Source organism: Colletotrichum jinshuiense, chromosome 2 (genome assembly GCF_051148585.1).
Source record: "Colletotrichum jinshuiense chromosome 2, complete sequence".
NCBI classification, from domain to species: Eukaryota; Fungi; Ascomycota; class Sordariomycetes; order Glomerellales; family Glomerellaceae; genus Colletotrichum; species Colletotrichum jinshuiense.
The window spans coordinates 3,507,260-3,991,246 of NC_139309.1; the positions used below are offsets into that span (position 1 = coordinate 3,507,260).

Genomic DNA, 483,987 nt, shown 5'->3' on the forward strand with positions numbered 1-483,987 from the left:
AATAGTTAGTATTTAATTACTTTTTCTTTTATAAATATTTTAATAAAAGTTAATTAAAAGCTTATCTTTATTACTTATAATTTCCTTTAAAATATTAGAAGAGTTTTCTATTTATTTATATAATATTCTTATTAGTTAAACTTTTAGTATATATAATAAATATCATAATAATATTAACTTATTTTTTTAAGCCTCTTTATAATAGCCTTTGAAGTATACTATTTTAAGTTTCTTAAACTTCTAGTTTATTATTAATAGGTGTTTTCTACTTTATTTTTAGCTTTTTAGCTTTAAGTAGTTATAGCTATAATTTTTATAGTGTTATTAATATACTTTAAAATATATAATTAATATAGTTTTTAAGGTTTTCTTTATTTTAAGCTAAATTACTTTAACTACTAACGTATCTATATAGTAAGCAGCGTATTATATAACAAGGCTATATACCGCTTACTATAAAACACCGCTTGCTATATAGGTATATTATATAGTTTATATATATATATAATACTTAACTCTTCTTTAAATATTACTATTTATTAGATTTATAATGTTAAAATAGTATTAAATATTAAAGTTATATATTAATAGTTTATATATCTATTTAGTAAGTCTTTTATAAAGGTTTTATATTATTATAATAATAATATCTCTAAAAGCTTTTAATAATTTACTAAAATAAAGAACTTTATAAATAATCTTTAAACATAATATATTTAACAGTTTAATCTCTTTATAATAATTAATAACCTTTCTTTATTTATTATTTAATACTATTTTATATATAAAAGTTTTTTTAACTAGTATATAATTAATCTTTACTTACTATCTATTAGTTATAATAATATTATTATTACTATCTTTATAAATAAATATATTTCTACTTTTATTATTATAATAAGTCTAAACAGCTAAAGATAGTTATTAAATAGAATATATTTTTTTAGCTTTTAAAAGGCTTTATCTACCTTTTCTATTTATATAAATTCTCTTTAAATACTTATTTTTTTCTTTAATAGCTTCATAATTAATATTATAATCTTTAAATACTTTATAATAAACCTTTAATGAAAGTTATGGAAGCTTAAAACTACTTATATATTTTTACTTATATTAGTAGCTTTTAGTTAGTTATTATCTATACTTTAAAGCTATTTAAATTTACCTCTTTTAAAGTAATTATATACTTTAAAAATTAAACCTTTTATTTATAAAACTAGAATTTAAATAGTTTAATATATACTTAAAACTTCTTTAGGTATTATAAAACTCTTTTAAAGTCTTTAATATATTACTTTTTTATTTCTAAATATATTATTATATTATTAGTCTTTTAGTTTAATTTTAATTCTATAGTATACTAACTAGCGTTTTATAATAAAACCTTTATAAAATAGTATTCTAAGATAAATTATTAATTATTAATATATTTAATTATATTATTATTAATTATTAATATATTTAATTATATTATTATTAATTATTAATATATTTAATTATATTATTATTAATTATTAATATATTTAATTATATTATTATTAATTATTAATATATTTAATTATATTATTATTAATTATTAATATATTTAAGTATATTATTATTAGTATTTTATAAATAGTAATATATATATATATATATATAGCTCTTTATAAATTATATTTATTTATTTAACATAACTTTTATCTATTTATAATATATTTTATAGACTACTTTAAATAGGTTTATTAACTTTTAAGTAAATAAAAATAGAAAAATAAAATAAAAAGTATTTTATATTTATTAATAGCTTTTTATACTTAGAGACTAAATAACTCTTTATAAAGTTAATTAAAGCTTTAAATTACTTCAGTTAATATCTTTAAACTTTATTTATATTTTCTTAATAATAGACTTTAGTTAAATAATTCTAACTTTAATTTATATACTTTCTCTTATAAAGGCTATACTTAGTAAAATTAAAGTTTATAATAGGTTAGTAGGTTAAAAGCAGTATAATAGTAAATAATAGGTATATTATAAAATAAAGACTAATTTTTAGTTCTTCTAGAACTAAGCGGTATAGGCTTCCTTTAGTTTTATAATAGATTACCTTATACTTTTAAGCCTATATTATCTATAGGTGTAGATAGCTATATAATACTAATAGATAATAGCGATTTACTATAGTCTTACTAGTGTTTTATAACAACTATCGTCCCCTTTTAGATGTCTATCTCTAGGTGTTCTAGTAATTAATTTAGGTATTAAATATAGTAGGTAGTTTACTAGCGTTTTAATAGGAATTATTTTAGGCGGTATATCTTAATTAGTTGTCAACTAGATAGTAAACGTTTTTAGCTATTACTTTTAGTCTATATATAAATTAAGTTACTAGGTTGAAATTCTTCTTAAATACCTACTTTTTTAATTTTTCTTTCTTTTATAATTTTTTTTTTTAGTTATAGCGATTTTATACTAAATAAATAAAGAATCCTTTATACTTTATTACCCTTTTACTTACCTTTTACTAGTTTCTTTATTTACTTTTACCTTAGTATATCTTTTATTAACATTTTATTTACTAATTACCTATAATAGGTTTTAAATATAAAGGTAGTATATATAGTTATATTATTAAGAAGTATACCGCCGTTAAAGTTAAAGGTAGAAGAAAAAGTTAATACTTACCTCTTTTTACTAGCTAATATACTAATACTTAATAAATTAATACTAAAAAGGTAGTAAAGACCTATTATAACTATACTAATACTATTATAGGTCGTCTTATCTTGGTTATACCTAACTAAGATAATATAGTTTTATCTAATAATAGAGTCGTTATATTTAACGATTCCTTTAATAAAGGTAGTTTAAATAATAAGAGTAGAGGTTTATATTCTAGTAGGAAAAGATTACTATACTTCTAATAAACAGCTAGTAATTCCCTTCTATCTTTATTATATTAAAGCTTTAGTAGGAGTTCTAACTATTTACTACCCTCTCTTCTACTTATTAACCCCTTTTGAAGTCTTAATCCTAAGCTACTTTCTAAAATCCCTGTTTATATACTAAAGTGTTTATATTAAGTAGCTTTATCTCCACTATATAAGAACTACTATTAAAACTTATAAGTAGGATAGTATTTCTATTAACTACTTTAAAGTAAAATATATCTTTAAGTTGTAAGGTTTAAGTTGTTACACCTAATATACTAGTAGAAGTAATAGATATATCTAGGTTGATATAGTTTTTACTTTTCTATTTAAAGGTAAATAGCTAATAATTAGTAACTAAACTCTTACTAGTATTTTTAAATAACTATTAGGATATACTCTTTTTTATTTAAGGCTTATATTTTCTTAGTTACTATAAGGACTTAACTAAAGCTTGTTAGCGTTTTAGCTTAATTACTTATTAACTTTTTTAAAACCTTAATACTTTAAAGTTTATTTATTATAGTTAATTTTCTATTACTACTAATAAGAAAGCTTATTTTATATATAATTAGAATTAATTTACTAGGCTTTTACTAACGTTTTACTAAAATATTATTTTCTCTTATAAGTAGATAATAAATAGTTATTATAGTTATACCTAAAAGCTTTATTATATAGCTTAAGATTATATCTTTATTAATAGGAGTAAGGAATATATATAATTATTTTTTTACTTAGGTTTTACTTTTACTAATATTATTTTAAAGCTTACCTTTTATAACTTAAGCGATTACTAGAGATATTAGATATATCGCTTAGTATTATATTAAGTAGAAGTATATTAACTTAATTATTCAGGTTATTTATAATAACTATAAAGACTTTATTTATAATTAAAGTTTAATTAAAGGTATTATAAAGATTTAGAAGTATATTAAAATACTTAGTAACTTCTAGAGGTTATAACTCTAAAGGATTTAGTTTTATATATACTTTAGTTTTACTAGCTAGGTATTACCTTTTCGTTTAGTTTATTTACTTTTTTAAGACTAACTTAAGTATTTATACCTGAATAATAACTATATCTTATAGATACCTTTAAGTATTATACCGATTTTACTTTTCTTACTTTTTTTACTTTTTTACTTTTAATCAGCTTGCTATTACCTATAAAAGGTATATAAATACCCCTTATTACTAAAAATATTAAATAGAAAAATAATAGTCTTTTATATAGGTTTTATACTTCTTTAGTCTTTTTTTTTTTAGTTTTACTTTTATAATTTCTTTTTATAGTTTTAAATAACCTTTTAGGTATTTACTATATCTTTAGTATTAACTTAAAAGTTATATTTAGATAGTTATATTATATATTTAACTTTATAATATTATTCCTTTTAGATATCTTAATAGTTAATAATATAATCTAGTTTCTACTCTAGATTATTATCCTTTAAGTTTAGTATTAATAAGGGTTTACTTTATTTATTATTCTACTATAGTTTAAAAAGATTAATATAAAATATATTATATAGATAGTTATATTTCTTTAGTAGTATTAGGTAATATACTTATTAGCTAACTTTCTTAAGAATTCTTAGAGGCTTAATATACTTTAAAGTAAGTTTCTATTTTATAGCTTTAAAGTATAGATTTCTAATAGATAATATAACTAATTCTTCTCTTTAAAACTCTATTAAAAAGTGTTTCTTATTATATATTTTTATTTACCTTTTAGTAGTAATTTACTATATATCTTTTATATTATTTTTTAGGCTTTTTAGTTTCTTTAAGTAGTCTTTTACACCTTATATTTCCTCCTTTTAAATTATCTCTTTAAGATTTTAGTAAAACTCTAGTTAGTATCTTAATAGTACTTAAAGTAGAAATTCCCTAGTGGATATATTTTTTATATTATTATAAGTATATTAGGCTGTAGGTAACAGCTTAATCTAGTTGCCTTTAACGTTTATAATAAAGTAGTATAAGTAATATTTTAAAGTTCTATTTACAGCCTTTATTTACTTTATCTATTTATAGGTAAAATACTATTAAAAGCCTTCTTTTTATTTTAAAGTAGTTATAAAGTTTTAACTAAAACTTAATTATAAATAAAAAGCCTTTATTAAAGATAATTCCTTTAAAGGATTTAAAGGTTAATTTAACTTTAATATAAGCTACTTTAGCTAGTTTTATAGCTATTATTAAGGTATTAGTTATAATAAAAAGGTAATACTTTATAAATTAGTTTATAATTATTAGGATTATATTATAGTTTTACTTTTTATTCTAAAGGAGTAGTAAACTTATAATAAAGTCTTTAAAGATTTCTTTAAAGGGTTTCCTTAATAAAGATAAAGACTATAACTTATTAAACTTATAGTATATTTTTATTTTTACTTTTATATAGACTTTATATTTATTAATATACTTAAATATCTTTTAGTTTATATTTAGCTATTAGAACTTCTACTTAATAAGCTTAAGTATATATTCTTTTTTAAAATATTCTACTAAAGGGTTATTATAATATAGCTAAAGAATCTTCTACCTAATAGCTACTTCTTTTAGTATAAATACTAAAGTATTAAAGTAAGTTAAACTATTATAGTTTACTAACTATTAAGGTTTTATAGCTTTAGTTTTAATTTCTTTTTCTAGTCTTTTATACTATTAATTACCTACCTATAGCTAGGTAGTTACCTCTTTAAATATAAAAGAAAGACTAATAAAGTAAACTACCTTCTTTATAAAGACCTTTTTTATATATTTATAAGTAATAGTCTAAATTCTATTAACACCTTTTATTAACTTTTATAATATAGTTTCTCTTTAAAGTTAGTCTACCTTTAATTATAAGATAGATAAAAGATCTATATTAAAGCCTATTATACTAAAATAATCTAGTAGTCTTAATAGTTTATCTATAAGGTTGCTTTTCTTCTATTAGTAGTAAATAATAAAGTTATATAATACTAGTAGTATATATTATCTTATCTAACGTCTATTTAACTTAAGCTGTTTTATAAAACTTTATAAGTTTTAATAATTAGTTAAAACCTTTATAGTTATAGCTACCTCTTTAATATAATATTATTAGGGTTTAAACGACTTAACTACAGCTAGTATCTTTTAGTTTAAAATAGTATAATTTAGCTCTACTTTTATAGATTTCTTTCACTACAGGCTATAAGATGTTATACTTTTATAATATATATTTAAAATAATATTCCTACTACTATAAACCTAAAGGCGTTTATCTTTAGTCTAGTAGGCTAGTTAAAATTAAAATAATATAAAAAAGGGGCCGTTTAAAAGGTAAGTTATAAGGATTAAAACGCTATATATTTTCTTAATTTAAACTCTACTTTCTCTAGCTTTCTTTTATTTTTACTACCTTTTAATAGCTTTATTAATAGTTATATTATCTATAAGTAACTATATATTAAACGATAATAGAAGTTATATATAAGAAAATTAGGTAGTATATTAATTAACCTAATAGACTAAAAGATCCGCTAGTTTAACTACTTAGTAGTTAAGCTATACTATACGCTTACTATAAGGTTAAGCCAGCCGGTTGCTACACTTAGGCTGATCGCCTTAAACTGCCTATAATCTTTATATTATAAAAGCTAAAAAATATTTAGATATCTTTAAACGTTTTAGGTTTAAGCTATATTTTAATAGCTTACACCTAGTAAAGGTCTATTAAAACCTCTTTTATTAATAAGATAAACCTTAAGAATTTAACTTACTTCTAGTAGAACTTATTTAAAGGGTTTAATATATAAGTCGGCTTTATATATATAGTTTAATACTTAAAGTAGGTATTAATATTACTCTTTTTATCTTTAATAAATATTAAAATATTATCTAAATAGATAATATAGAAGTTATTAACTAGGCCTTAAAGTTTTATATTAATATAGTTCTAAAAGGTAGCTAAAGTATTAGTTAAGCTAAAAGGTAGAACTAGATACTTATATAGCCTATAATAGATCTAAAAGGCTATCTTCTACTTATAACTTTTAGTAATATAGATATAATAAAATATATCCTTAATATTAATTTTAAAAAAATACTTAGCTTTAGTAATTTAGTTAGGAATTTTTAAAATTAAAGGTAATAGATAGCGATTTTTAACTATAACTTTATTTAATCTTTAGTAATTTATATAAAGTCTTAGTATATTATCTTTTTTAGGTATAAAGATAATAAAAGCTATAATAGGATTTTAAGATGGTTTAATTCTTTTTAGCTGTAGGTTCTCCTTTAAGTAGTCTTTAAGCGTCTAGAGTTTATAAAGCGAAAGGAGGTATATTAGCTTTTAAAGAGGTTGTTTCCCCTCTTTAAAGTTAATTATATAATTTATTTCCTTATATACTAGTAGGATATCAGCCTTTAATAGGTCTAATATATCTTTAGTAATTATTAATAGTAGTAGTATTTTTATACCTTTAAGACTTATATTATCTTCTTTATTTAAAAGAGGTAGAGTCTTTAAAAGAGTTATTATAGTATATATCTAGGTAATATTTTATAATTTCTTAGTAAAATAGTATTTAGATAAAACCTTTTAGTTCTTTTATAAGGTAATCTTAAACTACTACTTTTTATCTACCTCTTTAAAGTAGATATTTAAGTTATAGATGGTTTTTATTAAGAGTAGTAATAGGTTGCCTTTAAAGTATAAGTTTTAGTTTATTATAATATATAGTCTTATAACTTATTTAAAATACCTTATAAATTAATAATAGTAAGTAGGATACTAAATATATTATAAGTTTTTAATTAGAATCTCTTTATTACTTCTAGTATTACTAGAGATAACTTTGCTTAATTAAAGCTATACTACTTTATAAATTAATATAAAACTAGGTTATACTTAACGTTTAAATCTAGATCTATATATATATTTAAAGTATCTTAACACCCTTTCACCTAGACTATAATATAGAATTAGTAAGTAGTCCCTACTATAAGCTAAAGTTAAAAAAAAGTAAAGTCTACTTCTTTTTTTTATTTTTTCTTTAATTATTATTAAGGGTTGCTTTTATAGACTATATACTTACTTTTCTTTAATTATAATTGTTTTTTATCTAGTAATATTTATACCTTTAGAGATATTTAGGTAGGAGGTATTTAGTTAAGTTATAAATATAATAGGTTAATTATTAATTATCTTTAACTAGGTTTCCTAAAGAGTATTCCTTATTATAAGAGTCTTAATAACTCTTTCTTTTATAATTTCTTCTTAATTAGTAATATTTTAAGCCTTTTTTAATAGTTATTAGTATTTAATAACTTTCCTTTTTAACCTTTATAGGTAACTCTTTAGATTTAATCTATTATAACTATTATTTCTATTTAGTTTTATAATAAGGTAGATATACTTTTATAAATCTATATCTATAGCTTATTAGTAAGTTTAATATAAAACTTTAATTTTTTTCTTTTTTTAAGATGCTAGTTAAATTTCTTTATAAATAAGTTAAAATAGATATTAAAGTCTTTAGGCTTTTAATATTTATATTATTATATTTAAATAATACTTTATATAATAAGTAGTTTATAAAATATAATATTATAAATAAAGTTATTTATCTAATTAATAAAATAGTTATAATTATTAACTTTATTTTTCTTTTTCTTTAGTAGTTTTATTATATTTTTATTTTATTTTAACTAGTATTTATTATTTATATACTTTATTATAAGTAGTATCTTTTTATATAGCTTTTAAAACTTCTTAAAGACATCTTAATAAGCTTAAGATAAATTAAATAGCTATTTCTTTATATTTTAGTAGGAAGTATATAAGGTAAGCTTTTTAATATTTTTAATTTTTAAATCTAGCTTATAGCTAGATGATTTATTATTAAATTACTATTAGTTTTTAAAGAAAGCCTTAAGGGTTTCCTTTAAATCCCTTAATTACTATTAAATAGCTTATTTTTCTTTTAATTTTATAATTTTCTATTATAATTCTTTTAGGATATCTTTTTATACTTAAGAGGTCTTAAGCGGTAGTAAATAAGATATATTATCTACTTTATTTACAGCTAGTTGGTTTTAATATAATAGGGTTTTACCTTTAGATCCTTTAGGTAGTATACTACTATTAGCGTCTATATTAATATCTACTATTATATCTATAGGTAACCTTCTTTAAGAAGAATTAGAATTATAATAAGTTGATAGGTTAGAAGTAGTATAATAGTATATAATAGGTATATTATAAAATAAAGACTAATTTTTAGTTCCTTTAGAATAAAGCGGTATAAGCTTCCTTTAGTTTTATAATAAATTACTTAATACTTCTAAGCCTATATTATCTATAGGTGTAGATAGCTATATAATACTAACGGATAATAGCGATTTACTATAGTCTTGCTAGTATTTTATAATAAAGTTAACTTTTATTAAATATATATTATATTTATTTTTACTTTTATTTTATATTCTTTTAAAATATATTAAAGTTTTAATATTAAAAGTACTATTTAATTAATAATACACTTTAAACTTTTTATAATTAAACTATTTTTAATTTAATTTAATATTATTTTATTTATCTTTTTAGGTTTTTATAGTTAAAAAATATTATAATGTTTTAAATAAGTAAAGTTAAAATATAAACTTCTATAAGAAAGCCTTTATTATCTTTATAAATCTATTATATAATAGGCCTTTTTTAGCTTTATAAATTCTTTTAAAGCTATATATAATTATTTAAATCTTTAATTATATATTTCTACTTTTTCTCTAAATACCTTTATTACTTAAACTAAATTTCAATAGTTATAAAAGCCTATAAGCTTTAAAATAGAAACTAACTATTTATTATAGTAACTAAAGTAGAAAAGTAAAAAGTAAACTTAAAAGCTAAACGCTTTATTTACTATTTTTACTATCTATTTTAGTAATTAGGTTTTAAATAATATTAGTATATCTTTTATTTTAGTTAAACCCTCTTTAGTATTATATTATAGTATTAGTTTAAAGCCTATAGCTAGTAAAAGCGCTACTATAGCTATATAAAATCTTAAAAGATTAATAAAGTTAAATATATTAAGTTTGTTTTAATTATTTAAAGATAGTAGTTAATATTCTATTTTTTACTATCTTTATATAGCTTTATAAAGGCTGTAATAAGCTTAAAAGGTATTAATATATACTTTCTCTAAATAAAAACCTCTTTTACGTATTTAAATGTATTTACTATATTTATTTAGTAATTTTTAGTAAGTTATAAAGTTAAATTTTAGTAGTTAGAAGTAGTTAAAATCTTATTTAAGTTTATAAAGCGTTATAAAAACTCTATAGCTTTCTTATAGTTAAAGTTATTTAATAATATATTTCTAACGCTATATATAACGCTATAGGTATATAGTAAATATAATATATTAGTAAGGTTTATTATATACTTTTAAAGGCTTAATAGCTTTCTAAATAAAATTTAAAAATAATAAAAAGTAATTTAATAAATAGGCTTATAAAAGTTAAGCTTTTATATTCTTTTATAAAAAGTTTAATAATGTTTTATAATAATAAATAAATATAATATTTATCTAGTATAATTTATACTATAAAGGTTTAATAGCTTTAATAATAGGTTTAATAAAGTAATTACTAAATAGTCTTTAAAGTTTTTATTTAATATTATATTTACTTACTATTTTAGCTTTACTTATATATAATAAGTTAAATAAAGTTTAAACTAATAGATATTTTATATTATTAAGTTTTATACTTCTATTAACTTATTAATATTAAGTATAAATTAAAGTTATTATATTATAAAGTTATATATTTTATAATTTACTAGTTAATATAGCTAATATAGTCTATTATATACTACTCTTCTAAAGAAATTTATATTATCTTTAATACTTTTATTTACCTATATTATTCCAGCTTTAATCTTTACTTTCTACTTTTAATACTAATACCTACTACTATATAAAACATATAACTTATACTCCTCTAATTTATATTACTACTTATTTTAAAGCTTTAGTAGCTTCTTTAGAAAAGAGAGTATATTAGTATAGGTATTCTAATAAAGCTAGATAGCTGTTTTATTTTAAAAGATATATCTATAGTAGAAGAGTATAATATAGTTAGTTAGTAAGATATTATTATTCTATTTAATCTAACTATAATAATTAGAACTTTAATAATTCCTATTTTATTGTTTTAGTATATATACTATTACCTATTATAATACTAAGCTGTATTAGCTATAGTTATTCTAACTACAGCTGTTATTACTAAAGTTTTATACTATTTAATATTTAATATAGTAGGCAACTAGAATCAAGTATAGATTTAAAATAGTTTAAAGGTGTTTTTAACTATTTAGTAGTTAATAATATATTAGTATAATATTTAAACATCTAGACTATTTTAATTATATATATATAATAGTAGTTAATATATTTTAAACTATAATACTTAAATATATATATTAATATATCTTTATAGTTAGTATTATTTATTAGCTTTAAATTATTTAAGTATTTATATTTAATAACTATATATAGATAAATTAAATTAGCTACTATATTTATATTACTATAAATATTTATTTCTAACTAGTAGGCTTTTATAGCCTTATATATAGTAATAGTATAAAGAGTTATACAGCTTATTATAGTCTATATAGATAACTAATAAATATTTATAGTATTATTAGAAATAGAAGATTTAATTATTATAGTTAGTTAAAATAACTTTATATCTATAGTTGTTAATCTTTTTATTAAAGTAGACTTTACTATACTTATTTATATCTTCTATGTAGTTATAGATATTATAGATAGTAGTCTAAATATTAACCTTTTTATAAAAGACTTCTTTAGGTATATTACATAGCTTATAAAGTCTAGCCTTATAAAGTCTTTTAATTTAAGTAAAATATAATATAAACTTTATTAGTAAGAAATTTAGTTTATATTCATTAAGCTTATAGAATTTATTTAATATAGTATCTATAGCCTACTAGTTTAAATAGTAAATTTTATCTATTATATTATCTTTATTTAAGTTGTATTTATTATAAAGTTTATTTATATTCTATTAGATGTAAAATTCTATAATAAAGTTAATCATATAGAAGCTTTTAGTATCTATATATTCTTAAGCTTAGATTTCTAGTAAGTATAGTATTATATATTAAGTAATTATATTAATATAGTAGTCTTATAAATAGATTAAGCAGTTAGTTGTTTTCTTTTCTTTAAAGTAGTACCCTCTAAAGTGCTTTTAAGCGTTTTTATAATCTATAAAAATAACACTATATATATATAGTCTATTATATAACCTACTTACAGCTTTATTAAGTAGGTTGTTTAGCTATACTAGGTTGACTATATTATCCTTACTAAGTAGGTTGTTTGTTAGTAGTGTTATCTATATTATCCTTATTAGTTGTATTAATGCTGCCGCCTGTATTAGTTACTTCAGCCTGGTTGGTTACCCTAGCTTAAAGCGTCTAGGCTAGTACTTAAAATAGTCTATCTATTTTATAGTTAAGTCTTAAGATTATTTCTTTAGCTGGGTTGTCTATCTAGTTATACTTCTATCTAATATATATATCCTATATAATTTAGCTTATACAGCTAATATAGTTAATTAGTAGGGTTATATTAAGTTATATATATAAGAAATAAATTCTTTTAAGCTAAGGCGGGCTAATTTTATAGAGTTAGCTTTCTAGCCTAAAGTAGCTAAAGTAAGCCTTCTACTATAAGTAGCTATATAGGCTATATAGCCTATATAACTTTACTAGTTAATATAGCTAATATAGCCTATTAAATATATATATTAGTAAAATTCTTTAATAGAAATATTATAAAGTTAAAATAAGTTTATTTAATTTATTTTAATAAGTTATATAATATTAGTATTTATAAATTACTAGCTTTATATATTATACCTATTTAACTTTATATAAACTAACTATTTAAATTAATATTTTACTAAAGTAAAACAGTTAATAGTAATTTTATATTATATTAAACTAAATTAATATATTTATATTTAATGTTTATATTATAAGCTATTATTATAGTATTAGTATAATTTAGTATATAGAACAAGTAGAAAACTATATAAGTTATAGTAAATTATATAACTAGAATCTACAGCTAGAATTACCTACTAAAGCTTTATTATCTAACCTAGCCTTATAAATATATTTCTTTCTTCTTTACTTTAAAGTTTTTATAGTTAGGTAGTATAGCTATATATTAACTAGTATAAATTTCACTATTATAATATTACAAATTAGTTTAATATATAATGTATTACTTTTAAATTATCTAATATATGTTTATGTTATATTTAAATAAAACATATTAAGTAATTAAAAGAACGATATTTTTTTAATATATATATATTATTACAACTTATAAAAATAGAAAACATTATATTAAAATATTTTATTTAAACTAAACTATATAGTAGTAAGTCTAGTATTTAATTAAACTATAATTAGCTATATATTATATTAGTAATAAACACCTAATTTTACAGATAGATAATTAACTTACTTCAATTAGCTTTTCTGTTAAAATAAAGCATTTTCTATCTTGGTCTTGGCTGAAGTTAAATGAGCATGAACGCCACAGTCCGCTAAAACCCATATCTTCAAGTATCTCGTTCAATACTGTCGTGGACTCCAGTGCCGTACTGAACTTGGAGTTTGAAGTAAGGGCGTAAAGAAGAGATTGGGCAGACTCCAGTGTAGATGAATTCTGACAGTGCAGTAAAACCTCATCTAGAATCGACACAATGGGCCCACACCTACGGCAAGTTCAGTTGGAAATCATTATTACAAAGCAAATGAACTTACAGGTGCATGATAACGGCCGGCCTGGCTGTTGCAAGCTCCGTCAACCAACGGAGCGTCCGGTTCTGCAGCGCATCCTCCAAATATTGGAAGTCAATTAACTCGATTGCGGTGTTCAACAGAAGATCCTTGTCCTTCATGCCGCTGAGATCCTGATACCTATGCGTCCCGGTGTCATGTCCCAAAATGAAGGGATTGATTCCTGCTAGCCACAAACTGTCCTTAAGCTCCTCACTCCCGACAGTTCGTGCTAGGATGAGGGCCATGTATGGCGATCTAGAGATATCATCAGATGGCTTGTCAGCATCTCCAGCAGGATTGCCGGCCATGTCCAAGAACGCCGATAACACTCTCATGGCATTCGTTTTCGTCGTTGTGTCGGCGAGACCGCGAGCGAGGCAGGCGCAAACGGCGAAATGAAAATTTTCGTGCGTGAAGTGAATCCCATATGCCTCATCTAGAGGCAGAGCAGCTTCTTCCAGCTGAACTCGGCCTTGCAGCAGTAGAGGGCCCATCTTGTCGCCCCTCAAGTCCCCAACCGTGCTGATATTGGTCATGACGGCCTCCAAGAACTGGGCCGTGCAATTAAACAGTGCCGGGGGCACCAGTCGTAAGAGGGAAATGGCCAGCCAGAATAGTTGCAGGCCGTATCGTGATGCCGAAGGTAGCTTCGCCATCATCTTGGATAAGGATGTGACAATTGAGATGAGCATGTCGCTGTTGGTATCGTCACCCAACCGGCCGACGCTGTTCCGCAATGCTACAAGAACTTGATACAGCAGATCATCGTCCACCTCCTCCCGCGCCAAACAGCCCATGACAGCAAAGGCCCGCGGCTGGATTGCTGGGTTGTTCTGAAAAGCAGTGCTGGCAACCAGACTCATCCAGCGTGACCTCCATGCATTGGATATGTCAACAGAAGGTGCGGCCACTGAGCAGACCTCGAATAACAGGGCCGCTAAGTTCTCGGTGGCAGCTAGCGAAGGCCCAGAGTCCTGTGTCGTTGACATGGAAGCTCCGTCGCGCAGAAACGGAGTCGCCGTTGAGAATATCTCGCTTCTAGGTTCACTAAGGAAGTCTAAACTTCCCCTGAGCTTGTTGTATCGGGTGTCGTCAAGGTTGAACGAAGTACAAGCGGCATGAATCGTGTTCACCAGTAGTCTGTGCACCAATAAGCGTACCTCCGGAGCGCCTGTATTGGCCAATATGGTAACGATGTGGAAGATCTCGGGCAGATATAGCTGGGACTGAACCCCATTGTCAAATGACAATGATAGACAGAAGTGTAGCAAGACACAAATCTCGGCCCATACTGCATTGTCAGGCAGGTATTTCGTGGGGCGGAGGGATGATCGATTCAGCGCCTTGCGCAACCGGGATATTACCTTGCCACGTAGCGTGATACTACCCATGCCCGAGACTATGGCAGACAGAGCCTCCATGGGTTCTTCAGAAAAGCCAAAAGTTAACGCTGCCTTCATAAGCTCCTCGAGGAAGATGTCAAGTATTGTCTCGTCTTGGTAAATGGCTGGCCAAATGACCTGCTCCAGTGTGTAAGTCAAAGAATGGTCAGACATCGCCACGTCGATGAGTTTTCGGAAGAGCGCTGCGATCTTCTCCTTCCCCTTCTCAGCGTCAGGTTCGTTCGCCAGAACTGCTGTTCGCAGCCCGGGCAACCAAGGTGCCATGTATGCGAGACTTAGTGGTTTTTGCTCCTCTGTGAAAGTTTCCCATCCGACAAAGAATTCGGTCAAGAAGTCAAACGTCAACTGCGGTTCAGATGTCGCCAGCTGTCTGCTGATCTTGATGATGAAATGGGATGGATCCATTGGCACAGATACGTCTACAATGACCTGTTAGCAGCAGCATCTTCCATAGAGGTTCGGCAAGGATAGGAGTGGTGTGGCCGCAGCGAGAACAGCTTACCTTTGGTGCACATCAAATTCGATGATGCGCCAAATTTGAATGCCTTGCAGAGGGCCCCAAGAAGGTTGTAAGATGAGAGCCTCAGTACGTGGTCAGAGCTTGACAAGTTTGTCAAGGCGAGATTGAGCAGAGTCCCCGGAACGTCCTGCGGACGAATCAGTCGCTCATATGCCTTGTGCGCTCTCGTATCCTTGCCATATTTGGCCTTTGCTCCACGGATCGTTTGGAGCACGTCAGTCTTTTTAGGGCTGGTGAAGTACATGACAATTTTGCCATTGTCCGCACGCAGGCCGAAAGCCGAGTCGTCTTCCGTCTGTATCGATGTGGGTGCTTCCTCCACTTCCCCGAGTCGGAATATGTCATTCACAGTCGTGCTCAGCCTGTAGCCAGGAAACACCTCCTGCTTCTTGGTTGTTGTAACTTGTACAAACTGACTACCGACCTTGATGACAACCTCGATCTTGCCCTTCGTCTTGGAAAGTCGGGTGATAGGCTGAAATACGTAGCGAGTATCCGTTACCACGCTTATAGTTTCCTTGGGGAGGTGAAGTTGGCTAAGGTGGAAGTGCGCTTGCAGGTCTTGGAGACTACCAATCAAATGATAGTCGACGTTTTTGGGGTTAAATACGCTGTTGTCGCTCTTTGCAGACACTCGGAGAAGCCTCCGGAAACATTTCCTGCCGCATGTAAGTATATACCACCCATGTTGACAGCATCATAGAAATGATGCTTCCCGCTTATCTTGTCACCATTCATTCTACTCTTACCTGAATGCGCTGTTCATGTTGTACACATAGACCCTGACAAGATTTCTGGACAACTCCACGGGTGTGAGAAGTTCGAGTTTCTTGAATAGCTCATCCTGGGGTTCATTTTGACCATTGTAGCACGTGGCGTCGATAAGCAGACCAAAGGGCTTATGCCACAGACGACTTGCAATCTAAGAGCAGTCAGCAATCCGAGTCGGCCAGCGACATTAATGCAGGCAGAGCCTGAGAAGTATGTTCGTATGTTCATAGTGGTAGAACATAGGATTTAGAGGCGTGTTGGCTTAATCATGTGGGTTTGGATTGTGTCATTGCAGACCATACCTTCAGATAACAATACAAAAGTGTATCGTAGTCGATGTTTTCGGCGTCGATGTGTCGTAAGATGATGCAGATTATGGAGAGGGAGTCCTGGTAGCCCAAATTAGCGTTCTGTGACGGGAGGGACAACAAATAATGGTCGATGGGTGGTACCTTGCTCTCGCCTCCGTCGTATACGGCCCTGGCAGTGACGAAAGATTCTGTACTTCGGAAAGCATTTCGAAGCATGAAGTTTTGGAATCGCGAGTACGACGGCGGGGTGTTTGTTGATATCTGTGGCCTATTCCAAGTCACAGCCAGGGGCGGCGGCCCCAAGTTTGTGATGAGGTTCCGAAGAGGTTCAAGGACCGGTGAGCGACCCCGAGATACCTCGGCTGGCGATCGCACAAAATCCTTCCGTTCCTGAGTAACGAGCCTTTGCCGCATGTGGTCCCAGTGGTCGTACAGAAACCGATGTAGAGCAACACAAGAACCAAAGTCGAACGACTCTATGCTAGGTGGGGTTTCGAGGCTCTCGGGAGCCACCTGGGACGTGGTTAACTGAAGAAAGAAAACGCTACAGGGGAGATTGGACATGTCCACTAACAGATATCTCGCGTAAGAAGGTGGTGACCCGGTAGATGTTTTGGGTGAGGAAATCGTTCAAGGGAAACATGTACGGCTCTTTGGCTCCAAAGAGCACATTGTTTGCCAGGTTCTGGATGACCTTTGCAATTAGCAGAAAGCCCCGACGCATCTCTTTGGAGGGTGTCGAGGTGACCAAGCCTTCGACCTCAGGCGCAACGATGGCCGGGCAAAAGAACCGGAGGAAAATGAAGGCTCCCACGGCCGTGTATTTGGCTTCCTGAAAGCGTGGGAGCACAGCAGCGGAAATCTAGCGTAATTGTATCAGAGCATATCCTTAAACAGTCCAGAATATTACAATACATACGATGTTGCAAATCTTACGGAATGATGCTGGCATGCTGGAAGAAGATGCACATATATCATCGATAAACACCTTGGCCACAATGCGCAATTGAAGGGCGTTTTTTTGGAGTTCATCCGTAGAGCTGACCCTGGCTGGGTCCAATTCAAGATCCAAGTCCTTGGATGTGAGCATCAGTCTCTCAACAACTTTTTGTAGAGTTGCTTTGAGATATGGCTGGCCCTTCCATTTGGCATAGACAGACAGCATCTTGGTCGCTACACAGGTCCGCCGAAGAATCTCGGATTCGTTGTCTTTTTTTTACGAAGCAAGCATGGTCAGTTACGTGCTTGTAGGGATGCACCGAAAGAACCGTAGTCTCACCTGTCTCCTCAATCTCTTGCTTGATAAGAACTTCTAGCAGCTCAAAGCTGAGGCCACGATGCTCAAAGATTGTAAGCAAAGAGACAGTCAGCTCGTCAACCTCGCTACTTGGGCAGACGGCGCTCATGGCGGCCACTAGTGTCATGTCTTTGGTCAATAACTAGACATAGTGTTAGACATTACGACGACTAAATGATAGGGATAGAGAAGTCCACAAACCTCGAGTAGCTCATCGTATTTCTCGCTAACAGCGGCATCTGTCAGGTTGCTGAACTCCGTTCCCTGAATGAGTATGTTGTACAAGACTTTAACGAAGGCCGTTCGGATTTCGACATTGTCGTGGTACCCGATATTGAGAGAGTGTTTGAGGCCAACGTCGATGTTCGCGCTGAGCAGATTCGATAAAATGGTGATGGCAAACTCTGAAGAAGACCCGCCTTCGTCTCGGCTCGACATGCCTGCCATATGGTCATTTCTGACACCTTCTGGAGACTCATGGTTGAGCAATGAGAGGAATCGGTTAAAATAGGTGTGAAACATTTGCGATTTGAGCTCGCTCGTCCCAGCATCAGTCTGACCCTCGCCAGGCTGTAGCGGAAGACGAAAAGTGAGTTCAGCCAACGACTTCAGGCACGCCCTGTCAAGATCCTTTTGCACCCTCACGACCTCATCCAGGCGGACGCCTGAGCTGGCGGTTGAGTCAAGGCGTGGGGATCGAGGCCGAGCAATCCAGCCGAAGATGTACTCAAGGAGCTGATTCCTGATTCGCACGTCGTCCCTAAGGTTCAAGTGCTCTTTCCTCTTCGTAACGGCCTCGCACAGCTGGCAGACCTTGATCTTGACCCGCAGGGTATTGGTGCTGTCACTGACACCGTCAAGAAACTTGGCAAAGTTGAGAGCTAGAGCGCCTAGGTGTATAGCAGAGGCGGCACCTAGATCTGAAGGGCTCTCGAGACGCTCAACCAACGCCTTCAAGAGCGAAATGGCCTGCTCAGCAAATATGATTTCAACATCCTGCGCTTTGTCGCTCGGTGCCAGTGCCCCTGTGAACAGGACTTCAAGCTCGGACTCGAGAGCTTTGAAAAGGGACTGATAAAGTGTGGATGAGACCTCACTGGATAGAACCTCTCTGGTGGCTTCTCTGATCCTAACGCTCGCACAGCCTAGAAGCTGAATACTCAACTTTAGGTATCTGCTCAACAAGGGTTCTTCATGGTTCTCTGATGAGAGTCTGTCAATCCACCTCAAGCCGCCAATAGCAGGCTCCTCAAGAATAATTGCTTGGTTCGCCGTGCAAATTCCTCCAAGTGACGCAAGGAAACCAGAGTAATTTCTCCACTCAGTCAGGGTTCTCTCATCTACTGCGTCGACGGGGGTCATGGAAACTTCTCTGGATAGGAGGAGCCATCTTTCGAAGCCGTATTCCCAGGAGGAGAGAATGCCGTTCGTGGGATACTGCAACCGACGGAGCAAGCCGCGAATCCTCTTTTGAAAGGCCACGAGCCCGGTGAACCGAAAAGCCCGAGAAGCGATCTCGCCGTAAACCTCGCCATTCCGCAGTAATGTGGCAAACCCCTTGGCAGCATCCGAGGTAATGTCGACAAGATTGTTTTCCTCAAAGAAAAGCCCTATGCACGAAGTAACTGTCTGGCAAGTCTCAACATCGGCAGAGCACAGTGACACAAGCAGAGTTGTCTCGAGTCTGGAGGAGGCAGCCTCTAGTTCAGGAACACCCTCAGGCAGGTCCGAAAGTTCCTGGCAGCGAATCATTACTTGTCAGTTTGATGTTGTAGAAGACAGGATGAACCAAGCAGATTCGACTTACGCGTAGCGAAGCCAATAGAAATTTTCGAGCCCCGAGATATTCATGAATGGCCTTGATCTCTGGACCATCTCCGTCAGATGTCACTTGATTACACATGTTAAGCAGAACCAGGGAGCTGCCCAGGCACGTTAGCTTCATGGACCATAAAAGGCTAAGCACGGGGATGCCGCAGTCGTCCTACCTGCGTCTCCAAAACTCCCTCTTGAGCGATGCAGAACCTAGTCTACCATGAGAGCGGAGGGGGTCGAGTATGGATCCATCGGAGAAGAGGCGCTTCGCAACACCAGTGGCAAGTTTGCGGATCGTAGGGTTGGCGGATACAACACACGACAAGAATGACAAAAATACATCCTCTTCGGCGGCGTCAGCTGCGGGTACTCCCTGCGCCTCCCCACCGAAAAGAGAACGAGGCGAAGCATCCAAAAACTTGAGGACATCGCATGCCATATTTGTAGACGAATGAAGATTTGAGTCGCGGCGTGGTAGCGCAAGAGCTACGGCGGTGGATTCTGTTGATAAGTCTGCAACGGCCTGCGACTTGGTCACTAAATTGAGCCTACAAGCTGACGGCAAGGAACATAGGTCTAATGGAGATGAAGGAGGAGCATCTGACGCAACATACCTTAAGTTGGGTACGCATAAATGGCCCAGCAACTGAAAACAGTTGCTCATAAACGTGCGAGTCGCTTTGTCGGGCGAAGTAACGGCAGCCTTGCACGACGGCAGTCTTGAACGCCTGCGGCGAAGACAGACCAAGGTATGACTGATTAAGAGAGTCGACACAGCTGTCCGGACTTAGTTCGGCGAGGCTCACGAAAGCTGCTGTCATCAAATCCTGGTCAAACATGGAAGCGTCGTTGCCCCGGCGAAATACGGCCTCCCGAACCTCGTCTTGCACGTCCATAGCGTAGCTTACTAAAGCGGCGTCGTCTTCAGCGACGAAGTGGCGCGAGGCCCTTAGTAGAGAGACCAGAGAGTAGGCGGCCAGCTCATTCTTGTTTCTGAGTGCTTTTCTTAGGTTGTCCAAAAACCCGACCTTCTTGGCCATACTGCTACTCTTAGCCTCGCGGAGATTACTAGCGACCTCGAAAACGTCGGGGAGAAGGAACATTAGAGTGGTTTGCAGAGGATAGAGCATCCCTTTCTTCCGACCGTTGTCAACAACGGTCTGCGTCATATCGAATAGAGTGTCAGCGCCGCCATCAAGGCGCTTGTGTAGAGTGTGTTGCTGCACAAACTCATGGGGATATCGGTCTAACCACCTGGTGATGAGCAAGGGAGCAACAACAGCAACCGTACTTTGGAAGGATTTGCGGAAATGTAGGAAACTGGAACATATTTCCTGAATGATGAGACCCAGCTTCTGAGCGTCAACCCAGAAGAAGGACAAAATCTTGAGCACTGCTAGGGCAGCCTTGTCATCATCCGGGGTAGCAGCTGACTGGCCAGGGGCGGCCTGCACAACGGCAGCGGTACGGACATTGTAGACAACGTTCCTAAAGTAGTCAAAGGAGGCGGGCCAGGTAGAAGCTGTAACGTATTCAACAATGACCCTTACGCAGGGCTCCAAAACGGCGAGCTGATCGATAGGCGGGACCTCGTCCTCGAGCGCATCGGCATCAACTAGCAGTGGCGAGACGAGGCCGCTCGTGGAGCGAGAAACGGAATCAGCGTGTCTCGGCGTGTCGTCGAGGATGGTGGACGAAGGCAGAATGTAGCCTTCGGGTATGGGTTCGACGAGCCATTTCACCAACTCGAAGACGCGGTTGACGAGGGCCTCGTCCAAGGGCTCAGGAACGTGTGCGGGCGTGGGGCGGCGCGCATTGGGTTCGGCAGCAAGTTGGCGCGGACCCTGGGACTTGACATGGTCCCAATGGGCAGTACAGCAGTCGGCGGCTAAGGCCAGCACGTATACCTCGGAAAGGAGAACATGAGGCGGATGGGTAGGCGGGGGAAGGCCCTTGTAGTTTCGTATTATGTCTTCGAGGAGAGCGACAAGAGAGTCTAGGACAAAGGCGACAGCAGTAGTGCTAATCTTTACGAGGGTGGACCTCGTGATGAGAACGATGTCATCCTGTTGAAGCTCCTGGCCGTGGGTTCCTGTCCTGTGGGGGAGCTGCAACAAGCAAGCATTAGCGTCAGCCAAGAGAAAGGCATACGGCATGTTCATGTTTGACTTACCCTGGTGGCGAGCCTATCGACCAGGCAGCCGACGAGACCAGCATCGCCATTCATTTCTGCGCTCCAAAAAGATAGGGCTCATGACCGCATGTGCCCGCCCTGTGTTTTGCTCCTTCGTCCTGCCTGGACCGAGGCTTTGTCGAGTATCGCGAGAGGGGATCGAATGGAGGCTACAACGGGTGCAGGAGACAAAAGTGTAGAAGCGGAGGCAAGCGTCGGTTCGTATGTGCCCAATTGACGTGTCGCCAGAGCCAGCGGTGCGGAGCGCAGCAAAGAAATGGGATAGTGACGAGACCGGGAATGGAGAGCAACTCTCTCCCTGGCGGTGTTGATGAGCGTGTGTGGGCTGAAATATTGAGTTGAAGCTGTGGTGATGGATGGCGCGCTCTCAGCAATGCACGCAAACAGACTACAGCGAAGGCGGTGCCACTTGAGGTAAGGTACCGTCGGGTACGTGCGGTGGGGTCGGTGGGTGGAGGGGAACTGCCGCGGAAAATGTAATTTGGAGGATCCCGTCCCGAGAGAGGACGGGAGGCAAGAGGGAGAGAAAGAGAGGCAAAGGGAAGCAAAGGACAAAAGCAACAACGTTTGACCCGTGGCGTACCTTGAGCTCAGGTAGCAGGCAAGGTCGGTATGGTAGGTAGGTAGGTACTATTATGTAGCGCGTAGTGCTAAGTGAGAGGTGAGATGTGGTGTGTGGGATGCCAAGGCTCTCTCTCCCGCCGATGCACTGAAATACCGACTGACAGGAATTAAGGTAAGGTACCCAAAGGAAACTAGCTGAGCTCAACTCCAAAGGCTAATTATCTAACTATTTTCGGCACGCTGAGGAGTACATTGCAAGTGAGGGGAAGATGGTGTGGGACAATTGGTCTGGCACTGATGAGCTAGGCCCGTCAACCTGTCCCCAAACGCGCTAAACGAACATTGTGCTACACGTGTAGGCACGTCCCTGGAACTGAGTTCGAGTGCCGGCAGGGGCAGCCCGCCTTGGGTATCAACACTAGCTAATTATTATGCTACATTACATGGCAATTATTAGGGATTCAGTTACATTCAGCTCCTTAGAGCTCCGCTAATATTCCGACTCGGCCGAGGCGTCAAAGCCTCCCTACATTTACTTTTTACGCTACAGACGAGATACCTAACTACCTCACCAACATGCGAAGCAATTCAGCCACATTTCTACCTGCACAGCTCATGACGCCTGAAATCCTTGCCAAAGATGCATCGGCATGTCTTACGAGACACATCCAAATTTTTCAATGAAGCGTCAATCCGAGTGAGGCTGCGAGAACCGGCAAATTTTCAAGAGGAGCACACCACCTTTAGACAGCCACTGTATATATATGCCTTATCCAAGCGACACAGTGTGGCCCATTCTTCAGCAACAACTGTTTGGCGAGCTGTTGTTACCACTAGCTCTTGCCTACTTGCACTACTTTTACATGAAAACTAATCAGTGCCTTTTTGCTTTCCGCCCCTTGCGTCAATATCGTGCCTTGAAATAATCCCGTCAGAGCCATCGTTGCGAGTCAGGACCTCTCATATCATCTACCGGTAGTTGTTGCGCCCGCCGCCATACCCACCGCCGCCGTAGCCACCACCGCGCCCTCCGCCGTAACCACCGCGTCCCTGGTAGCCCCCTCGCCCTCCTCGCCGGCCTCCATCAGGACCGCTGTATTGAGAGTTGGGTCCCGGTGGCGGTGGCCCGTAGTTTTGTTGCTGACCGTATCCCGCTACGCCTCCGCCTCCGCCTCCGCGGTAAGGCCCGTTTGGTCCCCGCCCATCGTTTGCATACCCTCCTGGCGGCGGTGGGGGCGGAAGGCCCATGCCGAAACCAGGATGACCCGGGGGAGGTGGCTGCCAGGATGATTGGACCGGTGGTGGTCCAGGCGGCTGATATCCGTGTCGTCCATAATTGCCATTGCCCGAATGCGAAGGCGGCCGGTCTTGGCGCCCGTTGCCGCCATTAGAAGCGTAGCTGAAGTGTTCCCTCCGGCCGCCATCATTATGCCCACCGCGTCCGAAGGGTGCACCGCCGTAGCCCCGTCCGGATCGGGAAGACTTTCCTTTAAGTATCTCAATGTCATTGCGGTCAAGCGCTGGAGCTGGAGGCTTGACACCCCGAAGTAGCATTGACTTATGAGGATGTGAGCTCTCTGGGAAGGAGTACCAAACCCTAGATTAAAGTCAGTCTACGCCTCAAAAACCTCAACGATTGCATCTGACGTACCTGAGAGACCTATCATAGTCGATGCTCGGCATCCCTCCGCGCTCCAAAGGATATACCAACTCTCCATGGGGCAGATACTCGGGAATCTTCTCAATCATACCAGCCAAGCCGTCGCTGGTCCGTGGGTTGAGCTTAAGCGTCGGGGCCCCTTGCTTCTTCGAGTAGAAACTGGTCGTAATCTCATCGTACAACTCGTGGTGGGCATCTGACAGAAGTAACACATCCCTGCCCACGCTATTCCGTGCTTGATCTGCCGTACTCAGCAGAGGATACTTTTGTTCAACGGCGGACAGTAGCCTCGGCATATCGATAAATGGCAATAGAGCTACCCCCTGCCACGCCATCTTTTTCCCGTTCAAGTCGATCTCGAAGTCAGTCGGGTAGAAATCAATGACTTCACTATCTTCGTTCAACATGAGGTCGTGAAATATTTCGGGAATTGCATGCCGAGAAGCGGCTGGCAGCACACTCATCAGCTGCTCAAACGGCCTCGAGATGCGGCCCTTTTCGAAATGGACATCCATCTTGTCAAGATCGACAAAGTCTGCAGCGAAAGGAGCGTAATGATACGGGTAGTACCACTCCCACGAAGGACACCCCTGGAAATAGTAAAGTAGAACCCAGGACAGGCCCTCAACATAGGCCCTGGCAACCTTATGGCGGAACTCGAGGTCTTTGCGATCGACATGAAACTTTTGTTCGTAGTACCGATCGGCATAGCCATCCTCCCACATCCTGACGTGGTCTACCGCAGCTTCCTCAGCAGCAGACGATGTGTTTGGACCCGTCGCGTTGGTGGGTGTGGAGTCGGTCTGTTCCGGTACGTCGCCGGCCTTGCGTTTGCCAAGCACGGATTTCTGGTCCAGGGTGCTTGGCGCCTCATCCTTTGCAGTTTGGCTAGGGTCTGTTGCCTGACCAGGCTCACTCTTGGACATCATGCCTTTGATTTGGTCCCGAATAGCGCTTGCTGCGCTTTTATTGGCAGTGTTGGCGTTCATGTTAGAGGATCGACCAACAACCATGTCGTGGGTGATGCCATTGGGGCCTCCGGCAGCCGGAAAGAGGGCCAAGCCCGAAGCCGCATTGTCAACCTGCTTTGGCCGAGCGAATCTGGGGTTACGCTCTTCTTGGAGCTTTCGGCGCTTGGCATTGGCCTCTCTGCGATCCTCGGTCTCTTTTCTTCTCTTGAAGATGGCGTCCTCTTGCTTCGCTAACCCATTCAGAATTAACTGCGCCCGACCGAGATCGACATGGCCATCCTTCGTGACGTAGCCGCCCATAAACGGCAAGTTGTCCTTCCAGATCGCTATCAAGGTGTCGATTCCGTTTTCTCGAATCTCAAGTGCAGGCAAGTGAGGCAAAAAGTCATTGCCCACAAAACAGCACATGAATATCCAGTCGTCGATGGCTCTTTCCAAATCGAAGCGGAATGGTAGACCTGGGACATTGAGCTCTACGGCCAGATACTCCCGAAGAATAGAGACGTGAAGCCAGATGAAGGGCTTGAGGGTAAGATTCTTTTCCTGTTCGTCAAATTCGCCAACTTTCGCCTTAGCTTCTCCCCGACAGGCGCGAGCTTCGTGGCCTTTCTGCCCACACAGCTTGCACATCCTGGCCTTGCTGTCTTGGAAGAAGACATCCTCACGCAGAACGCGGAAATGGGGCTCGTGAGTTGCCAGACCAAGCATGATCAAATCAGCGTCAAGTCCGTAAATAACATGACGCGTGTTCGGGTCATAGTCGGGGGAGATGCGCTGAGAGCGCACAAAGGACATGATCTTGTGCTCACCCTCACCTGGGACTGTCGCATCAGATATTATGATTTTGAGTCGTGCCCAGGCCGGATCCGTACTGAGCTTGTACGCGCACCAATATCTCAAGCTAGCAGCCAAGATATCCATGAACGGAGTACCAGGAGTGATGGAGTTTGAGTCAAACGCCTTCTTCGTGACACTTTCGAGGGTGTCATCGGTGACGACGCCTCCATTCTGCTGCTTCAGCAACTTCATAAGCTCTTGTTTATCCTCCTCCTTCTGCTGAGCTTCCTGTGCGGATCGGAATCGACGAGAGCGTTGTTGGTTCATCTTGGCACGAGGTGCAACACCGTCTTAAAATTTCAAGTTAGCTAAGAACCCTGGAGATAGAAAACGGAAGAAGACGAAAAAGAAATTGGTGAGGGGGGTTGTGATAACTAACCGACGGCAATCATAAGCATTTTTCGCGGCCGAACCATGTTGACAACACGATCCGTGTACCTGAAAACCTCAAGCATCATCTCCTCTTCGTCCTTGGGAGCAGGACGATCCTCTGGATGAGAACAAGGGTGAACGATACCGTTCATATCGAGATACAGGTTGTCGAGCTCCTCCCCGTTTGGATTGGGCCCCGTCGTGTCAATTGGTATTTCAGAACCATCTTCCATCTTCACAGGTTGCTCCTCGATCACAGGCGAGATGATCTTCGGGTATTTGTTGGATAGCCATCGGAAAGCAGCCGGAATACCCATCTTAACGTATGTTTGAGAAGAAAACTATAATGAAAGACCGACGCTTAAGTGAAGATTTTGAAGATTCTCTCCTCGTTGGAGCGCAAAGGAATGACGAAGCGAGAACCACGCTCTCGTATCGCGGTAGGAAGTTTGCGCGATAGGCGAATGGCGCATGAATGCTCTGGCTCTATAACTCTCCGAGATCTACTCTGGTAGTAGTCAGGCGAAACAATGTTCAGCACGGTCGCAGGTCGAGGTAGAAGGCAAAAAACGGACTTGGGATTGAATCGCCTAGAGTTGTGCCAATACGAGAATGCGACGAAGGTTGGAAGCAGTGCGCTGCCTTGCGTAAATGTGGGCAGCTAGTGACGCCAGGAGTGTCAGCCCAAGATTTGTCTCGATTGAGTAAAATCCTCTTGGATGAGGATTGGTGTGTTGGGAAGATTCACGTCTGCTTGCGAACCTTACGCAAGGTAAATCCTAAGATAATTTGCAGGCGCTAAAGTCAGCAAGCACATTACTGCGTAATAGGTAGTCCTCCATTGTCAATGTCTCCACAGAAGCGCGACCTGAGTTTGTGTACTGTGCAAGCCACTAGCATTGCGACCATAGATAGACGCAGTTCTGAAGCAGAAACTTCCTAAAATTGCCCGATGGCGCACTGTGCGGATCGGCTTTTGCACCAAGGGACTAGCAAGGCTCTGCAGGACGTGCGACCCCCGGCGATGACTTAAGGGAAGGCATGTTGAGTACCGTATCCGTGCTGCCTCACGTATCCAATATATCCAATCAGCGGCCTTACCTCAGCAAATGTACATTTGGCGTATTGCAGTATCGGGGTGGAAAGGTATGTTACCATATCGTACTACATATGCTCCGATCCAGGCGGATAGTTGCATGTGGGAGCCCCTACCCCTTAATCGGCGCATGCAGCTGTTAAAGTACACCTATTCGTTAATATGCGACGGATTAAAGCTCTCGGCCAACAGAGGCGTACCCTGATCGATCTCATGATCTTCCCTGACTACTTCTGCTTTCCTGCTGCCTCTGACTCTTTATTCTCGCCCATGGAAATGCTGTAGCTCTCAATGGCTGGCGCTTGACGAAACAGCATGTTTTCCATTTCCACGGCTCCGGCAAAACAGTCGGTCGGCGAGACCATCACGGTACTGAGCGGCCGTCTGAGTTCGGCCACTCTCCTTGAAGATCGTCGTGCTGCCATACTCGGCCTGCGCAGCTTTGCCAAGGACTTCCCTGCTTCTGTTGCTTCTGGGGCCCTTCGCAGCCTTATAGGTAGTCTGAGCAAAGATGCCGAAGATGTTGATACCGTCAAGGTGGTTCTTGAGACGTTACTGATGCTCTTCAGCCCCAACGAAGACAGCCCAGAGGCATCGGAAGAGATTGCTCTGTGGCTTGCTGACGAGTTCACCCAGCGCCAGGAGAATATCACTCTGCTGCTCGACTTCCTCGACTGCGCCGACTTTTACTCGAGGCTCTACTCCCTACAACTACTCGCCGCCATCCTCTCTGCCCGAACGGAGCGCACAGAAGAGTGCGTCTTTACGGCCCCTCTGGGTATCTCTCGTTTGGTTGCTGTTCTCGACGACAACCGTGAAGCCGTTAGAAACGAAGCCATCACTCTTCTTACCTATCTCACCCCCTCGTCGACCGACATTCAGAAGCTGGTAGCCTTCGAGAACGCCTTTGATCGTCTCTTCGGCATCATCACCTCGGAAGGCGCACTACCCGAAGGAGACCGCGTTGTGGAGGATTGTTTGATTCTAGTCGCAAATCTGCTCAGGAGAAATCCTTCCAACCAATCCTTGTTCCGCGAATCTGGTGGTATCCGTCGTTTGGCCGTCTTACTGGAAGGTGCAGAAAAGGCCCAGCGGGAGGATGCAGAGATTGCTGCCTGGGTGCAAACCCAGCGCAATCGGAACATATATGCGCTGCTAGCCGTCGTTCGTCTGTTTCTAGTAGCAGGGGCCGTGGGAACGCCGCAGAACCAGCTTGCCTTCTGGCAACACGGGTTGCTGTACCACGCCCTCCAACTGGCCTTTAGCCATGTAGCCCAACTTCCAATCAAGGCAGAGGTTGGTTGTCTCCCGTCGAATTAGTTTGTGCTGTCGTGTTAAGACTGTGTCTGCAGGCTCTAGTAACCTGTGCCGACATCATCAAGGGCAACCCTAGCCTGCAGGAGGGATTCGCCCAGCTTCAAGTCCCCTCTCCCCTCGAATCTCATACGCCGGCAGAAAATGTCCAAACAACAAACGGCGTTGTCAAAGTATACGTAATTGATGGCCTCTTGGACCTCACCCTCAGCGTGCAGGACCTGGAAGCATTTGACTTGCGGTTGTCCGCATGCGACTGTCTCAAGGCGTACTTCTATAACCATGCCGATATTCGCCTGCATTTCCTAAGGAGGGCAATTGAGGGTCATAACACAGGGGCTGACGAGACGGCCAACGTGCTGACGGTGCTCCTACGGCCCTTTTCCGACGCAGCCGTGGCTAATCCTTATCGCAGCTGGTTTGCTGCCACCATTATGTTGCATCTCGTCTTCGACAACCCAGAAGCCAAGAGCCTGGTCATGGCTGTTACCGAAGGCGACGCCGATAGTGGCGAGGAAGTTGTCACGAGCATCCAGACCATCGCCGCCCATCTGATATCTGGGCTGAATCGCGAGGAGGATAGTCGGGTGGTGGTTGGGTATTTGATGCTGCTGCTCGGCTGGTTATTTGAAGACTTGGACGCAGTCAATGACTTTCTTGGGGAAGGAAGCAACACCCAGAGTCTCATACAGGCAGTGAATCACCCATACCCCTCTGGTGACATTGTCCAGGGGCTTTGCGCTATGCTCCTGGGCGTGCTGTACGAATTTTCGACGAAGGACTCGCCTATTTCCCGATCAGACCTTCACTCTATCCTCGTCTCGCGAATGGGCCGCGAGCGGTACATTGACAAACTGTCAAAACTAAGAAGCAATCCGCTGGTGAGAGACTTTGAGGTGATACCTCAGAAACTCAACAACTCAGTATCAGGCAAGTTGCCTGACGTTTATTTCGATGCTACGTTTGTCGACTTCTTCAAGGATAACTACAGCCGAGTCCTTCGTGGTATAGACCGGGACCCCGGACTGGAAATCTCCGTGGTCTCCAACGGTGTTCAGAAGGGTGTTTCCCGGGAACTTGTCGACTCTTTACGAAGTCAATTGACGGAGAAGGACCAAGCTTTGCAGGAAGCGCAGGTCGGTCTAGAGACGATCGGCCGACAACTCGGGCAGGAACAAGCGGATCATCGACGAACTCGAGAGACAACTGCGATGGAGTTGGCGAGAATTAAGCAAGTGAACGAGGGAATGCAAAGACAGCACGATTCAGAACTGCGGTAAGCTTTTACCCCTATTGTACTGTGGATATATGTTAATAACTGGACCAGAAATTTGCAAAATAGGATGACATCTCTCCAAGAGAACCAACAAAAACAAGATGAGCAGATGCGAAGGAGAACGGAATCTCAGATGGCATCGATGGAGCAACAACACAAGAGGCAGTTGGAAGAAGTTCAAAGAAACGCCGACTCTCGGGTAGCGGCTCTCGAGCAACAAAACAGAAAACAGCTGGATGAAGTTCAAAGAAACGCAGACGCTCGAGTTGCAACCCTTGAGAAAGACCTCAAGACACAGGTGGACCACGCTCAACAGACGGCCAGAACGCAAGCGGCTTCCCAGCTGGAGGAGTATCGCAAACAGTTGGAGCAAGTTCGCAAGACGGCCGAGTCAGATGCCGACCGTGTCCGGCACCGGGCTGAGGCCGACATGGCGGATCTCAAGGCTACCATAAGCCGGCTTGAGGTCGATCTGATGAAGGTAAGCTGGCAGCAAAGCCATGTCTTGCACAGACCGCTAACTCCATCGCAGGCCAAGAAGACGAAGGTGCAAGAGATCCAAGCAGTCCGAGATGAGCTGGAAAAGAAAGCAGAGGAGCAGCAGAGCCTTGCGATGAAAGCCGAAGCCCGCGTCAAGCAACTCGAGAATGAATTGCGCGAAACCCAGGAGAGGGGAGTTCAGGTTAGAATGACCGATGTGGATATGATCAGTAATGAGTCTTTACTGACGCGAGTTTCTCAGGGCGATAAGGCCACCAAGAAAGCCGAAGAAGAAAAGAAAGCAACACAAAACGAGCTTGACGATTTGCTTATGGTATTTGGCGACCTGGAGGAGAAAGTGGCCAAATACAAGGTTTGTCAATCTCGCAACAGGCAATACTGGTCACTCAGGCTAATTCATCGCACGCACAGGCGAAGCTCAAGGAACTTGGAGAGATCGTCTCTGACGGTGAAGATGAAGATGAGGATGAAGAGAGCGACGACGAGGGAGAGGAAGATGACGATGATGAAGATGACGACGCGAAGAGTGATGATATCAAGAGCACAAAAGCATAGACATTTTCAAGCAAGATGTCGCCTCTATATATCTCGATCTACGACAATCGTATCACGCCGGTCAACTGGAATCATGCAGTGAGCTTAGTGAGGGCACTCCTTGTCTTGATATCATGTTTTCTGTAGTTTGGAGATTTCTAACTCTAGGGAAGCCCAGGCGGGCGGCTGGCCAGTCTCGCTCGCTCCTTGGAACCTTTACCTTGAGCAAACTTGCAAATTTCCGAACCGAAGTATCAAGACCAGCAGGTCAGGAAAAAGAACGGCATCTGTGATGCGTCGGATATTTGTATGTCAACCTGGCCGTGACCCACTATTTCACCGCACGCTGAAGCAGATTACGTAGATGTCGGAATAGGCCATCAAACGGGCGGCGGATCAGCACTTTTCTCCAGCAACGACGTGCTGCCTCCACTCTTGAACTTCGTGAGATGGCAGGGAATGGCGACGTCTGGTGTTTATCGGCCTATGCTCTCCTCTCCCCGAGCAGAGCATTATAATTATCTCAATTTCCACTGCTGTGTCTTCGTATCCTGGCTTGGCGCAGTCCATGTGTTGCTGATCGTCAGCGCGCGAGGATTGTTTTCGGGCGCCTTAAAAACAATGCGACCAGAGACCTCGGCTCCAGATTTCACGCCAATGTTCTCTTCGAGGTACTTGCTCATCAAGAAGCCTTGCTTCCAGTGGGTGTCAGGGCCCGAAGGCCCGGTGGTAAAGGACACCTCCCCAGGTCGGCTGACACTAGTTTCACCAGCCTTGACTTGAAGGCCCGCCGGGATCGTGTCTTTGCGAGAAGTGGTGAAGAAGATGTCGAACCAAGTCAAGAAACCGTCCAGTGACGAAACATCCTTCGTCAGCGTTGACTTCCATTGAGCCTCGAAGTCAAGGTCTTCGATCTTGACGGTATGCAGATCAATGTACGAAATCTGGGAAGGAGTGCCGCAGATGCAATCCTCTGGCATGATCTCGATGCGAGCCTCGTCGTATATGCCTGCTTTCATTGACTTCATGTCGAAGCCATAGACGTCGTCCCAGAAGGTGATGAAGTCGGTGACGTACTCAGGGTCCGAGACGGGAGCCATCCAGATGGTAGAAATGCTCGGGGCGATCAGGCCGTCGGGCTTCAGGAAGCGGTCTCTGGCAACAAGAACGCTGTTGAGCATGGCCTCGTAGAGTAGGCAATAGCCCATCCATTCGCTGATGATGATGTCGACCTGGTCAACGGGGAGGCTGATGTCTTCGACTCTGCCCCTAATGCAGGTGACCTTGTCGGCAAGCCCGTTGTTGAAGACGTTCTCCCGGGCTTTGTCGATGATGTCTGACTTGTCTACGGCAAAGACTTTGCTCGCGCCGGCCTTGGCGCAGAACATGCTCAGGATGCCTGTTGCGCGACAACATGTTAGATGGCGACAGGGGAAATGCAGGGCTTGAACACTATTCTCAGACTCAAGTACGTACCAGTACCACAGCCGATATCAAGGACGACCTTATCCTTGAAGAGAGCCTTGTTGTTGTACACAAAGTCGCGGTAAGAATCCGTTCGGACTTTGTCCTTAAGCATAGTCTCGTGGATGTCTTAGTGGCATTGTTAGCAGCCAAACTGGTGAAGGTGTAAACTGGGCATCACCGGCGGCGCCGGGAAGGTTGTGGGGGGGGGGGGGGGGTACCATTGGCGGCGTACGACTCCCAGTAGTACTGGGACTCGTCCTTCCGAACGCCCTTATCATCTTCATCACGTGGCTTCTCGCTCTTGGGGGCCAGAGCGGCATCGTCCCCCCAACGCTGGTCCAGTGTCTGCTCGACAGCCGTACGGTAATTGGCGAACTGAGCCTTGAGTCTCTCGAGCTCCTCCTCGAGTTGAGTTTCCCGCGACGAGGCCGACTGGGCTGCCTGCTGAGCACCCCCCGGCGACTCGTCATCGTCGAGGTCTAACTCAGTGAGGGACATAATCAAAGCATCGTCCTCGATGACGGGCTTGAGGAAGCGGTCATCGGAAACATCTTCGGCAGTGATGGCCTCGGGCAAGGCGGCACCGTCATGAGTATGTTGGCGAACTGTGAGATCGCGTTAGTATCTTATTTCTCGTTTCATCCGAGGATTGCCGATTTGGTGAAGAGTATGCATCGCCTTGAAGGTTAAACTCACCGAAGTTGACGAGCTTGACAGTGCCGAAGAAGTCGAGACCGAGGCGGCGGCGGATGGCGATGAAGTCAAAGTTGTGCTTCTCGCGGCAATGCTGCAGCATTGCGGTGAGGTCGGGGAAGACGGCATCATCTAGTAAAGAGATGTAGGCCAGAGTCTCCTCTTCCTCAGGCTCAGCGTCTTCCCAATCGGACCCATCCGATGATACATCGGACTCGGCGAGAGCCTTAGCCTTGAGCTCGTCCTGTGCCATGGTGACGGTTGAGTGCTCTTTTTATTGTTATTCTTTTTTTATTACTTCTTCTCTGGGTGGTTTGTTAAATCGGGCTGTTCCTTTTTCTGAACATCAATAGGAGGCAAGTGGCAGTTACCAATCGATCCGTGTTTGTTCGGTTCCTTGTTCCGGGGGTTAAATTTATTTCATTACCAGGCCTTGCATGAGCGAGCGAGCGAGCGAGAGAGCAAGTGAGGATATTTTCCCCCTCTGAGCGTTTCGTGTGGACTGTGCTGGGGCCTAAAGCAAGCTGGTGCAGGTAGGTAAGTCCCTGACTGATCAAAAGGTGGGATCTTTCTAAAAGCCAAGTCATCCAATGGGAACGAGGGAACCGGGTGTGAGGTAGACCAAGTCAAATCAAATAGCAAATCGCTCAAGCCATCAGAGTGCTTGCTTTCCACGGCTGGACCCGAGTTTCTACACTAGTGGAGGTTATGACAACAAAATTTTATTTTCTTGAATATTGTTTAATTCATGCATGTATTCTCCTCCTCGCCACCCCCGTTTCCTTTTTTTGTGTGTATGTGTGTATGTGTGTGTGCGTGCGTGTGTGCGTTGGCTGAGTGAGTCTAGTATCGCCGCGTATTTTGGTTGGTCAATTGACCTGACCAAACAAACAGCCGCATTTTCTCCGGCAACTCGAAAGGAGCCAGGAGGGAAGATCTGGCGGAGGCATCTTCCCTGCAATCAACGCGGTCAGAAAAAGAAGGGGAGAACCAAGTTCAGAAATCCAGTCATTGCCAGTATTGTCTCGTGCCCACTTATCCCATCAGTTTTGGCCTCAACATTAGGACAAAAATGTTATAGTCGAGTTCTTCTTTATTTTGTGTCACCCAACCAATCAAACTATCGAACGAGAGAGAAGCGTAGGTGTCCAATACCGCACGTTCTCATCGACCATCCACCCGTAATATACCAATCAGCTTCCTACTCTTTTCAACATCTGTTCTGGAATTTGATCTGAACTACTGTTCATGACTGACACGGGACCGAGTTTGGGACACACCACTGCAAGTCCTTACTTGAACCTGCCAATGTGCCCTTTACAGACCCTGCGCCGAAGACCCTCTAATAGTGGGGTACACCAATGCTTTGTAGAATAAGGTTGACAATGCTGAGGAACCCTTCACCGAGGATGAAGCCCTATTGCAACGGCTATATTAGCCGTGGCTAACAAATCAGACGGGCCCACAAGACTCACCGACGCCAGCACAATCAAAGGCGTACTTGACTTGCGTCTCTTCGAGATCCAGTACCAGCTGAGCATGCCGCCGACTGTTCTGGCCAAAGTGAAGGACGGAACGTTATACATGCCTGCCGTTGTGTTAGCTCGAAGGTATATACCGCCGGAGTCGCCAGAGGCACATACCAACCGCCACAGCAATTCCTCCCGGCACCAATGGTCGCCACGCCTTGCCGGTTGCCGTTGTCCTGAATATCGTTGTGATGGCAAATATGACACCAAAGCCGAAAGCCCACTCCCTAGCCAGGGGTGGCAAGCCCTTGCCCGTAACCAGCCTGGCTGTGAAGATCCATACATAGCTCGTGGGAACCTGGAACAGATCACCGGGGATCGTATAGACGCTGGATATTACCAATATGTCAGCGGTTGCATGCCTGCGACGATTATTGGAGGCGAATTGTGAATGAGCAGACTCACGCGGTATATAACTGATAGACAAAGGCGCTGACAATGGCTCCCGCTGTCGCTCCAATTACCTGGCCCCAGAACTGAGCATTTGGCGCGGCTCCAAGAAGATGGCCCGTCTTCAAATCTTGCATGAGATCACCCGCTTGTAAAGCGCCCTGAGCAAGTTAGTTTGCATTACGGGAACGTCACCAACGGTACCACATTATACGTACAGCTTCAGACTAAAAGGGCCACACGCAACGATGGTTAGCAAACTTAACAAATCCCATTGATTGAAGACTCGCATTTTTTGGTAACGTACCACGGCCCCCGCCACCAGATTGATTAACACGCTCGACTTGTGTGACTGCGGAATAATAAGGGCGAAGAAAAGCTGCGCAAGTTTACTGATCCCAGAAACCGGGTTGAGGTCGGTTTCGCCGAGTGCTCGTACGCCCATGATACTGAGAAGAAGTGCCATGAGAACAGCAACAACAGTTGCATAGAGGGGGACAAGATCGCCAAAGACGATGTGAATGGTCGTGATGCAAAGTAAGACTGACGATATAAGGCCGACTAATACCACTTTGTTGCTAATGAGCTGTTCTGGCGGTGCGTCCGCCTCGTCCACCCTGGAACTGTCAGTAGTCGACACTGAAGATCTACGAAGAACAACTGTGTTTCGTGCTTCATTGGGCAAAAGCCGCGAGGTACTTGTCGCATCCCGGTCCTCGTCAGTGTCCAAGGCTGAATAGCCACGATTTGATCGTTGCAAACTTCCTAGTTGTCGCTGCCACTGATGTAATACTTGGTACCAAAGCCCCTGGAGTCCCCCATCACGCAATCGTTGCGCCAGAGGGCGGAACGCAATGTAACCAAGGCTGACGATGGCGTCAGCAAGCATGATAGCCAGTGAGACCCATACAATCCAGCCTTTGCTGCCCGTCTCCCAATCGTCGATAGAGCCCGGTGCCCATCCCCGATACTTTGCGAGTGGGGAGAGCACGCCCCATCCAATAACGGCACCCAGAAGCATGTGCAGAGTAGTCTCAGGGCCCATGATGATGCCCTGACCAATATAAGCCGGGCTGGGGTTCAGTGTCCATAGCCAAATGCCGGCGGCATTGGTGCCGAATATGGGAATATTTCGCAAAGCAGGCAAAAAGTAGCAGCAGAGCGTATAGAAGCCCGACAATCCGAAGCATATCAGCAGCAGCCTCATGTTGTTTGCCCAGTCCTGATGAGACCCACTGTCCTGATCATCGAGGTTGGCATTCTCTGGGTCTGCAATGATCGCGGTGCGATCATTTCCGGACTCCGGCAGTGGCTCCGACCGAGCGTCCTGATCCGGTACCAGGCTCGCGAAGCCGCCCGATACGGCGTCCGGACCGGCCTTGCGCGTCTGACCGTGGAGGACGCCAATAAGCACGGCAGTGCTGAAACCGCTGGGAAATCGCAGCCTCTCACGGATGATGACCTGCCGACGGCTGGTTTCGACAATCAGTGTGCTTATCTTCAACTTCGATAAACGGCTTTCCTGCACCCAACTTACAGAGGGACGGCGAAGACAACGCCGAAGTAACAAAGGCCCAGGGACCATAGTATCAGCTTCCACAGACTGATGGTGAGCGGCCCTTGTTCTTCGGAAGTCATGAGGTAGTTCATTGCAGGAATCTAACTTGTTCGTCAGCAATGTTAATGTAGCCAATCTCGTCATTTCTGGTTACAAGAGGCAGATGACGAACTTGACAACGAAAAGAGGAACCTGGGGGACATACTACACCAACAAACCCGCAACCAAGGGGCATAATGGCCATACTTCCGGCCACCGTCTGAACGAGGACATTCTCGACGGGGGTAAAGGGAAACCGCAGGTGGCGAGAAAGCGCCTTGAAGATGCCGAAACCCATCAGACTGGCTGGCATGGTCATGGTGCTCACCCAACCAGTCTGTAGGCCGAAGTACATGTTCGAGAAGCAAATGACCAGGCCGACCAGCAGGCCGACCAGAATGCCACGAAGAGTGAAACTGTGGCCATGGATGACGGGTCCCTGCTTGAGAGTATCCTCGGAATCAGTGCCATGTCTAGGTGTCGCGCCGTTACCAACGGTATCGTCGTCGTCGCGGTAGCCCCGGTCAGGAGCCATGTCTGCGTTCCCTGCGCGATGACAGCCTGCCGTTGCGACAAGGGAAAGGCGGAGAGCTGAAAGGATTATTGAAGGCCCAAGCCCAAGTCTCCAGAGGTGGAAGAAGAGAAAGCGTGTTGCGTCCTTGTGTGACAATGTCTTGCTGACCAACCTGGTGACTGGACCGCTTCTCACCCGGCTAGTATGTGCATGGGAATGCTTGCTTGCTAAGTGTGGGTAGTAGCGCGATGTAGAGTGCAGTGTTCCCTTTTAGTAGGGCGGCTACAGAATTAAAGGATTGTCGTGCTAAGTGCGATGAATAGACCAAATCCCAATCACAGACAGCGTGTAGACGAGGCCCCTCATTGCCGCATGGAGCTGAGATACGAGTTTCCGTGATTAATTTCTTATCTGTTGGGTCCCTACATAATGCCATGTTCCCTTCAAGTCGCGCGCCGTCAGGCCTCCACTGTTGACCTTGCCAGCGCTAGTGCGGATCTGGTCCGGCCGGAACTCGGCAAATACTGCCTTGGGCGATGACGTGCGAGCCACGGATGTGCTTAGTAATCATCATTGTGCCCGTCTCACTCTACACTGATCACCCTTGACAGTCAACTAGCATAATGATTTACATGTATGGGAGCCTAGTCCCTTGATACCTCCATACAAATTTAAATTTTTTTACAACTCTGATGTCAACCAAATACATGCTGTAGGTGATCAGAAGCCGAAGCTGTCGAGCAGCGAGCTTGAGTCTGGTTCCTGGAAAATCGTTGGAGCCGACTGCTTTCCCTGTCCGCCTGATCTCATCTCAACGTGGAGGCTCGACATGGGAAGATCAGCCACCACTAACGAACTACGGCGCCGCAGCATTTTCAATGGGTTGATCTCCCCACCTAGCCCATGGGCAGTGCTCGTAGCCGGTTTCAGGAATTCCCAATTGCGAACTGTCAAGTTGTTAGATTCAACCAGATATCCCTGAACGACTCTGTGATACATACCCAGGTCCAAGCCGAGAAGATCACAGCCCATACGGTCGTAGAGTTTGGCGCTGTGGAGGACGAATTCCCACTCCACACGGGGAGTAACCTTCGACGCCCCGCGAAGCGTCTGAAGGGTTTTCTGTCGCAATTGAGAATATAGCACTACTAATGCTGGGTCATCTGTTAGGAAAAGTTTCGATCTCATGTCAGGCGTGCATGGTGTTTCGACTAGGGTATAAACCGGTGACTAAAATAGAGCGCAAGCGCACGTTAGGACCTGGGAGAATGAGTCACGGAGGGACGAAGCCGGAAAACTTACAATCAAGGCCCGGACGGCCATGTCCTTCCGGTTCAACATCCAGAAAGCCCATGATGCGAGCCAGCGATTGCCTTCCTTAGCTGCCACAGCGAGCACCTCCTCTTCCAAGAGCTTTCTCAACACCGGACCTTGATCACCCTCATACACACGGGCGATCGCCACTGCAAGCTGTAGGTCCTTGAGCTGGTTTAAACAGACGTTAACAGCATCTTGTAGATGGTCCGCAAGCAAGAAGAATGCTGCGGCGTATTCTTTAGGTCCTTCGAGTTAGCATTGTATGTTTTGTTGGGAACAGATGCAGCTTACCAAAGCGTCGCTTGCTAAGCAGCGCGTAGGCGTTTTTCAAAGCCGTCGTACGCCATTTGGGCTCATCAAAGTTATTTGCCAATAGCCGCTGTGTCGCCCCTTGCTCTCTGTTCCAATGCGCCATGCGCCAAAGCCCTTGGAGGACGGTCTTCTTTTTGAGAGCTAAGTAGTAGATGCTGCAATCTACTGGGTTCTTCATCTCGCTCTTGGTGTATTCATTACGAGCAACGTTCTCGAACTGTGCACGCTACATGTATCGTCAATACAACATGTGGCAGGTACTGGTGAACAAGGGGTACGTACCAAAGCGTTGCGATCGCCCAGCCACATGAACATGCCACTCTCTCTTGCATCCTCCCATCGCAGCGTGCCGTGACATTGCTTGGTAACAAAGTCAATGAGAACGTCCTGACTGGTTGAGTGATAGGCCCAGTTAATTTCTCGCCAGGACATTTGTATCTCGCTTGTCCGGCCCTTGCGGAGCCCATGTTGACGGAAAAAGAGCATGAATCGTGCTCCATTCTCGTCTAGTGATCTGCGCTGTTTCTCTACCAGCCCAACACATTCGACAATATCTGCCAGTTGTATTTGCTCATGACCCGAGAGCTGTTGGAGGCCGACCTTGGTCAGCCGCTCATTGATGGCATATGCAGTTTCCTCACTGAACGTTTCGTCTGCCTCGTCTGTTGACGCTCGGAGACTGAAGTGAGACCCGGATGCATGCATTGGTGAGGCCTGGTGTCGTCGTCGTCGTTGTCAGTACCTCCCCTTCCCCTATCATGACAAGGATCAAGTAGAAGACATACCTCGTCCACGTAAAAAGCTACCGGGTCGAGCCCAAGATAATCATCAACCGTCTCGCCCGCAATGAGAAACTTGAGCGTCTTGTGCAGGGACATGAGTACCTTTCGTACCGCCGTGCTCTTGCCTGCAAGAATACTCTGGCTCAAGAACTGAGGGTGAAAAACCGGTAGCGGGCCATTAAATCTTTGGACGGCTTCGAACAGATCCCAGACGCCGTTCTTTCTATGTGGTAGCTGCAGGCTATTGACTAACGAGCCAGACAGGTCGTAGTCCCTCCCGTGAACAAACATCTGATTACCAGAGCCAATGACTAAATGACCATCCCCTAGCCATGTAGAGTCGCCAATCGGATGCGGCGTAAATTCACGAATGCTAATTTCTCGAACTGCGGCCCAAGCCGGTCCTTTGTTGAGGTAGTCGAAACGCATCTGGCAGAGTAACACTACCTTGGATTGAAAGCCAACGGCAAGTATAGATTGTGAATCTGGTGTCGAGGTCCAGTCAAGGTCTTGTATGGCATTGTTCGTGCCGTAATCCTGTGTGAACTCGAGCCGAGCACCTCCGATATCCCAAATTGACAGCTGAGATCTGGTGGAATCAACGAGCGCGGCTTTCTTGAGAGTGCTGCCGCTGACAAGAGCAGGCTCTGAAAGTCCAGTCTCTGCTGAGGAGGTAGAAAGCCATCCCACTTGATCTCTGGTGTTGTCGACCCGAGCTGTCCAAAAATCTACTCGACCGGTGTGAGTGTACGAGATGGCAATGTCTCTGGCAAAAACGTCAAGGAAGCCTGAAGTAACAGGTGCCGACCCTGCTGGGTCTACCGGTAGGAGATATGCGATTCCTTCGGCATTTTGCAGCTGGAACTTGTAAAACTCGCGAATTGAAGTTTCAGTTTGGCCGTTGACATGCGCATCACCACCTTGGTCGGAGTATCGAGGAAGGTTGACTTCCCAGACGAGCCCTTCCTGCTCCGATGTGATCGTGGCAACATGTGCAACTCCATTTTCCTCGAGTCTTTGCCGTGGCAATATCAATAAACACAATGGTTTCCCTGGAATATCATACGATCGGCGGACTAGCAATGCTGCTCTTTGTTGCCGACAATCCCACAATGAGATGGTGCTGTGCTCCAGGAATATGACGAAACGACCTTTGCGCAGGACACATATGCGATGGATATGGGCGTTTCCTGGAATGACGCTCTGGCGTGAAAGACTAGACTTGCTGTTTTCAGCATGCGTCCAAACAATGCTCTCGCCCTCTTCAGTTCTAGAAACTACAGCACGGCCACTGAAATTTCGAACCATTTTCTTGATAGGTGCCGAATGACCCGACCAGATACAGCGTCGAGTGAGGCAATTCTGACCAGTAGCTATGCCGAGGAAGTCTACGAAATCTGCTTCGTGGACTTGAATCTGGCCATCAAAATCATGAACTAGCAAATGGAGTCGCCCGTTCTGTCGGTCGCAGTAGCTTTGAATCTCCGCATATTGGTAAGACCGGAAGTCAAGTAAATGTGACTTGAAGCGTGATAAGTTGACAGGGGACCTAGATTTACTCGTCTTTGAACCAACATCCTCCATGGCAAAAACGGCCATGTCTCCTGCGGCATTTGAAGCGACGCACAGTTCGGGGCTCTTATTCGCAAGCTTAATCAGATTTTCAACGGCAGTATCTCGCTGCCCGTCCTGGTCCGGGCGACGCTGAACAGCCAGTTCTGCGGCAGCAGACACTTCCCTCCCATCAATGATGAACGTAAGAAGTGGTGCCGGAGGGACATTGGACTTGAGACTTTGATCCCGGAGAGACGAAGCCAAGTCGATGGCCCCCCAGAGGTTCAATTGCCCAGGTGTTTGTGTGTCAGAACCGGTCCACACACGGACAACACTATCGGCGCATATGGTATATAGAACATTGTCGACGGTTTGCTCGATATGATATGGTTTCCGCCAACGGATGCTTGTTATGATGTCCGGGTGCCGCAAGTAGGCCAGGTCGAAGCGCACGTCATCGGCGCCATACGTCAACCGACGCCAGACCTTGACGAGACAATCCTGAAAGCCGACAGAGGCGATGTATGCCGAATCGTACGACAACTCTGCTACTTTCACAGGGTTTGGGAGGGCTTTACTCCACAGCTGCGTCGGCCCATCGGTTGTTGAGTACAGGTAGAGGGCGGAGTGGGCGACGAGGAGCTCTTCGGAGCCACCCCAGCTTAGGGAGATACTTTCGGCGGTATTTCGAGGGTCGGGAATCGGGAACGAAGACTGAAGACCCCACTGACCCGTGAATACGGCGTTAGCAGTTGTGCATAACGTGGCAAAATACAGAAGTGCGCGACAGGCTGAAGGGGTGAAGGGAGGAATAATACGGATCCCCAGTCAAAGGAGAGGTCCTGCCGTCGGAGGGAACTGCAAGGATGTTTCAACGCACCTTAAGCGCATCCTCGGTTTGTCCAAATGGTTTGTAGACTCTAATGACAGACTCGGTGCATGTGGCAATCTTGCCCGAGGATTCATCGAAAGCAACAGTCTGCAGATGGCTCGGGTCGTCGTCGTAAATGGTCTGAACGATGGATTCCGAGTCACCAAGGATGGTGAAAGCGCTGCCGGTTATGTAGACCTGGGATTGAATGGCCAGTCGTCAGCGGGCTGAGCAGTAGCAGTAGTGGCAGAAGTCGAAGGTGGCCGATGGCTCACATTGAAGTGTCTCGAGTCCCAGAAGCCTGTTGCAAGAGCTTGGAGCCCAGACCTCGGCCTGCCTGGGAGGACTGCTCTCATCCTACTAGCAGGATGATCGCAGCAGCATTGCTCGGGTGGGCGGAGGAAGCGCGATGATCGGGTGACGCGATGCCGCTACCGCTATTTGAAAGATGTCAGTTCGCAGTGGTTGGAGGGGGCTGCGCTTCAGCTTTGGAGATGGAGCGAGGTGTAATTAAGCGGTTCGCGCTGCCTTGGAGTGAAGCGAGGTTGATAACAGTAATAACGTGAGGTTGCTTCACACTCGGACCTTTGAGACCTGGGGTATGTGATACGTACCTCCTCAGGGTGCCCTGTGATAAGATAAAGCACCCATGGCCCCTTTTGGCAGTGCAATGACGCTAGCCTGCATATCTTATTGCTACATAGAAGACTGGCAATGAGACTCAACTTTAGACTCAATCTCATCGTCTCAAGCATACACACACTTACAAACGGGTTTTCATGCAGAGCCATGAATTTCGTATTACTCTTTTCTGCCTTGCGCAAGCGAAAGGGGAGAAGGGTTTATCCTCCTTCGAAGTCATCATCTGGTGGTGCTCCTCGTCTGTTCTGATAAATAGCCACCTTCCAATATGAGGCACAGCACCATGCAAATGCAGCTTGGGTATTCTTCTTCTGTTTTCCAACCCCCCAAAATAATATCCACGTGACCATATCATATAATCAGTGCTCATCGAAGACCAGTGTCACCATTTCATTTAAGCCAGCAACTCTCCATCAGTCCCTTCTGCCAGAGCCCCTTGTTTTGCTCTCACTGTCCATTCGCCGCGTGTCAGCAACAGAGAGCCTCTGAGCCTGTGCAAAGGAAAGCCTGCTCAGTTGACTTGTCGGAGCTGTGGGCATGCTCCGGTTGTACCGCTCTCGGAGCTCTCGCTCGAATGGTGTCGGCAGTGGAGCGAACGGCGTCATTGACGGTAGTCTGACCGAAGATGCCATCCCTGTCCATCGAGTAGGCGTGTCGGCCACCACTCCGTCTGTGTCGACGCCAGAACCCGGTGCGTCGTGATCCTCCTCTTCGACGGTTGGACCAACTTCTTGCATTCTAGAACCTCTGAGTGACAGCCCGCCGCCCCGCTCATGGACTGCCCTCGCTAGCGGTGCCGAGTTGCGACTTGGCCCGAGCCCAGCGCCTCTCCGCGAAGCTGAAAGGCTTGCTCTCATCGCCATGGATTGTTGCGATGCGCTCCAGTCCCCATCCCCTTTCCAGTGAAGCAAAAGCCGCCGCACTAGTTTCTTGCTATTTCTTTCCCTAACGTCCAGTGCAACATATTCTCTGCTCTTTAGTTGTAGCAAGGCAGATTGCCACTGACTCCAGTACCGTGATTTTAATGTCACTCTCCAGGCTTCCTTGGTACGATCCTGTGTCACTTCATGGTCTCGAGCCATGGCATGCCATTCGTCCACCCAGGCGGCAGTCAGAAGCTTCCCAGCACCCCGGTCGTTGCTACTCTCATCTCGCCATGTACCCAGCATGTGGACTAGACGATCCCGTTCCATCACAACGTGGTGCTGATTGGCCTCCCAGTTGATGTTGGTATGGGCGCGAGTCGTTGCCCTCCACCGTCCAAGGTAACCCTTTGTTAAGGTGGCTTTGACATGCTGTCTGCAACGCGCGTACGCCTTTCGAGTATTAGATCTCCAAACTGCCTTTGAACGCCATGTCTTCAAGGCATGGGTGACGCCAACATAGAAACACCCACGAAGCGCCCATGCAGAGATACTTCTGCCGCGGTCCATGTCGAGATGCCAAGACCCCAGTGCCATTTGTGCTCCTTGATGCACTGCGAATCGACGCGACCTTGTGCTAGTCTTGGCGATTGCTGAAGCTTGCCGTTGCCAGTTGCCAAGAACTTTGGTCTTGAGCATTCGGTCTGATATAGCCATAAGAGAACTCCCTCCCCGCGACAGTCGAGGTAGGACTCGCCCAGTCTGATATTCGATACCTCTCCTCTGCCCATGTAGGTTAACTGAACCGCGAGAAGGCGGTGCTCGACAAGCACTCTGCCATCTCGATAAGGAGCTTCGAATTAGCTTAACTCCCATCTTGGCCCTGAAGATCTCAACACTCGTGCCCATATGCCATTGGCCTAAAGAGTCATGTATGACATTAAACCGGCGGAACGATGCGGCGTCTTTTTCGCAGGACGACGATTGATGGCGCCAGAATTTGAAAACTTGGAGGGCTTCCTGCTTTTTGTGGGTATCTTCCACACGTGCCTGAAGTCCTTGTGAAACGAAACAAGCCGATTGCCATTGCTGTAGATATATGGCCATGAATCGGGGCGAATGGTGAGGTTCGGCGTATGCTGGACAAGATGCGGACCACAGGGCAAGAATATCCTGACCGAGTTTCTGCTGGGCGTGAGCAGAGGCGCGGTGCTCCATAAGAATATCATCGTCAGTGCGTCTTAGCCAAAGAGTTAGAAGGCGCGAGGTGAAAATGCGACGTCCCCTGAACTTGGTCTCAGCTGTCACCAGCTCCCACGGATCGAAGTGCCGCATCCGCAAGATGTGTCTTCTGGCCAAAGCTGTTCGCTCAAGCTTCTCGCGAGCATATTGTTTCCAGTGTGAAGTGCCTTTGAGGAGTACCAAATACCGCGCCGCGTTCCTCGCTCGTCGTTCCAGCAGAGCATACCGTGCCTCCTCTTCGGGATCTTCTTTTAGTTGCCCATTGATGAAAGGGCTTTCCTTGCGGTGCTCGGCGTCGCTTTGGGGAAGACTCTCGGCTGGCTGGGTATGCTCGTCGGGCTCATGCACAGAGGGGTCGCGGGCGTCAGGTTCATGCTTGTCGGGCTCATGCGCCTCGGACGCATGCTTGGTATTGGTAAGGTCGCCTCCATTTTGGGCCGGTTCAGTGGCAGCATCAGTTGGCAGCAGCCAATTAACTGTCCGGATGGGTTTAGATCGAACGGGAGGAGCAGGTTCATTCTCATTCTTTACGAAATGGGCGCTGGCGACTTCGACGGGCTGGACTGTAGTATCGCTAGCGCCAGGTTGCTCAATGGAACCAACGCCTGATTGATGACTTTGACGGGATTGCTCCGTGTTTCCAGCTGTTGAGGGTATGTAGCTTTGTGATGGTGGATTAAGACGGCCAGGAGCCTTCGCATTGAAGTGGTTCGGCCCCCAGTTGGCGCGCATCAGCCTTGGGGGATATGCAGGATCGTCAAATTGGTCCGCCTCGAAGGATTGCGGCAGAGACTTAAATTCGTCGGGTTGGGTTGGTCGGAACTCTTCGGAGAGGTCGTCTTCTGTCGTGTCAGAGCTCTGATCTGTTGCTGTGAGAACTGGCGATGGGGGAGAAGCCTCTCTGTGGCCTGCGCCGTCGCCATGATCTGACAGCGCCCTAGAGCCATCGCTGCGACTATCGAACTCGAGCCCGATGCCCATCCTTGACAGGACGGCGCGTAATTTATCCAGAAGCGATCCATCGCCGCGCTCGCCGCCAACTCGAAAAACGAGGCGTGATATGTGATGGTCTTCTTCCGGATCAATGCCGTGAAGCGGTAGAACGGCGTCGTAAGCTTGGAAAAGTGCGTTCGTTGCCAATCGTTCACCCTCCGGGAGGAGGTTAAGGTTCTCCTGTGCGGCCGAGACGACATCGTGCAAAATAGCGATTTCTGTGGTGTGTGTTAGTCGCAATGTGATTTCCGGGAACGTCGGTCGCGGGGCGAGAAGCACAGATAGACAACTGCTCAAGCAGACGAGGGTTTACTCACCTCCGTCACTGTAGTAAGACTCGGAGCTTTGGACGGACACGAAGCTGGATATGCCGTCACGAGGAGCCAGCGCTGGGCGATGCGGCAGCGACGGCATGTGAACTGGCGCCGAGCTGGGAGCATAATAAGATGGCGTTAGAATGTTTGGTAGTGTTGATGGTGGCCGGGGTTGCGATTGCAGCTATAGTCGCGTTGCCGAGAGCCTAGGTCGAGGTCGAGGTACCGTAGGCCAAAAATGCTAGATACATTTGATCACGACAAAATTTACTGGGGGACAGAGATGCGCGAAACAACCTAAGTCAGAATATCTTTGGGTGGACGTTTAGTCGCGTCGCAAGACTCGCACAGGAACGCTGAAAGGAAGGGAACAATGACAATATATCGGTCAGGGCGCTGGTGAACCTGCCATGCACATCGCGCGCAGGTCAGGTTGCGAAATGAATGCGACTGAACGACGGCAAGGTCGTGGCCAGGTCGAGGATGAGCATCCAAAGTCGAGGACAAGGTCTGGTGTCTTAGCGGCGCCTCGCCTTGAAGCAAGGTACTTGCCAGAGCTCCCCGACCTCCCGTCTTTTTCAGGTCTGTTTATTTCGCGTCCACCCACGTCTCGCTTCTGTTGCGACAAAGCGGTGGGCAGCAGGCCAGATGCTGTGTGGACCCGCTGCAGTTGGCTGGGTTGCGCTGCACCTTGGAGTCGCGACGAGACTCTGATTGGTCTAAATGCTTGACCCTGTGTCAATGTGTCTGCTGTACTTTCAGTCCCGCCCGCTCTAAGCTATATGTATATTTGCATAACCCCATAAAACTTAACATGGGCTCAACCCATCTCACTAGCTGCATGCATTTTCAAGCTTTCCCTCTCTCCCAGACCTCCCTAACTGAGGTACCACCTACATTGCTTACGCTTGGTAATTACTTTTACGTATCCTAGACCTAGAGCCGTCAAGCTTCAAAAAACCACTCTGCCTCTCAACCTCCAACTTCACCCCCCCGCACCCGTTCTATACAATTGCGAAGGAACAATTAAACGTACCTTGGCCAAACAATTCCCACTGCCATGGTTCGTACACGGCCCATTCAAAAACTTGCTGCTGCCGTCGGCCAATGCTCAGCAGAGGTGAGTTTGCTGGTCAGCCAGCACCTCGAATTCTATTCCCAGCTCCCGGGGTTGCACCATCCGGGCAGTAGCGCTGATGGTGCCCATATTCACAGGCTTCTATGTACGGCAAATGCATCGTCGCAGACTATAATGCCGTTCACAAGGACAAGTGCTTAAAGGAGTTTCTCAGGTTGAAAGACTGTTACCTGGTAATCCTCCACCAGTCTTTCATTTACATAATTGAACCCCAGTCACATCACTAACATGGGACGAAACCACAGGCAGCGGCTCGTAACGCCAAATAAGCACAATAAAATCCTCATAGAGCAATGTAATTGGCAACTACCTTTTTATTTTATTTTGTGGGGGGGGGGGGGGTTGCTTTCACTCTGAGGCTTCTTCGGACTATGCGGGTCACGGCATATAACCATTCAAAGCCATCATAAGTTGCCAACAAGCACACGTCGCCCATACATCTACATATCGTAGATCTACAGCTCAAGCAAGCGAAGCAAAAACGTCGCATGCTGCACCTCTTGCTCCTCCTCTGCGATCACCCCCTTCTGCTGTTCGCCCTCAACCTCGCCCTCAACCTTGGTGACCTCATGTTTGTCCACTGGTCTCCGCAGCGCCTTCTCGATGACCTTGGTTTGCGTCACAAACACCTCCTCCAGGCCAATGTTGTCAGGGTCACTGATGACCTTGTACTCCATCTTGATGTCATCAGTTGGCTGAAGCTGAGCCTTCTTCCTCAGACGTTGTACGCGGTTGATGATCTCTCGGGCCAGACCTTCATGTGCCAGCTCCACATAAAGCTCCGCATCCAAAATGGTGAGGACGTCGTTGTCTGAATTCGTCTCCAAGTTCTTGGAAGATTCGTCCTCCGTAAGTCCGCGCCTTACTACGAGGTCGCCCTCCTCCAACCGAATTCCGTCCACGAGGATCTCCTTCTTCTCCGAGTACTCCTTGACAGCATCGCTGCTGAGCGTCGGCAGTGCCTTCTTCACACGTGCCATATCCTTCTTGAGCTTTTTGCCCAGCACTGGCCAGTCCGCAGTCACACTGTACTGAACGTTGTACTTGGCCTCGTCCGACGTAAGAACAAGGTCTCTGATGTTCATCTCTTCCCTAATGTACGTTGAGAGTGACTCAAGATCCTGAAGGTACTGGGGGTCGCGATGAATGACCACAAGCGTCTTAAGAGGTGTCTTAAGGCCAACCGCCTTTCTCTCGCGGGAGACTCGGACCAGGTCGATGACTCTTTGCATTCTACCAACTCTGCGCTCGACTACTTCATCGAACAATTCCTGTCGCACTTCAGGGAACGGCAAGAAATGGACACTTCGCGCGTCTTCGGCCTCAGCCTCCTTGGGAATGAAGGGCCGCAGCTTCTGGTAGATAGTATCGGTGATGAAGGGAGTGAACGGTGCGAGACCACGGCACAGCGTGAAGAGGACTTCAAACAGAGTGTTGAGTGCATGTTGAGTATCCTCAACACCGTTCTCACCCTTTAGACGCCTTCTGTTCAGCTTGATGTACCAATTTGTGGTATTCTCAATGAGGCCAAGGAGCCGCGGGACGACGGTGTAAAGTCGGTATGCTGATCAGTGATTTGACATGTTAGCTGGGCTCAGATGTAACTTCGCAGTATGAACTCGAACATACCGCTCATCTCCTCGTTGACGAACTGCAACAAGCTTTGGCAGCTAGCCAAGATCCACCGATCCATGACGTTTTCGTTGCTTGACAGAGCCTTGGGATCCCAAGCGTAGTCAATGCCCTCGACCTTCTTGAGAAGCGACACTTGACCTTCAAAGAACTTGTAGCTGTTCCAGAGAGGCAGGAGAACCTTCTGCACAACCTCCTTCACGCCGGACTCCTTGAATCTCAAAGGCTCGGCACGCACAACAGGCGAGTTGATGAGATAAAGACGCAGGGCATCGGAACCGTACTTGTCCATGACAATATCGGGAACTGGGTAGTTTTTGAGGCGCTTTGACATCTTCTTGCCATCCTCGGCCAGAACTATGCCGTTAACAACACAGTTCTTGAAAGGAATTCGTCCAAATAGATGTGTACCAAGAACAAGAAGGGTGTAAAACCAGCCTCTTGTCTGGTCCAAACCCTCGGCGATGAAGTCGCCAGGAAAAGACTTTTCGAACTTGTCGACATTCTCAAAAGGATAGTGCTGACTTGCGTATGGCATACTACCGGACTCGAACCAGCAGTCAAAGACCTCCTCAATGCGTCTCAAGGTGCCCTTACCCATCTTGCTAGGGATCGTGATATGGTCAATGTTATCTCGGTGAAGGTCGGATAGGTCCCCAGTGTAGCCGCTCAACTCCCTCAGTTCCTGCACGCTACCGACACACACTCGCTCTTCCATGTCCTCACTGACCCACAAAGGAATGGGGGTGCCCCAGTATCGGTTTCTCGAGACGTTCCAGTCGCGGGCGTTCTCGATCCAGCTGGCAAAGCGTCGCTCCTTGACAAATGACGGCACCCAATGCGAGCCCTTGATGTTCTCCAGCATTTGAGGTATGATCTCGGGAATGCGAACGAACCAAGAGGGGACTGCTCGATAGATGAGAGGTGTATCGGATCGATAGCACATAGGGTACGAGTGCTTGAGTGTAGAGTCAACCACGATTTTTCCCGCTCCCTTCAGATGCTTAATGATGTGTTTATCAGCCTCCTTGACGTGCATTCCGGCGAAGTCAGAGATGCGGCTGGTAAAGTGGCCGCTGTCGTCAATGGGATCGGGAGGGGGTCTGTTCTCAGTGACAATGCCGGCGGCAACGGCGACATTGTAATCGTCCTCGCCAAAAGCCGGTGCCTGGTGAACGATACCCGTACCGCTGTCATCGGTGATGTAGGTGGCGTTCAGAACCTTGAAGGCAACGTCCTTGTACTCCTCGTAAAAGTAGTTGAAAGGGGGCTCGTACTGCCAGCCAAGCATGTCCTTGCCCTTGATCTTTTCGAGGATCTTGAACTTTGCCTTCTTGATATCCTTGTACAGAGTGCCAAGTAGCTTCTCGAGCAGAATGTACTTCTTGCCAGACTTCTCGTCCTGAATTTTGATATACTCGAGATCCGGGTGAGTGGCCAGGCCCAGATGAGATGGTAAGGTCCATGGAGTCGTCGTCCAAGCCAGCAAGTGAGTCTCGGGATCGTCAAGCAGGGGAAAGGAGATGACGATGGCAGGATCGCTGACGTCCTGGTAATTTTGATTGGCCTCGAAGTTGCTCAATGCCGTCGTCAGGGCTGTGGAGTAAGGCATGACACGGTGGCCCTGGTAGACAGCGCCCTTATCGAACAATTGCTTGAAGACCCACCATTCAGATTCCATGAAGGTTGGGTCCATGGTCTTTAAGCAAAAACATGTCAGCACAAAATGATTGTGTAGATTTGACGCGGGATCTACTTGCCTTGTAGTCGTTGTCGAAGTCGATCCAGCGGCCGAGTCTCTCGACGGTATGGCGCCACTCCTCGCTGTAGCGCATGACAATGGATCTGCATTCGGCGTTGTAGTTCTTCAAGCCAAGCTTCATGACAGCAGCCTTGCCAGAGATACCCAGCTTCTTGTCGATCTCATGCTCGATGGGCAAGCCGTGGGTGTCCCAGCCGAAGCGCCTCTCAACGTGGAAGCCCTTCATGGACCAATATCTCGGGATGATGTCCTTGATGGTGGAGGCCAGCAAGTGGCCGTAGTGAGGTAGGCCAGTAGCGAAGGGAGGACCATCGTAGAAAGTGTAGAGGGGTTTGCCCTCAGTCAGTTCGAGCTACCCGGAGTCGATTGTCAGTAACAGGAAGCAACCGCGGAGAGTCGAAGATGTCAAGGAAATAGCAGCGGGAAGTTTGAGCAGGGGCGGAGAGAGCTCACCTGGCGCTCAAATGCCTTGATCTCGCGCCATCTCTGAAGGATAGCCTCCTCTTCCTTCGGGAAATCGATGGACATGATGTCAAACGAGGATGTTGTCGGTGCCGAACACGACGAGACTGTAGCGGGGTTGTGGGCGTGGTTCAGGCAACTTGAAGATTTAAAAGCCGAATACGGCGCGAGGATCTGATAGTCAGTATATGACCAAGAAGAAATGATGTTGCGCCACGGCCTCCTAAAGTGTACCAGGCCGAATTATCAAGGACGGCGGCTCAAGAGGATAAGGGGAACGCAGAAGGATTGAGTGAGTCAAGACCAAAGATTGCGCTCGAGATCTTTGGTGTGACACTGATTTGGAGGGGTTCTTTTGGTGGGAGAGTGAGTCAGTGGGGTAATTTTTCAATTGACTTATCTCAAGCGCGGGGCAATCGGTTGTCGTTGCAAGGTACCGTTTCTCGTACTGGTCCTCCCTTACTAAGCCGGTTTGAGGTACGGGATCAAGCAGCCCAATTATGCGGTGAGGGGAGGTACATCAATCAATGTGCCCTCTCCCTGTCCATTATCCAAGAACAGGCACAGGCCTATCAGCCCTTGTCCCTATGCAATTCGCACCTACTTCCACCTGTGCTGTTCACGTACATGGCGCCTAGCAAAGGGACTATACCTGCCCAAAGAGCACCGAATCGAGGTACCTAGCCTAGAGGCAGGTGTCCAAGCAACCGCTGCCATCGCGCGAGCAACGCCACTCCTGCCTGGCGGGACACCCACCTACAATTATTATCGTAAACAACCCGATCTGACCTGACCTCACTTAACGCCACGCTATTTGTCCCTCTCCTCTCCTCTAATTCTCTCTATTGCGCACTATCGCATCATCTACGAGATATTTAACAGAGCTTGCCCTGCGAACAACCTACAACCGTCGTCGACAGGGTCCCTCATACCCCTTTCTCGAACGGCCGAGGGACCATCATCTAAGGTTCCGATACGGGAGCTGATTGTCACTGTGTTCAGCCAGCACCCGCTCCCCGTCCTCGACCGACTCGGCCTCTTTTGGTACTGCAGAACATACCCGACGCCCCCCAACCGTCAATTGCATTAGAGGCTCGGCCGCACATTTTCGTTCTCACTCGCGCCCACCGTCATGTCGTTTCTCTTCGGCCGGGCCAGGACAAGGCCCGCCGTTGATTTGCCCAAGCAGGCCAGGGACCATGTGACGAAGCTCGAAGGGCCAAATGGCGGTGCCAAGGTTCGTTGCCTACTCCCGTCCTATCTGCATGGATTTCTCGGCCAGACTGCTGACATGATCTTGGTATACAGGCCGAAGAGCTTGCCAAAGTCCTCAACCAGATGAAGTTCATTCTGCAAGGCACACAGGGTATGCATCGACCCTTCTCTTCCTGCTGGCCTCTGAACCCACCTTCGCCCTTCCTCACTCTTGGCCTCCACGGCTAACTTCGATCCAGAAGCCGATAGCAGTCCCGAACAAATATATCAGCTCATCACCGGCCTGATTGAAGAAGACCTTCTATACTTGCTTGCTGTTAATCTCTGGCGCCTACCGTTCGAATCTCGGAAAGACACCCAGGTCATCTTCTCCTACGTTTTCCGCTTTCGCCCATCCACCGCCTCTCCCAAGAGCGATCCTCTAGCATTGTCCTATGTTGTCAACAACCGCCCACAAGTACTACTCGAGCTGTGCCGAGGATATGAACACAAGGAGAGCGCAACACCTGCTGGCTCCGTTCTTCGCGAGGTCCTCAAGTCAGAGGCGGCCGCAGCCATAATCTTGTACGACGACAATGAGGAGTCAGGTTCCAGCAGCAAGGGTATCAATTTGATTGATAGGGACCGTCGGCAGAGTGGTAATGGCGTCTTTTGGAGGTTTTTCGATTGGGTTGATAAGAGCTCCTTTGAGGTAGCAGCGGATGCTTTCACCACATTCAGGGTAGGTTCTCATGCCCAGTTGCCCGGGGAGGTTATTTCTAACGTTAATACACACTATCTAGGAACTTCTCACAAAACACAAAGAGCTGGTACCGAGGTACCTGTCGGTAAACTTCGATCTTTTCTTCGACAAGTACAACAACATTCTCGTACAGTCCAACAGCTATGTTACCAAGCGGCAGTCCATCAAGCTCCTTGGCGAGATTCTGCTGGATCGCTCCAACTACAGCGTTATGACCGCCTATGTGGATCGTGGGGAGCACCTCAAGATCTGCATGAATCTCCTGAGGGACGATCGCAAGATGGTCCAATACGAGGGCTTTCACGTCTTCAAGGTCTTTGTGGCTAACCCACACAAGTCCATTGCTGTCCAAAAGATTTTGCTCATGAACCGGGAGAAGTTACTCACCTTCCTGTCTCATTTCTTGGAAGACAGGACTGATGACGAACAATTCATCGATGAAAGAGAATTTTTGATCAAGCAAATCAGAAACATGCCGCCGAACCCAGTACCACCTCAGAGACACGGTATGCCAGGTGGCAGCTAGTTTGAAGCAGGAGTTGCGGACTCTTGTCTTGTTGACGTACATGGTGAGCAACGAGGCTCGACCATCTTGCTTTGAAAGAGCGGTGCTATATCGGAGATGCGTTGGAGGTTCATTGCAGTGGTCAGAGTGCGAGTGAGATTACGTGGCGATGGGACATGCATTTGCGTCCGGCGTTCGAGGTGCGGGATTCCCAAGGCAAGGGGCATCAAATATATGGTTCATCGTGGCTGGGTTGAACTTCGTCACATTCGATAAATGACAGCGAGAAACAGCTTCTTGTTTACATCATGATACAACTAGTATCACATTGCGTATGTCTTGCTGTGTCCGTCTCACTGCTGTTTGGCTATCCATGCCTGTGCCTCGTCCTTGTAGTCTTCGCGCCACCTGCTTAGAGGTGGCCGTCCATCAATGATGTCCCCGACACTCCAGAGCATTCTCTTACGGTCCAGATCCTCGGTCACCTCGTTGTCTGGACATATGATATAGAACAAGCCCATCGCCATCTTCTGTTCCAGATACTCGGCAACCTGTTCCGGGGTCCAGGCCGCCGCTGGCTTTTCTTTGCCATGAACAGCACCAGCAAGGCCGGTAAACGTCCAGCCCGGAACTAGGAGATGCACCGTCGTGGCCGTGTCTCTCAGATCGAAGGAGAGACCTTCGGCGAGGGACTTGACAGCCGCCTTGCTGGCGTTATAAGCTGGGTTTCCTGGCGGGTTCGTGATGCCCTGCTTAGATCCTGTGATGACGATAGCTGACTTGGACGACTGCCCGTTTCCCACAAGAGGTAGCAGACTGCTTATACCATTGAAGACGCCGTAGAGATTAGTGTCGATGATTCTGTGGAAGCTGGCTGGGTCCTGCCAGCTCGATTTGGGCCCGATGCCGGCATTCAGAACCAGCAGATCAATGCTTTCTGGAACAGGCGCGGTTAGTTTTACGGTTCTATTGCAAAAATAGATCGATACTGCGAAGGATGATGTATGTAGGTATTTCAAGCTAGGCGACGAACCTCCAAAGGCATTGTTAATTTCGGCCTTCAGCTTCTCCCAGTCCTGGGATAGGCTAACATCTAACTCAAACGTCGCGACGGCTTCGTTCAAATTCTTCCTAGCCTTTTCGAGTAGCTCTGCGTTACGATCGACAATGAGAACTTTCATGTTGTGGCCGACACATTTCTTAGCGATAGCCAGGCCAATGCCCGAGGCGCCGCCTGTGATAACGGCCGTGTTACCAGAAGCAAAGACAGATGCCATAGTTTCTCAGAGGAAAGATGATGACTTTAATGTAGTTTATTTGCAATAGATTTTTCACTTTGTTACAAACCGCCAGTCTGTCACATTGGAATGTGCTTAACGTCGGACGGCAATCCAATCCCATCTGCGGGGAAATCACCGCTACGGACTTTAGCTTTATCGCCGTTAACACACGCTGACAGCGGATCTCACACTCGCAAGATCGGCGGCTTCTGTAGGGAACTTGCCGTCGACTTACAGCTAATTGTGACCGACTAGGTTCATTGTAGTAGAAAGCCAATTCGACGTCACACATTACCAGAAGCTGACACCTCAACCATAGACGCCCCTCTTTTCTATCCAGAGCCCACCTCACCTACAGAGGGGGCCCCCTTATAACAATTCAGAATAATACAATGCGTCCCAGAGTCTGCCGTTAAGCCCATTACCGCGAAGTCTGCGTGGGCTGTTTGGCCAGCATGACACTGACACTCTCACGCGCGTTCGAAGTCGCCCAGACACTGTCCTTGCCACCGCGCCGCCAATCATCTCCTGTGGCGTCCTCGCCGCCACCTCTTGTGGCTTCTCCCATGATTACCTCCAAGTCTCGTTTCTGGGAGCTAATCCAGCTTGTCACGAAGTTGGCAGGATCTTGACTCATCGATGTGAAGAATGAGTGTTTCGCCTTTGAGCTTGCAACGGCGGACACTAGTGTTGCCAGCTGCTCGTCCATTGCGGCAACTTCCTTTAGGGCGCTCGCGTATGCCGGGTTTGTGACAAAAGGCACCAACTTGGCCCGCAGTGGGTCGTCAACCGCTACCCGCACATCGTATATGGTTGGTAGGGGATCTTTATGGAATTCCTCATCAACTCGAACGGTGTACGGTAGGCTGACGGGGGGTAGCGGCCGGAGGTGAGGCTGGATGTAGTCATTCAAGTTGGGAATGATTCCAACGTCGCTACCGTTGACAATCTGCATAAATGTCAGGGTCGAAGAACCATAATTCTTGAGCACACGGGTTGCTTTCTACCTTTCTCAGAAGTTCGTCGCAGCGGAAGTTGCGCTTCTCTTCATCCTCCTGCAGACCCATCATCTTGATATACTCCCAGACAGCCAGAACGGCCTCTTGTCGGGACGCGTCCGTCATGTCTACGATATCGGCAAGCTCGGGGCTCAGCAGGTAACGCTCTGGATCTTCCTGGCGATGCAGGTTGATGGCGATGTTCATGTTTTCGTCACCACTCCGCTTGAAGGTGAATTCGTCAAAGTCTGACCCGGTCGCCACATTTTGCGAAGGCTGCTTCTTCCATTCTACAGTCTGATCTGACGCAGCCCTTGAGCGGCTCCGGTCAAAGTCGACATTGAGGGCTTTCAGGAAGTGCGAGAAACGATGTTTCTGAGTTGTGGGCGCGGAGCTTTGCCGCCTCGAGCTGGCGCTGCCGTCTTCTGCCACGTGATCCGAGTTCTGGGCATGCTCCTCTGCAGGTTCGTCTTGTCCGTCTTCGAGAAGACGGCCTTCGACCTTGACTCGGTACGAAGGCTCGGCGCTAGGAGTAAAATCGAAACTGTCGACGCTGAGTCCACTTCCCTGCCATGCCTGGTCTTCGACCGTGTTGCTGATCCAGACGCGAAGCGTCTTGTAGCGCTAAATTTCAACAATCAGTCGCTGTGCCACATGCGATACTTGATGTTGCTCGAGTAACTCTGCTAACCTTTGCATCCCGACCGACAGCCTCGACGATGTCCAGCCGTTTGCGCGTCATTGTTGCGTCCAGACGGCGTTCAAAATCGCGCAATTCCTTGTATCTCTGAGCGACCTCAGAATCTGTGATGCAATCTTCAACGCCATCCGGCAATGTCTTATCGGTGGGCTTTCGACTTCGGCGCTTCGCCAACTCGCTCGTGAGTGCCTGGCCAGGAGGATGATGTTGCGCCATGGCAGCCTGATTCATGGCAGCTTGCGGATGATGGCCCGGAGGCATGATGGGTCCTTTAGGCGGCATGTCAGCTAGTTCAAACTTGACGTTGTTGCAACTTGGGCAAAGGAAAGGATGTATCGTGTCGGTCAAAAGGCTAAGGAACGGGCATACCGATGCCGCCTCTCCGTTGATTTGGGGCATGTGGAGCCCGCTGGGGAACTTGCGGTGCGCCAGCATGGGCGGCGTATTGGCGGTATTGGGGCTGCATTATAGCGGTGGCTCTTGATGGGATGCGCGCAGAGCAAAAACTGACGGAAATTGTGTCACTGAGCAGGTCGAACGAAGACGTCGTTACCAAATGCTAGGAGTCGCGTCGTTGACCAACGCGCGTATGCAAAAGTGAATGGGCTGGCGGCGCAGGCGCAAGGCATACTGTAGCGTCTCAGACAAGTGCAATTGGCCAACAACGGCCTGGTCCGCGTTGGACCCACTATTTTGCTTGAGTCGAGCCTCCATACCACAACTGCGCCACACTACTGAGATATAGATTTTCGAGCCACACTTACGATCGTGGTTTCATGCCTATAGCTCACCAACCAATGATAGACTCCATCTTTCATAAGTGACCCTTCCGAGGGCCAAGTCAATTGCTTTGCTTGAGTCGAGACCGTCGCGTTTTAGAGCTAAGCGTATACATCATGATGGTACTCAAACCAGAGGGCTAACCTTTGCTCACTGGTTCCTATTAAACCCTCTCAAACTCCCAATAGTAAGGCCCTTGGTTCGTGAATGCTTCCACCGAGCGATGAACTCGCAGAATTTCTCTAGCAAAAGGTCAAGTAGTTGAAGAGTGCATAGCCGACGATACGCCACGCTCCCTAATGCTTACTTCCAAACTCAATTCCGTCACATTACAAACTTCTCATTAGCCTCCCTGCTAGTTCTCCGCTCGGAAGCGCTGAGGCTGACTTCACCTATCGCGACCAATGATGGACTCCATATTTGCTGCAGAATAACCTCGTTGTGGTGATCAAAATTGTGCTCCAAGCCCATTCTTAGACTGTCGTTTGCTGAATCGATTGCGCTTGGTAGAAGATGAATCTTCCAAGCTAGCTTGGCTTTTGCTGAGATGGTTCCGGCCAGACCGGTCGCTGACGCCGAAGCCGTCAGGGTAAGACCCTCTTCCACCAAGGGTACTCGATGGGCTTGGGACTGCCGACATGTCTCCAAAGCCGTTATCACCAGTATAGGAACCGGTTAGATTTTGGGACAATGCTAGCTCTTTTGCTCTTTCCAGAGACTCTATCCAGTCGTTGGCTGTCGACCCGTGTTCGGAAGAATTGGGACTGCCCTTGGGCTCCTCGAATGTGTAGTGGACGCCCCCCTGTCGGATCTTAGATGAGCGGCGAGACTTTTTGTCCAGGATACTTACCGCGTCGACACACCACACGGTTTGTCCCTTCATGTCAAGTTGTGTTCTCCACGAGCATTCGGGGGATAGTAATGATATCTCCTGCTTAGCACGTTTTTCGTCCCCGCCGGCTGGCGCCAGCAGAATCCGGCCACTCGATGTCACCATGACCAGTCTTTGTCTCTTTTTGGTTGTGCTTCCGCCAAAAAATCTGGAGAGCTTTTTGTGTCCCTCGCCGTGCTCCCCACCCTTGCCGTGAGCGCCGCTGGGCAGTGGACTCGAGACGACCATCAAATCGCCTAGTTTAAGGATTCTCTCATTATTTCTTGTCAAGACTGGAGACCATTCGATATCCAATTGGGTCGGTGGGGGTAATTCTGTGATAATTCTGGCCGGCCGAGAGCTGCCGTTCATGACCGAGCTTTGTGGCTGGGAACTTCTTGGGGTTCCGACAGGATTAGGACTGTTGGCCATGCCATTAAGTTGAATTAGAGTCGGTTCCTGAGGCACGGGATTATAAGGCCGGAGCCGCGGGGCTTTGGTTCTCCATAGGCCTTTGCCAAATTGCTGACCATCGAAGAACTCGTGGTTTTTGATGTGTTCAACTGTGAGACGGCGCGCTGGGTCCAAAACCAAGCATCGCTCAACCAAGTCCCGAGCCGCTGGTGGGAAGCCGGCTGGGAAGTCGTACTCCAGATTGACAATCTTTTGGAACGTAAGGTATTCTGTGGCGGCCTTGAAAGGTGGACGGCCGGCCAACAGCTGATATACTATGCAACCAAAGGCCCAGAGATCGCTTGCCTTGCAGGCGTTCTTGCTGGTCAAGAGCTCGGGGCTGACATATTCGGCTGTGCCCACAAATGAAGCTGCCCGGCTGTCATCCTCCGCGTCGCCGCGATTACTCTCCGGCAGTCCCCTTGCCCCATCGCCAGCGTTCTGCGCCTCCCTGGGGTCCGTGAGCAACTTCGCTGTACCAAAGTCGGTGATCTTGACATGCATATGATCATCCAAAAGAACGTTCTCTGGCTTGAGATCACGATGGATTACCCCCCTTGAATGCATATAGTCAATCGCGTCAAGAATCTGAGCGCCGTAGAACCTTGTACACTCCAGATCAAAGGTGCCTGTTTTCTTGAGCACCCCTAATAGCTCGCCGCCGTTGCAAAGGTCGAGGACATAGTATAAAGAGGCCTCGTCTTGGAACGTGTAGTAGAGGCGAACGATGCCTGGGTGTTCGGTAAGACGGTTGAGCGTGTTCTTCTCGATGTTGACATATTTAATTTTCTTCTCCTTGATGATGTGTTTCTTCTCAAGGACTTTGATGGCGTATTCTTTGAGTGTTTGTCGGTCGGTGGCTAAATAGACTGTGCTGTAGGAGCCTTCTCCGAGCACGCGGCCAAAAGCAAAGTCTCTAACTCCCTTCTTGACGTGTCGAATCACCGTTTTGCCATTCGCGTCTGTTTCTCTCCGCACACCAACAGCGGCACCGCGATCCTTCCACTCCTCACTGCTGGTCGGCAGTGGCATTTCCGGCCCATAGGAGTCTCGCTGACCCGAAGGGACTGCAGATGCCGAGACATAGCCACCTCCCATGCCTTTGGAACTTCTTCGCGGCGGCAACGGTCCGGAGCTGGGAGGGAGTTGAGATTGGCGAGCAGGATTTGTAGATCGTTCTCTGTGGCTTAGTTCCCTTGTTGGTGTTGAGCCTGGGTAGCCTAGTCCATTTCCTGAATCTTGCCTAGCAAGCATGCCATGTACAGAATGTCGCGACCACTCGGTTTGCATCTGCGCTTGGTGGGGTGGCGCCCGTCCATCTTCGGGTGCCATGGGCGAATGGCCGTACATGCCAGAGATTGGACGTGCTGTCGGGGATACTGAGGAGCGACTGCCAGGGACAGGGGCTCTCTCGAAATCCGAATATGATGACGCCGGCTGTCGGTAGTTATCTGCTCGCATCGCAGCGCTGGGGCTCGTTCGGTGTGGTTCGACGAGGCTTGGAGAGGCATCGTGGACAGAGCCTGCCCCTTCGGATGATTGTGTGTGGGATATGGGAGACAGGAGACTGTCTGAAGTCGGGGTAGAACCATAAGGACTTGTGGATTGTTGTACGCTTGGATTGTCGAGGGGTATTAGATGAGCGTCGGATTGGCGTTCGGGCTGACGACCGGTTGGAGACAGAACATCTGCATCTTGGGCATTGACCGGTGAGGCATCATCTGGATTGGCTATTCGTAAACCTCCTAGGGCCCTCGAGAGACTGAGGTCCCCATTCATGATTCGTGTTCAAGAGCGGGCGGGCAGTGGGCAGGGATGGAAAGGTGAAGAGAGGCGACAAAACGACGATAGGGAAAATGGTGCGGATAGGAGGAACGGCAGAAATAATAACGAGTGTGGCTCCGGATGCCTCGTAGGACGGGTGAGGTATGGTGAGGCGAGGTGAAGTGAGGTGAGGTAAGTAAGGTAAGGTACGACGCGGCGGCGCAGCACGATTAAAGCGATAAAAGCGGATAGGAGAAGTGAAGTCAGGAAGGCCAAGTATTGGAGCCGACAACAGGTCCTGCGGTACAGTGCAGGTGCAGTCTTGCAGGTACCTACAGAATTGGGCCCAGGTGCACAATCCACCACTGTATGGGGTCCCTAGGTGCTAGCTAGGTAAGCTGGTAAGGCAGGCGCAAGGTAACGAAGGTGGTGGTGAATGGAAGGGTACTCCGTAAATTGGAGATAGTGGTAGCTGCGTGGCAGGCCCCCAGTGACAGCAGCGCGGAAGTGACAGTGGTAGGGTAGTGGTAGAGCAACCGGAGTGCATGGGCAGTGATTGGACGTCGAAGCTGGGGTCGAAGTGCCTTCCTTATCCGCTGTCCCTTTTCTCTGGTAGAGTCACGGGTTCGCTGAAAAATGTCAGGGGCGTGATGGTATCATTGGTATGGAGGTCATGACTGTAGCAAGGCAAAGAGCCGCATGGTGAGCAAGGTAGTTCTGCGCAGCTTCCACGAAGCACATAATGTGATAACTTCCTACCCAACTCCCAATTGATCGATAGGCTTCTCCGTTTGTTTGGCTGGAGGCGAAGACAAGGACGGTAGGGAAACCCTGCAGATTCCTTGGATGGAAGGAAGATCAGCTTCACACTTTGGGTGCTTGGCTAATGGCGCCACATTAGGATAGTGGGGAATAAAGTGGATGGCACTTTGCCGGTTTTGGAAGAAGGGATTTGAACATTGAGGAGTTGGGATCTTGATATTGAGGCGGACTCAGCAAGTAACAAATATACCTTACGGTCCCTAGGCATTCCCGCCTTCCAACTTCGGAAGCGAAGGGAGGTGCTTGAGAGGTATAGGAAGCCACCTTGTAGCCATAGTACCAATGCGCTTCTTTATTGCGGCAGAGCATGTCTATTGGCATCTGTTCTCAAGAATGAAGCTCACTTGATGGGTTGTGTATCGTTATTATGTTATTCTATGCATAGTGTTTTCTGTGATCTCTGTCCTTTGCGTCCTAATCCGAATTTTGTTCCAGTTCATCATCAACACCCCAACGCAAGGCAGCGAGCTCCTCACATCGTAAACTAGGAAATATATGAATCATCTAGCCAGGCACAGAGGCAATACACACACGTACCGTCTACATGAAGTTTTCTTCTAGGAATGTACAATCACAGTCGTCGATTGACAATATCCGGTCGGGTTCGGGCCAACTACACTCACACTTATGGGCTCTGGCAGGCGGAACCTGACAGCTCTCCTGCCATGCTTGGGCTCAACCGGGGTGGTCCTTCTCTACTCCTGCCGGAGGAGATATCTTCGGCAGCCACTCGACTCCTGCCACTGTCGTTGTCAACAAGCGGGGCGATTTGAATACCTTCAATGGCTCGATGCCTTCACCGATCTTTCTATACAGGATGCCACCATCGACTAGCGCCAACAGCAATTTTCGTCATTACGACTTGCGAATTGCAGTGTCAGCATCGCCCACCACCATAGCTGAATGTTCAAGCTGACAATGTTACCACGATGCTTCGACTTGAACCGACGGTCATCTGCCTGACCGTTCTAGAGGTGCGAGATTTTGAACGGCAGCTCGAATTCAACCACTGGATTAGGCATCCTCACAAAAGTAGCCTGAGGCTGCCGACATCGTACAGGATGCGATGGCAATCTCGACACCAACAACTAGGCTTCTCGCCCATGGATCCTTACGGACTGCCGCTCTCTCTGCACCAGCACGCTGCTTCCTCTACGCCAGAACCATTCAAGATATATGCTAGCTCCATCATCATCGGCGATGGCGACGAAAAGATTGAGCCACCCTTAAATGGTGACGAGAATGGAATCATGGAGCGACCATATGCCACTGAACAATATGTCCACCTGACGTCAAGCCCTACCAGCACAAGGCACCCACTGCCTCTGCCATTCGCTGCAACGGCAAGAGCCGCCTCACTAGTCAACCAGCCCGATACCGTCAGTTGATATCTATCCATTTGAGCTATGCTTGCAGCCGGCTAATCCTAATCGCTGCAGCAGCCGGTGCAGGCGTCGAGAGATATGGAGTGGAGTGGAGCGGGAAGTATAGTGCACCAGACTCGAAGCATTTCACAAAGACGAACGTCCCGAACGTCCCCCCCTGTATCGTACCAGACTTCTACGGCACGAGTAGGTTTGACAAGCGACGCCCCGACAACGCGGCCAATGACCGTCTATGATGATGTGGTCATGGCGGCGATGCAGCCTCAGACACCAAGGAGCCTGCCCGAAGCTCGACATCAAAGTCGACTGCAGGGGTCTTACACGGCACCAAGCAGCAGGCCTCTTCCCACGGAGACATTGACTGCCGGGTCAACTTCACGTCGACGTCGTGCGAGAGCAGCAAGCCCGACTGGGGTGGGAACCCCCGGGTTCGTTGGGCTCTACGGCGGCATGGAAAACTCGGATGAATCGATCCTGTATGATGTGGCGCTACGGCGTTGGACTGCACGTCGCCAGGACGGACGAGATGAGCGACTTGACTCCGGGTAATAGGAGAGAATGTACCGGTAGGGGTCGGATGGACATTTAGATCAAAAAGCATCGTAAGCTTTTCAATTTTTCCTCCTTCCTTTTTGTTAAGCTGACGCGATAAAGAAAGGCAGAGAGTGAGCACGCATCATTGTCGCGCAAGCCTGGTGAGGCTCGAATCAGTTTTGTAGGGCAGCTTTCAACACAATTACGACCAGACCAGGCCAGATTGAAGGGCAAAACAAAAACAATAGAAGGGTAGGTTGTTACTCGTCAGATTATTACAGCACCGGGATGATGCCAAGTATTTGATGTATCCTTTCCTGAAGCTCAGTGGTGCTCTAAGTCGGTGTTCACACATATTCCTGGAGTGAGGCAAACGGTTAACATGTCTACCGACGAAAATAATTACGGAACTGGTGGGCGGAACTGGCGGGAATTGCTGGGGAAAACTAGTTGACGCGTGCTCTGCCAATATAGTCTGGTGCGCCTCCCGGATAGGATCGGGTAAGGAATAGAAAGTGACAGGGGCATGTTAGGTAGGGGTTGTGGACATCAAGTGTCTCCCCAGTTCCCGACTTTCGCTCGCCGAGCTGGGTGTGCTGTAACTTGGAAGTGGACAGGGTGGAGATGAGCGTCTCGGCAGTGCTGGTTGTTCCGGACCCGACTCGATGCAGAACTAGTTATGTGCAGTCATCTGCAGAGGTACCGGTAGTCTGCATAGTTTGCTCCGGCAGGAGAGGGTGCTTCATTTGTTTATCCTTTGAAGCCTCAGTTTCCAGGTGTAAGGGTGGAGATGTACCTCAGCTTAGGACCTGAGGCATGAAGCTTGGATGATGGGCTTGTAAGTTCCGCCCGCCTTACGTACCTACCGAGCCGATCACCTGCAGCCCGCAGATGGGCCGCGGATGTACATAATTAGACGGGTCACTGATGCGGCCAGTCAGCCCGTTCGCCTATTCGGGGGTTGATGGGCGCAATGGGAAAACGGGGCGCGAGACTGAAAGCTGAGAGGGTGCAAAGGTATCTTTGTACCCAGGTCATGGCGGGAAGTTACATCAGCTCCTACATAGTAAGTAGGCCGGGTGCCCAGGGTACAAGCAATGGACGGCCAGGCGCGTGTTAGGATGGGGTGCAGAAGTGTTGCTCTTGGCTTCATTCCCCAGGCATCAAGGCTGCCAACCAGCGAATGAGTGATCAGAACATCCAGACAGCACCAAGGCACTGCGCGACAACGACGGCTGCAGCTGTAGCAACTGTGGCCACCAGCTTGCCCAGCCAGCCCGATTTGGCAAGGACGGAAAACGACATGGAGGGCCCTGGACCTGAGCGCAAGGAGACACCGACAAGACACGCTCGGTACATGCAACGCTGACATATGCTAACTTTGTAGCCGATATCGACAAAATGTGGATATCTCTGTACCTTTTACTGAACCATCTTTCACTAACAAATCAATGTATCTCGCTTCAACAACAAAGTACCTCAGTCTGCTTCAGATAGGGAAGGATACCTGCGATCATCTTAGGCCCGGTCGCGACGGATACGTACCTGCCTAGTTGCGCTTCCTACCTTCGAGAGGCTCTCTATGTCCGCAGCAACAAACTTGCGACTGGGGGTGGAAGGCTCGAAAGGCGGCGTTCCCTTGTCTACCACCCTCCAACCTTTTTGTCGGCCCTGTTCTGCTCTGTCCCGTACTGTCCTCGCGTTTTCTTTCCCTCTCAATTGGCCTTGCAGAATACAAAAGGATTGCTCTCTCTACCTCCGCCCACACTTCGTTGATCTCGTTCCCTTTCCCACTTCCTTACCAGTTCATCCATCCTCTTGCCTCAGTCTCGTCTCGTCTCGTCTGACACCCTCCTTCCTCCCACTCACGCGTCTGGTACCCCAGCCTGATCCTTTCTTACCTCAATTGATGTCCTCCATACCAGCCCACACTGCCATCTACTGAGGAAGAACTCCCAACGTACCAGTCTCATCTATTGAAGACATTCATATCTTCATATCTACCACCTTGAGACGTTGGATTGGCCAAACTGCCATTGCCATTACCTTGCTGTCACCACCTTCAGGTTGCTGCCATTCTGTCTACAGCCAGCCGTCATCAACATAGGCCTACCTCGCCTGCTTCCTTAGACATCGCTATACAACCGCGTCCCCTGGCAAGCAAACGTCAACCGGCTCTTCCCTTCCGGCAACGCTACAACCACACACTCGACAGTCCTCGCCTTCTATCGCCAGTCCCCAACGGCCAGCAATCACTAACACATCTTGACTTGTAGAAAAGCTATCTGAAGCTGAAATCTGAACTTACCTCACACAGGTCTAACACTGCAGCCATGTCATCCTTCGGCCGATCCTTCACGTCTGCCTCGCCGGTCATGGCTCTTGCCCCGCAGCCCGCCCATCAAGCGAGCTTCGGCATGGAGTCATACGCACCCCAAGCCGCGTCCTTTGGCCATTCCGCTGCCTTCCAACGCTGCGCTACGCCGTCGGCAATGCCTGCCGGGAATCTCAGAGTCGCTGGTCGCAAACGTTCTCGCGACGAGGCCGCTCCCAATCTCGTAACAGACGAACCCGAGCCTCACTCCAAACCTCAGGAATCTGAGGACGAGTGGGAGTACGGCCCAGGCATGGTCCTCATCAAGAAAGGTGGCTACGTTGCGGATGCCAGCAGTCAGTCCGGCACCTGGGTCGAAGAGAAGGAAGCTCAAAATGAAGCTCGCAAAGCGAAGGAGGCCACCACGCGCCTGCACGAACAACAACAGCGACCATCTCTACGCAGCAACAAATCCCAGCGGTTGACCCAAAGTATCATATCCAACCTTCAAGCAGCCACCGGGCCAGCGATTGTCTCTACATCCGAGACTCTTCCTCTCGAAAACATGACACAACCAGTTGTAGACCAGTTCACAATTCATCTGGGCATTGGTTGGAGGCGGATTAGCGAAGACCAACACATTCAAGCAGCGGCACGTGGCTGGGCTCGATATATCGAGAACCACTACCCCGTTTCGTCAGCGGTCATTCGATTGGAAAGCAAGGGGCTCCAGTCGTATCTCGTTGAGGCTGCGCAGGGCTTCTTTCTCTTTTCAGAGGACCTTCGTCAGGGGCGTTTCGTCAGTAAGGATGTTGGAGGCGCCATGAGAAACCTCAAATGTTCACCACCTGCTTTCGACAGCCAAGAGACTCTACTTGCTACAGAGTCCCCAGCAGCGAGCGAGCATCTGAACATGGTGCTTGCACCCGAGTCTGACAGCCACATGGAGATGTAAAGTGCTTATTCTCGCATTTAATGCGGCGCATTCGGTTTCATTTTCATTTTTGGGGGAATCATATCACAAAACGGCAGGCTCTGGGGGGCGCGATTGGTCTTTTTCATGGATGGGCTCGCTTGGTGGGATCGGGTTCGATGGGATGAGCACATGAATGTAGGTGTGTATCATCACGACAGACACATGAAGGCCGATCGGCTGAAAAGAATATCTCGATTTGGGCGTATCTACGGAAACTGGCTTTTATCAACCAGTCTGGTTTGTCTAGTTGCTTCTTCTTTTTTGACCTCCCCGAATGAAGGGGTCAGTCTGCACTGCCAAACATGGCTTCGGTTGCAATTCAATGCTATCCATATATTTCTTCGCATTGGTGCTTCTTACCGTACGCTGTGACGAGTTTGGATCACGCCAATTTCAATGTAGTTCGTTACCTAGGCTAGGCGAGGGCCGGGTGGAACGCAGTTTGCTTGCTGTGTTGGCTGGGTGTCCAAGAGCGTTGTGAGACAAAAGTTTGATCGCACTCGACGCAAACTCGAGTCAAGAAGTAGGTGGACTTTGACAGAGTGAGACGCAGCGGACGGGCGTGGACGGGCCTAGTCGATGGTGGTGGTGTTGGTGCTGAGCCAGTGTCACACGCGAGACAAGTAACGCCGATGCCGAATGAGCGGCAGAGGAGCCATAGGGCCACCTCATGTTTGGAGGTGAGACCCCGGGGGTGGTCACGCAAGGTGACGATGGCGGAAGAATGGGAAACTCCACCGAAGCGCATCTGTGCTGGCGAGTGGCTGGGTGAGGGCCCAAGGGGTGTGGATGATGGATATGGCGGCTGTCGCCGTGTCGGCGCCCCAGTGCCATTAGTGGAGGCACACGGAGGTTTGCGAAAGCATGCAACCCATTGGTTCCAGTTGTCTCGGAGAGTACACTACTGTGCAGAGTTGAGCGTTTGGGTGGACACCAAGGAATGGAGATACCGGCACTGCGTGGGGGGGGGGGCAAGAGGCGAATATGGCCAATGGAGTGGAGGAACGACGCCCGCTGCAGGTGTCACACATCCTGGGCCCGGAGCCAATAAGAAATGAGGAGGTGTGGGCCGGAGGTGCCGATAGAGAGTAACTTATTTTCTCAGGCCATGCCATACCTGATGCCGTGTATCTTGCTACGATATCCGTACTTTGCAGTCATCTCCGTGACGGATCAAGTAGCGTTCCGTCCCTCGAACAGCTCGAAGCCTGGATTAATCCGTTTATCGGGACACGCTTTTCCCGTGCACGTGATGAGGAAAGTTTAAGCGCCGATTGTCCACGACCAACGCCGCTTGTTGCGAAACGGCGAGTCACGCTGGAAGGGGGAGGACTAGGAACGCATGAAAGACGCCAACTAGGTATTTCTAGGCCAGTTCCGTTCTTAAGCAGAAGCCCTGTTCACCCCATCATATCTCAAGCTGGATTTGGCCCTATCTTGGGTTGCTTCAATACGAATCTGTCGGTGTACTGACTCCTGACTCCTGGCAGTTGAAGATTTCAAGGCAGTCCTGCAGGATAAGAATACATACCCATTGGCCAACCCGCTGTGGGCTGTGTACGTATCTACCGGGGGTAACAACTTCCTGCACAGCATATTAGTGGCCAGGATGGGGTGCTGGCGCACATAGTACATTTTGCTATGTATTCGTAAGAGACTGGACGGATCATTGGCACTGCGGATTCTCAAGTGCACCGTCCAGCGTGCCGCCTCTCGGACCTATTTTCTCCACGTGCAGTCATGGTACACTTTCGCCTGGCTTGGCTGTTGTCCTCGTGGCACACTGCCTTGTTGCAGGTTGTTGTAAGTCGTGACCGAGAGGATTGAGGTCAAGGCAGTCAAGCCCAGCAACCAAGTTGAGGTGCGGTACATGTGTGAGGGGCCGGGTAATTATGCCTTGCCAGCATGAACAATGATGCCCCTGCATTTTAAAACCTTGGGGCTGGTTGGGGGTGATGGGGAGGAGGCGAATAAGCTGCATCAAGCTGTCTTGAGGCAACGTGCCATGGAACAATCACGTCCTATGATGAGTTGAGTTGAGCTCAGAAATGCAACCCAGGGGGCGTTGCAAGGCACACGTTTATCTTGCCCAGTGATTTTCTCACAATTACCTCCTGTCCTTTCAGGACGCTGCAGTTTTAGTGGCTCCCTGGCCAATACCTTGATTACATGGAGTGTTGGTGACCGGGAATGCCCACCCTGCCCTGTCCCTGTCCCACTCGTCGTCGTCGTTGCAAGCTCCTGCTCCCGCACGCGTCCAGGGCGCCTCCTTACAGCTGTTGCGTTGCGCGCCGTGTGGTTCGTGTTGGTCTCCAAGCTCCCCTCCGTTACCGAATCTCTCTTTCTCCGCAGCCTCATCGCAGGGCCCTCGTGATTCGTTACGTCTTCCTGCCTTTCATTTTGATCTTGTCCTTGGGTCCTCATGGTGATTACCTCACCTCAACTCCCATTCGACTAGCGAAGCAGCAAATCATCTAGTCTCTCTCTTCTGGTTGACCTTGCTTTCCTCTCCTCCCCTCCGTCTCTGCCACACCAATCATTTATTTAATATTTGTGTATTTTGCTTTTGTGTTTTTTTATTTATGTTTCTCTCTTTTCAAAGCTCCCGCCATCGTAGTTACTGTTTTGGCACTTGCGCACGCGCACCCCTCCCCCCACGCATCGCGACACCAACAAAATCCAGCCGCCTATTCTCCCCATCCTTCCATCATATGTCCCGTACTGTCAGTCGCCTAGCACCCCTACTCATCTCGCTTCTTTGACTGGCGCCTCTTCTCAACTAATCTCATCACCTGCTTCGTCTGTTTGCTCGCCTACGAAGATATCGACAGTCGACGACACTCCAAGTCAAATAGGTTGCGCCAGCTAGAGTGCTTTGGCCGACCTTGACCTTCAATTCTGACCTCGGACCACGCCTCCCTGACAATTGCGCGCTCCCGCGCCGCATCTTTTGCCTCTCGATTTCTCGACTTGAAGGGTCGCCCGCGACGCGCTTCTCCATGTACAAGCCGGCGTAGGCCTTTCGTCTTCCCTCCGACCCCGTAGCTTTGGTCTCGATACGTCTTCTTCATGGTCTCGCAGCCCGACTCCGCGTCCTCTCTCACCCTGCGAGGCCCCTCCTCGGTCGTTTCGCGTCCTTCTCTTTCGCGCACGAAGCGGTACAACAGATCTCACATCGGCGGTTCCACCTATATACCTCAGAATGAGTTTCCCATATTCAACAACTCGGGCGACGTCGAGATTATAGTCAAGGTCGGCAGCCATGAGAACCGCTATTTGCTGCATCGCCATACTCTCACCCGGTGTTCCGGCTTTTTTGAAGCCAGCACGAGCCATGAATGGTCAAAGCCCATCTCTGATGCCGCCTTGGGTGATGTGGCACGCATCAGCGACGGCCCCTCCTTAGAAACGTCCAACGCTCCCGCTTCCACCCGGGCGTTAACAGCGTCATCTGCCCCGCGGAAACAATGGCGGTACGAGCTGGATCCAGGTACGGGGGATGGAGATATTCCGATGCTGGTACAAAAGGACGAGGACCGATCCAAGGGTAGCGCCAACGCTTCCGGGTCCTTGTTCGGCCCTGGGGACGCTCACAGCGGCAACCAGCCCGTACCCGTTACGCGAAGCAAGACCTCGGGTCATTCACATTCTTCATCCACACACTCTAACCACAGCTTTTTCCGCTCCGTGGCCAACTTGAGCCTCGTGCCCAGCTCGACGACGCCGGTCCAGCCATTATCTCAAATCGATCAGGATTTGCTACGGGACTATGACAACCTCTTCCGCATCTTTTACAACTACCCTCCGGTCTTGGATGGTGTAAACATTGCTGACGCCTACGTACAATGCAAGTCGCTAATCACCCTGGCGGATCTGTATGACGCGCTGGCCGTGGTCGGCCCCAGGGTGGACCATCACTTGCTGCAGTTCCAGTCGCGGCTGTGGAAGCAGATTGCGAAGTACCCTATCTCCTACCTTCGCCTCGGCTATCTTGCCCGTAGCAGAGTTATCTTTCAGGAGGCACTAATCCACGTTGTCGGGCAATGGCCGGCGGGTGAGCGCAGCCTCCGTGCCGCTCTTCCCGATGCAGTCCTTGACATAATCGAGGACAAAGTTGATGAGCTTGAGGAGATTGTCAGCCGCATAGAGGGCCGTCTCTTCCGGCTGAATTTGACAACAGCCAGGGGCGAGCGTGTGACTCCCAACACATCTTATCTGGACTGGCTAGCCGTCAGCTTGTTCCGTCAGTGGCTGGCCGACAACACGAGCCCACCTCCACCTGATCGACGTATTCAGGGTTCCCGCGAAGGACGGAGCGTCAATTCGCAGCAACTAGCCCTTCCTGGAGTTGTCCCGCCTTTGGCCACTGTTGGCCGCACATATCGTACTCTCGGCGCTTCCTCCTCCGCTTACCTTGGCCACGACGAATGCAAACGATTCTTAAAATTGACGCCCGAGCTCTACAGTCGCGATAATCTGCGTCGCTTTGAGAAGCGTATAGACGAACTGAAGATGATGGCTCGCGACATTGTCAGGCCATTGACGGGAAGCGATCTAGAACTGGACATCAGTAGCGGGAGAACGGCTGATGGGATCAGTTACCTCACCTGTACAACAGTGGGAGATCACGATCTTCCCTGGCATGTCGAACATTGATTGAAAAAATAGCTTGGATACCCGTTGGGCAACGTCTCAGGGCGAGGGGAAGAAGCATGCTGGCTGTTCTTCCCATTGATGATATATGAAACTACTGATTTGATTTGATTTGATTGCTTTGAAATGTGGACGGATATATAGCCTTGGATACCCACTTATGAGCCTGTGTCCCGTGTAGACACACTCGACAAGAAGCTTGCGCTTGGCGGGCGTATTAATATATTTCAATATAACCTATTGACACTTCTCTCGAACAGTGAGCAGCTTGTAGGTAGTACAGGGTATCATTGTTCGTCGTCACCCGTAAGGTCTATGATGGAAACACCGCTTTGCCTCCTGGGCCCGCTGTGGTCTTCCTCGTCACTCATCTCGACCACCTTGAAAAAACCACAGGCGCTCGTCCGAGGCATCATTTTCTTCGACCGCCTCGGAGTGGTAAATTTGGGCGCTGCCGGGCAGTCATCGTCCACTCGAGACGTCAAAGTTCGGTTGGTATGTGATGTGATGGAGCTGGCCACTTTGAAATCGAGGCAACTAGAGTGTTGGGTTTTGGCCTGACTGGCGCTGGTATGACTTTCCGAACCGTTCTCATTTTGGTTCTTAGTCCACGGCAAGTTGTCTCCGTTCTCTGTCTGCTTGGGAGCGCTGATGATAAAGGAATCCATGCGCATCTGCTTCATGGATCTCATGCTCTTTGGTGGAGTGGTAGGAAGCGCCGGGTGTGTCCCACTTGCCGGTTGCGATTTGTCAATTCGCCGAATGTGCGTGCCCGGCGGTTGAATAGGGGGTTTGGACGGCTTGAAGAGGTAGGCATCGTCGGGATCAGAAAGATCAACGATGAATGGGGGCGGCGGCGGGCTCAGCGACGAACAAGCAGGCGCAGGCGACGCACGCAAGGGACTAGATGACAGAACAATCGCCTCTGCGGACTGCTGAGACTTGATGATCCTAGGCATATGTTGTGAGCCAGCGTATGCCCAGGGATTCTTGTGCCCGGTCGGATCTGCGGCGGCTGTCGCTTTCCCGTTGGACCTGAATTGCTTACTTCGGTTGGTTTGACTCTGCAGGGGGCCTGGCCGCTGCGAGACCGAGATGGCGGCGGAGGACGTAAGTTTACGAGGGCTAGAACCGCGAGGCTTCGGTTTAGCGAGCGGTGGAAGTTGATCGTCACTGTTGAGGCGCGTGTCTTGCACTGTTGCGCCGGCTTTCGTTGTGGCGATCTTGGTGGTATGTACCCACATGTCAAGAGCGCCCGCTTCAGGCGGTGCGTTTTTGTTAGACTTCTTCTTGCCGGCCTTGTTCGAGGCACGGGGGAGCGCCTTAGATCGCTGTCTCTCTTCCCAGTCCTCGACGGTAAGAGGTACGCTCAGCTTGACGAGTGTTTCTGGCAGCCAGATCAACTCGGCCACCGTCGGGTCGAACAGGCTCTTGGCCCTTGTCTTGTTGCCTGCTGCCTCAGCATCGCCGTCGATGGCAGCCTCGAACTCGTCGTCGCTGTTGAGCGCGAGACCTTGGCGATCGAAAGACGCCACTTCATCAAGCTCCTGTGTCAAGTCCAGGCCAACGATGTCGGCTGGTATGTGTGCCACTCGGAGCTCTGTTATGCCGTCGGTGCTGTGATGACTTCTTTTCGCAGATATCCGCTTGATAAGCTCCAACTCTTCCCGCTCCATTTCCTCTGTTGTTTGCTCGTTGGGCCGATCGGACATATGCCGCTCCAGTAACTTGTGTACCAGCAAGCCAGGGGACAGGACCCGCGTGAGTTTGACAGCACCGACTCTGTTTACCCAATCAAACGTCTCCTCCGCAAAATACCGAAGGCCCTGTACGTCTATTGGGCGACTCCAGTTTACACCTGCCTTCAGCCTATCGATGGTAGCAGCATTCGAGACAACCGGATGGGTATAATATCTTAACGCTTGTCGATTAGGAAACTCGTCCGGGATGGATAAGGCCTTGTGTCGCACTCTGAAGAAGCTACTCTGGTTGGTACGGAGCTCGTGTCTTAACGAGTTCCTCCATTCTTCAAACTGGGCATCATTGTCGCTTTTCAGCCGACAAAGCGAGGTGCCAAACCCGGCTTTGGCTGCCTCGCAAGCCACCTTGACGCCACAGCCAGGAACGCCCTCGGGGATGTAGTCACCTCCGCTCATCAGAGCAACGAGCACCATGCCCTCTCGATCCAGTCCCGTCCCTGCGGATAATAAATCGTTGACATCGTACATGCTGACGTGGGTTGGAGTCTTGGCCCCGCGGGCTCCCTCTGCTGTCCAGCTTCGAAGTGTCCGCGTGCAGCCAAACATAATGGTGTCGACATCCTCGCTCAGAACAGCGTCAACGATGCCCTGCTGCTGTAAGAGAGCGCATTCAGCCTCTGCCTCTCCTGGAGCGTCGTGTACAGGAAACCCGAAAAGCCGAATGACCCTTTTGGCCATAGCTGTCGCAACCCCGTCCCCTCTGCCAGAGCGCTTGTTGCGCTTTAATGCCGGCTTGTGGGGGCCATCGAAAACGAAAATAGGGTGTATTCCGAGACTGAGAATTCGCACCAGGCGATAGAAGAGAGTCCTTATTGCAGGATTTGTTCCACCTGGAGATGGTGTTAGCTCTGTAAACAATGGTTCAAAAGTGGGTTTGACCTCGTGCAGCTTGTGTTTGAAACTGCCAGATAGCTATATCAATCGCAAGGCGCAGCGGACGTCCCGAGCTCTCAAGTTTTTCTATTGCCAACTTGGCAAGAGAAATCCTTTGGCCCGGGCCGAGTTCGCGGTAAATTCTATAAGCATCGGATGAGTGGTTGGCTCCCTGCGAATGGGTGGACGTGCAGGTTCATAGATACCCTTTGATTCCCATTGCAACCCCCTAAAACTAGCTTGTACAATAACGGCGAGAACAAGCTGATGGCGATCGAAAATTGCAGGGTGGTATCTGGAAATCGAGAGGGCGAATGTTGCGTGGCGAATTGTGTCGACGGTTCATGAGGAAGCCATTTTGGGATTGAGCTAAGTAAAACGACAATAAAGGCCAAGAGATTCTGATGGTTCAAAGTCGGATAGGTAGACTTTCAACTGCCTTATACATACGAGTTGGTCATAATACTCGGTATTTCATAAACAGCCACTTCCTCAATTGTCTCGATGTCACTGGCCCGGGTAGGTGGGTGCTACGCGAACCTGTTGCAGGTAAAATGATCGGATGTCGTTGGGGTGGATCAGTGGTGTGGTTGGTTACTCTGGCTACGATACCAATTATTGACATTCGCCGTAAGCTCAGGCGCCTGGATGCTGAACAAATACAGGACGACGCCTTAACGGGTTAGCAAAAATATGCAACATCCGGGCGACCCCGCAAGAGGTTACGGACCCTGTCCTGCATGTAAAGCTCCACAGTTGCCTGAACAGGTATGTTTCCCCCTTGGATCTCGCATGAGGGTGGCAGGTGCAACATGGCCGGGGCTACCACGGTGCACCGCCATTACTGGGACAACTTCTTGAACGCGTCCTAAAGAACAAACCCTCCGAGTCACAGTCGATGACATATCGATTTTCCGGATCAATCAGGCTTCGCTTCCAACTATACAAAAATCGCTATACCTGGCGCAAAGCCTCGAATGAGCGCCTTCAACCCGATTGAGCAAAGCGCGACGTTACTTAAAGAGACTCGAAGCATGGTCTGCTAGGCCTCAGGGCAACGCTCCCAAGTCAACTGTATTAGCAGCTACCTGCAACCTACAACATGTCGTCCACCGCCGTCCCGAGCCTTCCACATCGATCCGTCTCCAACATCCGGACGGAGACCGGCCCTAGCACCGGCGGCCCTGCAAGTCCACATACGCCTTCGCGCAATATCTCGTCCACATTTGGCTCCCCGTCCAGCCTACGTGCCGAAGAAGATACCATTGTGATCGAGCTGGGGTCTCGATTCATTAAGCTTGGGTTTGTAGGAGAACCTACACCTAAAGCAGTTTTGTCCCTAGGCCCCGAGCAACAACGTCGGGTGGGGGATTTCCGCGCTTGGGACCCAACGCACGAGGATAACTGGAGGTGGCGCCCAACAGGCAAGGCCTGGGGAGATGGCCATGAACTCTGGCAACATGATGTAAGGTCTGTGGACCTGGGACTCGTGGAGGACAAGATTGAACGGGCCATTCGAGAAGCTTTAAACAAGTATTTCTGCACTCCTTAATCAATGACGCCCTTGCTGCATGTCGCTAACCCGTGCCATGCAGGTTTCTGCTGATCGACTCCCGACCCCGCCGTACTTCCCTCGTCCTCTCCTCCTCCATCCCTCTGCCGCTATTGTCCATTACCCTCGACGTACTCTTCAACCGGTTCTTGGCGCCGACTGTATCCTTAATGTCATCTGCAGTCATGTCAGTCATTGGAGCTGGCACCCGGTCAGCATTGGTAGTCGATCTTGGCTGGGCAGAAACAGTTGTGACTAGTGTCTACGAGTATCGCGAGATTCGCACTACCAGAACGACTCGGGGAGGCAAGATGCTCGTCAATGAGGTTCACAACCTCTTGCAGGACGCGGTATCGGCAATACCAGCCCACGCACAGAGGGTTGCTCAAGAAAAAGAGCAAGGGCAACATTCTCTTAGTTTTGAAGAGTGTGAGGAAGTGGCCTGTCGCTTGGTTTGGTGCCGCCAGCTCGAACGGAGTGGCCTGCCAAGTACCGGACAGCGGCATCATCAACGCCAGGGAGAAACTCTTTTTACCGTAGAGGAACAGGACGAGTCCCTCCCACCCTCTCCCGATGCCCTAGATCAGTCAGATGCCAACGTCGAAGTTTCTCTCCGGTCTATCCAACCGGCCGAGAACCTGACTTTGCTATTTCAACAACTATCTGAGCCGTGTGAGAACACTTTCTTTGCGCCACAATACTCTCGCAGTAGCTTCGATGACGATGAATTTCCCGTCCATCACCTCATCTACCAGCACCTTATCCAGCTACCGATTGACGCCCGGGCAGTCTGCATGTCACGCATCATTTTCACCGGTGGTTGTTCCAGGGTCATCGGTCTGAGACATAGGATATTTGGTGAGCTGTCGAAACTAGTCAATGAACGTGGGTGGGATCCTGTGCAAGGACGAGCACCAAAGCAGTATACGAGCAACACACTGCTCAAGAAGAATACGAGCCGACAGGCTAGCAGTGGCCCTACCGAGGTTGAGCCGCCCGTAAAACAGGCGGACGAGCAAGAAGACACAGGGGAAGATGCTCCTCGTACTGCTGCAGATGTCATAGAAGAATCCCTGAAGAAACGTGACAGCGACCATCCAAAAGTGCAAGGTGTTTTGCGGTCATTGGGATCGTTGGGACCTTGGGGAGGGGCTAGCTTGGCCTGTCAGCTGAAGATTGTGGCCCTGTCCAACATAGACCGTGAGATATGGCTCCAACAGGGAATCAACGGGGCCTCGCGACCAAACGAAATCGATGTCAAGACCCAACAGCGCCAAAGTATGGGACCTGGGGGGCTGATGCGGGGAGCCGGTGGAAGTCAAGCGAGCTGGACTCTGGGAGCATGGGGATCTGTGTAGTAAAGAGAACCGAGATGGTGCAGTGGAACTTGAGCGTGACGGGCGAGAATGAACGCACTGAGTTGAGGTTCTAGCATCGACACGGTAAATGATACCCCAGGAGCATAGCAGCCTTGAATAAAATGAAAATAAACCCACATCCAGATAGATATATTTGGAAACCTTGCGACATATTAATATATGTTTCTCCTGCCTCTCTCTACTGCATAACGGATGTGGATGTGGGTGGCCCAATCGCTGTCGTCCATGCACCATCGTAAGATACGTCCGTCGGATTGCATTAAGCGAAGATCCAGCCTTCTGGGCCCCTGCTCATATTCCTGTAAGCGATTCATACAAACGCAGCCATCACCTTTTCCTTCACTACCTCAGCTCATCTCTACTCACCCGCGTGGGCATTCAGACACCCTAAACCGACTCCAGAACGCCCGATCACCGAGATGGGAAGGAATTTAACATGTCTCCTGAATCGTTCGCTGAGGGCCGCAAAGCCTTCACTACAGCCTTCACCCTCATTACGCATAAGCCACATCGCGACCCGTCGTGCTTTCGCAGACCTCAAGAGGCCGTCCACAGCACCTAAACCAATCATCGATATCAGACACATTAGAGAGAACCCGGAACTCCACGAGCAAAACTGTCTTGATCGCAACTACGTCTCCCAAAGCAAGAGCCCCGCCCGCATCAACGAAATCTTTGCGCAATGGCAGGGCCTGCAGAAGGACAGCCGCGCCGTCCGGGAGAGGTCCAACCTGCTCCGGCGCCAAATCGCCAATCCATCATCCAGCCGCGATGATGCAGAATTCATTAACATCAGGCGCATGACGCGCGATGAGCTCCTAGAGGAGGCGCGCGTCCTCAAGCAGAAACTCTCGGCCGTCGAGCAGGAGGAGGCCAAGCTGGTTGAGGAGATGGAGACCCTTGCTCTGGGCATCCCCAACCTCACCAGTGGAGTCACCCCCATCGGCGACGAGCCGCAGTTGCTGAGCTATATCAACGAGCACCCTGCCGAGCCCGCGAGCGCCTCAGACAAGGTATGGCGGTCTCACGTCCACATCGGATCGGAGCTCGGACTCCTCGACTTCGCCGCCGCCGGTAACACCTCCGGCTGGGGATGGTACTATCTTCTTGACGAAGCTGCTCAGCTGGAGCAGGCTCTCATTCAGTACGCCCTGGCTGTGGCCACCAGGCACGGATGGCGCCAGGTCGCCCCGCCGAGCGTCGTCTACAGCCACATCGCCTCGGCCTGCGGTTTCCAACCACGAGACCAGAACGACGAGCAGCAAATTTACGCCCTTGCCCAGTCCCAAGCCGATGCGGACCGCGGCAAGCCGGAACTCTGCCTCGCCGGGACCTCGGAGATCCCTCTTGCGGGCATGAAAGCTGACACGACCATCGACTCCTCCGAGCTCCCCATGAAACGCGTCGCCGTCTCCCGATGCTACCGCGCCGAAGCAGGCGCCCGCGGCGCCAGCACCAAGGGCCTGTACCGTGTGCACGAATTCACAAAGGTCGAAATGTTCGCCTGGACATCTCCCGACGCTGACGAGACGGTTGACGTATTTGAGGAGATGCTCGACATCCAGACCGAGATCCTCGGCTCCTTGGGTCTGCACTGCCGCATACTCGAGATGCCCACCGCGGATCTCGGCGCCTCGGCCGTTCGCAAATGCGACATCGAGACTTTCTTCCCATCCCGTCAGCAGCAGAATGACGGCTGGGGTGAGGTAACCTCTGCTAGCATCTGCACCGACTATCAGACGCGGCGACTCGCCACGCGGGCCAAGATTGACGGCAAGCTCACATTCCCATGGACTGTAAATGGCACTGCCCTTGCTGTCCCAAGGATAGTCGCTGCTCTCCTGGAAGCGGGATGGAACGAGCAGGAAATGTCTGTTTCAATTCCAGCTTGTTTGCAACCGTGGATGGACGGAAAGGAGAGCATCGTTCGGAAGACCACCTCATCGTAACGGTCAAATACCGGCTACTTTGACTCATGACACACCCAAACTGTATTTTTTTGTAACACTATTGTTCCCATTCACAGGCGCACATTTAATCATGTATACCCGACGTGTTTCGAGGCAAAGTTGATGTACTGAGGCGCACACAAGCCAATTGATTCACTGTGGCACAAGCACGATTCAATTGTTACTCCGTATTCAACAACAACACTACCTACAATCCTAAAACATTGACCGGGCTCATCCTAACGCTACCAAATACAGAATAAAGACAGCAACAACAGGAAACCCTCGCTCCTTTTGACACAATCTGCCGTAAACCCAACTGATGCCGGAGCAAACATGCGCTTACATTATTCAGCAATCGTCAATGATCAAGCAAAAACCTCCCCCGCATCGGCTCCAACCTCGCTTCTTAGGGAGACTCAGCGTAAATAACGACCTCGTTGCCAGGCGTCTCCTGGCTGAGGTTAGAGCTGACATTTGAACTGACATTCGAACTTATGACACTCTCTGTCCACTCGCTCTGAATATCACTCTGCAAGTCGCTCTGGACATCGTCATAATAGTCCGAATAGTCTCCATCGCCAGTGTAATTATCGGTACTCTCCGTCACGACGGTTGTGCCACGACTGCTTCGGCGCAGTGTCTCTGTATCGCTGGGGTCGTCGCCACTCACCAGGGAATCAGCTACGTCTATCGGGTTATCGAGCGGTGCAGGGCTCGGCATATTCTCCTCTTCGGTCTCCTTCAACGACATATTCTCCTTGTCAAGCTCTCCGTAGCCCTTGGCGAATCCGCCTGCCCAGCTGGACTTGCGATGGCCCTTTGCACCAGCAGTTCTCACACTTTGACTGCGCGTAACACCTCCCGCTGGCACATTGTTTGTAATTTGACTAAGCGACAAGATTCGGCGCGCGGTGCCCGTTTGAGTCGGTGGCTTCAGGTTCCGTTTAGCCGAGAGTGCTAGGTTGACGGCAGGCGACGTGGTCTTCTCAGTTGTACCATTTTCGTGACTCGGCTTCTGGTCTCGGACACGTTTGCGGCTCATAGCGTCACGGCCCTTTGTCGCCTTTGACATCAGGAGGACACGAGAATGGTCCATGACGCCCTCCAAGATACGACGCTCCAACCCCTCGGCACGGGTTTCCATGTCATGAAGCTCCTCCCGACGGATATGCAGCGCAGTCTCGAGGGACGAAACGTCCGCAGTCAGCCTCGTCTTCTGACGAACGAGGCTCTCCTGCTCCGTACGTAGCCCTAGTACGGACGCCTTGAGCCTTTCTTCTTCTTGTTTGAGATCCAGCAAGCTGGACTCGATTTGCTCCTTGAGAGTAAATTTCCGCTCCAAATCAAGGTTTACTTCATGTAACGTCTTTTCCCGATCCTCCTCCTCCTCTGTGATTCGCTTGGTCTGGCTAGCAAGGAAAAGTGAGATATCCGCCGCTGTCTGGATGACTTTTTGGTGGACCTTCTCGAGCGTGTCGAGCTGGGAAAATGCCTTCTCGGCGGCATGGCTATGATCAACCAGTTCGTCCAGTTTCTCGTGCACGGCTGAGTCGTCATACTTTTCGACAGGGATCGTAGCGTGCTCAACAAGCTTGTCAAGCTTCTCGTGCACTGGAGCATCGTCGTATTTCTCAGTGGGAATCAAGGTCTGCTGTTCAGCAAGCCTATCAAGTTTCTCGTGCACCGGAGCATCGTCGTACTTCTCGGTGGGAATCAAAGCCTGCTGTTCAACGAGCTTGTCCAACTTTTCCTGAACCACAGCATCGTCGTACTTCTCAACAGGGACCAAGATATGCTCTACCAGTGCATCAAGCTTCTCGTGCACTGGAGCATCGTCGTATTTCTCAGTGGGAATCAAGGTCTGCTGTTCAGCAAGCCTATCAAGTTTCTCGTGCACCGGAGCATCGTCGTACTTCTCGATGGGAATCAAAGCCTGCTGTTCAACGAGCTTGTCCAACTTTTCCTGAACCACAGCATCGTCGTACTTCTCAACAGGGACCAAGATATGCTCTACCAGTGTATCAAGCTTCTCGTGTACTGGCGCGTCATTGTACTTCTCAACAGGCACAAGGGAATGTTCCACGAGTTTGTCGAGTTTGTCATGAACGCCGGCATCATCGTATTTTTCGACTGGTAAGAAGACTTGCTCGACAATCTTGTCGAGTTTCTCCTGAACAACAGCGTCGTCGTACTTGTCGACTGGGGCCGACGCATACTCGACGAGTCTGTCAAGCTTCTCTTGGACGCCCGCATCGTCGTACTTTTCTATGGGAACCATGGCATGCTCCACCAATTTGTCGAGCTTTTCGATGACCACAGCGTCATCATACTTTTCAGGAGGTGGTGGGAGGGCTAGCTCGGTGGGTTTGGCCTCCTCGATTGTTTTCTGAATATCAGTTGTCGACATTTTAGCATAGTCGTAGTGCTGACCAACAATAAGCAGAATATCCTTGACCGACTCGAGGATCTGAGGCTGGAATTCGCCGACCTGCCCCTGGAGACCTTCAACAGCCTGAACAGCTTGTTTCAGATGGTCACGAGTTTGCTGGTGATCGGCTTTCCCTTCCGTGTGATTCTCTTCAGACTTGGTCATGAGATCCTCAACCCTGGTGAACACAGTCTTGGATGCCTCCTCCATCTTTTCCATTGAGTCAGTGACTGCGGCACCCAGCGTGTCGACCAGGGACTTGAGTTCTTCGGCAACGGCCCTGGTGCCCAGGACTGCCTCTTCAGTGCTGGCATCTCTGACCTCTCCTGCCTTCGCGCGGTCGTCAAGAGCAACGTGAAATTCGTCGTATTTTGTCATTAGCTCCGCGACCTTCTCGTCAATTTTGGCGCTCAGGGCTTCGGTAGTCTGTAGGAACTTCTCGTCAGACTCCAGTTTGGCGCCCACCACACCGGCCTTGGACTCTTCGAATTCCATCTTCATCATGTCAGAGAGATCCTTTAGCTCCTGGCCGACCGAGGCGTTGTTCTCCACTGTTGTTGAAACGCCCTCGAAAAGCTTTGCAAGTGTTTCGATTCCAGTGACGCCGTCCTCAAGCTTAGCCTTGACTAGCCCCTGGAATTCTTCGAGGAAGGTCTTGACTTCGGTGACTCGTTCGCCAACACCAACAATCTCGGCTTGGCGTTCCTCGCCTCCTTTGGCATGTGAGTCGGTCAAGGCGTCGAGTCTTGCCTTAAGCTCCTCGAGCGGGGTCTTGAGTTCTTCCAGGGGGGCCTTCAGATCATCCAGGGGGGCCTTCAGCCCTTCTAGAGGACCTTTGAGTTCTTCCAAGGCTGTCTCTGTCTTTTTGATATCCTCCTTGGTGGCGAGCGTTGCCAGATCCGACTTGAGCATCTGATCGAACACATTTTTAATATCGAGACATACGGCTTCGACGGCTTCCACGTCTGTCTTGGTCACGCGCTCTGGGTCCTCTAGTTGTTTGGCGGTACTCTCCTTCATTTCCTCGAACCCTGCAGCGACTTGTGTAACCAGGGACTCGACGGAAGTTATGTCGTCCTTCTTTGGAAGAACATCCATTTGGGTAGTGATTAGGTTGATTGCTTCTCTGGTCTCCAGAATGATGTTCTCCAGGCTGTCCAGGTGTTCTTTCCGCACAGCTTGTTCGCCGTCAATGAGGTCATCCAACCGACCCTTGGTGTTACGCAGAATTGTCTCAATGGCTTGAACATCTTCTTTGGAAGCAGGATCAGTGCTGGTGGGATTGTCCTCGTTGGTCTTAGGCTTGACCGATTCCTGGATGGTTCGAAGTGCATCTTCCAAGCGTGCCACGTCCTCCTTGGATACTGAGTCCTGGGCATTGAGAAGAACCTCTTCAATTCGAGACGTCTCATCCTTGGAGACCGACTCTTGTACAAGTCGAAGCATATCTTCAAGACGCAGTATGTCATCCTTGGACGCGGATTCTTGTAGAGAGCGAAGCATGTCCTCCATGTGCGTCAGATCGTCCTTGGCAACAGCGTCAACGTTTGCAGGCTCCATAGCCTCAATCTTGATGCGGAGTTGAGTAATGAGGACCTCAAGATTCTTGATGTCGTCCTGCTTGAGAGCATCTAGCTGGACAACGGCACCATCGTTCATTGTCGTCAAGGCCCTGTCATTTTGACCTTGTTGTTCGCGAAGGCCATCGATGTCGGAGCGGACACTGTCGAGTCCTGATTTCAGCGCATCGAGAATCTCATCATTGGCCGTCAGATCCGCTGGCCGGTTTCCAACCTTATCAATGCTGATGCGTAAGTCTGCCAGGCCGTCGTGGAGAGCATCCAGTATCTCCGTGACTCCAGCAAAGGGACGACGCAGTTCTGCACGTACACTGTCAATGCCATCTCTCACAGCTTCGATGATCTCTTTCTGGTTGACTTGGGGAGTGGCGGGCACCATGGATGAGTTGACAGTGTCCCGCAATGACTCCATGTGGGTTTCGATTGTTGACCTTGAGTCACTTGATACGCGGTCGACCAACGCGGCCATCTCGTCTCTGAAGGTATCCAGTGTGCCGAGTAAAGTTTGTGTAACTTCATCCTGCCCAATGCTGCCACTCAGATGACTGACGTACTCCTGGATATCGGCTCGCAGCTTCTCTAAGCCATCCTTCGTGGCGTCCATAATCTGTTCCGTGTCACGGCCATTTGCTGCAGCATTGTGTTTTGCCTCTTCTGTTACAGCCCGGAATTCACTACGCATGTATTCGAGGATTTCCTGCAATCGAGTGACAACTTCATCGTTGCCTGTTTGGTGAGGGACGAGAGACCCAGCAGTGGGCAGATCGTATCCGCTTAGGCCTTCCTTGACTGCATGAAGCATATCGTCTCGCGTAAGCTCTTGGGTAAACGCTGATGGAGCAACGGGAAACTCAAATTCCTCCAGACATTCGCGGACTGCCTCGAGAATCTCATCTCGAGAGAGGCTGGCTGGCGTGTCTACGCGAGGTGGTGAGAAATGCTTGAGGCCTTCAACCACTGCTTGGAACACCTCATCTCTCGAGGCTCCCACAGGGTGTTGATCCTGATCGACATAGTCTTGCAAGCCCTCCTTGAGATACTCCAAAATCTCCTCGCGTCCAAGCCCTGGGTCGTGGTTTTCGACTTCTGGTTTATAGTTTTCCCAAGCGTCTTTAACAGCGTCCATAACATCTTCACGACTCAAGTCAGGCTCCTTTTGCTGTGAGGCTTGCGAGTCTCGGAGTGCTGCTCTCATAGCGTTGTAAATTTCTTGGTAATCAACAGCAGTCGCTCTTGATGAGACGGAATTGGCGGACTGTCGACGATGCTCTCGCAGAACTTCGTCCATCTGTTCTCTCATCTGTTCAAGACCCTCGTGGATGATTCTAGTAATTTCTTCGTTGTTTGCCGGGGGTTCCGCGGATGTGGATTGCGTATTGACCTCATCCAATCTCCTGCCGATCTCTCTTCCCATACCAAGGACTTCACCACGAAGCTCCCGAACGAGGGCCTTGACCTCAGCAGTTAAGCCGCCTCCTTGGGCGACACTGTCCTTGACGGTTCGGATAATCTTCAGTACTTCATCGTTGATTAGATCAGAAGCATTAGCAGATGTAGCCGCAGACCGTGAGGTGGGCTCGTTATGCAATGCTCTTTCCGATCGATGAGTTAGTTGGCTGGCGTATCCAGGGTCAAAATCGAAATCCATGCTGCTCGAATCATCATCAAAGCCTGCTGTGCGGGGTCGATTTCCATTGCCGCCTCCATTGCCCCCGCAACCTTGAGACACCTCGGCATCGTCTGACCTGGTCTTGACGAGCTGTATCAGTTCGTCTACTTTGGAGGCCGGGGCAACGCCAGCAAGCTTCTCCGCCACATCGGTCAGACGAGACAGCAGAAGATCATGCCCCTCCTTTGTACCCATGTCCCTGATAATCTTGTCCAGTATTGCTATGGTTGTTGGAGACTCTGAGTTGCATAGCGATGGAGGACTCAAAGTGTCTCGGTCGATGGATGCTGCAAAGCTGTTGGGCGATGGGATTCTAGGTAGAGAGAAGGGGCGAGGTGCTTTATTTGGGGGAGGAGAGGTGTGATGAGGCTTGCTGTCGAGGAACAAGCTGCTGGCGAAGGGATCGCGGGAACTTGGCCTGCTGCTTGCGTCTTGGGCATTGTTGATGAGCTCGCGTAAGCTCTTGCGAATGTCCTCGTCACGAGCTTTGGTCGCCTCTTTCAGACTCAGCAGGTCGGTCGCGTTGTCCCGACTTCGTCGACTCAGCTGAGCCATGTCCTTCTGCAGAGCTGTGGCGATACTGGTGAGACTGAGTATTTGCCCAGAAAGAGCATCGGCAGACTGAGGCGTTCTCACGAGAGCCGTGGAGCCATTGGTGGCATTCTGGAGAGTATTTTCCTGGTCCTTCTGACCCTGAAGCGGCATGTTCTGAATGGCAAGCATGGTTGCAGATTGTGGAGGTGTGTTCTCGCTTAGAATGCTCTGTTGCTGTCTCTTCATCGCAGGACGTATTAATGGAGTCACAATCGGGGCCGATGACGGCGTTGTGACCTCCTTCTCTGGTGACCTTGTTTCGGCGAAGCTCTCTCTTCTGTTTTCGACGAAGCTGTCCCTTCTGCCATCGACGACACTGCTCCTTCTGCTGTCGGCAAAGCTATCCCTTCTGTTGGCCCCTGGAGTGGACGGACGGACGGCTCGTTCGGGGGCTTTCGTCGGTGATGGTGGATTGGATTGTTGGCCACTCTCCAGTAGTAGACTGAGGTCCCTGACACTTCCTGGTTGCAAGGACTGCATTCGTTTGTGGTGGGATCCTTTGATGAGGGAGCGTTCCGGTGACATGTCGGTGTTCCGTTTCGTCAGCGGTCCCGGGACCATGGCGCTCTCGCGCGCCCTCTCGGTCAAGGCAGCATGGGCAGATTGGATGGCACTCGAGGTCCCTTTTCTAGAGGTGGTGACACTCGGCGATTGCGGGTTCAGAGGCAAAGGCGGCGGCGCTCTGTCCGGGTCTGAGCTATCCCACCTGGTCTTCATTAGGTGACGCCAAATAACAGACATGACCAGCGCATGACGGAGGAGATTTAGGGAATGGTTGATGATGGAAGAGGTTTGTCTTTTGGTCACTTACATGGGCACCAGAGCTCTGCCCTGATCGGACGACATAGAATGTTGGTGTCTCAGAGGACGATCCCCGTCTCTTGGAGCTTCGCGCTCCACGGGGGCCATTGTTCTCGAACTGGACGACAGAGCGACTGGAATGTTGTTCCAAGTCTAATAGAGAGGTTATCAAGGCGAGGCGGAGAAGCGGTGGAATGTGGGTAAGTCAATGCAATGTGTTAAGATCAACCAAGCAGTTTGATGTCGCTTTTAGTCCCGGTCTTGCTCCTGTTGAGGTTATGTTGGTGCTGCGCTGTCCTGCAAGGCACTGCCTTCGTCCGAGAAGAAGTGCATAAACAGTAGCAACTGAGGCTAGGCAGATCGGAGCGGGCTCCTTTGGATGTTGGAAGAAGATAACGAAACAAAGACGTAAAGCAATGTCAAGTCAAATCGTCCGGGACTTGCTGACCCAAGGTAGGTAAGATCGAGTCGGTGACGGCAATATACGGGGGCCAGTCTTAAGAACCGGGTTCAATGTTTGTTACCCGGGGGAGGTGAAGTGGGTGTGGGATGTGACGTGGTGCGGTGAGATACGCGCGCAGTGCCAATGGGTGCCCAGGCGTTTATTGTGTCTGCGTTGCGGAGCAACCGACTCCAGGTGCTGCTCCTGATGTGTTGTGCACTGTTCAGTGTTTGGCTGCGTTGATCCGGCACCCACCCGCCGCTGCAGCCAGGCGGGGCCACTAGTGAAGTGCCCGTACCCAACGCGCCAAATCCGGCAAGGTGGTACTTGCACCTGATAACATGAAGGAAATAAAAGCTTACGAAAAAGAAACAACGGCATCCGAATCGTGCCATTCGCCCTTATGATTTTATTATTATTGTTATTATTATCATTTTATGCTTTAAAAAGACATTGGCGTCGGTACTGACGGTCTGCCGGCGCTATCATTGGCAAGACCTTGTCGACGACGTTGCGTAAGTACGAGGAGGAAGACCTGTCAAGCGGCATGGCACAGAGAGATCCTGGCCTCATCAAAGTCGGTTGTAAGCGTTGCAGAAAACCATGGCCTCTCAGCCACTTCGGTTCGCCATCCCATCCGGATCTAATTAATGCCACGAGACTATTCATATTTGAGGCATCAATATCGGAAAGCCGAACAGTGACTGGCGCATACGCTTGGCTGCAAACCTTTACCGAGCCAGCCATCTTTCACAACTGTGATGGTGCGACAGTCTTTTTTTTTTCTTTCTCAATACGACTATGTGGGTGAGATGAGAAAGACATGATTGACGATGGGACAAGATGCATTTGATCACACCAACGGTCATTTCAAAGGGGCAAGGCTCACCGTTAACCATATAATAGCCAAGCAGCAATCATCTTGTTCGGGCATGAAAGCAGCAGCAATGCCCTGGGTAACCGATAGGAGCCGGAGCCACCGCAAGATGAGTAGGGTTGTCCCGGGATTATGTGGTAACGCTCGGCATTTTATGACCAAACAAACGATCTTCCTGTACAATTGACAGGTTAAACAGATCCGGTTGTAAGAAAAACAGTGCTAGCATCTTGAACCATTCAAGTTTGTAAAGCAACCAACATGTTAGAAACCTCGATCCGGGGGAAACCATACTCGCCAAAATATCAAGTTGGGGGTAGTAAGCAAGGAGTGAGAAGCACATCATGCTGACAACAACATACCGGCCTTTGCTACAAGAGACAATATACCTCATTCGTGGACGGCTCTCGTAGCTGGCGTTTAGCCTCAAGACCACGTCATATGATGCATTCAGTGCATAGTCTACGGATACGTATGCGTCTAACTCCCTCGAATTCACTGCACGACACAAGGAACTGTGATCTTCTCCGGCCACAAAACCCCTATCAGTTGGTGTAGACACGAGAGTGCCCGCTGGCAATGCTGGGATCCGTAATTTTCCAGGCGCCCCATATGCGAGAACAGAGCCACGGAGACGGCCTTACATCATCTTAAGGAACATAGACACCGGTTGTGTTAGGGTCCTCCATGGCGGGCCTGGCGATGAAGTTAAGCCTCGCCTGGCTCGCCAGCAGCCCTTCCATTTCATCAGCAATATCTTTGGCAACTGTTTTAGAGACCTTTGAGCCTGCAAAACTTGGCATAGAGCTTAAAAACTAGCAGCTATAACCGACGAACCGCTTCACATATCTTTTGACCAGGCTTGTCGACGCAAATGAGTATAGCTGCCCAGACAAATGTGCCAATCGACGAGCGAACCACTGGTGCATACCGGGAATGCTTCAGTTATAGTTGATGAGTATGAAAAAGGTTGTTGGATCTCAAATAAATCACACAAATCGAACCCTGAAGCTTCAATATTGGCTGTGGAAATATCCAACCCACTCGAGTTGGACTAGCTAATGATCGCCGCGAGGGATGCGACGACTCTATTTTCGGATCCTAGTCCCCACGATTGCGGGGGCAGATTTCGGGCGCAGAGGCTAGCGAGTCGGCAGAGGAGTAATGCTGGCGAAAGGAAGCCAAGATAGCCTCGCTGTCGTGACCTGTGACCGTTCCTCGTAGACCGAGTTTGGTGACAATGGTTTCGCATTCTCTGACTTACTCGTCAGCTCATGGGTCTAGAATAGTCGTCGAGTTGCCACAAGTCACCAACAGCACATGCGATTGGGACTATTGCCGGAATAATCGAGTGCCTCACAGCAACGTACAACAGCTAGCTACTGCAAGCCATGAATTGATCTGCAGACCTCATTGCAGAGGTACGCCAGGGGGGATTGGTTGTCGTTGTTCAATCTTCAGACATGCACTGCCACAGTTGGAGACACCAGTCGAAGAAGGTGGCGCAAAGCGTCGTGTCCGTGATCATTTCCTGCAGCCCGCAGCCCGCAGCAAAGTTCTAGAACGGCTCTTTCAGCACGGTTGGGACACTCAGATGTTGATCATTTAGCAGACGCGGGAGTTGAGAATGACTGCGATACAGCGACGACAACGATAATGTTGGGGGACAATAGGCCAACCTTCTATCGAAGACCATTGTTGAGTTCACAAACGGAACCAATCGTGTTTGCCGGACCTTGGCGGAACCGGGTTGGGGGTCGATTATGCCGCCGTATCCAGTAAATGCCAGAGTTTATTCAGTATACCAGGGAGACCCTCGCCCTCGCAAGGCGGCGGCCAAGCAAGTATGGGACCCCCCGAGGGGCATCATGTTCCGCCGCCTCCCAACTCAGATCTCATAAAGGGCCGGATTAATGCACTGTTGGCAGTCAATGTCTCTCGTTGGCGCAGAGTTTTCGGTTGACGACGAAATGGGCAGGCTGAGAACTCGGGTACCCGAAATGCGGGTGCTGGCAAAAGAGCGCTTGATTGGCGGCGAAGAACGGACAGCCACGATGGTAGACACAAATGACAGCTACAGGAAGGGTTTGCAGTATATTGGCCAGTGAGAATGACAGGAGCGCCCAAGATCGTTGCCGAGACTACGGGGGAATCCCTGCTTGTTGGAGGGAATTGTTCACTCCATCGAACGGACCTGAGGGGCCAAGCCATCGTGGGCCGTATGCAGGTGGAGCACACTGACTGACAAGCGATGGGCAGGCGGTGGACAAGGCGGTGGACAAGGCGGTGGGCAGGCGGTGGGTGGGTAAACACGTCAATGGGCAGGCTCTGGCATCTGATTCTGGTGTCTGATACCCGCATGCAAGGTAGGCACTGGGCAACCTGGCCTCACGATGGTTCAAACGAAAGAAAACGAGAAACCCCAGAGAGAGGGAGAGAAGGGTGGGGGGGAAAGGTACCTGCCTGAGGGGGACTGGGAGGTTGGGGGCAAGAGGTGAAGCTAGCGGCCTTCCTGTCCCGGCCTGGTTCCGTCCAAGCCGGCCGTTGCATGCGCGTGTGGGTTTCTCCACGACGCGTTGTGAGGAGCTGCAAGGCGGCGGGAATATCGTCTGGCTACCGTTGAAATGGCTGAACCGAGCCCTAGGGAAGGAAGCAAACTCCGTGACGCTGATTCAGACTCCCTGCGATCGCGGGGTCAATTTTTTCACCTGCGTATCAAAAACAGTCGTGCTTAGCCTGCTATCAGTGGCCGAGGGCTAGTGGACGTTGATGGCGTTTGGCAGACACGTGTATGCTATGGGCGACAGGCCGTTGCCATCCATCTTTGAATCAATGGTTGGCCGCTTGCCAGGGAGCGGCATTTGTCTGGCCAAGACGGACTTTTGTTACTGGAGGTATACTAGTTGAGCAGCCAGTTCGCATGCCCCTGCCTGGAGGTTGGTTAGAGACCAGGTACCCTGTTTGACATTCACCAAGTACGTTTTCTTCGATGTGCTTATCATCTCTTGTTATCAATCCGGCGCTTTTGGCACAAGGCAAGTGTTGGATCGGGCCGGGACCAAGCAAGCATGAGGTCATGAGTAGGCAGCCGTGAGGCATTGAACCTGGACAGAGCATCTCGGCACCTCAAAAGGGCAGTCAAAATGCGGGCCATGGCAGGTCGCAGAGACTTCATGGCCATAGGTTGTGATGCGAGTCTGTGCGACGCGGGTCTCTGGGTCTCTGGCTTTGCGTGCCGTGTGGGTGCTTGTTGATTGAGATAACGCAAGATACGCCATCTGTTCCTTGTAGCATTATGCCCGGTAGTCGTTGGTACCTTGCCATGCCATGCGACTGCCTCGATGGAATCGGTGTTGTCAGTCGAGGCCATGCCGAGGCTGCTGCACAGCGCAGGCCCCAGGTGCCATATGCACATGGAACAGTCGTGGAGTCCAGCAATGTCTTTCCCCAATTGAGATAAGCGCCTTGAGGCATTCCTGAGACTGGTTTCGAGGAGCATATGTCGCACTCTTGTTCACTCGTGGGTGAGGAGAAACAATGTGTGTGTGTGTGTGTGTGAGACGCCTCTCATAGCTGTGTAAAAGAGAAAATTACGTAGCAGGCACGGTGGCTGGGAGACGCGAGTGACGCCGAGCTCTACACTAGAGATGAAGAAGCACAGGGGTAGGGGTTGAATGCAAAGAGACGATCACGGAGTGGGCGACAGCTCTCGAGGCACGGGGAGGGAGCAATTGAGGGAGGGACGGTACTAGGTACAGTACTCCTTAGCATAGTCACGGTGTCGGTGGGAATGGCCAGCCAGTGAGTGGCAATGGCAGCGGACGTGGAGGTGGAAGTAGTGCGAGTGAAGAGGTGGGTGGTTTCCCAGCTCATCATGCATAAAAACCGCCAAATTACAGGCTTATTACCAAGACCGGCCCGTCCGTCGCACAAGATGGCGCAACTTACGATTCCATTTACTTTTTCTGCGTGGCCGTCTCGGTGTTTTCTTTTGTCTATTTCGCCCCATCTGATCGACTGCGACCTGCTGCGTTTGCATTGACCGACGAGATGTGGCTCCAGACCCCGGATTTCAGAACTGCTTCGTGAGCGAGCTGTGCATGATTGAAACTGATGGTGTTCTGATGCGGCGGGCACCAGCACTAGCACCAGCACTATGTTAGGTCAGGCACAAGCAAATTAGTAACCACGGTTCCATCTATCAAGGGCTGTATATCTCTGTAAAGTTCGAGGTGGTCCCATCAGCCACATCGGATGAGCATCATGGCCTCTGCGCTATATGTCGCGTTGATGTTCCTCACCGAGAGTGGGTGGGCTGGCTGGCTCCCAGTCGGTCAGTCGGTAACTATGTGTTACCATGCCACACATCATCATAAAGTATGGTACGCTAAATTACTGACGGGTGTGCCTTGCCCCTCGCTGTATGCTGCGAACCATCATGATACACAGTAATCGAGTGAAGAGTGGCCGTGGGTGTGATCGGAACAATGTAGAGGGGACAACCAGTCGCCGCTCCTGCTGCTGGTCGAAAATCAGAAGCAGGGAGGACAGGGGTCGCCAAATTACACTTTCAAGGGCCCGCCAATTGTTCGTGCAGTGCTTGGAAAGCCTTCGTCCCAAGGCTGCGCCGTCCAATCATGGCGCGTGCAGCCGCACCTCGGGAGCGTCCATTGGCTTAGCGTCACTCGGAGGGGGAGATGCGTTTTAATTATTGCCGGTACGTACCCAACATTTGCTCACAGGCTTGCCAGGTTAATGCGCCCAGCCCTGTCCCGCTAGACGGTACGTATCTCTTTTTTGCCAAGGTGCCCGCTCTCTGCTCTCCACCTTCCTTCGGTACGGATACGTAGTGCATAGTGTAGGACGTATTGCTCCAAGCAAGTAACGAGGCTGGCATTGCATGGTAGGCTCCTGTTCCTGCCTTAGCAGCCCCCGGCGCTTTTACTGGAAGGGAACGGCACCACCTCAAAGGGCAAAAAGGCCTCCACTCGTTACCAGCTTGGCTTATATTGTCCCACCACCCACTGCGCCGCTTCCGACATCCCTCGCGCCTTTTTCTGTCAATTGCGCCTGCTGCACCCGCAACTGCTGCATCTGTCTGCACCTGCTCCTCGTCGTCGACCGCCATCACAGGAGCAACCGCACAAGTCTCACTCTCCCATCGATTCCAGTCGCATCCTGTTCCAATTGCGCACTTCTTCGACAAGTTCATCGAGAGCCCAGAGCTAGAAAAAGGGAATCGAGAGAGAGCCGCCTGCCAAAGAACAAAATCATTGCGACGTCAGGGGACAGGATAGTCGTAATCGCGTCGACGGGGAGAATTTAATACCAGGCTTCGAAACAAGGAGGGAGAATCCACAACCACCACTACCAACCGCCTTTCTGACCAGCCACCCGACAATATATTCCTGCATCGTCGCTCCGCAAACAGCTGCACCCTAAACCGAGTGACAAGGCGGCGAACCAAGTCTTAATCCACAGTCCGCCGTTATCGTTTTACAACCTCGCCGTTTCATGTCCACTTCTACGACCTCGGCTCTGATACTAAGGTAGCCTTGCCTTTTGAACCCACTCTTCGTCGAGACGTCAAAGCTATTGTTCTTCTGCGACACGAATCTGCTTTTGTCGAAAGAAACGAATCCCCAACCCGCTGGCATTCGCCATTAGTCTCGCCGCAAACGTCAGCCACAATGGGTTCAACACAATTCGGCAACTTCTTTGTACGTCGTGTCCACCTCGTCGATCCACGTGTGCGATCTCGCTGTGGCGCTGGTTCATCATGCTAATCAAATTCACAGAACTTTTGTCGAGACTCGACACTACCGATCTGCAATGTGCGTCCAACCCGCATCTCGTGATGCCCTCGCGGTCCTCTCGCAGGTGATACTGACTCGTATTGTCTATAGGTACTTTCCGACAGCCACACCCAAACAGGGCCATGGGGAGGCTGCGAATTGACGGGAATTCCCCTCAGTGGAGGCCGCAAATTGGGAAACCTCGGTTCTATTCTCATTGCCGCATTTGCCATCATCGCATCTGTCTACCTGCTGCTGCGGTCAGAGCGCAAAAAGGCTGCAGTTGGTCGGAGGTATGCTTGTGACGTCGCTTAAGCATTGCGCTCGGCCGACATGCTAACCTAGTCGGACAGGGAAATGCAACTGTTCCTCGTTGGCTTCATCATTGTTGAAATATGCGAAATCTTCACCGTGGGAGAATTTCCACTGGCAGAAAACGTTCGGATTGTTAGTTCGCACCATCATTCAAGTGTGATGCTAGCTTTCGAGAATATGGCTACTAACTACTGTCCAGGCATTCACCGGAGTTCATATTGGCATGATTATTGCGACGACATGGGTACTAATGCTTAATGCTGTTGTTGGATATCAAGTTGTTGACGACGGAACACCGCTGTCTATGGGTCTCATCACCGGCTCTGCCATTATTCTTCTGGGCGGTACGCTCTACATTACCCTCGACACTGGCTTTCAATGGACCAACTACTGGGATTCATCGTATCAGCCGCCAAACCGCCACATCGCCCTCTACGTCTTGTACCAGCTAGCGCCATTGATCTTCATCGTCGCCTTCTTCGTTCTCGAGACAATCCTTGTCATCCGTGTCTTGGGCGAGATGCGACCGATGATTTACCTTACGGCGGCCCTGTTCCTCTTCGCCATCGGACAGATTTTCAACTATGTTGTGAGCTCTCACATCTGCAATGGAACATCAGGTGCGGTCGACGGCTCGCTCTTCCAGACTTTTTTCACCCTTCTCGCGGTTGTAACGATTTGGGTCTTCTGGTCCAGCATCACTGAGGATGATTGGCCTATGCCTGTCTCAACCACGTACCCTTAAAACGGAGATCAAAACGACCGAGAGAGCAGAGAACATAACGTTCCTTATAACACCACCAGCGGATACGGTACCACAGCGCCGTATCTAAGGAGGTACATTGAGCACTTTGACGATCGGCCAATGGGACTTGAAAAGTTTATATTAATGGAATTGGAGGTGTTAGGGTGTCTTTGATGCCCCCACAACGGGATAGGCTTACAACGATATCCGAGTTCTGTTTGTTGGCGCTGTCCCGTCTCGCCGACACTAGGGACGAGAAGCAAGACGAGTCGACATCGAACATTGTACCGATCTTTGAAAAGTCATCATATCGAACGAGCAGCCCAGCAACGAGGCATCGAGAGACCACACCCGGCAACCATGCTCATAACTGGGAGAAATAATTACCGGGGCTAGTGGTTGCATCTTATTTCTTTACGCTCTTTCGCCGACGAACGACCTGCATAGAGGCCGAACGATACGCACGAATATTTGATGCTGAGGCATGAGACACGCATGGTGGATTATTCATAATTTCGATTCCCCAGATGACGGAGTTGGACAGGGACATAGGATAAGACGCTGCGTCCCAGGTATGCTGCAATGGAGAGACGTGAGATCAGGCCCTCGGGGCATAGTTATGAGGAGCAGGAAGGGATTTTCCTTGGCCTAGCGTCCATGTGGAAGAAAACGAATGGATGGATGTATGTATGAGCCGTCTGTTCATACCTGTACAGCGTGTAAACTTTGATATTTTGACGCAGTAGCGGATAGTATACCCCGGCGGAGCGACTAATGTACATGAAGGTCGAAATGATAGAATTGACACACACTTTGAGTCTAGTTGGCGAGGCTCTCGGGCCCGTTATGGCGTGGGGTGAACGAGGCAACTATAAGTGCTCGCGGTGCTTGTTGGTGGCAGACAAACTCGGCCGCTTATGCATCATGCTGTCAGAGGGAGCTGGAGGTCTCCTTCCCACCATGTTTGACCTGTCTACGTCCTGTCTGAGCTACTCCTCGGATGGCCGAGCATGTTGGCGAGACATTGAAAAAGGTCGAGACCGCAATTTGGTCGGGACGTGATCCTGTCTTGCGAGACCAGGGGAGGCTGGCACAAGGAGGAGGCCTAATAAGTACTGCAAAACGTGGCTACTGAACACACCACTTGCAGACCCATGGTTACCATGGGAGCTTGGAAGAAACACAGGAAAAGCAGCTCAGCTATTTCACGGCCGGCTCTGTTCTCGTCCAAGGGCGGCGTCGCTTGCTTGGCTATCATCAAGTCAAGAAAGCAGGCGTAGATGCTGGCTGCGATGCCCGGGATCTTTCCCTACGGAACTGCAAGCATGTCATTTCTGGCCATGCCCAGCAATGCCGACGAGGAAGCCAACACTCGGTATTATTAGGACAGCGAATTAGGGCCAGAGGTAGGTGGCTAAGAACAATAAACATAAGACTCGTAATAGTGCAAACTCTGATATTGGTGAAGGGAACCTTGCGCCAACAACACCTGTAAAAAGGACGAACCATGCCCACCATGTCACCAACGCTTAATATTGCCCCCTTCCCATGCCAGGTGGTCCGAGTATGGTAGCGTAAAAACCATTCCCTCCCCTCCCCGCAGCAACAACCAACTGAACTCTCATGCTATTTGTCTTGAAGTTTAGCCTAAGCGTCTCTTCTAGTTTAATATGGGAGAGGATTGTTTCTCCCTTCGCAAAGCCGGTTCAATATGGGTGGATCTTCACTTGAAGTGGTATCACCCCCACAAGGCAGCGAATAGCTACGTTGGTCTATCGCGTCTAGGACGAGAAACCAAGCTTCTGTTTCTGGACCCGGGGGATGATGCCGACGAGGATCAGGATTATCGTGACAATGACAGCCCAGAGCTTCAACTTGAGAACATTGTAATTGTAAGGCGTATCCGTGGCCGTCGCGGCCGTCACCAGCAGGAGCACAAGCACAACGTAGCCGCTCCAGCGATGGTACTTCCAGATGGACTTTGCGGTGTCCTCGCCTCCATACAAACCGGGTGTGGCCCACATGGTGAAGCCGACAATGTACTGCAATAACAGGATGACAGAGACGGTGACGCCGAGGTAGCCGTGAACGGAGTGGAAGTGTGAGCCTGGGCCCTGCAGAAACTTGTTGTACTCGATGATGGCGACGCCGGCAACGAGGAAGAGGAAGGCGAGGAGGTTGAGGACAGCATGGACGCGCTGGCCGATGCGCTTCTGGTCGGGAGTGTGGGTTGGCTGGAGGGAGAGGATGGACTGGGTGAGGGTAAAGATGGCGAGACTCTGGGCTAGGGGATGGCCCGAGAAGAGGATCACGTTTTTCGTGAGGACAGCGGCCCAAATCATGGCAACGAAGATGACGATGCCGAATTGGGCGATGATGCCAGTGCCTGGAAGGATCTGGGGTTAGTTACACAAAAACAGGAAGGGAGGAGGACAATGCTGATGTGACAAAGCATACCCAGTACGAGGTTCTTCGTGATGAATTGTCCGGCGGGTTGTTGGGCGTCGCCAGGACGGCCGAGAAGAGGCTCCAATTCATTCTGGTCCTCGTTCCGTTCCCGGTCCTGGGAAGGAGGGGGTTCGGGAAGCCCTGTGGCAGAAGACATGATCAATGTTGTGTCGCGGCGTGCAATGATTTGTCCTGCTAGTATTCAGGTGCGCGGGATGCGACGGTTCTGTCGTCTGGCAGGTCGACGCTGAATTGGCGTTTTGTCTTGTAGTTGGCAATCCCAACAAGAATTCTGCACGAAGTGTCGCTGCAATTTAATTTTCTGCGGTGGGCAAGCGGCACCAAGGTTGGAAGGAGGGAAAGGATAAGGATAAGACAGACGGCATATTGGTGGTTGGTGGGCGGCGAGGTCATCGATGGCGGCATCTATGACGGAGAACTCGTCTCGAGCTGTGACCTATTGGAGGCCATGTATTTTTGATTGAGCACCAACTGCAGGGGGTTGTTGCAGGGAACGTGCGCTAAGCTACAGAATGGTGGTGGGGTAGCGTCACTCACTGCTGTAGATTTGGGGGAGAGGGGGAGGGATAAAGACCACTAAAACATATCTCACCCGTCTCAACATATGCGAAGGGACGAGTTGCTTTTTCTGCTTTCCCCTCAGCACCTGCAATCCGCATGGTTTGCGCGAAACTATAGCCAGATCATTGCACGTCCTAGCACTTAAATAATTGAAGAGACACTGAACCACCAACCCAAAAGCAAAGAAGAAACAAAAAAAGAGGGGAAAGAGAAGGTCGTGCCCGGGTTCGAACCGGGGTTACCGGAAGACGTTTGACAGCGATCAAAATCCGGCTGGAGATTTGATATTAGCAACTGCGAAGGTTGGGCAGGCGTGGGAGTCTGCAGCAGGACGGTGCTTACAGTGATAACCGCTACACTACACAACCGGCGTGGGTGTCCTTCGTCCCGCTTGCGGCGGGGACCGGTGATGAGACTTTGCTTTAATAATTACACAATGAAAATTGTTGGCAGTTAGGCCTCGGGCTCGCCCCATTTGTGTGTGGCTCACGTGATGGGCCTGACATTCGCTCGACAGACTTGAACCCCCAGCCGAGTTACACTGTATTATTACATGAAAAGCGGTCTCGCCCCAAGGTGTCTGCGGCAGCTTCTGAGCACAATCAAAGACGCTACAAAACAACCGATGAGGATAGAATGGCAGAATGGCAGGGTGAATAACCACCGACATTCAGGCGATGGGCTGGGGCGGTATCGTTTTGTAGACTACCAGCGAAGTCCTGTGGTTTTCCCATGGCTCAGGGAAGAAGCAAACCCCTTTCCCCTTATGGGAAATGTAATCTTCCGGATGGCATCATCATTAAAAAGTATCCAGTGCGGCGGCCCTGGCGTCGCGGGTCGGCTTGTCCCCAACTTTCTCGGCGCCAAATCTCCCAGGAGTTCCCCGCCGACCGAACAGCGGGGACCGATGCGGTGCGGGGAAGAAGACGGCTGAAATAGCAGATTGGTCCAATTCCAGTTTGTTAGCTAATTCACTCGAATCATTACGCCTTTCCTTATCGCGCTCCTGGCCGCCGGCCGCGTTCACGAGCTTAATGCGGCCGTCGACTGTGGCCGCCCGACGTCGGAACTGGCCGCCCGGCGCGCAGGTAGGAGGCGGACGGCAAAGCCATGACTCTGCCACAGCTTTTTCTTCTCGTTTTTTTTTCTCACATCGAAAGACATTTGCAACCTTTCAAAACCCCGCAAGAGTCAAATATCCGGCAACTTTTTGATCAGCTTTGAACCATCTTTGTAGACCTATCCTTCGTGAAGCAGCTAATTCGCCTCCGTTCAACCCCTCATCGACCCCTCGATACCCCGCCATCAAACCTTCGTCATGGCGAGCGAGCAAGAATACACCCTTGAGCAGGTCAAATCCGCGCGCATTGCCTCGGATGAGATTGACAAGACGTTCCGCTCAAGCAGCATTGGTAAGCAGCTGAAACCAGTCTTCCTGTTGTGATCTGGATGCGGACGAGGGCCTCTGGGTAGTCGAAGAGCCATGCTGACTGGACCTAGACCTTGTCTCCGCCGCGTTGGGTGGGAAAATTCTCGCCTTTTCAGATGAGTGGTTCGCCGAGGCCGCTAACTTGCTGACGCCCACCCCTCCCATCACGCAGCCGGGAAAGATGGTCTACACTGGCGCCTGGTACGACGGCTGGGAGACGAGACGGCACAACCCCGAGCCCTTTGACTGGGTCATCGTTCGTCTTGGCGTCGCCTCAGGAACTGTCGAGGGTGTTGAGGTGGACACGGCTTTCTTCTCCGGCAACCATGCGCCCTCGATTTCGGTTGAGGGTTGCTTCAACCTGAACGACGACGAGGTCGTCTCATGGAAGGGTGGAAGAGGCCAGTGGGAGACGATTCTCGGTAACGAGGAGTGTGGCCCCTCGCAGCGCTTCGGATGGAAGCTAGCCGAGCCTAAGGGGAAGCAGTACACCCATGTCCGCCTGAATATGTACCCGGACGGTGGTATCGCTAGATTCCGCCTCTTTGGCCATGCCGTGCCTGTCTTTCCTGACGACAAGGAGGCCATCTTCGACCTGGCCGCTGCGCAGAATGGCGGTGTTGCCATCTCCTGCAGCGACCAGCATTTCGGCACCAAAGACAACCTCTTGCTGCCGGGCCGGGGCAAGGACATGGGCGACGGATGGGAGACTGCGAGATCGCGGACCAAGGGCCACGTGGACTGGACAATTGTTCGCCTTGGAGCTCCGGGTTACATCCAGAATGTGGTTGCCGACACGGCACACTTCCGTGGCAACTTCCCACAAAAGGTCAAGATTGACGCGCTTTCATGGGTCGAGAGCGGCGAACCCGGAGCGGACGCCGCCGGCTGGACTGAGATCGTTCCCCCGAGTAAATGCGGGCCGGATCAGGAGCACGACTTCCCCAGTGCGGTCAAGGACAAGGCAGTGACACACGTCAAAATCACCATCATCCCGGATGGAGGAGTGAAGAGACTGCGTGTCTTTGGTAAAAGGGCATAGGCATTGGCACAGACGCCCATTTGCATTAGAACCCCCTCTGGTGTCCCATGTTTTTCTCCTCATAAAGCCTGACTATTTTGTATTTTTTTTTCCGGAAATAGTTGGAGAAATCAGGAGGGGGGGGGGGGGGAAGACATATAGGGAAATGAGACAAAAAAAAAACAAAAAGACGACACAAATTCCAATACTCCTACTACTCCTTGCTTCATCTGGTCTGGCAGATCGGGACTTGGATCAACCCGATTGACGCGTGCAGTGAGTGAGTGGGTGGGCGTTCCTGTTCTGTTCCACTGAGTGTCCGTGGGTTTTGCTTGCGCTGCGCCCGGTTGGAGGTGGCAGCGTTAACACACGGCCCAGCTTCGTTAGCTAGGCTTTCTCCCTCTCGTCCTTACATTATGCCTAGTAGAATACCAATAGCGATGGGTTGGAATACCAGGGAAGGGAGTCAATGGGAAGGACTGGGCGCACTGCTGGAAAAACACACAGGCAAACGTAAGAAGTGTATTATGCTGAGATATCTTCTTCGTTAATAAACCCCCATAGTAGGGGAAGTTTAGCGGGGCATCTTATGCTGAAGGGGGGTGAAGGTGGTGCACGGCCCACTCCAAGGTCATTCATTTTCCATGGCCGCTTGCCCACTGACGAGGTCCCTACAGCGCAGCTTGCTGCATCGTCTTGGCTGGTGTGTGCCCTGCAATCAATTAGTGACATCAAGAAGCCGCCCACTTGACACTCCTCTACCTGAACTGGGCCCCATTGGCGTGGTCGCTGCGGGACTCGGGCACCGAGTACTTTCCCTACGGGACTTGACCTTGGAGAAGACACACAACACTTTGACATCACACGACATACGGTGCGCCGAACCCCTTCGGTCCAGATCCTTCGCAATCCAAGAGGCCTTGACAACATACCTCATACGTTGCACCTTGCCACGAAACTTTCCGTGCGCCGTCCGCCGAACACCCTTACCCGCATCGCATCGAATTCGCATCGCATAAAACAATACCCCCGGCAGACTAATGCCTACCGGGCCTCCTGGTTGCCCCTCCTCCCACCATGGACCTCGGGGATGCTAATGGTGGCTTCGGCGAGAAGAAGCCACGGCCCCTGCCGGATGACTTGCCCAAGTCTCTCAACGATCGAAGTCGTCGCCCCGTCGAGCTGATCCCCGAGACGGAGATGTATGATGGCTGGCAAGGTTCGTTTATCTTCCACCACTCCCCCCTTCATCCATCAGACGGACCCACGAAGATCTATCTACTAACGCACAACTCAACGAACAGGCCAGTCGCAGTTCCTGACCACGCCCGTTGTTGCAAAGCCACTAAACTTTGGCGACTTAAGCTTGGACGACCGTACCTACGATGAGGACGTAACGACAGGGCCGAAAAACAGCGACGCGCGCCTGATGGAGATGATTGCTGCTCAAGCCGCCCACCGGGTCGGGCCGGGCTTTGACGACGAGGAAACAATATTGGCCGATCAGAAACTGTCTGAGGACCAAAAGAAAGACTCGCTGCAGAGAGCACTGAATATGGCTGCCAGTAATGGCGACGTGGAGAGGGTCGGCAACATTCTGGGCGGCAAGGCAAAAGCCTACGTCGATATCAATGCGCCGGATGAGGACGGAACACCGCCGCTGATCTATGCGAGTTGTTTTGTGAGTGAGGAATGATGCAGCATGCACGTGCTGTCGCTGACCTGGGATCAGGGCCACGAGGGCGTGGTGCAGGCTCTCATTGATGCTGGCGTCGACGTCGACAAGCAAGACCGGAATCAGTGGAGCGCTCTTATGTGGGCGATGACGAATAGGCATAAGAGCATTGCCAAGATCCTTCTCGACAATGGAGCTTCGGCTGAACAAAAGACTTCGTCTGGCAGGACCGCCTTTGACTTTGTACCTCCGGACAGCGACATGTCATTCTATCTACACGACAGTGGCTACAACATTGGCAATGCGGGAACGGACGACTTTTACAACCCAGGCTTCTCGCAGGACCGGTTCGAGGAGGAGATGGCCGAAAACGAGCTGCGAAGAAGAATGATGATGGACAGTGCTCGGGACCTCGAGGTAGACCTGGGCAACGTTGGCATAGACGATCAGCCAGAGGTAAACCTCGACCCACGTTTCCTTGAAGTCCGTATGCTGACCAAGGTAGAACTCTGAGGAGTTGGAAGAAGAGCAACCAGAGTTCGACTGGTCCCGCTGTCTCCACGACCAGATGTTTGTGTTCCAAGAGCATGAACTCGATCGCATTCTTGATATTGTCATCACCAACATGTCTCCCCAACGTTCGCCGGCACAGAAACCCGTACCGGCCAACATGATTTTCCTCAGCGCACGATACGCTCACTACCACTCGAGCCATGACCTGCTTGCTAAGCTGATGATATCGGCGATGGACAAGATCAACGATGTCGTTGAGCAGTACCAGTGGGATATGACCATTTTGGCCTTCTGGATATCGAACGCTACTTTATTGCTGCATTACCTCAAGAAAGACGCCGGGTTGGTGGAGGCGACAGTGGAGTTTCAGGCTCAACTATCCGAGCTTATCAACGAGATCTTCATTCTCATCGTCCGGGATGCTGAAAGGCGGCTGGACAAGGTACTTGACGCAGCCATGCTGGATCACGAGACGATTCCAGGCTTCGAAGACATCGCTTTCCAGAACGAGTGGAGGATATTCAAACGTAAAGCGCAAGTCAAGGAAGAGCCCCTCGAGAAGCGCTTCCGGCCCCCGTCCCCAAAACAAAGGGCGAAGCCTGCTCCGCGCAACGTCACTTCCCTACTATCGTCCACCCTATTCGTGCTTGACCTTTATGATATCCACTCAGTTATTACGGCGCAAATCGTCTCTCAGCTTCTTTACTGGCTTGGTGCAGAACTCTTCAACCGCATCATGTCCAACAGAAAGTATCTTGCGCGGACAAAAGCGATGCAAATTCGTATGAACGTCTCTACGTTGGAGGACTGGGCTAGGACAAACAATCGACAACCGGAGCATTACGAAGGAGGCGAGACCAAGTCGTCAGGGGAGACGACGGTGGATGCCGCTAGGCGACACCTAGCACCCGTTATCCAGCTGTTGCAATGGCTCCAATGCTTCTCATCACTCGGCACTGACGACCTCGAGGCCCTCGTCGGTACATTGCAACAATTGAAGAGGCTCAGCCCGCAGCAGCTCATCCACACAGCGTCACATTACAGACCAGAGGTCGGCGAGAAGGGCTTGCCTAAGAGCGCACTCAAGTACCTGAACGCGATCCAAGCAGAACATGTGCGCAGAAAGGAGGACCGCAAGAGCAGCGCCCCATCAACGCCGGTCAAGAGCAAATCCCCCAACGGTGGCATCATGGATACACCAGGGAGCCAAGCGGCGGCCAACACGCCAGGCGGAAACGAAAGCGACGAAGAAGACGACGGCGCACCAGAGAATCTTCTCATGGATCCCGCGATGATGTTGCCTTTCACACTGCCATCTGTCACGGACATGCTGGTCTCCTACGGGGCTGGGTTCGGAGGCGTTAATAGAGAGAGGGCACGCAAGTACATCCCCACGGTGCCGCCCGAGTTCCTGTCGAAACTCGAGGCTAGCGGCGCTCGCAAGGGGCCGATGTTTAGCGAGAAGGACTGGGAGAATGAAGAGGTTTGAGATGGGGAGAGCCCATCTGGTGTGCCAGGTGCCTTTAGATAGATGATGGGTTGGGTTTATTGTTTGCTATCTACGTCATGTGGCGATATAGGGTTGGCAGACACCCAACAAGCATAGCGACTGATTCAACCAGACGTGAGATGTGTATGGCGCGGCTGCAAGGGGTAAACGGACATCGGACATCGGAATATTGCGATTCTCGTCATCGGGGCATCGCATAAACGGGCACAGTTCACATCTTTCGCTAAACTGTGTTTTGTTCCGGATGAAAGACGCCGAAGAGGAAGCCAAGAGAGTGAAGCAGTGACACTAAGTCCGAGATAGCCAGTGTCGAGCCGGGCAGAACAGTCTATTCTGCGCTGGGTCTGGAGACACGAAGAGGGGGGAGGCTACCTCCATTCCTTCCCAGGGGAGAATAAAAAAACCGCTCAGACAACTCACTTCCGTATTTTCTCAGCTTCCAAGTGGTCTTCATGGTCTTGTTTGACTCATACTGTAATGCGGTGACTCTGTGACTCTGGTGGCTCCGGTCTGTCCGTTTGCCCGCAACGGTTTGTGCTGGGGCGGAGCGGGGAGGGGAGAGAGAAGGAGGAGAACTGTGGGCATATGCGCCCTGTTGTTCTTCTGAGTCGGTGTAAGCTGGGCCACGTTGGCAGAGCGTCAGTCACGCAAAGTGGTGAGTCGCGCGATGCCTATGGGCCCACGGGGCAATGCGACCGACCGCTCTGTCTTTGTCCTTCTCTCTATCACTCCTACATCATGTTTAGCCATAATAAAGTTAGGCCATTCCAGAGGAAGGCAACACTGGAAAGTCTCAGAGCAAACATTCCTAGTTTGGCGGGACGACCCGAGGGGCGCGGGAGAAGGGAAGGGTTGGGAGGACTTTAAGGAGGGGTTCAGTCAGCCGAATGCAGGCTCTCAAAGGATGACTGGGGTCTTGGGTTCAGACATTCGGGCTGGCCAATGGTGCCACGTCAGATTTCTGTTCCTAGCCCGGCCCGGTTGAAGTCATCATCCCTCTCGAGAGAGCGAGCAGCATCGAATACGCTACGCAAGAGTTACTGGTGCTGACTGATGCTGTGTCCAACAATTACCAGCTATACAAGTGTTTCGAAAGGCTCGAGGGCGGCGTGAGGTTTCTCGGTACGCTCCGTTAGATTGTCCGTTGAATAAGCGTTGCTGAAAAGAAAAAGTGCGATGCAAAATTTTCTGAGTAATGTATTTTGCAATATGGAAAGTGCATCCGAATGTTGCTTCGTCGAATTGGTTCCATTTTTTCTTCTTCCAAACCCCCCGATGGGGGATGGTGTTCGCCCCGGTTTGACTCTGCTGGTTCTCGCTTTTCTCTCTCGCTTCAGTCGATCTCCCGGTTGCTTATGAGTAGCTTATGGTGGCATAGCGAACTACTACGGACCAAGATTGCTTGTTAAGGAAAGGCTGAAGCTGGTATTAATCTCTCGGTCAAGCAAGACGACCAAAGTAATGCATTTGATTTGATGATGGATTTACTTTTGGCTCGGTAACATTGTATTACATGAATAGTAGATCGGCAACGACCCGAGGCTGATTAGTTTCACATCGATATTTGAGGGTACAGCCCGAGAGACATGCCTACTCAGCCAGTACACGTGCAGGCATGTCGGAAGAGAGGGCTGAGACATGGAGCATCTGGTTGAATTCAGGTGAAATCCAAGAGAAGAATTACTTGTTGAGGGTTTTTTTTTTAGTTATTTTTTAGTTGCACGATAGATATTCAGCGGTTTGGCGACAAAGCTTGAGGGGCTTCGAAATCGGGCTGAACCTGCCTCGGGCCCAAAAGCAAGCGGGGCGGGAACGGGATGGTCGCTGGGAGGCTCCGTAGCAGGAGGCCATGGGTTGGAAATGATCAGGATTGGTCGCCAGAGTAAGGCGGCTGGCTGCTGGCTTGTCGCGGATTGATGTGTTTGGCGTTGTGGGAGCTGTGAAGTTGAAAAAGGAGAGTTGGCTGCAAACAGAGGAGAGCTCGGCCGCATTTGTTTGCATGGGATGCTGGTAGCCTGAGGGCTGTCCGTTGATGTCAATGTCGGGTTGCTTTTTGTGAGTACAAACTTAGGAGACATGTTTCCGATCGCTTTGGCTAGGGAATTGGGGTTTGCTGACAGCTGGCCAGTGGTGGCTGCCACGCTTGGGAAGCTAGAAGGCAGAGGTCCCGGGGGGGGGAGTAACTGATAACTGGGATGAAGAAAGCATGGCCAACCCCAGGAAAGGAGATATCAAAGGATCAAGAGGTTTGTGTTGCTTCTTCGCCTCGAACATGTGTGTCACTGTAATATCACAGCCGCGTCGGCCGGCCGTTTCTGTGCCGCCGCCTCGAAGAGGGATGGGAATGCAAAGCAGAACCCTGGTGCCAAGATACCTAGCAATGGACGACCAGGCGACAGGCAGACCAGGCCACCCAGCCACGCAGCATTGGCTGCGTTGTCGCATCCTGACAGGTGGATCTGGCGGTCATGGAGAGAACTGGCGATGCGGAGCCCATAATGCAGGAATGTGGGCTCAAGGTTGAGTGACCCTGAGTAGCGGTATCCGTTGCTGAGAGCGCACTCACCGACTTAATGGCATGCGCATGACGATGACAGGTCTCTGTATGTCGAAGCAAAAAAAAAAGGACCCCTTTTTGGGTAGGGATGCATGGCCAGATGGCGGGTGCTGGGGAACTACGGGGCACTGGGTGGCTTCCCGGACCAATGGGCCTGCCAGGAAGCGTTCGTCGTGCTGTGTAGCGCTGCGTAGCATGGGCGATTGGCGATGTGGCTGGCCGCGGGTGGACTCTTCGTTGCTTCTGCCATAATCTTTTCTTCCCGGTCTCTCAGTCCCCCTTGCTTCTCGGGCTCCTCCCACATTGGGTGCACTCTGTGCCTGACTATCATAGTACAACGGCCAGACGGGACGGCAACGACGACAAACCATGCAAAATGCTCAAGAGCGTGTGTGAGGTTCGGACGACAACACCCACTTGACAAAGAAAGCGCACACCCACCTGCCTGAGCAACCTCAACCAATGCCCAGCCCAGGCCAATAGGATTCGTGCGGATCGTGCATTTCCAGCCTGTCTTGGACGCAAGCGTAGTACGTACCGGGTTCGATACGTACCCAGCCTCGGCGGGTACTTGCCTTCTTCTGCCGACCGCTTTCTCGACGTGCAGATTTGTGGTTGCGGTGCCGGGCCACTGCCGCTCTTACTGCTACCCACCGCCGCTGCCACCGCCTTCTGCTCTTTTTCAATCGCAGACCCGATTGAAAAAAAGACCCATCTTGTCCCTCGTGCCGTTTTCTAGGTACTCTTTCCGACAAATTTGGCAAGGACGAATAAGAAAATGGGGAGGGGATGCAGTCTACCTGGCAAGGTTTAAGTGAGGGGCGGGTGAAGGTTGCGAAAGAAGAAAAAAGAAAGGATGCCCAGCTCTCTGGAGAGGTTTGTTCATGTTCAGTTAATCAATCAACATTTGCCTCCTTCCCAGCTGTTTGGATCTCGACATTCATCATCTCACCCACATTCTTCCTCTCCCCAAATCCTGAGAGTGGGTTTCTTTGGTATTAATTATCACCAGCTTCCCTCCGAGCACAAACCCGTCTTCATATCAACCATCCTGCTCTCGCCTTCATTCTCATCTTACCCAGCTCGCCTGGACACCACGGCTTCTTCCTCCGCTCCCCTTCACCCAACGGACCTCTTCAAACTCTCATCACCATAGGTATTCACTCCTTGCACTGCTCCTTCGTCTTCTCCTCCTCTCATCATCCCCCTTCCTTTCCTCTCTCCTTGCCGGTCTGCCGTTCCCCAATTTCGGAAGCAGTTTTTTAACGCCCCTTAGTCACAATTCGTCACTGCCGTTGTCTTGCCCTGCCTGTCTCTCCTGCGCAAACTCGCCGGTTCACTCACTACCACCATCACACACCCACATCCTCCGTCGCCCACGCCGCACGTGGACGTGGACGTCGCGACGCTACCACTTCTTGCCTAGTCAGCCACACTGTGACACACACCCCATTCCAACTCTCTCGGACCAATTGTCCGGATCGCTCTCTCTGGGTATCACTTTGCATATCCTCAGGGTCCTTACTAGCATCCAGATCTGGCTAGCGCCGGTCTAGTCCCCAGGTCTTGAAATTGGCATACCTGAATCCTAACTTAACGGCCATCGACGCCCTTAACGGTGAGCCGCTCAACCTCCACATACACCGCCACACCATCCGCCTGGGCCGCCTGTCCGGTCCATCTTTGGCCCTGTCGTGCTCCCGCCGGCGTACCATTGGCCGCTGACGGAGTCTTCGCAGGTTCACTCCTAAGCCGGCATTCTTGGACCCCGGCACCCCGCCTGCCACTGAGCACGGCCGAATTTACTCCATCCGGCCATTCGCGCCCGGCTGGAGCGCCCTGAATACCACGCTATGGCGCCCCAGAAATTCGCCAGCATGCGCCTAAAGTCCCGGCCTGCGCTCGTGCCCTTCAAGGACGATACTAGCCTCATCGCTCTCCGTTATGAGAAGACGGTCCAGGCAGAGCCTCCTATCCCTATTCTTACGCGCAATTCCCCGAGATCTCTTTCCGTCTTGACGCGTCGTACTTCCACCTCTGCATCTTCAACCTTCTCAAACCCGCCCACCAGCCCTGTGGTCGTTGCTCCTCCCGCCATCGGCCAACATCCTGCATTCCGCTCCCCCGCTGCCGCCCGCAACATCACGGCCAACGACTGGAAGAGGGATTCGGGGCTTGCACCTAGTGCATCATCATCAGACACCATCGCTGAGGAGGAGTTTGAGGACGACCATCACGTTTGCAAGGAATTCGCCGCTTCGGATGCCAACGTGGTTGTGCAACAACAGGGTATTGCGACACTGCCAACTTGCGACAGCGAGTTCGTCTATTCAGCGGGTGAGCTGGTTCTGAACGAACAAACATTTGGCCGATGCACGCCGTCAACCGGCAAACAATCCGTCCCCATGGACCATTATCGCATTGCACAGCATCAAACCGCCGAAAGAAAGGTGCCGGAGAGTTTAAGCAGCACCTCTTCGATGGATTCTCCAGTTGAGTTGGTGTGGAACAAAGGCTCAAGCGACCTATCACCTGCAACGCCAATGACCCCCCCGGCGCGGGGCTCTCCTACCGCCTCCAACAACTCGCCTAATCCGTCCCCTGTCAACCTCCCCGATGACCTCGACCTCCTGAGCAAGGATGCTGTCGACTTCTCCCCCATCTCAATTTCCATCCCCACCGACAACCTCCTTGATGATGATTTCCTAACGACGTTGTCTTTCTCCAATCGAGGCAGTGTCATGTTTGGTGGCCGCCGTGCTTTCCCCGCCAAACCCACCAACGTAGCAATGGAAGACAAATCGCAAACAGACGAGGCTCACACGCCCGCACCCGCCCCTGCTGCAACCCCTGCACCCCCCATCCTCCGCATTCAATACGAGGAGCTGCCCCAGACCACCACCGCCAGCGTCACTGAGGCCAGCGCGAACGACACGAGCGCAACGGAAACGAACACGACCGAAATCAGCGCGGCAGACACGACCACAGAGTCGGGGTTGCATGCCACCATGGCGACGCCTAGTATTCACGTCTTGTCTGCGGACGTGGAGATGGAATCTCGAAAGGTGAGATCGCTCTATGAATCCGGCGATGGCATGAGATGGGAGGATGGAGGAAGACCATCGGATGTCGGCGAGGGTCTGAAACTCTCTGCCGACGATCCAACGGAGGAGATTGAGAATGATCCGTATGGTTTCCTTTTTGCCCAGTTCAGTGTCGCAACCAGTGTGCTAATTTGCGCGTTCGTTCCAGAGTCGCCGAACTACAACCTCCCGCATGGGGTACTCCAAGATCTGGAAGTTCCTACTCCCAGCGACACGAAGAACGCGGCGAGTATGAGTTGGCGGGCGGTCTCGAAGACTGGGAAGACGTAAACGGCTACGACGTCGATCGATACGGTTTCATCAACCCGCGCAAGTCAGAGACGAGAGGAGGCACGCCTACGGAGCTCAAGTCAGCACAACTCGCTCCCAGAAAAAAGCATACCCTTTCAAGACGAGACCCGTTCGGGCTGGGGGTACCGATGAGAGGACCGAGTAAGAAGGTTTCCGCTAGATCCCTCAACACCCAGACGTCCAAGGCTTCTGCTGCGTCTCGTCGATCGACTCGATCAGCAATCAGGCAAGCAGGTAATCGTCTCCCACACAACCGCGATCGGCGTTGGATGGATGAAGCTGGAGAAATGCTTTCGCTTTCCTTGGGAGAAGAAGAAAAGTCAGAGAAAATATCTGAAGCCATCAAGAGAAAGGAGTGGGAGAGGTCCGAGAAGTGGCGGAAAATGGCCAATGTCATCAAGAAGGGGAACGACGGCGAAGGCATGGAGTTTGAGTTTGACGTCAAGAGCCAGAAGCTCATTGATAGGACATGGAAAGGCATCCCCGACCGATGGAGAGCCTCTGCTTGGTACTCCTTCATGGCAACCAGCGCTAGGTCCCACAAGGACTCACCGTCCGAGGATTCCATCATCACCGACTTTCATCGCCTTCAGTGCAGGGGCTCGCCAGACGACGTGCAGATTGATTTGGATGTTCCTCGCACAATCAGCAGGCACGTCATGTTCAGAAAGCGCTATCGAGGTGGTCAGCGTTTGCTATTCCGTGTATTGCACGCGTTGTCACTCTACTTTCCCAACACCGGGTACGTCCAGGGCATGGCCTCGTTGGCGGCGACGCTGCTTTGCTACTTTGACGAAGAGAAGTGCTTCGTGATGCTCGTTCGTATGTGGCAGCTACGAGGACTGGAGAAACTGTACAGCCCCGGCTTTGATGGGTTGATGGCGGCTCTAAATGACCTGCAGACTAAGTGGTTGGATGGCAAGGACGTCGCCAAAAAGCTGGTAAGAAATGGCCATTCTTTTCCACTCGTGATGCCGTACTGACTTTTTCCCAGATCGATCTCTGCATCGATCCTACAGCCTATGGCACTCGATGGTACCTTACGCTCTTCAATTTATCCATCCCCTTTGCCGCCCAGCTTCGCGTCTGGGACGTCTTTCTGCTCCTTGGAGAGAACCCTTCAGATTCTTCCAAAGAGCCTGACTCTCCGACCATCATGAACGGCATCGATATTCTCCATTCCACCAGCGCAGCTTTGATACACGCGCTGCGCGAAGTGCTTCTCGATTCAGATTTTGAGAACGCCATGAAGGCTTTGACATCTTGGATCCCAGTCAAAGACGAAGATATTTTGATGAAGGTGACCCGGGCTGAGTGGAAGGCCCGACGGAAAACCAAGTCGTAGAGAGTTTTGCTTCTGGTACCCACATAAGAGGCGACCAACGCATACTGCAGGTTTTCTTTCCCCCCTTTTTTTTCCTTTTTAGTCTCTCGATTCCCTGTTTATGGATACGCGTGCAAGGCGTTCATGGAGTCGGTCTCATGTTAACCTTGACGCATGTTGCGAGCAATACCCCGGAATGAACGAAGCTTGGTCTTTTTAGACATGGAGGATTTCAATTGTATACCACGAGGCGATTGGGGATTATTGGGAGCTAACCTGGTTAGCGAGATGTGCTGTTGAAAAGCGATTGAGGGGAATCGGACCACAGCACGACTTTTCATATACCCTTTATGCAATTACAACAGCCTCGGTGCGGCGTCACCTGAAGCATTGATATACCAATGTATAATGTCTTATCCGCACAAATATACAGTGACACATGAAACTCATCCACTTGCTCACATTCCGTGTCTACAGCCCCCGCATGCGGTCCACTTGACTTGAACTGATAGTTCACACCAGGCGAGGCAGTGTTGAAGGCACGAACCAAAAATAGCCAACCCACTTTACAAATGCTACGACACAACTTAAATAGAAGGGCATACAATTACTATTCGTGTCTTCGCGTCCACCTAAACTGCTGTTCTCCACCATCATCTTAAGGTGCATGCAAATAGGTGCCTGCTGGGTAATCAAGTACTTTCTTCCTAACTCCGCCGTCCCAGTGCACACCGCGCATTCGCCTCCTCAATACCTACTATCTCTGGAATTAGGCGATGGGAGCTTCACCATCAGCTCAGATTACAGCTTGATGCAAAAACTAGGCTTGATACTGTTGGGTTAGCCGGTCAGTATACGGGCAGGCGGGAAGTGGCAGCAACGGAGCCCAGAGATTCTACCTCCCTACTACAAACGACGATATCTTCACTACTACTCCCACTACCAACTTTTCCCTTTTTAGAACTACAGGCCAGAACCAGCTTATAAATATATTGTGATATTCGTCGAGCCTCCCACCGGTACGGGTATCCTGCGATACCAACAGACACCGTATAACTTAGGCGTCATGGTCTTTGATGAAGCATAGTTGTTGGATTACGTGACCAGAATACGGGCAGGCGGTCAGCAGCGGCCGCAGCAGCGGAGCCCGGAGATTACGTCTCCGGGCTGCCAACAGCTATATCTACACTTCCGCTGCTGCTGCTGCTGCCAACCTTCTACTTTCCCTTCTACATACCGATTTACAGCTTCCGAATATACCATATTGATATTCGGCGAGCTCCAGCCCATACGGGCAGTCCTGTTGTATACAACAGATACCCTGTGATTCCAACAATAGTAGTTACCTACCCATCAGGCAGCTCAATATAGAGGCCACGCCCAAGGCTACGGTAGAGGAGTGGTCGAGCGCTGTTAATTCCATTGCTTTGTTTCCAATTCCAGTTTGACATGGTGGCCTGAAGACTACAGCCATGTTCGAATCAAGTACGCTTCGTTATTGAACTAGTCAAATGGAACCAATTATATTCATCAGGCTATGATTGTCAGTGCCTGGATTATGTGCCCGTTGCCAAGCAAATAAACGCAGTTTTTAACCTCGTGTTTTTTAACCATTACCTCAAATTTAGTGCCTCATACTTACTCGCATGCTGTTGTTTCTGCCACTCAAGCGTACCGATCAACGTAGAAATATTCACTTGGTCGAAAAGATTACATGGCCAGTACGTATTGCTTACACGCAGGATTACCCTGGATATAATCACAGAACGACTGTAACAGGAAATTCAGGGTTTTACGGTGGAAAGAACTAGGTCTTGACATCTTGACAGAGTTCAGGCGAGAGCGAGTGCTTAAGGGAGAGGCAGGCGAAGCGAATGTCGCTCCGTTTCACCTTAGCAACCGTAAAAACCCATACACAATGTAGTCTTAAGTACAGTGCACTTGAATAGTCCCGGGATCAAAAGGCCAACATGTTTCGAATGAAAAGGACACCGTGAGATTTATGTGCGACTCGGGAACACGGTTTGTACGTCTGTGTTTACAAGTATCGCAGCCCATATAGAGTGAATAGTCAATAAAGTTCTATTTTAGGAGAATGGAACGCCTGTTTTCAGAGGTTTTGTGTGATAAGCTATAATTCCTCATGTCTATGTACTCTTGTAGGTTAGTAAGTCTGTCGTCTACTTACACGGGACAGACGGTAATGATCATTCAAACAGGGTCGCTGACATGTACGTGAGCAAAGTCAAACATTCTAGAATTGAGGGTGCACAAAAGCCTGCTCGCGACCGATCCTAGATATGAAGATGACGGTGATCCTGTTGGCGGTGGAATGACGAATAAAGAGCCTTGGCATGGATTGCGCCGTCGTAACTCGCTTATAGGGTTCAGAGTCGTCGCCTATTCCTTCACAAGCTTCGTTTTGGTCACAATTCTTGGCATAGTCTTACTCTAGGCTGAATACGTCTCGCAAGTCCGCCGTCGCGGTTTCGGTCACATCCTTCCTGGTTGTCCGGGATTCATTCCCTAAACCACACCTCTCTACCGAGTCTGGGGCTCTCTTAAACGCAATCATAGCCGCGACTCGACACTGACCAAGGTGCGCAACATTTGCTGTGTCCGTGGCCATTTTACGACAATTTGGACACCCGCAAATTGCACCAACCTGAATCCGAATCTATAATCACTCGAAACTATAATCAACAGTACAAGTGGCTTTATTAACACAAAAAATCCACAATAAGCCTTAGAAAGACCTTTCGCTTCTCCATTCAGGAAAATATAATGGGAGTTTAGTAAACATTGCGCCTCCATCAGGACAACTAATTGTTAATATGGGAGATGTGCATACGATGCACCCGCCAGCTACGCCGTCGGTACGGCTATGGGTGAGTTGAAACATTCAGAGCATTCGGAAAGGCTCCTGATGAAGACGATCATCTCTGGTTATATCAGCGGGGTTACAACTGTGTGAAGGTACGAGCCTGTTATAATCCTCAAGTTGAGCGTCAATTTCGTTTGTTGGTCTGCCGACAGTGTCCTCAAACATTATTGGTATTACAAGATACCTGTAAGGGTGTTAAATCAGACGTAACGAAAGAGCAAAACTGGTACTGTATTCTTGGTTGTGTGTAGAAGAGAGAACGGAAGGGTAGGCGGCGGAAGCAGCAGTTGAAGATATCGCTGTTGGCAGCCCGGAGGTAGAATCTCCGGGCCTGACTGCTGCCGCTTCCCGCTGCCTGACCGCTTGCCCGTATTCTGGCCGAGTAATCCAGCAAACATAATACATATAACCGTAGGGGTTGAAAATTCTTGTTTCCCTCTGCATTCCCATTCAAATGTACAGCTTTCCAAATGGTTTCTTTTGTTGATTGCACATTTGTAGACGGCGTTAGATTGATCTTTACTGGCATATAGTTGTCACAGTTGGTTCCACGACAAGCTTTGCGAACCTCATCTGAGCCAATGATATTAATTTAGGACGGAGTACATAAACATCGCATGCATGTGTTTGTATTACTTCTAAATAGAGCCCTCGTTAAATTATAATACTAGATAACTAAATCCATCTTGCGAAATTAATTCACATAATTAACTAGGACCACAAATTTTATTCGAAACTGTCGTCTTAGTAACTTCGGTGGTTCCAACCTTGTTATGTTTATCCGAGTCAGCTGTTGTTAAACTCGCGGACACAGAATTGCTTAGTTTACTCTGCTACCCTGGGCATGGTTGTTTCATAAATGCTGAAATTTCTGGGCCGCCTAATTTCGTTTCCACTACTTTGTTGATCACGAATCAATAGGCGCATGTATCAATATCTAGTGACAGATATAATTATTGTGCCTATCCTGTTCGCTGTTACCCAAGGTCGTACGGGCGACCATAGATTTGCAATAGAAGCCACATTCCCCATAATTATAACATGGTGATGACTTTCGTGCAACATAACCTTACTCGGCCAGCTTTTGCGGTCATCCATAGTCCACTTGAGCATCTGCCTGTGATACTGACCAGACCGACGGATGATCTGGATATGTTGAATTAAGCTTTTACCCGATCCGGCAACCCCATATCGACTTTCACCCCACGTCCCCGAGGGGTGTACGTACCCCTGCCAACAAGGTCAGGAGGAGAGGGGCCTCCCTTTATGTTGTTGTTTATGTCTTTTCCGTCGCCTTTGAATTTTGCCCGTGTTCTAAATGCTGGCAAACTGGGCTTTATCAACCCAAGGTGGAAGACAAAGCTGGAGGTCTGGGATGTACAGTGCGTCTTTATCTCCTCACGGGTAGTCAGTCATTACATGTGTCACAGTCTTTCTGGCAGCCGTTCCGGATCTGCTAGAAGGGGTAAGACTGTCGTGGGGACGGGATCGATCCCGGAGGGATCGTGAGATGTCGCGAATAGAGGGCCAACGTAAATCAGGCAAACAGAGCAGAAAGGACCAAACAACACAAGCAGCAAAGTGAAAGCTAGGTATGAGCAAAGTGATATCTTCAAGGTTGAACCCCCCCCCATGGGTTCTGGCGTGTATCTGTCTATATACACCGCGGTCACGTGTTCCATCACGTGTCCTATGCCAAGCCTGGTTGACTTAGACGAAAAGACGTTGACAACATGGCTTCTGGCTGAAAATCATAGAACAGACAACATCAAGAAAGAACGGTATAAAAATGATCATACCCATCAAAACAAATTGTAAATATCTTCTCCTCGGAAACTACATGGCATTTGTAGTTCATCATTTGTGGCATGATGCGTTGTGGCGCCTGGCTACTTGATTCACTTGTTAACCGTTCCCCGCAATTTATCTTCAACTGCAGCGGAACTATCATTATTCTTGAGATTCAGTTGCCACTAGTCGCTATTTGTCAATATCCAGCTTTACAGACGACAGTTCGGAACCAGAGTCAACCAGAGAACAAGTAGAACCAGGTGCCATCCCACTGGACAACCAACGAGAGTGCCACTGAAGGTGGTGATGATTCTTAGTTCCCAGATATCAAGTGAAGTGATATTTGGTGATCTGATTTATTTTTAACTATTGTATAATAAACCTGAGTGAACTTTTGGGGGTGTTGACATCTGGCCTTGGTAAACACCACAAACCACGCTCTCGCTGTCATGAACTCTCGGAGCCCAAACTCAATAGCCATCAAAAACTCGAGGCAGTCATACTACTCTGATACCGTCTATTCACCTTTAATAATCACCCAAAAATTACCTAAGTTGCCATTCTAGACGCTACGATACTGTCTCATAAGACCTTCATCCGGCAGAAGCTGTTTTTGACTATCAGCCCAGACGGCTCTGGGAATTTTCATCCTATCGCATCGCCAACTGCTGGATAACCGCTTGTCTCCAAACCTAAAGTGACTTCAGTTAGTCTCGATGAATCCGTGGGATTCAAGATGAGAACATCTGAAGAGCATCACTTCGCCGGGAGAATCCTTCTGATCGATCACTAAATACCTAGTCACTGCGTATATCTAACTAAGAGAGCAATGATCAGCCATTCCGTTACCACGGTAATACACCTAGGCTACACATCAAGGCGCATGATAAGCCCTCCTGCCATTTTCAGCATTACTCAGCCAGAATACGGGCAAGCGGTCAAGCGGCGGGAAACAGCAGCAGTCGGGCCCGGAGCTTCTAACTCTGGACCGCCAACGGCGATATCTTCAACTGCTGCTTCCGCTGCCTACCCTTCCACCTTTCTCTTCTACACACGAGATTACGGCTTTTGAATTTACCACATTTTGACTACCTACCCGTACGGGTATCCTGTGATACTAACAGAAACCCCAATCTGAAATTAGGTAGATTTAGTCCCGAAGCTTATTTTCAGTGTGGTTTCGATGCTTGCAAAGTTCAATTGGCTCATAACCAACACTAACGCGATTGGTCTCTTACAGCTCCCTAAGTACCTCATAGAGACTGGCATGCGATCTGATACCGCACTCGACACTACACCCTGACAGGACGTCATCAGACTGGCGCACCTGCAGCTTTCGCAAAACCAATTTGCCCCTTGGCCCATTCAAGGACAGTACCTTACCTGTGGTCCCGTTGAGCTTGACCACCTTTGGCCTTTGTTACAGTCTTTATGGCAGCTGTTCCGGATCTGCCAGAAGGGGTAAGACTATTGAGGGGTCGGGATCGATCCCGAGAGGGTCGTGATGTATCGCGAATGAAGGACCAATGTAAATCAGGCAAATAGAGCAGACAGGACTAAACAAAGTGAGAGCTAGGTGTGGGAAAAGTGATATCTTTAAGGTTGAACCCTCCCTAGGGGTTCTGGCGTGTATCTGTCTGTATATATAGCGGTCACGTGTTCCATTACGTGTCCTATACCAAGCCTGGTTGACTTAGACGAAAAGACGTTGAAAGCCTTGATTTCCGTGCCACTTCCAATGGGAATATCTAGTAGCATCACGATGTCGGGTTCCCACTCATACCGCGTAATACAGACAAATTGGTCAGAATTGGTCAGAAAAGCGGCATATAGAGACACGTAATGCAGAGCTAGGCATTTACGGGGCCTGATGCCTGTCGCCTTTGTGTGGACGGACCAGTGCCAAGTGCACATCCACTTGGCAAACGAGTACATATATACATCGCAGCTGAAAGAATGAATGCTCTTTTCACATGCGACAACTTTGACGCAGTTAATATAGTGCCAGGATAGCGCTGGCCAGGTATTCTGACCTGCTAGGGTCAGAGATCCGAGTCTACGGCAGTGCCTTGCTTTGGCTTGGATCGATGAATGAGGCTGCACAGTGGACTATTAAAAAAAGAAAGGCCATTAGATCTGGTTTATGAAAGCGAAGGTAAACTTTAGAGAGGTGATATGCAACACACCGAAATAGGTGCTCAGAGTTGGCACCACTCTTCGCCCTAAAGTTCTGACAATAGCTATTTCTGCTGCCCTCACGAGCCTGCTCAATCCGTCTTGGTAGAATGGCACGCCGTCACACAACCCCATGGCCACAGATACCGTGGTGACACCAATGGAAGGCAGTTAATGGACCCTCACCGTAACGGCATTGCCTCTAGAACTATGCACTGTCTGGCTTCTGATAAAAAGGCCCCATCAGGCAGAGTCTTGATCAAAACAAACGTGTCACAAGCGAGGCTTCGCATAGATATTAGCACAGGGTGACATCGCCCTGGCCGACGTTGCAACACTCCTGCCAGCAGTCGTGGAGTCTATCCGGGCTGGACCTGGGTCTGGGTCTGGGCGTGTCATGTGGATCCCACACAATCTTGCAGATTGCGTAGTGTAAACCATCATTTTTTAAATTTTTTTTTAAAATGCTACCGGGAACCGAATGATGCGTTCCCGGGGGCTGAATCATGGACAATAGTCAAGTCCTACGCCAATCTCTGGCGCGGAAGGGGACACATCACCCCTTCCAAAGAGTAATGATTTCTCACCAGGACGAACGAAACTCATGGGATATCACTAGAAATCCCGCAAGAAATCAGCACTGCGGTACACCATAGCCGATACAAGGCAATCAAACCAGGAGGGGACAATATGGCACGATAAAATGGCTAGCGACGTTACACGTCAGTGCATCCATCATTTATTTCCTTCTTAAGCGCCGCGCGCACAGACGCCACAAGCGCCGAGCCAACCCGACCGACCCGCGTGCTGCAGCAAAAAGCTACCCTACCTACCCTCGTAGGTACCCGTGGATTTCCCGTCCTTGGAGGCCAGAAGGTACCCTACCTTGACATTTGCACTTTGGCTTGTATTCTCGCATCGCGGCCCATGCTTTCCCCTCTTCCCATCAATTTGTACCTGCACCTGCACGTGCGCACGCCCACTCCCCCTTCCATACCCCCCACATCCCAACTGATATTTCCAACCGTGCGTCCCACTCCCTCCACCAGCCCAGTACCAGCCCAATACCAGCCCAGCACGCCGCGCCAGCCCTATATCAGGGAGACCGTTAAGAAGCCCTGCACCTGTATTGTTCGATTTCCAGACCTTCGATTCGACGACTTGGCGGCTCCTATTACTGTCATCCCGTCATCCCCAATTTTAGCTGCAGGCATGTTGCGCTACCTGACCACGAGGGGGGGTGGTTGGTTTCCTTGCTTCTTTTCCTTCCCTTTCTTTTTATTGTTCTTCCCATTCCCATGTGCTTTTCGTCAAAACCCCTCAACTACCGCGTGCCTGTCCTACGTACACCAACACAGTCAAGTCAAAACAGATAACTGGCCAAAGAAATGGAAGGGGAGGGGGTAGAGAAAAAGAAATGGAAATAAACACCAGGGACCAACGACGAGACGGGCGTGACGCGATCAGGAAATCCCATTTCATCCTCGACGGAATTGCCCGAATGGGTAAGCGCCCCCTTCTCCACCCACCCATATTCCCAAGTCTCAAGTCTCGAGCCCAAACATCCCACATTCCCAAGCGATGGTGATGAGGGCCCGAAGAAAACCACTGCAACGGAGAAGAGGGGGGAAAAAAACCACGTGTCCATACCAGAGCATACACTACAGACAATCGATCGGGTTGCGTAAAATGAAATAAAATAAAACCCAGTCAGGGTCGACCGACCGCTGTCTCGGAGGCGGCCGCTTGTCCAGTAGCCAGTACCAGATTATCTCTTGACCGAGGAGGGAGAGAAAAAAAAAAAAGGTTTCGAACCTGCCATCGTTTCAGTGTTGCATCGCCATTTCTTATTCCCGTCCGTTTCTTACGTTTTCCTGCTGTCTGTTTGTCTCCATCCGACGACGTATGCTACTAGTCTGTCAGTGTAACTACCCATCTTCTCCCATGTCTCCTTCTCTCGCCTCAAGGTAAGGTAAGCAAAACCAAGAGATCGAAGCTGTTCGACGACGATGCAGGGGATTCCACGTACGCGGCTAAGCGCCCAAACAAAACCCTCCCCCCGGTCCCCGAGGTTCCGTGACGCACCGTCCTCAGAACGGCCCGCGTCCCTCCATCCAACCAACCGACCTACCATCCACACAATCTCCGTACTTGCTGCACATTACATGGTAACTGCACCCTTTCGCCATATCAGGCCACCGATTGGGAAGCCGCAGGCTGGTTAAATACCGCACTGAAAGGAAACGTCAAAGACCCGGATGTACCGGGGGGAGCCTGCGGCGGACAGGCGACGGCGCAGCGGCGGCGGGCATGGGGACGGGTGAACGGGGTCCCACAGTGGCCCCTCTCCATCCGCCCCATCACCGAGGGATGCTAATCTCCCGCCCGAGCTTAATCCAGCTCGCTACGTCCATTTCTTTCTCCGTTTGGTGCCCAGTCTTGCCAAATCGGTCAAGCCAAACCGCAAATGTGACTACGACTCCGAAATGTGAGGGACTTTCTCTCTCCCGCTTCCAGCCAGGGCCAAAAACTGGATGGGGAGGGGCGACGAGGGGTAAAGCAAGGTCCAGTCTGCGTTGACTAATTACCCAAGTTCCCGGCCCGTTCCCAGACGACCCCTCCCTCACGGCGCGCGATAATCAAACAAGCGAGATAAGGTGTCAATCTTCAAGGGGTTGAAACACGCCTGTCTGTCTGCAAAAATGCGTCTTGTCTTGGTTTTTTTTTTGCTTTCTGCAGGGTATCATGATACATGTAAGATTGCCCAAAAGAAGCCGGCCCTAGATTTCAAGAACCAAGAAGAGTGAAGAATTGTAAACCACACCCTAAACAGTTTTGTCCAATAAAAAAAACAAGAAAGAAAAACTCCAACCTGAGTCTTAATGGTCTCACCAACCCCATGGTGAGCATCACCCTGCAGGTAAACATATGGTCGGCCGTAGATGAATCAACCACACCGGCTACTTTCAGGTACACCAATACATAATGCAGTGTTGACAGTACACGATACACCGGGTGCGAAAAAGAAGTGAAAAAGAAGCGAAGGAAGAATCCAAAAACCGAGGCTCGTCGTCATGACTGTTCCCACCTGCCTAAAAGAATCGAAGAAATGTTGCCGTGACCTGTGCATGCCTTTTGAAGAAGTATAAAGTGCGCCTCCAGTTCCAGATCATCCGGAATGGCGTCGACTGGATGATTTCCCAGTCTTTGAAATCAAAATGGTCCACGAAATTCGAAAACCGTAAAATGCGAGCTCTTCCCTCCCCAACTTTTCCCCCCTGGCTCCAGGGGGAGGGTGAGGTTCGTCGCGGGGGGTGGAGAAGAAAAAGAATTGGCGGAATGGATCCGATAGAAGCGAAAATTCGGAAGAAAATGTCGTACTCATGCATCTCGTTTCGCGAAATTTCGCCTTGATGGTATGGCTGAAACAAGTCGTAAAATTGGCAAGAGCCAGATTTCATTCGGTGTTGCCCCTTGTCGTATGGCTGCTGATCCTGCGCCCCCACGCGTCCGTTGTGCTTACAATGGGGACCGTCGCCGCTCCTCGCCCTGTCCTTGGTACGCCTCTGACGATGTCGAAGCGTATTGTGCAGCGTGCGATGGTTCTTCGGATAGCAAGGAGGATACCGAATGGCCCCCAACGCTCCTTGGGGCCTGTTGCTGCTGTTGTTGCTGTAGTTGTTGTTGGGCAGAAGTCGAATCGCTGCTTCCGTAATCCGGGACCGTACCGAAGCTAGCTACCTGTGGAGACATGCCTCGAGGTGTCCCGAAGCTCTCACCCCGGCCTCGACCCGCCGGCCGGTATGATGAAAGGTCGCTGCCTTGACGCGAATGCCCTCGTCTTCGTCCCGGTGGAGGATTGGCAAGCGTCGATCCACCGTGAAAAGGGGGCGATCTCAGACGATGTTGACTAGGGGGTGGAGCGGCCGACTGCGGGCCGGTGGCCTTGCGCTTGTTCCTAGGAGACTCCCCTAACGGCCACACCAGCCAAGGTTAGCCTAAAGCGACTCTCGCTTTCTTTTGGTCTTGCTGGACGCACCGGAGGGGGTCGCAGGCTGAGTAGAGCCACCTCCGGCTTGGGATGTTGGCGGATGCCAGTGGTGAAAGTAGATGGACGGGCTTGGTTGGGCCTCCTGTTGGGCCTGTGTGGATTGCGCTGCCGGATGCGGCTGGTGGCTCTGCAACGTCGAAGGGCCCTGCGGGCCGGACTGCGGCATGTTCGTGTTCAGGCTAGGCAGGTTGCTAGACCCGAGTGGTCGAGACACGGAGCCGGTCGAGGACAAGGTCGTCGCTCTCCCCCGTTGAGGAGATCCTGGGTAGACGGGGAACCCATGGGGCCCGGGGGCCGAGCTCGGTGTCGAAGGCACGCCCGTGTATGGCCCGTAAGGCTGGGACTGAGAGTCGCGGCGATGGTCGGGCGACAGAGGACCCTGGGAAGGGAGCAGCTGAGGATGCTGTGGCTGACCGTGAGGGCTGAGATACTGCTGAGCCCACTCCAAAGCCGCCGGGGGAACGCCGCCGCCCATTCCGGCGAAGACGAGCGGCACTATGGGTGGTGGGATCCCGCCATTCAGAGAGGTCCTCAGCATGTCGGCCTCTATCCGTCGTTGTTCCAGACGGAGAGACTCCTGTCTCGTCTTCTCCTCCTCCTGTCTCCTGCGCTCCTCCTCGGTCTTGGCTGCTAGCCAGCTCCTCATAGACTCCTCGGCTCCCTGCCACTGCGGCGGAGGCCCTGGCAATTGGCCCATGACATGACTGTGAGTAGACGGAGCCTGACTAATGGGCTGGGGCGCTGGAGGAGGTGGCGGGGGGGGAGCAGTGGTTGAGTGAGGCGGCTGAGGAGGCAGCGTCATAGCCGCCGGCGGGGGCAGGCCGCGATGGTGTGCCGACATGGGCTGGCCAGGGGGACTATGAGTGCGGGGAATGGACGGCAGCAGCTTGTGAGAAGGATGGTCTTGGTAGGCCAAGGGAGGTGAGGGTCGGGATGTCGAGGGCGGAGTTGGTAGGTCATGGACGGACTTGTAGCCGTAGTGTGTTGGCTGCTTGACTGTGAGCATGGTCATGTATACTCATGTGCTCCAGGTGACTATGAGTTGTAGGAAAGGAAATCGGGCAACATGGGTGGCCGACTTGGTGGTGATGAGAATCGTTTCAGTTCAGTTCAAGGAAAGAAAAAAAAGTGAAGAGGGACAAAGGGGAGGTTCAAGGAAGGTCAAGAAGTAAACACAAAAAAGTGCTGGCTGGCCAGACAGATGGGTGGAAGGAAGGAAGATGGTTGAAAGGTAGAAGAAGACCCAAGGTTGAGGCGAGGTAGGTAAGAAAAGACAGATGGAAGGTATGGGGGTGCAGGTGGTGGAAATAACCTTTTTACAGGCGCGAAGCTGGAGAGGGCAGCCAGCTCAGAAAGGAAGGGACGGATGCCATGGTACAGATACGTATCTCAGACACAGACCCAGACCCAGACCTAGACCCAGACCCAGCCGGACCCAGACCCAGGCCCAGAGAGAAAGGTACTCCGTACCCAGCTAGGAATAGCAAGGCACGGCAAGGCAAGACAAGGTAGCTGGCTAGCTAGCTACTGCGCGAGGTGGCCGAGGCAAGGTCTCCGTACCGGACACTAGGTACACTGGGTACCCAGACATCTCAGGCGCCTGTGTATCCGTAGTCATGGTGATAGACACGGGCGGGGCGTACGGTGATGAAACCTCCCCACGAACGGGCCCGGTCTCATTTAGTCATGGAGACGTCTTTTAGTGCCGCCTACGTACTATGCCATGTGAGGTGTACTGGCCTGGACTGGAAAGCAGGATACAGATACCAAGATGCCGTAGGCAACCCAAGCAAGGCCACAGAACAAACACTTCTTAGGTCGGCAGCTGATGGTGGCCGCCGGAGAGCACCTGTGGTGGACCAGCTGCAGTACTTCACGCAAGATTGACAATGGACGGTGTGAGCGCTTCGGTGCTGGAGCAGCCCTGGAGCAGGAATAGAAGCCGGGGCTAGTCCAGGCACGGAGAGGTGTACATAGTATCTGTAGGTGATATTTGATTCTTGGTGAGGGGGGGATGGAACGGCTTCTGTTCTTTGGAGACCCGCGCGCCCAGGAGCGGGAAGACTGACGGGGGTGTGTCCTGTAAGTGTGTGTGCGTGTGTGTGCTTGTGTATGGGCGCTATATGAGTGTGGGCAAGTGAGTGAGAGAGCGTGTGTGTGCGCATGCGCATGTGCGTGTTCGTGTGGAAGGGGACGGCATGATATTTTCCTCTTGATTTTTCTCGTTATTTCCCTTCCCAAAGCAACACCCCCCTCCCCGACGCGAAGGAGGGGTGGGGGTGTGCAGACGCAGATGTTGCTGGATGGAGACGTGGGAAACAAGACGAACCACGCAAAGCCTGAACCGGATTGACGAGGGGTCCACGTCCAGGTCGCAACCAAGCAAATTTGCTTCCCAAGCAGCACCTAAGAAACCAGGAAGAACAAGACGACTGGGAAAAGGTCGAGCCGTTTATGGACGGTTCAGGAAATGGCCGGTGCAGGAACGGTCAAGGTGCGTTGCCCGTGGTGGAGAATGGCAGTGAGCCTGGTTTATTTCATTTACAACCAGCGCGTATCAGAAGAGATGACACATGGAGGGGGATGAGCACAGGGGGGTGCGTGTTTGTTGGACTGGAGGGGAGGGAGGGAGCACGCTAACCACACCATTGGTGTAAAGATAACATAACCATGACCGGAGGGAGGGGGGTGCGTCCGAGGAGCTGTGGCGAAGGAGGCTAGTCAGCATCGGGGCAAGGTACCCTCTTTTTTTTTCTTTTTTCGGGGCAAGATGGGAAAGCAGAATTGATGAACGGAAGGAGGGATGAAGGCGAGCCGCCGTGTGGATGCTGGATGGTAGATGGTAGATGCTCGATGCTCAATGCTGCACCTGGACCAGTGGAAATCAGAAGTTGGGGGCGAGATGCGAGAACCCCTCCAAAGAAGCTGCTAGCTGGTTGGGTCAGCGATGGGAAGCTCCTCAAAAGTGCCTCTGCACTTGTGAAGCTCCCGAAGCCTCCCTCATCTGCCTTTGTGCTCCACACTTCTTCACGTTGTACCATACAGCCACCGTACAGTCAGCCATCCAGCTAGACATGTCCAACTCAAGCCGCCGCCAGTAATACTCCCATTCTAGAGCGTTACTTAGCTGCACACGATCCCTGACATAAGCTCAGAGGGCCGAGAACACCGTCGGGGGTCGAACTACCGTCCAATGCCGAAAAGCTGCTACTACGTAGTAGACGAGCAAGAGGTGAGGGGGGGGGGATGAGAGAGATAGTGGGAGAGTCTAGTATTGAGTGGTAGCCGCAAGCCACGCTCAATGACAGGACATGCGCGACACACAGGAAGAGTGCATACGCAATGCTGCGTACGGCCACAAGGGGGCCGGCCAGTCAGCCCCGAGTGTGGATAGGGCAAGATGAGACGGGAGATGAACTCGACCTCTGTCTCCATGTCGACGTCGACTTGCCAGACGCCACCGGCACCGATGATGCTGCAGCAGGTCCCCTCTTGCGGCGCAATGTGCCTCACCTCGCACGCAGCTACCTCTCTGGCTCTAACTCGTCAACAATTCTCCGCGCCTTTCCACTTGGCTTGCAGCTTGGTGACCTGATTTTGTATACGGAATATGCTGGGAGCTGCTATCGGCAGGTAAGCCACGCAGGTAAAGTAGCTTAGCCTGGCCACCCAAAGTGGGTAGGTAGATGAGGGGCGCCGTTGTTGGGAAGCTGTATGCGCGTGCGCGTGCCGTGTTCTGTATATATGTAGTTGAACATCCGGGGCCAGCAGGGATGGCCTGGCACGCAACAACAAGGCAACGTACGGATACGGAAGTATACAAGCAGAGCTCGCCCAGTGGTCCAGGACCGGTCAGTCGACAGCACCGTCAGCTGGGGAGAAGGGAATGAGGAGAAGCAGAGAAGGGAAGAACAACGTAAACAGCGCTCGAGCTGATGGCGGGAAACGGGACAGCCCATGCATGCTGAGCAACCAAAAGGCTAGATTTGTGTTCATGAATACATCGGACTCATTCCCAAGGACAGGACTGGCCTATGACTGTTTGCTGTGGTCGGTTCAGTTCGCTGTAGTGGTGTGGCTGGGCGGGGGTTTGATTGCTTGAAGGCTCCAAAGGTAAGCGGACTTGCAAGGCCTATCCACCACGACTGGTTGGATGCTCGTGCTGCAGAGACGGATGGAACGGTGCAGTGTTTTGTTAAAGTATGCTGGGCAAGGGTAATTGTCCGCTTCCGTCTGTGTTTTATTTTCGCGCTTCTCGTCTCATCTCGCCTCGTGGTTTGTTGTCGTGTACTCGTATTCGGAATACCGCTCAACTTTGAGAGGGAGAGAGAGAGAGAGAGAGAGAGAGAGAGAGAGAGAGAGAGAAAGAGACAAGGCCCGGAGCATCTCGAGCAGAATGCTACTTTGGGCATTCTACTCACTCAGTTGCTTTGCCCTCTTCACCCACGGGCCTTGACCAACGACCTCCAGAGATAATGGCGTTTCCCGAACGAGAAGCATGTTCGAGTACCCCCCAAGTAGAGTTAATTACGGAGATGCTAGCGGTGGCATTGTATGTGGCTTGGCCCATGCTTTTCTAAATAACGGATGGGCGTGAAAACACCTGCGAGCTTTCTGACACCTTCCTGTCACGAGTCTTGCCGTGGGCCGCAGTGGCAACGACATGAGAGAGAGGGTCAAAAAACAAACAAACAAGGAAACAGCGAGGTGTTCGTTCGTACTGGAACCTTGCAAATAGACTCGGGGGATGCAGCGACGCAACAGCAGCACCTCTCAACGTCCAGTGAGAACGGCTTACAGGCAAGTTTGATGCTGTGGGGTGTAGGCAGGTTCTATGGGACTGTGAGGATGGCCAGCCACAGTGGATGGTGCTGCAAAAGGCTGGGAAGGGGTGTGAGAGTGGCAATTTGGGGGGGTTTGATTGTTGTAAGATGGGGTGGACTTGGATGAAGAGTTGGCAGAGAAAGCAGAAGGGAGTTAAGAAGGGGAGGACGAGGAGACGATGTACGTACCGGTACTAGCCTAGCCACCCAAGGGGCGGCGTGTGCGTCCGAAGGATTCTGGATGCTCGGGAGATACCTGGGTACGTTACATCGGTACGTACCTACCTCCATCAACCCCGGCCCCTCATTCGCAACTGTGAACTACAACATTTCCATTGGACGGACGATTGACCATGACTGAGGCGTCCGGCCAACATCGTAGGTAAAGGAAGGTACACCGTAGTAGTATACATGTATCCAGGCGTCAACAGCACAAGCCAAGTCATGCATGTGGGCGTCGTAGCGACGTACGCATCGGCCTTCAGCCAGCATTGTATCAACTCTGCTGCAGGTAACTGAACCATTCATTGCCTGGTGAGTATCTGCCTCTGATTCAGCCCTGAGCGATGCTTGTCAGATTCCGTCTCAAGCAAGTTTACCGGCCGGCTAGTCGGGTAATTGCCGTCGAAACCGGGATCGAGAGGTGCTCCAAAGAATCCGTGAAATCAAAATTGCTTCACCGTTTGGAATCAAGTAGCTGAGATGAACCTATGAAATTGTCGATGGGGCGTAGCAAGGGACCGACACCGCCGCGTGGCCGAGATCGTGTATTTGGACCAGTGCGAATAGCAGCGGTGCTGATGAGCAGCACACAATGTCATGTCGGTACCGCCGGGACGTCCCATCTGCAATCAGAGGAGATTTGAGGCGTGTAGCCTGATCGTACGACCGCAGTCGCTGGCCTCGTGGTTCCGCCTCTCGACTATATGCATGCCCTTGTCTGACATCAAGATCCACCTTGAATGAGAGGATGTGCGAGGATGACTCCAGCATTCCAAACTGCAAACAATTCGACTGCCGGCAAATACTCTGAAAAATGGAGGGGCAGAGTGGCGGGATCCCATCGCTAGACCTCGATTCTTCTCAACTGGGCAATCCCCAAAGCCGCAATCCCTCCACATTCCAGCGGGCGTGGCTGATACTCGGAGGTTTGGTCGAGACAAGGCGACAACCGAGTCCAACTTTGGCAACCACGCTTGTGGCAGTTGCGTTAGGGCGTCGTGTCCTACTCGCGCGTCTGCTTAGCAACACATGTGTTTGGCGATGCCCTCCCCTAATAGTCTAGGCTTGTCATTTTGGGATGCCAGGCCGCTGAATGATGTCCCATTTGAAGGTCAGATGCTCAGGTTTCAAAGTTCAAAGGTCCGGTAGAGCAGGCATTGGAGGAAAAAAGAGAAAGAAAAATGTGGCCCTGGGGAACTCCCCGTTTGGCGCTCCCTACTTTGGGCAGCTGTGGGCTTGGATGCAAGTCTGTGTTCCAGCTGCCGCCCGCGCTCTTTCTACCCTGTCTCCGATTGTCTGCCGCGGCAGGAAACATATTTCCCACCAGCACCTACCCCTATTGCCGCCATGAAGCCAGGCACGTCCAGCTAGGGTGATCCGAAAAGGGAGTGTGCCGGGAATAGGCAAGCCCGTAGCTCCAACGTCTGTGTGTCAAACGGCCCAAGGATGTGTTTCTGTAGTCTTGAAGCTGGTTAAGCATCCAGGGACCGACCCAAAGGGGAAAGGCGGTCGAATGCGCCGAGAACCGAGTGGTGATTGCGAGCGTAGAAAGCGCGGTTCACCAGGACGACTGTGCGCATATGAGGTCGGGAGGTTAATATCCCAGGTTTCCTGCACGCGATCGCATCATTTTGTCAGGTAACGCCCGGCTTGGCGGCGCGGTGATGAACCGAAATTTGCGCCAGCTTGGGTCGAGACTGAGAGATGGTCAGGCCCCGACGAACCATTCCAAACAAAGCTGTTCGTACAATCCGTGGGTCCGTCCATACCAGGCGATAGCAGCGTTTAGGCAATTCGCTATCCTATCCCTGTCAGATGGTCCATAGGTTGGTCCTTTTTAGAGGCGATGAACCCGGGCGAATATGCGAGGCGTTGGCAGCTGGTGAGCTGGGTGCCACGAACATGCGGGATCAGTCACGCAGAAGTGTATCGCGGTTTCCAACATCAATGAAAAGTGAGATGTGACCAGGAACCAGGGTTGTGTCACTGCCAGCCAGCTCTGATGGGCGTTGCAAAAGTGAAAAAATTCCTGGATTTGGACCTTCACTCCAGAAGAGGACAACGGTTGACATGTATTGCCGTCATTTCGTCAGTCCCGCCATGAGTGGGACTTTTGTCGGATGGCATCTGCTTGGGAGATCAGGGGGCTTCCCTGAGATATGGATGCGGGCGGGATGCGGACTGGGTGACTCCTTGAGAGGGTGTCCCAGTCGCTGGCTGCCAGCCGTATTTTAGGCATGTCGATCAGTAGGGCAAAGAGGTGTCGTGCCGGCATGCTCGAGTTCACCTCCGCGGTGTGAGCTACCAGTAACAGGCAAAGGGGATCGCGTTGCGTTGTTGGACAAGATTCCAGTCAGCAGCGGCGTAGTTGCCGGAATGGGCTGCTAACTTTTTCCGGGCCTTCGTTGCGCAATGTCAAGGAAGCCAGCAGCGGGCCAACCGCCTTCAGAGCATTCGTGCTCGGTGGCATCGGGCAGACCCAAGCGTAAAGGTAGACCGTGTAGACATGCCCGTTGCATTGCGCATACCCCATCTCTACTATTGCCTTGTTCTCGACTTGCTCGCCATATTTGTTCGTTGCAAGCTGTGCAGAGTTTCGCAGCCACGGCCTAGATGAGCAAGACGCCTGCCTAAGCCAGAGTCGGGGCCAGAGCAAAACAAGGGTTTCGCTATGATAGATGGTAAAGGACAGACGCTGTGATGGGTCAGTTGAGTTGAAAGCCGTGGTGATGGTGACCATGATCATTGTGGTGGTGGTGGTGGTGGGCTGGACTGTACTGGATTCTGGACCCGGCAAATGTCTCGCACTTGCAATTCGATGGCGCCCGGACGATCCCAGATCGCCTTCATCGAATTCTGGCCAATCAACACGGACGGCGCCTTCCACTCTGAGAAGATGTGGCAGTTGCGGTCCCGTCCTCCACTTGCCCTCTAGACTCTTTCTGGACGGAAGTGGACACAGGCTGCATGACCAGATGGTACGTACCCAAAGGAAGGTGGGTGTGGTAGGGCAAGAAAAGAAGGCATGGCAGGGTGTCCCGCTCCTTCTTCATAACCACGACGTTCCCTGGGAGCCCCAACCCTGTCCACCCACCCAGTCGGAATGACCTCCCAAAGCAAAGACACCGGGTCGAAAGAGCCCAGGTTTCCAGGAAAGCGCGCATGTGGGGCCATGGTACAGGTGTATCCCTGCCATAGCTGCCAATCTGAAACACGGTGACGAGGAAACAGGGACTGTCCTTTCCACACTTGGGTACCAAATTACATGTACCTCGACCACCCTATTCACATAGTACGGATACATGGTGTGCCAGTTCCAGACACTAAAGCTACATGCTACTCTCCTCCCACAGACCTGCTTCCATCGCCAATCCTAAGAGGCATGGATCCTAGTGTATATATGGATACAGTCTTGGGTCCAATCTCACCAGACGCGTATCTTTAACTGTACTATGGGTGATGCATCGCCATCTCGGCTTGCCTCCGTCGGGTTTCTGTCGACATGGGATGCGCAGCGAACGTATAGATAGATTGCAGAGCATCCATGGGTTTGCCTACACAAATGCATAAACGCACAACTGCCTGCTCTACGAATGCACACGTCCCATCTGAACCCAATCTACAAACCTCATCCTCAACGTTACTGGCCATCAAAACTTGCGGACGTATACATGCATCTGAATCGAATAGTCAGTCCCCTTCTGGAATTCGGCTTTGGCGGACATCGAACGTCGCCATCAAGGGCGTTCTAATCTCCTCGAGGTCGAGGTGCTACAGCCAAGCGCTGTCTGCTCATCGGCCCCTTCCTCTTCTTTTCTCTGTTCCAGTCAGGCTGGTCAGGACGTGCGGGATAACTTGTGGGCAAGGCCACGGTGCTCGACATTGACGATGCGGCTCTGGTTTTGTCCAGCAATCCGGCAGGCATGTTCAAGTCCGACCTCAACAGTCCGAGTTGTACAATGCTTCTGTGGTCAGACAAAACCCTTCTCTTTGCCTATTCCGGCCATGGTAAGACTGCGCTCTTCAGACCTTGCCAAGAACGGCACCATGGCTCCCACAAGACGGTCTGTCAGACGTACACCCAAATCCGCGCGACCTCCTTGCACCTGTACGGTATCTCTTTTATCACGCCCCCGGAACACCGAGCTAAACCGTTGCTCCTTCCAAGAGCCAGCGCCACATCCCTGGCCGCTCACCCGTCCACGCGTGATACGAACCCTCGAATCACAATCTCTCTAATTCCGGTCGCCAAGTGACCTGTCAGACCCTGGTGGTCCAAAGTTGGCATCTGCCCGCCCCAGCTGGGTGTGGCACAACTCTCTCAGTATTCCATTGTCGTCCAATTTGGTGGCGGTTTCACCCACCTGTCCAACCTATCGCCCTCAAAGCTCTTGGGTCTTGAGTCCTGGCCTTGGGAAGTACCCGTCGTTAAGTATACCCGTGCCCAAGACACGCTCGGATTGGAAGATTTGCTCACCGAGGCGACGGCAACCTTGCGTCTCATGAAGCTGCGGGACCTCATGACGAGTTTGGGTGCCACCTCGACCAAGTGCACCTACATTCGGTCCCGCAACTGGCGAATGTATGCTTTGTGGACGTCACTGGTCCCAGGCACATACTCCTCAGCTCTGGCGTGACTGCCATCTAGATGTGCGGACTTCCGAGAACGAGAGGTGCAGAGCGCCTCGCGCGTCAACTGCCGGCGCCGGACGATGCATGGCCACGCCAAAACGACCTGACTCCTCGCTTAGTACGAATCGAGGCGTAAGACTGCGTGCCTATTCTCTACGCTGATAGCACTGATTTGGATCCTGTGGGCATATCTCTCAGCAGAAATCGAATAATCATGGCATGCATCCGGTTAGCTACATGGCTAGTTCCGCCATCCCTAAAGCCCCTACCTACCTGAATTTGATCGAAATAGCTGTCAGTGTGGTCAAAGCTCCTTGCAGCCCATCAGGATCTAGCGTTGCTCTCCTCGGCTGTCATCAACGATGTATGTCGAGCGAGATAGGCCACTCGAGCTAGCCCGCTTCTTCTCTCAGTGTGCACACGCAACAGTTTGCTCTATGGGTATTCGCTTTCCCCATGCCGAGACGCCCACGCTAGCGCTCCCACAGCTGCGCGCTCGCGACACAACTGCCTCACTGAGCTGTTTGCCTCATGGCTGAGCGGCGCGGTCGGTTCCTTTGTAGGCTAAGTTTTGCTTCTTCGACGTTGGATCCATGACAAATGCATGGGACCACGTTGAGCCCAGCGCCGTGCGAGGTTGCCATATTTCTTTCCTTCGAGAATGCCGCCATTCCGAACGGCGGTAGTTTCTCGACCTGGCAACTGTTAAGGCCCTTCAGGTCTGTTCTGCACAATGTTATCAAGAGAAGCTAACCAGACGTGGCAAGCATGTGCTTTGCATGTGTTCCAGCCGTGTGTGAAGTTGGGTACGTGCTGGTCATGCTTTGGCTACGCCGATCCTCCACGAAGCTTGCCCTAGAGATCTGCGTTGGGGAGGGGAGAGCCCCTGGCTGTCAGCGAATCGCGATCGATAGCCTAGGGAGGACCGCCGAACGGGGTCAAGCCACGGCTGTCAGTTGCTGGAGCATGGCCGAGGCCACAAGCTCAACAGCCAGCCCCATGAGCGATGCCCGAATCGTCCGTCCGCATCGCCCGTGTGCGCACACCGTTGGATACGCCGTGCCCCTCCCCTTCTCCTCGCTGGAGCTTCGGCAACTGCACTACATGCCTAAAAAGATCTGTTGACCGAACTGATCTGCGATGAGGCTGCATGATGACCCTGGGCCGCCTGATTAGCGAGGACGGAGAACCTCAGCTATGGTCGCTCTTTGAAAACGCGGTGGTTCCTGGAGCTGTCTGAACTGGATCGTCGCGGGTGCACCGCAGTGATGGAGGTAAAGTAAAAACCTGATCTCATTCACATTTGGTGACAGTCGATGGCCCCTTCACCAATAACTGCACACCACCCTTTCCGTTTCTGTGTTTCGTTTCTGAGAGTGAGGGTCTATTTTGACTTGAACACTTGAGAAGACGTCCTCCGTAGGCGAGTGTCGACACAGGGCCAATCCGTCCGTTGACAAATTACCTAGAAATGTGCAGTCAGAGCCTGCTTCGGCTGTCGCGTCCTCGGGCCACGATAACTCAAAGGACGCCACCGTGGCTCGTTTTTGCCCGTCGCATGGCGGATCAGCATTCAAATGAGGCGTCTGTCGTTGATAGGTGTAGCCCTAACTAACTTCGCAGTACACCATACACGTACCACCAACTTCCCATGGGAGATTCGCCTTCGTCAGCCCACTGAGATGACTTCGCAAGCGATCGAATCCCCTGTGTCTCAGGCTGGCTCCCCCGCAAGTGAAGGCTCGAGGTTCGGCCCTCTTCGGGAGGAGGGGGAGCTCTTGCAACCTGTCCTCAGATCGTCAGATCGGCGGTGCCCCATTGTGACTTCTGGGTCGCTGAGATAGCCAGACCACTCATCGTCATCATCTTTACGAGGACGCGGTAAGTCATCACATGTTGGCTAGCTCGAGCCCTCTCCAGAGATTGGAGGGTACACAGAGACTAGGTTTTCGTCTTTTTCTCTTTATGTCACTCTCTAGAACATGGATGTACAGCAAAACCAGGGACCCCTTCCCACCGGATTTTCACTGGATTCTCACTTCTTTGGAACAAAGATTCGTTGGGGGTATGGCCGGGGGATGCAAAGCTCGACTGATTGCGGCATTGGACATGCCAGCTTTTGTCACAAGTTTATTAGGTGGAGAAAGCTATGTCGACCGCCCTCCATCTCCATCTCGTCTCATCTCTTTTCGCCCAAGCTGATCATGCAGACTGGGGATGGCCCGCGACGCCGTGGCCAGTTTGGGACCTCTGCCTCCGGTTTTCCCTCTTGTTCCATTTTGAGATGATGGGCCACAGCAGGTCATCATTTGCCTTGCTCCTCGAGGGTGCTCATAAGGCTTGCGTCGAAGATAGATGAGAGTTGCGAGGGATGCTACCCTGCCACGCCTCGGATCCTCGGAGGAGACTGTCCCGCACGCCATGGTGATTCCCTGCTCCCACCGTCTTTTCGCCAGGGGAGCCGGACGAGTGCCCACAGGCCAGGCCAGACCAGACTTTCCCGGTTCGCCTTGGTTTATGATAACCTCATTTTGTCGCGAAGTGGGGGGAAATGCACAAGCAAGGAGAGAATATGCAAGTGTTCCTGGCAGATGCGGGCTGGACGGCAACTTGAGAGTATCCAATTTGCAAAGCACAAGGTCCTCCCCCCCAGAGTTTCGTCTTATCTACCACGGCAAACCCAGCATCATTTATTTGGCCGGTATTGCTACCGCGCCCGTGCATACATCACGCTCTTGCACCACTCGTTTGGTCGTGGGCCAGGCTAATTATTTACAGAAGTTATCATCATAGCACGTCATCTACACGGGTTTCGTCTGCGTCGTGCGGTGTTGTCAAAAGCAAGGGGCCGTTGCCAGGAGGTAGAAGGCGGGCCAGCCCAGACCAGGGCACCAGCGCCCTACCGAGACACCGGCCAGGCTAGGTAGTGTACCGGTAGTGTAGTGCCCCTTGGTCGAGCGGACGTTCCCCGGCGAGGCGAGGTCTCTTGTTTCCACTCGGGATCCCGATATGGAAATGATCTCTGCGGTTGCATCTCAAAGTATATTGTAGGCGATCCATTTCCAACTTTCCAAAAGCACACAATACGGATGCCACTTGCAGCAGAGTGCGGCAAATAACTCCAGACCAACCTGCCAGGGAACCGGGACTGGCACCGAGTTGAGTTGCAGAGCAAGCCGCCCCCCACACCCACCCCCTCCTCTTCCTCTTAAGTCTTGCCTCGTCGCGACTCTTTAGTCCTTGATCCCTGCCCATGCTTTTACAAAGAAAAGAGCAAGCCCATCGGAGGTTTAAACACCCCCAAAAAGGCGAAACAATGTTTGCCTCCCGTCTTGCCGGCTCATGTCTGCCGTGCCCACCAGCGATCTCACACCCCCACATATCAACCAAGAGGAAGCTGGCAGTGAGTGATGGAACGTCGAAAGAATGGACGGCAGAGAGTAGAAGAGAGCGCGTAAAGGGAAGGACGAAAGAAAGAAAGGAAGAAGGAAGGAAAGCAAGAGGGGGAAAATCGGTTTGGTACGAGGACAGGGGGGAGAAGGCAGACTCAGCATTCGATTGCTCTCCTCCCCACAACAAGGGAGATTGAAACTGCCTTGGGAGGAGGAGGAGGGAAGCGGAGAAGGGAAATCACAATCAGAGTAATAGGGTGTCTACCGAACGGGATGCCAAGGAGAGCACTCTTCGAAACGGCCGGTAATCAGAATCGAGACTCGAGTCACCCCCCCCCCCCCCCCCCCCCCACTGCTGGGGAGATGAGTAATAAACCGGTCCTGGACGGGATGGGCGCTGGCGGGCCCCATCGAACAGAAAAGGAAGCAGAACAACTCCAGATGGAAAAGTAAAGTTTATCGTCAAAAGGCCAAGGAAGGGGCTTCTTGAACACCCCCAAGTGGGCACTCGTCAGGTTCTCGGCAACCCGCCAACTTGGCATCGCATCCACTCGAAGGGAAACGTCGGGTTTTGGAAGGGGAAAAAGCAGGGACCTGTCTGCGTTGAAAGAGAGAAAGAAAAAAAGACATTCAGCATCGGTATGTTCTGCCCGTGACTCCACACCTCATCTGTCCATATCCATCCATCCATCCATCTCATTTTGGATCAGAGTTTGAGCTTTGAGGACAAAAGGCCGCCAGGGCATTGTTCGAGAAAAAGGTGATGCTTGTTGGCCATCGAGTGGGAGCGAGATCCGTGCGGGCGATGGCGGAGCGGGATTTGTGAGTGGGTAAGGCGGCGAATGAGTTCTGAACAAGGTTTGTCCAACATGGGATGATCCTGTGATCTGAGCTGCCGCATAACCCGCGGGACCAAACATGGATGACAAGGGACGAGGGAGTCTTTCATTTTTACTTCCTTTTTCTTCTCCTTCTTTCTCTTTCAGTCTTTGGGACCGGGGGGGATGCTGGCAACACCACGGCGGCTCGATCGGGATGTGCAAATTGATATGGGACGGAAATCACATATGCTACTACTCTGATTTTGCGACTATCAAGCGGCTGATCGTCTAGAACACGTCCCAATGTCGGCGAGCCGCGGGAGGTGGGCGGGGCCAGCCTTTTATGCGATGATGGCCTTTCTAGGAATGTCACGGATACATGCGGATAGATGCCGTTCGGATTAGACCGACCGCCAGTAAAGCAGGCAGACAAGCAGGCAGGAGGTGGACCGCGGAAAAAAAAGAAAAGAAAAAAAAAAGTCGGAAATTTGATCATCGACCGCCAACTCATCGCCAACGGCGGCGAAGGCAGAACTTCTCCCTCGGGTCGGCCCCATCCCCTTCACCAACGCAAAACTCCGAATTCGCCCCGTCTCCTCTGCCTCCCCAATCAGGTAGGTAGGTCTGCTGGTATTGTGGCGATATCATTATCATACTCCGTTCCGCGGTGGCGGGAAGATGAGACTCTCACGAGTAAGTGTGTTGGTGATATTTGAGGGAAGGGGGAGGAGGGGGGGGGGGATTGTTAATTCCCCCGCGTTAATCTCCTAATTTAATATCCTGCGGTGGGAATTTTTCCGGTGAGTGAGGAGGGGCGCCGCCGGCCTCTTCTTGAAAAATGAGGCCATTTTCGACTCGGGTCTTGTTAAAGCTGATGACGATGGACACCACTCTTCATCTATAACGAACCCTGTTCCTCCCCCCACCTCTTTTCCCTTCCTCTCTTTCTTGATCCCTCCCGGCAAGGCTAAGGCCAATCTTGGGATCTGATTCTCCAAAAGTACCCTGCCCAGTCTTTTCAAGGTTTTATCTCTCTATTTATTTTGTATTTTTCTCTCTAATTATTTTATTTCCCAGGCGCGGTAGTTATTTTTGGCAGAGATTCAACCGGAACCGGGGGTTGTTGGGGATTGGGGGCTGGGGGCTGGCGGGGGAGAAAGCCGTGATAAGATCAAGAGGCCCAGGGAGAGAGCTCATCTCTTTCCGCTTCGTGTTCGATGTCGTGGGCGATACTCCCGAAGCCGCATGGATCCGTGGATCTTGCCCTCCACGGCCCCCCTTCCACCCCCTCCCCCTCCGCAGGGCTGTGCGAGAGTAAGATGAAGAATCAAAGACACGAACGAAATGTGAGAAGGTGGGATGCTGTACCCGGCACCGAACGGGGGATGAGACCCAGAGCCTCTGGCCCATTCCAGCCACACCCCCCCCCCCCCCTCAAGAGTCCCAAGCGTCGAGTCCAAAAGTGAAGTCCCCAACTTGACTCAAGCCCGGCCGCCCACCTTCGGGAGTCGGATCTGACCTGATTCTGATGCGAGGGAGACAACCAACCCCTCCCCCCCTCCCCAGACATTGATCGCCCAGGCATACACACGAAGAAAGAGAGAAACCCAAATACACAGGCATCTACCGCAATATCTCTATAACCGAAAGCTGTTGGGGGCCGAGGGACAGACATCATTCGAGAATGGGAAGGGGGGGGGGGGGGGGGAGGCGTTGTCTTGTCTTTTGTCTCGGACAGTGAATCAGCAACTGTACACACGCACATACCAGTACACAAGTGGGAAAAGAGATCCGCATGACAACTTGATCCCGGTAGGTCGGACATGCATGCAGATGGGCATCGTCGAAGCAGAAAGGGCGGTGGCAGCCCATGGGATTTAGGAAAAGGGGGGTTCGTCTTCCCCCCCTTCTCTCCCACTAGGTCCAGATCGACATCAGAGAAATGCCGATGTAGTAGGTTGGCTGACGCGGGCCACCACCCAAAGGCGACGAGAAACCAAAAGTGCGAGTTCTTGAAGGGTGAAGATGGAGGGGAGATCGACCAGCAAACGAATAAGCGGAGGGGCTTGCATTGTAGTCCCCCCGGCTTTCTGTCTGTGTGTCTGTCTCGAACAAAAACTCATACGCATGCATGTCTACGGCACTTCCTGCAGCGGCCGGACCGGTTGTGCTGCAGTCAGAAAGAGAGAGAAAGAGAGAGACGGATGGAGACGGCTGGGGGAGGATGAGGACAGTGGCAGACAGAGGCAGGCGGCTCCTCCGGTCTTCGCCCCTCTGCCCTGGCTGACTTCCCCCGTACGGACGTAGCCGGCCAAATGAGCTGCTTCGCACACTCTCTCTGGGACTCTTGGCAAGACAGGGCCAGAACAGGAAGAGGCAGCGGACTGCGAAGCACGGGAGATGACCAGTAGATCGTCTTGTACAACCCAAAGAAGATGCCACGTAAAATGCTTTTTCACCCATAGCCTGCCTCCCTTCATCCCCGACGGGCAGGCGGTATGTCATTGCCATGATGCTATGAATGATAAAAATGATCCAGCACTCGGATTCTCTGAGGGTACCCGCTCAACTCCCGTTGCCCCCTTTCGATGAAGAATCCAGTAAAACAACGAATAAATTTAACAAGAAACCCCCTGTAATCATCAAGTGACATGACGCCTTCCTTTTCCCGCTTTCGAAAGGACATGTCGACGTTGAGCCTCTCCCTCTCCCTCCCTCTCCTTCTCCCTCTTCTCTATCCCGTCCGGTGACATGCCAATGTGAGACAACACGCGAGATACTCGAACCGATGTTTAGTGAGCACGGCGAATGCTCCGCTGACCAACCAGCACCCCTCTAACCCTCTGAATACAAGCCCGTGCCTCCCGACACCTCAATCATCCCCCCCGCCCAGCCGCAGTTGCCTGGACCGGTATGGTTTGTCTTTCCTTTCGGGACATGTGGCGCCATTCACCTGTCGTGTAACCCCAGGCTGGGCGCCCAGCCCCTTGGTTTTGAATGGAAGGAGGCGGCCTAACGCCTTAGCCGGGGAAGATCTTGTCTCTGCTGCTAGACCCCTGCGAGCTCAAGCTGTTGCGGTTGTTTGTGTGATAAGGTAAATTCTCCTGTTTGAGGTTCTCATCCGTCGACGACGCCGTCCCTTGGCGCTGAGGGACTTTCTTAGTGAGGACGGCTCTGGGCTTCTCGGCCGGTAGCGATTCGCTGTTGGTTCGCGTTTTGGTGAGCTTCCGGGACGTACGCTTTTGCGATGGCGCTTGCGACATCGTCTCGGCCACCGAACCCAAGTCCGTAATGGACCTGGTGTCGGTCGATGCCCGACTGGGCGTCGTGGTGCCGCCCGACGGTCGGCTGTATGCCGGATTCTCTCTGATGGGCAAGTGAAAGCTGGCCGCGGCTCCGTTGAGATCGGTGGTGGTGTAAGTCGGCGAAGTCGAAACAGAGCGTATGGCGTCGGGGGAAGATGCGGTCTGAGCGGCAGTTAGCGTTTAAGCCTCGTGAACCCGACCAGAGTCTCGCTTACGGATACCTGAGGGCTGACGTAGGTATCCAGCTTCTTTTTCAGCACCTCCGAGCGCACCGGCTTCGCCAGATAGTCGTTCATGCCCGCCGCCAGACACTTCTCCCTGTCTCCCTGGATGGCCGATGCCGTCATGGCAATGACGAGTATCTTCCGCACCACGTCGATGGGGTCTTTTCGAATCATCTTTGTCGCTTCATAGCCGTCAAGCACGGGCATCTGTACATCCATGAGGACCACGTGGTACGGCCGACCTTCCCTTGCCCTCTGACGCAAGCCCTCTACTGCCTTCAGCCCGTTCTCGTACGCGTCCACAGTGGTGTAGCCCAGCCGTTGCGCGTATTGGATGGCAATCTTTTGGTTGATGGGGTTGTCCTCGGCAATGCAGATTCTGATCTGGTCCTTGGGGATAGCAGTGAGATCCAAGAACGGGTTAGGAGACGAACCTCGCTCTAATGCAAGGAATGAGGAGCGCTCCACGGCTGGCGGAGACTTCATCTGCTGTGCGTCTCCGGCAGACACGTCTGACTTCGCCTTGTCAAACGTGACCCTGAACCAGGCTGTTGTCCCCACACCTTCTTGGCTGTCGAGTTGGATCGTCCCCTTCATCATCGTCTCAATCAGAGACTTGCAGATGCTGAGGCCAAGGCCGCTGCCGCCGTACTTTCGAGCCGTGCTGGTGTCTGCCTGGCTGAAAGGCTGGAAGAGCTTGACTAGTTGCTCTTGGGGAATGCCAATTCCCGTATCCTGTACCCTGAACATCAACGTGGCCTTGTCGTTGGTCTCCGAGTCGACCCGAGCACCGATGGTGATCGAACCATCCTCGGTGAACTTCAAACTGTTACTAATGAGGTTGCCCAAGACTTGATGAAGCCTGATGGGGTCGCCATAGATGAGCATCGGCGGCAAGTTGATGTCCTGTATAATCTGGACATTCTTCTGTTTCGTCTTCTGCCGGTTGCTGTAGGAAACTGCTCGAACAACCTCCCGGACCATCTCCTCTGGGTTGAAGGCGATGACGTACAGCTTCATCTTGTCGGCCTCCATTCTAGAAAAGTCGAGAATGTCGTTGATGACGGTGAGCAACAGCTCTGCCGACACTTTGATGTTGTCGGCCATCTCTTGCTGGTCCTTGTCCAAGTCGCTGTCTTTGAGCAGCTCTGAATTTCCGATAACGCCGTTGAGGGGCGTCCGCAACTCGTGGGACACGTTGGCCAGGAAAATGGACTTGGCCTTGGCGGCTTCCTCGGCTAGCTTGACGTTGCGCTTGGCTTCGGCTTCGGCGTGTTTAGCCTTCGTCTCTGCCTCCAAGGCCTTGGCGAGTGCGCGCTTCTGCAGAGCAACCATGGACACATTCTCTGCCGAGACCTTCTCAACCGCCTTCATTGCCAGGGCGTTGGAGTAGCTGATGCCGATTTGGTTAACCAGCAGCTGAAGGACGGACACGTTGCGGTCGGTGAAGGAGCCCGGCTCGCCCTCCAAGTACAAGACTCCGAGGAGCGGCTTCGAGCCGTGGCAGATGGGAATCGCAATGATGGCTTTGCTGAGGACGTTGCGTTGCAGCCATGCCTCGCCCACGTTGCCGAAACGCTCGTCGCTGATGATGTCGGGTATGAACACCGCCTCTCGGAAACGGGTACAGTAGAGAATGACGTTCTCGGCCACAAGCGACGTGCCCGCAAGGGGTAGTCCTGGGATGTGCGCCGACGCTCCCCTCTCCGGATCACCGCTGGCTGCTAAGCACCACCCAGATTCGTCCAAATCCTGGACCACAATGGCTGCGAGGGTAGCTGAGCCGCCGCACGTCTGCAGGATGACGTCGCACATGGTCTTGAGCAGCTCGTCAACTCGGAGAACGCCCGAGATGACTTGGGACGACAGCAGGATCGCGTGCAGATCGATCATATCGAGTGCAGGCAGACCCGCCCCGGGTTCGCTGTGCTCATGCATTGAGCCACGCCAAGCACCGATTCGCTCGCCCTTGATGTCTGCGATGGCGGTTTGATTGGCCTGCTGCAAACCATTGTGGGCTTCTTCGCCCTCGACGGCGCGATAATCAACCGTGCCACTGTCCCCGGCGAAGTCGGTCTGTACGCCAATGTCCGTCGTTCTGGGGTTCCTTGTTGGGCTGTGCAACAGCACCGCGTGCTCCTCTTCGAGACGCTCGGCTACGGCCACGGCTCCGAACTGACGGTAGAAGGCAATGGCATCCCTAAACGAACCGCGTGCCAATCTTCGAGCTTTGCGTCTGACCAGTGTGCCCGCCATCAGCGTGTTACCTAGCGCCGCTTCGAACAAGTAGTTGTGCTCCTCGGCGTTGTCCAAGGCTTCTTCATACAGCTTGATCGCACCGCCATAGTCGTGGGTCAGTTCAGAAACCTGAGCTTCGAGAATCCTAGACCACGAGAGATAGTTGACCTCGGTGTAGACCTCCCATTCCTTGATCCTCTTGGTCAGCTCGCGAAGCTTCTGCAGTGTTTCTTCCGTTTCATCGTTCAGACTGTCGGGGTTGAGTCGAGGGTCGTTGAGCCTGCGAAGCATTCTCCCTGCAAGCGCAAGGCCGTAGAAGAACATGACCAGCCTGCTGTTTCGAGCAGACCAAAGATTTTGAATAATCTCGTAGCAAGCCTGACCAATCTCGATAGCGCGGTCATAGTGGCCGTAGATGAAGAGGGGCACAATCTCGATGCTCTCATACCAGAGGATCGACCGGTTGTCGTTTTGCGTATTGGCCCTCAGCCAGGACTTGTAGTTGGCAGAGTTGTGGTGGTCGTCGGTCATGACTTCCTGGGGGTCGGTGGTCCGGGTCTTCCCCTGCAGAGCACGGCAAGCCTGCCGAATGGAGATGAGCAGAGTGCCGCCCCTCGTGTCTTGATGCCAGTTGGGTATCTCTTCGCAACCGTACTGGCAGAAGGCCTCTAGATCGGAGCAGTTCTCGCTGGCAAAGAACTTGAGCTGCGCCGCCAGTCCAAAGCTCAGAATCGAGGAGATTCTGTCCCCCGCTGCCGCTGCATAGTCGACAGAGCCCTCCAGGTGGCTCAACGCAACGGCCACCGGAATCTGCACGTGGCCGAGGAAGTTGGCGTAGATCATGTAACCCCTGGCCATGGAGAAGGGATCACGGTACCGGCCGAGTAGCTCGATACAGACATTGCCCACCTCGACTGCGAAACTGACCATATTGAACCTGGCCAGAGCAATCAGGCCAAGATGCAGGAACGCCATCCCGGATTGTGGAAAGGCGCCCCGGGTGAGATGGAGGTCAAGCATGACAAGTGAGAGGTGGTAGAAGCGCAGGTGGTCGCTCCACCACGCAGCACTCACAGTCTCCGCCAGCACGGCGCCTATAGAGGGCAAGCCGGGATCCAGTGACGTTGGCGGGTTCATGAGGTCGTTCTTGTCCATTGTCTGGATCCTCACAGACATCTTCTCGAATTGATCGTCACATTTTTCAAATGTAGGGTCCTCGTCAAACTGCACATCCAGCGCATGCAGGCATTCCTTCAACGAGGCGAGTGCCCCCTTGGCATTGCCGCTTTGTGCCAGGGTTCTTGACTGCAGGACGTAGGCGGGTGCTTTGTCGAGAGGGCTTCGGGCGCATTCGAAGACAGTCTCGAGCAATGCATTGGCCGCGGCAAGGTTACCCATGTAAAGATAGCATTCGGCTGCCCGTAGATGCAGTTGCATAGTCTCATCGTAGGAAACGTCCTCGACGTCGTCGTTCCAGGGGTCTGGTTGGAGGAGAGCAACCCCTGTGCTGTAGAATTTCGAGGCGGTCGGACGTGCGCAGTTCTCGACGGCCGCCTGTGCACACTCATACAATAGTTTCCTGTATGTCTGACGCTTTGGGACTCGTTTCTTGATGATATCAACAGCCTCGCAAATGTGCGAGGCAGTGTTGTCCTTTGCCCTGGGATCGGCAGAGTAGTACTTCAGCAGCGTCTGTGCAATGACGAAGTGCATCTTCCGGCCATTGCACTCCTTCAACGATGCCGACGCTTGGATGAACCTGTCATGAGCAAAGCGGAATCTGTCGTCCGTCTCGCTGGGGACGATGATGTAGGCCTGGACCGCGGCTTGCAGCCCATTGACCGCTTCCTGCTGGGAATACGAGGCGTGGTATTTCTCGTTGCCCGGTCCTCGACACATGGCTTCGTCGTCGTCCTCGTACTGAAATTCTCCACTCAATAGTCTCGCAATGAGCTCAAATGAAAATGAAGACCCCAACAACGCAGCCCAAGCGAGTATAGCCCTGGAAGCCGGTGGGAGCTCGTTTAGCCTCCGGGTGATGAAACCTGTGTCGAGAATGTCGTAATCGCTTGCGCCCTTGAAATGCTCGAAGAGTCGGTCGAGATCGAAATGCCAATTGCTGTCTCTATAATCGTACCAGATGCACTTCTTTCTGTAGCAGGCACTGAGCATCTCCCGCATGTAGAACGGGTTGCCTGCTGTTTTCGATTGTATGACCAGCGCCAACGGCAAAACTTCTTCTTTTGGCCTGCACAGCGTCGTCGAGACGTATTGAATGATGTCGTCCTCTCCCAGAGGAGCAAGTTTGATCCGGGTGACCACAGGGCCACCGGACCTTGGGAAATCTGCTTGTTGTCAGCATACATTGGCGGAGGCGGCATTGGAAGGACGTGAAAGGACTCACCTTCGGACTCGGGGGGCTGGATAATGGATTGGACCTGTTCAGGGGACAGCTCCTCTGGCCGGTAGGTTATGATGACGACCATCTTCATCCGCGCTCCAATGATCTGAGTGATCAGCTCCATGGACTCGTCGTCCGCGAAGTGAAGATCGTCCAGCACAAAACATATGAACTTGTGGGAAGTGAACATGCGCAGGACGTCGAGGAAGGTGTTCATCAATCGCATGGTTTTTGTTGCCCCGCCAGCTCGCAAAAAGTCCTGTGACGCCTGTGACGAGATGATGGTGGGCCTGGCTGCCTGGCCAGCCGAGGTTCCTGGCGAGGAACCGCGTCTCTTGAGTCCCGCTCTGATGTTGCGCGTCTGGGCCACGCTTTGTGTAATGGAGACTGATCGTGGGAGTGGGTTGTCGAGGGCGCCGAGGAGGAAGTCGGGCAGCCCGAGAACTTTATGGAGAGTAGGCCACACGGGACGGACGTACTGCTTCAGGGCTTGGTGGAAGGGCGTATCCGTGTTTCGCTCTCCAAAAACCTGCTTGAAGAGGGACGACAGCAGCTTGAGCAGCGGCCCAAAAGCAGTCCGGCGGGCTGTATCGAACTTGGCCGTGGCACAGTACCCTCTCCGCCTGGCTTCCGCAAGGACTGACTGATAGAGGCAGCTCTTCCCAAGGCCGCCGGCTCCTTCTACGAGAACGATTTCGCAGTGCCCACGCCTTCTAAACTTGGCCGACCCAAGCTGGCGCGACAGGCTCGAAGATGAAGATTCAACCGCGCTGAGCCTGTTGCTTTCTGCCGGTGCGCCGACGCTGTCCACGAGGCTCCGAGTCTCTATCGACACAGACTGGTGTCTCTCCCACTGCCTCTCCCACGGCCTATTCATCCGTCCGAAGGGCCCGGAGTTTGACGAGGCGATAGTGTCCCCTGATATTGTCTGTGTGTCGGAGAGAATAGACGGTACAAAGCTGGCCTTTGACTGCCTGGGGTCAGAAGACGTAGTATGTGTGAATGATCCGCTGCGGCGGGTGGTGCCTTCTGCTGAGCTCGCACCCTCGCTCGACAGGTCTCCGCAATCTGGCAGCTCGACCGAGAGTTGCGAGCCATCAGAGAAACGGTTATTTGTTGACTTTTGGTTCATCGAATGGCTCTTCGCGACCCGCTCGATAACCCTAATCACGTCGGCTCTCTCCTTCTGCCGTCCGATCATCATGCTAGGTAAGATGAAGAAGGACGAGATATCCTTCTCACCAATCTTCCACTCCTTAAGTGCCAACCAGTCGCCGTCGGTCAGAAACTGCTGCACCTTGAGGAGGTCGTGCTTCAAGCCGCTAGCCGAGTGGTACCGGTCGGCGACAGTCTTGGCTGTGCATTTCTGGATGATGCGCCCGATAACGTCGGGTATGTCTAGCCGAACCTGCGACACATTGGGAATTCTCCGGCCCAGAACACCCTGAACAATGTCCAACGGCGTCTCGCCATCAAAGACGGGCTGCTGTGTGAGCAGTGTCCAGAACACGACTCCCAGGGAGTAGATATCGGTGCGACTGTCGGGTTCCGCTGGCATACGACCCGTCTGTTCTGGGCTGATGTAGAGGAGCTTGTTCTTCGCGCCCAGCTCCTTGGACAAGCTCGACCATGACGTACTTGACAGGCCACCCTCGAAAGACCTCGTCCCGGTGCCAAAGTTGATGAGCTTGACCGAGTTCGTCTCGATGTTAAAATGGAAGGAGTCGGGTCGGATCTCTCCATGGGTGATAACCTGTCCGTAGTGGAGTATTTCCAGACACTGACTTGCGCCGATGGCGAAGTCAAGAAAGTATTGCAGGTCTATGGGGGGACTCAGACCAAAACTGTTCTTGCGGTATGCCTCGTATCTATCGTCCACTTTCCTGGCCTTGTAGAAGGCTGGCCCTAAGTCTATGAGGTCAAACAGGTAGTTTTGGCCGGGGTGTTGGTATATTGCGACGACGATGGAACCGCGATCGCCGGGGTGGGGAGCGAGGCGAATCAGGTCGAGCGGTTTGACGATATGGTGACCTTGGGGGTCGGCCGTAGCAAACAGATTCTTGGCTATGTGGAAGGCCCTCTCTTCGCGAAGGACATGGTAGGAGACGCGAGCCACTACCGGCTCCTCTACGTATGATATCTCGGCGGCGCCGGCCGGGATCGCAGGCGGCGACGTGGCCGAAAAGTCGCTGCTGGCATCGCTAGGCAGGCCTGAATATGAATGAATGCTCGAGGAACTCGCATGTTCGGAGGGCGACGGTCGGCCGGACTGCAGTCTTGCGTTTGAACCGGGGCTCGAGGCGGGGAGGGAAGAAGAGGACGGGGGTTGGTAAGGCGACACGAATCTGGTGCCGCAAATGTGCCTGTGGAGCGCATGTTAGACGGGATCTGGGGGAGGAAGGGGACAGGAACAGAAGTAGAGCGCAGCCGGTCCTGGGTCGGCGTGGTGCGCAAGGACGCACCAGATGTCATAGGATGTGTGGAAGGGAAGCCGGGACTCGTCCCAGGTATAGCCAGCGATCTGGCGAAGGCGTTCAAATACGCGCGAGGGAGGGTCGAAGTGGTCGTCCGACACGATGGCAGTGCCGTCCATCATTGAGGCCGGTCATAGGCGCAAGCCCGGAGCTTGAAGGCCGAGTGCGGGTGCCGGTGATGGTGGGGGGAGGGAAGAGAAGGATAGGGCGTTTTTTTTTTTTGGGTGTCGGTCCTGACGGTCGGCGTCGGCTCTCAAGGTCGTTGTCGTCGCGAGAGAGGGATGACAGAGGTCAGGTCGGGGCGTCAGCTGGGCGCTCGGGGCGATGTCATGTTCTGGTGAAGAGCCGAAGCGTGGAAACGTACGACCGACGACGTGGGTGGTTGTATGGATTTGTATCGCGGGCCACTGGTGGTCGAGCAATGCAAGATGCCGCAACGGCCGACTGTGTGCGCGCGCGCGATCGGGAGGGAGAGGGAGAGAGTGGGTTTTGGCCTTGCGACGCAGACAGCGACGGGCTCTCGAACAAGATGGGAGAGCAAGAAGGAAGCTGCTGCTGTCGAGTTTGTACAGCGCGGCGGCGATTGCGTCGGAGGCGTCGTCGTCGGGCGACTGACGGATCGGGTGGGCGGGCAGCTGTCGTCGGTGGACGGACAGGAAGTTTGATCCTCACCTTTTGGACCTCACCTCACCTTACGGATACCTTACCTGCTTCCTTGGTGCTTGGCCCTTGGTTCTTGGGTCCCCTCAGTGTCACTAGGCCAGTAAGGTTCGAGATGGGTACGGATACCTTGGACGGCGGGTGGTATTCAACGGCAGGGCAGCGCAGCGGGAGAGCGGACGGCGAGCAAGGAAGCGGCGGGCAGGGCAGGCTGACGCAGCAACACCCTGGGTCGCTGTGGAGCAGGTCGTAAATGGTTTTTTTAGAGAGGCGCAAGGGCACCTTCAAACAAACGGAGGACCCCTAGGGGGCCAAGACAACTACACTACCACTGATGCTACCACCACCACTACTACTACTACCCATCTAACAACTTGCCTATGACGGTGACTGACTATGCTTAGATAAAGGACAGCCAGACCAACCAGGGCTGGCTAGCCCGTGGTGATTGGAATTGGTATTAGATCTTGTTTTCAGATGGCCGCGTTGCATTGAAGAGCAGCATTAAGCCCTTGGGTAGGTACTAAGGGCTTAGTGCTGAGGCAGTGAAGGTAAGTAGGTAAGTACTGTTTCTATGGTGGGCGGTATCCGTAGGGAAGAGCCCTTGAGAACCAAGGGAGGCTGATCAGCGGGTGGAAAACACCTCAAAGAGCAGTTGCAAGCGGGCGCCCAGTGTGTGTCACATAACCAAACGTTGTCTGCTCGAGACAAGAACGGACCCACGTCCGGTGGGCACTCCGCGTCTCTCTCACACTCTCTCTCACTCTCACTCACACTCTCTCTAGTGTATATCCTCTCCGTATCTAGTGTGTCTCCTCTCTCTCTCTCTCTCTCTCTCGCTCTCTGCATTTCCCTGTCCTGTCTGTAGCTCCTCCCTAGCCCGTCGATGAAGATGGTGCAGAGTGCAGGCCGGCAGGTTACACCAAAACTCTGCAGCTACGTAGTGTGCAGTGTGTCCAGTGCAGTACAGTAGTAGCGTGCACTAGAAAAGAGCCAGGACGACGAAAGAAAGACAAAAGACAAATGCCAACCCTGGCACCCCTTGTCACAGCAGTGGGGTAAGGACAAGGGCTATCCACTTCTTCGGGGGCTCTAGGCCCTTGGGAAGAAGTCCATCCAGCTTTTGTCAATATCTCAATCCCCTCCTTCATCACCGCAGGGCCTAAGGCAGGGGAGGAGGGCAAGGAGGTTCAGACGCATGATCAAGATCAAACAAAGAGCTAAGTACCTAGTGTAAGGTAAACACACCCACAAGCGCAAGCCCACAACGCACACACACGCAACCGCACTGTCTCTCTCTGTGTGTGTCTCTTTTCCCTCTCTCGGAATGGCAATGATGAGCAGGAACCGCAAAAGCAACCCTCAAGCTTGGTTGGTTGCTCTGAATGCCCCATCTCGAAGCTCAGAGCTCGCCTGGGTGCCCGTCTCAGTCATCGACAATCTACCAGCCAGTCAGCGTGTGTGCCTTGACGGCAGAGGCAGTGGCAGTGGCAGTGGCAGTGGCGCGGCTCCTGGTACCAAAGCCATTGTTGCTTACTGTGCGCCCGACAACTGTGAATGAGCATCTCAATCTTCACTTGCCCACCGGCAGGCACCACACGCACTTTCCGTATGGCAATATCAGCAAGGTGGCTCCCCCCCTCGTCTCCTTGTGGGTTGCCACAAGACAGGCTAGTTGATGGCGGCCTTACGCCTTCCATTGGGTTGCGAAAAGTGGACGGGAAATCAAATAAAACAAATAACGGCAGAGCAGAAACATTTTGCCTGCTCCTCCCACGGATACCACTAGCCGTTCGTCTATTGTCTTATTCGGAACTGATCCGCGTCCTTTGTTTCCCTCTTCCGTCCCAGCCAGTCTGTCAAAGACGGGGGTTGGGGTTAGGTACAAAGTTGGTTTTTGTTTTGTTCCATTACATTGCAATTCCCCCCTTATTCCCCCTTTCTTCTTTCCTCCCGAGTCTTTTACGGTGTATCACTACACTGTGGACTACTACGGCGTCTCGTTGACCGCCAGGGTCGTATCCGTTATGCCGAACCCTACGGATGCACCATGAATGGTCCCCGAATCCAAGGCAGAGTGAACCAAACAAACCCGAACCGTTGCTCTTTGACAGGGGGTGAGAGACGGCGTCCCTTACTAATGCCGTCACGACTCATTCTATCAAACCGACCCGCCCCCCTGGTCCCCAAAGATGAAGGGGTTTTGGAAAGAAAACACCAAGTGGAAAAGTTTCGTTCTATGAAATGTGTTTTATCGTCATAGGTGGTATAAGCCGAATCAGACGATGCGAGTCGTCCTCAAAACCCTCATTTGCACTCTGCCGTTTCTCTCTGCCTCTCGGACTTCAGCTCCGCATGGGAAAATGATGTCATTAGCGCACAGTCCTCAAACCTCTGTGCCGCCGCCACCTTACTCGGACCCTTGAGATTGGCTTCCGCCAACGTACATCGTTGGAAGGGAAAAAGTTTGGACGAAACATTGTAAACCCTCGTGTTTGAAGCAGCAGCAGACAAACAAAGCGACGGAAAGAGAAAGAAAACATATCTACTGGTCACTTCCTCCCCTCACCCGCTTGGTCCAATACTTGCGTTTGTCACCCTACTAATGGTAGGGAAAGCAATTATTTCTACCAAAATAGAAGCAGGGGAAGAAAAGAATAGATACCGGTAAGTGCAAGTCCCGGCCGAACCAAAAATCCCCCCATGTATTGGTGTACCACGTAAAGCGAATGCTGCCGCTACCCTGAATCACGCCCCCTGGGCCGGTTTTTCTGCGCATAAACGTGAAAGCGGCTTCGGTCACGAAACAGGGTTACGGTGAAGGGTCACGGGACTTGGATCCGAGTTGCTGTTACGGCGGCTCGTTCATTTTGTGATCGGATGAGCCTCGATGCCTTGCTCGGGGTGAGAATCAAATATCCGGGGAAGAGGGGAAGAGGGAGGGGCATCGCGAAACGGCGAAAGAGAAAAGAAAACGACAAGGGTTCACAACAGACCTGGCTATTGGATCATTGTCCTTCAACCGGACGCTAATGGACCCGGGCCGAGTCCGTTGGTGGTCATCGCTGTCAGCATCCAAGCTACGACGAATCATCGTCATCATCCGCATCTGCGGCTAAAATCGACTTCTTGCGAGGGACTGAAGCGCGTCCAAACGGTTCTAGGGACACGAGGTCTCCTCCCCATCATTGCTTCAACAGATGTTGAAAATTGTGAGATTGTAGAAGTCAAATATCTATACTCTATATAGGTATCCCTTTCCAAGGGCCGTCGGCCCCCACGCCTGCAGCTGCGCACGATATATCAACATCATCGTGGGTATGGCGCACCGAAGTAATTTTCCCCCAATTCAACAACGTAAAACTCCCAGGTATTCTTATATGCTTAGCCAAAGCTCCCTTTTCCCGAGCTTGCCTCCTTCCATTGGTCATGCTCATGCTTCTATGCTTTACAGCAAAAAGACGAAAAAAATCAATGCACTTTTGCCTCTTTCCTAGACGGGTTCCGCCACCATGCCGCACGCTTACTTGCTGTGCGTGGGGAGGGCGGTGCCGTTGGCCTTGGAGCCAAAGGCAAACGACTGGCCCAGACGACGCTCCTCGTTGCGGCGGCTGTTGACGAAGTCAGGGTAGTTGAGCGTGAGCTCGACAGCGCCGTTGACAATGTTGTCGGCGGCCTCGACACCCAGCATGAACGAGTGGTCCTGGTTGCCGACCTCGTATCTCCAGCTGCCGAAACGGCCACGGGAGTAGATGCCCTGGTCGAGGAGCTTGGGCAGGAGGTCCTTGAGGACACCCTCTCTCTCGAGGGCGGGAGTGGGGTAGCCGTGGTTGAAGCGGCGGTGGTAGGTGGAGACGATCTCGTCCTCGGGCTTGATCATCTCGGTGTTGATGAGACCCTGGATGCACTGCTCGAGGATCTTCTCCTGCTCAACGGGCTTCATGGAGGACTCGGAGACCTCGAGCATGATGGACCAGTAGGGGCCCTCCTTAGCCTCGGTGGACTCAGCCTTCTGGCCGTTGGCCAGGTACAGCGTAGGCAGCTTCTTGCTAGCCTCGGGCTGGTTGTGGGGGGAGTAGTTGGAGAAGATGGTGGCGCGGTAGAAGGGGCAGTTGTCCTCGGGGAAGTACAGCCAGCACTTGTCGCCGATGCGGTCGGGACGCTCGCCACGGATACCAACGCCGATGACGTGGGTGGAGGAGTAGAAGAGACCCTTGGACAGGCTGACGAGGTCCTGGTTGCCCATTCTCTCGACAAGCTGGTCGACGTTCATGGTGGAAACGAGCTTGCCGTACTGGACGGTGGTGCCGTCCTTAAGGGTGACGATCTTCTTCTCGGCGTCGACCTTCTCGACGGATCCCTTCTCGCCGTAGCGGGTGTTCTCCTTGGGGAGAGTGTTGGCAACGGCAATCCAGATACCTCCGGTACCGTCACGGGCGGGGAACTTGAAGGTAGCGTTGGGGCCCCAGTTGCCGGCGATCTTGTCCAGAATGACGTTCTCGGTGACGAGCTTCAGGTTGGGGGCGGCAACACGCTCTCCGAGCCACTCGGCTTGCATCTACGCACCGTTAGTATACAGGTGCAACTGTGTTCTACTTGCGGGGAGCGCCTAGGCTTACCTTGGTCGTGGGAACAGCCCAGACCTTGTAGTTGTAGGGGCGCATGAAGATGTCGGCGACACCCTCACCGCAGTTGCGGACAATCCACTCATCGAAGTTCTTGGGCTTGGTGTTGGCGACGCGGCACTCGAGAGCGGCATCAATGAGGCCGTTCATGCACTTGACCTGGTCCTCCTTGGGCAGCATGGCAATGTTGTTCTGGAAGGGGTAGGGGACCCAGAGGCCCTTGTAGCGGACGTAGGAGATGCGCTGGTGCGTGAACCAGTCATCCTCCTTGGGAAGCGCCTCCTCGATGCAGTCGTCGAAGTACTTGTAGTGGGAGAAGATGACGTGGCCACCGACATCGTAAAGCTGTTTTTTTGGTGTCTTGGTCAGAAACTGAAGACGAAATATAGGGCAGATTGCTGCCTCGCGGAGTAAGCACTTACGAAGCCCTCGGGGGTGACATCAGTGCCGGCGAGACCACCGGCCTTCTCGGCGGAATCGACAAGCAGCCATGAGGGGCCGTTCTGTGGTTGCGGTTAGCATCCAGAGTTGAGCGGACCGGGGTGGTGTTGATTTGGCGGTGAGGAACGCACAATCTGGTTCAAGCGTTTGGCAGCACCGAGACCGGTCGGGCCTGCGCCGATAACCAAGACATCAACGTTACTGGGGGAAAGCTGTTAGCCTTGATTCTTTTCCTTATTCTGGGTTTTCGATGGTCCAGAATGCCACGCAAACCACAGGGGCTCTGGAATGTGCGCAACGGCGGAGGGGCAGTACTCACATGTCAGCCATGGTGGGGGTTGTGTGGAAGGTGGTGATGTTACAAGTCTCGGTAGACGACAAGTGCGGAGGAAAAGAGAAGCTTCTCTTGGGGATTGGATCTGGCGGCAACGGGGAAAGTTGGCGAGATCGCAGCAAGAGTATAAACGGGAAGGAATTGACACTCTGGAAAGGCGAAGGAAGTTTGGCAGCCAAGAGAGAGAGGAAGGGAGTGGAAAGTCGCGCGGCGGTGGTGGTCGTGGCCGTTGCTGTAGATATGGGTTTCGCCTGGTTCCAAAGAAAAAGGGGACTGGTGCTGCTCCTGCGCCTACTGCTCCCGTTCCTGCACCGCACCTGTGATGGAGGGGGGCCAGAATTATTATTTGGGACAAGGGGTTTAGCGGGGCCCCCCGGTCATTGTCATGGAAGCTCACGCTGGCGCTGGTGCTGGCGCTGGTGCCGGGTGGTCGAGGCAAGGTACTCGGGTACATTGGCTTTTAGTGCCGTGTCCCAAGTTACTCCGTCCGCTAAGGCACGCCCCATATTTTGAGATATCGCACAACATGAGGTGTTGGTGGCAGGTGCTAATTACGCTGCTGCTTCCGCTGCTTCTGCTTCTGCTTCCTACACTACCATGCATTTGTTGTGGCTGCTGCAGGTTGCTGCTTTCTGCGTATGGGTGGGTGGGTGTGGGAGCACGCGGCGTGGTCCCGGTACCGCAGAGTTCCCTGCCGTACCGAAATGGCTGCAAGATACTTTATTTACCGCCGATAGGTACCTCTCCTCACCAGCTGGACAAACCTACATGCAGAGGGTAGAGTGGTAAGTGTGTATGTGTACCTCCTTTTCAAACGGAACGTCTGCTACGCTGTCTCTTCATTTTCTGCACTCAAGACAAGGCGTTTATATGATATAAATCCTCCCTGCCTTGTTAATGTCCGTCGCCCAATGGCATCATCATCATCCCTCTCCCTCTTTGTTCAGCCAGACACACTTATCGTCAACTCACATCCCAGGGGGAGTGAACCCTGGGCTGCACTGCAAAACTGGAACGGGAACTCGACAGACGGACGGGCGGACGGCAGCGAACCGCAACCCCAGGTCAGGCCCTCGTGCTGCTGCTATTCACCTTCTCCCCCCTCCCCATGTCATGTCCCCCCCAGCCTCTGGTTCTGGGCACATCACCTCATGTGTGGGAAGGAAGAGACGGCGGCCGTACCAGGGGGAGCCGACGGGTGCCAATGTTACAGCCACAACAGTGGAGTGCCGGAAGCTTGTCCACAATCCAGAGACGGCCAAACTCCAGTTTCCAGCAGCGGCACTGGCAAGCCTGCGACCCACGGCTGGTTACAGAGCAAGGACCAGGATCATCATTGCATCTTGGACAATTCGAGGCGAGTTTGCTTTGCTGTTGTTTTTTATAAATAAATAGATAAAAATTGGGGGAGAAGAGGGAGGAAAGGGCAGCATCACTGAGACTCGAGAGACACTGACTAGAACACCCAACTGAGAACCACAGCGAGGTTGCAGACATGAGATGAGCTGAGATGAGGGCCGCAAAGTTCAAAGGTGGGATGGATATTGGCCCCTCCACTTTGGCCTAGTCTGGTCTGTCTTGTCCACAGGCCTTTCGGTCTAGAAACCGGGAACTGGAGAGAGAGCTGTGGAGGCAATTCGCCTTCGCTTCCCCAAGGACTCGAGGACACGTTCCCTGAATTCCCAGTTTTCTTCTCCCCCGTGGTGGCCCATCGACCACGTACGCACACGCACCCGTCAACCCGTTCCTACACACGCTAGTAGGAGGTGGGGTGTTGGAAAGGAACAGTCCAACGGTCCACAGTCCACCACCCCTCCAACATGAGAGGGAAAGCAAAGGCGGGTGGGCAGGCTCATTCATCCTCGACGGGTAGACGCTCGCTCTATCAACGGTTGGTTACCTACAGAACGGCCCGACTGTAGACAGCCATTTAGATTGGCTTTTGTCAAAACGTACAGATCATCAGCATTGTAATCAAGTACATACCAGCTCAGGGAAGAAGGAATCAAATCTTGCCAACCTAATCTCAATCTCTCACAAGAGCGAGTGGGAGGGTCAGAAACGCCCTCATGGTCGCTCATCATTCTGATTGATGAATCTCCAATCTACCTTGATGCGCCGTCACGCCGCACCCACCACCATTTCATCCCGGCCCCGACAGTGACAGACCGCCAAGACAATGGGAACATGTCTCTCGTTGACCGCCTCCTGTCGAGGATACAGTACTAAGCCAAAGGGAAGGAAGGTATCGACACAAACTTTGCAAGGTCCCTTGCTTGCCGCAAAGGCAAGGGGCCAGAGTCGGACGCTATTGGGCTGCTCGCTGCCGGCCCTTACCCTGGCCCAACCACGTAGATCTTGCTGCTCCTGAAGCTCATGGTCCCATTCGGGCCAAAGTTCTTTGCTTCCTGTAGAACTCGCTCGACTCCTTGGCTTTGCCGACTTTGGCGTCTTTGATTAGGGGCCGTTTTCCAACTGGCAAACTGGCAATGAGCGGCGTCCTTGTCACGCCAAATTCAGTAATGCCAATCTGACCGCTATCCAAAAGTGGATTGCGTGTGGCTTGCGCTAATATTTCTCATATCTCGAGTCAAACCCACCGACAATCTGCATTCACACGTTATTTTCGCCTCCATTTCCTAGTCTGGCAGCTGTTGACCGTCATTTCGCTCAAACTCACAGACTCGGGGCCAGTACATCGCCTGTCACTGTTTGCTTGTGCGTCTGTGCCTGCTGCCGTTGCCGCTGCCACTCCCGCTACCGATGGTTGTCACATTGTCATCCGACCGAAGCTGGAGGGATTGATTCTCCAGCTTGGCTGTTCTTCGGACATGAGCCGGATCACCAGCGGCTCATTTTTATTATTGTTCCTTCTCTTCCTCTCTCTCTCTTCTTCCTGATGATTGTTTGTTTTGCGTGCTCCAAAGCTGCCATGGTGACATGGGAGTCTAAGCCCGTACAGGCCATCACCCATCGACTTTCAAGAGCCCCAAGCCGAGTTGTGATGCCTTCGATAACGGAACCCTGCGCAGTGTAATCTCTTAAGATGAGCGCAATTCCACCTCCATTGGCACGCTGCAGCCGACCATCAATCCGTCATGCAAACAAACTTGCTTGACTTGGGTTCTAAAGACGGCAAACGGCAGTGTGCGCTGTACTGGACGAATCTAGCATTGCTGCTAATTAATTATCCCGACCTAGCGCAAATTTGGCCGTTCCTCCTGTGGATTGAGTCTGAGTCGTCGACGGATTCCATAAGCCGAAACGTGGTACTTGACGCGAGCAGTTTTGTGATTCAGTGTTCCGTCGCCTCTACCCGCACTTTACCCTGGAAGGATGGGGGGCTCCAATCGCTTGCTTGCGAAAGCCCATGTTGCATCTGCTCATTTTCATCAACTTCGTGCATCGCCAATCAAGATGCGGTCAGGGATATCGCTGTATCCCGTCTTGGTGCGAGGTGGTCTGCGCCTCGCCTCTCGGCCAGCGATCGTCGCTTGAGAAATTGGAGTTGGACTTTCTTATTTTCTGCTTGCCCTCCCAGACCATGCCCCCACGAGGACGCCGAGCTTGATGAGATGAGCAAGGGCAGAAGTGGTGCAAGGGAGACAGCACTCGGGCCAGGTGCCACCGTTGAACATCTGGCAATCTGGGAAATCTTCCCGTCTTTCGTCCTCCTTGTCCTGATCCCGACCGTTGTCGTCACCACTGGGTCCGGGTTGGACTGCTGATGGAGTAGCCCGAGTTAATTTCGATCCGTCGGTAGTTGTTACAAACTGACGCCGTTCTGGGTCCCTAGCCAGCTCTTCTCGTGGCGATTGACGTTCACATCCCCATGCGGGATTTCCCCCTGCCTCTCGGGTGCGGAGCAGCAAAGGAGGCTGTGAGAGTCGATCACAAGTCGACCTCTGGTCTGTCAATTGCCAGTGCAGTGGTCCGTTTAATGGTGAGCTGCCGGGCGAGAGTGTGCACCAGCCAGCTGGGGAGAGCACCGCTGTGTGCGTGCTGGCTTCCGAGCGTGCGTGTCTCCTCCACCAAAGGGGGGCGTCGAATGACGGCCACTACCCCGAACAAGACACATGTTCGAGAGCCCAGCCCGGCAGCCGATGCAGGGATACAGGACCCATCTCATCAACACTCTGAAACAGACAAACTGGATCTCTTGTAGATCGGCCGGGTCGGTTTCAAGGCGCCGCATGAACCTCGACCTCCGCCAGCCACTGATTCAGGGTACACTCCAAACACCGGGTTTCTAATAACAGGTCCAGCTGGAGAATCACGGCGGAGAGATTCGCTGACAGAATGCTTGGTATCGAGGTCGTAAGGGTGTAGGGCTTGGAGAGCAGAGTGCTTTGACGGTGTTTTCGTCCGATGAAAACACTTGGTATATGCAAGCAGGGCCGCGGGCAATATTGTATGTCAACAGCAAACTGCAGGCGCCGTGGATAAATTTGTAAGTAGCACACCGGAAGGCAATGCAAGCCAAGCTGCATGTCCAATCTGCCAGATCCAGGACCATGGGTCCGATGATGCCTGAGACCTTCTGCGAGTTATATCCGTGGTCTTGTCGCAGACATATGCTACTATGTAAAGCGAAGCTTTCAAAGATGCGTACACGTGAGTGGAGGGGTTTTATCTGCAGGTACGGTGCGTCGAGTTGAGGCGTGCGTGCCTTGATGCATGTCAGCAACGGCAAGAGACAGGACAGGCGGCACTGCTGTTCGAATTGCGATGCCACACATCCGCCACGGTTAAGTTTTCGGCTTGGGTTATACAGATACGGAGGGGCATGGCTTGGTACAGCAAATGTGGCAGCCACGCAAGACCCGGTCCGAGTAAGGCTGAAGTGAGACCTGGCCGGGCGCGGAAGTTCGAACGAACCTTTTGGGAGCGCGAAGGCGAGGATGAGAGGCATGCAAGCCGCAAGGCGGGCAGGCGGTCAGGCGGGTAGGCTTCAGCATTGCCGGGGCCAGCGATCCAAGCGGCCGGTGCCCACGATGCGCCATCTGTATGAAGCAGCGCGATGACGCCTCGCGGCGTTCGATGGCGACGATGGCGTCCCGGCTCTATACGTAGGGCGGCAGGGAGACCAGGGGAGAGCTTGAAGCATCCTACTCTAGCACCGCAACCACGTCCCGGCCCCCGCTTCCCGCGGAAAGAATGTTGTCAACCTGGCACGCTGGAGGCCGAAATACACCACGGATTCGGCCCGCAAAGGCAGCTGACGAGGACAGGAGCGAGAACGAGGGCTGTGCTTGCGAGTCGCCGGACTGACCAAGGCCAAGGCCGGATCGGGGGGCAGACACACAAAGAACACAAGGTCCCACCAATTCGCGACTCGTGGGACGAGAGTGCAATCAACCTGGTGCTGAGAGGTGTAAAGAAAGAGTACAGACCAGGTAACGGTGCATCTTGGGTTCGCCTCGGCTTCAGCCTCGGGTTTCCGTTCTGCCTTCACCTTGAGGGACGTAAGAGATGTGGAATCGCAGATGCCATGCGAGGTTGCCTGTGCAGTGCGGACGGCGCTCGGAGTGGCCTCTCCGCCTCTTACCCAAGGGTCTGTAACCGGTAAAGCAAGCGCAGGTCTGGAGTTGATTGTGGCCGAGCAAACCACCCAGTCAGGCTGGCACGAAATAGAAGTAACAGAGCTAATGAATTGACTGGTAGGGCAAGAGATGCAACGCCAGCGCATGAGCCTTGTGTTCCTCCTCCTCCCGCCTTGCTCTAGCCTTTTCTATTTATTCCGACCGTTGAATGGAGTTTTGCACCTCAGATATACGCACTGCCAGGTAGGGCCTACTAATACCACCTACCCCCTAGCATGAAGGCAGCCGCCTTGCCACATGGTAGGCGACCATACACTTGAAATCCATGATGACAATGCCATTTCCACGAACCCATGGGCATGTGCGACGCCCTCCCCTTCCCCAGCAAGAAGGATTAGCGGATGGGTACGGACATCTTAACTGCATCCATAAAGTAAAGCCAAGGCTATGGGCTGAAGCGTACCCGCGGAGCTTGGATGGCCAGGAAGAGAGCATTTTGAATGCCCCCCGGGCCCGTCTCTCGGGGCAGTTGTCCATTTTCCATGACCAGCATCAAGAGCAGTCAACTACTAACAGCGGCGGACGGCGGACGGCAGCAACGGGCACGATGGCGTCCTGCGCCCGTGACGGGACTTGATTTGTAGTTGCAAGGTATCCGCACATGCACAACCATCTTTGGGCGGGCGTTGGATGCATGCAGTCAGACCTATGTATCCATAGCCGGCACCAATCACGAGAAACTCTGCCCAAGTCAAGCCTCAAGACGGGTCTCGGATCTTCAATTCACATAGTTCGCTTGGCCGGCCTGAACCTACCTTGCTGGCACTGCTTCCAGGACATGTCCAGAAGATCCATTATTTGGGGATTAATTACTTTCTCCAGAGCAAAGCCAGCTTGTGCCTTGCAATGCCTTAGTTGAAGAGCTGATGAAATGCCAAGGACTAGAACGTGGGCGAGCGGGCAGAGCTTGATTTGCGGCCCCTATCCAAGATTGGCAGCACTAATATTAGGCCCATCGGAGCCCCTGAGAAGGTGGCGTACCATACATCCAGTGGCCCCCCATGCCCCCTCCCTCAGAGTGGACTCCCGTACCAGGTACATGCGGGCTGCGCTCCGGCCAAGGTGCCAGCACCTGTTGGCGGGTACCCGGCTCCACCCCACCAGGTATCCGTGACTGTACATCGTCTGCCGCATCCTGGATTGGGCGGGCTTGATCGCGTCAACATGAACCTCAATTTCCAGAACAAGAGGTACAGGGAGAGAGTGTGTGTGAGAGAAAAAAAAGAATTTCGATTTTTTTTAATAATATTTTTTTTTATTTGCCGACCATATCTTGTTGCACTACAACCTCGCCTGGCCCAGCCCACCCCTCCCCTCCTCGCTCCCCTTTCCCATCCCGAACACCTCCTGTCCTCTTCAAACCTCTATTAAACTCTTCCCGCAGAGTCGCGGTTGTCATAGCCCTCCTTCGGCCTCCTTTCAATTCTTCTCCTTCACCACAAGTTCCAAACCCTAAAGCCGTGCTCAGCCCAAGGTTTGCACAGCCAGAACACAGGTGTCTGTTAACGTTTTACCCCTGGGACCCCCGAATTGCATATCGTTAAAGTACCCGTCGCTACCCCACGACACCCTTAACGAGTGCTTGGCCGTCCCGTCCACTCGCTCGCTCTCGTTTTGCGCGTCCCGTCTTTTTTGCATCCGAGCTGTATCAACTTGCTCCTCCTACAAACCACAACCACCAACCATCGTCATCACATCCAATTCTGCGTCGCCTCAATCCCTCTCTTCCTCTCACTCCTCAACTCACGACAACACCGTCACAATGGGCGTCGACGAGAAGACGCGCGTCTCGGGCGAGGTCCCTCGCGGAGAGAACGGCTCAATCCTGCCTACCACGAATCCGGACCTTGAGAAGTCCCAGTCCCCCAAGACTCAGATTCATCCTGCTCTATACGTCATGTAAGAGAGCAATCCTCTCGCGTTTTGGCTGTCAGGAACAATTTGCTGATGGCCTCTATTCGTCTAGTGTCTGGATCTCGCTGTCCTCCTCGGTCATTCTTTTCAACAAATGGATCCTCGACACCCTCAACTTCCGTAAGCCGATCGACTGCAGACCCGAACCGTGAACACAATGCTAATTGACAAAAAGGCTACCCGGTCATTCTCACGACCTATCACTTGACCTTCGCGACCATCATGACCCAGATCCTCGCTCGCTGGACCCACGTTCTCGATGGCCGCAAGTCGGTCAAGATGACTGGCCGCGTGTACGTCAGGGCCATTGTCCCCATCGGCGTCTTCTTCAGCTTGAGTTTGATCTGCGGTAACCTCACCTACCTGTACCTCTCCGTCGCTTTCATCCAGATGCTCAAGGTAGGAATCGCCCGAACATACCGACAGGGGCGCTCTCGCTAACAGCAATAGGCTACCACCCCCGTCGCCGTTCTCCTGTCCGGATGGGCCCTGGGTGTTTCCACGCCCAATCTGAGGGTCTTCCTGAACGTCTCCGTCATTGTCGTTGGTGTCATCATTGCCTCGATTGGCGAGATCAAGTTCGTCTGGATCGGTGTCATCTTCCAGATTGGCGGTGTCATTTTCGAAGCCCTGCGTCTCACCATGGTTCAGCGCCTGCTTAGCTCTGCGGACTACAAGATGGACCCCCTCGTCTCCGTCTACTACTTCGCTCCCATCTGTGCTGTCATGAACTTAGCTGTCGCCCTTATCTGGGAGATCCCCAAGGTTACCATGGACCAGGTTTACAACGTCGGCCTGTTCACCTTCTTCCTGAACGGTCTCTGTGCCTTCTTGCTGAACGTTTCCGTCGTCTTCCTGGTAAGTCGAATTATCTCCAAGCCTGACCGAACGGCGATACTAACCGGTTACCCAGATTGGCAAGACTTCCTCCCTGGTCCTGACCCTGTGCGGTGTCCTCAAGGACGTCATGTTGGTCGCAGCCTCGATGGCGATTTGGGGCACCCAGGTCTCTGGTCTCCAGTTCTTCGGATACAGCATTGCTCTCGGTGGTATGGTCTACTACAAGCTCGGCTTTGAGCAGATCAAGGGCTACTTGGGCGAGGGCGGCCGCCAGTGGGCCGAGTTTGGCCAGCGCAAGCCAATCCTCCGCAAGCTCAGCATCATCGTGCTCTCCGCTTTTGTCCTCTTCACTCTCCTCGGCGGCCTGGCACCGACGTATGCTCCCGAGTACGACCCCCACAACCTTATCAACGAGGTCAACAGCCACTTCGGCAGCAGCAGGGCATAGGTCACGCAGGATAGGCGGCAACCTCTTTTCCTTGACCTATCATTTTCCTACTTGTAAGCGTAGAGATGTGACGATACCAGCTCTCTCCGCAACGACTACCCTGTTCTGAGTACATATTACGAGCTTCTTTTCATCCGTGCGCCCATTGACACCTTTCTTTTAATCCGGAGAAGATCGGAACCATTTTGTTTGTTTAGGGGGGGGAGTTACACACATGTACAGCTAGCTATAGAGCAACGGCGCAGAGCGCAAAAGGGTCTAGGTTGGCATGGGGCTTGCATCATGAAGTTCTAATCGATGTACTCTAGACGGCGGAGGATATAGACATGTAAGCACGCAATGATACACAAAGCTTTTTGAAGCAAAAAATTCAAGGCCCAAAAGATACCGCCAGCTGCAGTGACAAGCGTAGAGGAATCCCGTGACAGATTGATGGGAATGGGATTCTTTTCTTTCTTGGAATAATAAAAACTTATTTCGAGTTTGCAGTGGAAGTGGCAGGTCAGAAAACCCCAGCTTTAGTCGACGATTATGATCAATGTTCTGTGCTATACATGCTTCAGTTTGTGCCCCACATGGCAGTTGGGTGGCAGTAACCCCCACGTGCAATGTGACGCTGAAACAGGACAACAACACTGAAAGAATACCACGACTTGATTTTCGGTTGGGAGAATTGTTTTGACTTGCTTATTTCATGTTCCATTGATCATGGCCGTCCCACGGCCAAGGGCTGATTCGTACCCATCAAGTCATCAAAGACCCTGGACCCCTTTTCTCTATCACTTCTCTTCGGTCACAGCAGCGGCATTCCATTTTTGTTGAGGTATCACAGGCAAACGTCTTGATTTCAATGGTTTCTCATTGGGAGCCCTTAAACCGAGGACCTCAAATGCCAATTGATGCTCTTTACAAGCCAGCCCAACTCCCCGACCTGTTGACGATTGCAGAAACGGTTTCCCTTTAAAATCCTGCGTTGCGTTAGAAAATGTCCAATTGATATAGAAACAAGTCGCTCCCCTGTGGGAGGATTGGGACTGTGTCCAGGAAGGGGGGCACATACTCAGAGGCGTGAAGAACCACCGGTTCTTGCCGCTCGTGTAACGCTCCTCCAGAACCTTCTTCACCGTCTTCTTGGCGTCCTCACGCTGGGTGACCTCCTTGAAGGTGTCGTTGCTGACAACGCCCTTAAGACCCTCAAGCTCCAGGGTGTAGCGAGTGGGCATCAAGTGGTTGTAGTTGACGAGCTTGACGAAGGGCTTAATCTTGTTGCGCTTCTCCTGTCTCGTCTTGGACATGCGGCGGGTGATCTTGGAGGGGTAACGCTCGATGCCGGCGACGAGGGCATGGCCGAAGGGGTGAGCCTTGTTGCCAGAGTCGACAGGCTGGATGATGACGACCTGCAGAGAACCCGATGTTAGCATCGCTTGATCGTGTCCCAGTTCATTCATTGTTCCATCCGGAAAGTGGTCGTGTATATCTCAACGTCGGAGCCGCTCGCAAAAATGTGTTTGGTCGGTCGTGTTATCCGTCTCTTTTCCTTGTTACTCTGGTATCGCACTGTCGTCCCTTCCCTTATTCCCAAGACCAAACACGCGTTCCCGGCGGCGACGTTGAAATATTCCCACCGCTCTCTCGCAAAGAGGGAAAATGGTGCGGGTAGGCTTCGCAAAACTCGTAGATTCGTACCTTCTTGCCGGCGTAGCGGCCGTGGGTGATGATGGCGACTCGGCCGACCTTGAGGAACTTCATTTTGACCTGCGCTGTCGGGGGGGGTGCTGGGCGTGCTGTTGAGAAGTTGCTGCGTCGTGAGGGCCGCTATCTTAGAATTTGACGAGAAATTGGGGTTTGTGGGCTGCGTAAAATTTCTGGAAGCGACCTAAGCATGTGCGCAGTCACGTGACTAAATTTTGGTGGGGAGGAGCTGGGCGGTGGCCCTGACTCCAGTGTCCCTGAGCTGAGGCCAAAGAGGTGCTGCAGATGGGGCCTGTCCTCTCTCGTCTCTTGCCGCAGCTCTACCGGCACCCACGTCCACCACTGACTCCACAGTTCTAGCTGACCTCGGAGCTTTTCGTGAACTCTTTCCGATCCTTTCGACGACAACCTGAATACTCACAGTCAGCTGTTTGAACCTTAAGAAACGACGCTACAACCGTGCATCATGGCTCCTCCCCCCGCATACATCATTTCCAAGGTCGCTGACCCCATCTTCGCCCTGGTGATTGGCCTCGGTGCCGCTGCCACAAGAATCAACCGTGAGGAGAAGGAACAGGGCAGAACTACACAGCAGACCATCGCGGCTGCCAAGAGGTACGACAGCATTCACAGACATACTCTGGTCAGTTTGCAGTTATCGAAAGTCTTTGCTGACTGAGTTTACTTGTTTAGGCGTCTGGGATTGGCCAAGGTTTCAGCATAGGCGCAGCGCTCTCTACGATCACCGTCCAAGGGAGAAGTTGCGGTATCGCGGCAGCATTTTCGGTTGCATTCGGCTTGCAAGCAAGTCTCACGTACTGTCTACATAATCTTAATCGCCGAACGACGGCCCGTATTCCTTCTTCATCGCCTCCCGAACCATTTGCCCGCACAGCTTCGCCGTCGGGTTTGTGCTCACTGCAAGGCCCTTGGCGATCTCGTTGCCATACCTTCCGCCCATGGCAAAGTCGCGAGAGGCCGCCTCTTCAAAAGCGAGTTTTGTCCACTTGGCCTCCCGCCTGGATTCGGAGACCTGCACCTCATTTTCGGGCACCAGCTTGGCTGTCGTGTGATAGATGGCAGCACGTTGTGTGTAGGCGAGAGACAGCGTCTTGGCGGCTTGGGGTGACATGGCGCCAAACATGGTTCGCGGCGTCAGAAGGGAGATGGACTTTTCGATGTCTTCCAAGGCAATGATTAAATGCTGGCTCAACTCGGCAGGCTCGGGATTCTCAATGAGTCTCTGAGGCGTTGCCGGCGCCCCTGCCACCAACATCGTGTCTCCATACAGACGTCTCAATGCCTGCACGCGATTGTTCCTCGCGCTAGCATAGTTCGGGTATTCTGAAATGAAGTCGTCGAGCTTCGAGAGCAGGGTTTTGTATTCCTGCACAGGTTCGGACACGGTTTTCGGCCTCAGCCCCGCCAATTGGAGTTCGAGCTGTTGCATGGACAAGACGATTTCGCGCTCTATCATGATGACACGCTCATAGACGGACGTGTCGGTGATATTGGGGTCTCGAGGTAGTGACGGGTCGAGCAACACGTTTGCCGAGGGATCGGATTCGGGGTCTTTGATCTTGTCAAGCACGTTGACGTCGTGTCGACTCAAACCCAAGGAAGCCATGTTTGCAGTACTGGTCGGGACGGCCAATCAATCCTGAAGGAATACTAATGTTATTCGATGAGGGGAGCAGATTCGAGCTCAATCGATTCTACTACGATATGTGACGGTTGAACGACTGCGCACCCCTCAGAACTGATTAGGATTATCAACGCCGGGATTCACAGGCTACCGCAGGGGATTTATCAGACGCAACAACGTCCGAGCGGATCCAGCGGGGAGCCGAGTAGCACGTCTATACATTCCGCACTCCAACGGCTATGAGAGGGTTTCAGAGGAGAGGCGATAAGACATGCAGTCATCCTTGTGGGGTACCCACCCGATGACCTAGCCCAGACATACCCCAGGATGACGGAAACAGCGGCTAGACTGCCTGTACCGTCAGATTCTTTGTATTCCAGGTTGGATGTGGGAAGTGCTGCGCTGGATGGCGGGCATAGCCTGGAGCATCCGAAGCATAGTGGGGACCGCCAAAGCCGCGCCGCGCACATGGGCCGGCCAGCGGCGGCTTAGCTCGGCTCACCACGGCCATCACGTTCGGCCGGCGCCTTTCCGCATGCGATTACATCTCAACATTGCACGGCTTTGCTTTACCGCTGCCAACCTCTCCTTCTACTTTGGGCGCTACTGCCAGGAATCTAGACGGACCCAGGACGGCGCCCGTCATGAACATTCGCTGGCCAGCACAGACTCAGAAGAAACCCCGCCCCAGCATTGGCCAGTGGCAAGCGTCAGCTTCGGCGACTGAATCCGCCAATGTGCGGCATAGGATCTAAGATTACTGATACCCTTGTGTTTCTGGGCGGAAGTCCGTCCTTGTTTTAAGGTTCATCAATGATATAGTGTCAGTGTGTAAGTACTTATAATCAGGGTGGTACGCCGTACGCAATGCCGATGGTTTCTTCGATCCTCATCCGCCGTCGACATTCATTGTCTTGATAGATTATCTCATCGACTGTACCTCTTATCAGAGAATACAACGCACAATACACCTCATCCAAGACATCAAGTCCCCGGTACACCCGAAAACTGCTGAGTGTCAATGTCCCCTTCTGCAATCACAGACTCCCCGCCACAGAACGCCGCCTATCCGGCATCAACAGACCTCGGCGATGGACTCGCAGTGCAGCATCCGCCGCCCAACTTCCAGGGCTACGACCACGTAACCTGGTGGGTTGGCAACGCGAAGCAGGCCGCTGCTTACTACACCACTCTCTTCGGCTTCAAGACCGTCGCATACAAGGGGCTCGAGACGGGCAGCAGGTATATTGCCTCGTACGCCGTCGCCAACAACGGCGTCCGCTTCGTCTTCACCTCCCCTGTGCGCTCCCATGCCCACCTCCCCGAGGACGAGCCCATCTCTGACGCGGAGCGAGAGCTCCTGCGCGAGATTCATGCCCACCTCGAGAGGCATGGCGACGCCGTAAAGGATGTCGCCTTCGAGGTCGAGAACGTCGAGGGCGTCTACAACAAGGCCGTCCAGGGGGGCGCTCAGTCCGTCCAGCCTCCTACCGTCCTCACCGACAAGGAGCATGGCGATGTGCTGACCGCCGTTATCCGCACCTACGGCGACACGACGCACACCCTCATCTCCCGGAACAACTACACGGGTCCGTTCCTCCCGGGCTTCCGCGCGGCCAAGTCCCCGTCGGCGTCCATCACCCTGCCCAACGTTCCTCTGGCCCGCATCGACCACTGCGTCGGCAACCAGTCCTGGAACGAAATGGTTGCTGCCTGCGCCTTCTACGAGCAGTGCCTCTCCTTCCACCGCTTCTGGTCCGTCGACGACTCACAGATCTGCACCGAATTCTCGGCCCTCAACTCCATCGTCATGTCCTCGGCCAACAACCTAGTCAAGATGCCCATTAACGAGCCCGCCCCGGGCAAGAAGAAGTCCCAGATCGAGGAGTATGTCGTATTCAACTCGGGCGCCGGCGTCCAGCACATTGCCCTCCTGACGGCGGACATCATCACGACCGTCTCGGCGATGCGCGCCCGCGGCGTCGAGTTCATCAACGTGCCTTCCACGTACTACGACACTATGCGTCACCGCCTCAAGACGGAGAAGCGCAACTGGGAGCTTAAGGAGGACCTTGCCACCATTGAGGCGCTCAACATCCTCATCGACTACGATGAGCAGGGATACCTGCTGCAGCTCTTCACCAAGCCACTCATGGACCGCCCCACCGTCTTTATCGAGATTATCCAGCGCAACCACTTTGAGGGCTTTGGCGCGGGTAACTTCAAAAGCCTGTTTGAGGCGATTGAGCGCGAGCAGGCTGAGCGAGGAAACCTGTAAACAAGCGAACGAGTAAAACCACTATTCAGGAAAAAAAAATCAGAAGAAAGCACACCATTGGTGTCACATCAGTCATGTCTGCATGTAGTGACTTGTCATGGAGAGTTTATGAGAGACAGCTGAGGCGTATATCCGTCACCCTGCCTAGTTCCTTCATCAGAAGGAAACGGCTCGATCTTTATTTTATTGGTGGATTGTGCAGAGTACCATAGGTATATTCAAAACATGATCCGTACCGGACCCCCTTGCGCCGATGAACTATGTCTCCCTCCCCTTCCAGTTATGTGCCCCCGATGCGGCCGTGTCCATCTCGTCCCCCAAGTATGCACGCGGGTTATGGCGGCCTAATCCGGCTCCGGGTCTTGCACCCCACCTCGGCAAACACGGCCATATTCCGTCTTGCTGCGCCATCTCCGTTTTATCTAAGAAGCCCTAAGGGGACCCGGCTCTGCGTAACTTGTTCATAAATGCCGAGTGCGGACATAGTATCCCTGTGGTTATTCGCGTGTCATGAGTCTATCACCATTGCCGTTCCGTTCGTTTGATGCTCGTGCGTTCCGTTTGTCTCCATCACCACCTCCATCGGCGCCCCACGGGTATCACTCTGGCATCCGGGACAGTTGTGAATAACCTCGTGCGCGTAAACATCGCAGTCAATGCAGAAGTGATTCCCGCATACCGTGCAGGCATACCGCCCACTTTCGCTCACGCCCTTGAGCTCCGATGCCGTTACCGGGGTCGGGGCCACGGGCGTGGCGGTAGGGACGCCATCTTTTTCCTTGTCCTTGTCCTTCTTCTTGCCTGCTTTGGGCGGCTCCGGGAATGTTGTCAGGCAGGAGTAGCAGGCTTTGGATTTGGAGGCCACCGCCCAGGGGACCTCGATCCAATTCCTCAACGGGAAGAGATGATGGTATGAGCGGGCAAGGTGGGTAGAGAGAATGAGCGTCAGGCTGCAGGCGGGACACTCGATGGGCAGGCGGCACACGCGAGTGCCGCAGCGTGTGCAGAGGTATCCCTCGCGGGCGGGTTTGTTGTGACATGCGCATACGGCGGTGGCTTCACCCTGCGTCAGGGTGCGGGAAGGGAAGCCCATCATGAGCAGGGAGGCGGTACTTTGCGCGGCGGTTCGGGTGACGGGCGGGGTCGTGGCGGCGAGGAGGAGGTCGCGGAAGTGAGCGTCGTTCATGCAGACGCTGTACTGTGTGTCGTCGCCGGCATTGGTGCGGCTGCACAGCTCGGCGCAAATGGCGACTTGCGCCGCGAGGCCGACAATGGAGACTCGGATACGGTCAGCTATGAGGGAGGATATTGTATCGTGGATGTCGCCGGGGTCGGAGGAGAGGAGGGCGCCGAAGACAATGAGAACTTCGCGTGTGCCGTGGGAGGGAGCGTGACTGGCAGAGTTACGGATTAGCATAGTCCAGCGTGCTTGTTAGCAGCATCGTTCCCTACAATAATGCACCGCGGCACATCTCGAGCGCGTTCTGCAAACTCGGGTTGCCTGACGGCTCTTGTCCCTCGAACGTCTTCAGCTTCTCTAGGTGGTCCGTTGGATTACCACTCATATCGCTGATGCGCAGAGCCACGCCATCCCGCATTCCAATAATCCCCAGCTGCGAGATCGGATTCTGCTCAAAGTACTCCTTCACAAAGTCCGCGGCGTATGCCCAGGCGACGCGATAGCGGTTCGGGAGCATGTCCTTCTCCATCATGGCGAAGGACATGTCCAGAACCAGCACTACGTGCCGGATGATGCCGCGCTGCAGCGGTGTAGTATCTCTGAGCAACCTCCTCCGCTTCTCTGCCTCCAGGCTCGCGCCGACCGCCAAACTACCGTCGGCGCCTTCTGTGACTTCCTCCCAGCTTCGCTTGACCTCCTCCCATCGCGCCTTGGAGTTCCCGCTCTTTCCCTTCTTCCCACGCCCACCCGCCGCCTTCCCTGCGTTGGCGCCGTTGCCAGCGGGGTGGTCGATGAGGTCTTCATCGGACAGGTCGTTGTACTCGCCGTCGGAGTCGGCCATGTTGAATGACGTCGATCGAAGGTTTGGATCGCGCGGGTTTTGTTAGCTTGCCGCGGTGCGGGTAGTTTTTTGGGGCGTGAAGGCTGCAGTTTTTTACGGTTCAAGAACGAAGCCTCGCGAGTGGGGGTATTTTTGCGCAAGAGGGCAATGCGGTTGTGCGATTGTGTTGTTGGAAAGAGAGGTAAGAGGGACAAGGCTGGAAGAAAAAGATCGCAGCCTCGCACTTTAGGCCTGGGGATATGTTTTAACGGCCAATCAGAGAGCGCGTAATGCACACCCTTGCTGGGGGTCTTTCTTCACATGCTGTGGAATTGATCCATCTGAGCCTGATAGCGACATGAGCACCCCAAGATTTACTCACAGCTTCCGATGGTATGCTCAGAGTTGATGTTATATGGGTTGTGTTTTCTGCGACCATAGTACCAGTGAGCGGGCAATCCCGGCACTTGCAACCAGGCAGACCAATGTTGGCTTTCTGACTGGTTCCCTTACTTACTTGAATGGAATGTGCCTCCTTGTGCGAAATCTTTGGGAATCTGCCCAGGCCCCAGTCTTAATCTCTTGGGCGTGGAAATTGTCGCCTTGCGTGATCTTCGGTTGCATCGCCTAGAGGGCTTCCAGAATAGAATGGTGTTCGCTGGTCTGCGCAGATCAACATGGATTATCAATCGCCGTATTAGATATGCCATCCTGAATCTTAACCAAGACGCATTCATCGGACACCTATCTTGGACTACCTGGACAGCGGAGCTATGGTGGGGTCGGACAGGGGATATACGGAGCTCCCGAGGTTGGCCGTCACGGCTGGATCCGAACCGGCGCCGGTTGAATACAAGTGGGGATAGCTTCCGCCGAAGCACCGGACTAGGCCAACCTCTGCTCCCCATGAGCACATTTTGTAAATGACTTTGTGGCGAGTCCGCACGAATGGGAAAGATTTGTACTGGGCTATACCCGCCCGTCGTATGTCCGCTCCTCTCCTTTCACTTGACAGCTAAAATTTGGCCTTGGTTTATCGACATCGAACTGAGCGATGCAGTAGTGCACGCGCGCAAACAACATAACCAACAATAGCTCTCCAATCAACCCCAGTGGCTGCATGAGTCTGGACTAAAGATGTCGCTAGACGGTAAGCTCTTACGAAGTCTTGCTTTCGAATGGCATCTTTTGACCTACCTTCCTTAAAAGTTGACAGCGAGGCGAGGTGATGAAGGGATTTGCAGAGACGCCACGTGCAAGGAAACTAAATTATTGATCACTGAGAAAATACTGCAATGTGAAACAAAAGTGAAGTATTCTGCGAGGAATTGGTGGTGATTAATTTATGGAAAATAAACTGTGCCTTGTGTTTTGCGGTCGAATATTCCCTTTTCATCAACAGACAGCAGCATCAAGTATCGTCGAACCCAACGCGAGACGCCGAGTAGTTATATGTGTTTGAACGTTGCATACTGTAATATGGGGCAGCAATGGAACTGGAGAAACGTGGGTTAGCAGCTCTCTTCGGCGTCAGATGGCGAACATAACAAGACGCATATAAATCCACGCCTTCCATTTCCTGCTCCCTCAACTGGCTCTGATATATCCCCCCATCTACACAAGGTGACGGCCATTTATTTTCATTCCCTGCAATTGTGAGGCTCTTGAAAGGAGAAACCAGCGTCTTTGTTATCGGATAGCTTATCGAACCTGCCTGTAGTTGTCCCATGGCCAGCTTCACGAAAGTCAAGCCAAATAACATCCAATCCTTTCCGAGTCACCATTCATTGACTACTTACGAGTGTTCTAACTACGAGGACCCCGCGAAGAGGATCTGTAGGTATCTAAAAATATTGTCAAACACCAGGCTGGTGCTGATACTATGCGAGTGCGCACCACTCATGATGGTTGCGATGCGTGGCCGGCTCTACGGGGTTGCAGTCGGCGTCATAGTCGCGAGGCCGCTTGGTTCTCACTCGAGCATATGGCAAGCCAAAAACGCCGACGTGGCAGGGAAATGGCAGCGGTATAAATCATATATGTGGTCCAGTTCAAATTGGACAAGTTCCTGGGCCCGACACAACCCTCAGCTCGTCAACCGCGACGCCTCGCTGGTATATGTAGTTTCCCACGGTATGGCCACGCAGTATGATGGCATGAATCCTATTATCCCATTATTGTGCAAACCCAATAAGCATGCCTCAGTCGGATACATGAAGCAGCGCTATGCATGCTGGCTCTTCAGAATTACTTCTCCCTCGCAAATGATACGTCATTGAGAATATGCCGAGACTAGACCTACCCTCATGTGTTACGACATCATATCAATCCATCGGGGTTCTATAAAAGAAAGTAGGCTGTCCTCTAAGGAAGCCGGGGCTTCGTTCACCAAGGTGTTCCGTCGATTAGAGCCATAACGGAATCGACTGAGTATGGCCTTGAGTCCGAAGGACAACAATTGCGTTCCAGGCATTTGAAAGGTTGACATACAACTGCAGGAGAAAGGTTGAACGATCACAAGCAAAGTCAGTCTTCTGGTGGCTCGCCAAACAAGTGATTAGTATTCCCAGTTCTCTACTATGTATGCGAAGAAGTCACGGAGTAGATGTCAGAGTGTAAGTCACGCATGCACAACCATATTTGATGAGTGTTGCGAACAAAACAGTCGGACCTGGATGAGCGAGGTTCACAAAGCCGTATTTGTAACTGCTTATTTGTGGCCGCGGACAAGTAAACTTTATGAGATCATATCCTGATTATTTGGAGTAGATTGGATATCTCGTACGGATATAACTGCATGGATTTGGCAAATACAATCTCTAAGCCTACGGATTTAGTTAAATGACTTGCTGGAACATCCTGCCCGGTTCCCACCGAGGCAGAGCCTTATCAACACTAAGTTCACATCCCAAGCATTCAATACCCGGGGCATTTTCACATGTATAACTTTTAGGACTCCAGGAGACCGCTAACTATGGTAGCTCGGACTTTGGTGAGTTGGGAATGTGGACAGGCTAGCTCACGATGTCCCCAGGTTTGCGTACAGATTAATTTGTACACACCGCCTAAAATAACGATGACTATATTGCAAATAGAAAAACGCGACAATTGACGTTACGAGTAGAACTAATTATCTAGAGCCAAAGAAAATTGCCAACCGACGTGATCAGCCATGATACGGCCTCATCTTCACATCGAACGTTACGTTTCCATGCATAGAACCACTCCTATATATTCTGTTTATTGATCCGACACTGTCACATACGACCATACCCACTGGAGAACTCGGGATCCCGTCCGCTCTCCCATAGATAAGCCAGTGAGGGCCGGATTAGTAGTTGGGTCGGTGACGACCAGCGAATACCTGGTGTTGTATGTTTTTGTCCGTTTTGCTTCCCACTGCCAGCCAGTTGGCACTAATTGTTGAGCTTTGCTTTTCTGGTGGGTTATCTCCTTGGATGTAATTTTACCATCCGAGGATGTAATTCTTGTAAGTCTCATCGGACCCTGGCCGACGTGCAACGGCACTTGCCGTCATGAGACACTCCCTGCGCGAAATTGATAGAAGAGGACAGAAATGAGCGCGAGTTGCATCTTTCTGCCCCTCGATATCCGTAGACCATTCCGATTTGCAGTTTCTTATCTGTCTTGCCGCAAGTTGCCTGGGGCAAAGTTGCAGCAATCACTCTGGTACGAAGTGGACGTAAGTGAGGGTGGTGACTGTGCCTACAAGAAACGCTCATTCAGCCGTCAACACCATCGGGATCAGACACGTCGATATTGAACAGCGAGTGGGTGACTGCAGGCGCGATAGCCGTATCCACTCTCTAAGTAAAGAGTACATTGAAAGGATGAGTGGTTTCCTGTGGGTGGGTGTACTTGTGACATCCAATGGAAGCGGACAAGGCACGAGACGAGGTCTCAACTTTATCGACGAGATCGCGTCTGAAACGTTGAAACCAGGTGAAATTCATTTATCGAAATCGACGACGGCCTTCAGGCAAAAGGACCCCATCTGCACTCTCAACTTGGTCCGTGGGCGCTAACGCTTATCCACAAAGCGTTAGCTGACAGGGCTGCAACCTCGGCCACGTTTGAGGAATCGAAACTTCGAATCAGACGGAGATTTCGCCGGTCTTGAGCTACCTGGCCGAAGCACCTTTTGCTATGGCCGCCAAGCCCGAATAGGTGAAGCGTGCCCAAGCAAGGATTCTGGATACGCCCCCAGGCCCCGTCTGGTCTGCCTGGTCTGCCACTGCCAGCCTTGGTTGCCTGCATGAGAGCCGCATGCTGAACGGGAATCCCTATTCTGGAAATTGCGTCTTCTCGATGTAGGTTGGTGCGGAGGGGCAGTGTAGTTGTTTCCAGGGAGCAAGTTGACGATAAGGGGGCTGTCAAGTGTTCATGTGGCTGATTCATCAGAGACGTGGCTCACCCGCTGTGGAATGGAGAAACGGGGACCAGGTTCAGAGCACCGTTGCCGATATTCCGTCTTGTCGGACCCGGGCCTTTGATACGCAAGGCTTGGCATGCGGTCAGGAACAAGAAGTCTCGACGATTGATCAAGGCAACGTTTGTGGGTTGTGCAACGATTGTCTTTGGTTCCCGTGGTTCGCTGCTGGAGGAATGCATCTGAGCATCTTGCTTTCCCGTAGGAATTCTTGCCGATTCCGTCGGCGCACCCTCAGTTTTAGTTCGTCCAATGTCGAAGACGAAATGACGAACATGGCGCTCACCGCGCCATCCCCTGAACGGCCAGACTCAGGAAGGTCCGTTTGGGTTTGGGGTCGGAGAGCGATGCCAATCGAAGAGCCAGGGGAAGAAGTACTATGCACGATACGATGACAGGCGACTAAGCAATGATGACAACGCCCGGCAGGCTGCGCGTGGTGGGATGTTGCTGAATGGTGCTTCTAAATGTGGTGTCTGCCTGCTGCAACCCAAGCGAAATGTGTGCGGAATCGTGGCTAGTGATAGCGATTGCTGCAAGCCAACCAATAGGGACAGGAATGGAATTTGCACTGATACGCCGTCTCAGTGATTGGTCTGAATGCCAGATTGGACATGCATTTTGGAGCCAATAGCGGCGGAAAGGCGCATGGGCGGGCGGCATTGTGGGAGACGGAAGAGGAAGGCTTCGAGAGCGCTATCAAATTGCAACAGAGGGGTCAGATCGGAGGCCAGGGCTGGTGGGCAGTTGTTGCAAGCGCTGGGCAGAAAAGGCTCTCGGCTACCGGTGATCATCTTGGGACGACGCCTGCCGCCGGGGCTTAATGGAAATGGAATGGAACCCAAGCTCGCATTGGGTTTTGCATGTCCTCGTTTGTTTAGTCCCAAGGGAGAAGCCGCCAACGGGAACGGAACATAAAAAGGATACAATGGAAGAGCCGAACAACAATGAGTGCTGACAGTACGGATACGTACCGGCTGAAGAGGGGGCCAAGTACATTTTCGTTCCATTGGGCTTGGATGCCCATTGCACTAGCGTGCAGTGCAGTCGGAGAAGCCACCTGGGTCATGATGCATATTGACGTCATTTGGCGTTCATTTGGCGTGGCATAAACATGCTTCAGGGGTCAAGGAGGTCACGCGTTGTCCAAAAAAACTGGATGTGCCTCATTAGGCCTTGCAAGTACACCTTGCATCGTTTCGTGCGCAGGAAATGTCACACCGTACCATGTCCGAGCACCAGTATTCTAACTAGCTCTGCTATTCCACCGGAGCAGCGTCCGTTAGCTCCAAATATGGTATCGTTGCTGCGAAACGCTGGGATGAAAGAGAAAAAGGGGTCCTCTTGAAGGCAGGGTTGCGGAAGACGTCAAGACTGTTTCGCCGGGGGTGCCTTCGTGCGTATGTATGTGTGGTGCCTCAAGCTAAAAGTGAATGAGGTGCTAATTCGCAGAGCCTGTTCCTCTCGCAATGTGACGATGAAAGTACTTCAACCGCCACAAGCTTCCAACCATGGACACTCGTGCGTTTGGGGCGGGCGAGATAATGCTTGTAGAGAGCAACAGGTGCTGCTGAGGTGCAGATGCCACATTTAGTGGGAAAGAGGTTGCAGGTCAACCACGAATCAGACGATGAGAGCCAATATCGACTTCAACTGTGATCGGAACCCTGCCTCGACTTGGGTACCTCAACTTTGTCGACTGCGTCCCAGCCACCCTAAAAACCCCATCGCTTGTTTCCGAAGCTTGGCGAGCAAGAAGATAAAAAAACGGGAATAAGAAAAATCTGTTCAGAGGTGGCGCAAAACCTGCTCTGGCGGCAAGATTAGAGTGATAATGCCCCTTCTTTTGGGATGGCGGCCTTCTAGTGAGTCCGCTAATGATCATTACCCCGTCGGAACTGTGCTTCTGACACTGGCCAACACGGCCTGACAAGCTCGAGCACGCGGTAGACTGCCTTGGTGAGTGAGGATAGGGATGCCACCAAAAATTAGCCACCCCATCGGGTCGGCCGCTTCATACCTTGGGGCAAGGGTGTAGCTGGCTGCGGTATGCTCGTTGTTTAGCCAAACCGGTAAGTAAGGTGACTCGGGGAAACAAATGGTCTGATGCCCCGAACGACGACGGTACGTTGCCGTACGGCCTGGACGGTTAGAGAAGAACTGCGAAGTGAGGCTGTAGTTTTCAAGATGTTGCCTTACAGCTCACCGTTTCCCAGGGCACATCCCAATCTCTTGCCCTGGTGCGGTGGGGTTCCTAAGACGTATAAATCCAACCCCACAAATTCCCGATCGAAGTCGTCAACGGAGCCTTTACTACGGTAAACGTGATCGAGCAGTCCCGTCCAATAAAACGTTAAGCCCATCGTTGGCGGGGAGCCGGGGGCGGAAGCTTTATCACTTGACCACCGCTGTTTGGAGCATCGCCTGGCATACCTTGCTCTGAGAGTTGAGCTGCGGAAACCGAAACAGACCAAGACGGCGGCGCAGACGGGTTGCCATCCGTGTGACGATGCGAAGTAGAACACATGAGGACCCAAACGACCACGTTCGTCCCAAAATGTGCGCAGATGAACGATGTACGTGCTGGTGTACGAACCCACACGTATTCAAGAGACGATAGTGGAGATAAATAAGAACTCGATAATCGTGACGTTGATGCGACTCACTCGAGGCTCTACCAATGGATTCTCTGTGAAGGGTGTGTTGGATACCTACCTCTATATCTGCCGTCGGATGTAGTCGTACTAGTGCCTTCGTAGTCGTGAGCTTGCCGCGGCACCGCGGTTACGTCCAGCGTTGCAGCTTGTTTTGGGATTTTTGTGGGCGACTGGGATAGAGTTCAATGTGTCGGAGGTTCACTTTCCTGCTTTGCGTGCCGGCAAAGACGGGGGGAACATGCCATGAACAAGATGAGTTGAACCATGTCTTTCACACCGTAGGTCTGAGGATTTCTTGGGCCGCGCGGTAATTGAAGCAGTCCGAGGAGTCACTCTCGCCCACATTTAATAGGCTAAGACGTTCCGTTTCCCGTATTTCCTCCGGGGCGTTTTGCCAACATTGATGGGCGGATGTGATATTCGTGGGGAGAACAGAGTCATGAACTTGCCGCTGCCTTGGAGGTTGGAGGAAAACATCATGGGCCGGGGAGAGTTCACGAGGTCGGCAAGGCCAACTAGTGGTAAATTTCTGGCGGCTCATGTGTTCAGGGCGAAGGCAACAAGCTGCTTAGGGAGGGGATGCCTGGCAATGAAAGCGCTCGAGCGGGCACCGGTACGGGAATCGTGGATTCGCCATTCATTGAGAAACGGCGGACGGTATCCGATGGAAAGACCCTTTCCCTTGCTCCGAGGTTTTCATTGTACTATGTAAGGTGCCCGTGCCAGGTGCCAGGTGCGATGCCGTGGTCGACCCTAGGGACCTGCAGATTTGCGTCTTGGCAGACCGAGCTTCTTCACCAGCCTGACCTGACCTCTATGGTAATGTAGTGTAACCAGACAGGCAGGCCCTGGCAGGAAGGGTAACGACCGTCGTCAAACGGACGAAGACAAGACAGGAGGAGGGAGACTTTGGATAGGCTTCCAGTCAGGTGGCAGGCATGCCCCTTCACCTCGGAGCGGAAGGTAAAGACACAGGCCTAACGAAGACGGAGGGTCAGAATTGAGTGGGTGCCGGACGTGGAGTTGGGGCCGGCGGCAGCCATGGCCGGGTGATGTAATGAAGATACGTATCCAGCCAATTTCTCCACAATCGACCAGGGCAGGTACACGTGCATGTACATGTACATGTGCATGTCCCTCGATACATCCGAGACCTCGACGGAGGTATTCCTACTAGCTATTAGTTACATCGCTGGAGGGCCACGCGGGCAGTTCACCATCGCAGTAGCTGTCGCGCATGAGCGAGACGGGCGAGTTATCGTCCAAGGCATTCGGAAGGCGGACTACCTGTGGAGAGTTCCAATGGGCCGAATCACGACTGATTGATTACTGCAGGCTGTCCTGGGTCGGCGGGGAATCGAAGGGCGGGAACGGCGCTGTCAAGCAGTGGACCGTGAGATGAACAGAACACCGCGCATTGCTAGCCCTGACAGCTGCGCTCATGGTAGGATGCTAACAGGGGGGGCTGGTATGGCCTTTCGCTTCGCTACGGAGGGGTTCTTATCCATGGGAGAAATGAGTGTCAATAGGGCGTCTATTAGACCTGACTGGGCGATGGAACGCACAAATTTCTCCCAACGCGCCCGTAAGGATCTCCCGTCCGGTGTGTTCAGTCTGTGATGAGGATACACAGTACCTACTTGAGGTAGAGTAGTGGGCGATTAGCGCCAAACCTGAGTACCGGTACCTCCCCTCAGCCATGGCAGGGCCACACCACGCCGGTCACCTTCCAAGGAAGAACCCCCGTTGGCGGTATTTGTTTTTTCCCCCTTCCTTTTGGCCTTTGGATGAATGCCCATGGTTAGGCAATTTTCTGCCCAAGAGCCTAGATGAAGAGCTTGTTTTGATGAACGGAATAGGAGCCTATCAATGATTAGAGGTGAAAACCAATTTGGGGGGGGGGGGGGAAGAGAGAGAGAGAGCGGCGACTCGGCCTTCCAATGCTGCATACCAGCCAAGACATTCAGGACGTTGAGCGGTTCTCAGCGACCGCAGCGACACAGAACTGTACTTGCGCTGAGCTGAGCTGAGCTGATCGAGGTGCGGTGCTGTTCATGCTCACCTACCCCGTCCAGCTGCACGTCGTCGTCTTGTACTCAACTGGACCGGGCTACGTCATAGGCCTCGAGTGGACCGCACACCCTTTCCTTTCTTGTTCTTCCGTCTCTCTTGTCTTCGTGCCCGCGCTCCTCCTGCTGCGTTTCTCGCTTCGCCTCGCTTCGTTTTTGCTCTTTGCCCCCCGTTCGCTGTCACCGTCACCGTCACCGTCCGCCAGGCCCGCCGTCGCCGTAGACAGAGAGAAAGAGAGAGAGGACAAGCACCCACCCCACACCCAAGTCCCAGTCCCCATTCACAGTCCCATACCTATTCGGTCCATACCACTTCTGTCCAAACGTACATCCCATCCATACAACACCATCCACCCCAACCTCACCTTGCCTCACCACCACAAGGTACCAAACCAAACCAAGCCAGACCAAACCTCCACCTCCACCTCCACCACCACACCGCGCGCTTCCGCCGACGGCACTCCCCCTCGACTTCTGGATTGTCACCTCTCCTTCTCCTCACCGCAACCTCACCGAACGATTTTTCAGGGTAAAAAAAACCGCACCCCTTCCACTCTAGTATACGCCGGCCGAACCCCTCGCCCGTTTCCCTCCCTTCTCGACTATACCGCGAGACCCTCGCTGCTGTCGTTCTTCGCGTCGAACCCTGCCGGCTACCGCTCGAGGCGACATCACCATTCGTTCCCCTCCGGAAAAGCAAAATCACCACAAAACCCTCGCGACTTCTTTGTGTATGGGGTGCCCTTCTCTATGAGGAATGCCCAGCACGAGCCTTCCAGCAGACAAGAAAGACCCGTCCTCTGCGCGTCGGCTTAGCCTTCCAAGACGATCCACGCCCGACCCGAAAAAATCGCCCACCACAGAACCGTCGCTCACCCTACCGAGCCCCCGTCATGGCCTGACCTTCGACCATTACAAACCTGGGGGAAATGCGCGACTCGCAATGTCGAATGTGCCCAAGGAGCAGTCTTCTCGGTCTCTGACTGACCGCCCCAGCGCCCAACTCGAATCTTCCATTACTACGGCTGCGAGTCCTGGTGGCGATGGCCCAGATACTAACCAGAAGTACAGCGTGGGCGCGTCTCAGACCGACAATGACGTTGTAGGTGGGACAGGCGGCAAGGAAGAAAAAAGCAATAAAGATGAGGCCGCGGGGAACAACGCCGCCGACACGCCGCCACCTGGGCTTTCCGAATCCCAGATACAACTAAATCGGTACCGAGAGCGACTAGCACGAGACTTGGAGAGGCGTGAGATGGCAACGAGAGGTCTGACAGCGACGACCCCCGAAAAGGTGCGCGTGTCGCCAATTGCTGAGGAAAGTGGCAATTCGCCGCATGTCAACGCTGCATCTGCCGCCTTGTCGACGACAGCGTCCAATTTGACAACAACATCCACCGAATCAGGCAACACCATTCGTGGCGGAATGACGCCAGGCTTCATCGCGGGTACTCCGTCCTACCCCTTTCCACGCATGTCCACGCCGGGATACGGTCCTGGCTGGATGAACCGACCATTCGGAAATATGTCTCCAACTGCCGCCGCCTTTATGTCGCAAACCATGTCATTCGAGGGGTTCGGTGCTGCCCAGGATAAAGTGCTTTCCGGTTCGTCAACGCCGGCGTCGGCGCTCACTTTTCTTCCGGCTGGAGCCACTGGCCAACTGGAAGGCGACTTCCCTAGCCCAAATCTGTATGACCTGTCACTAATGCTCAACGCTGAGCCGGGGCTGGATGCGTGGTGGAACACAGTCGTTCAAATCATGAGAGATGTGTACAAGGCCGAAAGAGTGACACTCGCGGTACCAGCTGACTCTACTGATATTGAGAATGTGCCTTGGGGCCAGAAAGCAACTTACAACGAACACCAGGAGGACGACCTGAGCCTTGGCTACATGGCCCGGGGCAGCAGTATGATACCCAGCAGTGCCGGTGATGTTGGCCCCGAAGAGACTCCATTGCATGAAGAATCACAACGACCAAAATTGTCGTCTCGGCCCAGTCTTCAGACCCGTCACTCCTTCACCGCGTACGAAGACAACAGAGAACGGACAGGGAGCGGTGAAAGACTTCTGCCCTCGCGTCGTCCCGCACAACTTGGTAGGAGCAAGAGTTACTTCCCGCCCGGTCAGACATCCGAAGAGAGTAGTCAAGAGGCGCCAGGACCAGAGTTGAATCAGTCAGCATTGGCCGAACATGATGCCGAAGAACAAAATGTGCCCAGTTGGGAAGCCCCTCTTGGTGCTAACCCGGACACAGAAGGCAGGGTGCTCCCTGTACTTCAAGCCCTGGATTACGAGGCCGACCCTCTTATCGATCACAGTGGTGTCATGCGTGTTCTTGAACGTGGCAAGGTTATTGCATTGACAAGAAGCTATCCTTATCTGCAGAACCTGCCAGAGGAGCAGCCAAGTAAGTCCAAGGTGACGGCAAATACAACTTCCGCGGAGGCCGCAAGAAAGAAGTTGAAGAGAGGGAGGATAGAGTCCAGCTCAAAGCTGTCGACTATTCTCGGCGGCGCAAATGCACCCCGGAACTCGGGCCGTGGTCATGGGGGCGAAAAGTCTAAGCCATCCAGCATGATCTCCCGGCTTGACGACGATGAGCCTCGGCCCCCGACCCCGAAGTATGAGGAGTTCGAACAAGCGCCGCCATCGCCATGGTCTCAGTCCCCAGCGCCATCACCGGCGGTACGTGCCGACCCGACAGAGAACCCTTTCTTCACAGATGCCATGGTCGACGAAGACTCTTTCAACCCAGGATCCGCTCCTGCAGATTATACTGGCATGCGACCGCCCGAAGCTATTGGTGTAGACAACTCGTGGACAGTCTTGCACATTCCGCTCACTCACCTGCTTCTCTCAAAACCCGTTCATCCTTTTAAGCTTGACACGACGATCCTGGAGCAGAAGTCGCATTCTCGCAACCGAAGCGAGGCTCCAGAACACTCCGGAGACAATGAAGACTCTGCTACCGCCTCTTGGCAAAGAAAAGACAAGCCAGCGCCGATCGCTATCCTTTCAATTCTCAGCCCCATCATTCCCTACCCCTCGAATCTTCGCCATTCATTGGAGTATCTTGCCCCGCACCTGGCAACCTCCTTCTCCCTATGTCGCCATTACACAAATTTGGAGACGGAGCTTGCCGGGCTTAATCGCCGAAGACCTCAGACAGCCGGGTTTGGAGCAATCGCTGCTGACGGGCGCGCCCTGGCGGACCCAGCCAGCATTGGCAACCTAAGCTACCTGCCCTCTGACGACATGCCCACCCAACGTTCGCTGGCGGGCAGCATGACGAGTCCTAGCGATTATTCTGTTGTGTCGAAAAGCGCCGCCGGCTCTCCAATCGGCACACCTGGTTGGGATCAAAGCTCCCTGCATCAGGTTATGGACAAACGGGGGCCTGCCACTAGCCCTGCCCAGGTCATGGGAGACAGCTACTTTAGTACCAAGCAAAAGTCGGCCGCGTCAAGGGCAGAGACATCATCGACGAGCTCGCAGAAGACGAGGAGAAGTTCCAGGGAGGAGTCGCCGGCGGAAAAGCGACAATCTCGCCTCTCAGCCGGATACAGGCCCCGTGTTCAAGAGCCATCTCAGACTCCCGGGACTGGAGAAGGCGAAGAATTAACAGAAAGGGGTGGTGCTGACAGCCGTGCCTCGACGCCTGGGGGCGCCAAGAGAGTGCTTTCTCACGAGCTTAAGAACTACTTGGATGAAATCGCAGTGCTCGAACCTAGGATGAAATCTGCCGAACACAAAGGTTCAGAACACGGCCAGCATACCCTCTTGCATTCCTACGGTGGTGATTTCGCCACAACCTTCCAGTCATTAACACCCAGCTCGAGCGTCGTAAGTAGGCCAGTACCTCACACGGCACCTTCTCGGCAAGGCTCTTTGACGGTCGGCCCGGTTGATATGCCACCGCCATCGGACCGTTTGAAGGGGCTCATTCTCGACTCCCTCCCAGCTCACGTATTCGTTTCGCTGCCGCAAACCGGTGAGATAGTCTGGGTGAACAGCCGGTACTTGACATATCGTGGACAAACGGTCTCTGACCTTGCCGCCGATCCCTGGGGTAGTATCCACTTAGATGACAGAGACGAGTACTTGAAGGCATGGGGCCACTCGCTGCGGACAGGCGAGCAATTCTCGAGGACAGTGCGCATTAGACGATTCGATGGGGCCTACCGGTGGTTCTATGCTCGCGCCGTCGCATCCCGTGATAAACGAGGGGTCATGATGCAGTTCCTTGGCTCGTACATGGATATCCATGACCAACACATCGCGGAACTCAAGGCAGCACGGCAAGAAGAGATAGAGGCCTCCGAAGCGAAGCACAGACTACTGGCCAACCTCATACCTCAAATCATATTCACCGCTACCGAAGACGAAGGCATTACGTTTGCCAACGAGCAGTGGCTGTCGTATACTGGCCAGAGTTTTGAAGACTCTCTAGGATTGGGATTCATGGACTTTGTTCATCCTGATGATCTGGCCAAGTGCCAAATACCTACAGACAGACCCCCGACCCCGATGCCTACCAAGTTCGACCGAAAAGCTTACCAAGAGCCACAACCGCCCGAGGCAACATTCGCCAGTCTCGTTGCTCCGGGTAAGGGGCAGAGCCAGCTGGAGACGAACCTGAGGGGCATTCACCAAGCGTTATCACGTAATAACAGCTCGAGTAGCAGCTCAGTCTATGAGATGCCTACTGCTGATCTCACGGCACTGGCAAGACAAGGTATCATCAAAGTGGCAACCGACAGCAATGGTAGATTGTCCTACACAACGGAGGTTCGATTGCGATCCAGGAACGGAGAGTACAGGTGGCATCTCATTCGATGTGTCGAGATCGACAACATTGACTTTGGGAACGGGGCCAGCTCTTACTTTGGCTCAGCAACGGATATCAACGACCACAAACTGCTTGAAGCCAAACTGAAGGAGGCTATGGAGTCCAAGAGCAGATTCCTGAGCAACATGTCTCACGAAATTCGAACGCCGCTCATCGGCATTTCAGGAATGGTCAGCTTCTTGCAGGATACAATTCTGAATGAAGAGCAACGCGACTACACAAACACCATTCAGACAAGCGCAAACAGCCTTTTGATGATCATCAACGACATTCTCGATTTGTCAAAGGTTGACGCTGGCATGATGAAGCTCAAGTACGAATGGTTCCATACACGCTCTCTTATCGAGGACGTCAACGAGCTGGTGTCCACCATGGCTATTGCCAAGAGACTGGAGTTGAACTACATTGTGGAGGAGGATGTTCCAGCCTGGGTCAAGGGCGATAAGGTCCGCATCCGTCAAGTCCTTCTCAACGTCATCGGCAATGCCATCAAATTCACCGCCGAGGGCGAAGTCTTCAGTCGATGCAGAGTCTACACTGATAGGAAATCGACGATGGACCAGAACGAGATCATGCTCGAATTCGCAATCATTGATACTGGTCGTGGCTTTACAAAGGAGGAGGCGGATCTCATCTTCAAGCCGTTCAGTCAGATTGACGGAAGCAGCACCAGGCAACATGGCGGAAGTGGTCTTGGCCTGGTAATTTCCAGACAGCTGGTAGAACTCCATGGAGGCAATATGGAAGGCTCTGCGGTCCCCGGCCAAGGCTCGACTTTTACATTCACTGCAAAGTTTGCCCTGCCGACGAAGGACGACCATCCCGATGCACCATTGAGTCCACAGGCGCTGCAACCTTTGGTCGAGCCCACTGAAGAGGTTTCTGTTCTTCGCTCCACGAAGCCGCTGCAGTCGCCCAAGGCCGTGTCCAGTATAAGCCCCAGGGCCGAGCTTGACTTTGTGTCACCGGCTCTTGCTTCTAGCGGAAGTTCGGTTCCGTCAGTACAGTCTAGCATCTCTCACGCTACAGAGCGCACGTCCGTGTCGTCGGTAAATGTCGGCCTCGTCCATTTCAGCGAAGCTGCTAGAGCAAGCGGCCAAGACTTGTCGCAAATGAAATTGGAGTTACCCTCCAACGAGACCTCACCGGGTGCGACACCCACGCCGGAAACTTCCAAGCCCGGGAATCTCGAAGATTTCAGGCCCCCTATGTATTCCATTCTCATCATCTGCCCACAAACTCACAGCCGTGAGGCTACCGCGCAACACATCGAGACGACACTACCCAAAGACGTGCCTCATCAGATAACTGCCCTAGACTCCTCCGAAAAGGCACGGAAACTGCTAGGAGGAGAGGACTCAGTCAATTTCACGCACATCGTCCTCAACCTGCCCTCCCCTGAAGAAATCATTGGCCTAATGGAACAGATTACCAAGTCAACAACAATCACCAACACGACAATACTCATTCTGTCTGACTCGGTTCAACGGCAGGCCGTGATGAGGATGGCAACAGATACAAAGTATGAGAAGCTCGTGTCGGAAAATACCGTCACGTTCATCTACAAACCGGTCAAGCCGTCGAGATTTGCCGTGATCTTTGACCCCGACAAGGTCCGCGATCTGAGCATCGACCGAAACCGTTCTACCGCCCAACGAATGGTTGAAACTCAGAAGGCGAGCTACCAGGAAATTGAAAAGCGCATGGGCAACAAGGGGTATAAGGTGCTGCTGGTTGAGGACAACCCTGTCAATCAGAAAGTTTTGAAAAAATACCTGAAGAAGGTTGGCGTGGAGGTTGAGGTGGCCGCAGATGGCGCCGAGTGTACCGACATGGTATTTGGCCACTCCCACGACTACTACTCCTTAATACTTGTAAGGCTTTCGTTTGGTTGAGGCATGTCTTCATAGCTGACTCGTCTTGTAGTGCGACTTACACATGCCACGCAAGGATGGCTACCAGGCCTGTCGAGAAATCCGACAATGGGAGAAAGGTAACGGGTTCAGAAAGTTGCCAATCATTGCGCTGTCAGCCAATGTCATGTCCGACGTCCAGGACAAATGCGTCGCGGCTGGCTTCAGCGATTATGTCACGAAACCCGTTGACTTCATCGATCTAAGCAGAGCAATGTCCAAGTTTTTCTGAAGTACACCGAGGTAAAACCCGCGACAAACAACACTGCGAGATGGAACTGCTATGGAACGCCGGTTACACTCATGCTTGTTGCAACAGCACGGGCGCTCACACAACATTTTACATTACAAACAAAAGGGGGTTACATTAGCAAGGCATGCGTCATTGGGGAATAGGCGTTCCAAGGGATACGAAAGATTCTGGTCTAGCATGACTAATTATGGTCCTTCCTGCTCACCATGTACAACTGCTTCGAGGCGGATGCCATCATAGAGACACGCCTCTAGAAAGGAGGGTCTTTGGAGGAGGAATAACCATACAGGATTATTATACACTAGTTTTTTTTTTCGGTTTGCATTTTTTTCCGCATGGGATCACGACAAGGGAGGATATATGCGGCCCACTGGTTGGCTGAGATGGCAATGTATGTACGTGGCTCACAGAGCCGTGGCCTAGGCGGAGAACATAGGTCTTTGAGCACCGAGGCTGTGGTTTGGGCTTTCCCACGGGAAGGAAGTAATCAATGTGACGAACTTCCGATTAGATTCGGTTCAAGTCGGGCTCGGAGTATATGTGGTGGTTAAAAAAGATATCAGGGTGAGAGGCTTGAGGTGTGAGAAAGGTGGTGGCCCTCACCGTTTCTTGCAGGGTCTTACTGGCGCTGTGGAGAGAAAACACGGTAATCATCGTCGGAGACGCGGTACTCCAATGAAACAAGCAAAACTAACTATGCTCTCTATAATGTGTCTTTGATGCGGTGGTTGCTCGTCTGTGCTCTCATGCCTCCCTCAGGCAGTGCCCAGATATTGGCGAGGTTCTTTTGTTGAAGGTGATTGCCGGCTGTATTCCTCAGTTCGACTTCATGTGGGCGGGCGGTCTGATATAAGGCGCCTACTACGGGGAAAGTGTCCCAACCTCCTCTTTGCGTACCTATCACCTCAGCTTTCTGGCTATCGCACTTCACTCTTTAGTCACTCCCTTGCCGAATCAGGGCAAGGACGATGCTATTCGCACCTTTCTGATGCTGGACGCCACCAAGGCTCCAGCGTATTGACACCGCCTTGTTGCCCTGCCTTTTCTTCTTCAAATCCAGCTTACTTTCCTTAATCTTTTCAAGCCTACGACCTTTTGAAAAAAGAAAAAAGAAAAAAACTCGGTCGCCTTAGTCCATGTTCACGTCGTGGAAGGACCACATCAATCCTTGCTGTGGTTGGCGACGCAAATCTTCGGCAACGGTACGCAGACTGTCGGACATGGGCTTCCGTTCTGATACCTGCAACATTCGTGCCATTGGCCTTCTCGTCTTATACTCGATTGCTCGCACAAAGCCAAAGAGCGCCCAACCTGCTGAGAGTCAGATCTCTCTGTCTTACGGCGACCTGACTAACAGTGAGCTATAGATAGCTACTTGCAACACCAACGCCCTTCGGTGATATCTTTAGGGTCCTTGATGGGCTGGCCTTTCCCGCTACTTCCATCGAGCAAACTCACTGAGTATTCATATACTAGCCGAAACATATGCTTCGCGAAATTCCTTCGACCTGAGCTCCATCGCCTGTCCGTCGTTCAAGTCTCTCATAAACCTCAACGACTCCTTCATCGCATCTTCCTCGGCCACTCAAGGCGGCAACACACGCTTGTACACCACCGGCATGGCAGTTTCGTGGACTAAAGGCTACAAGAGGCACGCGAGCGAACCCGACAGCAACACCGTTAAGAGACAACGTGGCGAGCAACTTGCTAGTGATATTGCTACCGAAGCCTTGGTAGAAATCAAGTTAGTAGGGGAAATTAACCAACATCAGTGGCTGCCAAGGGCGCGGAACAGAAGAACCATGGCAGTCACGAATTCAGGTACGGTTGTGGACTCGAACCGGATTTTCATGTGTCCCTAGGAATACCCTCGATTTCTCAAGTCAACTATTTGAATGCTAATATGAAGGAGTAGAACGAGGACTCTGTTTACCAGAGCTAATCCAACAAAACGTATTCCCCGGATGCTCCTCTCACCGTAAGACGCATTTGATTCTGGGACTTCGTTTCGACTAAGTTTTTTTTTTACAGGAGCGCCGTTGTACAGTCGGAATCCATCAGACAGTGATGTCGAAACCAGTGCCGGCTACATCCTCGCGAATTCGCCTGGTTTCCAGAGCGGCATGAGCGTGCAGCAAAAGCTTCTCTTGGGAATTCGACTAGGCTTCCAGAAAAAGGCAGAATGCGACGTTATCAGTCGACAAGATCCAGATGGTCCGCCAACCGAGCCATTGAATGATATCACGGCTTTCGGCGAAATCGATTTGACCGACATCACCCTTTGTTTACCGTCAGTTTTGCGGCAGGAATCCGTCATCAGTGATGCCGAAACTGCGCATCAGTTGTTGGGAGTTTCGCCCTCTGAAACTACGCTGAAGATGCGGGACAGTCTGGAAATCAACCGTTCGCAACAAAGAAAGGAGCTCAACGCCCATTACAAGGCCCGCCTGAAATTTGTGTAAGTGATAATAGCGTTATTCGGCTAAGGGAATGATCCTCGCTTACCAAAACTCAAGTTTAGGGATGCAAAAGAGACTAACAGCGGTCATTCGGCCATACAACAAGAACGTTTACAAGATTCCGGGACTCGTTGCCAGACGGCGAAGCGGCCAGATTATGAATGTTGAAGGGCAACAGGACCACCAAGGGGTGCCTATGAACATGAGTTTCAGCGCCTTTCAAGAGAGGTCTATGAACATGAACGGATACCAGCAGCGCGCTATACAGTGCATACACTTTCAGAAAGAGGAATACATGCAGCAAAACTTCCCGGGGCCACCGCTGGGCCTAGACACTCCTCGGGATTACGGAGCGAACTCGAGCACTGAGATGTTTTTTGAGCATCAAAAAGATCAGACCCTATGTTTGGTTGAGCTGGACATGTGAGTCTATCTCCCTCGTTCTTGGCCCACTAGGTCTAACATGTACCTGAAGAACAGACATAACCGGAGCGAAGCGCCGATGGCTATGTTTCGAGATTTCCAAGCCGCTTGTCCAGGCCGACGGTTCGGTTCCTCTAGAGCTAACACCGACACCACGATCATACGTTAAGATCGCTGTACCAGCTGATAAGATGACTGTGCTTTTTAATACAAAGCAGCCAGAATCTATTGGCGAAGATCATCTGGACTCGACTCAGTCCCCACAGCTAGGCAATTTCCAGAAGCTTACAATATGTGGCTCCAGACATCGAAGCGATGCAGAAAAACTGAGACTGAGAATGAGCAAAGACGGCACCCCGATATTCGAGACCCAGTCTAAGAAGAGCTATATACCTGGCTCCAGTGTAGCCGAAGACTTCCTATCCGCAGAAGACTTATCTGGGCTCCCGTGGAAAGAAACGGACCGGCGGGTCAAGCACGACACCAGGACCAAACGGAAGGACGAGTTTTGGGAGCGCGTCCGCCAGGCAGCAGAGTTTGACAAAAAGAGGTGGGCCTCTCTGCAAGAAACCATGGCCAGAGACAAATGTATCGTGGACATCACGTTCAGGGGCGACTGGGCCGAGTTCGCCCCGAAGTCTCAGACGCCTCGAACTACGTGGACGCCATTGGTCCCGTCGCAGTCTCGGCTGTCTCCATTCGCCCCGATATTTCTGCCACAATACGGGAAGAAGAAGCCAGGCGCGAGATATGACGGCAACACAAACCGGCCTTCAGGAAGTTCCGGGCTCCGCAACGAAACCAAGTGGTAGAAATTCATGCCGCAGGGTATACTAGCTAGAAATCCCTTGGAATGAATTCGGAGACGGGAGATGAGTGTGCCGCACACTCAAAGTGCTCTTTTTACTCGTCTCTCTTGTATAATTAAGAAAAATACGCCCAGAGAGGAAAAAGCAGCCAAGCCAATAAGAACTCCTATACTCGTTCTTCTGGAGATTGCCTATCCAAGTAGCATCGGAAGGGCAAAAAAAGCCAGAAACATGACTAGTAAAACATAATAAAATAGTGTATAATGAAATTTGAGCGCCACATTGCAGTTGATGATTGCTAGACTATGCTGGTCGTCAAGTATTCATGTTTTGCTATGACCATAGCGGACGTTGTCGAGAGGCTGGATCCTGGGTGGATCCCTTCGGTGTGGTGCGTTAGAACCAAGGTGAATCTCGGTGAAGCGGGAAATAGGTTCCGCCGTGCTCCAGCTTCATCCCGCCAAAAAACAAACCCGCCCAGCGAACTTTTTAGAAGCCAGGTGCCTTGAGGAGCAGCAGCAGCAACGCCCCCGCCATCTCCACGATTTCCTCTACAACGGTGAAGCTTCTCGCCGAAATAAATCCTCCAGACGACACCTTTTTTTCATCAAATTTTTGAAATCGTCGTCGCCCATCATGCAAGCTCCTGTTGTGGTTATGAGTAGGCAGCCCCTCCTTCCCCTAGAGCTTGACAAGCTACCCCCCTCCAATATCACGACTCAGTACTAATCACCTTTGACAGACACCCAGAGCGGTGAGCGGCAGACGGGTCGCAAGGCCCAGATGTCCAACATCGCAGCCGCCAAGACGTACGATGCCTTCCCGATCTGCCTGTAGACAACCGCTAATCCCACCATCAGTGTCGCCGATATCATTCGATCATGCCTGGGACCCAAGGCCATGCTGAAGATGCTCTTGGACCCCATGGGCGGCATCGTCCTCACTAACGACGGCCACGCCATTCTCAGAGAGATCGAGGTCTCGCACCCTGCAGCAAAGAGCATGATTGAGCTCAGCCGGACACAAGACGAGGAGGTCGGCGACGGAACGACGACGGTCATTATTCTGGGTAAGCTTCCGGAGCGCAAAATGATGCTTATAAAGCACAAATGCTGACCCGGCCCAGCTGGTGAAATGCTCGCGCAGTCTCTGCCCCAGCTCGAGCGCAATATCCACCCCGTTCAGATCATTGCCGCCTTCCGCCGGGCGCTGAAGGACGCCCTCGAGATCGTTGACGACATTTCCCTCCCTATCGACGTCAACGACGACAAGGCCATGCGTGGCCTCATCTCCTCCTCTATCGGTACCAAGTTCGTCTCGAGATGGTCGGACCTGATGTGCGACCTCGCCCTCAAGGCTGTCCGCACCGTCACGTGGGAGGCAGGCAACGGAAAGACCGAGGTCGACATCAAGCGTTACGCGCGTGTGGAGAAGGTTCCCGGCGGCGAGATCGAGGACAGCAGAGTGCTGGACGGAGTCATGCTCAACAAGGACATTACCCACCCCAAGATGCGCCGGAGAATAGAGAACCCCAGAATCGTCCTCCTCGACTGCCCCTTGGAGTACAAGAAGGGCGAGTCCCAAACGAACATCGAGATCTCGAAGGAGGAGGACTGGAACCGGATTCTGCAGATCGAGGAGGAGCAGGTCAAGTCCATGTGCGAGGCCGTCCTGGCCCTTAAGCCTGATTTGGTCATCACCGAGAAGGGTGTCTCAGGTGAGCTTCACTGGTCAAGTGGTGGTTTGGACAAACAGCTAACAACGCATTTCAGATCTCGCTCAGCATTACTTCGTGAAGGCTAACGTTACTGCTCTTCGCCGTGTCCGCAAGACCGACAACAACAGAATAGCAAGAGCCACCGGTGCCACCATCGTCAACCGCGTTGACGACCTGCAAGACTCAGACGTTGGCACGCTCTGCGGCCTTTTCGAGATTGAGAAGATTGGCGATGAGTACTTTACTTTCCTCACCGGCTGCCAGAACCCCAAGGCCTGCACAGTGCTCCTCAGAGGCCCGTCGAAGGACGTCCTCAACGAGGTTGAGCGCAACCTCCAGGATGCCATGGGCGTCGCCCGGAACGTCATGTTCAACCCCAGACTCTCCCCTGGTGGTGGTGCGACGGAGATGGCCGTCTCGGTACGGTTGAGCCAGCTCGCGAAGGGTGTCGAGGGTGTCCAGCAGTGGCCGTACAAGGCCGTCGCCGACGCGCTCGAGGTCATCCCCCGTACGCTGGTCCAGAACGCCGGTGCGAGCCCCGTCAGAGTGTTGACGGATCTGCGCGCCAAGCACGCCGAGGGAAAGCACTCTTGGGGTATCAACGGCGACTCTGGCGTGATTGCAGACATGAAGGAGTACGGCGTTTGGGAGCCGGAGGCCATTAAGCTACAGAGTATCAAGACGGCTATCGAGGTATGTGGATCCACGTCTACAATTGTTTTTTTTTACAAAGTGTTTTACAGTTACTAACACACGCACTTACAGTCCGCCTGCTTGCTCCTCAGAGTGGACGATATTTGCAGTGCGAGAAAGGCGGGACAAATGGGTAACGGTCTGCACGGCGGCGACGAATAAGATGCCTGATGGAAGTTAGTCGGACTGGTATTTTCTGGACTGGGAGATAGTGTAGGCGGGTGTCGGTGTCGGTGTCGGTCGCGTTGAGAGCAACGATGAGGAAGAAGAAAAAAAGTCATACCCTGTACGAAGGCATAGACATGGGATTAGAAATACCTAGACGACTGAAGTTTCTCGGGAATCTCCAAAAAAAAAAGCTTTGATGCTGTTTTCGGGGGCCCTGTCTGGTTTGTGTCTCCTGTCACTGCTCTGTCTGTCAATCCTTGGGACCCACACCGGTTTGGTGTTTGGTCTGAAGTTATTTTTGGTTACGCCAAGCTCACGTTCACGCCTCAAAAGCTCACTCAACACGGATGAATCAGTCATCGTCGTGGATGACGAGACCTGCAGGCTGAGAAGCTCCTGATGATGCGGTGGCTGCATCTGCGACCTCATTTCCTCCAGAGTCCCTGTCTCCCTTGGCGTCGCCGGCTTCCCTCCCCGACGATGCTGCCGCCGCAGTCGCAGTGTTCGACGCAGCAGGGCCCTTCGCAGCACCCGCAACAGCCGCCGCCGCAGGACCCTTCTTGCCCTTCTGCTTCTTCTTCTCCCTCTTCTCCCTGTTCTTTCGCGTGCGCTCCTCGTCCTTGGCGGCGCGCTCAGCCTTTTGGCGCTCAAACTCTTCGTTGTCCTTCTCCTGCTTGACCTCCTCGTCCATGGCGCGCAGGCGGTCGTACTCGCGGCGGCGGCTGGCCTTGTAGACGTGAAATTCGCCGGAGCCGGCGCCGGCACTGGAGCCCTGGACGTTGGTGACGATCTCGGGCGGGGCGGCGACGGCGCGCTTGGCGACGGCGCCCGGGGGAGGGGGAAGGCGGATTTCCTGGTCGGGCTTGGAGAAGAGGGCGTCGAGGTGCTTCGCGTGCTCCGTGACGGGGGTCAGGGCGCGCTTCTTTGTCGGGCGGCGGGAGCGCGGGTCCGCGGAGGTGGGGATTGACTCGGGGCCCTCGCCGGACATTGTCACTGGCTGTCTGGCTGTCTGCCTGGCCCGGATGGGGAGATTGTATGCGTGCGTGCTAGATTTGGGGATTTGCGGGGAGGGAGGGAGGGGGGGATGCAACTGCTTGTTGTGGTAGCAGATGCGGATGCGCGGTTGGACTTGAGATTGCGGATCGTATGATTGTGGAATGAGGCTGGGTGCGGGATGGGGCGATTTGGGGTAAGTTGTTGAGGTTTGCTATGCGGCCGGCCGGGTGCGAAGGTGAAAAGATTGCGCGTATGCGCGTGGCCCGTGTTGGGGTTCTGATGTGAACCTCCCCAGAGATCGCAGGATGGATCAAGAGGGAAAAGATTGGCGTCTAGTGGTGCCGTCCGTTACTAAGAGTGGTCGGTTGGGCGGCTAGGGGAACTCCGGGGCGGCGGCTGTTGTTCGTATGTTTTTTTTTTTTTTTTTTTGCTGTGGCGGTGGTGCTGCGGGAAGGCTGAGAAGATGGGTGGGATGATTGGAATAATGTGTGGGCGAGGTGGGGAAAATCATCGAATGACGGAGCTGGAATGGGCGGTTCTGGGCAAGGCGTGCCGGTTGGTCTACCATACCAGAAGGAGGATGCGGATTGGCGACGTAAAAGTTACGAGGTTACACCGCGAGGGTCTGGAAGCGGCTGCTAGGCGGCAAGCAGGCGACGGAGATGCACGGCTGCCAAAGGCAAAGTGCAAATGTAGACCGAGTAGAATAAATTAAAAACGAAAAAAGTGGATTGCGACGAGCGGATCCCTGTAGCCTTCATTCGCCTGTTCGCAAGGTAAGGCCTTTTTTTTCCCTTCCTTTTACCCTCTTTTTTTGTTTTTCCCCCTTTTGGCTTCGCTCTCTAACCGGGGAAACAAAAAGCACTGCTGCGTGCAAGTGCGAGTGCCGCCATGCTGCCAGGAGGAGGGTGGGTGGGGCAGACAGCCTCGCCGCTTATCGGAGGTCAATGCGCCAATCAGGGGCTATGCATTCCATGTCTCGAGGCGCCAACTAGAGCTGTGCATCGGGCATCTGGTTGGTTGACAGAGCGTTGGGATCCTCCGATGCACCCCGCTGGAGACACTGAGAGATGGAGGGAGGGAGAGATGGCCAGGGGCCGTTGGGCCTTGTCTTGGAGGGAGGGGGGGCGGCGCCTGTCCCCAGAAATGACAGGGCTTGAGATTGAAGACAGGCCCGCCCGCCAAAAAGATGACCTCTCACCAAGTGGGACGAGGGGTCCTTTCTACTGCGTAGTATACATGAGAATGGCCATGACAGCCATGCCACCGAGCGGCGGCCAAAAATACCTGGCACACGGGGGGCAGGACACCGGCGATTGATGTACAGCATGCAATGCCTATTGCGGCACCTTTGGGGGTCGCTAGCACTGAGCAACACAGTCGCAGAGTCACAGAGCCAACCCGAGGCCCTAGGGGAAAAGAGTCAAAAAATAAACTTGTGACTCTTTGCCTTTTCCATCCCACTTTAAACCACTCCTTGCTACGCCTAACGTTCCTTGTACTCCGTACCTCAAACTCAACCCATCTCAACCTGTTAAACCTGTTGGTCAGAAACATCTGCGCATTACTAAACCAAGCACCACCACCCTCTTGTCCGCCACCCAGAAGGTTAAGGTTGACATCCATCGATACAAATACAACCGGCCGTCTCCTCTCCCCCCCTCCCAAGGCTTCCCTCCACGCCAGTGTCCGTAGCCCGTCCGCCAGTGCCTGCATCCGCCCCGCCGCATTCCTCCCCTTGCACTTCCCGGTCAACAGGGTTCTCAACGCTACTACTGACTTGCGACCCGCGGCTCAATCCTGTTTCCTGCAAGAGAGCCGTCTTTGTCTCGTCGTTGTTGAATAGTGCCACCGGCCGTAGGACAACTCTCGTTTTACCACGTCGACTTGATCACTCTCAGTCGACATTTACGCCTTTTGCCACCATACCCCCAACTTAAGGGCGCCCGACTACGATTATCAACCGGCGAACTTCCCGTCACAACCCGGCATCATGGCTAAGCCGAGGCTCATCATCCTCATCCGGCACGCCCAGTCCGAGGGCAACAGTACGCATCCCTCCCCCCTTCGCTCGAGATACCTCCGTTCCCCCGGCCTTGCTAATCCGCCTCTGCCTACCCAGAGAACCGCGAAATCCACCAGACGATCCCCGATCACCGTGTGAAATTAACACAAGATGGCGTGCAACAAGCCTACGACGCCGGGCGCCGCCTGCGAAAGCTGCTGCGCGCCGACGACACCCTACACTTCTTCACCTCGCCCTACCGCCGCACCCGCGAGACCACAGAGGGCATCCTCTCCACGCTGACGTCCGACGAGGAGGGCCCCTCGCCCTTCAAGCGCTCCAACATCAAGGTCTACGAGGAGCCCCGCCTGCGCGAGCAGGACTTTGGTAACTTCCAACCGTGCTCCGCCGAGATGGAACGCATGTGGCAGGAGCGCGCCGACTACGGCCACTTCTTCTACCGCATCCCCAACGGCGAGAGCGCCGCAGACGCCTACGACAGAGTTAGTGGCTTCAACGAGAGTCTGTGGCGCCAGTTTGGAGAGAACGATTTCGCCAGTGTTTGCGTTCTAGGTAGGTCAACCGCGATGCTACCCACCTCGCGGCATTGCTCGCTAACACCGTCGCAGTAACCCACGGCCTCATGTCCCGCGTCTTCCTGATGAAGTGGTACCACTTCACCGTCGAGTACTTCGAGGACCTGCGGAATGTCAACCACTGCGAGTTTCTCATCATGCGCAAGCAGGAGGAGAGCGGCAAATACATCCTCGAGAATAAGCTCCGGACGTGGTCGGAGCTGCGCAAAGAGCGGGCCCTGCTAAAGGAGAAGGAGGAGAAGGAGGAGAAGGGGAAGACCGAGGTGGAGGGAAACCAGGAAAAGCCAACCAAGGATGCCAAGGCAGGCACTCTCCTCGAGCGCAGTAAGACTTTCATCGTCACGCGGCGTTGGGGTGGCTGTCCTAACGGGTGTAACCACAAGAGTCACTACCAGAGGCGTGACGACCTGGAAGCCCTCCGCCTAACGGACGAGTCAAACGCCAACAGCAACGGAACCGTGAATGGCCACTCCCGCCGCCAGTCGCCCGCACCAGCCCGGAGGCCTGTCAAGCGGTGCGAGCAGGGTTATACGTCGGACGAAGGCACCGACGGAGACGGCAGGCCTCCTGACATCGACGTCATCCGCTCCCGCCAAGAGGTTGTCTCCTCTCCGGACGGCACGCCCTCCTTTATCTCCGCCGAGGACCGTCTCCGAAGTATGATCTCGCCGCATCTCCACGTCGGCCGCGATTTTGGCGGCACCTACTCGGGGCACACCTCAACGGCCGGCAGTGACACGGACTCGTCGGAGGAGGAAGGTCATAGGCCCGAAATTGCAATCGTCACAGTAAAGGCCAAGGTGGGAGCCGTTCCCAAGGACGACGGCAGCGGCGCCACCAGCGGCAGTATCAGCAGCAGCGCCAACGGTCATGCAAACGGGAACACGACACCAGGCACGCAGGATGGCCAGTCAGACGAGGAGGGCTTGCGACGAGGAGCCCGCGCCAATCGCCTCGGCGACACCAACAGCATTGATCTGGGCTCCGAGGCGGACGAGGACGACCTTGCCCGCGCGGAGAGGGAAGACAAAAGCATACAGGGCAGTGTGTATTAACGAGATTAAGCGGAGGCGTCGGGATTGTGATTTCCAGTTTGACAGACCGGCCGAGTCAACTGATTGACACGAGGCCCAGCGGTTGTTTCTTTCCGGCGAGGGCGTATCTTTTGGGATCGGGATCTGTGCGGAATGTAGTGTTCTTCCCTGCTCACGAATGGGTTGCATGCATGGGAATGGGACCGCCGCGCATTAGAGGAGCACGGGTATTTCATCAGTGTCGCCTGTCCCTTTCGTCTTCTCTTTTCTTTTTTCCGATCGGTTATGATATGAGGAGGATATACCTAGATTGCAGGGTGCGTGCGAATAGACAAAAAGGCAGATACGGACATGCCAAAATCAAAATCACACAATTTTTGCACTGCATCTTCGCCATCGTACGCATACGGTTGGTGTGTCGAGCAACTGAGAGACACTCGCCCACACCTGTGAGGCGCATTCATCTCGCATTCACCTCTATGCCTCCGTTTGTCAACCGACCAGCCTCCGTTCCCCCTTCTTGTAGCTCGGTCCACATCACGACACCTCGCCACTCAAGGACATGTAAAGGTCAATTTGAGTGGCGCTTCTAGGCCACCGGCCGCATAAGGGGCTGGGGGGTACCCTTGGCCTCGACGAGGCTATATCGCTGTTCATGTTAGCTGCATGGTGTTTGAATCAACAATCCTCATACCGCATTCGTTGCTCGGGTCCAAGCCCGAACGATTGATGCACCGCCAAACAAGCAGGTCTCGCATTGCGCCGGACATGATGACGGGCCATGATGAATGAATTTCTAGCGGGGGCTACCCGTTCATCCTCGTGTGGTTTTTCCCCGGCAGCGACTGGGTTTTGGCCGCGCACGCCGGTCTCAGCTGCGTTTTCTTGTTGACCGTGAGATCTCGTCTGCGGGCTGTCTCCCAAAAGCCGGTCTCTTTCGGGGGCATGTTGCCGGGGAGGGAGCTCGCTTTCCCTCCCTCGCTTCCTCCTCTGTCGCGCGCATCAATGGGTTTCGGATCGCCGCGCCAAAGCGAGGGAGCCAGCTAGCAGCGATTTAGATGTCGTCTATCCGTCCGTCTTTCCAAGGAGGGCGGCGGCAGTGTCGTCGTTCCGCGGGTCCAGCATGCGCGGTTCGCACTTCCCGAGAAGCCACCTCCCGCGACCTCCCGTCGAGACACAAATTTGTCGGCCGCGCTCCAAATCCCCCGGCCCGCGGCTCCAAATATCGGAAGCGGTAATGGTGAGGCCTTCCCCCCTCTCTCCCCTTCCCCAACAAATCCCCCGCCCCCAACGAAGCCCGTCGGACGGCTGGGAGGAATGGGCTTGGGTATTCAACGATGCGCCCCGGCCGCGAAAGAGCATGTGATGGCGCCAAGGACTGAACCGCGAGGAAAGTTGTGGGTGCTGTTGATCTCTCTGAGTGCAACGAGGGTGCTCGACGATGGTCGCTAGCCGCATGCCGTGGTGGCAAAATCCAACCACCCCCCTTCTTCGCCCGCAAAACACCCCGGATGCTCATGAAACAGGTGTGTTGATCTTTATTGCTTTGAGCGTTGTTTAATCACAGTCGATCTCTAGCTTGGGCATCGTCCTCTCGGGGAACATTCAACGCGTGGCCCGGCGGCGGAAAAGGCCCAATGCCAGCCATGTGGATGACGACAACCGGAAGGTTATGGTAGACGAGAAGCAAGATTCCCGCAGTCTTTTCGAGCTCGTTCTTCGCTCGCCTCAAAAGATGGGAACATTGAGATCCACCATCGGTACCAACCATCTTTGATCTCTCCTGCGAGACAAGGTGCCTCTGACGACGTGTAACGAAAACATGGCTGGAGCACACTCCCCAACTTTCTCTCGAACCATGTCAGGGCTGTATCATCTCTCGAGGCAGGCATACTCTGGCCGAGAGATTGACACCGCGGTTTCCCTCTGCTTGGGGGTTCGAGCCTGCTATGGCGTTGATTTTGTTGTGATCGGGAGCGATGGCGTCTGCCAAGTCACTCGGGGCATGTTGTTGCTTGAATACCGGGTATGTGATCAGTGATTTGATGATATTGCAGAACATCATTTCACTTAGTTGCGGTATATAAACCCCTGGCCAGTTCGATCCGGAGCTCTTGGACGAACACAGAGAGACTGGTGCCCACTGTAAGAGACGGAAGGCCCCACGGCACGGAGCTTCAAACCTTGGGTACACTGGCGGATGGCCCTTCCCTGGTCCAGCAAAGAGATGGCATGAGGTACCTTAGGAGCTCGTCGGTAACGATGACAAAGAGGTGGTGTCTCGCCTCTGCATTGTTCAATGGGCGAGTGTGAAGCCTTGGTGTGACATAGCAAAGGCCGGCAGTGGTTGATGTAACGCCTAGTCTTTGCGATGCAAGTTTTCTCGAGCCTCTGACTGATTTCCCAAGAATATATATAATGGTAATCATGCCGTCGTCTTGTAGAGCTCTCGTGGCGTTTCGCTAGTATAGGGGCTCCTGCCGGGTTGTCGAGAGTTCTAGTGATTGGGTCTATATGTAATAAGGAGCCATCGACCCAATAACTCCATCCGTGGCTTTTACATCGTCTGAAGTGTTTTGGCGCTTCGGAATCTCTCTACATATTGGGAGTCTGATATTAGGGTGGCGCCGCACTCGGGACGCCTGTGCTCTTTATTGAACCGCCCGATGCCATTGACCGGACCAAAACACAAAAGCACACTGTAATCAACTTGTGATATTCTCATCAGCTCTTCCGCTTGAGCCGAGAACGGGCCGGACTGAGTCCGCCGCCTTGAATCGGGCGCCGTATTCTGGACGGTGCTCGTCTCGAGTGGTGTTTCCGAGGGCCGAACGTACAAGCAGGGACGACATTGCCAACTCTAGTTCCGCGGCCATCTGTTGAGAGCCAATCTGATCTATGCCTCTTGATCTTCTACGTAGGCTAGAATATTGTTTTCATGCCTATCTCCCCGTTGCCCTCGATTTGAATTTATGGATGTATTGTGACACAATGTAGATATTCGTAGCCGCGTACCCTGGAACTTCAAATCCCTCTGGCTTCGTATATCTGACCTCGTCGTATATGTACGGGCTTTGCAAAAAGATCACATGGTCCAAACTACAGAGGGAAATGAAGAAGTCCGGTATGTCAACGTCGAATTTCAAAGACTGAACGCGAGTTTAGTAGAGCAGTGCGTTTGGGACCATGAACTGCCAGCATGTTACTTTGTAGAAAAGACATTAAATACACTCCCGCCGTCGTCGCCTCTATTGGTAAGTAAGCGACTACCTTTAGTCCATGGCATTCCCAGGCCCGGGGGTTTTTATCCTGGCCATTATATAACATATATATCTAGGACTATGTAAGACCATATATGACCCGAGCGGCGCCTTTAGAAGGGACTATAATTTCAAGAACATGATATTAGACGCCTGCGACGTCTCGTGTATGTTTTGACAAAGAAGAAAGAAAAAGAAAGGGCGCTGGCTTCTTACTTCTCTGGCTGGGCAGCCTACAACATCGTCTGCCTCAATGGTCCGCCTTCTTCCCAAGAGAAACTTGCATAACTAGCCCTCATCAACTGCGCCGACGATGGTAGAACTCTGATGCCTTAATGTATGCGAGGGCTGCTTGTGTACTTGATCATTCCCACTCATTCGTGACTTGAACTCCATAAAGGAGCAGTGGTTGATGGCCAAGGCACATAGGTCGAACGCCGAACAAGACTCGCTATTGTTCTACAGCGAGGCTCGATTGAAAGGTCCATCTCGAGCATGCGCGAATGACAACGCTGCCCTTCCCACCGAGTCCCGGCAACTGGAAACAGACACGGGACCTCCCCCGCAAATGGAGGCGCAAATGAGAGGCAGAGAAAGCCCGGGGGACCAACCACTCACGATGCCCAACCGATGTTCCTTTCTGCTGGATGGACCCCCCGTTTGGTCCGACAAAGTTCGAGAAACTGCATCTCGAAAATAACTCGCGGTATCGGCGGACCGCACGGTATATCCCAATATCTAGTAGACGCAGCCTACACGCCCGCCTACCTGGTCAATCTATGCCGATCTTACCCATCCAATCGTTCAGCCCCATCGGTAGGGTCTCTCTTATCTGCATGTAGGCTGATGATCATCGGGCTCGCGGAGACGCAAATCCCCAGCCTTTTTGTTTCGCCCGCGGCCTGATGATGCTCAACCCTTTGATATCTCCACTCTCCACTGCACTCGGGGCCAGCTCCGGTGACGGAACTTCGAAACATATGCCCGGGGAGGGGGAGGGGGGGATGCGTCTGTGGAGCAGTCCAACCTGCCCGACGGGACGGGAAGATGCAGCTCTCTCGAAGCAACATGTGGCACGAATGACGACAGCCAAAGGCCAGGCGGACGAGGGAATTGCATGATCGTGGCGCGTTAAGCCGTCGGGTAACCGCGACGAAAAAGGGGCGGGGAAAATGAAGCGGACGAGGAGAGCCCATGTCATTCTCATGTGCTTGTGCAACTCGACAATATTGTCGCGCAGCACCAGCAGCAATGCCCAACCCGCCGCTGCCCCGTCACCCGGCATCATCACTTCACGCATGCAGACTCCGTGGTCGTTCGCAAGAGGCCCCCTAGAATGGTCCCTGCCGGACCCTCTTTCTCTCTCTCTAGATTCTTTTTTCCCCCCCTTTCCGAATCTAGATCCATGAATCATGAAATGAAGACGCTCTTTTTCGGACCTGCCTGCCTACCTACACGTGCTACTATTGATGTCGCTCATATCCCTCTGCTGGATCGGGCCAAGCAAACATTCGTCGCACATAGGGGGACTTTTGAATTGTTTCGTCACCGTGATGCCTCCAAACCCCGAAAGGCTCCACAAACGGACAGGGGGGGGCGAAGGGGAGGGGAATTCGAATTCGCCTTCGTCAAGGAAGCGGCGAAGTTTGGGAACCAACTCAAATCTCTGCAGCGCGCGCGCGCGTACGAATCCCAGTCTATGATCATTACGATCGCAGCCCCTGAGATTCGCCCACACTAGATCGCCCGTCCATCGCAACTAGGTATCGCCAGAGCGACGATTCCAATCGTGAGAAGGGGGAGGGGAGGGGAGGGGGGGCCTATCCCACCGCGTCTCTGATGCCTGTGAGGCAGAAGCAGCAGAGATCGGTCCGCCCATCACCATCCAAGAAGGGGGTTCCTTCAGCAGCATACTCAATCGATCTGCCTGTAGCCGAGATATTGGCATCCATTTTACTCCGCTTAATCGTGGCGAGGCATGCATGAAGATCGATCCGGTCGATTTTCATTAGGGTTTTCCCGCCCACCTTCCAACTCCGTTCCTGTCCGGAGACGTATGCATTGTGACGGTATCACGCACAGCGGGCGTTGCCTCCACGGCTCCTCGCATACTCAATGAAAAGTCGCATGCCTGGCGAGAGTGAGAGCGAAAGAGAGAGAGGTCGACGTCCCCAAGCCTACGCTAAGCCCGACCCTGATGCTTCGGGCGCCCGCATCCTGCCCCCTTTCCCCCGGCAGACCGAGAAGCAAGGGAGCGGAGCGTGTGCCGCCATGACCTCTTGCCCCCTCTCTCCGACCGAGCTGCCGCATCCCGCAGGGTCGGCTTCCCCATGCCCACCGGTGTGGAGCCACCTCCCGCGCCGGAGCTTCGCCCTGCCGGCTAGCGGCAGCCAGGAAAAAGAAAGCCCGGGTCCTCACCGGTGAAGATTTTGGCCCTGCCCTGCCCTGGCCCCCCCTTTCCTGACACCCGGTTGCTCGTTTCCCATCGCTAAAGGGGGCAGGGGTGTATTTTGTTTAGTCTGCCTGTCTTCTCTTGCATGATTCCAATTGCCGTCCGTGAATTTCCATTTTCCTTTTTTTTGGGACCTCCGAAGGCGGGGACAGTCAACTCCCAAGACGAAGAAGCGTACACACAGCAATTACTTCTTGTAATTCCTTTTTTTCTTTCAAGGTCTCTTCGTCTGCTACGATGTCCACCACCACCAGCACCACCACCCCTGATCTAGAATTTCCAACCTAATGCCGCGTCTACCCATGCGGGCAAGATCAGCGTCCGCGCAAATTGCCGGCTTAATATCCGTTGAGGTTCCAGTGGGGGGGGGGGGGGGGGGGGGGGGGTTTCTGGCCAGCCATGAAAGGAGGGGGGAAAGCCATCTTCGAGCCCGTCCATTGTAAAGAAATTGGACAAGGGAGGGAGAAAGAACAGTGTTCTGGGCCCGGCGGTTCGGGAGATGGACGGGTGGAACGACTGGACGTCGACCTCCGCCGACTTCGCAACCCCGGGACCTCCTCTTGCCTTACCAGGAGAGCGTGCGGAACTCGGCAGATTGTCATCATCCCCAATCAGTCCTTGCTGACACACGTTTCCTATCAAATGACACCCCCGAGAGCAAGAAATTAGCAAACATGGGAACGGTTCGAGGGGCTCGAGACCGGTCAGCCAGTCAATTCCTCGGTCGGCCGCTCAGCCCGTTCGGCCAAACAGAGTGGTTCGCGTCCCACGCCCGCATCCTCCCCCCTTCCCCCTTGACGTTCCCGACTGAAGGGTCTCGTCCCTGTCCCTAGCAGATTCGGCAGGAGACGAGAGAGAAAAAGAAATGCCGAAAAAGATCAGCACCCAGACCGAAATGGGCTCCTGGTTGGAATCCATTGGATGGATGGATGACCGGGGATGACTTCCCCTTCCGCCAGGGCTGGACTGGTTCACCTCGGTGACATTTCCAATGAACCATGGGTTTCGCGGAGGAAATCCGGCGAGTCTGGATCGTGGGCAGGCTGAGAACGGGGGGGCAACTTGTCAGAGTGGACATGCTAGGAGAGCTCCAAACCGGTGTTTGTCCCTCCCAAGGATGTGGGTAGAAACCTCAGCGCCGCCCGCCTTTCAGCCCTCGCGGTGTGTCCGGTCAGCCCCCGTCAGATGCAAGTCACGACTTCGTGACCGTATTGGGAAGGGAGGGTCTGATGAATGGGGGTGGATGGGCGCGGGATTGAGAAGGGGGTCGTGGGAGTATTAGCTGAGGTTCCATTTCCGTACGGCGTACGCCTGGTGGCGACGAGAGGAAATAACCCGGCATTGCAGGCAAGCAAAGTACCTGTGAGGGTTTGGCGCCGAGTGACTGGTCGACGATGGAGGGGTCGCAGCCACGAGATTTGGACTGGAAGGCCGGCATAGAAGGTATGCTGGCGCGAGGGTGTCCATAACGTCCGCCATCCCTACTTGGATATGGGACGATTGGTGGTGCTGGGAGGTGGTGGTGGCCGGGAATCTGCACACTCGTGCATCCCGTCACAGATGCGTCCCTCTCCTTTGGGACGGCATGGGCACGCAGCAGAGGACGAGGAGAGGGGAGCAGAGGCGGAGGGCGGCGGAGACAGGCCACATGGCGCACCATGACAGACCACTGTGAGCACAGCTGAAGCTCTAGCATGCCTCATCGTGCTCTCCAGCCGGCGTAGGCCTGGTGGCGCTGGCTTTTCTTCTGCTGAGATCCCAATCTGAACCCTTGTAGTCTGCACATCGTCGTGGTATGGAAGCAAGGGGGGACGAAACTTGGAAGAGTATGTCTGAGCTTGCCACGCAGAGAGTAAGAGGATGATGGGAGGAGAAAACACGCCCGCGCGAGAAAGAAAGCTGAGACTTACGAGGCCAACGGCGTTGAGACGAGTGCGCGCGTGCGTCTGCGTGCCATCCATCAACGGTCTCGAGGCGACCATCGCCCGCTAGTTCGTGTCGGCCGGTGGCGCGGGGTTTCTGGAATTTGTGAGCACGTCTCCGGAAGCAGGCATGGCAGAGTCAGGTAACAGCACGCTGGGCCTGCCTAGCTTCACACCAGCGACCGTTTGAGAGGTGTGTGTGTGTGTGTGTGTGTGTGTGTTGCCTTCCTTCGCCTAGAGAAGCAAAGACGGGAGAAGAGAAGGATGGCTCGCGAGATGGTGTCGTGCGCCGAGGACGAATTCCGAGACAGCGCAGGCCTCAGACTTGTCGCCATCTCTGGGCGCAGCTGATGGGCTTGGAGGTTGGGAGGGTCCAGGACGCGTCCATTTTCGCCTTCTGCGACCCCCTCCCAACACAACACAACACAACACCACCACTCCATCCCGGCGTCGACGGGCAGGGCAGGCAGGCAGGCAGGCAGGCAGACGGGATATGCAGCAGGTCCTGCACGTTTGTCGAAGATGGTGAGACGGCTGCGAGAGAGATATGCACAGGACAAGGCGCCATGATTGGCCGCTGGCCGCATTCGTCGATTTTTGTCGCCGCCATCGACCACTGGCGGGCCAGGCCACTCTGGACTCGACCATACCCTCCCCCCCGGTTGACACTTTTCGGAGGCCAACAGGGTGTCGCGAGCGATGCGAGCAACACCCTCGGCGACGTCTCTGGGTAGATTCTCGCCAACCAACCTTGCCTGCCCTCCTGCGTTGCCGATAGGCCCAGGGAGAAACTCTGCCTGTCCGGAAAGGGGCCAATATTGCGGTCGGCGTGTAACATGGCAGGACATGTTGGTCAAATCCCGACTTGAGGACTGACTTGTCGTGGTGAAGCAGCAGCCCAGCAGCCGCCGCGCTCATTCTGGCAGCATGCATCGCGCCGCCGCCGCCGCACTGCATTGCAGACATGATGGAATATGTGGTCCTTGCAGCACAAAGCCCAGGGCCCCAAGAGAAACCTCCCCCAACGTAGCCGATATCATCAGCCGTCGCAGTCCGAGACAATTTGTTTACATGCACATGCAAAACAAACAACATGCGGCTTTTGTCAGTTATTACAACAACGACGACCGTTGCGTCAAAGCCCTGGAATTTATTTCATTGATTGAGCGTAAGCGCTCCCCGCAGACAATTGTTGGGAGGGGGCTAGTACGGTAGTGTCGGATGCCATGGTTTCCGGCGACTAGGAATCGTCGAATCCCACCTGCTGGGGGTGCGGGAGGGAAATACTACCAAAGCCACACGGCTTCTGTTCTCACGCCGTTGCAAGCGAGAGCAGCCCCCATCTCTAAAGACGTGCTTTGTTGATGTTGGTCTATCGAGGCTGTAACTGTCGGGCTCTGGCTTGTCAGAGAGTCCGGACACAGATTGAAGGGCGCTAGCTGAGCTATGTGCGTGATCGCCGTCCAGCAAGGCAAATATCCCAGGTCCAGGTCTCCATCAGACCCAATGGGCTGAAAGGCACAGGCAGGCATCCGCCATCAACCAGAAACGCAACCTCCAAGGTGTAATGGCCCTGACATGGTCGGATATGCACGCCGCCCATTTCGTCCATGTCATGCTGCTACTACTGCCTTTTCCCCTGCCCATTTGCTTTTGGACAAGCGTTAGGGAGCCAAGAAATCCAATCCTATGCAGCCTTTCCTGCAGCCAACCCCCCTTGGTGGATTATGAGGTGGGAAGAGCTTCAAAGGTGGAGAGAGACGAGCTTGCCTCATGGCCCTGAAGCCGATAGTCAGGTCCATCTGGTCCAGATAGTGTGGCGTTACGCCCGAGGCGATGCTATTCATGGACAATGGCCATTCTTACCCGCAAACTTCATTTTATCAGACCTTGTTCTGCTTCGCCGGAAGGCCAAGACAGGCTTGGGGCAACCGGTCAAGCAAGCATCAGAGCATATATGCCATGAGTTCAGGCGTGTCGGAAGCCGTTTGGTCTGAGCAAAGCGTTGCATGGCAGCCCCCCGAATCGGGCAACAGCAGACGAGAGGCCAAGATCGGCTTGCAGAATCCAAAGAGACCCCTGCTTGCCCCGGGCAATGGAGTAGCAGCAATGCCTGGTTGCCTCGAGTCCGGGCGAGGCCCCCCTCGAGGTGAAGCCGGGGAGGAAACATGAGCAGCGTGGGAGAGGGAAACAACAAGGGGAGTAGGGAGATGAGCTAGCTAGCTAGCATGGTCGATGCGAGCCATGGCCCATGGTTGATGTTTGATGCCCCCACCCGTCATTTCGCCAGGAATGCGGGGAAGGACATAACGTGACACAAGATGTCCGTGCAGGAGAGGGTTGGCAAGATTTCAGTAGGTATTCCATCACTCTCGCAGTCATGCTCCCACCATGGTCCTACGTCTCCTCGTCGGCCGCGCGGTGGGCCGAAACCCGTCATCGTATCGTGTTGTCTTGCCTGTACCCTCTGCCTGCAAATCCGTGCCCTGTTCGGTTTAAAATAAAAGAGAGCCACAGAAAATGCGGAGAGAGTGTTTGGATGCAACACCAGACGCCATTTTGGCACGAATAGTGGACCATCACCAGATCACTTCTCAGACCTCCCGTCCAAACGAGGCTTAGCATCCCCGGAGTAAGCGGACTAACCCTTTTTCTCCGTGACTTGCACCGCGCCAGAGATAAACGAGCACATGGGATAAGCAATATTGCAAGACTGGAGAGATGGGTTTGGTGCTAGGGCATCTGAGGCCACCTGCCCATCTGCTCGTCCGCCTCTTGTCGATGCTCAGAATGAAAGGACCGTGGTCCAAACATGCCCTCTCTTATCTGCGTTCTGATTCGCTGATCCGTTCGAAACCCACAGGAGAATTATGCCGGTCAAGGGTGGGAGTGTACGAAGACGAAATGGCAAGGCTGAGGTCAGGCGGCGGACGCAGTCGAGAAGCAAACAAGTTGCTCATTAATTAGTATGGATGGTGCAAACATGCCTGTCATCGCGGACCTCCCTGCGCTTCCTCTTTATTGGTGTAGGTAGTGTTTGTCAGAACCCTCATCCACTTGCATCCGAACCCAGTCCGGTGGTTTGGCAACGGGACGAGAGCGGCCCTCCATTTGAAGGGTTTCCCGCTTGGGTTCCTCATTACTGGGTCCATCATGTGCATGTCGACATCGCTCGCGCCTTGCTGCATTTGGCACAATCTCACCGTGGTGGCGGAGGCTCACCTCAGCATGATGCTCACCTTGTTTCCAAAATCGGTCGTGGTGTAGCCCGGAGAGTGCCCACTACCATCTTGCCTTGTTGAAACTGTCATCCACCTCGAAAGAGGCTACGACTCCGACATGATCCGTTGCCTAAACAAGACACGAAGTTACAATGTCGTCACCACCGGGGGGGTTGGGTCTGTGCTTCTGGTGAAGCCGCGGTGGGCGTGAGCAATAAAGCTGCACTACAGCAGGCCAGCGAGACGCCTAATAAGCCGCTCTGACTGGAGTGCGAACACAGGCCAGGTCAAGAGCTCAGATGGACGAGGCCCCCCTCCCTCCCCTGTCATCCTCTCTCGCTGGCCTGTCGTTTTCGCCAGTCGGCCATTTTCTTCGCGCAAACTCCTGACTCTGACGTTACACTGCAGCTTCGGGGCCTCCAGAGAAGACAAGGGAATGATTGGGCAGTTCGCTCTATGAAAGCTGAAAAAAAAGAAAAGAGAAGAAGAGCGTGGGGGACGACGCTGAGCGCAGCAGAGGGGTGACTGTAAGCAAGGCTACCCCCGGTTGTTGACATGGGTAATCGAGGCCGTAGGCGATCGCGCTTACAAAGTAGCAAAGATCGAATCAGGGCCCCAGACTGGCGTCTGTGTGTAAATAATGTACCCTGTGCTCCCGGAGACCAACTGCTTTTTGGGTCTACTATGGTACCGGGCCAAAGTTTTTTACCCCTGTCAAGTACATGTGGGCTGCAGCAATGCGCCCACCATACTGATTTTGGCCTAGCCCACATTGCAGTACATCTGTGCCCAACTTACCATTTCCCCTCACCAACTTATCCTACCTATTATCACCACCACCCACCACCACCCACTATGGAGCGTCGACCAAAGAATATCCATACAAAGCACCTGACAGAGCTCGACCGTATACGAATACGTACGCTGTATGAAGACGCCCATCTTGGCCCAACTGAAATAGCTAAGCAGACAGGCTATACAGTTGGGCAGGTTAAGCATGCTGTACGAGCTGAATCAGCTACTGTAAAGCCTCGTTCAGGTCGCCCACGAGAGCTTACTACCCAACAAGAAGCTGAGCTTGTTGAGTACGTCACTTCCTCTAAGCAAGGCCGTCAGGCTACCTTTCTTGAGCTTTCCAACCTACTGTTTAATGCTACTTTTGGAGTATACGCAATCCGCTCAACCCTCCGTCGCTTAGGCTTCAACCGACGAGTCGCACGCAAGAAACCACCAATCTCCGAGGTAAATCGATTGAGACGTCTCACCTGGGCTCAAGAGCATGTAAGCTGGACAACCGAGCAGTGGAGATCGATTCTCTGGACGGACGAGACGTGGATAACAGGCGGACACCATCGGAAGCAGTACATCACTCGTCGCCAGGGAGAAGAATGGGACCCAACTTGTATTATCGAGAAGCATCAACGCAAGCAGGGTTGGATGTTTTGGGGCTGCTTCTCGGGTGGCCGGAAGGGGCCTGGAATCTTCTGGGAGAAGGAATGGGGCTATATAACCGCTGAGACTTACCAACAGCGTACTATCCCTATCATCCACGGTTGGATTCAGCTATGTCGCAGCCAATTTGGAGATAGCCTCATCCTTATGCAAGATGGCGCTCCAAGTCATTCAGCTACAGGCACTCTAGAGGATCTTAACGAGAGGGGCGTACAAGTCATCCCTTGGCCGCCTTATTCACCTGACCTTAATCCAATTGAGATGTGTTGGAACTGGATGAAGGATTATATTGAGGATAAGTACGGCTGTATTGAGAAGCCTACATACAACCAGCTGCGGCCGTGGGTTAAGGAGGCGTGGGAGGCTCTACCAGACTACTTCCTGTATGACTTACTGGCTTCAATGCGAGACCGTTGCGAGGCAGTGATCAAGGCTGACGGCCTACACACTAGATACTAGGCAGCTGTATGGGCTGATTATGCTGGCTGATTATGTCAGCCATATTACGTGGATGGATTGGTATGTGGATCGGTACATAAGGGGGGTAAAAAACTTACCCATACCACCATAGTATGCACATTTTACCCTTACCCATTCCCCGCCAAACACGGTATCCATTCCCAGTCAATCTCGGCAAGGGGACCCGTAAACTTGCGCTTTCTCTGAGCTGCCGCCGCCCACATGACTGCCATGACGTGAGCTGCGCGAGAAAACATGCCATCCTTTCCCCATCGACCTCATACAAGCGGACGTGAGGAAGGTTCCGAGCCCTTTTAGATGCACGATCCACAAGGGGACAGAGATGAGGGACGCATGAGGACGTAGAGACCCCGCCGAGTGCGAGAGCCTCTCTCTTCGGGGTCGGGGTCGGTTACAGCCGCAATCCGACGATTTCACGACGTTGACGTCGACGACAACTACCACCCTCCCCCCCTGCCCCCTTCCTCCTCGCGCCTGCCCGTCACCCATGGCTTTGTGCGGTAGGGCGAAGGACGAGAGGCAAGTAGCCTAAACGAGGGGTAGCAAAGCGAAGCATCAGACAACCTTCAGATTGGCTACGCAACGCTACGCCAGCGCTAAGGCGGACGACGGACAGGTCATCGAATGCTGCTCCTCATCTCGGAGTTTGCCTTGCACGCCCTCGGTCTCCCGGGGGAGATTTCGTCGAGGACCGAGGCACTCCGGGTCTTGTAGGTGACTCCCACGAGGCGTGCGAACGGCGGCCTGAACTCTAATCACGGCCATGGGCTCCCCGTTCCACCTCATTTGCACCGCACTGCACTGCACTGCTCTGCACTGCACTTCATTTCACTTCACCGAAGACCAGCAACCCCTTGATGCACCCACGGGCAAACAGTCGAGACAGCCGCTATTGGTAAGCGCTGGTTGGATGGATGCCCTGACCAGCCGAAATTGCAGCCATCCATCTGTGAACGAACACGCCCAAGGGGGGGCGTGACGGCCCGGCGGAAGTGATTGTGGCATCTTCGCAACCTTGCAACAGGAGGGAGAGGCGCCCTGAAGAGCATGTCACTTCAGGGCGTCCCGCCTGCTGTAGTTACCCAAATTAGGGGGGTAGGGGGGGTCCTCAATACGGGAGACTCGGACCAGACCACCTCAGCCCAGCCCGCCCCTAATCAGCTCGCCCAAAAGGCGTGCTTCACACGGAATAGCCCACACCTTAGGCGACCCAACACCTGTCACAACCAGTCTGCACAACAGATCCAGTCACCCCGGATGCCCGTCCAGGCCCATTACTGGCGCCCGCCCGCCCGTTTCTGTCACATTCAGGTGGGTGACGAGAAGCCTCAGTCAGCGCCGAGCCTCTTGGTCTAGTCTCGGTTCGCCTCTATCTGCTGTCGGAATACTCTCCTTGGGCCCTCAACGTCGGCGGGTTGGAGGTACAGACTGATCCGACAGGGCGGATAATGCCTCACACCCGCTGCCTTCTTGAGCTTTCCATGCTAACAGGCGTGCCGCAGCCGTGCCTTTCGCATGCGGCTTACACCCATCTGCCTCTGTCTCTCTCGCCCGATCTGCAACACGTTGCACAACAGCCAACGAGAAGGCGGTTTCCCCTTTGGACCGAGTGCATTGGCATAGATAGTACTGGCAACGGTGTTGGCAGCGTCCGATACGACAACACTGTGGCAACGTCCGCCTCTGCATTTCCCTCCCCTTCCCTCGAGTTTTTGTTGGGGGAGTGGCCACAGCGCAGAGACTCATTCCCACGGCAATCAAGTCGTCAAACAAGCCGGCTCAAGGCAAGGTCGGACAGCGATGAAAATTTTTCACCTGGTCGGCCTATCGTCCTTCTCCGTCTCCCTTCGGAAAGTGTAACGGGTCGATCGACCATCCATGGTGTCTGGTCTCTGTGCGCCCGGTCTTGGTCGGGGTCTGTTCTTGCTTGTTATGTCCGCTCTGGGCCTTAGTTGCTTTTACTGCCCAGTCTGTTTTACATGGTGAGTCGTTCCGGAGACATGCATCAAGAGACGTCAACAACAGATACACGTACATAATAATAATAAAATAATAAAAATAAAACAGAGTTTTCATCTCTCTACGCAAGGCCGTCTCGGGTTCATGCTTCACAAACTGGATCATGTGATCCGAGGCGAGGCGAGTGCTGCTTGTCCGCTTCCGTCAAACTCTCTGACGCCCCCGGTTCACCGGGCTCGGCGTCAAGAAGGGAAGAAGAGAAAAAAATAAAAACCATCGTTCGAGAAGAAGCTTCCTGATCGGACCACAATTGACGCCGCAATTCGGGGGCGCTCTGCACAGCAAACTGTAGCGCCTGGGTTTCAAGAGGCCGGCGCAGCGCTGCTTGTTTTACACCCTTCCTCTGGTACACAACTCTCATCTTGCCGCGGGCGGGCGAATAGTGTAGAAGCCATCCATCTGCACAAGGGACACATGTGGACCGAGAAGGGGGGGGGGGGGAGGAAAAGAAGAAGAAAAGGACCGCATCGGTGATCGACAACCGGCAGTTCCCAATCTCCAACGGACAAGTCGATTACACCCGCCGTAGCATCAGCACCAGACACATTTTGCCGGTCCAACCACGCAGCGGGCGCTGCAGTAACAGCACTTTCTTGCAGCGAGGCAGGGGCCGTCTCACCCGCATTTCTTGCGGCAAAAAAATCCAACTCCTTTACCAGTTGGTATACATACACACAAATGTACATATTCACATACATACATACGTATGCGAAGCCTCAATCAATCAATCAAACATCTCACCTTGGAAATGAGACGAAAAGCCAGTCCCCCCCTGTCGTCGTCGCTACTATTCGCCCTCGGACTGATGCAGGCCCGCCGGATGCTGGGACTTCTCTCTCGGCTCCCGTCTCCCATTCCCTCCCACGCCCCCGTCGTCAGCCAAGGCTCACGTAATACGGCCGCCCCTGTGCCTCTCCCCCCCTTGAGCCACCGCAAGCCGGGGCAAATGACGTAGGCGAAGGTCACGACTTTTATTTTATTTTTTATTTTTTTCAAGGGACGCCGGTTTCATCTTCATCTGAGCTGATCCGAGAGAAGAGAGAGAGAGAGAGAGAGAGAGAGAGAGAAGGGGGGGGCGGACTCGGCACGGCAACCCAGGTCCTTGGGAAGAACACTGCGCAGGGCCCGTGGGCACGACACACGGCCGGGTGCCCTTCTCTTCTCTTTGTTCAAGCATCATCAGCGGAAACGCTGACAGGAACAGGTCGGCGAACCACGAGCCCGGCGGTCCCAAGTCTTGTCAGTGCCGTTGTCGTGCATGCCGTCTGGGCCTGCGGCTGCCCGGGAAGGGGGCCCTGAGACAAGCTTATGCCGTGCCCCTCGTCCCGTCTCCAGCGCCCGTGCAAGGAACATCTCTGACGGGACACACACACACACACACCCGCGCCTTACGTGTGAGGGCGAGGCTCAATTGGCGAGGACCTGGGTCCCCGGAGGTCTCTGAGGGACGTATTGCGGATTCAAGGCGATTGCTTTGAAAGGGTTCCGGGACGAGGCAAGACGGGCGGCCCCAAAAGGTTTTGCCTTGGCCACGCAAACGAACTCCAAACAACGGATCCCCCCTCCCACATGTCTCCCGTCAAATTCGAGGCCTCGTCAAAGCAGGGCTTTTCAATGGAGAGCTTCAATGCTGTGTGGCCTTGTCTCTACAGGGACTCGGCTCGGTGGGTGGTGGAACATGGCACTCACACTCACCACCCACTACGTACGCTCACTACACACGCGCGCGTACGTCCAGCAAAACCACTGCTGCCCCAGGTGGATGCGTCAGGGCCCTACCGGTCGCGGCATTGACACGGCCACACGTCGTCGAATCTTGGGCGGCTCTCGTTTCACCACGCTCTGGCTGGCTTCGTCGATATCAGGCCGAACGAATCACAAGCCGGGGGAGAGGGGTGGGGGGCCCACTAGTGTACCTAAGGTAGGTAGAGCTCTCCCTCCCTCCTTCACAAAGGCGGACCGGTCCAGGCATACTATAATCCGGGGTGGGTTACAAACTTACAACCAAAAAAAAAAAACCTTGACATCAATGGGGGTCCAGACCACGGGCGAACTAGATTTTCTTGCAAGAGCCGTTAGGGGGGGAGGCCCTGTCATAGGGTCCCCCCCGCGCGGGAGAGAGTTTGCCTTGCGGAATTGTAATTGTCATTTCGCTGTGCCGTTCAGCAGCCCCTTGGGAAGGGGAAGGGGAAGGGAAAGGGAAAGGGGGGTTCGCCTTGATGCGGTTCGCAATGTCATCGAACCGGCACCTAAATTTCCAACCAAAATCCCCCCTGGAACGAAACGGCACGGACCACAATTTTCTGGGTAATTTTTCATGTTTTAATTTTTTTTGGCATTTTTTTATTTATTTATTTCATCTTTCGTTGGGGGAGGCCTTGACATTGACCACCTCGCCTTGCCTGGTCTCGTTTCATACGCTTTTGGGGCCAGCGGGTTTGCGTGGGTGCCTGAGTGCGTGGTTGGTTGGCACTGTGGCGGCCCTCTGCCGCCCGCGACAGTCGTCGTAGCAGCAGCGCCCAGCAGCCTGTGTGTACGGGCCGTAGAGGGATGATGGTTCGATCCCCCAGCGGCCTAGAAGCTTATGCCCGTTCTCGGTTGCACCGGCTGGGCACTCCCCTCCTCCCCGTCCCCTGGGCTCGCCTGTTTGTGCGAGCTTCTGAACACAGATCTTACCCGCCCGCCGTTTTCCCTTTCCGCGGCCCGCCTGCTGAGAGGGCAGGGAGCGGGCCAGGACAGAGATTTTGCTCCCGCCTCCTTTTTCCCCCCCTTCCCTGCCTTCCGCGCCCAAAGATGGCCCGATCTGGGCCGTTTCCGTCCATGTATGATCCGATGTGTGTCTATCCAATGTGTGTTTTCTGGTCCCTCACCTCGCCTACGGGCCTTGGGAACTGGGGCCGGAGCCGGGTCCAGCCAGTGGGTGATTGCTAGGTGGGGGGAAGAGGAGGAGTATTGAAGGGAGGAGAATTTTTCTTTGCTTTTTTTTTCATCCTCTCCTCCACTCTCCTTATGCCCGTCATTCATGCTGGCGACGTGTCACTCGGGGAATGTGACTTATTCTTTTTTTCTCTCTCTCTCGTCGTCCCTGTCTCCTCACCCCGCGAATCTCGATCCTCTCGGCAAGAGGTGGTCGGCCGGCTACTGGGGGGAGGGGGAGGAAGAAGGGGCGTGGAACGTCCATCTGCTTCACCGGTGAGGATGTGGACCCCTTGGACATGGAGACGGGGAGATAAAAAAAAATTCATATATCGCGAGGCCCCGAAGGGTTGGGCCGTGGCACGCTGGGGCGAGACAATTCCCTCCAGTAGGCGGCTTGCGTACCTGCTCCGGGACCCAGCCCGGCCCCAATCCCGAGGGCGTCCTACAGCTACCCCCGAACGAGAGCGAGAGAAATTTGAGAGAGAGAGAGAGAGCGCGTGTGTATGTGAGAATGAGAGGAGGAGTGAGACTTGCTTGGGGAGGAAGGGTGGGCCGCCCGTGAGGCGTCCGTGTATGGCCTGATCCCGCCGTGTCGGGCAGGGCCACATCAGCGTTGCGGGCCGGCTGCGGCAGACCTGGAAGCTAAGCCGGCGAGGGCTTCTAGCGCAGCTGCGGGCTAGCAACACCCGTGGTGCTTTGAGACGAGGCATGGCCCGACGATGGGTTGGGGGGGCGCCCGGCGCATTCCATTCCAGAGGGGGCGGCATCCCGAAAGATGGGGGAGGCGAGGGATGGGAGAAAATGTGCCCGCGCTGCGTTTGCTTGCGTGTACCGCGCGCCGTGGCTTGGGCGAGGGTTTCTCGGGAACATGCCATCTCTGCGGGTTTGGCGGGCTCGAGTCGAGGTACACACACCCTCGTGTCGATGAGGGTTTAGAATCGGGTTTCCCGTTCCCTGAGTTGTAGGGCAGACGAGACATACAGACGCAAGAAAATTACCGCGAAAGAGACACGCCGCTCGAAAGAAGCCGGCCGAGGGGGACTAGTGATGTAGATGCCCGAAACATGCCATTGCGGATGCCTTGCCTTTCTTTGCCTCGCCTTGCTTTGCATCGCCTGGGCATTGGTGATCTTCCGCCAAAGGATACATAACTATTGGTAATGGTTCTATAAAAAAAAAGTGCAAGAAGCGCAAGTGCAAATGCAAGTGTACCGGCAGCATCTAGTGCAGGATCCTAACTCTCGTCACGGCACGCCCCATCATGAGCCTTTCTCATCTTTCGATGTTTTTTTCGTATGTGGAGAGAGGGGGTAGTGGTAGTGGTGGTGGTATACTGTGGTGCGGTACAGTCGTGACAGTACAGCGTGGTGTAGCATGGCACGACCCGGGCTCTGCGAATTGTTGGCCCGGCGGGATGTCCCGGTCGCCTCTGCGCTGGCGTGGGTGGATCACGGGGAAGATCTCCCGGAAGGCATGGGGGTAAGGATGGGATGGGGTGTCCTTCCGGTGCGGCAGGGCAGGCAGGGCAGGCAAGGTAGGGCAGGGCAGGGCAGGGGTAGGGGGGTTGTTGAAGGGCAGGAAAAGTGCCGTACCTGGGAGCTGAGCCGTGGACGTACCTTCGTACCTTCGTACCTGTCTGCCTCACTCAGCCTGATGCTGCCTGAGGGTGGATTGTTTTTTTCTTCCCTCACCCAAGGGTCAAAACCTCAAAAGGTTTCAACAAGGAGGATTACGTCCGCTCGTGAAATGGAAATAAAAACTGCCGAATGGATGAATGGAAGGGGGCATTTCTGAAGGGGTGGGGACCTGAGGCATAACTCGCTCGTGCGACGTATGTATGCCGTGCAACATGATCTTGGGTACCGGGGGGGGGACAAATAACGGGCCAAGGTTCTGCGTCAAGTCCCTTTTTCTCTTGTGAGACAAAATTGCACCCAGTTTGAGGTTACTTTCCTCATTTCAACAAGAGATTGGTGTGGTCGGTGTTACGCGGGCTCCCCTCTCCCGTTGCGTTGCGAACCATGGGACACGCCCATTTGGAATTTTTTTCTCTCTTTTTGGGGGGACACCCGTGGATGTGTTATCAGCAGCAGCAAGGCTGACTGAGCGAGACATGGAGACGGATCAAGAGTCTGAGAATGGGTGGAGGGGGAGGGGGGGAGGGGGTTCCGGCAGGGCGGTTTGCGGACTGATGATGGCTTGAAAGCGAGAGACACATAAGCAGCGCAGAAGAGGAATTGGAAATGTGCCTCTCACACGGGGAGGGCGGGGGCATTCGCAGCTGGATCGAGACATATGAAAAACCCCCCCGTGGCGTGGGGGAGGCGCCAAGCTTCCATCCACGCCTTGGCCGTGGGAGGAATTCTACGATCAAGGGGCTGTCGATGGGTGTGCGTCGCAATCAGCACAACAACACAAAAAACCAAGCAAACCAAAGGCGAGTATGAAAACAGGGCAGCTTCAACACACTGGCTGAGATGCTCGTGTGAGGAGCTGAAAAGCTGCACCTCAAAACGTCAATTGGAGGTTGGAAGGGGCCAGGAAATCTCACTCGCCCCATTCTCACACGCCTCCCCCTCCCCCTCGGCAAGGAGGCTCTGCAGCACAATTGCCGGCAGAAGGTTCCATGTGCATACATAGCATAGTCCCCTGGTTGGTCGGTTCTTTTTTTATCTGCTTTTTGTGTGGTTTTTGTGTTTCTTGCATTTCGATGACGGGCACCGTCGTTCACAAAATGCAAGACAAAAATGTCCGAACTAATGCGGTCAAAAAAAAGCTAAGGGAGGGGCGGATAGGCAGATTGGAGACAGGGTTCCCGGAGCTGTCAACGCGGGATGCCGCGACGCTGGGCCCGTCCCCCTCCTTCGTCCCCTTCGGGCACTTTTCAGCGTTTGATGGGCTGAGTGAGCTTGACTTTTTTTTTTTTTTTTTTTTGCATATCCGTACTCTTTCGGCTTATTCACCCCCATTCCTTTCGTGTGACTTTTTCCAATTCCAGTTTTCATTCCACTTTTCTTGTCCTTTTTTATTTTCTCCTTTCGTTCCTAATCCCGACGCTACTCGGCTCCTTGACTCTGGGCCTCCATTTGGCTTGTCCAGGTTCCTTCTCCAACTTTTCGTGCACAAGAGGTACTTTCACCACCTCGTGTTTTCCAGATTTTTATTTTATTTCGGGACGGCGGGCCCCACCCTTCCTCTCGGGCCCCTCCCGGTTAGCGTTCCCCGTGGCATTGGGACTATGTGCCTTGCGTGCTTGGCAGCAGCTTTTTTTCGGTGGGAAGTCTCTGGTTTGAGAGTTGACTCATCGTCCTCCATCCGGATGTCTCGAATGTTTCCCGTCCTTCTCCCATCAATGACCCGTCAAGGGTCTGTCATTGTCTCAATGGAAGGCTGTGCAATCTTCCCGGGCTTCCTTTTCTTCCTTGCCTTGTGCCTTGTTTTTCCTGGTTTTTCCCCTTCCTCTCTCCCCTTGCTCCCGGAGGCATGAACCAAGAAAGATGGTCGATGCCGGCAGTTTTGCAATCTACATCGTTATGCATCCTCCGAGGGTGGGAAGAAAAAAAAAAGAGAGAGACATGGGGGGGGAGTGAGTAGAATGGGTGGGAAATAAAATAAAATAAACATAAAATAAAAACATTAAAAAGAGTCTCTCGGCGGGAATGATCTTGGATGACTCTGATCCTGAATCAAGGGTCCGTTTTTTTTCGTTGTTCACGGTTCGACCGCACAAGTTTTGTTCAACGGCCGAGACCTCTTGTTTCACCGTCCGGTGCTCCCCGTGGTGCTGTAATTGTTTGGTAATCGGTTACCAGCGGTTTCTTGCGTGCGACGACGGGTCTGTTGCGAACATACGATATGTGGAGAGGGGGGGGGAGTGCAATTCTTCTAGTGGGCAAGTCTCGTTCGCTCTGTGTGCGTGTGCGTGTTCAGTGTGTATTCTGTCTGGGCCTCGGTGGGCTCTGCACAAGTGGTTGAAACATTACAATGCGGAGTGCATGTTTCTGTTGTCATCGTTTCCATCAAAGACACAATGGCACACTAGGGCGGCCAAGAGCCAATTGTCCGTAATTAGTGCGTACCTGGATGGGGGTGGGAGCAGAGGTGGGCGGGCTCCTTACGGCACATTCGGGTGCGACGGGGTGCGAGGGACGCAGAGAGACGTGGGCCACTATCGTCGTCGTTCCAGTCATGGCATAAACCAGTCAACCACTGTGTTGTTCCTGGCTCCTAAGCGAGGCTCCATCCTGTACAATGCAAACCGGGACGACGGTTCCAGCTGCGCTCGCTGTGTGCAATACCACTGCGCCCATCGCGATCGGCCTTGTTGTGCTTCTGGGTCTCTGCTGCGTCACCGTTCCTGCCTGCGGATCCTATGTCGGAGGGCAAGCTTCTTCTGTGGAAACGAAAAAGGTCTAGACTTTTTTTCTCTTTATGGGAGAACGACACTGAACGAAAACGTGGGTACGGCACTATCCATGCTGTGCTAGTGTCCTAACCAGCGGCCGCGAGACGACGGAGGGCTTGCTTACGCAAGGTCGGCGGCGGTCGATGGGAGAGTCTAGATGCTTCACAGGGCTGGGGCACAACTGGGGAACAGTCACGTCCGCCCGTCCACCAGAAACAAGTTTGGCAATTATGTGGATTTTTCTGGGTATTATTTTCTTTGCTTGCTTGCCTGCAAAGGATGGGCCGCCCCTCTGCCCCTCCCCCCTTCTGTCTCGTGATTCTCGGTCGTCTCAGTTCTCCATTATTCCACGCTTTCTCTTGCCGAGCGAGCGCAAGTGGGGATGGCGAGGGGGGAGGAGACTCCCGTGATGCGTTGTCCTGGATCGCCGTCACAGGCCGGGGAGAGCCGGCGAGCACCGGCGAGTGGGAAGCCGCAGCGGCCTGAACCCAACCTCCTCGGCCGCCGCTGCGCTCCGTGGAGTGGACGTAGTCGCAGGCGTGCATCTAGTGCCGGGCCCACGCTCGCAAAACAGGGAAATGCTGGGAACCCCATTCTCAATAGAGACACACCCTTTATCCTTTTTTTTTATCCTCCTCACGCTTTCCTTTTTGTGCATTGCACGAGTTTTTAGTCCACGCTACGTGATGTACTATGGTAGAATCAATCATCCTTGGCCCTTCATCCTTGGTCCATCCACTAAACAAGAAACTTGGTCGGCGAAGCTTCAATCCACTCGGTTTTGCATGGTGGCATGTTTGGCACTACGTATTCTGGCATCGCTAGCTCTCCCCAGGATTTCTTAGGCGCCGAGCTGGGCCTCAAAACAAACACGAGCATTGAGGAAAAAGCGAAACGATCAAGTTAGCGCTGGAGAGTTGGGCCGGATGACCTGTCGCTGGGCTCGCTCTGCTTAGCACGGCGCCGGCGCCGACGTTTGCTCGCATAGCGTGGGCGGTCGCTCATGGGTTCGATTTTTTCTCTTACAGATCGGGATCGGCCACACCTTGTCTCCCCGCCCGCGCCGCCGAGCGGTCGTCCGCACCCCTGGTGCGGCCACCGGACTCTGTTTAGACTTGTCAGAGAACGACATCGTCAGCGGCGGTGCTGCCCAAGGAGGTAGCGTAGAGATCTTCGCCGGCCACATGCGCGAAGAAGAAACTTTAAACATTGGGGTTGGGGGGGGGTTCTCTTTTTTTTTTTTTTTCCTCCCCTCCTCTCGATCGAATGGGTGTTGTTCTCCCTTTCGATCACCGCAGTCGACGATCCCGCGATCAAGGGGGAGGGAATTATTTTCGGCCTCATTTTCAACCTCGTCGTCAGACTGACTCAGGGCTAATATGGGGAGGCCCATCTCGATGACGGGGGCCATCGCGATGCAGCGAGCGAGGTCTCTCTCTCCTTCTCGTTTGCGCGCTTGCGCGACAGACGCCCAGCGCGTCATCATATCTCTGCCCAAAACACCTTGGATCAAGGGTTCGCATCCCAGGTCATTTACCATCATTTACACGTGTGTGTAGTGGGCGGGCCAGGCTTGTGACAAAGTTGCAGGTTTTGTTGGCTACCCGACCAACCGACGACTACGGCCAACTCTATCTTTGGAAGCCCCCGGCTAGGTCTGCTGGGGAATCCTTCAGCGGCCGTTGCCTTTGTCTATCGACAACTCGGCGCACCCGGCGGCACGGAGAGGCTCGCACATCGTTGCCCGACTCGGGCCAGTGGCCAGCAGCCAGCAAAAGCCAAAGTCTGTTTTGCGGGCGGCTGCGGGACCGGGGGCGGGCTGGGGACGCTCCCACACACACACACACACACACACACACAATCGCCCAGCGCGATTTTTTGTGGCGCTGGGTCTTTCTACGATTGATCGACGGACCGGACAATCGCTCGCTTCGATTCACGGCGCTGGCCGTCTGGGGGATGAGCGCGGCGGACGGCAGGGGGGTGCTGGAGTGGGTTGTGTGTGGTTTTTCTGCTGCGTAGGTTGCAGATCACCGAGGCCGAATACCACCACCGAGCAGGTTTTCGTCGTGATGTGGGTGGCAACGGATATGAGCGGGCGGGATGAGTGCCTTGTACGGTAATGTCTGTTCGGGAACGCATGCAATGCAACCCTGCGGACATCCTCATCTACACTACAACACTATCCATACTACTATGAAGATAATTTGAATCGAGAGACCTTTTTTTTTTTTTCAAACACCTCTCCGTCGCCCCCAATGCTACGGCAATGAGTACTTTGTCGCTGCAGAACAATGGATGCGCCTTCTCCCAGTGCTTTCGGGCAGTGCCGTGGAAAAGTTAATCGTGCAGTGCTGGCGATCCCCCTGTTTGTTTTTTCCCTCTTCGACAAAAGCAATGCCCGTCGATCAGCGGCTTAGACCCTTGAATCTGGACGAAGATGGAACATTCAAGGTTTTTTTTGTTCGCTTCTTCGATGGCATGTCGCAATAGCAAAGTTGACAACCGCGTAAATGTCGGCATTGCGTTTGATCCCCTTGGCCGCCGTGTGTGTGATAAGTTTTTCTCGTCCCGCGCGTCCAATGCAACACACCGGTCACGGCCACGGCCCGTATCTGCAACCTCGTTTGGGAATCAAGAGCTCGATTGGGAGCCTTGGGCCCCCCCTGGCCGTTCGAGGGTCGCCTCTGTGAGTGCCAGGTTAGGGATGCTCTTCGCCCAAAAGGTTACAGCAGAAGTAATATTGTGCTAATTAAAGCCTCTCAAAGTTAAAACACTCAGATAAAGTGCACAATGTGAAAAATTAAATAAAATGAAAAAAAAACTTGGATGGCCTGTTGTCATCAGATGACACGGACTTTTCTCCCTCCCAACAGCCCGTCCGCGGGAGCTAAGTGGTTGAAAACTCTGCCGTCGTAACTTTTCGTCTTCCCGGGTGCATAGGGCTCGTTTCAGGAAGCAGGGTGGAGGCTTGAGCTTCTCGGTTTATCCTTCGCAGCGGAACGCGCCGCCGTCCGTAAAGTTCGGAGGGATAGGGGGTGGGCACGGTGCATCGGCCGGGCGGTTTCGGTCGGGGGGGGAGGGGTCCTGGCGGGTTAGAGTGCGAGACGAAGCTGGGCGGGCCGGTCGAGCGACGTGAGGCCGAGAAAGGGGCGAGCGCGGGCGGTCTGTGCCGTGCGAACACGATCCGTTTGATCCGTCCGGACAAAGTTTCCGGTCTGCAGGATCTTGGGACGATGTTGTCATACTGCCGGGCTCGGGGTGTCGTGGGAGGGCCGTTGAAACAAGCCCCACAGCCGGGCCGTGACCCGACCGCAACCCGGCGCCGGTGAGCCCACTGACCGGGAGGGTTGCTTCGGCGTTGTAGTAAGCCGCTCCGTTCACGGACGTAGGGGGTGACGGTTTGCCTAAAACCCAATAGCAAATAACGACGTGTTAGAGGTCCGTGAGGGTTGTGGTGCAGGTCTTAGCAAACATCATCACGTAAGGGCAAATGTTTTATGCGTTGGGCGCGTAACAGTGCTTGTTGAATGGCTTGTTACCTTACTTTCTTCTTATAGGAAATGACTGTTGTGCTGTTGCACTGGGGAGAGGCCGAGGGGGCCTTCGCGAGTCCCGGACGAGGAGATTAGAGACCAACGTTCAGGTGACGAATGGTTGAGACCAAGGTGCCTCTCCAAGGTCAAGAGTACGAGTTATAGAATTATTGTACCCCGGAGCTGCGAGAAGTCCCCTTTCACTTAGTTTCTTGTCCGACTGTAAACATTGAGAGGGCGAGGACTAGCGGTACTGTGCGAGCGATTTGGTCCGACAATGGTTGACTGACGAGTAATGTCTCCATGTGAAACGTATTGACAGCCCTGCCTTCCATAAGCAATGGCTTACTAGACTGATAGTCGAGGTGCTCTAGGTGGAAGAGTGCAAAATTGGCCGTTGAACAAAACCCGGAGTGTTTGTGAAAGTCGATACACCTAAATCATAAATATAACTTGTAAAGCAGAACATGTACAAGCTGAAATAGAGCAAGTGTGGCCGAATGTTATCCTGTAGTATGTCTCGCAAAGGAAACAGGTACCCAATGGAAAGAAGGAGACGAGGAAACCCCGCGTGGTTAAAAGATGGACAACGTTCTTACCTTGGACGTCATTGAGGCTCTCTCTCGATGGTCGTGTTCATAACGGCCTTCCGCCTATCGTGCCTTGTCGACAACCTCGGCAGCATCAGGAAAGGCCAGCAGGTGTTTAGAGTAACTAACCGCTAGGGATTGCCATATATGTCCGCGTTTGATCAGTGTCTTTGAAATGAATGAAAGTCTGCTGCTGATGGCACCCTCCGTCCTCCCATGTAGTCAGTCCCCTTCATAACAGGATGTCATCCGGTGATGATAGGGTCGTCTCGAACAAAGTTGCTTGTAAAATCAATGCCCGCTCATCATCATCCCAGCTGCCAAACACGGGGCAGGGTAGGATCAAAATAGACATCCGAGATTGAATTGAGAAGACTGGTGACTCGGTGTATTGGTTGGTAACCGTATCCTACAGCTACGATTTTAAAAATGAAATAAAGAACCCTCAAATAATGGGGTTATCTACCGTTGCATAACGATTCCTTTTCCAACCGCACAGTTTATATCGTGGATACGCCAACGCTTCTTCGACATCTAGCTCGCCCGAATGGCAATGCCATTGCCAACCCAACGCAGACGGTGTGGCCCAGCTGAATAAAGCAAAGCCACAAATGCTTCTGATAGTAAGGAACCACTGGCCCCTGGGAGTTTGCTGTTGTTCAAATCAGGCTTGAATCCAACCACGCGAGATGTGAGAGTCCGGCAGAGTGCCAGGTCCAAATCACCGTTTGTTAAGAGTTTGGTTTCCTGGGTTCCCTGCCCACTGGAACCATTGCCGCTCTTTCTTTATATGTACAAGTTCGACAAACCGCGAACTGAGCTGTGTCCGAAAATATCCTAAACAACTGCGGTTCTTTTCACTTGTTCCTACCGCCTGTGTCGGTCGGTCGGCATGTCTAGCCGCGAGTTTTGAGGTTTGCTCTACACTTTATGATTCGATCCGAACTGTCGCTTGTCCTAAGGGCCCGTTATTCATATTTGGTCAAAGCATTTTTATTGGACAAGGCGTGGCATGTCTTCTTGACCTGGCATTTATGAGATGGGCAGAGTGAGTATGATATCTGAGACATGGACCGTTTGGCTTCGGCGAGTCCCGCTGTCAAGTAAAACTTGTTCGGCCAACACAGCGCCATTTTTTCTCTGGTGAGTCACTACGCATGCAATCTCCTCGTTGATAAGTATCTCGAGCTATCTAGCTGGAAATGTGTTGTCGTAGATATCCTCAATACCAGTGTCTCGCGCAAACCGGGGCGGGGCAGTCAACTCGAAGACGACGACGAAAACTATACAGATTTTGTTTTGGCCTTTGGTCGAGGAGATTGGCGACCAACAGAAGGGTGAGAGGATGTATGTGGTAACCGCGGTCATAGTGTCCCGGACCACAACGGCAGGCAAGATGATCTCGTGAAAGTGTTTCCGCGAGCTCATGTCCTGCACTTGTTTCTACCATGAAGCCAAGTTAGAGCGATGGAAACGAGTTGAAATGCTGCAAGTTTCCTGTCATTAACGTCAGAAGTTATTTAGACCACATCTTCAATGCTCTGCAGCCAAGAAAACAACACTCACCACCCCAGCTCCACTGTGCTCCCGTGGGATTCGTACAATTCGCTGCCTGACGATGGCTGAAGAGGCTTGACTTCATATGGCGGATCGAGTGATATTCCAACATGGCACACAGGCGGCGTAAGTCAATAACATCGGTCACAATTAACGTCAACTTTTCCATGACCAATATATGAAGTATGGTAAACGTATATTTATGGAAGATCTGTTCTACTATGATTAGTTCAATGGACGATCAAAATCTGCATACTGGTTGTTGAAGTTTAGAGGAGTGGGTACCTCAAACATAAGCTACTATAATGTACGAATATCATTTAACGTTTGAAAACCAGGGACTTCAGCGCCATCGGTATTACACTGATGACACTGGCTCGAGTCCGCATCGATAGCACCACGTTTGAGGGGCTTCTCATTCCGACAATTTCCGCTCAGTACCTTAGCTAAGGATTAATATGGTTGAAGGAAATACGCAAGATACTCGGGTTCTGGGGTTGGAAAGCCAGATAATCTAGAGATCTATTTAGGACTATAAGTCATGGTGGGGTAGTTCTGAGCTTGGAACTTTGCAGATACTAAACATGTCTTTCTTCTAACATAAAGCTGCGATTATACGCTCACATACACGGAAAACGGTTGCGTATATTTGATTCATGAACTCGCATTCTTGGATGTTTAGCTGGAATTACTATCTCTGAGGGGTAAACGTAATGGAGTACCTAGCGAGTCTGTTTCCCGACGCATAGTCAACATCGGCCTGGTGTAGTAACTACAACAAAAACAACAGACCCCGAGACTCTCCAATGGTTTCTATGTAGCTTGGTAATACCTTCTTGACTTGCTTCAAATCTCTCGGACAACCCAATACTCTCCACTCCCCATTCGAGGCTTGATGGATGTGTTTCACCTGGACAGTCTAGCCAAAATGAAGGTCTGCAACCTCTTTTGCCTGATCACACAAAAGTGTCCGGTGTGAAATATTCCTCCGTAAGTATCAGACCATTCTTGCCAGCCTCTCCCGAAATTGTGTATCAAACCTTAGCATGGTCTCAGATGGTGGTGTCATGGTAGATTCCACAGAATGGGAGTTCCATTGTTGGGCGATGGCCGACACCTCATAGCACCATCTTCTCCGGTCTCCGATGGCCGAGTTCTTGTAAACTTCATCAGCTGTTTCTTGGAAATACTAGCCATGTGCTCGACTCGTTATAGTTGATCGCGGATGGGACGCTGGTCTGTGTATGGGTTGTGTTCCATAAAAGTATGTGACATTGGTAGACACAGCGTTTTAGAAATGCGACCCATTGTCGCAGTAGATGAATTTGGGCCATCTAGATGCTTAAGAGAACTGGCTATCACATAATATTGCAACATATTCATCTGTTAGACTTGAGTAAAGAACCTAATCTGCTTGCCGGTATCCAGGCATTTCCTCACATGGCCCCAGAAAAGAAAATATGGGTGTAAGAATAGGAGACCATGGTCAGTGTAACAATACAATGAGAAGAATGATGAAGAAGAAATCCGCAAGAGTGAGTTGTATCATGGAAGGTTAAACATCTCTAGTCAGTATAGACGTCAATAGCTTCGTCCCTGTTTAGTCCTTCCTCCAACCGATACCCAAACCGCTGTAGTCCAAGTCTGACGTACCCGGGCACTTCGCAAACGCAAATTCAAACGCAAGACTAATGGTTACGAAGAAGAGTAAAGATAGGTACGTGTGTTGACCGGTAGGGACATCCCGTAGAAGTATCGATCAAGCCACACGCAACGCCACAGATACCGATCCGGACAGCTCGCGCCGGCCGGCCCCACACCCCGCGGACCCCACCATCAAAAAACCCCTGCTACCATGACCTTTTGCTCGGGTGAAATTCAACCCAAGCAACTTTTTGCGACGACAGCCCGCCCAAAAAAAACCCCGAGCTTCCCAACCCGCGAGAAATTGACGAATCGCCGAGCTGCTGAAGCTCTCCCGAAAGAAACAAGAATCGCAAGGCTGTGCGATAAATCCACGAGAGAGAAAGAAGAGAAGAAGAAAAAAATCAGCACACGAGATAGAGAGCGAAAGCAATGGCGTCCGCACAGCAGGTTCTGCTCTCCCCGGCAGAGCTCGCCTACCTCCACTCCTCCCTCTCCCTCACGCCGCCCATCCGCCCGGACGGCCGCAAGGCGAACCAGTTCCGACCCCTCACCGCCGAGACGGGCATCCTCCCGGGAACCAACGGCAGCGCGCGCGTGTGCTTCTCTGACGGCACCGAAGCCATCGTCGGCGTCAAGGCAGAGATCGAGAAGACACTCAACCCGTTCGCCGGCGGCGCCGACGACGAAGAAGAAGCGACACAAAAGCGGAAAGGCGACGCGGAGAAGGAGGCCAGCGAGGCGAAGGGCAGCAATGACTGGCTCGAGATGACGGTCGAGATCCCCGGATCCAGAGACGACGACGCCGCTACCGTGTTTCTGGCGAACATGCTGAGCGAAGCGCTGCTTGCCGACGGCGAGTTTGCCAAAAAGTTGCGGATTAACAACCGGTTTCACTGGAAGCTCTACCTAGACGTATGTTTCGCCGTGTTGACACCTATCCCACCGCAAAGAAGACAATGCCTAACGTAACTGCCTCACAGATCCTCCTCATCTCCCCGCCTCTTTCCTACCCCCTCCCTCTCCTCTCGCTCACAACCCACCTCGCGCTCCTCGCGACCCGCCTCCCGCGCCTCAAGTCGGAGGGCGACGAGGACCCCATGTTCGACGACGACTGGGAGGCCTCGAAGTTCCTGTACCCCCGCGACGGCAGCGCCCCGGTCTCCGGCTCACGGCCTCCCATCACACTGCTCGTCATCGCCGTGGGCGGCAACATCATCTTCGACCCCGCGCGCGAGGAGCTTGCGGTCGCGGAGTCGGCGTTGGCAGTGTCGGTCGCCGAGGAGAGAACGGTGGCCTCGGCCGGTGGTATGGATGTGGACGGCCCGAGTCGTGAGTTGAAGCTGCTCGCCGTCCGGACGGTAGATCCCCCATCCCGGTTGACGGCGCCAGGTGTGCCGAACGCGGTAAACCCAGCCACGGGTCTCGCCGGTACCCCGTCGAAGCAGCCGCCGGTTCATCCGGCTGCGGAGGGACAGGCGACGGAAGGCGTTTGGAAGCCGCCTTTAGGAGGCACCAAGCTGCACGTGCTCGAGGGCATGATCTCCAAGGTGCTGGAGAAGGGAGGCATCGCGGACGAGGTGCTGGAGGCTATTGCTGGGGTGGAGCTGGACTAGCTTGGAGGCATCTCGGATGATTGGGTTTGGTTTTACGCTTGCGGCACATCAGGAAGGCAAGGGGAAAAGAGACAAAAGTCATGATACCAATTGGTGGTTCAGGTTTGAGATGTCATGTTGTACATGGTTTTGGTGAGGGTATATTACAAAAATAAGGTCTCACCCTGTCGCATATTACACAGGGGTTTGGTGTTCCTCTCTAGAAGATGCCAAACCACTTCTTCTTCTTCTCCTCGCTCTCCGCAGGGGCGAGCGCCTCGGCGTTTCCAGCCACAGGCGAAGCTTCAATGGCGGCAGCAGCAGCCGCCTTTTCCTCTTCCGACTCTTCCCTCATGCCGAGGAAGTTGGCAATGGGGTTCTCCTTGTCCAACCCGTGGACCTTGCGGTAGTATTGGCGCTTGGCGACGTCATCGGTGTGGCGCGAGTGCATGGCGATGGCCTTCTCGTTGCGGTCGCGCTCATGTAGCTGCAAGACGTGGACCCACGTGCGAATGAAATCGATTGGGCTGCTCCAGAATTCGGATGCCGGGGGCAGGAGGTGCTTGAAGGGGGAGGTGTGGTTGAAGTTTAGAATCAGCGACGTGATGGCCAGCGTCGTGAGGGTTCCCTATTGATTCCCAGACGTCTTAGCAAAGTTCTACTACCGGATAAAACCACAGTAGTTCCACAGGCCCGAAGGCTATTAGCACCAGGTCTTCACTTACAAGAGAGATGAAGATGTGAATCTTGCGGTTGTTAAAGAACCAGTGCGCCCATGTGCCCTCGGCGGCCATCATGCCAGGGTACTCGCGTGTGCGCTGAGCGCGCACCTCTTGGCCGCCGAGCTGGCCGCCGTAGTGCTTCGGGACATTCCTCTTGGGCAGCCGCGAGCCGTGGGAAGGGGGGTTGAACTTGGCCGGCTTCTCAAGGATGAGGGGTCCCTTCTGGGCCGCGCCGGGGTTCGACTTGGACGATGCATACCGGATCGTCCACACGGCATTGCGGCGGAGGGCAGCCGAGGAGGCCGCCGCTGCCGGACGGCCGGTCGAGGTTGCTGCTGCACGCCACATGGGGCTAAGAGCTGGGAGGAGGAACCTGGGGAGGAGGGTCGAGGCCGAGGTCGTCATTGATGTCGTGGTCCGCCACACAGGCGCGGCGTCAAGTATGGTCTAAATGCTCCCGATGTTTGCCGATCTGGGAAAAAAAGTAGGTCACCTGGGTGGCAGGGTTTTAGGCTTTAGGACAAAACATGCGTTTTACGCCGTCATTGAGGCTCTAGGCTGGATCGACGGGATCACCAGGTGCAGCGGCAGGATCGGTCGGGGCTGGAAAAATCGAAGCTCCAGAAGAATTTCTCTGTTGCGGAAAGCGGTGGAGCTACGATGGGTGGTGGTAAGCTGCACTGTCGCCGAACTACCCCCGGTGCGCATATGGGCGCTTGTATGGATACGTAGTGTAATGTAGGTTGTACGTACCAGACGGTACGCGACACCCTAGCTCCTTTACCAAACCAAACCAGTGGCCTCCACAATTTCATCTGCAAGTTTGACTCGTTCGGGCTCTGCAACAAATGGACGCCGAGGGAGAGGACGGAAACTATGGGATCATTGGGGATCCCCGTCGCAGCTCGGGAAACGGGATGGCGGGTTCTGCCAGTGGTGTGCCAGTGAACCGAGAAGAAAAAAAATTGCTCGTGGTAGGCACACCGACAAAGTCCCCGCTGGCCCGCCGCCCCCAACGAGTCGTTGACCAGCCAAAAACACCGAGGCGCAGCGGAGAAAGCGTTCTTCCGGGCTAGTATCCGGTTTCGCCCGGGTAAGCGACCCCGGATGCATGACAGTCTTACCAATGCTGCATATCTGATTGGCGGTCGCGTCGCCACACCGTGTGGCTTGTGCGCTGCGGAAGACCGAGGAGTGAGCTCATTCCAGGCTTGCCAGGCGCGCCAGGAACCTTTCTGGCGGGTGTTGTCATAATTAAAATCGGATAGCGCTGGCCATGTCGTCTGGTCTTTTTTCCCTGGCCCGGTCCTGTTCAAAAGTTTTTTCCCTTTTCTCTTTTCCCTCCATTCCACACTCAACCATCTACAACACCTCAACGACCTCTTGACGACCTGCAAAAGACACTTCTCTTTTGCAACTTCACCTGATACCCCTTTTCAACTTCTTTTAATTATCCTTTAATCCGTCAAAATGGCTGGTGGTAAGTTCACTCGCGCGTCCTCCTGTCCTTTTCGCTGTGGTTGGCGAATCCCGAAAGCCCCCGGGTAGCCTCAGTCGCCGACGAGCCATTGAGCCGCGACATCCTTCTCTCTGAGCCCAAAACGATTCGGAATCGCATCGCCGGTCAATTCAGCTTCGAAAAGACCCAATGCCACTACCTCGTCGTTTGCGACCGCCTTCTGGTTCTTTCCGACGTCATGCGTCATTTTCTTCGGCATTTCGCTTGAAGGAAAAAAAAAACAGGGGCAGATGAGAGAGACAAGGAGGCGCTCAACGAGCCAATTGGCGTCGGCGAGGGCCACTCACTGAGAAGCGACAAACGGACTCACGACAAACAACGTCCCGGGCTTTGGGCCTCTCAACCACAGCGGAGCAATTCAGCATCAGGCCATGTGACTGACCACGACAATTCAGGTGACATCAAGAAGGGTGCCAACCTCTTCAAGACCCGTTGCGCTCAGTGCCACACCGTCGACAAGGACGGCGGCAACAAGATCGGCCCTGCGCTCCACGGCCTCTTCGGCCGCAAGACCGGTTCCGTCGAGGGCTACGCCTACACCGACGCCAACAAGCAGAAGGGCATCGAGTGGAACGACGACACCCTGGTATGCAACGCCCGCGACTCTCATGTGAGCTGAATTGGATTTGCTAACCTAGCCTCAACAGTTCGCCTACCTCGAGAACCCCAAGAAGTACATCCCCGGCACCAAGATGGCCTTCGGTGGTCTCAAGAAGGAGAAGGACCGCAAGGACCTTATTGCGTACGTTCACTTAACTCTCAATAACCCAGCTGGACTCGATTACTGACTTTTGCCCTCAGCTACCTCAAGGACTCCACCGCATAGATGATGTGACGTGTAACGATAGGACTGCATTAGACGGAATGGCGATTTGCGATTTGTACCAATAGACCACTTTAGAACAGTGTGTTTGGGCTCATTAATGCCCGCTACCTCTTTGAAAAGTCTCCCCTTTCAGAACGCTGTAATACCAACAACTTCAATTTGCAAAACCAGTTCCCATGATGTAACCGACGCCTTTGGGACAAGTAGGTAAACGGAAACAAAAATGATACTTGCTTACTCATTAGCGCAGCCACCGCGGGCCAATCAGCCGGTCAGATGACTCGCCTCGTCTCGAAATCCTGGCAATGATCCATGGAGCGCGTCATTGGCGACCTGTCACAGGAAATGGCCGATCTTCAAAGACTAGCGACCTGAGGTCATGCATGTGCAGCATGCTCGACTTTTACGCGCTGGGAAGTGCGTTTTCTTTGCATGCCCGCCTCATGTGGATGACTGTCACTTCTCCACTCTCAGTGGTCGGTGGGCTCTTCGGCCCAATCACTGCAAAGTGGTCCTCCAATCCATGGGTCAAAGGTTCAAACTCAAAGCTCACTCATGACAATTGATTAGATATAATTGGAAAGACGGGGGAGAGGGACACCAAAAGTTGTCAACTCTACCATTGGGAAGCCTGGGGACCGCAAGACCACAAGCCCAATGTTGCCGGCCTGAGTGTATATCTCTTGTTGTTTCTATTACAGGATAACATACTTATATTTCCGGTCTGTACGCTTTCCTCAATTCATTGCTCGCAGAAGGGCATGTATCTCGCTCCGTCTCACAGTCCCTGTTCTGGCCCCCTTCCGGCTCGATGTTATCGGATCCATACCTCGTGATTCTCAAAGCTTTGGTACTTTGTATCAGCATTGTCTGTTTTTTCGAACTACATTTCACATGCCGGTTTCTCCAGCAAGTCAGTAGCATCGTGGCTGCAGGTATTTGAAGTGGTGTACCTTGCCCCTTTATTAGAGGTGAGACAATCGGACTCGGTGGCTGCGTCTACAGTGGGGGGGACGCATGAGATGTCCCGTCAAACCTTTTTGCCAATCATTCCCAAATAGATGGACAACTCGCGCTGGGTTTCGTTGAATGCCCTCGGCCGTAGTCGCTTCTCTGTTGTGACTCCGATGAAGCTCATCGTGCAATGATGTCGAGAGTGCCCATCTCCAAGAAAAATGCTGCATCTGTTCCCTCCGCTGCTGACATCCTCATGCGCAGCAAACAAATCAAACTGAAAGCCAAGGAAGGGAGTGTGCCGAGACTCTGGGCGGAAAAACTGGGTTGAAAAGAAAGTTTATATAATATGCCAAACAATATAATCATGAAGCCCAGGCGTGTCGTCTCGTGGTGAAGACCTATGCCGTCCCTCAGTCGTTCATGGTATCTACTTTTTCCGCAGTGCCCCAATGCTATTCCCGTCGTTGTACTTGGTATACTGGGAACGCCGGCGATGTCGAACACAATGAATGACACCCAAGAGCGGCAAAAACTCGTAACGACAGAAGTGACAAAAAAAAAAGTGTGCTTTTCCTCTACCCAATCTAGATGGTCTATAACGCCCCCTTTTAGCTACCCCCCCTTTCAAGTCTGATGATGCAATTTGGCCGCCAACCTCCTGTACGCCTCCGGGTTCGGCACACTCGGCCTCGTCTTGCTCAGCGCCGTCTCCCAGTCCTCGCGCGTGAGCGACGGCTCGCCGCCCACGTACCGCAGGACACACTCGTCGAGCGCGTTCTTGTACAAGCCGTACAGATCCGCACCGCTGAAGCCGGCGCAGCGCTTGTCCCGCGCGATGGCCTCGATGTCGACGACCCCATCACCGTCGGGGCCGCCGATGCCGTTCCGCACAATGGTGCGGAGGATATCGACGCGCTCGTCCTCGGTGGGTAGGTCGACGAAGAGCAGTTTGTCCAGACGTCCGGGTCGTAGGATGGCAGGGTCGATCATGTCGGGCCGGTTGCTGGTGCCGATGACGTAGACCTCGCCCCTGTCACCAGCACCGTCGAGCTCGGCCAGCAGGGCGTTGACTACGCGGGCACCGGCCTCGGTGGTGGTGTTTTCTCTCTTGGGGACCAGGGAGTCCATCTCGTCAAAGAACAAGATGCAGGGGGCGCACGACTTGGCGCGCGTGAAGAGCTCGCGGATGGCGCGCTCCGACTCGCCGACGTACTTGTTGAGCAGTTCGGGGCCCTTGATGAGGATGAAGCTGGCCTGCGCGTCGTTGGCGACGGCCTTTGCGACGAGCGTCTTGCCGCACCCCGGGGGTCCGAACAGCAAAACACCGGCCGGGCGCTGCTTGCCAAACTTCTGGAAGAGGAGGGGCTCCTTGATGCGCCTGACGATGGAGACCTGGAAGGCGGCGCGAACCGAATGGAGGGCGCCGACCTCGGACCAGGATGTGCTGGGGATGGAGCTGAAGCCCTCGCGGCGCATGTAAGGCGTGTGATCGGCAATGGCGTCGACGAAGTCCTGCTGGCTGACGTGGACTCGGGTCGGCTCTGTGTAGGATGGGTGCTCGATGTAGTCGTACCACAGACAGGCGTCCTCCAGATCGCGGTCCCAGGAGGCGTCGGAGATCTCCATTCTCTCGGCCTGGATAGTGTTCCTCGCTCTCGCTTGTTCCATATCCATAAAGCGGTCGCTGGCTTTTCGATTCGCGACCTGGATGACGGCGCGGATGTCGTCGCCAACAAAGCCATGGGTGCGAACTGCCAAGGCCTTGTAGTCAACCTCTGGCGGAATCTCGAGGTCCCGCGTCAGGGCTCTAAAGATCTCCTCTCGGGCATCGGTGTCGGGAACCTTGACTGTAATGGTCTGGGCAAAGAAGTCTGGTCTTCGCAGAGTAGGGTCGACCAGCTCGAGCTTGCTTGTCGTGCCCACAACCACCACGCGCAGGCCCTCCCGCTCCCATTCTCGCAGGCGTCGAAGGCCCAGCTTAAGCTGCGAGATGACCTCGTGGTCGAACTCGCTGTGGCTGTTGCCCGACTTCGTCATGTACTCGTCGAGGTGGTCGAAGAGAACGATGCAGGGCGCGATCTTCTTCGCTTCGTCAAGCACATCGGTAAAGATCTTGCTCACCTTCTCGGGCGACCGCGTCTCGCTAAGGTACCGCCCAAGAGAGATGACGGGCGTCCTTGTCCTCCAAGAAAGCGATCTGACGAGAGACTGCTTCCCCGTGCCCGGCGGCCCTGAAACCAAGATGCCCATGGGTTGCTCTCCAAAGGGAACAAAGTCTTCCGGCTTCCGTGCGCGCGCAAAGACATAACGTTGCAGCTCATTTATGATGCCGCTCACGCCACCCAGGACGACCGATCCGGGCGGGATCTGCTCGGCGCCGTACTTGCTAGGCTTGAGTGCTTTCTTGGTCACTACTGTCTGAGTTTCCGAGGCATCGCCGCCTTTGGACTTGACCGTCTTGGAAGCAGAGACGATGGCGGAGCCATCGCTGACGTGCCCGGCGCCGTTGGAAGCCTCGGGTTCCGGTGAGATGCGGCGCTTCTTGGTGCTCTTGCCCTCAGACCCTTGGGCCGTCGGCACCGCCGGTGTGACGTTCCAGTGCTTCGTCATTTGCCTGTTGAGCAAGAATCGGTCTTCCTCCTGGTTCGGTTGTTAGAACCAGGTCATTGTGTGCGTATATGGGTGAAGAACTCACTTTGTAGGCCTTTTCAGCTTGCTCCAGGAGGTCGTCGCTGTCCTCGGACTCTTCCTCCTCTTCCTTGCGGAAATCTAAAACGCGCTCGATGGCGTCTTCGAGCGGCTTCCGCTTCTGCCGACTGAGGCTCGAGTTGGACTTTTTAATGGCTTCGTAGATGGCCGTTACCCCCAGCTTTGGCTTCTTCTTCCTCCCGCCGTCCTTCTTCAAGGATTCACTGTCTCTCTCGTCTTCCAGCTTCTTCACTATCTGGTATACGTCCCGGTCAAGGCCGTGACGGAGGCTGATGCGGGCCATGGCGGACGACGGGAGACGCTGACACTGACACTGACACTGGATGAATCTCTCGATGGCAGCGCTGGAGGCGGGCGAGAGAGAAAAAAAAGATTGTAGGCGGAATGCACGATTGAAGGACCTTGATTGGCTGTTTTGTTTATTTGCTCCACAATAAAGATGCTGTTCTGTGGGTTTAGACCAAGCCTTAGTAAAACGGCATTGGCGCTTTGCTTCATAACATATTTCCAATCAACTTACCCCCAAATTTTCTTTTTCTTTTAGTATGAGGCCGGATCGTCCCCGGTCCAGTGCGAGGTTGTCTTATAGATTTGTGGTGACAAAAAGTCAACATTTGAAATGAATTGAAACATCGAGTGCTACTACGCACGAGATCGGGTTTCCGCCCGGTATCCGAAATCGTCTCGTGTTCCTCGCACGACTGTTCTCACAGAGTCCACATTGGTGATGGGGCTCTCTCACATGGCCATCATCCTAAGTACCGAAAAGATTAGTAGAGGACTTGGCTGAACTCCTCGTAGTTGTTGTTCATCGTATCAAGTTTTCAACTTAGAATCGACTGCTCAGCCCTTGAGCTCTCAAGCCCACTGCGGACGGGTACGGGCAAAAGACAGGCATATAGACAATATGGCTTAAGAGCCAAGCAGTAATCCAGGTCAAATCCTAAGTAAAGCTATAAATCTAGCTTAATTGGAAAGACGCGGATAATTGATTCAAATCTGTCGCAGGACTGCTGAAGCAGGGGTACCACCCCCATTTCATAGCTCGTGACTAGTATCTGACCTGCTGGTCGATACGTCGTCTTATCCATCACCAAGGCAGGTGGTACGGAAACATTGAGAAGTGTTGGACCGCTGGACATGTAATCTATCTACTTGATTTGCCTACGTAGAAAGCTTTTCTACCACTACATTCGGCATCTCGCCGTCATTGTATAGCTTTTGTTTGATTTAATCCTCCTTCCTCATCATCCCCTCCGCTCGCCACATGGTGGTTCCCAGAGATCCGGTGCTGTTCTTAGAGAAGAAAGACATCTGGTTCCTGGAGACCTCCTTCACCATTTTCCGTTACCAGATGAATGAAAGGAAATAAAAAGGCCCTGTCCGTGTCAACGCCAGGGGGGCCTAGCGGGGGCGAAAGGTTATCCTGCAATCATCAGGTCATCTATCCATGGTATCACTACAAAATGAGCGGGTGGATATGGGCCGCAGAGCCAAGGATTGGCGAGTCGTGCTCTAGTCCGTGACGCATGGCTTCTGGTCAGAGCCCGTAGAGCTCCCACTCATCGAAATCGGTTTCCTGCCTCTCAGAACCTCTTGCCGCATTGTCTGCGTTTTCGAGGTTCCTTATCGGGGCATACTCGGTTCGCAACTCTTGAGCAAGTCACAACTCGTCATCCTCCAGCTCGGACGGCTTGAGGAGACCGCCAACCTTGCCGCGCCGTTCGAGGTCGGCCGCCTTGGCATCCCGCTCTTGCTGCTCCTTCTCGACCTGGAACAGCTCTGCGTTGTCGCCGGCAAACTCCTTCAGGGAAATGAGGAAGTCGCGCAGGTTGAGACGGAACTTGTCGTACTGGGTGTTCAGCGTGAACAGACCCTCAACAAACGTCTGGATTTGAGCGCTGTAAAAGGTTTGTTAGCTTTCGTCCCTCTCTACGTTAATGGTAGTACTCACGGTTGCAGGTTGGGGAAGGCCCCACGGAGCAGGTTAGCCACGAAGTTGGCGAGGAACTCCTTGTTCGAGGTGCCGGCCGCCGCCTGGTCAGGGCTGTAAATCGGACCCTGGATCTTGGGCGCACTGCCATCGGCAGGCTCTACGAAGTAGAACATCCTCATCAGGACCATGGACTGCGTCTTGAAGCCAGCCTTGTGGTCGTTGTCAGTGAGGACGAAGAAGACGTCCTGAAGGATAGTGATGAAGAACTGCTGGAAGAAGGCGTTCGCGGTCTGGACATCGGTCTTCTCCGCGATGTTGTTGATCAACTCCAGACACATGTTAAGGCCTGCAGCTTCCACGTCGCGGTTGTCGTGCTTGAACGCCCAGGAGCAAGAGTCGATGACGAACTTGAACTGGCGGTTGTCCAGTTTCAACAAGGCTAACCAAGTCAGTTTTCTGTCCAGATAAACACGGAAACGTACATACCAGGGAAGCAGTGGAGGTTGATCGCTCGGAGAAGGTTGAAAAACTCAACACGATGCTCTGGGAACTCGGAGAAGTCCTTGTTGATCATGTCCAGAGTACACTCGAAAACGTTCTCCATGATGTTGGGGACTTGGTCCTCCATCAAAGTAGAAAGCTTGGTGATGATGGCGGACATGGCCTTGAGGACCTCTGCGTCGCGGGCTCCGGGTACATTCCGGTTATAATCAACGAGAATGGACTCCAACAAAGGAGGCACCATCTGCTGGCGCACGGATTGCAGATCCTCTGCCTTCTCGACGTACGTCTCGATAAGCTTGAGGATTTCCTTCTTGATGGTACGCAGTCCTCGGACGGACGGCATCTTGGTCGCGATCTCGCCTTTGGCATGGTCAGCTGATTCGTATCAGTTCGAATTTGATTCACAACGTACCTTGCTTCTGCACAGCCTCGGAGATCAGCTCACTGGTGGCACGGTACATTTGCAACATGTCCAGGAAGATGCGACCGATCTGAGGATAGAAGTACGGGCCGATGGACGTGCAGGCCGAGACGTTTGTCTTCATGATGTTGCCAATAACTTTGATCGTCTCGGCGTCCTGAAGAATGACGGGGTTGACTCTGGCCTGCTTGATGATCTCATCCCATGCCGCGTTAGGAATGGCCATCAAATCACTCAGTAGCCGTTCTTGCTGGTGCTTGTTGCCTTGAGCGGCCACCATGTAACCGCAAGCCTCATAAAACGTGTGGACCTGCTGAGGTGACAAATCGCAAGTAATCTTGTGCATGTTGCGAACGATCTCCTCAATGAAGGGCTCCTGCTCGCTGGGCTGAAGGGCGACGAAGTGGCGGCGGCACTGTCTCGCAATCTTAATGAAAGTATCGCAAGCCATGTCCTGGACACCTGTGCGAAGTTAGCATCGAGTGAGTAAGTGACGAGAGAATTCCAGACTCACCCTCGTGCGACTCGTGCATAAACTCAAAGAGCTTGTTGACGACAGTCTTCAAGAACTTCCAATGGGCCTTCAAGAACCGAGGGTACTGTCCAACAATGTACATGATGTTGCTGGCGACAACGGCCTTGTTATCCTTTCCACGCTTCATCTCGGTGAGACCCAGCAGGTCCTTGATGACGGTGACGAGAAATCTCTTTTCAGTCTCCTCGTTCATTGCCAGAGAAATCGAACCGATAGCCCAGCAGAGCACGTTGCAGTTGTGCCATGACCATTCGGTGCCGTCAACTTGGCGGGCGAGCTTCTCCGTCATGATGTTCTCAGTGTCTACTACGTCCAAGTGCGTAAGGTACACCAAGCATTCTCTTATGGTCTTGTAGAGCTGCACTGTGTCACTCTCCTTGACGAACTCGCGCACAATCTCTCCCTCGTCGTTCTCGACGATGAGAACCTCCTCGGGACGGACCATCTTCTCGATCATGACGGTGCGAAGGTTGGAAAGGACCTCGTTGTACTTGTGCTTGCGGAGCGGGTAGTTGTTGAGAAGCGTCGGGTTGGGAGCACCGGCTCCGGACATGCCACCAGCCATGCCCATCAAGGGGTTGAGCTCGGTCATGGGGAGCTGCTGCATCTCATCGTAGAGATCGTTGACAAACTTGAGCCAGTAGTCAAGGCAGATCTTGAAGATCTCGCGGTCGTCAATTTGTGATATGCGAATTAGGTAGTAGTGGCCGTGAGTGAGGAAATCTCTGTTGGGCAAGTTCTCAATGAGCTGCAAGCCGGTTAGCGTTGCTTCAAACCAAATGGGCAAAATCTCCCTACGTTTAGGTGCATGCCGAAGAAATTGCACAGGAAAAGGGCCAAGTTTTGGATGAACTCCTGGTCTCTAGAGTTACTGTTGGGATATGTCGACTTGAGATCGAGGCTGATAGGAATGATGGTTGCGATTGTGGTCAGGACTTCGGTGAACATCTTGACCAGTTGCTCGTCGTACGAATTTGGTTGCCCGGGCCCACCAGTCTGCAGACCGCCAATCTCAGTCAAGAACTGCAAGGTCACGTTCCGGAACTCAGGCACGGGCAAGAAACGTGTGCGCAGCGTGTCGATAAGGGGAGTCTCGAAGATATATCCGAGGGGGATCCAGTTGCAGAATCGCAATAATGTCTCGAGGGTGGCCATCACCAGACTCGGCTGATCAGCAGTGTTCAGAACCTCCTGGCAGAGCGTGAAGATCTGTGAAAACTCGGCGCACATGGTCGTCTTCAGGTTCCGGGTCTTGGTGGATGTCATTTGCTCAGCAGAGTAGTCGAACACCTCCTCGGACAGCAGGCGGAGAATAACCATGTTGTTTTCGCAAATGGACAGGCTAGAGTGGCACGACGTGATGATCTCGTTGATGAACGTGGGCCAGTTATGGGGCCATTCTTGCTTCAGGATGGAGATGAGCACGAGGTTAAGCTTGTTGAGCAGAGTCTTCTGCTCCTTCATCGTCTCTTCGGAGCTGGAGCACTGGATAATGAACTGCACAACAAAGTTGCGGATACCTGGGCAGGTCAGTCGCAGTACGGTTGCGAAGTGTGTTGATCCTCAAACCTTGGCACTGGTCTCTCGGGAGAACCTTCCATCTCGTCATAATCACATTGTCGAGCACTTGCAATCCCAGGACTATGACCGTCAGCTATGTGTCTTGCACCATATAGTTTTGCCCTTGGCGCACGACATACACTTCGTTTGGGGGTAGGTCGCTTCGGCGAGAATCTTGTCGACGAGAAGCCAAGCATCTTGGTCTTCCTTGAACTGCAGGGAGATGGTTCGGTTAGAGGGCGACGGCGTACTCTGTTTGCGGGGGGGATTGGTTGCGTACCTGGTTGAGTGTAGCTTGCGCTTGCTTTTGCTATATTCCCACAATCGTCGGTCAGCCTCGGCCAAAAAAATCTCAGACCGACGGGGCAGAAAACTGCTGCACACCTGTTCTCCACGGCCCTCGTAGAAGGAGCGGACGATCTCGTCCAGCTCCGGGATCGTGATAGTCATCGCGGGTGGTGCGGTACGGCGGGCGGGGTGGTAGAAGACAGTCGATCTCGATCGCAAGACGCAACGGATGAGGGGGAACTTGGTCGCAGCACTCCCAGGTAAGGAGGAGGGGAAAAACGAAAGCGAGCGCGGGCGCGGGGAATGCGGGCGCTACGGCAGGTGCAGCAACAGGAGAGGTCGTATGTCGTTCGCGGAGAGATTTCGTGTAATGGGAGGGGGGAGAAAAGTAAAAGAAAGAGCAGAGGAGTGGGAGGAGTGTAGAGTCTGCCTGGCGTGAAGGCGAGAATAGGTTGGTTATCGAGAGAGCGAAAGAGGCGGATGGCGGGGGACAACCAATTTTGTCAGCCGCCCGCTAACTCCACCAGCCACAGGTATCGATACCTACCCACGCCCACGCTGCCTTACCGACCTTTGGACCTTACAGCACCAGCACCTTGCGAAGCTTGGGCCTGGCCGGGCACCTTAGAGTTGAAGACTCTCGGTCGGTTCTCCCAAGGCCCAAAGCCCAAGGCACCTTACCTTGCCTGCCTGCGCTGCACCCCTCTTTTCCACCTGCAATCACCTGGCGCGCTGAACCCTGCCCAACCACGCAACAGCATCATCCAGACAGAACATTTGAGCTGAGGCTGCCACTTTAACACTGCAGCGATGCGCGTCATAGGCCGACTGCCCACACCGACAGCTCACCTCCCGTCACCTCCTCACCGTGGAAGCGCCTGCGAAATTACGGTGACGCACGGCATCGGGATTTCGCTCCGCCAAACAACTGCCCATAATCGCCAAGGTACCGATACATGCCATTCAGTGCTCCCAGCCTTCTGGCTCCCCATCACCCCACCTTTGCGGCAACACAGTACTTTAACCACCTCGGAGAATAATGGCATTTGTGGCCCCGAGAAGAGCAGCTCTGGTGCTGATGGGCCATGAGTAGTTCGTCTATGCATTTATATAAAAAAATGTCGAGAAATTCGGAGCGATACCGGAAAATGCAACAACCCTGCAAGTGCATCTGGGGTTTACCAGATGAGGAACTCATCGCACTCGGACGGGCCTAATGTCTCCTCGGCGATTATACACGGTGTAAGGTGGTTCATCGCGATGCAGCTTGACAAGCGACCGGCTTACTCAATACCGCGCGGCTGACCGGATACCCCTGTTGATTGGGATGGGCCAAGATGATCAGGCCCTTACCTTAACTATCCTGGTGGCTTGGCTCAACTTGTCTCAGTACGCGCCGCAAGTTTAGATTCAGTCGATGTTTCGACCCTCGTAGAAAAGCCTCCAACTAAACGTATTTTATTTTCTGGGAAGACTGTAATGCCAGATCTAATATAGTTGTGTCGATAACTTCACACCGTGTAACCCAGTCCGTACATCCGTTGTCTATGCCTTTTGGTAACCAACCTCAAAAAGACTGTCTTGCAGGGCCTTGATGGCGTTGTCGATATCCTTTCGGTTGGGGTCCGTCTATGAGGGTGATTAGTCTCCAAACTCTCATGGACATGAATCCTTTTCGACATCACTTACCACACTGACTCCCATGTGTCCGAAGCGGATGTACTTGGGCGCAATCTCCTTGTGAATTCCACCAGCGAAGACGATGCCCTTCTTGGCCAAGCTGGGCAGCAACTCGGTGGCCTTGACGGTCTCGGGGAGGTAGATGGCCGTCATGCCATGGGCCTGGTCCTCGGGCTTCTCGGCGACCTGCTTCAGTCCCAAGTCTGCCACAGCCTTCTTGACCTTGTCGGAAATCTCCTTGTGTCTGGCGAACCGCTCAGACAAGGGCTTGGCAAGAATCTGAGTGAGGCCGGTGTGGAGGGCGTGGATCAGCTGAGGAGAAGGGGTCGCGAAGTAAGAGGGCTTCTTCGCCTCGTAGTTTTTCATGACTAAAGTTCGTTAGCAATGCACCGTGCTTTGCAAACGCCAACTCTGCGACTTACCGGGCGCCCAGTTCTTGAAGGAGCCAAAGTACGACGCCGGGGGGGTCTTGCGCTGAGCAAATGTCTGCATGGCTTGGCCGCTGAACATGGATATCGACAGACCGGCGGGAACGCCGATGGCCTTCTGACTGGCCGTAATAACACCGTCGAGCTTCCACTCATCAAACTGAATCTCCTCAACACCAACACTGCAGACACCATCGACGATGACCAGGGTCTCGGGGGACACCTTCTTGACCAGGGCGGTCAGTTCCTTGAGCTCGCTCAACACGGCAGTCGACGTGTCGACATGCGTCACCGTCAACACCTTGTACTTCTTCTCGGACAGGGCCTTCTCGATCTCGGGCAGCTGGGGGCGGGTTCCGACGGGGGCTCTCAGCTCGGTGACATTGGCGCCGTACGTCTTGAAGCAGTCGGTGAAGCCATTGCTGAAGTAGCCGGTAGCGAGCACCAGAACGTCCTCGCCAGCCTCGACAAGATTTGCGGCGACAAGGTCCCAGCCAAGGGTGCCGGAGCCTGAGATGACGAAGGGTTGCGCTTGGGCATCCTTTGTCTGGAAGAGCTGGCGCAGCATAGACAGGGCCTCGCCGAAGGTGTTTACGAAACCAGGGCCGACATGGCTCTCACTGTAGACGTATACTCCAGATCAGTATGATACCCTCAACCGCATCGGGAGAACACCCGAGTAGCTCGGATGGTGTGCCGGGGGATTCAGACCTGTAGTGGCTCATGGACTGGAGGACAGCATCATCGAATTCGATGGGCCCTGGGATGAGGAGGGTCGGGTGTGGTGGTTGGGAGGACATTGTGGAAAGTGGTCGCGTCTGGGTGGTTGTGGATGAGAAAGTGAGGATCAATTAGAGGATTGTAAAAGGGAGAACTTACAGCTGTTGAAGTAGTTGCAGGTTCCGACTGTTGCAGGTGTCTCGAGATGAGCGATACCCGGGATGAGGGGTTGCTAAGGTTATGGAGGGGCATTCTCCCCGCCTTCGCCAATGTGCGGAGAGGGAGCTGGAGCCGCGTTAGGGGAACGTGCATGTGTGCCTATTCGTCATTCACACCTCGGAAGGTAAGCCGATCGTCGCTATCGGACAGGAACGCAATTGGACTGGGCAAACTTGAAAGGCTTCGGCTTACGACTTTTCTCGGATCAGTCCCGTCGTGGAGGGGAGAAGAGGATACGAAACGGCTTTAAGGGGCGGGAGTTGGAGCCGAACCTGCTGATGGGCCTTGTTTAACTAATTAAAAAGCAATTGAGCACGAAATTCAATCGAGTAATCCTTGCCAGGGCCTTTTTAGACGCCAATGCTTTTTCTGCTGCGTCTCCGCCTCCAGGTCAATTGAGCTTCGTTTGGGGGGCTGTTCTGGAGCACGCTAAAGCAGAGGACGGACGGTTCACGACTTGAGGTAAGCAAGGGGGAAACTCGGCATTCGAGTTAGGAGAATGCCGTCGTTTTCACTATGTTTCCGACGTCGGAAAGTGGAGAGCTCCGAGCAAGTGACCAAGTCCAACGGAAAACACTCGACTGGTTGGGATGATGGGATGAGAGCTCATTTGGGGGATGACAGGGCCTAGCAGACACCGGACGACATCGGCGCTTTCCAGGCACAAGTGCAATTTGCTCCGCCACAGGTGTGGTGGAACATCCCGCGCCCGAGATTGAGGTGGTGTGGCTGGTGGGATCTCCACCCGACCGTTGCAATTGAGGCTGGGAAAGCGGTCGCTCGCAGCAGCGCACTTCGAGTTACACCCGTCGAGCTGATTGAGCCAAGCTAGCTACCTGGTTGCTGAACTACATCGCTGAAGGATTTGAAGACAGCATTGTTTATTCGCCACGAACACATACCCGCTCACAGTTCCGCCACGCGACTCGTAACTATCCAAAGCCGGATCCGCCTCGGCGTGCGGACCCTCCCAAGGCAGCTCCCGATCTCCCGACAACTCCATCGTCATCTCCAAAACCGCATCCCCGAGTAAACAGCCCGAGCTTGCGCAAAGATGGCCTTCTTAATACTGGTTATCGGCGACCTGCATATCCCAGACCGCGCCCTCGACATCCCCCCAAAGGTACGCATGCGCCCTTTCCTCGTTGAGCCTCCCCCGCCTCAAGCTTGGCTATGGCAACTAACACGAATCCTGTCTCAAACAGTTCAAGAAGCTCCTCGCCCCGGGGAAGATCGGACAGACCCTCTGTCTAGGCAACCTGACCGACAAGCACACGTACGAGTATCTCCGCACCATCGCCCCGGATCTCAAAATTGTGAAGGGCCGCTACGACGTCGAGGCCACTAGCCTGCCCCTGACCCAGGTCGTCACCCACGGCTCCCTACGCATCGGCTTCCTGGAGGGCTTTACCCTCGTCTCCAACGAGCCCGATCTGCTCCTCGCCGAGGCCAACAAGCTGGATGTCGACGTCCTCTGCTGGGGCGGTACCCATAAGTTTGATGCCTTTGAGTACATGGACAAGTTTTTCGTCAACCCCGGCAGTGCCACCGGCGCATTCACCGCAGGCTGGGGCAAGGACGGCGAGGAGCCTGTCCCAAGTTTCTGTTTGATGGATGTATGTGTTGTGTACAACCCTGCTGCTAGGGTGAACCCCTAGTCACCATCGAAGAGCTGTTCGCTGACCGTTAGAATAGGTGCAAGGAATTTCGTTGACTCTATACGTTTACCAACTACGAAAAGACGACAAGGGGAACGAGAACGTTGCGGTGGAAAAGGTGACATACACGAAGCCCGTGGAGCCATCTGCTACGTCATGAACCGCAATGCGATAATCAGGGGTTAGCGGGGATGTCGATGTTTGCATAAGAGGGAAGTCCAGCCATTGATGGCTGGTTGTCATGATTCAAGACCACATGATCGTAGGTGAATGATGATCATTATGATAATATAACTTTCAGCCAACCATTTCTTATGGCTTTATGCTTTCGATGCCTTTGCGTACGTGCAAAACACCCAATCGCGTCTCCCATGGTATCCAGACAAAGACCAACCAGAAACCACACCCATAAACATCAGCAAAACAAGAAGGGTGGTATTTGAGAAAGTATCCAACTCCAGAAACACCAGTGCTAGCCATCAGTCAGTTGTGTGGTGCTCATTATAACATCATGCTCCTCCTTCTCATGGAGACTTTCGACCTTGCGTCCTGGAGATCTCCACTCTCCACACTCTCGAAGCTGCTATCTTCCGGGGTTTCAACCTCTCCGCGGGTCCTCTTGGGTAGAACCATTGATGCTCTCTTTCTAGGCCCGCTGGGTTTCGACCGCTCGGCCCGGTCCGTGTTGTCGACTTTGAAGTCCTCCCTCATGACAGACGAAAGTCGTCTTGAGGACTTGGATTGGCGGGTCGGCATGTTATTCTCCTTTAGCTCGACAACTCGGGATGTATCGCTGCCCGGAGTCGAGCTGGTGAACTCGTAAGGATCAACTTCTCTCTCGGGCGACGGAATGGGTTGGCTCATAGTTGCCTTGTCCGGAGAGGCAGAGCGGCTGGACGTCTGTTGGAGCAAAACTTGCCCTTCGCTTTCGCTGATTGAACCCGACATCATCGAGGATGTCCGTTTCTTGCGATCCGGCTTCACCGCACTGTACGTTGGCTCAGATGGTCTCATTTTGTCAACCGGCTCGATGTAGTTCGTCTGGTTCTGCCGGATGGCAGCGGACGGCGATGTGGCTGGCGGAATATGCTTCCACGCATCGTCTTCGCTTGATTCCCGTTTGACAATGGGCAGCCCTTCTGCTGTAAGTTTTTCCGAGTAAGCACTTCCGCTGCGCTGAAGGTACCGAGTCTGACCATTCACAGCGTCATAGAGCTCCTTCGTAGGGCGTCGCATTTTATCACGTAGGTTCGGTTCTGCATAACTAATGGCGGCTCGTGCCCGCCTGCTGGGTCGCGATGTTTCGCCATGCGATGAGATGTCTGCAGGTGGTGGCGTGTCTCGAACACTTGAAAGACTCATTCTGGATGTTGGCTCGGGGGATGCCGGGGACAACAGAGCGGCCTCCATGGACACAGTCTCGGTGCTCGGCAGAACGTCGATGGCAGGCGCAGGTGGACTTGGAGAAGGAACAGGAACCTCAACGGGCTCAAGCTCAGACTCAGTCTCCTTGATCTTCTGCGCTGCCCGTTCCCTCGCTGCCCGCGGCTTTGGCTTCTCAGCCACGGCATTGCAATCTCCTGTAGCGGCCTTTGCGTTCTTTACTGGAGAAGTCACATCTTCGTTTGTGCTTTTGGCTGATAATGCCTTCCTCGGGTTCACTGGTGCCACCATGCGCTCCCTGGCCTCGCGTCGCCTGTTGGCCAGTTCTTTCAATGTCTGTCCACTCTGACGGTCGAGCGCGACAATGGGCCGTTCTTCGTTTTCTTTCGAGGTTGGCGGTTCGGCCACTGGCTTATTCGCCTTGCTCATTTCGTCTCCCATGCTGTACTTCCGCTTTGAGCCAACCCTGGCGATTACTAGAGGTACTGAAGGAGGCGGGATAGGGGTCTCCTTGGAGGGTTGTCTGACTTCGGGCTGGACATCTTCGGGTTTGGGAGCAGGGTCGGGTCGGACGATGACATTCTTCTCAGGCCTATTTGTTGATCTGGCTATGGCAACCGGCGGTGCCGGGGATGGTGAAAGCAACGGCGAGCTTCCTTGGGGCGTCTCCCCTTGAGCGGTTTCCGTCGGGTGACCGGGGGATCCTATGTCGACGGACTCGACATCGACAAATCGTGACAATGGTGGAGGACCAAGCTCGGGGGAGTCGGTAGTGTCTGCGGTGTCTGTGGTGTCTGCAGCTTCTGAGCATAATGCGAGGATTTGCTCGCGGCTCGGACGTGTTAGTATGGCACCGAAGACATTGAGGCAGGTTATTCAACTCACTCCAGGGTTGCTCTGGGGTATGACTTATTCTCTGCGATGGGAGGCAGACGACCTTCTTGTAGGGCCCGGGCCTCTGTATCCTTGGTAGGTTCGCGCGGCGGCCGCCGTTGAGGGCTGCGATGCGGCAGACTTGCTCTGGAAACTCTCCTTCCCCGAGGGCTCGCGTGTCGTTTCTTGGGAGGCTCCTGGCCGAGACTGGAAAGAACCGACATACATTCCATCAGTTGGGATTCGAGCCTGGACCTGATATCGAGGGCATGGTCTGCTATTCTTCGGGTATTGCTATCTTCGAGCTCCTTTTCCAACTCAATGATGCGACCATTCAACTGGAGGTTTTCTGAGAGAGATCGAGCATAGTCCGCTTCGAGATTGCGGATGCGAAGCAGATGAACGGCGTTGGCTTTGGCGAGGTCTCTGTTTTGGCGCAACAGCTTTCTGCGCACTTCAATAATGCTTGTTAGCTAACGAGATGGGCTGACGACAAGAAAGTAAACATACACAGGTCGATGCTATCTGCAGATACGGGGGGTTCGTTTAGTCGGGCCATGGTGCATTCTGGACGAGGTCAAGGACACGATGTGACGAAACCAAAAACTGAGGAATGAGAAGGTGGCAAAGCGAAGCACGACAAGAGGGAGGCTGGGACAGTGACGACGGCGTCGGGGGGGGGAGAAAATTTACCGAGTGTCATTTATTTACAATCGGCCAAATACGGACTAGTGTAAATAAATGCACAGGGGTGGGGTTGCTGGGGGCGCATCCGCATGGGCCAACCCCCCACTGTCTGCTGCATTCCTCACATGTGCACACTCACCGAACTTTTGACGGCTTCCTCAGATCCAAATCGCAACCAGCTTTCCCAACAGCCGCCACCGCTCCAGGGAATGAATTGCAGGACCAGCGAGATACGCAACGACCTTATCTCTGGAACCCAAACCGGTCGACTTGTCTAGAACAATATGTCGTTCCCAACACGATCGCTTTCGACCCGACTTCCCGGCGCGGGGTCGCAAAACGCCTCGTCCCAAGGACCCTCGCCTATGCTGCTTGCGCGCATCGCAGAAAAAAAGGCAGAACTGGAGCACTTGAAGGAACTCCGCGATCTCAGCGCGGCTGTTGCCGGTCAGATGGAAGCTCTGGAGCAGAAGCTGTCGACATTGTCAGATGGCACGGAAGGTGAGCAGGAGCAGCCTTTCCAAGTTGCAAATTCGCATTTGGGGGGTAGGACTGACCAGACACAGCTATTGCCATGGTTATTGGCAACTGGCATAATGTGTTGCGTGCCATCAACATGGCTTCAGGTATGTTTAGATCCGAATGGGATAGATGTGAACGAGACTGATACCAGATCCGCAGCCCAACTCGCAAAACCGCAAGGAGACGAGCCGTTAGAATCGGAGGACATCAGCCTCCCTCTCCCCCAAACGCTAGTACGCATTCCTACGGAACATGCCCCAACGCTGCAGGCGCAAGCCGACAACGTGGCAGAGACTGCCGAGAGCAGCATGGTTACGCCATGATGTATCGTGGGCTTGGAAGAGCACAACTTGCGACACGAAAAGAAACCATGTCTTACGCTCTAACAGACTCCTCACCCCAAGGATCTGCCACACTATACCTCGCATCGTACCCGTTGGCCATATCAGCCAGTGCAGTCATCACATCCGCTGCTGTACCTTTTGAAGGGTGGCAGATGCCCGCGGAGGAAGGAAAAGAACCAACATTTGGCGACGCGGGCAAGAACAATCTGGAAGTTGGTGCCATGTCGGCAAATATTGTTCCATTGGAAAGCCACCGCGTGGCATGCTCAACTTAGGCGGAAGGCGATGTACCTTAGCGTCCTGGTCCCGCACTTTCGGAGCGACATTGAATTGGGCGATTGGGCTCCACCAAAAGTCAACAAACGTGTGCGGGGTTCAAAACGGAAAGACGCGTCCTCATTTGGGACGCGTTTCTTAGTCATGTTGTCCGTTGCCGCGGCGAAACGGGAGGTGCCTCACCCTCGTACGGGCTGTCGAACCGATCAAGCCTGCCACGGCGCGCCGGTGCCCGCACGCTGGCGTCGGTCGTAGTCCTGTCGACGGAAACTGACATGTAGATCCCGCGAAGGGAAGGAGCAAATTGAAGCCAATTTCCGCTGTTTTAATGGCCGCCCAGCTAAAACCTCCACGCCACACTGCTTGTCTCGTTTCCAATCCCGCACCCATCCCATCCCAAGCACCGAGCATTTTTGCCCAGCATCCTCGAAGGAACCTTTTTTGGACAACTCCAGACCTTATTGTCTTGAACCAGACCACACGGCCTAATACTGTATAGTGTTCCAGCCAGTAACCCCGCTGTATTACATGCGCCCCAGCTGTTCCCAAGCGAAATTGCCTCCAAATTCCAGATAACCCACCCGTTACAGCCCCTGGTCGATCAATTTGTCTGGGGTTGGCTGTTCCCTGTCTGAGTTCAGGTCGGATTCGGAGATTGTCGAGCACAAATGGGTCGCCTCTCTCGATCCGGGGCTCCGGTCCACGAGTTCGGTATATTCGAGGATCGTACCTCTGATTCCGGCCAACACCCGTCAATTGACGCGCCCAGCGCGACCAGCCACGGCCAATTTGCTCTTCTTGAAAACCGAAACACTAACAGCGGCCGAAGCACGCCAGACTTCATCGACTCGCTAACCACCAAACTCAAGGCGCTTCACATTTACAGTCCCAAAAAGAATCGCGGTGACAAGTCGCTGCTGCCACCTGTGCGAGGTCGTCTGACTCGATCGGCCACTGACACTAAGATCATTCCGGTCCTCGATTACATCCGGGAAGAAGCTGAAGACTGTGACGAACGCTCAACTGTGACTAGTCGTACGCAAGGACCATTCCCTGCCGAGCTGCTTCAAGAAACCAAACGAGACGAGGATATCCCGTCGTCGACTGAAACACCTGCTCCCGCAGCTGCTTCTCCTCGCCAGACACCAGCTTCATTTGAAGCACACGAGTCCTCCTTTTCTTCCCAAGGTCTGCTCGTCTAACTTCTGCCATGTGGTTTCTTCACTAACCATCTCAGTCCTACGCGCAGCCGACCTCGAACACCACCACCTTATAAACACCGATTCTTGTATCCAGACGTCCATCGCACGGCACAGGGCAGGTCAGTATGACTATGTACTTTCGGTTCCGGACCCAGACGGCTCGGCCAAGTGCCACAGCTCGCCCAATGATCGTGGCAACTTGTCGCTAGACTTTGGTTGCAACGTTTTGGTGCAGATCGATCACTCTGGGGGAGGAGTCTGCAATCAGGGCAAACCAGCTAATTCCTACAAACTTCTAGCCACACCTTTGGTGAAGGAAGACGTAGTTAAAGACGTTTCACATCCCTCATTGGAAAACGAAGCAGGCATGGCCGTTGCAGAACCCATTGCTCGACTAGTCTCACCAACTCCTGTTGGGGACGACGATCCAATGAACAAGTCCGGGCACGCGAATGTTGCAGTCACTGTTATCGAACAGACCCATTCCAAGGAATCGTCTTTGGATTACATTGAACACCCAAAGGACAGAGTGGTTTCCTTTTCCACGGACGAAAGCAGTGCGCAAGACCCACGTACACCGTCTCGGTCAATATCAGCCAGCTCGCAATCTCGCATCGAGGACTCCGTTGAAGCCATTGACAGGCTCGAAGAGCAATTGGAAGCTGTGAATGCTGCCGCACAAATTCATTTGGCAACACCCACCAAGTCACATCGTACCCGGATGGCGGATGAGTCAATCACCACGAACAATACATTCATAAAGCGAACTGCCTCGACACTGAAGCGGACCCAGTCAGCTAGATTTGGAGTCAAGCCCACATCTAATGCCCAGGCCACGCACAGAAAGTCGACCTCGACGAGTCTTGGCAACGACCCCGAGAAGACATTACCGGCAAGTGCGCCTACCAGAAGGTCTACTGTGGCTCGTCCGGTGAGCTTGTTGCCGCCAAAACCACCTGCTAAATCTACCAAGCCTCCCACGCGGCCCTCGTTTGAGCTACCAGGAGAGGCTGTCGCTCGAAAAATCAAGGAACAGCGGGAGGCCCGTCTCGCACAGCAGGCTCAGGGAAAGGTGTCTGCACCAACAACCCCACAGAGGACCAGGTCGCTGAAAGCTCCCACGCGTCCCAACTTTGAGCTCCCCGGAGAGGTAATTTCCAGGCGCAAGAGAGAAGAGCATGAGGCCCGACTCAAAGCACAAGCAGAGGAAGAGCGAAAGCGTCGCGAGTTCAAGGCCCGCCCTATCAAGGCGAACCTTGGGTCGGCTGCATTGCCCCGAGAGACTGTTGCCAGTCGTGCTCGCCAGAACAAGGGTTCTGAGGCCAGTGAGACTAGCCGGGTTGAGGAAAGCCCTTCCAAGCGTACATCGATTATGGGCACCCCACGCACTCCACTCACGAGGTCCGCATCAACCAGGTCCCCACAGGCCCGTGGCAGGGGCACATCGCAGACTGAAGCCTCGCATCAGCTCAGCCGTGCTACATCAACGTCCACGGGTAGCATGAGTGGCAAAGGAAGCACATTGTCTGCAGAGGACCTGGAACAGCAGAAAATCAAGGGCCGGCAAATCTTCAGACGCGACAACCGTTTTATTGAGGACAAGGGGCGTGAACGTCGCGAACGCGAGCTGAACGCCAAGTATGCTCGCGAGCAGGCTGCTGAACGCTCTAGACAAGCGAGTCGGGAATGGGCGGAGAAGCAGAGACGCAGACAGTTCGTTGCTATGGCTGCCATGGCTGGCCAGGCAGCGTGATTACATGGACTGAAAAACGCCAGTGACTGTGATTCATTTGGCAATTGCAAGCCTCGTTGTGAATTATTTGGCTAACGCATAAAGCTTAGCACTTGTATCAAAATTGCGTGGAGTTTGGGAGCAGGACTAGTCGGATCAGCCGGGAATATTGACAGGCAGGAGCTTGCAGCATAGGAGTCTCGGTATTCAGTTTTTCGAGCTTGCTATGGTTTCCAAGCATTCATACACTGGTTGCAGCCACCGATTGAAGTTGGTTTATGCTTTCGAGTTTTATAGAAACTTGTTTACTTTTGATTCCGGACGTGCGACTTTTGTATGTTTGTGAAACGCAGGGTGCCACTATATCGACTTCCTCCATTACTTGAGACCGCTTTGACCGCTTCACTTGTCAGAACAGAACCTGCTAGCCAATAAGCTAGATGACCATGCTGCGGATGGTGAGCATTTCATCCAAGGCTGCACAAAACATGGGCGGGCACAGAGATGTATCATCAAACAAGAAGCAAACTGGCCCGGATAACCATGCTGTGGCCGCATTCCCGGCCGGCTGTGGAGAAACGGCGGGCTGGGCCGAACTCGCGCCACAGTGCTGGCGGAGCACACCAACGACATCCGACGGATCTAGCATAAAGTATGAGCCGTGCACTTCAACTTCGGAACAGCAGCATTCGTCTTTGGGGCAGATAGGGTTTCAAAGGCGAGGACGTTTATAGAAACGGCAGGACGACAGCCGGCCAGCCAGGTATTTTTTATATATAAAGTTTCGAGGTCGGGGGGCGTTTACGTGGCGTTGCGACATCGCAATCAATCGTTGATTCCTAGCCTCCCAACCCACTTCGGCCTATTCCAGAGATGAGAGTACAGCTTCCCGCCCCGTTCAGGGACCAGCAACGGCCCATGGTGCGCCTGGCCCAGGGGGCCTACGTGGGCGTGACCCTCGCGGAGCCCGAGTTTCTGCGCGGCGTGGAGGCATTTCTGGGCGTGCCGTACGCGAAGTGCGAGCGCCTCCGGCGTGCGGAGCCCTTGCCGGCTTCCTCGGACTCGTTTGACGCCTCGGACTACGGGCCAGTCTGCCCTACCGCGAACCCCTCACTACCGGCGGACGAGGACTGCCTCAACGCCAACGTCTTCCGTCCAGCCGAGGGCGACGCCGCCGGAGGGAAGAAGAAGAAGAGGCTGCCGGTGGTGGTGTACGTGCACGGCGGGGCGTTCAACTTCGGGCGCGGCGGGGACCGCAACCTCGCGGCCTTCGTGTCGTTTGCCAAGCGTGACGTCGTCGCCGTGAGCTTCAACTACCGCCTCGGGCCCCTGGGTTTCTTGCCTTGCAGCTTCGCGGCGAGGGAGGGCGTCTCGAACCTGGGGTTGCTGGACCAGAGGGCGCTGCTGGAGTGGGTGCAGCAGAACATCGCCGCTTTCGGTGGCGATGCGGAGGATGTCACAGTCATGGGATTCAGCGCAGGCGCGCATTCGGTTCGTCCGTCCCCTGGGCACAGCACAAACCTCCTCCTGCCCGAACACCCCTCCTTCCTTCGGGGACAGAATCGTGTGATTGGATGCTAACATTCACCAGCTCGGCCACCACGTCCTCTCGGCCGCCTCCCGCCCGCTCTTCCGCCGCGCGATCCTCGAATCGGGCGCCCCGACCGCCCGCTCCGTCCTCGCGGCGGCCCATCCCCGCCACAAGGCCCAGCTCGCCCAGTTTCTCTCTCACGCCTCCCTCTCCCACTTGGCCCCGGCCGAGGTCATCCCCGGCATCCGCGCCTTGCCCCTGAAGAAACTCCTACAGGCCTCCTTCGCGACATGGTCCGAATGCGCCCCCACCGTCCAGTGGCCCTTCCAGCCCTCCATCGACGGCGAATCCCTCGGCCACGACGCCGTGATCCCGACCCTCCCCATCCGCACCTGGACGTCCGCCTCCCTCCCATCCCCGCCGCCGCTGATGACGGGCTTCAACACCTCTGAAGGGACCCTCTTCGTCCCCGCCACGGCCTCCTCCCCGACCGCCCTCTCCGACTTCTTCGGCTCCCTGATCCCCTCCCTAACCCCCCAGGACCTCGAAACCCTCGAGAGCCTGTACCCGCCGCCGTCGACCTACGCGCCGCCGCCGACCCCCAAGCACGGGTCCCAGTTCCGGCGCCTGGCGGAGGCCTACGCGCACTACGGCTACATCGCGCCCCTCTTCCACTCGGCGCACTTCGTGTCCCGCAGCGGCTCGCCCGTGTGGCTGTACGAGTACGCGGCGCACGCGGAGCTCGGCGCCGCGAACCACGGCGACCACGTCCCCGCCGCGACGCACGACACGGACGTCCTCTCCCCCTCCGGGACCCCGGGCCTGCTGGCCGTGTCGGACGCGATGCACGGGTACTGGTCCTCCTTCGTCGCCTGCGAGTCGTCGCCGGACGGCCCCAACGCCGTCGCCAACCCCAGCGGGATCGCCTGGCCGCGTTTCGTCTCCCCCTTTGGCGACGCCGCGGGCGGCGCGGACGACTACGTCCCCAACCCGGACGATGCGGGCGAGACGCGGGGCAAGATCCTGGTGTTTGGCGAGGGCAACGACGAGTGCATGGGCCAACGCGGGCAGCGGCGGCGAGGCACCGTGGCGCGCGTGCGGACATTGACGGAGGCCGAGGTGAGGCAGTTCCGGTTCTGGTGGGATCGCGTCGGGCTAAGTGAGGGTATGGGGGTGGCGGAGCACGACGAGTCGAAGCTGTAGTCGGCTATCGGTCCTCATGAGAATGGAGGGTTTATTATATAGCTGGTTACTAGAGTTGTCTGCCGCCCCTTGCTCATAGATTATAGACGCAACGGAGCAGTAATTGCGGAGTCGGCAGACATGCATTCACATCACAGCGTGGTGACCAAGGAGGTAGATTTAGTTTAAATTGACAAAGGAAATTTCATTCATACGTGTCCAAGAGAAAGCTCGGTGCGGGTTCTAAATGACCCCGAGTAGTCCTATTTCCTTCCGTCCTATCCTAGATCCTCACAAACTTTTTCGTATGCAACAGTTCCCTGCCATCTAGACAGTCCTGCTTGCTTGGTCGGGACATTGACAGATCGTGTCGCCTGTGTCTTTCATCTCTTCTATGTACACCAAATTAAACTGAAGCGACATGGCGATGCCCTGAATAGCTATGGTCGGAACAAATCCCCCCAAAACGGTGTATTTATGTGATCGATTAAATCATGTGCGTCGAAGGGTAGATTATAAGCTCCAAGCTGTGGTGCTGGTGCGTACCCTCAAAACAGCACACCAGACCAAAGGCAGAGGAGTGGGCGGTATTAAAAGTAAAGTTTGTCGGGACAACATACGTGCCGCCGTATGCCATGATTCCGTGAATCCGTAACGCCGTGTTTGGATCTCGAATTTGAGATCGTTGGCCTGGTGGGGAAGGTGGGTATCTTCGGAACAGAACCCCAGCAGACCTAAAAAAACAACAAAACTTTTGCGATGGCACGCTAGACTTTCTCAAAAGTTCTGCGAGATACCCGCGTTTTGTTGTTGAGGGTAGTGGGAGGGGTTCTCGATCCGGGTGTTTCGCCGGGCCGGGTTGTCGCGAATGACGGGCTGGCTGGGAAGCTCGGTGGGTCGCTGGTCGCCGTACGAGTTGTCCGTGTACGGGTTGTTGCCATACTGGTCGTAAGGGCCAGTGCCTCCGCCGCCGCTGTACGCCATGCCAATGCCATCAGACGTGTCGGAGCGGTTTCCAGCACTGTACGATGAGGAGGCGTTGGATGGCCCACGTTGGATACCGACTCCGCGGTTCAAGGCCGACGAAGGGCCCATGGCGCCAAGGATCTCGCCGTCGGGTGAGTACGAGCCATCGTGGATCAAAGGCTCTCCTGAATAGGTGTCAGTTCCGCGTGATGGTGATGCCGCGTCCGAGTAAGTCGCACCTGTGTTGCCTCCCGACATGGTAGTGGATGCCTTGCGCCCGGTCGATCCGGCGAGGGTTGTGGAACCCCAGCCACGGTATCCGGACGAGGCGGCATCTTCCTTCATCTCATAGGAGCCGCCATCTCCGAGGGACGGGATGGTAGGATCGGCATTAGGATTGTAGGCGTAGTCCTCGACCTCCTTCCGGCGCTCCTCCTCGGCGTCCTTGCGCTGCTTTCTCTTTCTCCAGAAGTAAAGACCGGCCAGGATAAGCAGGGCAACAGCCGCAATGGGCACGACGACGGCAACAGCTATGGTACCGCCGTTGCCGAGGCCGCTGCCTGAGCTGCCACCGGAGTTGATGGTACCGCTCGTGGATGTCGCAGAGGCGGAGGTACTGGCGCTAGTTGGGTTGCGGGTGACGCCCTCGGTCTGCGTGATGACGGCGAAGATGGTGCTCGTCTTACCTCCGGCCTCTGTAGGTGTAATAACGATGGTCGTCGCGACTAGTGTGGTTTGCGGTTGTTGCTCCGTTGTCGTGGCTTGCGTCGTCGGGGCCTGGCTCGTTTGTTGCGGTGTAGTAGTGGCTGCCGGTGGTTGAGAGGTTGTCGGTGCGGGGGCTTGGGAAGTAGTCGGGGCAGGCGCCTGGGTTTCCTGGCTGGTAGCTGCTGCAGTCGTAGGAGCGGGTGCTTGCGAGGTTTCCGCTGGCGGTGCGCTGCTGATGGGAGCAGCGCTGGTTTCAGCGGGCGCGCTGGACGCCGGTGACTCGATGGGAGCCGTTGTCGGGTCGGCGCCCGGAGTCGTGACGTTGGACATGGTGGTTTCCTGTCTCAGCAAGAGATGCCGGTATTGACTACGTGGGAGAGCCATGTCAGTTACTGGCGAGGGATGCGTAGGGGTTGCATCGCCAGATGTGGAGGAAGGGATGTGATGGAAATCCAACAAGATGGGAGATAGGACGACGAAATCGATGTCGCGAGGCCGAGATAGACGATTGAGACATTTTGTACAGCCAGCACCACTGGGTGCGGCAAGATTCTTGGGAGGCAAACTGGTGATCTGCAGAGGTGCCGTAGTGCACTCGGCAAAGCTTGGGAAGCACAGCGTCGGACAACATACCTTGGAAGGGAGTGATTCGCTCACGCAACTTGCAGGGCGCAGATGGTGGTGTTCAATTTGCACACACGAATCTGCAAGGAACGAGTCGTCGACTGAAAGGCGCAGTCGAGCGAAGAGACGGCGCGAAGAGGCCAGGCAGAGCGGTAGGAGGCCTGGAATTCCGAGCTGGACGGGTGTGCCGGGCTGTCGAATATGATGTTGGCAGGAAAAGCCGGGAAGTGATTATCGCGTTTGGACGGGAGCAACGATGGTGCTCGGACAGGACGAACGGGTCGATAATTGGCGCGGGTGGCTGAGTCAGGTTCAGGAGGTAGGTGCTGGTGCCAATGGGGAGAGCAGCCAAGAGGGACCGTCTCGATACGATTCGCGGGTCGGTGTTAGGTCGGCGGTTGGCAGGGCCGGATTCGCAGAGCCTTGTCGATCCTGGGGCGTAGAGGAAGGATCAATTGGCGACGGTTATGGAGAAGCGGGAAACAAGAACAAAGGAGAGTCGAGTTAAGAGTGAGGGGAGGAGGGAGGGAAGGGCAACAGAGATGAGGAGAAGCGGGAAGAGGGGAAGGAGGATACGAAAGAGCAAGTCGCGATCCTTGGACTGGACTGCAGCTGCTGTTGGGGCTGCTGCTGATGCTAGTGGGAAGAGAAAGGGCAGGGGGGGTGGGCGACGGGGGAGGGATATTGACGGAAGGCAGCGAAAGGGAGGGAGAGGGAAGGGGAGGGGAGGCTCCGAAGGAGCAGCAGAGGATGCCGGGAATATGTATGTTTTGAGCAAGTGAGATCATATGTGGAGCTGGAGCACATAGTGGTGCCTGCCCGGGGCAGCCAGAACGAGGACGGGACGGAAAGGCAAGGGAAGGGACGGCCGCCTTCCTTGGACTCGGCTTTTTCCAGCTCAGGAACGTCCCAAATCTGTCTCGTGTCCAACTAGCCCGAGTAGATGCCAAATGCCAATGGTAATGCAGGCGTAAAGCCAGAGATGCCGCAGACTCGAGAAAAGAACACCCAAGAGGTGCCCCAGTGCCCACCCGCCACCTCAACGGCAGGCGCCCCGGCGGAGTGGCTCAGCGGAAGATGGGCCCATGGCTCCAGCGGCAGGGCGCTGAGCTGAGCTGCGCTCTGTGCTGTGTTGTGCTATGCTGTGCTGTTGTGACCACCTCGGCCTAGTCCCGAAGCGTGCGATGCTAAGAGCCGTTGGCAACCCTTCTGGATCATGTGCGAGAGGCAAAGAGATTGACACCAATCATCAATCTAAACCACTCGTCCGTTCTTTATTTCCCATGTCTCGGTCATTTTGCAAATGCCGCGGCACATGCCCACTGAAATTGCGAGCTGCTGCTCCGCTGCCCTCTCTGGCTCGCGAAGGCGGCAAGGTCCTCGAATGATTGAGGACCCCTGGCAGAATGCAAAGCCTAAAAGCCTTGGGGCTGGCCAGAGAAATGCGCACCTCGAGGCCAGGTCCCCTGAAACGACAAGAGGAGCAAGGCGCGTCACAGTCTGCTCCAGTGGAGGGCTCGAGGAATGTTGGCTGCTACCAAATTATATCATCCAAATTCCTGCCCATTCTTCTTCTGGCCCAAACGGGGACTTGGCCACGGATTCAAGGTCGAAATGAGAGGTCGAGCGAGTCCCAAACAACCCTCCCCCCGGGCCTCCTCACCTCGTGCTGTGCGTTCCAGCGTCACGACTTCAATCCTCATCATCCAGAGATGCAAATGCAGGACACAACACCTCAAACGCGACACGCCATGCAGAGACGTAAGCAATTCAAAGCAAAGCATGTCAGTCAAGTTTCACCTGCTCCTCCCCAGAAAACAACTTCAGACGACGGGCAGCCCGTGTGTCTATTTCTAAATCCAATCGTCCCTTTTGGTACCCCCAGAAGCGTGCCAACTGCCCAGCACGGCCGCGCCTTGCTCGCTCCCAAGGGGGCCCTGGGAGAAATTCACCTCATCAGTGGGATTCGCGATCCGCTTCGCTGGGGACAGTAGAGGGTCCGTCCGCTCCTCTCGTATCCAGAGCGATGGGCGAGTGCACCGGGACTGGTTAATTTCCCTTGACCAGCCAGCAGGCCTCTTCCTGGTAAACCACGTCGATGTAAGGCCCACGGCCCAGGAAACGACATCATTTGCTCCCATAAGGGAGGGAAGGGCAGGATTACAGCCCGTTCGCGACAAACTTACGCCATCCTGGAGACTCGCTCTCAGCACCCTGGGAAAATTTTCGTCCGCAATTTGTCGGACCATCCATTAAAACCAACTGTATTTTACCTTGTCTTGGGTCCCTTGAGCACGACTGCCACTGTGCCAAGAGCCAATACCTTTGCAGGAATGTCCAATATTCACAGACCACCCGCAAGACCCTCCGCCGCGCCCGTTCGTGGTGCTCGATTTGGTTGCGTGCTCGTCTCATTAGGTGGTGTATATTGTTTTGAAGTTTACCAATCATCCTGCCATTCCTAACCACACAACAACCTATCTGGGCGTTTATTATGAACCTCACCTCCGCCCATCTCACAACATGTCTTTCTCACATCGACTCAAGTTGTGCTTGTTGACTTCCGCAATAGGCACGCAATGCCCTTGTGGAACGCTTCGTATCCCTCTATCTTTAAAAATAATAACAACAATAATAACAACCCTCGAATGAGAACTGCCGCTGATACTGGGCGTGTGCCTCTTCCTCGGCGAGGACCACATTCGATCGATCTCCTGTGCGGCTCCATCGATCTACAAAGGTTGCGGTGCTATCTACGTATGGCGTCACGGCGTCAACTGCGCGCTTCTTCCGACGGTCAGATCGGCAGGAGTTTGACCCGCTTGGCCGAGTCCAACAAGTCATATCCAAGCGCGACGATGGGAAACTACAGGAGCCGTGCGATTCTGGAAAAACCCGGCCGGTCCAGTGGCGGTTGGCGACCGCCTCGGCCGCCCCATGTCGGGTAGGGAACTGAGCCTGTTTGTCGGCCAGAAGGGTGGAACTTGGGCCATGATCGTTTGTCGACAAAGTTCCCGTGTACGTTCTTGGCGTTTACTCAGCCGACGCTTCCTCTGGGATCAGCCATCCGTGGCGACCGTCTCACAGCCGGTGGACTCTGTCCGAATCCATGGATTGGCCGCCTGTCGCCCAAACCTACTCCCTCCCGGAGAGCCAATCATTTACACCATCAGGCTGCATAGTCTGTCTGTATCAGACAACATCGGACTTTGCAACTCCGCTCACATGCGAGTTGCGACAGGAACCTTTCATTCCTGTTGTCTTGCAATTGTTTTACTTTCCTTTTGATTTGTTTCCTTCTTCTTCCCTCTACTCCTCCTCCCATTTCCTACCCTCTGCAATGTAACCTGTAAGACTGCACAACTCACCCGCAAAGCGCTGCGACCGTGTGGTGTCGTGGATATTGTGCACCATGAATGCTCTCGAGTTTTGTGCCACTCGCTCGCTCGCTATTATCATTGAGTTGGCACATATACCCTCCACATGACGTCCATCCTCCCCAACCGTACCCCAGCATCCGCAAACCAAACCGGCCAATTGAGCCAATGATGTCCCCGAAGTGTTAAGATCTCGCGGGATGACGGTTATAATAACGGCAACTTCAATATACACTCCCATCGGCACCTCCCCTTCGGAGCCAAAGATCAGCAACAGCCCACCCGCCAAAACGTCATGTCCCCTCCACATGCTCGGAGCACTGGCCAAAAACCCTGTGAAGTCGCCCGTCTCTGTCCTTGGAAAACCATCGGGCCGTGTCGGCCAGTGTCAATTCGTCCCAACTTCACGCAACCTTTCCCTGATCCGACCTGAATGCGGCCGCTCGCTCTGACCCAAGGAAGAAGAAGGAAAACTCAATCGCCCATCCGCAGCTTCACCTCGGCTCAAGCAGCACACCAGCATGCCGGGTTGTCTCAAGCTGCCAGCTGCATCGTCTACGTTCGTGCCCTGTCAGGAACACACTCGCGCCGCATTGGCCTGCTCTTACCAAAGGTTCTGAACTTTCGGGCACTTCTTCTCTGTGCCTTGCTCGCTCACACTCTCTCCATCACACCACCACCGCCGCGCCACAGGCATGCAGACAGGCGACAAGAGCCAACGTGGCGCAAACAACTCACAGCACAACTGAAGAAAGGATCCGAATTCAACGCTGCCTTGCCGGTTTTTCTTACTCTCCATAGTACAAACACCAATGGTTTGTGTGTCAGCCCACCAGCGTGGGATCACGGGCCCGAACACGCCGCTAGCCTCCATCCTGACTGCATCCTCTCTGCTTCGTTCTCCGTCTTCCTACTTGCCAGCGCTCACATTTTACTACTACTGTTGGCACTTCCTTCCTTGGACGATGGAACACTTGGGGGGTCAATTGACTCACTGCCGAGCCAAGGTACCCGAGCTGCTTCGCCCCGAGCTATTCCTTTTTTCCCGCCCCCAACGCCACAAGCATGGGCTGTGCCCCCCAGAACCTCCTCTCGCTAGCCTCCCACAGAATCTATTGGACCAGCACAGGTGCCATTTTAGAACCGAAACGCCACTGGGGCTGCGAGCTCGTCCAAAGCGTCCGATGTAAAAATAAATTTCCCGTAAACCTTCTTTTGGGTGGTGGTGCTGGTCGTCGTCGTGGAGGCCTGCCCTACAAACGTCCCTCCCGCCTTGCTAGTACGGTAGAGTAAAGACCCAACTGGCTCGCCAGTCCCTCGTGTGGCCCGTTCCGTCCCCTCATTTTTTTCCTTCCCGAAGGCAACGCCGCTGGCTCGCCGCTCGTATAGCCGGTGAAGGTCACGAGACATGATTGCTGAGCGGGGGAGGGGGGTTTCCTGAACTTGCCGAGGGAAACTTCGCTGCTTTCCGTGGGGAAGGGGGGAGGCAGGGGGATTGCAAATTCCACCAGTCAAGGTACCTCAACCAAGATTCTTGGGATGACCACTGCAAGACGACACGACCTCCCAACCCAAGCGGTGCCGGGAGCCCACAGCGACAGTTTTCGCTCGTGTCGGCGCGCGCCGTGGCGGCGGGCGGCGTCCGTCCATGTTCTTCCCTGCCCCCTCCCAACTCAAGGTCGAGACCGGCGCTCGTCACGGAGGCCGCCAGAACACTCATTGGACATCCGGGGCCTAGGGCATTCCCGCCCCGGCACCTGGCTAACCGGGAGGCCTCACCCCACCTCACGTTCAATCTTCATGGTAGACTGCGTCTGGGCACGGCATTGGACCTCCGGCCGCTGCACTGAGAGCATTGCAATGCAGGACTGGAGACTCGTGGTAATGTCATGTTGGGGCCGCTGGGGTGAGGTTTTTGGATATGAAGCAGGCACCCCCCGCGGCAATTGGGCATTGCACTCTTTGTCCCACACATCTGCAAGCTCGTCACCCGAAAGACGCATCACTCACGGCTAATTCATAGGCTTGATATAGCTCGGTATACTTTCTGTAGTATTCATCATCTAGCTGTTGATGTTTGGCGGATGGTAAGAAGACACTCCCAATCCCGTTTCTATATGCAAGCCCCGAAATAAGTAGCTGGGGTTTAAGGGCTAAAAAATAACTGTTTGTCGTGACCCAAATACTCCGTGCAACGAAACAGAAAAACGGGTTTCGATGGAAAAAAAGACATTAGCAGTACATCGCTACTAAATGCGAAAATAAATAGCACATGGTAAAACACCCTTGTAGTCCCTCTTTTTGTTGTCCGCAAATTCATGTACATGGATAAACCACATGTGCGAAAACGCAAAAGTCGTGACCGTGGATTCGGCGCTGCCGTATCAATACGCGGTAATCAAAGTAATGATATCAACAACCAAAAACGATGGTGCTTTTCTACGGGCGGATGCCCCATTGCGGCTTGAGCTGGTCCTGGACAGCGGACGTCGTGAATACCGTGTCGCCGGGCAGGCGGCTGACTCTGCCGGCACCACTGCGGAGGGCGGCGTTCTGGACGGCTGAGATGCCGCTGCGGTTGCTGCGGATGCTGCCGGCATCACTCATGGTGTCCGCATCCTTGAACTTGCGGGGGGGCGCGAAGTCAAGACCGGTGAAGGTTCCCGATTTCCGCAACAAGTGCCTATTAATCATCAGTATACGTGGAATCGAGGGTCAATGACATTCGTCCATGGGAACTTACGGGCTGGGCATGGCAGGCATCTCTTCAAAGCTGCTGACCAGTGGGGAGTGAACCGGGACCTTCATCGCGTACGGGCGTCTCTCTCCTGCCGGGCTCTGAGACCGACCGCGGGCACGGTCGGCAAAGGTTTCGGGAGGGGCAAAGTCGAGGGGGTTCAAGATGGAGAAAGAGTCATCCTTGAGCTTCGACGGGTTGGGCAGCGTGGTGAGGTCGGCAGGAGGAGGTCCCTTGGGCTTCTGTCGTGGCGGGCCCGTTCTGTTGGATACCGAGGAACCGGGTCGGGGAGTGTACTGGCTGGACACGTCGGAGCCTGGCCGCGAAGGTCCGAGACGGCTAGACATGGCCGAGCCGGCACGCGGAGGAGGTCGTCTTCCGCCGGGACCGGGGCTGGCCATACGACCGCCCATGGATCCGTGCATGACCCGGGGAGGCGGCGGGCCGCGGAAGCGCGAGCCGTTGGGGGGCGGGGTCATGGCACGACGGGTGACGGGTTGGGCGTAGGGCATGACGAACGAGTTGGTCTCGGGGTCGAAGTAGGCGTCGCCTCCTGGTGCCCCAGAGTAGTTCGGGTCGTAGTCCTCGTAGTACTGAGGTCTGCCTTGAGGAGGGCCTCGGGGCGGACCCTGGGGAAGAGGAGGAGGGGGTTGTTGGCTACCACCGTTAGGGTTGTCGGGGTCGAAGTATTCCTTATAGAAGGACCTGATTCGGTTGGCACGCTCCTCGGGGTCCTCGGACTCCATAACCTCATCGGGGGGCAATGGTCGGAAGCCGACTGAGAGTCGCTTGTTGTCTTGCGCCGGAACACCGAGAGCGCGAGACTCGCGGTTGTTGCTCATATCCACTGAACGCCTCTGAGACCGACCCCGCTCCTCATACTCGTAGTCCTGGTAATCTTGATCTTGGTCGTAACGGTCATAGGCATTCGTTTCCTCTGGTACAACGGCTGGAAGAGTTGAAGGAGCATCGTCCTTCTGAGGACGGGCGCCCGCAGGGAGAGGACCGCCCGCAGCCGGGAAGCTCATGTTGTCGAGGCCTAAGCCAACAGCAGGCGAGGAAGCACCCTGCGCCTGGTCTGGGTTGCCAGCCGCAGGAGGAGCGTTGTCCCAACCCCGGGCTTCAGGAACGGGCGGGTTTCCAGCAGACGGGCGGGGGTTGTTTGGAAGTCCCTTTCGCGCAACAGGGGCAGGTTCGGGAAGATCGGGGATTTGAGGAAGCGAGCTTCCGTTCCTGTCATCGGGGTATGGCACTGTTTCGATCTGGGGAATGATGGGCTCGGCGATAAGAGGACTCCTGATGACGGGAGATGTAGGGGACATGATGACAGGCGAAGACGGCGAGATGATCGAGAGAGCAGGCGAGCCTGATCGAGACTTGGGCGTAGCAAAGGGGTCAGCCGTGGCGGGGGGCGGCCTGGGGAGTGAGTTTTGTCTCGGGGGCAGGGTGTGCTGCGTCATGTTGGTGCGACTCGTCATGTTAGTGCGAGTAGTCATGTTGGAGGCTCGTTTCTGGCTCGTCGACCTGGTGTAAACGGAAGCGCCATCGGGCTTGTAAGATCGAATGGAGCCAACGTCGCTGCCGGCATATTGAGCAACGGAGCGGTAGGGGTCCTCGTTGTTGTGGAGGGTCTTCGCCAGAGAGTTCAGGGACTCGTGTGAGCTCTGCAGGCCCGGAGGCAGGAGGTAGGGGCTGGACAAGTTCATGTCCATGGACAGTTGACGATGCTTCGTGTCGACACCGGCTCCCTTCTCGCGGAACATCAAGCTCTTGCGCTTGGACTTTCCATTTCCACTCTTCATATCAGAGGCCTCGCCAAGCCCGAAATCCAAGCCTCGGTTTGGATCAGTGGCATCCTCCTGTCTCTGTCTCCTCATGTTCCTCCGGTGGAAGTAGTACAACAGGAAGAGAGCACCAACGATGGGGATTCTAGATACCGTCAGCCCATATCTGGTGGTTACAAAGACAGTGAACCTACGTGACTCCGAGAGTGATGGGCAAGGTCAGAGAGGACGGGTCGACAGGCTTCTCGCACTGGCTTGCCGAGCCCGTACACTCTGATCTGGCTCCCAGAATGCGAGAGGCGATTCGCAGCGGGGTGGCCTTGGTGGGCGAAGGCACGATGGGATGAACATCCCGGATAGGAATCCGGGAGCCCATCACGTAGCCATTGGCGTTGAAAGATGTCGAAGCCATCGGGAAAGGACCTATTTAAACCACGACACGCGGTGATGTCTTCACACAGCTCTCCACAGGCAGCCGACGTTTCTCGGCGAGGTCAACGGTTGACCTCGAGATAATCTCCTTCCTTCACTGATCGATATTACCACTATGCCACCATAGCCACACAAAAAAGATCGCGTCTTGGGTCGGAACAAGCTTCGGAAGGATGAGACAGTTGGCTGAGCAGCAACAACGGAACGTAACGTAGGTCGAAAATTGCGGGTCTCGAATCGAATCTCGTAAGTAGTGAAGAATTCCAAACGGATGGGCGGGATGCAGAGAAAAAAGAGCGATGACCACCGAGGATATTCAGTCGGCAGATGTATGTAGGACTGGTAAAGAACGACTTTCGAGTTTGGCAGTTGATTAGGTCCAGTAATCCAATCGCACAATCCAACGTGTAAAAAGAGTGACGAGCCCGCTGGCAGGCAGTTGGTATTGTTTGGATTGTGGAAGGTCGGCAATGTCACTTGGCCGAGGAGGATCAAAGTAACGACCGACGATGTGGGAGAGGACGGGAGGGAAAGAAAACGAGAGTAAGTCCCTTTTGGGGGTGGTCAAGAGCAAAAGAGAGGCGAAGGCGAGACCTGAGAGAGAGCGGACGGGCAAAGCAGCAGCAGGCTGCAGGTCAAGCGAAGCGAAGCGAAACGAGCCAACGAACGAACGGGGAGAGGAGATTGAGCAGCAACAGACCAACGGGACGGGGGCAAGCGCCTCCTAGCCTTGACCATGGCCTTGCTCCTCTGCTCCTTGCCTAATCCATGGGCCCTGGACACTGACCCCATGATCCTGGGCCTGGGCCTTGCCAGACGCCGGGATGACGATGGGTCTAGCTACGATAGCTAGGCCCATCGTGGGCGGTCCCACGCCGTCCTACCACCAGACGCGAGAGCGATGGCCACCATTGAATCGAATGGAGCTCAATAGCAAATAGAAAATATTGGGGGAGAGAACCAGTGGGAGCCTGTGCGAAAGGGGGGTGGGGGTAGGGGGGAGGTAAAAAGGGGGGGGTGGTGCCTGTCAAGCTTGGGACGGAGGACTGGGGTTGGAAAGCGCCGTTTTTGTGGAAACGGGCGAATGAAGAGCAATTTCACCAAATGAGCTGGACTCGCGCGACTTTTTTCCCCCTGGAAGTGGACGGCCCTGGTCGAGCAGCAACACAGCACAGCACAGCACAGCATATCAGCATAACTGGATCTCTGACCTGTCAGTCCTATTTCTTCACATCTTGCCCTCAGAAAACCGCTCTCTCACGTCAGCCATTTCTTCCCGTTTGCAATCCCGCTCCACAGCGTAGCACTATCACAGACACTGCGTTGCATGGGCTTTTTTGGTCCGCATCGGTGGCTTTTGAACCTTCCAAATCCAACCCTTCTATCGATCCGTTTATCGCAGCCACAAGTCAGGTACGGAAGGCCGCTGACTGGCTGACGCTGCCAGCACCCTCTCAAAAGCGTTGCACTAAAATCGATACAAGCGCATGGGCATGCAGGGGCTCTCCTCGTCTAGCGCAGGGACTTACTGCAGGAACGCGCCCCTCCTTGACCACGGAAGCTCCAACAGGGTGGAGATGGTTCATCGGATTGTAATCATTGGATGGTCGGGACGGTGAGAGGCTTCGGCAGCACGGGAAACAGACACCGTGCAGGGCATTGTTGCTCTCACGGTCGGTTTCTGGTCAAGCCGCCCGCAGATCCCACATAGTATGTGAGCCATCACGGCACTGGAGGCTGCACAGACTATCGGCGGCTGCTTCAAGCTGCCATCACATAACCATCTCAGTCGATGTAGGTCAGCAATAAGAAGGGGGGATGGGGGATGGAGGATGGGGGATGGACAGAACCCCGGAAACGATGCCGTCCACCTAGCCTTTCTGAGCCCGCCATTCGTTCACTTCCCGCCCACGGCACGGAAACCACACCACGCTGCACTCGCACAGCGCTAAACTTGCCGTTGAACTAGTGGCTTCAGTGGCTTCTAGATCCTCGGCCACTGTTTCTGGATCGAGGCTGGTCTCAGACACCCCCAGTAATGACCGAATGCTGCATCTACACAACGGATGCATGCTGCCTTGTTCATTCAATGAATGCATTGACCATCGGAACACAAGGCAATTAAGTGAGGAGACTTTCTTGGGCAGTCCGCCGACAGTTGAGTCCAGGCTCTCTCGTCTGCGAAACCACCCCCAAACCTAACCAGGCCTCTACCGAAATTGGAGCCGTTACCCGGAGTTGGGTCTTTGCCCTCTCCTTGGAAATCCATCAAGGGGGGACCTGGCGGTGACGACGACGGCAATGGGCCATGGAATGAGGTTATCATAGGTCGGCAGGCGGGCACTCCCGGGGGTAAGGACCTGAACCTCTCCTGATAACCTCGTCGAGGAAGGAGGCTGAGTTGCTCGCCCGCACTCCACTGCGCTCCCCGCTGGCGGTATTCACGATCCACGACTGATTATGCTTCTGGTTTTCTTCACTCCCCAACTACCCATCGCCGCCTATCTATTTTAGGCGAACTAGATTTACTTACACATGGCCCCTATTGAACGTCACTCCCACGAGAGGCATAGGTCGGGGCTTGTGGCTCCTGTAGCCAGGCGTGGGCGTCGGGCGGTTCTTCAAGCCTCTTCATTTGCGAATGCTGGATCGGGACTCGCATCTACCTCTTCGCCATGTCAGGATCACAAATCGCGCGCGCACGTCTTCTTGCTTTTGCACAAGCTCATTCCATGGCAGCAGTAGCCGGCAAAGTGCAAAATACTGCAGAATGTGCACGCCATGCGCAGGAAGCAACAATAACAACGACGCGGCATCTCAGACCGTCATTTCGGTTCTGAGTGGGGGGTGGGAGACCCGTAGCAGCTCCAGCGACGATCACTCAACGCACCCTGGATAAACACCTCCGTTCGAATCAGAAAGAAACAAGGAAACAGCGTTCCCCCCTTCTGACCCGGGGCCTCCCAGCTTCGCATCAACCCATCGCCACGTCGCGGCGGCTCTCCCCTTTGACGAGGGATCCATGGCAGCGACAACGGAGGGCCGGGTTAAGGGGCCGGTGAGAAGATACAGCGGCAGTTGTTCGGAGAGGGGGGAGCTGCACATACGTACTACGTCGCATCCGTACCGCATGCGGCACGGAATCGTATACCTCTGGCAGCGACAGTGAGGGGAATCTGAGTCGCATGCCATTGCAATGAACCGCAATCCCGTTCAGTTGGCCAGGTTTCTGCCTTGGCCGGTCGCTGGTCGGTTCTTGTCCGGTGTCCCATCGGCCGAGCGAAAACGACCCTATTCGGGGTTCTGGCCGGCGCTGACGCCAAGCAATAGAGAAGAAACTGGTCAGATAGTCGGTCGCTGGTTTTTACATCCTGGGTCTTCCAAACCTTCGCTCGGCTCTTTTTCTTTCTACCTGAAGAGAAACACGAGCATTCCTCCTGCATCTCGATATGCATATGGAGTATTCTGGGGCAAAAAGCATGCGCACCCTGTCTCACGTGCCGCAAGACAAGACATTGTCACCTCATCCAGAAAGAAACGAGAACAATGAAGCCATTCAACCGCTAGTCGTCGACTCCCGTCCGCCCATTGTCATGCCAGGGGTAGGTAGACAGTTGGCTAGGTCAGCCGCTGGTGAGACCTCAAAAAATTCAATCACAATGCTTTGCTTGGCCAACCAGTCAAATGGCCTAAAAACATCATTGGCACCGTCCCCAGTTGGATAATTAAGCTAATCTCGATGGGCCCTACAAAGCTTGTCATTGGCCGAGTTCTCTTGGTGCCCCCCCGTCTTCGGCCCGCAGCATCATCACCAATCATATTCCAGGACTCTCGGCCGCTATCACTCGAAGTCTGCATCACTCGTAAAAAATTAAAGAGAATATGGCAGTGTGCGGATATCCTTCATAAAGTTGTGTCAATTTACATTACCCCCCTCCCCTCCCCCTCCCCCTCCCCCTACAGATTCCCCTTGCTGACGCCTCCACTGAGGGCTCTGTAGTCTGACCGGCAGGTCAGACTGGAACCCTGCCACCATGACAGAAGTCGGCCCAAAGCAAATCAGTTTGGCGGTTGTACTTGGCCCACCTCCTTTAAACAGATAGCGGTGATTCGGACACTGCCTTGGCATCTCTATATCTGCCGCGAGACATGGCTGTGCCCTTGAGTCGTGTGAGCTGATGTCTCTGTCTCTGGTCTGGCAACTTAAGAAGCCCAAGATGTAAGAGCCAGAGAGCTCATGTGATTGATGGCCTTCTTTCCCCCTCTCTGAGTCTTCTGCCGTCCGCCATGACCTGTCTCTCCTTACTGTACGTGGAAAACCTCACTCGTTCGAGACTGCAACCTCGTCAAGCCTCGTCCAACACCCCCGCGAAGGCCAATCTCGTCTCGTCTCGTCTCGTGCCAGGCCCCCCTCATCGCGCCCCCCTCTGCTCCTTCCACCTGGCTCTCGCCTAGTTTCAGCTTCAGCCTCGCGTGCTCGCCGAATTGTCCACGACCTGGTAGAATTCCGGCGCGTACTCCACAAGCCAGTCTTTCTCAATCTTCGTAACGTCTCGTATGAAAATCTTGGTCCCCGTCTCCATGACCTCGTGAAATATGACCCAGTCAGCCTTGCGGTTGAACATGAGCGAGCTCGGGTGCGCGTGGAGCGTCGTGTCGCCCGAGACGTTGCGGAACGTGCCGTCCGGCTGCATCCTCGCCGCGTGGGCGAAGTAGCCGCTCGTGAGGCACCTCCGGATCTGCTCCGCCTTTGTGAGGTTTTCCTGCTGCCGTTGCTTGGCTGGCCCAGTTCCGAGTGGCTCGTCCACGGTGATGCCGAATCTTTCGAGGTACCTCCTCAGCTGCCCCCGTATGCTCACCGCGCGCGTCAGGGTCTTGAAGTTGAGGTTGTGCTCTCGGCAGAACTTTGACTCCTTCCTGCCCTTGGTCACAAAAGCCTGGTAGACGTTGAGAAGCGTCAGGTGGTCGCCCTCGTCGGCGGCAAACTTCCTCCGCGAGATCTCCATCTCCTTTCTCTCGCCGTCGTGATGGAACCATACGTTGTTCCCGCCCGCGCTGGTCATGGCCGCGATGGTGAGCATCTCGTTTAGGCATCCGAAGGACGGCGCGCTCAGGAGCGTCTTGCCCATCATCGGCTCGACGGCCAACTCCGCCATCCTGTTGCCCAGCGGCTTCGTGAGCTTGGCATACTCGTCGAGTGCACCCAGGGAGTAGAGCAGCTCGAGCGCCTTGGCCATCAGCTCCGAGGGCGGCGGGCTGATGAAGTTGAAGCGCAAGACGTTGTCGATGCCGAGCGCCTTCAGTTGCAGGATAAAGGGGGCCAGGTTGGACCGCTGGATCTCGGGGACGTTGACCTCTGGTAGAGCGAGGTATGCGTCCTCGGTGTACAGCCGGAAACACTTGCCCGGCCGCGTCCGGCCCGCTCTGCCAGCGCGCTGGGATGCCGAGGCCTTGGAGATTGCCGTCGAGGTGAGCGAGTCGATGCCCGTTCTTGGGTTGTACGCCCTGAGCTTGGCGAAGCCGCAGTCGATTACGTAGACGATGCCGTCGATGGTGATGGAGGCCTCGGCGATGTTGGTCGCGAAGACGACCTTTCTCGTGCCCTCTGGGGGTTTGTCAAATACGTACATTTGTTGTTCTGTCGATAGGCCCGCGTACAAGGGCAGTGCTTGTAAAGTTGTCTGGCCTTGCGGCTGCTTCGTGTCCAGGAGGCGATCGGCAACGGCCTGAACTGCGTAGTCAATCTCCTCGCGACCGGTGAGGAATACGAGGATGTCGCCCTCGAGTTCTTGAGTGTGGATGTCGAAGACTGTGGAGATGGCCTTCTCGACGTAGTCTTCTGCAGGCGAGTCTAGGTAGAGTGTGTCGACGGGGTAGGTTCTACCCTCCAAGCTGATGATTGCGCCCTTTTCGTTGTCGTCGTTGGCAGTCTCGAGCTTGCTGCCCTCGGTCTCCACCTCCGCTGCTGTCTGCTTCTTGTCCTCGTCCCCGGGGTTAGTGGTGAAGAACTTCAAAAACTCCTCAGCCTGCAACGTGGCACTGCTGATGATAATGCGCAGCTCTGGCCTCTTCTTCTGGATCTTCTTAAGCAGGCCGAGCAGGATGTCGGTGCCGATAGAGCGCTCGTGTGCTTCGTCGACCATGATGACGGAGTACCGCGTGAGCAGGGGGTCAACGAGGGCCTCCCTGATGAGCAGACCGTCGGTCATGAACTTGATGCGCGTCTGCGAGGAGGTGAGATCCTCGAAACGGATGGCGTATCCAACTTCTTTACCTATCTCGCAGCCGAATTCCTCGGCGACGCGGAGGGCGACCGTAGTCGCTGCTACTCGGCGGGGCTATTGTAGAATGTTAGTAACGCTTCGTGTAATTGAAATGGTCTTAGGAGACACTGGGTAGGGACTCGGCTTACCTGAGTGACGCCAATGACTTTGCCGTCGGAACACCATCCTGCCGCTTCAAGGAATTGGGGGATCTGTGTCGTCTTGCCAGAGCCCGTGTGGCCCACGACAATGGTGACTTGCTTGGTTTCGATGAGATAGAGCAGAGCCTCACGGTGCTTTGCTATCGGGAGAAGAGCCGCCGGTTTGTGCAAGGCTGGGATGAAGGCTGAGTTGATGTCGAAGTCGGCCATGGTTGCTGGAAATCACAAGCGGTAGATACTAGCAGCCAAAATATTGGACGTTGATACTGTTAATGAAATCTTTACAGCTTGTACGAGGTGCTATGCCAAAGTCCTCTTCAAAAATCGTGTTTTCCTAGGCCGCCCTCAGGCTCAAATAAATATTATTCTGACCGTCTGTTCGTGCTGTAAGTAAGGTTGGCCTCACTTGATGCTGGCCTCACTCGATGTTGGCCTCACTCGAGATTGGCCTCAATCGTGAGTTGCAAATGGGACAGAGGCCCCAGCTGTTGCCAGGCGTCTTTGGCACACCGCCAGATGTCAGCCAAGGATTCTTCAGAGGGACGTTCGTCCAGTGATCTGACGACGCCTGTGGCGACAAGGATTGTGGCTGAGCTTTAAGCTCAACTGGCGCCTGGCCTGGGCACGCTTGAGGCGCGGCGTCATCAGCTTCGCAACCCACTTTAATGTCATCTCGCCAGCTCTCTCCAACCCCTCCGTCCGGGCGCGCAAATCCAACGTCCTTGCACGAACAATCTCGCGAAGCAGCAAATTACATATCCTTGAGAAGACAGGCTTCGAAACCCCTCCTTTTTGCAACTCATTTTGCAATACGCCCCAAAGCTCGGCTGCCAAGAAACGAAGCAAGACAGTAGCCATGTCTGCCCCAAACGAAACAGTACGCCACCCGTCTCGAAACACCCAAAGTTTATGCGATGTTCCCTACGACTGACACCTCATTTCTTCTGTGACTTTTAGAACAAGCCATCATCTACGAGCGTGCCGGAGTCTCCCACCACAGTCCGGCCCTTGGATTTATCCGACGACGACGACGTCCAGGAAACTGGTGTTCTCGGCGGTGAGGACTCCCATCAGAATACCAACAACGCCTCATCCAACATGGCCTCTTCGACAGCTGCTGCCGAGGCCGCCCCGCCGAAGCCCCCTAGACCCTCCACCGAGACGCAGAAGACCGAGGACATCTTGAAAGAGGCGTTCCCAAGCATCGACATTTCTGTCATCAAGGCGGTCTTGAGAGCTAGCGGCGGACGCATCGACCCGGCCTTCAATGCCCTCCTTGGTATGTCGCGTGACCACCCGGCGCAAGCCCTGTGCTGACAGGATACTACAGAGATGACCGATCCCGATGCGGCACAGCACGAGACCACCGAGGAGCAACCTCCTCCTCAGCCTCCCCGACCTCAGGGCGGCGCGCAGCTGTCCCAGCTCGAGGCGGACGAGCTGTACGCACGACAGCTGGCGGAGCACTTTGACAACGTCGGCAACTACGAGGAGAGAACCTCAAACCGAAGCACCGGCGGACGCGTGAGACGCCAGCAGACGGGACTCGAGCCCAGAACGAACGCCGAAGACCGCGAGTCCAACTTCTTCGACGACGAACTGCCAGTTATTCAGGAGAAACTCAGGAAGGGGTTCATCGAGACGCAGGGCAAGGTTAACAACTGGATCACGACGATGAAGAAGAGGTTCGACGAGGAGTTCGCCGACGAGGAAGACAATACTCAGCGACCTGGCCAAGCTCAGGGACAGTACGGTGCTCGACGACCCGGAGAGTCGAGCCGCCGGAGCGGCGACTACGAGAGATACGATGCCGACCCGCAGGTTCTCAGCGACGACTTCGCCGGTATGAAGTTCACTGCAGATGGTAGTAAGTAGCGAGCCCCTTTTTACCACCGCTAGCCACGCGTGCTAACAGTGGAACAGCCCCGGTCCGCGATAACAGCAGGCCTTTATCCAACCCCGACCTCTTCAAGCCCCCTCCGCCCTCGAAATCGCCCAAGTCTCACGACGGCCGCAAAGTTGCGTTCAGGGAAGGTACGGAGGAGATTGACGTGTACGGGTCATCGCCCCGGCGCTCTGCCGAAGACGTTTCGGGATCCAAGTCCAAGCCTAGCAAGTGGCAGCCCCTGTCGACGGTTGAGCCGAGCCCCATCAACGACAACGATCCGTTCAGTCTGGGCGACAGCGAGGATGAGAGGGAGGCCAAGGAGAAGGCCACTTCTAGCAAGGAGGACAAGTCTGAGGATAGCGAGAGGCTGAAGAAGGCCGCCGCCGAGGCAATGGCGGACAGTCTCGTCGAGTCCAAGGCAGGCGAGTCGGCGGGTGCTGGTGCCAAGAAGAACTGAGCGCCGGGAGGCTGATGCGTCGTGGTTGGAAGAGGCGAAGGCGGTTTTGCGTTCCTACGATACTTTCATTTCAGATATCCAACCCCCTTAGCTCAGGCGTCAAGAAAGGGCCTGGCAAAAGGGGTCTCGGGAGGCATGGGGACTTGGGGTTCGTGATTCCCCTATTCATTTCATAGGAAGCGTAGTCAGGACATCTAAATTCAGTGTTTTCTGCAACACTTCCGAACCGAGCAGGCCAAGCCGGCAAAGCGGAAGCGGCTTGGGGCGGTGAGACGGCCGGGGCCAAGATTGACATGATGGCCACGGGCATCGGGTCATGCATGCTATCATATGAGGTGAAGAGGTGCGGTGATGTTTTAGAGATATGCCGGTCCTCGATCTCCCGTCGGACGATTTGCCCCTGGCGCAAGGAAGCATTTCGACATGTGCGGATGCGACTCTTTGGGGAAAGGGATTCGGCTCCAGCTCACGACGCGGCAAGACGCGGATATGAGAGGGGATCATGGGCCGGCCTGATACAGACTAGACGAGGAGGAGCCGAGCTGATTACGATGTACAGTAGCGTGCAGTTGGCCTGCCCCGCCAAGCAGTGCCATCCCTAGACAGCCGCAAAGCGGTTCGCACGATCCGCCGCCGCTGAGTGTTCAACGTGGTTGCTGAGTGGTGAAAGCCGCCACTAGATGTTGACAGGTTCAAGGAACAGGCGGCCCAGAACAAGTGGTGTCTTTACCCAGGGGTGAGACCTCTCGCATACAGGCCAATATTACCACTCCTTTAGTCAGACGTGGTCAATCGTGCTGAAGATTGCGGCGCCTTGCCCCGCCTCCCTTCCCCGATCCATCCATCTCCAGTAGCGAGGCGTTCATGTGTGCATGCATGCATGTTGAAGAATCATCAACTCGGTAGCGGTTGGTTCACGTTAAGCAGGGCAATTTCGCGCGGAGGGCTCCCAAGCTACTCGATGCTTGCATATATACAGCCCGGTAGAAACCATAATCAGACGGGAAATGTTAGGTTTACATATAATAGCAGATCATGCATGTCACTCGAGTTGGATCGTCAGGCTCGCTCGATGGCTTCTGCAGCGAAAGAGCGAGAGGGGACCAGGCCCCTGAGCCCCCCTCATAGGTTGATATGCCCCGCATTGGGCGGCGTTTTTCTTCTGCCCATCACCCTCCGGATGGTCCCGTATTGCTGCGGCATACTGGAGCCACCAACTTCTGCTGCATTTACGCGTGGATCTTCACAATATGGCTAGAGACTAGAGATGGTCGGCTATTCTCAAGTGGATTGGGATTAGCTAAGACAGTTTGTTAAAGGCTAAGCACTGCCTCCGGAGAAAGGTGGTTTACGGCGGAGTTGTCTGGAGCGTGGGCTCCCATTCACCAAACGAGGTCCCATCGGGGCATCTCGGGGCCATTGTGAGCATATTGCGCCGTTCGGAGCTGAGCTTCAACGAGTCCAGACGACTCTGAAGAGAGATGTTGGGGTGTTGCGGCATAAAAGGAAAAAGAATGGGGGTGGGTTTTTATGTTTATTTTTATATTGGCTTTAATTTTTCTGTTGGCGTCTGACCAACTTGCATATTGGCTTGTTCCCGAGCAAAACAGCGGTGGTGGATGACGGACACTTGGGGAACCAGGTCGAAGAGCGGCAGGCTCTCGAGACGTGGGACAAGAGTCGAGTGGTGGATTTTTATTTTTGTTGGTTTTGTGTGGCTCATGCGCAGCTTGCAGCTCTCGTTCTCTTTTCAGCCTCGTCCTTGGTATGTCGAGCAAAAAACGTGGTTCGTATGCGAGCCGCCATTGGCCGGCGATCTGAAGACTTGGCTTTGGGGGAAGCGAACCAAGCGACGCAAGTGTGGGAGGGGTTCCACGGGTGTTCCTTGAGGCGATTGAAAGAGGTACATGCCAATGAGCAATGTACACACCTCCTGCTAAGGTGCCCCTCTTCCGACCCTGTTAGTGACGACTGCGGCCATGGGGGAAAAGCAGGACGCAGGACGAGACTTTGCCCGATGAAGAGATTTCGGTTGCAATTCCTGGGTCCACGGAGAAACGACGGCACACGTGCTCAACCTCTTCGATATCACAGACTGCCGGCCAGGTGCAATACGCCGTCCGTTGGATAGGCGATGGAGAGGCCAGAAAGCGGGCACGTTCCATGAGGCAAGTCGACCGATTCTTTTTCTTGCGTATGAGATGCCCCCCTCCCCTCCCCGCAAGAACCTGCCCAAGTAGGCAGGCAGGCACGGGGGGCTCGTCTCTTGCTTGTGATGTTGACCCGGTATGCTCTCGCTGCGCAAAGACGTGGAAGTACAGATGCAGGCAGGAGGGTGATCATGTACATACCCACGGCGGGCGGTTGCTGAGGTACCTACCCACCTACCTACCCGCCTGCAGACGTAGGTAGCAATTCCTACGATGCCTGCTGCAGGCAAGGTAGCATAGCGCAGCCAACGGAGCTTTGGTGTCCACGTTGGGAAACTTTCCTAGCACGGCGAAACACCATGCGCTGGCTGTCCACAGAAAGGCAGAGCCACCACGCCGCGCCGCGCCTAATGCCGCCAGTCTCTTCTCGTCGTCCGGCTTGCCCTCCCTGACGGGCGGTTCTTGTTGCTGTTGCAGGTGCAACGTCGTGCTTGGTGCAAGGGTTGCAGAATAGGTACCCCGCACCAGACAGCTAGACAGGGGGCATGATCGGTATGGGCAAGAGCTGGGTGGTGGGTGGAACCGTAATTGGCCCGTCACTGACGGTGCCGGCCCTCCCATTGGGCAGACCGGTGCAGTGGTTGGCCAAGGCCCCCGGTCGGCGCCCATTGGATTTCACGACGTTGACTGCCCGTTAGCCCGTCGAGGTGCCAGTCCCCAGTCCACCCTCCCAGTCGCATCCCACCTCTCACTCACACCCGACCCGAACTACAGATCTGGGCCGCCGCTCTTGCTGCCGCTGCGCTACGTGCCTCGAGGTCGAGTTGCAGAACTGAACGTTCCGTACCATTCCTGCCTTGCCTTGCCTTGCCTGGCCTCGGTGTGCCTTGTTGGACTTGACTTTACTCTCACACAAAAACCAAGACAACCAATCCTACGCCGCAACCACATCGGATTGGCATCACAACCGCTACACCCATCCAACCACAGACACAGACAACAAGCGATCTTGACCATCGCTAGAACCTGCCTCTCTGCCCGGTAAGCGTGATCATTCCCCCAGCGCTCCTTGTGATCTACTCCAATTCGCTATCCCGTCTGCTCTGCCTGTTGTTGTTCTTGTCCTCTCCCTCACATTACCTTGCCTTGCCTTTCCCTCTGTCTCTGCGTCCTTCTCAACCTCACTTTCTCTCCATGCGCCACTGCATGCCACTCTCACTCGGTAGCATCTTCGTTTCCGTCTCTTTCAGTCAAGGGGAGGGACCTGATCCAACACCCTGGTCCGACCATATCAAGTCCTGGTCCACGACCTTGTCTCTTTGACCTTACCCGACCACTCGGCGCAGCTCATCAACGGCTCCCGCCCAGATCATTCCCTGCCCTGCTTGAAGACAATTTCGGATATGCCAACCGACAGTGTAGCTCAAAGGCGAATGGCGCTGACATAGTATATTGTTATCCCCTGCGAACGAGTATGCGCGCGTCCATTCACCGTTCCCCTTGCCCCCACGCAGCCTCCTGTCTCGATTCCTATTACCTACTCATGGCGCAGGTTTCTAGCATATACCTGGCCATGCCCCATGCCATGAGTGCCGTATGCGTTGGGCACCCCTCTTTCACCGGAACCTGGTTGTCGCCGAGGCATGCCCGGGATAGCTTCAGCTTGCCCCCCACAGACTACCCATTCCGCTCGCTGCACATCAGTCTCTGCATGGATACCGTTCCAGGGATCCTCCTCTTCCCGCGTTTGTTCCGAGCCCAGAACCCCAACTACTTGATGGCTATGTCGGCCAAGCGGCCAACTTGCTGCGGGACGGCACACACCGACGTTCATGTTTTGTTTCTTCATTCGAGACAACTATTTTCTGACTCAGTCAATAGCTTCAACCCTTCACTCGAGTTGGGTCTGTACTTGGACTCCTCTTTTTGCATTCTGTTTTGACTACAGACTTCATCTGTCGGATCATTCCTAAACGGCTTACCGAAAGCCTTGACGCTGTGAATCTACTCACTGCCAAGTCGAGCAGCTCACGCCACCCAGGGGCCCCCACGTGCGACACTCTTCATCATCGCACAGCTGCCCCCAAGGCACTATTGCCGCCATCCGACGTCACTCAGTACATCCTTGTGCGGCTCACTTGCCTGCCTGTCGCCGACACGTACGCAAGCCGGCGAAGCCTTACTCTGTCATACTGACCTCGCACCCACCTGCAGACTCTCACTGGCAGCTTGCCATCACCGGAGAGCTCGCATACTGCTGTCGTTGAGACGTGTTCTGCTACCCTTGGACGCCGTGATCTCACGGGCGCCCGCCCACTATGTCAGTATTTCGGGCCGCTGTGCTCGTCCATCAGAAGTGCCCTTGGGCGTATGTGGCTGCGCTAACATCTCAACAGGAAGTTTGGCAAGCAGATACAGAAGCGGCAGCTTGAGGTACCCGAGTATGCCGCAAGTTTCGTCAATTACAAAGCTCTCAAGAAGGTATGTTTTCCGTTCTTCTAGATTCGTGCCCCTGTCCCCTCCCCCCCGTATTGGGCGGCAGCTCGGTGTAGAAACCACAAAAAAGAAAAGCACCGTCCGAGGATTTAGCCACTTTGGTACCCAACCTATCCCCTCAGGGGCAAGGGGATGGATGGAGCAAGCCTCCACGACAACCAAACATACGCAGCGTTGGCACTGACGCAGGCTACTAGCTGATCAAGAAACTGTCGGCTACTCCCACGCTGAGCGCACAAATCGACCCCCTCCGCTCCACAATACCTGTAGATTCCCAAGCTGCTCTCCAGGCAAACAAGGCTACTTTCTTCTTCCAATTGGTAAGTCCCCAGCCATGGGTCAATGCAATGAATATCCCACCATACTTACTGACTCTCGAACAGGAACGAGAGCTCGAAAAAGTGAATGCCTTTTATTTACAGAAGGAGGCCGAGGTAAGCACCCGTTTTTCCTTGGTCAGTTTCGATGGCTGTTCTTGACTGAATCTGACGCCCGTATAGCTCAAGGTTCGGTTGAAGACTCTGCTCGACAAGAAGAAGGTCCTGCAATCACGTAATGGGGTTTCGAGGCGATCAGCCAAGTTCACGACCCTTGAGGAAGGCTTTCAACAGTTTGCCGGCGACCTGAACAAACTGCAACAGTTTGTCGAGATCAACGGAACCGCCTTCTCCAAAATCCTCAAAAAGTGGGACAAGACATCAAAGTCCAAGACCAAGGAGCTCTACCTATCCAGAGCGGTAGAGGTGCAACCCTTCTTCAACGCCACCGTCATTAGCGAGCTCTCCGACCAGGCAACGACCAGTCTCCAAGACCTCGGAGCATGGGCTGAAGGGGACAATGTCAGCTTCGAGCCCCGTAGTGACCACATTGTGAGCAGCCAGCATCTACTGGGAACCGACGAGGGCGATGCAGACACTCTCCTGCTTGACACTGTCATATCTGGGAACCTCGAGGCGCTGAGGGATCTGTTGGTTCGAATGCGGACTGCAGCTAGCTCGTCCGGGGGCTCCGACATTTCTTTGATGGAGAGAATGACGCGGACGTTCCTCGCAGCAATCCACGAAGCGCCCAGAGAGACTCTGCAGGTTCTTCTCGACACGGGTTTGGTTGACATTCAGTCAGAGGACGACATCAACGAACGGAACTGTCTTCACCAAGCCGCAATCTACGGAAATTCTTTTGTTCTTGAATACGGCCTGGCGAAAGGTGTTGCCGTTGATCGTACCGATGTTTACGGCAGAGTTCCGTTGCATTATGCTAGCATGCATGGACGCTTGGATATGCTCGATGCCCTTTGCAGCGGTAAGATTGGAACACGCCCAAGGATCGCCCACCAAAATTGCTAACGTTGTGTTGCGTTGCAGCGGAATTTGCTCAAACGATAGACCTGATTGACCATGACAACTTTACGCCACTGGTGCATTCGATAATCCACGACCACCTTCAGTGTGTAGAACGGCTGCTCGCGAAGTCCGCTCGCATCGACCCTGTGTCTGATGCAGACCATGTGCCGCTCAATCTTGCGTGCGAGCACGGTTCGTTGGCAATTGTGGAGTTGCTGCTAAGGCATGGAGCGCAGATCGTCCCCGACGCCGAAGGGCTCTATCCCCAGCACCTTGTTGCTCGGTCCGGACAAACGCCAGAGCTCCTGCTGTTGCTCAAGAACTTTGGCGCGAATCTCGACCAGGTCGATAAGTTGTACGGGTGGACGCCTTTGGTTCATGCTGCGAGCGAGGGCAACGTGCCTTGTCTCCAGGCTCTGCTGGATGTTGGAGCGGATCCTAATATCGTTGACGAAAAGGACCTGCCGGCAATGTACTATGCGGCTTGGGAAGGCCATCTAGAGTGCATGAAATTGCTTGCTCCGTATAACGCGAGGACGAAAGCAAGCCCCATCATCCTGCAACCTGGGCTAGGGCCGATGATGGCTAGCAGCGGGCCCGACCCGATGGCCCTTGATCCGGACGCCATTCCCGAACTCGAGCTTCCGCCGCCGATAATACCGCTCCGGCGCTACGGGCATAACTTCCTGGATACCAAGACTGTAATCCAAATCAGTTTTGAGGAGAACGGAGACCAGCCTCTGGTGTTCTTCCATGACGGCAAATATCCGGCCGCCCGTCTCACAATCTCGTCCAAGGTTTCCGATCTCATTCCGAAGAATATTATGCTGCCTTTCCAAGAAGATACCCGAATCGTTTCCTTTCAAATCGATAATCTGGACTCCTTTACACTGGATTTCGACGTCTTTCCCACCTACGGCGCGAAGATCATCGCCAAGACGGTGGCACTCCCCAACACGTTCAAGGCGCTTCTCAGTAGCTCAGGGAAGTGCTGCCTGCCCCTGTTCGACCCAAGATTACGCGCCATTGGCCAGATCAGCTTCCATACCCAGGTCATTAAGCCTTTCAACGGCAAGCCGCTGGAGATTACAGATTTTGAAACATATTGGAAGGCGACGAGCCAATTTGACAGGAGTCCGAGCACGTTCGTTACGGGTTCAAGCTTATCTGGCGACTTTGTCCGACTGTTCGCCCAACATACCAGCGATGGTGTGCCCGTCCTGTGGCCGAGATGGACAATACCTTGCGGCGGCATCGACCTGCCAATTTCAAGGTTGACAATGGAGCAATTCAACACCATCACGTCAAAGAGCCCAAGTCGGGTTGAATTGCCTACGCTGCGGTCGAGGCCTCTGGATGCGATTGCAGATGTCCATCGGGTTCTAGCCACGGCAGGCATTCCTCTCAACGAGGCGCTGGCTCTGCTCCCGCATGGCATGCATGTAAACATCCAGATATTGTACCCAACGCTGGAAGAGGAAAGGGCGCTGGGGCTTGGTCCATCTTTGGATCTTAACACCTTTGTCGACTCTCTTCTCACGATTGTGTTTGACCATGCGCGCGCACAGAGAGCCCAGTCCCTGGAGTCAGTCCGCTCCGTGGTTTTCAGCTCATACAACTCAAGCATGTGCACTGCACTCAACTGGAAGCAGCCCAACTTCCCCGTCTTCCTCTGCAACGACCTCGGTCGGGAGGATGTCATGGCGCCGCCGGATGTTATCCAAAACCACGGCCGAAGATCCGCGTCGATCAAGGAGGTGGTCAGGATTGCGCAGAGCAACAACTTTATGGGGTTGATATGCTGCTCGCGACTACTGGTATGTATCTGCCCGCTCAACCAACAAATGCCGTTGCTATGTTTACTGATCATGTCGCAGGAGATGGTCCCCGCTTTGGTGGATGCGATTAAGTCACAAGGCCTTGCCCTTGTCACGGACAAATCGCTGGAGCCGTCATCGGTCCATTCCCTGACAGATCCGTTCCCGCGGTTGCCCAAGGGGGTGGATGGTGTACTCAAGAGTCATGGTGTTCTTCGCTTCAACGAGTCCATAGACGTGTAATGAGTTGTAATTACGTGCCGATATTAGCAGATAGACTTGCACAACGTCCCTGAAATAAAAATACAGTCCAGCTCCAGCCACCCAAGTGAGCGTTTAATAACAATAATAACAATTCGTCATCATTCTGGCATTAGTCGTGAAGCAACCCCCTTAGTCCCGTGGTATTCATAAACGATGCTGGCGAAAACACACACCGGCGTCATCACTCACGCGCCCTTGTAATCATACTTGAGCGCACCCAGCTCCTTTTCCGGATCCACGCTACCCATGACCACCTTGGCAATGAGAATCACCACGTACACGATGGCAGGCAGGTTTCCCAGTCCCACGTGTCCGAAAGTCTGCCTCTCGTTGGACTTCATGAGGAAGCCCGCCAAGACGAGCATGGCGCAGAGTCCAAGGTTGAGGTACGGCAGGTACAGCTCCAGCGGCGACTTATGGTTCTCGACGAACGAGAACGAACTCCGTCTGGGCCTCCTCTGCACCGGGATTTGGATCGGCTGGTACTGCGACGAGGCCCCAGACACAGACGACGTGGAAGAGGAGAGCGACGATGAGGGACTGACGCGGGGGGTTTTGGGTCGGGACCAGGCGTCGAGGAAGGGGATTCCTGTCGTCCCCGGCGGTTGGGTATGGAGGAGGTAGGCCGTCGACCCAAGGGATGTGAGAGAGAGTAGGGACGTCATGGGGGAGGCGAGGCGGAAGAGGGCGATTAGGTAGGGTATTGTTGTGAGGAGGGGCAGTGAGAGGAGGAAGGTGCGGAATTGGGCGTTCCGGGCGGCGTTTTCGTCAGCGAGGCGTTGGATCAGGACTTCTTGTTCTGTTTTCGTGGGCGGAACTTGTTAGTAGGTCCTCGTGAGGTCCGTCGACTGGGAGGGGGCTGGGAAAGGGTGAAGCGTTCGTTACCTTCTTCGTCCATTACTTCGGGCTGAGAGTCTGCCGAGTCGTCGTCTGTGGGGTAGTGGAATGTGCGCCGCAGGCGGGCGGCTGCGCCTCTGGGTGCTGCCATTTGAAGTCTTGAGCCTATGATACGACGACGTGGTATTCGGGTGTCGCTAGAACTTTGCAAGAAGAAAAAGAAACGGGGAAAAAGAGAGAAATACTGATGTTTGATGAAGACACTAGCTTGCTCCGTAGTTGAAGATCTGTCGAAGAGGGATCTTACATGGGCCAGGTAGCTACAAAAAGCTTGGGAGGCCGGCCAGCCTTATGACGCGCGCCAGCTGGCCATGCGGGCATGGGGTCGGGTGAGAAATGATTGGCCGAAGCTCCAGCGAGGCTTTTTGCCTGGGGTGATGGTGGGTGGGCTGGGCATCCCATTCTTTTTTTATTTTTTTATTTTTTGCAGATGCGCGGGCGCCAGGGCCCCGGAATTTTTTTTTGGGTAGGAGCTTGGCCCGCTCTGCCGAGACCAACCGCAACTTCATGACCTGATCTCGGAGTATTCCGAGTTTTTGCTCAGCCTCCAAAGTACCAAACAGACGGAACGAACTCCCACCACCACACAGGAACACATACCAGGGGTTCTGACTTTGCCGACAATGTTTTCGAGAACGATTACCAGGAGACTCGCCTCCTCGCTGCGGAGCGCCGCCGCACGGCAACAACAGCAGCAGCTCAGAGTGCAGACGCAACGGAGATGGGCCACCGCGGCGCCGAAGCCCGGCTCGGGACCGCTGATGGAGCGGCGAGCTGACCGCGAACTCCCGGGTAAGCTCCCCCTGGCCCCTCCCCCTACCGTGTCGAATACTCGGCCTCTTAGCTCCCCCGTACTGACACTCGGGCGAACCAATACAGACCTCAACCAAATCACCTTCCGGTGGTCCCGCTCCCTCCCCATCTTCGCCGCCGTCATCGCCGCCTGCAGCCTCGCCATCTTCAACTACCAAAAGTCCTCCTCCCCCGTCATCGCCTCGACGCTCTACGCCCTGCGCACCTCGCCCCAGGCGCGCGAGATCCTGGGCGACGAGATCTACTTCAAGCACCAGATCCCCTGGATCTCGGGCGAGATGAACCAGCTGCACGGGCGCATCAACATCGGCTTCAGCGTCAAGGGCACCAAGGGGGAGGCCATGATGAAGTTTGCCAGCTACCGCACGTCGCACAAGGGCCTGTTCGAGACGACAGAGTGGAGCTTGGAGACGCCCGACGGCCGCAGGGTCGACCTGCTCGACACCACGGACCCGTTCAAGGGCATCATCGGCGATGATCTCGAGGACGATGTCGAGGACCAGGCGGCGTCGGCGGCGACGAGGGGCTTCAGGCAGATGAACCTGAAGTGAGATGACTCGGTTGCACTTGTCGGACTGGGGCACAACACAGCACTTACTTGCGCGCGCGCGCGCCAGTTGAGGTTCTCGCGTGGTGGCCTGAGGAGAGGGGGGAGACGGGGGGAGGGTAATTGCGCATCAAAAGCAAGCATTTGTCTAGTGGGTAGTCATTGGGTTTGGGATTCGGGGCGAGAAGTTGGCTCTAAGCTACGCGCCTCTCGTGGGGTGTGGGTGGTAAATGTACAATATGTATAGTACACGGACTTCGTAAACAACAACGGGAAAAGGGGAAAGATGATATCTATACAAGTCCCGCCAGTTCTCTCCTCTCCTTCTTCAGCTCCAAGTGCCTCTCCCTGGCCTCCTGCAGTCTCGCCTCGGCATCCTCGTTGCTCTCCAACAGCTCCTTCAGCTTTTCCTGCCTGTACGGGAGCGCCGGCGCCTTCCGCTTCTTGGCGTCCTGCAGCTGCACGACGCAGCCCTTGGGTCCGGCGACGGCGCCCTTGACGAGCACGACGCCCAGCTCGTTGTCGACCTTCAGGACCGTGAGGTTCTGCACCGTGACGCGCTCGTTGCCCATCCGTCCGGGCATCTTCTTTCCGGGCATGACTCTGGAACCGGAGCCCTGCGAGGGACCGGTGGTACCGATGGTACGATGGTTGAGAGAGTTACCGTGGGACGCCCCCTGACCGGCGAAGCCGTGGCGCTTCATACCACCGGCGAAACCCATGCCGCGGCTGTTGGAACGGACGTCGACGTACTGGCCCAGCTGGAACCAATCCGGGAACAGCTGCACGCCGATGGGCAGCAGCCCTTCCTCGGTGCGGACCTTGAACTCGGCGAGGTGGCGCTTGGGCGCGATGCCCTTGGCCTCGAAGTATCCAAGCAGCGGCCTCTCGACGTTGCGAGGCTCCTTGGTGCCCATGCCGATCTGGACGGCCCAGTAGCCGTTGTTCTGCCGTGTCTTGTTGGCGACGACCTGGACCTGGTCGAGCTGGAGGACGGTGCAGGGCACGCGCTTCTTGCCGTAGTAGACGGCCGTCATGCCCTTCTTGATGGCGAGGACGCCCGTCCGCAGGGGGGTCGTCTTCTCACGGCGAGCGAGGGCGGCGGCGGGACCGGTGGTAAGGGCGGGCAGGCCCGCGGTCGGCTGGTTGAAGCGGGCGGGCTTGCTTCGGGGGGGGAGGGTCGACCAGCCGTACTTTACACCGCGCTTCGCGGTGAAAGGGAGGAGGTGGAGGCGGGGTGCGACGGCGGCGGCATTGGATATCGTCGGCGATCGGAGGAGCTGAAGGCAGCTCGGGGGCAATCGGGGTGCCATGGTGGATGGCCGGGTTTGGAGGGAGAGGGTGTGATGGTGAGGTTGGGGGTTTGGCGGCCGCGAAGTTCGTTGGAATGGAATTTTTTGGGTTGAAGTCGGATCAGAAGGCCTGGGGGTGGAAATCTTGATGTGGCCCGTGCGTCCCCAGGATTGCTCTGGTCGTCGAGCTCTCTCAGGAGCTCGAGCTCGGTTTCTCACTTGACATTTGAACAACTCTCATCAGAATCGGTCCTGAAATTTCAACCTATCATTTTAAAGGCCGTCGGAAATTCCCAATAAAACCAAAATAAAATCACCTTACACCATGCCTCCATTGCAGGGCATCCAGATAACTCGAGCCTACAGGCACCTCTACCGCGAATTACTCCGGGCGGTTCAGTTCGAGGCGCCGTACAGATATGTCGTCCGCGACCAGCTGAGGACGGCATTCCGGGAAAAGGGTGGTTCAATTGACAGCGAAGAGTACAAGAGGACGAAATGGTTTCTGCAAGCGGCGTCGAGGGAGAGCGGCGTCGAGCACAAGATCCTCAAGAACCTCGTCCGCGTGGCGCACGAGCGACACAAACTGCAGCCGTGGAGGCATGCCTACCGCAAGGCCGAGGAGATCAAGGACAAGACGCTGTGAGCAAAGAAAGGGCCCTATGGCTGCATTGATGCTGATTTCGGATTCCCCAGGATTCAGCAGGCCAACGAGATGAATGCTACGGCGTATGATCACTTTGACATGACGGTGACCATGTTGAACAAGACGATGGGAATCCGCTTGCGATGAGGCAGTCTTAGACTTCAACTTTACAGTTGACGTTTATGCCTCAAAAAGTCTAGCTTTCGCAATGTCTGGACTTTCGTACTTCAAGAGTGCCGCCTTGGTGGTAGAGACGTGGCCTAGTTCTCTGAGGCTCTAGGTCAAAATTCGGACCCACAGGTGCATAGAAACAAGGGGCAGCTGCGATATATGCAGCTTCGTATAGGCAATCACACACAGCGGCGTATAGCAAGCCCCATCAGCCCAGATACCACGCAGCAGGGCTTGTTGTGGTGCCAGAGTGGAAAGACGGCGAGACGGAACCGAAGACGGACAAACTCGGCCGCAGTGCAGTGCAGTCATATCCGGAGGTAACCCATTGGAGGAAACCGACTCCTTCGAGGAGATCGCCAGTGCGACTTTGCCAGCCGGGCGATCTGCAGATGCGTGGGGTCAGCAAGTGAAACAGCTCATATCTGGTTGGCTATTCGAGTCTGCGAGATGGCCGCAGCGGCATATTCAAAGCCATCGAACGGTTTTTGAAGGGGCATGTAAAGTAAGGGGGGAGGGGGGGTTGGGGGGTTATTTGGCGCAACCAACTATGTCCCTTAATGGCTGCATAGTAATTGCTGTAACTGCACCACTATTAGCGCCCGTTAACGCGCTGATTATTGCCGTTCTTGAGATGATATCGTCGCCTGATACGGAATACTGCCTCGAAGTAGCCAGCTGAGGACACAAACACGAGTCCGTAGCGGGAGGTTCCTAAGTTTAGTAAGGGATGTGTGTTGAGAGCTACGGCCCGCCGTTGGAGACAAATGACGTTGTCATACATGGTGGGAATCCTGCCCCAAGGGTTGAGAAGGGTAGTGTAACAAAGATATGCGCCAACAAAAGGCCGCAAGCTATGCTGGAGGTGATTAAGGTACAGCACAGGAAAGTGAGGAGCTGAGGCGAACCCCCAATGTTCCCGTGTCGGAGCCAAGGGTCTCGGCCGTCAGGGCCGTGTCGGCCCCCTTGGCCGGTGCGGACGTAATGTGACCCTAAATGTACCTGGCTTGACCGCTCTCCCAAAATATCCTCCTCACAAGCTGTTCCGGGAGCGAAACAAAACGTTTCGCTCCGTGAAACCGAACCGTTGTCGTAAGGTGGTCGACCGAGCCTCCGTTTGAAGTTGTGCATTACATGTCGCCAAATTAGCGTCAAGTCTTCCAAGAGAGCCCACTTGGAATGCATCTCTGGCTTGTGACGGTGGATTCCCAGCCGGTACGGCGTTCCAGTGAGGGGCCTTCGGGCTGGTTAGTGTTAGCGGCCGCTATCGGGAAGAACAAATGAGAAGCGCGGAATCGCTGGAGATCCAATTGGGGCCCCGTCCCATTCCGGTGGGTACGTACTGCGATACGTACTCTGAAGATGCCAATCAGGTGCTGTATTACTGGTCTATGGGCGGGGCCTTGGGGGGCCTCCCAGGTGCAGCTTTCCGCACCATGAGCCGGCTCTGGACGGGGGATGCTTTGTACCTCCGCATACAAACTGTCTTGCACCGGTACTTCGCTTTGCACAGGGGGTCGGGCGTTTCCAACCCACCTCAGCAGCACCCTCGTCGTTGCAGCTCGACCTTGGAGTGAAGTAAGGTTAGGTGGCTGACCTACAGCTCTGATGCGGATGTACCTTTCTACGTCGTGGATTATACTGCCGACCCCGCAGTCCAAAGCAGAAGTAGTTCATGCCAACGCTTGACTGGCCCTTCCTCTCTCTTTCAACTTAACCCGCAAATATCTCATGGTTAGTGGGCACAACAGCTTCAATTCCCGGGGGTTCAGCTCTCGATTCCCCAGACTTCCTTAAAGTCGCCCTCTCTGTTATCTCTGACCACTCGACTCGTCATCTTCCTTCATCTCTCCCTCTACGAATCTCACGAACCGCTGCTTTTCGTCGACCGCCTCCACTTACCTTGGTCTGGATGGACCTACCCCCCAGCTGGCACAGGGCCGTATCGCGACCGCGCTGAAGACCTTGATCTCGTCCGAGATCACCGTCTAAAGGCGCTGCCACATCGCCATTGCTAGAAGCATGCCAGCGACAGAAGCCGAATACCACGAAAGACACCATGTTCCGGCCCGTCAACCGACTGCGATCATGCCTCGAGCTCAAGAAGAGCGCCCGCAGAGGCTGGTCAAGCGGTACCGCATCGAGATCGCCGCTAGCACCTCGAGCATGTTCTCGACCGTCCTCGCCTTCCCCCTCGATAGCGTGAAAACGCGAATGCAAACATACCGATATGAGGGTTTCCTCGATTGCGTGAAGCATACGTACCGCACCGAGAAGCTGAGAGGCTTCTTTCGGGGTAAGACGCGCTCCCTTGCACCGGCGACCCCTCATCTCGACTCGAGTATTGATCACGTTTTCTAATCTTTTTTGTCCCCTCAGGCGTGCTTGCCCCCATGGCCAGCGTCACTCTCGTGCGGACCATATCCTTTTCGATTTACCAACGAGCCAGACACAGCTACTCTGGCTGGATTAAGAATGCCTTTGGATTCGACGTATTGCAGCACGTCAACAAAAAGGGCACATACCCCAACCTTTACTCAGTTGCCTGCTTTGGCGCTGCTGGCGCTACGGCTGGCTCCTGCATCACGCTTCTTGCTTGTCCGTTCGAGTTGACCAAGCTCAGCGCTCAGGTGTCTGTCCTGCTGTCGGACCAACAGAAGCTCAAGGATGCCAATTGCCGGGCCACCAATGGTCACAAGGTTGCTGCCAGCTATCAGAATAAGGGCACTTTCAAAACCATGTCCAACATTATTCGTCATAGGGGTGCTTTTGGGCTTTACACTGGCTTCAACTTGCACTTGTGTAAGTCTGCCCAGGCGTACAACCCCCATCAGACCCTCAGCTGACCATTCTAGTGCGAGATACGTTGGGAACGGCCATCTACTTCATGGTCTACGAGAGCGGAAAGCAGCTCGGAACTACGTTTGGTGGCGATCATCCAACGACTAACAAGTTGTCGGTTGTCATTTCTGGAGGCCTTTGCGGGATAGTGTCCTGGGCAATGATATGTACGGACTCGTGTGCTACAACTCTTAAATGTCGGACGCTAACGCTGCAGCAGATCCCATTGACTCGGCAAAGAGCATCTACCAACGAAACTCGCTACTGTACTCAAAGGGGCAGCAGGTCGAACCGCCCCCGAAGATTGAATTCTTCAAACGACACATGTATCGTGGGCTCGGGGTGTCTATGGGACGGTCATGCGCTGTGAATGCAATTTTCTTCTCGGCCTTTGAATTCACGAAGAAGCATGTTAGCTCTTTGGATGATAACTAAGGAATTATGTAATTTATGAAAACACATGTCGACAACTGTGTTGCCAACCTGGACGGATGCATCGAGGATTGACCGTGGCGTTTTGGGTCGGTGGTTAGGATGGACACCATCAAGCAAGCATACCAACATGCGAAGAAACTGGGGAATGCAAATACGGAACAGGACTCAGTTGTAGTTTGGACTCGACTTCAATCAAGAAAAATCAGACCAAAAGAAGCGGTGGCCCAATGACCTCATGCTACCCCACGGATGTGACGGCTTCATTATGCCGCCAATACCACCGCGCTGCAGTACGATGGCGGCAATTCAGCGACTTCAAGCCCAGGGTGAGAATTCGAGCACGTTTTTTCCGACTGGAAGGTTTGGGTTCGAAACAACTTCGGATTGCCCCGGCTTTTATCATCGAGTTCAGAATCCATGCCGACCTTTCGGTGAGCAAACAGCCAGACTTGGCTTCGGCGCGTTCATCGGTATGCGTACCGCCGCCGCAGCAGCAGCAGTGACAGGCAAATGCCGGCACTTGTCTTATTTTGGTGGGTCCGTGCTCAAGCCAGCCCCGCCACTATCATCACGTGGCGATAAAAACACAGCGGAATGATGAATGAGCCAGTCAAATCGACTCCAAGTTGCGACCTGACCTCGTTGGGCGACCTTGCATCTTTCTTCCGGAACGTCTTCGCCTCGGTCTGCCCTGGCGTCGTAACTTGTGACTTATGCTCCCAAGCATTTAGCACCCAAGCATCACCTGCGCGCCTTCCTCCAAGTGCAACAAGCCCATGCTGCACTTGTCTGACGAATTGCACTTCCAAATATCCGCCGTCTGGACATTTGGGCTTTCTTTCTTGTCTACTACCTTGCGTGACCACTGCTGTTTCCGCACGTAGCAAGTACCACTTGCTGACGTCGACACCTTCGGGAGAGAGAAGGTGCTACTTTCAGACGCGCCATTTCTGGCTTGACGTACTTGACTTGACTACGTTGTGTTGGCTTCAGTGCAAGGCATCGATCGTCACCCTCACTAACCAACATTTATCCTCCTTTTTCTTTCTTTTTTTTGGACAGCGTTAGAGGCTCTTAGTCCTCGACCACCATGGTAAGCTGATAGCAGTGGAATCATCAGACATGGGGAGAGAGAAGAGAACGCAGCCTGGCCCAGGTGCCACGGCGAAAGATCGACACAAGAAGGCTGGCAAGGTCAGCAAAACCATAGATCGCAGCGCGCCGCTGCCGCCTGGGCTCGTCGCTGCGAAGCCAATCAACGCGATTACCAAAATCAAACACCAATCCTACTTCGAGTTCATCGAGAACAAAGACAAGAAGAAGCCACTGCTCTTCGAGGTACGCACTGGACGAAGATTTCTCGAAGCCACTGACCGCGTCGGACTAACCTTCGCCTCTCAGATCACCACGGATCCGAGTCCACCTCCCGGCATGGTGTACATTCCCATCGGCAACCCTGAACTGACCGAAAGGTGCAAGGATATTTCAAGAGAGCTGGGCGCTTCGGTATACATTGTGGTAAGTCCGTCTGGCATATGTTCATTTGACGGGCGCGTGGGCTGATGACGTTGGGGTTAGACATACGCGAAAAGAGACGCCTCAGAGTTGAGCCAACAGATCCACCGAGTCGGTCACCATATTCGCGAGTACATCGTGGACAGAGCGAAGCGCGAGCTTGGACAGGACACCATTGTTCACCCCGCCACAATAGGCCCGGATAATATAGAGAAGATTCCCGAGAATCAAGACGACATTGATAAGCAAGCGGACTCCGCTTTACGAGAGCTTTTCCCTCGGATCCCGAATACCGATCGACAGGAAATCATCAATCACGCTTTCCAGAAGGTTGGTCGAGTCACATGAATGCAAGGGAAGCACGAGGGGTTGTTAACACACTATTCTAGGGGAAACAATTCAAAGGCGAGCTAGTCGTGGGACTCCAGCAGGAGCTTTCTCTCTCACGGCGAGTGCAACTTGCCGTTCTGGCGCATATCCGACACAATCATACCAGATATGACAAGCTTCTCAGGGAAACAAGTTGGGCCAACGCCAGGAGAGCAACGGAGCAACTGTGCCTGGACATACTCGTCAAGTGGCGAGGTGATGATGAAAACGGCCGTAACCAACTCGACGAGATCCTTCGCGAAGTAGTTGTTCTCTCTGACGATTCTGATGAGGAGGATTCTGGCGAGGAGCCCGACTCCGAATCATCAGAGATACTCATTGACAGGTACCGGAATATTGCCCGGGTGTCGGCGCCAGCCGCTCCTCAGAGCATCGTCAACACTAGAAAACGCTTGTCGACAGCGGTGCCATCCCGTCCAGGATCCCCGAAGCCTCTTGCAACGCCTGGAACCTCCAAGAGGATTGCCAGAAAGGCGCGCAAACGCGATAAGCACCGTGAGCGCAACTTCAGCCGGTATGAAGCCGCTGCCAATGCTGCGTGGGATAGTGCCATGAAGCGACAGCGTCAGGCACCCAATAGTCAGATGAACCAGCCAGGCATGGCGGACAACTCCGTTAGTCACGGAGGATATCCCCAGAGCCAATCCGTCGCATTTTTTGAGGACAGAGCTCCTGTGATCGATGTTGGCCCTCCGCACCCGCAGATGCGGCCTGCCCCTGGAGCATTCGGCAACAATTCCTATGAGACCAGACCGCACGTGGATGGTGCCTTTGTCGCGCAGCCACAACCAACACGATCTCAGTACTTCCATTCTGGTTCGACGATGCAAAAGGTAAATGAATCTAGCAGCGTGCCCGCCCGTGGTCCCATAGACCAGGGAGATGCTCGGCCGCCGCATAATTATCAACTATCAGACTACTTGCACCCATCTATTGAGCCAGGGTCACCTGACGCCATACGACCTCCATCACGCTATTCCCGTGGCGTGGTGGAGTACGTAGATCGCAGAGGTGACGAGTCGCAGCATGGATTCAACTCTCCGCTTCGTGGCCCAGTTGTGCGAGAGGAACAACGCATTTTGCCTCGCCATCAGATCCACCAGAGTTTTCCTGTTCACACGAGGACTCTGCCTGATGGCCAGGGACTTGTTCGAACTCCTGACCCTTCGTACTATAGTGTGCCGCAGGACACCGCTCGGCCAGTACCATATCAGTCTGTACGAGAATATGGCCCCGCCAGACCTTACGGGTATGTTGACGGAACTCAACCCCGTGAGAGTAGGTTTGCACAGCGGCATGATGGCGTTGTGAGAGAGAAAACAAACTCCATTATGATTGAGGACCAGAACGTCCGCCCAGGCACAATTTTTCTTAGCAGGGGCGAGAGTGTTAGGGACAGGTTTGGCCCTGATGTTGAGATCCTAGCCGTCCGTCGCCCTAGACGTGACGGCGAGCCCCGCCCAGAACCCCAGCACGCTGCTCCAATGGATGAAGGCTTCATTCGCTTGCGAGAGAGTCGGCCACGGGAACAACGAAACGGTCTGGAAGAAGAAGGCTTTCTCAGGCTTAGAGAGCGCCCCATCAACACACCCGGAAACCCGACGCACGCAGCTAACGGCATGCCTTTATATGCCGACTATCGACCTACACCTGATTCTTCACACCGATATCGGTCGGTTGTTGCCCCTGAACAAGCCGTTTACGTGAGGCGTGTTGAACGGCCACCCCCAGTTGACATTTCCTATCTGCCTTCTGGTGCTGAGCGCGTGGAGAGAGTGAGGAGTGAAAGGATTGTTCAGCGCGACCTTCCATCGCCTCTATATAGCGGAGCGTAAGTCCTGCACCGTGGCAGACCTTACCTCGTTTCACCCTAACATGATGAACTATTTAGACCAGTCGAGTATCATCAACACCACTTGGGGCAAGGGGCATATGAAGTTCCTGTCTATCGCCGCTCCCGACCGGAGGCCAGGGCTGAAGACTCTGTCAGATTCGACAGATACCCACCACCTCCTCCTGCGCAAGGCCACTGGCCACGTACAAACGAAGACATTATTGTACTTGAATGAGCAACAGCTGGATATGCCGTTTGATTTCAACACTGTACATACCCGGAATGAATACAGCGGGCACTGGTGGTCCCAACATGAATCAACAGCATTTTGCGAGGCGTTTAAGGAATAGCAGGATTGTTTGGCGAGGTTTTGTGGCCCTCGCATAGGTGGACGGATATGAATCTTAGGTTCCCCAAGTTCTGGGGCGGCGGGATTCATTGCAGAGAGGGAGGGGAGGCGTGCATGGAGGGATGTATTCTTCGATACCCAAGGTTCAAGACAATGCTTAGTGGAGGATTACGATTAGCCAACAGGGCTGTTTGTTGTATGAGATATAGCACCATCCGAATGGAATTATTTGGAAAATTTCGCAGCCGGTCACAGGAGACATATGCTCCAGCTTTGTCATAACTATCGTTGGTGGTTCCAACTGAAATTATGTCGAGCAGAAGGATCTTCAGTTCGCATATGTTTACCTAACCCTCGAGGGTTTGACTCTAGTAGGCCCATGACGACGCAGTCTGAAACAATGCAGCGTTATAGTTGCAGAATGGGGGGGGGGAAATTGAAAGAAAAAAAAGCAAAGGCGTTCAACCGAATCCCCTGTCTAGTGTCGTATGGCCACGTGCAATGATGAGATAAATAGTAAAGCGTCCTCCAGCTCCAGCTCCAACTCCTTGAAAATGCAACCAAACCCCGGAATGCTGAGACCGAAAAAGAAAGAAGAATTAGGCCCCCGTCGTCAAAGTATATCAAGATAGAGAAAAAAGTCGGCGAAGAAGGGGAGGGGATGCCAGATCATGATGCCAACATGGCCTGCCTCGTCCTGGCCGGCTGCTGCGCTTCCGGCTCTTCTGGTACCCGCAGCTCCGTGTCGGGCACCGTGGGAAGCTTGTGGTCTTTCGGGGGGTTGCGAAGGGCCTCTTCGGCGGCGATGCTGGCCTCGAGCGCCGCCAGCTCGTCCTCGACCTCTTCCTCGTCCTGGTTCGAGATGCGGCCGCCAAGCATTTCGCTGACTTCCTGCGCGAGGTGAAGACATACTCATCAGCATTTTCCATCGTGAACCCAGGGGGGAAGGGAAAAGGAGGAAGGGGGTTTGCGCTGCCGCTCGTGCGCAATTCCTGCGCGACGGGGTCATCCACGTGCATACCTTTTGGTAAGCGATGGCGTCGGCCGTCTCGCCCATGAGCTTCTCGACGTGCTCGATGCCGCCCATCTCGGAGTGGATCTCCTTCAGGACCTTGGTGCCCTGCTGCAGGCCGAAGACGACGTCCTTTTGGATCATGGCGAACTCGACGGACGAGGTGAGCTTCTCGAGCTGTTCGAGCTGGGCGTCCGTCTTCTGGAGGAGGGACTCTTGGTACTTTTTCCGGCGGAGGGCGAGGAGGGCGCGCTTCTTGTCGCCCTTTGCGAGCATCTGCTTCGCGATGGCAGTTTCCTTATCCGTGAGGACAGTGATGCGGCGTTGGTACTGGTGGAGCTTGTCGCGTTGGAGCTTGAGGTCGAGGATCGCCCTAGAAGGAGAGGGGTTGGCAGATTAGCGGTGGATGCGTCTTTGTAAGCTTGGGAGTGCCGCATGAGCGCGGCGTGTTGCGGGGATGAGAAGGGGGGGGGTCGGTGAGGGCTTACTTGTCCTGAGCGGTGACTTTACTTGCGTTGCCGCCCATCTTTGGAGGACTGAGGGGGGGGTGTTGCGGTCGTGGGAGGGTCGCGCTGCTCCCGAGATTCAAGCAATAGGACGTTTGTGCTCGTATGCGTTGAAACTCAAGGGTGAAGAACGTCGTATGTTGCGCGTGACAAACTCCGGACGTCGTCGGTGGTCGGGCGGCGGTCGGTGATGGGTGGAAGGTTGTTGGTGGTGGTCTCGTGCCTGCCCCCGGGTCGGGTTTCGAGGCGCAACACTGCGACGGGCGGCGGACTGGGGTGGCCGCTGGGGAAGCGGTCGGGCGGGAAAAGGGAACGTTCGTCATTGCCCCCCATGCGTCAGGTGGGGCGGTGCGGCTATCGATAAGACACACACCAAGACAGCGGGCGGCGAGGGGGGGGCGCCAAGCCACCTTCACCCGGCCAACGGTATTGCGACTTCACGGCTTCAATACTCTAGCACGATATGGTGTTTCTCCAAGCTATGAGGAGCCGCGAGATTTCTTGCAAGCTATTGCAATTTTTTCCTGATGCTTCCCGAGTGAATACTCCAGTTGGTCTTAGAGCGTCAGTATTCTCAACCTTGAGGTATCCCTGCCTGTCCGAGATGTAAACAAACAAGACGGCATCTCATGAATAGGGATGCCAGCAAAGGGATCGACCATTCTATCTAGGAATTCAAAAGAGTTCACCCCCCCGGTATCGAATGGGAGCTACATCTCTGGTGCAAATTTTGGGATATCTTGGGGCTCGTAAATTGGTGAATCGAGCAGGTTTCGAACGTTCGACCTTGGCGACTATACCACAACTCACGGTTTGACCTGAACCCCTACGCCTAGGGGCCGCCCCCGTGCTGGTGACAACCTCTCGAACTTACTGAACACAAGTAGCTCTCAGCTGGCGTTTGAGAACCCGGAGAGTGCGAGCGGTGGCGGCAAGGTGGGCGGTAATGACGAGGTGAGAATGATGTGAAGGAGAGCAGGAGCTATTGCGGTACTGCCTTCCACGGTAGTATTGCGGGCTCAATTAACCCGCTGCAGTTTGAGGCTGGGGGTGTGACTGGAAGCTACGTTGGCCTGTCATTATAACTCTCAACCTCATTAAATCCTGGCAGAGGTCCATATGAGGGATGACCAAACCCAACCTCCTTGGGAGGGCAGCAGTCCTAGACATCAGCATTCGAGCACAGTTCATTACTGTACATGATTGCTCTGCAGTGGCAGCATCCAGGTTGCATTTCTCGTATACCCTGTAAGCTCTACCTTTGACCATGTCAATATTAGCATGTAATAAGGTCCATCAGCGGCAAATAGCATGGGCTTGAACAATTCTTACACACGCGGTGGCACAATAAGACAGAAGGCCACTCGATTTTCTGCGGAGTGATGTAGTTTATACTGCACTGAAAAAAGGCTCATAGCACACACAATGTCTAACCTGAGTGGCAATGGAGGCAGTTTTAAGCTTGCTTCTTCTATGGCAGATACAACTCATATATATGGCGCTCACAGATTTTCGATATTTCATACTCGATCAAGTGATGCTTATATGCCAGAAGAAAATGTCTAACAAAAGCTACGAAACGAGGTAACACCTAGGCAGGCGGGTGATCTGTCGAACGATCCACTGCGACAGGGATAAGGGCAGGATATGGTTCGTCCTCAGCTTCACTACATCTCTGCGCCCGGCACCGTTGTTCACTAGGTATACCGGGGGCGTTGCGAGGATACTGAGCGCCAGTTAGTCTTCACGTTTTCATATGGGGAGTTGGCAATGTTTCTCCAGCAAAGGGGCCTTTGGCAATATGACGAATCCCCTACCAAGGCAATATTGCAGAGCCCAGCAGTGGAGGGGCTGCGAAACTTTTATGCCAAAACCCGCTGTCAAGTCGCACAACAACAAACGCATTGTTAAGTTGTTGCAAATCCACCATGGCCAAAGACACACATGCTTGAAGAATGTCAAGGACTGAAACTTCGATTCGAGTCTTGTAGGGGACTGATGTGCGGTCTGGAGAGCTGGTGCACATAGCCATATCCAATAACCCTCTCATAGACGAGGATTCCAAAAATCCACAACAACATCATCCAACAACCCAGGCCCCAGGGCTGCCACTAATTCTGCGATGCCGGACTTGAGGCACCCGCTGGTCCCGACGTCTTGGCCCTGCCAGGCAACCAGGTCACCCGTCTCATACAGAAGCCCAGAGCCGTCTATCCGCAGCTTGATGTGATCCATCTGTTCAAGAGAGCGGATCTCATCTAGCGACATCACACCGGGCATACCAGTGTTGAACAAGAACGTGTCATCATTACCGTCGTCGTTGTCATCTTTGTTGTCGTCATCGTCGTCGCCGCCGCTCTCGGTCTCGCCTTTGGGTTCTGATTCGGGCGGCTCCTGACCTGCTGCAGCCTGCTCGGCAACATCCTTAGTCTCCTCATTTGTCTCCTTGGACAAACTCATATAAGGCTTCTTGTCCAGGAGGCCCGTAACTCTCTCGTCCATGAGGTCCCAAGCCAGAGTCTCCGGGTCCAGGATGTACTGCGGCGTATAATCCATCTTGTATCGCATTTTGGGACAAGTGTGAATATAGAATCCAGGATACCAGTAGCGGTAGCCACCTTCTTGCGCCAAGGCAATCTCGCGGATGGCGCCCAGCTTTCCTGGGGCATACTTGTGGATGGACTCATGGTAGAGGAAGTACACGGCACTGACACAGTGCGGAAGCAGATCCAGAACACCAATGGCAACCAGCTCGCCATCCATGCGGTAGCATTGATGAAAGGAACCCAAGTTTTGCTCCTTGCCATCGGCCGTTGTGACGGTCTTGCGTTGAACGGGAGACTCGCAGAGAAAGCGCTGAAAGCCGCGCCGAGTGATATCTCCCGGTCCCTCTTTATGGACGACGCGCTGATAATTCTCGTAGACGAGATATTTCTCCTCGGTGAAGTTGTCATCTTCCAGTGTGACAGTGAGCACGTGGGCGGGTTCGGGAGGCACTTGTAGGAAGTCGTACTCCGCTTCATGAATCCTCTCAACTAGATCAAACTCTGAATCCCGCTTCTTTGCCTGCTCGCGTGACCGGGGATGAAGGCGGGCCGATTCCGTGGCGTAAGTCGCACCCGTTACATACTTGTTGAACCGGTTGACCGTCTGACGTTGATCCCGGGAAGGCTTGAACTGGGTGGAGTCTAGCCGGAGAGTATAGTGAACACAACACGCATGGAGTTGGTCCGGCCGATAAAGAGTTGTCCCGGAGCGCCTCCAATAGTGGTCCAACAGGGTCTGGTAATATTCGGGGGTGAGGGTGGTGGCTTTAGCATAGTACGAGAAGCCTGAAAAGCGATAGTTCATGTTAGTAACCCGTTCAAAACTTCGGATTCTCACAGTGGCCAACTGCAAGTCACCATTTTACCAGCCCATGTGCGGCTAACGTGACAATGGCATGCGGCAACACGCCATGACGTGACGGGGCATGGCACCGTGACATGGAAGTCTCGGATAATTGACGCGGGGTGACTCGGGGACGTGGGATGGCATTCACGTTTTGACTGACTCTTGCCTTGGCGGCCACAATAACCACAACGGGACGAGTTCGAATAACCTAGCCAGGTATTAGTCAAAAGGGTTGCTGCGAAGCTACAAATCCGTCTATAATAATTTGGTTGCTTGGGACCAATCCCAAGTGTACAAGCACTTGCTCGTTGCATAGATAGCTCCGTGTCATGATGGCCCCCTTGAGAAGCTACAGCCGAGCCGCCAGAACGGCTGCAAGGGACTTTTTCCACATAGCCAAACAGAAAGGCAGGAAAAGAAATCATGTGCACTGGGAGCTAAGGCATGGCTGGAAACGCGGTCCAGACTTTGAGGGCAGGTGGTTCGGCGAGCGTGGGGTCCATCAGCTGGGCTACGCATCCATCGCGCAAAGACTCTTAATGTGTGCAGCCATCGAGGGATGGGAGTCAGAGGGTTGTGTAACAAGAAATGGGATACAATAACACCGATCGGCGCAGATGCACGAGAAACGAGCAGCTAAGCCAAATGTGCATGTGCTCCCCATAAAATGCCACGAGCCAACGACGGGTGGGAAACGCTGCACGGGGGCTAATGGTTGGAGGAGAGTATAGGACGAACGACTCACCGATTGGGGTTATATAGGACAATGCATCACCAGGGGTCTGCATGCTTGTTGCGTCCATGACTGTCTGCTGCGACTTGCGCGCTCTAACGCACCAGGGAAGCAGCCAGCTGGACTAGCGCTGGGCAAGCACAAAAAAGTTGGCTGATATTCGTTGTGGAAGCTCCTGAAGCACCCTGGTGCGCGCCGCCCGGCGGAGAAGGGACAGGGTACTTCTGGATTGAAGCGAGGATCGAGGGTTGAGGCGTCGAGGAGCCGCCTTTGTCGGATGATGATGTTGGGTGATCCGGCTTGCTGCTGCGAAGTCAAGTTGCAGTTGTGGTCGGGCGGAGCGCACTGGACACACTACCTCACACGCACTGCAACACTACCCAAGGTGATAAGTATGGACAAGCGGGGCTCGGGAGCTCTGTTGCCCTGCACTGGGCGCCGCGAGGCGAAGCGGAGGGGTGCGATGCGATGTGATGCGAACGAGACTCGCCTTAAGGAATGGGGAGAAGCTTGCTGGTATCACGGTCCGGGCTGTATTTGTAGTCTGTAGTGGCCAATCAATGTCCAATCTGTGGCCATGAATACCCAATGCAAGGTATGACGACGTTGCTTTTGTCTGCCTGTTCGCCCGCCTACCTTACTTTCCTGCCCACCGTAGGTGCCTGCTTGTCCAGCCTCACGTTGATGGCCTGCCCAACTTCCTTGAATGCTGCCTTACCGGCGTGTCCGCGCCTATGTAAGCTGGGCCAGATGTTGACCTTAAGCTCTATTTTGTGTCTGCTCGGTGTTGCTTTCCGCCGCGTTCTGCCTGTTGTTCGTTTGCTGGTTCGTCACCCAGCGATGGTGGAGGCACGGATATGCAGGAGCTCAGAGCCTGGAGCATGGGTGATGCAAGCTGCCAGCGTTACCTCACGGCAGATGACCGGGCGGCTTCACAATCTCGTTGGTCCAAAGGAATTTTGCATACACAGTGCCAGGGTGAGGCGGCGGCGGCTCTATCGGATCGGAGAATGACGCGAGAAATGGACCTGGCCAGAAAGATGATATGCGATAGCGCAGGAAGACGGTGTGGCCTGTATGGCTACAGTCGCACTGCCAGTGAACCCGAGCCGTAAAGCCTCGCGTGCCTTGTAACAATGGTACACAAGACGGTCCCTCACGAGAATTTCTAGAACGCGGTGTTGAGTTGTGAACTGCGATGGATGCAGCAAGTTGCTTGTCAATGCGTTATTTGAGACCATACGCCGAGTGATTGGAAATGCCGAATGCTGTCCTCGAAGTGTACGTACCCGGCAGCAGTGTCCCATCAGGTAGGTCTTATATGGTAAGCTTTTCAAGCACCCGCGCTGTGAAACGTGCATACATAGTACACTCACTGATCAATTGCGCGGTTATAGTGCCTCAGTGAAATCGACTTGGATGCTGAATTCGTTTCTAGGTGCCTTAACGAAATGTGAACCCCCACAAACAAATCCCGCCCGTGCTCCGACAACCAAGACAGGTTGGTTCAATCTCCGGGCCGTTACTTGAGTGGCTGGTTGCCCTCCAGTAGTGTCTCGCGATGCAGTGTGGGATGCATCCCGGCAGCCTCTTGAGTCCAACGGCCTGTAATGGATGGTTGGCTGCATCCCCCCCCAGAAGTGAGAACCGGACCAGTGGGACCGCTACTGGTAGAGCCACAAATGGATGGCCGATTGTGACTTCGAGGACGAGTAACACACCATAACATGTCCTGCTGCGCGGTGTCTTGCAGCAAACTACTATGGTGTCTTCGGACTCGGTGGCTTCAATGTGAGGAAGGACTCGCGGAATCTAAGATTGCGATAGGAACTGCTCTCATTGAATCCCGGGCGTCGTGTGCAAGTAAAACAATCACGGCTCATTAAACAACTAGTATGAGGAGTGTCCAAGGCCCAAATACCGCGGCAGAACGTCTGGGTATCTGACGTGAAATGCGAAATACAAAATGAGACTTTGGAGTAACAAAAACGTCAACTCAAAGAGGACGATGGCAATGTGAACAAACCAAGAGACCCCGTATTCTGTAGTATTTGACTGGCGAATGACCCGACGTTGTAAGAGCTGTGAGACATGTCGGTTGACTACCTACTTGCTCTTGACACCACATGGCAGAAACCTGTCTAGTTTGGGGGGATTCAGATTTCGTGTCGGGAGCCCGCCCTGTTCTTCGCACTACAGAATCAGGTATGCCGATGTCGCCACTTGTAACGCCGGTTCGCGGCCGACTCTGACTGAGTTGGTCCGCATAAAAGGATGGGTCTTGATCTGTGTTCGTTGCCGACTTTGAAACGACCCCAAGCCAACCGTCGCTTGTCAGTAACCCGAGAAGGAAAGTCAGCCATGTATCCATCTGCCAGGCTGTTCGCACGTCAAAGAAGGCGCTTAAGTTAGCCAGGCGGGTCCACAGTCTGGTCCCTTCTGCTTTGCTGTGTGATGGAAACCTTGTGCAGTAGCCCCAACAGTGGCTTCAAGTTAATGTCTCGAGAGAGGGGGTTAACGGGGCTAGGAGGATATTGGCTTGCATACGTTGCGAGCAGCCCTTACTCTGTATACTTCGGCCAATGCAGACTGCCATGCAGATCGTACACTTCCCCTCCCCGGGTCAGGCTCGCTGATTCTCGGACCCTGAATGATGTTGGCGTCGGCTGGGCAAACCGACAATATTACCCTTGCTTGTTTTAGTTGAAGTGGCACGGTATGGCTTGCATTGGGCATCTCTGCCAGCGAGATGCTTGTTCGTTGCATCCTTGGGTCGGAGGGAGGGGCCAAAATGCGAACTGACGATGATGACTGAGAAGTTGTACCTGTTCCAGTGGTGTCCCCGGCTCTGCCTTCTGGATTGAGCCAGCAGAGAAACGGGAACGGACCGTTGGGGTCATGCCGAGAGGGCGAATCCACGGACAATAGGGTGGGAGACAAAAAGGAGGGAGGGATAACGAATGAGGGGGGCAAGTACACACGTTTGTTGATCTTGAGGCATAGGAGCAAGCCTGGGGCCATTGGGCAGGGAAAGGCGATGTTGAAAGAGTCGTATCGAGCCTTGGTCAGTAGGCCGTTTAGCCTTCTTTTTGGGCAACCCTCAACCTTCATAGACGCGAAGCAAACTCAAAGCAGAGGCTAATCTGACACGGCATCTAAGCCCGTCCAGATATGGCTCACAGAAAGCACCATTCATGCCCGCCTCTTGGTTTCAGAGGTGGCAGTCTCTTGCAGTCTGGCGACATGACTGGAACTGAGAGTGATGATGCAAGCAAGTTACAGGGGTTCGAGGCCAAAAGACAGCTGAGCGTCGGGGTGAGATTGTTGGATTTGATAGAGGCAGGGAGCGGGAGAGGGAGATAGGCCAGTAAGTCGACAAAACGGTGGACTCGGGTGCGAGTCGAGTCAAGCAATGCGCGGTCTGGCTTAGCCAGCTGTTACCGCCCTTCTGGCAAGCAAGGTACTGCGTGGTCTTGGTCTGCCTGGACTGGGATTGGACTGGACTGGACGGAACAGCCTCCAGTTGTATCACGACGCGAATGTGGCGCCCCACCCCCTAACGCACCTCAGTTTTAGGAACATGCCTGCCGTAAGTGCAGTGGATGCCGAGCCTGCAGGGCCTGCGGCACATTTGGCATCCAATGCTTGAGCGTCAGAGGGAGCCGGCGGCGAGGAATATGAACGGTGGATAGGCAGGTACTCTGTATCCGTGGAAGAGTGGTCGAAGGGCAGCCAGGCATAGTGAAAGAGTGCTGGAATGTTGGGCCTGGACCTGGACGGTGCACCCGGGCCCATCAACCAACTTGCCCTATGAAGATTAGTGGCGGTGTCGCTGAAGTGAGTCTGGTCAGGCAAGTCATGTACTAGATCATACAAAAGGCTGGGGGTATACATGCGGACACCTGGCGGTGGTGACTTGTGACTGCGGGTGCTTTTCCCGCACTCGTCGCCAAATAGAAGGCGATACTCCTCGAGCAGGGCGTGGAGAGGCGCCGAACAGGTCACAGAAGATGATGATCGAGACTGGGATGAGGTGGGCATCTGACCAATTCATGAGTTTCCCGGTTGATGGATGGGGACATCATTACAATTTTCTTGGCTCTGCTCTTCCATCACTTGGCCAAGAGAAGGACAGAGAAACAGAAAGGGAGAGGAGGTATCCGTAGGTACGGTCGGTACCTTCGGGGGCAGGAAGGCAAGGAAGGTACCTCCTTCTTCTGTTCCCCTCCTCTTTCCCTTCTAGGTTGGGAGCTGTCCTTGCCCTGAATCCAAAAACAAAAAAACCAACGGGGGGGGAGGGAAGGAGCTTTCCCATGCATGTCACTTCTCACCCCCATCCCCTACCCATGGTGCTCGCATCCACACCCTGTTCATTTTATTTTTATTTTATTTTTTGCCTTGCGACCGTCTGCTGGTTTTCACCCTCAACCCACGCCTCCTTCTACTGCCCACCTGCTCATTCTTCCCACACACCACTTCCTTACACACCTACCTACCTTACCTTTTCTTACCCGGCCTAGCATCATACCCTGACCTCTGGGTTTTTTTTCTTCTTGCCCGTTTTCTGCTAGCACGCTGGACCACCTTAGTAGTACTCCCCTGCCTGGTACCGTGGGCTGCTAGAGCACAAGCTCAGTCTTCAATGGGTCAAGTATATAAATCAACTTCAATTTCCCCGGGGGCGCGTTCCACTCCCCGTTCTGCTACTATGGCACGAGACATGCCACCCTCTGGCTTGTACCAGAGCTCCCAGCTGTTATTACTCCCACGGCTCTAGCAACTCCTCTCCTTTCTGGCCCTTCCCGGCCTCGGTTTCTTTCACTTTCCACATTGAACCCCCTTTGCCCCATTGTGCCTGTTGCGGCCAGGTCGTAAGCCAAAGTCGTCTTTTGCCCTCTTACCAGGGTGTTTCGTCACTCGGTGGTGCCTCAGTCGTATTTGACGCCGTCCTCCTCTCTCTTATTCAGGTCTTCTCTCCGCCAGCCATCTTCGCGAATTGTTGCCTCCAAGCCTGAGGAAAACACACGAGCTTTTGGCTGCCTGCTCCTCCCCCCTCTACTGGCCTGGTCGACGACTCCCGTTCACTTGCCTCCGCTCGTTGCGCCTATTGAGTGACTCGGCTCAGTCAAGGTTTACCCTTTGGCCGGAAACGTGCGACTTGCTGGCCCAACACAGGCCGGTCCCACTCGTTTCTCCAGTGTGGTGGTGAATCCATCCGAGCGTTCCCTCTCTGCCGCTGCCGCTGTCGCATCCACGATCCCACCGTGTGAGGTGTGCCCTGGCCAGACTTTCGAGAAATCTGGAAGCTCCAGCTCCCAACCGATTCCATCCGAAGCTTCAACACGCGCCAGCAACTCACGATTCACCTCAAAATCCCCTCTGCACTCGTGATTCAGAGACCGGTCGCCATCAACCTCTTTCACCGCACAAAACGCGATCATGTTGCTGAAAATTCTTTGAGCCCGCACCAAAACCCGACTCCCCCTTCAGCCTGGACAGCTTTCGACTTGCAAATCAACTGCGAGAAAAAAAGTTGCCGGACCTACCGCTATCGCATATCAGAGCAGCCCACACCACGACCACCCCCGACCTCATCCCACGACAAACCCCCCGCAACAATAAGGCTGCCCACTATGGCTTCCTCTCACAAGGAGCGCACAATGGAGTCGCGCACGGGAAGAAGCAAGCAGCGTAAGTGCGCAAACGGGGCAGAGGCCACTCCCTTTCCATCCTGAGCCTCTTCCCTGTCCCTGGTGCGCCTGCTCGCAGCGCGGGACCCACTAACACCTTGGTACGTAGGTTACAACTCCAAAGGCGAGCGCCTGGTTGCTGGTGTTGTCCCCTTGACCCAGGACAAGCGCTACGTCCTCCTCATTCAATCCACGCGCCGGAAAGGCTGGGTGCTTCCCAAGGGCGGCTGGGAGACAGACGAAGAATGCACCGAAGCGGCGGCACGCGAAGCCTGGGAAGAAGCGGGCATTAGCATCGAGATCAACTATGACTTGGGAGACATCGTCGAGACGCGGCCGCCGAAGCACTCCAGCAAGGATTCGGCCAAGGCGCTGTACCGATTCTACGAGGTGACCGTCGTCGGGCAAGAGGACGACTGGCCCGAGAGACACAAGAGGGAACGGCAGTGGATGACATACGCCCAGGCCAAGGACGCTTTGGCAGCTCGACCGGAGCTCCTTGAGGCCTTGAGTAGATGCACTATGAAGAAGTCATGATACGCGTTGGGCGCACCGGCGCCACAGTACCTCATCCCCTGCCTTTTGAATACAAAAGCGAAACGGTGTACTTCTTCCGCGCGCACCACTGCAACATCCTGCGGCCACCGTTCGAAAAGCGGTGCCATGCTGCTATACTCTCCTCTTCACGGAACACCAGCCACCAAGGTGCCGGTGGCCCCATTTCGCCCGATTCAATGAGGCACCCGGTCCTGGTGGCCCTGGGTGGCCGATTCTCTTTGCTCTACAAACGAAAACCCTTCCAATTAACCAATTACATGGAACAAGAAAGAAAAAGAAAAAAACAATTGCATTATGACATGGGCGTTGTTGGCCGGTTTGCCATAGATCACGAAAAAAAAAACACACAAGGGGGCGGCTCAGGATTGGCATCATTTGTATGCAAAAGAGGGTAAATCACAATTGCGAAATGGCGAAGCGGGAGGCATGAATACGACAGGACGTCGTAGTTGTTTATGGCCGGAATGAATGCTATTTCTGATCTGCCGGTTCTGCGAATGAAAGAAAAAAAGGCCCGTAACCCATAGATAGACACAGCATAGGTAGTCCGCACAGAGTAGTATCGTGAGAGAACAACACGAAGCTAGAAGTAAGCTGCAGCCCTCTGGGTTCGTGTGACCCAAGACCGTCCATTCTGTCTCGCGGGCGACACAGAAGTCTGCGAAGACAAGAAAATAAGTGTTTACTCCCGCCAGAGTGGTTGCTACCCCTCCGCAGTATCAGGGACTGCAACTGCCCCGCATGCATCTGAGATCATCAGAAATTTTGACAGCAGGGATTTGACTCGTGCCCCGCCTTTCACGTGCCCTAGCCGCTCGACTCTGGCCAGCCAACGATCCGTGCTCGGGGACTCAGCCGGGGCGATCCAGCTCCAGCCCTGTCCCCTTCGGACGACGCAAAAACACCCCTTCCGATGCCGCACCTGCCCTGTCCGCTGCCAGGTCATACACTGTACCAGGGGTGGACCCACGATGATGATGGCTTGACTGAACACCCAAGCAAGCGAGGTGGAATTGCCCGTACAAGCAAGAGCAAAGGAAGCGACAAACGGCAATCCGACCCCGACGATGCTCCTGCGCGCCACATTATAAGCTATTCGCTTGCTATTACGACACCATACTCCCGTTTTCACGGAAATCGATGGACTGGGACAGGCCCGAATGCAATAACTCTTACATACCAATGCCAACGCGATAATATGGAAAACCTCACCATCTCCGATGCCCCTCCCCAAGGGGCCCAGCCCACACTCGGCGGCCGCGCGCCGCCGCCTCAGCAGACTTCTCAACTTCCCCCTCAGATGTTCACCACCGCGGCACAGCTGCTGGACCTCACCGATAGTATGGGAAATCTATAACCGCCTCGCCTGTGTTATTGTGCGGCACTTCTCGCGACAAAGGCTAACCTCCTTCGGCAGAGAAGCTCATGGTTGCCCTCCGAGACGGGCGCAAACTGGTAGGCGTCCTTCGCAGCTGGGACCAATTCGGTACGTACACCATCCGCCATGCCGCTCGCTATTCGCGCACACCAATCCCCTCCCTCCTACCCGATAGCTAACCGGGCCCCTCACCGTCGGGCGGTAAACAGCAAACCTCGTCCTCCAAGACACAGTCGAGCGCTTCTTCGCCCATCCTGACCTGGAGGCCAACCCTCCCCGCGAGACGGGCCTCTTCGCGGACGTCAAGCGCGGCATCTTCCTCGTTCGCGGCGAGAACGTTCTCCTCCTGGGCGAGATAGACCTCGACAAGGACGACGACCTGCCCCCGGGTTATGAGCCGGGCGATCTCAAGCTTGTGCAGCGTCTGTCGGCCGAGAGAAAGGAGAAGGACAAAGCGCGTGACAAGGGGCGGATCAAGAAACTGAATACGTTGGGCTTCGAGGGCGAGAACATGGGCGAGATCCTGCTCTGATTCTTTTGCCAGTAGCTTACGATGTCCCTACGCGAAAACTGACCAAAGATTTCATGCTGGAGGGCTTACGTGCCCTCAAATGACAACATACGAACGCCAAATGAGTGGATGGTTGATCTTTTTAGGCAAGAATAGGAATGGCCAAACCTGACGTGGAGAGAGCCCGGCGAGAATGACCGCCGAGTGTGTGACGCACCGATGTTCCTCTTGGCGTTCGACACCGGGGCAGGTGGCTGGTTGGATGAGGAGCAGAATATTGTGAAATGCTCATCATCCATGGGTCTGGTCTGGTTATTGCGACGGACGCCAGCAGAAGAGAAATTAAAAACGTTTAAATATGGCCGGCCAATAGTCTCAGCACCCTCGAATTGCCAAGAAAGTCCGCTTGATTCGTCGACTGCTGATTCACTCTTCATTTTGCTACGAGGTCGACAACTTTAATAGAACATCAAACGATGGGCAGGGCAGACGACAACATACTTACACAAGGGCGAGTCTGTTTTGAAAAGCCTTGCGGCGGCCACTGGTTTTGCTCTAATTATCACACACAGCCCGACTCGAACTATAACCCAGGAACAAAACCCTCCACTGTAACGTCCCATTCATCTGGGAAATGCGGCCCTTCTCCACCATCCCACCCTCCAGCCATCATGGCCATCGCTAACAGCAAGCTACTCGAGCTGGGGAAGTATGGCGTCGGCACCCTCGTACCCCCCACGGGATACCCGGCGTCATCGAACTGAAATGTCGGATGGAGGAGATACTCAGCCGCACGCTGCGCGTCTCCGAGCCGCAGGCTGTTCATCGCAAGCATGGGGAAATCCCACCCGAACGACTCTTCAAGATCCCACAGCTCCCAGATCCGCCCGGCCGTGTTTTCTAGAATGGTGCGGTTCAGCGGCGGCCCCGAGGCCGGGGGCGGAAGGAGGCCGAATATGCCCGCCATGGCCGGATGGTCCTGAACCGTCGTCACGTTGGTCCACATGTTTGGGATACCTTCGTATACCGGGTACGTGTCATCGATTACGGGCAATGGGGCGAGGTTATCCCTGACATTGGTCCATGGTTCCGGAACGGGCTCGCCGAGGCGGGATTTCCAGGATATCGCAATATCGAGGCCGAATCGCCAGTACGCGAGCTCAAACGTTGGGTTGACCGTGGCGTTAGGGTTTGTGTTTTCTGACACAGGATATATTGGCGGGCCCAGGTCGTAAACCTTCGTGGACGAGTTCCAGTAGGCGTAGGAGGCCATGAAGTCTGCCGTCGCAGTAAGAACTTCGTCCCACTTTGCCAGGGTGCTTTGCGTAGGCGTGTGGCGATACTCGAGCTCGGCGAAGTACATCGAGTGTGGCTGTTGCCATATCAGGAGGGTGTTGATTTCGCCCGGTGCGTCAATGGTGGAGGGGTCCGTCATCTTGCCCCAGCGGGCTCCTACGTAGCCTTGCGTGGCGGCGCGGGCGAGGGAAGAGGAGAGCAGACGGGTGTATGTGCGCGGGAGAGAACGGGAAAGGAGAACGTGATGGTTCCAGCGGGCGAACTGGAGGCTATGCCAGAGGATCATTTCCATCTTCACGGGCGTGTCAGGTCAGTCAGCTGTGGCGGTTGAAAGGAATCCGGTCGGTTCTTACATGGAACTTGCCAAACCAGCCGTTATTTACGAGACCAGATTCTGTTATTTGTCAGTCATCTGCATCGTCCAAGAAAAGCAATCGGAAACCAAGAAGGGTATTATCACGACTCACCCTGTGGAGGATAATCCGACGCCGAGTTCACTGCTACAAGATACTGCGATTGAATTGTTCTTCGCTGGAGCTCGATCGCACTGGTATTCGTAGTGCCCGTCATGTCGATGAAGGCCCCGTCAGACCAGTACGAAGGCCACCATTCCCGCGATGCCTCCACGACCTCGTTGAATTTGGGCTGCCTCGCAGGTTTGGAGGGGGCATAGTTGGCCGTGAACCGGAGATCATTCGTGTCCGCGACGGCCAGAACATACCGATGGCTCCCGTCAGCCGGCGCCGTGACCTTGCCGTTGCCGCCACCGACGTCCCAGGCAAGCAACAGGTCATACCGCGCCGTGGTCAGATCATGATGAATTTTGACCTGGTTGCTCACACCGCCGCAGGCCGAAAGAGATGTTTCGTGCTTGTCTGTCTGGTTGAACACACCCATGAAAGGCGCGCCGAACTTGTCATTTGTCGGGTAGGGGAAGTCAAAGAATACGGATAAGGTGCCGGACGAGAGTAATTCCGACTCGACTGACACGGCGACGCTGTCCGAGGTTGGATCGGCCCAGGTTTCGACTTTTACAATATGGCCGTTGTAGGTGAAGCTGGAGCGGATTACGCCGGTCCACATGTCTAGGGTTTGCTCCTTGTTGCTCAGCATCTCCTCTGTGACGGTCGTGTTACCGTCGAAGGAGAATCCGATTGTACCCAGGTTGATGCGGTGGGGGTTCTCGCGGAGCCAGTTTGCGATGTCGTTATTTGTTGGGTTGGCCATGTTATACTGGACCAAGCGGCCGTGAGTCCACCATTCCGTGCCTTTGTAATCTAGTAACTTAAGGGTCAGTTCTGGAATCGTTGTGTAACTTTGTGTGATAGTACGAAAACGACAATAATATCTAACCTTCAATCGAAGTTTGCCCTGGTGTCGTGGGCAAACTGAAGTTGTGCCAGCCCCATGTTGACATGGTCGCGAAAGGGCTGAAGGTCTGCAGGCCGGTGATGTCAGCGCCAAAGGCGAAGTTGCCATTGCCTACTTGCAGCGGCGTCTCTAAGGAGCTGGCATTGCGGCGGGGGTTGAAGGCTTGAACGACCTTCTGTCGGTCTATCTTGGCCTCAATGAAGTTGCATAGTAAAGGGAGGAGATGTAGAGCACGCATATTTGATGGGTTTGCAACTACAGATCAATACAATTGGCCTTATGGGCTTGCAGAGTTGACATTGGAGGTCATATGTGATCTAAGTACGTCTATCCCCGGATTTTGGGTTCGCGGGGAAGCGGAACTGCGCCCAAGCAGCTAGGAGGTCTGCGGTCCGGCCATGACGACGTTTGGGAACAAGGTGCCAGGTTCACAAACGGTCATGCGTGAAGCTGTGCCTACGACATACTAATCTCGGGATTGTTTGTACCGAGAGAATCATTGGTTTGCCATGGGAAGAGCCAACTGCTGCTGAATGCAAGTGGAGGGAGCAGTGAGGGGAAGGGATGAACTACGGATGCGGGGATGATATGGCCCCCACTTTAGAATTGAGGCTATTCAAAACCCCGGCCGGCAGAAGTCGTTGATGAGGATTTGAGTTTGGTCGTAGAGAGCTGAGCGGACAGGATTGGGCAAGACGATAGATAAAAATGCGCTTGAGCCAGGAAACGCTTCATTAGTGGGTCTTACCACATTGCTTCGCTTCCATGACACTGACACGTCCGATACGAGGACAGGCGCACTGCCGTATTACTGGGCCCTGCGCCCCGGGAGATAGGAACCCCGCCCGAAGCCATCCGGCTGCCCGTCATTACGGGAGACGGGAGGAGCGCCGCGTGTTAGATTGCATCAGCCACATCTGTATGGGGCCACTTGTGGCTGGTGCGTGAACCTGACCGGAACCAGCAGCCCAGCAACCACACCGATTGGGCAAGCGCATAAACATCACCCATCCCTTCCACGCAGTTAGGGGGCCCTTTCAGATGCACCCTACCTCATGGCACCCAAAACAACGACGATCGCGCACCGTGTAACCTGCATGTAGTCAAGTTAACATTCTCTTCCCATCATATCCCCGCGGGTCGTGCAATCTGTTTGCTAGCATCAGATAACTCCCTTCGCCATAAGTCTACCAGGTATGTCATCCACATCTCGGCGCTTCACTCCAGATTCAACAGTTCCATTACCCCGCTAACCACTGGAATGAGTAGCCAACGACGACGATATTAAACGTTGAACCCCCTTTCGAGCGCACATCGAAACAAACGCCGCCCACCATGGACAGGGTCGCGGGCCTCACAGTGTCAGTACTACTATACCCGGCGCCTCAATGATATTATCCCTTTTGCAATACCTCAGCGTGAGGACGGGCCTGTTGGTGGGGATACCATCACTGCCGCCTCCGGTGCCGCCAGCGGTGCCTGATCCTCCCTGTAGCCCCGGCTATTTTAATCGTGACGTGACCGTCATCCAGACCCCCGAGCCTCAGATCCCCGAATCCGTGTTGACAGCTGCTGACGACGATTGCGATGACGACAGTAACCAGAAGGCCGCTAGGAACCAGTTTAGAGCGCGGACCGTCAAGGGAGGCAATAACGGCGTTGCACTGCGACAGTATGCCGAGGCCACGCTCGGAGGAGGCAGCTTGCGCAAGGTTGTGAAGCTGCCCGAGGGCGAAGATGAGAATGAGTGGTTGGCAGTCAACTGTAAGCATCACTTGCGGGACAGAGCTGGTAAAGTGAAGGTGACGGGTCGGCTGACAAGCTTCAAACGCAGTGGTCGACTTCTACAACCAAATCAACCTCCTCTATGGCGCCATTACCGAATTCTGCTCGCCCCAGTCGTGTCCTGAGATGAAGGCAACCGACGAATTCGAGTACCTGTGGCAGGACAACGAGAACTTTAAGAGGCCGACCAAGATGCCTGCCCCGGACTACATCGAGCATCTGATGGCCTGGGTGCAGAGGCACATCGATGACGAGCAGATCCTGCCAAGCAGAATCGGTGCGCAGCTATCTTACCTAGGGGATGGAAAAGGCATGCTAATAACCGGAAACAGGCGTCCCCTTCCCCAAGTCATTCTCGTCGAGTGTGCGACAGATCTTCAAACGCATGTATCGGGTATACGCCCACGTCTACTGCCACCATTACGCTGTCATCAGAGAGCTCGGTCTGGAGCCCCACCTAAACACCAGCTTCAAGCAGTACGTGCTTTTCGTTGACGAGCACAAACTGGCGAGCGGCAAGGACTTTTACGGTCCGTTGAACGATCTTGCCGAGAAGATGATTGAGAGCGATTGAGCTGGTGTTTAGAGCGGACTTTCAAGAGTCTATGATCGTATGCATTGTCAAGGCGTTGGGGATAATAGGGACTCGCCGGCTGGTACTTTGGGAAAGTCTGATGACTGGGCGCGGTGGACTTTGACATCGCTGAGGCCTCTCGGCATGAGGGAAGCGATTACTTGTGATATTATTGTAGACTACACACATGGTCATGGGTACCACGGGCTTTGAGTTGAGAAAATTAATTATCGAGAATAGCCCGCTTCCTGCTAAACCCTGAATATATGCGGGAGTGTGTTGTCGTTTCCTTTCGTCTCAAAAGGCGGCTATTCGAAGACGTTGGTTTAGGCGGGGCTTGGGCCTGTTTTGACCCAGTAAACCGTTGCCTTGCAATGCCCAGCAACAACGACACTGAGCAGCCCCGAACGCAGCTCCGATTTCCACCGATCCGAATCCTTGGCCCGCTTACCTAAGTTGATGCCTCACCACTCAGACAGCGCGCAGCACCAAAGCCCCAAGGCATCAACATCCCAAATTGCCGAAGTTCAAACCTCAACCTCGAAAACCGACGAGCTACCACCTGCCAATCCCCCCAATCAGCCATCCCTCCCTCCGCCCGTCTCCCATCAATTGAACTCCACCACCACGACCTTCTCGCCCGCCATGTTCTCGAGACAGGCTGTTCGCACCCTCCGAGCGGCGGCTCCCGCGTCGCGCTTCGTCGCCGCCGCCCGCGTTCCGGCCGTCCGTACCTACGCCGCCGCGGCCGCGACCGAGAATGTCAAGCCCCCCGTCGCCGTCTTTGGCCTTGACGGCACCTACGCCACTGCCCTGGTACGCACCTGTCCCGCTTGAAGATTTTCCGGTGGTCAATTGGGTCAATTGGAGGGAATGGGGTCATGAGAGAGCAAGCTTCGGAGCGGGAGAAGCAACATGGAGAAACCCTAAAAAAATCCGGAGGCTAACTGCGTCAATTTCCAGTACACTGCCGCCGTCAAGTCTTCTTCCCTCGACCCTACGGCCAAGGCTCTGTCGACCCTCGAGGCCCTCGTTGCCAAGGACCCCAAGCTGTCCACCATCCTCGCCGCGCCCACCCTGAGCACTGAGGACAAGGAAGCCATCGTCGCCGAGCTCACCAAGCAGGCCGGCGCCGGCTCCCAGGAGACTGTCAAGAACTTCCTCGCCGCCCTCGCCGAGAACAACCGTCTTGGCCTCCTCCCCGGCATCACCCAGAAGTTCGGCGAGATCATGAGCGCCGCCCGCGGCGAGGTTGAGCTCATTGTCACCAGCGCTACGGTATGTTTTTGAGTTGCGAAGAAAGGACCCTTTGCCCGGCCAGTGTCCAGCGGGCCCTACCTTGCGACAACTGGACGCGGCCCGAATTTGCCTCGTCTGCTGGCATGCTGGAGACGAGGATTTCGATATGCACAGATTAGGCGAGGCAATTCGGCCGAGGCATTGGTTGTCAAGGAGGGGGTACCCGAATGAAAGTTACTGACATCACCCCAGCAACTCGACAACAAGACCCTCAACCGCCTCGAGACTGCCATCTCCAAGTCTGCCTACGTTGGCCAGGGCAAGAAGCTCAAGGTCACCAACCAGGTACGCCGATTCTCGAGACCCAGCCAAGATCTCCGAGCGTTTCCCCCGAGACCCTCGGCTCAGGGGCTGAGTTTGGATCAATGATCCTCCCGACTAACACACTATCCAGGTCAACCCCGAGATCGTCGGCGGCCTCATCGTCGAGGTCGGTGACCGGACCATCGACCTCAGCGTCTCCGCCAAGATCGCCAAGCTTAACAAGCTTCTTACCGACACTCTGTAAAACAATCCCACACTAGCATGAAAGAACCGACTAGCAAACCCTAATCCCTCCAAACTTCTCTTTGTGTGTGTGTTTCTTGTAAACTTGACGGGGAGGAATGAAAGTGCTGCTGCGGGCTCCAAGCAAGCGTGACGGGAAGGGAACCAAGGGATTTGCTTCCGAGAAAGCACACCCTCGGAAACCTTCCCTCACACAACCCCGTGGAACTGCGGGCTCAAAAGATGGTGATTTTGGCCTTTGAGCGAGAGGGACAGGGGAATTCCTGTTTTCCGGGCCAGATGAGACGAGCTGTGCATAGGTCTACAATAGAAGCATTCACGGAACTCTGAACATAAATTGCCCTCTTGCTCTATGCCCGACTTGCTGCGTAGCCTGCTTTGCGTGCATGTGTGTATTTGTGTGTGAGTGAGTGAGGGAGAGAGCGAGAGAGCGGGAGAGAGAGCTTGGAAAGGGAGAAATCTTCCCTTGGATTTCTATTCATGCGTTTAGAACCCAGCTCGCCTGTAATACGATTCGACAAGAGATGGCGAGCGCATGCTGGACCACTAACAAATACCTCTTGTCGTCCTAGTGACTTCGCGAGGACTCCGGTGGATGTCTTGCAGCATTGTCCGATCGGCATCTACGGACCAACCATCAACGGTGTCTCAGTTGATAAAATGGCACCTATCACGACACCTACAGAGTCGTAAGTGTTGACAAGATTGAGGGTCGAGTCTAAAGGCTTACTTCATCTCTTTAACCTCCCCAGAGACCACGAAAAGCTCCATCCCCGACCCCCCGATTCAAAAGAGATCCGACATCTGATACGGCCAACGTGGGCAGGCAGGCAGGCAACCGGGCTATAAATGACAAACGGCAAGCACCGCCGCCTCCTAGCTTAGGCAAAACCACCAAAAAGAGGAGGGGAGGCAGGCAGACCCTCCTCAGTGGGCTTACTAAACCGAGCCTCTCCCCTACACGGCATGTTTGCGGTGTTGATACTACGGCCTCATTGTATTATAAGTTGGATCAGTCTGGCCTGATGGTTTCACCTCGCATTGAGCATGGTACATTTCGGCAAGGCTGCCCGAGCTGCTGATAACTGTTGTCTCGAGGCAAAATGAGCAAAAATCATGGCGTAGCAGGTAGAGAACCAGAAGTTCCCTACGAAACCCTGTCTTAGTAAACTTTTTTACCAGCCTTTTACATAAATCTATGTGCACCTTTAGCATTTTATTATCATTCGTATGCAAGGATACCCGCGCATATGCTTTCTGTCTATTCTTTCTGGCGGCCCTCTTTTCAACACACATAACCACCAACCAACCAGCTCGTCCCAACGTCTACTGGTCTAGTAGCAGCAAACCGGAACTTAGACACCAGCCTCGTATTCATTGTCTTTTCCGTTCACATGCTCTTTATCCTCCTTGAATCGTTCAAGCTGGTCCGAGATGTAACGGTGCATGTGCGCGTCTGCGTCCGACTGCTCCCTGAGCCTCTGCCTGAGCGTCTCCGGATCATCCAGAGTGGTGGAGTTGCTAAGCGAGTCATCGCCGTTGGCCTCGTCAAAGTCACTTCTCGCACCGATGGACCGTGCTGTGGACGACCTCCGCATCCGTGGCTTGCCAACGGGGCCCGGGGTGGTAGAGCCGCGGCGTTCGACGCCACGGGCGAAGATGTCGTCAAAGTAGTGCGACATACCCGCCGAGGGAGTGCGGGGGGTATGCGGCAGACGGCAGTTGATACTGAGTATTGACGTTAGCAACGATAATACGTATTACAGAAAATGAGACGTGATCTTACCCAGTGTCGTGAATCATTCTCGCCATCAAACCGGTCCAACCACACTGGTGAGTGGCACCAAGTCCGCGGCCACTGTCGCCGTCGAAGAACTCGTAGAACCAGAGGTAGTCCTTCCAGTAAGGGTCGAAATCAAGCAGGTCGTTTCCATGGTTGATGCTGCGGCGACCTTCGTCGTTGCGCGTCATCAGATGCTGCAGACGGTGTTGAATCTCTTCGGAAACGTGGCCCAAGTGCATGTAGTCACCACTGCCGGTGGGACACTCGACCTGGAACTCGTGGCCGTAAAATAGGAAGAATCTTTGGAGGGACTCGACCAGAAGGAAGTTGACACACAACCAGATGGGGCCTCTCCAGTTGCTGTTGCCGCCGAACAGGCCGCTGTCAGAGTCACCGGGGACGTAGCCAACGGAGAATGTCTGACCGTTGACATCCATGGAGAACGGGTGCTCCTTATGGTACTTGGAGAGAGACCGGATGCCGTGCTCACTGAAGAACTCCTCCTCATCAAGCATGCGGTGAAGGATCTTCTCAAGTCTGTCTTTGCTGACGATGGACAGGAGAATTCTGTTCCCCTTTCCACGCTTGGCGATACTGGCCATGTTCCTCTCGGCCAAATCGCAACGGTTCTCCATGAACCAGTCAACCCGCTTCTTAAACGAGGGCAGCTTGTTAATCAGCTCGGGCTCAAGGGTCAAGGTCGCATACAGCGGGATCAGGCCAACGAGAGACCGGACAGGAAGCTGCTGAATCCAGGGGCCTCCCCACGAGATGGCATCGTAATAGAATCCATCCTCGTCATTCCACAGAGATTTCTCGTCCTTCTGCCCTGTTCTGAAGGTCATGGCGTCACTGATGAAGATGAAGTGCTCAAAGAACTTTGACGCAATGTCTTCATACGTACGTCGGTGCTTCGCGAGCTCCAGCGCGATGTTGAGCATACTGAGGCAGTAAAAGGCCATCCAGCCGGTACTGTCGGCCTGCTCCAGAGAGCCGCCAGTGGGGAGGGGCTCGGAGCGGTTGAAGAGGCCAATGTTGTCGAGACCGAGGAAGCCACCCTCGAAGACGTTCTTGCCATCCGCATCCTTACGGTTTACCCACCAAGTAAAGTTCAGCAACAGCTTCTGGAACACTCTCTCGAGGAAGTCCAGGTCCTGTCGTCCGTACAGCTTGCGCTCGATTTTGAACACACGGAACGTGGCCCAAGCATGGACAGGAGGGTTCACGTCGCCGAAGTTCCATTCGTATCTACACCGGGTTAGCGCTGGTCTCGATCCCGGCTGTTTTTGGACCAACTCACGCAGGCAATTGACCGTTAGGGTGGCAGTACCACTCTCTGGTGAATAGATCAAGCTGCTTCTTTGCAAAATCCGGATCCATCATTGCTAATGTGATGCAGTGGAACGCACTGTCCCAGGCGGCGAAGAAGGGATACTCCCAAGAGTCAGGCATGGACAGAATGTCATCGCAGTGCATGTGCTTCCACTGAGTGTTGCGGATATCCTTCCGGCTAGGGGGTGGAGGGGGCTGCGTCGGGTCACCATTCGCCCACTGGTCCCAAATAAATAGATAATGCTGCTTCGTCCACATCATGCCGGAGAACGCCTGGCGCTGGATGTTGCGGAGGTCGTCGGCCATGGGCAGAGGGCTCAGGCGGTAGTAGAAGTCATCCGCTTCTGCGATTCTAAGGTCGATAAGGTCATCGAATTCACCTTCGTCGAAGTATGTCTGATTCTTTTTGGAAAAGCGGAAACGGACGACCGCACACTCGCCGGGGGCAACGCCACCATCCTCGTTGAAGTTGAACCAGGCAGCACACTTGGTGCCCTTCTGCTCTGGGTTGACGGCTTCCTTTTCTCCCTCAACAATGTGCCTGTGGAAGGCGTCCTTGACGTAAGGTGTCTTGTTCTTCTGGTCGTACAGCAACTCATAGTTGGTGTCGTTGTCGGTGAACAACATCTGGGGCAGCACGTCCTCGCCGCTGGAGCCGACACCGGGCGAGGGTGACATCAAAAAGTACCTGTCTCCGAGTGAGTGATGCTTGGACTTGGCCATGCCCTCCGCAAAGTTCTCAATGGACGGCTTCTTGTCCTCGGACTCGCGGCCCCAGGCCCAAGTGTTGCGGAACCACATGTGCGGCACGATATGGAGTGGTGCTGGGTCAGGACCTCTGTTCCATGCGGTAATACGGAACAGAATTTCCTCTGGATCATCGGTCTCTTTCGCCGTTTCGATGAAGATGTCCCAGTACCGGTCCTCTTCAAAGATGCCGGTGTCAATGATCTGGTACTCCTGGTCTTCCTTGCCTCTTCTCGCATTCTCGTCCAGAAGATCCTTGTAAGGGAACTTCTTCTGGGGGTATTTGTACAAAAACTTCATGTATGAGTGCTGGAATCATTATGTCAGTATGGGCAATCCGACGCCGGCCATTCGATCTTACCGTCTAGAATATCTGTTAGCAGTTTGGACTCCAGGCGTGGGGGCGAGCATACTCACGGGTGTGTTATCGACATGGAAGTGGGCTTCCTTGATACTTTCGCCATGATTACCCTGGGGGTTGGAGAGACCAAAAAGCCTCTCCTTGAGGAAATCACTATCGTTTCGTCAGCAATTGGGCCCAGCGGGGCGTTGCGATGGCTCTGGCTCACTCTTCCTCGTTCCAGAAAGCAAAGGCGATGTTCTGGAGGCCATGAGTGTCCGAGACGCCAGCAATTCCATCTTCGCCCCATCTGTAGGCTCGGGATCGTGCGTGGTCGTGGGTAAAGTCTGGGGCTTCCTGTCAGCGGATTGCAGTTGGGGGGGCTCGTGGAGCACGGCGGGGGCTCCTCACGACTCCACGCGTCTCCGTCAGGACTGTAGTCCTCTCGTACTGCGGCATAGCTTGGATTAGACGGGTGTTCCTCTCGTGACGTGTTGCAACAGCTGGAGCTCACCGGTGGCCCATTGTCGCTCGGCGACGTAGGGACCCCATTTCTTCCAGTACTTTGTGCGCTTCCTGTCCTCCTTGAGGCGCTTCTCCTCCTCGGTGAGGTACTCGTGTCCGTCAAAGACAACCATGGCGGGCGAATTGGCACCGTAGAGAGCACAGGCGAAGTGGCTGGCAGCACGCCGATCACGACAGCGCAGGCAGTTGAGGGTGAGGGATTTGGGAGAGGAAAGAAATAGGTTTGTGGGTTGTGGCGAAGAGGGCGAAGGTTCTGCGACGGGACAAAGTGCAGAATCCGGAAGTGACTTTAGTAAGAACCAGACACCCCAGCAATGCTGCCAAAAACAGCTCAGCAGGGCACGTCACGTATCACGATGGCTTCAGCGACAGGCGGTAAGCTCGCAGCCGGTGGTCGAGCTAGCTATTCAGAGGAGGTGGGAAAGTTGGCGATGCAGAATGCAAGATGGCGTATGAGAGTAGTATTTGGGACAGAGGTTGCGGCTTTGTGCCTCACTATGATGAGCGAACGATCTGACGTGTTGGGAAGCGGGCAACGGCGGGAGCTCTGGTCCGCAAGAATGAGATGGCGCCTCAGCAGCGCAGCAGCACAGCAGCGTCAGCCAACCAAGAAAGGCGATAACAAACTCAGCTAGCCCAGCTCACCCAGCCTCCGGGAAAGTACCATGGCATTGTATTGCATTAGAGCTACCAGAGGTAAGGTGGTGCGGAGCAGCCAGCGACAACGCGAGTAAGAGCAGGTTGCAGCAGCCAAGGTTGAGGGGGCGACCGCGGGGCAGTCGAAGCTATGCCATTTTGTTTGCCCATCTGGAATGGCCTTCCCGCAGCCAGCAACAGGTACCTTCCCTGGCCTTCAGTAACACATTAGCTGCCGAATGTCGGCGGCCAAGGTACCTACATCCCCATCCACATCGCCTCCAGCTCCAGGGCACCACCACCAACCCACCGACCAGCTGCACTTGTGACTCTGCGAGTGCCTTACGTTGCTCAACTCAATCGCCTGTATCCGCAGGGCATTGACGGCCATCTCAGAACAATTTGCGCCTCCTTCGCGCTGCCGGTTCACTTCCCCTTGCTTCCCCTTGCTGCCCCTCTCCTTGAAACGCCAGAATCAGAGCTTTCAGAGGCATGACGTCAACCAGCTCTAGTGCAGCTTAATCCTACCTAGCGGGGCGGCTGTTCGCCGGTCACATCGCACTGCATTGGGCCGCCGCAGGCCCGGCCATGGCCTGGACCACGCCGGCCGACCAGGGGAGCCGCCTATGGATCGCCGATGAGGTGCTGTTTTTTGATAGTGGTTGTCGCTGCTGCCCAGTCACTCGCGAGGGAGGGAGGACTGGAGGGGGTAAAAACGTGGTGCTAAAGTGAGCCTCAAGGGCGATCATCCCTAGTGCGGCTAGAAGACTCTCAATCTTGCAAACCGGTCGGGGAACCCGGCCGGGATACCGACATGGGCCAAAGATTGTCGACACCGCAAGTTCAAGTCGCCTCGTCGCAGTCGCAAAGAATGAGCTCAGGATCTCGTAAGGAATTCAAGGCCATTCATGGCCTCAATGTCAATTGCGGAACAGGATATCTATATCGCGGAAATCGAGCCCAAAATCGCCTTTCACCAGTCCCACAATGCCGTATGAATCCGAATGTTTATATACGCCTGCATGCGCCGACATGCCTCTCGTGCGGGCCCGTGGCCTGCCTGCCCCGATGTTACGCCATCACATGTCTCTGCGCTTCGCTGTTATGCTCTCGTCAGAGTCTCCCCGTCGACAAGCCTCGTCGGACCACCTGGTCCTACATGGCGAACCAGGGGAACTTCTTTTTGTTCATGTCGTTGCCGCCTCCTGATGTGCTCTCGACCTGGACACTTCGCTGATATATTTCCTGTTGCCCCCATCGTTAGTCTCAAATTGCAGCGCTGCACCATCACAAAGACTTACTTCTTCATCCGTTGGCATTCTGCAGTCCAATATAAGCTCTCGGGCTGCTTCGTGCTTTGTGAGGTTGGGATACGCAGTCCCTTGGCTCTTCATGAGCGGTAGCAGGACTTCACCAAGCACCTCGAACTTCTTCCAGTTGACTCGGTCGCCATCAGGCCCCACAAATGTCTTACTTCCCTCCTCGGCCGACACTAGGTCTCTTCGGTGTAGCGGGATGTACGGTATCCGGGGCAATGGCGAATTCTCCCATGCCAGTCGGTACGCAAAGTGACTCTTTTGTGTGCCCATGAGAATGCCCAATTTCGCAAACGACTTTTGTGAATCTGGTGGCACCAGGGTCCAGGTCTGAGACAGCCGGTGCACTGCGGTGCCATTGATGCCCGCAAGCACTGCTGCCAGGCCGTTGTAGTTGTTGAGACGCCGCAGCTTTTGCGCAATGTTCATGAACTTCTCCAGCATTTGCGCCCGGTGCTTTGCCTTATCCCGCAGCAGGATCAGGTTGGCAACCCACTTCGCCACATGGTTGAAGTGGTTGATCATTCGATTGACATTCTTGAGACTCTTGCATTTGGACCGTTGGTCTAATGAGAGGCTCACATGCCGGACGAAATCTCTGATGCGGATGGACGAGAACATGACCCAGTCGATGCGCGTCATTTCATCGGCGATGTCGTCGTCTGTTATATCCATGAAAATATGGTAGCGGAATTTGTTCATGGGCAGCACGTCAGTGGGTTCCATGTTGGCCGCCTCTCTTTCATACTCGTCGTATGAGTGGAACGAGACGTGCGTTCCAGCGGTGCTAGTTCTGTCCACCTGTGAAAAGTCGGAGCTGCCGGAGGGCCTCTCATCGGTTGTCTTGTCGTCATCTAGGAGAAGGCTGCCCATGCCGTCGGATATGTCCGGTATGGAGCGTGTCTTGTCTTTGGACAGAACTTTACTGCCTGCTTCGTCCGCCAGTTCATCTGATTTCGCCCAGCCGGTGTCGTCGTCCTCCACCACACTGAATTCGAGGTGCCGCCGAATTTGTTGCGCAGCGATCGAGAAGATGGGTTCGGTGGAGAGATGCTTGATAAACTCCTCCAAGTTCCGTCTCGTCCCTGGCCGCGCGAAATCACCGGGGTACAGTGACACCCACTTGGCGACAACCTCTATAATTCTAAGCTGCGTCGCGGTTTTGGAGAGGTAGTGCGCCGACTTGTCATCTCTGACACGGTCTAGTCGCGTCAGTATGGCCGAGAAGAGCTCGCCGGGCGCGGCGAACTTCCGATACAGACAGAGAAAAACGTCCGAGAAGTTGTTGTCGGCTTTGGTCATGCGAGGGGCAATTAAACGGTCGACTAGCTCGTCAAAGGCCACGCCGGCCGACTTGGCTGGCTTCTCGAGGAAGCTCTCGTCGCTCCGTTGGAGGATGGGAACATCATCCGAGAACCTGAACGATTCACCATCCGACTCCTCCATGTCCAAGAATGAATCCGTCGGTCCGCGATCGAGGCGTATACCAGGCGTCCGTAGCTGGCTCGATACAGTTTGCTGGGTCTCTTCTTCAATGGTTTCCGTTCCAAACGAGCCAGAGCTGGAAGGCGCGGCGCCAAAGTCGGCTATCCGAGGGCTCCTTGGAGGTGGTGGGCCTCGCAGGTGGTCGGGAATGGGAGGGGGGACACCTCGAAGAAGCGACAAATCAGAGCTCGCTCGGCTATGTTTACTCTGCTGACTTAGCGGCCGACCGTTCGAGCTGTCGTGGGCCTCGAGGTTGGCTGCCGAGGCTGCGCGACGGCGGGACATGCCCGATTCCGATGCTTGTGATTCTAACCGTTCATCAGCATTGAATTGACCAATTATTGCATTCTAGTCTCGGGTGTATATACCCTTGCGATAAGCAATGGCGGCCTTCAGCGTTGTATTCAAGCAGGCTCTGGCTCTCTCGGGGCTGCTGGTCGAGAGGCTGAATACTGCGACGCACGATTTGAAATATTCGTGGCTGGCGACACGCTGAGGATCAACTTGTCGTTCGCTTTCTGGGTGGTCGCACTTGTTGGCGACGAGGATGGCAGGGAGACCAGACTTCGTCAAAGCGGCTGATAGGTCAGCAAGACGCGACGCGTCGAATTGAATCGGGTTAAAGGTATATTAGAACTCACCTATCGTCTGGGGCAATTCCTTCATGCTCTCCTTATTCATAACATCATAAAGAATCAGAGCGCCATCCACTCTTGGGACAATGTGTCCGTTGATCTGTTTCGGCCACTGGATGGGCTGCAACGGGTTCAGCTCGAAGTATTCGAGGTCGAGCTCGATTAGTGTTACTCCGTACGTGACGTTGTCAACGACCATGCGCACACTGGAGGCGTTGGTTATGGGGGGTCGCGACAGGCCAAGCACGCGCTGGACGAAGGACGACTTGCCGACGCCCGACGCGCCAATGACTGCGATGTTGAGGCTTTCCATGATGGCGGAGGTTGGTGGTTGCTATGATCGTCAGCCCCTTTTTTCCACTTCCCGTCTCATCAGCTACCCCGCAGTCTGTGTCTGGTGGGGCATACCCAATACAAGGAATGACCTATTATCAACGACTCTCTTCTTGGGGGCGGCCAGCGCTCGTTGGGCGTGTCGTCATCGCGGAACTCAAAGCTGTCAAAATCAAATTCTTCTTCGCCCTCGCCCTCTCGGCTGTCGTCGTCGTCCGCGTTATTGTCTTCGCTCCCGTCGTGCTTGTCTTCGGCGTCAGCGTCGTTTCGTGTGATGGTGGCTGCCCAGCGCGGGTCGAATGCAAGCGCTTCGTCGATTTGGTGGTCGTCAAAGCGCAGGAAGAAAGGATCATCGACGATGGACACAAAGGAGTCGCGGTAATTGGCAGGTTGCCCAGCAGACCGGATTGGCTCGATGGAAGACTCTCGGCGGACGGCGTAATGGGAAGGGTATGCCCTTGAGGCGGCGGGGGCGGATCGGTGTGCGGCGTCGCGGTCGGCTTTTCTAGAGGAGGAGGAGGAGACGGCGGCAGTGTACCTTTCGGCGTGGTATTGCCTCGGGGGGATGTGGGAGCCTTCTGAACTCCTGTGAGCCTTTCGAGCTCCCATACGATCGGACGCCATGGCCACGACCGGGGGCGGCAGAGGCTATTCGGGGAAGGCAGACATACGAAGTGCAAAAGAAGAAGAGATGGAAAGACCAGGACCGGACAAGGACAGAGTAGACCCGGCAGACGTTGAGTGAAAACCAAACTTTTGGGACAGTGGATGCACTGACTAAAAGTCGGGATTCCAGAGCCTCAAGGAAGGCATGGCAAACCCACCGGGGCCGTTCTTAGTGTGTGTGTACCTTGCTCCTCCTCGAAGGGTTTGGTGAAGAGCAGCGGACGGCGCAAGGTACAGTGTACGGCACTGCGGTTCGTCAGGTAAGGTACTGGGTGCGTACGGATAGAGCCTCGTGGTGCGGCGGACCAGGGGTCGAAAAGGGGCCTTTTCGCTAGGCGCTCCACCGGTGCGCAGATGTCGGCTTCTGAGAAGTGATGGGGGAGCGGCGGTCGACGATGCTAGGGACAGCAAATGAGGTCAGTCGCGGATCCAGGCCAAGGGCTCCGACCCCCTCCAGGGCTCCAGGATATTCAGCAAGGTGGACATTCGACGGCGCATGTGCAGGGCCAGGCTTGGTGCGGTCCCGTCATGTCTGGTTTGCGGTTTGCTTCTAGACTAGGGGCCAAGTTCGCCAGCGAATGCACAACAGATCCTGCTCCTGCTCCTGCTCCTACTCCTGCTCTTGGGGACAGGGGGGGTGGTTGGTTTGCTACCGACCTTGGGTTTGCGGATGGTTGACTGCTAGGCTAGGCTGCACTGGTTCGGACCGGACTTGTCCAAGTAAGATGAAAGAAAGGGGTGGTGGAGGGGAAAGGGAAGCGGAAAGGCACGGAGAGACTGGGAGACTAACGGGAGAGCGGCAAGGGGCCGCGGTGATCAGGGGCACTTACTGAGCGAGAGGGAGCACTCCAAAAAGTTGAAAAGTGCGCGACTGACTTGGTCGGTAGCCTACCATGTAGGAGTTGCTTGAACTCAGCAGGTTCTATGGAAGCGTTCGGCGGACAGGGCAGCGAACAGGGCTCACAACATGACAGGACGGGAGCAACCAGGCAAGCGGAGAAAGGACAAGGGATGTTCCACCGTATGCTTGGTGCAAAGTGGGCTCCAGAGAAGCTCGGGGTCCCGGCACCGCATCCAGCGCCGCCTGGTCCGGACTTCAACCGCCCGACGGAAAGTTTCACACTCTACACTAGGGGTCTGCCCTCTGCGGGACTAACTCTGCACAGTAAAAAGGGAGGTGGGTGATTGGGCACCATCTGCCAATTGATCGCCCTCACAGCCCTCGCCAACGGTCCCTCGGTGGCTCCAGGGTGAGGGTGTCTTAGGTAAGCATGGTCGTTAATAGGAAACACAGCCCAAGAAACACACATGTACACACACACACACACACGCACACATATACACATACAAAAAGGGTCGGACACAAACTCTTGTCATTCGCCCTTTACGCCCCGCCCTTAGGCACCCTGATGTTTCTACTAGAATACAGAAAGGATAAAGAAAGAAAACAGGACCGAATGGGTAGGGGTGACAGAAAGCGACGATCTCCTCCCCGGGTTGCCGGGGGAGTTTTCTGTTCCTCCCCTCCTTCTTGATAGTAACCCGCGCGGTACTACACGACGTCAGGTAAGGTACCTCCAACTTTTGCTACCTTGGTGGATTTGGTACAGAAGGAGCAGTCCACCCGCCGGGCCCCTGGTGCTTCAGTGGGTCTTTTCTCCCCTAGCGGATGGAGTTAGGCATGATCCATTGCTTGTATCCCGCCCAACGGCGGACCTGCCTTAGGACGGGGCAACAAAGTTTGTGCACTACTGCGGTACAAAGGTACCGTCGCACTACAACATACGCAGTAGTGCGAAAATTATCCCATGTATTGGTTTACCCACCCAAACTAGAGTCAATTGCGACGAGCTTGTCCGGGCCAGCACCGTCTTGCGATGAAGATGAAGCAGGCCGGCTTGATGCCATTCCAATCCTTACAATGTTAAAACGATTGTTTCTGCTACCGCCAACAGCGCAGAAGTGTCGTCATCGCCATGCCACCCAAGTCATGCCGGGGTCCGGCCTCGAAACCTCCAGTCGTCGACCGATTCTAGTCTAACATGCTCGGAATAACTCCGCCCGGCTACAACACAGCACAGAGCATCGACTTGCACGATGCAACGTATCTGCCAACATCACACCCTGAACCAGGACGACCCTCTAGAGATCGGAGCTTAGCATTAGTCCTCGAACCTATAGTTGGCAGTTTAGGTCATGGGATGCCTCTAGTCAGTCTTGCCGGATCCGACACGAAGACCACCCGGTATGATCACCCCATTACCTTGAGGTAAGAAGTTTTGTTATTATTTCGTCGCCGAACCAACCCCGCCCTTAGCCAGCATCTACCGAGGATGGTATGACGGCCTTCCGCAAGGAAGCGTGTTTGAGAGGCAATGGAACAACCTAACACGATCTAGCCCCGGCACGAACAAACTTCTGTCAACCTCGGACACGGTTCCACGTGAGATTGCCTTTGGCGTCTCCATGATTGACATTCCGGATTTAAAGTCTCGACTCCATAGCATCCAAGCTAAATCATTGGATCAAATAACCGTCAGCTCCGCTCGTGCTCCTTCTGCCTCCTCGCATATTGCACCATGGCTTTGAATATTGCTTCCGCCTCATCTCCCAGCTAATCACCAATCAATGGACCAGAACCATAACGGGTGCTCACGGTTCGTGGTGGAAATAAACGTCGTGAACTAACATCTGGCCGCTTGCTTGGCACATCTTCCATACACACAAGTACCCTTGTCTTGGGGCGATGGTCTTGTGCCTGCATTCCAGATGCGTCCATCGAATCATCCCACAGCAGGCACCAAGCCTGCACTCCTCTACTATCGGCTGATTTGACTAGAGAATACTCATCGGGACTGTTTCAGCATCTTATCGGCTACTTTATGTCATTGCAACATGACAATCAGTAAACCAAGAATGCTTGCTGTCCACCTGAATAGACCCGTTACAGACCAAGGGCCAGTCGCCCGACCATGGTATTGAACGTCTCGATAGCTTGAAATGACAGCCGTGGCTTGGTGGCGGTGGTATCGCGTGGATAGTACCCGGCTCAACATTGCTATGGGCACGTTGCTGTCCCGAGGACTGGCAGGCGAACAAACTATCGAGCCCTCGGCTCGTCTCCCACCTAGTCCCATCGCCTTTCTGCCCTAATCACGTATGGCATCAGATGACCCGACGTCCAGCTTGCCTGTCTCGAGAGCTTGAGCGAGCCAAACGTGTGCGTTGACCGTCCACGCCGGACCGGCTGCGGGCAATCCAGGGGACGAAGAACGCTGTTCCGCCAGGTTCAACGAGGGGTAGGCTCCCATACGGATACATGAGCTCCAAAACCACCGACTGCTTTTGCAAACGTGCAGCTGTGGCGTCGCGAAGCGTATTCTCTGCCAGCAACCCAGCGAATGAGCTGGCTTGCGGGGCTCGTGCGCGGCAGTCTAATGCCGCCCAGCAGCGAACCGAATAGAGGTATGGCTGCATGGCCAAGCTGCATGATACGGCAAGAGAACCTTTCGTAAAGCGCAGGTTGGGGTTACATGGACGGCGATACGAGGACGAGACATGCAGACTTGCAGCAGACTGCAGTAAGAGGACCTCGCAGCCAGCAGCAGCAGCAGCAGCCATCCATTGCCGGAAACTATGTTTGCTTGTTCGCACTCGAGGCTGGGCCACCTCAAGAGACGCAATGCGATATCGAGGGACAATGGACGAGACGAAGGAGAAGAATGCGAAAGCGTTTGTATGGCACGCGGACTCTCTTACCACGACAGTGCTTGCTTATAACCAGCCAAGATAAATGCTTTGGTCAGGGTACGTCTTATGATTTGGATGGCAGTGATAACAGAGAGCTGGGCGAGTGGTGGAACCATGTAGGGGTCAGACTTGAACGAATGCACGGCAGCATCGAGTGCGGTTCAGTGTACGAAAACATGGGCTTGACGGATCACCGGTTGGTCGTGCCAAAAGAACCCCTGAGGAGCCCAGTCCGACTCGGGGTTCGAGGGAGACGGCTAAAGACGCCGCTCGTGCCCTAAATCGAGGCATCCGTTTTCATACACTTGTGCAGGTGAAGAACGGAACGCCTCGTCAACCTGGGTAAAGTCGCTTCACTAGCCGTTCCGCAATCAATGACTGCCAAGAGCCGCCGCGGCGAAATTTGCTTCTTGGGCGTGGCCCTGTGGTTGCTCTGAGACACCGGCGAGTCCAAAGCTGACTTCACCCTGTCCGATGGCTGGGAGATATTGCAAGTTCACGTTCACGACCGTGCAGTTGGTGTTCCCAAGTCGAGTGACCAAACCTTTCCCAAGGTTTGGGGGAATGGAAGGGGGGATGGAGGCGTTTGGAACGTGTCATTCCCTCGATTGCATCCCGCGCACACACAGCACACACACATAGCACACCACACAACCAGAATCAAAACCCTGTGCAGGTGCGCGCTGCAAACAAGAGCCAAGCGCACATCCAAGTTGTCAGGGAGCTTGTCCGGCCTCCAGACCCCCTCTCGCTCCTTCGCTGTCTTGCCTCCATGAGCGCTGACACTTGCAGGGCTCTGCAGGGCTCTGCCGTGGATGGCACCCGTTTACAGCCCACCAACCACGTTGATTTGTCTTGGCCGAGGGCTTGGTTGCTTTTGTGCTGCACTCTGGCCATCCTTCCAGGCAGGCAGGATTGTCAAGGGTCAAGAACAGACAGCGCCGCTGATGTGCGAGGAGAATACATACATACAGTACTGGAGGGTGGCGCCCGTCGAAATAGCCAACCGCGCCCAGCCGGCTCCGTGTGGTGTCGGTGAGGCGTGTGAAGGCCCCGGAGAGACTGACCCAAAGCGGTATCCGATCACTGGCCCAGTGCAACTCGGACGACCAACATGGCGTCTAACACAGCGTGACTATACCGCGTTGGACCGGCCGGTTCATCCCAAGGTGGGCTCGAGCACCTAAGGATGGGCGTGTTGCTCTAACTTTCCCCTCCTCACCCTTTTCTTTTCTTGCAGGTCACCATCTTGGTCAATTCGGGAATGGTCTGTCTGGTCGTGTTGGTGGTCTGCCAGTACATCCAGACACCTTACTCGCCAGCATACTACGCCGCAATTAATTTAATCACATCGACTAGCACAAACTTCGGTTGACAGTGGTCGCCGTCGGTCAAAAGCGTGTGGTGCCTTGCCTAGTGTCGATTGGGCCGAGAGATAGAGAGAGGGGGAAAGCAGCACTGGAGCCATGCGAGTTTGATAGCTTTTGCTATGCGTCGCGTGCCGGCCGACGCAGACGGGTGGCAGAGTGCGCCCCAAGGTGCGCCTTCTCTCCCCGTGCCCCATGCCTCCAGCAAGATAAGGCAATGGCCCTTGTAAGACAGGAAGGAAAGGTTCCTAGAGGCTTAAGTTAGGAAGCGCAGTTCCCAACCCCACCTGTTCTAAATACCCAAAAGATGCAAGTGGAAAGAAAGTGCCTCCAAGTAGCAACCAGCCATCACCTGGCGGGAAAGTCTGCAATCGAATCCGACCCCGTCCACCAGACCAAGACCGAGCCAAATGTCTAAAACTGCGGCCTATGGAACGCTCGTCCTTCAAGACACCCGTGAACCCCCCCCCTTCGAGTTCTTAATTCTTCACCTTCCCACACACCCTCTCTGCCTCTTGTCTCTATTCTGTGTGTCTCTCCTCTTCTCGGTCTCTCACTAGATCGCCCTCGCATTTCTCACGCTGCCGCTGCCGTGTGTCTCGTCACTCCTCCGCCTGCGGTGTGTCCGTTCCGCCAACCCAGCCAACCCGTTCTCGCCGTCAAAACACGCGCACACGGAGGAAGACGCTTGGTGCAGGTCTTAAGCTCGCCCGTGAGGTACATATCGTCTGGGACCCTGCAGACAAGGAACGCGCACACTCACTACCTCTCCTCTCCTCACCACAACCACGCTGCACGCAGGTCCAGCGCCTTACACCACCTTGTCCAACAGCCGACAGGACCCCGGCGGAAAGCTATCGACCCACATCACCTGCTTGATCCAGAGTCGCTTGACCTGAGTTACTGCCCGGTTTTGCGTTGGTCGTATGACATATACATAGCCCGCGTCCCAAGATCTTTGTGTTCAGGGCACCGCTATTGGTATATCTCTCTCCCTCTCTCTCCCGGGGCGCTTTCAATCTTTGTCTACGTCAAAAAGCCGTTTTGACAGCCGATGTTACGTGACCACCCCTGCCAGCGACAACCTCAACCGCCATACTTATTTTGGACCATCAACCCACGTCCTTGGCCGAGCAGCTCAGGATAAGAGCGCAGTTCACTCGCAAACGGGCCGTACTACTACTCCTCCGTCTCGCGGCCAGTTTCAATAAGTTTCTGTCGATTCAACCCTTTTCGGACTATTACTGGTTATTCAACTGTCTACATCACAAATAGTTTCGAGTGGAACGCTTGCATGCCATCGACATGTTATACAATATGAGCTACCCTCATGATCAGCCAGCGGCACCGGCGGCGCAACCCGTCAAGCCCGTCGCCGCCGCCGCTCGGCCGAGACCGCGATGCTCGCAGCCGATGCCTTTCGACCCCGAAGAGTTGTCCCAGAAACTCACCAAGGTCCTCGCCGACCAGAAGCTCCATGCGGAGAGAAGACGGAGAGCCAGAGCCGATGCCGCCACCGTTCCTGCCATTGCCGCCCCAGTTCTCCCGGCTGCGCTCCACGGCATGGACGCTCAAACACAAAACGCAAGCTTGGCCAGGGATTGTCTCGAAAAGGGATCCATTAAGCCTGGCAATTCCATTGCGAAACCAAGTGCTGACCCGCCCACTGCCAGGCCGGCAAAGGAGAGAGCCGACTCCAGCACCCCTCGGCCAAAGTCAAAAACTTCTGACGACGATCGCCGGAGCTCCAAGTCAGCCGGAAAGGACTCATCCCGGCGCAAGGGTTCCGACAGCGACAGACATCCCTTCATTCCGCAGTTCGCCGCCTCTCAGTTTACGCGCACCACCACCGCCGAGGGCATGTCGGGCAACAAGGGCCTCGTCCGCAAGCTGTCCAGGACGGCTCTCAAACTGGCGCAGAGCCACCGAGACCGGCATCAGGAACGCGGCAATCTCCAGCAGGGCCAGATCCCAGAGGCTACTGAGATGGCAAATGACCGTGTGCATCGCGACCGCCAGCATCACAGGCACACAATCGAAGGGCCAATGGGTGCTGGCCGGTCGGTTGAAACGGACCAGGCCAAGGCCGCGCGACGCGTGAGCACCGGTGACCTCCTCATGGCTTGGGACTCGGGCACCTCATCGCCATATAACCAGGATGAACCCGAAGCGGGTGATCACAACCCCTATGAGCACCGGGTTGACTGGACGCAAAGCGACGAGACACAGCCGCAGCAAAAGTCCAAGTCGTCGCTGCGCAAATCGGATTCCATATGGGCACTCAAGAACAGGCTCGGAGCTTTCACCAAACATGGACGGGAGGAAAATCACTCCACGGAGAACAGCCCGCCGTCTGATGCTCTGAGATCGCCCAAGAGTGGGTTCTTTGCGCGCTTCAAAGTCAACCACTGAGCTTGAAGTTTCTCTCAAAAGGGACGGAATGTCCTTACCTGAGTTTCGACATGAGATAATCGATACCGTCTATGCATACACGGTGGTTCACAGCACACCCTTCGAATGTGTATGCCCCCTATGTAATCAGCTGACCCTTGTGCCGTCGCAACGTCCATACGCTCAACCCCGGTCCTCCGTCATAAGACGCCTAATAAGCTCGGTATCCTTCTCGGCCGCCTGTTTCCGGACAATCTCCTCGGCCTCGGCGTTTTGGCTCGCCTGAGACATGAGGTGGTTGATGAGCTCAATGTACTCCCTCACGCCCTCGCCCTCCTCGCCGTCGGCGTTCCTCGCCTTGCGCAGCGCCTCCTTCCCGTTGCGGATCCCGACGTCGTGGGTCCATTGCTCTTTCTTGGGGTTCGCTGCGGCCATTGCGCGGGCCTTCATCATGTCGTTGAGACTGCTCCCCGTGGATTGCATCTCAGGCGGTGGCTCGGTGGCAGCGATGACGTCGAGGAGCCGCGTCTGCAGGCCGGGGTAGCGTTTGAAGAGATAGCGGAGCTGGTCCGAGTCATCGAGGACGCTGAAGGGGTTTTTAGGGTCGCGGGGGTTGTTTGATGCGTTTGTCGGATGTTGGGGAGTTGTGGCGGAAGTTGTAATCGGTGGCTTTGCGGTCGGTTCGGGGTCGGGCGGGTGATTCTCGCGGTGAATCTTGTTACACGGGACGGAGCAGCTATGCCGATAATGTCAGTAAAGATAATGTATATAATGACTGAGCACAGTGCAATGATGAAAGAAATGATAAGAGAGATCCCGAAAACCAGAGACGTAAACGTACAACGGCAATGCGCACCGCGCGCATTTGTATTTGCCCTCCTTTTCGTTGCACACGCCGCATATCTTGGTCTTCGGCGGCTCGGTGCCCTCATTGGACTCTGCTGCTGCTGCTTGTGACGGCGGCTGAGCCGTGTCTGTCGATGTCGCCGTAGAAGCCTGCTGCTGTGTGCTCTCGTCCCCCCCGGCCTGGGCGCCGTCGCCCGCTTGCCTGTCGGTCCGCCCCTCTCCAGCCGTCAGGGAAGCGTTCGCCATGGCGGCGGTCGTGGCCTTAGTCCTGGCCTCCTCGTCGTCGTCCCAGGGGCTCGCGGCCCTGGACCTCTTGCTCGCCGGCTCCATCAGTTCGTCCGGCTCGTGCTGCGCGCGTTTCGGGGACCGAGGGGGGGGCGGGTGAGGGTGGTGGGGGTTGTCGTCGGGGATGGACATTTTATTTTTTCTTCGCTGTCGTCGTCGGCGGCGCGTGTTTGGAGTCTCTCTCGCAAGACGCAATGCCGGCACAGTCCCGAGGATATCGTGTGTGTGTATGTATGTCTTGTGTTCCTAGCGAACCCCCTCCTCTCTGGAGAGGAAGAGAAAGAAGGGAAGGAAGGAAGAGGGTAAATAAAGATGTAAGTTGAGTAAGCTTGCTGGTCAAGCAAGGGTTTGTTTGCACAACAATAACAACAGCAAGAAAGGATTTCCCTGGGTTCCGGAAATGATCAGGACAGGTATGTATGTCGACGTCCAGAAAAAGAAGAAGAATGGCTGTTTGTATGGTTCCAACCCCGCGTTTCCCTTTGGTCCTTTTTTTTCTTCTTCTTTTTGTCCCGTTTCTGCTCAGGTGGGAGCGGTGGAGTAAAATGCCGCTCACGTAGAATATTGGCAAAATATAAAAATCGGTTGCTGCAGCTTGCTTGCACCTTTGCTACGCTTGTTGTTCTGCTTTGGGACTCCTTTTTTCCCCTCTGACGTTGGTTACCCTTTTTTTTTTTGCTTCCTTTTTTCCTTGGGGAGACTTTTTTTTTCTGCCACAGTCCTAGCGCCGAGCTGCTTCAAACCCGCCCGAGAACTTTCTAGCGGGGCGGGAATGCTTTTGCCAGTCCAAGAGCGGGCGGTCAAAGAACCACCAAGTCGTGCACACCGCCCAAGAAGCTGAGCTCCCCACTGAAAAACCTCCCTCCTCCCCCCCACCTCCCGGGGTCCTCGCAGGGCCCCTCCCCTCCCCTCCCCAAAGTGCACCAAGAGTCGCGGTTCGGTCGAACCGGCAATTCCACGGACCAAAAAGTTTTCCTTGCGTCATTCCTACCAGAAACGAACGCAGTCCTTCTCCCCCGAGGGGGGGCTAGCGACCAATGCCCTTTGAGAGGGGTGGGGGCGAGAGGACCCATGATTGGTAATGCAACGCCTCGGAATTGAGCGGCGGCGAAGAGAAAAGTGGGAAGCTCTACGCCGTAATTTGCTCGAAAAGCCGACTTCTGGGTCGAATTAAGAAAACCCGCGGCGGCGCTCCCTTACGTGTGTCTGTGTAATGCCGAGAGACCCTGTAAACCTTGTGCATGGCATTTGAATAAACCAAACATCTCTACCACAGCACAAACGTCGTAAACTTCCCTCCCCTCCAAACCACCCCCCCCCCCCTTTACCATACCAACCCTACCGTCACACACACGGAACATACTTGTCAACGCAAACAACCACTACTGCCAACTGCCGACGATAAACACCGGCCGACGGCGACGACTACGAAGACGACGACTATAACCGCCACCACAACCACAACCACAATGTCATCTTACAGAGCGACAAGGACGGCCCTCCGCGCCGTCGCGCGCACATCAAGGCCCGCCGCCGCCACCAGACCTGCGCCGGCAATCCAACAATCGCGGTCCTTCGCCAGCCACCACCCCTCCACCCTCCCGGCCGCCGGCCTCCTGAACCAGAGCCGCTTCCCCCGCAACTCAACAACGCGCCAGCAACAACGGCAGAGGCAGTCCCCCTTCGCCGGCCCCCGGGGCGGCGTGCGCACAATCTTCATCCAGACCGAGCAGACGCCGAACCCGGACGCCATCAAGTTCCTCCCGAACCACCGCATCCTCCCCGAGAATATCGCCAGCCCCTTCATCGAGTACCTCAACCCGCGCTCGACCATCGCCCCGCCCCACCCCTCGCCGCTCGCCGCCCAGCTGATGAACATTGACGGCGTCACCTCCGTCTTCTACGGCGCCGACTTCATCACCGTCAGCAAGGCTGCCGACGCCAACTGGGCGCACATCCGGCCCGAGGTCTTCGCCCTCATCACCGAGGCCATCACCTCGGGGCAGACCATTGTCACCGTCGCGGACAAGAAGGAGGGCGCCGCCGCCGACGGGCCCCCGCAGGAGGAGGACAGCCTCGCGTACGACGAGAACGACAGCGAGGTCGTCGGCATGATCAAGGAGCTGCTCGAGACGAGGATACGGCCCGCCATCCAGGAGGACGGTGGCGACATCGAGTTCCGCGGCTTCACCGACGAGGGCACTGTGCTGCTGAAGCTCCGCGGCGCGTGCCGGACGTGCGACTCCAGCACCGTGACGCTCAAGAACGGCATCGAGAGCATGCTCATGCACTATGTAAGCCCTGCCCCCCGCTCCCATCCCGTCCCGTTTTCCACTTTTGTCCCCCCCCTCTTCCCTACACTCTCCCCCCCCCCCCCCCCCCCCCCCGCGGCGGCTCTTGTTGCTGTGTGCTGACCCGTTGCCGTCTTCCAGATTGAGGAGGTCAAGAGCGTCGAGCAGATCCTCGACCAGGAGGAGGAAATCGCCATTCAAGAGTTTGCCAAGTTTGAGGAGAAGCTCAAGGCCCAAAAGGGCGCGGAGGCGACGGCGGCATAGACGGATGGACCCATGGACGTATGCGATCCGGGTGTTCTTGGGTAATGAAACGTAACAAACAAAAAAACGGAGTTTGGGAAGGTGTACATCGACTGTAGAACCACTTGTATAATTGTATCAAGATCTCACCAGGCGTCGAGCTGGTGTCACAGACAATACCCACTGCACTGTTATTCATCGCAGCCTTGTTTTGTTCCACTTCTCCGGCCTCGCCAGACTGCACTCCGGAATACGAGCTGTCGTGCTGTCCCTGCCCGCAGCTACCATTTAAATCGCTGGCCGCGTCTGCGAGGCCTCGCCGCCGACTGGCCAGGAAGCCTTGTCAGCGTGGCCGGCGCTCCGGCGCTCCGCGAGATAGGAACCGTGTGTTCCAATTCCAAGCCGAGACCGGTCCAGGCGCACGCGACCCCTGTACCGCGTCGTGTCGGTTGAAGAATCAGGCAATGCCGTCAACAATACGGGCAAAGATCGTCATTCTATGCCCAAAGACCGCCGTTCGAGACGTCGCCGTCAGGATTGTCTGACCGGAAGGCTTTTTTTCTCTCCCCTCACGTCGATTGGACCTTTGGTTGACCAAGGATTGCTGCAGCGGACCAGGGCGGGGAGCCGGGGTGTGGCCGCCGTGCAGGAACCACCACGCCCTTGGCCCCCCTCTCAACTCCTGGCGTTCCCACGCCCAGCACCACCCAAGTGTAACCCATATTCCATGCCATATGCCCAGCGGCCATGCCCGGCCTGTTTCCCACCCTCCCATTCTCTCCAAGTCGGTAATGTAGAATCAACCCACTGGCGCATCTCGCTTTTCTTCTTGGTCAATTATAGGTTCCTTGAGTTCCGCTGCTCTCCTCATCATCATGTCAGCCTGCTGGGGGCATGCTTGTCCCCGCCCCCGCACCGACTGCAACCGAGTGCCTCTGGCAAGCAATGTTAAGGTTCCCAGCAAGTTCTGGATATTTAGTTGGAGACGACAGTCTCCCGAGGCGTGAGGGGAAGACCAAGGCAGAGGAGCTAGAGGCGGGCAAGGGTAGGCAAAGGCATGCGGCGTGGGCTATGGAAGGATCGATCTTGGGCACTCTGGAATGCCAGGTGTACTAGCGCACTGCTGGGCAGTGGCTAAGAAACCGAGCAACAATGTTTGGCGGCATTGGCTACTTCCCTTCAATCCTCAATACAGGTACGACTGTTGCTTGGTTGAAGCCAGCCAGTCACCTTCCAGTAGCGTACGGCCCCTTGTGTGCCGTTACAGCTATCCGCCCAATGTTGGGTTGGATGACGAGATGGGAATCCGGGGTAAGGCCCTTGGCTGCGTTTTTCTTCGGCCGCCATCAGCTCGGGGGCACGTCGATCTTGGGGAAAGGTGCGGTAGACTGAGTGATGGCGCTGCCCCTGGAGGTCTCATTTGGACCCAGTCAACAACTGACTAATAAGTCTACCTCAGACAAGGACGGCTTGGTCGCGATGTTGATCAAGTCTGCTGCACAAGAGTTCGCGGCATTGTCTGGTAGCATCTCGGGCCTCTCACAGGTCATTCCGGATTCGATCTCGGACCAGGAGTGTTATAACTTGGCAGGCGACGTACTGCCAACCATAGGAGGAGAATTCGTAACACATACACAACACACACACACACACACACACATAGTGCTCTATCTCGCCCCTTGGGTTGGGCGATCCAATGCAAACGCGCAACTTATGCATCGGCATGCAGGCGGGACTATATTCAAGATTGCATATATCACTCGGTGTGCTATCGCCTGGGCCTCGGTAGCAGTGGTGGTGCACTTGCACACAGACGTCGACAATGGACTTCATTCGACATATAATGACCCCCCCCCCCCCTTTAAACGCGTCCCATAGTATATGCCGGAGGCTTGGATAATGCTACAGAGAGGTCAGTGAGGGGTAGTCCAATTGAATAATATCTCGGGGAGCATAAGGTTAGTTGGGGATGGGTGCGCGTGACAAACATGCTGCAGCAGCAGGCTGTCTGCTTCATGGATCTTTACCCCTCTCGGCCTCGGAGAACTGGCCTGTACCCAGACCTTTCAATCAAACCTCCTGCCCGCATCTGCACATGCACCTACGCCTCCTGCATAGTAGTGGTTGCTCCTTTTCGACGTCAAAGGTGCACTACCTTCTTTCGGTGAATTGCCTCGAGATGGGACGGAGACATGAGTGGCGGCCTAGTAGTCAATTTTGGTTGACCCTCGGTCTGGATACCATGATCCGCTTCATCGGCGGCGCAAGACATGTCTTTTCCCCCATTCATGAGTAAGGATTGGTCAGCGAAACATGTCTCCAACGATGCCACTACATGGCGGTATTTGGGACAGATATCCTTGCGTGGTAGCTGGAGCGCATAGCATTTGAGGGGCATGGATCTTGTGTGGGGTATTGAATGGGAGCCGATGGCCAACTGCAGATTTCCGCACATGGTGTTGGCTGCAACGGCAAATCCCCCAATGTTTCCAGGGGAGCACCCTGCGAAAGTTCGACCATGGCTCCCGCTGCCGTCCTTGTCCGGGGGGCGATGGCGGGATGTGCATCACGTAGCGTTCAGAGAAACAGACATGTTTGGTTCGAGAACTAAGTCTCCGCATGCCCGCGGCCTCGACAGTGTGTGTAGCGAGGGGTGAGACCCCGCAACGGCAGCGCTGCATGAACGTTCTTGGGAAGATGGAAACGAGGGACCGGTTGACCGGTGGTAGAAAAGTACGGCGAAGATACCTGCAGGTCTGCTGGGCAATGCCAAGGCAGACCCAACTTGGACTTAGCCAGACGTAGATCGAGGGGCAAAAGCAGTCAGTGTTGAAGGATCGGCGATGGGCGAATGGGCTCCGCCTGTTGCAGCCGCATTTGGGTCAGATGGCCACCCCATGCCGGGAGGCTGAGGGAAAGCATGCAAGAAGCGAGCTGGAGGACTCACGGCATCATCGGGGCCGTCTTGGAAGTATGCATGAGACGACGTGTTGAAAGGTACTGTCTATTGTTCGTCCCGCTCCGGTGGAGGAGTTGGTCAAGCTTGGGTATTAGCCGAATGGTCCGTTGAGGCTAGACACCTTGGATGCTAGGCCTCTGTCAAGCCACAAAGGAGAAAAGACTAGATAGTCTTGTTCCGAGGAGAAGTTGGAACGGAGAAGAGCCAATATCGGAGTATAGAGGTTTGTGGATGTAAAGTAGTGGACGAATCGCGGTGCGCGCTGGCAACAATCTGAGGTGCATGGCGTTGTCGACTGGGGTGCATGGCAGTAGGGTGCAGACGTATCACAGCAACCTCGCCTCTGCAGGCGTTGCATGCCATGAGCGGGGCAGAGGGAGGTGAGAAAGCTGGGGGGGCATAGGAATCGGAAGGATGCTATGCGAGTGTGCCATCATTTCCTGCAGGCGCAGATGAGGGAGCGTCGAGGAGGAGGGACGGCAGCGTTATCCACTTTGTTCGGGAATCTTCCTGATCGCCGAGGCTGGCCTTGATCGAGAACGACACAAAGAGGTAGATGGCTAGTGGTTGCTGCCGCGTCCCGTCGTCTGTCTATTGCTCGCGTCGGAGGCTAGGCCGGTGAAGGTTGTAGGTAATCGGCAGTGTCGCTGTTGCAGCTGGAGGGGCATGTGGTACACCAACTAGATGACAGCGACCCCCCAGTGGGAGTGACAGGTGAAGCGGAGGTTTGGAGTGGAAGCAAGATGGCTGGTCGTGGATGGACTGAGGCAACCAAAGCAGGTGGCTAGCTCAGTTGGGACACTTGGGACATCCGGGGGAGGGAGGGAGGCTCCCCTGCTTGTCACGGCTAGCATCTCGGCCGGTGGCTTGTTCTCTTTCATCTGTCCTCGTTTCTGGCTTGAGTTCCCCGCTTCTTGCCCTCTTGGTCTGGACTCCAAGATGCGTCGAGGCAGTCCCAGCTCCTGCGGTAGGACACAAAGGAGGAGGAAGGAGATGGCCCAAGATCATTGGTGACTTGCAGATGGACGGCCCCATCACCCGTGACCCCTGAGCCCTGACCCGGCTAGCCTGGTTCTGACTGGCAGTGGTGCAGGATATTTGTGGGTCGATACCTGGAGAAAAGTGTGGGGAATCGGGATGATGCTGGCATAGTACGCGCCTGTGGGTGATCAAGTGCGGTTAGCTTTGGGCCCACCCCTCAGCGGGCAATTTGTTTACACTGTGCCGCCTGAGGGCAGGCAGAGTGGCATAGAGTGGCAGGTACCTTGCCTGCTCCTGCCTTCTCTACCTATCGTCTGACTGACCTGGCTAGCAGGAAGGAGTCTTCTCTAGTATGTTTGATATTTGTGAGTATTGAGTATTGAAGTCTCTTTCTTTTTATAAATCTTTTTCTAAGAATGCCCTAAGCTGTGACTGCCACGAAGATGGTATTTTCTCTCCGTTTTCTCCATTTCTCACCCCCTCTTTCCACCCTAAATCTCTTGCGCTTTTGCGCCCATATGCGCCTCTCCCCATTCCATATTGTCTGCCATTCGTGCAACCCCATTCACCTACCTCTACCTCTACCTGTCTGGTGGTGGTGGTGGTCTCGGAGGATGCACTGCACCACACCACACCACCTGACTTCAAGCCCCTCCGCATCAGCAGCCTAGCGGCAAATCTTGAACGACTTCTTTCATCATTGTTCTACCTCTACCTACTGCGGTACACTGGGCTACACTGGCTCCCGCCTGCAGCCGCTTGGCCCTCCAAAGGGGAAAAAAAGGTTTTCCCTTGTGTATTTTCACATCGCCTCTTGCTTTCTGCTTCACACCCTTTCACAAGTACCCGGACCATTCAACATCCTTTAAGAAGAAGGGGGGGATCATACAGCTGCACAAATGTCGAGGTACCTTGCCTCAACCCAGTTGCCATACAAAGCTCGCCGTCGCTGTACATCCCGCGGCAGATGATTGGATACCACTGGATACCTGCTTCACCCCCAGGGGCCCCTTCATTGCTACCCACCTCATGAAAGAGTGAGCCGAACAAAATCACCCAATCCGTCACCCAGACTCCGAGCAAGTGCTCTCTGGTGGCTTCGGCAACCAGCGCTCTTTTGCGCTTTTGCTCTCACTCTCTTATTCCCGTCTTGATCGTGGACCCAGAACAGCCAAGAGGCCATGTTCCTGGGGTCTGTCGGAGGGGCCACACTTTTCATCAGACCGTTGCTGTGCTGTCCATCTGGCTCCCTCTTCTCTCCGCAGCTACGCAGCTATGCATCTACCGAATCCCGCTGTCTCTGTCTCTGTCTCTGTCTCTCTCTCTTTCTCACTCTCCTGGGCATAATACCTACCTATCTACCTACCTACCTCTCTCCATGGGTGGTACCTTTGCACAATTATTGGTTTCTTGCTAAATGAGGCCAGACTTTTACCGCAACTACTTACTGTTGCTGATACCACTCTCCCCCTACGTATTCCTTCTCCACTTTGTCTAGTCCTCCAGATGTTCTCCTCACAAGTCGTTTCTTGACCATCCCAAGGTTGTCATAGCCATTCATACCTTACTTTTGCTGTGCCCTTGTCTGAGGGGCCTCCAAATACAGATACCCTGGCCCATTCCCCCTCCTCTCGTCGGTCAAAGACCCCCTTTCATCTTCTTCATTCTCTTCATTTTCCCCATCTCAACATTGTCGTTGTGCTTCATCGCCCCGGCGCGTTCCCACTCTCCCGTACGATGGTCAACTGGGGCCTGCCCACTTGTCCCCTCCGCCGATATTAGTCGACTTGATCCACAGCCCGCGCGCACTCCCGTCCCTGACAATCCGGCTACCCTTTGGTACTACTACCTTGGCTCCTCCCAAGGCCAACCAGGGCATGGTTCGCTCTGCACCCTAGCGTACCGCAGGCAGTACCCGGGGTATTCCAGGCTCATACAGTGCATGCTGCCCGTGGCTTGAAGCACACACAGACAGACACACCAAACCAGGCTAAGCTGGACTGGAACTGGGACTGGAACTGGAACTGGACCGACTGCAACTGCACCTGCACTGCTGCATCTGCTCCCGTTGCTACCACACCTCTTTCTTTACCTTGCCTCCACCATTTTCTTTGCCTGGCCCGGCCTTACCAACCTGGCCTGACCCCTTCTTACCCGACTTTACCTTACCACGCTTACCTTCCTCGAGTTATTACGGTACCTCGCGTCTTCCTTTGCTCCCATCGTCTTTTCCCACCTCGCATCGCCTTGTTAGCTACCCAGCTAAACCCAGCAGCCCTACCTACTTACTTTCTTACCCTGCCTGCCTCACTGCGTTCGTCTGTGTCGCCGCCAGGTAGCTTGCCACCACCTCCTCTTGCCTTGGGTCACCCTGTCTGTTCCCTACCAACCTTGCCCTGCCTGGACCGGGCCCTTCCCATAGGTACGCACCAGCCACTTGGACAAGCTCTGGTCTCGTGTCGCAACGTCTTTCTCCTCCCCCGCTTCCGTCGACGTACTACCTTACAACTGTGACCTCTTTCCATCGCCTTCTCAAACCTCTCCAACACTTCCCTCGTCCGTTCCCCTTCTCCCCCTCGCTCGCCCTACTCCTCATCCCTCCTTCAAGACCGTTCCAAGGATCGAGGGCACCGCCCAAGACATCCGTCTTCTCCCCCCAAGCATCTCATCCACCACCTCCAACCGCATTCCACTTTGCGATCGCTTCTTCCACTGCGCGCCGACAATGGGATGCGCCTAACTTCTCTGTCGCATTACTATCCCCCTTCTACCAACGACATCGGATCTCGATTCTAGACGGCACGCATACACGCGCACGCGCACACGCCCACGCCCACTCTCCTATTCGACGAGAACGACAGCTTGCTGCGCACCCCCTCGTCATACACAACGTTGAATATTTTCCTTTGGGCACTCGGGTCTGGGTTAGACGAACTGGTTTAGACGACATTCGCGCTTTTTTCGGTTCACCCTTTGCGCGCCGCCATAATCATCCTTCTTCTCTCCAAAATCTCACACGCACTCGCACTCTCATCCCGTCCACGCCTTAATCTTGTCATTTCTGGGACACCCTCTCTCTCTCTCTCTCTTTTTCTCTCCACCCCTCCTCTGCACCTGCGCCTGCGACACCGCCAAACCAACCATCCTCTATCTCGCCTCCAACTCGCCACGCATCAGCCGTAACCACGGACCTCGCGCAACTTCTCACGCCGATTCCACATCGCTAATTCAACCAAACCGTTCCTCAGCATCTAGAGATTGCGCCTTTTGATACCCTGTCGATAGATCTACCCGGTTTCCTGCACTTCGGTACGTACCTGTTTTTACTTGTCTGCAGTGCGAATCACGCATTCCATGTCGCGAGGCTGCTGCCAGGCGGGAAATACTCCGAAAGCAAGCTCCACTGCTGCTCGTTGGTTCATTTGCAGGGCCTCAATGTCTGTCTTGTCTGGCTGCCCTGCATTGCACGCGTGTCACCGATCCCACCGTTGGTTCAGCTCATTATGGCCCTGAGCCGTGCTGAGAGGACCTTGTGACCGGCCACACACTCTACTGCATCTTGTACTCGACCTTTGCTTCCAATCCCCCTCGTGCGCCAGCTTTCGAGTGTCTCTGGCTCGGACCTCGTGGCGCCTCTCAGTCGCCGTTCGCCAGTGGCTGCCAGCTTTGACCCGCAGGCCGAGCCGCAGCTCGCCGTGACACCCAAGCTGGTTGCGGCGAAACTCATCTCTTTCATCCTGTCTCATAGTGCTTGCCTTCAATGTTTGATGTCACAGCTACTAATTCATTTGCTAGCCTTGCTCGGCTTTTACTGCCTTTCATCCTCTTTCAACCACACCGGATCGAGACTGTTGGCTCTCGCACCCCATTTACTCTCCCTCCTTCCTTTGAACACATTGTTCATACGTTCTTGTGGTTTTCAGAGGGTGAAAATCGCAGCTCGAGAGGAGGTTCATAGTTTAGCTCTCATTTGGGAGGCAATAGGTGGACAATGAGCTCTGGTACAGGAGGTGCTAGTACTGCCAAACCCGGTCCGCCATCCAAACCGGGTCAGGGCACTTTCTCCGCTGTCGCCCCAAGCAGTCACGCAATTCTCCTCGACAAGCTCAACCGACGATCGACGCCCGATTCTGAGGCTCTTGCGAGCTCAGACGACGAGGCTGATTCTCACCGTCAGGATCCCCCTCAGCCTGCAGCTCAGCATCAGAAACCGGTCAGAAGAGCTTCCTGGCTCAACGATACTACTCAGCCGTTGCCTCGCCCGCGGAAAGGCTCGTTTGCTAGCAGTTCCATGTCACCCACGGCATCACACCCAGGCACTCCTTCAGCGGAAGGAACCGCCCCTTGGGGTAGTCACTCTCAATCGTCCGGCGTCATGGGCCGTGCTCCGGTGTCTGGGGGTTCGTTCACCTGGGGAACTGGCATCTGGAACAGCGAGAGAAAGGATCCTCCCTCACGTCTGAGTGAGGTTCTGCCATCGCCCACGTCAACGATGCCGCCTGGCTCGGCTGGAGGCACCTTCTTCAACACCGAGAGCAACTACGGACAGACGTCTCCTGCCCCGCGAGACTCCGGCCCAACCGCCCAGATTCCGTTCGCCATCCCCCTACACCCTACACCCAAGACGTACCGCTCGCAGTCCTACTCCGTTGGCCAGCTAGAGCCCGATGCACCCCCGGCAGCGATGAGCAGCTCTGCGATGATGGGTCGCGGCCGTGCCCATGGACACTCCGGCCTGCAACATCGCCCTTCCCGCCCAAGCATGCTGAGTGAGATGTCGAATGACGGAGGTCTCCTCGGGAAGGTCAAGGAGGTGGACGACGACGACGACGAGAGTGCGACAGAGTCCATGCAAGGGTCCATGCACCAGTCCGCTGAAGCGAAGACGATCGAACTGCTTGCTCGGGAGAACGCTATGCTCCGGCAACAACAATACCAGAACCGACTTCGGCCTCGGGCATCAACCGGTGCGGCTTACGGACTGGGCAACGGCTACTCCCTGCGAGAATCCGTTCCTGAGGAGTCCGACTTTGCCATTGACGAGCTCGATGAGGCCCACGATGGAAATGAGATGGCGGCGAAGAGAGCCTTGGGCCGCAGAATGAGTGAATTCGGAGCGACTGGGTTCCGCTCGCCGTACGAAAACAGAAACCTGGAGAATGTCAAGAAAGCGTACTGGCACAGTTCTCTTGGGTTTGGCGGACCCGAGGGACAGCAGAGTCGAAGACATTCATTTGCGGATATCCCAACCCGCCAGGGCTCCATCAGCTCCATTAACGAATCCTTCAATGCCCTTGATACACCAGTGGCGGAACAGCAGCAACCTCAGGATTTCTCCCTCGGCTACTCAGAGAACCCCAACTACCCTCTCGGCAGCACAGGTAAGCAGCAACGCTGGCGCTGGTTCGTGATGGTCAATGCTAACTGGTCAAAACAGCCGCATACTTTACCCCCGGTGGAGGTCTGGCTGCCCCACCCCAAAGCATGCAGTTCAACAACCCATTCCCGTCGCCGTACGCGATGCACCCCCCTTTTGGAAACCGTGCGCCTTCGCCTCACCGCAACGTGTACGCCATGTCGCAGCCGCGGCATAATCAGCTGCTCCACATTGTCTTGTTCAAATGCGCAAGGGCGGATGTATTCTACATTCAGGAGGGCACTGGCCTGACGGTCAAGCCAGGTGACCTGGTCATTGTTGAAGCTGATCGAGGAACCGATCTGGGAACCGTCGCGCGAGACAATGTCGACTGGCAGACCGCCAAGGAGCTGAAGGAGCACTATGCCGAAGAGCAGTACAAGTGGTTGATGATGTATTCGCAGAACGCTGCCGCCGCCCAGGACGGTACAGGCGCCGGCCTTATGGCGGCTGCAAACGGTCTCCAAGGCAGCGCCGTCGGGGGCATGGGGCCGCCTAACCAACACCACATGCAGGAGCCCAATGCGGGAGAGCTCAAACCAAAGCTGATCAAGCGCCTGGCACAGAGTCACGAGATCCACGCCTTGCGGGACAAGGAGGGCAACGAGGCCAAGGCCAAGCGCGTTTGCATGCAGAAGGTCAAAGAACATGGGCTGAATATGGAGATTCTCGATGCCGAGTTCCAAATGTAAGTGGCTGTGTCGACCGCCAAGTGAGTGTCAAAGTAAGGCTGACCATTATTACCAGGGATTGGAAGAAGTTGACCTTTTACTACTTCGCTGACTCGTACATCAACTTCAATTCCCTCGTTACCGATCTGTTCAAGATCTACAAGACCAGAATCTGGATGTCTGCAATCAACCCAGCTTCCTTTGCCAGCCCCACCTTGGGCATCCAAGCCCCAAGCGGTGTTGGGCCTGGAGCAGTTGGTGTCGGCCGTGGTTCGAATAACTCCGAGCGGAGGTCTGCACCCCAACAGCAGCAGCAACAACAGCAACAACAGCAGCAACAGCAGCAGCAGCAGCAGCAGGATCAACAATCGGCAGGGTTTGGTGCATCAGGCCCAGCTGGCCGCGGATTCCAAAACTCCTTCACGCCTCCATTCAACGGAGAGAGATCCGGAGGCCCTGGTACTGGGTATGGCCAATCCAACTATCCCTATTCCCACATGGGCGGCCTAGGCAGCGCGCCTAGGCCTGGAAATATGCCCTATGTGCCTGGAGTCGTTCCGTCAATGGACAGCTACAGCTTCCCGGGGGCCGACTACCAGATGCGGTCTCGTTTCCACCAGACCCCCGAAGGACCCGGCCCACACGAACCGGGCGTGGGTCCGATGAATCCCCAAAACGACTGGGCCGCTGCATTCCAGGGGCTATCACTGAACAGTCGTTGACAAAAGAGTCATGTTCATGTCGAGAACTACATCGATATTAGCTCTTTGCATTCACAGACCTAGTCGTGCTTTTCGATGGATATCTTACTTCTTTTCATCATCCGACTTTTTCGATCGCACTGCTGCCGCAACGATTCAACGTACATGGTTACGGTTGGCAATAATGAGGCACTGTAAGCATAGCTCGTGGCTGAAGAGCCCGGCGAAATTTTCTCTACCCTTTGGCGTTGGACGGTGTCCATTTCTGCTTTAAATTGTCAAAACGGTGGGACCTTTGTGCTTCTTTGGGAAGACAAAAGAAGACATAAAGGAAAAGGAAGACATGTTGACAACACAAAACACTTTCACTCTTGTTTTTTTTTCTTGTTTCGAGACTCAGGAACCACGGCCTTTTCCAACAATCATGATGATGAGAATTAAGAGGAGATTGAGAGACTTTCACTACTACTCAGGGCACTATCGACATAGACAGAGAGACTTTTTTTTTTTCCTTTTCCTTTTTTTTTTCTTCCAAACGAGCATGGTGTAACCTGAGATCAAAAAAAGGGACTTGTTTCTGGTTAATGGCTCGGTGTCGGACTCATGTACGAAAGATTTTGCTTTTCCATTGACACTTTGAGGAAATGAGGATTACCAACCGAGGTCGATTTCTTGCACTCGAGGTGATTTGATGCATAACAGGTTGTCAACCGTGATGGAACCTGTACATCTCTGCTACATCGTGATTCCGGCCTGGGGACCGAATACCAATGCTCTACAGCCATGCCATGAGTCTTTAGTATAGAAAACAGAACCATGCCGTACGCCCAATCCAGAAGACATGGATATTTAAATGACTTCTGTCCAAGCCATTGTCGTTGGCAACTACCGCGCTGACAATGTGTTTGGTTGAAGGTAGACGCTTCACAAAATGGTAACAAAAACCCATCTGCTACACCTTGTCTTGCCTCCCACAGTATCGTCTGAGATCACTTACGGTGACTAACCACCAAGTGCCCTCCGCCTCCCGTCCTCTGCCCGAGGAAAGGAGGAAACCGGAGTTTTGGCTTGTGTGTTGTAGTTATCGAGCAAACATCGTGCTAAATGTTACAACATCATCAATCTCTCAAACGAGAGGTCAAGCGCCAAACTTGATCATAACGACACATACCTACCTATCTTGCCACCCGCCTCTCTGCATACAGAACCCTACCCCGGGAGCGCAACCCGGGAACCTTCTCGAGGAGCGATAAACCCACAACGCAGCGCCCACGCCGCAATGGGCTTCTCGGCGAGCTGTCCAGTGGTTCCCGCGAGACGGAGCCACAACCAATTCGCATATGACACTGTCTAGTTGGCCTTCTGTATTCATCATTGGCTATGTACAGGAAGAGCCTCGAACACTCCATGTTGCAGGGGCCGAAGACGTGAACCCAGGAGATGATCAGAATGCGACCAAGGCCATAAGTCTGGGTGATCATGGCCAGTAAGTTCTGCCGACTCGATGGTAGTCGTTGGTATTCTTGCTGACAAGAGTGAAAGATCGCAACGGACACGATCTAGGCGGGCGGCTCAGCAAGTCAAGCGTCCTGGGCGAGATCAGAGATAAAAATATCCGAGTGTCTGCAGATTTAAACCGAGCAAAGGGTTCATCTAGATGTATGGATTCATCTGTCCATCATGTGGTAGACTGTTCAACCTAGCTCCAAGCTGTTGAAGGTGGAAACCCTCTCTTAAGTCACAGGGCTCAATAGCTCTTCCAGTAGTTGAAAATTGCATGAGAGAACACACCCACTCGGTAGATGAATGAAGGTATTTTCAACCACTGAATCCTGTCATGTCAAGAAATCACCCACCAAAGACGTAGTTTCGAATCAAGAATCGAGCATGAACTCCGCTACCGCAACAAGCAACTGGCGGCATGACCCTCCCCGAAGAAATACGCACGCCGACAGCGGTTTCACCGTTCACCGAGAGAGTGCCCCACAATTAGGTTCGGGGCAAACCCAATTACGCTAGCCGCATATAGATTAGCGCGTCGCTTACGGACAATCGCACAACTTGCCTTCGAATTTTCCCACTTCCACTTTCGAACTTTCTCAATCGTCGCCAAATTTTCATCACTAACCACCACCCTCACCAAAGCCTCGGCAGCCGGATTTTACGTGAACAGCTGGTTTGTCCCCTCCCCCTGACAACTTCATCGTCTCCTTCAAATTCTTTTCTTGCCAATCAAGCGGCTAACCTGACCTCGCCGACGCAGTCAAAATGGGTGCCCTCAAGTATGTCGAAGAGCTCCAGAAGAAGAAGCAGTCCGATGTGATGCGCTTCCTTCTGCGTGTTCGCTGCTGGGAAGTACGTTGAAAATTCACCCAATTCCGACAATGTGGACGCACACAGGTTTCTCGCCTCTCTTGCCTTGCCGCCGACACTCTCAATTTGGTCCCTTTCACGGACGGAAGGCCTGGTCGAGAATCGGTGGAGGGGTTGGAGAGGGGCCCGAGAAAAACCTGCGTTCCTGCTATACAGTCGTTGAACATTTGCTGAGACTGCATCAATATAGCTCCGACAGCTGAATGTCATTCACCGCGCCTCGCGTCCCTCGCGCCCCGACAAGGCTCGCCGCCTCGGTTACAAGGCCAAGCAGGGCTACGTCGTCTACCGCGTCCGCGTCCGCCGTGGAGGCCGCAAGAAGCCCGTTGCCAAGGGTGCCACCTTCGGTACGTCGAATCCAAATGCAACATGCGACGTACTCGCTGCGGAGCGATCCTCTGCATTTCGGTACCGATGAGAGACGCAGATTGCTAACGGGATTGGAATCACAGGCAAGCCCACCAACCAGGGTGTTAACCAGCTCAAGTACCAGCGCTCCCTCAAGTCCACCGCCGAGGAGCGTGTCGGCCGCCGCTGCGCCAACTTGCGCGTCCTTAACTCTTACTGGGTTAACCAGGACTCCACCTACAAGTACTACGAGGTCATCCTCGTCGACCCCCAGCACAAGGCCATCCGCCAGGATGCCCGCATCAACTGGATCGTCGCCCCCGTCCACAAGCACCGCGAGTCCCGCGGCCTCACCGCCACCGGCAAGAAGTCCCGCGGCCTCAACAAGGGTCACCGCTACAACAAGACCAAGGCTGGCCGCAGAAAGACCTGGAAGCGCCACAACACCCTCTCCCTGTGGCGCTACCGGTAAACGACTCGCGTCTTCTGACGTGGTCGCTACTGTCGATTATTCAGAAAAGGTCTCCGTGTCTTCGTCCTCGACGACAACGGCTGCCAGGTGTGGTGTTCGAGGACACGGCGGTGGTTCATGGGCGGCATTCGGGATGCTGCAGCTTCTTCGACAACAACTTCAGAAAGCACTTGATATCATGCGCTGGAGTGTTCTGGCTTGACCCCAGGGAAATTCATTACGATACGAAAAATGGAACAGACTTTTCGAGGTTCTTACATAACTTTGGCGGGCGTAAAATGATGAATTATGTGATTTTCGTGATACCAATCCTTGGTCCTCGACTTCCCCCCTTTTCTCCTCGCTATTCGCTCCGTGGTGCTACATGAAACTGATCCTACCGCGAACACAAATCCTGTAGTAAGAATGCCGTCTCCAATCTGCTCTGGGGTTGGTTGCCCTCAGCTGGACACTGTGCGGCTGCTAAACGGTATGGCCAAAGTCATGTCCATTTAGGACGGCCCTTCCGGGACCCCTACTTTTTGCTTTGGAGATCGTGAAAATTTTGACTGGGGCTTTCCATTCGGCATGTGGAGTTCAAAGATGTGAATGGATCGCTGGCAGGGCTGGAGTCGAAATGAGGGCCCGTGGCACCTGTTCAGCGCATGCGATGGATACGCTGCTCTGTCGCCAACACCCGCTCGCCTTGAGGGGATACTGGCCACTACCACAAGGCCACCCGCGACTTATGAGACGTTGGTAGAGAGGGGTGGTTATGCTAGGAATTTGGCCACCTCCCTAGCCGACTTCGTTGGCTTCGGGGCCGGATTTTCAAAATTTGTAAAGAGTAGGCGAGACGAATTCACACAAACATCTCGTCATGCTGTAAGAGGCGCTCACTTATTTTCGCAGGTTGGGCAAGAACGATGAATGGAGCTTTTCAATTACTGACTGGTTCTATCATCCCAGATCGTCCCCGCCTGCCCAGATATGGATTAACACGGTTGGCTGCTGCCAATCATTTATAAGAAAAGATCCCCCTCAATCTCATATCCCTCGCCGAACACCGTGCCGTCGTGCCGGGTATTTTTTCAATGCCAAATAAAGTCATCCGTAAAACGCCATTATCCCCTATCCATTCCGGATAAATACTCTGCTGTCCCAGCGGCTGCTATGCACAGCGGGCCCTTCCACTGATGGCCCTCTCTACCTCCCGGTGAGAACCAACTCTAGGAGCCCATCGCAAAGACAATGTCCGATTAGAAGCGATCAATGTTGCTGGCCTCGCTGTACTTGGTGAAGCGGGTGTTGCCGGTGTTCATGGGGTGCATGGCGGTTGGTGGACGAGCTACCTCGGGCATGATGGGGCTGCGGCGGTCCTCGTCCCAGTCTCTATCCGCATCTGAAGCGTGGCCCTGCTCGACGTCGGGAGCGATAGGGTGGCTGATCTTGGGGCGAGCATTGCCCTTGGACCAAGGAGTGAACTTCTGCGTCAGGCGCCTAAAGCTCTTCTCCTGCTTCTCATGGCGGATGGATTCGCTGCGGACCGAGTAACCATCGGCGAAGGAGTTCTTGCCCGACGCGAGGGTGCCATCGCTACGGATGTTGCGGGCATTGATGCCATTGTTGCTGTCGCGGAAGATGATGGACGAGACGACATTGAAGAAGCCAAAAGTGATGGCGAGGATGCCCGAGGCAAGGATGAGACGCCAGAGGGGCAGGCCGATGGTGCCGGCGGAGAAGGCGGGAACGGTGGTGTTGGCGAGGACGTGGCAGCCCATGACGATCATGGCAATTCCCAGCCAGCTGAGGCCATGCTCGCACGAGAGGACTGGCCAGTTGCGCTCGAAGTAGGTGCGGAAGACGTTGAGCTCGGAGATGATGAGGAACACGGCAACGGAGAAGGTGAAGAAGTGAGAGGCAGAGTCGAAGAAGGCAAAGTTGCCTTTAAGGATGGACATAACGATCATGACCCAGGTCGAGGCGCTCACGGCCAGGAGGCCAATAATGTTGAAGGCACGAAAGACGTTGAGGACCATGTGGCCGGAGCCGCGGAGGCGAGAATTCTCAGAGAGGTTAAACATCTTGCCGAGTCTGGTACAGTAGCAGTCTGTAGGCCTCGCAGGCTCTGAAGGCTTTGAAGGCTTTGGAGGCATTGTTAGTTCGGGGGGGAGTTCGCAGTCGAGGAAGGGCGAAGAGCCTACCAGATGGGTGTCTCGAAACAAGGTAGCTGTCGGCAAGCTTGGCTGTGACAAGGTTCGTAGCAAGAGTTTGGTCGACTCAGTAGACTGAGAGATACAGAATACGTCTAGATATCTGGCGTAAGGGTATCGAGTAAGAGAAAGTGACTATCAGAGTGGTAGGAAATGCAGCTGGAAACCAGTCCAGGATGGGTGATAATATAGGGAGAGTGTAGAGAGTTTCACACAAAGAGGAAGGAGGAATGACTGAATGTGAACAATATTAGTAGAGCCCCAAGAACAGGAATGTTCACGACTGTTCAATGGGAGAAGGGTGATGAAGCGCCTGTCAAAGGACTGGTGGGTAAGTTCGACATCAAAGGGAAGGAGGGTCGGGAGCGCCTTCTTTAATACGACCAAGACCCTAATTGTACCTGCTGTTTTTTGCCAAGCTCCAAGATACGCGGAGTAAAATAAAATAAAATAAAATGATGCAGGGTATGCAGAAACAAGACAGTGGTATTGTTCCTCATGCACGTCACCTGTATTTCTTATTGCAGCGAGAAGGCAAGAGCAAACTCAGGTACGGTTTGACCAATGAAGCCTGACCAGTGGCCCTCCCCATTTGTCGTTTCGCATTGCGGCCAAAAGTTTCGAGCAGCCAGTAGCCAATCGTTTTGGCAGCGCGAAGGGGCCCTCAAGGCCGGGATGCGTCGGCGAGGAGAAGAGGAGCCTTCAAGGTTTCTCTCACGAACGGCTTTGACGATCTCTCGCGTCTCGGCGGTACGAGGATGGGGTTTGTGGCATGCGGGGTGGGGGGAGACTCGAGCAGCGGCGGCAGCGGGAGGAGCTGTACTTCCTGCGGTTGAGACTCCAGAGGATGCCACGCCGCGAGCAGACGTGGTTTCAATGAGTCCCCTGGTCGAGCACTCGCAGCCCTAGCTGGGTGGGTATCATACTGTCTGTCATTATGGTGGCATACGATACGGGTCGGGCAGCGGTGGCCTGCAGCATGTGAGTGAGCCGATTTTCATCGTGGAGCAGCTGATGACCTCTGGCCCTCGATGAAGACGCCCCGGCACGTCAAAAGCGAAGACGAGACGACGCAGGAGGGTCTAGAGAAGCAGAGACCATGCATGGGTGGCATGAACCTGGCGTGGGCCGCTTTCATCCAATCGTGCGCTGAAAGTCGCAACGCTGCAGCGCGGTCAAGGGCCAGGAATGAAGAGCGGCGGTCCTATGGGAAAGCGGCAATGATGCAGAGCAGGAGGCGAATATCCAAGCATCAATGTCCAGACGTCGGGAGACGGATCAAAGGTAGGGGTAGACCGTGGTCGCGAAAGTTGCAAACATATTTGACGGATGAAGTGAAGGGGCATGGGAAGTTCTCAGTTCTCGGACCCGACGCTGTATTGATTGGATGACGGGCGAGCAGGCCTTGTTTCATGCAAGTTTAGCAAAGACAGCCGCCGGCCAAAATGCCAGGCACATATGTCCGCTGGGCGATCCCTGCAGGCGCCAGAAGTGCCGATTCGCTCGAGGGATTGCAGGCAGGACAGGGCACCTTGAGTGTGAGCGCGGTAACGCAAGGTACGCCATCAACGACTCCCACAGGCCGTAAACACGTCGTGGGCGGACATGTTTGGCTCTCCCGGCTGCGACTTCACAGCGGGTGAGCCCCCAAACATCCGATGCGGGATCCCCGCCATGATACCGAAGACCTCAACACCATCTCGTGATGCCCTCTGTTGAGACTGCAATTTCCTCTAGATGATACCAGGCCAACTCATAATGCTGCCGGATGACTTCAACCCGGTCTACTCCTTGATAATACCCATTGGCTGCAGCCCAAGCTTTTTATGCTTTCGTCCGAGGTATACAGGCAAAGTCTAACAAGCGCCATGATCATGACCATCATCAAATGAAACCCGATCGTGAAACTGAAGGATTGGATAACGCTAGACGTCTGGAAAGTCGGTCCAAAGACCGTGCATCAAGCGACTTCCGGCTCATCGGACGGGTTCGCTTCAACTGTTCCAAGTACACTGTAGTGTTACAGCATGGTCCATAGTGAGGTCGCCTAAATAAGCGCCCGTCGCGTTCCACCTCATTTCACGATATCCATCTTTAGCCCCCCAGGTCTCGACTCAGCCCTGCCTTGATAATACGAGATAATTCTCCGCGCTTGAGTAATGTAGCCGCCCGCTGAACAACACCATTTTTGCACGCAAGCCCTTGCTATTCGAGGCGCTTTGAGCCGCGGCGCCAAGGTTCCAATTTCAGAAAGATGACTCTAGACGCCAGCACAGCCACCTCGGCCATGTTCCCGGCCATGTGGTGTTAGTTCGCGGCAAGTTGCTACTTTAATATCCTCTCTCTTGATTTGCACAATGAACTTGTGCGCTTGGCCACAGGAAGCAATGGGTCGCCGGCAAAAGCCCAGCACCAGAAGGCTCTTCATAATCTCGGGTCATCCGCACCGATAAGAACTTCACCTCAATCGATGTTAGACTTTGAACCGAAGAGTACTCGACACACAGCCTACACTGCCTGAAAAGGGCATACCAGTTGGAACGTTGATGTTCCTCTGACTGGGCTCAAGATCCGCAAAGAAGAGAAAGGAAGCAAGAAGAGAGAGGGAAAAGGCTACCGCCACAGGGAAACACAACAATGATAGAGCAAGACCTCCCCAAATTGCAGATTATAATGTGGCTGAATGTAAAATATGGCTCGATGGTACTCCAACTGGCAGGAACCCAGGGTTTCCAGCAGGCTGTACACTGCCTATGTGGTTTGGTTTTCGCCTGGGTTCTCAGTTACCGTGTTATACCACACCCCGGATATAGTTAGGAGACTGGCTAGCTATCTCCGCAAGGAACCTTACCTGCCCCAAAACTTAGAGCGATGCCAAAGTGAAAGAGAACTGACACAGTCAATTGTGGCGGACCCAACACCACAAAGAAACACGAAGATATTCACCATCACTAATATCCAGTGCAGAATCGAGCTGACATCCAACCCCGAACTCGCTTGTTCCAGCCACATCCCCTCTGGGTGGTCCGAGCTCCCAAAGGCACGTGAGCACAGGTGGATCCCTGCCTGGCTTTTTGGCTTTGAGGCCTGCTCTGTCGCTTCCCGCTGCCGTCAGCCTCAGATTAGGACGACGTCAACCTCCTAGTACGATTTTGCTGCCAATCGTGCTTCCTTCCCTCGACCAAAACGATACGAAGCAACGACCGAGATCGACAGCGGCACGGATTTGATTCGACTTGCAAATCGCCAAACGCTCTCCGCTTCATTGATTTGTTTCGTTGCGACGATCTCGTGATATCCCCCAACTGTCATTGCTCTTTGTCTTCGCGGTCTTCGCGACGCTCCCATACGTTCGGCGGCATCAAAGAAAGTCGCCGTTGCATACTTCAAGCGGATGCGATAGCTCCCACTGGATGATGTTGTAACGGCGCCCTCGCTATCTGCTTGGATCTGGTTGGCTTGTGGTGCGGAGGACTTGCGCAGAAGAGGGTCTGGACGCGAGAATTGGAAGCTGCAAATCGGCCCCTCCCAGTTTAGGTTACCTGCGTTGTCTCTCTTTCAAGGGTAGACGTGTACGCTTCCATAATAAGGGTGGTTTCTTGTGCTTTCCATTGCATACGGTGAAGGGGTTCGGGTCAGAGGGCGATTTGAATCTTCCCCCTGGCGCCGCGTCTTCACTCTTCTGCAACTTTTCGCTCGCCATCGCGTGCTCTTGACAGACAATCATTTCAGAAAAATCGTCTCCCAGCAAATTTCCGCAGTCATGTCCTACGAAGCGTCCGCCTCCGAGGTGGCGGAAGACTACCGTCAAGCTCTTGAGGACTTGACTACCAACGTGCGTTTTGAGATCAGCAATCTTACGATGATTGCAAGAGAACAGACCGAGCATGCGCAGGTTATCTCTGAAGTTTTGCAGGATCACATCCTCAAGGTAGGCCCTATTTCTCCATGCTTTCTGGACAGCGAGCGCCGTCTGCCTAGTCATTCCCAACCGCAACGCCGGAAGCCACGAGCCTCGTCTTCTCTCTCCGTCGCACATCCTGAACCAATGCTGACACGTCTCATAGGCACCGGCGCACAAGAAACTCCCGGCACTCTACGTCCTCGATTCGATCGTCAAGAACGTCGGCACCCCATACACGCTCTTCTTTGGAGCCAAGCTATACCAGACTTTCATGGAAGCGTACGCCGCTGTGGATGGCCAGGTTCGCCGCAAGATGGACGAAATGCTTCGCACCTGGAAGGAGCCCGTTCCCGGATCCCTCGATAAGCGTCCAGTCTTTGCACCGGAGGTGACGCTGCCCATTGAAAGCGCGCTGATGAAGGCCCGCACGTCGGCCCTTCAGGCTCAGCAAGTACGGCCAGGTGGCCGCGGCCGACCCAGTGCACCATATCGCGATACTCCTACGCCGCCAGGCATGCGACCCGGGTCTAGCCAGCCGATGCCATACGGTCAGCCACCGCCCATGCCGCAAGCGAATGGTAATCGACCTCCGAGTGCTCCAGTTTCTCACCATCCGCAGATGGCCCCTTACGCGGTATGATTCTCGTCCCCTCCATGCTTTGAACGGCAATTCTGACTGTTTCCGTAGCCTCCTCCACAATCATACAGCGCGCAGCCTTCCGCTGCGGCCACTGGGCCTTACCAACCCCCTCCGCAATTGTCATATGCAGCCGGGCTTTCTGGTCCTCCTCCTGCTGTTGGGATAAACAAAGACTCTCTGGGTCAAGATATCCAGAAGTTGATCGATGCGTCGAAGTTGGAGTTTGCACAGAACCCCCATGATCATAGTATTCAACAAAGACTTAAGGCGTTGTTGGATGTGCAGAGCTTGCTCCAGCACCAGAATTTGCCCCAGGACCAATTGGCCCTTATAAAGAATCAAGTAGCCGATCTTGCTGTAAAAGTGAGGCCATTCTCGGCCCAAAGCTCAACCCCTGCTGCTACACCCGTCCCTCATCATCCACCGCCGCCGCCTGCCGCGGCGCCTGTAGTACCGCCGTCTGGACCGTCGCAGCAACAAGGCTCATTGACACTTGACGCGCTCTTGGGCCAAGGAGCCCTTGCTGCTTTGTTGTCACGAGGATCAGCTACACCACAGCTTCCTACACCAACACCTCCCCCTCCCCAGGCGAGCATTGCAATCCGGTCACCCCCTCCACAGAGGGCTGAGCCACAACGTCAACCCAGTGCGCCGCCGGCGACAGATCCTATGGCTCTGCTTGCAGGCTTGCGGCAGGCTGGGTTGCTTTCTGGGGGGGCGCCGAACGCGATACCAACGCCGGCACCTGCTCCGGCACCCGCACCACCTTCCGGAATGCCTATGTTGCCTCACGGACTGTTGCCTCCTAACCTTGCAAGCCTACTGGCGTCGGGCCAGCTACCACCACGCCCTCCTCTAGGGGGTATGAACGGCAATCAACTTGATGCTGCAGCATTGAAACAACAGTGAGCCCGTTGCTTCCTCGATGCAATACACGTTTGCTGACTCTTTGCAGATTCCAACCACATCTGATTCCCTCTCTGTACGAGCAATTGGGCCCTCAGTGTACCCAATGCGGCAGACGCTTCAAGACAGATGAGGAAGGTAGAAAGAAGAAGATGGCTCACATGGATTGGCATTTCAAGGCTCACCAACGGCTTGCGGAAGCGGAGAAGAGAGGCCAGCACCGCAGCTGGTACGTGGATAACAATGTAAGTTCTTGCGGATGCCTTCGAAGCATTGGCAGTATCTAACACGGCATAGGACTGGCTCAAATCACGAGAGGCCATCGATGTCGACCACGTTCCATCAGCAGACAGCTCATCGTCCAGTCCTGGTCGGGCGAAGAAGGAGGCCAAGCCTCGGTACATCCCCGTACCGGACGCGTCGAGCGGCATCAACAGCGTCTGTCCCATTTGCCAGGAGAAGTTTGAAAACAAGTGGTTGGACACCGCCCAAGAATGGGTGTGGTTGGACACCACTTTGGTCGGTAACCGGGCTTATCACTATAGTTGTCACTCTGAGGCTACCCAGGCCCGGGAGAGCACACCGGTGTATTCAAGGGGGACGCCCGAACCAGTGCTTGGCAAGCGCAAGGCAGAGGTGAGCTGGGCTGAAATTCGCTATCAATCACGAACATGAGCTAACGAATGCAAAAGGATGACCTCAAGTCTCTACGCGGAAGAATAAAGGCAGACGATGCCAGATGGCCCAAGTCAGAACTGAACTACTAGTGGTACAACAAGCGAACGACAAATGGTCCGACGACGTTGTGTACCAAGCCATCGGGTTGCGCTGGGTAAGTCTGCGAGGGCCATCGTTGCATCGGTACCGACGAGACACCTCTCGGAAGCTTTGGACGGTGCCAAGCCAAACACGTTGGATTGTGACGAAATATGCGACTCCCAAACGGTGAGGCGAGTTGAAAATATCGTGTCAGGCGGCATTGCCAACATGCCCAAGAATCCAAGGGCAAAAACAGACAGGAATTTTTAATGGGGTTGGTCAGAGGAGGGAGTCGATCATGGGGTGATCGGCATGCACGGAAAGCGGTCACGAATGGAAGCGTGGTGAGGCTCCGTTGGTCGGAGTTGCCGGGTTGCAGGATCGGCAGACGAACCTTCGGTATCGCAGTCGACATACTTGCTAGGCAAGGCTAGGCCACATCAGCGAAAATAATGCGTCTGTAAGCCCAGGGCTGGAGGGGAGTAGGACGGAAGACTAAACATACCGCAACACCGTACAGGTGACAGCAAAGCATCAGGGCGGCCCGGTCGGGTGCTCACATGGCACGCAGACACTTCGCGCCTCTTGCGCTCGGATATCAAATTTATTGATTGATAGCGACCGAGTTAGTGGCTCATGCAGCCCTGACAGCTAGGTTAGCAAGCGGAAATAAAGAAATGCTACCTTGACGAGTTTATTGCATGACAAACATGGAAAAGGAGTTCCGCCTGTGATTTTCTGGACTCCACAGGAGCTCTTGTGATCCATGATCCATTCCCACCCCCCACAGTCTTGACTCTGCGCTAGACGGGATCATCGGCAGGAATCCTGGGCCCGGATAGGCAGATACTGCGGTTTTGGGTACCTCCGACAACAAAACCCCAGGTCGCAGGCAGCGAGCCAGGAGGAGGTGGCGGGCTGGACCGGTCCTGAGGGGTCTTTTGGGTCTGGGCGGACTCCCCTTGCTCTGAAGAAAGAACAGAAACGGAGGGGGGTTAAATTTCTGAAGCATGTTGGGCAACGATTGGGTCGCATGAAGGGCGGGAAAAGGATGGAGAAAAGATGGGGAAGATGGCGTGGGATGGGCGCACGCCGGCACCGAGTGCACGCTACATGCGTAGCGGCAGCGTTGAGAAGGCAGCTTTCAGGTTTGCAGAACGCCAGAGGAGGCAAGATAGTCGGTAGAATCCCCTCCTCCGTCCCCCCTTCGCGGGCCGCCGTTTTGGGCCTCCCGAGGCTCGGCGTGTCTCTCCTTGTTTCTTTCGGGCATTGGCGTCTTTATTCCAGGCACGGGAAAGTTGTTCTCCTTGCGCGGACTGTTTTACAAAAAAATCTAATAAATATTTTCTTCTTCACCTCCAAGATTTCTGTCATGTCCGCCGAACCCACTATTAATCCAGGAAAATGGCTGCAACTCTTCGCGGTTCGGACCCGATTGAACTGGTTCGGTCAGCATTACAGAGTAGAACCCTGGTTTTGCATTTGATGAGCGGGATTGTGACCCATTCGTCATAGCGGCGGACGAAAAGTTGGAAAAGAAAGAAAGGATGAAGAAAAAAAGGTCCTATGCCCGATATCAGAGACGGTTGAGCAGTGATTCCCCTCCCCGTTTTGTACTAAAAGCAGCCCGCTGGTTAACGGCTCACACTTGTTCTGGAATAATGTGGAGACAGTGGCATGGCGGGGTCGTCATTCTACATCCTTCATCCACTCTTTTGCCCCCCCACCCCCGACGGGGATGTCGGGGCTCAGGAAGAGCTGGAAGCTGTGTTGGGCTGACCAGGACGTTGAAGCCTTGATTGGGCTCTGGAACCTCTGGGCCTGGTCATTCAGGGACCTTCCCAGCGTTCCAACCGCTTCCCCGAGCATTCCCCGGCACTACATTCTGGTTGACGCTGCTCACCCACACCCTCCTTTGCCTGTCTCTACGTCTGCTTTCCCATAGTGAATCAGATTTGCAGCACTATTATTACCCCAAGGTTCTGTGGGTTGCCCCTCCACTTCCCTCCATCCCATCGGCGTCGCCCCCGTTGCGAGGGTCAGCCTGGCCGGCCCCAGATAGCGCTTGGAATTGCAGCTTTCGTGCACACGGACTCAGCCCGGACAGTTCTTTTCTTTTCCTGTCGTCTTTTTTTATCTTTCTTCTTTGCTGTCCACGAGGCCGGTCATAGTCATACTCTCTCGTCTTGCATCATGTACTGCCAAGCCCGTACCGAGCAGGGTAGCTGTTGATACTTGTACCTCATCTCACCCCCACTTGATGGAGGGGCAAAAAGGGTCCAGGTCCTGGGCGGACGGCGCGATGCACCAGCTCCCCCTCGTCACAGGCGACAAGGTGTGGTGCGAATTATGGAGATCTGAACATGTCACTCACTGTCACTCCCCTCCTAGTCGTGTGTTGAGGTCCCTTTTTTAAAGAGAGCTCCCATCATCTTTTTTTTGTTGATCAACAAAAGTTGGTGTCCCCCGAAGCTCTCTCTTCATCCTTTGTGCCTTTTCCTCTGTAGATTTCCCTTGCCAATTGACAGAGGCCACTAGTCTCACATTAGTCGCGTGACAAGAGAGCTCTGTATCAAAAGTGATTCTTTTTATTCGTACATCATGGAGTAAGTCCTGCCGCCAACCCAACTTCTGCGACCGGGCCATTGAGCCGTCGGTTGAAGCTTCGCGACGAGATTCAAATAGCTGACCAGCTTCCTCAGGCCTCCTCAATCCACCGCACCCCCTCAACTTCTCGTGAGTTTGGCCGATCAGAGCTCCGCTCGTGCTGCAGCAAAGCACAGAACATTAACTGGAAGCAATTGATCAGGACCACTATGTTGGAATCGACGTGGGCACTGGCTCGGCCAGAGCATGCATCATTGACGAGACTGGCGACATCAAGGGCCTTGCCAGTGAGCCCATCAAGATGTGGCAGCCCGAGACCGGCTACTATGTAAGCCCCCCAGAGCTTCGTCTTCTTTCACCCACTCCAACAGTCGCCCATTCACGGTCTCGAGGGCCTGGCTGACGCTCTCAATAGGAGCAATCGACATCGGACATCTGGGCATGCATCTGCCACTGCGTGAAGCAGGTCCTTGCCGAATCCAAGGTCGACCCCGAAAAGATCAAGGGCATCGGCTTCGATGCGACCTGCTCCCTTGCCGTCTTCAGCCACGACACGGACGAGCCCGTCGCCGTCACAGGGCCCGACTTTGACAATGCCGACGGTCACGACCGCAACGTCATCCTCTGGCTCGACCACCGCCCCGTCGAGGAGACGGAGAAGATCAACGCCACGGGGCACAACCTGCTCAAGTACGTCGGCGGCACCATGAGCATCGAGATGGAAATCCCCAAGGTGCTCTGGCTCAAGAACAACATGCCCAAGGAGCTCTTCGACCGCTGCAAGTTTTACGACCTTGCCGACGCTCTTACACACATGGCCACCGGCAACGAGACGAGGAGCTACTGCAGCACCGTCTGCAAGCAGGGATACGTGCCGGTTGGTGTCGACGGCAGCGTCAAGGGCTGGCAGGAGGATTTCCTGACGACGATTGGGCTCGAGGACCTTGTCGAGGACAACTTCAAACGCCTCGGTGGCGTCGACGGGGTGGTGAGCCTTTTTCTTTGAACCCTGTTTCTCTGCTGCGTCGATGACCGAAGGACGGTTGACTGACCAATTCTAGAACGGAAAATACCAGAGTGCCGGAGAGCTCGTCGGCGGGCTTTGCAAGAAGGCTGCCGGCGAGCTCGGACTTCCCGAGGGCATCGCCGTCGGTGGCGGTGTCATTGATGCCTACGCCGGCTGGATCGGAACGGTCGGAGCCAAGGTCGAGCTTCCGCCGGGCCACCTGGAAGAGGATCAGCCCAAGAACGATGTCTCCCAGGCGTTCCACAGACTGGCAGCGGTTGCCGGCACGTCGACCTGCCACTTGGCCATGTCCAAGGATGCCGTCTTTGTGCCCGGCGTCTGGGGTCCGTACCGGGACGTCCTGCTGCCCGATTTCTGGATGGCCGAGGGCGGCCAGTCTGCCACCGGCGAGCTGCTTCGACACATCCTCGACATCCACCCCGCCTTTGTCGAAACGAATGCGCTTGCCACGGCCGAGTCGAAGAACATTTACGAGTTTCTCAATGCCCACCTTGCCTACATGAAGGAGAAGACCGGCGCCCCGTCAATCTCGTATCTGGGCCGCCACTTCTTCCTGTACGGTGACTTGTGGGGCAATAGATCGCCCGTCGCCGACCCCAACATGAAAGGTGCTGTCGTCGGATTGAGCAGCGACAAGACCACGGACAACCTGGCGCTATGGTACTACGGTACAATGGAATTCATTGCCATGCAAACTCGACAAATCGTTGAGTCGATGAACAGCTCTGGTCATGAGATTAACACCATCTTCATGTCTGGCAGCCAATGCCAGAACCCTCTGCTCATGGACCTAATGGCCACCATCTGCGACATGCCGGTCTTGGTGCCCAGATACACCAACGCAGCTGTTGTTCACGGCGCCGCCATGTTGGGCGCCAAGGCGGCGACTGCGGCCGAAGACGGCACGACGGAGAACCTCTGGTCCATCATGGACCGCATGAGCAAACCCGGCAGGCTCGTCAAGCCCGGCACCCTCAAGGGCGAGAAGTTCCTGTTTGACGCCAAGTACAAGGTGTTCCTGGAGCAGTGCAAGACTCAGCAGGAGTACAGGAAGCAGGTTGATGCCGCTCTTGACGAGTGGCTTAAGAACTAGAGCGTATTTGAAAATGGGGATATTTTTTTTTGGTTGAGGGTTAGACGGTTTCGGGGCATTCACGGTTTAGACCCACGGGTTATGGTCGTTCACTGTACGAGTTGTACGAGGAGTTGCGCGGTTAATGTTAATAGCCATTCTTTAGCGAAGGAAGACTTTTTGATGACCAGATTTTGTCTATTTATCAAACTCTCGATTGCCTCGGTTCGATGTGTGTTTGAGGCGAGCGAACAGGGGTAGCTGCGAGCCAGCCACTCATCGACTTAGTCCTCCATTTCTTTGGCAACGGTCGACGGCGCCCCGCTGGGAGGAGGTTTCGCTGCTGCCAAGCTGCATCTGTAGCGAGCACACGTGCCTGTGATTACAGCAGCTGATAGGGCAATGGCCGCTGCACTACGTAGCGGGACAGTGGGACTTGCGGCGCTGAGACGGGACAATGGTGGGGCCGCGCGAGCAGCGCGGACCAGACGAGCCGACATCAACTTGTCGCACCCGAAGCTTGTTTTTCTTCAACCTCCGCCTCAACTCGATTGAAATTTTCAACTGTTCGACCCGGCAGCCTGGTCCTACTTCAATTGAGAGGCATCGCGCTATCCCAAACGAGCCCCCCATCGGTTCCCCAACCCGATTGAGCGACCAAACCGACGTTACGCCCAGCTCGCAGCTTCGATCTCCTATCCCCTCGTCGAGCTCGAAACCGCCCGCCATGCGTTTCGGAAAGACGCTGCGGCAGGCAGTGTACGCGCCGTGGAAGGACAAGTACATCGACTACGCGAAGCTCAAGTCCTTGCTGCGGGAGGACAAGTACGATGACGAAGACGTCGCGTGGACCGAGGACGACGAGAACCGCTTCTGCGACGAGATCTTCAACACCCAGCTTGAGAAGGTCGCCCAGTTCCAGGAGAAGACGTTCAACGGCCTGAAGGACCGCATCGATGCTGCCTTCGAGAAGCTCAAGGATCTGGCGCCGCCCATCGAGGAGGATGCGCCTGACAACGAAGAAGCCAAGAAGCCCGACGCCGCGACGGCGGAGAAGCTCAAGGAGATCGAGGCGGACCTGGACAAGATTACGACCGAGATCTCGCAGCTGAAGAAGTACAGCAACATCAACTATACGGGGTTCCTCAAGATTGTCAAGAAGCACGACCGCAAGAGGGGTGACATGTACAAGGTGCGGCCGATGATGCAGCTGAGCTTGTCGCAGCGGCCCTTCAACTCGGAGCAGGGCTACTCGCCGCTTCTCAACAAGCTGTCCATCATGTACTACGCCATTCGGCAGCAGCTGGACGATGGCGCCGGCGACCAGCAGCTGCTGGATCTGGAGAGCCAGGGCGAGACGCGACACGGCGAGAGGTACACGGCCCATAAGTTCTGGGTGCACCCAGACAACCTGCTGGAGGTGAAGACGTACATTATGAGACGGCTCCCGGCTCTCGTCTACAGTGAACAGTCGGCCAAGGAACTGGACGGAAGCAACGACCCGACCATCACCTCGCTCTACTTTGACAGCCCCAAGTTCGACTTGTACGGGAAGAAGGTGGAGCGCAAGTCGGAGGCCTCTTCGCTGCGAGTGCGGTGGTATGGCCAATTGACTTCCAAGCCTGAGCTTTTCCTCGAGCAGAAGATTGTCGGGGAGCACGGGTCTAGCGAGGAGCGCAAGTTCGTCATCAAGGACAAGTACATCAAGCCGTTCATCGACGGCACCTACAAGATGGAGAAGACGGTGCAGAAGATGGAGCGCCAGGGCCAGCAGGCGGAAGAGATTAAGAACTTCAAGAACACGGTCGAGGTGCTTCAGGGCTTCGTGCAGGAGAACAAGCTGCAGCCCGTGCTCCGCGCGAATTACGTCCGTACCGCCTTCCAGAAGCCCGCGGATGACCGAGTGCGCATCTCCATCGACACCGAGGTCGCCTTCATCCGCGAGGACACGCTGGATAGGGACAGGCCGTGCCGCGACCCGGCTGAGTGGCACCGTCTCGATATCGACGACCGAAACCTGACTTACCCGTTCAAGGACATCAACCAGAGCGAGGTCTCCCGCTTCCCCTATGCCGTCCTTGAGATCAAGCTGAAGGAGGACCCCAACCGCAAGCGCCCGGCGTGGATCGCGGACCTGATGGGGTCTCACCTGGTGCACCCGGCGCCCCGTTTCTCCAAGTTTGTTCACGGCGTTGCCTCCCTCTTTGAGGACTACGTCAACAACCTGCCCTTCTGGCTCAGCGACCTGGAGGCAGACATCCGCAAGGACCCCCAAAAGGCCTTCGAAGTCGAGGAGCAGCGACGGGCTCAGAGAGCCGAGGACGAGCAGGCGGTGGGCAGCTTCCTGGGCAATAAGGTTAGCTCGTATAAGATATCCAAGAGCTCACCGGCGGGCAAGTCGTACCTCGCGGACAGGATGGCGGCCGAGTCTAGCTCCTACTCGAGGCTCGCGAATGAGTCCCAGCAGGCGGCTCAGCAGAACGGCGAGGGCGCCTCCGGGCAGCAAAGGAGCTACGGCACGCTGTCGTCAGTGCTCCCGGGCTTTTCGCTTTCCAAGTACTCCAAGGCCAAGAGAGCGCAGAAGAACCAGCAGCTGCCGGAGGGCGTCGTCGAGCCGACCGAGTGGATCAAGAACTCGGGCGAGCTCAAGATCGAGCCCAAGGTGTGGCTGGCCAACGAGCGCACGTTCCTCAAGTGGCAGCATATCTGCATCCTACTGGGCGCGCTCGCCGTTTCTCTGTACACGGCCGCCGGCGAGAACACGCTGGCCGAGATCATGGGCATCGTGTACATCCTCATCGCCGTCTTTGCCGGGGTGTGGGGATACGGGATGATGCGTTTGCGAAGGAAGATGATCATGGGCCGGAGCGGCAAGGACTTCGACAACCTTGTGGGCCCATTGATCATCAGCATCGCGATGATGATTGCACTGATTCTCAACTTTGTGTTTGCGGTGAGTTGCCCCTTTCTACCCTCCACATCGGAAACTCCAAGATATGACTGAATGCTGACGTTTGTTTTTAGTACCGCGCCGCTGTCGAAAAGATGGGGGCCAAGGAGGCGCTCGTTGGCGGTAACGTCACCGGCGAGCCTATCCGACAGGAACTTATCTGAGAAGCGAAAGGGATCCTAATAAGATGAGCATTGGGGAAGATTTTCCTTTGTGACTATATACTTGTTTTTTTCTTGGTTTGGGTCGGGCATGCTGCATTGGTCCGGTGCTCTTATGGCACTCCTGGGCCACGGTTAAGGTAGTAGCGTTGTCGTGTATAAGATAACCAGCGTGGGAATCATCAGTGTTCTATGTAGACGTTATTATACGAGTTGCGGCTCTCTCAGTCTCATCCCGTTGCAGCCGTGTTCGCTGAAGCTCTCTGGCCGAGCAGTGACTCGTTTGGCCACACTTCGGGGTTTCGTTCGCGTACGATGCTGAGTGCAATGATTGCTGTGACGGGCCAAGCTCCAAGCGGGCAAACTGGGGGTTTCATAGCGAGGTGGATATGGCCAACACTCGAGGTCCGAGATGGCTACGTATATCATTCAAGGCGCGTACACCCCAAGCCAGCCAGCCTATCATCCCGCGTTCGCTTCTCAGTATGAATGTCGGAAAATTCCAAGGAGGGGTTATCTCTCGAAGTACCCATTAGAAAAACTCTTATTGCTTTCGGTGCCCGTCTTCGTTGACCTTATCCATGTAAAGGTACTAGCAGCCCATGGAACGAGCTCTTACGTCGTCCACGGCCGTATAAGGGCTATACGTGATCATGGGCCCTTGCCGACCTGGCCATCTCCATCAGATGGCCGGCTCCGCGGCAGCTGCTAACACCTCTCTTAAAAGAATTCACTCGCTTGGTCTCGACTTCGGGTTGCTGAAGAGAAGCAAACTACACCGTGGTATTGAGAGGGAAAAAGTCTCTATGCCAAATGTCTATGACAACCGCAAAGGAAACAAAACCACAAAACGAGCCCATGTATCAACTCATCCTTTGACAAACGAAAAGCCATTGCCCACCAAAAAAACAAAACAAAAAAAAAACATGTCAACCCCCTCCGGCACCACCCGCCATAATCATAATCTGCTGCATCCTCCTCCGGTCGACCTCCTTCTTCAGCATGCACACGCAGCTCGCGACGACGAGCACCTCGACCGCCTCCCTCCCGCCGCCCTTCAGGTCCGCCCACCTCGCCAGGTCGACCATCAGCCGGCCGCCGTTCCCCGCCGTGCTGCGCCCGGAGCCCATGCTCCTCGTCCCCTCCCCGCGCACGAGCTGCGCGACCCTCGTCGTCGTCTCCTCCGTCTTCCTGCCGCCCGCCAGCGCCGCCGTCTCCACGATCTCGCAGACGAGCAGGTCGTCCGCCCCCGGGACGGCGGCGCGCTCCTTGCGCGAGGCGTAGCGCCACTGGAACGTCCCCAGGGGCGTCTTGAGGAGCTGGGTGCGCGAGGTGATGGACCTCGAGACGATCTTCAGGTCGAGCCCGTCTATCTCCTCCTCCTCCTCGACCTCGCCGTCCCGCCTTTGATCCGGGCCCGCCGGGGGTGTGTGCGGGGAGATGAGGGACTGCGGCAGGCGGAAGTTGGGCGGCTTCCCCGGCCCGAAGCGGTAGAGCGTCGTGCACACGGGCGTCTGGGATTCGTCGTCGCCTCTCACGAGCTGGCAGCTGCCGTCGTTGCGGGAGAAGCGGAGGGAAACGTAGGCCGGGGTGGAGTCGGGCGCCCAGGAGCCCGCCTCGACGCGGTAGACGGGGACCGGGTCCGGGCGGGTGCCGGTGGGGAGGGACAGCCACTGCTTCCCGGAGGTCTCGATCTGGAGGTGGACCGTCGGGGTGAAGCTTGGGGCGGCCGCCGTGGCCTGGGCGCCGGCCGAGCTTTCTGCGTCTGCGGCGTGGGAGGACGACGCGGCTGTGGCGTCGTCGTAGGTGGGCGGGAGGCTGGAGGTCGAGGTCGAGGTTGAGGATGGAATATTTGTAAGCTCGATGTCCGTGGCGGAGGAGTATGTGGGCAGGGACGACGTGCTCGGGTCCGCTCGTAGTTTACTTGCGAGAGCCGACATGGTGGACAACGGCCGGTTTGATATCAACCAGGGGTGGTTCGTATTTAATTGTTCTTCTGATGTGCTAAAGCTTGAAAAATTCAAGGTTAAAAGTGTTGTTGCCGTGGCCAAGTCAGCTATTCAGTGTTGTTCTTGCTTGGATCTCAACTGTTGCACTCCAACTACCGGCTGTAGCGGCGACGGGGATGAAGGGGAAGCGTTTGTATTTATATCATCTAGGCTGCCGAACATTCAAACCCCCCATTCGGTGAGGTTAACTGCTGCTAGTGCATTGTCGTTATTCGCAAAGGCTGATAAAGGGCACCGCCACAAGCTCGAATGCGAGGAATGCGATGGGAAGCGCCTGCAGACATGTCTTACATCCCCTCCCGCGTCCCGGCCTATTCACTACTCGAGCCTCGCTCTTTCGCATAGCCAATCGATACTGAAAACATGCCCCCAGAGAGGCCAGGGCGTCAGAGGCGCAATAAGCTTGACACTGGCTAAGCTGGCCCGTCCAGCTCGCGGTGAGAATGAGGTTCAATTTCCAAGACGGGAGAGCTTGTCTGCCTACGACATGTGCCATGGCCAACCCCGCCGCCGCCTCCACATTTCTTTCCGTCGTATTGGTCGCATGTCTTATTCCTTAGGGGGGGAGATACGGTTAGAGTACACTCTAGCCTTAATAAAGTAAGTACAAGTACATGTGGGAGCGTGAAGAACGGGGGAGATGCCACGCATATGAGACAGATAAACCCTCCATTGGCCGGCGACCCCACTCTCCGGGCGCCGTATTCCTCGGTTTCCTCCACCGACCAATCAGAGGAATAAGCCACCGCCGGGGCAGTGCGCCAGTGATGACGGGGGAGAGGGGCGGTGTCGGCACGGGGGTGTTGAGTGGAGCCACGGGGTGTTCCCCACCCGCCCCGGGTCGTCAGGCGTGATGAGGATCGGCGAGACCTAATCCCATCCTTTGAAATGCTTATTTTTTGGCACTCGGTGTCGTCGGGATTGGCAGAGACTGGGATCCGCACTGGCGTTGCCTTCTTGCGGCAATTCTGTGGGTTGGCCAATCTACGTAGGGCTGGACTGCAGAGGCACCACGCCGGCATAATCGTGTTGGAGCGTGCGACACGGCGGGGGTCTGTCTGCTGGAGAGTACTTCTTCTCTGGAACGAGAATCTTGAACAAAACGACACGAGAACTTTCGATATAGATGACACGAGTTTAGGAAATGGCAATATGTCGAGGAGCAAAAAAACCACCACCGGCCACCAGGATATCACAAACTCCAGACCCACCACCCACAACCACATTCTCGACTTTCGACCATCTGCATGCCGCCTTTAATACTTCTTCCCAAAGAAACCCAGATCTCTATTAAGTTGGTTCTCCACCCACATCGGCCACTGGTTGTAGATGAGGTGCTCTTGGTCGACCCGCTTGTTCAAGTACCCCAGCCAACGAATGATGCCCAGGTCCACAGTGTTCTCCTGCGGTGGCTCCTTCTCGCGGCACTCGTGCTCTGCGTTGGTGATGAAGGCCATAATCTGCTTCAGCGCGACCCAGTGGCTAGCCAGGAGCACCATCGTCCAGTTGTTCATATCGATGACGCGCTGGAACTTTTCGTGTGGCAGCTGGATCCACCATCCGTAGTGCTTCTGGAGAGCTTGGTACGCTGCATGACGTCCTCTGTGAGTACTTGGCCCATGGAAAGGCGGCGGGCCAACGCCCGAAAACAAGGTGACATACCTTCCCAGGACGACGTGTGCAACTTGGTTGCCATCTCCATGAGGAGATCGTGATACTCAATCTCCACTACATCCCGACAAAGGTGCCGCAATCCACCGATGGCCTCGACCGCGCCGTCGGCCCACTCCTTCTGAATCAGCGGCAGCTCTGCCATCTTGGGCTCCAGGATCGATCTGGAGTCCTGCTCGATGATGTTGACGAAGATAGGCTTAATGCCCTTGATCCACATCTGCGTGCCTATGATCAGAATGCCGCGGATGAATGTCATGTACTCGGCCATACCGTCCTCGAACGTGACGGACTGGAAAGTCAGCGCGAAGCACGTGGCGATGAGGGCGTTGGCATGCTCCGAGGTGGTTCCCCTTTGTTTGGGCAGCTCGGCGAGAGACTTCTTGATGGCTTTGATGGCTTTGACGCGATGCGCCATCGCGAAGGCGAGGAGGCTCGGGTCACTATTCATTAGGTCGCAGGCGGCCATACCCAGGATGGCGTGCATAAGGAACTCGTGCTTTGGAAGATTAGTGGCGGTTTGACGGTCCCAGTGGATAGACGACCTACGCTCTGAGACAAGCACGGCACTTCATGTGTCCATATGTTCTCGTTCCCCAGAGGATGATGGGGATAGCACTGCAGCATGAAGTGCTGGAAGAACCGCATGTCCTGTAGACTAAAAAGTGGAACCTGATGATGCGGCTAGAAGAACAGGTCAATTTTGCATATCAACCAGGGCGTTTCACCTCCCATACCTGATGCGTAATAGTTGGCGTGTTGGGATATTCGCACTTCAGTCCCGTCTTGACGCAGTGGCCGCAGGACGGCCGTGTTTCTTGACACTACATGGGCTGTCAGCCGTGTGATGACGACGGTGTCAGTCTTGAATGACGCGCCTTGATCCGTCTTCTCTTGCAGTTAAAGCACCCTCTGCGGCTTTTCGTGTGGCCTCTTCTCTCCAGCCTTTGCTTTTGCGCTGAGCCGTTGTATAAAGCGACATTCCCGCCCGAGTTATTCAGAGCCTCCCCGGATTTCCCGTTCGGCGGCGACTCCGAGAGCGTCTCGCTTGAGTATGTAGTCTCATCTCCAAGGAGGATCTCCTCGCCCTGCAAGAACGCCCCGTAATCGAAGTCGTTGAGACTGGGGGCGGACGAGAGTAGAGAAAAGGAAGAGTGGACGGTGTCCATGCTGCTGCTGGCACGGCAGCCGTTATTCTTATTGCTACTTCTCGGTTTGTTATCGGCCCCAGAGCCAGAAAGCGGAATCCATTCAGGACAACGTTGGGACGATTTCGAAGCTCAATAGATATCTTCAACGGTCGAGCTGGATGAACTGACGTCGTCCACAGCCCAGTGCGGGCCCATCACTACCAAGGCAGCCGAGTCACGTGTGGTGCCAGCATCGATTGTCATCGTGGCAGGACGTCGGGCGATTGATAGCCCGCTAAAAGGTCTTAGATCCAGCAATGCGAAGATACCATTGGCCGCCTGCCTTTACCAGTCGTTGCCGCGTCTGGCCTGAGGAGGCTGTGCGAGCCAAGGCTTTCTTGGGATGTCATGGCATCGCCATTCTGCCTACCGAACAATGCCTGCCGGGCGCTGATGCAACGTCAAGTGGGCGTCGCCGGCCACGAAGTTGAGGATGCCGTACGATGGGTCCCCCCTCGGGCGGACGGTAGCCGCAGTGGGCCTCAATGTGTCCGCTGTGCCCCGGACGCCGCAACGGTTATGTGCACGGCCCTGCTCGAATGGGCCACAATTTCGAGCTGTGGCAGATCTCCTAACCCCGATGCACGGGCTGGATTAGCTGGTTCGGCCTGGTTAGCAACGCACTGTAGGATGAAGACTAGAGACACAGAAGAGACTGTTGAACTTTACGCCAGTGCCCGTAACTCAGCCTCAGCAGCCCAGGCCGCTGAGACCGGGTAGATACGAAAACATCGTAACTCTCTGAACCTGATTGAAAATTACACTCGAACAACATCTTGGGATTGCACCGTCTCTGTAAGGGTTCGGTAACGGAGGGCACTGACGCGTCTATGGCCAATTACTTGGTGACCTCGAAGCTCAATTTGCACAAAAAAATAAATCTTTCCGCTCTTGGTTTCTTTTTTTCATGGCTGCAAACAGCCAAGAAGCTGGTGTCACCAATCAAGGCCGTTCCTGTGGCATACTCGAAATTACAATGGCAGTCGTTTTCCGCGCTTTGTGGCGCATTCCCGCAGGATTGGTTGTGGAATGAGGCACTGGCTAATTTATTTGCCTGGTTCCGGCGTCGCGGCTGAGGAACAAAGCAACTGATGAGTGAAGACCAATCTTCCGCATGATCCATAGAGCGTGTTTCGCAAATTTACACGGCACATTGGGGGACCTTTGGATTTCAGTGCCTGAAGGCAGTTCCACGGGAACAGATCTAAGAAATGATGGCGGCTGGAGCTGATCTGCACCCGGTTCCATGTGGGAGGACAACGAAAAGCAAGACGAACACATCAGCCCCAGGGATAACACTGGGGGTATTTCAGGTGACGTGCAGCAGAGCAAGACGCAACTATCGGACGAAAAAATATGCAGGCACCAAGGGCCAATCGATAATTGACCAATGCAGTGCTGGTAGCCATTAAATTGACTACTGTGAAACATTGTTGGAGACGGATTCTTGGTGCTCTTTGGTGCACGCAGTTACAACCTTAAAAATTGACATCAGATGAGAGCAGTGGTTTGGTTCGCTGGACAATTGAACCCTCAAAGTCGACTAGCGGAGCGTGGGCGCAGCCACCCGGCCAGGCGGGACCGAGAAGAAGCGTGAGCCAGGCTGTCTGTGCCGGGACGATTACGCACGTCGTGATGAATCGTACTATTCAAGTGAAAAGCTTCGTGTTCTGGTATTGTTAGACCTTGCAGGGCACAGGGCTCTGAGTCGTGCACCGTCGGCGTCGGCTTCATGGGGCAGAATGATCTGAGCGCCCAGAACGGTCCTGGCTGTCCTGATCGAGAAGAGCGACCGGCACGGCGGTCCCGGGTGATGGAGCCGGGTGGCATTCCGAGGCTCTAGCCTCGGCGTGGCGCAGTGGTGCCCTGGCTTTCGCATCCCGGCACATTCTTCCAGGACGAGAGATGAAGTACTTTTGGACCAACAAGCTTTGGAAGATCCCAGAGGGTTGGCGTTGTCGGCTTTTGGCTAGGGCCGTAGGGAAGCGGCGGGACGGGTTGGGAGAGGAATGTGGGCGGCACTTGTCAGAAAAGGGCCAGACAAGTGGAAGTGAAGTGCCAGAACGAGCGTCGGGTTCGGGGATAATGGAAGGGATTCGCTGGATAGCTGCCCCGTGGCGGCGGGAGCTCATTTCGCTTAGCGGTAGGGTTTCACAGGCGGCGCCCTGGGGCCCGGGCTGCTGGCGCTGCCGGGTCTGACGTTGTCGAGTGCCCTACGTACGTGGTCGTGGTGTAGTGTTGACAGCCGTGGGCTCGTCGACCAGACTCTCACGCTCTCAGGTGCTCTGGGCGGGCTGGACTCTGGCCTTTGACCCATTTTTCTGGCGATCCATCTGGCTCCACGTAATCAGCTAATCGCAAAGGAGGTAGGTGCAAAGGGAAGAGGCGATGAGAACCTGGACCCAACCCAAGGTGGTGAAACGGGTCTGAAGGGCGGGCCTTATTGGCCTCGCATTGGTCCCCATTCCTCATGACAATGGTGCCAGTTTTCAAGCTGTCCCAAGCGCGGGGCTGCCATCCCAAGGTCGGCTGTTGTCAGTCATCCTTTGTTCGTCTGATGCTGCGTGCGGGACAGTTACGAAAACCCATAGTAGGGCGGGCCCTGCCAACCCCGGGGCCATTGCCAGCTGAGACTGCTTGGTCTCGTCAGTTATTGAGGGCGAGGGTGGTTCCGCCCATTGTGCTCACCAAGGCCCCAGGGAAATTGACTCGTTGGCCGTGAGGCTTCGCTCAGGGCCGCGTAAGGGAAGACGAGGAGAGGGAGCCTGTGAACGGTAATGTCCGGCGCCAGTCTGCCTCCGGTCAGCAACGACAGCTCTGGGGCGTCTCCCTGGTGATTGCGTACAGCAATCATCATTGACGAGGAGGAGGGGAGCAGGGTCCAAGGCAGTGGTGACGAGTGTTGAGCAGTGGCTTTTCTTCATTGGAGGCGAAAAGAGGGATTTTTCTGCAACAGTTGTCATCGACAGCACAACTAGTGTAAGATGCTTCGGTGGAGGCAGCGACCCAAGTTGCTGGCAGGCTCTTCACATGCGGCCAAGACTCAACACTCCCAGCAGAGCAGGTCAAGGCTCACCTCAAGGCTCAAGTTGCAACTGGAATTTTGAGCCAGAACTCAACGGTTGAAGGACGGGAACAGGCAGCCAAGAGCCTAATTCCTCATGATGCTGACCTGCATCACGCCAGTCGTTCCTACTGTTTCCAGCAGACTTGCATGCCTGGAGTACCATCCACCGGCTGCCACCTGTGCTTTTAGCCAGCCGGTGCGTGCATCGACGTCTTGCCGTCGCTGACTGGATTGGATGGGGCGAAAGGGGGGCCGGCGGTTGTGGTGAGGGGATAAGCAGAAACAAGTTGATTCAGGGACTTGCAATGCAGGTGCAACCGCGGTATCTTTTGGCTGGGGATACGGGCGAAAGATACATCTCGCGGTCGTACTCAGCGACGCATCCTTGGCGCCCGGTGTTTCCAAGGATGCGCCGTGGTGCCGGTTCCTGCAGCATTTTGCCCCCCGTACCTGCATGAGCCAGGGGCCGCGAAAATAGCGCTTCTTGCTCCATTCGCCGTCCAGTTCCCTTCCCCTCTTCTTGGCTCCTGCTGCCCGGGTTGCTGGCAAATGGAAGCAGGGTAAGAGAGGTGCAAAGCGCAAGACAAACGAGCGCTAGTTGTTGCTGAGGTGTGGGTGGGCGACAACTTCAAACAGCCCAACTTTGGACTATCTGTTTCTCCCTCGTTTGGCACCAGTCTGCCAGCTATTGATCGGTAATTGCCAGTGCTGCTTCATGACTGGAGGGCCTGTGGAGCCAAGACTTTAGAGAACATGCAATAGAGACAAGTGCATGGATGGAATAGCGAAACCTGCCGTTTACCCAGCGCCCTTGGCTGCTTTGGCTGCGACTGAAGCGTATTATGTCACTGTGGATGTCGCTATTGTGTCCTGCGACTCACTTGCTGCGGTAAGTTTGTGGCTTCTCCGCTCTGGGCAGCATTCCTGGGAGGGGGATCGAGGTCGAGCAGTCGAGGAAGCCCTGGGTAATCATCTGTCATCGGGTCGTAACGCCAGCACACCATCCCAGTTGCATCGAGTGCGTCTCCCGTCTGCCCCGACCCACTGAGCGCTTGCCAGAGAGTCAGTCCAGGAGTGTCCAGACCTCCAGGGGGGCCACAAAAAAAACAACCAGGATCGGCAGAGGAGGAAAAAGCATGGCCAGTGAGGCGCCGATCACCCCGAAAAAAAAAACAAAGAAAAATCTGAACAAGAAATCGGACGAAGAAAAGCTCTGATGAACTGCCAAGAGGGGCGCATCAGTTCCACTCCAACCGGGCAGCCACCGGTCAACAGTGTTCGTGGTGTCGTGTCGCTACCGGTGGACGACTACGTACGCCCGTCGACCTTCCAGCGGCCACGACAGCGACGGCGGCCAACATGGAGCCAAGCAACCAAGCAACCAAGGCAGAGGTACACTAACGGACGCCCCACCTGCCATTGTGTGTATCCCAGGGTTGTGCTTTGCAACTGGCAGGAGCAACCCCTTCCGCACCACTTCCTTTCCCGGAAAAGCGCGACACGTCCGGCCCGCCCGCCCCTGCTTCTCCTAGTGTGCGCGGATAGGCAGGTACGGAGGAAGGGGTCGCCTCTATCCTCGTGGTGAATCGCAAATCAGCCCCGTTGGTCTGCAGCCCAGACCCCATCGGGATCCTTGGTCCGCACCTGCTCCCGCATTTGCCCACAAGCGATCGTTCGCTCGCTCGCTCCTTCCTGCCGGTCGACCTCACCTTCCCACGTAACCACGTTTCGTTCTGCGTCCCTACCTTACCTTTTGTTTCCCCCCCGGGACCCAGTCACTTCTGCTTTTAAACTGCCTTTCCCCCCCACAACTCTCTGCTTGTTTCCCCTTCATCCCATCAACCGGCTTGTCCTTCCCTTCATCAGCCATCAACACATTCCTTCCACCAACGGTCGCCAGCTTCGACCTAGCTTACACGCAGTTTGTTGTTCATCCAACTCACCAACAACAGCCGCCATCACTTTCCTTTTCGTGTCTTTGATAGACCGAACCCCAGCACTAAAAACGCACTCCTTCCGTGTTCATCCAGCACACGTACCCTCATTCTAAGCGGCCGGCATTACGCATATCACTCTCTTCGGGAAAGACACAGTCAACAGCTTCTTTATAAACAAGCACACCACCTTCCTCGATAGCCCCCAGCTGCATACCCCCTCAAGAACAACACCCTCGTATCATCGACAGCCTTCAACATGTTCGCCAAGAAGGCTCTTTCTGTCGTCGCCTCGCTCGCTCTTGCCGAGCAGGCCTTGGGCTTCAACGCTCATCGCCATGGCCACGATGAGCGTGCCTACAAGGTCGACATCGTCACCCACTGGGTTACCGTGACCTACGTCGAGGGAGAAGCTATTCCCACCAGCACCTCCACCTCCGCCACCACGACCAAGACCAAGGCCGGGGTCCCTAAGGCTCAGTACACCCCCTCGACCACCACTTCCACTTCCGTCGTCGTGGTCCCTACCTCCACCTCCACCCCGGTTTACGTCGCCCCGACCACCACTCTGCTCACCTCGGCCGCCCCCGTTGCCTCCTCCCAGGCCCCCGTCGTCGAGCAGGCCGTCTCTGTCGAGGCTGTCGTCGCCGCCGCTTCGTCGACGACCACCTCTTCCAAGGCCGCAACTTCCACCGCCGCCAGCACTTCCACCGGTGGCAAGCGCGGTATTGCTTACAACGACGCCACCAAGGTCGCCCCCTTCTTCACCGGCAGCTGCAAGGAATGCTCCTGGGCCTACAACTGGGACTCTAGCGACAATGGTTTGACCGAATCCGGCATCAACTACGTGCCCATGCTCTGGGGACCCATCGACACCCACACCAGCCGCTGGCAGGCGAACGCCGACGCCTCCATCGCAAAGGGCTCTACTCACATCCTCAGCTTCAACGAATGTGACAATGCTTCCCAGTGCAACCTCGACGCCGCTTCTGCCGCTGCCGCTCACGTCAAGTGGGTCAACCCCTACGCCGGAAAGGTCAAGATTGGTGCCCCCGCCATCACCAACAGCAACATCGCCGGCGAGGGTCTCGACTGGCTCAAGTCTTGGGTCTCTGCTTGCGACACTGCCGGCTGCTCTTACGACTTCTGCGTCACCCACTGGTACTCTCCCTCGGACGCTGCCCAGACCCTCTTCGACCACATCAAGTCGGTTAACGAGATCTGCGGCGGCAAGCCCGTCTGGCTGACCGAGTTCGCTCCCTTCGGCACCACCGACCAGATCTCCAGCTTCGTCCAGACCAACATCCCCAAGCTGGACAGCATCTCGTACCTCGACCGCTACTCCTACTTCATGGCCAGCGACGGCGTCCTCAACTCCGGCTCCAGCCTCAGCGCTCTTGGCCAGGTTTACGCCTCCGCCTAAGCTGCTGAGCAGCGCGGTTGATTTCTTCGATTCTGTTTCGCACGCGAGCATTTCGAGCGAGCGAGCTTTTCGGTCGTTGCGGTTCAAGGTGGACACAAGTCTTTGGAAGCGGGCAACCGCTCTCCTCGTTTTCTTCTCATGCTGTACATACAGTTACTTTTCCTATTCTGAACTCTCGCTTTTTCACATTCAGGGGTAGTCACTCGCTGAATACGTTTCCCACTGGATGATTTTTGGGCCGGGTTTGGCTCACGGGGAATACCCGATAACAGGTGTTTGTGGACTTTTTTCTAGAAAAGGGGAAAAATGGGCTCTAGGATCCGACGAGGACCAAAAGGATAGACTCACGAGCTACGAACATATGGAATACCAGGCTAGCAAAGCCAAGTTTTACATCACACCCCTGCTGCATATCTTGTCCTTTGTGCCTACATGATGTGTGCAATGCCTCTGAAGGATTGTGAAGCGACCGTGGCATTAGCCCCAAGAATCCCCTTCCGTGACGTACTCAAGAAGTTTAATCGTGTGCTGCGGTTGCTTGGGCTAAACGGTCGCTCCGGAGACGGAAGAGTGAGGTGACCCGGCCTGTGCTTAATGGTGAGGAAAACGGGACGACGTTGCCGAGACACAGGGCCCGTACGTCTGAGTCGTCGCCCGTTCCCATCGTGCCTCCGAATTCTCGCCAAGAGCGGCAGCCATCTCGCACGCTGGGACGGGATTTTAAGCTTCCGCCGGACGTCATGAGCCCTACCGTGCGCCGATCAGGCCGCATTGGAGCCACTCTCTTTTTATATTATTTTATGAACATGGTTTCCTTTTCGTGCCTGCGGTTGTCGGGTCTTCTATGCACAGAATAATGAAGCTTCCCATGAATTGTTGCTAGCACATTGAGTTTGGGGGTACACCCGTGATGTGATCTGATGTCGTGTCCAAGGAGCCATTTCCCTTGAGAGGGAGGTTTGTTCTTTGGCGACGCTGTTGTTTGCAGGCTTTTTGGTCGCAGGAGAGGCGGGAGAAGCTGGAATGGCCCATGTTGGACAAGGACGGGTGCTTTGCATTGTATCATTGTCTTGTTACTATACGTATATCCACAAGATGAAGGAAGTATTTCCTTTATGGCTGGTGTTGGAAGAGTTCTTTGGCAAGGTAGTTTCTTTTCTTTTCCCTTGGGAAAGACGCAACGAAGAAGACGGCTCTGAACCTCGCCTTCCCAATACCTTGCGGCTATGATGGCACGCAGGTATGGCAGCTGCGATGGTGGTGAGTATTTTGGGTTTGGCTGGAGAGCGAGATGAGATAGCTCTGCATGTGGCACACCGCCCCCTCTCCGAGTGTACACGTGGTCAACGTCCTACGATGCAACGGAGACAGCTTCGCCAAGAGGTAGTATCTGCGCCGGGAAAACGGTGATGGTGGAGGGAGGGAGGGGGGTGGGTTGACATGAAATGGAAGAATGGGACGAGAACCGTCATCTCACGCAGAGTACATTGGCCCTTTGCAAGTGGTGCTTGGACGGTAAGTATAATTCGCCACGATCACGATCACGGGGGAAATTAGCCCTTCTCTCATCTCTTCATCACTTTCACACCGTCAACTCGGCGACTCTCGGCGCCGGCGAACTGCCACAGGCCATGGGAGGTAGAGTTCGCCGATTTTCGTGGAGGATGTGTTTAAGCTGGCACAAAAGTACCGGTATACGAGCGTGTGTGTGAGAGAGAAGCAAAGATGGTGAGAGTGTGCGCATATAAAAAAAAGGTGGAGGCGACTTTTCGCAGGAGATACTTATAAGTGGGCGGCATCGATACATTAGCATTTCGAGTCACGACAACATGCCAAGTGAGGGTTAACGAACGGGCATGTGATGGAGCAACAGGCGATATTATGTCACGAGACCCATTCAAAGAGGGTTGGTGACTGCAAGAGTAGGCACTGTTGGAAGCGAGCAACACACCGCCACCTCCTCCACTTAAGCTCAGGGGTTAGAACTGTGTTCGAACCAGTGCCATAGCTTGAACTCCCGGAGACGAGACCCGACCCAATCAGCGGATGGAACATAGACCAAGAAGCAAAATCATGCCTTTGATGTCAACATTGGCCGAAAAGACGAGGACTCGAGGGGGCGGGACTACTGGGAAGCAATTGTGGCAGTCGGGCTGGGAATGGGGTTGTTGTTGAGGCGTGGATTTCGAAGGGACGGTAGGAGAACGGGAGGCTGGAGAAGGGTCAGGGAAGCTTAGGAAGGATTCATCCATGGCTGACTCGAGAGGGGTGCGTAAGGTAGCACGAAGACCGGTATCTCTGACGTTTCCTTTGGTTCTCTTGTAGTCAAGGAGACAGGCACGGGTGTGTGCTTGTAGAAGCACATCCCGTCGAAGGGCCGAAGTTTAAGTTTGCGGGTTAAACTGGTGCGGAGTACCTTGGACTTGGCCCGAACCGATCCGCAGCTTGGGTACCCGCGGTCCACTCCGTGATGTAGGTTTGCCATGGTAGGGCAGGCGGGACGGGGTCTGCTCCCTGAAATTCCGACAAGGAAAAACCAGGCCATAGATGAACCTGGTATGTTTCGAGAATGCCATGTGGGAACGAAGGGAGAGACAGTAGCAAGCAAGCAAGACACGGAGTTGACAACGTGACAACGTAGGCGCACAAGAATGAAATACAGTTTCGTCTTTTGCAGCAACACAGGAGCTGATCAAGGCCAAGGGTGGTGGGGAACTTCCTTGGGATGAGGAGAAGGCGCGTGGAAGGGTTGCTTGAAGATGTCATAGTAGGCTGACCTGACGTCTGCTACAGCCCGGACACCTCAGTTCCGAAGTGATCTAGTCGCCACTGCAACCCCCTCAAGTCAAATCTATATTATACTTCTTCCACACATGGTCTAGGAGGGTGTACTGGAGCGCCTTTCCCACATAGGTTACCACACTCAACGAGAGAGAGAGGTAGAGCTTATGTTTTAGCCCCCCTCTTACTCTGGCTAGCAAACCATCAACCTGCCACCCTGGCCATGGCGCTGTCTAAGTGGTTGTATGCAAGTGTACAAGTGATGATCTAGCAAAGCATGTATCCACGTAGGTTGTGCTAGCCCGCTTGATCTGACTTTTACGGTAGTGAAATCTGCAATCTTGTACTTGTTTCGCCCTCCCCTTTAATCCAATTTGCCCTACTTCCATTATACCCTCTCAGTAGACCAGACAAGAACCTTCCACGCCGTGTTCCATTGACTTGCCCTTTTTGGTTTGGGTTTTCGTGATGCAGCCCATGCAAAACATCACGCGATACACATTGCCTACCCCAGCCAACGAAGGTCGTCTTCCCGGTATTGATCCATGCCTCCCCACACTCACTTCCCGCCACGCCATATCGGACATCAATTATCTGTTCTTTATCTGCCTTCTCGGGCGTCAAATCTCAGTTCCAGCTAGAATCGTTCCCCTATCATAAGGTTCAGATCACTTTGAGCGGTCCCAACGGCCAGCGGCCCAAGAGCAGATTTCGCGTGCATCGTGTTCGTCTTCGTGACGCTAGACCAGGGGAGGTCATAGACAAACCCTATTTCCTCTTGCTGCAACCGCCTCGGTACGCAAAAGAGCAAAGGGGGGGTGCTGCCGAACCGTGCCGGCAACAACGTGGGCTAGTGAGAGTTACAGGACAAGCAAGGCGGGCAGGGCAGGGCAGGACAGACGAAGGAAACAGCAAGTGTGTTTGCACGGACACTCTGAACGCCCGATGCCAGTGTGCCGCCCTCCATCGTTTTTTTCCAAAGCGTCAAAAGGCCCACCCAGTCCACACATAAACTCGACGTCCCATCCTCTCTGATGCCGTGCAAACCCACCAAACCTTCCGGGCACAAGCGCACCACACGCGGAGAGAAGGCAGGGGCCGTGCTTCCTGCACAATACCACCTTATGCCATGCAACGGCATTCAAATCCCGATGGTGGGGGGCGTAGCACAAGTTTAAATCATGGCCAACCCTTCCCTGTACGAACCGCGGGAGCCGGGCGGCGCTTCTTTGCGCGGGTGCGTCGAGTACAACAACTTGGGGGCGGTGAGGGCAGGGCAGTGACCGGAATTACATCGAATGGTGTCACACATGTTTCCGGAGTCAAAAGCCCAACAATCGAGACTCTTTGGCCCGAAGTCGCTCTCTCACACACTCTGAGCATCTCCATCTTGTCCCATTCATGGGTGATGCCTCCTCACGGTGGACGGTGGACCCTTCCCCAATGGTGCTCGGGAGAGCCCCACTGTGTGGGACTCTTCCGCGTCGGAGGAGGGGCCGCGCGGGAGAGCCAAGGCGGGGAACCGACAGGGCTTCCCGGCCCTTCGTGGATGTAACTACATGACTTGGAATGGGGGAGGGTAAGGACGAGATTTCAAAAGAGAGAGAAATGAATATCTGGGAGCAAAAAATATTAAAAAAAATAAAAAAAAATAGAAATGGTAGAAGCCGTGATCCATGACGGCGATGAAGGGGAGGCAGTTTCTATGCCGTGAGATATGCGGCGAAAGGCGTACGTAGCGCGCGCGTGCGTGCATGTCAGCCTCGAAGAGCTCGAGCAGGGCCCGCCCGAGTCTCTCGACTGAAGGGAGCTATGGGCCCTCGATTATCGACCCTGAAACGTGTCAATGAGGAGAAGAGCGACGGGTGCACCCGAGAGAAAAAGTAACCCACGTGACGATGCCATCAAACACGCGATAGAGAACATCCGTCCCTCGGGGAGAGTGTTTGTATACATTCCAGGTCGCAGTTTCAAACTCTCTGACCCTCTGTCCAAGGCGCCATCCGCTGCTGTGGAATGGAGTGAGAAAACAGGGCAAGACACAAGAAGAATGGACGTGGAAGAGAGTATGGGACGGCGACATTCCTTGACCGCCGGCTCGCACCTTGGAATTGTGTCTTGTAAACTTTTCGCGCTGCATGTGGCACAGAAGACAAGGCGTGTTTCTCAACTGCGTGTACCCAAGACACACATACACACAGCTTACTGCCCATGAGAGCATACCGCCAGAGTCAAAATCTTTCGCTAGAGCAGAGGTGCCGAGCGGTGGAGGGTCTAACAAAAGTTATCTTGGTGACTGTTCAAAGTTGCGTGGCGCCGTCTCGACCTGGCTCTTGCGCTCCTTCTCCGGCAAATTACTTCGAGACGACAAACATGGGCCGAGAGAGACAGGGAGGGGGATGGGATGGTTTTGATCAGAATCGTCGAAAGTTGTCAAGATGAATACGCCAAATGCATTGTAGATAACTTTGGTGCCCAGCCCAGATTCTGCTCAACAGATTAATAGTTCGCATGATGTGTAAATGATGCCCGTTGTGTTCCCCGCCTATACTTGATATATCCATCACATCAACGAGGAAAAAATTTCCCCAGGAGACTGCCATTCAGAAAACCCGTACTCCTCACGAAGCCAATCCTCTATGTGCAGAACACCCAAATATCCCCAAAACCTGTGGGCCGTTCAGTGTTCCGTTACCCAATCTAAAAGTTTCCAGGCCGTTTCGCCGGTGAAGTATGTGTAAAATCCACCATTCACCTCTTGTCGTAAGCCTTGTGGGCGTAAGAAAACACCGGGGGAATAAAACTGTCTTCACAATGGACCATTGTGGTATGATATCAAGAAAAGAAAATAAAAGAAAAATCCAAAGGGTTATTCCGCGCCGGTGTATGCGTGCGGGTGAAATAATGCATGTCGCGCTGTCGGGGAGATAGGAACCCATGGGTATTAAACGGCCTGGAGTGAAGGCAGCGAGGCTGCCGCCCCCCTTTTCAAACACTCATTAACGCTTGCCGGCCGTGATTTTCGTTCGTGACCCCCTCATGTAGCTGTCGAATTCCGCGTCACGCCCGCTCCCCATTTGGGATCCGCTCGGCGCCGTGTAACCGTCCTCAATTTCCATCTCCTCGAAGACGGCCGCGCCGGGCTTTGATTCACGCTCGATTGTCGTTGTGACGATAACACCGCCGTTTGCGACCACGGAGCCGGACGATGGCGTCTTTCTCGCACGATCCGCCTCGGACGAGGCCTTGTCGCTGTTACCAAAGTCGGAGCGAGTGGAGCTGTCGAGGGAGATGTCGCCCACGTCGGCCATGACGTGCTTTTGGCTCGGTGCGATGTGCGGCGAGTAGGGAGCTCCATCCGGGCGACGGGATTCTTCGGCGAAAGGCTCGCTGCGGGAGTGAGCACCTCCTGTTGAGGACTGAGTGGCGGCGTTGTCCCTGGACGTCACCCATTGGACGACGATAACAGAGAAGAGGACTGGGTGGGATGTCAGCCATGTTCGGACAGGGATGAGGCGGGTCGATCTACATACCATCGCTGTTGCAGCACATGAGGCAAACCCAGCCGGGCTCACCGTTGAGAGCCATAAGCACGGTCAAGTTCCTAAGGCGAGTCAGAAACCTTGAGCTTAAATTAGAAGGTCTGCGTAACTTACACAACGCTGCTGGCCAGTGTGCACAGGGCACCGATGAAGGTGCGGAGTGCGACTGTCCGCAGTCGGATGTTGGCAGGTGTTTTGGGGAAGTGTTTGAATGAGTAAAGACCTGCGAAGGATTAGCTTCATCTGTGGCATTTTGTTGTGGCGGCAGGGCTTACTCTTGAGAGGGATGAGAAAGAGGATGGTGAGATATATGTTCACGACGGCGTCGAAGGAAATGAGCGGGATCATCGACACTCTTTGCATTCCGATGTAGCACTGTCCGTCGTCGATTCGCGTGATTCGGCTGTTTACTAGTGTCAGCTATCGTCCCAAAGCTCGCGTTCTCAAGAGCCGGCTTTCTTACAAGATGAAATTGAGGATGGCAATGACGCCGTAGATGCCGAGCATTCCAAACGAGTTGAAAATATAAAGCTTGGACTTGAGTCGTGGCTTTGTCGCTCCTCTGATGATGTGCTTCTAAGTGTTAGCCCCGACGGTTCATCATCGCCTTGAGTGACCCGAGTACGCACTGCTTTCTCGACCAGGAACAGGTAAATCAAAACTTTCGTTGTGAGGTAGCAGACGAGACATAAGAGGATTGCACCGTCGCAAATCTGAATATTCGTGTTGACGCCGAGGGCAAATTGCAGGATCGCTGTGACGAATACAAAGAGGTATGAGTCGATGTAAACGAGAAGCACGACTGCTTGACTGTTAGCACATAGGTCGGCACAACCGTTTGCGAGACCCCAGTCATCACTCACGCCAGACCACGAATGGTAGCATCCTCCATTGTTTTATCGCTGCGCTTCTCTGGGCTGTTGGTTTGTCAGCTTGCTGGTCCTCCGCCCGGATCCATCTTGACCGTGGTCACGTACAAATGAAGGCTGAGATCATGGTGATGGAAGAAAGGCAGATAATGACACTCATTATCGTCCCCGCCAAGGGCTCTGATTCGTGCAGCCCGGCGGGATCTTTCCTTAGGAACAATGCTGGCGCCATCGTGTCCCGAGTTGTGTTGTTTTACTCCAAATGATGTTGGGTCGCGATCTTTCCGGAGTTGAGAAGATGTCGGGTCGGGAAAGCGTCAAAGGGGCCAGGGTAACTATATACCAAGACAACCCAGGAAACGCTATAGGAAAGAGATCGACGGTTGGATATCCGAGCTTCCTTCCTCTCGCAAGGTCGGAGGGGGGGGGACGCAACTGTCTTTAAGTTTCATCCCACAGGTGATCGAAGCGTACATGCAGGGACGGGAGTGGGTGGGCCAGCTAAGGTCCAGACAGCAAGACGGTGCTGCTCCAAGGATGGAGAGAGGACCGATACGCTAGGGGCAGGGGGCAAAGATAGACTCATCTGTCTATTCCTTTCTGTCTGGGGGCTGCTTTCAACGTAGTGCTCTAGCTGAATGGCCAATAGCCGGGATCCAGCCCACTTAGCAAGAGATCAAAGGCGTTTCTGCTTGTTTTTTGTGGGCGCTATCCATCCGAGTCGGGCTGCAGCCGGTTGAATCAAAGAAAGCCACTGGCCAAGTACTGCTAGTACAAAATAGTCATGAAGAAGTGACGGCGTATGGAAGGTGAAAGCGTAGCTCGGCGTACCGTTGTAGGTACGGAGCGGTAGATTCGAACTCTGTAGCCCCTGACGCAAGCCACACAGGAAAGGATTTCCAAATTACAATATTCTGAAGAAGAAACGGTGCTGTACTCGTACTTTGGTGTGTATAGTTAGATGCTGCGGTCGTTTGGAAGTAAGGGAGAGGTGAAGGATTGTGCGAGTGAGACATGCAGACTTGGGCTCAACACAGACCACGCCTAGACGGAGACAAGAAACATTTGGGGAGAAGTGCAGACACACCAAAGGGTCTAGCCTTCGAGAAAACGGTGCCGGTATAGGTCAAGATCGCAGCACTGGATACACAGGCAATGCGAGGAAACAGCAGCAGAAAAGGTTGTTTCGTCGCCTAGTTCGTGTCACGGTGACGGAACGGGGATCACTGAGTCGAGGTGGAGGGGTAAATCGTTACGAGAGGGAAACTCTAATGCGATGTACCTCTCACTCTCCCCTCTCCCTGCGTCGGTCTTGCATTTGCCTGCACTTTGCCCGCCATGGGTAGAGAGTCCGCGACAGGAAGAGCCATTCGCCGAGTGTGAGTGGTGGTGGAAGCCTACCCACCACTGCTACAGTTGCTGAACGCGGCACAAGGCTCAACGGACCATGGGTCCAAGCTGGCGGCCGATCTGGTGTTCCAACCAACCAGCTCCGTCCAAACCGGATGGATGGGTATTTGGCCCAATATCCACGTAGTTTATCTTATCTAAGAACGATCTGTGTGCCAAAGGGGATTTGCCGTATCCTTTCATGGGGTTTACCTACTGTTTGCCTGGATTCATCATCTACGCTTCCGTTACCCACATCTGCCGGTTGCTCAAACCAGTTCGCCGCAGATTAGCTCGCAAGCACTAGCAGACCATCACAATGACAGCAAAACTTGCAAGCCCTGCAGGTGCTAGCTGTGGCATGGGCCCTCCTTCGAACCTCCCCGAGCGCCTCCGACAAGGCAATGTACTCGGTATCGCGAAGCTGAGGGTGCACGTCCTGCCATGTTGCAGGCGCGCGTGCACATGTAATCTAGCTTGTGGCACTTTGGCGCCGGTCCGCCTTGACCCCTGGGTCCTGACCCCGTTGGGGGCCATGTAAGCATGACAGATCTGGACGGCGTCTCTCGCCGTCGTCGTGCAGAGGAGCAACAAGGAAAATGAAAACGCGGTCCGGCAAAAGGAACAGAAGACGAGAAGGACGGCGCTGTATGTCCTGTTGCGTGGGAAAACAGAACCTTGAGGAGGGGGTGGGACAAGCACAGCCATTCTTGAGGGGGCTTCCCCAATTCCAATGGTTTCCCTGGTGGGCGCTGCGCGAAATGTCTCTTATTTTCAATATCTTAGGCGCCATCCGGTCCGTTGGGGATCTCATAAGGTTATTCTAGATGCTCGGCCACATGACGATGTGGGCATGCTGACTTGCCGGCCGAGTGATGGGCTGGCAGCGAGAAACCGACCCGAAAGACGGCAAGCCGGAAGAAAGTTTTACAAGTCAGACATGTCACGAGGGGAGATTTGATCGGAATCAACGTGGGAAAAAGAAAATATAGAGATGGAAACGTGGGTAGCGCTCTAGCCGAACCGTAATGCCAATGAAGGCATGTCCGAGCACCGGTTCCTCTGCTCTTGTCCTCTCAGTGCCTTCCCGCCGTAATCCCCATATTCCAAAAAGGGTATGCCCGATGCGCTATCGACTAAGCCGCTGTGAAGCACCTGTTTCTTTGCTCGGGTCTGTGGGTGCGGGGAGCCCGGGCGTGCAGCGGGCATCGTGCATCCTTCTGTTGCGAGCTATTATGGTAGAGTTCGGTCGACCGTTTGAGCTGTGTGTAACGCGCGTGCCGTGTTCTTTGGGCGAAGCACAAATGGCGATTCAAGGATTGTTGAATCTTTGCCTTGTTAGGAGGCCCTTTTGTCGGCCAGCTTGGGCTTGTGGTCACATGAGCACGCCATGTCGAGAAGAGGCGGCCGTGTAAAACATCCCAAAAACTCATTGTACTTATTCTGGGTGCGGGCTGGCCGAAATGCGGGAGGCACCAAGGGTTCTGCCGCTCTGACGGCCGAGCGTCACGTCACAGTGGAATGTAGACGGCAGCTAATCTCAGCGACTACGGAGAGAGGGAGAGAGAGAGAGAGAGCGCCCGGGTGGGCGATATGGACGGACCGGAGCTGTCCAGCTGCGGATGCCGCATAGTCGCAACAGTGAGACTTTCCGTGCTGTGTGAGCTGCTGTGCAAAGGCTTCCCGTAAAAGCAAGGTTGAGTCAAGAGTCTGGTGCAGCCAAGTCTCGGTCCAGTGGCTAAGATGTGGCTGCCAGTCGATCATCGTTAGTCGCATTACACTCGCGCAACCCGGCACTGATATCGACGCTGACATGCGCATTTTTATTGCCATTTCGCCTCGACCGCCCCGTCGTCCTTCTTCTTCGGGTCTCAGGAACCCTGCCCCACGTCGAAACGCGACAGGCGGTACTGTACATCGGGCATCAGAATCCGCCCTGAGCAGACTTCAAGGCGTGTGTGGCACGTGTTGCGCGTGGGAAAACAGGGCTCTGTCGAACCCTCCCCCCTACATGAATGCCTAAGGGGAGGGTCGTATTTTACATGCAAGCCATTCATGCGCGGAAGGCGGAAGACGAGGGTTCAAAGGTGGTATGCAACGCAAATCCCGTGTGCGATCCGATTTGTTCAAACCACAACGTACCAAGCGAGTGTGGTAGTATTGCGCCAGACGGGAAGTGGACGCAGAGCACGCTAGGAGGGAGAGGGAAGGAAGGAAGAAGAAGAAGACGAAGAACAAGATGTTTGGCAAAAACGCCATGTTCCGAGTCCAAGGTATCAGGAAGAGACAAGCAGTTGACATGAGCGCCGAAGAAGCAAAGAATTCAAGGATGACAAAAGCAGTCAAAGACAAAGACAATAAAATGGCACCTGCCATTGGACAATTCCCGCCCTTGCGTCTCTCAACCAATGATGTAAGCTGTTTTCCCCCCAGCCGGGCACCCGAGACCCACCTGGTAAAGGCACACTAGCCTCCATGTACTTGCCCAATGGCTGTGGCCCGACGGGCATACACAGGATGCATCCGCCCCCGCTCGAGGTCCGGGAGCACCTACTCTGCCGAATCAGACAGATAAGACCCCGTGTCCCTCACTCCCCTTGCCCCAGAGATTTCCTAGCTCGGCGCAGAGGGTACGTACAAAAGGCCCGTGCAATATTCCCCGGAGAAAGCGCAAAAAGTAGGGGTCCCCTACCTGCCTGATCGACGACATCGGTTGCGCGGGGGCCAGTGATATTTCACGATGTCTACCTACACTTGCACACTACACTGCACCAGTCGCCAGGCCGTCTTCATCGCTAGCCTGCGGAGTCCTCAGCTCGTGTGCGTTTTACTCGATTACGTACCGCGCCTACCAAGGCCCTTTCAAATCTCCCTTTCCCGTACGCCCCATCATCTCCATCTCAGTCGGCAAATCCTTCTTTGAGCATCAAGATCATCGGTCCGAGAAGATTTTCGCGTCCCTCATCTCATCCCCCCACCCCCCCTTTTTTTTCTTCCTGCTGATACTTCGGTGCCATAGATGTCTGTTTTCTTTTAGCCTTTACAACGGCCTCCGTCTCTCTCGCTCGCCCATCAAAAGGAATACACCCGGGTTTTGTTGCACCTCCTCCAGTTTCGTCTGACTTGGAATCCGGGGCCGGGAGCGGTTTGTACCTTGAACCGGCCAAACAGGACAGGGAATGTCGAGCCTGGGACTCGTCTCAATTCAGTGTAGTTCTATAGGACAAACCTGGCGATGTTCCCCGCCAACTTCGAATGTGTGGAATGGCGAACCAAGGGAAAGGACCCGACCATTCCTGCTCAGAACCCTCCGAGACATGATTCCTTAGTTCCCGCGTCGTCTGACAGATTTATTACCTTTAACCCTTCCCAAAAGAGCCGTAGGATCCTCGCCCTTCTACATCGGTCCGCAACCGATTCTGCAGCGGAGAGCAAACGGCGGCAAGGTTCGGTCCTGGAATCCAAACCCGTACCGACCTGCGCCGCCAAGCTGGACGCTCTCAGCCTTGTTTTTTTTTGTTCGTTCTTCTTCAAAGTCAAGGTCACACGTTTTTGCTACCTAGCGCATCTCGGCGGTCAAGCTGAGACGGAATAGGCTAATAAGAGAGCTGCCCGGAATCTCGCTCTTTGGAAAACACTTTCCGATCATCAAAACCTATTCTGTAATGTGGGCAAAAAGAGCCATTCTCGGACATTGTAAAATAGTATTTAACACAGCCGGCGAGCACCTCAAAGCCCCAGCACTTTTCATCATCTGGCAATACCCTGTTTCTTCATCAGGAAAAATGTCAACGTGGAGGTGTGAAGGAGAGTATCCGCTTTCCTTGGGACAGCAACCACCATCACATAGACGCCGTAGACGTTGCTCCATGCAATATCAGAACCCCTCCCCAGCTGTGACTCCCCACGTATTGCACGATTACGCCAGGCTCCCTGCACAACGGCAAGTCCTGCCTACATAACCCAAGCAGAAATTACCGAGCCCACATACGACAACAACTCCCAAAACCCAACACCATCGATGCCTCCTCTCCCTCTAGATCGACGCTTGCGGTCTCCTAGCTGGCTAGGGCAAACCTTGATCCAAGATGAAGCCGTCGGCGCACCAAAGGCCGCTCCGTTCACTACGCCGTCCCAGATATCCAGCTGCCACTTGCCCTCCTCCCCTGACTATCAGCCCGCTAGGCAGTGCTCCCGCCCCTCCGCGTGTCCGTCAGCCAACTGTCATTACCGTACTCGGCAGGCCAAATGTGCCAAGGGAGCCATGCCCCCCCCGTGTGCCCCGAGCCCCAGCTCCGCTGCTCGAATTAGTCACCCATATTGGTGAATTTGACCGGCGCTAAACCCCTTCGCCCAAGCCACATCACGGCGTCCGTCCGTCGTTCGCGGCAGTGCTTTTTCTCCCTCTTCCTTCTCTCGATAGTCTTGTCAGCCCGCCGACCCTAACATCGAGCCGGCCGGTTGGAATTGAAATCATTGCCGCTAGTCGAGTCAGGTAACGCAAATCATCATTTCAACTGTGTATCTATGCTATGTATTGCCCCCTCCCCCCACCGTCCCCTCCTGAAGTTGATATATTTGTGTTCGTGGATCAGTTCGTGGGTGATGTGGGTTGATGGCCCCAATACATATTGGCCTCTGTTTGCTGCCGATCAAAGGCCCTGGCGTAGCCTATTCTTGCCCGTTCTGCCCCCAAGGCCAATCAATGCCAAGGGTGCTTCATTCAACAAGTCCCACCCAAAGATACAGTCGCCGTCGCCGTCGCCTACGGCCGAAAGCTCCAAGGGCCCGCCAGTAAAACAAATCCACCATGCTTCCATACCCGCCTAACGCCGTGCAATGCTGTCCGATGTGTCCGGTCCGATGTGGTTTTGTTCCCATAACGCCAACGTCTATCCGTGAAGTGAAGAAGGGGCCCTGGCCCACCATCACGCCTATGCCGCCCAAGATCCCGAGATCATCAATGCATGTCCATATGCTGTCTTGGTCGTTCCCCTTTCGTCCCGTTCATTCTCCCGAGCGTGACAGATCTCATCCGTCGCTCATGTTTCTCAATACGTCATTCAGTCCGGTCCTGGGCCGGCTCAGGACTGAGGTCCTGTTCGAATCCGGAACTTGTCGCGCAGCTTATCGGCCAACCTCGCCCTGCGGCTCCTTTCGTTCCTGTCGTCACGTTCAACGTCGGCCGACCCCGCTGGTGCGCCCTGGCCTTGGTTCTGCGTCCGATATTGTCGGAGGACCTGGATTCGCTCCTCCGCCGACGCTTGCCTCAGCCTGTTGAGGTCGAAAAGTCGAGTCCTGCGTCTCTGCGCGGTCGACGATCCATCGCTCTCGTGGCCATCTAATTCAAGCGGTGGCGGAAGCTCCTCGCTGGGGTTTTCGACCTCACCCTGAGGACGAAGATCGAGGCGACTGACAAGAGTTGTTAGCAAGATCCTCAAATGCCTCATTCAGAGAACTGTTGTAAACAACTCACCATAATGGGCATGTGCCCGAGACGTTGACCAGCCAGGGGTCAACGCAATTGGGATGGAATTTGTGGTTGCAGGGCAGCACGCGCACATCTTCACCGACATTGAAGTCCTCCGTGCAGATAGTGCAGCCGAGATGCTCGTCCTCCTGCCCGCCCGTTTTGTTGGTATCGGAAGCAGCCGTATCGACAGTTGCAGCAGCACCAGTAGTGGCGACAGCAGTAGCAGCAACGGCACCAGTGGCAGTGGCTACCACGGTGCCAGTCGCCGCAGGGGCTCCCGCTGTCGCCGCCGTCGTCTCGACGTTCGTAGTGTTTACAGAGACAGCATCATGCTGCCTGTCTTCATTCCGACTTTCAACGCCCCTTTCATTTGTAGGCACGTTTGATGCGCTCTCCAACTCGATGTTGGGGTCCGGCTTTGCCTCCTGCCGTTCACCGAACTTGACGATGGGCAGGGTATCTAGAACAGCACGAGCAAGGCCCTTCGCACGGCTCTGCCGAGGACGACCATTGAAACCGCTTCTTGGACCATATCGCTCTGGGTATCTGTGCGCCCTGACGGCACCTGTGATGATGATGATCAAAAAGAGCAGCGTGATCAAACCCGTTATGCTGTACAAAATGCTCATAGCGACGGCAGAGTTATTGCCACTCCCGCCGGTCCCCCCATCCGCACCGTTGCTTGTAGCGTTCCCGGTGATGGCAACCTTGATCACGTCCACCTCATTCGTGCCGTTAAGAATGCGAAGAGCCTGCTGGGCGTCTCCGGCATCTGCCATGGTAAATATGGAGTAGTAGGTGAGGTCCGAGCCGGAAAGCATGCACCAGTTCCCGACGGTGCTGTACAGAACAATCGCCTTGGGCCTGTTTTCCATCAGAGTGCCCAACATCATGTTGGGGTTGATAAAACCGCCGCCATCGGAGGTGTCGCAGGATAAATATGCGACTTGTGTGGCCTGGTTGATCGAGTTGTAATTCGAGGAGGAGGCGGCAACCATGGTTCCCTCGATTCGGATTGACTGTAGCACTGTTAGCAAAGCTGTTTGTCTGTCTAGGCGGTATGATTGCAATCGTACACCGCGGGCAACCTCGGATTGGTTTAGGCCCAGGCTCTCAGTCGACGGCATGACGATGAACGTCAGCGGAACAGTACCACCGGCCGTAGTCAGTGCCATCTGCATGGCCGACTTCTCGCCCCATGTCGGGATTTCGTTCTCGGCGGTGATGGTGGCGGCTTGCGCCATGACGGCAGCAGCGGCGCAGGCCAGGATCCGTAGTAGCGACGACGCCATCTTGTGCTCTGTCGTGTCCTCTTCTCGCGTTCGCACGACGGTCGACGTCGCTTTCTGCGGAACGGAGGGGAAAGATGGAGATTTCAGATGACAGGAGTGAAGTATGAGGATTTGCCGGTGACAGACGTCGGAGGTGGAAAAGTGGGAACTAAAGGGACGACGATGCAGGAAGCGCGGCGTAAAAGGGCATGCAGTGCAGTGCAATGCGGTGCAGGGCAGGGCAGGAAGAAGTGGTCGGGCTCGCTCGCTAGCGGGCCGTTGTTGTTGGAGGAGGAGGAGGGGGATTGGCGTGTCACATCTCCTCGGAACCGTGAATATCAGATGGACATTTTCCCTCCAAGACTTGATCGTCAGCGCCGAGCGAAATGCGGTCGTGCTCGAAGCCCTCCGGGTTCCAAATAAGAGGGTTTGGAATTCTCGGGCTTGATGCGATCGTCTCGTGGGTGTTTGTGCGGTGGGATGCGGATGAAGAGGGACGGTTGGTGATGACGGTTTGCGGTTGAAGGAGGAGAGAGAGAGAGAGACAAAAGTCACCGGAAGGGATGGGAACGGCAGTGGCGGGTCAATCTAAGGCGCGATAACCTATAATTCAGCGGTACCGGGGGGTTTGGTGGTGGGAGGCAGGGAGAGCGGAGTACCCGGCCCCAGTGGAGTGGGTGGGCGCCAAGACGAATGTGGAGAGATGGACAGCGAAGGTTGGTCTCAGTCGCAGCGACACAGGGCAGCCCGGTGCTTGTCAGCTGTAGCAGGATGGGACAGGATAAGGCGCCTTTTCAGAGCTCCCGCGTTGCCGATAAGAAACCATCTCGCCTAGTACCGATTTTCTCCTCGTATCAACGTGTGAAGAGAATATGCCGACGACAGTTGACGGAGGCGCAGCGAGACGCAGAGAGGCGCTCCACACATCACAATGATAATAACAATAGGACAAGGCAAATACGAACAGACAGACGGGTCGAGAGCCCACTACGTAGTGCAGTGTCCAGTATCCTCCCGGTGCATATCGATACGCTCCGCAACCCAAAATAAAGACAAGCAAAGAGACCTGAGATGAACCTGATCTGATTCGAAGCCGCGACAGCAAAGAAGCTTAAGGTCCACCTGTCTCCATGATTTACACACGTTATTTTCCCATGGCGCCCTTGGCTACTTACTGGGCTCTACCCGGAAACACCCAGTTTTTGCCCATGGGAATATTCATGAGGCCGGAGGAAGCGATGTACCCGCACGACTAAAACTCCGTGGGGGAGATACTTTGACGCGGCCGAGAGCCCGATGCAGAGAACGGGGGCTATGCAGCCCACCTCAGATTCAAACTTGAAAGTTTGCGAGACACTTGCCCGGTGCTCAATTCTCACCTATTCTTTTCTTCCTTCCCCATCGCGGTAGGGCCTCAGATGCCTTCCCTTGCTAGCAGGTGGGTCGCGTCGCTGGCCGTTGTATGCCTCGCTCGCGGCAAACCGAACGAGGCCGAGTCAAGTCGGGTGCGTGAGGTGGGCTGAGGGCGGGTTGATGAGCATCTCCCGTCCTAGATCCGACAACCGGCTCCCGAAGGAGAAAAAAAAAAACCAACGGCATCATTAGGCGCGTTCTTACTGGCCTAATCCGCCCCCAACGAAAAACGGCCAAGCCTGGGCGTTTTGCTCGGCGTCCCGCGGAGCCGGCGGTCGCGGCGGCTTGCTGGCTTTTTGCCGGTGAAGTCTTTTAGCAATAACAACAATAACCAGAAACCGAAGGAAAGAAAAACCGCAACCGCCGCACCTCCGCGATGAGCAGAGTGGTTTTCTCATCGAGTCAGCCAAAGTTCCATCTGAGCAATTAGGAAAGCGGGTGATGGATGATCGGAAGAACCGCTGCACGCATTGCACGCACCACACTGCATGACATGAGAATGTCGTTGCGTAACGCTGACAACGGCACAGCCGCGCAACAAAATCGGCCGGGCCTCAACTTGCCCTCGGCTCGAATACGAGACGTGTCGAAAAGAGCCGCAACTTCGCAACAAGGAGGGGTCGACGGGGAGATTAACCGACGGAGCCTCAAAACAGAAATGTGGCAGCGAGCCGCCTCAACCTGGCCTCGCTGCCCCCTCCACACCTGGCCTGCACTGATCGCTGACGCATCTGATGCAACCGTTGGACCCGGTCTTGGCAGGCTTCGAGACTGCCCTGTGACGCCTGTCGCGGGCGGTTCTGGATTAGGGCAGCGCAGGATGGAGTACCACACGGTAGTAATCCGCATGACCTTGGGACGCGTGGGGACAGATCTTTTTCTCCATGTCGAGATTCTTGGGAGTCCTTGACGAATCCCTGTACCCCGTCCTTGTCCAAACAACCCGCCCGGGGTGGCTCCCTTTTGCCGGCTCTCTTCTCGGCCAGTGAGAGAGTGTGATGAAATGTGTCCGTATGCGGTAGATTGGCGGCGAAAACCTCCGACCACGCTGAGACGGCGAGCCCCGTTTGAGCGCAACTCAAACCGATAGGCTCAATGCTATATCGCGACCACCCGGTTTCCCTCCGCTGCCTCAGTTCGGTTCCCGGCATCATTCTGCGCAGTCATTCTCATGCCCTCATCCCAACCATGTGCTAGAGGAATTAATCAGCCGCAACCGTCCGTCCCGCAAACCCGCCTAACGCCGAATCCCAGGCGTTCTGTCGTCACCAGCAACAGATCGACTCATTGCCAGCCTTGTTGCGGCAGATTGCCATTGACAAACCAGACGGGATCGGGTTGAACCATGGACGTCTGCGCTGCTCGTCTTCGGCACTTCGGAACCGTGTGCAAGGACCAACCATACCATCCAAACCCGCCCAAACTCTGGCACTTTCCGGTCGGTTCGGGCATGGGCACCTTCGGGGGCGGCTTCGTCAGCCTGCCTACTGAATAAGTAACCTGTGGTCTACCCGCCGCATCCGCCCCTTTGCTCCACGTGCTTTCCGTCGTCTTCTACGCTGCCCATGGAGCCTTCGTCGCCCGAGAGCCCATTGCCTTTCGCAGCAGCAGACTTCGGACTCCTCGTCACACTCCAAGAGGGTTGCATTGCCTTTAAGAGTAGTACAAACCCTCCAGAACGGCCGATAACCCATGACTTGGCGGCGCTAGGCGCCCGCTGATGGGCCGCCTCCGTGTCTGTATGATCAGCAGAAGAAAACCTCCGATGCTCTGCTTGCACCTACCTGCAGCTGCAGGGGCTTCTCCTCACCACCCGGAACGTGTTGCTGTCGTCTCACCGCCTCGTCAAAAGAAAGACGGTGAAGAATAACGAATCCCGAGTCGCAGCTTCCCCTCCCCAGCTCGACCCCTCGTGCCCAAGGCCCGGCATCCACCCTCGGGGTGCCGTGCTGGACTGGGTCTCGTTCGGATGTCACGACACCAGAGGCCCGCAGACACTCCTCGACCAGCCGGACCCCGGACCCTCCCGCCCGCCGTCCGGCACACACCTCCGACGTCAAACTTTAAGCTATTCTTCGTTATTTCCAAAGACGAACTCCGGATGAGACGCGTTGAAGATGCAACGGCTGTCCCAACTCTCCAACATAGCGTTTGACACTGCATTATATGCATTGATCCCGCCCTTCCCGGGAGCCTTCTTATTTGCCCACCATCGGATAAGTTGGTGAACCGCATGCCAACGTAAACATTGTTTATGGTTCGCCAGCCCACCCATTCACTCGGCTGCCTCGGGGCTCCGTTCGCCCCCCATGCTTTGTGATCGGCCGTCGTTCAGTCTCAGATGCCAAACCCGTCCACATGTTAGCCGTGCAACATCCAACTTCATATCTGCCGTCCCCCGACCTCGCCTCTACTTTCCTTAAACCTCGCTGGCATTTCATGCGACCTTCTTGGCACCAGGTCATGTAGCTTGTTTGCGAGGCTCGGTTTGGTTCGCTGAACACGCGAGTACGGCGGTGCATGGATTGTTAGCTAGCGAGGAATAATATCTTACTGTTTGCTAGTACGACAGGGACTCTTCAGTGAAATGTACATTTCGTATCGGCATAGTCGTAGTATGGCCTTGAGATAGGCACGGGAGAATGGGTGAGTATATGAAGAGAGATGGGGTTGCCTGTCGACTGCCGGCCACACCTGTGACCCTCGTAGGATGATGCTCACGGCCAGGCAGCAGTAGCTCCTGCTCAAACACGTCTTGTGTTTGAGTCCGCTTATCCTGGATCCATGACTGCGGCAAACACTCAGGACTGCCGAACCTTCCCCAGACAACACCTGTCCCTCTCCTTGAGCCTCAAATAAGTGGCCCTGGTTCAAACTCCCAGAAAACCCATCCAAAGTTAGCGAGTCTCGGTATTGCTCGACGAACATTGGATATGTTGATGTCTCCGTTCATGCCACTCCCGAGCCCAAGCTTTCTGCCGCACCTTCTCCTACACCCCACAAACTCTCCCGTGCTCTCCTGCATGCTCCCTCTTTTTAGCCTGTCAACGAAGAGCAGATGCCGAAAACGAGCCATCCCTTTCTCGCCACGATCAAGTCACGACGTGGGAACGGACCCTGCGTGATGAAGTCATTGCCACTGCCGGCACCCTGGCATCTTGATGGAAGAGGAAAAAGGAAAAAGAGAAGGTGTCCGACCAGAAAACCAGCAGAGGTTTGCCGCACGGAATTGTGAATCCTTCCAACCCCCAGAATATTTGTTCGCATCCCTTTGGCATGGTCAGCTACAGCTTTGGAAAGTGCCTGTCGCCACGGCACGCACCCATTCATGAAGTCTCCCGGCTGCTTCGTCGGACGTTGAATATCCAAAGCCTTACAGGGTCGTTCCGCAATTCGTCTGACCCAGGCAACCGTTAGACTCGGGTCAGAGGGAGTTCGCGAGAAGCTGCCTGATTCTGGACGGCAAATACCGGCGGAGGAGCATTGTGCGCAACGACCTGGTCCGGGATATAGCCGGTTACAGAGCCAAGTATCCTTATGCCGTCAGGCCCAACTCGGAGACGCCATCCCCGACGGGGACGATAACGATTACTCGGCAGGGATACCTCAGGTTCGACTCCTCGAAGGCAGGAAACAAACTTGGCTGAGCGGCAGGTTCATCTGAAGACGGTTCCAGAAACAGGAGAAAGCAACGAGGTCTTGAAGGATGCCGTGGACTTGGACATCGTCTGATTTTGATGACACAAGTTTGGTCTGGTACTTGACAACACTGTCAAGCCAAACGTTTCGCACACAGGGCATTGTACTCGAAAAGGGAAAAAAACATCGAAAGTAGCTTCGTATTACTGCGCTGACGCCCTGTTGGCGAGTCTGCTGATGAGTCTCGGCCAGCCCTTCCCATCCATGGAAGGCTGCGACCTTCCATCAATGCATCAATTGAGCCTCCACGCCCACGTTCGTCCGACGTATGTATCCGGGTTTGGTCTGGGGGAAAGCTGCACAGAAGAACTGGGGGGTTTTACCCTTCGCCTGGTAACGCGACCATCTGACTACTTCGGTAGGCCGTCAACACGCATTCCAAGCGCGGCAACGATGGCGCCGAGACGACCCTTCGTTTTCGCTAGATTTCTTCCATGTCCTCCAAGTCGTCGAGGATCGGCCAATCGCCAATCTCAACCCGCTCGGGCCTTACGAAGACACCATGCTTCAAAGCCGACTCTTCACCCCAGTACCGCGTCCCAGCAATACTGCCGTCGTTCTTTCCAACGGGCTCATCGAGACAGACTGCGACCCAAGGACCCAAGCCACCAGGGATTTCCTTGACTTCGCCAACGTATTTGACGGTTCCCCTTCGCGAATCCTCGCCGCCCACACGGCATCGCTTGCCGACTTGGATGCCCTTTTGCTGGATTTCTTGCTCTAGAGCAGCAATCTTGGCCTGCTCATGGCTTGGCGCATCAGGGTCGAAGCGGCCAAGTTTCTGAGCCTTCTTCCAGGCTAGAACAGAGTCGCTCTTTTTGGCATACTCCTCCTCCGGCATGACATACTTGTCAACTCCCGAGGTGTCTGTGAAATTCGGGCGCGCTCCCGCAGGCCGTGTGTCGACGACCTAATGAGCGAATTGTCAGCTGCAAGTGATTCCGAAGGAGATAATAACTTGTTGTCCAACGAGGCACTATCTATCTTGCTGAGACCTCCATTTCGCTGTGGGATCTAGAAGGGAATACCGTTTCCGCATTCCTGCCATCAAATAAACTGACGATATAGAGTATATGCCATACTGGAGCACCATATGGTGGCATTCACTTGTCCGCGTCCACAAAAGAAGCGCCGGCAAACCGGCGTAGGGCGAGCTGAGTGGGACATGTGGGTAGAAAAACAGCCTACTTACATGCAGCTCGGCATATGGTGCCAAGGGGAAAGCTGTCAATCGTGCGTTTTCCTCATCGGATGCTTCAATCGGAACGCTCGCCGAAGCCGTTTTGAGGCTGATTCTCTGGGACGAAGGCGGAATACCAGTGATGGGCTCCAGCTTGGACCTCAGCTGGCTGATGGTCCATGATGGGGTGATACGGCGCTCTGACGAGGAGTTTTCCGAAATGACTAGCAGAGGAACGTCGGCCATAGTGGGTGACTTGCACTGCCTTCTGGAAGCGAGTGGAAAGGAATCGGGCTTAATCTGCGAGGAACACGTGGGGCCTCGCGAATGTCCTTGGGTTTCTGGCCTTCTGGTCCTGGAGAGAGGACGCGAATTGCACGACAGACGTTGCCGAACCGGTTATGGCGGCAAGGTTTTAGAACCAAACAGCTTAGGTGCCAACCGGACAATATTCTGTTGGCTGAGAAAAATGCTGCGCAGTAGGGCTGCGTAGGCCCGTGGGATGCAAGTCAGATGCCCGACCTAGTGTGTTCAGGTTGTTGGGCTGGTAGTGCTCGACCACGAAGCAGTACACTGTCCGGCGTTGGATGTTGTTGCAAATGTGTGCTTCTAGTCGGGATCGGGGTCGGGCTCCAAGAGTTGAAGTGTGGTCGAGGAGTTCACTTGCCGTGTGCCTGAGGTGGGTGAAATTCGGTCAAGAAACGTGGAGGCGGTTCAAGCCTCACTTACCCAGGAAGTGGGTAACGGAGGGGGCGTGTTCCTAGAACGTGATGACATTGGTGCAGATGCCCAGTCTTGACTCCACTCAGCCAGCTCAGGCTCCAGCCACAGAAGTACGTACCTTCGTTCCTCCGTACCTTCGTACCTCCCCTCCATACTCCGTACCTTCCGCCCCCAATCGAACCCAAGGGAAGGAAGATGGATCGTCTGTACCTCACGAATACGCTCCTGTATGACGATGACATGTCAACCCATCCATATCATCCACATCAGCCTCTCTCTCACACCCTTTCATCGTCTCTCGCCCGACCTTTGCCTGCTCACCGCCAAATGCTCACATCTTGTTGAAGGGGGAAAACAGGATTCAAGGGCACCTAAAATCAGCATTGACGATTCAAGGCACTCCCCAGCCTGCCAGTCTGGTTACCGATCACGACAACAGTCCAAACCAAATCTGGAGCCGGAATAGCCACGATACGAAAACATAGAGGCATATCGACCAGCCTCGCCAGTCACGGCCAAACCCTGCCGCGAGAACAATAATCTTGCTTTGTGACATCGTCACAGAAAATCAGGTGCAGCCGTCCGAGGCCGCTTCAGACAAGTTTAACCTTTAGCCGACGGGAACAATGCCATTGATCGTGATTGGTGATCTCCCCGTTTGCAAGTTCGATTACGGGAACCGTTTGGTCGGGAAAGCACAGCATGACAACAGCGGCATCGATGCAGTCAAACGCTAGATTTCGCGCATGCAACCGCCCCGTCTCATCTGGTTCGGGTCTGGCCCACGGGCCAACCCTTACCTCACTGGTTTGTCTACCATCAGTGCCCATCTGCCAGCATTGCCCGGCAAACGGAATTGACGCGGCACTGCTTGGGGAAGCCGAATGATGGTGTACGGGATCGGACAGAGGCATACACACCCAGTGCGATACAATAGAGATGGAGAGCTCGGCTCCTCGCAACCCTCCACTTGTGTGTGCAACCGGCCGGCAACACCGACACCACAACAATAAACACAGTGCAGACTTATCCTATAGGGCCACGAGCACTACCAAGTTCCAGCCACTGAGAGGGCGGACAACACAAACGGACAAGATGAAACACCCATGATCACGTTCGTTGCAGAATCATGATAACCCACACACACCTGCGTGCGCGCACATACACACCTCCATTTCTGGGTTCCAATCTGGTTAGCTAGGCGAGCATGGGACAATGGCTCGCGCGCACCCGTCGATAACGCATGGCAATGAGTCCGTTCGCCCTTCAACTCGGGATGGACAACCCCATTGACGCGAAGCGCTTTCTTTTCGAGAACAATCCTTGTTCTTTCCTGGGAAGGGAAGGGATATTATTTGATTGTCTATGCGTCGCTGTCACATATCATTTCTGGCATCCGAACTCGACAATAATCCATTGCAATCAGCATTATATTGTAGTCAAACTATTGGAACTGAACGCCGGAAGAAGGAAAAAAAACCCCAACCTCCACGATATCGAGCCGCGAATCAATAGTCATCTGTTCAAGCGAGCTGAGCGCGGCATTCACAATTGCTGGACTTGGGACAATGTTGGAGGGTTGGTCCGTCACGGGCAAACCACCTCCACCGCGCGCCAGATCTATCCTTGCTACCCGATCCGCCAGTGGGCTGCCGCTATGCCCAAGAAAGATCCGGTTCTGTAATGCTGGCTGCCGTTCACCGCCACATTGGGTTTCTTTGTGTCACCGACAATTTGTTGTTTTGGTCGAGTAGTGCGAATTCGATCTTTGTCGCCCATCTCTACACGGGAGGAGGCGCTAGTGCTAGACGACGAAGCACGAGGAGAAGGGTCTTCGTTCTAACCAAGCCAAACCCAACGAGGAAATACAGATGACGACAGAGACAAAAGGAGTGCACGTATCAAAAAGAAAAAAAAAAGCAGCTTTTCTGCTCCAGGATTGCCTGAGCTTATCCAAACGCTCGCGACCTTATGGAAGAACAGTGTACTTATCCGCCCATACCTTTTTTTTTTTTTTCGGGGGGTTTTCGGTTTTTTTTTTTTTTTTTTTTTTTTTGCATGACCATCCATCAGTTCCTCGCAGATCGCTTATGACGTCGGGATCAGTCATGGTGCGGGAACAACTGATGAGGCAGCTCCGCGACAGGGATATGGACAGGCGCATAGCTAGGACAGCGCATATGCCTATACCACGCTCTGTTAAGGTAGCCGGAAGACCTACCGACAGCGAATATGTAGTCCTCCCGCCAGTTAACCTTGCCCTTGTCTCTTATCTATTTGCTGGACTACCATTGTGCAATGCTGGAAGTACTATGCGTCATGCTGTGTACAGTGTCTCGCCTTGTTGAGGGGATGAGAGACCCCAGTGCTGGGCTCCCCTGGGTTGTCCCCCTCTTTGAGCAGCGTAAAGCTACGGATGCAAGGCCAGCAAACGAATGATATTTGTCGTAGGGACGCGGCGACGAGGATTTCCCAATAAAATTATTTCTTTTGGACGTCAGCCCCGGGATGGAATGCACCCCCAGCCGAGCGGTGCTTAGCGGGCTGGCAGACGAGTACTGATTTTGTCGAGTGCTTTTTTTGATAGGTTCTCGGATCATTTGGAACCACCAGCGTGGAAATCGACATACATGTACTTCAGCTCACTTGACCTGCTTAGTCGCGGAGGAACAACAGCGGCTGTGCCAAGTATCCGCAATCCTCGCGAGTAGCAGACGTTGGCTAGGATATCAGAAGCAGATATTTGCAAACCGGAGCGGAGCGAACAATGCTCAAAATGGCATTGTGTGACAAATCCGCTCTACAGTGAACTCGGGCTCTGCTATTCTATCATCTGTTTAGGTGCAAACGCAAGAACAATCGATGGACAAGTACGAAAAATGGCATCGATGTTCTTCCTTTTTTGGCTTCTTGGTTGATTTCTTCAGACAACGACAGACCAGACATACCGGATCGACTGGTGTCGGCCAACTCTGCCAACTCTGCCATCCTGCCGCCGCGCCCAAGTGGAGGGTTGATTCGAGGTTCCGACGTTTTTTTTTCTCCGCATGTTGGAGCCCCGGTCCTTGATCGATGAGCTGGATAGCTGGCCGAACCCCCCCCCCCCCCCGTCCTGCCCAGCCCACAGCCGTATGTATGTCATCTACCGAGTGATACCTAGAGGCCGGAGCAGCGGCCGGCGGGGAAGCTCCAGGGTCGACGGCTCGTGTTCAGCGCAAGTAGCGATGACTGCCCTATTCACGACGTCGTTGAGAGAGAGTGAGATACTCTAGCTAACCCGAGTTAAGGACGAACGATCGATTACATCGATACCTATCTAAGCGGCGGTGAGATGCTTTATCCAAGTTGCTGACGGCCTCGAATCGGTTCACGCTGGGCATGGATAGTCAGCGGCGGTGCCAGAAGACGGCACGCTAGGCTAGGGCAGGGCAGCAAAGCATTCATCTTTCATGTCTGCCCACCAGATTGCCAGCTGACCGACACGTCTCAATTTTCAATGTCCACGCTCTCCGGTAGATTGGGTACCAGCAGCCATCTTAGTACGAAACTAGTTCCTAGCTTGGGTAAGGTAGCGTGGGAGTTTCTGGCTGTGACCTCCTGGGAGTTTAGACCAGGTACCTTGCGGTGTGATGCCCGCAATGCGCTGCTTCGCCTTGGACAAGGCAAGATGGGTACTTTCTCCTTTTCTTCCCTTTTTTTTAAAAAAAGAGAGGGGGAGGGGGGATACCCACGGACGGAGGTGCTAATTCATCCCCTGCTGCCTTGAGACTGTTTGCTTGCCTTAGTAGCGATTGCACGGTCCTCGTACCTCGCGGTCCCTCGTCCCAAGGCCTGTGGAATGTTGCAGGACAAATGTCCTAGCGCACCTGGTAAAAGGGTATCCGGGAGAAGCAAATTACCAGCGGCCGAAAGATGATGGATGAGAAAGCAGGGAAAGACAAGCAGCTAGTACGATATCTTGGTGCCTGCAGAATCGGGGGTTCATACTGCGGTACGTACCTAGCACGGTTTCTTGAGCACTAGGGGCCACTCTTTCGGAAGGAGCTTCTGAGTTCGGGAAAGAGAAAGAAAGAACAAATAAATAAAAAAAGATCAGAAAAAGAAATTGAGGCAGCAAGGAGAGAAACCATTGGCTTCGCACAGCATCCCTTCTGTTCTCCCGGGGCAAACGTCTCCCATCCCGACGCGCCATGCCCAATGTTAGATGCCGTCCCGGATTGTTCCACGTTGTCACCACCAAATCTTTGTACAACCATCCTACAATCATGCCGCCTCTTCTCCTACACGCCTACTTCCCCGAATGGCCACTATAATTACCTCTTTTCTTCTGCCACTGGCCTTTGGTTGCTCCCTTATGTACAGCCCCGTCGTCATGTCAGGCACCGATGCCGTGGCGGCTGGCCCAGCTCAAGGCCCTGGGAAACAACAGACACACACAGTGAACACTCCAATCAAGCCGTTTGTGGCTTGGCCGAAGCCGAACAACGACGTCGTGGCCGCCTCGCCGACATGGTGGGTAGTGGTGACCCGACCATGGATGGCGCTGGTGCGGAGAATAAAAAAAAAGTATTCAGAAGGTAGGGAACAACCACACACCCCAAAGGATGCGACGACCAGAAAAGGGCTGCTGGAAAGCCGCTAGCCAGCAAAGCAACGAGCAGGCATGTCCCAGGTTTACATGGCGATCATGGTTCACGGCAACTTGATGCAGCCAGACCACAAGCTCACCACTGGGCTGTCCGCCGCGGGAAATCGGTACCGCCCCGGTCCTTGGAAGTTTTTGCTGGACAGACGCTGCACGCTGCGCTGCGCTGCATATCTGACCGCCAGTTCATCATCAGACCAAGGGCTAGGCCGAGTAGCATCAGCATCAGCATCAGCAGTAGCAAGGCAGGGTAAGGCAAGGCAAGGCGAAGCAGGGACCGGTGAACGAGACAGAAAGGGAGACAACCCCAGGACAAAGGCAAGACAGACTTCGTAAAGGCTGTTCCTGGCTCTCCGTCATGGACATGGGGAATGCTTCTGGGGTAGGCATGAAGGGCATTGATCAAATGTTTCTCAAGTCAACCTAGCCCCAGCCTACTCGCGCATAGTCAACCGCCCCCGACGACTCGCTCGGCAGTGGCGTATTGTCATCGTCGTCGTTGGCTCTCCGGCCTTGTCGGGGCAAGCCTCATCTTGCGCTCATTGTGCCGACCGCACAGACATTGGGCTCGCTCGCTGCAACTGTTCTTCGCTCTTGTTCTCCCGCTGCCGTTGCCGCTGACAGATGCAGCGCGCTGCACTGCGCAGCACTGCCGGCTTCCCAGACTGCTCAGCTCACCACCACACCCCCCCGCCGACTGTCAATTTGGCACTAGCACTCGCCGCGGAAGGGAGCCGCCCAAGACAAGCCCAAGACATACAATGCAGCCTGATTGCTTGACCCATTGAACCCGTTGGAATCGGCGAGCAACACAAGCAAAATCCAGCAAGCTGCCAGAGATACGCACAGGCGATGCGATGGCGGAGGTGTCCCCCCAACCAAAGGAGAGCGGAGCAGACCGCAGTTCATAACAGCAGTTCCTCCAAGTGTGCCAGGCCAAGCATCGGAACCCTCGTTGCCCCCCCTTCGGCCGACCCATCATCCCTCAGAGTTGCTTCTTCCGCCGGTGCCCCAGCCTCCGGTTCTCCAGGTGGTTCTTGACACCTCGCCATCTTGTTGTTCGACAATGGGTGCTGTCATGCTTTCGCATTTGACTTCTACGAGCGCGTGCCGGACTCAAGAGGCCAGCCAACCACCGGGGCACGAGCACGAAGCTACCCGCTGCCTCCGGAATCACAAGAAGCACTTGCGAGGCTCTCCCCCGCCAGCTGCCAGACAGATCATCAGCCGGCGCGAGGAGGATCCCAACAAGCCTATCCACAACCCACCAGCGCATGTGCAATGTCCACTCGAACTCTTCACTGCATCAGCAACCACAGGTTTCAAACATGGGCCCCACAGCGCCCGTATGCGGTTTCGTGACAAACTGCTGCCCACCACATCCCGCCCTCTCCACGCCGCTTGTCTTGCCCTAAACACACATTCCTCGCGCCCATTGCCCGGTCCCGTCGGGACCCTAGGATGAGATGGGCCATGCACACTTGACGACCTCTTCAAATTTCCTGCCCCCGTCGACCGGATTCCCACCAGTCTCCAATTCGATTCGGTGACCAGCGAGGGAGCTGTGACCAACTGTGTCCATTGTAAACGGACACGAACCAAGCCTTAACCGAGCAACCTCTACTATCGGGGAACCTGCCATTCAGCTTGCGCCATTGACTTGGCTTTGACGCTGCATTAAACGCGCTGGGCCAGGCGTGCCAGGGTTGGGTTGTGGACTCTCTCTTTCCGACCAGAGGCTCTATGCATGAAGTCGTGGCCGTACCATTCGCATCTAGTCCGGTAGCGGCCCTTGACCTAGTACTTTGGATTTCGATCCTTTAATCCCTATTTTTTTTCCTTTGGTTTTTTTCCTACCCTCCCTCTGGCCTCTCCTACGTCCAGGACCCCTCTTGAACGGAGCTGCAGTCTAGGGTGTCGACATACGGGAGAACACCAACCCCAGGCCAGACGCTAGACAGGGCAACTTGCAGGGGGGTGTGCGTCGAAAAGAAAGCATGGCTACCACCTGGTGTCTGTGAGTATGCTGCGGGAAGGGGGGCGTGTGTCTTTCAAACATGTGCTCAACTTTGCCATCCATGTCGGTTCCCAAACCATGCCTGGGCGAACTCGCCCTTCATGAGCCTTATTCGACCACCTCCACCGCATCGCATTCTTCAATGAGGGCAGGGCAACAGACGGACTGGCTCGGGCAAGGCAAGGAACGGACGGTACCAACAAGATCCCGTCATCTGCCACAGGTCACTCCCTCCCTATATGCGAGCTTGACATATATGCTCTGCCCTATTACTACGTTCACTGCTGCCCACTGCCGGTTGCTGCTTATGCTGGTGCTGTTTTGCAAAAGCTAACCAACCTATGCCCTTGCCAAACACACACACACACACACACTCAGTCACACACCTCTTCACGCGCCCGCGCGCACACACACACCACGCACACAGCACACACACACACACTGCCCATCCGTACCCAAACCTCCTTCTCGTCGTCTCTTTCTTCTCCACAGTCGCGGTGGCTCTATCACTGCTGGGCTCGTCACTATCGTCCTGGTTCTCAATTATTCTCACACACCCTTCACACGCCCCTCCCTTGCTCCCACTCAGTCTCCTCTCGTTTCTTCTTCGATGACTTTCCTCTCATCAGTTTAAGAGTCTTTTGGCGCTGTCTGTCACTTTGTTAATCAGACCCCGGCATCCGTCCCCCACCTCCTCCTCCACCTCTTCAACCCATCACCGTCCCTCCAACTATTACTTTCTTGATCCATTTTAATTCTTTTCTCTTCCATTCACAAACTGCAGCACCGCAAGTTCCCGACGTGGACTGGCTTGTACCTTGCTTCGTTGGCCTCTACCGACTTTCCGTAGGAGAAGGATGACTTGACTCTGGCAAAGCTTCTATTTCTGATGAAGACTTCTAGCAGCCTAGTTTGACTGACGTATACTGCCGCCGCCGCCCTCTTTTCTGTCCGCCCGCCCGCCCGCCTGCCTGCCTCGACACCGAGCAAGCTCTTTTCGCCGATCATTGGTCGCCAGCCTCTCGAACTGGCCCAATCATGTTCATGACTTCCTTCCAAACCTCCAGCTACGCCGCCATCTTGATCTAAACTCAGGTCTCTCCCCCCCTTCGTATACTTTTCTTCCTTTCTCTACCCATAAGGATACACGGAGCCCTTTTTCAACACCGTCGTCAATATTCGTCCACTGTCCAGCCACGGCAGATCCACGAGAACTTTGCTACCCTTCACCATTTCAGCAACGGAACCATTACCACTAATCATTCACCATCACCCTTTGGTCCTGTCCTTAACCCACCTTTGACGCATACCGAACGAGTCGACTTTGCGCCAGAGCTTTGCCTGCGAAGCAGATTGTCTTCTCGACGAGCATCGAACAGCCCGTCCCAGTCACGAATTTGGTCGGGTCAACTAACCGACCATCGCAACCTCAGCTCCCTTTCAAGAACTGCCCATCTTTGGGTGGTGCCACACAAACCGAAAAGCTGGCGCGCGTCTATCGCGCCCATGACACAAGACCGTATCCAACCTACCTAGGCGGCAAAACCGTCACCGTGGATATCGCGTCTCTCCTAAAGGCTCCCGACTCAGATGAGTCCTCCACTGCTCCGCCTCAACACATCCGATCTTCGTCAGTCCCCTCCACAACCGCAACCACGGCGGCCATAGCGCCTGTCAGCGGGCTGCCTCCGTATGTCCCGCCACCCGTAGCAACGGGCCTGGCTGCGAGCGGCAAACGCGCCATGCCGCCGCATGTAGCGGAGTCACCGGCTAAGAAGCAGAGCAAGTGGTCGCCGGAAGAAGATGCATTGATCATCGAACTCCGGGGGAGCGGGATGAAATGGGAGGATATTTCGAAACGCCTACCAGGGCGGAGTGCCATCAGTTGTCGACTTCACTACCAGAACTACCTCGAGAGACGGAGCGAATGGGACGAGGAGCGCAAGAACAAGCTTGCACGACTGTATGAGAGGTACGGCATGGGCGTGGCAACTTCACGAGAAACTGCGGGTTTCGTTGCCTACAGGACAGGAGAGGCTAACGTGCTACTTAGATTTAAACCTGAAATGTGGGCAAAGGTTGCGGAAGAGATGGCGGTCCCTTGGCGGGCCGCAGAGGCCATGCACTGGCAGCTCGGCGAGGCCGACATGGCCCGGAGAGCCGGCGTAGTACCATTTTCTCTGACGGCAGTCAATGTCGATCAACCGGGTCCCGGCCACCGACACTCGCCTTCTCGTGGTCACATGCACTCCCAGTCTCAGGGCAGCCTGCCCCGGGACATTGGCGGACCCTCTCCACGATACGGCCGGCCACCGCCACCCGGCATATCGCCGATCCCCAGCGGCCGTGCCATCGCTGCCCGGCGAGAGAGCATTCCTGGAAGGTCACAACTGGGACCGGACCCGAACGAGGGCGTGACACTGGCGGGGATCGGACCGGGCGGCCCAGGGCTAGCACCGATCCAAGGACTCCCGCCGAGCCGAGGTTCAGGAATGCTTCCGGGAGTCGCCGAACTGACAACCGGCGTGAGCCCTTACAGCACCCCGGCATACGCGATGGGCGGTATGCCCACAGCGAGCCCTGTACCCAGCGCGAGAGCCAGCCCAGGGCCGTTGCTGCCCGCCCTCCACTACCAACCCCACGAGCCGGCAGGCTCGAAGCGACGAGCGAGCCCGGGTACGGAGATGGGTGCACGAGAGACGAGCCGACGGCGACATTTGGATCCCCGCCAGGAGGAGATGGAACGGCGACGCCTAGTATGACTGTAGGGCAGGTAAAGGTCGGTGCGGCGAACTTGGAGTTGGGAACAAAATTCTTTCTGGGGGGCTGACTTGGGACGTTTCTCCTTTTTTTTGTGTCTTTTCATGATGGCATGGGAAACCTCCGAGGAATGTCTTTTATTTTTTAAACGTGTGCAGGGGAAGGGACCTGACACGACACGGGAACACAGCATGTTGCATCGGAATCGGAGCAAAACTTTGTCTCACCGCCCCTTTTTTTTCTTTCCCTCCACCCCTACTTCTCATACAAGACAACAACAGCAGCAGCAACAACAACAACAACAACATCGTTACCATTGGGGCGTTGTCGCTTCCTGGGTACCAAGTCCCCCCTCCTCCCCCTTCTTTTCGCGGTGGCAGCAGCCTCGTCTCCGAGGATACGTCTCCCAAGGACCGCCTTCTTCTTCGTGTCATTTTACTTACCGGTGGATTTATTTACTTGGCTTTATTTTTTTATTTTATTTTTGGCCCTTGCTTCTTTTTGATTCTTTGTCTTTTCTTGGTCAACATTTCTCAGCCGGCGGCGCGCGGTGCGGTGTGCAAGAGAAACCCAAAATTCGGGCTGTTGGGTTTCCACGGTACCTGGCAGGGGCAAGTGTGGAGAGGGAGGGGGGAGGGGGGACAGGGGCAGGATCATTCATAGCCAGAAACCGATGGCTGGGTTGGAGGATTCGGGAGGGAGCACAAGAGAGAAGAGAGAGTAAGAGAGAGAGAGAGAGAGAGAGGAAGAGAAGGTTAAGACAGGGAGGCGGTGTGCGTGCGTGTGTTGGTTTCGTCTGTATGTATTGTTTGGGCAGCGGAAGGAAGCGAAAGCGAGAGAGCAACGGAATATTGTCACTTTACGAAGAGATGGGAAACGGTCATGATAGAATTTCAGGTCCCTAGATCACTTTTCTTTCCCTCCCCTCCCCCGCCTTTTTTGTTTTGCTTTGTTTGCATCCCTTGTCTCCCTCGTCTTCCTCCGCCGCCCGATATTCTTTTTGTTTTATTTAGATTTTTTTTATACAAAAAAAATCGATCTCAAGAGTCCCGGCAGCAGATCACCCACCAGTTGTCCCTCACGTAGCCGCTCTCGAGCACCCTGCCTCCCACTTCCACAACGTCCTCCTCCAGCTCCCCCTGGCGATAGAGGTGGTAATACCTCTGAAACGTCACGTCCTGGGACTGCGGCGGCTGCTGGGGCTGCTGGGGCTGGGCCTTGCCCTTGGTGACCCAGGGCACGAGCTGGTCCTGCGCGGCGCCGGCGTCCCACCCGCGCCTGCTGCTGCTCTGCTCGAGGGCCCAGACGTAGACGAGGACCTTGCCGGTGCCGGGGCGGACGGCGGCCAGCAGCGCGGCGACGGCGGCCTGGCGCCGCTGGCGGGTGGAGAGGTGGTGGACGACGGCGATGGAGATGGCGAAGTCGAAGGCGGACTCGCGGTACGGCAGGGCCAGGGAGTCGGCGACGAGGACCTGGTTCTTTGGGGGCCGTGGCGGCGCGGGCGCGGGCGCGGGCGCGGAAGAGTCTGCCGGGGTCTCGGACGGAGGGGCGTTCTTGTTCTTGTTCTTCTTCTTGGAGCCGCTGGCTGCTCCAGCTCCAGCAGCAGCAGCAGCAGTAGCCGGGCTGTTGTCGTCGAAAAACGGCGGCTGGTAGTCGCGCGCCAGCGAGACGAGGTTCGCGCTCCGGTCCGAGGCGATGATGAAGAGAGACGGGTTGACGGCGAGGTACTTGCCGTTGCCGCAGCCGGCATCGAGGCCGACGGACCCGGGGGGCAGGGAGAGCAGGAAGGAGGCGACGAGGGGCCAGGGCTTGTAGCGGGTGGAGGAGAAGTGCGGGGCGATGGCCTCGTAGACGTTGTGGACGTGGCGAGACTCGTAGGACGCCGCGTCCTCTCCCGGGAGCCGCTGCAGAGACGTTTCCTCTGCCGGCTGCTGCTGGGCTCCCGCCGCTGCCGACGAGGCTTGAGGGGCGGCATCATGTTGGGCGCTGCTGGACAAGGCGGAGGAGTCGCCGAGAGCGGAAGGGACTTCCGGCGAATGGGGATCGGTGGCAGGCGCGGCCGGCAGGCCGGCGCCGGGCTGGGGGCCGGATGACAGACCCATGTTGGGCTCTGTTCTTTTTCGCGGGCTGGTTATGGCGGTACTTTGGCACCTTTTTTTTTTCTCTCCCCGGCTTCCACGGCGCAACTAGTTTCTCTTCTTAGAGTCGACCCTTGTCGACACGGAAAAGCTCCCCTTAGTTTGTCCTGCTGAGAGAGCTTCTCTGCTCTGTTCTTGGATCAGCCTCAGGGGGTGCGGGGGGCGGGAAAAGCTCCTCGGAGAGTGCGAGCGTAGGGAAGGAGGGTGGGAAATCCGCAACCAGGGCCCTGGTCTGCGGTCCCGTTAAGGTTGGTATGCGTTTGGGATAGCGCCCGCTGAGAAATTCGTAGCGTTTAGGGGGGGTGCGGGCGTCTGTGTCCTTTGCGCCGGCGTATGTTTGCCCGATAAACTACTACTGGGGGCGGCTTCTATGCAAGGAAGAAGTAAGTCCTGCGAAGAGGTAGCGAGCAAAAGGGCAGGCGAGGATCGTGCGCTGCAGGTCTTAGGGCGGGTGGGTGTGGTTGCAGAGGGCAGGGAAAAAAAAGGGCGTTTGGGAAGGCTTAGCTAGAGAGAGCCCAGAGGGATGGAGAGAAAATGCCGATTGGGGGGAGGATTGTCTGAGCGTGCGTTGTGTGGCGCCCCGCCAGTTTGCACTGAGGCTTGAGGAGGTGTGGTGGGAAAAACCAAACGGAAAGCGTTGTGCGGTGGGTCCATTCTTACAACAAAGGTCGGGGAAACGCGGTACGGTGCGGCGCGGTACCGCTGGACTCGAACGGGGGTGCGTTCCGGGATTGGGGCGGGGGGTCCTACCTTGTCCGGCTCGGCGTACGCCGAGTCCAGGCCTCGGGCCTGTCGAGTCCCTCCAGAGCAAAGGCAATTGCTCGAACGAGCCAACCTCCCAAGCCACCCGTCGTTCGCCATGCATTGGTAATTGAGGTCATATTCCAAGGGGAGAACCAAAGAGATTCGACCCATGGTGTTTGCCCCTTTTAACCTTGTCTCTCTCTTTCGGCCTGTCGAGTGTATATAGGAGGGGAGTGCACCGAGAGATCCAAGCCCGGGTGCGAAGGGGTATACACAAGAGAGACATGAAAAAAAGAGGCAAAACAAGAGGGTCGTTGCATTCCTGACCGGGGATCAAACGAAATTCGGGGTTCCGAGGGCTCGGTACGAACGGATGGAGATCACCCTAGATGATTTTGCGTGATTACCGCCAGGGATCTTGAGCCGTCGGTTGGAGCTCCTCCCAAGCCTTTGCCCTCCTCGACCGGCACCCATTCCGGGAATCGTTCGAGACGGATGGGGACGCCGAAAATAAAAAGGAGGCGCGGGCAGGGGAGGCGACAATGTTTGCCAGAATCGGTGAACCCGCGGGTCTCTGCATCCTAGAATTTATTACCTGCTGCAGTCCTGGACATAGTACCGTGGCTTTTCTCACTCTCTCTCTTACCCCCTTATTTTGGCGACGTCAGATTCAGGTGAACCGTTGTCGCCCCGTATGGTTGGGACCGAAATTAATCTCCGATCGACGAGAAGCGAAAGGGTGTGCAGCAAATTGTGTGTGTGTGTGTGTGTGCTGCAGCGACCGCTAGTACAAGTTTGCCTTCCCCCCTGCCCCCCTTCCCCATGCCTTCTTGCGTGCATTCCATTTTGCGGCCTGCCAGAAACGACGAAGGGGTGGCACTACCTACGGTCGGTTCTTGCCCCAGAAAGTGAACATCCTCCACGGCCACGCCTGGAATTTGTGCCAGTGCGACGGGACATGATGAACTGTGTCTGAGATATTTGAGGTCATGTCTTGTTTGTCATTTGGAGACACTTCGTCCCCGCGCGGCTTCCGACGTTACCCTCGAGGATGACGAGGGATGGATGCAGGGGAGGGCTCTTGGGGAGGGGTGTGAGTAGTGCAAACATACAAATAGGGACGGCTCTCTTCCCTACACCTTGTCGCCAATACATACCCGCGCAAAGGGGAAATGAAAACATGTTGATCTGAAGCGGTCGCAGGACTGTAATAAAAAAAATCGCTTGTTTCATTAGGCTCCGTAGCCCGCCTCCGTCCCGGTCCGAGACAACGGATCGGGGAGGCGGGGCCGAGTCCCCGGGCACGGGTCCCGATGCCGCATCTTCTATAAGATGAGGCACTCTGCATCTACGGCCGGGTTACACGCTCATGTACCTTCCGATACCTCCCATGTTTATAATCTAGCATCCTCCGCCGAAGAATCTCAACTCAAGCATTGCCCAGGTTCAGCGGGCTCTTGGGGTCGAACTCGTGGGTGGTGATGAGGTCAGGGTACTGGATGCCGCCCTGCTTGATCACGGTGTCCATCGTCTCCATGATAACAAGACTCTCCGACAGCGGCAACGTGGCGCTCTCGAGCTTCCCGTCACGCAGGCAGCGCGCGCACTCGTCGGCCTCCCAGAACATGCCGTGGCCCCAGTCGCGGGCGGTGTCCTTGGGGATCGGGCAGTCGACGACCTCGACCTCCTTGACACCCTTCTTGATGACCTTGTACGACAACGGCCGGTAGGCCGGGTGCGCGACCTGGATCTCTCCCTTGGAACCCTGAATCCGGATTGCCGGGGCGGTGTTGCCCTCGCCGTCGGGGGCGGTGTCCACGCGCATCGAAGTCGTGGCGATGCCCGTCAGTTGGTGCTTGGGGAAGTTGAGGATGATGGCGGTGGACTCGTCGGCTCCCGTGACAGGGTACTTTTGCACCGACGACACGACCTCGGGGGCCTCCTTCTCGGCCTCGGGCTGCAGGTGGTACAGCGTCTGGAACAGCCACGTCAGGGAGTAGATGCCCAGGTCCAGAAGGGCGCCGCCTGCCAGGTCCGGGTTCACCATACGGTGCGAGTCCGGGAACGACAGCTTGTCCGAGTCCTCGGCGTTGGCGTTGAACGACAGGTCGGCAGTGGTGCGGTAGACCTTGCCAATGGCGCCGCTGGAGATGAGCTCGCGGATCTTGATACTGAGGGGGAAGTAGCGGGTCCAGACGGCCTCCATGAAGAAGACGTTCTTGGCGCGGGCCGTCTCGATGAGGCGGCGGGTCTGTTCTGCCGTGACGGTCAAGGCCTTCTCGCAGAGCACGTTCTTGCCGGCGTCGAGGGCCAGCATGGCGTTCTGGAAGTGGTGGGAGTGCGGGGTGGCGACGTAGATGATGTCGACATTGGGATCGCGGACGAGCTCGGCGTACGAGCCGTAGACGGTGGTGTCCGAGGGGGCGTCGATCTTGGCGATGAAGTCGCGCGCCTTTTGGGCGTCTCGGGACGACGAGACGGCGGCGATCTTGTGGGCGATGTCGGTAACATCGCGGGAGGCCGGGTTTGTCAGGAGGTCCTTGCAGAAGGCTTGAGAGCCCAGTTAGTTCTCGTGGCCCACAAGCGTTAAGAGAAGTCGGGGCTCGGAGCTGTTGTTTGGGACGGGTGGCTTACTCTCGGCGATCCAGCCGGTGGCCATGATGCCCCAGTTGATTGTGTGTGGCGCCATCTTGGATACGGGTATAGACGAAGAAGAAAAAAAGGAGCAGGTGCGATTTGAGATGCAAACGCTATGAGAATCCAAACAAGAATGCCAATGGCGTGGATTTTAAATGCGCGACGAAGCGGAGGAGAGCAGCAGCAGGCAAGCTTGGGTGGAAAGGGAGCGAATCGGCGAGTACATCTTTTCCCTTTTCAATCCCGCCGCCATCCACACGCGCCCCTGCACTCTGGCAACCCTCGGAGGATGTTGCTGCGGGGTACAAGAACAGAAAAAAAAAACAGGGGCATACACAATGATGCTTCTACAGCAAGGCCAAGATCATGCGACGACGCATCCCGCTCCCCTCCCCCCCTAGCACCGGGTAAATTGACCAGAAAGACTACTAAATAAGATGGCTCTTGGGCGCGGAGTAGTCCTAGACGTCAGTCCCGATACTCCGCGACGGCGCATCCCGCTAACAGACTCGCCGGGATCATGAATAATAGGAGCTACCCCACCATCCCTGGTGAACCTCGACTCTTACTCTTTCCTTTTTGGGACAATTTGGACATTGGTGAACGACAGCTTCCCCGAGGGAGGGGAGAGCGAGGCGGGGTACGTAGGTCGTCGTGGAAATTCCGTCACTACCCCGCGGCGGGGGGCCGCTTATCTTCTTATCGGCGACAAGACGTTATCTCGACCGACAATCCGCGCGAGCATCGATTTCGACGATACGAGCTGCGACGAGCTGCGACAAGCTGCCGACCTGAAGCCATTCAGCACATGAGGTTGGCATCCTAAAAGCCTGATTTGTCAGCCAACGAGCTCCTTGAATTTCGAGCTTTCCATGTTTCACCTCTCGGCCTTGATGCACGCCGCTTGAGCCTCATGTCTTGTGCCCTTTAGCAGCCACTCCATACTATACCTAGCTACATCACCACGTGTTGCAGTCTCCAATCATCGTCTGCTTCAGCCCGAAATCTCTCCATCGACAAACATAGGCAGTCAACCTCTCACATTAAGCTTTCAACCCTTGCCGCTAGGCCCAATTGCAACCATCCTCCTTTCGTTCCCCAGTCTCCCCGGCGTGTCCAGAACATCCACAATGGCCCCCACCGCCGTCGCCCCGATCCCCCGTCTAATCTACGGCACAGCCTGGAAAAAGTCTCAGACCGCGCCCCTCGTAGTCTCGGCCCTCTCCGCCGGCTTCCGCGCCCTTGATACCGCCGCGTCCCACCACTACTTCGAAGAGGGCGTTGGTGCCGGTCTCCGTACCTGGCTCTCCGCCCAGAGCCCCGGCGGTCACGCCATCCCCCGCTCATCCCTCTACATCCAGACGAAATTCTCCCCGTCACCCTCGAACCTTCCGATCCCGGACCAGGTCCACAGCTCCATCGCCTCTTCTTTCCGGAACCTCTCCGTGCCCAAGCATCTTTTTGCGTCAGAGGCTCCCTCGTCGGAGGCGGCCGCCAAGGATCCCTCCGTGGCGTCAGAGGAAGATCCCGACGACTTCTACCTCGACTGCGTCCTCCTCCATGCCCCCTACCCCTCCTACTCCGACACCCTCCTCGCCTGGCGCGCCCTGGAGTCCTACGTGCCCCACCGCATCCGCACGCTCGGCATCTCCAACGTCGACCTCGCCGAGCTGCGCGACCTCTGCAACGACGCCGCCGTCAAGCCCGTCGTCGTCCAGAACCGCCTGAACCCAAAAGAGGCCTACAACACCCCTGTCCGCGTCTTTTGCCGCGATAGAGGCATCAACTTCCAGTCCTTCTGGACCTTGACTGCGAACCCGCCCCTCGTCAAGAGCGATGTCGTCGGGAGCGTCGCCGCGGGCGCGGGCGTGAGCAACGAGGTCGCCATGTACGGACTTGTGCTGGGCTTGGGAGGGGTCAGCGTTCTGGATGGCACCACGAACGAGGTCCGCATGAAGGAGGACCTCGAGGGGGTTGAGAAGGTGGCGGCGTGGGCCGAGGGCGACGGGGCAAACGTCTGGCACGAGAGCTTGACGGCGCTCAAGGCGATCCTGGGCGATACGGAAGAGGGTGCCTAGGTGGGAACCAAGAAGCAGGCATGAAAATATTTAAAGATACCCGGTAATAGTCTATTTGACCGGAGAAACACCTCCGCAAATCGCGGAGAAACGCCCAAGAATGCAATTTGTCCTGGGTATTCCGTATTTCCTAGCGTCCCCTTCCCCTCCCCCCCAGAGCTTTGAATTGGCTCTCATGCCAGACATCATCTTTTCCCTGATGCTGTTACTAGCCCAAAAGTCCAGGTCGTACCTGGTAGAACGAGAACTCGCTGTGGTATCCTCAACCCCCAACAAAAGAAAAGCCCCAGCCGAGATGACCACCATGTGGTCTGCAAACCCAAACCCTTGTATCCTGTCGAGTCATAATTATATAAGAAACGGTGCTCGTGCAATGTCATTAATCATCAGCGTTGTACTCTTGGTCATCGACCAGCACAACAACCGTCAACGTCGCCGCGTACGCCTCGCGAATGGCGCATGCCATGCTGTCAAGAGTTAGTCAGGTACCGGTCGGGCGGCGGCACGGAACATACCATGTCTTTCGAATGTCGGCAATCACGGCACTCAGACCCCAATGTGAACACCAAGCTCTTGCCAAGACCTCGTTGTCCCTGACTCCGAATGCTTCCACCACTAACACCTGTTCTTCATCAACATGGTCCTGGCTGCTCCCCGTGTGCGGGCCTCCTGTGGAGCCGGTTCTGGAGGTACGCGCGCTTGGGGACTGCCCGTACAATCCACCCCAGTCCCTTACGTTCATGATCTCGTCCGCCTTCACGGTCTGGAAGACGTAGTCGAAGAACAGGGGGTGCGGACCGTCCGAACAGGGCCACGCAGATATGAAGGAGACGTCGTAGGTGAGGCGCATGGGCCAAGAAACCCCATCGACGGCGAACTGGACTGTAGCATCGAATACTTTCGGCGCTGGCTTGGGTTCTTGAAAGCGATCGGGGACGGCCTTGAAGCTGAGCAGTTCAATACGCACTGTATCGACAATGTCGTCTGCGTCCGGGGCTATGAGCTTATATTCTTTCACCGGAAACACCTCTGCCGGTGGCCCAAGAGGATCGGATCGCTCGCACATAGATTGGACGTCCTCAGGTGTCATGCGTTGGCGAGGACGGCGTGACCGTATGCGCGCAATTTGCGACCGGCCCAGATCGGCCGTCGGACGGGCTGGCCCGACCCAGCCTGCCAAGGATCGACAGGTTGGGGCCAGAACCTTGCCGACAATGGAAGAAGCGGTCCAGTAGGTGTAGCTGTTCCTATACTGAAACCCACAGTGGGGGTGAAGGTGCGTTAGAAGGGCAAGGGAGTCGGTGGCTCTATCAGGGTCGATGTCTATCAGAGTGTTCATGATGAGAAATGGGAATGTGGACTTTCTGAGGGTCAGCAAAGGCACGAAACATCTGCCGGAGGAAGACGGGACTTACACCCGGGAGTACAAGGCCGCTGAAGAATGCCAAGGCGTCAGAGCTGATGATGTCCAGAGTCGCGTCCATATCTCGCTTCTTCATCCTATCAAGAGTTTGGCCCAGGTTTGGCCATTTCATCATCTGAGCAAAGCGCCGCAGCATTTTGATCTGCCGTTTCTTGAGCCTGAAACGTAGGTTGACTGTTGCACGTTAGATCGGGTCCAACAAGGACGAGGATTCAATCGCTTACTGTTGTCCACCGTCTTCCCATACCCTTCGACCCTCACATGCTCCCGCCAACGTCGTGCAACTGCAAGATCCCACTGGATGGTGGGCGGCAGTTGGGGCAGCAATTTCTCCTTGGCCCATTCTCCATGCAGCCTCGAGCTTATGCGTAGGTCCAGTTCCATGCTGAGTAGCAGTTGATGGCAAAATTTGTGATACTGCTGTTGACTTGAATGGCTTGGGTTGAAGATGAAACGGGCAACAACTTGATTCTTGGGGTTCGTGAAGTCGATCCAGTCCGGCCGCGACAGCACCATGATCAGATCGGTAATCTGCTTATCGAGTGTTCTGTGCGGGTTCAGTAACTTGTCGGGGTCGCGGAGAAAGCGGCGATATAAGCTTTTGTACATCCACTCCTCGTCGTCATCCTCCAAGCCAGATTCCAGCTCCTTGAGACGCTCAAAAATGCGGCCAAGGTCTACATCTCGCGGCGTCACGCCGGAATCCCTCAGGGCAATGGTCGGAGGTATCACGCTGGATATGGAAGCCCATTGGTTCAGTGTGATGGTGCCGGGCTGCTGACCGTAGAAGAAGGAAAAGCTGGGCTGTTCTAGCGTCTCCCATGGATAGACGGCGGAACTGCCACCCTGCACGCGCAAGGTCATCAGTTGTGTCATGGAGTCGTGCAAGTTGGCTATGTCGGACTCTTCGGTTTTGTTGCCAGCGGAGGTCGTGTACAGCGCGTAGTAATGGTCTGATGCGTGAGGGACAGGGCGCTTATGGCCTTTGTGAGCGGGGGCGCCCCGCGAGACGAGTTCGATGGCATGGCCGAGGGTGAGTTCTTCTTGGCTTGACATGCCCGAGGGGGGCCATTCAGTAAGTGGCCTCTGGTCAAAAACATGGGCGTTGGGATGCGCGCGACCTTTCCCTTTGGCGCGGGCAGGATCCGGCCTCTTTGGCCTTCGCCGAGAGTTTGGGTGACCGTTTGGGGACTCTACTGTTCTGGAAGCATTGGGCACGTCGGTTGAAGACCGGCGTCTGCGCGGGACAGCATCTCCATCGCTCGCCCGGCGTGATTCCGGGGTATCCTGCAGCAAAAAGTTAGCATAACATATTCTAGATTGAGGCGCGCGCGCGCGTGGCAACGCGGTACACGGGTTATCGAACCAGTCTCCCTTTCTTTGCGAGGCTCCTGTTCCTAAAAATGTTGCCCCAAAAGCTCTTCTTCTCACTTCGGCCCTCTCGATCTCTCTCCTCTTTGACGTCGGCCATGTCTCATTAACAAATTAGGCGTAGGAAACCTCGAAGGCGGATGAGGCGCTCGAGGCAGAAATTGCGAAGCGTAAAAATCAATAATAGTTGGATGGTGCGTCGAGGCCCGGGTGAGAACGGGCGCAAGTGAACTCGTCAATCGGGGTGGCTGCGCAACATGCGCGTCACGAGGAATGCGCCTTGTCGCAGACAGTCCAGGCCGTCCAGCATCGGCTCAGTGTTCCCCGGAAAGAAATAGGTCGGTGGCTCTCGATTGTTCTGAGATCACTGGAGATATTGACACATTGTTATTGAGCCTGTTGCGATTTATTAGGGAAGGGTGGGATCAAGCGACCAAGGCGTCGTCGTCGGAGGTTGGGGGGGCAGGCAGCGGGTGTCTGTGTGAATGTCTGTGAGGGATCCGGGAAAAATCAAAGATGCAGCATCTCAAGTCGAGGTGTCCGTAAGCGCAAGGTAGGGCAGAGCCGTGCAAGTGTAACTGTGCATATGTTGCTCCCGGTCGCCAACGCAGCGGTCCGCCCGCAATCCGGCGTAATCGGGTATTAAGTTGGGAGTATATGTATGTCTTGCCGTGGCGCTCACGTCGGGCAGATCGAGGTGGTGGTGGTGGTGGTGGTTCACGTGTCGCAGCGCTGCATGAGACGACGGAGTGCGTCCGGGCGGGTCTATTGGGGGGAGGGGAGTTTTGGGGTTGGGAACGTGAGAGCTGGTGGGCAGCGATGAGAAAGGGACTGGACGGGACGGTGCGGGAACTGAGGCAAAGAGCATGCACGACGCCCGTGTTTTGCTGCCAATTTTCCCACCTTATCCAGGGCTGCAGTTGCTGCGGAACATCTCGCTAGTTCTCCTCTCCATCTCACGTTAGGTGCTGGTTCCTTGCCACAGGTTTGTTAGTCCGCACTCCCTCGTCTTAAGAAAAGGCACCGGGGGGTGGGGAGACACACGGGTTCGGTACCGCGTTCTTGTGGATGCAAATCATGTAAGTGCGTCAGTGCATGCATGCATTGCGAGGTGAGATGTTTACTTTCCTCCTCCGCAACTAGGTAGTGTGAGGTCGGGGGCAGTGAGGACAGGACGAGCTGCCAAGGTATCTCGGGGAATTGGTGGTGAAGCTGCACTTGGCCTCGTGGAATCAACATCGGGTGGCTGTGGTAAAAGCCTACTGCGAAATTGCAGGCGAGGCCCTTAGTGATAGGCCAAGCCATCGCGATGCCCGAAACCGCAACAACGAGTGAGCCTGCATGTTCGATGTCGAGGAAGGGACAGCCCAGTCTCCCTTGCCGGCATGCAAGAAATCCAAACCTGCCACGTCGTATGCCATCCCGCACTCTCCACGCACTCTGACTCGCCCAGCACCAACTCTTGGACCAGACGTCTCCCCAAGCTTCTTCGTGCCTCGTTGTTTGCCTCGCCTTTACTATTCTCGTGTGCTCTCATACGCCGAACAAACCGCTTGCCGGGGCCCGACCCAGGATCCCCAACCCTGCCTGGCGTTGACCAATATTACCGCCAACAACAAACCACCTACCTGCCTGCACCTCCGCCAGGACAGGACGGACCGACCGATGCACACAGCCTTTACCGCCCCCGTCCATGCACGTCAACAAGAGAACACATCGTCCGATGCCACTTGAGCAGTTCGACGCCCGCCCGACAACTTTTGGGTCAAGATCGGGCCCCCGTGATGCTTATTGCCTACCTGTCCAATCAACCTGATACCTTTGCTTCGGAACTGGCTCCAGACTCCAGACTCTCGTGGCCCAGATTTTCTAACGCTGCTCAGGCACCGCCATCACGGGCGACACAATCCGCCAGAGTCAAGCCTTGTGTCGCCATACCCGGCCCCGGCCCAACAGGCTCGGAAGCCCGTCGCCGGATGTCGACTCTGTCGCTTCCAGAAACCAATGTCCGACACTTCCGGCGTTCGCCCCATCCTTCTTGCTATGGCCGCCCTGCGTCCTCTGCCGCAGCATATCGTGAACTCGTCTTACGTCATCGATGCTTCGCAATCTCCTGCAGTCACCTTCTCCGAAGCTATCCCGCCGGCCGATATACGTGTTCGACCTAACGTAGTCTCATAGAACCAACAATGTTGCTCCCCACCTTGGTTCTCGGTGGACCGGTGGCCTGACCGGTTCCTTCGTTTAAAGGATCTCCCTGGTGTAACTCTGGATCTGATGTTTCGACCTGTTGCCCAGGTGGTGTGGCGGCCGGGGTCAGGGTCTATGACATTTTAAAAGGTGCTCTTCTGGATCCATATTAAGGACCCATATGCACCTCCAAATCGCTTCCGCGCGTCGGTCGCTCCATCTCGATACTCTGTATCACCGCGGCATATCTTGCCCTCTCCTTTCATGCCGCCAATGTCCTCGATATATTGAGCTGTTGTGACATTGAACCTAGCAGATGCCACGGGGAATATCCCCGGGAAACTTGGTTTCTAACATGCTCACTCACATTACACACTAACCGTCAAGGTCAAACGGGCGGGGGACGAAGGAAACCCGCGCTCTTGGACAAACTGTTGGCCACATATCAGCTCAACCCTCTGATATTACCCAGCCACAAGCCAGAGGGTCATCTGAAAAGGTAACCTAAAGCGATGGGCTGGCTCTTGCGCCTTGGTGTCTCCTTTGTGACCACAAGCTACCGTAATCATGTATATTATATGTGCTGCGCTCGTTCTCAAAACTCACAAATGCCCCCCGCCATTCTCCTTTTTCCTTGTGAAGTTTCGTAGACTCGTCCGGAGTTTGGTCTGCTCCGGGTCCACTACTCCACCACCTGCCGCCCATTCATGCCTTGAGGTATAGCATATGACGGGCAGTTAATATTAACTACAAGTGCCCAGGTTAGCCGTCCTGGCAGCCAAGAACTTGACGTCCTTGCTCTTCCCCAACAAAGTTTTAGAAATGCCTCCCCCCCCTCCTGTTCGTTCCCCTTCTTGGCTCGGTAGCGAGAAAACTGGGCTCGTGTTGCCCTTTTTGCTTTTTGCAACCAAAGAAAGAAAGGGGAAAAAAGGGGGGGGGGGGGGGGGGGCATGGTAAGAGCTGACAGATCGACAGCCCTTCACAGCGATATTAGATTTGCAGAGTAGTTCTTCAGGGTGTGGTTACTAATCGGCTCGTTCACGGCAAAGCTGACGGTTGGAACCATTAATGGGGGGATTGGGGGGGGGGGGGGGGGGCTGGTCTGAGATCGAGATGCCGGGAAAGGATAACACGATAAACAAATCCCCCTCCAAATGTGGTAGCATACAACGATCCCAATGCCAGACCGACGAGATGGAGATGACTATATCACAGCTGCTTCGCCGCTAGGATTCGTTCGTATAAAGTTCATATGCACACTGCTATTGTTTTCACGTATGTACAGTATCTGGTATAATCATCAAAGACAAGGCCATCGTACTCTTAACAACCCAAGACAACAACCATAACAGATCGCTCCAAAGCATAATTTTTAGGTATCACAAAAGACACCTTTTTGTGGGTATTCCGATTTCCGATTTCCTCCCACGCCTTGTCTCCCGACCTTGCGGTTATGCTCCGTTCATTTTCTTGTTCCCGTTCTCTACGTCGAATAGATAGACCTAGGCCTTGGCAGGCTGCACCAGGCTAAAGATCTCCTGGGCAGTGCGCTTGACGATACCACCAGTGACAGGGAGGCTGGTGCACTGCTCAAGGAACAAGTCGATCTCGCGAGCGGCCTGTCTGCCTTCGTTGATACCCCTGTGATATTGTTAGATCGTGGTCAAGATTGAATAGAGCTCGATTTGTGAACTTACCAAACAATGAGGGACTGGCCGCGGCGGCAGTCACCGGCGGCGAAGACACCGGGGATGTTGGTGCTGTACTTGCCAGGCGGGGTTTTAACGTTCTTGCGAGCGTCCTTCTCAATGTCGTCGCCAAGGATGCGGGCCTCAGGGCCGAGGAAACCCATGGACAGGAGGACGAGGTCAGCAGGGAAGAACTGTTGGGAGCCCTCAATCTTCTTCATGTCCCAACCGCCAGTGGCAGAGCGGGTCCACTCGACACGGATGGTGTTGATACCCTTGACCTTGCCGGATCCGTCATCGACGAACTCCTCAGACATGATGCAGAATTCGCGAGGGTCCTTGCCCATGTGCTGCTTGACCTCGGTGTGGCCATAGTCCACGCGGTAGATGCGAGGCCACTGAGGCCAGGGGTTGTCACGGGCACGCTCCGGCGGGGGCTGGGGCAGCAGCTCGAAGTTGATGACGGACTTGGCGCCGTGGCGGACGGAGGTACCGATACAGTCGTTACCGGTGTCACCACCACCGATGACAATGACGTCCTTGCCCTTGGCGGAGATGTAGGCTCCATCCTCGAGCTCGGAGTCGAGGAGAGACTTGGTGTTCTTGTGCAGGAACTCCATGGCGTAGTGGATACCCTCGAGCTCACGACCCTTGATGGGAAGGTCACGGGCGACGGTGGCACCAGTGGCAATGACGACAGCGTCGTTCTCAGCCCGGAGATCCATGAGCTGGACATCCTCGCCGACGGCAACGCCGCACTTGAAGTTGATGCCCTCAGCGGCCATGAAGTCGGTGCGTCGCTTGACAATGCGCTTGTCGAGCTTCATGTTGGGGATACCGTACATGAGAAGACCACCAGGGCGGTCAGCACGCTCATAAACGGTGACGGTGTGTCCGGCACGGTTGAGCTGGTCAGCAGCAGCCAAACCAGCAGGTCCAGAACCAATGATGGCGACCTTCTTGCCAGTGCGGACCTCAGGAGGAGTAGGAATCATCCAGCCCATATCGAAGCCACGGTCGATAATGGCACACTCGATGGACTTGATACCAACGGGGTCCTCGTTGATGCCGAGAACGCAGGCACCCTCGCAAGGGGCAGGGCAGACACGACCAGTGAACTCGGGGAAGTTGTTGGTCATGAGCAGACGGTTGAGAGCGTCGCGCCACTGGTTCTGGAAAACCAGCTCGTTCCACTTGGGAATGATGTTGGAGATGGGGCAACCCGTTTCGGACTGGCAGAAAGGAACACCGCAGTCCATGCAACGGGCGGACTGGTACTTGAGCTCATCCTCATCAAGACGGGAAGACAACTCGGCCCAATCCTTGGTACGGGTCTTGGGGTTCCTGTACTTCTCAGCACGACGCTGGTACTTCATGAAGCCCTTGGTCTTGTCGAGGACAAGCGCGCGCTTCTTCTCGGCGGCGTTGTCGCCAATGGTCTCCTCGATATCCTGCAGCTTGGCAGCCTTCTCCTCCTTCTTGGCAGGAACACCAGAGACGATAGGCAGGTTGTACTCGGCACGCTTGGCCTCGGCAGCCTTGGCCGCCTCTTCCTGGAGGACGCGCTTATAATCGACAGGCATGACCTTGACGAAGCGAGGGAGGGCACGGTTGAAGTCAACCAGGATACGAGCAGCGAGCTCGGATCCAGTGTAGTGGTGGTGATCCTCAATGATGCCGCGGAGGTAGGCGATTTCAGTGGGGTCCTCGACAGCCTCGGCCTCAACCATCTCAGTGTTGAGCTTGGACAAGAAGTCCTTGTGGATGTCCAGGACGTAGGCAATGCCACCAGACATACCAGCAGCAAAGTTGCGGCCAGTGCTGCCCAGGATGATGACACGGCCACCGGTCATGTACTCGCAACCGTGGTCACCGACACCCTCAACGACAGCTGTGGCACCCGAGTTACGGACGGCGAATCGCTCGGCTGCAACACCGCGGAAGAAGCAAGTGCCCTTGGTGGCACCGTACAAGCAGACGTTGCCGACAATGATGTTCTCCTCGGCCTTGAACACAGCGGAGCGGGGAGGGTAGACAATCAGGCGACCACCAGACAGACCCTTGCCAACGTAGTCGTTAGCGTCACCCTCAAGCTCAAGGGTAACACCAGGAGCGAGGAAAGCACCGAAGGACTGGCCAGCGGAACCCTTGATGTTGACATGGACTGTGTCAAGAGGCAAGCCATCTTCACCGTAACGCTTGGAAATGTGGTAGGAGAGCGAAGTACCCATGGCACGGTCGGTGTTGACAATATCACACTCGATTCTGGAAGGCAAACCCTTGTCCAGAGTCAACTCGGCCTCTGAAATCAGCTTGTTGTCCAAACGGACGTAAAGCTTGTGGTCCTGCTTGCGGACGTTGAAGGTGGCAACGCCAGGGCGGAGCTTGTGAGCGGGAGTCAGGAGGAGGGAAAGGTCGATGTTGGCGGTCTTGTTCGTGCGGAGATCATCCCGGACTCTGAGAACCTCGACGTGGCCGACCATCTCGTTGATGGTGCGGAAACCGAGCTTGGCCATGATGGCACGGAGCTCGTTGGCAACATAGTAGAAGAAGTTGATGACGTGCTCAGGGGTACCGGTGAACTTCTTGCGCAGCTCAGGATCCTGAGTGGCAATGCCGACGGGGCAACTGTTCAAGTGGCACTTGCGCATGAAGATGCAACCCATGGCAATAAGAGGAGTGGTGGCGAAACCCCATTCCTCAGCACCGAGCAAGCAGGCCATGGCGACATCGCGACCAGTGCGGAGCTGGCCGTCAGTCTGGACAACAACACGGCCACGAAGGTCGTTAAGAACCAGAGTCTGGTGGGTCTCGGCAAGACCAAGCTCCCAGGGGAGACCGGCATACTTGATACCAGTCCAGCGAGAGGCACCGGTACCACCGTCGTGACCAGAGATCAGAATGTGATCAGCCTTGGCCTTGGCGACGCCGGAGGCTACGATACCGACACCAACTTCGGAGACCAGCTTGACGGAGACGCGAGAGCGAGGGCTAGAGCACTTCAAGTCGTAGATCAACTGCTTCAAGTCCTCAATGGAGTAAATGTCGTGGTGAGGAGGAGGTGAGATGAGACCGACACCAGGGGTGGAGTGACGGGTGCGAGCAATCGACTTGGACACCTTGTGACCAGGAAGCTCACCACCCTCACCGGGCTTTGCGCCCTGGGCCATCTTGATCTGGATCTCATCCGAGTCGGCGAGGTAGGCAGAGGTGACTCCGAAACGACCAGAGGCGACCTGCTTAATGGCAGAACGCATGGTGTCGCCGTTGGCCAGACGCTGGGAGCGCTCAGGATCCTCACCACCCTCACCAGTGTTGGACTTGCCGCCAAGCCTGTTCATGGCCACAGCCAACGTGGAGTGGGACTCCATAGAAATGGAACCGTAGGACATGGCACCGGTGCAGAAACGGCGAACGATCTCAGTCCAGGGCTCAACCTGCTCAATGGGGACGGGAGTGCAGTCCTCAAACTTGAAGTCGAGCATGCCACGGAGCGTGCAAGCCTTGATCTGCTCGTACTGGGAGCGGGAGTAGGCCTCGTAGGACTTGTCGTTCTTGGTGCGGACGGCATCCTGGATGTTGGCAATGCAAGTGGGATCGTTCATGTGGGCTTCACCACCATCACGCCAGTGGTACTCGCCGGACTCAGGCAAGCCGGTAACACCGACGGTGTATCGAGAGGGGAAACCTCGCTCGTGGAAGCGGAAGCTGTCCTCGGCGATGGCCTCGAAGGTAGAGCCCTGGATACGGGAAGCGGTACCCTTGAAGCAGCGCTCAATGACCGTCTCGTCGAGACCAAGAGCCTCGAAAATCTGGGCACCCTTGTAAGATGCAAGAGTGGAAATTCCCATCTTGCTCATGACCTTGAGAATACCACCGTCGCAAGAGTGCTTATAGTTGTGAATCAGAGCATCGTCGGAAAGCTTCTTCTTGATGAGCTTCTCACGGTTCAGCTTGAGAATGCACTCCATGGAGAGGTAGGGGTTGATGGCATCAGCACCGTAGCCGAGGAGGACACACATGTGGTGGACCTCGCGAGCTTCGGCAGTCTCGACGACAATAGCAGCCAAGGAACGCCACTTGTTGCTGACCAGATGGTGGTGAACCATACCGGAGGCGAGCAGAGCAGAAACGGGGACGCGGTCCTTGGAAGTCTGACGGTCGGACAGAACGATGATGCGGTCCTTGTTCTCGATGGCAGCGGTGGTTTCGTTGCAGATGTAGTCGAGGTGGCGCAGGTAGCCCTCGGTGCCCTCGCTCTTGGGGAACGTCAAGTCGATCATCTTGACGGTCCACTCGGGGTGCATGGTTGAAATGTTCTTGAGCGAGTTGAACTCGGGAATCGAGAGGATGGGGCTGGGTAGCAAGAGACGGCCGCACTGGGTGCTGTCCATCTCAAGCAGGTTGCCCTGAGGTCCAACGTAGCACTCCAGGGACATGACGATCGACTCACGAATGGGGTCAATAGGAGGGTTGGTGACCTGGGCGAAGAGCTGACGGAAGTACTCGTACAGAAGACGCGGCGCCTGAGACAAGCAGGCCAACGGGGCATCGTTACCCATAGATCCCAAAGCCTCCTTCTCGTCGGAGGCCATGGGCGCCAGAAGCAAGCTCACTTGCTCATGCGTGTAGCCAAAGGCCAACAGAAGGGGGTCCTCCTGCAGACGGGAAGAGTCTGGCTTCGCGGCAATGTCAACACTCTTACCCACGGTCTCAAGGACCTTGGGCATGGTGATGAGCTCCTGGTCGAGCCATGCGCGGAAGTCCTGGCGGCTGGAAACAGCCTCCTTCAACTCTTTGTCATCAATGATGCGGCCGGCAAGGGTATCAACGAGCAACATGCGGCCGGGTTGGAGACGACCCTTCTGGATGACCTTCTCGGGCTCGACAGGGATAGTGCCGACCTCAGAGGCGCAAATGATGCGATCGTCGTCCATGACGTAGAAACGGCAAGGGCGAAGACCGTTACGGTCGAGGTTGGCACCACAGTAACGTCCGTCGGCGAAGGTGAAGAGAGCAGGGCCATCCCAAGGCTCCATCTGGCAAGCAGCCCACTCGTAGAAAGCGGCTTTCTTGGGGTCCATGTGGGTGTTGCCCTGCCAGGCCTCGGGAACCATGAGCATGACAGCCTCGGGGAGCGAAAGAACACCGTTGATGGTCAGCAGCTCCAGAACGTTGTCGAAGGCGGCGGAGTCAGAGCCGCCATCCTCAACAATGGGGTAGAGCCCCTCGAGTTCCTCCCTGAAAATGTCAGACTGCATGACACCCTCTCGGGCTCTCATCCAGTTCTTGTTACCACGGAGAGTGTTGATTTCACCGTTGTGCGCGGCCCATCTCAAAGGCTGGGCACGGTCCCAGGAGGGGAAAGTATTGGTTGAGAATCGGGAGTGGACAAGAGCGAAGTGAGCCTCGTAGTCGGCGTTGACCAGATCATAGTAGTACTGGTAGACCTGAACCGGCGCCAGCTGTCCCTTGTAGACAATGTTCTTGTTAGAGAGGGAGCAGAGGTAGAACCAGTTCTGGAGTCCGATGGTGTGTGTGGCGCGCTTTCTGAGGACATACAGCTGTCTTTCGAAGAGTCTGTCATCAAATTGCTCGGGGTCGGTGTTCTCGGGGGCGTTGCCTGAGCCATAGGCGGAGGTCAACACGACGAAGGGCTGCATAATGAAGGGTTCACGGGACTTGGCGGCGGGACCAAGCAGGGTCGAGTCTACGGGAGGCCTTCGCCATCCCAAGACACGGAGGCCTAACGATTCGGCAATGTCTTCCAACTGCCTCTTGGACTCTTGCATAGTCTCTTCGTCTGGCTTAAAGAACAGGTTTCCCGTGGCATATTGTCCCAGAGGAGGCAACACAATGCCTTCCTCCTTTTCAAAGTTCTTGACAAAGAATCTGTGAGGGATCGAAGTCATGACGCCAGCGCCATCACCGTCTCGTGCATCAGATCCCACAGCACCTCTGTGGGTCATGTTGCAAAGCAGGTTGCGCGCTGCGGGCATGGTTAGCAGGGAAGGTGTAAAGGAGGAGGTGGTGGTTGTTGAGCTCACCATCGCTGACAATCTTGTGGCTAGGCTTGCCCTTGATGTGGCTGCGAGAGGTTAGTGACCAACTTTCGCAGTATGAAGTGAGGAGGTCCATGGACTTACCAAGCGAAGCCGACACCGCATGCATCTTTTTCCAAGCTGGGATCGTACAATCCCCTGCAATTGTTTGTCAGTACCAAGCATCAATTGCAAGTTTTGGCGAGCGCACGTACTGCTTCACCGGCAAAGCACCCGCCCAAGACGAGTTGTTCTCCGTCTGGTACTCATAAGGAGTGTATTGCTCTTTTTCAGATTCAATATGGTTTTGTCGGTCGTCGAAGTCCTCGGGCAGGCCCATGCTAGGCGAGGATTCGAGCCTATGTGTGATGGAATGGGCTGGTATGGGTCGACGAGGGAGTGACTATTCCAGTCGGTGGTAAGTGATCGGTATGAGCGGATGCTCGGGTATAGATCTGCAAGGCCCAAATGGGTTCAGGTCAGTAACGTGAAATTTGAACCACGGATGCATATGTCATGCGAGTACAGAGTGAGGCGAGATGAGGGGAAATCAAATGGCTGGCGGGAGGGTCGCACAGAGAAACCCAGCAGCCCAACGCCCACCAAGTGCAAGGCGAAGGGGAGAGAGAGATAGAGAGCTAGAGCGAGACTGATAACGCGAGTGGCCGAGAAAGCTAGAGTCTGAGAGAAGAGAAGTGGCGAGGAGAGTAGTTGGAGAGATTTGGATGCGGGGTGCGATATCCAGCAATTAAGCTCAGAGATGGCGAGGGACTCTCGGAAGGCCAGAGGAGAAATTTCCAGGACAGTGAAAAGTCTACGCTGGAACCGGGTTGCAACTTCGTTCGCACTTAGGAAGCACCGGGTAGAAGAGAGAGCGACAGAGGGTGCCTGGGGTGTTGTTCGCAGCCCTTGGGGGTATCGACGTAAGACCAAGATGCCCGGACAGGAGTCCTAAGCAGCAGGCAAACAAAGCCTGCTAACAGCACACATGCAAGGAGCCATTTCGGCAGAAATCCACTCCAGGAATGACAGTGACGGTACCAACAAGCATTGACAAGCAACCCGGCCCGGGGTGGAGGGGCAGCAGGCTGGCAAGCCACATCCAGCATCCCCCGAGGCAGTTTGCCCCGAGGCAGTTTGCTCAGACAAGGGTAGCAAGACATGCAAAGCATGCACAGCAAAGCTACTGTCGCCGACTGCAGATAGATGGTGGGGTGTTTGCAGAATGCAGAATTGCGGTGCCGACCGTGCTCAGCGGCGTATCCATGGCCGCAGCCAATGATGGGCAGGCTTTTGGCAAAGCATGCGGCTAAGAATGGTGACGCCAGTGCCCGCCAGGTCTCTGATGGATGGACGAGCGTATGGAAGCGGACACCAATCCCGCCTGTGCTAGGCCGCCACCGGCCGACAGACAGCCCCTCCAAGACTTTTTTTTTTTTTTTGCTCTCTCTCTCTCTCTCGGTGTTGCTTTGGCTTCGGCTGATAGGCGGCTGCAAGCTCCATTCTTGCGGTGACCTTACATCACTTCCACAGGGATTGCGACCAGGGGTCGACTGTCTAGACCTGGGGGTGTGTGGGGTCGACCGCAGCCGTAGACGCATGCTCCAAAAAAGTGCATGCGTAGCGCTGTGCAGAAAAGATTGTGTGCGACTGTCCAGACGAGAGATGGCGGCGGCGGCGGAAATGCCAAAATCGAGTCAAGTGATATGCCGCCAACTGCACCGCTGCCTGTCTCAATGTCATTGCTGTTGCGCCTGCTGCCTGCTGCTTCCGTGGGATAGTAGAGGCCAGGCTCGACTCGCTGTTTTCGTCTCGGTTGGTGTCTCTCTTTGGGCGACGCAGTCTCGGTCTCTGCATTGTGGTGCTCGCGACTCATCTTGTCTCTGTCTGTCGCTCGTTCTCTTGTTCTCTCATTCTCTCGGTCTGTGCTCTGCATATTGTCTTTCTGTGACCGTCTCGGCAGGCCAGAACAAGATGGTGGTATTGTGTGTAAGGTAGGTGGGACATGGGAATGGCACAGCAAAGTCTCAGGCATCAAGGCCGGGCTTGAGCTCCGAGGTTCTCTGCGAGTATTAAACACTTACCGGCAAGCTTTGGGTATTGTAGGTGACCGAATGGTCAAGATTGTTGCGCAATGGTATCGAGAGGGTTTATTTACTACCGTCGAGGCACCGCGCGAGAATAGTGGGAGGGCGGAAGAAAGAGGGAAAGAGAGAAAAGTGTGAGGCGGGAGAAGAGCAACCTTTTATGAAAGGTCTGGTCCCGGCCCAAGTGTGTGTGTGTGTGGGCGTGTGTGCGTGTGCGTGTATGAGAATGGGAGAGGAGGAGGAGAGTCCTGAGTCGGCGCTGGGTCCAAGCCTGGGAGGGGGGTGGTTGGAGGGGAAGGGGAAAGGGAAAGCGGTTGCCGGCGACCTCCCGAGAACGACAAGAAATCACAGGCCACAGGAAGTCAATGTAATTTGGATGAATAAGACGTTTCTGTATGGAGACAATGGGGTGGGCTGCCGGGTTCTGGACAGAGAAGGAGAGAGAGCATGGGAGCGAGGCAGCGAAGGACGGACGACAATAACACGGCAGAGGGCCCTTTTCGGGATATTGGGCGCTTCTGGGCGCGAGATCCAATGGGCTGTGGCAAAGTTGGCAGCAGCAAGAAGCGGACGTGGTTATGTGCAGAGTCTTGATCCACCACCTACTGGCAGCTACGCTAAGAAAGTCCGTCTACTGGAGTATCCGTATGCCCCTCCCCTGGTAATTTGCGAGCTGCAGACGGCTGCTACTTCGTCCTCGCTGGTGTTTTGCAGGTTTCCGCTGAAGGGGAGGGGCCGAAAGACAGTGGGGGTTTGCAGCGTGCGTGGGTGGTGGGATGTAAAAGGTACGTACCGGCTGCATGTGCTGCGGAATTGATTGATTGATGGGATGGAAAGGGAAGAGGAGGGAAAGAACAGCGGGGAGGGGGGGTACGTATCGGCGAGGAAGGAACAATACATGCGTCTGTGCGCTGAACCGCTGTGTCTCTGATTCGGGCGAGTCGGCCTTTCTTTCCACTGATCAGTCTCCTCTCCCCTTCCTCGGAATACGTACGCAGTTGGGGAAAATAAAACAAAAACCTGGTGGGGTACGGCTCTGGCAGAAAGCGAGATGCACCGTCCAATCAACGACTGGCTCAATCCAACAGGACGCACCCCCATTGGCCAAGCAAGGTCTGACTCTTCGACGACTCCTTGGACTCCTCCCCGCCCCGCCTCCCGGCCCATGTCTGCCTCGCTTTCTTACCATGGATGCTCCGTTTTTCGGTCCATCTCTCTTCAGTGGGCTCCCATAATCCATTCTTCCCCTTGCCCATTGATGCTACCTACCATTTACACCATGCCACCCTGTTAGCCTCCCATCACTGCCCAGGAAACCCCTAGGCTGCCACCCTCACCCTGCAACAACTTGGTAAAAACCACCCGCCTCGAGTGGCCTGTCCGTGGCCGATGATGGTCTGAAAGTGGACCGGTCCAGCGCACGATTCGCCCCTCTATGGCGCTGCTCGACCACGCTGATGCCGACCCGGCGGGGACCCATGTCTTTGGTGAAAGGAAATGGAATGGTCAGACAGCGAGAGAGCCAAAACCACATGCCAGAAAACACCGCACATCGCCCGGTGGCAGGACATCATCGACACTATCCCCCCAATGGCGTTGCCAGCACCCGCTGCTCACCATCACCTCAGCCTCAGATCATTGTCTCGGTTTTGGAGGCTGCAAATCCCGGTATTCTGCTGTTCTCTTCATCGCGCGGACACGAAAGGCGACCTTGCCGGCTGGTGTCCAATGCAGGACTCTGGCCACCTCCGGCCACGTCAACCTTTGATCAACTTCCCTCCACGTCGACTCACCCATCACCCATAGCCCACCAACCCACCTGTTCACAACCTTACGCTCCCTCGTCCGCCTCTCCAATGTTGCAAACCTTCGTCTCCAGTTACCACCATAGGTCATACAAGCCGCCAATCTCCGTCCCCATGCGCCCCCAAGGCCCTCCAGAAACCCGACTTGGACCCTCCCACCACAACGAACGTGCCAACGTTGCTCTGCGGGGTTCTACCCTGACCGTTGGGTGTTCCATCACGTCGTGCTACCGGTTTAGCAACGCTTCACCCCGTACTCTTTCCCCCTTTCTCATCGGTTGAACGACGCCGGATTCGACGACGATGCACAGGTCTGACTGCCTGACGTACTACCTGGTCGTTCGGTCCGGGGGAAACATGGACATCGGCCGCAAGTGCTCCCAATTCCGCCAGGTCAACGCTGCCAGACCCCCTTTGGAGGGCGGTCTACAGCCGATTCCCTGACCGACAAACCCAATTCATCCCGTCCCTTCATTTTACTCCCTCTTTTACCCGGACGTGGTGCGCTAAAGAATGGTGTGCCTCCGGGGCTGTTTCCCAAGTCCCGTCAGTGGTTCTTGGCCAATGGCAGTGACCCAAGTTCAGATCTGCAAGCATGAAAGAGATCTAACATGCGCAGATGAGGCCGAAGGCGAGCGGGGCCTTCTCTTGTCTATTCCGTGAAATCACTTTTTCGTCGTCGTTTATGTATTCGCCGGCGGCGGCTATGGACAAGGACACAGATTGAGTTTCGCGCGCGGCCGGTCATTTCTTACTGCCATTGACTCTGAAGCATATCGCACCTCGCCGCGCCGTAGGGCCTCTTTCCGTTCTCTGTTTGATGTGTAGCCCAAAACGACCCTCAGCGGTATTGCAGCGTGCGGTTTTCATGGGCTTGCTGGTCTGTCCAGCCTCTCCCGCGCATCCGCGACGGCAATGGCATGTGGTCCGTTCGCTTTTGCCAGGTGTTCTACTCAAGCGAATCCTCTTCCAGCCAAGCGTCGTTTGCGACAATTCCTTGTGTAAGAGAATTTCGACACAAAAACCCGGCGCTTCGGCCAAATCCAGCGGCCAGAGATGCACCCCACACACCGCATGCAGACCAAGCAGGGGCTACCCAGTCATCTTCTGCGTCTCGCGAAACGGAGTAGCTGAAAGGTTAAGTCAGCAACGAGCAAGCTTTGAGCTCGCACCAATCAGCCAATTGCATTTCAAAGAGGCCCTTAGCCGATGTCGCCTCGGCCCTTGGGGGGCCCCTGACAGTCCGCAGGAAGCCCCCAAGAAATTGGACCCGGACCCTTCTTGGACAAGGGCATTTCAAGCACCAAATGTGGGTGATTGGGGTTGGAGTTGGGGGAGGGGGGGACGGCGGTGGTTGACCTCGTTCATCTCCAATTGCGCTTGCACATGCTATTGAGAGGACAGCCATACTTTGCTAGCCTGCAGAAACGCTACCTGCCAGCCTCTCTCAGTTGCCTCACGGTTATGCATGCACTTGAACGGTAGTAACAGCAGCAGCAACCAAACCAAAGGGCCAGCTCATCCGATAATCGAGCAACTTGCGTCATGCAATCGACTGGGTGCAGATTCCGAAATGTTTCCGATAATCATTCACGAATGAGAGCTGGCGGTGTATCTCTGTTTTGCCTATCACCCCTCCGATCTACGGAAGTTGGTGGTGTCGATGGCTGGACGGCACAGTCCGATGGACGACCAGGGGGGGACTTTTGCTTTTCGCGAAAGCGCCCGAGGCGTCATCAACCAGAGATGCCGAAGGACGGAGATGGCGGACGAACAAATTCACCCAGAGCCCACTCAGCAGATGGATAACAATGTGCGCGTTCTGCACGAACGAGGTTGCCGACCAGATACATAATGTCACTGCGAACAATACGGGCTCCTTGGGAAGGCTAACCAATGGCGGGCAGCACCGAATACATGCATCCAGGGGACTGCGCAACTGCAACAAGACGGGATGGATCAGATTCGATTGTTGCACAGAATGACATTCGAAAAGGGCAACAAGTCGCCTTCATCTCCGGCATAACTGCTGAGGTGAGGGGGGCGCGTGATTGCATTGCAGCGGCAAGAGATGTTGCCCAACGCCCAAAGGGTTGCTGTCAAAAAATCGACAACGTGAAATAAGAGATGCCGGCCAATCACAACCAGAGCCGCATCTTCAAACGTCTTATCTTGGACCAACCACGACGGCCGCTTGTTGCACTTCCCATCTGAGCTACAGCGCGCCAGGCGTCCCTAGTCTCCCATCCATGCCAAATGCAACCCCGCCGACCGGAGGAGTTCGAGATCTCATAATTCCCTGCTTGACGAGCCCCTGCTGGCTTCGACGCACAGACGTTTCTGGCCTCTTGGCTCTGGAGTTGGGAGGGGGGGAACGAGAAGAGAGGGGCATCTCCGAAGGGAATCAAACGTCTAGCCTGCTGAAGCGGCACAGACGTGCCAGCCGTGGGAGACACACCCGTGCTCGGTGATGAACCGCCTGGACGCCACGCTGTTCCTACGTCACAGGTGCCGTCGAGGTGCATGGGCAGATGCTGAGGGTGCCTATCAATATGCGCACCAAGCATAGGGGGTTTGAACCTTGAGAGAAAATTTGCCTTACCCTTGGAAACGTTAGGGTTTTGTAGGGCTGCTTCTCGGCCAGCACGTGTCTGTGTCCTGGATCTGGATGGACGCAGGCTGCAACCAAGATGACTGCAAGCGGCTGACCACCTATGTCCTCCTGAAGCGACCCTCCATTCCTGCAACCTCCATTTCCAACTCTGAGTGCCGCGGCGGTTCACTTTTATATAGCGAGCCGCCCGAGCTCAATATGTCCACTAGCATGAAGGACGAATGAGGGAAATGGGAATTGCAATGACGTCTCATGGGTTTGGAGCATGCATATACATAGTAGCGGCTTCGCTAGTCAGCAACTTGAACAACAGGAATTATAAATGCCTGGGCCGACTCTGGGAACAGTCGCCTTTGAACTATTCCGAAAGTCTTTGTGGAGTTTCTTCCACGATGACCCCCCCCCCCCCCCCCGAAGCGAGCCTACGGCATGGAACCTACCAACGCCATCGCACGCTAGCCAAGCCCCCCCGAAGTCGGCTCGGCCGTTCCCCCCCAACTAGAGCCGGACGGGTGTAACCCCCTGGCGGCGTCCTGGGCTCCTTAACCGCCCTATATCGGAGAGCCATGCCTCAGGTCCACCCAGACCGCGGGCAGGGACTCGGGAGACAGGAGCGAGAAAAATAACGGGCAGAAAAGAGCCCACTCGAGTCAGCCCATGTCCGCAAGGAATTCCCACATTGCGGAACAATGGCATTTGGAACCTCCACCAGCACAACCAATGCCAATAACTCCGTTGTCAGCGCTGTTCCGACTTTCCCCGATGGAACGCATCAGAGCGCCGCGGGGCGCGCGAGCGCTGGTCCTCATTTCCCCGTCGCTGCGGACGAATGCAGCAGAGGAAACCACCCAAAAATATGAGAGGACTCACAGCACTCGGGACCCCTGTTTTCTATTACCTCACAGAATATGCTAAACCTGGAAACGAAGAGACGCAGGCGCTGAGGAGCCATTGGAGTATGGGTGAAACTTGGCAGCCAGAGAGCAGGCTCAAGAATTCGGTCAGAGATTGAGGCGAGGGGCAATTTGGCGGTGGGAGACAAGCCGTCTGGTCCGACCGAGGAAGAGTCATTCAGTCGACTGGCGGGGGCAGCCAGTTTGGTCTTAGTACGTTTGACCTACACAGCCGTAGAGGGAGCGGGGATGACAGCTCCAGGCCGTGCCACACCTGACGTTGCGCGGAAACTTCGTGACAGTGAATCGGTGACGATGAGGTATGTCGTTGGATTAAATGGCAGTTGGCCACATTTTCTGCCGCCCGTTGTGAAGCATCGTGACTTTTTTGCAGCAGGGATTAAGCGCGCTAGGCGCGACGCGTCTGCGAAGGTGGGGTAGATCCTTGCCCCGGCAAGCAGAGGAAGTACGTACTCTGTATAATGTTTACTCTTGCAACTTCGTGACAGGCGTCTGCAGCGGGGTCCCATTAATCGCGACAGAGCTCGACGGCGACAACGAATGACGTCCTACCCAACTGTGAGGGCATCAATTCACAGGCACAAGCCAACCACCATCCGCCATACAGCTTTACGGCCATTGTGGCATGGATAAGCCACCATGTTCGGCCTTCTTCCAGACCTGACCCCACGAGACGTGAGCTCCCCTCCAACTCTTCCCTAGCCTCCCCCCTCCCCCTCCCATTATGACAGCCATCTAACCCCGTACCGAACACGGACAGTCGCACTCGATCTGGTACACATCCTCCCGTAACCCAATATCCCAAGCCGCCCTCCTCGAGGCCCACGACCAACGCCACCACGAAAACAACCAGCATGGCTCCGGGCAGCACAACCCGAGCTCCCGCCGCGCGGGCCAGCTCCTCGTCGAACGCTCCGCCCTCGCGCGCCTGAGGGTCGACGAGCAGCAGATGGACCGCCGCCGCCTCAACGTCCAGAACTTTGGCAGCACGTGGCTGAAGCCGCCCGGAGTGCCCAAGACGCTGCACCAGATCCGCGAGGAGCGGCGCGAGCAGGAGGAGCACGCCGAGGCGATGCGGCGCGAGCAGCTCGCGCAGGAGCTCGCCGATGCGGAGGCCGCGGGACAGGAAGTGGATGTGCTCGAGGACGACCCTGCCGCCGGCGGTGAAGAGGAAGAGGCCAGGGACCTCGACGACGAGATCCCTGATGCGGAGGAGAGTTTCGGGTTCGACGGCGGGGAAGACAGCGATTTGGACGACGACATCTCGAGCAGCGAGGGGGCTGCCGTCGATGACGACGACGACGAAGACGACGACGACGACGATGACGCCACGGAGGGCGGCGGTGTCGGAGCGGATGACGAGGGCGAGCGGCGCGACGGCCTTGTCGCGGCGAGGATGCGGATGGCGGACGACGCGTTTCGGCAGGCCATGGCGCGCGGGGACGTCGACGGGGAGGACATGTACGGCGCCGAGGAAGAGCTGGAGGCCTCGGGCCAGGGCCACATGCTCGACGAGGAAGACCTCCTCGCCCCCGGCGAAGGCGCAGCCGACGACCTGGGCATAGACATGGACGCGGACCTCGACGACGACATCCCCGAGGCCGGGGAGCTGAGCGGCGTGTACGAGCACACCGACTCCGAGGCCGAGCTGAGCCTGACCAGCAGCAGCGACGCCGGCGGCCAGAGCAGCGAGGAGGACGACGAGGACGAAGGCGACATCAGCTTTGCGCCGCGGGCCGCCCCGTTGAGACCGCCGCTGAGTCCGACTGGAGACCGAGGCAGGGGCATGGGGATGGGAATGGGAATGGGTAGAGGCCACGCGGGGCCGAGGAGCAGCATGGACCTCAGCGGCCTGTTGTCCGCGGATGGGAGCAGTATGATGGACAGCAGTCCGAACGTCAGGGCGCAGAGGCGTTGATCCTTCTTTCGTCGGCTACCCGGAGGGAGTAAACGAACGGGGGCGGGGGCGGAAGACGGGCTGGGAAAAGGATTTTCATGATACCCCCCTTTTCGACATGGCTCGCATGCGACGTCGTCGACTCCCCTCACTTATTTCCAACGATTTTCTTGGGGGCTCGACGAGGGAAGTGGGGGGAAGCACACACTACCACTGGCAAGCAGATGATGCGACATAGCCACAGGAGCTCTCTATCTCCATGTGCCTTTCTCCATCAACGCACCTCCAACGCACAAGGAGGCGGGACAACGGGGGTGGGCATTGTAACGACTTACGAATCACACAAGAAAGCATACAAGGATCACCGTGAACATGGAAAAAAGAGAACCTCGAGAACCAAAGAATAAATAAGGGGACAAGAAATAAAAGGTGTGTAGCATTATTAGACTTGAGGTTGCCCACGTTCATACCAAAATAGTCAGGACTGGGCGTTTCTTTTTTAAATACTGCAAATACCAAACTGGCCCAAGCAAGTAAAAATAAAAATAAAATAAAAAGCCTGCATGCTTTTTTCCCCCCTCCCCTTTTCTCCCCCCCCTTCCATTTCGTAATCGGACATGCGTCATGCCTTCGTCTTCCATTCTCTTCCCCCCCAAGTAGTATAAATTTGATTCTTTCCACCCTCCTACCCATCAGCCACGAACCCACCATATTCCCCCATGTCTCAGACTTTCTCTGCCCGGTAGATGGATTCTGGGTGGGGCGGAGCTTGTATGGCATGGAAAATGCCCTCCTCCAAACGCCGAGCATGCAGAACAACAGCCACACCAGCCAACCCAATCGAGGATTTCGTATGTGCATGGGTATAGACACGGCTCCCCCTCCTCACGCTCCCTAGCAATGCTTCCTTCCTTCCCTTTTTTTTTTTTTTTTTTTTTTTTTAGGTTTTAGGGCCTTCTTGTGTTGTTTCGGGACAGTAAAGCCACTTGAACCTGGTTCTCTCGGCCTTCGCAATTCCTGCCATGGCGACAGCGGGAATGTTCTTTGCCGGCTCCCATGTTCAAATCACGAACGCCCCTGAGGGTCTCGGATGGCGGGAGCCCTCCAGCATCCTGTTTCTCCCACAACCCCCTCCCTCGTAAATGCAGCTTGTGTTACGTCTCTTTCCCGGGCAACTTTGCTATCGTTGACTTAGAAGAGCCAAACGTACGTGAAGAGGAAGCACACGGCGGCGAAGAAGCCGAGCCAGACCTTCCAGCCGACGCCGGTGCGCTCGGCCATCAGCAGCATGCGGTTCATGGTTCCCCGCAGGCGCAGGCGCGTCGAGTCGAAGGTGTCGTTCATCTTCTCGGCGAGGGCAGATGACTCGCGAATCTCGTCGCCAATTGCCACCGTCATCTTGGAGGTAGGTCAGTGTCATGTCCATCTACGGGGTTGGCTTGCGAGGAGATCGCCCGCAGAGAGGTTCGGGGGATAACGGGAGGTGGGCGATGCGGAGGAGAGGGGAGACGTACACTCTTCAGGATCTTGACCTTGCCCATGATGCCCTCCACCTGTGCATCATTCTGGCTCTCGAGCTCGTTGAGGACGGCATCGCTGTACTGGCCCCTATGACACATTGAACCCGTCAACACACTGTTTCCCTAACTGGTGTCGTTCCCGTGGTCGTCATAGCGGTATCCCAGTCGGTACCGCCCATGTAGAAAGTCAAAAGGGGTCGTACCGTGAGTTAGGCGTCGCAGGGCGGAACCCCCGACCGTCGACACCGAGGTGGCTCCCAGCCGCGGACGGCGCAGGCGATGCGCTGCTGCCGGCGTACCCGTACCCGTATCCGCCGCCAAGTCGAGACGGCGAAGCGCTGACGGGCCGCCGCGCGTTGTCGCCGGTGTAGCCCTCAAAGAGGGCGCTGCGGGAGTCGCGCTGGTGGAGCGAGGAGGCGCCGAATCTATATTGTGAGAATAGGGGGTTAGCCTCTGCATGTGGTCCTTTCTATTGTGTGCTTGTTTGGGGCGATCGCAGATTGCGCATTGTGGTCGCTGAGGGTCTGAGGCTGGCTCTGTCTGCTTGATAGGCCTTCGGGGATTGCGCAGGTCGAGGGTGATTCGAGCATCATCACCGCCATCCGGGGTCCCGAGATTCCGTCTCAGCATCACAGTCTGCGATCTTGGACCGACTGCATTGCAAACCCGCGTCGCATGCGCTCCAGATGGAAATTCGGGAATAGATAATGACAGGAGGCGAGGGTTTTTTTTTTTTTTTTTGGTTCTTTTTGCACCAGTTGAAAGTACGCACCTTGAAGACATGGTGTCCGGATCGTCGCGTCGTCGCGCGAGCTTCAGAACGAATGCTCGCTATTGAATGGTTAAGTTTCTTCGCGGCGACGAAACCCGACGGAGAAGCGACCGGGTGTGTCTCGAGGCGACTAACGAAAGGGGCGGTGCGTGCTAGACACCAAGAAAGAACCCTTTTTTTTCTTTAACCTTCCTTCCCTCCCCTTGGGGTGTCATTCAAGGTCGGGTCGGTTGTGTTGCTAGGGTGGGGAGGCGAGGTACTCTAAGGTAAATGTCGAATCTCGGCTGGGCGATCTTTATCTTTTAGCGGCTGTTCCGTCGCCCCTTTGACGTCTTTGCTTGGTCCGTTCCCCCCTGCCAGATATGTCTGGAACCAGGGATTCGACGGTGGGTACAGTGAGGCGGGCTGGGTTGTGCGTGGGAAAGGGGAGTCGAGTTGAAAATGTGTAAGACGAGAGGTGTTCTGAACGTGGAGCGAAGAGGTTGTCGCGCGGATGACATCTGCTTAATTCATGAGAAACGAATGACGTCCGGGCGCGTGTCTGGACTGTCCATTTTGGCCACCTACCACCAGGTACGGCTGTTGGCGGTTCCCCGTCCCAGAGAGAACGCAGCGGCACCTTTTGGGGGACGTGTCGTCCTGCTATCCAATCGAAAGCGGTGATGGGCCTTAAAGTAAGGCAAAGAAGGCGCACCTGACCTTGAAAGCGGATGTGCCTGGGGCCAGTGCTGGCCGGAAGCGCCCCCCTCCCTCCTATAGAAACAGTACCGCTGTCACTCTAGATTGAAGGCTCCCAGCGCGGAAGTTCTAGTGCAGCCAGCGTCCGAGCCGCATACATAGTACTCGCATGCAAGGTCTCGGCCGGTAGCTCGACGGGATGCATATGGGGTACTTTAAGGGTGGGTGAGTTGTCCGGTTCTCTTGCCCGCGCTTTAACATGTTGTTTACGATACGACGTTTCACCCGATGTACCTTCCCTACATCAGTACGTACAAGGCCATGGTTGCTGCTTGGATCCCCAATAGCTCTGCGTCATGCATAGATTAGCAGTTCAGTTGGCAGCTTCCAAGTGGATAGCTCCCCGCCGGCGACCTGCTAAGAATTTGTACTGGAGCACAGCTGCTAGGACCTGCATTCACACGCCATTCGATATGTCCACGGGGGCGTATTAGGAAATAAATAGACACATAATAGTTCACCGTCATTTCGGCTTGACCATCCAATGCCGCATAATCTTCATTTCCATGGCACTCGTAGTCCAGGTAGCGACACTACGGGCTGAGTAGCTCGGTAAAGTATAGCATCCCACCCAGGCGGGCAGACAGCAGACCAACTCGTCTCAATGCTGTCTAAAGCGATATCCACCGGCTCAACCATATGTCCAACCACCAAGCCCTTTAGTCGATGTAGGGCATGTTATCGACATCAAGCCCTGCTAAAACTTTTGTATAATCCCCGTTTCCATTTTCTTGTGTGTTGTCGTCCCAGTAACCGTCATGGTATCACCCCCTGACCGAGCCGCGGAGGAAGACTGCTGAGCAGAGCGGAGCTCGCTCTAGTCCTCGTCCATCCTGGAGTCGTCGGGGGCGTGGAAGTCATCATCGTCCTCATCATCCTCGTCCTCAGCGGGGTTCTCCTGAGCCGCCTTCGCGAAGTCGATGACACGGCCGCGAGTGCGGCGACCGCCCTCGACAATGTTGTTCAGATCGATCTCATCCATGCCATCCTCATCGTCACCTGTAGTCGCGTCACATCAGGTTAGTCAAACAGTCACTCTATAGTCTGCAATGGACATGCTCGTCTTACCAGCTTCGGCGACCTATCACTTCACGTTAGCTCCGGGGCACCCTGCTGGAAATTCGAGAACAAAATTGAACATACCTCGGCGGTCTCCTCCTCATCGCTGGAGTCCTCGTCCTCCTCCATAGCGTCGCTCTTCTCGACAGTCTCCTCGGCGGCAACCGCCTTGCCCTTGCCCTTGTTCTCGACGTCAGAGAGGGAAGCAACGTTGTTCTCGTTCTCGGCGGCCATTGTGTCTGATCGCGATGGAATTTCTTTGTTGTTTTGGATGTCTGATGGGAGTTGCGCAAAAGCTGTCGCAGTGTTTTGTTGGTGGAGGATAGATGGAAGTTGGGTGGTGGGTGAGGATTAGGAAGTGGAGGCAAAGCTGCGCAGGCAAGCGACGGATTTATCAGTTCGATCGTACCTTCCCCGGTCCCAGCTTTTAAGACTACCGCGCAAGGCTTGTGTAGCGCATGCCACGGGTGACTCTGGGCAACGACGCTAGTCTGTTAATGGACTAGTTCGTGAAGGTCGCACCGCACGTGCCATTCTGGTTCCTGCTTGCTTGCTTGCTTGCTTGCTTGCTGGAGGCCTGGAGATAGTTACCATACTGAACTGAGGGTACTCAAGGTGGCAAAGGCAGGAAATCAACCGAGCCGCAACATTTGATGAACCAAAGCGCGGCCCTATATTGCGGTAGGAGGGATTGCCTTTGCTCTGTTGGCATCAAAGTAGGGATTGGATGAGGGCTAAGTCAAGCTTGAGGTGCCTGCTGAGCGGCTGCAACGCAACGTACCTATCTCACTTTTATGGCTTGTCGCTCTTGTGTCTCGGCCACCGCTGATACAAGCATCTAAACGGAACACATACCTCACGAACAAAGCAGAATGAGTTCCGTGAAGAGACTTTGTCTATCTAATTATATGCAATAAAGTCCCACGAAACGATGTATCACATCCCAGCAATGTAGCAAGTTCCCGTCTGGTGACGGAAATAACCATCACAGCGACATGAAGGCACTGCAAGTAAGGGATCGACTCATCAATGAATAGTGAAGTAAGATCAATTAATGGGTATTCTTCATAACCGCCTTCCTCTACTTTCCATCCCCTCCACCCGTGACAGTCATCAGGACGACAATCGCAAGCACCCACCAATACCTGCATCAGCGTTAGCGACTTTCCCGAATGCCACCAAGGAGCAAACACTCCGAGCACGGGAACGACATACTTTTGCAGAAGCGACTTCTCTTCCTGTACCACCTTCCTGCCCTCGGGGCTCAACACAATCGGCTTGTTCAAATCGGGTGTCTTGCCCTGCGTAGCAACTTTCAAAACGGCCTGGGGTCCGAAATCCCTCGTCGCACCCGCGTCGATCCTGACACCCTTCAACCCCGCCCCGACGACCTCCCCCGATGCATCGACGCTGAGGATGATGTTGGGCGAGTAGCCCTTGGCGAAGTTCTCTGTCGAGGCCACGGATACGGAAGACGTCCACCGAGCGGTCGCCGGGTCGTAGATGCCGACGCGGACCAGCTTTGCCGTCTCGTCGGCGAGCTCGGGAAGTTCAAAGGAGGTAACGCTCGACTCGGAGGGCCGCTTGATGTCGTACTCGACCTCGGCGAGGAGGAGGGGTTTCTGCGCGGAAAGGGAGACGGGCTCGATGTAGACCTTTGCGAGGCGCGTCTCGGCGGCGGCGAGGGTCGCTGCGAAGAGCGCCGACAGGAAGGTCGTTGCGCGCATGGTCGGATTGGGGTTTCCCGCTTGACTATGCGCTCCAAAGGTAGCGCTGGGTTCTGGGGGTGCAAGATGCGGCGGGTTGTGAAGTTGGATGGATGTTGGAGTGGAGGCTCAATGGGGACCATGAGCTCTGGGGGCCCGGAATTAGCTCGGCTGATTGCCCAGGGAGGTGCACCGCAGCAGTGAGAAGGGGGGTCGAATTGACAGTTTCCTCACTACGGAGAAGCCACCTTGGAACTTCACAGCAAGATATTTAAAGCGAGATCATACGATCTGTAAATGATTCGGAAAAGTGTGGTATTTCGTTACCGCTATCACTCATAAACATTCAGAATAAAAAGTAGAAAAATAACAACCCGCCTGCCCAAACGCCGCTGTGCCCGTGCCTCTACCGGCAGCAGTGATGCCCACCCATTTTAACAAAAATAAATCGATAACACGCAATTCCCCGTGAAACTTCTCCCCGACAGCCGTTGTGAAGTCTATGCCGGCGCTGCTGGCTCACCATGGGGCGATTTTGCAGGGCTCTCTTCCTCCGGCGAGTCTCCACTGTCTTCGCCGGCACCATCTGAAATTTCAGTTGACCCGTCCTCGTCGTCAACTTCGTCGGATTCTTCGTCCTCGTCAAGCGCAACCTCGTCTTGTAGGGCGTATCCGGGACAGCGCTCGACAAGGCCACGGTAGTACGCTACAAGAACCTCGGGGTTCGGGACAATCTTCCAGTCTACTCTGTAGAGAAACTCGAGCTCCAGCAGTTTGAGCTCGGCGACCCTCACTCCTCCCACTCGCGCGTACGTCGTGTTGTTCCAAAATAGGTCTGACAACCCCTTTGCCGCCACAGTGGCGGCCGTTATCAAGAAGCGGTGAACAGTGAGCGTGTTGATGGTGAATTCTGGGTACAGAGCGCATAGGCGGTCGATGTAGTAGACCATAGATAGCAGCAGCGGCGGCGTCAGCGTCGCATGTTTTGCCAATCTGTTGAGGTATTCAAGAACCGAAATGCTAGGTGCGGTTCTGCGCACATGATTGGTGAGCGCTGCAATATCAAGGGGTGGCTAGGAAGAAGAGCTTTGCTCACCTCGAATGAAACCGAGTCAGGCTCCCGGAACGAAGAGCAAGGGCGTCGTTGGTCTCAATAAGCTCCGACAGCATGTGCGATATCAAGACGACCATGTCCTCGACGCCGCACAGCTCATATCGCTGCGGCAACACTTTCGGCGGGCCAGCCATGGGCTTGGGACGCTTAACCGCGCCCGACGACAACTCGCCAGCGGCCGATGCGCTCGCCTGCGCGACAGCAGGGTCTTGGGAGTTTCGCCTCTTGCCGGGCGACGCAGTGCTGGCCGATGCCTCGCGTATGATGGGGGCCACGACGACGTGCGGCTGAGGCTGGGTCTGCGGTTGCGGTTGTGTTTCGGACGGGTCTATCGGGTGAGGGCGCGGCGTCGGTGGGGGGTCGACGGGCGTCGCGGGCGCAGAGGTGCGCGGGGCCCCTTGTGTTTGGTTCGAGGAGTCCATGGGCGAATATTGAGTGCCGGCATCAACAGCTACATATTGTCGCGGACGTGGTTGGGAGGGCGAGGTCATTGAGGTGGACGGGGAAGATCTTGACGCAGAGAGCCGCCGCGGCAAAGGGGCCGAAAGCCGGGCAGGAGATGAGTGCGGGGAGGATCGCGTAGGGGCATAGTGGAAGCTATTGGGCGAGGCATTGGCGGAGCTGGCGACGATGGGAGATGTTGTCAACATGGTCCCGGGCGCATCGTGGTTTTGCTACGAACAGCACGAGCGGATCGGACAAGTAGATGCTGGAGCTGGAGGCTGGAGGCTGCTGGTAACGTGGTGCAGTGCAGTGTAGGCAAGGCAGGATAAGTCGTTTTGGTCGGCAGTCGGTCAGTTCAGATTTGCAGATTGTCAGACCCAAGATCAGATAGGCCACACGGTCGGAAAATCGGGAAGGGAGGGGCTATTTTTTTCCCCCTTGCCGACGTAGATGGCCCAGACGCTCGCCAGAGTGACACTACAAGTCTCCAAAATGGCAAGTCACCCCGTTCATACGGGCAGGTCGGCACCAATGCCAGCAGCAGCAAAGTGAGCAGCAGGCCTAAAAAAGAGTGGACTAGAGGACGAGGAACGTGGACTGGGGACTGGGAGCAATCCGCGGCGGTGCCGTGCCACATGCGCTACACCACACTACACACACTAGGTACACTCTTTCACCCACGCTCGCCCATCCGGAGTACGTACCGCCGGCCAGTTAGGATGTCAGGGCGCCAAGAGGGCATGGCGACAAGGTGGGATATGGAGGGGCGCGTATCTGATTTTCTGCGGTCTCGGCACCGGAGCCAAGCAGCACGCTTGCGCCTGCCAGCCAGCCAGTTGCCTGCAGTGGGTTAGTGGGGGGGGGCGGACTTGACACCTGTACGTGAGCGAAAACGTGCCCGTGCCACTGGCGCCATGGAATGCAGAGAGAGAGTTTGCTATCAGTGCATGGCCAGCAGAACTTTTTCCCGGGGATGCCGCTGATTGCACCATAGTTCCGCCTGGCACTGAGGCCCGCCATTGAAAGTGCGAGGTGGGCCGCTCATTCTGGTTTGGGACACCGAGGGCAGCCACCAAAACTGCTCTGGGCCCGGCGTTGCAATCCTTCTACGGCCAACGAGAGCGACGATGTGCCCTCACGCAGGTGCTAACAAGGACCTGGCTGGTTGCGAAGCCTGTCTGCACCGGGGCAGCCCTTTAGGCGGCTCAAATTCTGCAGGTTCAGAGACATTCAGACAATCCCAACGTGGTTCACGGACGCTGAGGACGGAGGGTGACGCTTGGCGCCGTGTTTCTTGACAGAACCCCAATGGTCCACGGAGGGATCCAGCCTGCTCCGTGAGAACCTCTCCTCCGAATCTGCTTACCTGCCTGCGATACGATGTAGGCAGGTGCTCTATCGTATGGGGACCATCACCGTTACAACGCCCCATCAGCTGGCACTGCGAGGTTTTTCTTCTCCTTATCATGCACCTCCCTTGGCGTCTACGAGCACCATCCTGGGCCCAGCCCGCGAAGCAAGCCTGTCCTACTCGTCAGATACCAGCAGTCTCACGCCAGATATCCCTCGCCTCAGGATCCCGTTCACCGCAGCACTGCCTGAACAGCGACATATTTCACGTTCGGCTGTCGCCCTGAGCAGAGACCAATACGTTTTCATCGGCATAGCAGGCCGGTTTGTGCATAACAAGTTTGGCCTTATTTCAGCCCTCCCTCTATGGATACTGTCGACGTTCATCTTCTTTCGATGACGGAATCCGGCGGCGTGGCTCAGACCCCATTCATTCCAATCAGATGCGGCTAACAACATATGCAATGTCTTATACCCCGCCTCATTACTGCTCCTCCGAGTACCTAATTAAAATGGCAACTCCCTGTACGGGCACATACTATTATTTAGCACACCAACTGTGACGAACACGGCTGCTAGTGGGGTTTTGTGCCCCTCTCCATCGGCTCCGTCATGTTTGCAAGGAGGCCATGTTTACAACGCCTGATGCAGTGAGATTGTCGTCCATTCCCTAGGTTGGGGGTTTTCATCCGCTATAGATAATTGTGGTCGAGAGCCGATGTAGGTATCAAGGTTCAATGAATATTGAACTGGTGCTGGACTACTTCGTTCGCCCCACGTGGAGTGTTCCGCATTGTATGTCCTCTCATGTGTACGTACATCTGTTTCTTCAAGCTGTACTTCGATTGACGCGGCAAACTCCAGTGGCCGAAGGCTTAGGAACACCACACGATGACAACACCTGCCGCGTTGTGTATCCAAAGAGCATGAGCGTGACCCCCCATAAACCTTGGCAACTCCAGAGAAAGAATGGCCACAGCGGGGTACTCCAGGAGAGCAATCACTCCTTGAAATCGCGGTGATGGTAGTCTCATCAGGCATGAATCCTTTTTCACAGTCTCAAAGCTCTATTGCAAACCAAACGCCGCACTTCAAGCAGGTTTCGCCCACCTGTTTCCTCAAGAAAAACTCAGGATGACCAATGTCATCCACTTCAATCCTAGAGCATACAAAAAGGGGGTGATGAGGCTAAGCCAAAACAGAGCCCTAGACTTGAGATGCAAAAGATCGCGATCCGTGGGACTCGAACCCACAGCCTTCCGATTACTCTTAATTCCGTAAGGAATGTAAAAGTCGGACGCTCTGACCAAATTGAGCTAGGAAAGCATCACGTGATGGTTTCCGATGTGTATTTTGCAAATTATATATGGCATATGTGTGGGCAAAGCTGGTCTGTGCTTGCATCTCCCCAGCAAATCGCCCTGTGTATTTCATGGCTTCCTCAAAGCGCTGCTGGTGCTTCTACGTGGCTAGGGGAGGCAGCGCTGCGGTGGAGCTTAGAGGTCCTCAGTGCCGCCTCATCCCGCATTCCCGGCTTACAGTGCATACCACAAAGTCTGAAAACACCACTCAATTGCCGCGCCACCTGGGCGGTATTTCCAGACTTTCTGGTGGGCACTGTAGCTTATGTTTTGACGAGAAATAGCAATCTCAGTGTCGGGAAACCATCCATCACTTGATACCGTTTCAGCGTATATTCTGAGATCGTTCACCAGTGCCCTCCTCTTAATTTCTGCTAAAAGCCTGGTTCAAACTCAAAATCGCCTTTTGCTCCCGCGGCAGTTGCTGCACCGACACTGACAGGCTGCCCCAAGCTCCAGCTAGCAGGTGAGAATCCTGAAAACGGCTGGTTGCGATGAGAGAAACGCACGTGCCTTATCCCCCAGTGCCAAAGCCTATTGTCACCCAGTCTCCGAGACCATCAACCTAGAGGTGATCAACCGCGATCCATCTTGCGGACGACATCCCGGCTCTGCTGAACCTAGAGAAACGACCTCCAACCCAGGCTCCCGGCGCTCTTGATACCTTGTGCGGATTGCGACGAATACACATTGTTACGTGCACAGCATAAACAGTGAGCGATTGCCACGAGGCCTAACCCGCCTTTGCCCTCGAGTCGACCGGTTGGTTGCATGGACCTTGGTCTCCGACGCAAGATCCGTTGCCGCAGCCGCACCACATCGACCTTGCTAGTAAACGACGCGCTGGTCGAAGACGACAAAAAATAGGCGAGGTCTCCTTTCACGAATAATATCAAAATACCCGCCATGGCACGATTGTCCAATCCCCCGGTCCTCTCGCAGCTGTCGGGTGCTAGGAGTTATGCCGAGCAGACGAGTGCGCTGCGGGCGCTGAAAAACGACGTTGTTGGGCATGCACAGAAGAAGGAGATCCTGGCTGGTTTGGGTGCGTTGGAACCTATCGTCAAGATCCTCAATGCCGCTCGAACGCCGGCCAAGGTCAACGGCAAGGACGCCCGCCCGAACGGCGACGCTGGGTGGATGAGCGAGGAGGAGGCCGTGAGGCTCCAAGCTCTCCAGATTCTTGCAAGCTTTGCCAATGGTATGTCTCCATCCTAGAGCTTTCTTCTTCAAAACGCACACTGAATTCATTCTTTGACAGGTGGGACCGCATTCATCGAACCACTACTCGCTGCGGGTGCTCTGCCAGCTGTGTTGGACAACATATGCCCACTCGCAAACGCGCCCTTGCTCGTCACCACGGCTCTGCGCGCCCTTCTCAACGTGATCGAAGCCTCCGCTCTATCAACACCGACCTCACCGGTAGATACGCACGCCTTGGCCGAGGCAGTCTTTGTTCCCGAGCACATCGAGTCGTTTAACAGCATATTATCGAATACGCCAACCGCATCCGCGCAACAAACACAAGTCATATTGGTAGCGAACATAATCAGTCAGTCGTGTCGAGATGAGAGGCATCAGCTTGCTCTGGCGAATTATGGGGTTCTTGATTCACTTGCAACAAGGCTGGCGAGCATTGCCGTCGCCGAAGGGCACGTCATCCCGTACGCCGAGGTTTTCGGCCGGGTGGATCGGCTGTCGGATTTCATCCCGGAGCCGGCACCGTCCAGCTCCAGCCTGGCACCAATCTTGGAGGCATTGGCTACCATTATCTCGGACTCCCGCTTCAGGGCTTGCATGCTTCTGTGCTCTCCAGCAATCATGGCGATCTTCCCCACTCTGAAGTTCACGCCTTCGAAGCAGATCAGGGCCCCTTGGAACTCTCTTGAAGTCACAGGTATTGGCTATGCGCGGCAGCAAAGCCTCAGCGCTCTAGACTATTTGCTCCCCGCTGTCCCTATCCACCAAGGCCGTATCTCGGGGTCGCAGCAGTCGCATTTTCCCGCATTGGGCTCCGAGGCGCGAGAGCGGGCTCGCTCAGCTGCGAGCAAGTTCAGTTCTACAGCTTCCGTATGGGAAGATTCCCGGTTCGAGCTCTTCAGTAACGAGGGAGAGCCCGAGGAGGACCAGGAAAGTCCGCTTATTCCTTGGCTGATACTCTTGGTCCGGTCACGGCAAAGCCTAGAACGGTTGATGGCTGCCAACCTTCTCACTTCGCTCTTCAGGTCTGGGTTCGGTAGCAAGTACCTGAGAGAGACTAGCCTTAGCCTTCTCGTCGTCCCCGTACTCATGGAGATGCTGGACCATCTTCAAGCGGCACCGCCTATTGTCAAGTCTCCTTTGGTCGATGCGGATACGGCGCTAAAGTGGACGGTTCTGGAGTGCACCCCTGCAATACTCGCCCGGATGATTACAGACAGTGAACCGCTCCAGAAGGCAGCTTTCGACTGCGGGGCTGTCAAGTCTTTCAGCAAGCTTCTGAAGGATGCGTACGAGCCGATTCCACCATCAGCATACGCCAAGTTCTGGTCACCGCAACCCGACGCAGATACGGAGACTGAAAATCTTCCCCCTTCTTGTGCTCTGGGGCCAGAAGGACAGCCCCCTCTCCTAGCTCACAGAGTAAAGATGCGTGAGAGTGCCTTAAAGGCGATAGGAGCACTTGCAGCTGGCAAGGATGAGTACCGCAAGGCATTCGTTGAGCAGGATGTCGTCGCCCACATTGTGCAGTCTCTTTCACCAACGCCCGGCAAGCCATCGAATCCCAAGGACCGCAGCAAGCCTAATGAGCCTGATGGACCCGTGCCGGACGGGTCATCCTCCGACCACAACTCTGGGTACGGTAGCAACCCACTTTTGGTTCTGATCGCGGGGTGTCACGCAGTGAGAATGCTGTCCCGCTCTGTGAGCATCCTCAGGACATCTTTGGTGGATTATGCCGTGGCTGTTCCCCTGTTCCGATTTCTCAGGCATCCTGACGTGGACGTCCAAATTGCCGCCAGTGCCGCAATATGTAATTTGGTCACGGAAGTCAGTCCTATGAGGGAGGTAAGTGCAGTCACTAGCCACACATTGAGGGTTAAGAATTTCGCTGATTGTTGCAGATCCTGGCCGATAGGGGTGTCATGAAGATTCTGTGCGAGCATGCGCATTCTCTCAATGCCGCACTGCGCCTCAATGCCCTCTGGGCCTTGAAGCATTTCGTCCATGCGGTTGATCCCGAGACCAAGAAACATTGTCTAGAAGAACTCGAGTCCGGATGGCTTGTGCAACTTATTTGCGACGACACAGAAGATGACGCATTATTCCTCGCAAGATCAAAGATGGACAAGCAAAACGCAGTGGAGTTTGGGGATGATATGGATGGCGATGTCGAGATGGACCAGTCAGATCCCCTGTCCAGATCATGGTTGAGCTCAACTATGCCGCCACTAGACGCCGACGGCAAGCGGTCAGCCAGACTGCGACAAACGGAAGCCAAGTTGGCGGCCCTCCGCGAGGCCGAAATCAACCCGCTGCGGAAGGCGCGGAATGACGACCTCGCTATTCAGGAGCAGGGCCTCGATTTCATCCGAAACCTAATCGGGGCTGCTGGGTATGGGACAAGCTCCGAGCCGGCAAACGAGACTACAGAGATGATCGACTACCTTTTCAACGAGCTGGGACAGGACAGGTTCTTTGATATCCTGGCCAGAAAGCTGCAAGCCAAGGTCCTCCACCCGACATCGAGGAGGTCTGCCGGCTCTGGGCGTGAGACGCGGGTCCTCTACCCGCAGGCCAAGATCATCGAGGCTGTTGTGTTTATCCTCGTCCATATGGCTGCGAGCATACCGCGGCACCGACAACTAGTCATCGCGCAGACGGACTTGCTCAAGCTGCTCACAAATCACTTCAACAGCAAGGACAAGGAGGTGCGGGTGGCTCTATGCCACCTGGTTAGCAACCTCACGTGGCAGGACGACGACAGCGATGCGCGCGCATGCGCCCAGCGAGCGTACGAGCTGAAGAAGTTGGGTTTCCTTACCAAGCTTGAGGGATTAGAAGACGATTGTGAACTAGACGTGAGAGAGCGGGCGAAGAGTGCGGTTTGGCAGATGAAGCAGGTCAGTAGCTACTAGAGAAGGTAAAGTGTAGGTGTTGGCGTGGGTGTTGGATTAACTGGGGTCCGCATGCATGTACGATATAGAGTACATGGAGTTTTGCTTGTAGGGATACTGTATACGGTACAACAGTACATGATGAATGAAGCAAAGGCATGAGTTGGTCTTGGACATCACAGTTGACCAGTGCTCTTTACATAATGATGAATTGAGCGTGTTTCTACGCGAAGGGTCCCGTTTGAACGTACAACGGATACGCAACCCATTTACCTGGGGGCCACGGTTGTGCCAATTGACATGCCAGCCTTGTCCATGATGATTTTGCAGTTACCTTTTTAACCCTGTGTCTTGAAAAGTGTCTACACTACAATATCCCGGATGCGGGGGTAGCCTACTATTCACAGGGCACTTGGAGGTGTGCCATATGGCTGCTGCCGTAATGTAAAGACTTGAGTTATGCCCTGTTGATGGCCGAGTTCAGGGCGGACTGCAAATATATCTGGCCTGCTCAAAACCACGCTTTTGTACCTATAATCTGCCAAGCGGGCCACAGCAGCTAGGCTGGTTTGATGGTTGAGAAGGTACGAGATCCCGAGTGAAACTTGGGCGCCATGGGCAATCATTAGGCTTCAACGGGTGGTGATGTCGTCCAGAGCAACTCGGGGGCTTGATTCATCCAGATGAGAAACAGCGGAACTCGTTGTAGCCATCCAAGTGGTCGGTCATTGGGCGGGGCGGGAGAGGGAAATGGGCTGCGCGTCTCCCACCTTGTTGGCTGGACGAAGCCGGCCGATGCGTGCATCCAGAGCTCCCGCCCCGATGTCTCCTGGTCAGCCATTGGTCGCTCAAAAAGGTTCTAGGCCCTCGTCAGCATGGAGCAAAGTGTTGCAGAAGTTTCCGAGGTGTTATTGGGCGTAGAAGAGGCGAGATATCTCTAATACGGAAACCCAACGATGGTTTTTTTTTTTTTTTTTTTGCGCTTGTGGCCTCCATGGAAGCTCTCTCCTCGGAAGTGAGGGGATGTGGTACGGTCTCGACGGAGACTTCAAACTGATCTCTGATGACCAATCCAGGTTTCTAGTCATGCGACTTTTCTTCTTTTTTCTTTTTTGCCTTTTCCCTTGTTCCTCCGTTCTTGGCTCCATTGGCGTTACTCGGAGAGCGAGTGGTTGGAGAAGAAAAGAGATGTGATGCCGGAAGCCACGGAGAGGCTCGCCTCCCATGTGATACGATGATCACAAGAGGGAGGGAAGAAACAAGTCGGGGTCACACAAGGCGGCCCACCAGAGGTTCGCTAGAAATTTGGCGCTACCGGGCGGGTGACCGGGGCTTCAACCGGGCCACGATCGACGGCAGGGTCTTGGTGGCATGGCACCCAGGAGCCCCATTCTGAAGCAAGGATGACTGTAACCGGCAGCATCGAGAAACAACCTGACAGATCTTGGTGGGCAACAACTACTGGTCTATGAATGGCGTGGGATTTTAACATGGTAAGCAAGTGAAGATGGGCGTTCCACAAGAGGCACATTGATACTTCCTCCTGGACCTATGACAGTGCAGTATCCCCCCTCACATTGAAACATTGGAACGCACATCGGGAAGCTTGATCCCCAGCCCAACACCTCTCATGAACAAATAAAATGGCGGGGTTGGTCACGGAAAACGCGATGCAATGGTTGGTTATGACTGGTCAAGTTTGTAATTGAAGGGTACATCACCCCTCCTTCTCGAAGTACTTGAATTACTCGATCATTATTCTCGCCGGACCTTGGTTATTCGACGCCGGCCTGCCGCTCGCTAATGTGATGCGCTGGTTGGGATAAGGTCTGCTTTAGTCATCGGGCGGGTGTAGTTGTGGAATTCCGATGGTCCCGAGCATTCACCGGTTGAACCCGGCCGGGGAGTCCGGAGCGGGTCTCGAAGGGCGCTGGGTGCACAACGCTTCTAGGGCACTACACGTGGTGTAGACAGGCCTGCTGCATGGATTGGCCTAGCTTCAATAACGTCAACACAATCCTGTTACGTTTGTTCTCGGCGGCAAGAAGGTTACCAATAAGTCGCTAGTTCCGACTTTGAGCTCTAGTGGGCTCCAGTGCCGCACATCGTCGAGGCCTTCCACGGCTTTCTAGCGCAAGGATCACCCTCTGTCTGCCGTGGTCTTTAGGTCACCGTTCTGTAGCAAGGGATAAGGCCTCGTTTATTGCGGGTTGGGCAACGGCAAACGGTGCGTCTGTGCATGATTCTCAGGCCGGCACTTGCTCTTTGCCAATGCTCGGCTCTTAGCATCCGCAATGCAAGCCACGTTTGATCGTCGTGAAGTCTGGATGGCATCTAGGCCTCTGGGGCATGCAGTCAGCAACATCCGAATATGTTGTGCAAATGCCGATGGAAATCAGTCATGCTTGCGTTTGGATGATGTACGTGGCGCTCGACGTCGGCTCACCTTTAGCACGTTTAGACGGTGATTAAGAAGGTTGCTGTTTGAAGTAAGTGACGATGCAATACCTTGATCTACCCCGATACCTACACTGTCTTTGGCGCCTTATCAGGTACACCCGTGGATGTGCCGGGATTCCTTCCGGGGCAGGCGGCTGTGGCGCTCACATAACTTCAACTCTCTGTCGCCCCATCCTCTACTCATCCCCCCCCCCCCCCCACCCCGGGTACCCTAACTCATCTCGCCTTATTCCTGGCTATGGGGTTGGAAGGGCCGCAAACAAACTATTGTCTCAATCCAGGGTACTCCCCAGTAACCCAGGAAGTGATCCTTTAGCGGCCACTCGTGCAAATGGTCACATCCAGACTAAACAATATCTCGACTTGGCTGGCCTCATTCAAGGTCTCATGACCTGAAGGCTCTGCCGCAGAGGCATTCCATCGAATCCCGATATGAACGGGACCTTTCGTGATCCACCTTGCTCCCCCCCGTCTCATCCGTCCTAGACCTTGACTGTGCGTCTGGACAAGGGTCCTTCTGGTCTCGAGCTGCAAGTCCCCGCGCTGGGCAGGTCCAGTCATCGGCGGGCTCGGCCTTGGAGATGACATCAAGCTTGCAGGAAAGCAGCCATGTCTTCGCATTCAGTAATTACTCAGTGGCATCTTGCCATGGTTGGATGAGAATACACTGGTCCCTGTTGCAAGTATAAGATCATCTTAATCTCCCCTCTCAGTCAAAGTGTCTCTTCATCACAGCATTCCAATCATAGAACTTCAGTACATCCACCAACAAGCTTTCGCAGCTTTAGCAATATCAACACAGACCTTTGTCCGAAATTGACAGGCAAGCTTCAGCGAGAGAACGACATTACCATTCAGTTTCAATCATCCAACTGTAGCCATGAGTCTAATCCTCAAGCGAGTTAACGAGGCGCTCGACGTCAACCCAACCCCAGGTATTAGGCAGCAGCTCAGTGTCAATGGCTCCAACTGGCTCTGGGCCTGTGTTGCGATCTATTCGTTTTTCTTCGTATGTCCAAACCCCCGCACCCCGAGCTTGTCCTCTTATTGACCAATGTTCGTCATCAGCTCGGCGTCTTCGCCCTCTCTCATAAGCCCAAAGGCAATGAGAAGATATTCCACTACCTCCTGAACATCGCCCTTCTCGTCGGCGCCATCACATACTTTGCCAACGCCTCGAATCTCGGCTGGTCTCTTGTGACCCAGGGTAACACATACAACTCAGGCCCTGTGCGACAGATCTTCTTCACCAAGTATATCAACTGGGTTGTCGCATTCCCCATTGTCAACATCCTTCTTGGCCTCGTAGCAAACTCGTCATGGGCCACCATCGTCTGGCACGTCTTCCTCTCCTGGACCTGGGTCATCAGTTACCTTGTCTCCGCCTACACCGCTTCTGTGTACAAGTGGGGTTTCTTCGTCTTCGGCACCGTCGCCTATCTCGTCATGGCCGCGTCGACCTTCAACGAGGGACGGGTTGGGGCCAAGCGTGTCGGAACTCATCGAGACTACTGGATTCTCGCTGGCTACTTCAACCTCTTGTGGCTTCTCTACCCGATTGCATTCGGTGTTTCTGAGGGTGGCAACACGATCGGCGTCACCCCTCACTTCATCTTCTTTGGTATCTTGGACGTTCTGATGATCCCATTCGGCGCTGTCATCTTCCTTGTGCTCTCCCGAAGGTGGGATTACAACGCTCTGAACCTCTACTTCACCCAGTACGGCCGCGTTCACCAGGGCGGTCACTTCCCTGAGAAGCAGGCGGTTCCCGCCCCTGCCGCGACTGCGACTCCAGCCGCAGCGCAGCAAACCGTGTGAGCGACATATGAGACTTGGTCAGAGGTTTAAGCTTCTGGCTGGCCATTGTTTGGAAGCCATAAAAACGAGGCCACAAAGTTCACGATGGTACACGAAATAATCACAGAAAGGGGCACATTCGTTTAGCACAGGGCGTTGAGAAGGAAGGGTCACTGCGAAATGTCGCATAGACCGAACGGAGTATCCACCAGAAATACCCTCACTCGTTTGATTCATTGAAGATTTCTCCTCGTTTTTGAAGAGCCGGGGGCAAAATGACAGGCAACCGGGCCTGGTAATGTGTAATAAATAACTATACTAGGAGCCGTTAGTGTTTATTGATAATTGACGGATGTTACTTTAGAGAAATCAGTCTTGGTTTTGTCAACAGATGTTTTACGGACATCGTCAACCTAGCCGTGGTAGAGGAGGATAACGAAATACACGGCTCAATCTACAGAACAAGCCATTATATTGGTGTTATTTACAGTTTCAGTCGGCCGGTGTTGATCTACCTTTAACGTTATTTATTCATTAGGAACACAGTATTGTCGATACAATAAGAGGAGACTCATCGGATGTTACTCATAAAGGAATGGTGGCTTTACTGAATTCATGAGGTGCACAATAACTTTACAAGCCTTTGTTGTTGTTATGAACCTCTGGTCAAAGGAGGCTTCCATGCCCCAACCAGCATTGATGCGAGTCAACTGCAGGTTAGGATGATACTGTCAGATCTATGCATCCTGGTCGGAGTTTCCCAAAGTCCCAAGGAAATTCTCTTGTCATCCGGCTTGCGGGAGGTGTTTTCTTCTTTTTACGACGTTTGAAAACTGTAGGGTTTCCTTCTGCATTCAAGCACTTGTTCACGGGTTACAGGCATTCATTGTGATGTTAGGTTTGCTTAGTGATATGATATGTTGCCATGAAAGCGCAGAGGAGGAACTTGCAGAGCCGTGAACTCACGTGTCACGAGGAATCTCGAATATGCTCCGACTCACTTGAGGAAGATCTTGGATGCGTGCCAGGATTCAACCGAGTTTCCGATGGAAAATATGCAAGCTGGCACCGTTGACGTTTATCGCAGCATTCTGCCCATCTGCCCATCTGCCCTACTCTTGCGTTCAACCGACTCATGGCTAGAAACCCGATTTCAGACAGGCTACGAGTATTTTCTTTCTTGGGAAAGTCCCATCGCCTTCCACTACTCCACCCATCCATTGCCCATCAAGAAACTCGGGATTCCACCAACAGCAACTTACACAACAAGACCTCAACTGCCTTTTCCGAGCCCGTCAGATCAGAAAGGATGTCTGGATACGAAGGCTGAACCAAAGTCAACCACCCCCAGGAGCGCTACCATCCCCTCAACTTGGACGAGGTCGAGACCTCAAGGGCCTCGCTGAGGACAAGTCCATCAATCTCAACCGTCTCTCGTTCCTCGTCAACAAAAGCGGAGGCGTCAATGCCCACAACATGAAGTTCGTCCTCAGCCTTCTGTAGAACAGTGGCGGCAAGAAGGAGGTTCTGGATGAGGTCAAGGAGTGACACGATGAGGCGATCCAGTTGCTTCAGGTGCGCTGTCGATGCCGTTGTATTGTTGGTGAGGGTTCTGGGACTGACGGTGGGATATAGGCGAACCTGACCCAGGCTATTCGAGGTTTGGTGGAAACAAGCCGTGCTGATGAGAAAGAGATAAAACAGCGAGTTGATCTGGGTAGGTTCATTACTCTCCTGTGCCTTCCCCTTCCATTTCCTCGACCCCTGTCACAACCACAACCGACTACTATTCTTCTCCAGCTTGAACGCCTACAACAGGAACTTGATTGCCTGCTTACTGATTACAGCAATCCGGACCATCTACACCGGCACTTCTACCGCCCGTATTCCGGCTGCTGTCGCTACGTAAAACACGGCCACGTGTGCCCAGCAGGACGCCCATACGATTACTAGGCAACTGTTCAGCACGAGTAGAAGCAAGGGGAGAGATGGTGGGAGTTATTATCGGAACATGGGACTAGGATGTGTCAACGACAGGTCAGCAGGGTAGAATACCTCTGAATACATACACCCGTATCTCACAACAACACCGGAAGTCAGGCCCGGGACTGTGAGAAACCAAGACCTACATGTCTAGAAAGGACTTCGTACTCGAGATCCAGGGTGCAGTGGGCCTCACTTCATCTCCAGCCAGCTGAGTATCGAGAGGTTTGCACGCATTCGTTGACGAATACCTCAAGGGAGTTAGATTGAGATATTATTCCAAGCGCAAAACTTTGCGGATGGCGGCGGCACCGTCGCCACTCATCACCTAGGCCACTATCACGGCCTGCCCTCAATGGCCTCGAGCAAAGGGAGTCAGGTTATGGCCCCGCGCCCTCAGCTGATGCACGTCTAGCGCCGCCACTACACACCGTGGTGGTGGTCAGTTATCCTTTTTCTCTCTCTCCCTCTCCAGAGTAATGTAACCTGGAATGTTGCGGCCATATCTCGCGGGCCTTCTGGACGGCTGGGTACGATGACGGAAACGCTTTGTCGCGGCAATCTTCGAGTCGCGGGGTGAGGACCCCGGTACAGAGCCGGAGGCAACGAGTTAACGCTCTGCTGTTTCGAGGTTTCTTCAACGTCCTCGGATCGCTTCTCCATGTGACCTCTACGGTGGAAACACTCTTGCGTCTCTCTTTCGTCCAGCCGTCAGCCACGTGCCAAGGGCAGGGAAAAAGAAAGGGAGAAGCCAACACCACTCCCGTGGCACATGTCGACGTACCGAAGGGGCATTCACAGCGAGCTCCAGAAGTTCTCTGATTCAACCGAATGCAAGACATTTCCACGGACACGGACGGCTCTGCTGGACATGACCTGATTCACAGGACGCCTCGTACTGCTCGAGGAACCCCCCCGGACAGGCAGGGCATAGGCTGTTGGCTCGAGTTTTGATATGTTCCCGCTACGGATGGATGTACGTACACACAAAAGAAACGTGGTGTGGTCTGGAAGAACAGTCTCGACATGCGTGGTGCGGTTGGTTTCCAAGACAAGAAAACAGGTCTTGCCTCCGAAGGAGTGCAGTCGACATCAGATGCAGAAGCGGAAACCCCGCCCGACTTACGATCCGGAGAAGGGCAATGTACATTGGTATCTAAAACAAGGCTGAAAGGCGATCACACCCAGGGCCATTCGGATCCTTTCGTCAAGGGTTGGGGCGCGACGTGTTTTTGATGTTATCGTCGAAACCGACCAACCAGCAGCCAGGCCTATCTCGCTCAAGGAGCCAAATTGAATGAACCAGACGCCGTTGATCTATCTAGGCTTCAGTCCAGAAACACATCTGCCATGGAGCCATTGGAGTCCACGAGCGCAACCTTCTGCCCGGCCAACTGCGCGCGCCTCGTGGGCGAGACATACATTTGGCCATAGAAAAAACCAAAACACGAACCCAGCCCGGCACAGACGAGCCAAGACATCCGTCCGAAAGAAAGCAAAAGGGGATAAATAAAACAAGATACGAACGCAGTGCCACGCCACGCATCGTGCCCCAAGCTGCCAGAAGAAGACTGCCCCTGAGAATATGTTGGCCCGGCGGTTTCGTGGCCACGCTCGGCCCTGATATGCTCCGGCACAGGCATATTCTGCACGGCTTCTCACACACCGCGTGGCCTCTCTCTTCATCTCTATCTCCCTCCCTTACCTCCCCTCTATCTCACCGAGCTGACGACAACTGCTTCACCGGCCCGCCTGCAGGGAAAGCTCATTTACCTCCGTCCGACTCGAACCCCCTTCCAAGACAACCACTCTTCAGCTGATGCACTCGAGGTTTGACTGTCTTCTAGTTCTTGTAGCCCGCCGTGACAGCGCTGGCCGAAAGATGATGGCGCATCCTTGCAAGAGGATGGCCTCACAGGCGGCGCCGGGACAGCCTCGTGTGTTGTTGCGGCGCACACAGTACGATATGTAGTGCGATGTGCGCATCTCTCCAAGACCTGCTTGAACGAGCAAAGGTCTGTGGCGAGTTGGCGTTACGATGCAAGCTGAGCGGTCGGGGCGGTTATGCCATTTGGTCCGAAAAAGCTTCTCTGCCTCTTTACTACGTGGCGGGTTTCCCCAGGTTCTAAGACGAAAGTATACGATGCCGGGTCAGGCCTGCCTCGCCCCTTTCGCGCACGCGAAGCGCGACAGACCTTCATCGTCTCACTGGCAAGAACCCTGGGGCAGGGTTGGGCATCGTTGTTGCTGGCATGACATGGTAACTGGTAACGAGGAGAAGAGTTGAACGATTAAGTCGCACGGACTGGAGTAGAATTCCATCACAGAAAAATGAGCGAGGGCAGTTCTGTCGGGGTATGACACGATGTCGAACTGTCTCAAGAAGGAGTATACACCCGCCAGCCAGCCTCCTTTCGTGGAACTAAACCGCAGTAGTATCCACGCTGCTGCTGCCAACCGACAAAACCGGCTGATTCTAAGACACGAGGAACCGTAGGCAGTTCGGCACTGTAAAAGCACATGCGGGCTGGCACAGAATTTGTAGCTCTGGCGCTGCGGTCAAAGATGCATCATGTCAATATGGCCCAAGGGTGTGGGTGGCAGAGTGTGCGAGAATGTTTCTTGTCTCTGTAGCTCCGGTCCTTGCGTGGCCTATTGATTTGAAGCAAAGCCAAGTTGAGTGGAGGCTGAGTGAGGTTTCAAGAGGGGAGAAGGGGAAGGGGGTTAAAAAACGACGCGATGTCCGCGCTTGGGGGAACCCTTGTTTGGATAGACGGGCTCGTGCAGCCCTCGACATGGTGCTTGCATGCCTGGAACAACGCCGAGCATTCTTTCCTGTTGTCGTTTATGTTTGGGTTAAGAGATGGATGCTTCAGCCTCAATCATGGAATGAAGAAAGGGGAAAAAAACCACCCGCCGGCAAAAGGCCGCAACGTCAAGTTCTGTTCTCTCACTCTCCTGCAGAACATGGGTATACCATTTACATACCGCAGAAAAAGAGGCAGCAAACCTATCAAGACGTGCAAATGTAGGAAACGTACGGTGTGGTTCTGCGGTCGAGATACACACCACGTACTATACGGAGCATGGCCATTTGTTTGCTTCGCGTATGTTCTCGACTAGGGTGCAGTACTTCCCCCATGCTGTGTCACCGCGAACAAGACAATCTGAGGCTTCGATGAGGCAGGACGGTCAACCCCAACATGCCAGAAGAATACTGGTCTGGAAGATGGTTGGAGCAGAAGTGACGGCGGAGGGCGATCTGGGGCATGCCGTCCAACGGGAGACAACAAAAGATGAGACTAGCCCAACAGCTTCGCCACAAAATTCTTGGTCTCTATATCGCGTTGCACGAGATGACATCTCACTGGGACCATGAAGCCGAAGGGCGGCAAGAGCGGATCGCAATGGGGGATGGGGAGTTGCCGAGAGATACAGAGGTTGGCTTAGATCGTGGTGTGGTGTGCTATTTGGCAACGGCCCGTTGCCCCTTGGATCAAGTGCTGATAGATGTTCGCTTTCACTCGCCTGATCAATGTTCCCTTGCGTGCCATGTCTCACACGTGGGAGGGGCGGAACGTTTGACTGCTACGTGCTGACCATACGTTGCAGTGTCGTTGGAAGAAAGCGATCAAACCCCGACTAACGCAATCTGCCAGGCGCGCCTCGTGGCTCGGACGGAGAGGCCAGCTTCGCGTTCTCCAGACGAAGCTAGGACCTAAGTCAATCAATCGTTCAATCAATCGGGGGGCGATGACATGTTGAGCGGGCGTTGGCAAGTGTCTCCCCCGGTTGTCTAGATTGCTGCAGCAAGATTTTGCCGCTTGCCAGGGTGTCGAATGATTACAACTCGGTTGTTTGCGATGCAATGTCGCCGAGTCTCGTACGGCTGGTTTGGCATCGGGGGGATGGAGCATTATCTATCTCAATCAGAAGCGGCCAGTCATGGCCGACGATCTTTGCGTGGCGCGCTCGTCCGCATTGGTCAGTCAGGTCTGCAAATGTTTGAATGGACGCCAGACATCTGGAGGCAAGCCATTGTCGTCCTAATTAGTCGGCGAACTGAAACTCGTACGATCATGTGTGTGCGAATAGCTTCGAGGACTGAATCGGGAAGCAACTAACTAGGGCAGGCAGGTGGCAGACATAGCGTCGCTATGGTATCGCTCATCCGTACGCTGGCCGATCTTGAGAGGAACATCACGAGGAATAATGGCGTAGCTCAAACGAACAAGGCGCGTGAAAAAGAAGATGCGACATAATTGGCTGCCGGTTGCGGCCCGGGAAGACTGTGAACGGTTTCCGCGAACACTGGAGGAACTATGAATCGGATCATGGAGTGGATCCAGATTGTTCTCGCTTAGGGGCAAAATGTGAGCCCGGTCACATCTGAAGTGGGCAAGGATAGAAGGGGGTGGGGGAAGGTTGCATGGGAGGGGGGAACACGCAGGTACAGTGTCGGCACTGTCCTCACGGCTGGACACCGGCAAGACTGGCCAAGGCAGGAGGAGGAAGGAGGAAGGAGCAGGAGAGAGACGACGAGGATGGGAGGAGGTGCAATGGAGAGGAGGAAGAAGACTAAGATGACGATGCTGATTGGCAGGGCGGCGGCGGGGACTGGCGAGGGAGGGTCGGGGAGGCAGTGACAAGCGGGTCAGGGTGGAGACTCTATCAGAGCACACAGGCAGGTGCAGGGTCAAGGGCGATTGGACTGAGATGAATGAGCATCAGAGCCAGAGGGGGCCGTCATCTTGGGCTGGCGCTGGGGAGACGTCGAGTGGGCGGGCTCCCGCTCTGTGCAAATCGGTATAATCGTTCAGTGGGTCGTGGGCTTCAGACGGGAGGTCGTGCCCGCTGTGGACTCGTCATGGTCCGCGGCCGGCTATGAGCGCTCAGGCCGCCGGGTGAGCGACGTTTCCCGTCTCTCCAGTCTCGATTGAGTCGACTCTCAACTCTTTGGTGGCCCACCTGCCGTCATTTGAGGGAAGGGCCTGGGAAAAAACAATGGAGAAGGCGACAAATTTGAAGGGGGGTTTTGCAGCATCTCGGACCAACGCAGGGCTCCCAGGCCCAGGGCCAGAGCCTCGACGGACGGCTGTTAGCTTAGTCACCCCCGGTCCCCAATCCCCAGTCCCCAGTCCCCAGTCTTGTCTTCAGCTAGTCTGTACACTACCTTAGGCTTTGCTCCTTCCTTCCGCCGTCTGCTCCTCCTCCCATATTCGTGCTCGGGCCCAAAACGTTGACAGCACACATGCTGTCGCATCAAACCCACCTCATCACCGACAAGGCCGGCTTTGAAAAGTCAACTCACGGGCGATTGCTTTCGGAGCTCTTTGGGATGGTAGTTGCCCCGATGCTGTGGATTGCATAACACATCCAAGACACCTCCTCCACCACTCACCTCATTTTCCTCAGCTCCCGAAGCTACGGTCCTGGACACGGTGGACAAAGCGCCCCCTTCCAATCCATGGCTATGGTAATGGAAGTGGCAAAGCAACTACATGCATGGTATACTGTACACTACAGTCAGCCTCTTGTCAGCGCCCAGTTTCCCTACCAATTTGCCTATTCCCCCAACTCTGCAACTGGCCTTGCATTTTTCTGCTTCGTCTACCCTCTTCCAACACGGGACTCATTCTCTTGTGACCCGAGGGCCTCGTCAGCAACGTGCTTTGCAGCTGACTACCCGCGGTAGGGTCACCCTCGTACCCAGGTTCGACACACCCGACATAATGGATCATGTCTGGAATGCTGGGTTACCACCGCATTGCATTAGCATTCCATCTCCCAAAGCCAAAGCGCCGCCCGGCCAAAGACCGAGAGAGATGGGATGAAATAATCCTTCATCTTGGCTTGGCAACTCAAACACGTTCGGTCCCGACATATCCACTTCGTCCCCGCCTGCCATACAATACCAGTTTGCGTCGTTGGAAAACCGTTTCTCCTTCTGCTACAGATGTCTCCATCCACAAAAGTCTTGTCGCCAGCACTCCTGACATGGGCCTGGCGATTCGCTGCCGGTCGTTCGGCCGGCCGGCATCTGGGACGCCAGTGCACATCTTGGCATCAATTTGTGCACTCGATTGTTTGAGCATGAGCTCTAATTACTTAACTGCGCCGTGTTCAATGACGCCGCACAATTATCGCGCCTTGGTACCACTCCCGTCCAACGCCCGGCACGGAAAAGATCGACTCCGCGCCTTGCCATTTCGTAGTCTGGCCCCCTCAAGGGGTCGAGTTTCTTAGTATAGTGTACTGCGTACCACAGTAGTATGCAACAGCAGCATCTCGTGCTAAGTAGGGATAAAGTATCCGGACGGTCACCCATTCTCAGCTGCTTATTCACTCCCCCCCACTGTCCCCCGTGTGCCCTGACCTTGATTATTCTCAATTCGACCTCTCTCCCGCCAATGCCAATGTAAATAAATCTCCTCGGTGGAGCCCAAGGGGACTCGGTAGATGCTGATCAGTCGGAAGGGCCACTGGCAACCGGCGCGACTGATTCAGTCACCTTCGGATGGCTCCTTCCTGTTTGTCGTTCTCACCATTTCGAGATCCCATGAAGTGAGACCCGGAAACACGTTCCCAAGCAAGACAGACGCGAGTGGCGAACGGCCATTCGGGGTCACGACTCGTGTAAAGGGTCGAAAAGTCTATTCCCTGCCTATGACGGCAACAGCGACACCCGCTACGCTGGGTCGGTCGGTCGGGAATCCCACCAGGCGCGAAACCCGGGAACGACTGTTCGGGTACCCCGGCGCTTCTCTGGGGCCGATGGGTAGCTGTTTCTAAACATTGGCCGATTTGGACCGGAGAGAGAAAGCCCAATTTGAAGCAGACAGCAAGACATGACGTCTGCATACTGGGCTTTGGCCCTTTCTCTCTTTCTTTCTTCCTTCCTTCCGGTGACAATGTCTCTGGGACGGGTGCCGCCACGAGCTATTATCCGAATTCAGAACTGGCCCTGTTCGCTACTGGGTGCCGGGGAAAGGATCGCGAGAGAGAGAGAGAGAGGCAGTACTGTACAGAACGCCCGCTTCGAACGCCATCGTTCGATTTTGTCCACCTCAGCTGGGGGCGCAGATGTGCTGTGGTAGTGCGGCAGGCATGCGCGATGCCACCTCTCATCTTGTCATTCATACCGGCAAGGTGGGCTCTGTCATATCCTACATGCGCTCTCGAGATGAGTGGATGAGGAACGGCCAGGGCTTGAGATGTTTACATAGTATAGTTCACTTTCCATCCAGGATGCCTTCATGCACGGCATGGCATGTACGGATACATGCGGTAGGTGGGATCTGGATCTTGACGGCTATTTGAGCCTCTCGATGTGCCGGCCGTGCTTGCGACACTCGGCGGCGCAGCATGCCCTTCTAGTGCTGGACGAGATGGTGCGCGTCGCAAAGCAACAATGACAGGTCCGGGGTACTGTCGCTGCGCAGCAAGACGTCTGTCTGTCTGTCCGCGTCTTGTTCTCCTCTTCTCCGCAGCAGCAGAAGCACGAAAAGTGTGACATTTCCAAGGGCTAGCCTATCCAGTGAGACCAGTGCCGCTGAGGCCACTGCAAGCCAGGACTCGAAGTCTACGCAGAGTGTCTCACATTGACTGGCATCTCTTGCACCGGCAGTCGTGCACAATCATGTACGCAGCATCGACGCCCATCACTACCACCCGCCGAACACCACTTTCCATAAGATCAGGGCAGCAAGGAAGCAAGCATCTATCTCGGTCCCTTACCCTTGGAAAGGTGGCCACCCCGTCTCGCACTGTAGCTGCAACCCAACTGACAGGCCCCCCTCACCCAGAGGGGCACCTCCCATTGGCAGCATTGGTGAGATCCTGGCATCTCTGGCCTGGGATGGCTTCTGGGCGTGAACAAGGAAGGGGGGCCTGCTTCAGTGGCGAGCAGGGGTAAGGGCAAGGGTGCGGACAGACAAGCGGGCGGGACAGGCCTCTCCGGGCCCCGCGTGGAGTCGAACGGGTGGTCGGGAATAACGAATGGCAGGCCCGTAACCATTAAATCGAGCCACATTGCGCGAAAGCCGAGAGCGGCACAAAGGACCAAGACGCTGCATTGAGGCAGCAACCTGCGAGGGGGGCCTGACGGCAACTGCACCTAGCGACTGCAAGCTGCAGCAATCCTGCGCCTTGCTGCTAGCTGCAGATGCAGATGCAGATGCAGCAGGACGGACAAGAGATCCCTGGACTGGATGGGCGGGTTTGGCGGGTTAGGGCCGGGTGAGGGCAACTGAGAAGGGAAAGAGAGAAAGAAAAAAAAAGGCTTCACTCCCTTTTCTATCCCCGTCAGTTTCTGCCGCCGTGACACTGCCGGGGCACTGCACAGCACTGCACTGTCCTGCCAGTTTATCCAGCAACATGGCGATGAATTGGAAGCAGACTCGCATTTGTGCACGTTGTGCTGTTTTCATGGTTGCACACATGTAGGATTAATGCTACAACCTCTGCCAAGTGCACCAACCCGCGAATTGCCTCTCATCTACTCGCAGTGCAGGCAACCCTTTACCAGGAGCATCGCTGGCCGATCAGCCCTCTCGAAATCAAACCCGAGGCTCCGGCTCTTTGTGCACTTTGGGGGTTGGCACTGCACTGGCTCTGGCACGGCCGAGGAAACGCAAAAGTATCCGCCCTGCCGTGGGGACGGCCCTGGAACTCTTAGTGAGAGACAGGACCAAATACTTGGTATGCACGCTGCAACGAACCACCAGGTTGGGAAGATGGTCAGTGATGATCGTTTAAACCCGCTCTGGGACCGGCCAAACCTTCCCACGCATTGCGCAAAGTATCCGCAACACGGGAACGAAACATAAGCACATTAACCTTCCAAGGAGCCCTTACGCTTGGGATTTGATTTGATCGAACCCCAGTACTGACTGTTGCTGGCGGTCGCTGCTGCTGGAACCCAAAAATGTGAAGTGCAAAAATGCCCAAATGGAACCGCCCACTCCATCAACACCCTCCCTACCCGGCTCTGTACTGGGTCTCGAGTTTCAAAGAAAACCACAGCCATTGGCAACGCCAGCAAAAGAACCCAAGCCAGCGCTTCGCTAGCATTTTTAGCATGCATTTGGCCCCATGTGCGCACGACGAAGTACTGGACGGATAGGGACTAGATCTGAGTCTAGCGTCCGCTGCCTCGTCCCTCCTTTTAAACCGACCCATGGCCCCCCCGGTCCCCTCGTACTAAGACGTCGTCCTCCACTGCGCCCCACCTCTCTCACACTGGGTACAAGCTAATCTGCGCAAGAATGAGTACAAGTCGCAGGTATCCGAGACAGCGTTCGCTTCCAGACCAATCCCGCAGTATTACCGACCTGATCCTCTCGTTCCTTTCCCCCTGTCTTTGTCTTGCCTCGGTTTCTACAGAACACCCCGAGTGCCTAAAAGCTAGGTATGCTCAGGTAGGCATAGGCGCAGCGCATTCGTCCCTTGTGACTGTTCTTCCTCACTGCTTCTCTCTCGAGGTACCACATAGTCGCTTGCCATTTCTCGCCCATTATACTCCTCTCACTGACCGACGAATGACCCAATGATGGCGGGCTAATATGTATGGCTATGTTGCAGAAAACCCCCTCCTCTTTGCCGTATTATTTTCATTTTAGTTCGACTCGCTTTTGTATCGGTACGGTCACCGTCTGGGAGGGGGCAGAAGAAGGTTCTTTAGATTGGTCGCTCACTGTCCTATTCGCGCAATGCAGTTCAACTGGGGTTGAGTGGAAGGCTGTACGTACAGAATAGCGCAAACTCGGCGCGAACCAGGTCAAGACAAGCCTGGGGGGGGGGAGCTGACACCACCAGTCAAGTGTGGTTGATTCAGCAGGGCAGTTGGGTAACTGGCGGCTGTTCTGGGTTTGGGCCCCCCCCGAGCGGCCGTCATTGTCATTTCGTCCCTACCAATTACCGCCGAGTCAGCTGGGCCCCAGTCCGAGGCGTTGGGTCCCTCTCTCTCGCCCACACCCAACACCCACCACCCCCTGCCCTTCTTTCTCTCTTCCCACTCCACTGTCCGCCCTTGGGGTTTGGTGGCCTCCAACATTCCCAGTCCCAGTCCCCAGTCCCCAGTCCCAGCCCTAGTCCCAGTCATCATCCCTGATCCCTCATCCGTGGTCCACAGTCTGTGGTCCACACTGTCCTGAGTCTCTCCTTCTCTTGTTCCTACCCCCCTAGTCCCAGTACTTTCAGTCCTGGTGCAGCCCAGTTCCCAGCCATCAGACACTCTGACACCCCCCAAAGCCAATTGCGTCCCTTCGCTTCCCACTCTTTTCTGTCCACCCGTCCCACTCTCCCATCATCCTTCCTCTTCAAACCCCCATTCCCGCCCGTCGCTCGCTTCCCTTTTCTCCTGTTCACCAACCGCCCCCCGAGTCGCCTGCGATATTCGACAACATCGCCCGTCGCAGTCGTTTTCGACATCGCCATCGTTCCTTTCTACGATTTCGATATCCGCTTTGCCGACCTGGACGCGAAGGACTCGCTGTGATCGCCCCTGCGCTACCGTCCTGCATAGGAGGTGAGTCGGTCACTGCCCGTGGGGATGGATATGGCCTCATCTGTTGCGTGCCATTCTGTCGGGGCAGCATCCAGCTTGCCGGATTCTCCCCGAATAGAGAACAGTGTGCAGCCATGTTGAGGCCTACGTCGCATCACGCATGAGCCACTTCTGCTTCCGTTCACTTTCTAACGCTCGACAGGCTGGTGCACGGCTACCGATTAACTGGATCGACCTACATACACCATTTACTACCCGACGACTCTTACTACCGCTAGCCGCCATGTCTCCCCTAGTTGCTCACCCGCCTCCCTCTGTGGACGATGTCGAGGAGTCGAAGAGCTACAGCGACAGACCGACGAGAAGTGGCTCAAGAATGTTTTACGAGTTGAAGGTCCTGCAGCAACCAGAGCGTGCTCGTGCATGTGGTTCTGGCCAGAAGTGTAAGAAACCTTGATGTGCCCTCTTTTCTGTTGGTGCACCCGGAGCGTCGGAAAGTGGCTCTAACCTTTTTGTCCAGCTGCCGCTGATCGCCGCCCCGTTGACCCTCCGCCTGTGGTGCAACTGCACGTTCTCGAGGGACCTACCAGAGAAGAAGCCAGGGATATCACATTCAACTACAGAGCCAACTTCTTCCTCTACGCCGAGCTCGTTGCTGCCCGTCCCATGGCCCATGGACGTGTTCAGACCCCAGCTGCGACGTCGCCTCCCGTGTTGACGGGTATGCCCGTCTCTGGAATGGCGTACCTCGACCGACCGACCGAGGCTGGCTACTTCTTGTTCCCCGACCTGTCCGTTCGTCATGAGGGGCGCTACGTTTTGGCTTTCCACCTGTACGAGGACATCAAGAAAGAGGAGGATCGTTCCCCCGACGGTGACCCGGCCGACGAGGCGTTGAACCCCTGCTTCCAGTACAGAATGGCCGTCAAGTCGGTTCCTTTCAACGTGTTCAGTGCTAAGAAGTTCCCCGGCCTCACCGAGAGCACCAACCTGAGCAAGACCATCTCGGAACAGGGCTGCCGCGTCCGTATCCGCCGTGACGTGCGGATGAGAAGACGGGATGGAAAGCCTACCGGAAACGACTTCGACAACAACGCCGAGAACGAGTTCCGGAACAGCAGGAGGACGCAGACTCCCGAAATCCGCAGCAATGCTGAGCAGTTCCGCGCCAGGTCATCTAGCAACAGCAGTGAGCATCGCGCTGCGTACCCGCCCGCACCCGAGCGCAGACCATCAGCCGTGGAGTCTTTCCAGGCGCCGCCGCCGCCGCCGCCACCACCTCCGGCATACGGACCAGGACCCGCGTCGGCCAACGTTCACTTGCGCTTTGGATCCGACGCGTCCAGCGCGCCTTACCCTCCTCACCAGTATGCTCAACCTTCCGCGCAGCCGCCACCCATCTCGCCTACCACTGCCTCGTACCACTCGAGCCAGCCTTCGCCGTACCAGCAGGCACCTAGCTATGGCTACTCCAGCCGGCCTAGCTCTCAGTATGCCTCGTCCAACCCGCCCCCAACGCCTCGCGATGTTTATGAGCGGCGACCATCCGGCATGGCGGTTCCGCCGTCCCCCTCTGTCTACGGCCCTAAGGATATCGATATGATCAGACGTGAGCCGGAATACAGGAGAGACTCCCTGCCGCCTCGGCAGTTGGCACCCGTCTCTGACGCTCCTCCGCCAATGGGAACCAAGCTGGCACCCATGTTACCCTCTATTGAGAAGCTTACTGCCGTGCCTTCCCACATGAGCAGCGGCCGCAACGAGTTCATTGAACCAGCACCCCTTTCTGCGTACTCCACGGTTCCCGAGACAGCTCGTGCAGGCTCCAAGCGTGGCTACGGAGAGACCTTCGTTGAGAACACTCGTCCGCTATACGACAGACAACGGCAACAAGACGCCCACCACAGCCACGTCTACCATCACCACCGCTACCTGACACAGCTGACACAAGATCCCCTTGAATACAAGCGCGCCGACGGCACGTTCGGATCCAAGCCGGCAAATGAATTCTATAAAATGGTCAACCCATAATGGACACGGTGCATTTGTTCGTAGGCGTTTCGGCTGCTTTTTCAGGGGCTGGGGGATATAACCGGGCATCCAGGCGTTCTTTGGCACCCAGGTGTTTGGACGGATGAGGCAACTCATCGAATTGTATATACCAACAGGGACTCATCAACGGCATCCCTCACACACACCATCTCCTATGTTTCTCCATCTCACAAACATCTCATCACTCACTCTGATCGTGCCAGCTTTCTTGGCACGGTCGGTTTTTCTCTTTCCTACCATGTTTTATTTCAGCGGACAGGCCTTTTTCAGTGATGTAGTCGGCATGATTCAGATTGGCATTGAAAATGAAACGAATCTTGGGTTTACGACGACATGGACACGCTCGACGTGGCTGTAATGTGTCGGTGGCTCGCCCGCGCTTGTCTTCTATTGTTTTACTGGGCTATGGGTATTGCGTCAAATGGCAAGGGTTTATATTAACCATGGACCCTGAGGGCATGGGTCATAGTTAGTTATCTTCTGCAGGGGAAAATGGGAAGGTCTCATCGTTGAATACTCGACCAAATGCATCGCTTAGTGATGGCTGTCCTCAACCAGTGCGACGCGTAAACCCATTGGCCATTATTACTATAAATGATGTCACAGCTGGATCCCCTCGGCTTCGCAGATCTCAATGTGCGCTAGCACAAGTCGCATTAGAACCTGTGTTAGCTCAAGACGTAGATAAAAAAAAGTTCCGCGATGTAGGACGAGGACAATGAAGGGAGGATGTAAAGGTCCAAGCGTCACGTGGTCAAAGCTCAGGCCAGTTTTTAAGGTGAGGATGCTGGGTGAAGCCAAGTGGGGGGGCGCGGGAGGGTTGCTCCCAGGGCCAATGTGGGTGTGTTTTGTTTGCCCGAGCAACGGGCGACGCCCTGGTTCGTCCCTTTCACCTTTAGCCGGAGAGAGTAACAAACCCCTGCCTAGCCGAACCATCACCCCCTTCCCATCCATAGTGCCGTTGCCCTCCCAATACTACAAGATCAACACGCACTCCAAGCACCATCACGGTTACCTGTACCACTCTTCCGTCCAACTTTTTGTCCTGCCATTCCCATTCCCCCACTCTACACCATCTTACTGTCGTGTTGTATTACACCTTTTCCTGAGCCGTGCAAGGAAGAAGCCCGCGACGACACAGTGGTGCGCGGTGCGGAGCGTGCAGATGTGACAACTGAAAGTAAACAAAACCTTTTCGGATGCTCCAGCATCACGTCGGCGTCCAACCTTTATCCCCTCTCTCCCCTCGCTCATCAGGGTCTGCCGACAAGCTACACCTCATTTTTGTTGATTCAAATCAATCAAAAAGAGGCCGGACCTTGAATTGACGCCAGGAAAGAAAGAAAAACACCACACAAACAAAACAAAATTCCAAGACATCGAAACAGAAACACACAACGAGACCAAATGCGCACGGAGAGCTCGTCGGCGCGAGGCCCGCTGACCTCCCACCCGGTCATGGCCCCAACATCAAACACGTCCTCGTCGGCTTCCAACGGCCAGCGGCCCACGGCGAAACGCGCAAACTCGACGCAGCGCGCGAATTCCCGCTTCGTCGAGGGGTCGATGAACGACCGCACGTCGGCCGCGCCGCCCCCCAATTTCCTCGGCCCCGAGGACTCTACCGAGATTGCGCGCCGCTTTCACATGGACTTCTATGTCGATGCGCCCGACGCCGGGGTCTTTTCGCCAGAGAGGCTTCAGCAGCAGCAGCAGCACCGTCCCCACCACCAGCCACATCACCAGCAGTCCCAGCCATTCCTGCACCAACCGACGGTGACGTACGGCGAAGTCAAGAGGCCCGCCAGCTCGAGTAGCAGGAATGACAGTAAGAAGGGTTTCTGGGGCGGCCTGCGGGAGAAGCTGAGCTTCGTCAGGGACAAGGGGGCTAAGCGTCCTCTGAGCCTGGACGGCAAGCTCCTCGCTGCGGGAGGCGGAGCTGGAGGGTTCGGTAGTGGTAACGGCGTCGGCGCTGGTGCGCCGGCGGCCGCGGCTTTGGCTAACAACGGCGCGGGCCTGCCCAGCAGAGACGAGATCATGGCCAGCTACCAGCAGCTGATGAAGGACGGCTTCTTCGACGCGCATGCCATCCGCTCCACCCGCCAGCCACCTCCGCCCTCGATCAACCCCTCAACCACCAAGTACTCGACCCGGCCTCCCGCGGACAAGAAGTCCTTCGCAGAACGTGTATCGCAACAGTGGCCCCTGTCGCCAACAGAAGAGGTCCAACCCCTCCCAGACTCGCGCGACGGAAACAGGAAGCGAGGTCTCGACCCCGAGGACGAGCTATCGGCCGTCAAGAAGCTGCGCAAATCCACCTCGCGCGTCTCCGTCGACCTCACCATCCCCGGCATGCGTAAGCAGCGTTCCTACGCAATGCCTGCATCGGAAGCCATGGCACCTCCCCCGCCACCTCCACCCAACTACATGCCCCCTCCGCCCCCTCACGGCGGTGGCTCTTTCATCCGCCGGTCGTTTAGTAACTCGACCCGAGCAAGTAACAAGCTGGCAAAGCACGCGCCCTCGTCCTTCGGCCCCACGCCCATGGAGACCGACTTCGTGCCCCCGAACCCCGCGTACGCGGCTAGCTCCCGCAGCAGCATCCACTCCAACGATTCGCGGCGGTCCTTTGCGGAGACGGCCCGAGCATGGACGTCGCGCGCCGCGCGCAAGGCGGCCGAACCGTTGGGCCTGCGGCCCAACTCAAACCACGGCGCCGCGACTATGCAGTGTGGCCCCGAGCAGTTCAAGAACCGCGGTTTCGGTTGCGAGGGGGAGAACCACATCGCCGTGCAGGAGCGCGAGTTGCCCGGTCGGTGGCGGGGTATGCGGTTCGCCTAAGGGGTAAGCGAAGTGTTCGCTGCCTTTTGCTGGTGGATCGGATCCTTACCATTGCACGGTCACGGTCGTAATGGGGTGTTCCCATTATGATCTGCCATGCTTGGCAGGGTACAGAGAAAGCATGGTGTCCGACACAACGACACTGGACTTTCCGGATGGATGAGCTCACGACTTTTGACGACACGAAACGACCTTCTTTTTTATATATATAAATCAGACATCGACCGCGCAATACGATTCTGTTTAGATCTTCACGAAGAAACCTGGAATGGAGGAAAGCTGAATCCCCTCAAAACGACACTATCACAGTGACAAGACGAGGGCTTTGATGCTAGTACCCCTCAGAAAGGACAAAGTGAGGAACGATGGACTCGGAAAGACGATCAACGGTGTAGAAAAACGAAAAAAAAGGGGGAGACACGGGGGGAATGCGGGGTCCTATTCAACGGATCTGCTCCCCGACGATTTCGCGTCTTCAGGTTGAAGGAGTTCTTTCTTCTCTTCATGTATGTAGTGGCATGTTGCGGTTCCCTCCACCTGAGCTTTGTAATGCCAGAGCTCAGGGGTGGATGGGGGATATCGGTATCTCTTTTTTCCTTTTTTTTTTCTGGCGTCATCTGTGCTGATGCTATTGCCGCCGTTGCCGTCGCTCGTCATGTTGATGAGGCTCTGGTGGCGGACGGACGTTGGCATGTTTGGCAAAAATGTGTCGATATGGGATGGACTGGCTGACTGCCACGTCGCGTGCTGGGAGTTTTCATTTAAAAGGGTTTACGGAAACGGGGTTCCTGGGAAGGGGTGTATTCTCGAGACGGATGTGACGTAGCAAGGGGCGAGAGCGGCGAGAACAGGGTGCGATTGGCGAAGTCGAGAGAGGGAAGGGGCCCGAGGCGATGGAGTAATAGTAGCAGTAGTCGGGAGAGGTCTCTCCAGCACTTGCTGAATGCATAACTCCCTTTGCCTGCCGAGTAACTGGACCTTTATTGTGCGTTGCCTGTCAGCGGTGTAATGTGTTGATGCATGTTGTGTTCGCGAAGTGAGAGTGAGAGTGAGTGATGGGTCGAGGAAGGTGGGATAGGTTTGGATTCACCTTTCCGTATTGAACACTGGACGGAGGAGCATGGCCATCGCCGTTGGGTTCATGGCATAGCTACTACCTAGACGACGGACGGACCAAAAAAGGGGGGGGAAGGGAAGAAGGGGCCGTTGGAGAGCCGTGGTCCCTCCAGCTTCCAGTCCCGCTCAACCTTGCGTTCCTTCTACGCCTATTCTCCGCATCGATATCGAGCATGGCTGCTTTAGGTTCTGGTCGGACCACACATCCCCCCCCTCCCCTCTTCTCGGGCATTATCCATCACGGTTGCGAGGCTGGGGTGATACGAGGGCCCAGTTCGTTCCCAAACCCTTGCTATTTTTATTGCAACTGCGAGACCCCGTGCTCGCTCGTTTGCACAAGGTAGGAGAGGGGAGAAACGAGGGGGGGTGGAACGAGGAGGGTGAAGAATACCACAGTAAGGAGGGGAGGCCGGGGAAACTCTATTCCCCTCTCAACACCAGTGAGACTTGGCGTTTTTATTGATAGAAAAGGGCGCCGCTCACGAATTCATCAACCCCACCCCGGCGCGGCCCCTTTTCTATTAATAAAAAGCCGACAGGCTCTTCCATTCCCGGGACCTTGGTACTTTGGGAAGGAGGGGGGACCTATAGCAATACTAAACCAAGACCGGATTGTATCCAGAAAGGGCCAGCAGGCATAGAATTAAGACTTGGGCAACTCACAAAGTTCCCAGCAAAAAAAAAGCAAAAAGGAACAATAAAGTGTTTGTTAACCCCCCCTGTTTCTCTCAAGAAGCTTGTTTCAACAAGAGGGGGCAGCGAAACCCCCCAGCGAGCCAGGAGGCTCAACGGAAGGTTCAACGGGAGGGGCAGTACGCGGCCCGGCAAGGCCATGATGGCACGAGACGAACTGGGAAACGGCGATGCTTCCAGACATACGCACACGTAGCGCGCACACAAAGGCGATGTCACGTACCGGGTCGTTGAAACGAGGATCGAATGAGCAGAGAGAGAGAGAGAGAGAGAGAGAGAGAGAGAGAGAGAGAGAGAGAGAGAGTTAGAGAGAGGCAGCCTCACATTGACCGTTGCGGTTGTTCACCGGGTCTTTGACTTTGGACCTGAGGGGGGGCTGAGAAGAAGGGTTTGTCACAGATTTACTCGTCGTCGGCAATGTTCGTTTTGATGCTTTCTAGCTTCGTCGTCGATACATGCCGTCAAGCCCCAGCCCCCTTTGACTTTTCCTACTCTCCCAAGATTCTTGGGTTCTGTTCGGCCACCCGCTGTTTGTTTGTCTGTTCCAGTATGCGGGACCGGTTGCCATTGTTGGTTCGCCAAATAGCAGGCAATATCGATGCCGCGATCGGAGACTACCTGGTGGTCCCGAAACCCGTCCAGCCGCCGTCGGGTTTCTCTCATAAAACAATAATCACTGCCTGAAAAGGGAGCCGGACGCGTCATTTCACATGGCTGTCTCGTGCGGGTTGGGAACATATTCATGTACCAATGTCGACATTATTCCCCGGCCGAGACCGACAACGTCTGCCTCTATGTAAAATGGCCGGAAAAGCACACTCGCTATATAGATATACTCGATACAACCTTCGCCTTAGGTCATCTAGACCATTTGCCCACCTTCTCGGCAGAGCTACATTTGATCGAGACTCCTCACGGTACTCCAACGAATCAAAATGATAAAAAAAAAATAGACCAATCAAAAAAAGAAGCAAATGCCCAGCGAGATGGCTGGCTTACTGATTCCGTGAGGATTTTCTTTCCTTGACCGCGCTGCGCGATGTCCATGTCCCTGAACCCAACCCATAACGGCACGGCGTTCCTAGGCCGTGCCAATCTCCCCAATCCAGCTTCTTTCGCTGTGAACAGGGCACGAAAGCTGCTACTCCTGTTCCCCACAGAGACGAACTCCATTTCTCCCCGTTAGATCCGAAAGACGAATAACATGTGCCATTTGCCCAAGTGTGTGAAATGGTCCGTTTGAAGCAAGTTGAACCGATTTAAAGGACCTCAACCACGCGGTCCTGAACATTCCTAACAATATCTGGGACTTGGTTGACTCTCGAAACAGATCGAACCATGCCCCAGGCCATGGCAAAATAGTGGGGATATCGGCTGTACAACATAGCAGCCAGTATACACGTGAGAAGGGGAATCTAAGACGGCATTAGTACGAGTTTCACATAAGCATCCGCGCGAGGGGCTTACCCAAATGAACCACAGGTTCTTGTCGCTGCGCATTCCCTTGAACTTGGCCTCGTGGGCCCGAAGGAAGTTCTGCTGCTGCTCCTTCGTGATAGCACTCTTGCGTCCAATCCGGAGGACGCTCGGAACCGGAGTCGTGCTTGAGGACGCCTCCGCGGTCTCGGTCGTTTGTGTGTCGTAGAGGGCGGCGCATTTGATGTCGGCGGCGGCCTCGGCGGCGGCACCAACAGCGGCGGCCTGCTTCCTGTCAAGCTCGTCCTGCGGGAAGATCTCGTCATACGCCGGCGGCGGGACCGAGTTGTTGTTGGTGTTCCTGAACGACGAGAGATCCCACCACTTGCCGTCCATTTGTCTCGGGGTCTCCTCGTCCGCCGAGCCCGGCCGCGAACCAGACATACCAGGCATCAGTGATGTCATCCTGCCCATGAGAGGGTTCTGCTGGAGATAGGCGTGGTAATCCGGCAGGATCGGCATCCTGGGCAGAGCAGGCATTTGAGGTAGATTTGGGAAGTGCATCGCCATCGCCTGCTGGAACTGCTGGATTTGAGCAGAGAACTGGTCCCTTACGGCCGAAGCTATGGCGGTCGTGGGTGACGCAAGCCCTGGCTGTACTTCGCCCAGACCTCGTTGAAGGCTCTGCCTGTCCGGGCGAGGCGTGAACGCATGGCTGGTAGACCGGCGGCGCATATCGAGCCAGGAATCTTCCTCTTCTTGTTCGTCGTCCTCGTAGTCTCCGGACGAGTACTCGGGGCTCTCCTCGCCGTCATCTGCGGAGTCCGACTCACTAGACATGCCCAGTGGGTCCCAGAGCGATCTCAGCGAGGCAGCACTGCTGGCTCTGCTGTGCAGCGAACCGCCGCTTCGAGACCGAATGTGGCGCTCGCAGCGGCGGATGTGCTCAATGACTTTGCGTGAGCGAGCAACGTCGGCCGGACGAAGTCCCGACAGGCTTCTAATTGTGGGGTCGGCGCCGGCCTGCATAAGCCTGCGCACGATCGATTCGTTATCATTCAGTGCTGCCAGATGCATGGGAGTGAAGCCGCCTCTGTCTCGCAAGTCTGGGTTGGCACCACGGGCCAAGAGTCCAGCGACAAATCGGTGATATCCCAAGGCACAGCCCATGTGCAACATCGTTTGCCCTGTGGACCTTCTCAGATCGAGCCGGGACATCCTCGAGTTGTCGTCGAGGTCGATCAACTCTAAGCATTTCAGGAGTTGTGATTCTGTGCTCATTGTGAAGGTGTTGCCGCCAAAGCCGGCATTGCCCGAAGGGCCAGAAGATCCCCAGCTCGAATCCCCCTGTCCGATGATACGTTGAGCGAGCTCCTTGACGTCCACCATTTGCCCAGACATCTTGTGGCCTAGTATCGAAAGTGCCGTACGGATGAGCTTCTCCTCGTCGTCGTCGACATACTTGAACATTTGGTTCTGTTTGGAAAGAGCAGGGAACGGTGGCCCGGCTTGCGTCTGGCTCTGTTTGAATGTGACCAGAACAGCGCCAGAGACCGGCGAAGGAGGCAGGAGGCAGACCAGGGAAGACTCGCCCCAAAATGTTGTTGTGGTGGCCTTTTGGTCTCCGAACAGCACCTCCAGGCCCTGGTAGAAGCTCGCGCCAAGGATCGTAACCTCGATGCCGCCGGATTTCGGTCCTTCGTTGGGAATGATTTTGTGGATGGTCGGCTGCGGTCGAGCTGGGGCAACGGCATTGGTTGGCAAGTACGACATCGCGTTGAACTGATTCTGCGACACGCCGTTCACGCCGTTCCGCAACCCGTTAGGGCTCGCCGCGCGGCTCTGGTGCGCCGACGCTGGCGCGGAAAACATTGGCATTGTAACGTTGTCCATGCTCGCGGAGCGGTTGGCGTTGGTAAACATGCTCTGATCGTTGCTGTTGGGAGTGGGAGGGCCAGTGGCGAATTGCTGAGGCATGGGCGGCGCGACCCCGTTCTGGACAAAGACCGCTTCAGGGGGGGTGTGGAAACTGGTCAAGTTGGGCGTAAATGGCGAAGTCGAAGCGGAGGCGGCCGCGGGAACCTGGCTTCCAGGCATCTGAGACGGGGGCGGTGTGGTGTCCAGGCGTGTCATCGCCATCCCTATCGGAACCCTTGACCCAGTGCTAGCCTTACGCTTCTTCGTCTGAGGTCCGGAATGCGCACTGGGAGACTGTGGCCGCGACAAAGACCGGGGAGTCGTCGTGGTGGTGGTAGTTGTCGAGGCCGGGGGGGCCGCCGTCTTGTTCGTGGCGTTCGCGGATGGGAACTGGGGGGCTGCATTGCGGTGCATGCTTTGGAGATCAGAGCTAGAGTGAGACAGTCGGAAGGGCGCGCCGCCGGAGCTGAGCGGGCTGGTGGTATCCATGGGAGCGTTCAGCATGGGCACAAGATTGTTGTCCGAGCCTTGTGTCGCGGGTGGGTTGAGCTGTTGCGGGATTGGGTGCGTCTTGTGATCGTCGGTGATCATGATGGACTGCGACATCTCCTGTGCAACCACTCGGTCTTGCCAGTCCTTGATTGTGAAGATGACTTGGAATCCCAGCTTCTCCGCGTGGTGCCGACAGTAGCAAGCGATCCTCATCGGTGCGTCAACTTGCATGGCGCCGGGAGGAGCTACCGGCTCCGGCCGCCCCGTCACCGTAGAGTCCGACACAACGCCGTTGGGCGTCTGCCACTCCTTGACCTCCTGCGTGTTGAAGACAATCACGCGCCTCGTCTCGTCTCGGTTCCACATCTCCTCCTCCTCGACCTTCTTGATCTTCTTCCTCGCAGCCCGTTTGCGTTCACGGGTAATGCAGCCGGCACAGATGCGCACCTCGCCTCCGCTCTGCGGCTTGTTCTCCTCGTCATCGTCATCGCTAACGGATCGGGCGTTCATGACGGGGCTGTGAGTGGCGGCTGCGGCGCGCTGGAAGGCCTTACGCTTGTTGTCCTCGTTCTGCATTGCGCTGGTGCAGACCAACATGGTGTACAGTTCCAACATATCGGGGGTCCGCTCGGCTGGTGGTTTCGCTAGCAGCTTGGGCTTCGATATAGTGTGCACTGGGAGGTGAAGGCGCTTGATGCCAGGTGGCAGCGGGAAAAGGGTCATCTTGATGGGGATCTGCGTCTCGACTCGCGATTTGGACGGGGTGGGGTGTATCGTCAACCGGCAGCCACGAGTGAGAAAGTCGAAATTCGGTTGAGTGAACATGGGCATCTGCTGGGGTATTGAGACTGGGAGGCCGTCGTGTGCGTGATACTGCGGCTGCATGGGCATGTTGGTTACCATCTGGTGGGTTGCAGGATCCAGCTTCCCCGGCCAATACCCATTCGGGTTCATTGCACCCATTGCGGCGGCGTTCGAGAAGTCCGGTGGCGCGCCCGGTGACGGCGAGCTGTTGAAAAAAGCCGACGGAGATGCCTCATGGCTCGTTATCATGTTTTGAGACATTGGAGAGCATTCCCTCGAATTTGTCATTTTGAGGCCATTCATGGGCTGTGATATGGAGTATTGCTTATCTGGATTAGCGATTTTTCCACCATGCTCTGGTGGGAGAAGACCTACTGAATTCCGCTTGCCGTGGCTTGCGGTTCTGGAGTTGCTGGGGGCGGTGTTCCTCTGTGGGCCACTGGTATGGATCGTAGGCATCTCTGGCGATTCCATACTCATCGCACCGGCGGCGTTCGGGCTACTTGATGCGCTTTCAAAGTCGAAGGACTCATCCATAAACTTGTCATCGCTCAATAGGCCGTCGGGTAGCGTTGCGTCGGCGTTCGCGCCGAACAGAAATATGCTGTCCTCTGGGCGGCCGATAAAGGCCGCCGAGGTGTCCCAGTCAGGCTTGATATCGGCCCCATCTGTCATCATCACGTCGCCCGCTGTCAAGGCCGTTTTCCCGGAGGCGGAGCTGCCGGTCCTTTTCGAGGACGCAGAGTCTGATGATGAGTCTCGGAAGGAGTCGATGAGGGAGTCTGGAGAGGCCGCGGCGACGGTGCCGGTGGCCAGCAAGGTGGCCTGGGGTTCGAGGGCCTTTGCTTCGTGTAGTGTCTGCGAAAATTCGGACAGCTTGAGGGTATCGTGGGTGGAAAGATCGAAATTTGTTGGCAAGGGACTCGAGTCACCAAAGTGTTCGTCGTAATCCAGGAACTCGTTGAAGTCGGTGGGGGACATTCCCGGAGCGGCTGGCATAGAGCTGGCACCGACAGCGGCACCAGCAGTCGTCATACCTTAGCCAGCGACAGGAATACGGGATGGAAGGTGAGGGTGAGGCCGACGACGACGGCGACGACGACGGAGATGGCGACGAAAGGGGAGGAGGTGAAAGCTCGGTCTGGGGATGTTGTGGGGAAAAGGGCGTCTCGTGGTAAAGTGGTGTAGCCCAGGCGGTGGAGTGGGGGCCCACCGTCCAGTGTCCCTCTAATGCGAGTCCGACCCGGGTTGCAAGTTGTTCGAGTTGTCGCACTGGGGGGAGGGGTGGGCTGGGCCGGGGCTGGCAGGCGGATACACGGTGCAACTGGTGCTGAGACGAGGCCGTCGGGGCAATTGGGAGGGTCGGAGTTTGAGAGAATGGAGGCCCTGCGAAATCCACCTGTACGGTGCGGAGCTGATACGTAGCAGATAGGGAGGGCTAAGAGACTATGGTAGCGCCGGGAATGCGAGTGCCTGTTTATTTTTCGACTGTCTCTTCTCCTTGTCGGAGGTTAGACTGAGAATCGTTTGATTGTTTTTTTTCTCTCGTTTCCACCTGTCTGGGAGGAGGGGAACGACAGTATTAGGTTAGGTTGGGATGAGCAGAGGGAGGGAAAAAAATAAAATAAAAAAGCCCTGCGCGGAAATTGTATAAGCCCAGAAGTCGGGGCCTGCCGGTGGTGCATGTATTATTGTACAGTACACATACGTGCGGGCAGTCGAGGCGGTAAACCGTAGCAATGTCTCATAGGCGGCCAGTCCCTTGGAAAGCGGTGACTCGAAATTGGGCTGGACAGGGGAGGGAGGGAGGGAGGGACTCTGTGAGGGCGATGCAAATCGGGAGAGATGAAGCCAATCAATCTGGTCAACGGCTGTCGTTCCAGTTTGTGCCCAGACCTGTCGAGGTGTGTGGAAGTGCGCGGCGGCCGTTGAGGGAAGGCAAGATGAGAGGAGAGGTCGGGGCGGCAGAGATGGCAGAGGCTGTTTGTTGACCGTTATTGTGCGACGTTGATGAACGGGCGGGCGTACCCCCCGGTGATCGGAGCGAGTTGGGTTTGGAGGCAACAACTCTCGCCGGATCTCCTGAAAATGATGGTGTCGAGGGATACCGTTCGGAGTGAGCACCGAGCCACAGCCAGCAGAGCTTCAGCAATAAAGGTGACGGTATCCAGAGACGGACGGGTCGAAAGAACACCACACAAATGATGGCGAAATAGACCAAATTGTGGATCTGATGTGCAGCCGGGTGTGTTCAGTGTGTGCAAGTTGTATGTATATACTGAGACAACGAGACATGGCTGGCACTGTGTCACGTTTGTACTTTGGCATCGGACCTTGGGTTAGGTGTCCGAAGATAGGGACTTGGACGCAGGCTTACGGCGGCCAACAATGCACGGTATTCGCTTCAGTATTGGGGCTGGGACGAGTATGGACGGTGATGATTAGTCTGAACCTCATTCGCTATCAGCCCATCTCATTCTCAGGCCTGCCCTTGCCGTGCGTGCGTGGGAGCCAATCCAGGGTGTGAGCTGAGAAGTGGTGGTGTGTGCCACGCACCGCGAGGTACCAAGGACCGAAATGGACTGGCGCGCGCTGCAGGGTAGGCTGGAATGGAACGCTGTCACGTATGAATAGACCGGCGGGGGAAGCAAAGAAGAAAAAGAAAAGAAAAGAAAAACAATGCTCCTCGCTACAGGTCGCTCATGTTGGAAACCAAACCCACCCCACCCACCCCCCAAACGTCGTCCGTCGGTACCCAAGAGCACCTGGGGGGGGGGATTGCTCAGTGCTCAAGCTTCCCGTTTCGGCGCGCGCAGCAATTATCAGTGTCGTCAGTCGGCCGCAGTGTCAGTCCATCGACTTGCTTGAAGCTGGAACCGACTGACGGGCGCGCTCTGTGCACGCACTTCCCGCACTTCCCGCACTTGACTTGCGGCCGTCTTTGCCCATCTCAGCATTGGATAATTATCCGTGTCCACCATGGTGCTTACATAGCAGCTTCTTGCCAGTGCGGCTTTTGACACGACACGCACCTCACTTTTCAGTCTTGCCCTATCCCACCCTGCCTGCATCTGCATCTGCATCTGCGTTTGCAAAGGCCCACCAACCGAGAGGGACAGGACAGGACCGAATGGTGAGTGAATGGAAGTGTCAAGGCGGCGTGTTGAGATTGCAAGTATCCGCAAGGCAGGCAATGGCTGTGCCGGCGATTGGCCCAAGGTACGTATCCCCGTGTCCCATGGCGGGTACCGTATGTTTGTGACGGAACACTTACGCGAACGCACCGTGTGGCACCTGCGCCACGCGCCGCCAAGACAGGTGGCAGCCCTCCCCGAGAGCCCACCCGGTGCCCTGAGTCCACTCAAGCCACTTGCGCCCTGTCCAATAGGAATTTAACTCGATGTGGTTCTCTGCCAGGGTCTGGATACAGTGCGAGGGTGCTCTGCTGCTGTTGCCGACGACGACGGCGGCGACCATGACTGATAAGCACACCAGCGCACCCAACACGCGTCCGGTGCCCACGAGTACGGATACCTGGTAAATTGTGACATTACCCAGCGAGATGAGCCCTCCAACGCCCTCTGTGCCTTGGCCCCTTCCGCAGTAATTCTGCCTGTCGCCTTGAATCCACTTCAGCCCAGAGAGCACCACACATTCCGCGGATCTGCTCTCCCCCATTCCACTGTTTCTCATTCTCATACCGGCCAGGCCCTTGGTCCTTGACCCTGTCGGCTCAGCCTGCCCTGAAGTGTCGCCAGGATGCGATGCGATGCACCCGCGGTGCAGCGTTGCAGTACCGCCACTACCTTTCCTTGCCTCGCCGTGCCCCTCATCAGCAATCAACGTCAGGTCTTCCTCATCCTGCAGCTTGCTGCTTGATACCGAGGATACTCGGCCTCTCTCAGAGTACGGATACGATCTTACTCTTGTTTCGTAGTCTTTCCCCCCTTGGCCTTCTCCACCAAGAGACGATCGCTTACGGTCAAGTCCCGTTGTGTCCAGCTGACGGGCATCTCCTGGGAATGTCCCTTCTCACTCATATCCATATCATACCTCAACTCAGGTCGATGACGGATACCGTACGCTCGTGACCCCGATTGCCTTTGCTCTGTACCCGTACATTAGACGGAAACGGCAACCTGGCCCCTCCCTTTGGATGCGAGTTGCGCCGAGCCAACTCCAGTGCTGCGGAAAACTAACTCTGCCACGGACTCCGTCATTGACCTTAACTCACTGCCCGGCTCGTCTCTAGAGTCCGTGCCTCCCTGTTACTATAGCCAATGTCGGCGAGTAGACCATGTACCTTCCTTAGCTTCATGTTCTTGGTTCCTTCCCCGGTCAACCTAATGGGTCAACGACAAGGTCGAGTGCCTTAGTTGCCTCACTATGCAGCACCATGAAGCACCTCCCTCAACAAGAGATGATGCGACCTTGTGGCTTGTCCTCAACTTAACGCCGGCCGGGCCGTTCAACCCAGAAACCACTTGGTCTTGCAGAAACCGTCTGACCCTTCTTCACCTATCCAAGACACTATTCATTGCTTGCCTACGTCCGGCCGAAAGGCAACCTTACCCATTGGGTCGCCTCTCGTTTCTTCTGGGGCATTAATACATCAAATATCTGCAACACCTGCTACTGCCTTCCTTAGACTTAAGCCCAGACGTGGCCAGCGTCGGCCGCTTGCAGACAGACACACGCACGCACACACTCACGCTCTCTATCTCTCTCACTCCTCACACACACCCATACATGATGTACATGATGTAACAGCCGGCGGAAGACGGGTTGGCACGATGTCAGCCCGCCGCATTGCTTGCATCCGATGTCAACCCCGGGCATTTGATAGGCCGCTGCTCCTCTCAACGTCAGGAACAGACCCGGTGGTGAATGCAACCCTTCCCGCAGGTGGTGGCCAACCTGCACCACCTGCACCACCGGCAATACTGTCTTCTTCTGGCAACAAATTCAACAAGTCGATTGATTCCCTGCTGGCTGGGTTTGGGCCAGCCCAGCCCAAGCCTTGCCGACTAAGCGGATTACTACAACTTGCCAACCTCCCAAAATCAAGATACCACGCTCGCTCATCAGCCCCGACGTCGCTCCGAATCTCGCGCAAACGCCCCGATACCACAACTCGCCTTACTGCGTCGTTAGTCTTTGCA

General features: G+C 53.9%; 101 protein-coding genes across 101 annotated transcripts; 49 read left to right on the plus strand and 52 right to left on the minus strand.

Annotated features, from left to right (window-relative positions):
• Window positions 1-13,404: 13,404 nt before the first annotated feature.
• On the minus strand, window positions 13,405-22,138 carry EsH8_II_000930 (uncharacterized protein; the record flags this gene model as incomplete). The annotated part of the gene is made up of 15 exons (XM_083264228.1): window positions 13,405-13,419; window positions 13,475-13,727; window positions 13,777-15,616; window positions 15,700-16,376; window positions 16,467-16,639; window positions 16,791-16,877; window positions 16,941-17,312; window positions 17,374-17,661; window positions 17,719-18,008; window positions 18,079-18,238; window positions 18,298-19,833; window positions 19,904-20,018; window positions 20,085-20,434; window positions 20,526-22,019; window positions 22,085-22,138. 15 exons carry the CDS (start codon window positions 22,136-22,138, stop codon window positions 13,405-13,407), a joined length of 7,704 nt encoding a protein of 2,567 aa, XP_083121550.1.
• Window positions 22,139-23,638: 1,500 nt separating this feature from the next.
• Window positions 23,639-26,826, minus strand: EsH8_II_000931 (uncharacterized protein; the record flags this gene model as incomplete). The annotated part of the gene is made up of 3 exons (XM_083264229.1): window positions 23,639-24,266; window positions 24,321-26,427; window positions 26,517-26,826. The coding sequence occupies 3 exons, from the start codon at window positions 26,824-26,826 to the stop codon at window positions 23,639-23,641; spliced, it is 3,045 nt and encodes a 1,014-aa protein (XP_083121551.1).
• A 1,094-nt stretch (window positions 26,827-27,920) lies between these two features.
• On the plus strand, window positions 27,921-31,251 carry EsH8_II_000932 (p115 like vesicle tethering protein; the record flags this gene model as incomplete). The annotated part of the gene is made up of 6 exons (XM_083264230.1): window positions 27,921-28,901; window positions 28,958-30,195; window positions 30,247-30,676; window positions 30,728-30,877; window positions 30,938-31,048; window positions 31,108-31,251. 6 exons carry the CDS (start codon window positions 27,921-27,923, stop codon window positions 31,249-31,251), a joined length of 3,054 nt encoding a protein of 1,017 aa, XP_083121552.1.
• A 497-nt stretch (window positions 31,252-31,748) lies between these two features.
• On the minus strand, window positions 31,749-33,643 carry EsH8_II_000933 (S-adenosyl-L-methionine-dependent methyltransferase; the record flags this gene model as incomplete). Its single annotated transcript, XM_083264231.1, has 4 exons — window positions 31,749-32,629; window positions 32,707-32,823; window positions 32,916-33,302; window positions 33,394-33,643. The coding sequence occupies 4 exons, from the start codon at window positions 33,641-33,643 to the stop codon at window positions 31,749-31,751; spliced, it is 1,635 nt and encodes a 544-aa protein (XP_083121553.1).
• Window positions 33,644-34,732: 1,089 nt separating this feature from the next.
• On the minus strand, window positions 34,733-37,441 carry EsH8_II_000934 (OPT oligopeptide transporter protein-domain-containing protein; the record flags this gene model as incomplete). The annotated part of the gene is made up of 7 exons (XM_083264232.1): window positions 34,733-34,807; window positions 34,866-34,978; window positions 35,034-35,248; window positions 35,325-35,470; window positions 35,617-36,781; window positions 36,847-36,968; window positions 37,073-37,441. The coding sequence occupies 7 exons, from the start codon at window positions 37,439-37,441 to the stop codon at window positions 34,733-34,735; spliced, it is 2,205 nt and encodes a 734-aa protein (XP_083121554.1).
• Window positions 37,442-38,140: 699 nt separating this feature from the next.
• On the minus strand, window positions 38,141-42,612 carry EsH8_II_000935 (RAVE protein 1 C terminal-domain-containing protein; the record flags this gene model as incomplete). Its single annotated transcript, XM_083264233.1, has 8 exons — window positions 38,141-38,367; window positions 38,422-38,650; window positions 38,723-38,973; window positions 39,029-39,275; window positions 39,332-39,763; window positions 39,835-42,111; window positions 42,266-42,454; window positions 42,532-42,612. 8 exons carry the CDS (start codon window positions 42,610-42,612, stop codon window positions 38,141-38,143), a joined length of 3,933 nt encoding a protein of 1,310 aa, XP_083121555.1.
• A 2,069-nt stretch (window positions 42,613-44,681) lies between these two features.
• EsH8_II_000936 (uncharacterized protein) lies at window positions 44,682-46,410 on the minus strand (the record flags this gene model as incomplete). Its single annotated transcript, XM_083264234.1, has 4 exons — window positions 44,682-44,811; window positions 44,918-45,001; window positions 45,230-46,214; window positions 46,314-46,410. 4 exons carry the CDS (start codon window positions 46,408-46,410, stop codon window positions 44,682-44,684), a joined length of 1,296 nt encoding a protein of 431 aa, XP_083121556.1.
• A 1,493-nt stretch (window positions 46,411-47,903) lies between these two features.
• Window positions 47,904-51,370, minus strand: EsH8_II_000937 (isoleucine--tRNA ligase ILS1; the record flags this gene model as incomplete). The annotated part of the gene is made up of 4 exons (XM_083264235.1): window positions 47,904-49,012; window positions 49,078-50,779; window positions 50,841-51,194; window positions 51,296-51,370. The coding sequence occupies 4 exons, from the start codon at window positions 51,368-51,370 to the stop codon at window positions 47,904-47,906; spliced, it is 3,240 nt and encodes a 1,079-aa protein (XP_083121557.1).
• A 1,066-nt stretch (window positions 51,371-52,436) lies between these two features.
• EsH8_II_000938 (Mo25-like protein) lies at window positions 52,437-53,787 on the plus strand (the record flags this gene model as incomplete). The annotated part of the gene is made up of 4 exons (XM_083264236.1): window positions 52,437-52,541; window positions 52,613-52,670; window positions 52,759-53,240; window positions 53,302-53,787. The coding sequence occupies 4 exons, from the start codon at window positions 52,437-52,439 to the stop codon at window positions 53,785-53,787; spliced, it is 1,131 nt and encodes a 376-aa protein (XP_083121558.1).
• A 332-nt stretch (window positions 53,788-54,119) lies between these two features.
• EsH8_II_000939 (SDR family oxidoreductase) lies at window positions 54,120-55,043 on the minus strand (the record flags this gene model as incomplete). Its single annotated transcript, XM_083264237.1, has 2 exons — window positions 54,120-54,703; window positions 54,800-55,043. 2 exons carry the CDS (start codon window positions 55,041-55,043, stop codon window positions 54,120-54,122), a joined length of 828 nt encoding a protein of 275 aa, XP_083121559.1.
• A 424-nt stretch (window positions 55,044-55,467) lies between these two features.
• Window positions 55,468-57,210, minus strand: EsH8_II_000940 (SWIB/MDM2 domain-containing protein; the record flags this gene model as incomplete). The annotated part of the gene is made up of 4 exons (XM_083264238.1): window positions 55,468-55,995; window positions 56,054-56,668; window positions 56,736-57,013; window positions 57,114-57,210. 4 exons carry the CDS (start codon window positions 57,208-57,210, stop codon window positions 55,468-55,470), a joined length of 1,518 nt encoding a protein of 505 aa, XP_083121560.1.
• A 762-nt stretch (window positions 57,211-57,972) lies between these two features.
• On the minus strand, window positions 57,973-60,627 carry EsH8_II_000941 (kinase-like domain-containing protein; the record flags this gene model as incomplete). The annotated part of the gene is made up of 2 exons (XM_083264239.1): window positions 57,973-58,326; window positions 58,375-60,627. 2 exons carry the CDS (start codon window positions 60,625-60,627, stop codon window positions 57,973-57,975), a joined length of 2,607 nt encoding a protein of 868 aa, XP_083121561.1.
• A 5,059-nt stretch (window positions 60,628-65,686) lies between these two features.
• EsH8_II_000942 (uncharacterized protein) lies at window positions 65,687-66,622 on the plus strand (the record flags this gene model as incomplete). Its single annotated transcript, XM_083264240.1, has 1 exon — window positions 65,687-66,622. The coding sequence occupies one exon, from the start codon at window positions 65,687-65,689 to the stop codon at window positions 66,620-66,622; it is 936 nt and encodes a 311-aa protein (XP_083121562.1).
• Window positions 66,623-69,712: 3,090 nt separating this feature from the next.
• EsH8_II_000943 (uncharacterized protein) lies at window positions 69,713-71,299 on the plus strand (the record flags this gene model as incomplete). The annotated part of the gene is made up of 1 exon (XM_083264241.1): window positions 69,713-71,299. The coding sequence occupies one exon, from the start codon at window positions 69,713-69,715 to the stop codon at window positions 71,297-71,299; it is 1,587 nt and encodes a 528-aa protein (XP_083121563.1).
• Window positions 71,300-71,583: 284 nt separating this feature from the next.
• Window positions 71,584-71,988, minus strand: EsH8_II_000944 (uncharacterized protein; the record flags this gene model as incomplete). The annotated part of the gene is made up of 1 exon (XM_083264242.1): window positions 71,584-71,988. The coding sequence occupies one exon, from the start codon at window positions 71,986-71,988 to the stop codon at window positions 71,584-71,586; it is 405 nt and encodes a 134-aa protein (XP_083121564.1).
• A 170-nt stretch (window positions 71,989-72,158) lies between these two features.
• EsH8_II_000945 (GEN1/YEN1 family endonuclease) lies at window positions 72,159-74,149 on the minus strand (the record flags this gene model as incomplete). Its single annotated transcript, XM_083264243.1, has 4 exons — window positions 72,159-72,247; window positions 72,345-73,886; window positions 73,936-74,072; window positions 74,136-74,149. 4 exons carry the CDS (start codon window positions 74,147-74,149, stop codon window positions 72,159-72,161), a joined length of 1,782 nt encoding a protein of 593 aa, XP_083121565.1.
• An 882-nt stretch (window positions 74,150-75,031) lies between these two features.
• On the plus strand, window positions 75,032-76,839 carry EsH8_II_000946 (uncharacterized protein; the record flags this gene model as incomplete). Its single annotated transcript, XM_083264244.1, has 2 exons — window positions 75,032-75,462; window positions 75,525-76,839. The coding sequence occupies 2 exons, from the start codon at window positions 75,032-75,034 to the stop codon at window positions 76,837-76,839; spliced, it is 1,746 nt and encodes a 581-aa protein (XP_083121566.1).
• A 440-nt stretch (window positions 76,840-77,279) lies between these two features.
• Window positions 77,280-78,809, plus strand: EsH8_II_000947 (serine--tRNA ligase DIA4; the record flags this gene model as incomplete). The annotated part of the gene is made up of 1 exon (XM_083264245.1): window positions 77,280-78,809. The coding sequence occupies one exon, from the start codon at window positions 77,280-77,282 to the stop codon at window positions 78,807-78,809; it is 1,530 nt and encodes a 509-aa protein (XP_083121567.1).
• Window positions 78,810-79,218: 409 nt separating this feature from the next.
• Window positions 79,219-85,992, minus strand: EsH8_II_000948 (uncharacterized protein; the record flags this gene model as incomplete). Its single annotated transcript, XM_083264246.1, has 2 exons — window positions 79,219-85,789; window positions 85,895-85,992. The coding sequence occupies 2 exons, from the start codon at window positions 85,990-85,992 to the stop codon at window positions 79,219-79,221; spliced, it is 6,669 nt and encodes a 2,222-aa protein (XP_083121568.1).
• A 6,901-nt stretch (window positions 85,993-92,893) lies between these two features.
• On the plus strand, window positions 92,894-94,058 carry EsH8_II_000949 (chitin synthase III catalytic subunit; the record flags this gene model as incomplete). The annotated part of the gene is made up of 5 exons (XM_083264247.1): window positions 92,894-92,923; window positions 93,002-93,037; window positions 93,110-93,291; window positions 93,352-93,445; window positions 93,513-94,058. 5 exons carry the CDS (start codon window positions 92,894-92,896, stop codon window positions 94,056-94,058), a joined length of 888 nt encoding a protein of 295 aa, XP_083121569.1.
• A 1,781-nt stretch (window positions 94,059-95,839) lies between these two features.
• EsH8_II_000950 (eukaryotic cytochrome b561-domain-containing protein) lies at window positions 95,840-96,663 on the minus strand (the record flags this gene model as incomplete). Its single annotated transcript, XM_083264248.1, has 2 exons — window positions 95,840-96,444; window positions 96,516-96,663. The coding sequence occupies 2 exons, from the start codon at window positions 96,661-96,663 to the stop codon at window positions 95,840-95,842; spliced, it is 753 nt and encodes a 250-aa protein (XP_083121570.1).
• A 1,743-nt stretch (window positions 96,664-98,406) lies between these two features.
• EsH8_II_000951 (allantoicase) lies at window positions 98,407-99,559 on the plus strand (the record flags this gene model as incomplete). Its single annotated transcript, XM_083264249.1, has 2 exons — window positions 98,407-98,500; window positions 98,589-99,559. The coding sequence occupies 2 exons, from the start codon at window positions 98,407-98,409 to the stop codon at window positions 99,557-99,559; spliced, it is 1,065 nt and encodes a 354-aa protein (XP_083121571.1).
• A 1,056-nt stretch (window positions 99,560-100,615) lies between these two features.
• On the plus strand, window positions 100,616-103,215 carry EsH8_II_000952 (uncharacterized protein; the record flags this gene model as incomplete). The annotated part of the gene is made up of 4 exons (XM_083264250.1): window positions 100,616-100,757; window positions 100,843-101,219; window positions 101,271-101,669; window positions 101,719-103,215. 4 exons carry the CDS (start codon window positions 100,616-100,618, stop codon window positions 103,213-103,215), a joined length of 2,415 nt encoding a protein of 804 aa, XP_083121572.1.
• Window positions 103,216-107,646: 4,431 nt separating this feature from the next.
• On the plus strand, window positions 107,647-110,533 carry EsH8_II_000953 (TBC domain-containing protein; the record flags this gene model as incomplete). The annotated part of the gene is made up of 3 exons (XM_083264251.1): window positions 107,647-108,980; window positions 109,046-110,129; window positions 110,183-110,533. The coding sequence occupies 3 exons, from the start codon at window positions 107,647-107,649 to the stop codon at window positions 110,531-110,533; spliced, it is 2,769 nt and encodes a 922-aa protein (XP_083121573.1).
• A 10,827-nt stretch (window positions 110,534-121,360) lies between these two features.
• Window positions 121,361-122,110, minus strand: EsH8_II_000954 (uncharacterized protein; the record flags this gene model as incomplete). Its single annotated transcript, XM_083264252.1, has 1 exon — window positions 121,361-122,110. The coding sequence occupies one exon, from the start codon at window positions 122,108-122,110 to the stop codon at window positions 121,361-121,363; it is 750 nt and encodes a 249-aa protein (XP_083121574.1).
• Window positions 122,111-130,463: 8,353 nt separating this feature from the next.
• On the plus strand, window positions 130,464-131,095 carry EsH8_II_000955 (uncharacterized protein; the record flags this gene model as incomplete). The annotated part of the gene is made up of 2 exons (XM_083264253.1): window positions 130,464-130,522; window positions 130,723-131,095. 2 exons carry the CDS (start codon window positions 130,464-130,466, stop codon window positions 131,093-131,095), a joined length of 432 nt encoding a protein of 143 aa, XP_083121575.1.
• A 7,228-nt stretch (window positions 131,096-138,323) lies between these two features.
• EsH8_II_000956 (ATP-binding hybrid sensor histidine kinase/response regulator) lies at window positions 138,324-146,067 on the minus strand (the record flags this gene model as incomplete). Its single annotated transcript, XM_083264254.1, has 4 exons — window positions 138,324-138,770; window positions 138,824-143,415; window positions 143,475-145,834; window positions 145,934-146,067. The coding sequence occupies 4 exons, from the start codon at window positions 146,065-146,067 to the stop codon at window positions 138,324-138,326; spliced, it is 7,533 nt and encodes a 2,510-aa protein (XP_083121576.1).
• Window positions 146,068-150,128: 4,061 nt separating this feature from the next.
• EsH8_II_000957 (protoporphyrinogen/coproporphyrinogen oxidase) lies at window positions 150,129-152,001 on the minus strand (the record flags this gene model as incomplete). Its single annotated transcript, XM_083264255.1, has 5 exons — window positions 150,129-151,163; window positions 151,225-151,575; window positions 151,653-151,733; window positions 151,803-151,872; window positions 151,991-152,001. 5 exons carry the CDS (start codon window positions 151,999-152,001, stop codon window positions 150,129-150,131), a joined length of 1,548 nt encoding a protein of 515 aa, XP_083121577.1.
• A 7,369-nt stretch (window positions 152,002-159,370) lies between these two features.
• On the plus strand, window positions 159,371-160,810 carry EsH8_II_000958 (triose-phosphate transporter family-domain-containing protein; the record flags this gene model as incomplete). The annotated part of the gene is made up of 5 exons (XM_083264256.1): window positions 159,371-159,507; window positions 159,575-159,642; window positions 159,698-159,921; window positions 159,973-160,380; window positions 160,436-160,810. 5 exons carry the CDS (start codon window positions 159,371-159,373, stop codon window positions 160,808-160,810), a joined length of 1,212 nt encoding a protein of 403 aa, XP_083121578.1.
• A 960-nt stretch (window positions 160,811-161,770) lies between these two features.
• On the minus strand, window positions 161,771-162,559 carry EsH8_II_000959 (60S ribosomal protein eL27; the record flags this gene model as incomplete). Its single annotated transcript, XM_083264257.1, has 3 exons — window positions 161,771-161,778; window positions 161,871-162,207; window positions 162,497-162,559. The coding sequence occupies 3 exons, from the start codon at window positions 162,557-162,559 to the stop codon at window positions 161,771-161,773; spliced, it is 408 nt and encodes a 135-aa protein (XP_083121579.1).
• A 409-nt stretch (window positions 162,560-162,968) lies between these two features.
• On the plus strand, window positions 162,969-163,226 carry EsH8_II_000960 (uncharacterized protein; the record flags this gene model as incomplete). Its single annotated transcript, XM_083264258.1, has 2 exons — window positions 162,969-163,117; window positions 163,196-163,226. The coding sequence occupies 2 exons, from the start codon at window positions 162,969-162,971 to the stop codon at window positions 163,224-163,226; spliced, it is 180 nt and encodes a 59-aa protein (XP_083121580.1).
• A 108-nt stretch (window positions 163,227-163,334) lies between these two features.
• Window positions 163,335-164,129, minus strand: EsH8_II_000961 (uncharacterized protein; the record flags this gene model as incomplete). The annotated part of the gene is made up of 1 exon (XM_083264259.1): window positions 163,335-164,129. The coding sequence occupies one exon, from the start codon at window positions 164,127-164,129 to the stop codon at window positions 163,335-163,337; it is 795 nt and encodes a 264-aa protein (XP_083121581.1).
• A 1,039-nt stretch (window positions 164,130-165,168) lies between these two features.
• On the plus strand, window positions 165,169-166,425 carry EsH8_II_000962 (Glyoxalase/Bleomycin resistance protein/Dihydroxybiphenyl dioxygenase; the record flags this gene model as incomplete). The annotated part of the gene is made up of 1 exon (XM_083264260.1): window positions 165,169-166,425. One exon carries the CDS (start codon window positions 165,169-165,171, stop codon window positions 166,423-166,425), a length of 1,257 nt encoding a protein of 418 aa, XP_083121582.1.
• Window positions 166,426-166,933: 508 nt separating this feature from the next.
• EsH8_II_000963 (TFIIH/NER complex subunit SSL1) lies at window positions 166,934-168,446 on the minus strand (the record flags this gene model as incomplete). The annotated part of the gene is made up of 2 exons (XM_083264261.1): window positions 166,934-167,819; window positions 167,878-168,446. 2 exons carry the CDS (start codon window positions 168,444-168,446, stop codon window positions 166,934-166,936), a joined length of 1,455 nt encoding a protein of 484 aa, XP_083121583.1.
• A 9,912-nt stretch (window positions 168,447-178,358) lies between these two features.
• Window positions 178,359-184,599, plus strand: EsH8_II_000964 (putative histidine kinase HHK2p; the record flags this gene model as incomplete). The annotated part of the gene is made up of 2 exons (XM_083264262.1): window positions 178,359-184,328; window positions 184,381-184,599. The coding sequence occupies 2 exons, from the start codon at window positions 178,359-178,361 to the stop codon at window positions 184,597-184,599; spliced, it is 6,189 nt and encodes a 2,062-aa protein (XP_083121584.1).
• A 1,241-nt stretch (window positions 184,600-185,840) lies between these two features.
• On the plus strand, window positions 185,841-188,314 carry EsH8_II_000965 (uncharacterized protein; the record flags this gene model as incomplete). The annotated part of the gene is made up of 5 exons (XM_083264263.1): window positions 185,841-185,976; window positions 186,097-186,364; window positions 186,701-187,078; window positions 187,218-187,502; window positions 187,555-188,314. 5 exons carry the CDS (start codon window positions 185,841-185,843, stop codon window positions 188,312-188,314), a joined length of 1,827 nt encoding a protein of 608 aa, XP_083121585.1.
• A 633-nt stretch (window positions 188,315-188,947) lies between these two features.
• On the plus strand, window positions 188,948-190,883 carry EsH8_II_000966 (chaperonin-containing T-complex subunit CCT3; the record flags this gene model as incomplete). Its single annotated transcript, XM_083264264.1, has 6 exons — window positions 188,948-188,972; window positions 189,054-189,144; window positions 189,172-189,380; window positions 189,438-190,028; window positions 190,084-190,721; window positions 190,794-190,883. 6 exons carry the CDS (start codon window positions 188,948-188,950, stop codon window positions 190,881-190,883), a joined length of 1,644 nt encoding a protein of 547 aa, XP_083121586.1.
• Window positions 190,884-191,241: 358 nt separating this feature from the next.
• On the minus strand, window positions 191,242-191,877 carry EsH8_II_000967 (PRKRIP1 family protein; the record flags this gene model as incomplete). The annotated part of the gene is made up of 1 exon (XM_083264265.1): window positions 191,242-191,877. The coding sequence occupies one exon, from the start codon at window positions 191,875-191,877 to the stop codon at window positions 191,242-191,244; it is 636 nt and encodes a 211-aa protein (XP_083121587.1).
• A 2,001-nt stretch (window positions 191,878-193,878) lies between these two features.
• Window positions 193,879-195,541, plus strand: EsH8_II_000968 (acid phosphatase DET1; the record flags this gene model as incomplete). The annotated part of the gene is made up of 3 exons (XM_083264266.1): window positions 193,879-193,933; window positions 194,008-194,463; window positions 194,520-195,541. The coding sequence occupies 3 exons, from the start codon at window positions 193,879-193,881 to the stop codon at window positions 195,539-195,541; spliced, it is 1,533 nt and encodes a 510-aa protein (XP_083121588.1).
• Window positions 195,542-225,409: 29,868 nt separating this feature from the next.
• EsH8_II_000969 (exosome non-catalytic core subunit RRP42) lies at window positions 225,410-226,593 on the plus strand (the record flags this gene model as incomplete). The annotated part of the gene is made up of 2 exons (XM_083264267.1): window positions 225,410-225,892; window positions 225,961-226,593. 2 exons carry the CDS (start codon window positions 225,410-225,412, stop codon window positions 226,591-226,593), a joined length of 1,116 nt encoding a protein of 371 aa, XP_083121589.1.
• Window positions 226,594-226,792: 199 nt separating this feature from the next.
• EsH8_II_000970 (uncharacterized protein) lies at window positions 226,793-227,699 on the minus strand (the record flags this gene model as incomplete). The annotated part of the gene is made up of 2 exons (XM_083264268.1): window positions 226,793-227,200; window positions 227,298-227,699. 2 exons carry the CDS (start codon window positions 227,697-227,699, stop codon window positions 226,793-226,795), a joined length of 810 nt encoding a protein of 269 aa, XP_083121590.1.
• Window positions 227,700-228,764: 1,065 nt separating this feature from the next.
• Window positions 228,765-229,639, plus strand: EsH8_II_000971 (cytochrome c549; the record flags this gene model as incomplete). The annotated part of the gene is made up of 4 exons (XM_083264269.1): window positions 228,765-228,774; window positions 229,209-229,399; window positions 229,461-229,555; window positions 229,615-229,639. 4 exons carry the CDS (start codon window positions 228,765-228,767, stop codon window positions 229,637-229,639), a joined length of 321 nt encoding a protein of 106 aa, XP_083121591.1.
• Window positions 229,640-231,220: 1,581 nt separating this feature from the next.
• EsH8_II_000972 (protein RIX7) lies at window positions 231,221-233,588 on the minus strand (the record flags this gene model as incomplete). The annotated part of the gene is made up of 2 exons (XM_083264270.1): window positions 231,221-233,236; window positions 233,292-233,588. 2 exons carry the CDS (start codon window positions 233,586-233,588, stop codon window positions 231,221-231,223), a joined length of 2,313 nt encoding a protein of 770 aa, XP_083121592.1.
• A 1,380-nt stretch (window positions 233,589-234,968) lies between these two features.
• On the minus strand, window positions 234,969-238,711 carry EsH8_II_000973 (exportin CRM1; the record flags this gene model as incomplete). Its single annotated transcript, XM_083264271.1, has 10 exons — window positions 234,969-235,206; window positions 235,260-235,680; window positions 235,728-236,105; window positions 236,158-236,628; window positions 236,681-237,449; window positions 237,500-238,221; window positions 238,271-238,342; window positions 238,402-238,474; window positions 238,542-238,571; window positions 238,646-238,711. 10 exons carry the CDS (start codon window positions 238,709-238,711, stop codon window positions 234,969-234,971), a joined length of 3,240 nt encoding a protein of 1,079 aa, XP_083121593.1.
• A 1,383-nt stretch (window positions 238,712-240,094) lies between these two features.
• Window positions 240,095-241,689, minus strand: EsH8_II_000974 (alanine--glyoxylate transaminase; the record flags this gene model as incomplete). Its single annotated transcript, XM_083264272.1, has 5 exons — window positions 240,095-240,178; window positions 240,239-240,597; window positions 240,652-241,277; window positions 241,369-241,475; window positions 241,537-241,689. 5 exons carry the CDS (start codon window positions 241,687-241,689, stop codon window positions 240,095-240,097), a joined length of 1,329 nt encoding a protein of 442 aa, XP_083121594.1.
• Window positions 241,690-242,650: 961 nt separating this feature from the next.
• EsH8_II_000975 (retromer subunit VPS29) lies at window positions 242,651-243,414 on the plus strand (the record flags this gene model as incomplete). Its single annotated transcript, XM_083264273.1, has 3 exons — window positions 242,651-242,719; window positions 242,802-243,212; window positions 243,292-243,414. The coding sequence occupies 3 exons, from the start codon at window positions 242,651-242,653 to the stop codon at window positions 243,412-243,414; spliced, it is 603 nt and encodes a 200-aa protein (XP_083121595.1).
• Window positions 243,415-243,755: 341 nt separating this feature from the next.
• On the minus strand, window positions 243,756-246,069 carry EsH8_II_000976 (uncharacterized protein; the record flags this gene model as incomplete). Its single annotated transcript, XM_083264274.1, has 3 exons — window positions 243,756-245,469; window positions 245,523-245,964; window positions 246,021-246,069. The coding sequence occupies 3 exons, from the start codon at window positions 246,067-246,069 to the stop codon at window positions 243,756-243,758; spliced, it is 2,205 nt and encodes a 734-aa protein (XP_083121596.1).
• A 412-nt stretch (window positions 246,070-246,481) lies between these two features.
• EsH8_II_000977 (DASH complex subunit Dad2-domain-containing protein) lies at window positions 246,482-247,042 on the plus strand (the record flags this gene model as incomplete). The annotated part of the gene is made up of 3 exons (XM_083264275.1): window positions 246,482-246,698; window positions 246,764-246,823; window positions 246,879-247,042. 3 exons carry the CDS (start codon window positions 246,482-246,484, stop codon window positions 247,040-247,042), a joined length of 441 nt encoding a protein of 146 aa, XP_083121597.1.
• A 965-nt stretch (window positions 247,043-248,007) lies between these two features.
• EsH8_II_000978 (uncharacterized protein) lies at window positions 248,008-250,294 on the plus strand (the record flags this gene model as incomplete). Its single annotated transcript, XM_083264276.1, has 3 exons — window positions 248,008-248,527; window positions 248,577-248,660; window positions 248,841-250,294. 3 exons carry the CDS (start codon window positions 248,008-248,010, stop codon window positions 250,292-250,294), a joined length of 2,058 nt encoding a protein of 685 aa, XP_083121598.1.
• Window positions 250,295-251,146: 852 nt separating this feature from the next.
• Window positions 251,147-253,007, plus strand: EsH8_II_000979 (uncharacterized protein; the record flags this gene model as incomplete). Its single annotated transcript, XM_083264277.1, has 2 exons — window positions 251,147-251,764; window positions 251,865-253,007. The coding sequence occupies 2 exons, from the start codon at window positions 251,147-251,149 to the stop codon at window positions 253,005-253,007; spliced, it is 1,761 nt and encodes a 586-aa protein (XP_083121599.1).
• Window positions 253,008-253,763: 756 nt separating this feature from the next.
• Window positions 253,764-254,987, minus strand: EsH8_II_000980 (uncharacterized protein; the record flags this gene model as incomplete). The annotated part of the gene is made up of 2 exons (XM_083264278.1): window positions 253,764-254,137; window positions 254,192-254,987. The coding sequence occupies 2 exons, from the start codon at window positions 254,985-254,987 to the stop codon at window positions 253,764-253,766; spliced, it is 1,170 nt and encodes a 389-aa protein (XP_083121600.1).
• Window positions 254,988-261,097: 6,110 nt separating this feature from the next.
• On the minus strand, window positions 261,098-263,591 carry EsH8_II_000981 (uncharacterized protein; the record flags this gene model as incomplete). The annotated part of the gene is made up of 3 exons (XM_083264279.1): window positions 261,098-261,341; window positions 261,402-263,324; window positions 263,374-263,591. 3 exons carry the CDS (start codon window positions 263,589-263,591, stop codon window positions 261,098-261,100), a joined length of 2,385 nt encoding a protein of 794 aa, XP_083121601.1.
• Window positions 263,592-268,074: 4,483 nt separating this feature from the next.
• Window positions 268,075-270,245, minus strand: EsH8_II_000982 (P-loop containing nucleoside triphosphate hydrolase protein; the record flags this gene model as incomplete). Its single annotated transcript, XM_083264280.1, has 2 exons — window positions 268,075-269,949; window positions 270,024-270,245. The coding sequence occupies 2 exons, from the start codon at window positions 270,243-270,245 to the stop codon at window positions 268,075-268,077; spliced, it is 2,097 nt and encodes a 698-aa protein (XP_083121602.1).
• Window positions 270,246-270,891: 646 nt separating this feature from the next.
• On the plus strand, window positions 270,892-272,380 carry EsH8_II_000983 (ubiquitin-binding protein CUE5; the record flags this gene model as incomplete). The annotated part of the gene is made up of 4 exons (XM_083264281.1): window positions 270,892-270,912; window positions 270,993-271,314; window positions 271,366-271,902; window positions 271,959-272,380. The coding sequence occupies 4 exons, from the start codon at window positions 270,892-270,894 to the stop codon at window positions 272,378-272,380; spliced, it is 1,302 nt and encodes a 433-aa protein (XP_083121603.1).
• A 4,468-nt stretch (window positions 272,381-276,848) lies between these two features.
• On the plus strand, window positions 276,849-280,429 carry EsH8_II_000984 (uncharacterized protein; the record flags this gene model as incomplete). The annotated part of the gene is made up of 7 exons (XM_083264282.1): window positions 276,849-276,898; window positions 276,927-277,011; window positions 277,224-277,346; window positions 277,410-277,460; window positions 277,527-278,328; window positions 278,391-280,186; window positions 280,247-280,429. 7 exons carry the CDS (start codon window positions 276,849-276,851, stop codon window positions 280,427-280,429), a joined length of 3,090 nt encoding a protein of 1,029 aa, XP_083121604.1.
• Window positions 280,430-280,635: 206 nt separating this feature from the next.
• Window positions 280,636-281,438, minus strand: EsH8_II_000985 (uncharacterized protein; the record flags this gene model as incomplete). The annotated part of the gene is made up of 2 exons (XM_083264283.1): window positions 280,636-281,249; window positions 281,336-281,438. The coding sequence occupies 2 exons, from the start codon at window positions 281,436-281,438 to the stop codon at window positions 280,636-280,638; spliced, it is 717 nt and encodes a 238-aa protein (XP_083121605.1).
• Window positions 281,439-281,970: 532 nt separating this feature from the next.
• Window positions 281,971-282,711, plus strand: EsH8_II_000986 (cytochrome oxidase complex assembly protein 1-domain-containing protein; the record flags this gene model as incomplete). Its single annotated transcript, XM_083264284.1, has 2 exons — window positions 281,971-282,139; window positions 282,227-282,711. 2 exons carry the CDS (start codon window positions 281,971-281,973, stop codon window positions 282,709-282,711), a joined length of 654 nt encoding a protein of 217 aa, XP_083121606.1.
• A 289-nt stretch (window positions 282,712-283,000) lies between these two features.
• On the minus strand, window positions 283,001-284,020 carry EsH8_II_000987 (large ribosomal subunit protein uL3; the record flags this gene model as incomplete). The annotated part of the gene is made up of 1 exon (XM_083264285.1): window positions 283,001-284,020. One exon carries the CDS (start codon window positions 284,018-284,020, stop codon window positions 283,001-283,003), a length of 1,020 nt encoding a protein of 339 aa, XP_083121607.1.
• A 304-nt stretch (window positions 284,021-284,324) lies between these two features.
• EsH8_II_000988 (uncharacterized protein) lies at window positions 284,325-284,792 on the plus strand (the record flags this gene model as incomplete). Its single annotated transcript, XM_083264286.1, has 2 exons — window positions 284,325-284,641; window positions 284,696-284,792. 2 exons carry the CDS (start codon window positions 284,325-284,327, stop codon window positions 284,790-284,792), a joined length of 414 nt encoding a protein of 137 aa, XP_083121608.1.
• Window positions 284,793-286,904: 2,112 nt separating this feature from the next.
• EsH8_II_000989 (mitochondrial carrier domain-containing protein) lies at window positions 286,905-288,092 on the plus strand (the record flags this gene model as incomplete). Its single annotated transcript, XM_083264287.1, has 4 exons — window positions 286,905-287,112; window positions 287,196-287,618; window positions 287,672-287,824; window positions 287,878-288,092. The coding sequence occupies 4 exons, from the start codon at window positions 286,905-286,907 to the stop codon at window positions 288,090-288,092; spliced, it is 999 nt and encodes a 332-aa protein (XP_083121609.1).
• Window positions 288,093-289,214: 1,122 nt separating this feature from the next.
• Window positions 289,215-292,066, plus strand: EsH8_II_000990 (DUF2293 domain-containing protein; the record flags this gene model as incomplete). The annotated part of the gene is made up of 5 exons (XM_083264288.1): window positions 289,215-289,430; window positions 289,494-289,610; window positions 289,671-289,937; window positions 289,997-291,828; window positions 291,889-292,066. The coding sequence occupies 5 exons, from the start codon at window positions 289,215-289,217 to the stop codon at window positions 292,064-292,066; spliced, it is 2,610 nt and encodes an 869-aa protein (XP_083121610.1).
• A 783-nt stretch (window positions 292,067-292,849) lies between these two features.
• On the minus strand, window positions 292,850-293,718 carry EsH8_II_000991 (ESCRT-III subunit protein VPS20; the record flags this gene model as incomplete). Its single annotated transcript, XM_083264289.1, has 3 exons — window positions 292,850-293,071; window positions 293,202-293,565; window positions 293,681-293,718. 3 exons carry the CDS (start codon window positions 293,716-293,718, stop codon window positions 292,850-292,852), a joined length of 624 nt encoding a protein of 207 aa, XP_083121611.1.
• A 2,026-nt stretch (window positions 293,719-295,744) lies between these two features.
• Window positions 295,745-297,894, minus strand: EsH8_II_000992 (arginyltransferase; the record flags this gene model as incomplete). The annotated part of the gene is made up of 3 exons (XM_083264290.1): window positions 295,745-297,030; window positions 297,240-297,299; window positions 297,837-297,894. The coding sequence occupies 3 exons, from the start codon at window positions 297,892-297,894 to the stop codon at window positions 295,745-295,747; spliced, it is 1,404 nt and encodes a 467-aa protein (XP_083121612.1).
• Window positions 297,895-303,457: 5,563 nt separating this feature from the next.
• EsH8_II_000993 (polyphosphatase DDP1) lies at window positions 303,458-304,051 on the plus strand (the record flags this gene model as incomplete). Its single annotated transcript, XM_083264291.1, has 2 exons — window positions 303,458-303,515; window positions 303,624-304,051. 2 exons carry the CDS (start codon window positions 303,458-303,460, stop codon window positions 304,049-304,051), a joined length of 486 nt encoding a protein of 161 aa, XP_083121613.1.
• Window positions 304,052-305,270: 1,219 nt separating this feature from the next.
• EsH8_II_000994 (U6 snRNA-associated Sm-like protein LSm1) lies at window positions 305,271-305,982 on the plus strand (the record flags this gene model as incomplete). Its single annotated transcript, XM_083264292.1, has 3 exons — window positions 305,271-305,412; window positions 305,490-305,558; window positions 305,660-305,982. The coding sequence occupies 3 exons, from the start codon at window positions 305,271-305,273 to the stop codon at window positions 305,980-305,982; spliced, it is 534 nt and encodes a 177-aa protein (XP_083121614.1).
• Window positions 305,983-306,544: 562 nt separating this feature from the next.
• Window positions 306,545-308,866, minus strand: EsH8_II_000995 (uncharacterized protein; the record flags this gene model as incomplete). The annotated part of the gene is made up of 4 exons (XM_083264293.1): window positions 306,545-307,549; window positions 307,611-307,651; window positions 307,725-308,525; window positions 308,611-308,866. The coding sequence occupies 4 exons, from the start codon at window positions 308,864-308,866 to the stop codon at window positions 306,545-306,547; spliced, it is 2,103 nt and encodes a 700-aa protein (XP_083121615.1).
• Window positions 308,867-309,963: 1,097 nt separating this feature from the next.
• On the plus strand, window positions 309,964-310,987 carry EsH8_II_000996 (Mob1/phocein; the record flags this gene model as incomplete). The annotated part of the gene is made up of 4 exons (XM_083264294.1): window positions 309,964-309,989; window positions 310,226-310,392; window positions 310,463-310,690; window positions 310,746-310,987. The coding sequence occupies 4 exons, from the start codon at window positions 309,964-309,966 to the stop codon at window positions 310,985-310,987; spliced, it is 663 nt and encodes a 220-aa protein (XP_083121616.1).
• A 645-nt stretch (window positions 310,988-311,632) lies between these two features.
• On the plus strand, window positions 311,633-312,794 carry EsH8_II_000997 (ATP synthase delta subunit family protein; the record flags this gene model as incomplete). Its single annotated transcript, XM_083264295.1, has 4 exons — window positions 311,633-311,803; window positions 311,951-312,265; window positions 312,479-312,571; window positions 312,681-312,794. 4 exons carry the CDS (start codon window positions 311,633-311,635, stop codon window positions 312,792-312,794), a joined length of 693 nt encoding a protein of 230 aa, XP_083121617.1.
• Window positions 312,795-314,148: 1,354 nt separating this feature from the next.
• EsH8_II_000998 (Six-hairpin glycosidase-like protein) lies at window positions 314,149-317,633 on the minus strand (the record flags this gene model as incomplete). Its single annotated transcript, XM_083264296.1, has 7 exons — window positions 314,149-314,521; window positions 314,580-315,824; window positions 315,877-316,964; window positions 317,073-317,169; window positions 317,225-317,342; window positions 317,407-317,445; window positions 317,510-317,633. 7 exons carry the CDS (start codon window positions 317,631-317,633, stop codon window positions 314,149-314,151), a joined length of 3,084 nt encoding a protein of 1,027 aa, XP_083121618.1.
• A 1,678-nt stretch (window positions 317,634-319,311) lies between these two features.
• EsH8_II_000999 (ras guanine nucleotide exchange factor domain-containing protein) lies at window positions 319,312-322,549 on the minus strand (the record flags this gene model as incomplete). The annotated part of the gene is made up of 5 exons (XM_083264297.1): window positions 319,312-319,401; window positions 319,458-321,265; window positions 321,326-321,535; window positions 321,599-321,926; window positions 322,001-322,549. The coding sequence occupies 5 exons, from the start codon at window positions 322,547-322,549 to the stop codon at window positions 319,312-319,314; spliced, it is 2,985 nt and encodes a 994-aa protein (XP_083121619.1).
• A 6,476-nt stretch (window positions 322,550-329,025) lies between these two features.
• Window positions 329,026-330,120, plus strand: EsH8_II_001000 (uncharacterized protein; the record flags this gene model as incomplete). Its single annotated transcript, XM_083264298.1, has 1 exon — window positions 329,026-330,120. One exon carries the CDS (start codon window positions 329,026-329,028, stop codon window positions 330,118-330,120), a length of 1,095 nt encoding a protein of 364 aa, XP_083121620.1.
• Window positions 330,121-330,282: 162 nt separating this feature from the next.
• On the minus strand, window positions 330,283-331,362 carry EsH8_II_001001 (zinc finger HIT domain-containing protein; the record flags this gene model as incomplete). The annotated part of the gene is made up of 2 exons (XM_083264299.1): window positions 330,283-330,835; window positions 330,941-331,362. The coding sequence occupies 2 exons, from the start codon at window positions 331,360-331,362 to the stop codon at window positions 330,283-330,285; spliced, it is 975 nt and encodes a 324-aa protein (XP_083121621.1).
• Window positions 331,363-332,699: 1,337 nt separating this feature from the next.
• EsH8_II_001002 (scaffold protein Nfu/NifU N terminal-domain-containing protein) lies at window positions 332,700-333,785 on the plus strand (the record flags this gene model as incomplete). The annotated part of the gene is made up of 2 exons (XM_083264300.1): window positions 332,700-333,524; window positions 333,663-333,785. The coding sequence occupies 2 exons, from the start codon at window positions 332,700-332,702 to the stop codon at window positions 333,783-333,785; spliced, it is 948 nt and encodes a 315-aa protein (XP_083121622.1).
• Window positions 333,786-341,695: 7,910 nt separating this feature from the next.
• Window positions 341,696-344,513, plus strand: EsH8_II_001003 (PSP1 family protein; the record flags this gene model as incomplete). The annotated part of the gene is made up of 3 exons (XM_083264301.1): window positions 341,696-343,085; window positions 343,142-343,808; window positions 343,868-344,513. The coding sequence occupies 3 exons, from the start codon at window positions 341,696-341,698 to the stop codon at window positions 344,511-344,513; spliced, it is 2,703 nt and encodes a 900-aa protein (XP_083121623.1).
• A 2,247-nt stretch (window positions 344,514-346,760) lies between these two features.
• EsH8_II_001004 (60S ribosomal protein eL15) lies at window positions 346,761-347,685 on the plus strand (the record flags this gene model as incomplete). Its single annotated transcript, XM_083264302.1, has 3 exons — window positions 346,761-346,847; window positions 347,056-347,212; window positions 347,318-347,685. The coding sequence occupies 3 exons, from the start codon at window positions 346,761-346,763 to the stop codon at window positions 347,683-347,685; spliced, it is 612 nt and encodes a 203-aa protein (XP_083121624.1).
• Window positions 347,686-348,923: 1,238 nt separating this feature from the next.
• Window positions 348,924-349,748, minus strand: EsH8_II_001005 (uncharacterized protein; the record flags this gene model as incomplete). Its single annotated transcript, XM_083264303.1, has 1 exon — window positions 348,924-349,748. One exon carries the CDS (start codon window positions 349,746-349,748, stop codon window positions 348,924-348,926), a length of 825 nt encoding a protein of 274 aa, XP_083121625.1.
• A 3,892-nt stretch (window positions 349,749-353,640) lies between these two features.
• Window positions 353,641-356,094, plus strand: EsH8_II_001006 (CTD-interacting domain-containing protein; the record flags this gene model as incomplete). Its single annotated transcript, XM_083264304.1, has 6 exons — window positions 353,641-353,808; window positions 353,945-354,415; window positions 354,470-355,326; window positions 355,377-355,572; window positions 355,625-355,963; window positions 356,020-356,094. The coding sequence occupies 6 exons, from the start codon at window positions 353,641-353,643 to the stop codon at window positions 356,092-356,094; spliced, it is 2,106 nt and encodes a 701-aa protein (XP_083121626.1).
• A 2,593-nt stretch (window positions 356,095-358,687) lies between these two features.
• On the plus strand, window positions 358,688-360,813 carry EsH8_II_001007 (uncharacterized protein; the record flags this gene model as incomplete). Its single annotated transcript, XM_083264305.1, has 5 exons — window positions 358,688-358,692; window positions 358,789-358,822; window positions 358,896-359,021; window positions 359,109-359,681; window positions 359,755-360,813. The coding sequence occupies 5 exons, from the start codon at window positions 358,688-358,690 to the stop codon at window positions 360,811-360,813; spliced, it is 1,797 nt and encodes a 598-aa protein (XP_083121627.1).
• A 706-nt stretch (window positions 360,814-361,519) lies between these two features.
• Window positions 361,520-363,906, plus strand: EsH8_II_001008 (VTC domain-containing protein; the record flags this gene model as incomplete). The annotated part of the gene is made up of 2 exons (XM_083264306.1): window positions 361,520-363,745; window positions 363,817-363,906. 2 exons carry the CDS (start codon window positions 361,520-361,522, stop codon window positions 363,904-363,906), a joined length of 2,316 nt encoding a protein of 771 aa, XP_083121628.1.
• Window positions 363,907-364,832: 926 nt separating this feature from the next.
• EsH8_II_001009 (uncharacterized protein) lies at window positions 364,833-365,843 on the minus strand (the record flags this gene model as incomplete). The annotated part of the gene is made up of 1 exon (XM_083264307.1): window positions 364,833-365,843. One exon carries the CDS (start codon window positions 365,841-365,843, stop codon window positions 364,833-364,835), a length of 1,011 nt encoding a protein of 336 aa, XP_083121629.1.
• A 1,325-nt stretch (window positions 365,844-367,168) lies between these two features.
• On the minus strand, window positions 367,169-368,752 carry EsH8_II_001010 (Zn(II)2Cys6 transcription factor domain-containing protein; the record flags this gene model as incomplete). The annotated part of the gene is made up of 5 exons (XM_083264308.1): window positions 367,169-367,500; window positions 367,575-368,082; window positions 368,133-368,267; window positions 368,321-368,407; window positions 368,462-368,752. The coding sequence occupies 5 exons, from the start codon at window positions 368,750-368,752 to the stop codon at window positions 367,169-367,171; spliced, it is 1,353 nt and encodes a 450-aa protein (XP_083121630.1).
• A 5,281-nt stretch (window positions 368,753-374,033) lies between these two features.
• Window positions 374,034-375,197, plus strand: EsH8_II_001011 (glycosyl hydrolase catalytic core-domain-containing protein; the record flags this gene model as incomplete). The annotated part of the gene is made up of 1 exon (XM_083264309.1): window positions 374,034-375,197. One exon carries the CDS (start codon window positions 374,034-374,036, stop codon window positions 375,195-375,197), a length of 1,164 nt encoding a protein of 387 aa, XP_083121631.1.
• Window positions 375,198-380,977: 5,780 nt separating this feature from the next.
• Window positions 380,978-382,621, minus strand: EsH8_II_001012 (uncharacterized protein; the record flags this gene model as incomplete). Its single annotated transcript, XM_083264310.1, has 8 exons — window positions 380,978-381,456; window positions 381,512-381,582; window positions 381,635-381,743; window positions 381,796-381,923; window positions 381,984-382,093; window positions 382,150-382,322; window positions 382,384-382,437; window positions 382,498-382,621. The coding sequence occupies 8 exons, from the start codon at window positions 382,619-382,621 to the stop codon at window positions 380,978-380,980; spliced, it is 1,248 nt and encodes a 415-aa protein (XP_083121632.1).
• Window positions 382,622-388,862: 6,241 nt separating this feature from the next.
• EsH8_II_001013 (RING-H2 finger protein) lies at window positions 388,863-390,543 on the minus strand (the record flags this gene model as incomplete). The annotated part of the gene is made up of 3 exons (XM_083264311.1): window positions 388,863-389,190; window positions 389,255-390,270; window positions 390,328-390,543. 3 exons carry the CDS (start codon window positions 390,541-390,543, stop codon window positions 388,863-388,865), a joined length of 1,560 nt encoding a protein of 519 aa, XP_083121633.1.
• Window positions 390,544-396,055: 5,512 nt separating this feature from the next.
• EsH8_II_001014 (CAP Gly-rich domain-containing protein) lies at window positions 396,056-397,060 on the minus strand (the record flags this gene model as incomplete). The annotated part of the gene is made up of 2 exons (XM_083264312.1): window positions 396,056-396,544; window positions 396,827-397,060. The coding sequence occupies 2 exons, from the start codon at window positions 397,058-397,060 to the stop codon at window positions 396,056-396,058; spliced, it is 723 nt and encodes a 240-aa protein (XP_083121634.1).
• Window positions 397,061-405,941: 8,881 nt separating this feature from the next.
• Window positions 405,942-406,961, plus strand: EsH8_II_001015 (SANT/Myb-like DNA-binding domain-containing protein; the record flags this gene model as incomplete). Its single annotated transcript, XM_083264313.1, has 2 exons — window positions 405,942-406,171; window positions 406,253-406,961. The coding sequence occupies 2 exons, from the start codon at window positions 405,942-405,944 to the stop codon at window positions 406,959-406,961; spliced, it is 939 nt and encodes a 312-aa protein (XP_083121635.1).
• A 1,038-nt stretch (window positions 406,962-407,999) lies between these two features.
• Window positions 408,000-409,061, minus strand: EsH8_II_001016 (tRNA (carboxymethyluridine(34)-5-O)-methyltransferase; the record flags this gene model as incomplete). Its single annotated transcript, XM_083264314.1, has 1 exon — window positions 408,000-409,061. The coding sequence occupies one exon, from the start codon at window positions 409,059-409,061 to the stop codon at window positions 408,000-408,002; it is 1,062 nt and encodes a 353-aa protein (XP_083121636.1).
• A 2,209-nt stretch (window positions 409,062-411,270) lies between these two features.
• On the minus strand, window positions 411,271-412,530 carry EsH8_II_001017 (Gfo/Idh/MocA family protein; the record flags this gene model as incomplete). Its single annotated transcript, XM_083264315.1, has 2 exons — window positions 411,271-412,391; window positions 412,476-412,530. The coding sequence occupies 2 exons, from the start codon at window positions 412,528-412,530 to the stop codon at window positions 411,271-411,273; spliced, it is 1,176 nt and encodes a 391-aa protein (XP_083121637.1).
• A 1,078-nt stretch (window positions 412,531-413,608) lies between these two features.
• On the plus strand, window positions 413,609-414,556 carry EsH8_II_001018 (NADP-dependent oxidoreductase domain-containing protein; the record flags this gene model as incomplete). The annotated part of the gene is made up of 1 exon (XM_083264316.1): window positions 413,609-414,556. One exon carries the CDS (start codon window positions 413,609-413,611, stop codon window positions 414,554-414,556), a length of 948 nt encoding a protein of 315 aa, XP_083121638.1.
• A 379-nt stretch (window positions 414,557-414,935) lies between these two features.
• Window positions 414,936-417,450, minus strand: EsH8_II_001019 (uncharacterized protein; the record flags this gene model as incomplete). The annotated part of the gene is made up of 5 exons (XM_083264317.1): window positions 414,936-415,023; window positions 415,072-415,916; window positions 415,972-416,153; window positions 416,204-417,266; window positions 417,346-417,450. The coding sequence occupies 5 exons, from the start codon at window positions 417,448-417,450 to the stop codon at window positions 414,936-414,938; spliced, it is 2,283 nt and encodes a 760-aa protein (XP_083121639.1).
• Window positions 417,451-421,042: 3,592 nt separating this feature from the next.
• EsH8_II_001020 (glutamate synthase (NADH)) lies at window positions 421,043-427,609 on the minus strand (the record flags this gene model as incomplete). The annotated part of the gene is made up of 5 exons (XM_083264318.1): window positions 421,043-421,181; window positions 421,238-427,217; window positions 427,276-427,316; window positions 427,375-427,428; window positions 427,485-427,609. The coding sequence occupies 5 exons, from the start codon at window positions 427,607-427,609 to the stop codon at window positions 421,043-421,045; spliced, it is 6,339 nt and encodes a 2,112-aa protein (XP_083121640.1).
• Window positions 427,610-435,328: 7,719 nt separating this feature from the next.
• On the plus strand, window positions 435,329-436,607 carry EsH8_II_001021 (Apc15p protein-domain-containing protein; the record flags this gene model as incomplete). The annotated part of the gene is made up of 2 exons (XM_083264319.1): window positions 435,329-435,364; window positions 435,450-436,607. 2 exons carry the CDS (start codon window positions 435,329-435,331, stop codon window positions 436,605-436,607), a joined length of 1,194 nt encoding a protein of 397 aa, XP_083121641.1.
• A 1,170-nt stretch (window positions 436,608-437,777) lies between these two features.
• On the minus strand, window positions 437,778-438,889 carry EsH8_II_001022 (SNARE domain- containing protein; the record flags this gene model as incomplete). Its single annotated transcript, XM_083264320.1, has 4 exons — window positions 437,778-437,984; window positions 438,101-438,194; window positions 438,310-438,531; window positions 438,879-438,889. 4 exons carry the CDS (start codon window positions 438,887-438,889, stop codon window positions 437,778-437,780), a joined length of 534 nt encoding a protein of 177 aa, XP_083121642.1.
• A 1,544-nt stretch (window positions 438,890-440,433) lies between these two features.
• Window positions 440,434-440,909, minus strand: EsH8_II_001023 (histone chaperone domain CHZ-domain-containing protein; the record flags this gene model as incomplete). Its single annotated transcript, XM_083264321.1, has 3 exons — window positions 440,434-440,615; window positions 440,685-440,697; window positions 440,760-440,909. The coding sequence occupies 3 exons, from the start codon at window positions 440,907-440,909 to the stop codon at window positions 440,434-440,436; spliced, it is 345 nt and encodes a 114-aa protein (XP_083121643.1).
• Window positions 440,910-441,756: 847 nt separating this feature from the next.
• Window positions 441,757-442,402, minus strand: EsH8_II_001024 (uncharacterized protein; the record flags this gene model as incomplete). Its single annotated transcript, XM_083264322.1, has 2 exons — window positions 441,757-441,820; window positions 441,891-442,402. 2 exons carry the CDS (start codon window positions 442,400-442,402, stop codon window positions 441,757-441,759), a joined length of 576 nt encoding a protein of 191 aa, XP_083121644.1.
• A 479-nt stretch (window positions 442,403-442,881) lies between these two features.
• EsH8_II_001025 (cyclin-domain-containing protein) lies at window positions 442,882-444,145 on the minus strand (the record flags this gene model as incomplete). Its single annotated transcript, XM_083264323.1, has 2 exons — window positions 442,882-443,413; window positions 443,478-444,145. 2 exons carry the CDS (start codon window positions 444,143-444,145, stop codon window positions 442,882-442,884), a joined length of 1,200 nt encoding a protein of 399 aa, XP_083121645.1.
• A 3,411-nt stretch (window positions 444,146-447,556) lies between these two features.
• On the plus strand, window positions 447,557-450,768 carry EsH8_II_001026 (armadillo-type protein; the record flags this gene model as incomplete). Its single annotated transcript, XM_083264324.1, has 3 exons — window positions 447,557-447,851; window positions 447,912-449,698; window positions 449,755-450,768. 3 exons carry the CDS (start codon window positions 447,557-447,559, stop codon window positions 450,766-450,768), a joined length of 3,096 nt encoding a protein of 1,031 aa, XP_083121646.1.
• Window positions 450,769-454,087: 3,319 nt separating this feature from the next.
• EsH8_II_001027 (opsin family protein) lies at window positions 454,088-455,025 on the plus strand (the record flags this gene model as incomplete). The annotated part of the gene is made up of 2 exons (XM_083264325.1): window positions 454,088-454,216; window positions 454,276-455,025. The coding sequence occupies 2 exons, from the start codon at window positions 454,088-454,090 to the stop codon at window positions 455,023-455,025; spliced, it is 879 nt and encodes a 292-aa protein (XP_083121647.1).
• Window positions 455,026-467,777: 12,752 nt separating this feature from the next.
• EsH8_II_001028 (velvet factor-domain-containing protein) lies at window positions 467,778-469,525 on the plus strand (the record flags this gene model as incomplete). Its single annotated transcript, XM_083264326.1, has 2 exons — window positions 467,778-467,937; window positions 468,015-469,525. The coding sequence occupies 2 exons, from the start codon at window positions 467,778-467,780 to the stop codon at window positions 469,523-469,525; spliced, it is 1,671 nt and encodes a 556-aa protein (XP_083121648.1).
• A 1,428-nt stretch (window positions 469,526-470,953) lies between these two features.
• Window positions 470,954-472,387, plus strand: EsH8_II_001029 (uncharacterized protein; the record flags this gene model as incomplete). The annotated part of the gene is made up of 1 exon (XM_083264327.1): window positions 470,954-472,387. The coding sequence occupies one exon, from the start codon at window positions 470,954-470,956 to the stop codon at window positions 472,385-472,387; it is 1,434 nt and encodes a 477-aa protein (XP_083121649.1).
• Window positions 472,388-475,455: 3,068 nt separating this feature from the next.
• EsH8_II_001030 (uncharacterized protein) lies at window positions 475,456-479,860 on the minus strand (the record flags this gene model as incomplete). Its single annotated transcript, XM_083264328.1, has 3 exons — window positions 475,456-475,611; window positions 475,664-479,149; window positions 479,201-479,860. The coding sequence occupies 3 exons, from the start codon at window positions 479,858-479,860 to the stop codon at window positions 475,456-475,458; spliced, it is 4,302 nt and encodes a 1,433-aa protein (XP_083121650.1).
• Window positions 479,861-483,987: the final 4,127 nt, after the last annotated feature.